General features: G+C 41.0%; 1 protein-coding gene across 1 annotated transcript; it reads right to left on the bottom strand.

Moving 5' to 3' along the window:
• Positions 1 to 163,190: 163,190 nt before the first annotated feature.
• Positions 163,191 to 533,562, bottom strand: LOC126252611 (Ca(2+)/calmodulin-responsive adenylate cyclase). The gene is made up of 27 exons (XM_049953514.1): positions 533,372 to 533,562; positions 527,558 to 527,772; positions 518,394 to 518,407; positions 511,516 to 511,721; positions 438,604 to 438,753; positions 427,717 to 427,835; positions 387,259 to 387,370; positions 350,461 to 350,588; positions 347,215 to 347,373; positions 346,349 to 346,493; positions 329,374 to 329,535; positions 326,754 to 326,855; positions 321,599 to 321,784; positions 310,507 to 310,785; positions 306,687 to 306,961; positions 300,392 to 300,512; positions 291,435 to 291,554; positions 268,760 to 268,921; positions 249,315 to 249,537; positions 232,463 to 232,587; positions 229,334 to 229,508; positions 219,226 to 221,452; positions 189,120 to 189,252; positions 189,014 to 189,031; positions 187,586 to 187,802; positions 184,707 to 185,056; positions 163,191 to 164,347 (listed from the first exon to the last, which is right to left on the bottom strand). The coding sequence occupies exons 1-26, from the start codon at positions 533,537 to 533,539 to the stop codon at positions 184,707 to 184,709; spliced, it is 6,291 nt and encodes a 2,096-aa protein (XP_049809471.1). The 5' UTR covers positions 533,540 to 533,562; the 3' UTR covers positions 163,191 to 164,347.
• Between the last annotated feature and the right edge of the window lie 43,154 nt (positions 533,563 to 576,716).

The raw sequence follows: 576,716 nt of genomic DNA, 5'->3' as shown, positions 1-576,716 counted from the left end.
ATTGATGATTTGAAACGAGAAATGACAGCAGCTATCCAAACTGTTACGCCTGATATGCTACAGAGAGTGTGGAACGAGTTGGAGTATCGGGTTGATATTGCTCGAGTGTCTGGAGGGGGCCATATTGAACATCTCTGAACTTGTTTTTGAGTGAAAAAAAAACCTTTTTAAATACTCTTTGTAATGATGTATAACAGAAGGTTATATTATGTTTCTTTCATTAAATACACATTTTTAAAGTTGTGGTATTCTTTTTGAATCACCCTGTATTTCTGGGTCTCTTACAGACATCATTACAACCCACTTATTGATTGAAACTGAAAACTTCTGCAAAAGTTAAGATTAGAAATGGTCATATCCAGTAATATTCTTAACCCTGCATAATAATATCGACGTGTTCACGAGATCTTTCTTCTGGACATGGCTATAATGGGAACATACATTGCAGATCGTTGCCCAGCAACTATCCGGAGCCAGACTGGAAAGTGAGAGACCTCCATTTACGTAAATTTCGCTTTATCAACCGTGAGTATATTTACTTTTCCATGCGACACTCATTGCATTGTACATACTGAAATGCTGGTAACATAAGCTAATTTCGCTGCGGCTACGATTGGAGTACAGTTTTAAAGTATTGGGGAGGGAGACAGTTTGGGAGCGATCTCTCTCTTCGTGCACGTTTCAGCTTACAGCAGCATAATTAACAGCAATCGTAAAAGATCACTGCTCCTCATAGTGTTGGTTTTGACGCGTATGGTTATGAGCACGGCAGTTGACGCCATGCTGTCAGGCCTTTATGCGGTAATCATAGTTCTCTTTTATTGTTTGGATTCAGAAAGAAACTTGGGCACTAGCAAAAATTCACCCAAGAAGGGGCAAAATTCTAAGATTGCCGTTTTTCATGTTAAGTGATTCAATGTGTCTGAAAATGTCTTGTCCCAAAAACTAAAGCTGATAGCACAATTGAAACTTATTGTACAGTATCTCAAACGTTTAATAGTTATCCAACTATTTTTAAGGCAGATTCCTTTCATTCCTTAATGGCAAGCATATTTAACCAGTATATATAAAGCACGCCTTTTCATATTGTTAGTAGGAATGTGGAAGCCACCTTTTTGAATTAGCAATATAAAATTAGAGGCTTATGTGACGAAAGGCAGCATATTCCACGAGTTAGTAAATATATGCTACTGTGACAACACTATCCACCATTGAATACTGACGTCGTAAATGTTACATCCGTTACTTTAATCAGCAGCCAAACTCAAGGACAAAATACTGTGGGGCAAGAACAGAGAGATCTCACAAAATCAAGGACGACACAAAAACAAAGAAGCTGTTAACACGCCCGTTACAAAGACACAAAGATAGTCCACACTACCAGTTACGTGTTCAACTGCTTGCGTCGCCTGTAGAGCGAAGCTACTGGAATGAAAGGATAGGCTGCTGAATTATCCAGCCCGCTCTCGTGCGAATCGGAGCCGATATCAATGACTGCGGGTGCTCGTTAAGAGGAAGTTCTTGTCGACGTGTTAACGTCTGCAGCGGCTGACTCCACGGACGGTGACGGCAGGGTGAAAGTGGTGGTGTGGGGTCGTAGTCAGCAGGAAAAGATCTAGGAGAATTCGCGGCCGATGGCGAGGCTACCGTAGCGCAGTGTCATCTGACGAAAGCAGGAATGCTGGTTTTACCCGTTTAGTGGAAACCCTCTTTGGCTTGGCGTTAACTAAGAACGTCATTGAATGATAAATCATGATCAAGTTGATCCACGATGAGTCATTGCGAACCGAAAGATGAGGAAGTACCGGAAATTATTGTGCCTTTCATCGCAAGTAACTGTCTCATCCACATCTGTTTGAGCGTGGCGTCAGAAACCTCGGTCGTGGAAACCAGTGATCGCGGGTGACGCCGAAAAGCGGAAGGTGCCTTGTGACCAACAGTTTCACGTTGCAGCACTTCTTGAATGCGCATATCTTTCGGTTTGTGTGGTCAGCGAAGTACACTGTTCTTCATGTGTCCCTCAGGAGGCGTGTTGTGCACCACATCCGATTATAATAAGGTATTCATTACTGAGGACAAATTGCATGTTATTATCTGAGACGCTAGAGGCTTCGAAGGAAAGCACAAGAAGTCGGAACCAAAGATCAGGCTGTTGCGCCATGTACGGCTGTGCGTCGAATTTACTATGTGGCGCGAAAGGCCTCTCGGTGGCGAAATGTCTGCGAGTTGCATTCGACTTTAAGTGTCCGGCGCTTGCTCTGATGTTAATATCTGTTGTAGAATAGTCTGAATGTATCCTGAAACACCCGGAAGTGTCTTGGAGGAGTAGTGTCCACGTTAGTAGGCGAAATTATCTCGGTCTTGATTAGCTTATCGTTTGCCTTTGTAGGAACTACCATCTGCAGTTGAATACCGACGTCGTAAATATTGCAACTTTACTACTTTAATCAGCAACGAAAATCAAGGACAAAATACTCTGGGCGAAAACAGAGATCTTACAAAGCAAGGAGGACACATATATGCTGTTAATCCTTACGTCACATAAACACAAAGATAGTCCACACTTTCAGTTACTTGTTGCTTGCTTCGCCACAGTATTATAAAACACAAGACGTTGTTTATCGTTGTTACCAAAAATTTCGAAATGTTCTTGACTGATTTACATCAAATATTTACCCGGTGCTCTAACGAATACTCGGATGGACATAGACTATATATTTTATAATATATAAATTTGTATATTAAGGGAAAACGCTGATGCCCAAAAATCTCGAAAAGTTCATGACCGATTTAATACAAGTTTTTCCACAGTACTCTAATAAGCATTCGGACGGGCACAATATATATATATATATATATATATATATATATATATATATATATATATATATATAATGGAATGGCGATGTGCACATATACATTCAGATTATTCATATGAAAAGGTCTCCGACGTGACTATGGCCTTTGGGAATTAACAGGCTTTGAACACAGAATAGTAGTTGGAGCTAGAGGCATATTCCATTTCAGAAATCGTTAGGGAATTCAGTATTCCAAGATCCACAGTGTCCAGATTGTATCAATAATACCAAATTTCAGGCATTACCTGTCACCACAGATAACACAGTGGCCGATCGCCTTCACATAACAAAAGAGAGCAGCGCCGTTTGCGTAGAGTTGTCAGTGATAACAGACAAGTAACATCGCGAGAAATAACCGCAGAAATCAATGTGAGACGTACGACGAACTTATCCACTAGGAAGTGCGGCGAAATTTGGCGTTAATGAGCTATGGCAGCAGACGACAGACGCGAGTGCCTTTGCTAATAGCACGACAATGCCTGCAGCGCCTCTCCTGGGTTCGTGACCAGATAGGTTAGACTCGAGACTACTGGAAAACCGTGGCCTGATCAGAGGAGTCCCGATTCAGTTGCTAAGAGATGATTACGAGGTTCGAGTGTGTCGCTGATCCCACGAAGGCAACAAGGCAATGTACAAGCAAGTGGTAGCTCCGTAATAGTGCGGGCTGCGTTTACATGGAATGGAGTAGGTTCTCTGGTCAAACTGAAATGGTAATGTTCGGCTACTTGGAGACCATTTGCAGCCATTCCCAAACAATTGTTCCGATTGGTTTGAAGAATATTCTGGACGGTTCGAGAGAATAGTTTGGCCTCCCAGATCGCCCGACATAAAACCCATCGAACATTTATTGGATGTAATCGAGAGGTCAGTTCGTGCACAACATTTGGAAAAGGAGCACTTTCGCAAATTTCTGCAGGGGACTTCCTGCGGCTTGTCGAGTCCATGTCACGTCGAGTTCCTACACTACGCCGAGCAAACGGAGATCCGACACGATATTAGGAGGTATCATACGACTTTTGTCACTTCAGTGCACGGTACATCTGCAACGATAAAATAGGTTGGCAATGCAGCAGCTCCTTACATTCGTGAAACGACTTTAAAATTATAAGCGTAATTTAAGCGATTATTAAAGTAGAAATGACTGGCTTAAAGCTGCATCACAAGTAATAACGTACTATGAATAGGACTCAGTGCATACAGATGAAAAAATGTTTTATTTGAAATAACCTTTGTAATTAAGTAAACATTAATAGCAGATAAAAAACTGAGGAGGCAGCAGGTTTTCAAAGCAGCAGCTTTCATACTACACAGACGGAAAAAAATCGCAGCATCAAGCAAAAAGTAATGTAGAATAATGGAATTACCGTAATACATTTGTCTAGGTAACATACTCAAGCGATTAATGTTGCAAGATCACAGGTTAATGTAAGCACAAGATAAGCCATTGCAAATGTGAAATGGTGGTATATTAAGAACCGTGTAACTGTCAAAATGTTGAATGCAAGCATTGTGTCCTGCAGGTGCCGAATGCCAGTTAGTGGGACGGAGTTCTAGGCCTGTTGCACTTGGACGGTCAGTACAGGGACCGTTAATGCTGATTTTGGATGACGCTGGTGTTGCCATCCGATGATGTTGCATGCGTGCTCGAGTGGAGACATCTGCTAATCAAGCAGGCCCAGGCAACATGTCGAGTCTCTGTAGAGCATGTTGGCTTACAACAGTGGCGTGTGAGCGAGCATTATCCTGCTGGAAAACAACCCCTGGAATGCTGCTTATGATTGGCAACAAAATAGGTTTAATCGCCGAACTGACGTACAGATTTGCAGTCAGGGTGCGTGGAATAACCACGAGAGTGTTCCTGGTATCATACAAAATCGCACAAAGACCAAAACACCAGGTGTAGGTCCAATATGTTTAGACTACAGACGTGTTGCTTTCAGGTGCTTGCCTGGCCTCCTTATAACCAACACACGACCATCAGTGGCAACGAGGCAAAACCGGCTTTCATGAGAAAATACACCTGCACACCATCCTCCAATGGGCTCTCGCTTGACACCATTGAAATCGGAAACTGCGGTTGTTTGGAGCCAGTGGTATGCAAGCTACAGGGTGTCTGGCTCTGAGCTGTCCTTGAAGGTAACCGATTTGTAACAATTCACTGTGTCACTGTGATGGCAGTTGCTGCTCGAATTGCTGTTGCCGAGCCCGCATCTCGTGGTCGTGCGGTAGCGTTCTCGCTTCCCGCGCCCGGGTTCCCGGGTTCGATTCTCGGCGGGGTCAGGGATTTTCTCTGCCTCGTGATGGCTGGGTGTTGTGTGATGTCCTTAGGTTAGTTAGGTTTAAGTAGTTCTAAGTTCTAGGGGACTGATGACCATAGATGTTAAGTCCCATAGTGCTCAGAGCCATTTGAACCATTTTTTGCTGTTGCCGACGCGGTACGACGCGCCAGAACCAAACGCTGGACGGTCCTCTCTCTCGGTAGTGTCACGTGGCCGTCTGGAGCTCGGTCTTCTTACTATCGTACCTTCGCGTGACTGCCGCTGCAAGCAATCACGTACAGTAGCTACATTTCTGCCAAGTCTTTCTGAAATATCGCCGAAGGAACATCCAGATTCTCGCAGCCCTATTTCGCGACTACGTTCAAACTCAGCTTTTGATAATGGCATCGTCGTTGTCTTAAAGATATTCTTCGCTAAGGTCAATTCACTACGTCCAGTCTCAAAGTTCCTAACGCCACTCTTATCCGACTAGCGCCAAATTTCAAGAGACGTAATCTTTCGGATGTAGAAACATGCCTATCCACTTTCGCTTATCTCGCTCTACATCTTCTTGAGTTGCGATTTTTTTCCGTCAGTGTATTTATTGATTAAATGTAAATGGCATAAGCGTGAATCAACGAATGAATGAATAATAAGCTTACAACCAGGGCAGCAGTTACACGTAGTCTATCTTGGCCCATACCACAAAGGTGTGATGCACACAAAAAGTTCAAATTAGCTGCCTGACAAAAATAGTGAAGCACCCAGGAAACATGGTCGAGATGTTAATTTAGCTTGGTAAATGTACACACTTGCGGCGGGTATGTCGATGATTAGAACTGCAATTTTCTCTGACGGCCACCACAGTGCGTGTCGTTCGTGTTGTTACTAGGGCTGTTGATATTTAAAAAAAAATCGGAAATCAGATATATAGACATTTAAAAAAATTATCGTTATCTACTCTAGATATATGAAGCGATATATCGTCGGGGAAAATGTCGAAGTACCGGCCTTTAAAAACGTCTGTTGCATATTGTAAACATACTGCCAGTTTTAGAGCTACATATGTAAGTATCGAATGATAATTACATATTCTGTACATCACCAAGCTAGCAGTCTGCGTATCCTACTTAGAGAAAGAACTGAAAGTAAAACGAAGCACGTTGGAACACTTCATGTCGACTTCCCTGTTTGTTTCATTTCTGTCAAAGCCAGCGACCTAGCAGTTGAGCGTGGTGAAACTAAACATTGCAATTTCTGTTGGTAGCGCAGAGAGCCGATTACGTCAACATTTCCCCTCGCACGTCTTCGCCCATCGCAAAGACCAATGTTGTCACTTTCAGAAACTGTTTTTGAAGAATACCGATGTGAAGAAATAGCACACTAGTTGCGTCAAAAAAATTTTTTAACGCAACTGGTTAGAGCGATTTATTCACGTCAGAAATCTTGTTATCCCATTCACACCATAACCCCCCCCCCCCCTCCCCCAGCGCAATTGGATTACTTCTTTTATGCCACCTGGACTTTCTCTTCCTTTACACGTTGAGAAAGAGAGATTGGACCTGATGAAAGCTCAAAAATTAGTGAGACTCCTTCACACAGCGAAAGTAAAATTACGGTCTACTACAATTTCAAAAGATCAACTTCAAATACTTACCGAAAATTATGAAAAGAACATACTGTAAAATAAAAATGGTCGCACTCGATATTGCCATTGTGATAACAATATATCGAGAGAAAAATACTGTCGATGATTTTTGGAAAACCGATATTTCGATATTTTATCAACAGTCCTAGACTTGTTACCAGGCCTGTTATGTTATATAAGGGACGTGTACAGAGGCAGACGTTGAGTGGTCACTGTGTAGGACAAAAAGATCCCACTTACTCATATGAGACAGCGTTATGAGCACATAGCAGAGTTTGTAAGGGCCTCATTGCAGGTCTACATTTGGCCGGTTGGTCGAATCGTACAACATCCATATTTATGGGGCATTCAGATGGGAATGTGATGATAGACATATTCATCGTCAAGGTTCTGGCCGACCTCGTCTAACCACCACAAGGCAGGACCGCCATATTGTGCTCCAAGCACATTGTAGCCCCTTCACACCTGCGCCTGCTATTCGAGGACAAGTAACGGGCTCCGTGCAACGTTCTGTGTCATCCTGCACCATAGGATGGAAGCTAGATTAGGGAATAACATGCCATGTGTAGTCTCCCGTTTAACACAACAAACACAAACGGCTTCGTTTGAAGCAGTGCCGTGACTGGAAACCATGGACTGATGTTACCTCGCTTGCAACAGTATTTTGGTGCCACTTTACTTGAGAACAGTGTTCATCCACACATCATGTGTCTCTATGAACCATCTGTGTGGTGTTGAGGTACTCCCACGGCCAGCAAGATCTCCAGATCTGTCCCTGATAGAACATGTTTCGGACCAGCTCAGTGATCAACTCTGTCCCATTGCGAATATTCAGAATATCAAGTACCACTTATAACAGTTACTTATTATTTTAGTGTACAATGTCTATGTTTACAGTTCAGATTATACGATGTTCCTACATACGTCTGAAGGAAGAGACAGTGCTTGATGATCCACAGCTGCTCTGTAACTATTAGGAAATTTTATTTGCACATTGCGAATCTAAATTGACGTCTGTTGTATTATACAGGATGTACATAAAGTCTGGGAACACTTTCAATTATTTACTGCACAAGAACCAAACATTGTACAGATATCATACATATGTCATTTTGAAGAGAAACCCTGAAAGCTTTTTTTTTTTTTTTTTCATGTAAACCGGCACAGCGCAGTTTGGTAATTTGCCGACAGTCAACGCTAGTCGCAAACATGGCGAGTTCTGGTGCGGAGCGAGCTTTCTGTGTGTTGGAGTTCGACAAAAACAAGTGTGCTACAGCTGTTCAACGGATGTTTAGAACCAAGTACGGTAAGAAGCCACCAACAAGGAAGGCCATTTACCACTGGAACAACAAATTCATTACGACGGGTTGCTTGTGCCCGGCAAAGGGAAGCGGACGTCCCAGTGTAAGTGAAGTGGAATTTGTACGAGAGACATTCATAAGGAGTCCAAAGAAATCAGTGCGTCGTGCAAGGGCTGATGCCTCAAATGCAATCGGGCCCTCCAATCATCTTTCAGCAGGATGGGGCTCCATCTCAATGGGTACCTGAACAAGGAGCTGCTGCATTGATGGATCGGCCGTGCTACAGAAGGGGACAGCTGTTTCATGAAATGACTTCCCTGATCACCAGATCTCACTCCGTGTGACTTTTTTATGTGGAGACACATTAAAGATCTGGTGTATGTACCGCCTCTACAATGTGGTATAGCAGATCTCTGGGAGAGAATTTGGGAAGCGACTGCCACAGTCGACGATGCCATGCTGGGACAGGGATTGCAAGAATTCGTTTACCATGTTGATGTCTGCCTGGTCACTCATAGTTCGCATATCGAATGTCTGTAAAAAAACTTTCAGAGTTTCTCTTCAAAATGCAATATGTACGACATCTGTATAAAGTTTAGTTCTTGTGCAATAAATAATTGAAAGTGTTCCCGGATTTTATGTACACCCATTGGGAACATGAAAATCTGTGCCAGACCAATACTCGAACGCAGATCCGGCTTATCGCGAGTGGCCGCCTTAACCACTTCGGCTATCCGTGCACACCTCCTGGACCGCCCAAACCCATAAACCCAAGTGATGTTTGGGTCAGTCTGGGAGGCTGCACGGATAGTCGAAGTCTTAAAGGCGCCTGTTAGCGATAAGCGGGAAATCTGGGTTTGGGTATCGGTCTGGCACAGATTTTCGTGTATTCCCAATACAACTGAAGTCAAATTAGATTCGCAACTTCCCAATAAAATTTCGGAATATTTATAACATTCATTGGGCAGCTTGTCTCAGAAGTGGGCACAACGGCCTTATGACAACCTTACAAACCGATTCAGAGCATTCATTCAGGCTAGAGATGATGCAACATCATACTGATAAATGGGTTCATACTGCCAAGTAATTTGTAAATGTGACTCGGCTTTGTAGCATTATCTACCCTTTTAACTTGTGAAATTTCTTTTCGTTTCCTCCTACCCTTCATGGTGCTCCGCTTTTTTTGTTGTCAGACAACGTATAAAAAAATCTATGTTTTAATGCTTTGGTGCAGGCACTCTTACAATTGCAAAAGATGTAGACGTAATTATTTTGTGAGGGCTTCTTCGACTGAATTTTTCTGTAGTCAGCTAATATGAATTAAGTCTGCGTTCACCTGTCGAACCCTACGCTCTCACGTCAAATTTACAGTGGCGTCCGATCAAAGGCGTCGCAGTGCAGTTGATAAAATTACTAGAAGTTTTAAAAGGACAATTAACAGATTATGGCAGTCTGAATTGAGTTCCATTTTTGGAAAACCTATTTCTTCCCCGCCTCATTTCATTCAAACCGGGAAGCGGAATTTTCTTATCAGAAGCCAATTCTTCAGCTCTTAAAGCTAGGGGAAACAATTTTCAGATAACCCAATTCGTTAAGGAAATACTGCAGAAATGTACAAAATGTCTTAATACCCGTAGCGTCTGAAGATATTACAAATAGCTTCATTAAAGTGAACTACGGGTGCCAACCAACTAGCCAATACAATTATTTCCGACTTTTATTTTAATTGTTTGAGAAATTATTGTATTTGAATCAAATAGAAGTAAAATAAAGTTGATGGTAACATTCCTTTTGATGTCTTGCTTTTCCCCAACACACATGTTCGCTTGTCGTTATGGCATTTTATGTTTTTAATTGAAATGTTGAGTTTTCTATGGACATGAATTTCAACCTTTTGCTCATTTTACGGTTCCGAGCCTCAATCGGTAAAAACGGAACCCTTATAGGACCACTTTATCTTCCGTCTCTTTGTATTTCCGATTGTTAAAAACCTTTTCTTCTCAGAACGGGTAGACCTGCAAAGTTGAAATTTATGTCACATACTAAGGTTTATGGTCCCTTGGCGATGTAAAAACAGTAAGTCTCTAAGACAAAGCGATCAAACATACGGCCGTCTCTCACACAACTCAAGCACCTTATAAGTATCAAAGACACACAGGAAATATACATGGCACCCGAAATATAAATGACACCTGACCTCCGAGAAACGCCGGCCCTGGTGGCCAGGCGGTTCTAGGCGCTACATTCTGGAACCGCGCGACCGCTGCTGCCGCAGGTTCGAATCCTGCTTCGGATGTGATGTTCTTAGGTTAGTTAGGTTTAAGTAGTTCTAAGTTCTAGGGGACTGATGACCTCAGAAGTTAAGTTCCATAATGCTCAGAACCATTTGAACCGAGAATCACCTCGCCTACAACCGACAACCCAACAGAGTAACACAGTCAGTGAGAAATGCAAAACTCAGGTACGCCCACTCATCAAGTGAGGATTTTCAAAGGCCTCCCATGTTGTGAAAAATCTGCGAGGGCTAGCAATAGGCAAGCCTCAGTCTCCAGCTGAACATCTCGTTCCTATTGAGGATCTAAGTGAGTATTTCGCCACGCCAACATCTCCACTTGACCAACTTACAAGGACGCAGACCATCGAATCCCTTTAAGTATCTGCGATCGATACAAACGAATTTTTTTTTTTCTGCTGGCAAGGAAGTGATTTGCGCGAATTCGTCTGTAGCTGCAGAACACGTCATTGTTGCAATACAAGCTATCAGTGTCCTCGTCGATCCATTACTGCCGCTAATAACAAATATTTTTAACCATTCTCTGACCTTCAGCATTTTCCCAATGGCCTCTACCTAAAAAGGAATCTGTCAAAGAACTTTCTGACTACAGGCCCATTTGCATTCTACCTGCATTATCTAAGGCTTTAGAATACATAGTTCACAATCTGCTTACCGGTTAATTAACCTCAAATAACCTTCTGGATGAATACCAAGCTGGCAGTAGTAGGATAAAGAGAGCACGAGCCGACTTTTGATATCGAATTGATATGAAAAGTAATTAAATTGATCAGTTAATAACGGACCAGTATTCAGAACTTTCAAAAGTTTCAAAAGCTGCTCGTCTGCCACAGTGTTGTGTGGCATTTTCCATATAATTTTGTTGATGATGACCTGATTCTCGTCTTGAGCTCCTTGAATGTATGAGTTGCTATCCGTTTACTCCATACCAGAATAAGCTCGTTTTTAGCATTGATAATAAGTCGCTGCATGTCCTCAAAGTACCCCACATACATTTTTAACGGTATGCATGCAGTAAATCGGCAGTACTCTTTTGCTGTTCTGCCCACATGAGCCTGCATTTTCTAGACCATTCAAATCAAAGGGTGATAATGAGACATATGTTTTAAGGCTCCATTTAGTCCAATGTCTAAACTGTAACTGGAAGGTATATAGCGTTGGCAGGAGTCTCAACAATCTTATGCCCTATTTCAACTGATGGGAGGAACCCGTATGTCGAATGAACTAATTTATCGTTGAGGCTTGAGTTCCTTGCAGTGTTACATTCAACACCGATTATACTGACAGGGAGAATATCCACTGCCTGATCAGATTTGTAAAATGTACTGGGAGCTGTCTTCAAAATCTGTCCCTTTGTGAAATACAGTAGCTTGTTGAACCTTTCTTCTTAAAGTCAGTTGATGCATTCACCGTCCTTATTTCAGATTTAAGTGTACTGATGTTTGCACGGAGCTCAATCCCTTTTCCATACTGTTTTGAAACTTCGTTTACGTCGTCAATATCGTATTCACAAGGTTCAGTTTCCACAATTTCGTTCTTACCATTAATTTCTAGATGCAGTTTAGCCTATGTGATATTTGGGATGGTGTTTTACGTCTCCATTCCAATCAGTGTGGTACTCCAATCTCCAGTGTTTAAATCGATTGGTGGAAAGTAATTCGCACGGAATAATACAGACGATCGTTCTTTTAAACTCGGAATATACGACATTGTATCTAAACATCAACTGGTGAGTGGATGCTCAGTACCAGTCCTTACCAGTCCTTATATATCATTCGTAAACGGCAGTAGTGACATGATGCATAGATGACCACACAGCCATATATTAAAATCTTGGTAGCGTCGAAAATTGTAGAACACATGTCTTCTGCCTGTGAAGTATCGTTGTAATTCTTCTGGGGGTCGCAGGTCGCCGAATGAGTCGAAATAGTACACGTTAATTGTATTTCTTTTTTTGACATATGCTACCCAGTGAGTTTTAGGTCCTCCTGCTACATCCATATTCACAATTCCGTATTCTCCTGATTTCCATCTAGCCTTCAGTAAAGTATTTCGCGTAAACACGTCTCGGAATGTTGAATTTCTGCTTAACAAACTTGAACATATCTGTATTGTAGCCTTTTGTTGTTTTGTTTATGTAGAGACCAAGTCCTTTCTCGTATGATTTCAAGTATAGCTCTTTTCCGATGCGATGCTGCCTTCACCACGCGGTTATTTCTTCATGCCTCCTGCAGTTGTTCGTGATAGTTTTGTGCATTCTTGACTGTCCTGGCAATAGCCGCAGCACCCCCTGCTGTGAACCCATCACTGGGAGACCGGTTCAAGTTGTTCAAATGGCTGTAAGCACTTGGGGTCTTAACATCTGAGGTCATCAGTCTCCTAGACTTAGAACTACTTAAACGTAACTAACCTAAGGTTCAAATGGTTCAAATGGCTCTGAGCACTATGGGACTCAACTGCTGTGGTTATCAGTCCCCTAGAACTTAGAACTACTTAAACCTAACTAACCTAAGGACATCACACACATCCATGCCCAAGGAAGGATTCGAACCTGCGACCGGAGCAGCAGTGCGGGTCCGGACTGAAGCGCCTAGAACCGCTCGGTCACACGTGCCGGCCTCGGAGACCGACTAGGGCAGGAACGAGGAAGGAAATAATTCCACCCGACGTCTTTGGTGTTGGTATAGTAGAACAATGGATGTTTTAATAGAACGTTTTTCCTCGCTCCTCTCTGCTTCATGGCCCTTTTAGCTGCATTCAACGCTGTCAGGATACAGTTTTTCATGCAACTTTTGGTTGTCATCTTCTTCCTTAGCGCCCTACCTGCAGCGCTCATAACTTGGCAGAACTTTTTCGCGCCCAAGCTTAACTTAGCTTTACTAGGCATAGTTTTTTTTTTTACTTCAAATGCTGCAATGCGTTGACCTATACCAATATCCCTTCTCTCATGTATTGCTTTAGCTTTATCAGCTAAAATTCGATCGGCGGAACGACGATCTTTATTAGCTGCGTATGCGGTATTCTGTTCCACACACGCGTTGTCGAACAGATTTGTCTCCTATCACTGCGTGCTAATCATTTTTGAAGTTTTGTTCCAGGTCCACAATAGTTATATTCAGGAATGTGTAATTCGACTGGTACTTCGTCGGATTACCTCCTCCTCCTCTGATGCGTCTACTACCACGCATGTTATGCTACTGAGGTGGTTCTGGTCTGCTGTTTTTTTTTCACCATACAATATAAGTTTTATAATGGATTTGTATTCTACATTACTTCGGCTTTTGGCATTCTTATATCAGATCAATCAAAAGAAATATCTCACGATATATTTCCAGATCTTTAGGCGAATAATTTACAGTTTTTGTGGGTCTTAGGAAAGTAAGGTTAGTAGAGGGACAACCTATAGGTCAGCGCACTCTGAATTGTTGCCAAATTTATGGCGGCGATGACGTCATCCAAGATGGCGGCATGTGGACTTGGCAACAGCGCATGATGTGGGAAGATGGCGGCTTTTGGCGGGAAAATAGGCCAATTGTGCTATGTCCACTAACCTAAAGTCCAGAAAAAATGGTGGGAATTTTGAATTTTGGCGGGAAAATAGACCAATTGTGCTATGTCCACTAACCTAAGCCTCCAGAAGAAAAAATGGCGGGAATTTTGAATTCCAGCAGGATAATGCATGCAAAACCGTACTTGTCTTTATTATTATTCATTATTATTGATTATCATTTATTAACATTCATTATCATTTATTATTATTTAAATAGATCAATTGGGCTACGTCCACTAACCTAACCTCCAGAAAAAATGGCGGAAATTTTGAATTTTGGCGGGAAAATAAACCAATTGTGCTATGTCCGCTAACCTAAGCCTCCAGAAGAAAAAATGGCGGGAAGTTTGAATTCCAACAGGATAATGCATGCAAATCTGTACTTGTCTTTATTATTATTCATTGTCATTTATTAACATTCATTATCTTTTATTATTATTTAACTAGATCAATTAGGCTACGTCCAGTAACCTAATCCTCCAGAAAAAATAGTCTCCAAATCCAAATTCCAACAGGATAACACATGCAAAACCGTACTTGTCTCTATTATCATTTATTATCATTCATTATCATTTATTATCATTCATTATCATTTATTATTATTTATTATTATTGACCTGCCTCCACTAGAAAATTCCCTTCAAATTCAAATTCCAAGACGATACATGCTGCAAAACCTTACTTGTGTTTATTATTATGCATTATCATTTATTAACATTCATTATCATTCATTGTCATTTATTATCATTCATTGTCGTTTATTATCATTTATTATTATTATTATTATTATTTATTATTATAGATCTACCTCCACTAGAAAATTGCGCCAAATTCAAATTCCAACACGATAATGTCTCGAAAACTGTACTACTATTTATTATTATCATTTATTATTTATTCAAGATGTCCGATTTTCTCGGCGAAAAAGCCATTTGCCTTATATCCATAACAAAAATCTATCCCAAGTAGAAATCCCAACACCATAATCGATCACAGATACGAATTTTCGCCGTCAGTTATCTTTTTTTAAGTCACGTCCTTGGATTTTGCAGGGGGGGAAGGGACTGAAGTCTTTATTTCAAGCAGTACGGTCATCACTTGTTCTCCAACACAGTCAGCACACATCTTTGATATCGCAGTGCAGTCGCCACGACGTCCGCACTCCAACTGAATTAGTTCAAATCCTCGCCACCCCCTGGCCCCGCCTGCCACGTGAGGCGGCCGCTTGCGCTGCACTGCCGGTATGCTGGGGGCAAGCCCAGCGATCGCTCCCACGTCGTGAACATGGACACGTTGGAACTTGCCGAGTTTGACGTCACAGCGGTCCCTTGTCATCTCACCACGTGTATTCGTCACCTCCGCACGTTTCCCGCCAAAATTGTTTGCCTCGGAGCTCAATCACACAACGGTCGGCCGTTCCCTGCCACACTTTTGGCGCATAAGTTGTTTTCCTGGGCACGTTCAAGCCTGTCGATGCCGACCGCTCACCATCCACCACGTGTCCTTGTGCGAGCAAGAACGCAGTGCTACACTTTTGGCGGCAAAGTTTGCTCGTCAGTGGAATCCGCCATGACTGTATAACAGCACGTTTGGTCGGCACTATAATGCTCGCTAATTGACTCTCTCGCGCTCGCTGTAACTGGACAATCGCTGCGCCGCTTACGTCACACACCCTCCATTCACGCGACAGACATAGTCTTCTGTAAATATGCTAACTCCCACATCGCTAATCTAACCTATCAATTACCTAAGTACTTAATTCCATTTCAGTTTTAACCATATTAAATAATTCAATTTACAATTTCATATATGTATGCAAAGGTGTTCAACTACCTAATATCAACTACTTTTCGAGGACCAGACAGACACCTCTTCCTAGGAACCAGCGCCGAGTTTGAATTCTGGCAATAAAGAAAGGTCACTTCCGCTTTCTCTACCAACCTAACAAAATTGTTGGAAAGAAAGGGCACTTGTAATAACCTCAGCCACCCGACCGCCACTTCCTCCTAGGAACCAGCGCCAAGTTTGAAATCTGCCATTAAACAAAGCTCACTGGCGCTTCCACCACCTAACTAAGAAAGTTGTTGCAAACAGCTGTGTATACATGTTCTGGTATATCCTTCGAAAATACTATAACGTCATCTAGGTAAACCATACATGTCTTTGGTTTCAATCCCTTAAAATCCCATCTAATAATCGCGGAAAAGTTGCCGGTGCATTCTTAAACCCGAATAGCATACGTTTATACAGATAGTGTCCCCCAGGAATAGTAAAAGCTGTCTTTGCCGTATCCTCTGGCGCTACTTCCAACTGATGGTATTCACTCCGTGAATCCATCGTCATAAAATACTTACATTGTCCCAGATTGTCCAGTGTGTCCGTGATATTCGGAATCGGATGTGGGTCCGAAATGGTTTTCGCATTCAGAAACCTATAATCACAACAAAACCTATATTTCCTTGTACCATCCACTGACTGTTAGGTACGAGAACTACATTGCTTGAATATGGACTATCGCTATGTTCTATGACTCCATTCCATAGTTGTTGTTCTATAAACTTCTCTAGTAGCAGTTGCATCTGACGTGCTATCCTATATGATTTCCTAAACACTGGTGTATTATCCTCCATTGGTATGTGATGCTTCGTAGTTGGTGTTGCCGGTAACCTACCCTCCGTTCCGAATAAATCGCAAAATGTCAATAACAATTCCTCCGACGCAACCCTGTCGTCTCCCTGCAAATGCTGCAATTTTCCCCTTAATGGCGCTGCATCGACTTTTGCTTATGGCTCGCCTCTTGATCCTCCATATCGAGGTCATCTTCATCAAAAATACTCACTTCTGACACCACTGTTGCGGGGTCGGTGTGTCGGTGTGTGGCAGAGCTGAAGCCGGGACCCACCGCGCCGTATTTTGTCAGGAGACTGAGCAAGTACAAGAGCGTCAAGGGGCAGTGCAACGTGATACCGCGGTATTCGGTAACATTCGTTTATTCAGATAATTTACAGTACTCGATGGGTGAAGCGTAGAGTCGGCGTGCCGTCCGCGTGCTGTACTGTGAGTCCAGCCGGCCCAGAAGACTTCTGGCATGTGGACGCCGCTGCTGCACACAATTTCATTTGAAGTTTTTTGTTCAGAATCACTCTCTTTTCGAAAAACCGTGGACCAATAACGCCAATTTTGCATATTGCACACCAAGCAATCAAGCGTTTTGTATGCAGGGGCTACTCAAGAATTTGTCAGGGGTTCGTGCCATTCCAGTGTGGCATGTTTTATTGATTCACGTGCCCAGGAAAACGCAAAGTGCCTCGTCGCTGAAGACCACAAAGGCATCATGAGGCAGGTTTTCGATCGAGGCTTCACATGCATTTTTTCGTGAAACAAAATCGTGTGGATTAAGTGTGTGCACAGGGGGCCGAATCACACAATAACACTGAAAGAGTAATTCGGTGTGGGGCGGCGGAGGGGTGAAGTGGTCTGCGGTAGTCGTCGTGGGGTTGTGGACCACTACGGCGACGACAGGGACGGAGACTCTCCGTCGTTTCTAGGCCCCCGGTTAACATACAATACAATACCTATTATTAAGCATGTTTATGGGTCTTGGTGTCGAAATCTGTTAAACGCAAATGTAAACGACAATATGTGCCCTCGATGATGATGCAGCTGTGCAGTTGGGTGTTGACCAAACTGAATCTTCCGTATTCCATATAATTTTGTCAGGAGCATCATAACCCTTAGTTGGTAACATGTGACAAACTGGCACTAACATTAACAACCGTCTGGGAGACCAAGATGATCAAATTTACCATTTTACGCCCGCTGTAGAGAATTTCGAAAATGAATACCTATTTAAAATGTTGATGAAATATTAATACTAAGATATTTATTGTGTTAAAAATGATATATTGAAATACAATGTACAGAAATTAGAAAAGAGAAGTATTAGTTTTTCACATAAGATAGTTTATAAGGGTTGTTTATTCTTACATGAAAGTTGCAAAATTAAATATTAGTCTTTCAAATGAAATAGTTTCTAGAGTTGATTGTGCTTTCTGAGATACCTTGATCTACACTCCTGGAAATTGAAATAAGAACACCGTGAATTCATTGTCCCAGGAAGGGGAAACTTTATTGACACATTCCTGGGGTCAGATACATCACATGATCACACTGACAGAACCACAGGCACATAGACACAGGCAACAGAGCATGCACAATGTCGGCACTAGTACAGTGTATATCCACCTTTCGCAGCAATGCAGGCTGCTATTCTCCCATGGAGACGATCGTAGAGATGCTGGATGTAGTCCTGTGGAACGGCTTGCCATGCCATTTCCACCTGGCGCCTCAGTTGGACCAGCGTTCGTGCTGGACGTGCAGACCGCGTGAGACGACGCTTCATCCAGTCCCAAACATGCTCAATGGGGGACAGATCCGGAGATCTTGCTGGCCAGCGTAGTTGACTTACACCTTCTAGAGCACGTTGGGTGGCACGGGATACATGCGGACGTGCATTGTCCTGTTGGTACAGCAAGTTCCCTTGCCGGTCTAGGAATGGTAGAACGATGGGTTCGATGACGGTTTGGATGTACCGTGCACTATTCAGTGTCCCCTCGACGATCACCAGTGGTGTACGGCCAGTGTAGGAGATCGCTCCCCACACCATGATGCCGGGTGTTGGCCCTGTGTGCCTCGGTCGTATGCAGTCCTGATTGTGGCGCTCACCTGCACGGCGCCAAACACACATACGACCATCATTGGCACCAAGGCAGAAGCGACTCTCATCGCTGAAGACGACACGTCTCCATTCGTCCCTCCATTCACGCCTGTCGCGACACCACTGGAGGCGGGCTGCACGATGTTGGGGCGTGAGCGGAAGACGGCCTAACGGTGTGCGGGACCGTAGCCCAGCTTCATGGAGACGGTTGCGAATGGTCCTCGCCGATACCCCAGGAGCAACAGTGTCCCTAATTTGCTGGGAAGTGGCGGTGCGGTCCCCTACGGCACTGCGTAGGATCCTACGGTCTTGGCGTGCATCCGTGCGTCGCTGCGGTCCGGTCCCAGGTCGACGGGCACGTGCACCTTCCGCCGACCACTGGCGACAACATCGATGTACTGTGGAGACCTCACGCCCCACGTGTTGAGCAATTCGGCGGTACGTCCATCCGGCCTCCCGCATGCCCACTATACGCCCTCGCTCAAAGTCCGTCAACTGCACATACGGTTCACGTCCACGCTGTCGCGGCATGCTACCAGTGTTAAAGACTGCGATGGAGCTCCGTATGCCACGGCAAACTGGCTGACACTGACGGCGGCGGTGCACAAATGCTGCGCAGCTAGCGCCATTCGACGGCCAACACCGCGGTTCCTGGTGTGTCCGCTGTGCCGTGCGTGTGATCATTGCTTGTACAGCCCTCTCGCAGTGTCCGGAGCAAGTATGGTGGGTCTGACACACCGGTGTCAATGTGTTCTTTTTTCCATTTCCAGGAGTGTATATGCAGATAACGGAAAAGTTACGAAGTTTCCACGCACATTTCACGTATTTTTCCTAAGCACTCTAAGCTCTTGGGTTTATCACATTTCACGTACTTGTATGCCGTCATTCCGTTGAGTTCAAAAAAATGGTTCAAATGGCTCTGAGCACTATGGGACTCAACTGCTGTGGTCATAAGTCCCCTAGAACTTAGAACTACTTAAACCTAACTAACCTAAGGACATCACACACATCCATGCCCGAGGCAGGATTCGAACCTGCGACCGCAGCAGTCGCACGGTTCCGGACTGCGCGCCTAGAACCGCGAGACCACCGCGGCCGGCCATTCCGTTGAGTGTTTGGGTCATATCGCTTCTTTCAGTTCTTTGTTCGATCACTATCTCTTTGCTGTTCACCGAAAATATTTGGAGCGGTTTTCCTTAGATCATCCGTTAAGTTTGGAATTTCGAAGCCATCTGCACCATTCTTAGCTTCTTAGTGACACGTGAGTGAGCTATCCCTCCATTAGCAGCCATCGCTAAAGAAATAAACATTAGACAAATAAGGTGTGTAACACGGGAAACTTACTCGTGTACCGTAATATCCGTGTACCGGACGAAGGAAAAGTCTTACCTGTATAGTAACATCCGTCCGATGAACAACGTGTCTGACGAACGAGCGTGGCCGATACTGTCGCGGAAATGTAACAATGACGTTCAGACAATAATGAGTTCAACTCACGAATGAAGCTCATCTGAAATATTAGATCAAATTAAAACCACACGTGTTTCAACTAAGTGTTAAGAAATTTCATACCTGCCTATGAGACAGACCAACTAAGCGATAAGCATCACATTCAGCTAGAAATGTAACTTTCTTCCAGGCATGCTTGATTATGTTGAATATGGGGCACTGAATTGATTATGGCTAAGTGCTTGAAGGTTGATGACTGCGTTACGACTGCGGATTTCAGTATCAGCGGTGTCGAGTAGAACTCGCTCATGAAAATATTTAGTGACCTTAAACCACAGGTGAAAAAGTGTATGCCCAAATGTATGAATGCAGAGTCTCGCGGCGATAACATTGAATGAAACGTTCTCGGGTTTCCAACCGCGTCAATTGGTTAAAACTACACGAGCTTTCGGCCAAGCACTCCTTGGCCATTGTCAAGTGTTATGACTGCCAGTGGGTAGTTGGTGCGCCCTTATATACGCTAGCTGCTGGCTGTGACGTCACTGGTGCCCGTGACATTGCCATATATGGGCATGTTTTGAGACGGCGTTCGATGTGCCCTCTTCAACCGCGCGATCGTTGGATCCCACACAGTGCTGAGCTGTAAGCCACCGTCTCTATTCAGGGTGTTTGTGGTAATTTTTGTTTTAATAGCTTCCTGTATTAAACTGTCCCAGAAGCCGTTAGTGCGAGCCACGACAGAGGTATCGTCAAATTTTATGTGGTGACCGTTTTCTAACGCATGCTCAGCTAACGCAGATTTCTCTGGATAGCGTAGGCGATAATACCTCTCATGTTCTTTCCTGCGTTGTTCCACAGTGCGCACTGTTTGTCCGATGTACTTCTGTCCACACTCACAAGGTGTTCTGAGACCTACAGCGTCTTTAACTGGTCTCAGTAATTGACGGATTTTCGTTGGAGGCCTGAAGATCGATTTGATCTTGTGTCTTTTCAACAGGCGGCTTATCTTGCCCGACACAGAGCGACAGAATGGCAGCAAAGCAAGTTTCTTTTCCTGCTCTTCGTCGGTGGTCTTATTCTGATATTTCCCAGAAATCACTTCTTTCAATTGATGGGCGCTGTAGCCGCTATACCCGGAAACCTTGCATAGATGGCTCAGTTCGTGGGGCAGGTTGTTGTCGTCTGATATTACTCTTGCATGATGCACCAATGTTTGCAATACTGTGCGCTTCTGTGCTGGATGATGATGACTGGTGGCGTGCAGGTACAGGTCCGTGTGGGTGGGTTTTCTGTAGACGCTGTGGCCAAGGCACCCATTTCGTTTACGGTGGACAAGGACGTCGAGGAAGTTCAATGCATTATCTTTTTCCACCTCCATGGTGAACTGGATATTACTGTTGATGCCATTGAGGTGTTCCAAAAACTCTTCTAATTTCTCGCGTCCGTGTGGCCAAATGACGAACGTGTCGTCAACGTATCGAAAGAAACACTTAGGCTTCAATGGCGCAGTATCTGTGGCAACATCCTCAAAATTCTCCATGAAGAGGTTTGCAACAGCTGGAGCCAACGGGCTACCCATTGCTACGCCGTCTGTCTGATCGTAATACTGGCCGTTGTACACGAAGTAGGATGACGTAAGAGTGTGCCTAAATAGCTCGACCACGTCACTTACAAAGTACTGGGAAATTAGATCCAGAGAATCTTTGATAGGCACATTCGAAAACAGTGCCACTACATCAAAACTGACCATAATATCGTCCTCACTAAGGCTTAGACGGTTGATTGTGCTGATAAATTCTGCTGAGTTTTTTATATGATGTTCGCAGTGTCCCACATGTGGAGCGAGGAGCTTGGCCAAGTACTTCGCCAGCTTGTATGTTGGAGAACCTATTGTGGACACCTATTGTGGACTGACAAGGGCAATGCCGCCGTAATTATGGAGTTCGAGGACTATGATACGAAGATCTGTGCGCTACTGAACGAAGATACTTATCTGAAGCTCCCACTCGACCCGACATCAAGAATAGTAAGAAAAACATCAGAACTTCTTAAGCGATCTTCAGTGGAAGACAGTGTGGTTAAGAATCTTCTCCCACAGGCGCCTAGACCACCTACTGCTTATGGTTTACCAAAGATACACAAACACTGGACGCCATTTCGCCTTATTGTGTCCACAATAGGTTCTCCAACATACAAGCTGGCGAAGTACTTGGCCAAGCTCCTCGCTCCACATGTGGGACACTGCGAACATCATATAAAAAACTCAGCAGAATTTATCAGCACAATCAACCGTCTAAGCCTTAGTGAGGACGATATTATGGTCAGTTTTGATGTAGTGGCACTGTTTTCGAATGTGCCTATCAAAGATTCTCTGGATCTAATTTCCCAGTACTTTGTAAGTGACGTGGTCGAGCTATTTAGGCACACTCTTAAGTCATCCTATTTCGTGTACAACGGCCAGTATTACGATCAGACAGACGACGTAGCAATGGGTAGCCCGTTGGCTCCAGCTGTTGCAAACCTCTTCATGGAGAATTTTGAGGATGTTGCCACAGATACTGCGCCATTGAAGCCTAAGTGTTTCTTTCGATACGTTGACGACACGTTCGTCATTTGGCCACACGGACGCGAGAAATTAGAAGAGTTTTTGGAACACCTCAATGGCATCAACAGTAATATCCAGTTCACCATGGAGGTGGAAAAAGATAATGCATTGAACTTCCTCGACGTCCTTGTCCACCGTAAACGAAATGGGTGCCTTGGCCACAGCGTCTACAGAAAACGCACCCACACGGACCTGTACCTGCACGCCACCAGCCATCATCATCCAGCACAGAAGCGCGCAGTATTGCAGACATTGGTGCATCGTGCAAGAGTAATATCAGACGACAACAACCTGCCCCACGAACTGAGCCATCTATGCAAGGTTTCCGGGTATAACGGCTACAGCGCCCATCAAATGAAAGAAGTGATTTCTGGGAAATATCAGAATAAGACCACCGACGAAGAGCAGGAAAAGAAACTTGCTTTGCTGCCATTCTGTCGCTCTGTGTCGGGCAAGATAAGCCGCCTGTTGAAAAGACACAAGATCAAATCGATCTTCAGGCCTCCAACGAAAATCCGTCAATTACTGAGACCAGTTAAAGACGCTGTAGGTCTCAGAACACCTTGTGAGTGTGGACAGAAGTACATCGGACAAACAGTGCGCACTGTGGAACAACGCAGGAAAGAACATGAGAGGTATTATCGACTACGCTATCCAGAGAAATCTGCGTTAGCTGAGCATGCGTTAGAAAACGGTCACCACATAAAATTTGACGATACCTCTGTCGTGACTCGCACTAACGGCTTCTGGGACGGTTTAATACAGGAAGCTATTAAAATAAAAATTACCACAAACACCCTGAATAGAGACGGTGGCTTACAGCTCAGCGCTGCGTGGGACCCAACGATCGCGCGGTTGAAGAGGGCACATCGAACGCCGACTCAAAACATGCCCATATATGGCAATGTCACGGGCACCATTAACGTAACAGCCAGCAGCTAGCGTATATAAGGGCGCACCAACAGCCCACTGGCAGTCATAACACTTGACAATGGCCAAGGAGTGCTTGGCCGAAAGCTCGTGTAGTTTTAACCAATTGACGCGGTTGGAAACCCGAGAACATTTCATTAACTGTATGCCCTAAGATTGAACAAATGACGTTGAGCCAAAAGGAATGGTTGTTGCCTTTATGTGTTTATCTGGAATTAACGAATAGATCCTGTTGATGGAGTGAAAATGAATCGAGAACCAGACAACATTTTGTTTCAGTACTGGGAGAGAGATTGTTATCCCGCCATTGTTCAAGAATACGCTTATCCACTTTGAAGTCGTTGTGTGTAAGTTCGGGGATCGGTTTATTTTCTTTAGTCCAATGGGACCAAATGCACCACTTGGTTCACGGAAGACAATAAGTAGTGGTGAAAGAAGTCTACCTTCCATGGAAATAATTGGCTAAATTGTATACGAATGTAATATTCCAGACACTGCTCGCAGACCGACAATCGCGTCTTGTTTACCCGTGCTAGACAGTGTGCCGTCTCTGAATGTCATAATTAAATCCAGATTGGTTGGTATGTGAAATTTTAGCTGCTGAGTAATCAGGAACGATAGTGTCCGTGAGTTGCACATCAAATGCTATCGTAGAATTCTCTATCTCTTCTTGTGCTTGAGAATGTTTGTACGTTACTAACTGCGTAACTTTGCGACTCACAATCTTTTGAACGCATCCAGGTAGATCCTGCTGTTAAATCCATCAGTCCAAGCGCTCTAGCTTTTGTGCAAGCTAACCGGCTTATTTAAGCATCATGCACAGCCAGGGAATATACGCTTTCCTCTTGAAAATTGGACCAAACGTCCTAAGATATGACCTTGATTTTCTCACGTTTTGATCCTTGTTGTTCATAATATTTCTGATAACGAGATAGGCAGTTCTTGCTCTTGGGCCTTCTGAGGGGATGAATAGTCATTAGCTAAATCATCAGTAAAAGGCTCATAAACTGATTCGACATCAGTAATTTCCTCAGAAGGCATATGCATCTGTTCTTTACTCTCCTGGATTTCACTGATAGTGGCATCTTCAAGTTTCTTGATCAAACAGAAGACAGTGTTTGCAATGGCTCTTTCGTCTTCATGTACTTCACGTGATGAGGACGGTAATTCCATTTGGTGTAAAACCTCTAATACCTTGTTTGCTTCAATTCTCATTGTGCACGATAGAAATACAAGTACAATATGTCCACTCACAGTTCACTGTCACACACACGAACAATGTAGTGTCAGAATGTACTTCTGTTGCACTGCCAAGGCACTATGATGCCGCGTGCACGGATTATGTGCACGCGACGTTCTGTCATGAACCAGTTAGAATGGGCAGCTAAAATGTGCGTTCCTTGATATCTACACTGCTGGCCACCGTAAATGCAACACCAAGAAAGACAAGAGGTAGCACAACAAAATTTATTTTGTAGATAACATGTTGACCAAGTATCAAATGATTACGTTTACAGACGTCTGTGACATGTGGTTCCTGCCAGAATCAGTAGCCAGAGTAGCCGCCATTGTTGGAGATCACCGCTGCCACACGTCTCGGCATTGAGTCAAAGAGACGTTGGCTGTGTTCCTGGGGTACAGCAGCCCAAGCAGCTTCCACACGTTGCCAAAGATCATCTGGTGTGGCAGCTGGGGATGTAATCTGGGTCACATGTTTTCTATCGGCGAAAGATCCGGAGAGCGAGCCGGCCAGGGAAGCAATTCAATCTGGTTATTGAGGAAGAACCTTTGGACAATGCGTGCCACGTGTGGTCGCGCATTATCCTGTTGAAATATGGCTGTGGCCGAGCCCTGAAGGTAAGGAAGGACAACTGGCTCCAGCACCTCGGATATGTAGCGCCGGCTATTTAAAGTACCGGCAATGCGTAATAGAGGCGCGCGAGAGTAATATCCAATACCGCCCCATACCATAATACCCGGTGCAAGACCAGTGTGGCGGTGCATAATGCAGCTGTCCAGCATCCTCTCTCCACGGTGTCTCCACACTCGAATCCGACCATCGTGGTGCTGCAGACAGAAGCGTGCCTCGTCAGTAAAGACAACGTCATTCCATTCTGCCGTCCACATCCGTCTGTCATCACACCATTGGCGACGGAGACGTCTGTGGTTCTGCGTCAGTGGTAGACGAAGCAATGGACGTCTTGCGGACAGACCACTCTGTTGTAAACGGCGTCGAATGGTACGCGCAGACACTGGATGATGCGTTACAGACGCAATGTGCTGTGCTATGGTTCGGGATGTCACTGAGCGATCCGTCACTGCCATGCGCACAATTTGCCTATCAGCACGTGCAGTGGTGCATCGAGGTGAATGCGATCGACCACGTCGGTCCGTCGTACCCTCCTGCATCCAACGGTCACATATCCGCATTACAGTTGTTTGGTTTCGTCCAACACGACTAGCGATTTCTCTGTATGATAATCCACAATCTCGGTAAGCCACTATGCTTCCTCTGTCGAACTCGGATACTTGATCAAAAGATGTTCGCTGTTGTCTACGAGGCATAACTGATCGTCTTGTGAAACAACCACAAGGTAAACACACGTGCCGAACGTACACTCGTCGAAATCACCAAGCCTTAAATGGCGCTATGAGGTGGCGCCACAGGCGCGCGTGATGTGCGTCTGCGCTGAAATTCTAATCAGTTGCATATCTCATCGCTGCAAACCCATGGTGTAAATTTCACTTGATTCGGATGCTTCCTTCAGGGTGTTGCATTTACGGTGGCCAGCAGTGTAGTTGATCGGCTGTGCCTACGAACAAAACATGAGCTCAATGTCTATCAGTCACTTAGCAGACATACTTTGTAAGACCACAGCGCAACAAGAATTACGCATTTTCAGAAGAGAGTACATGATCTCGGTTCCTGCGCACAGTTCTACTGCGGTACGGAGAAAAGATGCTTCACCGTGTGGATGTGAAATGGCGTGGCAACTGGAAATATACTCCAAAGCTGAAGTGCGCAGGTCAGTACGATTCTTGTGGGAAAAACTTCTAAATTACACACAGATTCACGCTGGTCGTGTAGACCATGTGCCATATCACATCCAGCTGCAGTAAAATGGTGCCAACAATTTGACCTAGGCCGCACACACGTGGCTGATGCTGATGGGGAAGGGAAGCCATTGACATCGGCCACAGACAACGTCCAGGCACCTGGCAAGCTTGAAAGAACATTTGGGAGGGAAAGAGATTTTCCAGGAACGAGGACACTCACATAGCGATTCTTGAATGGCTACGGATTTCTATTGTCGAGGAAATGCATGACTGATAGAATATTCCGGTCGTTCAGACACTTGGCGGCTGTTGAAAGATAGTGCCATCTATCTGTGTCACTTTAAAGTGTAGCGCAGCATCCAATAAGTTACTTGGCCCGCCGTAATAATGTGTTGCTTACTTTTGCAAGACCACTCACAGGTGTCTGAATGTGTACGCCAGCATGAAATACGTGAAGCTATGTATCGCACATAACATTGAACTGAAGCTCCAGCCTCTTTTAGCATTATTCCAAAACATTACACGTAAATCCGTTGACGCTTTTCGTAGATTCTCATTACAACTAAGGGGAAATTTAAAAGCGGCACGCTAATTACAGATGAGCAACATAACCCGAAGAAAGCCTAGCATTTATGCTCTGGTTATTAGCAACTAGGGGCATTTATCTAGGTAATTGTTTCGTATTTTAATATCTGATACATCTCAAATACTTTGTGATGTCTTCAGTGAAAGATGCAAAGCACATCAGAACTTTATTAAAGTACATGTAAGGAAGATAATGTCAATAAAATGATTAATGAAATATGAAATATAAATACAGTCTGTCACAGACTACGTCATAAGATCTGCTATAGAGTCTGTTAGAGAGGAGAGAGCGTGATCACAGGAAAACGAATTTTATTTGTCCAGTTATTGCATCAAAACCCTATAAAATAACACTATATATATATATATATATATATATATATATATATATATATATATATATATATATATATACTTTCAAGGAAATTTATCGTGCTCTCGCTTTGTCTTAAAAAATTACCAAATTTTTGCTAATTCATTCCAATTCACGAAAGCTTCTAATGGATTTATCATTTTTCTCATGTTTCCAGGTGAACCTTTGAGTGTTTCGGCAATTTTCTACCAATCTTTTTCTTCTTTTGCAGTGGGTCACTTGGATCCCACAAGCCGCACTAGACGAATTTCTTTTTGAAAACTCGTAGCCTGGTTTTAAAAAAAGTTTTTAAGTGTATTACATGAGTAGAATTAAAAAATAATGTGTTCATTAATGTTAATGCTAATCACGTTAGCATATCCTGTAAACTGACGCGTTCCTCATCATTTCCATAAAAGAGTCGTTCAAACGATGTATGGAACATGTCACTAACTAATTCTATACTGTTAGGCAAAACTTAAGGACAAAAGTAACTTCACGTGATGACTCTCTGGCAAGTAACATAGCTGGATGATATCTGGACCATACATAGAAAGAAGTGGGACGGCATAGTATAGACGGTAACTGGCCGGAGTGGCCGTGTGGTTCTAGGCGCTACAGCCTGGAGCCGAGCGACCGCTACGGTCGCAGGTTCGAATCCTGCCTCGGGCATGGATGTGTGTGATGTCCTTAGGTTGGTTAGGTTTAAGTAGTTCTAAGTTCTAGGCGACTGATGACCTCAGAAGTTAAGTCGCATAGTGCTCAGAGCCATTTGAACCATTTGAACAGAGGGCAACTGAAAGAAACACATATGAGACGAACAAAAATGACGCTTTTATTCAATAGCAATAATAAAACTGAAGTCACTGCGATTTGTGATGGTGGTGGACATTACAAAAGGCGGGAGACTGTTCTTAACCCCAAATGGAGTTGTGCGTTCCTTTTCGATACCACTGAAACTTTGCACCCCTCCTGTTTCCTCTGTTGGTTATTCTACTGTCGGCGCTTCCACATCTATTGCCGGCAGGTGATAACCGACCTGCTGACAAGCTTATGCACTGTCGAGTCGTCCGCTTCCTCAGTGCACATCTGGAAAGTTTGTGTGGTGCCGTGATTGACAATACGAGACGGTATTTCTGTTTTCTGTATGGTCCAAGTTTACGTGTCAACTAAATATCATTTTATTTTTAGGCTTAATTAGTTTTTTTTCATTTAGTTTCAGTGTCACTAGTTTAGAGCTCTATATCAGTGACTGAACCAAATTTTCTGAACTTCGAACAACAATCTCATGCGTTTACCGTAGAAGAAACCTCTCCCAAGACCACGAATAGCATTTCTGGATTCAACGAACAAACAACGTGCGCTGTGCCCCCACGCCAGCAAGGAAAAGACCAACCATTATCGTGTCTGCTACAGTCGTCAAGTTTACCAGACCTGTCGTTCAGTGATATGTAACGATTATGGAAAACAGAATTTCGGTGAATGTTGGACATTTGTGAAAAATTGTATATCGGTTCAAAGGTGGAGTTCATTGTATGATGCTAATTTTTCACGGTCTGTATGTTCATCTTACAGCAATCTATTACTGTTCTTATTTCTAATGCACTAAGCGAATTTGAATTTTTATGTTTGACTTCACTTCGCTACTTTGCAGGGTTACACAAACATGTTTTCCTTTTGAGATTTATTTGGAGTTTTTTGGGTGCTAAACTGATATTTTGTATTTTCCTACATGCAGTAAATTTATAACATGCAGGAAATTTATGATCTCTGTGTTGCTGCACGTCGGAACATTGTGTCCCTCTAGTCCGAACACTGGTCTTCGCTGTATGAGAACAAACTGCGGGAAATTAAACACCTCCCGATGGCTTTGACAACTTCCTCTCGCCGCAAGGAGATACTTTTAGCTGGGCACTGTTGTTTCAATCACCGTCATTTGTTAAGTGGAGACCTACATCACTCTGTGCGTATTGCAACCAACCATTGACAGTGAGTCATTTTCTGATCCATCGCCAATTTTATAACCGTTTACGGCTGAATGGATGTTTGCCATCTGATTTATCAGATGTCTTAGCAGGTACTCGTAAGCAGTAGACCGCATTTTAATTTTTATTCGTCGTGGTAATTGTGTTGTTGTGGTCTTCAGTCCAGAGACTGGTTTGATGCAGCTCTCCATGCTACCCTATCCTGTGCAAGCTTCTACATCTTCCAGTACCTACTGCAACCTACATCCTTCTAAATTTCTTGGTCTCCCTCTACGATTTTTACCCTCCACGCTCCCCTCCAATACTAAATTGGTGATCCCTTGATGCCTCAGAACATGTCCTACCAACCGATCCCTTCTTCTAGTGAAGTTGTGTTACAAATTCCTCTTCTCCCCAATTATATTCAATACCTCCTCATTAGTTATGTGATCTACCCATCTAATCTGCAGTATTCTTCTGTAGCACCACAATTCGAAAGTTTCTATTCTATTCTTGTCCAAACTATTTATCGTCCATGTTTCACTTCCATACATGGCTGTACTCCATACAGATACTTTCAGAAACGACTTCCTGACTCTTAAATCTATACTCGACGTTAACAGATTTCTCTTCTTCAGAAACTCTTTCCTTGCCATTGCCAGTCTACATTTTATATCCTCTCTACTTCGACGATCATCAAATATTTTGCTCCCCAAATAGCAAAACTCATTTACTACTTTAAGTGTCTCATTTCCTAATCTAATTCCCGCAGCATCTCCCGACATAATTCGACTACATTCCATTATCCTCATTTTACTTTTGTTGATGTTCATCTTATACCCTCCTTTCAAGACACTGTCCATTCCGTTCAACTGCTCTTCCAAGGCCCTTTGCTGTCTCTGACAGAATTACAATGTCATCGGCGAACCTCAACGTTTCTATTTAGTCTTCATGGGTTTTTATTCCTACTCCGAATTTTCCTTTTCTTTACTTTACTGCTTTCTCAATGTACAGATCAAATAACATCGGGGATAGGCTACAACCCTGTCTCACTCCCTTCCCAACCACTGCTTCCCTTTCATGCCCCTCGACTCTTATAACTGCCACCTGCTTTCTGTACAAATTGTAATTAGTCTTTCGCTCCCTGTATGTGACCCCTGCCACCTTCAGAATTTGAAAGAGAGTATTTCAGTCAACATTGTCAAAAGCTTTCTCTAAGTCTACAAATGCTAGAAACGTAGGTTTGCCTTTAATATTGCGAAGGAAATTTAATTTTCAATCTTTTGAGCGTCATCCTCAGAAGGGAAGTGATTGTTTTTAGCTGTCCCTCTACTCCAGTCTATTAGGCTCTGAGTATTATCGACTTCAATTTAATCCGGTCATTGACCATTTAAAGTTATGACACGTGCGCTTATGGCCTCAGCTGTTTTGCGCCCTAAAGCGACAACAGCAACAGAAAGTACAGTAAATTACCTTTCATGGGCAAAACAAAGGGGGATATCCTTCTGGACCCTGTAACGCCATTTATGATACAAAGAAGTCGTAACTCCATTTGAGGATTAATAGTGTGTGTAGTCACCACGGATAGCACTGCGCGGTGCGCTCTACAACGTGATCCCATGCTGGCCACAATGCTGGTAAGGTGTTCTTATGATAAGGCGTTCCATTCCTCCACTAGTGCGGATGACAACTGCTGGGATGCTCGTCGGCGCATGTGGATATGCTGCAGTACGTCTCTCGAATGCATCCCACAATTGATCAATAGACTTTAAATTGCGGGAATGGCCAGGCAAGACCATTCACCGAATGTTCTCTTGTTCCAAGAGCTCCTCCACCTCCCCGGTCGGGGTGGGCGAACGGTTCTAGGCGCTACAGTCTGGAACCGCGCGACCGCTATGGTCGCAGGTTCGAATCCTGCCTCAGGCATGGATGTGTGTGATGTCCTTAGGTTAGTTAGGTTTAAGTAGTTCTAAGTTCTAGGGGACTGATGACCTTAGAAGTTAAGTCCCATAGTGCTCAGAGCCATTTCAACCATCCTCCACCTGCACAGTTCGATGAGGTCGCACATCGTCACCCTTGAAAATGAGTGTTTGGGGAAGGAGTATGGTATACTATAACGTTGACTGCCGCGTGTACCGTGTTCAAAGATTTGTGGTCAGTGCACGCATGCAACATTATGCCTCCCTCAGCATTATAGCTCAACCACCAAAACAATCACGTTGGACAACGGTCCTGAGCACATTACGTACTCCCGCCTCTCGCCATATGAGGGTGCGCAGGCTGTCAGAGGGGAGAGAGAGTGACTGTGGGAAAATGATTTTTACTTATTCGGTTATTACAACAAAAATCTACAAAATGAGAGTGATTCATTAGTGATGTAGCTACAGCCTTTATGAATATAAGCAAAGATAATGATCAGGTCTTTCGTACAGTTTTAATTTTAATTGGCATAATTTATACATTTTTGTATTTGTTTACTTTTAAGGAAATTTATCATGCTGTCCCTTTTCAATAAAAATATAAAACGGTTTGTACTTATTCACTCCTTTGCCACCTGACGAATGTATCTAATGAACGTATGTTCTTTCTCATATTCCCAATTGAACCTTTGACAGTGCTTTGGCTATTTTCTATAAATAGCAAAATGTTCAAATGTGTGTGAAATCTTATGGGACTTAACTGCTAAGGTCATCAGTCCCTAAGCTTACACACTACTTAACCTAAATTATCCTAAAGTCAAACACACACAGACCCATGCCCGAGGGAGGACTCGAACCTCCGCCGGGACCAGCCGCACAGTCCATGACTTCAGCGCCCGAGACCGCTCGGCTAATCCCGCGCGGCTATAAATAGCACTTTATTTTGTTTGGCATTTTGTGCTGTGGGCCGCTTGGATCCCACACGCACCAATGAAGTCTATATTGTATTACTTTCTCTTCGGGCTACTCCATCGTTCACGCAACTCACGTTAACAGCAAAAGTAGCTGGTACGCAAAACGGCAGGTGACTGCTCTGTTATGCGAGCGCCAAAGCGGGGAGGGCGCGAACTTCCTCTGATGGTTTGATGAAAGACCGACAAGCGGCGAAAGATGAGCGAGCACCTGCGGATGCGAACTGAACACGTCGAATGGAGTTCGCCACCGTTTACACCAGAGATATTTCTCTTTCGCTGATGTTCGTTTGTTTGGGTTCACTGGGCCTTGCCAGACAGAAGGCAGCCTGGGGTGAGGCCTGCGGCAGTGACGACTAGGTTGCATCGTTGATCGTTCGTTACTATATTAGTGCCGGTCACACAAAGTGCGACTTTGTCGTAGCGGCCCCGAATTGCCTCAGAATACAGACTCACCGCAGGCCGGAGAGGCAGTGAGCACTTGCTGGCGCATTTGGCTGCTGTTTGGCGGCAGCGGCGGGAAGATGATCTGTTTTACCGTGCTACACGCGCAAACTGCTAACGAGGTTTCGGCTGCTTCCACGGTGTGACAGCTGACGCAGCAACAGCAGCCGGTAAGGCCAGTATTACACTATCAAATTTCTTTGTCAAAGATTTTATCAAACATGTGATCAAATATTCATCAAATATATGTGACAAAGATCGTTGACGTGGCGCTAAAGAGGGGTATTACACTGTCATCATATTTTTCGTCAAAGTTCAAGATGGCTGACAACAACTAGCTGTTGTCAACAGCAGTTGCATGTACGACAATTTTACTGGGTGCACATGCGGAAGAGAAGCGGGGGAAGAAAAGGAAACGGGTGAAGCCGTGGGTTTTACGACGACACGATAAAAGCATTCAACAAAACTTGTTACATGAGCCTATAGTGAGGGCGTCAAGTCGTACGACAATTACTGAAGAATGGATGAACATACATTTCTGTATGTGCTCAGTGAAATGTATCCTCATATCACAAAGCATAATACTCACTTAAGAACAGCTACATCTGCAGAAGACAGGCTCACTATAACACTGCGATTCCTTGCTACAGGAGAGTGTTAAGTTAGGTTAGGTCTCCAATCTTCTTAAACTATTTTTGTATTCAGGGTGTCTCACGTTGTAAAGCGCCTCATCAGCCTCATACATCTCTATTAATTTTGTAGTTGTTGGTACAATTGTATTTACCGGCAATGATTATAAAAAACACTACAGATGACAGAACGCTGCAGCGATGCTAGCGCTCCACGTGGTAACATGTCATATTCCAGTGAACAGAAGACAAGCGACTTCTTTGAGGCCCTAGATTTGATCAAATATTTGACGACATTTGACAAAGTTCCCTATTACACCATCAAATTTCTTTCACAAAGATATTGGACAAAGAAATTTTACAGTGTAATACTGGCCTAAGCCCAGTTGCTCTTGCGTGTTCGGCGTCCCTTGCCGCTGAATGCCCGCCGCGGTCCGCTGTGGCGGGAGCCACACCAGCGGGCAGCTTTCTGTCTGGCCAGGCATTAAATTAGGCTTTTCAATGCGGCAGTAGCTGTAAAACGCAGGTGATCACGGCGGTGTTCCTACTGTCCGGCAGGATGAGCAGCAAGTTCGCATCGGTGGCGGCCCGCCACAACACCGGCCTGCGCCCCGCATCCACTACGGACCCATCCAATCTGAGCATCCTAAGGGCGAAGCTGGTACGAGCCCTTCTCGATACTAACGGTAAGGTCCAACCTACAGCTACATCGCGTTCCGCTCTTTACTGCGTCAATCAGCAATTAATGTCTCCTGATTTTTATCTCGGTAAATATATTAAGTAATAATGCAATAAATTCCACAAGTCTGGACACGCCGCGAGAAATGCATGCTGTAACATAAATGCAGATACCAGCCAAGCATGCAGGCTGCACTGCTGTACTTGACAACAAACGGCACCAATTCAGTGTCCTCAGTACGTTGCAATGCCTGTCATCGTCAAATCAGTGTTCTTTGTGGTTGTGAGTGCCTTATGTCAGAGCTACGTGAATTCAAACGTGGAAAAACTGTTGGTTCTCGTGTGGTGGGTAAAGATAAAGAAGCTTTGGTATTTCAAGACGCACCACGTCGGTTTATACTGCTAAGCCACAACGTGGGCGAAAACGTTGTGAGTTGAGTGATCGTGACAAACGGTTATTGAAGAGGATTATGGCGAAAGATTAGAGAACGACAGTTGCAAAAGTCACTGCAGAATTGAATGTCGCACTCGCGAGTCCTGTCAGCACCGGAACACCTCGAATATGACTCCAAAAGCAGGGAATTGCCTGGCGAACTGGGATACTAGAACCACTAATCAGTGACGCAAGTGTCCATAACAGGACAACGTGGTGCCAAAGCCATAAAATTTGGACTGTAGAGAAATGGAAGAAAGCTATTTGGTCAGATGAGTCGCGTCTCAAACTGTGTCCGAGTTTACATCCCAAGAGTGAAACATAGCAAGAGGTTTGGTGGTGATTTGGGCAGCTATATAATGATACTCCAGAGCCCCGTGATTACTCTGCAAGGTCGCATTACTGCCAAGGGTGATATGATCATTCTGACAGATTTAGGTCCTTCTCACGGTACAATGTTTGTTCCCTAATGGTGATGCTGTAGTATTTGAAGAGGGCCAGACCCCTGTTCATACAGCTCACATCGTGCTGGACTGCTTTCGCGAGCACTAGTATGAATTGTCCCCTGGCCACTACAGTCACGAATCTCAGTATTACTGAGCTGTTGTGATCTTCCTTGGAGAGAAGGATGCTTGGTCGTCATCCACCTCCGCCGCCATTACTTGAACTTGTCACTATTTTGCAGGAAGAATGGTATAAGATTCTTTTGAAAATCGTATAGAACCTATATTTATCCATTCCGAGATGGTTGGAAACTGTTTTGAATGCCACCGTATAAGGCATGCTAATATGTTGTGTTTTTGGTGTTTCCATATTATTGTCCACCCCCTGTGCTTCAACAATCTTAACATGTCTTGTGTCTATGTCGTAGCATTGAAATGCTTGAGAACAATGGTCGACATTCTATAAATTGTTTATGCCATCGGATTCCCTCTGACTGAATGAATACACGACGTCGACACCTAAAAGTCATCTGACCGCCGCAATTTGTTTCTCACAACAGACGAAAGCACAAAACAAAATAGTAGGCCGAGCGCGAGATGCCGTGCACTGGAAGTACTAATTACTGTGTCAACAGAAGTTGCAGTCGTCCGGAGGGCGAGAGGAGAGCAGGAGCTACCAACACCATTCAGAAAATAGCAGCATGATGGTAGTAAAACAACGATGGGATACATGCGACTGGATGTTTTGGAAACTTACAGATTCGGTATGTGCTAGGTGTCTAGTTAGTTCATTAACTGATGGTGACCCCCTGGCACACCGTATTCATACTTTCTTGGTTACCGCTATTAGGGAATTTTAAGTGAAGTGAATACCCACTATACACTGAAGAGCCAAAGAAATTGATACACCTGCCTAATATCGTGTAGGGCTCCCACGAGCACACAGGAGTGCCGCAACACGACGTGGCATGGACTCGACTAACGTCTGAAGTAGTGCTGTAGGGAACTGACACCATGAATCCTGCAGGGCTGTCCATAAATTCGTAAGAGTACGAGGTGGTGGAGATCTCTTCTGAATAGCATGTTGCAAGGCAACCAAAATATGCTCAAAAATGTGGCCAGCGGAAGTGTTTAAACTCAGAGGAGTGTTCCTGGATCCACTCTTTAGCAATTCAGAATGTAGGAGGTTTCGCATTGTCCTGCAGGAATTGCCCAAGTCCGTCGGAATGTACAATGGACATGCAGGGATGCAAGTGATCAGAGAGGATGGTTACGTATTTGTTACCTGTCGAGAGTCATATCAGTGGTTCCATATCATTCCAACTGCATACGTTCCATGCCTTTACAGAGGCTCCACCAACTTGAACAGTCCCCTGGTGACATGCAGGGTCCATGGATTCATTAGGTTATCTCTGTACTCGTACACGTCCATCCGCTCGATACAATTTGAAACGAGACTCGTCCGACCAGGCAACATGTTTCCAGTCATCAAAGGTCCAATGTCGGCATTGACGGGCCCAGGAGATGTGTAAAGCTTAGTGCTGCGCAGTCATCAAGGGTACACGAGTGGATCTTCGGCTCGGAAAGCCCATATCGATGATGTTTTGTTGAATGGTTTGCATGCTGACCCTTGTTGATGGCCCAGCATTGAAATCTACACCAGTCTGCGGAGGAGTTGCACTTCTGTCACGTTGAGCGATTCTCTTCAGTCGTCATTGGTCCCATTCTTGCAGGATCTTTTTCCGGCCGCAGCGATGTCGGAGATTTGATGTTTCACCGGATCCCTGAATTCACAGTACACTCGTGAAATGGCCGCGCGGTAAAATCCCCACTTCATCGCTACCTCGAAGATGCTGTGTCCCATCCCTCGTGCGCCGACTGTAACACTATGTTCAGACTCACTTAAATCGTGATAACCTGCCATTGTAGCAGCAGTAACCGATCTAACAAGTGATTTAAAAGTTGGTTGCATGCTATTAGAATAAAAAATACAAGAAACGTTTAAAAAATACATAAAATAGACCAGCGGTTCCCGCCCTTTCTCGTCTGGAAAACCCAAACACCCACTTTTGATAGACATAAAACAGACATGCGTAAAATTTAATTCCAAGCAAAAGGTTTAATAACCTAAAATTAACTTAACCCGTAACGGTTAAAACCTAAAGCTACTCTACTTACGACTTAAAAGTTACACAACGTCTAGCTCAAAATGGTTCAAATGGCTCTGAGCACTATGGGACTTAATATCTGTGGTCATCAGTCCCCTAGAACTTAGAACTACTTAAACCTAACTAACCTAAGGACATCACACACATCCATGCCCGAGGCAGGATTCCAACGTCTAGCCGAAGTTGCAATTATAAATACAAGTTTTAATTGTATTTAACTCACCTTTTCCTTGGAATTCAGTGAGAAGGTTGCGTCTGCTTTCCATGGCACAGAGCTTTGAAGTCACTAACCACGGACAGCAAATAAAGTTTCAAAACACTTTCAGCACAAAGTCTGTCTCTGTATTTATTTTTTAAATAGGCATATGAAGATAAAGACTTTTCGCGCAAATATGTAGATGAAAAGGGTCATAAGCCAATATGTCTTTATTCTCTATCACTGGGCTAAACTTAACCAAAAACTAATTAATGGCAAAGATTTATAACTTCCCTATAAGTGAAGATCAGTGGATATTTCAAGAAGCTGTTCTTTTTATTTATGTTTCACGTGAATTCTAAAACTGCGGACTTTTCGAAAAGATTGCGAATCCATTTGTTATTGGACATAGCAGGGAAATATTCTCTGAAGGTTTTTCCAAGTCCCATCAAAAGTTTTTTGATCATTTTCATCCAAAGAAAGATGATTTTCCACCAGGAAGTCGTGAAGGGTATCAAAGCACTTGGTTTGATCACAAATTAAACACGTTTCCCAAAAATTAAGTTTTTTGTAATGAATGATTCGATACAGTCTTGCAGAATATAAACTTTTATAGTTGATCCCTGTAGAGTTAAGTTTAAACTGTTAATATTTGAGAAAATTTCGGCCAAACAACCTAAAGTCTGAAGCTAGATTTCATCTGAGAAAGGCATGGCTGTTGAGAAAAACGTAAACTTAGTCTTTAAGATCATACAGTCTGGAAATAGTTCTGTCTCGAGATAGCCACCTAACTTCAGTGTAGACAGACAGTAAACACTCACAAAGCACTTCAAAGATGGGGGAGTTTGTAGGGCGAGCCTTAATAAAATTAATTATTTTCACTGCAACGTCACTGATTTCGATCCATCGGGCAAGCATTTGGAAACAAGAGCCTGCCTATGAATGCAACAATGTGTGTAAGAAGCGTTAGGCGCTACCAATTTCACTATCAGAACAAATGCCTACATAGCGAGTCCAGGCTACTGAATTTTCGCGAAAGTATTCGTCGGTTAACTTAAATATAGCTGCTCCTGCAGTTCTCCCTTTTTATTAAAGTGCCTATAGAATAGTAGTTCCCCTTCTACAGATTCCCCAGTAATACAATGGATGAAAAGTAACAAAATGGCTAAAACGGCATCATTAGTCGATTCGTCAGGCTGAATCGCAAACGAAGGACTGCCACGAACTCTTTCTAAAATTTCATTTTCGACATAATTTGACATGTCGTTAATGCGGCGGCTGATCATATTGCCGGACAATGATACAATTGACTCTCGAAGCTGTACTACGTGGCTGCACTAAATGTTCAGCTCTTGAACGAGGTTTGTCATTGTTTGCAGCGGATACAGACGTAATTAAATCAATTTCCAGTCGTCAGCTTCTGCACTAGCTTGCTATTTTAATGTGAACGGAAACGATTCTAATACACAACAGGTAACTTACTGCATTTGCCGCGAGTAAAGAAGAAGTAGGCTAGTGTTGAAAATCAAAGGCCTGATCACTATGTGACCATTTCTTAGTCGGTTGGCGGTACAGTTAGCAGTGTCAGAACACAAAAAAGTTTGCAGACTGAATTTCCATTGTATCGAAATCAAATGCATTTCTAACATTACTGTAGATCAGGCATTTGCAATAAATTCTCGATGTTACACATATGTAACAAGGGGCATTACAGGGTTAATTTAATATTATTATGACAATCCAGCAGGAACTAAGAAAGCATTAATAGGTCTAACCATGAACCCTGCCGTTTTTATGGAAAAGAGTTTTGGTGAACCCCTTGAAATATTTTGCAAACCCACTGGCGGTTCGCGAACCACAGCTTGGGAAACGATGAAATGGGTAACACATACACCAAACCTTTTCACGTGTTTCCTTTCATATTCGAAAGTAGACTGCATAATAATAATAATAATTATTATTATTATTATAATTATAATAATAATGACATTAATAATAATTATCACCAGTTTCTGCAAAATATTGTAATTTATGTATGAAACGGTAACAACAAGAGAAAAAAAACTTTTTCCCCATTCTACATAACCTTTGCAAATTGTTTGGGGACACTACAATCAAGTCTTTTATATTGATTACAATATTTTGAAGTTTTCGTGTGTACTTTTGATGGGAAAAGGCAACACCACTTCCTTTTAGGCTCTTGAACAAGTGGCTGCTCTTCACTTCTGTGATTTTGAGGCTCGAATGGACACTCATCTCCCAAGCTATCGCGATTTAGGGTTCTTAATGATAATGGTATTCTGGTGTGATGAACGCCGCCTGCTGAAGATGCAGAAGTACAAGTCTCCTTGCCAATTCTCTCATGAAGGTTTTTCTTTCGATACCGTATTCATGTGATCTTCCTTGCTTTGAAGGAGTATAAATGAATTCAATAGAGCCATGTCTAAGGTGACATGATAGATAGCCACTGAATACGAATACCTACAAATGCGGTGACTTGCACTGTAGTTTGTGCATTTCGTATCTGCAGAATCCACCCTTCCATTTGTCAGATTATAAAACACAACTATTTCCGGCTTTTTGTATCCGGATCTACTGTCGAACAAAAATGCATGGTTGACAACGTTGTCACTACCCTGCACTTCTTAAGAATGTACGACAATGCAATGATGTCATTTGTGTAGCCGTAAATTGCCTTCTGGATCACTTCTCTTAGAGAGAGAAGCTGCTGGAATTTTTCCTTTGTTCTACCAATGAAAACCAACTCATGTCAGTATTTCTTTTGCAGTTATGTCACATCTTCCACTGGAGAAAAACCAGTTATCTCCAGCTATTTTATGATAAGACCATAAATTGGCCAGGCTAGTGTTAGGACAGGATGTGTTGGCTTATTTAAGTACAAAGCAGGTAGAAAACAGTGCCTCTATGTCATCTAAAGGATTTTTTAATCTCGAGCACAAGAAGGAGGCCACTACGATAAGTATCACTAAATGTTTAACAGTCTTTCACGAAAATATAAAATACAATAGAACAAAGTTTAGGTGCTACAAGTAAATTCGCAAACACTAGACAGCTGAACTGCATGTCCTACTGAAAACTGGGGCACAGAGCATGCAGTTTTCTGTTTAGCTTTAACCATATATGAACTTGTTTTGGCAGTACAGGCTTAATGAAAGTTGGGGTTCGTGTATTTATATTAAAAGAGTTATTTCATTTAAATTCAGAAATGACAGTATTACATTATGTGTTGATAAATTTTCGAGCTATCACCTGTTGAAGTATGAGAACATAGCAACTCAAAAAAATTAATTGTAATCTGAGTGTACCGATCCCACCGTGGTGATACAGATTATTTTTTCAAGACTACACCAGAATCTAGCTCCAGTATCTTGTCCAAAAACAAATATAATCATTTGTGGGGAATTAAATATCAGTACAATGAAGTCAGATTCTTCCTTCAGTATCCTGTACAGTTATGGAATATCTTCATTGTAACCGCGCGGGATTAGCTGAGCGTTCTAAGGCGCTGAAGTCATGGACTGTGCGGCTGATCCCGGCGGAGGTTCGAATCCTCCCTCGGGCATGGGTGTGTGTGTTTGTCCTTAGGATAATTTAGGTTAAGTAGTGTGTAAGCTTAGGGACTGATGACCGTAGCAGTTAAGTCCCATAAGATTTCACACACATTTGAACATTTTTCTTCATTGTAAATTGTCCTACCAGAGCAACCAAACAATAAATATTAGAAGGAAGTCCTAGGTTGCAGAATGCTCTTTAATGGCTCAGAAATGTCACTTTTCACCTGAGTAAGGCATCATCTGGTTATCTCAGGCGATGTGGATCATCAGTTATAGCTACACACAGTAAGATCACGCTCATCAGTTATAAACATGGCCCCAGCACGAATTGCCAGTGGCCAATCTATGCCCACACAGTGCATAGTACAAGAACCACATCCATCAGGTGAAAGAGCAGCTGCTCACCTCCCTGATTTCCAGAGCTGAAGAAGACGTCTTTCAACTGGTCACAGAGGTAGGTAGAACTTCCAGTTCCACTCTGGCCTCTGAATATCAGGAGCCCACTCCCGTCCTTCTCGAAGGTTTTCAGAGGCTGTACGCCAGGCGACTGATGCTACACGTCACGTGAGAGTGTCATACCAGATGAACAGTTTGGGTTTTGCAATGGCCACTCCACTTCTCACCAGCTGCTGACAAGGAACCCCTTGAGTGTGAGTTCAGTCATTAGTAAGGTTCATTTGAAACAACTGTGTTAACGATTAGGACAGGAAAAATATTAGCTGTAGTGACTCACCATGTGCATCCGGAGGGCGACAGAAGATCAGTGTCCAGGTGGTGCAGATATCAACCTTCTATGAGACGTGTGTATTGCACGTCACAAAATGGACGTCCTCAACATTCAAGAAATGTTCAAAACAAACCATTAACACGCACCATGAACACCGAATGAAAAATGGCACGCCACAGTGATAACAAAGATTCGCACCATCAAGATTGAAGGTGAACTCCTTGGGCCGGCCACGGTGGTCGAGCGGTTCTAGGTGCTCAGTCCGGAACCGCGCAACTGCTACGGTCGCAGGTTCGAATCCTGTCTCAGGCATGGTTGTGTGTGATGTTCTTAGGTTAGTTAGGTTTAAGTAGTTCTAAGTTCTAGGGGACTGATGACCTCAGCAGTTAAGTCCCATAGTGCTCAGAGCCATTTGAACAATTATTTTTGAACTCCTTGGGAGTTATAAACCGTGCGGGACGTTCAGCTAGGTATCCACTCTTAAAGAATCATATTGCTGTAATGCACGCAGTAAAGATACTCCAGAATGAGATTTTCACTCTGCAGCGGAGTGTGCGCTGATATGAAACTTCCTGGCAGATTGAAACTGTGTGCCCGACCGAGACTCGAACTCGGGACCTTTGCCTTTCGCGGGCAAGTGCTCTACCAACTGAGCTACCGAAGCACGACTCACGCCCGGTACTCACAGCTTTACTTCTGCCAGTATCTCGTCTCCTACCCTCCAAACTTCATATCAGCGCACACTCCGCTGCAGAGTGAAAATCTCATTCTGGAAACATCCCCCAGGCTGTGGCTAAGCCATGTCTCCGCAATATCCTTTCTTTCAGGAGTGCTAGTTCTGCAAGGTTCGCAGGAGAGCTTCTGTAAAGTTTGGAGGGTAGGAGACGAGATACTGGCAGAAGTAAAGCTGTGAGTACCGGGCGTGAGTCGTGCTTCGGTAGCTCAGATGGTAGAGCACTTGCCCGCGAAAGGCAAAGGTCCCGAGTTCGAGTCTTGGTCGGGCACACAGTTTTAATCTGCCAGGAAGTTTCAGTAAAGATACTGTTTCGACTGCAGACAGCGCAAACTGTTTAGTGCATGCGACGGACTGTGAAATGAAGCATAAAATATGGTAAAACATTTTCGTGTTGTATATTGATACGAAAAACTTTAACTGTGAATGTATGATGTGCTGATTGCCGCTTAATCTAAGTGATTGCGTGGACACCTGCACACGGTACTTATTGCTCTGTTTAACCACGGATTAATGGTTTAAATACAATCGACTTGTACGTTGAAAAGTGCCTAGTTGTGATCATAAACCATAAATCTGAAAACAGTAGTTGAATTATGTAATCCACATTATTACGTCAGACTATGTCACGCGTTAATGGAAAGAAGCGTCTTTAATTCTTGTCGCTGTATGCAGATTGGAATTAATTCTGCAAACATCGAGCGCTCCTAGAATGAGATTTCACTCTGCAGCGGAGCGTGCACTGATATGAAACTTCATGGCAGATTAAAACTGTGTGCCGGACCGAGACTCGAACTCGGGACGAGGTACTGGCAGAATTGAAGCTGTGAGGACGGGTCGTGAGTAGTGCTTGGGTAGCTCACATGGTAGAGCATTTACCCGCGAAAGGTAAAGGTCCCGAGTTTGAGTCTCGGCCCGGTACACAGTTTTAATCTGCCCAGAAGTTTCATCGAGCCTTCCTGCTAGATCTGTAGCAGGCGCCCATTGGATTACGCGCTCAAGCATCATGGACTAACGAGGTGAACGTCGAAAACTTGTCGACAGCATCAGCTAAATGGAAACTGTTTTAAAGGAACATTGACTAAGCGACAACGCGAACCTAATCAGTGATGTAAAAGCTCAATATGCATCAGCAAGAGAAACTTCTCATGGTGATTAATTTTACGTAATTGTAAATTGTCATATTGCCATGCTATTTTGATTTCTTTTCAATAAAAGCTTTCAAAATAATAGTTAAAACGTGATTTCGTCGGTTAGCTTATTTCTTTCCATAATCAAAATAATATTGCAAATTGATGGACTTACGATATAGTCCGCGTTATTGCAAACAATTGCTATGATTACTAACGAGGTGAAAGTTCCTTCATTTGCTTTTAATTGCCAAAGCTTCTTTGTTTATATATTTCGTAGGTGTTGATCTGCATGTGCGTTTTATGTCTCACATGTGGTCTGACGCAAATTATTGTGCTCTGCTGATGAATTTTGCGCACTATGCATTATTCTCCGTTGCATTATTAGGTAGAAAAATATCACGAGTTATTTAGTTTGTTTAGGAGAATATTTAATCAGTGGTAGTCTGTCTGGTTTGGACTAGTGAGTGATCATCGTATTGTAGCAGTTTTTGGGTAATTCATTGCATGTGCAAGTGTAATGTTCAGCCTAATAAAAGAAAAGTAGACTATTCCTGGTTCCAGTCAACTTAAAATTTCCGGGTGCGGTAAATTTGGGGGAGATGGGAGTAATTTCAGTACGAGTAGTTGAACACGATCGGTTCTAGCCCAGTCGAAGTTTGAGAGGTGCTGTTTCAGGTGAAACTGTTACATTTTGCGATGCCCTCTAATCGCCATAAGATGGGATTTATAGCTCCCTGTCTGACAAGGATGATGAATACGTGGCTTGACATCTGTTCCAGTATCACTTTGACTTGCTAAGCACGTATCATATCACCTTTGTACTCTTCATGTGCATTGTCCACATAGTCGAGCATATATGACACCACACATTATACTGACTCATCTTGCAGAAACGCCAACATTTCCTCTGCCACTTCTGTCTCACTCTGCGAAATTCCTTGTGTTCCTTTATGATGGAATGTCAACTTTGGCCCCAGTTGTTGCAGATGTAACGCAATGGTAGCTTTGTTTATTGTTTCCATAACTTTGCTTTGTATCAATACCACTAGCAATGTAGCACTGTTGTGAGTTACTCATCAACTAAGCAGTTCAACTGCGCTCAATAGTCTCATGCTGTGCTCAACACTCGATACCTTCGGTCCTGCCCCCTGTTGCCATTAGGAGCCAATATTGCAGTTACATGGTACACAATATGTGGGGACATCGAATGCCGTAAACATCGTTGGCCTATTGTGACCTCATGCTCAAGAGGTTTTCTTGTGACAGCTGTGGAACTTGAGTTGAGGACGCTGGGAACAAGGGAGTGCCTTGGAGCATACAATGTTTATTGGATCTTTGGTCACCCACCAGACTCATCTTCTGATTTAACTGAAAATTTTAGAGAAAACCACAGTTAACTTGTAAGCAAGTTCCCAAATCATACTGTAATCTTTGGTGGAGTCATTAATCATCCAACAATTAATTTGGGAAATTCCAATTTTGTTAGTGGTGGACGTGATACGACATCCTGTGAATATTATTAAATGCCTTCTCTGAAAAGTACCTAGAACAGATAGGAACGTCACTCATAATGGAAACATAGTGTATCTAATGGGAACACATAGACCTGACCTCTCTGAGGATGTCCACGTCAAAACTGGTATCAGTGACCGTGACGTGATTATGGCAACAATGATTACCAAAGTACAAAGTACAGCTGAGTAGCCCGGATGCAAAAGCCACTAACTGCATAATAAGCGAAACGGACGTAATCATGATAAACTCATTCTATCCAAACTACTTAAGTTAAAGACTTCATTTCTTTTTTTAAAAGCAAGTAAAAAATAATTAACTACTCAATATCAATGACTGAAATCTGTGAGTGTTTTATACATTAAAATGTTTGTAGAATACTGACTTACAGGTTTTTGTATTACATCTATGGCTGTGGTGGGTTTTGCAAATGTATCGATCCAACTGCAGAACAAATGTTCCATTGAAAACCCTGCTATTTGGTGATGTCAGGAATGACAGAAGGAGGGAATTTAATTGTTGTGAACATAACCAGAATATGTTTTATTTCAAGGAGAAGTCTGAAAATTCTACAAAATTAGGATGTCAAAATACCAAAGTGGGATTATTTTACCAGGAAAAACTGACATTTTGCGTCAAAAAGAGAACAAAAATGAATTTTCAGCATTAGGTTTTTTAAAAAGGAAATGCACCATCGTGCTTTGGCACATCATACAATTTGCAGACCAGATGAAAGAGTTTTCTTATGGCTGGCTCTCCCACAGCTATCAGTAGGTCTGACAGAATATACTAAGTGCTCTATCAAATTATTCACTTAGTGTCATATCTCCCATCTCATCTATGTTCTCTTCCAGTACTATAATATTGCCTTCAAGTTCATCTCCCTTGTATAGGGCCTCCATATACTCCTTCCACATTTCTTCTTTGGTCAGTACTGGTTTTCCATCTGAGCTCTTGATATTCATGTGTCTACTTCTTTTTCACCAGAAGCCTGTAGGCTGTATGTATCTACTCTAATGAAATATGCTTCTAAATTATTACATTTGTTCATTAGCTATGCCTGCTTACCAACTTTGCTCTTCCTGTCAGTCTAATTTTTTAGACATTTGTATTTCCTTTCACCTAATTTATTTGCTGCACTTTTATACTTTCTTCATTTATCACTTAAATCCAGTATTTCCCACACTATCCAAGGATTTTTATTAGGTCTTGTCTTTTTACCTATTTGATCTTCTACTGCCTTCACTATCTCATCCCCCAACAACAGTATTCTTTTCACCCGTTCTAGCCAACCATTACCTAACGCTCCCTGTGAAATGCTCAGCAGCCTCTGGTTCTTTCAACTTACCCAGGTCCCATCTCTTTAATTTCCTACCTTTTTGCAATTTCTTCAACTTCAGTCTAAAGTTCATTACCAATAAATTGTGGTCAGAGTCCACATCTGCCCTAGTAAACGTCTTATAATTCAAAATCTAGTCCCAAAATCTCTGTCTAACAATTATGTAATCAATCTGGAAACTTCCAGTCTCTCAGTCTCTTCCACATATGCAGCCTTCTTCTGTGATTTTTAAACCAAATGTTAGTGATGATTAAATTATCCTCTGTGCAAAATTATACCATGCAGTTTCCTCTGTCATTCCTTTCCCCCCAGTCCATATTCACATACAATTTTTGCTTCTGTTCCTTTTCCTACTATCAAATTCCAGTCCCACATTACAATTAAATTTTTGTCTTCCTAAACTATCTGAATAATATATTTTATCTCATTATAAATTTTTTCAGTCTCTTCATCATCTGCAAAGCTAGTTGGGATGTAAACTTGTACTGCTGTGGTGGGTGTTTGCTTTGTGCACAAGAATACCGTTTTGGTTGATGTTACAAGACCAGATCAGTTAATCAGCCAGACTGTTGCCCCAGCAATTACTGAAAAGGCTGCTGCCCTCTTCATGAACCACATGCTTGTCTGGCCTCTCAACAGATACCCCTCCGTTTTCAGTTGCGCTTGTGGTTGCCTATAAACTGCAGCAATGTCCTCAAACAAATTTCTTTCTTCCTGCTGTTCTTTTTCCATCTTAATCCAATGTTCTACATAGAACTGAAGTTTTTCCAGGTTCAGAAATTAATTTTACAACTAGCTGACAAGTTGTATGAATTGCAAGTATACATAACCTATTATAAATTTTAGGTGTCCTGCTACATTTATTTATTATTTCTGAAACTGTCTTAAGCATTTCAGTATTCCATCATTTTCAAAGACTATAAAATACAATACAAAACTGGTATCAAAAGATACAAAATATACAGGGATATCAGAATGAATCATCCTATTTGGCACTTCTAAGTTTCTGAAACTAATAAACACATGCAATGAATATTGTTTTTTGACAAATGGGAAAGTCAAAAACCTTTTTTTAATACGTTTTCATAGGTGTTCAGTAGCCCCCTTGAGATGCACGGGGTATATCAATGCAGTATTCAAATTGTATCCCCACTGCAGTGAGTATGTCTTGAGTTACAGCTTGCACAGCCGCTGTTATGTGATGCCTCAAATCATTCATTGTTGTTGGTAAAGAAGGTACATGAGCAGAGTCTTTTATAAATCGGCCACTAACGTAAGGCTGAATCATTTGGTCCACTGCAACTGATCCATCATTCAATAATCCTGTGATTTAAAAATTCCCGTGCTTCCAGATGCCAGTGTGGCAGTGCCTCATCCTGTTGGTAAATGAAGTCATTCGAATCAGTCTCCAACTGTGGGAAAAGAAAGTTCTCAAGCACATTGATATATGTGCGTCCTGCAACAATGTTCTCAGCAAAGAAAAATGGACCATGCACCTTTTCCCGTGAAACTGCACAAAACACATTAAATTTTGGACTGTTATGTTGTACATCTTCATGTGGTTGTCCCATACCCCCCACATTCTCACTTTATGATGATTCACCTTTCCATTTAAATGGAATATTGCCTTGTCAGCAAACACTAAGTGTGGAAGAAAACTGTCATCTTCCATATTGACAAGAACGAAATTACAGAACTCCACACGTTGTTTGTCACTCTCATGAAGAGCTTGCAGTAGCTGAATTTTGTGTGGTTTCATGTGTAAACGTCGACGCAACATGGTGGGCATGTTGAGCTGTCGAGCTGCACAGCAAAAGGATTTATGCAACCCCTTATAAAACTATGGCAGGCGCATTCAATGTCTGTGTCAGACATTTGGGGACGGCCTGGTGATTTGCCTTTACACAAACAACCTGTTTCTCAGAATGTTCATATCATCATCTAACACCTTGTGCTGTAGGAGGATTCACACCACACTTACTACGAAAGTCAGTTACTACTGATCCGCACTACGCAAAAAAATGTAGAATACAAAACGTTTTCTGTTGTTATGGCACCATTTTTACTAGAACTGAACTAGAAATACACTGCTGCTATCTAGTGGGAACCATGTAAAACTCATGAGTTTGCTCTTTCCAACAGTATGTTGTACATGCACATATCTCAAATAACATAATAGTCATGATTTTTTTAAATTGGATGATTCTTTTTGATACACCCTGTATTACTTTTTCACTGTTGATTAGAGACATCACACAGTGAGTAGAATATGGTTTTTGGATTGCTAAATGTTATCGCATCATATGAAACATAGAAAATTGTGAAAAGAGTGTAATATATAGCACCAAAATTCTTTACCAAGGGACAAGTACAAAGTGCTATCAAGGAGCAAGATTACAACCAACTGGAGTAAACTGCTAGGCAGTGCTAGATCTGTGGTAACAATGGATTTGTTTGTTCGCAACTATGTTTTTCAAAATTAAATGATATAAAACAATTACCATCAGTAAATAATTTATAAAAATTCACTTTATGAAGATTTACCTCATGTATTTTTCTTTTTTTACGAAACAATGTGTAACAGCTTTGAAAGCTTGGAAGTGGTACAATGGAAGAAGCTGCTGGGCAGCACTAGGGTACAGTGAGGCAAATTGTCCATTAACAAGCATAATTATTAACTAATTATGACACATGAAATGATTGCATCAGTAAAATTTAATAAATATCCTTATTAAAAAGTTTTGCAAAATATTGAAATACTGGTAGACAAATGAAGCAATTACTTTTGGAAGAAATGGTGGTGTCCACGCATTCCCATCTCTTGCCAGTAAGAGCAAAACCCAGTGAAATGGGAGGAGATGCATAAATACCACACAGAAAGAAAATTCAAATATATTTCATATTGCAATTTCTTGTATGAATCTAAGATAACTCTAACAGAAGACATATAACCATACAATAAAACTTATGCTGGAATTTTATGCATATAATTATACATTGTAATCATTATATTATACATTGTAATCAAAATTAAAGAAATTATAGAGGTGGATGGGTTGGGGCAGGGGGTTGGGAGGAGAATAGGATTAAGATTAGCACAATTTTAAACATTGTAATTAGTTAAAAATTATGCTTGTTAACAGACAATTTTCCTCACTGTACCCTAGCACCACCAAGCATCTTCTTCCATTTTATCATTTCAAGCTATCAAAGCTGTTACACATTTAAAAAAAAAAAAAAAAATACATGCGATGGACATTGAAAAGTAAATTTTCATGATGGGAATTGTTTTATATATTGTACTGATGAAAAACATACTTGTGAGCAAAGAAATGAGTCGTGTACCATGTATCTAGCACTGCCTAACAGTTTGGTCCATTTAGTTTCAATCTTGTTCCTTGATAGCAGTTTGCATATGTCTCTTGGTTAAGAATGTTGACAAGATATAATGTATTCATTTGATGATTTTCACTGATTCAGTGATGACATTATATTTGCTAAGCCAAAAAACCATATTCTACTCACTATACTACATCCCTAATCAGTGGTGAACAATTCCCATGAAGTAATGAGTACTGTCGACAAGGGATCTCAGATCGATTCCATATTCCTAGATTTCCAGAAGGCTTTTGATACTGTTCCTCACAAGTGATTATTAATCAAATTCCTTGCATATGGAGTATTGTCTCAATTGTGTGACTGGATTCGTGATTTCGTCTCAGAGAGGTTGCAGTTCATAGTGATGGACTGAAAATCATAGAGTAGAACAGAAGTGATATCTGGCATTCTGCAAGGTAGTGTCATAGGCCCTCTGCTGTTCCTGATTTACAGAAATGATCTAGGTGATAATCTGAGCAGCCCCCTTAGATTGTTTGCAAATTACACTGTAATTTACCGTGTAGTAAAATCATCAGACGATCAATTCCAATTACAAAATGATCTAGAGAGAATTTCTGTATGGTGTGAAAAGTGGCAATTGGCACTAAACAAAGAAAAGTGTGAGGTCATCCACTTGGATACTAAAAGAAGTCCAATAAATTTTGGGTATACAGTAAATTGCACAAATATAAGGGCTGTCAATTTGACTAAATACCTAGGATTACAATTACGAGCAACTTATATTGAAAAGACCACATAGATAATATTGTGGGGAAGGCGAAACAAAGACTGCGCTTTGTTGGCAGAATGCTTAGAAGATGTGACAAACCCACTAAAGAGACAGCCTACATTACACTTGTCCATCCTCTGCTGGAATATTGCTGCACGATGTGGGATCCATACCATGTGGGATTGACAGAAGACATCGAAAAAGTGCTAATAAGGGCAGCTCATTTCGTGTTATCCACTATTCTTGATAAAATCTCACTTTGGCACAGAAAGGGGTGAATTATACTGCCACAAAAATCTTTGGTCATTTGCCAAATAGTATTAAAAGTCTGACAGATAGCCAACCAAAATTTAAAAGCAAATTAAAAGAATTTCTGAATGACAACTTCTTCTACTCAATAGATGAGTTCTTAGATATGAAGTAGTAACTGTAAAAAAAAGTTAATTAATTACTTGATTAATTATTTTGTGTAAAAAAAACTTATGTCAAAGTGACATGTTCTACATCATTACGAAATGTTGTATTCATGATTTATGGAACAAGGATTAATGTATGTATGTATGTATGGGTGAGAGTATCATTGATATGATACGCAAGTTGGGGTAGCAGTCACTGAAACAGAGGCAGTTTTCTTTGTGGCGAGCTCTATTTACGAAATTTTAATTACCAATTTTCTATTCCGAATGCGAAATTATTTTGTTGACACCCACCTATGTAGGGAGAAATGATAAATATAATAAAATAAGAGAAATCAGAGCTTGAACAAAAAGATTAAGGTGTTACTTTTTCCCACATGCCATTCGAGAGTGGAATTGTAGAGAAGTAGTATGAAAATGGTTCGATGAACCCTCTGCCAGGCACTTAAGTGTGAATTGCAGAGTAACCATGTAGATGTAGATGTAACATATTTTGTATCTTTTGATACCACTTTTGTATCGTATTTTATAGTCTTTGAAGATGAGGGAATGCTGGGATGCATAAGCAATTTTGGAAATAATATGAAGTGTGGCCAGGACATCTGGAAGTTATTAAAGTGCTTCCAATGGCAGCTTCCCTCATAGCATTTTCAAGCAAATTTAGCTGTATATTTATTATAATTGTACTAGGAGAAATAATGAAACAAAAATGCATTGCTGCTGTTGAAGCAGTAAGACTATGTAACATCAGATTTAGGCATAAAAACACCGGATGGCACAAAAAAAGTAGCCTGTGTAAGTATAAAGGAAATGAAGTGAAATTACAGAAACAGAGAGTTGAAATGGACTTACCAATTGTTTACAATGAAAAATACAGTGAAAAATACGTTTATAGAAGATGTTGAAAGCGACCACCTGCAACATCAATACACAGCTGTGAATGTCTAAGCATATTCAGATACAGGTGATGTTCAGTTCGGATATTGGTGGTGTCAACTTTACAGCTGATGTTGTCTTTCAGTTCTCGTATTTTGTGTAGATTTGCTTCATAGGCCTTGCTTTTCAAGTGCCCCCTCAGGAAAAGATCACTTGCTGTTAGATGTGGTGAACATGGTGACCATAAATTTTTGCTGACAGTTCATTCCTCAGTGAAGATATCATGAACTCATTCCAGGGATGACTTAGACATGTAGCATGTTGCCCCATCTTGCTGGAAGAAGCAGTATTGTCTTTCATATTCAGTGAGTTGAGCACAAAATGTATAAAAAATTTCCATATATGCAACGGTGTTGAGGGTAGTGCCAAAAAATATCGGTCCAGTGATGTGCATTCCTATTAAACCACACCAACACTGATTTTTTGGTTGTGGAGTGGTTGCTGACACACAATGTTAGGGTTCTCCATTGCCCAGTACTTCATGCTCTGTGAATTCACATGACAGGAAAGGTGAAACCATGCTTCCTCACTCATGACATAATGGGAAAGGTCTAACAAACCATTGTTGCTGTTATTCAGAAGCCATGTGCAGTAACCTCAGACTTTAAATATCCACAGGCAACCTCTCCTTGTTACTTGCACCTGTTGGATGAATTTGCAAGTAGATTTCTTTGGGCTCTGAATAACTCTTTGGCGGATGTCTGTAATAACTTCTGGTGTGTGAACTGAAGAAATTCTTTGGCTTTTACATTTTGCATGGATCCATAGGTCTGCCAATTTTTATAAAGCCTCTCTTTTTACTGGTAGTTCTCTATCCGCATACTTGACCCCAAAAATTTCCTTAATCAAACAAATATGCTTTCACAATTTTAATTCTTTATTATATCAAGAAAGTCATTTTGTAGACCACAAAGAGAAAAAAACATCTAACGTCAGTGATGAAATAAACTGAAATGTTTGCAGAAGAATGCTAACAATTGTTTATTGCATAAAACTTTCCATTGTTTTATCTGTTTTTTTTCTGAAATAGAAGTCAAAATATTGCATTTGCATTCAAAGGGGAGACAGGCTACTTTTAACTGAGCCACCCTGCAGAAGCTACACTGCACAGACTAGAAACAATGGCTATTGAAAATTATCTGTCACTTTCTATGATAATGCTTTACTTGATCTACTATCTGTCCAAGGAAGTGGATCAGCTATGCAACAATAATAATGGAAATCAAAGGAAAGCTACATCAATAAAGCAAAGAGTATTGTGTCTGTAGCAGAAAAAATGAATGTAAAATCCTAGGTACCAGTATTTAAAAATAATAATAATAATAATAATAACAATGACAACAACAACAACAACAAACAAAGACTGGGAAATCTGAGACAAATAATCACCTGTTCTTTAATCTTTTAAATTTATTTTCTTTATTGATACTTTGAAACCCTACTATCAGTTGTGTCACCTATTCTTTTACAGGCAAAATTATGGAATATGGAAAAGCCTTGGAACAAAATCATTCAAGTGATTGGTTTGAATGGAAAGATCTTGATGAGCTGAGGAAGAGGCAAGAAGAGCTTGCCAAGCAATATGCCATGCAAGTGAAGAGTGAGCAGCAGGAGTCAGAGGACCTGCAAGAGATACAGTGGCGCAGTAAGTTGCAAGTAACTCGGCGACAGCAAAAGCAAGAAGCTGTCAAGTGGCAAGCAGATCGATCAGCCCAGGCAGCATATAAGTACCACAGAATGATATGGCAGCGCCGTCTGAAAGAGGTACAGCTCCGCAAGGAGGCACAGGCTGTGCGTGAACGCAGGGAGGAGGCTGCCAGGGTCCGTGCACAGAGTGAAGCAGAGGCCGAGCGCAACAAACTACGGGTCCAGCGACGCTTACGACATGAACAGTACCTCTTCAGCATAGCTAAGCATGAGGCACATGCCCGTGAGTTGAACAGGCTTCGTACACAAAAGGTCTGTTGTCCTACAGAGACTGCTTCTCCTTACTCTGTAGGTGGAAGTTCCCATTACTTTTGGTGGCCAGTAGGAGCTTTGCATCTTACAACTATTATTCAAAAATCTATCTACAATGCAGGAAAAGATAGATTGCTACTTACCATAAAGAAAGCAGGTTAAGTTGGAGACAGGCACAGTTAAAAGACACTTATACAAAACTTTCAGCCACAGCCTTCATCAGCAAAAGAGAAGTACCCTCCACTCATATACAGAAGCAAGCACACCACAAACATACATGACCACCAACTCCAGCAGCTCGGGCCAGAATTTTTTCTAAGGGAACATTTGAAAATGGAGTTAAGCACTTCTGCTTTTGCTTTGTTACCCTCAATTTCAGTTCCATCTTTATTCACCAGTGACTGGACACTAACTTTCATGCCACTAACAGCCTTTACACATGACCAGAATTTCTTTGGGTTTTGTGAAAGATCATTTGCCAATATTCTTCTACAGGAGTCATTGAAGGCTTCACACATTGCTCTCTTGACAGCCAAACATGCTTGATTCAGCATCTCTCTATTTATAGCCTTCTGGTTTATCTTATGGCTGGTATGCAGTAGTTTCTGTTCCTTTAGGAGTTTCTTTACAGTGACTGTATACCATGAAAATCCCTCCCATCACCAACAGTTCTACTGGGTACATATCTATTCAGTGTTTGGTCAACTATTTTTTTTTAAATTGATCCATAGTTCCTATACATGCTCCTGTTCTGAATTAAAGTTTCAAGGTACTATTTGAGATAAAACACTAATGCTTCTTTATCTAGTTTGTTTATCATTTACATCTACATTCTTGTTTTAATTGTCCTTTTTATTTTGATAAGCATTCATGCCGCAACTGCTTCAAGGTCGCTGATAACAGTTTCAATACAAACATCCCAAAGAGATCAGGTCAATTTATTGCCATTAGATGTAATATATTTCTATAATGAGTAGGGTTTTGAAAGAAATATTCTAGTTAGTTTTATTTATTTATTTATTTCTTACACCATGGATCCAACTGTGACAATTTCACATGGATGTAGTGTGTGTCAATTTTTACATTGTCAATGACAAGTACTTGTACACTATGTTTACAGGTAAAGAATATAAAGTTACTTAACCACTACAATGATCCATAACACAATATAATGGAATGAGAATCCTTAGACCTACAGATTACAGGTATAAAACAAAGTAAATTAAACCTGAAAAGGTCATATAACCCAGACTGTTAAATATAAGCAGTTAACACTAAAAGAGTTACATATGTGACAAGAATGTTCAGCTTAATGTTCAATTTATATGATAATACATCTTATTTTAAGGCCGTTTCTCACTGTGTTTCATAAACTCTTCCAAACTGTAAAATGACATGGCTAAAAGAAATTGCCTCAGAAGCTCTTTAAATGTAGATTTGTTGGCAATTTCACATTTGATTTCTGGAGGAAGAGCATTAAATATCTTTATACCAGAGGACTGTACACCCTTCTGCACAATCTTCAAATTTTTACCTTCAGTGTGGAAATCATGTTTCCTCCTTGTGTTATACTGATGGTATTCACTGTTACATTTGTATAAATCAGTGTTTTTACTTATGAAACACATAAGTGAGTATATATATATTGAGAAGTAGTTGTAAGAATTCCCAGATTCCGGAATAGGCTTCTGCAGCTGCATCTAGGATCTACACCAGACATCACTCTTACAACACGCTTCTGAGCAATGAATATTTTCTTTGCAAGAGGTTGATTTCCCCAGAAAATAATTCCATATGCCATCAAAGAATGGAAGTAACCATAGTATGCAGCTTTTTTAATGCTTAAGTTTGCACTGACAGAGATGATTCGCATTGCAAAAACTGAAGAGCTGAGTCTCTTGTAAAGATCTAAAATGTGATGGGACCAGTTTACTCTACAGTCAATCTTCCCGCCTAGAAACTTTGTTACTTCCACTCTTTCTATGACCTGTGTGGCATATTTAACAGTCATTTCTTCCTCAGTTTTGGCAGTTGGGGTGAACTGAATATAATTAGTCTTACTCAGGTTAAGTGAAAGACCATTTGCAGTAAACCATTTCATTAAATCTATAAGAATAGTATTAACAGACTCTTGAACATTTTCACATTTAAGACCATTAACCATTATGTTAGTATCATCTGCAAAGATGGTAAAATTGCACTGAATCATTGAAGAATAAGGTAAATCATTTATAAATAACAGGAACAGTAAAGGACCAAGAATAGAGCCCTGTGGAACTCCACAATTTATGTCTCTCCATTCCGATGAAATCATTCCACCACACAAATTGTCTGACTTATCTAAGACTACTTTCTGTTTCCTCTCTGTCAGGTATGACTGAAGCCAGTTATTTGCTACACCACTTATTCCTAGATGGTCTGCCTTCAGTAACAGTATTTGGTGGTTCACAGTGTCAAAGGCTTTACATAAATCACAAAATAACCCTGTTGTCACCATTTTCTCATTTAGAGATTCCAAAACCTTATCTATAAAAGCATATATTGCTTGTTCAGTTGACAGACCTTTCCGGAAACCAAACTGATGTTTGCTGAGAATATTGAATTTATGTAGGTGTTCTAAAATTCTAGAATACATGAGCTTTTCTAGTACCTTTGAAAACACAGACAGGAGAGATATTGGTCTGAAATTTTTAACATCAGTTTTCTCCCCTTTCTTAAAGAGAGGCTTCACGATAGCATACTTTAGTCTATCAGGAACAATTCCTTGCTGCAAAGAGGCATTGAAAATATGACACAGTATATTGCTTACAGAAGTACAACACTGCTTTAACAATTTGCTAGAAATATTGTCTACTCCACAGGAGTTCTTGGTTTTCATGGAGGCAATTGTTCTTTCAATTTCTGATACTGTAACAGGTCTAATATGCATTTGGATGATTTTGTTAGGGAAAGCATTTCGCAAAAAGGTCAGGGCATCATTCACAGAACCCTTGCAGCCTATTTGCTCAGACACTGACAGGAAGTGTTTATTAAAGATTTCAGCTATGATCTCAGGATTTTGCACAAGATTCCCTTCATGTTTGATTATGAAGTTTTCTACAGCTCTTTTTTTATTGTTCCCTGTCTCCTTGTTAACTATTTGCCAGACAGTCTTCATTTTATTATTGGAGTTATCAATTTCTTTTACATAATACAGTGCTTTTGATGTCTGAATAACTTTCTTTAGGATTTTACAATACATGTTATAATGGCTGATTAATTCTCTGTCCCTTGACCCTCTGGTTGCAACATAAAGTTCTCTCTTATATTTACATGACACTCGAATACCCTTTGTGATCCATGGCTTCTTTAAGGACGAGGAAATATTGTTCCTAACAAACTTTTTAGGAAAAGCTTCTTCAAAGTGGGATAGGAATTCATTTATGAATATGTTGAACTTTGTATCAACATCATCTACTCTGCGAACTGAATTCCAATCTTCATGCTGCAGCTTATGGTTAAAAAATTCCAGGGTCTCTTTGTTCATAAGTCTGATTGCCTTCCAGGATGGGACTGCTTTCTTGACAGGTCTGTAGTCATGTAGAGTGAGGAGCTGTCCATCATGGTCTGATATGCCATTTACTATTGCAGTGACAGTGAAGTTCTGGTATAAATTTACATCTAAAAATATATTGTCTATCAGAGATTGACAGTCAGGTGTGATCCTAGTAGGAAAGTCAACCACTGATGTAAGATTGTAGGAACTCAGCAAATTCTGGAGCTCTACTTTGTTGTTGCATTCCATTGCGAAGTTGACATTAAAGTCCCCAAGTAAGATAATGTCATTATTTTTAGAAAATAAGGTTGATAGTAACAATTCTAACTGAACCATAAAGACTGTGAAATTGGTTCCTGGTGCCCTGTACACTGTAACTACTATTAATTTGGAACTGTTTAATGTCACTTCTATTGCACACACTTCAAACTGTTGGTCACTGCAATATTTCCTTACATCTACAGATCTAAAAGTTAAATTATTCTTAATGAAAATTACTACTCCACCTTTTCTCATGCTATCTCTACAGTAGTAGGTGGCAAGGCTATAACTGTCTATATGTAACATTTCAATTCCTTCTGTAATATGGTGTTCTGAGAAACATAAGATCTGAGCATTGTTCATAAAGTTTTTGTTATTTATGTTAACTTCTAATTGATCTAGTTTGCTTCTTATTCCCCTTATGTTTTGATGAAAAATGGAGAAGTTGTTTGGATTATTACCTATTTTGGTGGTTTCTTCTTTCTCGTGCCTGTGGTTAAAAAATCCTTCAGATGAGGAGGACACACAACTTTACGTTTACCTCCTGTTCTCTGTGATGATGTCGATTTTTCTTCAGTAGATGCTTCCTTCTTTACTGAAGATGATGAAACTGATGACTTGCTTGTTGATTTACCTTGAGCTGATGCTGTCAATTCCCTTGGAGATGATGAAGCTATTGACTTGCTTGCAGGTGGGGATAACATTGCTGTTGCTGTAGGCATTCAGTAATGTTTCACAGGATGTTTTGTCATGCCCACCACTAATAAAACTTTATTTGTCCAGTTGATTGTTGGATGATTTAAGTCTCCTCCAGTGATTACAGTATAATTGGCAAACTGAGGTTTTCTCTAGTGTTTTAGATTGTATCAGGAGTTGAGTCTGGTGGTCGATAGAAGAATCCAATTATAATTTTATGCACATCCCTCACACTGAGTCTTGACTAAACGATCTCATGATTTCCCATTAACCTGAACCTTTCAATAAAAACTTACATGTTCCCTAAAAAATCTTACTAGGTCAACTTCCAGTCTTGACCACTTTTTGTACCTAGTTTTACATGAGATTCACTGCTGTTTAGAAGCACTTCAAATTCTTGAATTCTGTTGTGAATAATTTGGCAGTCAACTACAAGGATTTACCTCTTGCCTATGGGGCCATGTCTTTGTTTCTTATACTGGTACTTCCATGGCTCCTACAGCTATCATTAGCTAGTCCAGATGGAGAGTCTCTAACACTACCATTCCCTATGTTCTATTCAAAAGTCATTATTATGCAACTTGATTAGAATGTATTGCAGTTCTTCAGCTAGTTAAAAACAGCTATTTAAATGCATAATTGTATTTGTGGGAAACAGTAATATAGAAAAACGATTCTCAAATGGTTGCAATGAGTTTTCACTGATATATTCATGGCTCCACATGTCATCTTCTTGTCATCTAGCAGATGATGTTTCAGTACAGATTTTAAAGCTTAAGCAAAGATAATTATTTGCATTGTCTTATCATTGCAGTTTAATTCCCATCTGAACATAGCAAACAATGAAATTCAGGCACCAGCATTTTGGCTCATTGCTAAAAAGAGTTTTTCCTCAAATTCCATAGGTTTTGGGACAAACAATGCCCTCCAGTTGACAAGATTGTAACACATATCACATGCAGTTTCAGTTGTAAATCACAGTCTCAATAAAAGAATTGTAAATGATGCATACACTTTCCGTGGTACCAGGACAACTCATACTACGCAACTTATAAAACAAAAACTGTCCTACTTTTGCCTGCAGCAAAGACTCTGCTACTTGAACTCCAAGCATCGGCTGACTTGCTTTTGGCATGTATCACAACAATATATTACAGCTTGGAGTTTGAGATTGTTCCAGAACCAATTAAAGATCAAAGAAATTTTTGTACATTTTTCTATGTACATAAGTGAAATATAACAAAGAAGACACAACACAATAAGTTTGGTAAACTTTGCACAATTAAAGATAACTATACATTACTAAACAAAATTTTGAATTATAGCTTTGGAAGGTTTGCAGATTATGTTGCATTGCTATATTGATAAACATTTATATTTTACGTGGCTGATGTCTATGGAAAATTATAACAGTTCTTGATTTAATTGAAAGGAAAATGTTATGAAGTAATTAAGTAACCAAGTGTTGCAAAATGCAAAATATATGTCAATTATGGTCAAATGAAAGTAATGGAATTTATAGGATAATTAACTTCTTTAAAATCAAAGATAAAAATGCTATACTAAAGCATTCCAGCAGACCTGGAACAGAGTAACACTGAAATAAATATTTCTGTACAATACATTGTCCCTATCAGCCCCCCTTTTTAACATCAGACTTGCAATTTTAGATAAGGCATCACTGAAAAAAAGAATGGAATAAAAAATTTTGTCAATTAGACCAGTATTGTAATCTACTACTGATTAAAGATCCTTATAATTATGGTTCATTATTCATAACCTAATCCAAAATCCCTGGTGGGTATCCCAAACACAGTCAAATACGTGAGTAGCAGCATATAATAATAATAATAATAATAATAATCTTTATTCATCTGTCTTAACTTTATAGTCTTGGACACTATAATTTTTGTGCTTTTATAACAATGATATCATGCCATACATATAATTATCCCCCACATCAAGTATCACATTATATACTCTTGTATAAATGTTTACTACTAATAATACACTGCAACATATAAAAGTAGAACTATCTGTATTGTAGCTCAGAATTATTTAACTGCATATAAACATCTTTTAATTAACATCAGTTTCAGCTTTTCCTTATAAAGTTTGCCATGGAGTTGCTCTATATTACAGTAAAACTTGCTGAAATCACCACATGTATAATTTTGAAATCTATCCATACTGTACAAATATTTCAGTCCCGACGCATTCAGTGCACTTTTATATGCTGATTTTTTGTATAAAGCGGAATGTGCCTAATGCAGAAATGGAAAGTAAATCCTAGAACATACTAAATAATTCATTCTATAATGTGGAAAAGAGCCTATACAGTACTACTGTATTACAGTTCATTAGTTATTCATGACTCTACAGGACGTTGCTTTTTAACACCTCTGTTAAGTGGCGCAACCAAGAAAAGAGGTCCAGTGCAGTGCGGTGCTACTGGTGTGGCCCTCAAACCGCGCCACTCTGTGCAACAACTGTAGTGCTTCGAGAATTTCTGCATAAATTCTAGAACCACTTGGCCTTCCTCCATCTTGAACACACAATATTTTAAATAGAAGAGTGAGAGAGACGAATCTGACCTACTGCACATTGCATGTTTGTGTGTGCAGGTCTAAAACAGTCACGAGCAAAATGTGGACGTGGAGGCTGACAAGTACCTGCTGTACGATCCATAGAGTTTCAGTGTATGTGTAGAGAAGATCAAGGAGTGTTTATGTATTTTTCTGTGATTTTAGTGACTGTGATGATTGTTAAGGACAAATGAAGAAATGAGATTAGACTTCTAAGTAATTCATGTGTTGGGCTTGCTAGAAGCAAGACATGTTCATAAATTACGAGTGGTTCTTAAACCAACTCGCTTATGAATATTAATTTAATACTTTTCTAAAGTTCAAAATGCGAGTGAAATACGAGAAGACGGAGATATTTACATGTGAAATGCGAGAATGTTATTCTGCACAATACAATACATCATGAATTGGTGAAAACATAAAGACTGTATATTTATTCCACATTTTCTATCATCAAAAAGCATTAGAGAGTGACGACCAGTGAAAATACTCAAAAAAGTGGGAATTTTGAGCAGAAATCGAAGAAGGTATGATGTGTTGCCATAGCAACCAGATATAACAAGACAAGAGAACTGTTTTGTGTAATTAGATTAAGTCAAAAAATCAAATGGAAAAATTTGTGGATGTAACAAAAGGGAAGACGTAAGGAAGTAATGAACAGTAAAAGGATGGAAAGAAGACCTTGACGTATTAGACTAAGAATTGAATAATTCAACTAAGAACATGCAGTGGGGGGAGTGTACAGCTCTCATTCACATTGCGGCGATGCTGACATGGAAACAAAATCCGACGCCACCGGCACCATTTGTGGTTCACCGGTGCTGACCTGCTTCCACAGCTGTCTACTGATGCCGACCTCGACACAAACATCTGCCGTCACCGGCTTGCTGTTCAATGGTGCTGACTTGCCGTCACATCAGTTTATGTGCGTTGCGAGAATTCTACGTTGGGTGCGTGCAAAACAGAATTCAGTACCTTAGCAAGAAGTGAAACAAACAGTGGAGTCACTTTTATTGGTGTAGTTATTATACTCAGAGTTGAATTTTTTAAAGTGATTACTAGGTCTAAATATTATAAGAATATGGATCAGGAACAGAAAATTGGAGAAATGTCAGAACCAGGCGTGGCTAAGAAAATTAGTAAACAAGGGCCAGACTGGTCTGAATTAATAAACCTAATCAAAGCTCAAAATGTTAAATTAGATGCCCAGAGTGCAGCTTCAACTGCTCAAAATGAAACCTTAAGTAAGAATTAGGCTCAGTAAATTCTCAATTAAATTTGTTAAATGCCAAAGTAGAATCGAATTTGGTAGTCTATGCGAAAGCATGGGGGCTTTAAGGACTGAAATTGACAATTTAAATAATAAAGTAGAGGATTTGAAATTAGAATTAAAGAATGAAGTAACTAACTATTTAAACCTCTATGTAAATCAACTGTTCACTGACTTTAGTCAGAAACAGAGTGATCAAATTCAGGATTTGATAAAAAAATTAGAATTTGATATTGAAGATAAATGTAATAATGTGGAATCTGAACTTAGTGGAAGGTTAGGATTATTTGAAAATTTGTGTTATGTTAAGTTTGATGCTGTAAAACAGAGACCACATACTTTAAAAGGGAGCATTGATAATAATAGCGAATTAATACCAATAATCCAATCGCAAATTACAGTCGTTAATACACAAGTAGAAAATGTAGAAAGAAGTTCCCAAGAGAGAGTAGCTAACTCTGATACAGTAAATATAAGTGGCCTGGAAGAACAATTTGAAGGAATTATAGATCAAAAAGTCACAGAGAGAATAACATCCGGGAACGTGTTGCCTCTTGTTTCTTCCGAATGTACTGATACCAGGAAGAGCAAAGACGAACTCTGGAGGGAAGTCAAACTTATCCAGGAATAAGTAGAAAAACGAATAGCTTCACCTAATGCTGTGTTACTTTGTGAAATGTTGATTGTTTTGAACTGGGGAGACTTTCAAATAAAATGTAACGAGAAGTACTGGTCTGCACTTGCTCAACTGAAGTTAATATTAGATCCATGGGATCTGGGTGGAGTCACATATCCCCCAGGGACATTACATTCTTAGTTAATGGCTGGAGTGAAGACCATTGGGTCCCAAGTTGTTTTCGGTGTTTCTTCTGCAATAATTTTCCTGCACCGAATTACCCCAAACTCTTTAACTATTCTATCCTCCCACACTTAAGAGGTACTGGTAAAAACCTTACCAGGGAGAATTTGTTATTACATCATTCAAAATTGCTGCTGGTAAGAGATTTACTTGTTCCAGTCATTTAGGCTACTAACAAGCTCCAACTCCCTATGAATTTTTGGTTGCATCGTCCTCGGTTGTGAGAGAAACATACCAGCGAGCATTTGTTATTACATCATCCAAAATTGCTCCTGGTAAGAGATTTTCTGGTTCCAGTCAGATGTCCCGACTTTGTTCAGCTGCAGCATGAGCCAGAGAATTGCACACATGTTGTCTCCGATCTCAGTCATTTGGCACAGCCTTGGGACAGGATATATTAGGTGCGTGGTCAGTTCTTATCTCCCTCGGTCATGGGAATACTATTCTCATGCAGAATGTAATATAGTCAAGCCAGCTTTTGCCTTTTTGCTCTAGACGAGGTTTCTGTCCTCGCTGAGCTGGCCTTAGGACACCTGTATTATTCTTTGACAGATGTACTGCCATAGTCGGTCCAGAGTTTATATTTCCTAACGCATATTTGTCTTAGTGAACAGAAGTGAATGTCATGTTAGCAGAACATATAATACTGGATGTGTAATTACATAATGATGATACTATAGCATATAATTTTCTATTTTGTATAGAATATTTTATACCATTTATGAGATGTGATTTATACCATTTATGAGATGTGATGTAGATGGAGGGTTTGTATTGCTTTTGAAAGGGGCGGGTAATGTAAATAAGAGCATGATTTACACCAACAGATAAATCATGGCTAACACTGACTGGTTCTTCACCATTTGCCGTCTCCATAGGGTTGCTAAGATTTTCTTTGGGGATCTCAAGGGTGAAGGTGGGAATACCCGTTCTCTAGGAGATGATTTAACACCATACCTCCTCTGGCTTCTCACTCAAGTATTGGCGGGGTAGGGATCCTGGGGAAGGGGAGTGGGAAGGGGTTCCTGTCTTTGGGGCTGTCTTCTTTATCTTCTTCGATCTTAGCAACCATTTCTATTTTTTCCTTTCTTACTTCTCTTTTGAGGACCTAACTATTTTTTTCCTCTTTCCATATTCATATACTTCTATTCCAGAAGTCCTTCCTAGTCAAACACACTTACGCATACACACAAAAAAATACGAATACACAAACAATGAAGTCAAGGGCTAGAAGGATGTAAGAACTTCCAAGGGTTGTAGGAGAGAAGATACATGTACATCTAGAAAGATGCACACATTGTTTTTATTATGATGGTTCTTTTCATGTAAATAGGCGATATAGAACCATCATAATTGTCATGTAAGTAGGCGATGTAGAACCGTCATAATAAAAACAATGTGTGCATCTTTCTAGATGTACATATATCTTCTCTCATTATTTTCTGCCAGTTTCAGTTGACTAGTAGCACATAAAGAGATACAGTAACATGATGTCTGACAAATGGTTTGTGTCATTAACACTTAATGAAAAGATTAAGGTAATTGAAGTTAGTGAGAAAGGCAAACTCTCTGTGCGTGAAATTATGTTGCATTTCAAATGCGGTAAAACACAAATTTATGAGACTTTCAGAAATAAGGATAAGATTCGCGACAAATGGATGAAAGGGAATGGGCAGATGAAAAGAAAGGCAAGGAAGACTGGAAATAAAGAAATCAATGAAATAGTGTGGACAGTCTTACCTTTATCTGGACCATGTTGTAGAGTGAGGCTCTGAAAGTCGCTAAAGAGCTTGAATTATGGAGTTTAAGGCATCCAAAGGAAGGCTGCACAGTTTCAAAAGCTAGGCACAACATTATGTGGAACAAAGTGTGTGGAGAAGCTAAGGATGTGCAGGAAAGTGTAGCAACAGAATGGAAGACAATACTGTCCAACTTAATTGCGAATTATAACTGAAAAAAACGTGTTCAACGCCGATGAAACGGGTCTGTTTTACTATGCAGTGCCTTCAAAATCGCTAGTAATTTGAGGTGAAATATGCACCAGTGGAAAAATGTCCAAGGGAAGACTCACTGTACTGCTGTGTGGAAACATGTTAGTTGAAATGGAGAAGCCACTGGTGATTGGAAAGGCAGCAAAACCACACTGTTTCAAAGACATAGATGTCAGTAAGCTTCCAGTCACATGGCGAAGCAATAAAAAGGCGTGGATGGTGAGTGGTCTTGTGGAAGAATGGCTGGGCTCTTTCAATGCCAAAATAAGAAAAGGGAATTGCCAAGTTCTTCTTTTCCTAGACAACACAACCTGCCACCCGAAAGTAACATTATCAAATGTGAAATTGGCTTGGTTCCTTCCAGGTTCAACCAGCCTCACACAACCCATGGACCAGGTGGTGATTTACACATTCAAGTGTCATTATAGGTGATCACTGATGCAGTCTCTTATTCTTAGTGTTGAAGAAGCCGAAATTGTGTTTGCCCTTGTACAGTCAGTTTCTGTCTGTGGCTATCAAAGTTCAAGAAAATGCAGCAGCAATTGCTAAATTAAAGAAAATGTGAAACATTTCATGTAGTGCAGGTGATTACATTCAAAGCGATGACTTTGAGTCAACTTACTCCACTTTCACTTCAGCAACAGATTTAATAGAAATCTGCAAGACAAAGGATGATGAAGAAGAAACAAAGGAAGAAGAAGAGGTGCAAAATTACATCCCTAGAGAAATTAACATGCCTGGAGAAGCCATGGCATGCATAAACGATGTTATCCAATTTGCTTGAACATCTACTGTGCTAGAGTGAAGGTACGTAAATACAGTATATGCATATTGTTTTTTTCTTTTAATTTTACTGTACTTTTGTGCATGATATCTGACAAATTTTATGCAGCCTGGTGAGTTTTGTGTAATTTGGAAACTTATCAATTTGGAAAATTATTTTAGTCCCAGGCAATTCCTTTTGAGCAAGTTTTATTGTGTTGGCAACTTATTATAGAATTGTCTCCCAGTTTTGAAAGGACTGTGATCTGTCTCTCTTTTGTTAGTCAGTGTCCTGTGATGGTCACAAATGGTTTGTGGTTTGTAATTATCAATGTTTCTGTTTATTACACTTATTTCATCACTCTCTTTTACAAACGTTATGGTCTTAAGGACATACAAAGAATACAGTCAGTAAATTAAATTCTAATTTTGGAAGTAGTCCCCACAGGACTGGCATAAAGTGCTTATTGGGTGCCCCACCCCAAATCTCAATCCCATATTGTAAATGTGACCGGATTAAATGGTAGTACATTTGCTTAAGGATGGCAGGGATATTATATGTGCAAGACATTTTAGTAAGTAAATATCACTGGTAACTTTTCTATAGATGTAGCTGATATGCTCTTTCCAAGTGAGATGTTTGTCAATCAGAGTGCCAAAAAACTTAAGTTTATCAGATGTTTCAACTGTAGAAAGTGATTCAATATGAGTATTATACTAATTTAACATGAACTTTTATTACTACTGTTTTGCCCTTATTCAGTATAAGTTTATTCATTTTTAGATATTCTGTGATCATTTTAAAGATCTCTTTATTGTTTAGAATGCTAGCTGCTCAGTATAGTCCTAGCTAATAAATGATCAACATAGTTCAATAGTTTCGAGTTTTCTGGCTGTGTTATGTCAATACATACAAGAATGGGCCAAGTATACCTCCATCTTGGACTCCACAGTTTAGAGTTCTCTATGTTGATTATACTGCTTTAATCTTATTTTCATTGCTATAACTTACAATTAGTTTAGCATGCTGTCTTCTACATTGGAGATAAGAACTTAAGAATTTTAGTGCTACTCATCTTATATCATAAGTTTCTAAACTGGATAATAGTCTGAGTACGTTGGTAATTACAGGGTGGAGTGGCATTATTCCTCTGTGGACTTCAGGTCGCCCTTAAGGTCTGGGTCAGTGGTTCCGAACTGGGGGGGTAGTTACCCCTGAGGGGTAAAAACTAAATGTTTCAATTCTATTTCAGTCATGAAACTAAATTATTTTCAAAAGACCATTGCTATTATCACAGTTTTGTAAGACTCTAATACTGATTATAAACTGAAAAAGCCAAAGAAACTGGTACACCTGCCTAATATCGTGTAGGGCCCCTGTGAGCATGCACAAGTGCCACTACCCAACGTGGCATGGCCTCGACTAATGTCTGAAGTAGTGCTGGAGGGAACTGAGAGCATGAATCCTGCAGGGCTGTCAGTAAATCCGTAAGAGTACAAGGGAGTGGAGATATCTTCTGAACAGCACGTTGCAAGGCATATGCTCAATAATGTTCATGTCTGGGAAGTTTGGTGGCCAGCGGAAGTGTTTGAACTCAGAAGAGTGTTCCTGAAGCCACTCTCTAGTAATTCTGGACATGTGGGGTGTTGCATTGTCTTGCTGGAATTGCCCAAGTCTGTAGGAATGCACAATGGACATGAATGGATGCAGGTGATCAGACAGAATGCTTATGTGCATGTCACCTGTCTGAATCATATCTAGACATTTCAGAGGTCCTATATCACTCCAACTACACCCTCCCCACACCATTACAGAGCCTCCATCAGCTTAACAATCCCTGCTGCTGACATGCAGGGTCCATAGATCCACAAGGTTGTCTCCATACCCGTACAGGCCCATCTGCTTGATACAGTTTGAAATGAGACTTGTCAGACCAGGCAATGCATTTCCAATCATCAACAGACCAATTTCGGTGTTGACGGGCCCAGATGAGGCGTAAACCTTTGTTTCATGCTGTCATCAAGAGTACACGAGTTGGCCTTAGGCTGCAAAAGGCCATATCGATGATATTTCATTGAATGGTTCACATGCTGATGCTTGTTGATGATCCAGCATTGAAATCTGCAGCAATTTGCAGAAGGGTTGCACTTCTGTCAGATTGAAAGAGTCCCTTCACTCATCATTGGTCCTGTTCTTGCAGAATCTTCTTCTGGCTGAAGCAATGTCGGAGATTTGATGTTTTACTATGTTCCTGATATTCAGAGTACACTTGTGAAATGGTTGTATAGGAAAATCCACACTTCATCGCTACCTCAGAGATGCTGTGACCCATCGCTCATCTGCCGACTATAATACCATGCTCAAACTCACTCAAATGTTGATAACCTGCCTTTGTAGCAGCAGTAACTGATCTAACAATTGTGCCAGACACTTGACTTATACAGGCATTGCTTACCACAGCACTGTACTCTGCCTCTTTACATATCTCTATGTTTGAATACCATGCCTATACCAGTTTCTTTGGTGCTTCAGCATATAAGCTATCAATAATTACTCTGTCTCAAAAAAGTCTTTCATTCTACTGTCTTGTTACATGCTAAAGTTGGTAATAATGTGGGAGGGGGGGGGTGTTACTAGCTGTCTAACTGCAGTCAGGAGTAGTGGTCTAAGAAAGGTTGGGAACCACTGGTCTAGGTGCTGCAGCTGTTTGTCGAAGAAGACTCTTCACCAACTTGTTATCTTGGAATGTGTATTTGGAGAAGCTCAATAGTCTTCCTTTTCATTCAGCTGGTAGGATTATCTTCAGTTCTGCTGTAGACAACATCCTGTATTAGGTAATATGTATTATGAAACTTCCTGGCAGATTAAAACTGTGTGCCCGACCGAGACTCGAACTCGGGACCTTTGCCTTTCGTGGGCAAGTGCTCTACTAGAAGTAAAGCTGTGAGTACCGGGTGTGAGTCGTGCTTTGGTAGCTCAGTTGGTAGAGCACTTGCCCGCGAAAGGCAAAGGTCCCGAGTTCGAGTCTCGGTCGGGCACACAGTTTTAATCTGCCAGGAAGTTTCATATCAGCGCACACTCCGCTGCAGAGTGAAAATCTCATTCTGGAAATATGTATTATGCTTGTGTACTTGGTGTGATAGCAGGACTGTAAAATTTCCTTTCTCTACTAGGAGAATGATTGTCTCAGAATCCTCTCAGAGGCATTTGCACACTTTTCTCTCTTCTTTGGAGAAGTTTGGCTTCAGTGGAACAACCTTAGTAAGTATAAGGTGTGTTTCACGTCTTATTTCCTCTGCAGTGTCTGTGGAAATGCAAGACAGTCTGTTCCAACATGGTGAATTATGCAGGTGGTAGGGTCATCAGTCTCAATGCAAAATTCAGCCTCCTTTCCTAGTACAGATAAGGTAGCATCATCAGTTATTTTCTCTTTACTGTTGATTACAATTCTACAAAGGTTTTCTTGTGGTGATTTAGCCATAAGGCTTTTCTGTTTAGCAGCCTGTCTGCCATGCTCTGCTGGCTTGAGACAATTTAACTGTGTCTATCCACTCACACAAGGCAGGCAAGAGTGTTGACACCAACTGCAGGTGAAGTATGAAGAGCTCTTTAGAGGTCCCATTGAGTCTGCATTGAGGGTACTAGATCCTCTCCCTGACTAGTGCCAGGCTGGCTTTTTTGGTGATGTGGTTCCCTCAATGGCTGCTGGAATAGCCTCTTCAACATATTGAATGAGGCCCCCAGACATGTGCACTGAGAGCACATGGTGTTTCTTCCCATTCTTTGCTGCCATTTCCCAAAAGGGTACCATTATTTGCTGTATGTATGAATTTGTTATGATTAATATACCCCTACCCCCTTGCGTCTGCCTTCCTTTGACAAGAGACTCGGCATGTTTACCAACAGATGGAGTGAATCTTTGAATCTATGCAGTAATAGCTGGGCAAACCCTTGGAATTATACCATTAGACATATTACTGTGATCACTGTGACTGTGTTTACGGTTTTAGCTGATGGTGCATCCTGTGTGGGTGCACTAGTGAATTAGGTATATTGTACATTGTGTCTGTATACATTCATCTCACTGACACCACAGGCACAGAAAAGAGTTACAAAAAAGGCTTTTGACCCAAGAGGCCAACACTTAAGAAATTGTGAAATTTAATTAGTTTTATGGTCCGGTGGTGAAAGTGTACTGGAAGTGTACTAATTACACTATTTTGAATAAACATCATCCCAGTTTCAAAGCCCCATGTGCCACTGATGTCCATGGTTAATATTGACTAGGTTCTGATATCTGACCAGTATAGCTCAGCTCCAAGTAAACCACACAGCAATCATACTCATGTGGAGTACAACCATTCAGCAGAGCCTCTTTAGTATGGATCCCAATCAGTTTATTGGTGACTACTAATGGTGATGGACTGGTGGAAATGACCTGAATTTTTTTGCAGTCTATAAATGGAGTTCCTCCTGATTGGTGGATTGGTGATAAGTCATATTTTTCTGCTTCATAATGTTGCTGGATTATAATATGTATGGTGAGAATCACAAGACAGCAGGTACACTGTAGCCATAGCGGGATGAACACAAGGATATAGACATCAAGATATCTGTGGGACCTTTTATTGCCTGATCTGGTAATGCCCAGCATGTCTATATGCTGTGTGTACTCAAATAATAGTTATTCTTGATGCTTGCACGGAGTCATTGTGATGTGACACATCGGACCTGAGCCATTGCAGTATTTCATCTTACTCTATGCTGCAATTCCCTTTGCCCCCTTTCTGGCTATTGTTGTAAACCATGATGACTTCTTTGACATAGACTGAGCTTACACTAAGATTCAGATTTTAGTCACTCTTCCACTTCCTTGGTCTTTATCATATCTCCTTTTTGGACTAATCAAGTAGAGTTCCTCTTAATGGGTCTTACCTTCCAGTTCCCAAAATTTTCTCAGTAGTGCAGACTGTGCTAGGAAACTTCACTCACCAGATACGAAATCCCACCTTATTCACCTGGTTTGTGTGTGTGTGTGTGTGTGTGTGTGTGTGTGTGTTTGTTAGAGAGAGAGAGAGAGAGAGAGAGAGAGAGAGAGAGAGAGAGAGAGAGAGCAGCCAACCCGCCCATTGTGGGGTCATCAAGTTTCTGCATGACAACAGCTCCCTGACAATGCAGGGATCTCACTGTTGGTGCCTATGTTGTCAACTTACTATGTGTGCCTCTTGTGGTGCTCATGGGGACAGATCCCATCAGAATACATCATCAAAGTGAACAAATCACAATGATAATGTCTATACTGTCCCCAGGTGATTGTCATGCAATCCAAACAGTCTCGCTTGAAAGATCAGGTGGTTACAATTCTGAGATATATGGTCACAAGACATTTCCTCTCTTAGTTACACCTTGCAAGGAAATTTGATTTAAGAAACAAAATATGCTCCCCAACCCTTGGTCTGTTCCAGAACAGATTGCAAATCCATATTGAATTTGAAAACATTGTTCTTTGCAGAACAATTGAAAATAAGTATTGTGGAGTTGCATCAATATTAATCACACAGTCTCAAGCCTTGCCCTGCTGTACCAAGTCTGGTGATATCCTGGTCACTATTACACCTCATAACAGCCTCAACAGGGTGCAAGGGATAATTTGTCATCATGATCTTATGCTATAAACAGATAAAGAATTATGGGTTAACTTAAAAAGAACTGGACCCACTTTAATCATTGTGTCAAGCAAGGCTAGAAGGCTAGTATGACAGAGAATGGAACATTCATCCTCACTTTTGAAGTTGACACAAACTCAGGGAATCTGAAGGTGATCACCCATTAATATGATGTTAATATATAAACCATATTGTATGTAGTGTTTTAAATGCTTGCACTTTCAAAACACGTTGTCATGCAGTTTGAATCACCCAATTTATGGACCATTACACGAGAACATTTCATATTGAAAACCACCAATCTGTATTAATTGTGGGGAAGAGCATTTTCCACTCACTGACTTTATAATATTAGTGGTATTTAAAAAAAATAATGTAATATTTTATTTATCACTTTTGCTGGTGGCAAAGCTTCTGAAATGGTAAAAATGGTGCATAGAAAATTTTTACATGTTGGTAATGAAATTATATTCCACCATCCAGTATCAGAATCCCATCAGCTGAATGAGAACTTTGCCAATGGCATTGTTTAGAGGCCAGTGACTGATCTCAAAATTACGCAGTTTGCCTAATTACATTGCCTGGATACTGATAGAAAAGACCCACCTCCTCTTAACTATAAGCTGCACCTTGATCTGAAATATTTTATAATTATAAATCTTGAGAATTATAACTCTAAAAAGATTCTTTGATAACAGAGATATACAAACAAATAAATTAAGTAGAGTAAATCGTGTATTATCAATCACAGGGTAGGTTCCTCTGAATGGAATGAGATACTGCCAAATTCTTTGGGTTTAAAGACCTTAACTAATAGTACCCTGGTAAATATAATTAACATTTAAAATAATAGGGTATCTAATCCTAGTTGAAACAAAAGTTTGTTAAAGTAAATGCTGAATGAACACTAGTAGCGTTTGGCTGTGGCCTCCAAACATTTCGTTGGCAACTCTCCTTCCCTGCAGCCTGAAAAAGTTCTAAAACGCAACATAATAAACTGAGATTGGCATTAATGGAAGAGGAAAGTAGGTTCTTAATTCAAACATGTCTACTGTAATTAAATTAGCATAATTATTTAGCCAAAAGTTACAGATATGAGAACAACACTTACATTTTGTGAAACAGCCATTGAAAACAAACAACAGAGAGAGAGAGAGAGAGAGAGAGAGAGAGAGAGAGAGAGAGTGAGAGAGAGAGAGAGAGAGATTTTATGTAATCCAAAAACAAAATATGGTGACTGTGTTCAACTTGCTTTAAAGTTTCGATATATAAACGTTTCTCTGGCTCATTTCTTATCAGAACAGCAAACAATACATTCTTTTCATTAAATCGTGGTCTTTTCTCCTTACTTTACAGATTAATTTAACAGAGAAAATTTATTCTTAATGTATTTTAGCCATAATGTAATTTTTTTAACAAAATTCCAAAATATAACACAGAAACTTTAAAAAATGAAGAAATTAAACAACGGTTTCAAAGAGCATTGCACAAAGATAGCGATGGCATATCCACAATAAATAAGGAAGCGGGATGGGAGGAGATCAAAAACGAAATAGTTGAAATAGCAAAAGAAAATTGTCTCGTGAAAAGAGTAAGAAGACATCCATGGTGGGACAATGAATGTGATGAGAACCTGGAGAAGAGACAGAAATTGTGGCAGAAATGGAACTCCACAAAAGATCCTCAAGATCTTGACAATTTTAAAATCCAGAGAAGAGAAACAGCTAAGCTTTTCCGTAATAAAAAAAGAAGACAATTTCAGGATAACCTAGAACAGATTGAGGAAGACTTTAAAAGAAATAATTCTAGAGATTTCTACAAAACTTTTAGAAAACAGCTAACCAAATACCAATCCCCAAATTTATGTTTTAAAGATGAAGAGAACAAGCTAGGTTTGACAAACAAGACTAATTGTGAAATATTAGCAAAATATTTCGAGAATCTACTAAATTGTGAACCCCCCAAAGATAAAATGAGTTTTGAAAACCACCGAAATACTAATACTGAGTCTAAACCTCCAGACGCTGAAGAAATAAAACACATAATACACAGTCTAAAAAACAATAAAGCCCCAGGTGAAGACTCCATAGTACCAGAAATCCTAAAAATAATGGATACCAACCTCCCACAAGTTTTGGAACATATGTTTAAGAAGATCTGGGATGAAGAAAGAATTCCTGAAGACTGGCAGTGTGCCCTGATACACCCACTACACAAAAAGGGGGATAAGATGAATGTTAATAATTATAGAGGGATCTCGCTACTACCAGTAGGATACAAAATTTTGTCAAGGAAATTACTTCAAATCGTGGAGCCAGTTCTGGATAAAAAAATAGGTGAATATCAAGCAGGTTTTAGACAAGGTAGATCCTGTGTTGAACAAATATTTAACCTGAAAACACTAATTCGTTACAGAATCTCAAGAGGCCAGAGATTTGCAATAGTATTTGTAGATTTCAAAAAAGCATACGACTCGGTAGATAGAGAAACATTACTGAAAGTATTGGAAGAATTTGGGGTCGATAAGAAAACAATTCAAATTATCAAACAGACGCTAACAAACAGTAAGGCCAAAGTTAAATTTATGGGTGAAATTTCAAGGAAGTTCGAAATTAAAACAGGTGTTAGACAAGGTGATGGTTTATCCCCAATCCTCTTCAACTGCGTACTGGAAAAGATATTGAGAATATGGAAAGAAGAACTCAAAGGCACCAAGAATGACATCAGAATTGGAACAAAAAAAGAAAAAATAGAAGTGGACTGTTTAGCTTTTGCAGACGATCTGGCAATAATTACAGAAAACGAAGAAATAGCTCAGAATTACTTGGAGAAACTACAAGAAGTTTCGGCCAGAGCTGGACTGCAGATTTCATTTGAAAAAACCGTGTATATGTCTAATCATAGAAATAACAAGAAAAATCTTATTACTAAATACGGCAATATTAAGAGAGTAGAAAAATTTAAGTATTTAGGTGAAATAATTCAAGTGAATGGTTTAGACAAGAGTGCAAACCAGGCGAGAGCAAGGAAAATGGAATTTGCTTTTCAAAAAACCAAAGACATATATAACAAAAAAAACATCTCGATTCAAGCTAAATTAAGACATTATAAAACTGTCATTAGACCAGAATGCCTGTATGCATCGGAGTGCCTAACTCTTAACAAAAAGGGGGAAATAGAAAACATGGAAAGGAAAGAAAGGAAAATTTTGAGAAAAATATTAGGACCGAGAAAGATTGGAGAAGAGTACAAGCTAAAGAGTAATAAGGAAATATACAAAACTATTGAGAAAGTGAGTGATGCAATGCGTAAACGCAGACTAACATTTTATGGTCACCTGTCGAGGATGGATGGAAACAGACTAACAAGAAAAGTGTTTGAACATAGTAACAGGAACGAAAAAACCAACAATAAATGGATACAGATGGTGAAAAAGGATTTGGCCTATTTTAATGTCACCCGTGAGTCAATCAGGGACAGGAAAAAGTTTAGACAAATAGTGAACGAAATTAAGTGTTTTCCAGAAGAAACGAAACTAAAGAATAATAACAGGAAATGGTCGGAAGAGCGGAGGAGGAACCATTCGAAAATGATGAGGAAATATTGGGAAGAGAGAAAAAAGATCAAAAAGCCGGGCAAGTGAATTGTTGAACGTGGTCCAAAGATGGCCGAAATCGAAAGAAGAAGAAGAAGAATGTAATGATTGAGGCATATTTGATTAATTATTCAAAAAGCAACATTTCAGCTTGTCATGTCTACATAATGGAACATAAAATAAAAGAATATAAAACCTTTTACTGACTAAAGTCTTTGAAGCTCAGAAGAAACATGAATGATTACATCCTGTACAAATGATGTCAAATTTCACACAAGTAGTAACCAAGGTACTACTTCAACAGAAAAGAGTGCTTACTTTCCCCATTTCACAATTCTAAATTAGGTCCAAATAGTCCCAAGCATGCCCCATCAGGGAAAAGGTGTTCTCCCCACTGTTAGCCCTTTTGCATATATTCATGGCATTGGTCTTTCCTTCCTGAGCAGAACAGTATCTTCCTTGATTGATATCTCTTAGAGAACAGCTACCCCTCCCCCCCCCCCCCCCCCCCATATTCCATCACATTCCACAACCACAAACCACACCTAAACAACAACCAGGAAGTGCAAGAAATGGGCTGTTGGACAGTATGTTCATCTCCAGTACCAGAAACTTCCTCAGACATTTCTCAGCTCGAATTAAAATTCCAAACTTAAAAGAAGAAAAAGGAAGAAAAGAAGAAACTGAAGGGAAAGATGACTCTGGTAACTATAACAGCTTCAGATCCCCTGATGCCCTCTTGAAAATTTATGAAAATTGACAACAATCCCCCACTCAGATTGTACTGGCTCTACCTTATGCATGACATTAAGTTTTCAACACTTTCAGTCGCGCCCCCCCCCCCCCCCCCCTCCCGTCCTCCCACCCAAGAAAATGAACACAGCTATTCACCATGCAACTGCAATGGCTACTTCTGCCACCTTATTAAAGTTAAACACTTAAATAGCACTCCACCCAGTGGTTTGGTATAGCCCTACACGAAACCCAGTTTCCATTACATTACTCTCCTATTCTCAGACATTACAAAGCAAAATACAAAAACTGAGGTGACACAATGAGGTCATTGGGTGGGGTTTCCATTCAGTACTTCACTGAAAGTAGCAATATATGGACACGAATTGACCTTAGGCTCCTGTAACATTTATCCACTTCCAGATGTTAAAATCACACACCAGTTGATCACCCACTTGATTTTGTAACTACCTGCACCCTATTCATTTAGAGAATTGTAATGCCCACAATCTTTCTTGGGGCAGTTCTATTGCCAGGTTTAATCTGTGAGTTCAAATGCCAGTCTCCCACACATTTTAGCCTAGCATATGGTGGAAATGAGGACAAATAACAATAGCAAATTTAGTCAGTTAATGACCAGTTAACTGAAGTAAGAACTAAAAACAATAGCAAAATGGACAGAGTACAAGATCAGATAGGTCAACTTAGTAATCAAGTTCCAGAGTTAAAATATGGGTGGTCAGGAGGGTAAAAAGTGTGAATGCAAAAGTTGATGTTTTAGTAGAAAATGAGTTTGTAGCCGAGTCAGTGAAACAATCAAAGAGTGTTGATGACATCAGAGTTGAACAGAAGCCCGTAGTGGAAAAACAGTGTGAGTTGGGAGCTACCACCCAACAGAATGTCACCAGTTTAAGCCAAAAAATGTAAATGTAGGAAAGAATATGCAAACTAATGTAATTGTTTTAGATCAAAAAATTCCAGCAGTTCAGGAAAGTTTCTAATGTTTTAGATGACAAGAATCAATGTGGAGCTGGTTTGCCAACTTCACACCTCTCTCACATCAGCTGACTTACTTGGTAAGCACTGCCAAGCTTCTTCTCTGGATTGCCGGCTATATCAATCCTCAAAAACTTCTTCTCCGAAGAAAAGTGCTGGTTAATGGAATTTATCAGACTCTCTCTCTTTCTCTCTCTCTCTCTCTATTCATGAAATAAGTGGATACTTGCAGAATACTTTTTGTTTAGTCTTGGTATATTTCAACTTCCACAAAGAACAAATTCACCATTTCTCACATAAATATTCGAATGTTTGCAAGTCAACTGATTCGTCTCACATGAGACACGATTAAACACATTTACAGTAGCGTTGGTTTAACAACTGCATGATTTATGAACATGTCTTCCTTCTAGTAAGTCCAACACATGAATTACTTAAATGTCTAATCTCATTTTTTCATTTGTCATTAACAATCATCACAATCACTAAAATCACAGAATAATACATAAACACTCCTTGTTCTTCTCTACACATACACTGAAACTGTATGGATTGTACAGCAGGTACTTATTGGTATGCCATTCAGCCACCGCATCCACATTTTGCTTGTGACTGTTTTTAGAACTGCACACACAAACATGCAATGTGCAGTAGGTCAGATTTGTCTCTCTCACACTTCTATTTAAAAAATCATGTGTTTGAGGTGGAGGAAGGACCTGTGATTCTAGAATTTACACAGAAATTCTCAAAGCACTACATATTCCCTATCCCCCACCCCCAACTCAGATCAAACATGTGATATTTTATATAAAATCATTATGAACATTTATATCACAAATAATTACAATTCATATTTCAACAGTACCTTCTTCTTTTCATAACTGCAAATACCCTTTTTCTTATTATTTAACTATTCCTTATTTTTTTATTTTACTTTAATAATAAAATGTGAACATTTCAATGAATGTTGGAGTTTGTTTTCTAATATCTAAGAATCGTGAGGACTAAAACTTTAGTTTCCAATCATAAGCTCCAGGTGTTCATGAAACTTGAGTACTTTATTCTAATTCCTTGTACTATTTTTTCCTTAGTACATACTAGTATCATTATTTATAGTAGTTTGTAGTCTGAAGGAACTCTGGGCAACTGAAAGTATTCTTTTCAACACTTTTAAACTGGGGAGAAGAGGAGCTTGTGGCACAACTTGACTAGAAGAAGGGATCGGTTGGTAGGACATGTTCTGAGACATCGAGGGATCACCAATTTAGTATTGACAATGTTGACTGGAATACTCTCTTTCAAATTCTGAAGGTGGCAGGGGTAAAATACAGAGAGCGAAAGGCTATTTACAATTTGTACAGAAGCCAGATGGCAGTCATAAGAGTCGAGGGGTATGAAAGGGAAGCAGTGGTTGGGAAAGGAGTGAGACAGGGTTGTAGCCTATCCCCGAAGTTATTCAACCTGTATATTGAGCAAGCAATAAAGGAAACAAAAGAAAAGTTTGGAGTAGGTATTAAAATCCATGGAGAAGAAATTAAAACTTTGAGGTTCACCGATGACATTGTAATTCTGTCAGAGACAGCAAAGGACTTGGAAGAGCAGTTGAACGGAATGGACAGTGTCTTGAAAGGAGGGTATAAGATGAACATCAACAAAAGCAAAACGAGGATAATGGAATGTAGTCGAATTAAGTCGGGTGATGCTGAGGGAATTAGATTAGGAAATGAGACACTTAAAGTAGTAAAGGAGTTTTGCTATTTGGGGAGCAAAATAACTGATGATGGTCGAAGTAGAGAGGATATGAAACATAGATTGGCAATGGCAAGGAAAGCGTTTCTGAAGAAGAGAAATTTGTTAACATCGAGTATAGATTTAAGTGTCAGGAAGTCGTTTCTGAAAGTATTTTTATGGAGTGTAGCCATGTATGGAAGTGAAACATGGACGATAACTAGTTTGGACAAGAGGAGAATAGAAGCTTTCGAAATGTGGTGCTACAGAAGAATGCTGAAGATAAGGTGGGTAGATCACGTAACTAATGAGGAGGTATTGAATAGGATTGGGGAGAAGAGAAGTTTGTGGCACAACTTGACTAGAAGAAGGGATCGGTTGGTAGGACTTGTTCTGAGGCATCAAGGGATCACCAGTTTAGTATTGGAGGGCAGCATGGAGGGTAAAAATCGTAGAGGGAGACCAAGAGATGAATACACTAAACAGATACAGAAGGATGTAGGTTGCAGTAGGTACTGGGAGATGAAGAAGCTTTCACAGGATAGAGTAGCATGGAGAGCTGCATCAAACCAGTCTCAGGACTGAAGACCACAACAACAACAACAACTTTTAAACTCACATAAAACATAATAAAGCTAGTGGTGTATAGAATTCAAACTTACCAGGATAATTCCTATTAAATGTGTGATTTCTGTCATGATATTGTCCTTTTGCCCTAGGATCAGTAACTATACCTTACATGTGGGTTGACGCTATGAGTGCACTTTCTCCTTCTGTTCTGCTAGGTACACCCCTTTATAAAACATCCCTATTCATCAGGCCACAGGTCAGCTATCTCTATGTAAGTACGCCTGCCCTATATTGTTAGCAAATGTCAGGTATGCCCCCCTTAACCTTTATGATTGGGCCCCATGGTTCAATGCCCAAGTATACAATTTTATGTACACTATAATTAAATATTACCTGGTAAAATAAAAATCTATTTTACACTTCGCTCTCACTTCTTAGTACCTCATTTAATACCCTAGAGTCCTCCTCTGCTTTTCAGCTTCTATAATCTTAGTAGATGAAATCTGGTTTTGCAGGACAGAGCGGATCAGGTTGTGGGAAGGGGCCAAGGGCAATTACTGTTAGTTATACAAGAACACACACAACTTTATTGCACAAACCAGTGCACAGTTTTCTCCTTGAAACAACAAAGGTCAATTCATGGCTGAGGCCCCAAGTAACTTCTCCAGAATAAGTTTGAATGATTGCTTTTAAAACACCAGGATTTAGAGTAATGGCTGAAGGCCTTACTTAAGCAAAATTACAGTATCTTCTCAGCTAAAGGTTGAAATAATATTTCAGATCAGCTAAGGAAATTCTTTAAAAGCCAAGCATTTACATATTCCAGCTAAAAGCCATATTAAGGAAATTTCAAGTTAATTCTGTGGCTGAAAGCCCAATAAAATTTTTTTCTTTACATAATAAAGATGAGGCTTTAAAGATAAGTTTTTACACCGTACAACAGAAAAACATCTTAAGAAACCTTGAAGTATCTTATCGGCTGAAGGCCCAAACAATTACTCAAGAATAATTAAATACAACCTTTACAGAACACAGCTGAAGGCCATTTCAAGAATTCAAGATAATTAAAGAGAAACCTTACAGACAAGGATTTACATATTAAAGCCTCAGATTCTGAAACAAACACGGATGAAGGCCTAAATACAGAACAACAATAATTTTAAATGAAACACGGCTGAAGGCCTAATCTTAAAGTTGTTATGAAGTTTGGCTGAATGCCATATATTAAACATAAAACAGACAATATTAATACATGGCTGAAGGCCTGGCACAGTACCTGTGACCAAATAAAATGATAATCACAAACAACAAACAGTGGTGCTCAGAAGTGTTCCAAGGATCAGCCTGGGGAGCAAATTCTAACCACAGTTTAGGTGAGGCAGACAGCCAAGCACAACACTAAACAATTGGGTTGCAGCACAACCTAGGGATGGCTGACGAACCAACCAACCACCTAATCAATTCCCTTCCACCCGACCAATAGCACAACAACTAGAGGTATCAGCAAAGACGAGGGTTGCAGCAGGATTATGTCTTAATAATTGGTGTATAAACACAGTCAAGGCACAATAAACACTCAAAGAGAAAAAGAGAACAACACCAAGCTGTCGAACTACATGCCGTGCTGGGCAGCATCAACACGGCAAGAAAAACACACTGGCGCAGAACTACAGTAACAACCAGGGCAAGTAACCGAAACAATAATGGCCACAAGGTTGAAGATGCCGTTGGTGCACTTCACTAATAAATTATAATCATTTCAAAGGTTAAACACCATACAAGGAGATGGCTGCAAAATTTTGCCGACTCCAACACACCATCTGTAACTTCATTGTTTCGTATTTCTTTGTGTGTATGCGTATGTGTGTTTGGGTGTTCTGATTCTTTGGCCTTCTTATGTGAAAATAAGTTGTAGGTTATTGGAAACCACGGAGACTAGGAAGGACTTCTGCAATAGAAGTATATGAATATGGAAATAGGGAAAAATAGTTAGGTCTTCAAAAGAGAAGTAAGAAAAGAAAAAAATAGAAATGGTTGCTAAGATCAAAGTAGAGAAAGAAGACAGCCCCAAAGACAGGAAACCCTTCCCAACCCCCTTCCCCATGTTCCCAGCTTGCCGGTACTTGAGTGAGAAGCCAGAGGACGTATGGTGTTAAATCAGGGCTGGCCAGAAATTGTGCATGCGTGCGGTCCTCCTGCACATGTGCAACTTTTGGGTCACAGCGTGCATGCCGCAGCCGTCAGCGTTCATGTAGTGCATGTTTCTATGCACAGATGTCACTTTATCCTCTTGCTGGGATACTCTGTGCCGGCGCATTCTACTGCTCTTTCCACAGCTTGCAAGCCAACCATGGGAAGGTATTTCATGTATTAAACATTTAAAATACTGTCACAATGTACTCATTGAGACGTCTACTTTTATGTTAACAGTTTAACCCAATAAGACAAGTAATACAGTTAACAACTGTGGGTTTTTATTAAGGCACTTTGACTGACAGCACGTAAATATGTGTAATGTTTTTGATCTCATATTTAAGAAAGAGAGCACTTAGCGACTTCCAACGAAACTTATTCATGATTTCAAATAATATTAAACTAATGCAAGGTTTCCTATAACTAATTCTCGGTGCCCTCGGTTACACCCACATAATTTCTGTCTCACTGACTTCTAAACAGAATGATAACTGGAGACCTCTCGATGACCATCTGTTATATCAATACCATTAATCCTATATCTTTCATCAGTTCCGTCTGAGATCTGCATAATAACCGACAATTAGATGAATGTTATGTTTTATCGACTTCAGCTGAGCGTAGCCCTTCACACATTAAAAGAAAACCCTAAATGTAAGTATACATTGGAACAATTGATTTAATGACCAATTTTCCTGATAATTATGTAACATGGAGCAGAATGAGGCAATAGTGCACAGTTAGTAAACAATAATTTTTAATTATGAAAGGAATAAATCCAAACACGTTTATCACTGGTCATTAGAAATGATATAGTTAATATTGGGCACAAAAGCACGGCTCATTGACAAACACAAGCAGTTGCAAAGATTTTCATCACTTATGCTTGATCAAAACCTTGATTTATTCATTTTAATCACCGAGAAAAATCTTTCACAAGCATATGTCAACCCGAACATGGACATAACTCTCGCAGCTTCTTGGTGCAGGCGTGGAAATTCTTGTTGTGAAAAATTTTTGTAGAATTCTTTTGTACTTCGCACTGCAAAGAACTTGTCCTTCAGTCTTGTATTGCACTGTAGGTCAATCAGTTCCATCTGTAGATCATTTGGAGCATCTTCAACTGATGATGAGAACAGTCGAGCAAAGAGGCGAATAACGGAAGACAAACTCGTAACATCTGCAAATTGTGCTCAAAATTGTTCCTTAATTTTTACAATTATTGTCACATATTCTTGAAATCTAGCACTTTCATGGACCAGTCCAAGAGATGGAAAATGTGCAGTGTTTTCTGTCAATAGCTGGCTCTCCCAAAGTGTAAGTTTCCTTTCAAAGGCATTTACTTTTCCCAACGTGTCAGAAATTAAATTATTTTCACCTTGCAAACTGACGTTCAGGCTGTTCATGTGAGATGTAATGTCCACGAGAAATGCAAGGTCTGATGTCCAACAAGAGTATTCCAACATAGGTTCACTTTTTCCCTTCTCATGTAAGAATGTTACTATGACCAAACTTAAATAAAAAAATATTTTCAGCATTTTACCTCGACTGAGCCAGCGTACTTCGGTATAGTAAGGTATGTTGCCGTACTCTGCTCCTAATTCCTCCAAGAATCGCCGAAACTGGTGATGTGTAAGCCCATGTGTCTTCAGATAGTTTACAATATGCACAAGAATGTGCATGACGTTTGCTAAAGTTACTGATTTTGCACAAAGTGCCTCTCAATGCAGAATGCAGTGAATTCCATACAACGTTTCATCTGTGCGCCCTAGCTTTTTGCGCATCTGTGCTATGGGTATGAGTCCCCTCTGATGGCCTTGCATTGATGGTGCTCCATCTGTGGTACTGAGACTAACCGATTCCAGTCCATACCGACACCATCAATCGCTTGCTTGACAGCTTGGAGTAAGTCCGCAACTGTAATAGTCCGTTTCAAAGGTACTAAGTCCAAAACGTCCTCTGTTACACAAAGTTGGTTATCGACACCTCATATGTATATCACAACCTGGGCTGTATCTGTAAGATCTGTTGCTTCATCGAGCACAACAGAGAAAGCAACAAAGTGTTTAGCCTTATTTATTAGCTGCCTGTGCACATCGCCGGCCATAGCACTGATAAGTCTTGTCACTGTTTGTTTGGATAGACTGATTTCTTGAAACCTGCTAAGGTTCATGGGACACACAAGCGCTGCAGCATCAGTCAGACACCCTTTCACAATCTTCGCTTTGGGAAAGGGTTTCCCAGATTGTGCAATTCTTAATGCGATTTTAAAACTTGCTCGCAGTGAAGATTTAGTGTAGTTGTCATTCTGGTAAATTGAAAACAGTACATTGTACAGCATACAGTAAAATAGACATAAATGTAACACAAGAAACTAAGAGTTCATGAAGTATCAGTTACTTTGACATACAGTAAAATCGAGTTGATGTGTCTCATCCATTTTCTCAAGGACATTTAATTTTGCTTGCCATTCTTCACTGTCGACTACACTACATTCGTCTTTGTGATATGTATTGTAGTGTGCTTCAATTGAAAACTTACGCTGGCCACCTATTATTCGGCGGCACAGTAAACACTGTGAGTTTTCGCCAATGGCTACAAAAAAGAATTGCAGTTCCCATTCATTTTTAAATGACTGAGAACATAGATCTCCCGTCCTTTGCTTTTTCATAGTACCTGGCATTTCTCAGTACTTCTCTGTTAAGTTTATGGTCACCAGGGGTAAACGAGACTGGGTATATTGTACTCTTGCTTGTACCACATAAACAGGGACGTGGAGCCACTGCCGTTCATTTAGGGCACATGTCTAATAACAGATGTCGCTGTCACACACGTGCACACATGTGCAGCACTTCTGCACGTCTGCACACTGTGCAGCGTTTGGCCAGCCCTGTGTTAAATCGTCTCCTGCAGAACGGGCATTCCCACCTTCACCCTTGATGTTCCCGAAGGAAATCTTAGCCGTATGGAAACGGCAAATGGTGAAGAAGCAGTCACACTTGTTTGCGAGGGTTTTTTGAAAGGTGTGACATGTTCTGTGTTAGCCATGTTTTATCTGTTGGTGTAAATCATGCTATTATTTTCACTACCCACCCCTTTCAAAATCAATACAAACCCTCCTGTCTACATCACATCTCCTGAAAGGTATAAAATATTCTATACAACATAGAACATTATATGCTATAGTATCATCATTATTTAATTATTCATCCAATATTATATGTTCTGATAACGTAATATTCACTTCCATTCATTAAGACAGATATGTGTTAGGAAATATAAATTTGAATTCTGGACTGACTATGGTGGTACATCTTGTCAAAGAATAATGCAGTTGTTCTAAGGCCAGCTCAGCGAGGACAGAAACCTCATGTAGAGCAAAACGGCAAAATCTGGCTTGACTATATTACATTCTGCATGAGAATAATATTCCCATGACAGAGGGAGATAAGAACTGATCAGGCATCTAATATATCCTGTCCCAAGGCTATGCCAAATGACTGAGATCGGAGACAACATGTGTGCAGTTCTTTGCCTCATGCTGCAGCCGAGCAAAGTCGGACATCTAACTGACTGGAACCAGAAAATCTCTTACCAGGAGCAATTTTGGATGATGTAACAACAAATGCTCGCTGGTATGTTTCTCTCACGCAATCAAAAATTCATAGGGAGTTAAAGGTTGTTAGTAGTCTAAATGACTGGAACAAGTAAATCTCTTACCAGGAGAAATTTTGAATGGCATAATAACAAACTGTCACTGGTAAGGTTTTTACCAGTACCTCTTAAGTGTGGGAGGATAGAATAGTTAAAGAGTTTGGGGTAATTTGGTGCAGGAAAATTACTACAGAAGAAACACCGAAAACAACTTGGGACCCAACGGTCATCACTCTGCCCGTTAACTAAGAACGATAACGTCCCGGGGGGATATACAACTTTATGTCTTTTACCCTGTATTTTCCCTTTTCTGATCCAGTTGTTGGATCCACTAAAAATAATGTCTTGGGATGGACTACCGCTTGTAGTTGGTAAGGTCCTTCATATTTTTGGAAATACTAACGTGTTTCTTTCTTTGGGGCAGAGCTTTGAAGATGTTGTTTTACTAGGACTAGGTCATCGATCTTGTATTGAGGTTTGACAGCTTTATCATTATGTCTACTTACTCATTGTTGTGCTTTTTCAACTAAGTTTTTAGAAACTAGTTCCTGTTTAAGTTCGTAATCATCATTAGGCTGTTCAGGCCAAATAAAACATTTAATGAGAGGTTCTCCTACAAAGGGTTTGCCTATTACTTCTAAACGTTGATAAATGTGGCAATTCATTTAAAATAAGTTCAAAGTGTTTAATTTTCGTTGCCCATAAAGTATGTTTTTCATATCAGTAAGTACAGCATAATTTCCCAATTTCTTTCATAACTCTTTCACACAGACTTGAGGATGGGTTAAGGTTGGATATTGCTACTTGATGAATACCTTCACAAGCGAGAAACTCTTTAAAATCATTGCTTACAAATGGTGGTCCATTATCTGTGAGAAATCATTTTGATTTACCTATCTCCAGAAAGTACTGTTACAAACAGAGTATAACTGTTGGCGTATTTGCTTTTTTGATAGGTTATAGCTTAACATACTTTGACCAGGACTCCATGATGACCAAAATGTATGACACTCCTCCATTTTCTCTCAGAACTGGTCCAAAAAAATCTGGTGCTGTGAGATCGTGTAATGACTTAGGAATGTTGTTGTTGTTGTTGTTGTGGTCTTCAGTCCTGAGACTGGTTTGATGCAGCTCTCCATGCTACTCTATCCTGTGCAAGCTTCTTCATCTCCCAGTACCTACTGCAGCCTACATCCTTCTGAATCTGCTTAGTGTATTCATCTCTTGGTCTCCCTCTACGATTTTTGCCCTCCACGCTGCCCTCCAATACTAAATTGGTGATCCCTCGATGTCTCAGAACATGTCCTACCAACTGATCCCTTCTTCTATTCAAGTTGTGCCACATGCTCCTCTTCTCCATAATTCTATTCAATGCATCCATATTAGTTATGTGATCTACCCATCTAACCTTCAGCATTCTTCTGTAGCACCACATTTCGAAAGCTCTTGTTCTCTTCTTGTCTAAATTATTTATCGTCCATGTTTCACTTCCATACATGGCTACACTCCATACAAATACTTACAGAAACGACTTCCTGACATTTAAATCTATACTCGATGTTAACAAATTTTTCTTCTTCAGAAATCCTTTCCTTGCCATTGCCAGTCTACATTTTATCTGCTCTCTACTTTGACCATCGTCAGTTATTTTGCTACCCAAATAGCAAAACTCCTTTACTACTTTAAGTGTCTCATTTCCTAATCTAACTCCCTCAGCATCACCCGACTTTATTCGACTACATTCCATTATCCTCATTTTTCTATTGTTGATGTTCATCTTATACCCTCCTTTCAGGACACTGTCCATTCAGTTCAACTGCTCTTCCAAGTCCTTTACTGTCTCTGACAGAATTACAATGTCTTCGGCGAACCTCAAAGTTTTTAATATCTTCTCCATGGATTTTAATATCTACTCAAAACTTTTCTTTTGTTTCCTTTACCGCTTGCTCAATATACAGATTGAATAGCGTCGAGGATAGGCTACAACCCTGTCTCACTCCCTTCCCAACCACTGCTTCCCTTTCATACCCCTCGACTCTTATAACTGCCATCTGCTTTCTGTACAAATTGTAAATAGCCCTTCGCTCTCTGTATTTTACCCCTGCCACCTTTAGAATTTGAGAGAGAGTATTCCAATCAACATTGTCAAACGCTTTCTCTAAGTCTACAAATGCTAGAAATGTAGGTTTGCGTTCTCTTAATCTTTCTTCTAAGATAAGTCATAGGGTCAGTATTGCCTCACATGTGCCCATATTTCTATGGAATCCAAACTGATCTTCCCCGAGGTCAGCTTCTACCAGTTTTTCCATTCGTCTGTAAAGAATTTGCGTTAGTATTTTGCAGCTGTGGCTTATTAAACTGATACTTCGGTAATTTTCACATCTGTCAATGCCTGCTTTCTTTGGGATTGGAATTATTATATTCTTCTTGAAGTCTGAGGGTATTTCGCCTGTCTCATACATTTTGCTCACCAGATGGTAGAGTTTTGTCAGGACTGGCTCTCCTAAGGCTGTCAGTAGTTCTAATGGAATGTTGTCTACTCCTGGTGCCTTGTTTCGACTTAGGTCTTTCAGTGCTCTATCAAACTCTTCACACAGTTTGATATCTCCCATTTCATCTTCACCTACATCCTCTTCCATTTATATAACACTGCCCTCGAGTGCATCACCCTTGTATAGACCCTCTATATACTTCTTCCACCTTTTGGCTTTCCCTTCTTTGCTTAGAACTGAGTTTCCATCTGAGCCCTTGATATTCATACAAGTGGTTCTCTTTTCTCCAAAGGTCTCTTTAATTTTCCTGTAGGCAGTATCTATCTTACCCCTAGTGAGATAAGCCTCTACGTCCTTACATTTGTCCTCTAACCATCCCTGCTTAGCCATTTTGCACTTTCTGTCGATCTCATTTTTGAGACGTTTGTATTCCTTTTTGCCTCTTCATTCACTGCAATTTTATATTTTCTCGTTTCATCAATTAAATTCAATATTTCTTCTGTTATCCAAGGGTTTCTACTAGCCCTCATCTTTTTACCTATTTGATCCTCTGCTGCCTTCACTATTTCATCCCTCAAAGCTACCCATTCTTCTTCTACTGTATTTATTTCCCCCAGTCCTGTTAATTGTTCACTTATGATCTCCCTGAAACTCTGTACAATCTCTTGTTCTTTCAGTTTATCCAGGTCCCATCTCCTTAAATTCCCACCTTTTTGCAGTTTCTTCATTTTTAATCTACAGTTCATAACCAGTAGACTGTGGTCAGAGTCCACATCTGCCCCTGGAAATGTCTTGCAATTTAAAACCTGGTTCCTAAATCTCTGTCTTACCATTATTTATTCTATCTGATATCTTCTAGTATCTCCAGGGTTCTTCCATGTATACAACCTTCTTTTATGATTCTTGAACCAAGTGTTAGCTATGATTAAGTTATGCTCTGCACAAAGTTCTACCAGGCGGCTTCCTCTTTCATTTCTCAGCCCCAATCCATATTCACCTACTATGTTTCCTTCTCTCCATTTTCCTACTGACGAATTCCAGTCACCCATGACTATTAAATTTTTGTCTCCCTTCACTACCTGAATAATTTCTTTTATCTCATCATACATTTCTTCAATTTCTTCATCATCTGCAGACCTAGTTGGCATATAAACTTGTACTACTGTAGTAGGCGTGGACTTCGTGTCTATCTTGGCCACAATAATGCGTTCACTATGCTGTTTGTAGTAGCTTACCCGTACTCCTATCTTTTTATTCATTATTGAACCTACTCCTGCATTACCCCTATTTGATTTTGTATTCATAACCCTGTATTCACCTGACCAAAAGTCTTGCTCCTCCTGCCACCGAACTTCACTAATTTCCACTATATCCAACTTTAACCTATCCATTTCCCTTTTTAAATTTTAGCTTGTAACTGTCTGCATCTGTCCATTTTCAGTGATTGCTATATGATATTCTGATGATAAGCACAATCTTCCATTGACACTCCATCTGTCCTTTCCATGGCAAATCTGGCTGTCTGTGGGAGGAAATGAATTCTTTACACTGTTGGAAATGAAGTGTATAAAGCGAAACTTATTTATACTTACTAGATTATATACCTAATCAGGCAGGTATATAATCTAGTAAGTATAAATATGTTTTGCTTTATGCCCTTTCTTTTGCAACAGTGTAAAGAATTCATTTCCTCCCACAGACAGCCAGATTTGCCACGGGACAGATGGAGTGTCAATGGATGATTGTGCTTATCGGAATATCATATAGCAATCACTGAAAATGGACAGATGCAGACAGTTACAAGCTAATACCATACTTGAGTGGAATCAGTAAGAGGAAACAGGTTGTGGCTGTACAAGGTCTAACAAAATGGTACCAAAAAATTTCAGGGGATTGCAGAGGGGATTCTGAGGAACAAAATTAAGCACAGGAATCCATGTCTGGAAACATCATCCAATGATTCTGCAAATGTCAAAGCTGTAAGGGCCAACATCTACTGCTAAACCAACTCTTTGATGGAAAAATGAGTTTATATGGTCTACAGTGTTACTGTGATAAGCACTGACATGTTTGACACCATTTAATGCCACAAATGGTGTTAAGCCCATTGTGAGATCTTCTTGTGGTCCATCAGTATACGAACTCTTGTTAGCTACCAAAGGGGTAGCCTCGTGGCAGGCACCTTCAACTTCAACACTCTTTCTTGTTGTAGGATGATTTTTCTGGACTGCATTTCCTATCCTCAATTTGTTCCTCAAGACACTCTCTACAATCTCTGGAAGTTAGTATCATTTTGTTACACTCTATTTATATAAAACTTTGAGTCATGTCCCAGGCCATGTGACTTAATGAATATTGTGATGAACAGCTCTTTCAATGCAGTGCTGCAACAGTGGAGCATGAAACACTAAGCTAGTAGCACTCACAATTTACGGGCTGCCAGCAGGAAATATCCCAAACTTCAGAAAGAAATTAGAACCAGTTTTAATAAAGTTATATGAACTTAACAAGAGAATAACTGAGGCAATGAGAAGCATAAGGGCTTAAAGCACAGACTCATGAATTTTGAGATTTTAGCATGTGCACATGCTTCTGACATGTACTGATATTATGGTGAACCAACTTTATCTATATCTGTTAGCATACACTGTATATATGAACATACATGAAAAGCTGCCTCACTGATTTCTGGGATATTGATTTCCTTTTGGGCCCAAAGCACAAAGCATAATTTTGTTGATCTGTGCCGCTCAATCATTATCTGGGGTTTGGAATGTAATTTAGTGTCTACATAATGTACATAATAGTAGTACTTTGTGATCGGTGATATATTGGCAGTTTTATTTGAACCTCTAGCCACAGACTCTGCTTGACGAAAATCATGTTAACAAGGACCCTGAGGTGTCAGAACAGATCATAAGCGTGTCTGTCATACTGTTGGTGTTTGTTCTTTGTGTTCTGATTCTAGTTTCACATTAATTACAATCTTAACAACTGTCAAAAGTCATTATGTCACCAGCCTACATATTGAAATTTTGTAAAAAAAAAAAAAAGAAACATTAATAATAAAGAGATAGAGGGGCTGGCCAGTACTTACCTCAGCTCAGTACAGCCGATAGATACACATAAAACAGAACCGAAAATTTACGTTCCTAGCTTTCGGAACAAATGTTCCTTCATCGGGGAGGAGAGAGGGGAAAGAAAGGGAAGAAGGGAAAGGAGATTCAGTTACTCACAACCCAGGTTATGAAGCAACAGGGAAAGTGAGATAGAGAGGGTAGCAAGGATGGAGGCATGGTTGTCAGAGGGAAGCCAAAGATATTCTACTGTAAACTGATCTGGACATACTTGCTTGGTCTGGTCAACTTTTTCCGTATTTTTCATATTTAGTGGTCTTCCTTTGGTATTGAACATTACCAACACAATTTCTTTCTTTCTCGTCCTTCCCTCCGCGTTTTATTCCTTCTTATGATTACTATTTCAACTTTAGTTATTTAATTTCCCTACCCACCAGTTACCCACTATGTACCCTAATCCTATACCACATTATTTACATTAATTCTGGAAACATGCATTCACCGTAGCCAAACTGCAATCCCACATACTTTTCCTCCAGTCCTGCTTAACCTTTGGAATTACCCCTAAAGGGCTTACCTTAAAAGTTCCCATCTCCGGGTGCAATTCCTCCTTCCACCAGTCTCTCCTGGACTTCCAGTACCTTCAATCCTTAGCCCTTACCCAACTTGTCCTGAATCTCTACACTACTTCATGTAACCACCACTCCCAACAGCTCCTATCTCTCTCAAAGTCCTCCACCTCTTGAACCCTTGCTTGGAGAACACACTCAGGAACATCATCCTAGAAGCCAGCTGCAAACTTGAGTTCCATGCCACACACCACCTGAAAAAACTATCCACAGTGCTAGTGCAACACCTAAGAAGTGGGGTCCCTCTCCCTATCCCTCACAAACACCAACCACAACAGAACCTTCAACAAACCCCCCTCATAGCCAACAAACCTAGCCTAGCCACCCTACTCAATCTCCCCATCCCAGCACACACCCCACACAGACCAAATCTCAACTATAACGACAGTCAAATGCCACATATCACCAGTCCCAATTCAGTCCTAAACCTCTCATCCAGATCCCTCTCTCCTCCAGAGACATCTGTTCTATCAAAAGGCTTAACCTTTAGCCCCACGCCTAAATTCAACCACACTGCCCTGGTTAAAGATCTCCTCTCATTCACCTGGAACCTCAACTGGAAATATCACTTCACTACCCAAACACAGCCCCCAAATACTAGACCCAGTGTTGAACCCTGTCTAGAACAGTTCCGACTGCCTTCTCAAAGGGATCCTCCTCCCCTCCCCCAAAACCATCCCTTGCAGACATTTCAGGAATTCCTCACATCCAGTGTTGCCTCCCAGTCCTTCTTGAAGAACATCCCGACAACCCCCAACATCACCCCAGCTGAATCCCGTGCCATTAAGGAGCTGAAAATAGACCGCTCTATTGTAATCCTCCCGGAGGATAAAGGCTCCACAACTGTCGTACTTGACCGTATGGAGTATGTGGCAGAAGGACTGCGTCAACTCTCCGACACCTCAACCTACAAAGCTGTTACCCAGGATCCCATTCCCTCCATCCAGACTGAGATGCAAAAAATCCTAAAAATCCAAGGTCCCTCACAAGGCCTCACAACGGCTTCCATAGACTTACTCACTCAACCTGAGCCACGTACCCCTACCTTCTACCTATTACCCAAAATCCACAAAGAGAACCATCCTGGCCGTCCCATTGTAGCAGGCTTCAAAGCCCCAACCGAACGTATCTCAGCTCTGGTAGACCAGCACCTCCAACCTATCACCCGCAGACTCCCATCCTACATCAAAGACACAAACCACTTCCTAGAATGCCTCAAATCCATTCCCACTCCTCTCCCACCTGAAACCTTTCTTGTCACCATAGATGCTACATCCCTTTATACAAACATCCCACATACCCATGGTCTCTCTGCCCTTGAGCACTACCTCTCCCAATGCCCACCTGAAGATCTTCCAAAAACCTCATTCCTTATCACACTTACCAACTTCATCCTCACCCATAATTACTTCACTTTTGAAGGCCAGACCTACAAACAAATCAGGGGAACGGCCATGGGAACCAGGAAGGCTCCATCCTATGCCAACCTCTTCATGGGCCGCATGGAGGAGGCTTTCCTGAAGACCCAACAGCTGCTTCCCCTGGCCTGGTATAGGTTTATAGATGACATCTTTGTGGTCTGGACTCATGGTGAAGAAACACTCCTTAATTTCCTCCATAACCTCAACTCCTTTTCGAATCTGAATTTCACCTGGTCCTTCTCCAAAACCCAAGCCACCTTCCTGGATGTTGACCTTCATCTTGTTGAAGCTCACATCCACACCTCTGTCCATATCAAACCCACAAACAAACAACAGTACCTTCACTTTGATAGCTGCCATCCTTTCCACATCAAACGCTCCCTTCCCTGCAGCCTAGGTATTCGTGGCAAACGTATCTGCTCCAGTGACGAATCCCTCAACAATTACACCAATAACCTGACCAGTGCTTTCCTCTCCCACAACTATCCTGCAGACCTTGTCCACAAACAGATTTCCCGAGCAATACATTCCTCCCCATCCAACAACAATGTTCCTACCCCCAGACCACACAGAAGCATCCCCCTTGTCACCCAATATTATCCTGGCCTCGAAAACATCAACAAATTACTCCACCAGGGATATGACTTTCTCAAGTCAACCCCTGAAATGAGATCATCCCTTGACAAAATTCTCCCCACACCACCCAGAGTTGCCTTTCGTCGCCCCACTAACCTCCATAACATCCTTGTTAAACTCTACACTATTCCCAGACTACCTTCTCTACCCAGCAGTTCCTACCCCTGTAACCGACCCCGCTGCAAAACCTTCCCCATGCATCCCCCCATAACCACCTACTCCAGCCCCGCTACTGGTAAAACATACACAATTCAAGGCAGGGCCACATGTGAAACTACACATGTCATTTATCAACTGACATGCCTGCACTGCACAGCCTTTTACATCAGCATGACAAGAACTAAACTGGCTGAGTGCATGAACGGACACAGACGAACTGTCCGCCTAGGAGATGCCCAATACCCAGTAGCGGAGCATGCCCTCCAGCATAATTCTAGGGACCTAGGAACCTGCTACACCGTATGTGCCATTTGGCTTCTCCCACCCAACACCAGTCCCTCTGAACTGCGGAGATGGGAACTTGCACTCCAACACATCCTTTCATCCCGCCACCCCCTGGACTGAACCTACGTTAAACAACCTCACTCCCATTTACTCTTCAGTTTTCTCCTCTTTCCCTTTCCTCTTTAGCCATTCACGCATCTTTTCATCCTACATAGTTGTGTTTATCTTTATACTATATACCTCTTTACTTCTGTATGCATCCTCTTTGGTCTGCAGCTGGCACAGTACTTACAGTAGAATATCTTTGGCTTCCCTCTGACAACCATGCCTCCATCCTTGCTACCCTCTCTATTTTCCTTTCCCTGTTGCTTCATAACCTGGGTTGTGAGTAACTGAATCTCCTTTCCCTTCTTCCCTTTCTTTCCCCCCTCTCCTCCCCGATGAAGGAACATTTGTTCCGAAAACTAGGAACGTAAATTTTCGGTTCTGTTTTATGTGTATCTATCGGCTGTACTGAGCTGAGGTAAGTACTGGCCAGCCCCTCTATCTCTTTGTTAGTATTTGTTTCACATCTTTATACGAGATTTTCCATTAATCATTTTGAAACATTAATAATATAATATAAACCTAAATATTAATTAATATTTCATAACATAAAGTGGGCACATTATTTTTTTGTAGGAAATATAGGATGTTGAAGCTTGGTTAAAAATTAAGACAGACCTAAGAGACTGGTGGTCTTTCTACAAATTTGTTTTTCACAAACAATTATTTTTTAAAAAACTTTGTATCTGTGTTTTGAGGGCTTATAGTTCTCAATCTGTCAGTTATCTGTAAAGATTTTCTGTCGGATAGCACTGACCAAGGACAACGTGAGCTTTTGATGTTCACCATTGGATTATTTGCTATGATAAAGTTGCCGATAAGGATTGAAGGATGTTATGCAAAAACCATCAAAAATTTGGTTTTAGAACCAGCAAGCTTACATGGTAAGTGGTCTATCACATGATGACCATGAGTTAATAATAAAATATGCTTATCAGTTAGGTTAATATCGTAGAATAAAGGTATTATTTCAGGGCCTCAAAAATAAAAACTCAGTACTGGTGTTCAGAGACAAATTACAGGTAGAACTTTATGAAGTGTACAGTGTAGATGGAAAATACAACCTTTTCTTAATTGTTTTCCTACGGCACTTTGAGTCTTGTTTTTCCCTACAAACAAGGCTAAAATCAAATAAATGCTGTAAATGAGTGAGTGAATTGTCTTATACAGAATTTTTCTCTGACCATTATCAAACACATATAATATTAGCTTCTTTCACTAATATTCAGCAATAACTATTCTTCAGTGTCATATTTAAGTGCTTATTGTACTGAGTAATTACACCAGGCCTTGTTTTGTGTTTATAATTTGTATTAAAGATACAATAACATAGAAGCTTCTATATTATTGCTACACAAACAATGTTTATTTTCCTGCTGCTTAGCAGTTAATTCATTTATGAAGCAGAGTTCAAAGACTATGTGTAACTTAAAGTAATATAATGCAATCTTTAGGAAGAAGAGGAGAAGCAAAAACAGCAGAAGCTACGACGAGTTCTACTACAAGATCTCAGCACAAGACTAGCAGTGCGTCATCATAAGCCAATCATAGCCCAGGAGGCAAAGCAACACTTGAAAGCGCTTTCATTGAAAATTCTACAAGAATTTCAAAGGAAAATGCTTGCAGAGTGTGAAGACCGATACAAGGGTGAGTAGTAACTATAGGCCATTTGCATTTCATTGTCCAACAGTTAGCTGAAACACACTGGACAGTCACAGATACTGGTGACCTGATGCTGATTTTTTTTAATGATTCTACATTGCATTATTTCAGTCTCTCCACTGCTTTTGTTGCAGACAAAATTATGACATGATTAATTGTTGGCTCATTCTTGCTCTGTAACTCTACATGTTCCACACTTCTTATCAAGAAGAAAAACCTCCAAATCTATGGAACAAGTCAAAGCAATTCATAGAAACTTAATATGTACTCTGCATAACCAATGAACTGTCATTGTACTGCTTGACACTATTTCTGCTTTTGTCAGCTATATGTGACTTGGTAAATCAACAGGTGCGCCACTGCTTTCTCAGTTGTACTGGATGGCTACTATTAGCTTAATATTTACATGTGCATTCTGGTATTTTTCAAAGAAAACAGTTACCTACACTTGTAACAACAGAGTCCTGTTTATAACATAATAGTAATTATTAAGCAGTATTCCAATGAACATTGCTACTTGCAATGCAGATACCAAGGATTTTCAATCTATGAATGTAGATAATCAGACGATTCATAGAAGGAGTGGTTCTTTTCAGTTGGGAGTAATTCTCAATTTCGTCCTTTATGTTGGATGGGAGTTTCTTGAAGATCTTTTCACCAGGGTATGCAGATCCATGCTTAGCCCTACAAAAGGAAGTAAAGTCTATGTGAAAATTATTTTGGTGTCATGTATTATGATTAGAAAAATCACTATTCAGCTGAAACCGCAGCCTAATGGGAACCCTTATGTTATATTCCCTCATTCTGGAGTTAGATTTATTTCTATGGCTGTGAATATGATCTTCTGCTTTCAGTTGTAAATTGAAAACTATATCCATGCAAGAGGGATGTTATGAATTCCATAACATTTTATTTTACCAGGGAGAATTTAGGAGTCCATACAATAACAGGTTTTCTCAGAGTCAAATGATATACAAACAGAATCATTTTTCTTGTTTAGCTCTGCCAGCACTTTTAGGGGAGAATGCAATATGAGAGCCAAACTGAAAGGCAGTTAAGAAATTCTGCTCATATAAATGAGTCAGTAATCTTTCATAGGCTACTTTCTCAAAAACTTTTGAAAAGACTGGGTGGAGTGAAAGTCTGTAAACCGAGATGGCTTCCTTGTCTCCAATTTCAAAGATGGATATTATTACAGCTTATTTAAATCTGTCAGGAATTATGCCCTGGGCTGTTGACAGATTGTAAAGATAGTTCAAAGTTATTCCTATCACATCTGCACAAGATTTTAATTCTGTGGTAGAAACACCATCACAGTCAAAAGTTTTTGGCTTAAGCCCATCAGTCCTTAGCTGTGGGAAGTAGTCCAAAGCTGCATTTAAAAAAACTCTGTGCATCCTCAATTAGCACATCTGATGAAAACCTGACATTAAAGTCTCAACAAAAAATGATTTTCTAGTTATGTACACAAAAATTTATTTCACTCTCTCTAACTGCTGCAGTAAGTTTTGATACCTCTTATTGGTAGACTGTAAACTGTCAGTACTACTATCTTGTGTATTTTTGATCCACTTCTGTATCTACATGTACATCCATATTCTGCAAAAATGGGTTTTAAAATACTGAAACAGACAGATATAACTGATATAAGCCCATAATTTTGTATTGTTGTTTGATGACCCTTCTTCAAAGTGGGAATGATGCACATTTTCTCTGATCAATAAGAAAACTTCATTCCTCCAGCAAGTGAGTTCTTCTGTATACTTCATGTAGAATTGTATAAGTACCACTCAAAGCCCTGTCACCTATCCTCTGTTGAATGATTGTAGTTGATTTTCTATCCCACAGTCAATTATTTTTATCACTTTAATGTTCATGGAACGAGAGGCATGGTGTAATCTTCCTCAGTGAAACAGTTCTAGAAAAAGTAATTTAGTATTTCACCTTTCTCTCTGTCATCTTTTGTTTCAGTGCCATTATGGTCGCTGAGAGTCTGAACAAACGGCTTTGATCTGTTGCCAGAGTGGTAAATGCACTTTCAGATTCACTGAATGCTTCAAACATAGCTCCTCTTACATTATTTGTGGCTTGATTCAGTTTTTGTTTGCCTGTGAAGTTTTGACTGAGTATTAAACCTATGGTGAAGCTCTCTTTATTTTTGGAGCAACATTTAACATAGCTGTTGAATCATGGTGAATCATTCCCATATCAAAAAACTTTGATCAGCATATACCTGTCAAAGGTGCACAGTATACTACTCTTGATTTTTGTCCACTGATTCTCAACATTTTCGGTCTCAGAGATGAATGTTTAATGTTGATTGCTCAGGTACTCTGAAATATGTTCCTTGTTGCAATTATTAAACAGAAATATCTCCTTACCCTTCTTTACATACTTGTTTACACCTGTACTAACTGATGCTATAACAGCTTATGATCACAGATTCCCTTCTCTAAATTAATTAAGTGAAAAAGTTTGTGTCTGTTTATAACCAGGAACCCTAAGGTGTTACCCTCACAAGTCAGTTTTCTGATTAACTGTTCAAGGTAATTTTTTTTAAAAAAAGCACTTAGAACAATTTTAGATAATTCCCTGTTCCTACTACCTGCTTTAATAACTTGAGTCTTTCAGTCTTGGTAATAAGTTGCAATGTTCATCTAATACTATAATATGATTGGTAAATTTACAGCCAATGTCCTCAAATTTTTCTGTGAAATGTTCTCACTACTACCACTCCTGAAGCAAACAGTCTCTAAAATCATCTAATTATCATATTTGACCCACCTTCAACACTTCTCTTCACCTTAGTTATTTTACATTTGGGTTCTGTGCTAACCTCACTAAATATTATTGTATTTTTTACAGCTGTAAACACACCTCATTACTGACATCCAGTGTGCATTTGTGATATGAATTCCACATGGAATTCCATTGCTATTAATATGTGATATCAACCAGCTTTCTGTCCCTAGAACTATGTGGACATTGTTACCATTTATAAGTGAGATTAGTTCCATTTGCATGGATTCTCCTGCAGTTCTACATTGACATTTCTTTCTCTGATATACCATGGTGGCACAACATAAATTAGTGGGCATGTGGAGTGCGTCCTCTATCCTAAGAAACTAACATGTGCACGCATACTCTGTTACTCTTGTTGTTGCTTTCTGTGTGTACTGCAAGCCTGATCTATTAAGTGGGGTGTTAAAAGTTTTCATCCAGTAGCATAGCTCAGGAAATTTGTGTACAGGAGCTCATAAAATTATGTGAACCTCTCATTTAAGCCTTCCACTTGGCTCCAAATCAGAGGACTTCTTTCAGTTTTGAGAATGTTGCTGTAAAATGCTTGTTTGTCTTCCACCTCAGGCACAAGATTAGCTGTCTTCAATGCAATCAGCCACCTGTGTGAACTGAAGATGGCCTCTGAAACCAGCCAGCAGCCATTGTTTGTGACAATATGAGCCATAGTTTACAGCTGGCTGCATACAGTGTGCTCTGTTGTCGCTGGCAGAGTCTCCTCCACACCTCAGATGAGACCCTCTGGCAAGCATAGGTGTGGACACAGGTCTTCCTTCCCTACCTGCCTGCTGTTCTCCTAAGGATCCCAGTGTGAGTCAGCTTGAAGCAGCACAAGGAATATACCAATGTTGTCTGATGAGGCAGCACACAAAGGCAGCTGGGTGGCAACACTGACCAGAGTGGATGGGCACCACCTGCCTAACCAGATAAGAACTAAACATTCTTCGCCCACTTTGGCACAGCAAGTGGCCAATGTGCTACACTGTGGGAATGGAACTGCATGCATGCCGGCTACTTCTAAAATTATTTTATTTCATAAAAAAGTCTTATTCTCTCACATCTCATAATCTCATTTGTCAGCTTCATAGTGAATTGCCTGTCATTCTGTTAATGGTCATAATTATTGAGACATTTCAAAATTAAGTAGCCCACTAAACAAAATTCAAATAGTTTTCAATGGAAAATAGAAAACACTATGAGTTTAAATTTAGTACATATTGGATTAAAATGTGAATGTGGACTGATAAGGATGAATATGATTTTATTCATAGCTGTTATTTTGTCAGCAACTGTGATATATATTTCAGAATAAAATTCATTTCTCAGCTGCACAAATAGAAAATTTATTTTATTTTACTGGTTTCAAAAGATTAATCTGTCATCTTCAAAAGCCAACAAAATTTGGGATGAATTATTAGAGCTTGGGCATATATTACTTATTTAGTTGCAGAAAGAAAAGAAGTTTTCACGTACATATATTGATTAAAACATAGTCTTGTGTTTGTAACCTTATTATGAAAATGGGTACACTCTTCCCAAGAAAAGGAACATAGAACTCCTGAACAGTTTTAATATAAAAGATTTTGTCACTTAAGTGGGAATTACATTGCATATCAATCTGTTTCATCTGCACATGACAGGGGTGCTCTCAACTGAAACAACACAGACTCAAAAACACTCAAAAAAGATTGGCACTGCCCTTAAAACATTGAGAAAACTATTCTTTCAAGGCATTATAAAAACTTTCTTTATAATAGTTTAGTGGAGGTCAGTATCTCCTTCACAGAAGCATAGTGGCATGACATGTCAAGAAATGTACATACCAGCATTGTATGTGATAATTATAGACACAGATCAATAATTTGCAGTAAATGAATCATCTTTATTTACTCGTACATACACAAGCCCCTCCATGAACCATGGACCTTGACGTTGGTGGGGAGGCTTGCGTGCCTCAGCGATACAGATGGCCGTACCGTAGGTGCAACCACAACGGAGGGGTATCTGTTGAGAGGCCAGACAAACATGTGGTTCCTGAAGAGGGGCAGCAGCCTTTTCAGTAGTTGCAGGGGCAACAGTCTGGATGATTGACTGATCTGGCCTTGTAACATTAACCAAAACGGCCTTGCTGTGCTGGTACTGCAAACGGCTGAAAGCAAGGGGAAACTACAGCCATAATTTTTCCCGAGGACATGCAGCTTTACTGTGTGATTAAATGATGATGGCGTCCTCTTGGGTAAAATATTCCGGAGGTAAAATAGTCCCCCATTCGGATCTCCGGGCGGGGACTACTCAAGAGGACGTCGTTATCAGGAGAAAGAAAACTGGCTTTCTACGGATCGGAGTGTGGAATGTCAGATCCCTTAATCGGGCAGGTAGGTTAGAAAATTTAAAAAGGGAAATGGATATGTTAAAGTTAGATATAGTGGGAATTAGTGAAGTTCGGTGGCAGGAGGAACAAGACTTTTGGTCAGGTGAATACAGGATTATAAATACAAAATCAAATAGTGGTAATGCAGGAGTAGGTTTAATAATGAATAAAAAAATAGGAGTGCGGGTTAGCTACTACAAACAGCATAGTGAACACATTATTGTGGCCAAGATAGACACAAAGCCCATGCCTACTACAGTAGTACAAGTTTATATGCCAACTAGCTCTGCAGATGATGAAGAAATAGATGAAATGTATGACGAGATAAAAGAAATTATTCAGGTAGTGAAGGGAGATGAAAATTTAATAGTCATGGGTGACTGGAATTCGTCGGTAGGAAAAGGGAGAGAAGGAAACATAGTAGGTGAATATGGATTGGGGGGAAGAAATGAAAGAGGAAGCCGCCTTGTAGAATTTTGCGCAGAGCATGACTTAATCATAGCTAACACTTGGTTCAAGAATCATAAAAGAAGGTTGTATACCTGGAAGAATCCTGGAGATACTAAAAGGTATCAGATAGATTATATAATGGTAAGACAGAGATTTAGGAACCAGGTTTTAAATTGTAAGACATTTCCAGGGGCAGATGTGGACTCTGACCACAATCTATTGGATATGAACTGCAGATTGAAACTGAAGAAATTGCAAAAAGGTGGGAATTTAAGGAGATGGGACCTGGATAAACTGAAAGAACCAGATGTTGTAGAGAGTTTCAGGGAGAGCATAAGGGAACAATTGACAGGAATGGGAGAAAGAAATACAGTAGAAGAAGAATGGGTAGCTCTGAGGGATGAAGTAGTGAAGGCAGCAGACGATCAAGTAGGTAAAAAGACGAGGGCTAATAGAAATCCTTGGGTAACAGAAGAAATATTGAATTTAATTCATGAAAGGAGAAAATATAAAAATGCAGTAAATGAAGCTGGCAAAAAGGAATACAAACGTCTCAAAAATGAGATTGACAGGAAGTGCAAAATGGCTAAGCAGGGATGGCTAGAGGACAAATGTAAGGATGTAGAGGCTTGTCTCACTAGGGGTAAGATAGATACTGCCTACAGGAAATTAAGGAGACCTTTGGAGAGAAGAGAACCACTTGTATGAATATCAAGAGCTCAGATGGCAACCCAGTTCTAAGCAAAGAAGGGAAGGCATTAAGGTGGAAGGAGTATATAGAGGGTTTATACAAGGGCCGATGTACTTGAGGACAATATTATGGAAATGGAAGAGGATGTAGATGAATACGAAATGGGAGATAAGATACTGCGTGAAGAGTTTGACAGAGCACTGAAAGACCTGAGTCGAAACAAGGCCCCGGGAGTAGACAACATTCCATTAGAACTACTGATGGCTTTGGGAGAGCCAGTCATGACAAAACTCTACCATCTGGTGAGCAAGATGTATGAGACAGGCGAAATACCCTCAGACTTCAAGAAGAATATAATAATTCCAATCCCAAAGAAAGCAGGTGTTGACAGATGTGAAAATTACTGAACTATCAGTTTAATAAGTCATTGCTGCAAAATACTAACGCGAATTCTTTACAGACGAATGGAAAAACTGGTAGAAGCGGACCTCGGGGAAGATCAGTTTGGATTCCGTAGAAATGTTGGAACATGTGAGGCAATACTAACCTTATGACTTATCTTAGAAGAAAGATTAAGAAAAGGCAAACCTACGTTTCTAGCATTTGTAGACTTAGAGAAAGCTTTTGACAATGTTGATTGGAATACTCTCTTTAAAATTCTGAAGGTTTCAGGGGTAAAATACAGGGAGCGAAAGGCTATTTACAATTTGTACAGAAACCAGGTGGCAGTTATAAGAGTCGAGGGGCATGAAAGGGAAGCAGTGGTTGGGAAAGGAGTGAGACAGGGTTGTAGCCTCTCCCCGATTTTATTCAATCTGTATATTGAGCAAGCAGTAAAGGAAACAAAAGAAAAATTTGGAGTAGGTATTAAAATTCATGGAGAAGAAGTAAAAACTTTGAGGTTCGCCAATGACATTGTAATTCTGTCAGAGACTGCAAAGGACTTGGAAGAGCAGTTGAATGGAATGGACAGTGTCTTGAAAGGAGGATATAAGATGAACATCAACAAAAGCAAAATGAGGATAATGGAATGTAGTCAAATTAAATCGGGTGATGCTGAGGGAATTAAATTAGGAAATGAGACACTTAAAGTAGTAATGGAGTTTTGCTATTTAGGGAGTAAAATAACTGATGATGGTCGAAGTAGAGAGGATATAAAATGTAGACTGGCAATGGCAAGGAAATCGTTTCTGAAGAAGAGAAATTTGTTAACATCAAATATAGATTTAAGTGTCAGGAAGTCGTTTCTGAAAGTATTGGTATGGAGTGTAGCCATGTATGGAAGTGAAACATGGACGATAACTAGTTTGGACAAGAAGAGAATAGAAGCTTTCAAAATGTGGTGCTACAGAAGAATGCTGAAGATATGGTGGGTAGATCACGTAACTAATGAGGAGGTATTGAATAGGATTGGGGAGAAGAGTAGTTTGTGGCACAACTTGACTAGAAGAAGGGATCGGTTGGTAGGACATGTTTTGAGGCATCAAGGGATAACAAATTTAGCAATGGAGGGCAGCGTGGAGGGTAAAAATCATAGAGGGAGACCAAGAGATGAGTACACTAAGCAGATTCAGAAGGATGGAGGTTGCAGTAGGTACTGGGAGATGAAGACGCGTGCACAGGATAGAGTAGGATGGAGAGCTGCATCAAACCAGTCTCAGGACTGAAGACCACAACAACAACAACATACTCAAGTTGTTGTGTTAGCAGCAAGAAACATACATAAAAGCAGATAAAAAGTGTAACTAATATAGAAAGGATAGATTGCTACTAACCATATACAGTGGACTTTGAGTCAACTCACTGCCTCCTCTACATGGTGAGTAACAATCTCTCCCTTCCGTACTGTTGTTATTCCATCCTGGACTTAACATTGTTTGAAAAATGTAACTAACGTGTATGAAGGTAGTTGTATATAATACATATGAAGAATATACTGACATCTGCTAAAACAATATTATGTAATACACCTCTTATACTTTGCGTGCCTGTGTTGTTGTGGTGGTCTTCAGTCCTGAGACTGGTTTGATGCAGCTCTCCATGCTACTCTATCCTGTGCAAGCCTCTTCATCTCCCAGTACCTACTGCAGCCTACATCCTTCTGAATCTGCTTATTGTACTCATCTCTTGGCCTCACTCTACGATTTTTACCCTCCACGCTGCCCTCCAGTACTAACTTGGTGATCCCTCGATGTCTCAGAACATGTCCTACCAACCGATCCCTTCTTCTAGTCAAGTTGTGCCACAAGCTCCTCTTCTCCCTAATTCTATTCAATACCTCCTCATTAGTTATGTGATCTACCCATCTAATCTTCAGCATTCTTCTGTAGCACCACATTTCAGAAGCTTCTATTCTCTTCTTGTCAAAACTATTTATCGTCCACGTTTCACTTCCATACATGGCTACACTCCATACAAATACTTTCAGAAACGACTTCCTGACACTTAAATCTATATTTGATGTTAACAAATTTCTCTTCTTCAGAAATGCTTTCCTTGCCATTGCCAGTCTACATTTTATATCCTCTCTACTTCGACCATCATCAGTTATTTTGCTCCCCAAATAGCAAAATTCCTTTACTACTTTAAGTGTCTAATTTCCCAATCAAATTCCCTCAGCATCACCTGACTTAATTCAACTACATTCCATTATCCTCATTTTGCTTTTGTTGATGTTCATCTTATATCCTCCTTTCAAGACACTGTCCATTCCGTTCAACTGCTCTTCCAAGTCCTTTGCAGTCTCTGACAGAATTACAATGTCATCGGCGAACCTCAAAGTTTTTATTTCTGCTCCATGGATTTTAATACCTACTCCGAATTTTTCTTTTGTTTCTTTTACTGCTTGCTCAATATACAGATTGAACAACATCGGGGAGAGGCTACAACCCTGTTTCACTCCCTTCCCAACCATTGCTTCCCTTTCATACGCCTCGACTCTTATAACTGCCATCTGCTTTCTGTACAAATTGTAAATAGCCTTTCGCTCTCTGTATTTTACCCCTGCCACCTTTAGAATTTGAAAGAGAGTATTCCAGTCAACATTGTCAAAAGGTTTCTTCTAAGTCTACAAATGCTAGAAACGTAGGTTTGCCTTTTCTTAATCGAACTTCTAAAATAAGTCATAGGGTCAGTATTGCCTCACATGTGCCCATATTTCTATGGAATCCAAACTGATCTTCCCCGAGGTCAGCTTCTACCAGTTTTTCCATTCGTCTGTAAAGAATTCACGTTAGTATTTTGCAGCTGTGGCTTATTAAACTGATACTTCGGTAATTTTCACATCTGTCAATGCCTGCTTTCTTTGGGATTGGAATTATTATATTCTTCTTGAAGTCTGAGGGTATTTCGCCTGTCTCATACATTTTGCTCACCAGATGGTAGAGTTTTGTCAGGACTGGCTCTCCTAAGGCTGTCAGTAGTTCTAATGGAATGTTGTCTACTCCTGGTGCCTTGTTTCGACTTAGGTCTTTCAGTGCTCTATCAAACTCTTCACACAGTTTGATATCTCCCATTTCATCTTCACCTACATCCTCTTCCATTTATATAACACTGCCCTCGAGTGCATCGCCCTTGTATAGACCCTCTATATACTTCTTCCACCTTTTGGCTTTCCCTTCTTTGCTTAGAACTGGGTTTCCATCTGAGCCCTTGATATTCATACAAGTGGTTCTCTTTTCTCCAAAGGTCTCTTTAATTTTCCTGTGGGCAGTATCTATCTTACCCCTAGTGAGATAAGCCTCTACATCCTTACATTTGTCCTCTAGCCATCCCTGCTTAGCCATTTTGCACTTCCTGTCGATTTCATTTTTGAGACTTTTGTGTTCCTTTTTGCCAGCTTCATTTACTGCATTTTTATATTTCCTCCTTTTGTCAATTAAATTCAGTATTTCTTCTGTCACCCAAGGATTTCTACTATCCCTCGTCTTTTTACCTACTTGATCCTCTGCTGCCTTCACTACTTCATCTCTCAAAGCTACCCATTCTTCTTCTACTGTATTTCTTTCCCCCATTCTTGTCAATTGTTGTTTATGCTCTCCCTGAAACTCTGTACAACCTGTGGTTTAGTCAGTTTATCCAGGTCCCATCTCCTTAAATTCACACCTTTTTGCAGTTTCTTCAGTTTTAATCTACAGTTCATAACCAATATATTGTGGTCAGAGTACACATCTGCCCCTGGAAATGTCCTACAATTGAAAACCTGGTTCCTAAATCTCTGTCTTACCATTATATAATCTATCTGAAACCTGTCAATATCTCCAGGCTTCTTCCATGTATACAACCTTCTTTTATCACTATCTGAATAATTTCTTTTATCTCATCATACATTTCTTCAATGTCTTTGTCATCTGCAGAGCTAGGAGGCATATAGACTTGTATTACTGTTGTAGGCATGGGCTTCGTGTCTATCTTGGCCACAACAATGCATTCGCTGTGCTGTTTGTAGTAGCTTACCCACATTCCTATTGCTTTTTTCATTATTAAACTTACTCCTGCATTACCCCTATTTGATTTTGTATTTATAACCCTGTATTCACCTGACCAAAAGTCTTGTTCCTCCTGCCCCCGAACTTCACTAATTCCCACTATATCCAACTTTAACCTATCCATTTCCCTTTTTAAATTTTCTAGCCTACCTGCCCGATTAAGGGATCTGACATTCCACGCTCCGATCCGTAGAATGCGAGTTTTCTTTCTCCTGATAACGACGTCCTCCTGAGTAGTCCCTGCCCGGAGATGCGAATGGGGGACTACTTTACCTCCGGAATATTTTACCCAAGAGGACGCCATCATCATTTATCCATACAGTAAAGCTGCATGCCGTCGGGAAAAAATTACGACCGTAGTTCCCCCTTGCTTTCAGCCGTTCGCAGTACCAGCACAGCAAGGCCGTTTTGGTTAGTGTTACAATCATCCAGACTGTTGCCCCTGCAACTACTGAAAAGGCTGCTGCTCTCTTCAGGAACCATATGTTTGTCTGGCCTCTCAACAGATACCCCTCTGTTGTGGTTGCACCTACAGTACGGCTATCTGTATCACTGAGGCACGCGAGCCTCCCCACCAACGGCAAGGTCTGTGGTTCGTGGGGGGATGCCTGAGCAGTCAAATTCTAATAATTTATAATATCCCAAATGTTTTAGGCTTCTGAAAGTGACAGATCAATAAAGCGAAATAAATTTTATTACTCAGAAATGCCATGGACAGTCACAATCACAAGAAACTTCTGTATTTTTTTATGAGGTTACTGATTTCTGTCTGTTTTAGACCACCTTCAGTCCTACCACCATGATGGCAGATGGTGACGGTAAACAAACCAGGCACTATGGCTCCAGAAACCCTAACTGCTTGGGCAATTAGCATTTGTGGAGATGTAGCACCAGCTCCATTTACTGCCACCATCTACCATCATGGTGGTAGAGCTGGAAATGGTCTAAAATAGACCGAAACCAGTAACCTCGTAAAAATAAGAAATGTCTTGTGGTTGTAACTGTTCATGTGTATTTTTTTTTTTTTTAGGGACCCTCTGTTCCCCAAGAGAAATGTTCTCAAAAAATAATAAATTTTGTAGTGTGCAACTGATGTCTGATTTGTATTCAAGATAGTTGAATGTATTGGAAGTTATCACAACATTGGGGTTCCAAGTGATGCTTTAGGCACCAGAGGTGCCTCAACTTTCATCCATTGTGCCTAAACACCATCACATCCCATGGCAGCAGCCTGAAGCCTGATGACCGTGGCCAATGCAGCTTCCAATTTTTTTCTTAACTGTGTAAGTTTCCCCTTGCACTCTTACATGGCAGGTGCAGTCCCTATCCATCTTTAACCCTTACCCATCTCTATAAAAAGGAGTTGATGGGAGTAAAAGCAGTGAATAGGTGTGATCTCATTTCAGCTGCTGTGCTGCTTCTACCTATCACTATGTTATAGAGTCTCATCACGTACTGAAAATGCCCCAAAAAAATGTAAACACTAAAAAGAAATAAACAGACAGTAATCAGCACAGATAAATACACAGATATTATTCTCTTCTTCATGGAAGCCCATGAGAAAAGACTGAACTAAATGTTGTGTAGAAACTACTATTCCTACTGGTGCTGGCATGTGCACTTGACTCCACATCTGGAACTTTACAGACTACAGTATTCAGGTACTGTTTGTAATGGTCATAAAATTCAGTCTGAAATAAGTAATAGTAGTCTAGAATGAGATTTTCACTCTGCAGTGGAGTGTGCCCTGATATGAAACTTCCTGGCAGATTAAAACTGTGTGCCCGACCGAGACTCGAACTCGAGTTCGAGTCTCGGTCGGGCACACAGTTTTAATCTGCCAGGAAGTTTCAAGTAATAGTAGTGCTTATGTTAGCATGAGGATGCACTAAGAAGTCACCTTATATAATGGAAACTCTGTAGAGTACGAAAACAGTTAGAAAATGTTAATAGACACTAGGCAACACAGATAAATGCACAATTCTTCACTGAAACACTTAAAAACTACTAAACTAAATGTTGTGTAGATACAGGTACCCCCAAGCAGTGTGGGTTCCTAAAACATTGAGCATGTGAACTTAAAATCATTTCTTTTGGACAGCTCCTCCTATTCTGTTGATGAATTTCTGCTTAACAACTGGTAGCCAGAAAAGAGAGAGATATAGAGAGAGATAGACTTATTTTTAAGCATAGTTGCATGAGTAGGACTAAAATAACAACGTGTTATTAACATTAACACTAATCATATATACATATCCTCTACTGTGACTCTTCCACATTATGCTTAAGAATCATCTGAATGATCTACAGAACTTGTAACTAACTATCCAACTAACTAGCTACCCAACTTGCACTTTTCCCAAATAACATTCAGAAAGTCATGCATCAATGCAATCAGGGAGATGCAGATTTCTCATTTTCAAAAAATCATTTGATTCAGTACCACACTAACAATTATTACCAAAATTATGATTATATGTAATATCAAACGAAATTTGGCCAGGCAGAAAGTTGATTGGAGTTGACTGTTAGGGAGGGCACAACATATTATACTGGATGGAGAGTCATCAATAGAAGTAGTAGGAATTCCAACAATACCCATAAACAATGGAAAAGTGCTGTGACTACTTTGTTCACATTTTAAATTACTAACTGAGCAGACAACTTTAATAGTTACTTCAGATTTTTTTGCATGTGGTGCAGTTATCTACAATGAAGCACTATCTAAAGACAAGGTGCACTAACTTTCAGTCAGACTTCGATAAAATTTCAGAGCGATAAAAGTCTGGCAACTTCCTTTAAATGTTCAGAAATGTAAGACAGTACATACAATAAAAAACAAAACCAGATTATCTTGTGACTACAACATAAATGGATCACAGTCAGAGTCATTCAACTCTTGGATGTAACAATTTGTTGGGATATGAAATGTAATGATCACAATGGCTCACTCATAAGTCAACCAGATGGCAAATTTTGGTTGATTAGTAGGATACAGGCAAAATGCAGTCAGTTTACAAAGGAGGTTTCTTACAAAACGCTCTTGTGACATCCTAGAATAGCCTTAAGTGTGTAGGGATGTTACCAAATAAAACTAATAAGGGATATTTAGTGTATAAAAAGTATGACAGTGCAACTGGTTATACATGTGAATTCCATGGAAGAAGAGCATTACAAAGATTGTAAAAAAACTTGAACTGGTAGATGCTTTAAGACAGTCACCAATTATCCCAAGAAAGCCTGCTTTCAGGGTTCAAGAACCAATATTAAGTGAGGAACCTAGAAACATATGTTGCTCCTATAAAGACTGGAAAGACAAGGTTAGGCATTTAAGCAGTCGTTCTTCTCATACTCAATACACAATTGGATAACAAGATGCCTTAACATGTGGTACCATGCTAAATACCCTCTGCAAGCACTTCACAGTTGTTTGCAGAACAAGAATTTTGAATTTGCAAAATGACTTAAGTCTGTATTTCCATGATTTTGAATTCTGGTCATAGCAATGTTCCAATATCCAACTCGCATCACTTAATACCAAAATGACTTTAGTCTGTAACTTCTGTACATTATTTCCAGTAAGAGAACAGTTGTGCTTACCGACAAAACAGCCTTGGTCCAGGCTCAAGTTGGTTCAAAATGTGTGTGAATACCTAAGGGAAAAACTGCTTAGGCCATTGGTCCCCAGACTTACACATGACTCGAACTAACTTCAACTAACTTATGCTAAGAACAACACACACACCCATGCCCAAGGGAGGACTCGAACCTCCAACTGGAGGGGCCGTGCAGTCCGTGACATGATGCCTTAAACAGCGTGGCACTTAAGTTGGTTTGCTTGTCAGGTACCAATAATTATTAACAGATTCATGTATAGCTTTAAGTTGGTAAAATGTCTATATTACTTTTGACTGTATGACAGACCTGCAATACATAAGTTGAAAATGAAAATGGCATTTAATAGTAGTGCTTTATGTATTGGTGTTGTTGCAAATGAAAAAAATAATTACCATACGGGGGGGGGGGGAGAATTAAAAGGGGTGCAGAATACAAGAGACCTACAATAAAATGTGCTAAGGTTAAAGGTTTGGAGCATGTAAATCATGTGGAAGTTAGGTTCACCTGCTCAAACAAGACCTGCTTGCTGATAAACAATTTGGATTTAATTTTGTTTTACAATATTGTTGTACACAATATTCTTGTACACATCATTGTAGCTTGCCAAGACTGGTAATGACATTAGTAATGCAGACTCTTGTTTATAAGATATTGTCATACATTTCAGATGCAGGAAACAATGTTTCAACTTGATTTCCAATAAGTCATTGTTAGAAGCAGTTAATTACATGAAAGATATTGAAACTAAAAACAAACAAGATGTATTGTTACAGGGACAAATTGAAAGTACTGCCATAAAAAGGTGAAGAGAAAGGAATGACGAGGCTGGTATGAAGGCAGCTATTTTCAAGTATTATGTTAGAGAATTAGACAAGTGGATAGAGGTATGTGAGAAAGCCTTCCTCAGTGTTTATTGTGTTACTGAATCCAGGACGAAGAGATTGTGTAAGTTCGTGCTCAGTGGCAAGTCTCCTGAAGACCAACGTGGAAAAAAACAAACCAGGGAATGCAAAAGAGGCTGATATACTTGCTTCTATTCATGCTCATATTGCTTCATGTCTGACTAAATAAACCCACTATGGAAAAAAAAATGTTTTCTGCTTAAACAGTGAACTAACTATAAAAACAATGCATGAAATGTTTCTTTTCAAATGTCCTGATAGTAATGTCTCTTACCACTATTACCACAGATATTCAATAACCATTTCTGTTTGATATTTGGTAGGCCCAGTGTAGACACATGCATTATATGTGAAGAACTGAATGTTGAAGTGAAAAGCAGTGCACTTAAGGTTGTGCTAAACATGTAGCTGCAGCAGAACTCCTAGTTCACAAACATCACAGCAAAATGTTTAACACCACACTGGAATATGCAAACAAGTTATGCACTAGAGAGAGGATTTTCTTGCTTTAACATTTGACTATATGCAAAATGTATGCTTGTGTAAGATACCAGTTCAGGACACGTATTATTATTGTCAACTGACAGTTCCAGTTTTCTCTCTGCATAAAATGGAAACTAACTCAGTATCCTTCTACATATACCTTGTGGGGCAAGCTAAGAAAAATCCAAATGAAGTATGCAGTTTTCCCCTCCATTATTTCAATACCTGTGTCTCATCTAGTATTAAAGAACTCTGGCTGTTTTGTGATGGCTGTCCAGGCCAGAATAAGAACTGAACCTAACTGATCTTCAAAAAGTGATTTTATCGCTTACATATTTTTGGTATCTGTATATGTCATGGATACCATTCTACATAAATCTTTTGAGGTGAGTAAATATTATTGTCTGGTACCAGAACTGTTGACGTGATAATACCACTAGAATATTCTAAAAACAGTAAATCTGCATCATAAGCAGTGAGTTGGTTACGTCCATACAAATCAAAAGTGAATATAAAGTTCACAGTCAAATAGATATATGAACAGATAAGTCAGCAGGTATTCAAACTATGTGAGAAAAATATGTGACTACAGAGCTGAATATGTTTTCAGGATTGAATACATGCTCCCATAATCTGATGGATAGACAGCTCTCTAAATTTATTGCCCTATTTACTTAGTTTTCTTTTACAGTGCTTGTGATGTAAAAATTTACCTTAGAGTGATGTAAATTTAATCCAGTATATATAAAAATTTAAATATGCAGCAGTGAACTTTGTTTTGTTTATTATTGCATAGATTGCTGTGTCCTTAAGTTATTTACATTGCATTAATGGGCACTGATTATTGTTCCTGAATTTGTACTCTTGTAGTTACATCAGTTATTTCTTGTCACTTTGAGGAGCTGTAAGCTTTCCAGTGTTGATTTTTTTCTGTAATGGGGTTTCTTGTGAAGTACTGTGATGTTATATTCATGTCGTGTTAGAAGGAGAGTTTTTTTCCTTATTTGCTAATTTTTGTTAGCTTATGAGTAATGATTGCATTTTCAAAGAAATAGATGTTGTTGTTGTTGTCTTCAGTCCAAATAATGGTTTGACACAGCTCTCCATGCTACTGCATCCTGTGCGATCCCCTTCATCTCCGAATACTACTGCAACCCACATCCTGCTGAATCTGCTTACTGTATTCATCTCTTGGTCTTCCTTATGATTTTCATCTCTGACGCTTCTCTCCAGAACTAAATTGGTGATCCCTTGATATCTTAGAATGTGTTCTGTCAATTCATACCATCTTTTGGTCAAGTTGTGCTACAGCTTTCTTGTCTTACCAATTCAATCCAGTACCTCCTCATTAGTTATGTATTCAACCCATCTAATCTTCAACATTCTTCTGCGGCACCACATTTTGAAAGCTTCTATTCTCATTATGTCTAAACTGTTTATCATCCATGTTTCACTCCCACACTTGATAACACCCCAGACAAATACCTTCAGAAAAGACTTCCTAACACTTAAATCTATATTTAATGTTAACAAATGTCTCTTCTCCAGAAATTATTTCCTCCCCATTGCCAGTCTACATTTTATATCCTTTCTACTTTGGCCATCATCAGTTATTTTGCTGCCCAAATAGCAAAACTCCTCCATTACTTTAAGGGGAGCCAGAAAGATGAAAATGACAAAATTAACATTTTTTGTTTTTTTTTATTATAAAATTATTTGGAGTTTTATGAATAAAACAAATCAAGTTTCATCCTTCTAAGTGAATTCTAAGTGTGTTTTTATCGCTGCAAAGTTGATGCACCATGTAAACGGTTGTAGCAACTTGGTGTGTCGCCTCTGACGGCGCCGCTCGCTGGCTGCAAGCAGGGTATCTTTGCGGAATTAGACAGTGTTTTGTTTTTCCAACGTTGTATGGCTTTATCTCTGTGACAAGTGACTGTTCATATCGGTAAAAATAAATGCTATACTGTGTGTGTTGACTTGTGGAGTTGCCTTGTGTTGTTTGGCTGTTCAATTTTGTGTATTTGACGAATTTTGCTCGTACCCATTTTATGTATTTGGTTTGTGGATATCAATATGCCCCATTTCAGCAATCAAGTGTTTAAGAAAAGGCACAATGAGTGGAAGAAGAAATCTCTTGTTGTTTTGAAGGGAGATGCTGCTCAGACTGATATACCGACTACTCCAAAGGAATATGATAGAACTTCTTCCAGCAAGAAACTATCTGACAGCAAAGAAAAATTTGAAAACTATGAAAGTGATAGTAATGATGTGAATGAAATAATTAACATTTCTTTGCCCTTTAATATTTTGAAACATAATGTATTATGCCAAGTTTGCAAAGAAACAGGACTGGAATTGAAAATAACTTCACACATTGGTTTGGCATGTAAAATGTTATTGAAGTGTAACAAATGTGCTGCAGAAGTTTTGTTTTCTAATTCTAACAGTATTCCTCATAGTGGTAATAGTGAAAAGAAGATGTACGATATAAATGTTAGGCTAGTGTATGGCTTGTGTTGCATTGGCAAGGGCAGTGTTGCAGGGACAACGTTATGTGGAATTATGAACTTGCCAAAACCACCAACCAATTTTGGATTTTATCATTAATTGGTGGGATCTTCTGCTGAAGATATTGCCCAAGTAACAATGAAGAAAGCAGTTGAAGAAGCTGTGACAGATAATGGGAATTGTAGGGATTTAACTGTTGCTTTAGATGGATCATGGCAATGTAGATGTCATAAATCTCTAAATGCAGTTGTGACAACTACCAGCAGAGACAGCTGCAAAGTAATTGATGTCGCTATTCTCTTAAAACATTGTAGATGTAACGGCAATACCAAGGATGGACATAGTGAAAGTTGCGAAGCAAATTTTCATGGCACGAGTGGAGCGATGGAAGTAGAGGGAGTGAAAGCAATTTTTTCCAGATCACAGGAGTGGTACAGTGTATGATACACTAACTATCTAGGAGATGGTGACTCTAAGGGATATAATGCTGTAGAGGAACTCAAACCTTATGACAATGAAATTCACATTAAAAAACAGGAGTGCATTGGACATATCCAGAAGTGCATGGGAACTCACTTGTGCAAACTAAAGCAGACATTAGGATCCCAGAAGCTTAGTGATGGTAAAACCCTTGGAGGAAGAGGAAGGTGACAGATGAAGCAATTGATAGATTGCAGAGGTATTATGGGTGTGCAATTAGGCAAAATACAAGAAGCATTGAGCATATGAGGAGAGCAGTATGGGTATTATTTTTTCATACTGCATCAACAAATGAGTGCTCACAACATGCACTGTGCTCCACAGGTGATGACTAATGGTGTAAGTACCAATCAGGAAAGGAATATGCCCATAAAAACAGTTTGCCAAATGCTGTAATTGGTGTAATTACGCCCATATTCAGAGATTTATCACAGCCAAGTTTATTGGAAAAGTGTTTACATGGGAAAACACAAAATCCAAATGAAAGTGTAAATAATTTAATTTGGATTAGGATTCCCAAAAGAGTGTTTTTACAGATAAAAACATTGCATTTTAAAGTGTCTGATGCAGTGGCAACATAAAATGAAGGAAACATTATCAAATGTGATGTGCTGAAACGTTTAGGTTTCCAACCAGGACACAACACCATTTCCACAATGCGCGTAATTGATGAATGAAGACTAAGAGCTGCAGGAAGAAGAGACAGAAGCCTACAACATGCAGAAAAAGTGAAGAAAAGACCAGTGAAAAGGAAATTAACACTGGAAAAAGGAGAGGATGCTGATAATCCATCGTATGATGCAGGAATGTATTAAAAAACTTTGGAAGCCATTTCCCATAACTTTAAAATTTCATCTTTGAGGAACATTTTCTCAAAAAATGCTAACAGTATATCAATGAAATTTATGCACAATATTGTTTACTTCTTTTCCTTCATTTTTATAACAAATTGTAAAAACAAAAATAGTGTATAATTCAAGAGTCATAGAAGAAAAAGAGCAAAATTTTAGAGAAAAAAATAAGCATCTGTTTAAAAAAATTGTAAAACAAAAACCAATAAATATTTCTTAACGTGGCATTATAAATTTGTAGAGAAATATTCACTGAACATGAAGTCCAAATTTCAGAGCAATATGTTTAATGGTTTTAGAAAAACTGTTCCTTATATTTGCTAAAATTACCATGGAGGAGATTGATCGTTCCGGCTCCCCTTAATTATCTCATTTCCTAATCTAATTCCCTTAGCATCACATGATGTAATTTAACTGCATTCCATTATTCTTGTTTTGATTTTTCTGGAATTCATCTTATATCTTCCTTTCAAGACACTGTTCATTCCATCCCAAGTCCTTTGCTGTCTCTGACAGAATTACAATATTCTAGGCAGATCTCAAAGTTTTTATTTCTTCTCCCTGAACTTTTAACTCCTACTCCAGATTTTTCTTTGGTTCCTTTTTGCTTATTCAATATATGGATTGAATAACATCTGGGACAGACTACAACCCTAACTCCCTTCTCAACCACTGCTTCCTTTTAATACCCATTGACTCTTATAACTACCATCTGGTTTCTGTACAAGTTGTAAGAAGCCTTTCTCTCCCTTCAGAATCTCAAAGAGAGTATTCCAGTTAACATTGTCAATAGCTTTCTCTAAATCTACAAATGTCATAATTATAGGTTTACCTTTCCTTAACCTATCGTGTAAGGTAAGTTACAGGGTCAGTATTGCCTCGTGTGTCCTTGCATTTCTCCAGAATCGAAACTGATCTTCCCCGAGTTCAGTTTCTACCAGTTATTTCATTCTTCTGTAAAGAAGTCATGTTAGTAGTTTGCATCCATTACCTATTTTCACTCCTGTAAGAAACTGCTTTCTTTTGAGTAGGAATTACTACATTCTTCTTGAAGTCTAAGGGAATTTCTCCTGTCTCATATATCTTGCACACCAGATGGAAGAGTTTTGTTGTGGCTGGCTCTCTCATGGCTATCAGTAGATCTGATGGAATAGTGTCTACTCCTGGGCCCTTGTTTCAACTTAGGTCTTTCAGTGTTCTGTTAAATTCTACTTTTAGTATCATATCTCTAATCTCATATTCCTCTATATCCTGTTTTATTTCTATAATATTTCCTTCAAGTTCATCTCCCTTGCAAAGACCCTCAATATACTCCTTCCACTTTTCAGCTTTCCGTCCTTTGCTTAGGACTGGTTTTCCAGCTGAGCTCTTGATGTTCATACAGCTACCTCTTCAGTTTTCGTGCAGGTGGTATCTATCTTTGTCACAGTGAAATATGCTTCTCTAATTCCTTACATTTGTCCTCTAGCCATTCCTGGTTAGCCACTTTGCACTTCCTGTCAATCTCATTTTTCAGACGTTTCTATTTCCTTTTACCTGGTTCTTTTGCTGCATTTTTATATTTTCTTCTTTCATTGCTTAAATTCAGTATCTCCCATGTTATCCAAGGATTTCTATTAGGTCTTGTGGTTTTACCTATTTGATCCTCTGGTGTCTTCACTATTTCATCTCACACAGCTATCCATCCCTCTTTTACACTATTCTTTTCCCCTGTCTTGCCTAATGACCCCTCTGAAACTCACAGCAACCTCTGGTTCTTTCAACATGTCCAGGTCCCATCTCTTTAATTTCTTATCTTTTTCCAATTTCTTCACTTTTAATGTAGAGTTCATAACCAATAAATTGTGGTCAGAGTCCACATCTGCCCTGGAAATGTCTTACAATTTAAAATCTGGTTTCTAAATCTCAGTCTTACTGTTATATAATCAGTCTGAAACCTTCCAGTGTTTCCAGGCCTCTTCCATATATTCAACTTTCTTTTGTGATTCTTAAACAATATGTTAGTGATGATTAAATTATGCTCTGTGAAAAATACTATCATGTGGCTTTCTCTTTCATTCCTTTCCCTTAGTCCATATTCACCTACTATATTTTCCTTCTGTTCCTTTTCCTACAATTGAATTCCAGTCCTCCAATACAATTAAAATAGCAAAAGTTTCACCACTGCTAAAAAAAGGTTCTTCTGAACTTACAATTGAATTCCAGTCCTCCAATACAATTAAAATAGCAAAAGTTTCACCACTGCTAAAAAAAGGTTCTTCTGAAAAAATATCAAACTACCGACCCGTGTCACAGTTAAGTTCCTTCTCAAAAATTCCAGAAAAGCTCTTCTATGACAGGCTTTTAAGTTTCATAAATAAATATGCACCTCTTACAGTACAACAACATGGTTTTAGAAAGTCTAAATCTACACAGACAGCAATTTTCGAATTCTTAGACTGCATTTTAAAATCCCTTGATCAACATAAATTAGCTGCAGGTATTTTTCTAGATCTATCAAAAGCCTTCGATGTCCTGGACCATAACATTCTGCTCGAAAAATTAGAAAGACGAGGAGTAAGAGGTGTAGCACATAGATGGTTGTGTTCATACCTAAAAAACCGCAGGCAGAAAGTATCACTTCAGTATGAATTCAACAAAATGAATAAAACAACAAACAACTCCTTTCTTTCTAGGGAATTACCAATATAATATGGTGTACCACAGGGCTCAATCCTAGGTCCACTACTCTTCTTGATTTATGTGGACGACTTAGTTGAATATATGAGTCCCACAAAAACTATCCTGTTTGCCGATGACACCAGCATATTGCTCACTGGATCCAGTCCAGAAACTTTGTGGTCCACAGCAAAAAGTTCTATGAAAAGACTCTCTGAGTGGTTCACAAAAAACAAACTCGTTATAAATACTGAAAAAAACTGTGTGTGTCGATTTTCATTTAATTCCTCCAACTAATCAGATGTCTATTCAAGCCCAATTAAAAAATGATCCCCTAGAAAATGTGTCACAAAATTCTGGGTCTTTGGGTTCAGCAAGACTTAAAGTGGGACACACATATAAATAACTTGTGTAGAAAACTATCTTCTGTGTGCTATGGCCTAAGAATTTTAAAGGCTACAACAAGCAAAACAACAGTAGTGCAGGCATACTATGCACAGTTCCACTCACTAATCCGATATGGGATCATTTTCTGGGGATACTCAACTCACAGTGTAAAGGTTTTCAGAATGCAAAAAAGAGCTTTAAGAATAATTTGTGGCCTTAAAAAGATGGAGTCCTGTAAATCCCATTTTACTGAGCTTGGTGCTCTAAATGTTCCAAGTTTATTCATTTATGAAACGATCTTGTTCACTAGGGACTACCTCCTGAAAACAGGCAAACTGCTACAGAACAAAAGTGTACACAACTATAGTACCAGAAGGGAATCAAATATACATCAAAAATATCACAGAACAACCACCTATCAGAGGAGCATAATTAACATTGGTGCAATACTACACAATAAGATACCAGAGGAAATAAAAAATACTACTCATCCAATATTTAAAGCTAAACTAAAGGCATTTCTAATAAAGCACTGTTTCTATTCTGTCAGAGAATTTCTGAATAAGTAACAAAATTAATTGTAGTAGGTACCTAATTTTAATTGATAATACTATGTATTATTGTAACTTATCTTTGACCTGTCCAATATCAATTGTGCAATTTGTGCTATATGATAAAACTGGACCAATAAAAAATCAAATCAAATCAAATCAAATCTCCTTTGACTATGTGAACAATTTCTTGTATTTCATCATACATTTCTTCATTCTATTCACAATCTGCAGTGCTGGTTGACATATAAACATGTACTACTGTCATAGGTGTGCGCTTTGTGTCTTATCTTGGCTATGATAATGCATTCACTATGCCGTATATAATAGCTTACCTGCATTCCTGTTTTCTTATTCATTATTCAACCCACTCCTGCGCTATCCTTATTTGACTTTGTGTTTATAACCCTGTATTCACCTGACCATAAGTCTTGTTCCTTCTGCCACCAAACTTTACTAATTCCCACTATATCTAACTTCAACTCATCCATTTCCCTTTTTAAATTTTCTAACCTATCTGCCTGATTAAAGGATCTAACATCCCATGCTCTGATCCATAGGAATGCCAGTTTTGTTTCTCCTGGTGAGGACATCCTCCTGAGTAGTCTCTGCCTGGAGACTCGAGTGGGGTCCTATTTTACCTCCAGAATATTTTACCCAATAGGGTGTCATCAAAACTTAACCATACAGTAGATGTGCATGCCCTCGGGAAAAATTATGGCAGTAATTTCCCTTTGATTCCAGCCTTTTGCAGTACCAGCACAGTAAGGCCATTTTGGTTGATGTTACAAGGCCAGGTCAGTCAGTCATGTAGACTGTTGCCCCTGCAACTACTGAAATGGCTTCTGCCCCTCTCCAGGAACCACACGTTTGTCTGGCCTCTCAACAGATACCCTCTGTTGTGATTGCATCTATGGTAGAGCTATCTGTATGGCTGAGGAACGCAAGGTCCATCATTCATAGATAGTAGAGATCAATTATATACCATTGATTTGATGTTTTCTTTCTTTCTTTCTTTGTCAGGCATTACACATGACTGATTTTTAAGGTGTACTTTAACTGCTACACTTCTGTGTTTACAAAAAAGCAATACTTAAAAATGTGTGTCAAGCTCCATTCTCGAACAACAGTTGAGAAGTGTATAAGTGGCGACTGTAAGCAACACCCAGACAACCAACTGTTACTTCATGTTATATGAATTTTTCAGCTCCAAGATTTTAATTCTCCTAGGTATGAGTAATATCACCTGTCATCAAAAAATGGGGGGCTGTGTAATGGATCATTTCGAGGCTGTAACAATTGGCTAATTTTGGCCACTTTTGTGGGTGATGCCATCTGTTCCCTGGCCTAAATGGGACAGGAACTGTTCTCACTCATGGAGTGAATTGGACACTCTATCTGGCAAAGTTTTGCTCCAATATAAATTTGAAGTGTGCCATTTTCATGTATGTTCTTAATCTGGTCTTTAAATATGTCTGCTTGTGTCTGTATATGTGTTGATGGATATGTGTGTGTGTGCGTGTGTATACCTGTCCTTTTTTCCCCCTAAGGTAAGTCTTTCCGCTCCCGGGATTGGAATGACTCCTTACCCTCTCCCTTAAAACCCACATCCTTTCGTCTTTCCCTCTCCTTCCCCTCTTTCCTGATGAGGCAACAGTTTGTTGCGAAAGCTTGAATTTTGTGTGTGTGTTTGTGTTTGTGTGTCTATCGACCTGCCAGCACTTTCATTCGGTAAGTCACATCATCTTTGTTTTTAGATATATGTTCTTAATCTCTTTGACTTAAGACTGTGTTGCTGCATCATTTACAGAAGAGATGGGATAAATCTCTTGGTGGCAGTGTAGTGACAGACTGTGGTGTTTGTTGTTCAATCCAGTGGTCATACTTGGAAGTTTTGAAGATTGTCAAATGGTTTCAGCACATTGAATAGTGGTATCGAGGAAGTGACTGTTGTAATCCTGTCTCATGGGTTTAAACGAGACACATGCTTTTGAGTTTATAGCCTAGGTGTAGCAGGGCCTAGATATTATCCAACTCATCATTAAATGTTTGAGGGGAAGTCTATAGGACAAAACATCATGTGATTTGTCAATTAAATTTTCATCTCCTTTGACTATGTGAACAATTTCTTTTATCTCATCATACATTTCTTCATTATCTTCACAATCTGCATTGCTGGTTGGCATATAAACATGTACTACTGTCATAGGTGTGCACTTTGTGTCTTATCTTGGCACTGTGCAGTGCTGCACAGTGCTAAGAGTTCATGGGCTCTGGCTGCAGCCATGACAGGACTTATACCGCCACTACCGAAGCTCCAAGACGACGAATGAGGAGCTACAGTTCAAAGTGTGTATGTCAGTGCTGCAGTTGCACCACTCAGCTGATGAACATCAAAGGAAGTTTAAAAACAATTATGTAAACAGCTGTAAAGAACTTCTTGTAACTCTTACGTGTACTCTAAAAATAATACGCGGTATTGTGTTTTAAAATAATTGGATGTACCAGCACCAGCACCACATTTGTCAAATCACACCACTCTTTGATTAGTAAATGCAAGTTTACCTATGTTGCTATGTTGGTTTTGCTTTTTGAGGGATCAAAAATTGCTTTTATCGTAATTACAAATCTCATATGTCTTGTCACCAACTTGAAAACTGGCAAAATTTTTGGCACTTGTGACTGTCCCCATCAGTAAATTTAGTAGAGCAAGCAATAAAGAAATGAAAGAATAACAAGGCTTGTGGTGATGGCCGGATATACACTGATCTGTTAAAGAATGCAAGACCAGAACTCGAATTGAACTGCAGTTTTTAATAGGAACAATTTGGAAGATAGAAACCAGATCTGCAGACTAGAAAGACACAATTGTATGCCCCATATTTAAGAAGAAGGATCCCCTTGTGTGCAATAACTACATAGGAATTGCTTTACTGGATGTCACTTACAAAATTCTATCTATCTATATGCCTATTAAACAGGCTAATCCCAGTAAATCAATAACTAACTTGGGCCTACCAGTTTTGCTTCCACAGAAATAGATCCACATTAAATCATTTATTTACTGTGTGACAAGTAATTGAGAAGGTGTGCAAATTCAGGGTAGGTGTCCTCATATTGTTTCTAGATTTTAAAAAGGCCTCTGATAGCAAACACTGACAGCTTTAGATAAATGTAAAGATGGAATTTGAAATATCCTTAACGCTAATGAGATTATTAAAAATGTGTACAGACAAAACTTCATGTTGTATGAAGATACACGTAGAAGAAACTGAAAATTTTGAAGTTTATACTGGACAGAGACAAGGGGATGACATTTCACCTATTTTATTTAACCTTGTTTTACAGAAAATCAATGGAGAATTTAGTAAAACTAATCCACAAGATATCCAACATTACTAGACTTGCCAGTGCAGATGATCTAGCATTAATAAATAGTTCCAAACAGAATTAATCAAAATGGTGAAAAATTATTACATAGTCGTTGAGATAACACAGTATCAGACCACAAGTATGAAAGTCAAAATGATGCACCTCTTGCTGTAGATGGAGTGCCTTCTAAGAGAGTTGGCCACTTATAGGTAGTCTCCTTAGTAACAACAATAACATGAATACAGAAATAGATGCCTGTCTAGCAACAGCAAACAAAATATATTTTAGTTTTATCAAAATCTTAAAGAAAAGATCAGTCAGTACTAACTTCAAAATTCACTTGTATCAACTGGCTATTACACCAGTAACATTAAGCAGATGTGAAGCATTAATACTTAGAAAGGAAGGTGAAGAAAAACTGTTACTTTAATATTTGGAAGAAATATACTAAGAAAATTTTTTGGACCAGTATATCTTGAGAAAATAACATGGAATGGAGGATAAGATAAAAATAAAGAATGAAGAAAACTATACCAACACCATAATATAGTTGGAGTGTTTAAGAAGAAAAAGTTTAACCAATGAAGCCACATTCTGAGAATGATAGAGAATTAGACTACCTAAAAATAAAGAATGAAGAAAACTATACCAACACCATAATATAGTTGGAGTGTTTAAGAAAAGAAAGTTTAACCAATGAAGCCATATTCTGAGAATGATAGAGAATTAGACTACCTAAATAACATTATGCAGATCAATAGATGGAATGAGCGGAACGTGGAGACCCAGAATTAGGTGCTGAGGTAACATCCATGAGGATACAGCCAGGGTAAACATCAACATCAAATGGACAAATAGTGCATGTGATGGAAAGAAATGGAAGAGAATCATAGAGCAGGCATATGGTCGATATGGCCCTTGCAAAGTAACATAAAGTGATTGATCCTTTTCAAGAATTTTTCCATAGGTTGTTGTTGCTGCATTACAGGGCTATTCATAAGCACCTCAGGTGGTTCAGACTATGACTGTGCAAAAATTACAAGACATAGAGAAAATGGAATGATCACATAGACTTAGTCATGGGTAAAGCATGTGGTAGAATTCAGTTTATTAGTAAAAGACTGGGGAAGTGTAATCAGTCTACAAAGGAGATTACTTACAAATCACTCATGCGACAGGTTCTAGAATATTGCTCAAGTGTGTGGGACCGGTTCCAGATAGGACTAACAGGATATATTGAATGAATACAGTGAAGGGTACAAGTTTCTTTGATCCATGGGAGAGTGTCACAGAGATACTGAAGGAACTGAACTGGAGGACATTTTTTCATTTTGTGAAGTGCAAAATTTTACATTTAAAGCAAGTTGCCAATCTCTGCACCACTATGAAATCTTATCAAGATCTGACTGAATATTTGCAGCTTCTTTCAGGTAGTACTTCATTATAGATAACTGCTGCATCATTTGCAAAAAGCCTGGGGTTACTATTAATGTTGTCTGCAAGGTCATTAATATACAACATGAACAGCAACGATCCTGACACACTTCCCTTGGGCACACCTGAAGTTACTTCTCTGTCTGACAATGACTTTGCATCCAAGATAACATGGTGTGTCTTCCCTATCAAAAAGTCATAAATCCAGTCACAAATTCCACTTGATATGCCATATGATCATACTTTTGACAATAAGTGTAGATATGACACTGAGTCAAGTGCTTTTTGGAAATCAAGAAGTACTACTTGTACCTCACTGCCTTGGTCCGAAGCTTTCAGTATGTCATGTGAGAAAATTTTGAATTGCGTTTCACATGATCAGTATTTTCAGAATCCATGCTGGGTGGTATTGAGGAGGTCATTCTGTTCAAGATACCTCATTATGTGTGAGCTCAGAATATGTTCAAAGATTCTGCAACTAATTGATGTGTAGGATATTGGACGGTATTTTGTGAATCATTTCTATTACCCTTCTTGTAGACATGTGTGACCTGTACTTTTTTCCAAGAACTGGGCATGGTTTTTTGTTCACCGGATCTACAATAGATTACCGTTAGAAGAGGGGCTAACTCAGCCACAAATTCAGTATAGAATCTGACAGAGATTCCCTTGGACCCTGGAGTTGTTCAATTTTAATGATTTCAGGTGTTTTTCAACACCACTGACACTAATACTTATTTCATTCATCTTTTCAGTGGTATGAGGATCATGAACAAAAATTTACATCTACATACATTGTTCATTAGTGACATTTACATTTACAATGTTCAATAACAATGCAGCATAGACTACATATATATATTCTCAATTAGAGTCATATCCCAGAATATTGTGCATAGTACCAGTTGTTCATAAAATGAGATGACTGACATTAATCCATCTACAAGTGCAAATGAAAATACTAATAAGCACACTCTGTTATTAATGACTGAAGGTTTAACAACTGTAATGACCCAATAAAGTCAAGTTTCTTTTACAATAACCTAATGGCAATTAAATTAGATTTTACATGTGCTTCCTTATAACTTTAGTGATTTTATTATGGAAAATTGAGAAAATAGCTTTCTAAACAGTTAGTGGGAAAGCAAGACTAAATACATTTTATTATTATGTACTTCTCTTCCTACATTTAACAGTGGAAATTGAACTTCAAATATATCCTTTACATAAAGTGAAGATATCGTGACATTAGGAATTATTATTCTGAGATCATAGATATAGTATACTACTACAAAAAAGTATCTCTGCTATGGACATTAAATTTCTAAATCAAAATAAATTGAAAATTCTTTTAATTCTGACATATTACTTCATCAGGTTCTAGCCAAAGTTAATGCAAGTTTCTGCTAGTGTGGTTTTACATAAAGATAAATTTTCAACAATCAAAGATAACCATGATGGGTTGATTGAAAATCAGACTTTGTAAATAGCTTTAAAATGCAGGCTGTTCAGAATGAAGAGTGCAAGAAATAACGGAAAACTAATTTTGAGCTACTTCTGGAATTAAATTAAAATATCATGCCACATTTACATAATTAGGAAGGAAAGAAAAAGGTTTCTGTTTCAACGAAAGAACTTTTTTTTTTTAAATTCAACTCTAATAATTATTATGTAATGGTAATTCAACTTACATGAATAAGCAGCAAGCCTCTATAAATTGAGTGGCATACAGAGCCATGACGGGGTATATATGACCCAGGACAACCGGGAGATCTGGGAAAAACCCGGGAATTTTTTCTTCTGGGAGAAAACTGGGAAAAAACCGGGAATTTTTAGAATTATGGGAATTTTATGTTTTAGTTTTCTGTTAAATTTTTATAGTTTTGACTGGTAAGAAACAATACTCTAACAAAGGATGTTACTGTATCCTCCTACTGCAGAATAATACTGCAGCAATAAAACATGAACGAGAGACAAAAAAATGAAAATAAAAACTTAAGTTGTAAAGGAAATGCACCATATACAAGAAAACACAGAGCTCATACAAGTGTTTGCGAGCAGCAGAATGTTTCAGAGGCTTTAGGAAGACTATGTAATGCTTCATAACAACAAATTGCCTCCGATGAGTGTGACATCACAACCGTTTACATTAGATTTGTTTGAGCAGTTGCGGGTGGGCTCATGTGCATGCACAGTTGAGTTGCGCATCTGTAGTACCTTCTCCTGCTTCTGGCTACAGAAGTGTAGCTGTTAGCCGTGTAAGCAGTAGCAGCAAGTAGCAAGATGCTACCCAGAAAAATTTTACTGGCACGCGCAAGCTGCCATGTTCACATGGGGCAATTCGAGGTTTCTGTTCCCAGGAGTGGGGTCACCAAATTCATATTCTTGAAGAAAAAAACCTTATTTCACAAAGAGCCTAATATCCAGCTCATGTTGGTCTGTCGATTATTCATATGATTTTGAAACATATCCCTTTTGGTTTTTGAACATTTTTGAATTAATTCTAGGTTGATTTCTGAATGAATCATAAGCTGATTTTTGAAAGCATGCATAGTGTATGTGATGTCTCTGCCAGTGGAGTCCCCATCACATCTAGAAATAAAATTTCCCACAGGCAAATGGGGATGAGGATATACACACTGATGGAGTAAAGCTGAATGGGTGAATGCCAATCACTGTCTGATTATGAGGTTGATTGGGTTTGTGAATGATCAGCATTTTTATAATTACTAGTGAAATGCATTGAGTCGGAGTACCAGAGTGGAATAAATGACTAGCAGGAATAACAGGCAAGAAAGATTACATATTATCTTCTTGGTGTATTCAAGAAAATGAATTGAAATAAGTTTTGACATGGTAGGAATAGTTACAGAATTAGTGATGAAAAGATTGTTTTTTAGAATGAGGAAGGAGAAGGAATGAGGACATCACACAAATTATAGAAAAATATGATGATTCCAAATTTATATTAACATTTATTACTACTACTTTTTGACCTCATACTTGAGAAACTGGAGTGTATAAATGAAATGTGAAACTATATCCTAACAAAAAGCTTTTTGCCTGTAGTAGGCCTCATAGGCATTTGATATTGGTACTACATGAATTATATTCTGTTGTGTTATAAAAATGACCATTTGCATCAAAACAGTTTCGTTTATTTGGTGTATGTTACAATTGCTGCAATATTAGAAAGGCCTATTTTGTTTTATCTAGCAGACAGTGACAAAAGGACATAATCAAGATCAAGAAACCACACCAGTCTTGAGTACTATTTGTATTAACAGCTTTTCAAGTGTTAGACAACGACATTTCGATTTTTCATGAAGAAAAATGTTTGACAAACGTTCATGAGGTAATAGATTGTTTCACAGAAAGTAAAGAATGCCATGTAAAGCTGTAGCAAGATTAGAGAGACAAAAATGCTAGGATCTAAGTATTGAAAAGACGTGTACTGTATTGCTTGTCTCTTGTCTTTACTGGTTTTATGTATCCTATATTTAATTTTATGTCACACAAAACAGCAAGTTATTAGTTAATAGGCAATAAAGAGTGCAAATTTTCTGAAGAGTTCTTGTTCTCCCAGTTGCAAATAATCCGATCCAGTATTAATTGCGAGTATTTTTAAGAGGGGCAGGATGTCCAACAGGCTGACTGGGAGCAGGAAAGGCACCACAGGACATTTTAATTTCCACTGCTCTGAATATAGTTTGATGGCAACCATTACAAAATATACATGCTTCAATTCCACAGAGCGAAATACAGTGACATGCAATAGAAGAATGCTGTGTGAGGCATGGCACTGCACTTTGACACACTTAAGACCAAATAACATGTCTTACATTTCCTCAAACAGATATGTTTTATGTGTCAGACTCTTCAGAAAGATGTGCCCTACAAAATGAACATATTTTTGAAAATTGTTTTTTTTTTTTTTTTTGTAAGTTTTTGATGTCCTATCTCAAATTCTTAAGGGAGGGGGAGGGGGCATGCCACTATCTACTATTTCCCCAGTTTGGAAATATCGTAGATCCAGGACTGATACACAGAGCAGTCAGAGTTGTAGTTGGGAGGTGGGTAGTCTCCACGTGACCCGTGTTCACGTTTAGTGATTTTGCTGCTTCCTCTTTGTTTAGTGTTGTTACGTCAAATGAAAAATATCTGCTGGGAGCTATCAAATGAATTAAAATACATTCACATAATTACGGAAGGCTAAAATATGTTATTAGTGTCATATTTTATTTTATTTCCACCTTTCTGATAGTCCAGTATTAATCATCTTGCAGAACAATGAAGTTTTTTAAGTCGATTTGCAAAAGAAATTGGACTTTTATTCATCTTTTCCACTGAGGCAGTCAACATATCTGAAACAAAGTATTTAATTCCACACTATTGGCTAGTTTCAACTGTTTGCTGCATTTCAAGTTCACGTTTTCATCTTCTAGCACATATGTCATTATCCATAATAAAGAACCAAACGTGAGATAATACAGTACTAGTACTCCAAGAAAATGTACATCCTGAAAACCACACTGAAAAGCTTAATATCAGGTTGAGGCCTACTCCATTGGGAATCTGGACGTACAAATGTGCACTTTAAGTATGCACTTTAAATGTGCACATTTTAGTATGGTTCTTGAAATTCCGATGGTCTTGGAGTATCCTCTGTTGTTTTGTTTCTTTTATGACATAGTGTAAGATATTTTAATGTTTTACATGCACGAACATAAGGGCGTCCTACATCATCATAGCTTGCACAAGCGCTATAACGCCTGATATCTTGCGCTTTCTGGCAACTGCTGAATTGTACCTATTTCTAAGAGGATGTGGGAAAATATTATGAATGGTGGTTTGAAAAGCGTTACTTTCAAAGTAAATTTCCTTTTACAGAAGTTGAACTGTGTGTGAGAATGTACAATGAATGTCTTAAATCACAGAGCTCTTGACTCTCATTTAAAAATCAACTCCTTGATGACGAGCCATTTAGAAAAATTTCAAGCCCAGAAGATCAGACATTTATGTCATTATTTAAACTGCTACTGTCACATTTGTGTGATATATGTTGAAGTGTAACATGCGCAAATAAGATCAACATTATATGTGAAACGTTAGCTTCTCTTGCAGCTTATTAACCTTAGAGACCAACAATATATGTGAAAGCTTTGCTTTTCTTGTAGCAACACTATGTATATTAATTTAAACCATTAACTTTTCCTGTTTGTGTACTCATGCTACTTAACAGTGATCTTCCTGTTGGTTGACTACATCACGTGTCCTATGCTCTGAATATCCACTGTCATCGGCTGGCAGGATCACGTGACATGAGCTATGACTGGCTTACAAAAGCGCATCGCAATCTCGATTTCGATGCTTCCGAAAGTAACATGCAGTGTTTGGTGTAATTTGAATTTATACTTTCATAATATGAAAATATGCAGCATACATGTTGCTGTATATCAGAGATCTTTCCAAAACATGTTTTTTTCCCCTGAGTTTTATTTCCTAAAGTGATGGGAAATTCTACACCCATGTATAAAACCACAACCATACAAAGGAATGATAAGTTTTACAGTTCTGAGGGAAAATATACTGTCACTTAAGATGGGAAAAGTGTGTTTTCACCCAGGAGAAAGTGTGTTTTTTACTGGGAAATCCAGGAAAAATCCAGGAATTTTTTTTTTTTTTTCCTTGTTCACATATACACCCTGCATGAGCGCAAGACGGGACAAGAACTAAGCATCAACCTCAAAAAGACAAGCAATAAGAGAGATAACTTGCCATCTTTCCTTTACATAGTAGTTCATGGAATCTTTATCTGTCACCAAGAAATCTACAGTTTCAATACTTGTGAGAAATTTTCTTTGTTAAGCATATATCATTGTAACTACTTTTACGACTAATGAGAGGCATCACACATTAAATGACACCAGTAGATAATTCTGCTCAAGAAACCCATTAAATTGAAAGTAATCTAATTTTGTGTCAATTCTCTCTTTTGTTTCAGAGATAAGAATCAGAAATCAGAGAAAGATTGGGAAACCATTTCCTGCTATAAATTTTACAGGTAACAAAAGACTTAATGTTATAGATGTTCATATGATTACTGCTATACATGGATGCCTTATTATAAATTGATTCTGTTTTAAATTTTCTTCACTATGAATTGTATGGTTTTTCAGATTCCCAAGCAAGTGTGCAAAAGTGGAGAGATCAAAATGTGAAACAGGAAAGTGTAATCCAAAACTGCAAGTGATAATTTGATTGATGCCATTCCGGCACATTGTAAATTAAATGTATGTATGATTAAATGTTTTTGACATTGAACTTTTTTGTATTAATTTACAATGATTTGATATCATTTCAAATTAAATTATTGTTTTATACAGTTTGCCAGAGGATATCATATTAAGAAACTGGTGTGCCATTCCAACACATTGTAAATTAAATGTATGTCTGATTAAAATCTTTTGACATTGACCTTTTTTGTATTAATTTACAATGTTTTGATATCATTTCAAATTAAATTCTTGTTTTATACAATATGCCAGAGGGTATTGTATTAAGAAGTTGGTGTAGCTGTTTCATACATAATTTATGTGAATTATCAAAAAATATTCTTGAAACATGTTTAAATAGGAAGAATGTACCACTGACTGGAAAATAGGCTATATTTCAAAAATGCATAAAATGTTAGAAAAGATGATTGTAAAAATTATAGAATGTCACAGTTAACAGCATTATAAGCAGACTGTATGGAAAAAAAATCTCCAACCAACCTGTGGAAAGCTTCAAAATCAGTAGAATAAATCAAAAAATAATAATTGCAATTCAACACTATATAAGAATTCCATACCAAAAATTAAACAATGGAAACTCCACTTAACATGACTGCCAACTCGGGCAGCTCTTGAGTTGGTCATCATTATGTACATGAGTGTGCATGCTTGTGTGTATGAATGGTGTGTTTCTCTTATCCTCTTTCGCTGATAAAGGCTGTGGCTGAAAGCGTTGTGCGTCTTTTAATTGTGCCTGACTGCAACCTAACATGTCTTCTTTATGGTAAATAGCAATCTGTCTTTTTCTTTGCTGTTCATATCAACAATTAAGATTGGCAGATTCACTGCTGGTCAAATTGCAATGTCAAGAAGGATAAGATAGCAAGTAACAAAATTTTACTTCTTGTGCATATACAGTAAACAGTGAAACACCTATTTTATGTTTTCGTGTGGTCCAGACTTTTAAAAAAACGCAAAAGTGAGGAAAATGCAGAATTGAGAAAAGTGTTAAAACTCCCAAAATACAAGCAAAAACACATTTAATTGGCATATATGTTTAAAAATCACTATTCTCTCCAATACTTTGTATAAAATCTGTGTAAGTGAAGGAAATTAAATGTACAATACAAGGTGTATACATTAATTTGCGGTAATGAATTTCATCATTTCTTAAAAACCACAGATGTGTAACAACAAAAAACTCATCAAATTATTGAAACTGGTATCTGGGTACAAAGTAATTGAGCTATTTTCTGACATGCTATGACTAAAAATTACATGAAGCTTCCTGGCAGATTAAAACTGTGTGCTGAACCGAGACTCGAACTCGGGACCTTTGCCTTTCGTGGGCAAGTGCTCTACTGACTGAGTTACCCAAGCATGACTCATGCCCCATCCTCACAGCTTTAATTCTGCCAGTACCTGGGTAGCTCAGTGGTAGAGCACTTGCCCATGAAAGGCAAAGGTCCCGAGTTCGAGTCTCGGTCCGGCACACAGTTTTAATCTGCCAGGATGTTTCATATCAGCGCACACTCCATTGTATAGTGAAAATTTCATTCCACAAATTACATGTTCGAAACACATGTTTTTTGAGAGATCATACGTTGTGCTCACCCAGAAAAAAGCAAAAATTGATGAACCTGTTGAATTAAACTAAAACATCACAGCAGCTAAGTGGTTAAACCATAAGCATAAATACAGACATCTGCTTAATGACAAACTTTCTCACCATTGCTGTTATTGTTTAAGGCTTTTCTTACAAGCCACATTTCATATGCTCACCACCATTAAAGTGTTATTTTAGGCTTGATGAGATGTGAAAAACTGAGTTTACTTCCCCAGCTGATGTTACAAGCTTATTAGAAGTCAGCTGAGTGAATTTCTGTACACTGTGTAAAATGTAAATTTGCAAGAAAACTCAGGTGCTACAGTTAAGCTTCATGTCCTCTATCACTGCTGCCAGTCTTTATGATCTACAGTGTGTGGTGCAAAGTATATATGTGAAAAGTGTATCTAGTTTTTGCAACTGAATAGTGTTAGATTTAATTACGAAAATCTTTAAAATGTGCCACTCTCCCTCTCCACGCATCCAGTAAGTTTTGCTTTAGGGCCCAAAAAACAACTGAGGTCACACGCACCAAGGTCAAAACTATAGAACACAAACACAGAGAGGAGTTAAACAACTATATGTCAGTCCCAATTGACAGAATAGAAGACAGCTAAAAACAGGCATGTGGAAAAAGGGTTAAAGAAGGACATGATACAGAAACAGAGGTCGAAAACTAAAAATTAAATGGCCTTTGCCATATTGCTTTGGTTGATAAAAAGTAAAATACGGTCGACAGCCCGTGTGTCATTTGCTAAAACGGCTGATAAATCAGACAGAAAACCCAAGCTGGACATAAAAGGCTTAAAAAAAAGGGCATTTTATAAGGAAGTGACGGACAGTTAAAATTTGGGTGCAATGTGCACAAAGTGGTGGGGTAGTGCCACTTAGCAAAAGACGATGGCTAAAAAGGCAGTGCCCAATATGCAGCAGAGTTAAAATAATCTCCTTCTGGTGGGAGGGCTGAGAGGAGGTCATGTGTTAATGTGGTGAGATGACTGCATGGGATATTGGGTGACTTAACAAGCCACCAGCCAATAAGAGTTCACTAGCCAGAAATGAGCATCTTTCATTGATTATGACTGAGCATATTCTTCGAGATTCAGTGTTTGGATTTGAAAGGCTGGTGATTCATATTGTTGCTGAATACAGTACATTGGAATTACATGCAAAAAGATGAGACTGAGTTATATGTGGCACAAGAAAAGGTGATGGCTGGGCCCCTTTGTCTCACATTGGCTCAGTCCAGAACACTTTGCGTCAACTGTCTTGTTTTCCATTACCGCAGTAGTTGTATCATAATTGTGTGGTGAAGCTAAATGTTGCAAGTTGTGTTGGCAACACCAATCGTGGATTTTGTCGTCATTTCCTCTCTCATGTCTCCCCTCTCTCTAATGGCCTAAAATGTTCCCTTAACTCTGCCACCACCTGTGGTGAGAACCATCTTCCTTTTGTGCCACTTATAACTCGTTCAGTCACATCAAATGTCAATAGGAAAAAACGAAACAAAGCAAAGCAAGATGCTGGGTAAGAACTTATAATCGAGGTAAAACTTACTAAGAAGAAATTGGGGAATTTTTAGCATTGATCTTATCTGATTTTCTCAGGGGCTACAAATTTATGGTGTAGAATCGCAAAAAACGTAAAATCGGAGAATTTGACATCGAAGTTCCACTGCAGTAAGAAGAAAGCATGGTTGAATTTGTAAGTGATTTTGGGATGCATTTGGTGCATATTTTAGTATACAGAACTGCCACTTGTGGCAGCAAAAAAGCAACAATGACTCTAACATAGGTAGGCATAGTGTAACTGATATTGGATGACTGATAAGGGTACATGTGCTTTGTTCCATGCTGCTTCAAGCCTCTGCCACAGTTCAACAGTGGTAGTGGCTGGCCAATGGTACAAGCCAGTCTCCCAGATGTTTTTAATGCATGAGAGATATGGAGAACATGTTGGCCAGGACAACAGTCAGCATCCCCTGCACTGTGGTATGTCAGGACACAGCTACCTGTCTTAATACATCATAAATATACAAGTTGGAGTCCAAATAATTGGCTATGAGAACCAGTCATCCCATACCATCACGTCACATGCTGGATATGGATGACTAAAAAATGTGATGTCTAGATCTATATCTATATTCTGTAGACCACTGTGAAGCTCATGGTGGAGGATATGTCCCATTGTACCAGATATTAGGGTTTCTTTCTATTCCATTCACATACAGAGCACAGGAAGAATGATTGTTTGAATGCCTCTTGTGTATACTGTAACTATTCTAATCTTATCCTCATGGATAAGATTCTCATTTTGTGAAGTGCGCAGTTTTCCATTTTTTAACATTTCAAGCAAGTTGCCAATCTTTGCACCACTTTGAAATCTTATCAAGATCTGACTGAATATTTATGCAGGTTCTTTCAGATAGTATTTCATTATAGATAACAGCATCATCTGCAAAAAGCCTGAAGTTGTTGCTAATATTGTCTGCAAGGTCATTAACATACAACATGAACAGCAAGAGTCCCAACACATTTTCCTGGGGTACTCCCAACGTTGTTTCTACATTTGACAATGACTATCCATCCAAGATAACTTGCTGCCTCCTCCCAACCACAAAATCCTCAATCTAGTCACAAATTTCACTTGATATCCCATATGGTCATTCTTTTGATAATAGGCATAGGTGAGATACTGAGTCAAAAGATCTTTTGGAAGTCAATAACTCCTGCATCTATCTGACTGTCTTGATCCAAAGCTTTCAGTATGTCATGTGAGAAAAGTGTGAGTTGAGTTTCACAGGATCAATGCTTTTGCGAGTTGAGTTTCACAGGATCAATGCTTTTGGAATCCAAGCTGGTTAGTGTAGAGGAGATCACTCTGAGATATATCATTATGTTTGAGCTCAGAATCTTTTCTAAAATTCTACAACAAATTGATGTTAAAGATATTGGGCAGTAGGTTTGTGGGTCACTTCCTACTACTCTTATTGTAGATGTGTGTGACCTGTGCTTTTTTCCAGGAACTCAGCATGATTTTTTGTTTGAGAGATCTGTGGTAGATTAGAGTTAGAAGAACTCTGTTGCAAATTCAGCATAGAATCTGATAGGGATTCCACTGGGCCCTGAGCTTTGTTCAGTTTTAATGATTTTGGGTGTTTCTCAAAATCACTGACACTTACTGCAGTCATCTTTTCAGTGGTACAAGGATTAAATTGGGGCATTTATCCTGGATTTTCAAATGTAAAGTAACATTTGAAAACAGAGTTTAGCATTTCAGATTTTGCTCTGCTATCCTCAATTTCAGTTCCTGTCTTATTTGCTACGGACTGGGCATTAACTTTGGTGCCACTAATAGCCTTTACATATGACCAGAATTTCTTTGGGTTCTGTGAAAGATCACTTGACAATATTCTGCTACAGAAGTCATTGAAGGCATCATGCATTACTCTTGACACTCAAATGCATTTCATTCAGCATCTCTCTCTCTATAGCCCCATGCTTTGTTTTACACCTATTATGTAGTAATCTGTTTCTTTAGAAGTTTCTCTAAAACGACTGTATACCATGGAGGTTCCCTCCCATTACAAACTGTTCTACAGGGTACATACCTACCTAGTGCAAGGTCAACTATTTTTTTTAACCTAGAGGCAGAGTTCCTCTACACACTCCTGCCCTGTGCCAAAAGCTTCAAGTTCATCATTGAGATATGACAATACTGATTTTTTATTAGTTTATTGAAGATATATATCTTTCTGCTTGTTTTAGTTGTACTTTGGTATCAATGTTGCCACAACTGTGTCATGGTTACTGATACCAGTTTCGATGTGGACATCCCCAAAGATGTCAGGTCTATTTTTTGTCATTAGATCCAATATATTTCCATCATGAGTGGAGTTCCAACTACCTGTTGTAGGTAGTTTTCAGAAAAAGCATTTAGTAATGTTTCATTGGATGTCTTATCACTCTCATCACTAATAAAACTGTAGTTGAATGATTAAAGTCTCCACCAGTGATTACAGTATGATTGGGGAACTTATCTACAAGTGAACTAAGGTTTTCTCTAAAGTTTTTGGTTAAATCAGGAGATGAGTCTGGTGGGCAACAGAAGACTCCAATTATTTTACGCCCACCCCTGATACTGAGTCTTGTTCAAACAATCTCACAAGCAGCTTCAATTTCTATTGTGGTGGATTTAAATTTATTGTCTACTGCAACAAATACACTACTTCCATTTCCCATTTGCCTATGTTTTCAATAGACACTTAAATTTTCCCCATAAATCTCACTGTTATCAAATTCAGGTTTCAACTATCCTTCTGTACCTCGTATTATGTGAACTTCACTACTTTTCACAAGCACTTCAGACTCTGGCACTTTGTTGTAAATGCTTCGGCAGTTAACCATTAGGATTTTAACACTCTCATTTGTGGAAGGCATTTCTTTCAATCTTACACTTATACCTCAGGGTTTCCTACAGCTATCTTTATCTGGACTGGATGGAGAGTCACCTAGTCTAAAAAATCCTTGTTTGCACATTGCACACTGTTAGCTTCCTGAGTAGCAGCCTCTGATGTGTAGTACACACCTAACCCATTTTGGGGGAACCTACAGTTCTCAATCCTATGGCACGAGTGCAGCGAGTCACACTTTAGTTTGTCACAGAACCTTCAAAGTCTCCATTTCAGTCCTTTCACTTGACTCAGAACCAGAGGGACACAATCAGTTCTGGGGATAATGCTGTAAATTGTGACATTCCAAGTGCAAGGCTAGTGTTCTCAACCTTCTCTGCCAGATTCTGGAATGACTCAATTATGACCTTGGATCCCAGATGAGAGGCATCACCCTGTTTCCTCAATGGCTGCTAGTATAGCCTCTTTGAGTTTTTTCAGAGTCTCACAGTACCTATCAGCATTGTGGTCCCAGCGATTCAGCTCCAATGACGAGGTGAAAGAAGAGGTTCATAACTTTCTACACAGCATGGCAGCAAGCTGGTATGACATGGGCATACAAAAACTGCCACAGCGTCTACAAAAATGGTGATTATGTTGAAAAATGGTTAAATGTTCAAGTTGTAAACTGATGTAAACCATAGTAGAAATAAACATGTCTATGTACTTATAAAAAAAATAGGAGACCTTACTTTTGAGATTACCCTCGTAATATCCATGTACACTAATACACTTGCAGGCACACTCAGATAACTTATGAAAATCATTCAAATAAAAGGTCTTTGATTTTGAGTTCAATCATCTTTGTCAAATCATTGTCCTTTGGCGAGGTTTGGTAAAAGAAAAAAAATGTGATAGAGCCAAATCTGGAGAATATGGCTGATGAAAAAACAATTCAAACTCTCAGTCACCTAGAGTTTCCAGTATTGTGATGGCGTTTTGCACCACTGTGTTGTCCTGATTCAAAAGAACGCCGTGCGCCCATTTTCCATGCCTTGTTTTCTTTATCACTGCTTTCAAACAGCACAGTAGGTTGCAACAGTATGATGCACTGATAGTTATGCCCTTTTGCAAGTAATCCACAATAATTATCCCTTCTGCATCCCAGACGACTGATGCCATCACCTTACCAGTTGATTTTTGCACCCAGAATTTTTTTGGGGTTGGGGATAAAGGATGTTTGCATTGTTGTCACTTGTTTTGTCTCTGGATCAATGTAGTGATCCCATGTTTTGTCCATTGTTGTGTATCTTGCAAGAAAGCTGCCTTCGTCCACTTCAAGTTGGTGGACAATTTCTTCACAACACTGCACACTCTCCCGTCTCTGATGTGCATTCAAGTCTTTCGAGACCCACTGACGAAACTTCAGACATTTCCAAAATATCCACAACAATGTCATGAGCACACCTATGGGAGATTCCAAATGTGGTTCCAATGTGCTACAACATTGTTTGACAATCCTGCAAAATAGTATAGTTACCGTATTTACTCGAATCTAAGCCGCACTTTTTTTCTGGTTTTTGTAATCCAAAAAACCGCCTGCGGCTTAGAATCGAGTGCAAAGCAAGCGGAAGTTCTGAAAAATGTTGGTAGGTGCCACCACAACTAACTTCTGCTGTCGAATATATGTGGCGCTACACAGGCATGCTTTGTAGGCACAAAGATAAATACTGGCGCCAAAACCTCTGCGTCAGTAAATAAATTAAAAAAAAAAAGGTGGAAGATGAGCTTTCTTTCTCCGCCCAGAGTTTTGACCACTGCATTTTCATACATTATCCAACGAAGTAAATACAAATTCCGTATTGTTCATCTTCGAATGTAGCAGAATTTCTATGTACTACAAAAATCCGACTGGCAAGACTGTTTGGGATGTTTGTGAATGTGCCCAACTCTACGTTCTGAATTTTTTCCTACCTGTGAGAAGAGATGGTTGCTAATAGGAACCTGAAGAAATGTGAATCACATGCAGTATTCTCTGCACCATAAGAAAGAATACGAATATAAACATTTTGCTATGTATTCTTTCGTGTTTGCTGCTCTCATTTAAATCCTGTCTGCCTAATAAACTACGAAACTATAGAGAGACAATAGCAAACACGGAAGAATATATGTATCGTGTCATGTTTATATTCGTATTATTCTTATGCCTTTAGTGATAGTCAGAAATGAAGCACGGCAACTGACTAGATTTTTAAATCTAAGACTAATTTCTGTGCAGAATTTGATGTACTAAAGAAGCGGCTGCAAAGATTTTCAAATGGAGAAAAATTTTCGCCTAACTCTCATTCAGAACATGTTCTATCATACGCAGTCTATTATTTGGTTCTTGTTGATCATTATCAAAGAAAGCAGCAGTGTAGGTAACAGCAAATAGCAATCTCTTGCCATTGCTTCGCTAATAAGACGATTCCTCTCTTTCTTTTTTTATTGTAAGCGGCAGTAGCGCGCACAAAAGCGAGCCGTGCCATGAGCAGCGACAGGCGGTAAACACGCACTATCAGAATGCGACAAACAAAGCATGACACAGTACAGTAATGCATTTTCAGCTTAGAGTGACGTAAACTCCTATAACAAAGAAAACAGCACTTATCAGATCAAAGCAAAATAAGCAATCGATTCAAACCAGACGAAGCACATGAAAAAGGAAGGGTACCCGTATGAATACGGACGGAGCACCTGACGCATAGCAATGGCTACCTGGTAAAGCTCAACTGCTCAGCTTACGACTCGAACCAAACTACTGTAGCTGTATCGTCATTCATTCGACCTAAATTGTGTCGCATATTACAATGGACAAACTTTGTTTCGATTTGGAGGTGCGGCCTAAAACTTTTCTCTCCCCTTGAATTTCGAGTCTCAAATTTCACGTGCAGCATATATTCTGGAAATTTTTTTTTCCTTTATTTCAAGTCTCATTTTTCAGGTGCGGCTTAGATTCGAGTAAATACGGTAACTGCAGTCACTGTTTCATCAGTGGCAATGGTAACAGGCCTTCCACTCCTTGGCGTGTCTTCCACATTCGTTCTTCCACATTTGAAGTTGGACACACAGTTTTTCATTATTGCATAAGATGGAACACTGTCTTTAAGTGTATTCCACATGTCTTTCACAATTTTTGTGGGTGTCATTCCCATCAAATGAAGATATTTGATCAAAGCACAGTCAGTTCTTGGTTCTCTCAATATTCGCCATTTTGCTTACACTAAGGTATACAACACATTTAGTGTCAAAACTAACAAAGCTGGAGCTGCAAAATTTGACTAGCATTCCCACAAACGGTCACCATAAAAGTAGGTGGTTTTGTTCGTGTGAGACATTACGGTAACTATCTCAGGCTAGAAGCTTTTCGACTGCCTCTCGTATATAGGTATAGCATAGAATTAATAGTTTTTAAGTATGTAATGGAAGATGGAAGTGTGTGAATTTGACTCCTGACTGTGTGTGGGCTTAAATAATGAGTAGCCACCTCATGCAACAGTAGTCAGCTTTGAGGACTGGAGCAGGCTACAAGGTCATATGAGCAAATGTTAGATTGTGTCTCGGTAGTGTCCAGATATTTCCAAGTGTTAACACGGGGACTTGGATTTTTTTGTGCTTGTTGGCATGAATACTTTGAAACAATTTACATTAGATGAACTAGACAGTACTCTGAAATTTTTCTGTGACTTTTTGTGAGTGATTTGAACTAGTTATTTTAACTGAATCACTAATATGGAAATTTAATTTAAGACTTGTGCTGACTGAACTTTGATTTATTTCCAAGATTTTTACTGGAATTTTGCACAATTATTAACATGAAATACTACTCTGATTATTTCTAAGCTCTCATACAGTCATACTTTAATTCAGTGACAAAAGAATTATTAAGTTGATACAGTATTGAGGAGACAGTGGGTAAACTCAATTTTATTTAAATCACAAAATACAGTGAGTTGAGAGCATTATTTTACACCACATATGCTGCCTGCATATATTTTTGGAACTTTTGTGACTAGACTTTGAGGGTAAATGTGAAATACAACTATAGTGTATACATATCATAAAAAAACAAACCACACATTCTGGTACCCTAAGTACAGTGGCTTTGGACTAAGCAGTGCCAGATAGGCCATGTGGCTCCAGACATTGTCGCACTGTCTGTGTGGGTACTTATCTTGCTGAAAACAAATTCATTTTCAGACTCAATGTATGTGACATGACTATGATTTTGTGTAGCAAGGCGAATAGTGCCAGTCCTCTTGCTTGCTGTTCATATGACGCCATCAAAATCCTCCATAGTGCTGAGTATGGCCCTCCTAAAGCAATAAATTCCATTTTCCCATGACAGTCATGGGATCAATGTAAGCAGCAATATAATGGAACAATAAACAGCAGTCACAATAGGCCACGTGCCTGTCACTCTTGAATTTTCATCTACATCTACATCTACATGATTATTTTGCTATTCACAATAAAGTGCCTAGCAGAGGGTTCAATGAACCACCTTCATGCTATCTCTCTACCATTCCACTCTCAAACGGTGCACGGGAGAAAAGGAGCACTTAAATTTTTGTGTGCATACCCTGATTTCTCCTATTTTATCGTGATGATCGTTTATCCCTATGTAGGTAGGTGGGTTGGTTTTTGCAATTGGAGGAGAAAACTGGTGATTGAAATTTCATGAGAAGATCCTGCCACAACGAAAAATGGCTTTGTTTTTAATGATTGCCACTCCAGTTCAGGTATCGTGTCTGTGGCACTATCTCCCCTATTTCGTGACAATACAAAACAAGCTGCCCTTCTTTGAACATTTTGATGTCATCCATCAGTCCCACCTGATGCGAATCCCACGATGCACAGCAATACTCCAGGATAAGGCAAACAAGCATGTTGTAAGATGTCTCTGTTGTAGATGTGTTGCACCTTCAAAGTTTTTCTGCTAATGAATGGCTTTCTTTGGTTTGCTGTACCCACAACATTATCTATGTGATCATTCCAATTTAGGGTATTTGTGATTGTAATCCCTAAGTATTTAGTGTAATCAAAATTCAATGGATTTCTTTTAGTACTCATGTGAATAACTTCACACTTTTCTTTATTCAGGGTCAGTTGCCACTTTTTGCACCAAACAGATATCTTATATAAATATCATTTTGAAATTTGTTTTGGTCATCTGATGACTTAACAAGATGGTAAATGACAGCAACATCTGCAAACAATCTTAAGAGGGCTATGCAGATTGTCTCCTATGTCGTTAATATAGACCAGGAACAACAGAGGGCTTTATAACACTTCCTTGGTGAATGCCGGATATTACTTCTGTTTTAATCGATGACTTTCATCTATTACTATGAACTGTGACCTTTCTGACAGGAAATCATGAATCCAGTCACACAACTGAGGCGATGTCCCATAGGCACGCAGTTTGGTTTGAAGACACTTGTGAGGAACGGTGTTGAAAGCCTTCTGGAAATCTAAAAGTATGGAATCAATTTGACATCCCCTATTGATAGCACTCATTACTTCATGAGTATAAAGAGCTAGTTGTGTTTCACAAGAACTATATTTTCTGAATCCATGCTGATTATGTGTCAATAAATCATTTTCTTTGAGGTAGTTCATAATGTTTGAACACAGTATATGTTCCAAAACCCTACTGCAAATCAATGTTTTGACATCTGATGTGAGATGCTTACACTTCTTATATAAAGTAGAAGATAATCTTCTGAGAAGCAAATGTCATTTAAATGAGATTTCAGAATGACAAATCCCGTGTAATTTTCAGAAAATGGTACAAATGGCTCTGAGCACTATGGGACTTAACATCTGAGGTCATCAGTCCCCTAGAACTTAGAACTACTTAAACCTAACTAACCTAAGAACATCACACACATCCATGCCTGAGGCAGGATTCGAACCTGCGACCGTAGCGGTCGCGCGGCTCCAGACTGTAGCACCTAGAACCGCTCGGCCACTCCGGCCGGCGTGTAATGTTCCCTTATATACAGAACATTCAAGGCCAGTAATCCTGTCTATGAGGCAAATTTGAGAAGTTCTCTATATGGAATAGAAAGAAATGACTTACCACTGGGAAACTTTTTAGTTTAATCTTCCTGTGCTCTAATCCACTCGGTCCAATGATTTTCCAGTGATCCCTTCAGGCCTGCGAAATACACACCAAATTCAGATGTTGCTTCGTTTGAAGAGAATCTCCATTCACCAAGGTAAATTCTGAGTTGGCAAAGATACGGAAGTCTGATGGAGCCAAATCAGGTGAATAAGGTATGTGTATGTTTGTTCATGTATTTTGTATAGTAATGGACCCAAGCATCATCTGTGGTCACAAACTGGAGCGAAATATCTTGTTAGCTGCTCTGAAAATGGATCAAACATAGTTCAGACATTTCCATTCTGTTGCATTTCTGATCTGTGTTAAGAGTTATGTCACCCATATAGCACATCATATTTTCATAACCAATTCTACTGTGAAAACCTGATTATTCCCATACAGATGACATTCCTCCAGCTTCAGCAATTTCTCGCAGTTTCAGTTGGTGGTCCTTCATGACAATTTTATGCACTTTTGTCGTAATTTCTGTGGTAGTGGCACATCTTGGCCGACCACTATGTAGGTCATCTTCTAAGCTGTCCTGGTCAAATTTAAACTCATTTGTCCATTTGGCAACAGCTGATCATGAAGGAGCAGAGCCCCTTAGTGTGTTCTGAAAATCGTCAAAAATTTCCTTTGCTTTCATACCTTTCTTTACAAAGTACTTAATCACTACTCAAATCTCGAAATTTTCCATCTTCATATATCACTAAACAGGAACAACAACTACAGACACACATTCACACCACTGATCTTTCCCAGAGCACTGATGCACCATGTGTTTACTCATAAAGGATGACCTGTTATTACATTGGAACCTTTTTGCACCACTGCTGACATCTGGTGGTGATTGCAAAACTTTTCAAACTACCATCGTATGATGTGTGGTTTGAATATCCAAGCACGTAGTACACATCCTACCATTTTGATGTTTGTTGCACGGTGAATGCATGGAGCTGCAGTTTTAAAGGCCAGAAGCATGTTTATTATCTTGACTTCAGGGTGAAATTGTTATGTCAGAACTGATCCATTTCACCTATATTTTATAACATAGACAAAGAATGAACTCTAAAACAGTGAAGTAAAAAATAAAAAATGTACATATCCCAACAACTGATAATATGGTGTATTCACATTGCAATCTGCAAGAATCAAGAAATAACATATTAAGGAAACTAACTGGTGCTTGCTGGGGGATATAATGAATACGCCTTAAGAATTGCAACATAAGCAATTTTGTACCCTCTTGCTGAATACTGTTCTCCTGTTTGGCGTAGAAATAGTCATGTCAACAAAATAGATATCCTCTAAATGGCATGATGAGGATCATGACAGGACCTCTTAAATCCACACCAATACCACGGCTGTCAGTACTTGCCATTATTGCCCGTTCAAATGTCTGATGACAACAAGCAGTAACACATGAATGGATGAAACTCAGAAGATCTAGAGACTTACCAATCCATGAGACACTGAACAACTTACCGCATACCCAACTAAAATCTAGAGAACCAATCTGAGTAAACAATGGACACCAAAAAGCTGTAATCTAAGACATAAATGAAAAATTGATGGACATCATTCCATGGTCATTAGAAGTCGGGTAAAACATCCAATCACACAACCTTCTGGAGTGAATCAACAAAGAAAAATATGAAGCACCCTCAACCTTATCAGAAATGGCCCCATGTCATGACCAAAGCAGTGCTACACAAGTGGAGAATTACAGGAGATGACCAATGTGACTGTGGAATGTTGAAATAAACTCTGAAGCACATTTTGCATGACTGCCCAAAAAGATAATTCATGGGCACCTGGAAAGACATTGTAGATGCAACACCTGCAGCAAATAACTGGCTGGAACATTGGATGTCCAACTACAATGAAAAGTGGATATCTCAACTTCTTGTAGCTAATACCAGTTCTCCAGCTTTCATTACTTTGTATACAAGCCTATATACAGGGTCAAGAAAAAATGCCACACTTAGAGGTCAGCATGTGATTCCTCATCCAGATTCAGGACAAAATTTTATGTAGTAAAATCAGATCAGGTGAATTTTGAAAACACATGTATGAAAATGAGGAGCTGGCAACACTGTCACATGGTGCAATGCATTGAAATGTACAGAGGAACATGTATCACCTTATGCCACTGTACCAGCTGCCGTAGTTCACTGAGTGGGTTGCTGGGCACAAAACCCACGTCCACCATGCAACTATGGTTTGCATCTTTGTTAGGTTGCTTTTTTTGTTTTTTAGAAGTCTGTTCCCTAGTTCTTGTTGTTAATAAGCAGGGCATCATTTTGTCACATGATAGCAGGATTCATTAAACTGCACACATCTGTCTACTTGCCATGCAGTGCACACCCATAACTGGTAGGGCAGTAGGGCAGCTTCCCGATGGAGTACACAAACGATGAATGTATCAATATGCTTTTGGTGTTGGGCGCATCTGATAACCAAGCTGCTGCTACTGCTTGTGCATATGCTGCATGGTACCCTCAAAGGCACCATCCTGATAAAAATGTTTTTTATTGTCATCTTTGTCTACAAGCAGTAGACAGATGTCACCCAAGGACTACAAGTACCCCACAAACACAATATGATTCTTGGAACTGTTCACCAATTACCTTGGCGAAGCAACCAAGATATTGCAAGCAGTTCCAGATATTTCGGTGACTGGTTTTTGAAGTGAAGTGTTGCATCATGAAGAATTGCATCCATATCATTAAACATTAAATCAACACCAGCAACTAGAAGACCACATTCGACAAGTACAGTTTTGTGAATGGCTTTTGCACCAAGTGGGAGATGAACATTTTATAAATAATGTGATATTGACTGAGAAATCCAACTACACTCGTGGAGGTATTTTCAACCTCTACAACAGCCATTATTGGTTGGAAATCGGACCACATGTTACCTATGGACATGGCTTTAAGGTACGCCTTGGAATAAACCTGTGGGCTCAAATTGTGGGAGGACTGCTTTTGGACCCTTACCTATTGCCAGACAAGTTAAATGCACCCCTGTATCAAACATTTCTTTGTAATACTTTACCTGATGCATTAAAAAACGTTCCACTTGGTGTTCAGCAATAACTGTGGTGTCAGTATGATGGTGCACTGCCACACTTTGGAATAAATGTGCGTAATTATTTAAGTAAAGCATTTCCAGGGAAACAGATTGGTCATAGAGGTCCAATATTCTGGCTTCAGCATTTCCCAGACCATAATCCACTAGATTCTTTTTTGTGTGTGGGGACCTTAAGGGAACATTAAAGAAACATGTTTTTAGTACTCCACCCATGGACATACACAACCTGATACCTCGCATTCCTGCTGCTTTTGCAATTGTGGATACAGGTGTGTTGCATAGGGTCCATAACATCCAGGGAGTGGTGAAGTGTTTGCAAATGCAAGGTGGTCATTTTGAACATGTTCTCTAAAGTGAACGTTGCTCGTACATGTAAATGGAATTATTGTGTGTTGCAAGATGTGCAATCTAGTGTAGCCTACCTACTGTGTTTTTTGTACCTCAGTGGATGCAGACAATGTTACTGCATCAACTATTATTTTCTATTTTATTTATTTGTGTCATTGCTAAAACAGTGGTTATTTATACCTGTAAGACGTTGATGTTATGTCTGAAGGTTATAGTGGTAATAGAAAGAAATACACAAAATGCAAGATTTCAGATGTGTAAACTGAATAGAAAGTTTGGCTAATGGGACAGCTCTGACACAGCCCAGAGTTCATGCTACCTGTTCTTGGCCATGCTGCATGCAGTTATAGCATTGCCAGTATCTCGTTTTTAAATCATGTCAAAGCTATTGGCGGGACTAGGTTTTGCTAGATACACTTTTGTCTTGAACAGGGATGAGGAATTGAATGCCGAGTGCAGCATTTTTTCTTCATCCTATGTAGATGTATCTGCTTGTACTGATTCATATCATTGTATCTTATCTTGTACAAACTTAGCTGTATGTACTTGTGAAATATAATTCTGTAAGCCATAAGCTAATTGCAATTGCAAAGCAATTTGTAAGTCTCCCACTAATTTTAGCTCAAGACTATGAGGATATTGTGTATATGGGTATGAATTTGATACAAGATGTTATGTCCCTACGTAATGTAATATTACTGTAATATTCCGGCTGCAAGTACCAGCAATGATGCACTACTGTAATTGAGATAACAACACTCTTTGCTATGAAAAAGGAGCATCTATGGTTTTTGTAATTGTTGGAGGTAAGGAATGGTGATTGGACATGGCTTTTTCTGGGGTAAGGTAAGTTTGCATATAGACATAATTTGAAATGCGGATGAGATACAACTTGTAATCGCAGTTATCAAGAATGAAAATTTTAATTTGCACATTATGCAACACACAATAATTTCATTGTGTATATTTGATGTCAAGGCTTTTGTTTGATTTTGATCCCCAGACCTTCATTAAATGATTAGTATGTTTAGCAATCCAATGCAGAATGATTTCTTCATAAGTGAACAATACTGGGTGAATCTGCTACTATCACAGTCCAAATGACGCAAAATATTTTGCCATCAGCTTGTGTGTTAAAGATGTTCTCTAAGCGACCAGTTTGTTAGTAAGAATATATCATAGTGCCACTGTTGTTCAACCTTCTCATTCTGAAAGTGTTTCCAGAAAATCTTACGGTGACTGTGAGTACTTTAGCTGCCATGAGAGACAGAGAATTCATCGTGAGTTATGGCAGTTTTCATTTCCATGTATGTATACTATTGGTAAGAAGTGTACTATAACGTGTTTCTGTGTTGCATACCCTCTCCTTGTTTGAGACCTCTATGGAGACAGAGGGGCCAGTAGACTGATGCTGTATGGTTCATCTCAACAGACCACCTGAATGTCCAGGCTGCATTCAAGCAATAGCAAGTTTACACACCAGGAATCTAATATTGTCCTTTTCTGTAGAGTCTTCCTATTTCTATTAGTTATAGATGTATATTTAAAAAAATATTCATGTGTAGATTTGAACTGATTTTGTGTGTGTATTTTGAAACTATGTGGGTCTTGCGACAATTTATTTTTTTTGTTTAGTGATTTATGGTTAGGAAAGGCACCCAGTCGAGAATGGAATGGGAACAGAATACAACAGACAATATTCAGTCAGTTGAGGAGGTCCTTCCCACTGATAGTTCAGTACCTGCAATGACCACAGCTAGGACTGAGTAGTTTAACATTAAAGATCTTTTACTTAGTATATCCAAAGTGGTGCAGACGTTAACTGCAAATCAACAACTGATGTCTGCTACAGTGCAATCCATAGCAACTGAACGGTCTAGGATAGCTTCCACACAAAAATCAATGGCAGTGGAAGAAAACAAAATTTCTGCTATAGTTCATACTGTAGCAGTTGAACAGGCAAGTCTCCCTGCTAAACAAGATGGTCTCATTAAACAGCAGGAGGCACTAGTAACTGAACAAGCAAATATCAAGCTAGCTATGCAAGATATTATTGCTGTGGTTGAGCCATTGCCAACCAAACAGGATTTTGAGAGTTTGAAATGTGAATTCAATCATTTAAGCATTCAGCAAAGTGATTTTGCTACGGAAATGGCAAATCTTAAGCTGTCCCAGGAGAAAGTTTCTGAGGAAATTTCTAAAATCCAAACCAAAGTAAAAGATGTTAATGCAACTGTAGATTCTCTTGTGTCCAAATTGGAACTTGTTAAATCAGATTGTGTCACAGTTATAGAAGAGAGGGTGACACACTGTGTTAATGAACAACTGCAACAAGCTGTGCAAAACGTTCAACTGGATAATGTGTTGGATTCCACAAGGATCCAGATTGATAGTGATGTGATAAGCCAACAATTTGGTGAAGAGTTCTTGAAGTGGAAAGAAAGAGCGAGTTGTTCTGACACACATGTCAGATTTTCCGTGGAACCAAATTAAAATGTAGTGAATTTGATGTCAGTGATGAACAGCCCAAGGCCTATGACAAAAAGTGCACATGTGGTGTCTGACCCTGTTTATGGCAATATACAACCACAACGTATACGCCAGAATATCAAAGGAGGAGAAGCTCCTAAAACACTGGCAGTTCCAAGCCTTCTGTCCAGAGAAGAAAACTGTTAACCCCGTTGTTTTCATTTGTGCGTTCAGAGGTGTTTTGCCCCGTGCATGGGCTGATGTGCAAAAGATTTCTTTTGTCGCTTGCTACATACAAGGGGAAGGTAGTTTATGGTGCACAGATATTATGGAAACCTGTGGCATTTACAAGGCTCTTGAGCTAGCATTCTTGAGTAGGTATTGGTCTAAGGGAATTCAAGAATGGCTGAAAAAAAGAGGTTTATAATACAGAACCATTCTCAGTCAAGAGTGGGAACTTGTGTTGGTACTTTGAGAAGTACCTGAATAAAAGTAGATACTGGGAGACTCCAGTCCCACATGTAGATATTTTGAAGATTATTAAGGCAAGGTGAAAACTCATGTATACTCCCAAAGACAATGTCAAAGACTTTCTCTCGTCGTGGACACCATCAACCTATTAAACGAAGACTTAGAGCCACTGGTGTAAACAAGTACTTTGCATATCACCCAAGACTGAGTGGCAATAATAATAGTAGAGTGCAGCAGAGCTTAGACTTCCAAGCTCAGCATAACAATCAACAGCTGAATAGTGGCCAAAGTTTGAATGCCAATGCACTGCAGTTCCAACCTCGCTGTTCGAAAAATAAACCTAACAAGTGAAGATTCAACCCAATGCAAACCACGAATCAAAATAACCACAACCAACATAGTCAGAATAATCTGAACTGGCAACCACAAAATATTAACCAGCAATCTCCAAATATAAATGACTGGAAAGAGCAACCACCAGTGATTACTGACGTCACTGACGAATCCAGAACTCAACTGTTAAACTAAAGATGACTGGATCATGCCCCGGAGAACTGGTTGGGAATTATGTAGGGGCTGTGGCAAGAGAGTTGTCATGTTCCAATGCAATGACGAACAGAGATTAGTAGAAGAACTTACACATGACTTCCAGCATTGTACAGCCAAGCGTATGACTGTTCCTATACCAGCGATATATGCAGAAGTCTATGGCCGTACCGTAAAAGTAATTCTTGATACAAGTGCAAATGTGAATGCAATCTCCACAGCACTGCTTAAGAGGTTGACACGACACCAGAAACCACCGGTCTTTCCTGTGAGTAATCGTGAAGTTATAGGTGCAACTGATACCAGGGTACAGAAGGTAAAGATACAGACGCTTATTGAATTAAGAATAGGAAATGTAGCGACAATATGCACATTCCTAGTAATAAATAAATTAATAGAGGACTGCGTTTTGGGTATTGAGAGTATCCAGGAGACGGACATAAAATTTGACTTCTCTGTGGGCTGTGCCTCTTTTAAGATTTGTGATGAGAATGTGTGTGTGGAACTGATCAGAGAAGACTGTAACCATGGAAGATATTGTTGGGGTTCAACACTTAAGCTTGTAAGGTATTTCAAGAAGAGTTGCAGATCAAATGCAGAAGAGGTTTATCAAGTATACACATTAACTGATGATGTATCTCAAAAGACGTCTGAATGTAACTGTTTGGATGATCTGCAGCGAAAACAATTGGCAGACTTATTGCAGCAGAATATCAAAGTCTTTAGTGGAAAACCGTGTAGAGTGAAAGCCTGTGTGTGTAATTTAGAAGTGTACCCACATAGTACATATTGCCAAAGTTTTTATCCTGTACCTTGGTGACTTTGATGATCTGTCAATGAATAATTGCAACAAATGTTGGACTGGAAGTTAATTGAGCCATCCCCAAGCCTGTACTGTAGTCCTTTATTGGTTGTCCTTAAACCAGAAGGGCAAAGTTCAACTAGTTTTGGATGCAAGACAGATAACTAAGATTATAGTTCCTGTCTGCACTCATCCAGAAAATATAAATGAGCTTATACAGAAGTATCATGGCAATAAATTCTTTTCAACTTGTGAACTTAGACCCTCTTACTAGTAGATAATGCTAAGTCCTAAATCGAGGAAGTATACAGCATTTGTTTATGCAGAGAGAAGCTATCATTTTAAGGTTCTCCCATTTGGCCTAAATGTTAGCTCTGGTGTGTTTAACCAGGCATTGGATGCTGTTTTTGGACCTGAACTGCGTAGTCAACTTACGCTTTTTGTCAATGATATTCTCATTGCTACATCATCTTGGGAAGAATGCATTAACCTCTTGGCCAGAGTCATAAATGCATTTAGTACAGCAGGCATGAGAGCTAACCTGCAAAAATCTAATTTTTCACTTGAACGGATCGGTTTCCTCAGGCATATAATAGACAATAAGGGAATAATGCCAGATTCAGTGAAGGTGTGTGCCATCAAGAATTTTCCCACACCATCAAACAAGATGCAGTTAAAATTTTACATAGGAGTGACAACTTTTTATAGCCAATTTTTAAACAAACAGGTGATGAATGCAGAGCCCTTACACCAGCTTCTATTAAAAAATGTACAATGGAGGTGGACAAATGACTATGAAGTTGCATTCCAGCTCATCAAACACACTCTTGCAGATGCAAAATTGTTACACCATCCGGATATGACTTTGGAGTTTGGTTTAGTGACTGATTTATTGAGCATTGGTTTAGGTTGCTGTTTGTTTCAAATCAAGGACACCAATAATCAGTCAGTGTTCTGTCCCATAGCTTATGCAAGTCGTGTGTTATCATGTTGCGAGCACACCTACACAACCAAAGAATTGGAAGCTTTGGCAGATGTGTGGGCGCTTAGAAAATTCCACTATTACTTGTTTGGAGCATGCATTACTGTGTACTGCGATCATCAAGCTCTCACATTCATGCAACAATGCAAACTACTTCAAGCTCGTCTATCACACTGGACCTTGGCTTAACAAGAATATAATTTCAGAGTTGTGTACATAAAGGGACAACATAACCAGATTGCAGATGCTTTATCTAGACTACCTGAAGGCAGTGGTGTCGAAGATGAGGAGAAGCATAATAGGATCTTGCTGATGAAAGATATGGAATCCAGGAGATGATATTTATACATGTCTTAGTAACCTATATGTCCTCCAACAACAAGATGATCATTGGTTTATAATTTTGAATACACTGAGTCAGCCAGACCAAGGGCAGCTCTGAAGATTTTTCAAAGTAGTTGATAATGTTTTGTTCTGCAAAAGGTCTGATACTTGAGCTAAATGGTGAGTAGGGGGTGTATACCAGAAGATTATGTGGAAAAGCTCATACTGCACACTCACTATGTTTGGGGACGCTTTGGCATACTTACATGTGCAAGCAAGATAGGTAGCTATTGTTACATTGCAAATATCAAGAGAAGAGTTCAGCAGGTTTTGAAGAAATGCAAAGTTTGACAGCTGACTAAGCCTTGTTACGAAGATACACAAGATGAGGTGCACTTCATCATTCCACATAAGCCCTTAGATCTAATCTCTGTGGACACCTGTGGGCCAGTTCCAAGGGCAAGAGGTGATAGTAAATACACAGTTGGATTTTTGGATACGTTTTCAAAGTATGTAATGCTGTACTCAATTCGATAAGCCACCAGCAAATCTGTTATCAAGAAATTGTTTTCTGATTTTATTCCATCTGTTGGGAAGCCAAGAATGATTCTAATAGACAACGCAATGATTTTCATGTGTTATACTTGGAACCATGGACCTTGCCATTGGTGGGGAGGCTTGCGTGCCTCAGCGATACAGATGGCCGTACCGTAGGTGCAACCACAACGGAGGGGTATCTGTTGAGAGGCCAGACAAACATGTGGTCCCTGAAGAGGGGCAGCAGCCTTTTCAGTAGCTGCAGGGGCAACTGTCTGGATGATTGACTAACCTGGCCTTGCAACATTAACCAAAACGGCCTTGCTGTGCTGGTACTGCAAACAGCTGAAAGCAAGGTGAAACTACGGCCATAATTTTTCCCGAGGGCATGCAGCTTTACTGTAAGGATAAATAATGATGGCATCTTCTTTATCAGGAAAAAGAAAACTGGCGTTCTACGGATCAGAGCGTGGAATGTAAGATCCCTTAACAAGCAAGTTAGATCAGAAAATTTAAAAATGGAAATTGATAGGTTAAAGTTAGATATAGTGGGAATTAGTGACGTTCGGTGGCAGGAGGAACAAGACTTTTGGTCAGGTGAATACAGGGTTATAAAACAAAATCAAATAGGGGTAATGCAGGAGTAAGTTTAATAATGAAAAAAGCAATAGGAATGTGGGTAAGCTACTACAAACAGCATAGTGAACGCATTATTGTGGCCAAGATAGACACGAAGCCCACGCCTACTACAGTAGTACAAGTTTATATGCCAACTAGCTCTGTATATGATGAAGAGATTGGTGAAATGCATGATGAGACGAAAATTTAATAGTCATGGGTGACTGGAACGCGATAGTAGAAAAATAAAGAGAAGGAAACGTTAAAGGTGAATATGGATTGGGGCTAAGAAATGAAAGAGGTAGCCGTCTGGTAGAGTTTTGCACAGAGCATAACTTAATCATAGCTAACACTTGGTTCAAGAATCATGAAAGAAGGTTGTATGCAGGAAGAATCCTGGAGATATTGACAGGTTTCAGATAGATTATATAATGGTAAGACAGAGATTTAGGAACCAGGTTTTAAATTGTAGGACATTTCCAGGGGCAGATGTGGACTCTGACCACAATATATTGGTTATGAACTGTAGATTAAAAATGAAGAAACTGCAAAAAGGTGGGAATTTAAGGAGATGGGACCTGGATAAACTGACTAAACCAGAGGTTGTACAGAGTTTTAGGAAGAGCATAAGGGAACAATTGACAGGAATGGGGGAAAGAAGTACAGTAGAAGAAGAATGGGTAGCTCTGAGGGATGAAGTAGTGAAGGCAGCAGAGGATCACGAAGGAAAAAGATGAGGGCTAGTAGAACTCCTTCGGTAACAGAAGAAATATTGAACTTAATTGATGAAAGGAGAAAATAAAACATGCAGTAAATGTAGCAGGCAAAAAGGAATACAGACTTCTCAAAAATGAGATTGACAGGAAGTGCAAAATGGCTAGAGGACAAATGTAAGGATGTAGAGGCTTATCTCACTAGGGGTAAGATAGATACTGCCTACAGGGAAATTAAAGAGACCTTTGGAGAAAAGAGAACCACTTGTGTGAATATCAAGAGCTCAGATGGAAACCCGGCTCTAAGCAAAGAAGGGAAAGCAGAAAGGTGGAAGGAGTATATAGAGGGTCTATACAAGGGCAATGTACTTGAGGGCAATATTATGGAAATGGAAGAGGATGTAGATGAAGATGAAATGGGAGATACGATACTGTGTGAAGAGTTTGACAGAGCACTGAAAGACCTAAGTCGAAACAAGGCCCCGGGAGTAGACAACATTCTATTAGAACTACTGATGGTCTTGGGAGAGCCAGTCCTGACAAAACTCTACCATCTGGTGAGCAAGATGTATGAGACAGGCGAAATACCCTCAGACTTCAAGAAGAATATAATAATTCCAATCCCAAAGAAAGCAAGTGTTGACAGATGTGAAAATTACCAAACTATCAGTTTAATAAGTCACAGCTGCAAAATACTAACGCGAATTCTTTACAGACGAATGGAAAAACTGGTAGAAGCCAACCTTGGGGAAGATCAGTTTGGAGTCCATAGAAATATTGGAACACGTGAGGCAATACTGACCTTACGACTTATCTTAGAAGAAAGATTAAGGAAAGGCAAACCTACGTTTCTAGCATTTGTAGACTTAGAGAAAGCTTTTGACAATGTTGACTGGAACACTCTCTTACAAGTTCTAAAGGTGGCAGGGGTAAAATACAGAGAGCGAAAGGCTATTTACAATTTGTACAGAAAGCAGATGGCAGTTGAGTCGAGGGGTATGAAAGGGAAGCAGTGGTTGGGAAGGGAGTAAGACAGGGTTGTAACCTATCCTTGATGCTATTCAATCTGTATATTGAGCAAGCAGTAAAGGAAACAAAAGAAAAATTTGGAGTAGGTATTAAAATCCATGGAGAAGAAATAAAAACTTTGAGGTTCGCCGATGACATTGTAATTCTATCAGAGACTGCAAAGGACTTGGAAGAGCAGTTGAACGGAATGGACAGTGTCTTGAAAGGAGGATATAAGATGAACATCAACAAAAGCAAAATGAGGATAATGGAATGTAGTTGAATTAAGTCAGGTGATGCTGAGGGAATTTGATTGGGAAATTAGACACTTAAAGTAGTAAAGGAATTTTGCTATTTAGGGAGCAAAATAACTGATGATGGTCGAAGTAGAGAGGATATAAAATGTAGACTGGCAATGGCAAGGAAAGCGTTTCTGAAGAAGAGAAATTTGTTAACATCGAGTATAGATTTAAGTGTCAGGAAGTCGTTTCTGAAAGTATTTGTATGGAGTGTAGCCATGTATGGAAGTGAAACATGGACGATAAATAGTTTGGACAAGAAGAGAATAGAAGCTTTCGAAATGTGGTGCTACAGAAAAATGCTGAAGATTAGATGGGTAGATCACATAACTAATGATGAAGTATTGAATAGAATTGGGGAGAAGAGGATTATGTGGCACAACTTGACAAAAAGAAGGGACCTGTTAGTAGGACATCTTCTGAGGCATCAAGGGATCACGAATTTAGCATTGGAGGGCAGCGTGGAGGGTAAAAATCATAGAGGGAGACCAAGAGATGAATACAATAAGCAGATTCAGAAGGATGTGGGTTGCAGTAAGTACTGGGAGATGAAGAAGCTTGCACAGGATAGGGTAGCATGGAGAGCTGCATCAAACCAGTCTCAGGACTGAAGACCACAACAACAACAACAACTTGGAAGAATGCTTTACAGGAAGCAAATATTACATATCATGTTATAATCCCAAAGTGAGACCCATTGAACATGTATTTAGAGTGTTAAATTGTTTTAAGAGAACCTACCACTCAACCAAGTGAACCATGTGGATTGATCTGTTGGAAGACTTCACTACAATTGTAAATAACCTACTGCATACAATTACTAGTTATACTCCAGAAGAATTATTGCTAAATACTGAACAAAATAATGAGTGGGTGCAAGCATTACCGAAGATATCCCAAAATAGGATCTCGTGGGAAGAAAAAATCCGTGATGCTTACCTCAACATGAAAGAGAAAGCTCTTATGAGAAAGAAGAGACATGAGGAGGGATTAAAGAGAAGACAATATTATAATGTTGGAAATTTGGTACTATTGAGATCTCATTCAAGATCTTCACTTGTGGAGAAGAGGACCAGGAAGTGGCAAAAAATATACCACGGACCATATGTTATCATAAAGCTGCCACATCCAGTTGCATTTCTGTTGGCATATCCAAAGACATTGAAAATAAAGGGTGTGTACCCTCACAAGGATTTTAAAATGTTATGTAAATACTTCTGCGTATTTTTTATATGTATGTCCTGATTTGTGTAACTATATGACCTATAAAGAGTAGTTATTTAAGTTATGTAATTTATTTTCTATGATATGTGTTGATAAAATGTCACCATTGTGTGCCATGAACTGGTGTTCTAAAATGTGTGAACTTTCAATCCAGATGTAGGGACATAACTATGTGATTTATTTGTGGTTACTTTCACCATGCTTGATTTTCTTGTCAGTTTTCATTACTTGTAGGATAATCTACCGATTTTTTTTTATTTTTTTAATTCTATAGGTTATTCCATTTTTTACAAGTTTCTGATTTTGTGTCTTAGCATTAAGTGAGTTTTATGGAATCTTTCATCTGAATAGGGTATCCTATCTCTTTTCCTGTTCTTTTGTCTATTAGTCTAGTGTTCTATATATCTAAAAACAGAGATGATGTGACTTACCAAACGAAAGCGCTGGCACGTCTATAGACACACAAACAAACACAAACATACACACAAAATTCAAGCTTTCGCAACAAACTGTTGCCTCATCAGGAAAGAGGGAAGGAGAGGGAAAGACGAAAGGATGTGGGTTTTAAGGGTGAGGGTAAGGAGTCATTCCAATCCCGGGAGCGGAAAGACTTACCTTAGGGGGAAAAAAGGACGGGTATACACTCGCACACACACACATATCCATCCACACATATACAGACACAAGCAGACATATTTAAAGACTAGTGTTCTAGTTTTATATGATCGCAGATGGGAGCATTGTTGCTGTTTGACTGGAAATGTAAAACTTGAAAATATTATTATATACATGTAAATGTTCTGTAACATTATGTGTTATGTATTGTCATGATTACTGTGTCTCATGCTAAATAGTGACTGTTTTGTACAGTATTCTTTGGAATTGTGTGAAATCACCTTCAGCGATATAAAGACAGTGAAGTTTGTTCCTGTGAGTTGTTACAGGCATATGTCCTGTCTGACAATGAAACTTCAAAGGAATTGTTGCCGATTGACAGTGATAATGTTTTTGTTGTGTTAGGCAAAATGGTGTTACCATGCAAAGACTGATCCATTCTGCTCAATCGCTAGTACACATGTGACTGTTTGCACCAATCTTCTCTGAAGATTTTTAGTGCCATTTTTGAATGCAATTGCGGGTACTCTGGACAAAGTATCTGGTGTTGCAAAGATATCTCAGTATACATTGTTTTCACCATGCTGCGACTTGTTTGTTTGTTTGCTGGACACTCTTGGGTGCAAGTACAAACATGAACCTAAGTGGTCTGTTTATACACAGGAGCGAGTTTGGTACAGTTGAACGCTAACCCGTTTTATTTCAGATAGGCACTGTAGTTAGCCATTTTGTTCTTGCTCATTCCTTTGTACCTTTTTCTATGTCGTGAGCACAACTTCCTTGGTGCTGTGAGGCCTTAGTAGTTCCATTCCAGCCTCCAGTCCATGCAGTCCTTCACTAACAGCTTTGCATCTAACCACCTGACCAGCCATCACCACCATTCCATCCCGATGTATTGCAGCTTCTCACCATCCTGCTGCACCATCGGCATCACACAGTTGACTTCGTACCATTATCACTGCATTGTTGATATAATATCTAGATTGTGATTGTCTGTTAAGTGATTTTTGTATTTTGGGAATAACTCTGTTTTCAAAGATTCTAAACAGTTCTGCAAGCATTTCAATGATTTTTGTGTAATTTTTTTTTTCATACAAACTGAGTAACGTTTTTCTTTCAATATTCATGCTGAAAACCAATATGTTTGATTCAGAGTTCCGGGGATTTTGCTAAATATGATAATTACAACTGGTCTGACAAGGCCCATTGGAGAATTTTGATATTGAGTTTCCTCTGCCAACCGTGCCTGAATGGGTGGGCCTCATTTCCATTGTAAAATCCATTCCCAAGAAAATTAGTATGATTATTTATGCCAGCTAGTAATGAGAGTTGCTAAGAAAGCACAGAAAACCCAATGATTTAATTTGTAACCATAATATTCATGAACAAACCATTTAGAAACTTCATTACTTTGAAAATTATGTTATGCCAATTTATCTGTTTGAATAGATGTTGTGGCCACATAAAAGTTTTGAAAAAAAGAAAAATTTTGACCAAGAGGGGGGCCATGTAATGCCCCTATATAACATAATATTATTGTAATATTCTGACTGAAAGTACCAGCAATAAAGATGCGTTACTGTAATTGAGATGACAACACTCTTTGCTGTGAAAAACTAGCATCTATCCTTTTTGTAATTGTTGGAGATATGGAATAATGATTGGACATGGTTTTTTTGGGTCAGATAAGTTTGCATATAGACATAATTTGAAGTGCTGAGGAGATATAACTTGTAATCACAATTATCAAGAATAAAAAATTTAATTTGTGAAAAAGAAGGTAAATATCTTCTACGAACTTTCATTCGATGTTGGATCCCCGGACCTTCATAAAATGATTAATGTGTTTAGCAATCCAGTGCAGAGTGATTTCTCAGCAAATTAACAGTACTGGGCAAATCTGCTATCATCATGGTCCAAAGAACACAAAATATTTTGCCATCAGCTTGTGTTAAAGACGTTCCCTAAGTGACCAGTTTGTTGTAAGAAGATATCATAGTGCCACTGTTATTCAACTTTTCACTTGAAAGTGTTTCCAGAAAATCTTACAGTGAATGTGAGTCCTTTAGCAGCCACAACAGACAGAGTTTTCATCATGGGCTGTGGCAGTTTTCTCCGACTACGCCTGTCATTCTCTGCGAACCAGAGAAATGGAAACCTCTGACTACCAACTCATCCTGTACCTAACCCGTTCTGTCCTTACAGCAGCCACGAAGAAAACATCTTATCTGTGTCAAAGTCCAAAGTCAAGTTAATTAATTTTTACTTATGACATAGCAGTTCATTATGAAGAATATTTAAAGTGGAGTGAAAATGCGAACACCAGTAAAATGGTAACTGGTGGAATAAATGAAAATTTAGTACTTCACGAAGGGATGGGAACAAAAGCTGCTACTGATTAATAAAAATATCTAGAGGTGAAAATTACAAATGATGTGGAACAAGCAAAGAATCTAGATTAAGAATATATTCGGGAAAGGTGAGTCCTTCTGTATTAAAAGGACTCTTTTGGAATACAATGAAACAAGAATATTTAAAACAATATTTAGGAGAATTTAATATATATGGTTCAGAAATTTGAACAATGAGATAGCAACTGTATTTAAAATTAATAGCTGCGGTGATAAATTTCTGGAGATGTTTGGTACTGCTATTGAGAAAAGAAAAATAAGAAATGGAGTAATCAGAGAGGCAGTTTATGTAAAAAATTCAGTCACTGATTTTGTTCAACAAATACAATTACAATGATATGGGCATGTAAAAGGTGTGCACAAAGGCTTCCAAAATGTATAGTGGATTGGATAACAAATAGAACAAAAAAAGGGGGATGACCAACTAATACTTGGATTCATGAGATTTAATTACTAATGCAGAGAGGAAGATTTCTGAAAAATTGTGGAGATATAGGGAAGTGTGTCAGTTTAGTAGTGTACAAAGGGGCGCAGGAAATTTTTCAAAGTATTAATAACAATAACATCATTCAGTAACCATTCAAATTATCAAAACAATTACAACAATTAAAAAGTGAAGAAAGACGAGAATCAGATTAGTTGGATAAAGGTGCGTGATTCATAACTACACATTTCATGTCAGTGCAGACTCTGCTTCATGTTTCTCAAAAATACAAATCACTGTGTGAAATTTTTGAAATGGTTATTAGTACAGAACCATAGTGTTGACATTCAACAAGAAACAATAATGAGTACTCACAATGGTTGTATTTCACAATGGTGATAGACAGTTACAGATTCCCAACTTTCAGGAAGTTATCCATGTTAAAAGTCAAACCACAATGTTGGGTTGTCAATAAAATTGAGTAAACCCAAAAGACACTTGTAACACTGTACAAAGTGTGGCTGCTAAATGAGCCAGGCCTAGAAAAAAGTGGGGAGAAAACTAATAATGACTGGAACATTACTGTGAACAGGGATAAAATGCCTAAAAATAGCTAACATCTAGGGAAAGTATATGGGAAATATTATCCCAGAAATAGTACTCCACTATGGAACCAAAATGTTGAGAATGGAAGAAATCTGAAAAATAGCTTATTGGATAACATCATGTAGGATAAGGTCCAGTGAACAACATCTATATAAAACCAATGAAGTAAAATTTAAAATCCCATGTAATGTGCATACTTTAGCTATATTTATAACTGGCCAATGTGTTATAAGCAGCCCGTGGAGGCTAGCAATACACTGGAAGGTGAAAGCCCACACGGACTTACAGGCAACCAAAGTAAACACACAAATAAAGGAGAAAAACAAACACAAGGAGTTCACAAAGTGTCCAACAGATGGCGCTAGACAGCAAAACTGCTACCGCGATGGGTGAGAAGTACGCCAATATGTTGCAGAATCGCATCATCCCCAGTCTGGCTGATAAACACCTGCTGGAACGTACGATGTTTATGCAGGATGCACTCCACTCCATATTGCTAGACGCATGAAAGATCTCTTGTGCGCCTCGTTTGATGATGATCGTGTGCTCAGCCGCCACTTTCGTCATGCTTGGCCTCCCAGGTCCCCAGACCTCAGTCTGTGCGATTATTGGCTTTGGGTTCACCTGAAGTCACAAGTGTATTGTGATCGACCGACATCTCTAGGGATGCTGAAAGACAACACCAGATGCCAATGCCTCACCATAACTCCAGACATGCTTTACAGTGCTGTTCACAACATTACAGCTATTGTTGAGGAATGATGGTGGACATATTGCTTTGTCTTACTATGTTATGCTAATTATTGCTATTCTGATCAGATGAAGTGCCATCTGTCGGACATTTTTTGAACGTTTGCATTTTTTTGGTTCTAATAAAATCCCATGTCATTCCAAGCATGTGTGTCAATTTGTACCTCTCTATCTACATTATTCTGTGATTTATTCAGTTTTCAAATTTATACTGACTTTTTGATCACCTACATAGTGTTATCCAGTGAGCTCCTTTTCAGTTTCCTTTCATTCTCATTGTTTTGGTTCTGTACTGGAGTATTATTTTTGCGATAATATTTCCCATGTACTTATAGTACTTTCCCTTGACTGTAATTATTTTTAGGCATTTTATCCCTGTACACAGTAATGTTCAGTTCATTGTTAGTTTTCCCCTGGTCTTTTCTAGGTCTGGTTCATTCAGCAGTCATGCTTTGTACATGTATGTTTTGCGTGTACTCAATTTTATTATGACAACCTACCATTGTGGTTTGATTTTTACATGGATAACTTCCCAAAAGCTGGGACTCAGTAATTATCCATTTACATTATGGAAGTATAACCATTGTGAGTACTCGTCATTATTTCTTGCTGAATGTCAACACTATGGTTCTGTATTTCTACCATTTCAAAAATTTCAGACAGTGATTTGTATTTTTAACAGACCAACCTGAAGGTGCATCTATATTTATGTGAAACCAGTAGTCGCAAATTAAGCACCTTCACCTTCATACAGCTATATGACTTCTGAAAATACATAATTCTTGACTTTTTAATTGTTGTAATTTTTATGATAATTTGAACAGTTATTGAGTGTTGTTGTTGTTATTAATAATGTATCTGACCTGTGGTTACCCTCCCCAGAAACTAGTTTTTCAAAGTAGTTAATTGAGAAATAATTCTCATAAATATCAGTGTTTGTCTTTAAAATTCACATTAGTGTTTGTCTGTTTGCATTTGTTATAATTTACTCTTACACTGAAGGGCCAAAGAAACTAGTACACCTGCCAAATATTGTGTAGGTCCCCTGTGAGCACACAGAAGTGCTGCAACATGACGTGCCATGGACTCAACTAATGTCTGAACTAGTGCTGGAGGGAATTGACACCATGAATCCTGCAGGGATGTCCATAAATCCGGAAGAGTATGAGGGGGTGGAGATCTCTTCTGAACAGCACATTGCAAGGCATCCCAGATACGCTCCATAAATGTTGATGTCTGGGAGGTTTGGTGGCCAGTGGATGTGCTCAAATTCAGAAGGGTTTCCTGGAGCCACTCTGGATGTTGCATTGTCCCGCTGGAGTTTCCCAAGTCTGTCGGAATGCACAATGGACATGAATGGATGCAGGTGATCAGACAGAATGCTTACATACATGTCACCTGTCAGAGTCATATCTAGACATATCAGGGTACCATATCTCTCCAACTGCACACGTCTCACACCATTAGAGAGCCTCCACCAGATGACATGCTAGGTCCTTTGGTTCATCAGGTTGTCTCCAGACCCATACATATCCATCCACTTGATACAACTTGAAACTAGACTCATCCAACCAGGTAACATGTTTCCAATTGTCAACAGTCCGATGATGGTGTTGGCAGGCCCTGGCAAGGAGTGAAGCTTTGTGACCTTCAGTCATCAAGGATTCCTTAAAATGAAGACTGTTTCCAGAAAATGTTACTGCATGCTTCCATAGTATACCTCATAGTAATCTGGCTTCATCTGCCAGAGATGCTGGTCATGTGTGTGTGAGTTGTGTTCGGGGTGAGGGGAGGGGAGGGGAGGGGAGGGGAGGGGAGGGGAGGGGGGCGAGGGGGGGGGCCATGTTCTTTGTATACATATGCGTGTGGTGTAAGTTTTCAATGAAGGGTTTGTTGGCCAAAAGCTCGCTTTCCAACTGTCTTTTTGTTGTGCCTATCTTTGACTCAGCATCTCCGCTATATGGTGAGTAGCAAACAATCCTTTTCTTAACACTGTTACATTCCATTCTGGATTTTCCAATGTTTGATTTCATAATGACATGGCAAATCTCATTAAAATTAGTCTCCAATCTGGGAAGAAATTATTACCACTTAACTTTCACCACTTGTGTTTCTGGAAAGGAAATCAAGATGCAGCATGCATGGGATTTTCACAGTAAACTGTTGTCTAGTAAACTGGCTGGATGTAACATGTTGAATAACACAACATTGTGTTCGAGTCAACATTTGGGTTTGTGACTCCTTTACCTTAGTTTCGTACATTTGAGGAAAATAAGGTTACTGGCTGTTTGCTGAACAGACTGATTTTATTTATTTTTCCTGCATATTGTAGTACAATAAGTCTGTTTTCTCTGAAACAATGTATTTAGGGCAGTAATAATTTTCTTGAACTTGAAGTTCCAGTAAAAGTATACACATAAAAAGACAGCTGAATAAGAAAGATGATATAGGCAAAATGTTGGATGAAAAAAAGTATTACAAATGAACCCGTAGGCACAGATGCAAATATGAAGGGCACACAATCACAACCAAATAGTCAAAACTGTCACTTTTTGCATCTGGTATTATATGACATGAACAGCCAGAAAATAAATATTCTGCACGATAGTTTCAAGATAAATAAAGAATCTGTATGCTTTAAGAAATAGTCTTATGTGCAATAATCAACAACAACAGTTTGCCAGTGATTGCAGATATGACAAACATATTACAGTACATTCATTTACACCCCTCATGTCTCATGCATTACATTCATGAACATACTGCAACAATGCGCTCTCTCTCTCACTCTCTCTCTCTGACACACACACACACACACACACACACACACACACACACACACAAGAAAAATGCACATTCCATTCACTAGCAAAATTTATAGAGCTGCACTCTTTCTTTTACACGAGTTAGTGATACTATCACTTTCTCTGTAATACAGTTCTGGCATGAGTATATGCCAATAACAATGACAAAGTACAAAATAATCATCTGAGTATTAGAAGGGATGATATATGGTGCTGACAAACACACACAAATCCAGGAGAAGAAAAAACTGGCCATTTTATTCCCCTGTAGTACCTATTATAAACAGTCACTTGAAACTCTAAAACAATATTCAGTCTGCATCATAATTTCAAGAGTACCACCTTATTGTCACATCTCACGTACACACCAGCAGTCTTCACAGGCAAGAGAAAACATAGTGAAAGTAGTCGAAAGTCCAAATTGTGTGCATAGTATTCTACAGAATTTACACATTTAATTGTTAATATACAAAATTTGTACTGGAATTGTTGATTAGTGCTTCTGATAACAGTTACACATACAAAAAGACTCATTAGCACAGAACAATTAAGCAAAAAAATGTAGATTAGCACACATTTTAAATGCTAAGGAATTAATAAGATTTTGATTACTATTTGTTTAGGGCCATCCAGAGTACTTCTGTTGTTGTTGAAACATAGTAATAAAGTCAGCAAGTCTGCCGAAATATGGTTTTATTTTGTATTTTCTCTATGGTCTCTGAATTAAATTACTTGAAAGTGAGCTATCTGTTTTTACATTAAATACACACAAATATTACAGCCCAAAAGTAAAATGGTAATGGAAGGCTTCAATCCTGAATAAGTCACTAGATATCTAAGGACTTATTGGGATAGACATATCTACATATACAAATATGTGAAAAAAGACACCAAAAATATACATTGGCAGTAAGAAAAATTGCTATATGTTTGGAAATGCTAATATTTACAGACACAGAAAATACAACAACAAGAATTTATACAATGTATTTTCTTTAAAATTAACAATAAATTACTTTCTACAGATTATTTAAATCCCAAACAAATTAGACACAGCAAAAAATTTGGAATAACACCCAGAATATTTTTATGCAATGAAGAATGCAAAATAGAGTTAACAGCTGCAATTTGTGTTTTCGACTACTTTTATTTTACTATCTGCTAATATTGACAATGTTCCACACGATGTTGTATTTTGCTTTTTATTTTTTTCCAGTTTTTAACTTTACACACTGATCCTTTCCTTAATATTATGTGAGGCATATCTTCTTGGTCTGCTATTCCCATTTGTATATTTAACAAATATTTGGTGTTTTGTATAAATGCAGTTTACAAACCGTCTGCACAGATGCTGTGGAGACTTATCAGATGTCCGATATGAATAACACCTCTGGAAAAAAGAAAAAGGAAAATCAGAGACATGAAATAATATGGTATGCAAAGCTATTTTTCATAATGTATCACACATATTGTGGATTCCTTTGTATTTCAATACACGCCTCTTTTAATGCTTCAACAAAATGAATACCAAATCATGTATTGGCCACACACAGTGTGTGCAGTGCTTCATTCACCATTACATTAATTTTCATTTATTAGGGCAATACATTCTCAGAACATTTCACATTTCTCATCTTTTTCCTGCTTATATCAGAAAGTGTTGTCCGGATGCACATTTCATATTTACTTTTACATTTGGCTCCAATTTTACTACGTGCTATGTATTTACAGCAAGTTTTATTATCTATACCTCATCTACCTGCATTTGTCGTGCAGTTATTTATATTTATAGTTTTTGAATACCTTCAATTTTTTCAGTACAAAACAGACAGGAAGTTAATGGTAAAGAAAAAGTAAGTATATTACATAACGTCTCCAGACTACCATTATTGTTAATTCTAAGGACGATAGCATGTACTTAACAGTGGGTCAGTTCCTCTATTTTGCTACTATTACATCATTCAATCTTTAGAAAGGTTTTTCAGTCATATCTGATACATGCAATGCAAATTTGCTTTCTGATTCTGGACGTGTTATGAATATTTACTGTTGATTTGTGAACAAACTGATACAGCATGCAACATCTACACTTATAAATTAAAGTCCCCACATTGTAGGGGACTGATGACCTTCGCTGTTTAGTCCCCCTTAAACATCCCAACAACCACCACCACCACCACCACCACCACCACCACATTGTATTTTTCAGTCTGTATGTGAAGGCTAATCTAAGGAACTACTATAGGGATTTTGATACAGCTTTCACTAATAGATAGACTGAGTCATGAGGAATGTTTTAGAATGGTGGAACCTAATATCCAACAGAATTCTATGCAAAGACTCAAAAGAAATTCAGTTGGGTTCAGGTTGGGGCTTTGAGCACGCTAATCCAGAAAATGCATCTGATTTTCTTCAATCCACAATACAATGGTCCTTGCTTTGAGATCAGTAGCATTATTGTGGATATACAGAAAAGGCACAGATCTGAACTGTACCCAAAGTGTGCTAATATCTAAAAGGTTTCAAATCTGCCCCAATTCATTGCTAACCATCAGATCTAATGTTCTCAGTATACCTTAGAGCATTGCTGTTGAAAACTTACAAATGATGTCCTCAGTGCAAATCATGTGGCATTACTAGAGTCATGTACTGAAACTGTCCATGACAATCTGAACATTATAGACAGAAAAAGGTCCAGAATGAAAATGATAATATTTGATGAGCAACAGGGCTCAATATTGTGACCATTTCTTTTTTAAAATATGTGAATGAGCTTCCTAGTACACAAGATAATGAACCATTCAACACCATGTCTTCCTATGACACATCTATTCTGCTGGAGAAATGATCCCTGTAATGTTTGTAAGGAATTTCAAATTTATGGGTTAACTTCTCAAAAACCGAAGTAATGTACTTTCAGCCTGGGGGATCAACCTGGAAATGTCAGATTGATCATCTATGTAATAAGCTAATGTCTAGTCTCCATGCTTCAAGGATAGCCCACTATATATAAATTCAGAGGTATTAAGTGTATTATATTGGGCTTTTGTACCATTTCTGTGATATGGTACTATAGTGGTAATTAGTTCCTTATTCCACAGATCAAATTCACAATAAATGTTGTGATATGGAATGCGTAAAAAGTGCAAATGTATAACACCTATATACAACTTCAAAATATGTACAAGAAATAACATTTATATGACTGAATTGTACAGTTTTTAATGGCAAATTATCTCTACTCAAGAATTTTTCTATGGAGGGAAGGGGTCGTTAAAGAAAATCACCTTTAATCTACATTTTAAAACACTTATGCTGTCAGACATTTTATTTCTGTGGGTGGATTGTCAAAGAGTTCTATAGCTGCGTATTTCACCTCTTTCTGTGCCAAAGTTTGGTTCATTAGAGGGTAATGGTGATAATTTTTCCTTCCTAAGTTGAACTTGATGGATTGTTAATAACAAATTTTATTAGTTAATAAAATGTTGTGAAGCTGTAGTTAAGATGCCCCGCTGATTAAGGAGATACCTGCAAGATTTACGTTTGTGAAGTCCACACATTATTCTAATTACTTTCTTTTGTGCAATGAATACTTTTCCTATGTGAAAAGTTACCCCAGTATATTATCCCATAAGACATAAATGAATGAAAATACATTAATTTTTTGACTTCTCTATCCACAAAGTTGCCAGTTATTCTAATGGCAAAAGTTATCAAACTGAAACGTTTTAGCAGGTCTCCTATATGGTTTTCACAGTTGTTCATCAGTATTCACAGATAACAACTTCTTATCCAGTTTATTATTTGTTTGTGATAGACTAGGTTAACAGGAGGTAGGATATTTTTGTTAGTATGAAACAAGATGAACTGCATTTTTTCAAAGTTTAAAGCTAGGCCATTGTGCAAAACAATTAAGTAACTTTCGCGAAAACATCTTTAACTATTTTCTCTGTTGATTTTTCTTTCATCAACTTCATAAAAATGGTTGAATCATCTGCAAACAGGACTAATTTCGCCTCTTGATTCAGGTAAAATGGCAAATCATCATTATAAAGCAAGAGCAGTAGTTGGGCAATGATTGAACCCTATGGGACTCCCATTACATATTATGTGGCACACCTTATTGTATTACTCTAGCAGCCTAGGGTAATTTGATGCATTCTGTTTCTTAAATCAGAACTAAATCAACCATTTGCATATTCCATGACTAAGTTCTCTAAAAAAATATTCTGACTGACAAAATCAAATTATTTTACTAAACACGAGATGTTTTATATTTAAAGATTTTATTGTGTGTTCAGTAAATGTATAAACAGCTAACCTGGTAGAATGACCATTTTGAAGTCCAAAATGTGACCCTTTACTACCCAGGTAGGTTAACAAACCTGGTACATACAATTGCCTGCTCAAAAATTTTAGGAAGTGGTGTGACACTGGCAAGTAGTTGTTGATATCTATCAAGTCACCCTTTTTATACAGAAGGCTAACAATGGCACATTTCAATATTTCTGTGAAAATACCCCAAGTTAATGATGCATTATGTAAGTGACTAAGAACATTACAACTATAGGGCCACAACTTTTTGGGTCTTGTTCAAGATACGAGGTGTGGCTGGAAAAAAACCGGACTAGTACTGGTGAAACAATAAAATGAATGCAATAAGGCTGAAAGTCGCGTGGCCTGTCACGTGACTCTCGCTCCGCCTACTGCTTGAGTTTCATCTGCCTCCTGCACCCAGTCTGCCCGTGGCGTCTGTTTTAAGTAGTTGACGTTTTGTCTGTGCGTCGGAAAATGTTGAGTGTACAGAAAGAACAGTGTGTTAACATCAAATTTTGTTTCAAACTAGGAAAATCTGCAAGTGAAATGTTTGTAATGTTACAACAAGTGTACGGCGATGATTGTTTATCGCGAACACAAGTGTTTGAGTGGTTTAAACGATTTAAAGATGGCCGCGAAGACACCAGTGATGACACTCGCACTAGCAGACCATTGTCAGCAAAAACTGATGCAAACATTGAAAAAATCGGTAAACTTGTTCGACACTATCCTTGTCAACTACTGTTAACTCAGAAACTGCTCTGATTGTTAAACGGCGATCTTGTCGAACAAGTTTACCAATTTTTTCAATGTTTGCATCAGTTTTTGCTGACAATGATCTGCCAGTGCGAGTGTCATCACTGGTGTCTTCGCGGCCATCTTTAAATCGTTTAAACCACTCAAACACATGTGTTCGCGATAAACAATCATCGCCGTACACTTGTTGTAACATTACAAACGTTTCACTTGCAGATTTTCCTAGTTTGAAACAAAATTTGATGTTAACACGCTGTTCTTTCTGTACACTCAACATTTTCCGACACACAGACAAAACGTCAACTACTTAAAACAGACGCCATGGGCAGACTGAGTGCAGGAGGCAGATGAAACTCGAGCAGTAGGTGGAGCGAGAGTCACGTGACAGGCCACGCGACTTTCAGCCTTATTGCATTCGTTTTATTGTTTCACCAGTACTAGTCCGTTTTTTTTCTAGCCACACCTCGTATTATCCATGCCCTATGAACATGTACTATTTACAGTCATGATGATGATCTTCTGCAATTCAGATGGTGATGCAAGATTAATTTTTAATTCATTAAATGACATCTGTATTGCTTCTTCAGTGTATTGTTTTGCTTTCTCTTCTGAACTATTTGAATCCATTATCTTGCATAAAAAGTAATTATTAAAAATATCTGCTGGTCACAAACTGCCCTTTACAACTCTCCCATTCTCTTTAGAACAAATTCTGTCATGTTCTGTGGCATCTTTACCAGCCTTGTTTTGCCAAAATTCCCTATGTATTGATTTTATTTTGATATCTGATCTGTCAATTTCAGAGAAGATGTGCATACTCCTGAAGTTTTTACAATGTTTCATAATATGTTGCAGTGTTTCTGGGGCATTACTTGTGTAGTGAGTTTTGTGGGGAGGAACATTTCACACACTCATTTATACGGTAACTGAACCAACTTGAGTAACGCCAACCTCTTGATCTGTTATCAATCATATCTTGAAAAATGTGTACAAATATGCATATAACATGTTAGTTTTAGTGGTCACAATGCTCAAATTCTTGCAATGAATATTTCAGGACACTCAATTCCCGGCAGAATAGGACACATAGTAAGGAATTTCAGTACAAAAAATGTGGAATGTTTTTGTTCTCTCCTGAAGGGTGAAAGTTGGAAAGATGTATATGACTGTAATGATACGAATGAGAAACACGAGTTATTTTAAAGCAAAAAAAAACTAGAAAATTTTGTCAATATTGTGTAATTCCAAGAATAAAACTAAAGCAAACTGGCAAATTATAAGGAAAGAAATGGGCAACAGGCCAGTTAATCACAGTAATATAGAGCTGATTATGAATAAAAATAAACTAACTGACCCCAAACATGTGGCTAGTGCTTTCAACAATAATTTCTCTAATATAGCACAGTAGTTAATAAATATACACCTTGACAAACAGCCAGCCAGTCACTCAGATCAAAAAATTCACCCAAACACATTATTTATGTATCCAGCAACACCTGAGGAACTGTCAATAATCATAAAAAATTACCTAATAAATATTCAGTGGGTGTTGTTGAGATACCAGATGCTATTATCAAACTTAACGCAACATTTATTGTGGAACTGCTAACAGACGTAGTAAATTCATCTTTTGAGAGTGGTGTGTTTCTAAATAATCCAAAAACTGCAAAAGTAACACCTTTGCATAAGAAGGGTGCAAAAAGTAATATTATTAATTATAAGCCAGTTTTAGTATTGTCAGACTTCAGCAAAATTATGGAAAAAATGTTCCTTGGAAGGTTAACAGTTTTCTTGAATAGAGAGAGGCTGATAAATGACTCCCAACATGGGTTCAGAGCTGGAAAGTCAACTCAGACAGCAAATTTTGCCTTCGTAAATGAAATATTAGAAGCAGTGGATGATAAGCAACATGTATCTGGGATATTTCTGGATCTAAGTAAAGCCTTCAATGTTATTGATCATGGCATTCTCTTGCATAAATTAAGTAATTATTGAATTAGAGGCCAGTCTGAAAGGTGGCTCCAGTCGCACCTCAGTAAACGTCAGAAGATAACAGAAATAAAACACAAAGATAGTGAAACACAAAAATTTCTAGTTTTTACAGTGATGAGGAGAAAATCAAGTATGGAGTCCCACAAGGGTCAGTTCTGGGATCTGTACTATTTCTGCTGTATATGAATGACTTGGCTAGTAAAATACGCGATGGAACCACTGTACTCTTTGCAGATGACACTAACATTCTAATTAAATTACAGAATGAGAGAAATCTGCAAGAGGCTGCAATATCAGTTAAGCATACCTCAACGCACTGGTTGAGGACCAGTAGGCTAGTCATAAATTCTGAAAAACTGTGGCAGTTAACTTCCACACCACACAAAACCTCCATCCTGTAAACCTTGTTTTCATTATCAAAGGAGAAAATGTGTCTAAGGTCAGTGGTACAAAATTTCTAGGCACTCATGTTCAGGCAGATCTGAAATGGGAGGTGCACCTGAACAGTCGCTACTTATGCATGGAGTAATTTTTTGGGGGAATTCCACAAATTCTACAAAAACATTTAAAATACAGAAAAAGATTATCAGGATGAGAAAAAGGCTAAATGCAAGGATTCCTGTAGACCCTTTTTTAAAACTCTCAAAATACTGTTGCTGCCTTGCTTGTATATACAGGGTGTACATAAAGTCCAGGAACACTTTCAATTATTTATTCAAGAACCAAACATTGTACAATATAATACATATGTCATTTCAAAGAGAAACCCTGAAAGTTTTTTTTCATGTATACCGCCACAGCGTAGTTTGGTAATTTGCCGATAGTAAGCGCTAATCACAAAGAGGGCGAGTTCAGTTGTGGACCAAGCATTCTGTGTGTTGGAGTTTGACAGCAACAAGTGTGCTACAGCTGTTCAGCAGAAGTTTAGAACCAAGTACGGTAAGAAGCCACCAACAAGGAAGGCCGTTTAGCACTGGCACAACAAATTCATTAGAACAGGTTGCTTGTGCCCGGCAAAGAGGAGCGGACATCCCAGTGTTGGTGAAGTAAATGTGGAGTGCGTATGAGAGACATTCATAAGGAGTCCAAAGAAATCGGTGCATCGTGCATCTCGTGAACTCAAAATGGCTCCACTGACAGAATCTGTCTATGAAACCATTCAAACTGGGGCTAGCACAGAAGCTCAATGATGACGACAAAGACAAGCGTTCTGTAATTTGTTCGCAGTTGCAACAACTGAATGAGGATGGGGATGGCATTGTTGATCACTTAATTTTTAGTGAAGAAGCAACTTTTCACACTAATGGGAAAGTAACAGGCATAATTGCGAATCTGGGGTACAAAGGATCCACATGAGTGCACTGAATTTGAGCGTGATTCCCCAAAGGTAAATGTTTTTTGTGCCTTGTCATGTTGAAAACTCTACGGGCCATAGTTCTTCACTGACAGCACTGTCACTGGATATTCCTACTTGGACGTGTTGCAGCACTGGCTGATGCCTCAAATGCAATCGGACTCTCCATTCATCTTTCAGTAGGATAGTGCTCCACCTCATTTTCATCATGAAGTTCGTGAGTACCTGAACACAGAGCTGGTGTATCGATTGATCGGCAATGCTACAGAAGGGGACAGCTGTCTCATGAAATGGCCTCCCCGATCACCAGATCTCACTCCATGTGACTTTTTTCTGTGGAGACTCATTAAAGATCTGGTGTATGTACCACCTGAACCACGTGTTGTAGCAGAGCTGCAGGAGAGAATACAGGAAGCAACGGCCACAGTCGACGATACCATGCTGGGACAGGTATGGCAAGAATTCGATTACCGTATTGACGTCTGCAGAGTCACTCATGGTTCGCATATCGAATGTTTGTAAAAAAACTTTCAGATTATCTCTTCAAAATGCAATATGTATGACATATGTACAATGAAACTAGGCAGAAGATGAACTGTTAAATGAACACAGTAAATACAGACTTTTGAAAAGAGGATTGTATCATACTGGAGCTATGTTATATAACCATTTGTCTTCTTACCTAAAATACATACCAACATTAAATGCATTTAAAACAAAGTTGAAACAGTTCTTGCTTGATCACTGCTTCTCGTCTTTGTCTGATGTTATGGAACACCATAATAGGTAAACCTCATTTACCAAATTTTTTATATAGTTTACATTGTGCTTATCATGTTGTCTCACTTAATAACTGCTATTATCACATGTTGAAGCAATGTAGTACATCAACCTACATTGTAAATTAACTAGGTTTACCACTGTCCCATATCATATGTACAAACAATGTACAAAAATGATTCTTGGACAAATTAACAAATATAGAGTCTTTGTGTTACAGAATATGACTCTGACAATAGTAACTGAAGTCAAAAAGAGAATCTAATGTAACAGTCTATTTTTAAATGTTTGTATTGCGACTGTATATACAGTATTGATTTCCAAAACCACAACAGTGAAAGGGGACAGAAAAATATGGAATTTTGTGGTTATAATACAAGGAATAAGGAATATTTTATCTTAGCCACAGAAGACTTAGATTAATGGATAGAAGTCCATGTATCAAAGGTGCCATGTACTGCAACTCCTTACCCAGTGAGCTCATAAATTTAAGAGAGACCTCATGATAAGGTTTATAGTTAAGTGGAAGCAAGGTTAAGGATGACTCAATGAATATAATTTCTTCCAAATGCCACAAACCCATTTTGCCTCATACTAAAGCATTTTTGTTGTAGGTCAGATGTCTATGAATAACACCTTTTGAACACAAACAATACAACTAACACCATGGCATGTTCAAAATGCTTGCTCTATCCTACTGCCTCATTACAATTCAGAATGATCTCACTTTTCCTTGAGTGCGTCTGACCACATGCTTGGTGTAACATGTAATATGCTGGCCAACACATGGAAGACAAATTTTGTTCAGTTCAATAGCTAATGAGGGCTGCATTGCATCAATGATGAGCTTTATGACATATTTCAGAGGTGTAGTTCTCCAAAATATAGGTGTTTCCATCAAAGATACCTACAATGTAATGTTAATGAAGTACCTGCTGAAGCAGAAGACCTGGGGAACTGTTTATCATGAGGATGGCACTGAAGGAAAAACAAAAATATCTGCTGATTATCTGTGTCATTGTTTTAACAGTGCCTTTCCTCTCAAAAGACATATAGAAAAGCCATTCAGAAGTGATGGGTACAAAAGATGAATCACGAAGGGAATAATCATCTTTAGTGCAACCAAGAATTAACTTTATATAGAATGTACTGTACAAAACAAAACAAATTGTGGTCCAAATTTCCAAAGTTACTTTAAAAAGTATAAAAAAACTCCTCAGTAAGTTTCTTAATATATGCAATCATCAAACTACCAGTTTATTGTGTTGTTGTTGTTGTTGTGGTTGTGGTCTTCAATCTGAAGGCTGGTTTAATGCAGCTCTCCATGCTATTCTATCCTGTGTGAGCCTCGTCATCTCCAAATAACCATTGCAACCAACATTCTTCTCAATCCGCTTCCTGTATTCAACTCTTGGTCTCTCTCGACTATTTTACACCCCGCACTTCCCTCCATTACTAAATTGGTGATCCCTTGATGTCTCAGAATGTGAACTAACAACCAATCTCTTCTTGTAGTCAAATTGGGCCACAAATTCCTTGTCTCCCTAATTCTATTTAGTACCTCCTCATCAGTTACGTGATCTACCCATCTAACCAATATTCTTCTGTAGCACCACATTTCAAAAGCTTCCCCTCCTTTTTTGTCTAAACTGTTCATTGTCTATGTTTCATTCCATACATGGCTACAGTCCAGACAAATACTTTCCGAAAAGACTTCCTAACAGTTAACTCTATATTATATGTTAACAAATTTCTCTTCTTCAGAAATACTTTTCTTGCCACTGCCAGTCTAGATTTTATGTCTTCATTTAAGCCATCATCGGTTCTTTTGCTGCCCAGATAATAAAACTCATCTACTACTTTAAATGTGTCATTTCCCAATCCCATTATTCTTGTTTTGCCTTTGCTGATGTTCATTCTATATCCTCCTTTCAAGACAATGGCCATTCCGTTCAACTGCTCTTCCAAGTCCTTTGCTGTCTACGACAGAATTTCAGTGTCATTACCTCAAAGTTTTTATTTCCTTTCCCTGAGCTTTAATTCCTACTTCAAATTTTTCTTTACTTTTCTTCACTGCTTGTTCAGTGTAGAGGTTGCATAAGATAACTTGTAAGTTCAGTATTGCCTCAATTGTTCCTGAATTTCTTCAGAATCCAAAATGATCTTCTCCAAGGTCAGCTTCTACCAGATTTTCCATTCTTCTGTAAAGAATTTGTGTTAGTAGTTTGCAAGCATCACTTAATATAGTTTGGTAATTTTCACACCTGTCAGCAACTGCTTTCTTTGGAAATGGAATTATTACATTCTTCTTGAAGTGTGAGCATATTTTGCCTCTCTCATACATCTTGCCCACTAGATGGAGAGTTTTGTCATGGCTGGCTCTCCCAAGACTATTAGTAGTTCTAACAGAATATGTCTACTCATGGGCCCTTGTTTTGACTTAGATCTTTCAGAGCTCTGTCAGTTTCTTCTCTTAGTATCATATCTCCCACCTCATCTTCATCTACGTACACTTCCCTTTCTACAATATTGTCTTCAAGTTTATCTCTGTTGTATATACCCTCTACACACCCCTTCCACCTTTCTGCTTTCCCTTCTTTGCTTAGGATTAGTTTTCCATCTGAACTCTTGGTATTAAAACAGCTGCTTTCTTTTCCCCAAAGGCCTCTTTAATTTTCCTGCACGCAGTATCTATCATTCCCCTAGTGAAATATGCTTCTAAATCCTTACATGTGTCCTCTAGCCATTCCTGCTTAGCCACTGTGTACTTCCTGTTATCTCGTTTTTCAAAGCTCTGTATTGTCTTTCATCTGCTTCATTTCCTGCATTTTTAAATTTTCTTCTTTCATCAGTTAAATTCAGTATATGTTATGTTATCCAAGGATTTCTATTAGGTCTTGTCTTTTTACCTATTTGATCATCTGCTGCCCCCACTATTTCATCTCTCAGAGCTACCCATCCCTCATCTACAGTATTCTTTTTCCCTGTTCTAGTCAACCATTGCCTAATGCTCCCTCTGAAACTCTCAGCAACCTCCAATTCTTTCAACTTATCCAGGTCCCATCTCTTTAATTTCCTGTTTTTCCCCAATTTCTTCAGTTTTAATCTATAGTTCATAACCAATAAATTGTGGTCGGAGACCACATCTGCTCCTGGCAATGTCTTACAATTTAAAATCTATTTCCTAAATCTGTGTCTAACCACTATATAACCAATCTGAAACCTTCCATTGTCGCCAGGTCTCTTCCATGTATATTACCTTCTTTTATGATTCCCAAACCAAGTGTTAATGATGATTAAATTATGCTCAGTGTAAAATTCTACCGGATGGCTTCCTCTTTCATTCCTTTCCCCAAATCCATATTCACCTACTATTTACCTTTTCATACTTTTCCTCCTATCAAATTCCAGTACTCCATCACTATTTAATTTTCATCTCCCTTAATTACCTGAATAATTTATTTTATTTCCTCACGCATTTCTTCACTCTCTTCATCATCTGCTGAGGTAGTTGACATATAAACTTTTACTACTGTCATAGATATTGGCTTCAAGTCAATCTTGGCTATGATAATGTTCCACAATGCTGTTCATAGTAGCTAACCTGCATTTCTGTTTTATTATTCATCATTAAACCTACTCCTGCATTATCCCTATTTGATTTTGTATTTATAGCTCTGTATTCACTTTACCAGAAGTTCTGTTCCTCCTGCCACAGAACTTCACTAATTCCCACTGTATCTAACATCAACCAGCCAATTCCTCTTTTTAAATTTTCTAACCAATTAAGGGCTCTAACATGCCCCTGTCTGATCCATAGGACACCAGTTTTGTTTCTCCTGGTGACGACACTCTCCTGAGCACTCCCTGCCCAGAGATCTGAATGTGGGACTATTTTACCTCTGGAATATTTTACCCAAGAGGACTCCATAATCATTTAACCATATAGTAGAGCTGCAGGCCCTCAGGATTATCGCTGTAGTTTCACTCTTGCTTTCTGCTGTTCACTGCACCAGCACAGCAAGGCCACTTTTGATTGATGTTACAAGGCCGAAATTTTCACATCTGTATGTAATGCGATAAACAGCTCAACCAAATATTGTTTCCCAGAAGTACTAAAGACCTCAAGAATAAATCTAGTTTCATGGAGGTATGTTCCATTTTCCAATTAAATGAAAGGCAGTTTGTTTTTTGCCATACACATTTCACTTTTTTATTTATAAAGCATATTTAGTGGCCTGTAACTGTATATGAGAATTGCGTTATGAAGTAGTTAAAGATAGATTGCTACTTAACTTAAAGAAGAAACATCTAGTTACAGACTTCTCGGGCTGGAATGCAACATCACGTGGGATGGAGGGAGTGGGGAAGGGGAAGGGCTAGTAGTGTATGGGTGGGAGAGAGATGAACACTGTCTGGTGGAATGTTCAGAGAGTGGACTGCCAACACGGGCAGTGCCACAAGGTTGTAGGGCAGGGAGGTGGGGAAAAGAGGAACAAAATAGGAGAGGAATGGGGAAAAGACAGGCATAGGCATTGGCAGAGGTCTGCAAATAAACAGGGTGGGATATGAGAAGGGGGAGGATATGGTAATCTTGGCTATATGAATCATAAGGGTTAGTCCACTGTAGTTTTTACAAAGCCTTTTATTGCCTTTTTTGAAGATTGGGAACAATGTCTCCTCTTCTCCAATCATCAGGTATTGTACTGTTTCTCCACACACTTGACAGTACTCTATACAGCCACTGCATTCCCACTGGACCTGCTGCTCTTATCATGTCCACTGATACTACATCAGGTCCTGGAGCTTTCCCCTCATTCATCTTCTTCACAGCTGTTTCCATTACTTCCCTTGTCCTAATTCTGCTTCCCAACTTCTCTCAATTTCTCCATTATTTGTTGTTTCCTCATGTACCTGCTCCTCAGCATTTAACAGTTTCTTAAAATGTTCTCTCCAGAGATCTTTTATATTCCCTGGATCTTCAATCACAGTAGCATCCTCTGGTTCCATCTTTACTGGTACTTCAGAAGCCTTCCTTTTATTTTTCATCATTTTATAGAACATTTTCTTATTACTCTTCACATCTTCTTCAAATTCTTTTGTAAACTCTTCCCATGCATTTTTCTTTGCTGTTTCCACTATTTATTTGCACTTCTTCTTTTCCTCTATATATCTTTTATGGTCCTTGTCATTTTTAGTTCTCCACCACTTTCTCCATGCTCCATTTTTTCTTCTAACTGCTTGGATTGTGGTATCATCCCACCAACCTCTATGTCTTACTTTTTCCTTTCCAGATGTTCTACCACATACTTTTTGTGTTGCTTTGACTAAATTGTCTTTGAATAAACTCCATTCTTTTTCTACATTGCAGAAAACATCTTTTGGAAATTTTTGTGTCATTAATTCTCTATACTTTTCAGCACTTTCACTCTCCTTCAGTTTCCAATCCCGTATCCTCATCATTTTCTTTTGGTTTCTATTTTTCACACAGTGATTCATTTTCCATTGTCCCACCAGTAATCTATGGTCTCAATCTGCCATCATACTTGGAATTACCTTCACATGTGTTACTTTCTCTCCCCATTCCTTATGTACTAGAATTTAATCAATTAAACTCTTGATTCTTCCATCTCAACTGTATCTGGTGATAACATGACTTTCTCTCTTCATAAACCGGTTGATTGCTATTTTAATTCCATTCCTCTGGCACAAATCCAGGAGTCTTTCCCCTTCTTCATTTCTGTCTCCAGATCCAAAACATCCTAATACTTGCTCAAACCCATTTCTGTCTTTGTCTACCTGTGCATTAAAATCTCCTATCACTATATTAGCACACTCCATAGTGATAGGAGATTTTGATGCACAGGTAGGCAAAGACAGAAAGGTTCTAATATATGTATAACTCCTAATATATGTTTATAAAACTAGTTTTGTTGAAATTAACACACTAACTAATCATTACTGCTAAAATAGATACAACATTTAAATGCAATTCCATGTACAGAAATATCCATTTGAAATGAGATAATTAAGTACCCACTGTTAGACTAATGCTAATACCCACAGAATCCCTTATCCAATTTGTCTTTATATTTTTTTCTTAACTTTCTGTATGAAACTAAATCAAACCCACTGGAACTCTTTGGAAAGACTAGCAGCCAGAAACAAAGTGGATTGATAGTCACTCCAATGGAACCACCACAGAAAGAAACTATTAAAAAGGTCACACTTATGCATTCATAATCCTCAGGCAATCCTGTGACGAACACCCAAGATAGTGTGCCATGGTATTACACACTCAACAACAGTATATGCGTCCCTTTCTGGGGAGCTACACACACGAAAATATTCCTTGTGCAAAAAAGAATAATAGAAAAAATACTACAGAAAATTCTAATGTGATCAGCCACAAAACATTTTTTTAAAGAACATAATATATTGCCAAGTCTCTGTATGTATATTCTAGAAACTGTCTCTTTTGAGGGGAAAAATTGTTTAGTCTACTTACAGTTGACAGAGAAATCCACAACTGATACACACAAACCAAGGCAAACATTCATCTGGTGAGCCAAAGATTGTGCATAGTTGCTCTTGGTCATCTAGTGGTAAAGCTTGTGCCAGGAAATTGAGAGATTACAGGATCAAATCCCATTCATACTGTGGAAATTTTCAGTCTGACTTTAATCTAGCTTTCCCCTCCCAACAATGTGTGAGACTACCACGAATGACACAAGGTTAGGATTCCATGTTAAATTGCAGGTCCCTCTTCTCCATACGTAAAACTGGAGTAGATTAGGGGCATGAACATCACTGAAGTGGCGTCAGTCATAAGACTTGCACCTTACCCTTGAACCTCACAGAATAATGATTAACAAGCCAATTAATAAAATAACAGCAATACTTTTAAGACAAAAAAGGAATTGATAGGTGCAATACAGTTTTTATTCTGTTGATGAGTACCTTAAGGCAAATTGGCATTAACTATATGGTCTCATCCTCTCCCCCCCCCCCCCCCCATATAATTTAAATCTTAAAGAAAACAGTTTCCTAAATATATTATGTATGATACATACACACAGTCATCAACAGTATACACACTACTGCAACAGTGCATTTAATTTGCAGTTGCCTTACATCTTGTATAGTTGCTTCACTGTAAAGTGCCAAGATCAAATTAAGTCATAATATGCATGTGTTGATATTTATCACACTCTATGAATGTACTAACATGCATTCCTTATATTTATTTACGTTAATATTGCGTTTGTGTGTTTTGTCATTTATGTATCCATAGCCATTGTTTTTGGCACAACAGGAGAGTAAAATTTTGATGTCTATTTTACTGTAAAAAGAACTTTAACATTACAAATATCAAACTTTTTTTATTGTTGTAAATGCCATTCCAATACGAAAATCTTTTTACTCTGTTTCTAAGATTTTGCTGTCATCACAAGTTGAGAAGTACCTGCAATGAAAAAATAGCTGGAATGTGTCTGTCTGCTGGCTAAATTTAGAAAAAAAATATTTGTTAGGAAACTGCACAAATCGGTGACGTCAATAACAGCTCATAGCTCAAAAGCCTGCCAGTGAGGGGTGAGATGGAGAGCAAAGTAATGGTATTTCTCACCAAACACACTGTGAGGAACCTACATCCTCGTGTCATAGATCTTCATTATTTTTTGCCATTTTCTTTATTAAGGATATTCTTTTCTGTTGCACCATACGTTATTAGGTATTGGTAAGTCATGTAGCAACAGTTGGTTAAGCTATGCCCAGTAGTAAATAATAATCTCTTCCTCTGCCTGTCAATAAGGGCTCATGATGTGTCATTATCTGTAAATGCTGGGCATAAAATTTAGTTGTTGTTGTTCAATAACATTCATGACACTGGATCAATCAAAATAGAGGAATGTTGCGATGGTGGTTTTAAAATGCTTCAAGTGTTTTACTTTGTCTCCCCCTCCCAATGGAACACACTGCACAGAAGATTAATACAGTCATATGAAACTGTCAGGAAAGTCTCTCTGTGGGATGTTCAACTCCTGTCTCACATTTGCACCTTCTTCAGTCTTGGCAAACCATCAGAACCCATTTTGCACTTTGCTTTTTTGTGGTAGGTTTTTATTGATAACACCAAGTCTTGTCACCTGTGATGATTTTTTTTAAGGCGTACGGGACAAACTTTGCACAAAATTTTCTGTTCTTCAAAACATCCTGGAGAATGTCTTGGAGTCTTTATTTAGAAATGCTGCTCTATTGCAATTTGTGACACAACAATGTTGACACAATACAGTCACATGTCCACTATTTAGCACTGCCTGCTCACAGTTGATTTGTCGAATGTGCACTTGGTGTTTATAATTGTTAGTTCAAGCTGTCAGATTCACTGACATCACTTATATACACAAGGAATAAAATTGATCTTGGAACTTTTTGGAAAGGCGATGTTTGTTATAATGAATTATAATGTTTCAGCCAACATGCTCAATATTAGATTATTCATTCCTGTTAGGATTTTTGGCTGCATTGAAGAATTACAGGACTTTTTTTCTAAAATCTGATATAATTTTATCTGGTTTTATTTTACACCATTAACTTATTTTTACAAGTTAAAGGTTTAATGTCAGTGTATGTGCAAATAAAAACACAAGTGATCATGTTTTTGACTTTAAAATACTGTATGCCTCATGTGGCACCACATGGCACACATTGACAGATATACTTTCAGAAATACCAGAATTTTAAGAAGACTGTGACAATTATTGTACCACTGAAATCTTTTGAAGTCCGTAACACTTACAATTTTAAAGGAATTGCATTCTAAGTAGCATGTCCAAGGTCATAGATTCAACTAAGTTCCTAGGGATTGCAATTAAAAACAGCTTAAAATGAGAACACCACATAGAAAATGTTGGGTGGAAGGTGAACCAAAGACTGCATTTTATTGGCAAAACACTTACAATGTGCAACATATCTGCTAAAGAGAGTGCCTGCCTACACTATGCTTGTCTGTCCTCTTCTGAAGTATTGCTGTGCAGTATGAGATCCTTACCAGATAGGATTGACAGCTGTCGTTGAAAAAATTCAGAGAACACCAGCTTGCTTTGTATTATCACAAAATAGAGGAGTGTGTGTCACAGATGTGATAAGTAAGCTGGGGTGGGAGTTGTTAAAACAAATGTGTTTTATGTGTCAGTGATATTTCATGAAACTTCAATCACCAACTTTCTCCTCCATATGCCGAAATACTTTGTTGACTCTTACATACATAGTGAGAAATGGCCATTGTCATAGAATAAGAGAAATCAGAGCTAACATGGAAAGATTTAGGTGTTCATTTTTATCATAGGCTATTCAGGAGTGGAACAATCAAGAAATAGTGTTAAAGTGGTTCTATGAGCCTTTTTGCCACACATTTGTGTGTGAACTGCAGAGTAATTGTGTACATGCAGATTGTGTTGCAACACACTGTCCAACCACAGCTGCATTCATACTGTGCATACCATCAATGAAATGGGTCCTCTTGATCATTTTGTCAGTACTGTTTGGATGCCTGGAATTTAAACTAGGTCTCTGTGCACACTGTCTTTTTATTGCAATCATCCATAAGGGTTAACTAATTTTAATGTACAGACTAGTTAATAGGCTTTCATAGCCTCTTGTTGAAAAATTGCCTTTTGGCTTCTGTCTTGGGTTCTTTGACCAACATCTGTTTGATGATTTTTCTGATGTTTCATGTTGACAAGTGGCTGACATTGTCAAAGCTTCATCCTCCATTGCTTGTGGTAGACTCAAGTGGAGCTTGCAGGCACAGATTATATATAACTGGCATGTAAACATCCAATGGCTTTTCCATGGTCTTCACTGCAGCAGTTCTCACCTTGTTACTCGCAACAGTTGTTCACTGCAGCATGGGAATCTAGGATCCATTCACCTTGAGGCTTTCCTCTTTCTTGTTGAAGCTACTGTCATTTGTGTGTGTTTCTATGGCTTCCTTGAACAAGTGGGCATGATAAGCTCTTCTCTACACCAAGAACTTCCCTGTTGGAATTTTACTACACGGTCTGTGTTACACTATGCATGCTCCACCGCAGCTGATTTCTCGAGCTGGCCCAGTCTGCAATGCAGTTTCTGTACAGTGATTCTGATATCCATGGTTTGTCCATTCATTGCAACATAGACTTTTCCACATGCACATGGTATGAGGTATGTAGTGTATTTCTGAAATTGCAAGTGGGTCCCTTTTCTGCTTTGCCGATCTGAGACACACTTTGATCTTCATCAGCCGAAGAACCCAAGACAGAAGCCAACAAGCAGTTCAAATTTTTTTATTCTCAAGAAGGCAATGAATTAAGCTATAGTGACACTTACATATGGGCTAACTGATTTTGATTGAGTGTTTAAGGAGACCAAACAGCCAAGGTCATCAGTCTCCAGTGCACCCCCCAGTATAAGAACAGTGTATGCTCTGTGTTTGTGTATAGAGTAAATTCTCTATGCACCGGTGAGAAAGTGTTCTAAATATTTGCATAGCATATATCTGAGGCAGAACATGGGAACCTGGCTGGGATACTCCAAGTGGGATGTGTGAACCTACCTAGAGACCACATCGAGGCTGGTCAGCACACAGACCCATCATTGTTCATTTTTAGGGCAGATTTGATCTGGGGCAACCCTGAAAGTTGTCATGTTAACATGTGCATCTACGGGGTTAGGTATGGGCTGACTCATTGGGTTTGCTTGAGAATGATGGAAGGACTGTAATTACTTTGCTAATATTACAGATTATGAATAAAATACAGCCTGTGCAGGAAAATGTAAAAACAGAAGTACAACATCAAATGGACAAGATTGCTATTGTTCAGCATTTATTGTAATTGGTTTCAGCAAACTAAGTTTCCACCATCAGATCTTCTGAGTCTATGCATTTGACCAAGATTCAGTGAAATGTACTGCAGAAGATATGATGTGGCAACATAGTTTGCTGAAACCAGTCATCACAATAAATGCTGGTTGTTTAAAGATGTATTTCTCTTTCTGCATTAATGTAGATCACCACCTAACTTGATAATGGCTCTGAGCACTACGGGACTTAAAATCTGAGGTCATCAGTCCCCTAGAACTTAGAACTACTTAAACCTAACTAACCTAAGAACATCACACACATCCATGCCCGAGGCAGGATTCGAACCTGTGACTAGCGGTCACGCGATTCCAGACTGAAGTGCCTAGAACCGCTCGGCCACAGCGGCTGGCTAACTTGATAATGTCAGGCATATATACTACATAGGAAAAATGTTTCCCCTACAAGAAATTCATTTTGGCTGTGTTCCCAAATAACAAAAGACATCAAATGAGTGGTCAAGCTCAGAAGAACTCTAAGGAAGGTGTTAACTTTAACACTAACATATTCAGCAACAGAAAGGGATTTACAAACAACCTATTTCATTTGACAATTGCTTTTTATCCCATTTGACTCCATGATGGAAGAGATACGCACCTAAATAATAAGGGATGTGTTACCCTCTGTTGTTCACTATACAGTCATTTGTATTACATGTGTAAGAATTATTGATTTTTTTGTGTTGTTTTAATTAATATGACAGAACAATAATGGTACACACTGTATCTGAAAAATAGAAAATGTGTGTTTTAATATTTTTAACTATACAGTCTTAACTGTGTATTTTTGTTTTCATTTCTGTGCAGCAGTAAATGTCCACTATGAGGGTTGGAACTTAAATAGTGGCAACTATTTATTCATAACTGATACAAAAGAGTTACAAGTTTGCACTTGTTACTGTCCTTCAAAGTAGTCACTAGCATATTGTAGAATCTGTTGCCAGCGATGTGGAAGGCGTAGTGTACCGTTAGCAGAGCCTGTTCGTTGATGGTGCGAATGGAGCATTCTAAAGTTATGTAATTCTCATGTACGACTGTGATGGTGTTATCCTAATGTGTTACTTCGTCTATGGCAGACCATCAATGCACAGTATTACTGTTCATTTTTGGAGCATCACATGTGACCAGCTTTTTGAAAGAAGCAGCGACACTTTCTGCGCAACCCACCCATCATTTTGCACGACAATGCACGGGCGCATACAGCGCAAGCTGTGGCTGCTCTGTTAGGTCGATGGGACTGGCAAGAACTGTAACATCCACCATACACCCCAGATTTAAGTCCTTGTGACTTTGATTTGATTCTGAAGATTCTGAAGCATTCGCTTCAGAACTGTTCCAGAGATTTGACAGGCAGTAGACTGCTCCATTTGCACCATCAACAGAACAGGCTCTGCTAACAGTATACTACGCCTTCCACATCACTGGCAACAGGTTTTACACAATGCTGGTGACTTCTTTGTAGGACAGTAACAGGTACAAACATGTAACTCTTTTGTATTGGTTGTGAACAAATAGTTGCCACTATTTAAGTTCCAAACCTCATATATGTATCTCTATGGAAACTGATAACATAAAGCAACAAAACAGTCCAAATCTTAACTATACCATAAGTGATACACATTTAAAATATAGTAAAATTTTGTGTTACCTAAACATCACTATCTGGGTCTGTTTCACTCCTGGGCTGCCCAAAATTTCTTGTAATGCTTTCTGACATAGATCTTATGTTAGCCAAATTTATATCTGTGTCTGTCGTGACAGCTGAAAAGTAATCAATTCTATCAAGATCAGGTACAGTATCAGCTGTGTTGACATCCTCATCGGTACGGTAGCAATTGTCATACTCTGAATCGTACAGGACACTGAGTGAATCCAAGCTCATCATAGCATCAGAATCAAAGATTCTGGAAGAAGCACGAGATGACATGCTTGTGTTGTCATCCATGTCTGCATCATGACCTAAGTCATTGAAAACAGAATTCACATCACTTAGAGCTCCTGAAAATGAAACAAATTGGTTGTTCAGAAATGTCTTTATTCAGCATTTCTATTTAAATGCTTATAATTACAAACAAATAAGCTATAAATAAGGAAAGAGAGATTGATAATTTACACTAAGAAGACAACCATCTAATTACAATCACTGCAGCTACAGCAACAGAAGGACAAATGATAGGAAAATGCTGGATACTGAATGTGTAGTAATGTTCCACTGACACGTTCACTTCGTGTTACAATGTCACTGTCCAAAGACAACTCAAAACTACAAATTCACTATCCACAGACAAAAAGTGGTCTGCTATCACTCTCCACACCTTAGTGTTGCCAATAGGACATTGAAATAACTCTTACAGTGACCAATCACTGAACTGAAACAGTATGGGAGGAACAATAATAATACAGAAGATACATTGGTGTCACCACTCTCATACTCTTTCAGTTTGAGACACTGTTAATTACAAAAGGAATTGAAATGACCTACTGGCAACAGTCAGGATCTCTCCAAAATCTCCTCAAAGGGAGGACTACTTTTTCAGTCATATAACCATTTTTGGAGCTGTCTTGGGAAAATCTGTCTTTTGATATACATAAGGCACATCACAGATCAATCAAATAAAGTGTTCTCAGAGCAACAACAGTATATTTTCAAACAATAGTTGTTGCATGACCAATATAGTCAGTCATTGTGCACAATTAGAGCTGTAGGCATCCAGTAGGAGAAGGCACAAGGAACATGAATTGAACTGTTTTTCCTAGTATTACCTTATATGCTTTTTTGTTGTAACCCCTTTGTTCTTTATACATTTCTATTCCTTCTTTGCAATGGAAAATATTACTGACTGCCCCATTTTATCTATTCAACTAAACTGCAATGACAGCAACAAGAACATGCTTAACACACTTGTTTCTCCACATAATATCAAACTGCAATAGTTATAAAATTGTCTGTTAACAAATACAGATTAAGTAACGTTTTCATAATTCGAAGTTAAACTATGATTGCACTAGGCAAAATAAAATCTTTCCAAGTTGTAAAAAAATGGAAGCATCACAAATTGAAAGAGAGTTGAAATGGTTTGTATGTGTGTTTGAGAGATCTGTCAAAACAAAAGCAGAGGATTTCTAAGACGATACCTATTAAATGCTATTAATGATAACCAAAATGAATATTAATGATAAGCAGAGCTGAATTTTTGTGATTTGCATGACCATGTTCATGGATAACATGATCAAGGGCAAAATCTTCATACAATGGAATGCATTAGAAGTATAGAAAGCAAAATATGCTGTCAACCTGTAGATCTTTTTTCACTGGAAATGTAAATGAGCAAAACACCAGTTGTCCTACATACTGAAACAATGTGTAGTATTACATTATAATTTTTTGCATAACTCACACTAACTGCAGCTTTCATCTATGGAATATCTTAGCAAATGGAATAACTCTGACTTTCACTTGGACATGATGGTATCAGATTATCTGCTGGTTAGCAGATAGCAATCATGCAAACTATGAGTAAGATACAAGACATTGGTAGATTTTAGCCACATTATGAGGGGCTTACACAGTTACTATTATATGTCTAAAGTTGTGCGGGCACTGGGTTTGTCAGGAGTCACAGTTAGAGGATATCGTGTGAACCGCTCCGTCTGGGTAAAACCACTGCTGCCAGGGTCAGTTGCACAAAGGATAGAAAATACAAGCTGTTTTATGCTATTTTAGATTATAATAGCATGATACACATATTATCATTGTAACGGATCACACACAGTTCACTCCTGGGCAACTACTATTTGTGCAACAAGACCAGAAGACCACACAACAATCACCTGCTCACTATGCGGCTAAAGAAATTACTATCTGTTGCAAACACTTCTGACAATTATAAGGAAAATAAAATTGGCAACCATGGAAAAATTGGATCTGGACTATATTAGTGGCTTGTGGTGCATTTTAAAAGCAGTTCATCCTAAACTGCATAAAGTAATGGCCTCTCTTCACAGTAAAGTATAAGTTCAGTGTCTCCATGTGATGAATTATTACATGGTTTGAAAGGGATCCTTGATATATCTGACACTGGTCCCCAACGGCTAATGGTTTTGGACCTACAATCAGACCATGTACACTAATTTCTTTACCTGTTAGTTTAATGCACATTCATGAATCATTACACCATCTCAACACTCAGTGGACACTTCACCAATGTGTAATAAGAATAACTTTGATTACTTAACCTATTGAACATATGTAATACACTGTCAAGAGGGACATGAACCTACTTGGCTGACCTCAATAAGCTGAAAGTAGCTATTGTGTTGTCACGGATCAATAAAGCTCCCCAACACTTTTGGTGTTTTCTGAAATCCACACCATGCTGAATCAGTGCAGTCATCAGGATGAAAGGAGAGGATATGAAGAAGAAGTCTAAACTTGTTCCTCATAAGTGTACATCAAACTTCTAAACTGTGCTGTTTATAGTAGCCTTATCTGTAAACAGGCATTTTGATGGCATATGAAAATTTTACCTTCTGCATCAGTAAGGCCTGTTTCATTGAGCATTGAAACATTTTCAAGTGCTGGGTCATCTGTTGTATAGCCAGTGGATTCCCTGTCTGCCAGAAGAGGCTCTGAGGCAGCACCCCCTTCATCATCGTCATCTTCACTCCACTCTGACTGACTAGCTTCACCTGCACCAGCACTGGTGGCAGCACTCACTTCCAAGATACGTTTTACTTCTGCCTCCTGCACATAAAGTGTAAGGTTCACAAGGGTATAAAATATTTATAGTAAAACCTGATCAGTAAATATCACTGCTTATTATTTCTTCAAGTAAATTTAGGAAATGGGAGCAAAAATTATCAGAAATTAAATAGAAACAAAGTCAGTTTGAAAAAGATAAGCAAATTTATACATATGGCAGAAGGGAAGAAATGTAACTGAGAAATTCACAACTCATGGTAAAGGTAAAGGAACACATCAAGGAGCAAATAAATTTTACCCATAATTCATTTACTATATTTATTCTGTGTTTACCCTATTACTACTTTCTCTCACATTATAGCTTTTTTTATCATTTTATTTACTTCCATCTAACTGCTAATTTCTCCTTGTAAAGCTACTTCTCATTCCACACACGACCTGTCTCTCTGACTAGTGCCAGAGTCTGGCACAAGCAACCAGAGATAGCGGTGATGGTGTGTGTGTGTGTGTGTGTGTGTGTGTGTGTGTGTGTGTGTGTGTGTGTTTTCTTTTTTGTTTTCTTTTCTGATGGAAGCATTGGCCAAAAGCTTAATGTGTAACTGTCTTTTGTTGTGCTTGTCTGCAACACAACATGTCATTTTTACGGTGAGTAGCAAGCTGCAATTTATCCTTTCCATAATTGGTGATATTCTAACCTAGACTTTTCATTGTTTGATCTTGGCAATGTTAGGGACAGATGGTGGTCAGATGCCACTCGTGATGCTACCACTTCCCTCATGACAGAATCTGTGCACCCCATTTGTACGGGTCTAGAATAAGTCATGTCCAAGTGTGAGAATGTTTTTCTAAATGTTTCATGTAGTGTGGCATGGGACATGGGTACCAGCCCAGTATTCACCTAGTTGGATGTGGAAAACTGTCTAAAAGTTGTATCCAAGGGTGGCTGGCTCATCAGCCATCATTGTTAAGCCATGAGACAAATTTGATCCATGGACGTTTCACTTCCGCAAATCCCAGAGGCAGTGCATTAATGCATTCAGCCATCAAAGTGGGTCCTTGTAAAGCTAGGGCAGTTCCAAAATTTGATATTATTCTTTTGAATGTATACAGGTTCAGCTGCATGTCCTTCTGGTATGACATGGGAAACTGATGGTTTTCTTATGCCCTATAAAAAGCAGTATTTTGGTACTATAATATGCCACTTCATCAAAAAATTTAAAAGAAAACTAGTAATGTACTTATCAATAGCTTACCAGTTCCATGTCCAGTGGCTGCTTGTAATAATAAGTCAAGAAGGATATAAAGATATTTTTCACAGGTATTAACAAAACATCTTGAGACAGAAACACAGAACTATACCTGCCGCTGAACCTCCTCTGCTATTCGTTTTTCTTCTCTCTCAAAACTGGACACATCACTTTCTTTCTTACAGTCCTCATCATGAGTATCACTTTCCAAATTTTCATATTCACTGGTGTCTTTGCTTTGACTTCTGTAAGTAAAAACAATTAATTCAATCAAAGTAAATGGCAGTTTGGGTGATATTGAGAATCTTTAAATATTAAACACAAAATAAAAAAATAAATAAAAAAGCAGAAATACAGTCTTCAGTTTAGAAATATGCTTACACTATACAGAAAGCTGTATACAACATACATGCATTATGGATTTAGTATTTCTGTTATTACAGTGATGACATTAAACTGGAGTAAAATTAAAATATTTATCCATCTTCCCAGTAGGCCTACATCTTACTACACAAAAAGATCTGAGAAGTAAGAAAATAAAATGCCTCATATAGAGTAACGAAAAATGCCACACAGACCTTCCTTCCATTGTGCTTCTACACTTCAAAATGACATGCCTTGAAAATTCTGATAATGAAGGAACATACTAAGTGTTTTCTTTAAGCATCCCAGATTATATTTAAAATATGTTTCATTCCACACTGTATGTCTTAGAATCTTAGATCACATTCTGAAATTAAATGTAATGAGGTAGCTCTAGCAAAAGGACTTCCTTCAAGCCAACCAGCACAGATTTTGAAGACATCAAGCATGCAAAATCCAACTCATGCTTTTCTTACATGACATCCTGTAAGCCATCAATCACGGCAATCAGGTGGATGCCGTATTTCTTTCCCTCTGAAAGGCATTTGACGAAGTATCATGCTAAAATTTAATAATTAATAATGATACAAATGTATGAGATATCAAACAAAATTTGTGTCTGGACTGAGGATTTTTTAGCCGGGCAGATGCAGCATGTCCTTTTGGATGAAGAGTCATCAGTAAATGCAGAAGAACACTCTACCATGTACTTCACAATGATTTTCAGAGAGCAGAAGTAAATGTTGATGTAGAAGATGAAAGTTTTGCAAATGCAGTTATAACTGGCATCCAAAGGGTTAAAACTGTGTATGATACTGCCACCAATAGCCATGCTGTTAATAACAAACAGAAATGCAAGCATGTGTTCATCTTTTGAACAATAAAATTATTTTTAGATGTATCTTTTCATGAGAGAAAGTGAAAAAAATTTAAAAGCCTTAGCAGGAACTTAACAATAGGACATGAAACACTAACAATAAAATGTACTCAAACTAATGATATATTTCAACACGCACTCCTTTCTCAGTGTTAGACTTTTTGGATTATGTAAAAACCCTTGGCTAGTCATACTTATAACTCTATACATACACCTACAGCGACTTGCCAAAGCAGGTAAATAGTGTGACGAATATTAAAAACTTCAGGTATAGCTGCTGTACTATAATGATCAAATTTCTCATGTATGAAGTGAAGCACATGTAAGTTTTATTTTAGAAGTATTGTAATATTTAGTGGTTATAATGTCACATAGACTGACAACGGGAAGCATTGAAGCAGCTTATTTCCATAATTTCATTATGTGTTTTCCTTACATGCTGTTTTCTGTGCGATGTGCAAAACTGTTTGCATATTCTTATGCAAAAAATATATATTTTCTGTCTCTTTAGATGTATATTTCAGAAAAAAGAGTCAGTTGAGCCTTCTACATGGTATGAAAATTACTTACAGCATAGCAAAAAGTATGCTACTTTGTCTGTTAGCAGATAGTGGAAAGAATGATGACCCTACATCTTCCACAGATTCACATTCCTCAGATATTGATATTCCCTAATCTGACAGCCACTGATTTAAGGAAGTAAAGCATTCCAAAACACTGCTAAGAATCTGCTGTGATGCACAGATGTCAAAACATACTGATTTATATATTTTGTATATTTAAAATCACCTGTTCTTAACAAAAGCATTACTTCTTTGTTACCCTTATGCAAACTGCTGATCACACACATCCACAAACTGTTACATTTGTACAAAAGATTTGTTCAAATATATAGCATATTTATAAATTAACATTACAATGTTGAGTACAGCCTTCTGTGTTACTGTTAATCATAACTAATAATGAAGGATATGAAAAAACTGTAGCCTTTCATTGCCTTTTGCTCATTAATTCATTCCAATGTGTTTTCGAGCTTATACTTTCAAATGATGTAGAAGTCATACACTTATTCTTTCAAGTGCATAAGTTATAGTTTCCTTTTGTCAGGAATGCCATATATAGGTTAAGGTGAGGAAAACCAAAGCAGATTAGCTCTAAAGAATAACTATGTGTCTTACGTGTGGCCTGAAGATGGAACACAACACAATGTAATGAATTAAAAAAGTTGGTATTAGTAAGTACTTATAGTCTCTTCTCCATCTTCATAACCACCTATGGTATTATATTCAACTTGGGCAAACTTGAACAGTAATGCAAAGTGACAACAGATTTTATAATTTCATAAATATGACAGTCCATAGAAATCGATAATCAGATACGTTATTAGTTAACAACATACAAGAATAGTATTTGTAGATCAATAATAATGTACAACTTTTTGCTCCACTTGATTAGGAGCAGAAGTGTGTGCTGTTCCTAAAATGCATTTGAGTCTGAAGGTATAAAAGTCAACATATATACTGCAAGAACTCTTCGACATTACTCATTGCTAACGGTTCTGATGCTATGCTAATTTTTGTATATTTATACTCAAGACAATATGTATTTAACAAGTTGGTCATTACAGTAGTGAACAACCACTTGAAATCTGGACGAAACCAGACCAGTCATGAAAGAGTACTGAAATATAACCTACAAGTATGGAATCTAAAATACCCTCAGCCACTAAGTTAAGGCTAGTAAGGCAAGTAAGATATTCAGATACTCTTGTACCACAAATCCTAAAAATATAGCTATGTTTTTCAAACTGCACAAAAAGTAAAATAATAACGATAATAATAATAACAATAATAATAATAATAATAATAATACAGTATAGGATTAGTATAGAAATTGGCTAGAAAATAAGCATAGAAATTTTATGTGGTGTTACAGCTAATTTACAATAGCATTAGCATGACACAAAGTTTATGTTTGATAAACACAATATTTTCCCATAATACTTAATTCTCTAACTTCTAGCTCAACATAATTCTTGGTAAATGCACACTAATATTCTGTTAAACATACATCAAACACTGATACATTCTTCTTGTGGTAAGCAGTGAAAAACTTAATCCAAATTAATTAACACATATTTTTGTTAATTACACTAAAGTTTTAATATAGACCAAAGCTATCGTTTTTTTTTTATTTTAGAAAATCATTTAAAATTTTTTCTCAACATGACTACACATTTTTAGATCTCACTATTATGGAACAGAATGCTTAAAACAGCATTTCAAGATGCTTCCTGGTTTCTGTTCACCAGACCTTCCCAAAAGGAAGTTTTTGTTACTCCCAACACAAATGTGAAATCTGTTGACCCCAGAACCTACTGAAATATTTTGGCTAATTGATCGACCTTGAAACTAGGTTTTACAGAATGACTTAACAAAATGTAAGAAGAAACCATGGACACAGGTTATGATGAAACCATGGTCTTGTTACACAAATGTCTTGTGTAAAATATCAGAGCACTAATTCACACTGTTTGTATCAGAGAAAAACATTAAATCTTTTTTGAAGTCTTACATCTGATTTCTATGATGGTTACTGTGTATCTATGAATGATTGATTCTACTGCCGCAAATATGAGTACCTGTTCTCTTTTCTGTACACAACACAATATAAGGATGGTCTGGAATATATTCATTTCATTTGCTGATGCAGCTATATTATAAAAACTTGTGAACTCAAAGTTTTTGAATTTTTTTCATTCTGGAAGTGTAACGAATGAAGACTCTGTTAGTAATGTTACAATTTGAATGCTTGTTCCTGGGTTGTTAAAATGGACTGGCATCTTCCCTTCAAGTTCTGATGCATGAACTGTAAACACAGTTCTAAGGTGCAATGTGTTGTGTGCTGAACACAGTCTCTAAACAGGGATCTTTGCCTACCGACTGTGCATCCAAGTATGACTTGGGATCCACCCTCACAGATTTAGTTCCATCAGTACCTCTCTCCAACTTTTCAAAGATCACAGAAGTTGTTCTGTGTACCTTGCTGGGACTAACACTCCTGAAAGGAAGGACACTGTGGAGAAATGGCTTAGGCACAATCTAGGGCATTGTTTCCAGAATAAATTTTGATTATGCAATGGAGTGTGCAGCAATTTGAAACTCCCTGACACTTGCCTGTGAACAGAAAATATCACTGGTACAAGACTGACCTAGGACACAGTTTTAATGTGTTTCAAATCAATGCACACACTGCCACAGAGTGAAAATTCATTCTAGATATAGTCAACAAAGCTAATCAATTACGCTACCTACCTCTTTGAGTGACAAATGCCACTTTGGGAAAAGTAATGTTTAAGTCTTCTGAGTCCTGTCCATTTCAACCATAACACCAAACACAATAATTCATGTGAACTAGCCCTCTTTCACAGACACAATGAGTGTCCAACTCTAGGAAATTAATAAATGATTATAGTGTGGAATTAGTAACACTGAATGTAAGAGAAACTGGAAGTACAGGAATTTTTGAACAATGCACCCAGCATGTATGATCTCAGCCAGAGGCAATTATATTGAAAGTTAGTAAATACGTGTTTTGTACACATGTAACAGCATACAGAATTTCACAATGTTTTAAGCTATTATTTTCATTGTTTTGTTACTGTCATCTTGTCAAACAGTCATTTTGGTTGTGGTGGTGGTGGTGGTGGTGGTGGTGGTGCTGCTGAGATCCCCCTGTTGCCTCCTCTCCAACCTCTCCTTACTTGTCTCCTTGCCCCATACATCAATTATACCCCCCCCCCCCCCCACCACCACCACCACCAGTCCAACCCCATTGTCAGCCTGGGCAGCTGCTCATTGATGACTGGTGTCACCTTCTCAGAGTATGTACATTTAGCTTTTAGTGAATCTATGTGTGCATGATACTGGAAAAAAAGTAGCCCAGAAGCTAGTGAACTTCTTAGAACTATAATGTGTATTATTTGCCAGACATCAGTCAGCTACAAGCAAGTAAATGGCTACTCCCAATTTTTGTTCACCCATTATATCTTGCAATTTACATATGCTAAATGAAAGTTATTAATGTGTTCCATATACTAGACATTGGTGCTGTAAGTGTGTTATTTATCAGAAGTGACATTGCTTGTAATAACATTTAATTCACCACTTTCTCATTTCATTGATTTAGCCACGTCATGACACATCATCCCCCACCCCACCCATTAGTCAGCACAACACAAAAGGGGCTCATGGCAAATGTTTCACTGCACGTTCAGTTGGAGGTCCAGAATCTACTGAATACTTAATTAGAAGGATCCACACATTAAATTACAAGATTGTTGAGCTTGATTGTTTCAGTATCTTTGTCTGTTATTTGCAGCTTCAGTCATGGATAGCTGAAACTATGAACTCCATTCAAATTTGTTCTATAGCACAATAAATAAGTAGACCTGATACATATTGTACATTACTTGAAATACAGCCATTCTTATAATCATTTGTAATCCTTGTTTCTTTTTGTCTTTGTGTATTAAAACTTTCAAATCTGAAGTGATATCCCAGTGTTGGCCTTCAGTTTGATTTTCAACACAGTTCTTCATTTGGCTTTTATTCCTCCCATTTTCCACAGTAAATGCTGTCAATAGAATACATTTCTTCTAATGACTGTGCAACTTTCACAACTTTTGGTTGCACACCTGCTACATGCAGCTTCTTGTTTAAAAGTGAGGATTAAGGACATTTACATTTTCTGTTTCATTACATTACTGCCTTTTATTTTTCTCATATGAAACATTCCTTGTACTTTGATAAGTACCAAAAATGAGAGGAAAGTATAAGCTTCAATTTCTGCCACTTGCACACTGTCACATACTGTGGCCCCAGATATGTTTCTTGGAGGACAAAGAGTGAGGAGCAGAGTAAGGGTACGATATGCTATTTTATCTGAGCAGAGAAAATTACTAACAGCCCATTCAGCCATTAATAGTATATAAAGTGAGGCCATATTATTGTTCTATAGCTGAAATCTAAAATGAGACAACAACTTCTCTCTCAAAACATACCTTTTTTGGGATGTAATAAATTGGATTCAGTACTGATACAGCACACTTTGATGGTTCAAAAAACTTTCATTTTTAACATATTAAAAACAAAACTCTATTTTATATCACAGCTTATGTGGTGGAATAGGATACTCTTGATGTTTCAATCAGCATTTGGAGGCCGAATCTTCTTTTCTATAAAATGCTTAGCACTCAAGCACCTAGCACTATATGATGAATTAGAAAGGGAAGCAGCAAGGAAGGTTACAGCAAAAACTCAATTTTATAAAGTGTTTTAAGCTCCAAGGGTTATCTAAAAGCACAAAACATCCAGCATTAATCATTACAACTGTGATTTTCACAATAATACACACTGTTGGTTACAGATCTTTTGCTATCTATGAGTATGATATAATAAGTCTATTTTGAGAAGTATGCAGTACTAAATATTTAATATAATTGTACATATCCAACAGCAAAAACTGAACTCAATCTGATAGAGTAAGCATGTTTTTCATCTTTATACCTCTAAGTAGGTTTGAACACTTATTAACTTGCGTTATTCCAAACACTACACGATGGATCACCAGCAACAACTTTATCCTATTAATTTACTCCAATTTATTTCATATTTTTTAAATTGTAAAATGCATTTGTGTATATGATGTTTGTAACCACTGGTCATTCAAAAAACTATCCTGTTCAAATCTCACACATCAGAAAACTGTCATATGCCTGAAATATAATTGTTTGGAAGATCATGTCTAAACTGCACAAGTAAATACTTTTACATTTCTAATAATTTACACGTTTTAATTCTAAGTGGAAGACTTGCACTTGTACCCCACAACTTTCTTCAAAACCATGCATATTCTGGTCTAGAAAGTCCCAAATTACAATGAATTAACAATAAACAGCACTCTCCCTCCCTCTCTCTCTCTCTCTGTGCGTGTGTATGTGCATGTGTGTGGGCATGTGTGGGCACACCCATGCATGTAGTTCTTGCGAGTGTAGAGGAACAGGTAAAAGATTCTGACTGATTTATCACACCTGAAAGTGTCCAATGGATTGTAGTGGATTACATGGTAAAATGAAGTTGAGCATGTTGATCTTGCGTATCAGGAAATTTTATTGTATTACATTCCAAGGGACAACTAAGTATATAATATGGTGCCATATAACATCATTAGGAAGGAAGCCCCTCCTTTAAACTTCCTGAGTATTGATAAATGAATTAGTACAGAAAAGTACCAAATATTCAAACCAGTATTGTCCACAGAAGAAATATTACTCTCTCATATGTCAGAATTCCATTCTAAAGGCTTTCAAATCTGTCAAAAGTGCCAACAATTTCTTTGATGTTTCTGCATTCACAAAAGCTTCACATCTGTAACTATAATTAGCAATTTGTTTTGATCAATATTTGCTTCCCTCTTTTTCACAATAAACACTAACTTGGTTTAGTAAACAATAATGAATTTAATGATCAACTGGTCACATCATTTTTAGAACAACGTGCAAAATAAGTTTAGAGGATTTTATGCAATGCACCTCTTCAGGATTCCTTCAAAGGGAATGTGTTGTCCCATAACTTTTTTTTCTGCTCTTGGAAAACAAGTAGTAATAAAATTTCAAAGCCACACCAGGAAATAAAATTACAGGATTTGTAATGCTTCTGTTTGTAAGTAAGTTATACTAAGAGCATTTCAACACTTTATGAGTAAAGGAAACTACTAACTGAGTAGCAGAAGCATTGAGTCATAACAGGCACACCCAAAAGAGAAAGAAAACTTGCTAGCTTTCAGAGTAAATCCGTTGGGAACTAGAATACACATAAACACATGCATGTATATATTGGAGAGAGCAGAGGGATGGGAAGCAGAAAGAGGAGCAGGAAGAGGATAGCAAGCGGCTTGGTACGTAAGCAGCAGGTTTGCTGACTAGCGATGTGGGAGGGGTGTGGGTGTGGGGGTGGGGGTGGGGGGTGGCATGTGCATATGTGCATGACCTATGCTTGTGATACACAGGTGCCAGAGCCAGTGAGGTGTAGTGACAGTACACAGGAAGAGGGAACTGTTGGGTAGAGGGTGTGGGGACAGTGGATTAATTGAGACTGAGGCCAGGAGGGCAACAGGAGTGAAGGATGTGTTTCAAGGGTAACTCCCATCTGTGTAGTTCAGAAAAGCTGTTGGTGGAGGGAAGGATCCATATGGCCCAGATTGTAAAGAGCTACTGAACTCAATCATGTTGTGTTCAGCTGCATGTTGTCCTACTTGACGGTCAACTTTATTTATAACTACCGTTTGGCAGTGGCCTTTCTGATCAACGGGTGGTTAGTTGTCATACCAACATAAAAACCTGTGCAGTGATTGCAGCAGTTTTTGTGTACGCCATAGCTGCTTTCACAGGTGGCCCACACACTGATGGCATAGGGGCATAGGATAATCCTGTGACAGGACTTGAGAAGGAAGTGCTGAGAGTGTGGACTGGGCAGGTCTTGCACCTTGCTTCACCACAGGGTTATCATCCCTGTGGCAAGTGATTGGGATTGGGAGTAGCATAGTGATGGACCAGGATATTGTCAAGACTGGCAGAGTGGAGGGGGGCTGCAATCAAATACTACTTTAAGAGAAGTTTAAAGGTTATTTTGTAGAACATCCCTCATTTCATGGTGTAAGGACAGATAATCAAAGCCTTCCTTCACTTCTTTCACAGGCTTATCATACCCCATCACAAGCAGGGCCACCAATAAAGCAGCCATGTTGTGTACAAAAACTGCTGCAATCACTGCATAACTATTTTATGTCGGCATGACAACCAACCTGATGTCCACCAAAATGAATGGCCATGACCAAACTGTAGCCAAGAACAAAGTTGACTACCCAGCAGCACAACATGCAGTTGAGCAAAACATACTCAAGTACAATAGTTTCTTCTCAACCCAGACCATGTGGATCCTTCTGTCCACCACAAGCTTTTCTCAACTATGCAGATGGATGTTACCCTTCCAACACATCATTTACTCCTGTAACCCTCTTAGCCTCTGTCTCCATTAATCCACTGTCCCTACACCCTCTACCCAACAATTTCCTCCTGTGCCCCAGCAATCCGTCTCTCCTTCATTCCTAGCCAGCAAACTTGCTGCCTCCATCCAAGCCGCTACTTACGCACCCCGGCCCCCGCTTCCTGTCTCCCGCCGCTCTCTCCTCTACAAACATCACCTGACACAACCCTACTAAACCTGCATTGTGTGTTCAGCCAGCATAACGTATGGGCGTGTGTGTGTGTGTGTGTGTGTGTGTGTGTGTGTGTGTGTGTGTGTGTGAGAGAGAGAGAGAGAGAGAGAGAGAGAGAGAGAGAGAGAGAGAGATATACCCTAGCTCGGCAAGGGATTTATTCTGAAAGTCAGCAAGTTCTGTTCTTCAGTATATGCCTGCTGACAACTCAAAGCTTCTGCTGATTGGTGAGTGGTCTTCTTTACTCCTAAAGTACAAGGTTTGGAACTTCAATAGTGGCAACTATTTATTTACAGCTCGTACAAAATAGATACGTGTTTCATATTTTTACTGGCCTTCTAGGTAGTCACCAGCATTGTGTATAACCCATTGCCAGTGATGTGGAAGTCTTAGGATACTCTTAGTAGTGCCAGTTGTGTTGGCAGTTCTAGTGGCGCTGTCTATTGCCCGACAAATTTTCAGCAGTTCTGAAGCAAATGCCGTGAAGTGTTTCCATCAGTTTAGAAATCGAGTTGAACTCATGAGGGGTTAAGTCAGGTGAGTGCAGCCTCATCAGTCAAACAAATCAGTAACAGCTTACACTGTGCTTGAGCACTGTCCTGCAAAATGATGGTCAGGTTCTGCAGAAAGTGTCATCACTTCTGTCCCTAAGCTGGTCGTAGGTTGTGTTCTAAAAATAAACAGCATAGAGACAGAAGTGATGACACTTTGTCAATTTGTGTAGGACCTGACCATCATTTTGCAGGACAATGCTCAAGAACGTACAGTGCAAGCTGTTACTGATTTGTCTGACTGATGGAGCTGCTAACTGCTATACAACCTACTGCACTCCTCTGACTTGAGCCATCGTAAGTTCAACTTGATTTTTAAACTGAACAAAACACTTCATGGCATTTGCTTCAGAACTGCTACACATTCATCGGGCAATAGACTGCGCCGCTTGAACTGTCAACACAACTGGCACTGTTAAGAGTATCCTACAACTTTCACATCACTGGCAACAGGTTATACACAATGCTGGTAACTACTTTGAAGGCCAGTAAAACTTTGAAACATGTGTAAATTTTGTGCGAGCTGTAAATAAATAGTTGCTACTGTTAAAGCTCCAAGCCTCGTATTTACATTCTGCTAGATCTTCCCTTGCTATATTTATACTAACAGCATGTCATTTTAGGTTCATGAAAGCAAGTTGTGTCTGATGACCAGTTACTATATTCCATATTACTTACAGGTTTCTGTCAGTGTGAAATGGAACATAACACTCAGTGTTCACTTAATCAGACCAAAACTTTAAATCAATTATTTGTTTTGCTGTAAATCTGATACTTAGAAAATTCCTGGTCTGTAAAAACAGTAAATATTAGGCTTTTTCAATATTTATTCTTGGAATACTGATGCTTTCTTGCATTGTGGGCTTTGAAGAATGTCCAGGACAAGGATCACTTTTGAGAGGCACCATCATCTTCAATTATTTATTTTCATCAGCCCAGTTTTACCAGTGGCATTCCCTAAGTAACAATCAGCGTAGTATATGGGCTGACAATACTGTCACAGGAACTTTAGCTTTGACACTGGTAAATACTTTTGGAATGATCCTCACATGGTAACAAAGTGTAGTTTTGCAGATGGCACATGCATTGAACACTTTTATTAGCACTCTTTCTTTGTCTGAATTTTATGTAAGCATTGGCTTTAAAAAAAGGGCTTTTTGATTTTTGATTCCAATGTTACATGTACACTGTTGGCCATTAAAGTTGCAGCGCCATGAAGTAGTCATGTAACAAATGTCAAACTGGCATGATTTGTACTGCATAATTGAATATGCAAAAAATTAGCATTTCAGCACAACCACACAAAGCAGATAGGAGTAATTCCATCAAAATTCTTTAATAAACCAACGTTATACAGCAGGTTCCTCATTCCGAAATCAAATACGAATGTTGGCCGTTTGGAAGGGACTCATTCTAAGCCTTGTGTAAATAGGAGAAATGCAGGGCTGCATTGAGGCAGAGGATGTTCAGCTGTTGACCTAGCCAGATTATTCACCCACTGAAAACATCTCATCATTGATTGGGTGCCACCATTTACCATACACTAGGGTTGATGAATTCTGACATGGAGCTGAAGCAGAATGGGATGATATACCTGAGTCTTTCACAAGCTCAGTTCAGCTCAATAGAAAACCGTGTTAAGAGTCTTTTTGCTGCAGAATAAGTAAAATCTTGTTATTTGATATCTTCCTTGTGTCATGTTTTTAATAGCCTGCAGTGTAAGTTTTTAGGCATGAGAGGTAATACGGAAAACAAAGAGATAAGTTCTATTTATGGGAGACTATGTGATTTTGTAGCACCAACTTAACAATTATGTGACATAACCTAATACACAGCAAAGGTTTTCATGCATGAATAGAATGACTGAGGACTAAAACTAAACTGAAAGATGGAATGTTGTGTTCATTCTGCACACGTGTCTAGAATTGTGGGTAAGGTCTTAGAGCTGTCACATTCATTTTGCAATAAAAAATCCTCATTTTTGTGTAAAATATGCCCAAGATCATGCAGATACTGTACATGTCTCTTCCCTACATTCACAAATCAACAAAGAGGAGAAACAACAAATCACTGTGCTATTACAGCATCCTCTTCCAAAATCATACCACTGATATCTTAGCATGAACACCAATCTAGAAATGATTAAAATTTTGGCAATATATTGTTCAGTTATCTGGCAAAATAAGCATAACATTCTAAGCTTCAGAGATGTGCATACTGTCATTATTTAGAGGGAAAAAAATAAAAGGACAGCCAATAGCACTGGAGCACTGTAAACCTAGAATTTAGGTACTTATGAATGGATACTAAATATACAATCCAAACAAGTTAGAAAATAACAAAAAGCACAACGGTTTTCTATTACTATATAAAGAAAATATTGTGCAATAAATTCAATGTATATTTTATCAATTAAGTACTGTGAACACTCACATCTAGATAATTTCATGCAAAGTATTACAATTCACTGAATAAATTTTATCAGAACTAAATCTGGCTATCAAAAGTGTTGTCTTACTTTACCACAAACTAAAAACAGTGTATGCACATTAGTAACTACTTTATCTTCATCCTTTTTTATGTGTTACAGTGACTTCTTTCTTCAACATATAACCCAGCGAATGTTCAATTCAGTTTGCCACATTGTCAATATTTCCAACAAAATTTTAAAATAAAATCTGAGATGAAGATCACTGTGATAAGGAAGAGGAGGTTGGGAGAGTATATAGAACTCACAGAGTAAAAGACAGTTTCAGTGCAAGTGAGTATTTAAAATAAATAAATGGTTTCTACATTTCTAAGCACTCAGAAACAGTGGCCATGTATGTGAGTTTTCTACTATGGAAGGAGGACCTTGTCCAAAAGCTTCTCTATCTTAGAATTAGTTTTCATTGTGCTTGTCTGCAACTCAACATCTCTTCTCCGAGGTGAGTAACAACCTATCTTTTCCATATTGTTTCTATGTTCTTTTTTTTTTTTTTTTTTTTTTTACTTCTGAAACATACTGATTCTATTGTCTCCTTCCAAATTTTGTTTAATATTCCTTTAGGTACTAATATATGCAGTCATTTATTTTGTTTTGACTTCATATGCATGTAACACAGCCATTCTTTCCTGCTTGCTCTGGATATTCATACACACAAAAGGGTGCTGCAAAGGTGACTCATTTATTTTCCCAAATGACAGAAGAAAATTGAGAACATCCCTTCTAATGTGAGTTAGGTCAAATTCATCAATTCTCTACTTAGTAATGTTCACATCTATTTCAGCTATGCAGATTATGTGGCATGACACTGACCCAGACTACATGTCCCCATCCAATTATTAATGCAGGTTTGTTCACTGGCATTTTAATTCCTTGCATGCTGTGTATTCAAGCTATGCTTCTTGGACATCAAGAAATACTGCATCTACTTTATGGTCTTGATATATGGCTTTCAGGTAGTCATGTGTGAAGAAAATGAGTTAGGTTTCATTTACTTGATCTTTTCTGGATATGTGCTGGTTGGCATTGTGAAGATAATTCTGTTTGACCTACTTTTTTCTGTGTGTTCAAAATAAGTTCTAAGATTCTACAAAAGAAAATGTGAGTGGGATTGGACAGAGCCAATGTGACTTGGTTCAGCTACCCTTTGTGTAGAAGGATGTGTCCTGCACTTTCTTGCAGCTACAGAGCACAGTGTTTTGTTCATGGATCCACAGCATGTTGTTGTTGTTGTTTCAGTCTGACAACTGGTTTCTGCAGCTCTCCATTACACTCTTTATCTCTGTATACATACTGCAACCTACATGGATCTGAACATCTTTAGTCAAATGTTAGTCTCCTTCTGCAGGGCTTACCTGTTACATTTCACTTCATTACAATACTGACAATTTTTTGATGCCCTAAAGAGCCCTATCAACTCACCCTACTTTTAGTCAAGTTGTGTCATACATTTCTTTTCTTCTCGGTTTCATTCAGTATCTCTTCACTAGATATCCAGTTTCTTCACCAAATCTTCAGTGTTGTTCTGTAGTGCTACATTTCAAAAGCTTCCATTTTCTTTGGTCTCTATTGTTAATTATCTACATTTCATTTGCATACAAGGATACACTCAAGACAAATGCTCTCAGAAAAGACTTATTAACATGCAAATTTATATCTAATGTTAAAATCTCCCCCCCCCCTCCCCCTCTCTCTTTCTGTGTGTAAATGCTTTTCTTAAAACTGCCAGTGTGCAGTTTATACACTGAGGTGACAAAAGTCATGGGATAGTGATATGCACAGATGGTAGTAGTGTCATTTATACATGGTATAAAAGGGCAGTGCATTGGCAGAGCTGTGATCTATGTGAACAGAAATTAACAGACTTGTAATGCAAAATGGTTGTTTGAGCTGAATATGAGGGATATTCCATTTCAGAAATCATTAGGGAATTCAATATTCCAAGATCCACAGTGTCAAGAGTGGCCTGATAATACGAAATTTCAGGCATTACCTCTCACCACAGATGATGCAGCGGCCAATGGCCTTCACTTAACAAATGAGAGCAGTGGCATTTGCTTAGAGTTGTCAGTGCTAGCAGACATGCAACAATGTGTGAAACTTCAGAAATCAATGTGGGACACATGACAAATGTATCTGTTAGGAAAGCAAGGGGAAATTGGTCAGTAATGGGCCATGGGAGCAGACAACTGATGCTAGTGCCTTTGCTAAAAGCACAACATTGCCTGCAGTGCCTCTCCTGGAGCTTACGAGCCTATCAGTTGGACCCTTGATGACCGGAAACCATGGCCTGGTCAGATAAGTCCCAATTTCAGTTAGTAAGAGCTGATGGTAGGGTATGAATGTGGCACAGACCCCATGAAGCTATGGACTGAATGTGTCTACAACACACTGTGCAGGCTGGTGATGGCTCCATAATGGTGTGGGTTATGTTTACAAGAAATGGGTTGAGTCCCCTAGTCCAACTGAACCAATCATTGACTGAAAATGGTTATGTTTTGCTACTTGGAGACCATTTGCAGCCATACATGGACAGTTCATCATATCACAGGGCCGCTAGTGTCCGTGATTGGTTTGGAGAACATACTGGTAAATTAGAGTGAATGACTTGGCCACCCTTATCACCTGACATGAAGTCCATCAAACTTTTATGGGACATAATCAAGAGTTCAGTTCATGCACAAAATTCTGCACTAGCAACGCTTTCACGGTTGTGGATGGCTGTAGAGGCAGCATGGCTCAATATTTCTGCAGGGACTTCCAATGACTTGTGGAGCCCTCGCTGTGTCGAGTTTGATGTACTACGCCAGGTGAAATGAGGTGTCCCTTGACTTGTCACCTCAGTGTACAGTCTCTGCTTCAGTCACTGTCAGCCAACAGCTTGCTGCTCAAGCTTACTGTCAAAAGTTTCCTTTGAGTTCTAGCATCTCATTAATACCTTCAGTGTCAACCTGATTGATGTTGACTTCACTCCAGTACACTTGTTTTAGTTTTGTTGATGTTCACCTTAGAATCTCCCTTCAGTACACTCCACATAACTGCTCTTCCAAGTCTTTTGCCATCTCAGAGAGAATTACAGTGTCACTGACAAACCTCTAAGTTTTCATTTCTTCCTCCTGAACTTTAATCCTCTCTCCAAACTTCACAGGTCACTCAATGTATAGCTTCAATAACATTTGCTTCACACCCTTCCCAATTAGTGGCCCCTTTTCATGCCCTTCAACACTTATAACTGCAGTCTGACTGAAACTGTGTGCTGGACCAGGACTCAAACCTGAGACTCTGTCTTTTGCGGGCAAGCACTCTACTGACTGAGGTGTACAAGCACAATTCATGATAAGCCCTCATAGCTTTATGTCCACCAGTATCTCGTCTCCATCCTTCCAAACTTGACAGACATTCAGAGACGATGAACTGTCAGAAATAAAGCTGCGGGGGTGGGTCATGAGCTGTTCTCAGATAGCTCAGTCAGCAGAGCACTTGTCTGCTTGCCTGAGGCATGGTCTGGCATATAGTTTTAATCTTCCAGGAAGTTTCAGGTCAGTGAACACTACTGTGCAGGTCAGTGAACACTACTGTGAGTTGCCCATATTCTATGATGGGGTCTGCAGTGCCTCACTTATTCCTAAACATCTCTGGAATACAATCTGATTTATTCTTTTGTACAGCCTTCTGTATTATCCTTCCACTTTTCAGAAAGCCCATCTTTGCCCAGTCTATGACATTTGAGCTATTGGTAGTCATACAGCTGCTTCTGTTTTCTTCAGAGATTGCCTTTATTTTCCTACAGATGGCATCTGTCTCTTCTATAGTCATGAATGCTTCTACAGCTTTGCATGTCTCCAATAGCTTTTTGCACTTCCTGTCAACATCAGTTTTTATATGTCTGTATTCCATTTTGTTCTGTATTTTTCTCCTTTCATCGATTACATTCAATATCTCGTGATATCTTATGATTTCTACTGGGTTTCATCTTTTTTTTCAGTTGTTCCTTTGCTAACTGCACTATTTCATCTCTCAAGGCTATCCATTCATCTCTTCTTGTATTTCACTCGCCTGTTTCAGACAGTTGTTGACTGATGGTCCCTCTGAAACTCCCAACAACCTCTGGTCCTTTCAGTTTGGCCAGGTCCCATTTCTTTACTTACCTGGCTTTTTGCAATGCTTCAGATTTTATCAGCAGTTCATAACCAATAAATTAGCTTAGTCTATGTCCACTTCCAGAAATGTTTTGCAACTTCAAACATAATTTATGAATCTCCATGTTATTAATATACAACATATCTGAAACCATCTGGTGCCTTCAGCTCTCTTCCACAAACTTTTTGGGGTTTCCAAACCAAGAGTTTGCAATGATTAAACTGTTTCCTATTTAAAATTGTACCACACTGCTTTCCCTTTAATTTCATTCCCCAATACATGTTCTCTTACTATTTTTCCTTCTCTTCTTTTTCCTACTGTCAAATTCCAGTCCTCCAGTGTAGTTAAATTTTTGTCTTGTTTAATAAACTAAATAATTTATTTTATCTGATCATTCTTTCAATATATTTATCATCAAAGGAGTTGGTAGAAACATGCTTTTATTCCTGTAGTGAGTCTTGGCTTTGTGTCTGTATTGGCTATAATAATGTGTTCACTCCACCATACATAACAGTTCACTTACAACATATTTTCTTACTCATTTTAGACCTACTCCCGCATTATCTCTATTTGATTTTGTGTTGATAACTTGCTAACAAACTACAAATCGTTCCTTCATGCCACCACACTTAACTAATTCCCAAGACATCTAATTTCCAACTAGCCATTTCTCTTTTCTAGCTTTCTATTGTGTATTAAGGCTAAAAGAGAGGTTAACTTGACCACAAATACAGTATAGAATCTATTGGAGATTAATTTTCTTCATGGGGGTACCAAAGCAATGAATTTATTAAAACAAGGTGAATGCCCATCTCAAGTGATTTTGCAGTTCTGTACAAAATAGAATATATTATATTATATTATATTACCTCCACTCAGTAGCTGTCAAACCAACAAGACAGCAATTGTGAACTAAGACAAATTGAAAACACAAATTTAAAGATGCTGACATTTCAATATGTAAGGCATAGTTTTGTGTTACAGGCAAATGTCTACATTCACTTCATAATATTTCTATTTGTGGAGGTAATATATTCTATTTTGTACAGAACCACTAAACTCTTGAGAATGGCCTAGAAGGCTGAAAGTAATCATGAAGAAATAAAACTGATAAAACAAAAGTGGAAAATGCCACCTTTTGGTAAGGATTCAGTTGGGCACTGGGGCTTTGTCCAATTTTAGCAGTAGCAGCTGTCTCTCAACACCATTGACAGTAACATCCACATCACTTGTCTTTCACAGTGCTGCGAGAAACAGAGAAGGGCAATAGTTCTGGGTCTTTCTTTGTAAATAACAATTTGAAAACGGAGTTAAGAATTTCCACTTTTGCTTTGCTACACTCAGTTTTGGTATGAGTGTTGTCTACGAGTGTCTGGACACTGATTTGGGTGCCACTGACAACCTTTACATATACCAGAATTTCTTTGGTTTTACAGGAGATCTTTTGACAAGACTTAGCAACAGTCATTGATGAATTCATGCACTGCCCTAATTTCACACAATAGGATTCTGTTTAGAATCTAACATTCATTACAATGGGAAGTACCCTCCGCCATGCACTTCACAGTGGTTTGCAGAGTATGGCTGTCTTATTGATGAAAAAACAGTTGAAGTGGGAATTTCACAAAGACTCACATTATGCAGTTCCAAACAAGAGAAAATGATATGTTAGCACTGGAAGTATACATTACTGGTTATGAAACAAATGAAACACTATTTGTAAAATTGCTTGCAAATTGACTACATTATAAGCTGCAATGGAGTCAACACACAAGTCAGCTAATCAAGAAGCTCTGTTTAGCATACATTCCTTTATAGGCATCTCTCAGTGAGGTGACTTGAAGATAATTGTGCTGGGTTATTTTGGATACTGTAACTCCTTGTTTCCTTGTTTTCCTATACTCATAAAAGCTTATTTATGTGTATCCTATGTGGATGAGTATTTTGATCTGTTTATTGTGAGGGTGAGATGATCTCTGGTGTATAACAAATAAAATCATTGCCTCAAGTAAATGAAGTAATATTCAGCAGAAGCAAACATACAAGTACTGCATAAAGTATCTAAATGCACACCGTGCAGAATTCTCTTGAAGGATCTTGGGATTCTTACACTCAATTCCCAGTATACTTATTCCATAACGCCTTTTGTTGTTGATAATGCCATCAGTTTCAGCTGAACTGTGATTTATATATCACAATGCAAGATACAAAAATAATTTTTGTACTAAGTTTGCCTACTTTTCTAAGGTTCAGAGTAAAGTCACGTACTCTGGTGCAAAATCAAACAATAGTCAGGATGATAAGAACAATATGGGAAGGATAGACTGCTGCTCACTGGAGAGTACATGTTCAGTTCAGACAGGCACAATGAAAAAGACTGCTAAAATAATTAAGCTTTCAAACAAAGTTGTTCTTTTGAAATAATAAACACACACACATATTCACACAAGCACATCTCAAACACACACATCAACTGTTTCCAGGTGCTAGGGACAACTGCAGGATGCCACTAATCATGGCAGAAACCTCTGTACTATTCGTTTCTGTGACATATGCTCTACATTTTGTGCACATTTTCTTGCAATGCAGTAGGCTTATCCATCACTTCACCTAATGAAATAGCTGATTATCTCACTGAATGTAAAAATATAACTAACTGATCCTAGTACCTAACATACTGGGGGTGAACAAAAACATGAAAACACCAAAAACAAAACACATTACTATGCACAATATGGTGTAGGAAAATGGGTGGCATTCAAAACAGCTTCCAGACATCTCAGAATGAATAAATACAAGTCTTGCACTGTCTTAAACTATTCTTCCAGCAAAATAGCCACAAGTTCAAGTAATGATGAAGGAGGTGGATAGTAATCGTGCACCCTTCTCTCCAAAGTAGACCACAAAGGCTAAATAATACTGATATCTTGTGATTGTGATGGCCAGGAGGAAGCAACAATTCTTCCAAGTGCTCACAAAAGCAGTTCCTGGATGATACTAGCAGTATAGTCAGGGGCTCTGTCCTCTTGGTGCACATCATCACCATTGTGGAACAAATGTTGTATCATGCATGGACCTGATCAGTTGAAATGGCTACATAATCCTTGGTAGTAATGCAATGTTCCAGAGTAATTATGGGGCCCATGGAATACCAAGATACTGCTGTCCAAATTATCACCCCCCACCCCCATGTTTCACTCTGTAGTGTAGGCTTGGGATGGCATACACCAGATGTAACCTCTGCCAGAACTCAGAAACAGTGTGTGACAAGATTCAGCTGACTGAATGACTTTCTTTTATTGCTCCACAGTCCAGGCTTTATAGCTTTGGCACTAATTTTTCTTATTAAGGACATTTTCACCACTGACGAGTGGTTTTGGAATTCCAGCTTGTCCTGCACTTCCCTGTGTATGGAGTGCCCTTTGTGTTGTTTTGTAACTGGAAAAGTGTGTGAGTGTGACATTCAGTTATGCAATTATTTTTTGCTGCTGTAATTCTCATAAATTTTTTTTTTCCACAATTACCTTCAGTGACTGTGAGTCATGATTAACAAACACATTTTCATCCTTGTTGTTACTTAGTGGATGATGTTTTTCCAGCTTTCCCTGTATGCCGTGTAAGTCTTCACCACAGCGCCTTTTGAAACATAGAGGACTTTTGGTTACCTTTGATATGGAAGTACCCACCATAAGATCACCAACAATTTTCCCATGTTCTAGTTCATTTAGCTCTGACCTAATGCACTCAAAACTACACAGAATATTGTTCTGACCATGACTGACACTTGTAATATAGTGACAGGATTGCACAGGTGCTGTTTGTAGTCAAATACAACAGCACCACCTACAGGCTTGGTTAGCATCTCCACTTACTTTCAAGAACGCATTTCTTATGGTTTTTCCAAATTTTTGTCCAGTACCTGTAAACAATGCCAGAAACACACACAAATGGGACCTAAGTAAATTGCCACATGCTGCAATACACTGTTATGGGAAACTGATTCTTAGGGCACTTGGCAGTTGCAATGCCAGAAGTCAGGATGACTTTGTTGACATTGCAAGGACACTGGTATACTTCACTGAATGGGCACGAACTTCCACAATTTGATGTACTAAGTTCTTGTCCATAGTAATACCATAAACATTATGCAGTAATATTATTACAGGAAACCTATGAGTACTTGGTATTTTAGAATCCGTTTGGTTTATCAGAACATGATCTAGTCCAACCAAACTTGGAACCAGATGCAATTAATAATGACATTTATTTGGCCATCAGTGTTTGCAACTATACAATTAATGAATACATTATATTATACATTTAAACTATTCATACTGTGCCACCTGTGTTTACAAGCTGAGAGAGATTATTTATAGAGTAGATACCAAGAACAAATTACATTAAGGTCTAATGGATGTAAGTTCAACACGCTGTCAACAAATAACTCAATACAGAAGTGATACACTTCAGAGACAAGCCACAAAATGAGAGCACACAATGACACAGTCAATCTAGACATCTGGTATTTTTCTTTGGCCATTCAGCAATACATGAAAACAGCCTTCTTGAAATTAACAGCGAAAACAATCAGTTTTTGACAAAATAATTTAATTGGCTTGATAAAAACTCTACTAACCAAGTGGCAGCAGAGCACACACATAAGAAACGGTTGTAATTACGCAGGCTTTCGGAGCCAGTGGCTCCTTCTTCAGGCAGAAGGGTTGAAGGGGAAGGAAGAAGGGTGAAGAAAAAGGACTGTAGAGGTCTAGGAAAAGGGGTAGATTCTGGAAAAGTCATCCAGAACTGCAAGTCAGGGGAGACTTATCACACGGGATGGGAAGGACAGACTGATTGTCGGGGATTGCATTGGATGAGATTTGAAAACCTGAGAGCTTACATTCAGGGCACATCATGCACGATTTAATAAGAGTGAAAAGCTAAGTGCATTGTACATACCTGATGTTGGAGGGGGGCAGTGAAAAATATATGGGTAAGACAGTGAAAGATGTAGAAAACTAAAACAGAGTGAAGAAAAAGTAGCTGCTATGAAGAGATGCTGAGACAGAAGAAATTAACATAAAATAAGGCCAGGTGTGTGGCGAGAATCAAGGACATGTTGTAGTGCTAGTTCCCAGCTGCGGAGTTCTGAGAAAATTGTGTCTGGGGAAAGAATCCCGATGGCGCATGTGATGAAACGGGCACCTAGGTCAAGACTGTCATGTTGAAGAGCATGAACTGCAACAGGATATTATGTGTTGAAAATGTACAACCTCTGCCTATGCCCATTCATCCTAATTGATAATTTAGTGGTAGTCCTACTGATGTAAAACGCTGAACAGTGTTTACATAACAGCTGGTACATGAAGTGTCATTTCACTGGTAGCTCTCTGTTACAGGGCTGCTATAGGTGGTAGTAGGAGGGTGCATAGGGCAAGTCTTGCAGCAGGTACAGTCACAGGGGTAGGTACCATAGGGTAGGGAGATGGGTGCAGAAGAAGCATAGGGTCTACCAAGGGTATTGTGGAGGTTGGGAGGGCGATGAAAAGCTATTCTAGGCGTGGTGGGCGAGATTTGAGACAGACTGAATCGCATTTGAGGGCATGATTTTAGGAAGTCACAGTAGCTGATTAATACATTCCACACAAGGATAATATTTAGTCACCAGGAGGGTGCTCCAAAGTTGTTTTTTTAGAGAGATCAGCAGTACCACCATTGGATGTGATGATCCAGGAAATCTGCTTTTGAACTAGGCTGGTGGGATAATTGTGTGCAGTGAAGGCCGAGGTGAGGACGGTGGTGTACTGCTGTAAAGAGTCTGCATCCGAACAAGTACGTTTGTCTTGAGTGCCAAGGCTGTATGGGAGAGAATGTTTTCATGGAAAGGATGGAAACTGTCAAAATGTAAGTACTGTTGTTTGTTCGTAGGTTTAATGAGGGAAGAAGTGTGTAGCTGGCCTTCAGTGAAGACGAGATCAACATCAAGGATAGTGGCATGGGATTCAGAATAGGACAACGTAAAATTTAATTGGGAGAAGATATTCAGAGATTCCAGGAATGTCAATGGGTCAGTCTCACCATGAGTCAATATGGTAAAGATGTCATCAATGTATCTAAAGCAAATCAGGTACTGAAGACTTATGGATCCCAGGAAAGCCCCCTTCAAGTGACCCATCAAAAGGCTCTCAGGAAGGAGCGATCCTGGTCCCCATAGTCGTAACCCTGATCTGTTTGCAAGTCTGCCCCTCCAAGGTGAAGTAGTAGTTGGTAAGTATTAAGCTGATTAAGATGAGTAGGAAGGATGTTATAGGTTTGGAATCTGGTAAGCACTGACTGAGGAAATGCTCAGCAGCAGACAGACAATGTACGTGGTGGATGCTGGTACAGAGGGAGATGGCATCAATGGTGACAAGCACGGTGTGTGGTTAGAGTGGGATGGGCACAGATTTCAGACAGTCTAGGAAATAGTTGATATCTTTGGTATAGGAGAGGAGTCTTTCTACTATGAGTTGCAGGTGCTAATCAATTAAGGCAGATATAAGTTCAGTGGGTATTTTGAAGCCATCAATTACAGGACAGCCAGGATGATGTTTGGGTGGGGTAAGAAATTCCATGGACTGAAGTGTTAGTCTTTGCGAGGGGCCTAAGGTCTTAAGGAGGGACTGCAGGTCAGTTTGAATCAAGGGATGGGATCTTGATGGCTACTGGCAAAACATTTAATATCACAAAGGGAGAGCCACCTGTGAAACAACATGCATCATATACCAGCTGTTATGTAAACACTATTCGGCCTTTTACATCGGTTGGACTACCACCAAATTATTTATTAAGATGAATGAGCATAGGCAGAGTGTGTGTGCTGGCAGCAAGAAATATCCTCTTGCAGAGCATGCTCTACAACATGAAAATCTGACCTCTGTGTCTGTTTCACCACACATGCCATGTGGATTCCTCCCCCAAGACACCAGTTTCTCAGAACTCTGCAGGTAGGAACTGGCACTACAACATCACACACCTGTCCTTCATTTACATTAATTTCTTCCATCTCAGAATTTCTTCAAAGTAACCACTCTTTTCTTCACTCCATTTTAGTTTTCTACATCTTTCATTGTCTTACACATCTATTTTTCATTGCCCCCTCCACCTCTGTTACATAAAATGCACTTAGCTTTTCACTCTTATTAACTAGTTTCACTATGTTTTAGTAGTAATCCCTGTGTTCAATATTACCCTGTCTTCCACCTTTAAGCTCTCAAGTTTTCAAATCTCATCTGATGTAGTCCCCAACAATCAGACTTTCCTTCTCAGCCTGTACAGTAAGTCTCCCCTGACCTGCGGTTCTGGGTGACTTCCCTGAAATCTAACCCTCTTCCTTGACCTCTCCAGTCCCCTTCCCTCATGCCTCTCCCTTCCCCTTCAACCCTTCTACCTGAAGAAGGAACCTCTGGCTTCGAAAGCTTGCCTAACTACCACCCTCTTTTATGTGTGTGTTCTGCCGCCACTTCTTGAAATTAAGTTGTATGTTCCTAAATAAAAACCAGATGGAAGATGCATTCATCTGCATTTCATACACCACGTTGTCATAAGATAGAGTTCTTTCTGCTCTCCTTTCTCAGGTTGGTCTAGATGGCAAACAATTCATGTCAGCATATGTCACATTGTGCAGCAGACGCTAAAATCACACGATCACAAGTTTCACATCATCTTGTTCCCTCATTATTACATAATCCTGACATCCCAGTATTAATAAAAGTTCAGTTTCATATTTTTCATACTCTAATAATTTCTAGCCTGTGATATGAATAGTGACTCAAGTGGTACACTGCTATTACCAAACACACTCGTTTTTTTGTTACATTAACATGCATGAGCTTACTACTATTATTCACTATGGAGAGTAATCATTACATTTTAATCATAACCCTGAAAAAACAATGTTCATATTCAATTTTTGTTTGTTTGTAGATAGATGTCTGCAGTTCTGGTACATGATGGAATCCCTGTACCACAGTGCCATAAGACACAGCTAGGAAAACTGTAAATAAAATAGCATAACCACTGATGAAGCTGAGTATCATATGGTAATTTGTTTCCAGCTGCTGTGTCAGGCCGGTTCAAATGACTTCCTTGGCCATCTGGATTTGCCTGACAGAACTGCAACATTTCTGCTGTGGCTGAAAACTAATTACAACACAATACTTCACTTTATCAAGGGGATGTAGTGTTTTGTTTTGGCTCCTTTAGTGAAGTGCTATGGTTCTGTGGTGTGGGGATTTCAGTGTGGATCATGACTGGAGACATGTATCTGCAAACAACAAAAAACTGATTACATAATTTTTTCACGGCATTGATTAAAACTTAATGACTAACTATTTATGTATGACGATGAAGAATAGTTTCAAATACTGAAATTTCAGGAATACATTTCAACCTTTTATATAATTCTTCTGTTTTCATTCAGATTAATAACTACACTGTATGGCCAAGATGAAAACAGCCCGAATACTGCTGATAATTTCAAAAGCTGCGCTCACAGAAGAATTTTAAGCAGTGGAAAGTCATATGGCATATTTAAAATCTTGTCTTAGATTAGGTTAGATTAGTACTTGTTCCATAGATCATGAATACGAATTAAACCATTTGAGCACTGTCCCATTCATGCCACAGCACTTGAGCTTATCTACAAGTATTCCATGATTTACGCAATCAAAAGCCTTTGATAGAGCACAAAAAATCCCAACGGGTGACTTCCGGTTACACAGCGCATTTAATATTTCATCAGTGAAAGTATATATAGTATTTTCCATTGAAAAGCCTTCTGGAAACCAAACTGACATTTTGTTAAAACTTTATTTTTACAAAGGTGTGAAGCTACTCTGCAATACATTACTTTTTCAAGAATTTTGGATAAGGTAGTCAGAAGAGAGATTGAGTGGTAGTTGTTGACATCAGACGTATCCCCTTTTTTATGCAGTGGTTTAACAATGGCATACTTCAGTCTATCTGGGAAAATACCCTGCTTCAGAGAGCTATTACATATGTGGTTAAGAATCCCACTTATTTCTTGGGAATTAGCTCTTATTATCCTGCTGGAAATGCCATCAATTCCATGTGAGCTTTTATTCTTGAGAGAGTTCATTATCGTCCTGATTTCAGAAGGAGAGGTGGTTGGAATTTCAATTGTATCAAATGGTGTGGGTAAGGCCTCTTCCATTAACTGCCTTGCTTCTTATAATGAACATTTAATTTAGATCCTATTTTCTCTACAACATTTAAAAAATGATTATTCAAAATGTTTTTGACATCTGGCTTGTTGTTTATCAAGTTTCCATTTGCTTTGGTGGTGATGCCGTCATCCTGTACTTTTGGTTGCCCTGTCTCCCTTGTAATAATATTCCAAATTGTTTTGATTTTGTTATCAGAGGTATTAATCTCAAACATGATGCACATGCTTCTGGACTTTTTAATAACCTTTCTTAATGTAGCACAGTAGTTTTTATAATATTTGGCTGTTTCTGGGTCATTACTCTTTCTTGTTGTTAGATACAGTTCCCTTTTGTGGTTACAAGATATTTTTATTCCTTTAGTAAGCCAAGGATTTTTGCATGGTTTCTTATAATTAGATTTAACTACTTTCTTGGGGAAACAGTTTTAAAATTCTCTTACAAGTGTATCATGAAATAATTTATATTTTAAATTAGCATTGGGTTCCTTGTACACATCATCCCAGTCTAACTGCTAAAGATTTTCTCTGAAATTTCTAATTGTTGAGTCATTAATTGAACGCACAACTTTGGAGGCTAGTTTTGAATTACTGATTGGAGCTATGTCATATACTGTAACTAGCTGACCATCTTGATCAGAAAGGCCATTCTCAACAGGACAAGAATTTATGTTTTTAAACCTATCTTGGTCTATAAAAGTGTTATCTATCAATGTGCTGCTGTCCTTTACTACCCGAGTAGGAAAATTAATGATAGATGTCAAATTGAAAGAACCAAGCAAGACTTTAGAATAAGCCTCTGTCATGCACTTCACAGTGGTTGGTAGAGTATAGATGTAAATGTAAATTAGGAAAAAATGACAACACTATGGGAGTGAAGCAGTAACTTTGCTTAAGTTGAAAATGAGACCAAAAGATAAAACATTTTGTTTATTCCATTGTGAAGCAATGATGAAACAGAAAAATTTACAAATCCAACAGCAATATGGGAATACAGGCTATAGACTGTATAGTGGGATGCAGCACTCCACCTATCACCTGTGTCTGAAGGGGTAATCTGAGTTAACAACTGCTCTAGGCAGTTATCTTTATGAATGAGCCATGGACACAGTAGAACACCTGTAGTTTTCACACACGTTCCACTGTGTTGATGACATTGTCTTGTTTTCAATTTTGATTTGGATACTATTTTGACTCTCAATTTTTCACTCACAATGACCTTATATATAGTGTACAAGCACGTTTCCTTGCATCTTCCCAAACTAGCAGCCCACTCCTATATCAAGGCTTACACTAACTTTGAACATAAACACAGCTTTGCTATAGTCCCACAAGACCATGTTTGTGGGTGGATTCCTGAAGTGAATTCTGTGTGAGACTCAACTGTTTATGAGTGGAACAAATGATTTGTGTTAGTACCTTGGGAGATAGTAAAATATGGAAGTTTGAGTTCTTTCCATTGTGGTTCTTCTCATCAACTGAAGACAGACAACTCAATGATTTTTCCTCACAATTACAACTGCTCACTCAAATTCTTCAGTTTCATGTTTGCACAAAATGCTTGCTCTGAAAAAATGTAACATTTTTAAATGTACAGTTTTTAGGTTTATCCTATCCTTCATTGCTGTAAGTATCGAGAAGTATACAAAACACTTGTATGCCTTATTTTATTTCATGATTCCATAAAAAATTTATGGAATATTATACCTTGGTCATGAGATATACTGAATTAATGTTAGCCCCTTTCAGTACCATTTAGTTTGATGAAATCTGTGCCAAAGTGATTACAGATGATGTATTCAAAATGAGCCAGCGTGATGCACAAGACAATCGCAATACAACCTGATTTGCAGCTACCTATTATGCAGGTACAGGTTCATTTGTTTCATGTAATACTGCTCTTGTAGATGTTAATGCTAATTTAATTCTTGTCCCTTTTTTTATATATTTTTGTTGCATAATTATCAAACAACATTTCAAAATATACATGTAAATTTTTACACATAAATAATATTTTAATAGAACATCAAGTGTGACTTTAGAAGGAATGTAACACCACGATGCCTAAACATAGATATTGTCAACAAAAAATGTAGCTACGAGAAAAAATGCTACTCTTGAATGAATTTCTGATAGAAAAATGCATATAACTCTAAAATTTAGTAGTTCTGCATTGCATGATCATTTTGAAAGCATTGTGGTGGATGTAACGCCACTCTACACTCCATGCATCCACATGTTGTTTCACTTCCTACTTTGTGTTTCATGCAAACTTGCAAATCCCCATTTTTATTTTTTAAAATCTTTTTTAGGTGCTAGATTGATATGTGTTCAGCAATGGGCACAATACTGTGCTTGGAGTCAAAGAAGTGTTTCACCTATTGATGGTTTTCCATACTTTTCATAGTCTGGCAACTGGAGATTTTGTTTTAATATTATCTCTGCTGTATTTATTCAGTAATGAACATATATTTACTTTCTCTGGCTGGGTGTTTTTTGGATAATGCACACATTGAACAGTGCCATATCCAATGCAAACAAAATAGGTTGGCCCAACTTTCTTGGATCGTAATGTTCACGTTTGATCTGCACTGTTTTTTCCAGAGTTGGTCTCATCAAAGTGTAACATAGGTTAATACAACGTGAAAACCTTTATTTTTATGCTGATTTCATGGGTAGCATGTGGAAGTATTTTTAAGACATCAGTACTATTACATACACACATCACTTCCAATAAATTTGGGAACACAATACAAAACACAGTTCTGAAAATCAGTTTATGGTGCCTGAAAGTTTGTCTGCATGTTTGTAGAAGATTTTTTTGAAACTAAGTGAAATGTATTGTGTAGCATAAATAACTCAATCCACATTGTGATGAAGGAACAACGCTCTGAAATGATTAATGAAGTTTTAAAATAAAAATGACTGTTTACAGAACTTATTGTTTCTGTGTTGATAATTAAGGAGTCTTCCATGCTTCCATACGTTTTATTTGTATGGCATATGGGACCTTACCAACTGTGTCAAGTTGACACACAGTAATACTTCTGGCAAGCGCATGAGCTTGAGCCATATTTCCCCACAGACAATACTATTAATTACTCTATTTAATATGATTTAGAATTCCTGTGAAGCTTATAAGTATAGAAGTTTGTACATAGGCAGTCACAGAGAAAATAGAAGAATCAGAAGTATACAAATAGCTATCAAAGAGAAAGACAGCTACAATTCATGCTTTGAGATATACACTATACACATAGAGAAGAGGGATTGCACTTTTAGCTACTACATGCTTTTTTCTCTTCAATTTCTAGTCTATAAGTACCACCCATTTTACTTGTTTACTGCGCAGCTATCTCCAAATTATCTATAGTTTCAAACAAGTATGTGCTGTTATTTGCATAAGCTCTTTCCTTTAGCCTTTTCAAGATTTACAGGCTCCAGTCTGTAAACTACTTTTGATATTTTTCATCAGTATGGTAATTTAAGAATGAGAGGATTATTGTCTTGTGAAATCAAACAATGCCAATGTTTTGTCATTGATAAGTCATATGTAAGACTCAAATATTACTCACTTACTCCTCACGAAATTTACTTTTCACTTTTGTTAAATTCATTAGAGAAATTTCATTAGAAATACATAATCAGTGCTTTTTGTATAAAACTGCATTTGTGCTGCATTACTTCTGGTTGTGCTGGTGCTATTTAATTAGTATATTAGTAAAATGAATATATACTAGTAAACTTCCACAAAGATGAAGTTAAAGAAATTAAAATAGAAAAGCAATAACATGCCTCAATATTTGGCTGTTAGTATTGGTCAAGAGAAAAGATTACACTTTCGTTTCTGATTAAATGGGGGCCTACCTGGAACTGGAACAACGATGAACCCCCTGGTTATTATCCTTACTGACCAGCTGACTGCAACTGCTGAAATTATCACCTGGAGCTGTCAGTGGATATTTGCAACCAGTTTGTATTGGGGACACAGAAACAGGCACATGGCGCTGGATTTTTTGAGATTCCTGATTAATCTCACTTTCAGCCATTGGGATAATGTTTCTTCCCCTTTTAAGTGAACCTTCCTTGCTGCTTGTTCTTTTTGTGGGCATTCTTTCATCCTCAAACTTACAATCTACACGACAACTACACGCATTGTCATTAGAATCTGTGATATTATTCAGTTCATCCTGCTGCCTTCTTGCAAGTTCTTGTATGGCAGCTAAACCCACTTGTTCTCTTGGAGGTTGACCACTGAGATTGTTATTATTACAAATGCTAACATCTGCCTGGTTTATTACATACCTTCCTAAAACCATGGCATCCCTCTCCAGGTAACTTGACTGGCCCAATTCAGCTAAAACCTGATTGACATTCTTTAACTCCTCTAGTGATATTATTTCTTTATTTTGGTGACTTTTCTCTGGTTTAGGAGGTATATTCTTCAAAAGATTTTGGTCCTCTAATAGCTTCTGAATTTCACGCTCAAAGTTTGGTATCTTATTAACAATGTCCGCACCACTGTGATGGTACTTAGAAATGGGAGGCACTGAAGGGAACTTCCCACTGCTTGGAGGCACTGAAGATATTGGTGAATGGGAATCACCTTTCTTAGCACCTCCAGAAGATACACTATGATGACGAGCAATTTTGTGACCCACATCCTTCCTGTCAGTTTGACTAGAACCATCCTTTTTCGATGATTTTTCACTGGCAGATGTGATGTGTGAAACATTGTCGTCATCATCATCCACATCGTCTGTAAAACCAGTCATGGACTCCTTAATATCAGAGTTCTCCACAATAGGTGACTGTCTTAAATGAGATGCAATATTTTTACAAAAAAAGTTTTCATCTCGTTGCACTGATGCACTATCACTTTTACTATTGCTCAAAGCACTTAGCTTTTTGTCTAAACTATGGACTTGTTTTGCACTTTTCACTGCACTACGGACAGCCTGACCACTGCTTCCAGAATTCTGTAGTACATTGTGAGGCACAACTTTGTCCCGCACCGGATAACGTTGGCCACGGTGTCCGATGTACTCAAAACTGCCACAGCTGTCACCACGGTATGACTCTTGACCATCTGCTGCTGATGGAAGGGGACTGCAACAGGCTGATGAATCCATGGTGTTTGTAGTTGCAGCTAAAGCCAACAATGTAGCAGGGGGAAGATTATCTGTATTGGTTGCAACAGACGATTTATTACTTCTTCTAGAGTTACTGGTAGAGCTGCCATTGTCAAGTCGATGGCGACCTGGTGACAGACTCCAGTCTCTCTTGCTGGTGGAGGACCCTCCATTATTTGAAGAATTATTCCTGCTGGACTTGCTACCTTGATGGTGACTTGATGGAGAGAAGCTGCGAGAGGATGAGAGGTTCTGTGTGAGAGGAATATCGTGTAGTGGGGGAGCACTAGGAATCTTTCCAGACACAGGGTTATTATTATGATTTCCACCTACAACAGCAGAACTACTAGGTAGGAAGCACTGACCAGGTATATAATCTACTGAGGCTCTTGGGGAATTCTCTAGGGAAGAAGAAGGATCAACTTGAATGTCTGATGGATACAACCACTGCTGGACAGAAACTTCTGCATGAAGAGGCGGTGATGGAGAAGGAGAAGCATCAGCATCTGTAGTTCGACTATAACTTTCATCTGATGAACTAATGCTAGGGGAATGGTTCAGTGAGCTTATTTCATCTGCTGAAGAATGGATGCGATGTTGTTGCTGATGGGGACTCGAGAAATATAAACCAAAGGAACTGGCACCCTGTAAACTTTCATCTGAGTAATGTCTCTGAAGTGGATTATTGCGTAATTTTGTTCTTACAGCTGGCTCTTCCATTCTGTATCGAAACTGATGGTGAGGAGGTGGTGGGGGTGGAATTACAGTACGACCCCGATGTCTGCCGGCAGAGATATCTTTCGTTGGAGGTTTAGGAAGTGGTTTTAAGTATGGCTTGAGTTCAGCTCCATTCGAGTCCCTTGTCGGATGTGGTGGATTTGCTGCACGCACCATTGCACCACTTACTCCACCAGAACCATTTGTTACAGGTCCATGGCGTACCACAATTCCTCCATCACCATTACCGCTTGCACCACGTGGCCATGGCGGAGCATATTTTGCGACCTCTGCAGACCGCTGTGAAACCTTTGTGGAAGACGTGCCCGACTGCTGGAAATTTTTGTTATGGGGAGGTAGTGGAGGTGGAGGCAAATTGCTATCATCATCCAAATTATTGCTCCTAGATTTCTTCCCTTGTCGTGGCACTATCTTGTGAGGTGCTCCAGCAGAAGGTGGAAGAAGGGGTTCACATTCTCCACCAGCTCCCGGTCCACATCCAGATCCTGATTCTCGCAAGGGTGGCAAACGTGGAGCACTCCTCATTGAATACCCTTCACTGGCATTGCCTCCGACTCTGTGACTTGGTGGTTTCCCAGCTCGGCTGCCAGAATCTCCTGATCCTCCCTGATGCATCTGGTGCACAAGAGCTAGAGGTGTTGCTACACCACCATACATGTTTCCTAGAGAAATAGAAACATAAATTAGCATGACTAGAAATGAGAATGATGATAAGACACAAGCAAAACTGGAACATTACATTCATTCGAAACTTCACGCAACATTTTTCTACAAATAAATCACATCTATCTAAATTATTAACAAAAGTTCCATTCATACACTAAAATTAAATATTAAACCAACCACATGTTTGCATTTTAAAATTTGATGTTAATTAAACATATGGTAGTGGGTCAAATATAAACCTGAATTTTTGTCTTTATTCTCACTCACTGCACATCTCAGCAAGTGGATTCAAAAGATATCACACACATGTGGTGAATGGATCATGCATTTGATGAGGAACAAAAGGAGTAGATATGAATATTTTGTACTAAACTGGAACATTGTCAAACATTACAACACAGAACCACACCAAGAGGCCAAGAACAGACCTATGAAGTAGTGTCTGCCCCTGTCAAACAGAAACACGTTTACCAGGTAATAAAGTGCTAGTGATAGCTCTTGTTTGAATATAGAGTTTTTTTCTGACTGATAACTTACACGAAGAAGTAACAGTGAAGTTTCCTGTGGGGCGGAACATATTACCTATCACAACAAAAGATAACAACAACCGACCCAAAATTTATTTCCTCATTATGGCAATTCAAATTCTAATATTGTTCTATTAACAATACTAAACTGGAAGAAATATGTTTCAGAAGCTTAAAACACCCCTCTTACGGTCCATAGTTAACATGCAGAGACACTTTATTTATTTTGGTTTTTTAAATGTGAGGTAAAAGAGAATAAATAAATAAATAAGCACACAGAGAGCAGTCACGTACAAATGGCTGTAAATATAACTAGTTTGATAAAAAAGGACTGTTAATATACTTCCAAATTTGAACATTGTATGGAAATATAAGTAATCTTTGTTTTTTATTTAGTTCATTGGTTTTTTGAGAAAGTCTTATATTTGACCCACTTGTTAACATTGCATAAAACACAACTTACAGTGCCAACAATGTAAATTAATTGCACTGAAACTCAGTTTATTAAGACAAAACTTAACATGGACTATTAGTTTCATTGATTCATAAATATCTTCAAAATGGCAACAAAAATGGCACATCTGAGTGAATGAGTTGATGTAGCTTATTCTTCATACACAGTTCTCATGGTCCTTTTGCTTCATGCATTAGGACGTTCTAGAGCCCTCTTCAGGCAACACATTTCTGCTACAGTTTTTTCATTAAAAGAGACTTTAACTCTCCTACAAAATCTTGATATATATCAGTAATGACAGATATGATCCACGAATCTGAAGTGCCACTGCTAGTTAGAAAATGTGAGTAGCTCTCCCCATAATTCACAGAACTCTGCAAAAATGGGAGAGGGGAATAGATAACAGATATGAAGACAGCATGGGGTTTATCATACAGTTGCAACTATGAGATTCAAGCAAAGTCCACATATAGAGCCAAAGGAAGAATTTTTAATCTAGTGGAGCAAGAAATATTGTGTGTGTTGGCTTCATTTTTATGAGAGTCACATTGTGTTCTGATGAAGGTTCAGGAGTAAAATGCAAGTTCGAGATATTCACAAAGAAACTGAAGGTAAAATAATACATATATAATCTGTTTTTAAGAAAGTAAAGAATGAGAAATATTAAGAAATTTCGAAGGAAATCATAAGAGGATTGATTACTAGCTACCAAACAATTTCTAACATTTCACCAAATGCTGGAATGTGAACGTCAGTAAAAAACAACAGCAAAGCACGCAAGCATGCTGCCCCCCCCCCCCCCCCAATCAATCCCCCCGCACCACCATACACACCTACCTTTCATACAGCTATTGGAAACACCCAAAATGACAAAATTACTGTTATGAGCTGATTTTTCAAATGTAGTACCTGTGTTACGAATAATGTAAATAATGTACAAGGGTCGACTAAAAAGTAATGTCTCCACCTTCATAACTCTTCAACAGTTCACAGCATTGGTATGCAGCAGGTACTGGCTTGTTCCATAGACTCTTTTCTTCAGCTCCAGTTGTCAGGAAGCCTTAGAATTGAACAGTTGTGTTGTTACATTGTAAAGTATGGAACACAGCACAGATGGTCAGTCAATGTGCAGTCATTTAATTCTTGACAGCAGAAGGTGTCACCCCAAAGGAGATTCATCAGAGAATGAAACGTCAGTCTATAGAATATCAACACAAAGACTCGCCCCAGAAAAAGAAATTCAACACGCAGCTCTCAGCTTGAAAAACATGGCCACAGTGTTCTGGGATGCAGATGGTGTTACCCATGTTGATTTCCTTGATCATGGAACAACAATAAATTCAGAGCATTATATCACAATGCTGTGAACTTTGAAACGATGGCTAACAAGGGTCTGAAAGGAAAAGGGAAATGTTTTCCTGCAGCATGACAATGCTAAACCATACTCTTCACATGCCACCACAACAGAACTTCAGAGACTGAATCTCAGCACCATACGGCATCCTGCACACAGTCCAGATTTAGCACCGTCTGACTTAGATCTGTCCCCAACAATGAAAAACGAGCTGCAAGAACATCATTATACTTCTGATGAAGACATTGAGAGAACTGTGAGACTGTGGTTGCAGAAACAGAGTGTTGACTTCTTCCGTAACAGCTTCAGAAAACTTGTTTCATTGTTGGCAGAAATGTATCCAATAGGCTGGTGATTATGTGGCAAAGTGAATATTGGTAATTAAAGATCACATTCTAAGGATTATTTCTGCATTAGATTTATTAAAATATTCCCATCCAAACCAAATTAATGAAGGTGGATGCATTACTTTTTATTCAACCCTCTTATGTTCTGTTCAGTCTGTGATATAATGTGTCATTTCATTCTATAAGTATCTGTTAGATATGCATATATCAGATATCATGGCATTCCGTAAAAAAAAGTTGAATACGTGAAGCAGTGCATTTGCTATGGTCTTCTTGAGAGCATTGGCACTACTGTTCAGACAGATGTGGCAGCGTGAAGCTGATGTTTCTTGTTCTACAAGCCCAACAACTAGTCACAGACACTCATCATCATGCAAATGTCCCCCTCTATCTTATCAAAATCTCACAACAAACTTAAGAAAGAGTTTGTATATCTACCAAAAACCCGTAAAATTATCTCAAGTATTGTTTATGAAGAACTAATGAAACTCTGGAATGAGATTTTCACTCTGCAATGGAGTGTGCGCTGATATGAAACTTCCTGGCAGATTAAAACTGTGTGCCGGACCGAGACTCGAACTCGGGAACTTTGCCTTTCGCGGGCACGTGCTCTACCAACTGAGCTACCCACGCACGACTCACGCCCCACCCTCACAACTTTACTTCTGCCAGTATCTCGTCTCCTACTGGCAGAAGTAAAGTTGTGAGGGTGGGGCGTGAGTCGTGCTTGGGTAGCTCAGTTGATAGAGCACTTGCCCGGGAAAGGCAAAGTTCCAGAGTTCGAGTCTCGGTCCAGCACACAGTTTTAATATGCCAGGAAGTTTCATAATGAAACACTGGTTTTTTAGCATTCTACTCCTAGAATGTGATGGATTATTTAGTTTCATATGGAACTGTATCACCACCGTAAGCACTTTACAGTAATGGTGACAGTAGAAAAATAATAATGATACAAACTTAGTGTAATGAAATTGCTCTTATTTGGACATGTAGTCGAAAATTTTATTTTCCAAGATCTGCCATTTTATCTTTAGGACCTTTTTAATAATTTTGTCCATTTATACTGTCTCCATTTATATTTTATCATTTTTCATAGCATTCTCTCTAACACTTGCATTGCTACTTTTATAAACTAGCTTGCAGAGATGAGGAGGATGAGAATTGTGGGAAGGATGATTTGCATTTTAGTGGATATGCCTTATAACCAACTACCTAGAGGTACACAAGATCCTGACTAGGGTAAATTCAGAAGCTCACACATCAAACTGATTTCATCTGCAATTGTCATAATAAATCTTCAAACATTATCTCCAATTTATAAGCCAGCATCTACTTCCACGTCATCTCCTAAGAGCTACAACATATTCCAGCACAGCTGTACAATTTTATAAACATGTGACTGGACAAACAATGGCAATAATTAGTACTTCTACACACTGGTTTCAATCTGTAGTCCAGGTTAACTAATCTATGATAAAAAACGCTATTTGTATTAGAGCCTTAACCACAAACAAATGCAAGGCATCACTGAATGCAGTAGCAAAATTTTGTAACATGCTCAAGTGAGATCAAACCTGAGCAGATGACACTGTGACGTCATATTAGTTGACCATGGCAACCTCCTCAGCAATAGCAGCTGTATAAAAGATACTCTCAATAAACAGACAAGATAGGAGGGACAATAATAACTAAGACAATAACTTAAAAAAATATACAAAAACAAGATAAAGACAACACAGAACACTGAAAGAGATTATATCAAAATTCAAACATAAAAATAAATAACTAAACCAAAATCTACAAATTAAGAATTTCATTAACAAAAAAGAAAGGTTCATAACTGGTGCCATAAAGAGAAGTGAAACACACCTTCCTAAAACAATAATTGTGAGAAGAACTAAATAAATACAGTTGCAGACTGGAATCATCATCTTTGAAATACACATGCTTAAAATGTTTAGCAGTTCCTGTTAGTATCATCAGCTAACTGAATATTTATTTCTGTGCTCTACCAACTGAGCTACCCAAGCACGACTCACGCCCCGCCCTCACAACTTTACTTCTGCCAGTATCTCGTCTCCTACTGTATGTGTATTTATTTAAGGATGGATGTGTGTGTGTGTGTGTGTGTGTGTGTGTGTGTGTGTGTGTGTGTGCGCGCAACTGTATACTGAGTCATACCCTCTCCCTTAAAACCCACATCATTTCATCTTTCCCTCTCCTTCCCTCTTTCCTGATGAAGCAACCATCGGTTGCGAAAGCTTGAATTTTGTGTGTATGTATGTGTTTGTTTGTGTATCTATTGACCTGCCAGCGCTTTCGTATGGTAAGTCACATCATCTTTGTTTTTAAATATATTTATTTATTTGCACGTCAAGTTCCATAGGACCAAATTGAGGAGAAAATCTCCAAGGTCATGGAACGTGTCAGTACATGAAATTACAACATAAAAGTACTAACAGATAAAAATAAATATTCATGAACCTGATAAAAGTCAGTCCATAAGTTTAAGTAAACGCTATCAGCAATGCAATAAGAATCAGCTTAATTTTTCTAGGAACTCTTCGGCAGAATAGAAGGAGTAACCCATGAGGAGACTCTTCAGTTTTTATTTGAAAGCGCATGGATTACTGATAAGATTTTTGAATTAGAGTGGCAGCTTACTGAAAATGGATGCAGCAGTATACTGCACACCTTTTTGCACAAGAGTTGCGGAAGTCTGATCCAGCTGCAGGTTTGATTTCTGCCGAGTATTAACCGAGTGAAAGCTGCTTATTCTTGGGAATAAACTAATATTGGTAACAAGAAATGACAATAAGGAATATACATATTGAGAGGCCAATGTCAAAATACCCAGACTCGTGAACAGAGGTCGTCAAGAGGTTCATGAACTCTCACCACTTATTGCCCGAACCGCCCGTTTCTGAGCCAAAAATATTCAGTTAGCTATGAAGGAGGAGTTGTCCAAAAGCTCAGGAAAGTTCTCAATCCTGTTTATGACTTAACAACTCATTGCCTCAACTACACAGTGAATTGTTATCTCTACTTCTTCCATTATTTATATCCCACCAAGGAATGTCTATAATCATATTTACAGTTCTCAACTCTGTTTCATGCTCCAATAGATGACACTGCCAAGTCCTGAACATGCTATTATTGTAACTATAAATTCCCTCACTTTGTACATCAAAGTATTCTCACAAGTAGAGAGATATAATGAACCTATATCAACACTACTGCCCGTGAATACATCAGTCTCAATGACACTATGTCAGCATTTAGTCAGAGTTAGGAAACATGTATCCACATCTGATCTAGATGAAATACTGGAAATTTTGATTCTGTTGAACCTAATGTAACCATACCAAATTCCTGAAGGATTTATTTCCTTATGGGAATTATAGAACACTATGTATGAAGGAATGAATGAGTGAAATAAAATGCTCCCTTTGTAACTATGATTTGATCTCCACGTATGATCGCTTGTTTTTCTGGCACCTACTGAAACCTAATCGAATACACAGGATACTTTTTTGATTACCTACTTGACCATATCTGATGGTATCTTACTTCTCTCAGCAACAAATATCATCTGCTATAATTTGTGCAACAGTCATTTAACTTAGCTCATTCATCTAGGAAGCACACTGCTTCTTCTCTGCTCACTCTGTCATTTATATCTTCATCAATACTTTTAATATGTTAATAGTAATCCATCATGCCTGCCACTGCAAACATTTGTTGCTACTATTTCCATGCTTGCACTGTGAAATAACAATGTAGACTATCTTGAAATGGAATGTGGCTGCACCTGATCATACAACCACATTGGTTCCCATTATGGCCAAGTTTCAGTGATAATTCACAAATTCATATGAAAATGAACAATGTGAGATAAACAGAAAAAGAGGGAAAGAATTAAAAATGAACAGCAGAAAAGACAGAGGACAATGTGGAGGAAGAGACTGCACTAATAGTAGTTGGCAAGTTAGAATGGGAAAGTTCATGAGGAAGACATCACATTATTACAAGTCTCAGAGAAAATCACATAAATAAAATATTTTGCTTGTTTTCAGTCAATAACATTCCAGAGCTCTATAGTCCGATAACTAATCATTTACAAAGAAAGTTACCATTGCACCAGATCATGCTGTCCTTAATAATATTTTATGCTTGCCCATGGTCATCTTGTGGCATCTGTTTAAGGATTAATAGACACTGTCATAATGATACAATTTCATAAAATCTAATCATTCCCAGCCACACTGTGTAGTTCAAACATTATGCACTTTCATCCAAGTACATCCTAATAATTGCTGAGTGGTAACTGCTAACTTGAGGTTTGAACAACTTAGCACAACTATAGGTCCAATAAGATTTTATTATAACTGCGTAAGGGGTTGAACATTTCCAGTACAGTATCGTACTACATATAGTCTTTAAAGGAATTTGTTATTTATAACTGATTGCACTTTTTAGAAGAACAACTATGTCAATATATACAGTGTAAGAAAAATGTTGCCCTTCATCATAACTTAATTTAACTTTAGAAGTATCATGCAATGCTAATACCAAATTGTAAAGCAAGCTAAATAATTTTCTTTGACTAAATTCCTTTGATTGCATACTAATTTTTTATTTATACTTGTTTGTTTTACAGTCCAAAGGAATTACATTTGGCCTTCTGTTGTTAAATTAACATTTTTACTGTTCTGTAAACTTACACACAAATATCATGCTGCCATATTTAATTACAAATTAGATTAAGAAGCCTGTAAATACCAATCTCATGTGATTTTGATATTCCATGCAAATAATCCATGCAACCTTATGTACTAACTAATGAGACTATTCACAAAATTTTTGTTCTATAATCAATCATGTACAATAATCAAATTACAGAAGTCCTCTTGAGAGTTATATGCACAGGTTATAAAGAACAATAAAATGGATTTTTAAATGCACCCAATTCACATAATTTTGGATTAGAATATTTTATAATCGTGCAGACATAGCTGGAGATGTGTCTTAAACCAACACTTAAAAGCTGAAATGACAGGCACTTTATAGACAAAAACACAAGCTTAGCAATAAGAAATGGTATAAAAGGACAAAATGGAGAGAAAGATGTATTAACAACTGTTATCAAATACACATTTATCATGTTGTGCAATGCCAAAGAAAAGTCTCCTTACCTAAACTAGGACCAGTTCTGAGGCTTGGGAGATCATCTACTCTCACTGTTCCAGGTTGCTTACGGTCTGTCAGAAAGTAGGTTGTCATATCACCTTTACCTTTCACTTTTACTTTACCACGGCACTGGAATTCATATGGGTAATTCTTCAGTACTTGATAAACTTCTTCAGTTACCTACAAGCAAATAATTCTTGCAATTATTTTCTGAGTGTTTCAAAACTTAACAAAGTCATGCACAAATAGATGGAACACATCTAGAAAATACAATAAAGTTTCAATGCAGTGATGCATTGGAAGATCTTAGTTATTTGCTGAACCTTGATAGAAGTAGCCAATGTCCTCGTTGTGAGCTTTACGAGATATATGTCTCTGCTCTTTATATCCAGCCATATGTTATCCAATTGCCACATGACTCTTGATTAACAGTGTAGCAACTATGTAAAGGATTACATCACATACTGCTAGACTTTTTTCTTCACAACACAATTTTACCACTTTGTCAGCTGCCTCATTCCCACAGTCAAAATTTCACCATTGTTCCTTGCTGCGGTAACTGTAAAAGTATGTTCTGAATATCGTGAATAAGTGTTTCTACTGGTTACAAGTGTTGAACAAAATCTTCGATATTATGTAGTCTACACTGTCCCCATCAGATGATCATTCTCACACCTCCTTTTGCAACACCACTGATTGTATTAAGTTAAGAGTACACACCAACTAAACATTATAATTTTTGTCATTATTTTCATGAAGAGGTCACTGGTAAGCAGCGTTCAACTTTCACTCAGTTCTGAAGTATCTCATGAAGAGTAAGAATAATTAATCTCTGCAATTTGATGCATTTCTTACTTACATAAGAAATTATATATTCTGTCTGTGGTCTGCTGCAAGAAGAACTTTGGTAATAAACAAGATAACAATTTTAATTCTGTGCTGTTTACATTATTTAAATTTTCTCTTAGATTAAGGCTTAAATTTACTCATGTTGTATGGAATTGGGTGAGGTCAATGACTGTATTATAAATTTATGACATAATTTTTACTGCTGCTCTAACTTTTTACTAATTTTTATTACTGTTACGCATTTTGGCAATGTGCTGGCATCATCAGGTGCACTGCAGTTAGATGTTCATCTACATGAGGTGTGATGAGGATTATTTGCTGGATATGCCAGATAGATAACATTCCAAAATTTAACCATTTTTGCTGGAAACTTGTCTTGCAAACATCTAAATGTGAAAGTGTAAAGTGAAGGAGGTGTATTCATTGCTGTGCTCTGTGTTGCAGACAAATAAATTTCCAGGAAAAATTATTAAATTTTGGTACATATCCTCACTGGCACACCCAGAAAATAATCCCCATCATACTTCAGATTAACGTACATATAACTGCAGTGCATCTGATGATAGCAGCATGCTGTCAAAACATGTTGTGCTAATAAATATTAGCAAAATGTTACTGACACAGTAAAAATTATTTCATAAAATTAAATTAAGAATATGCAACTTGATTTGTGGGAGAATAGAGAAGTTAGAAATATCAGATCTCTTCACTGAGTATTTAGATACAGGGCATTTGATGATTCTACAGCATTGATGCAAGTGAATCAGATACAAAATTTCCTTCTCTTTGATTTCTTCAGTGGCTCCAGTACTTCAGGAGATTGGGTTAAAGATTACTGCTCAAACAAACAACTGTGCACATACACAAAAGGTAATGTTAAATATCTGTTAGCACAGCGACAGTGTGGTATGAATTGCTTCCAGACTTGTAACTGTAACTGCTGAAATTTATTGTCAACAAATCAAAAACTGTCCAACAACAACAACCATGAAGACTGTGTACAGTGATGCTACTACACATTAATGCCTGTCCACATTCTGCTAGGCTGACAAAAAACACTATACATGAGCTATGTTGGGAAGTCATTCTCCACCCATCTTATTCACTTGATTTTGTGCAGTTATATTCTCACCTTTTCTGCTCTCTATGCAATAATCTCCAAGGAACCACCTCCATGGATGGAAATTCATTCTAAACGTGGCTACATGGCTTGATGAGTTCTGCACCTCAAAGTCATGTGATTTCTAATTGTGGAATTGAAAAGTTACCCCACTATTGCTAGACTGTTGTAAATAGGGAAGGAGGACATATTATTGATAAGTCTCTGTTACATGTACCTGCTGTGTTTATTAAATTTATGGAAAAAATTCTACGAACTTATGCACCAATCCAATATATGCTGCAGCCTTTACTGTGATTTTATCAAATAAATATTCTATAAAATTACTGCAGGCGTGTTCTGGCTTGCGCTCATGTTTCTCCAATTCTACTCTCAATATACAGGTGTCTAGAGATTCTATGGTTGCTCTTGCTTTAAGGTGTTCCAAATTTAGCAGCCACACCATCTCATCAAATGCTACGGTATGAATCCTTTTTCTAAAACTACTGTCGATTCCACAAATTAAATTGTTTGTCTCTAGTACTTCTTTTAGCAAGGCAAAATTCAAGTACTGGTAACACATACATTTACAAATTAGAAAACTAATTTTAGCTTTCAGAACCGTTAATTTCTTCCTCAGAAAGGGAAGAGGGGCAGGTCACCCAATGGACTGAGATTGACCTCTCTCATCCTGGGGTCTGATTGATCTGCCTCTTCTACGTAACTTTCTCCCTAATCTATACCTCATTCCTCACTTTGAAACTATCAATAATTTTTTCAACTTTTAAATGTGCCTATCAGCAGTACTTACATTTCTCAACCTGAAGGTAAATAATTGGCATTAGTTCTGTCTGTTCTGTAGTCTTATGGGTTTCTCAAATAAATTTCCCTTTTCGGTGCAGTCGTTTATTAACAATCATTTAAGAATTGTGGTAGTTATGGCCCTCTACAAATTACACAGGCAGAATGATGTTAATGTTTTATTAATAGTTGCCACTACATGTACTTTCTTTATCAATTCATTCCATAAAGCTGAAATTTTCCCTTCATGACAGGATCTACAGAACATGATGAGTGGTAGTGAGGATTCTGCAGGAGTTAGGATTACATGTTCCCCAATGTTACCGTAATACCTGCTTACACAATCAACAAAGATACACATGCAATTTATATTACAATAAAATACCTGTATGTGATTTGGTAAGCCCGTTGAATCCATGCGGCTCGCAACATTCACTGTATTCCCCCAAATATCATACTGTGGCTTCCGAGCACCAATTACACCTGCCACCACAGGTCCAATATTGATACCTGCAGTAAGTAAATCAGGTGCAAGTATAGTATTAATAGAGGTGTAGAATACATACAACAATTAGCTGAAAGCTCCTCTCCTTCCTTCTCAGCATGAATTTTTGACAGAAATCCAATAGCCATTTCAATGTATGTGAAGTAAAAACATGAAAAGAATTTTAAATGTTGCAGAATTAGTGTTACTCTACTTACTGGCAATATATGATTATACATATATCTCTCACCATTATGGCTACACTGGGGTTGGTTGCAAGTTGGCAAAGCCAATGAATGTGAAACTGAATTCCTAGATTTGGTGGCAGTCTGGTGTGAAGCATAGCCTGAAGTCTACGTTTGGTTCAAAGGGGCAGTTTACTTATGAGTTGTTAAAAACAGTGTAGAATGCTTCAATTAATATAGGGTTGTGCCACATGGAGTGGACAATGGGAGAAAGAAGCAAGAATAGGAGGGAGGTTTGCACTTAGGGCAGGGCTATCGGAGGTTGAGGCCTGGAGGATTATGAAATCATCTGGTTTTTCCTCACCATCACCCCTGCCTCTATATTCTCTCTCTCTCTCTCTCTCTCTCTCTCTCTCTCTCTCTCTCTCTCTCCCTCCCTCCCCCCCCCCCCCCTCCTCATCACCTCCAAATCCACTCTCATCCATCATCATGTGCCACGCGCAATTGTCCATGCCTGCAGCCAGAACTGTATCACCTCTGCACCTGCTACGAGAATCTCAATATAACAAGTGCGGAGGATATGGACGGAGACTGCGGATAGGTGGTGCTAGGTGGGAATGCGAGTTGGCCGGAAGGCATATTGAGGTAGTCCGTGCAATTATAATAAACACTCTGACCAGATGGTGCAGTGGTTGAAGCAACTGCCTAGTAAGCAGGAGATTCCAGGTTCAAATCCTGGTCCAGCGCACATTTTCAATCATCATTGATTCTGTACGAAGTCCCAAAGCAGCCGAAATCAATAGTTCCTCCTCCACCTTGAACTAACTTAATATTTGTATACTGTGCACCCGCTGCCGCCTCCTCCCTCTTAACCATTAGCTTCCCTTCCCCAAGCCTCCCACCCTCCTACCCCATACCTCTTATCTTCCCTTGCCCACTCCACCACTACCAGCCACAAACCCTCAATCCATGTAAGCTGCAGTGTGGGAACAATGTCAGCAATGTGTGTGTGTGTGTGTGTGTGTGTGTGTGTGTGTGTGTGTGTACACCAAAACTTCGAAAGCTACCAAAGTTCTCAGACTTGTTTACATGCCTTTCACAATTTAGCATCTCTAACGTATGGTGAAATGTTATCTTATAACCCTTACTCCTTACATTATCAAGATAGATTTCAGTTATTTTTCTTATAAAAGCATCACTCCAGCTGATGATATAGCAACAGCGTACACATGAATCATTCTGTATTAATTCAGGTGTTTCCCCCTCCTTGGCATCCACACTGGGATTACCAAACTATGTGAAAGAGCCCTTTCCTTGTTCCTACATTAGTAATATGGTGAACATGTGCACAACATTATGAGGGGTCACCAACTTTTATAACTAAATTTAGGCACTACCTTGAAAACATTAAACTAGTTAATGAAATACTTGATACCAGTTAAAATAGGACCAAACGATACATGCTTCTAACGTAGTATGTGATACATGGTAATTTTATTATTTATTATTATAATGTTGATGAAATATATGATTATGTTTCTTTCTGTTATCACATATAAATAAGTGTTTAACATCATTTGAAGTAATTTAATGCCTTGCAGAAGACAAAGTTCATCCTCTCATTTCTTACGAAAAGTTATGAAAATGGTTCAAATGGCTCTGAGCAGTATGGGACTTAACATCTGAGGTCATCAGTCCCCTAGAACTTAGAACTACTTAAACCTACCTAACCTAAGGACATCACACACATCCATGCCTGAGGCAGGATTCGAACCTGCGACCGTAGCGGTCGCGCAGTTCCAGACTGAAGCGCCTAGAACCACTCGGCCACAGTGGCCATCTGAAAAATTATGACTCTGTTAAAAATGAAAACTGCATGTATATAAGTTTCTGCCAAGTCAGTTCAATAGTTTCACAATCGTGAAAACACAAATTTCTTAATAGAATGCAATTTTTGAATAAGATAGGCAGAATTTTCAAACAAACTTATTTGGAAAATACAGTAAAATGTCTTAGTCAATCATTCAAAATGCAAACATTTCAAATTTTAACAACCTTTAATGAGATTATTTGTATGAATTAATAAAACTTTAGCACTGAAACATCAACAAATGTAGGCAACTAAAATAGTTAAATACTGCAGCTGAAATCTTCATCTATCGAAGACAGGTGTTAAAACCTAAATTTGTACAGGAAAGGTGTCTGTTTGACAAAAACTGTTATTTCAGATGTGTTAGTTTTTTATGGAGAATATGTTGTCATATTTAAAACTCCACAAATGTGTAATTCTTCAATGTAAATCAAGAAAAGTTAACATTATAATAATGAAATACTTGTTTGTAATTATTACTTGTTTATGTAAGGGCCAGCACAAAGCAAAGGAAGTTAGTTGTTATTGGTTGTTGAGAAGTTGTTGGTTTGTGTGACAGACACAAATGTACTATTTTTCAATATTTTCACTTCTTCACATCTTTGCACTGTAACCAATAACGAACCATATTTCTTCTGTTGTAACAGTACACAACACTAAACTAATTTTGCATTAATGACACTGTTGCAGCTTCATATTCAGCTGTAGATAGGATGGTATAGTAGACACTTACATGTACCAGAAAGAGAGCTCAATGAAGATATTAGTCACCCCAATGAATAATAAACTGATGTGGCACCAGCACTTGGGTAAGTTAACTAAAATGTTCGGTGCTACCTGCTTTGCACTTTGTAATCTGTCTCACTGAGTTGACCTGCAGATTGAAATGCTAGCATGCAAAACTGTGGCAAGAATTTCTTATCACATTCCACTTTGAAAAGTTTTGGTCAAGAATGACCAATGGCTACGAAATAAACCTTCAGTCAATATTTACCCTACATAATAGTGAAATAACTCTGGCCCCAGTGAATTTTGTGTGTGACAGTCATAATGATGATAGTATGAATGCGCGGTGACGAGCCACATGTTTACTACTCATCACAGGAGTTGACTTTTCCAAGGGATATACCATGCTGTTCTATATAATGCAGATGCTTTTTGTTCATATAAAGAATCTGGTTTCAAGAACAAAACTTCTGCTCTGCACAGGATGCTTACATCTTAAAAGCAAGCAACAGACCAGAACTCATATCTTAAAACTTAATATAGATAGAACTAAAGTTGTGAGGGTGTCCTTGAGTGATGCCCTGATAGCTCAGTTGGGAAAAGCACTTCTCAAGAATGGCAAGGCTCCCAATTGGGTTTGAGTGTAACTTCCAAAAGAACTGAAGATGTGTTGTGATTTCTTAAGAAGCTGCAAGGTATAATAATGAATAGCTAAGTAAAAGTTCTATATCATTCTGCTACCATTTTTAACTATATTTGTGAAATACTTCACAAGTAGTAAATTGAATAAACATGAAGATTACTGACTTTAAATGTACCCACAGCACAGTTGATAGCAGTATGATTACAGCACATAGCTGCACAATAATTTTGCTACAGCAACCAACATCCATTTCATATCTTTGAAAATGTCGTATGTCTACTCGAAATGTTTTCTACATTTTGACTATGTTCATTTGTCACAATGTCATGTGACGTGTAAATTATGTTTGAGATTTTCCAATTATTTATGGAAATTAACATATATCCTACACTAATTTATCTGCACCTACATTTACGTCTATATTCTGCAAACCACTGAACCGCATGACAGGGTACCTCAGGATGTATTAAGCTTTCTTCCTTTTACATTCAAATATGAAATGCAGGAGGGATGATAGCTTAAATATTTTCGACATCCTCCAATTAGTGTCATCTTGATACTTTGAGAGCAGGCTGTAGCTTATAGTTGCCATATATATCTCTCTAAAAACAAAGATGATGTGACTTACCAAACGAAAGCACTGGCAGGTCTATAGAGACACAAACATACACACAAAATTCAAGCTTTCGCAACCAACGGTTGCTTCATCAGGAAAGAGGGAAGGATAGGGAAAGACGAAAGGATGTGGGTTTTAAGGGAGAGGGTAAGGAGTCATTCCAATCCCGGGAGCGGAAAGACTTACCTTAGAGGGAAAAAAGGACAGGTATACACTCGCACACACATCCATATCCATCCGCACGTACACAGACACAAGCAGAAATTTGTAAAGGCAAAGGGTTTGGGTAGAGATGTCAGTCGAGGCGGAAGTACAGAGGCAAAGATGATGTAGAAAGACAGGTGAGGTATGAGCGGCGGCAACTTGAAATTAGCGGAGGTTGAGGCCTGGCGGATAACGAGAAGAGAGGATATACTGAAGGGCAAGTTCCCATCTCCGGAGTTCTGACAGTTTGGTGTTAGTGGGAAGTATCCAGATAACGCGGACAGTGTAACACTGGAATCCTTACCCAATCTGTTACCCCCGGAAACCATCCTTGTAACCATTGATGCCACTTCCTTATACACAAATATTCCGCACGTCCAGGGCCTCACTGCGATCGAGCACTTACTTTCACGCCAATCACCTGCCACCCTACCTAAAACCTCTTTCCTCATTACCTTAGCCAGCTTCATCCTGACCCACAACTTCTTCACTTTTGAAGGCCAGACATACCAACAATTAAAGGGAACAGCCATGGGTACCAGGATGGCCAACCTATTCATGGGTCACTTAGAGGAAGCCTTCTTGGTTACCCAGGCCTGCCAACCCAAAGTTTGGTACAAATTTATTGATGACATCTTCATGATCTGGACTCACAGTGAAGAAGAACTCCATAATTTCCTCTCCAACCTCAACTCCTTTGGTTCCATCAGATTCACCTGGTCCTACTCCAAATCCCATGCCACTTTCCTTGACGTTGACCTCCATCTGTCCAATGGCCAGCTTCACACGTCCGACCACACCAAACCCACCAACAAGCAACAGTACCTCCATTATGACAGCTGCCACCCATTCCACATCAAACGGTCCCTTCCCTACAGCCTAGGTCTTCGTGGCAAACGAATCTGCTCCAGTCCGGAATCCCTGAACCATTACACCAACAACCTGAAAACAGTTTTCGCATCCCGCAAATACCCTCCCGACCTGGTACAGAAGCAAATAACCAGAGCCACTTCCTCATCCCCTCAAACTCAGAACCTCCCACAGAAGAACCATAAAAGTGCCCCACTTGTGACAGGATACTTTCCGGGACTGGATCAGACTCTGAATGTGGCTCTCCAGCAGGGATACGACTTCCTCAAATCCTGCCCCGAAATGGGATCCGTCCTTCATGAAATCCTCCCCACTCCACCAAGAGTGTCTTTCCGCCGTCCACCTAACCTTCACAACATCTTAGTTCATCCCTATGAAATCCCCAAACCACCTTCCCTACCCTCTGGCTCCTACCCTAGTAACCGCCCCCGGTGTAAAACCTGTCCCATGCACCCTCCCACCACCACCTACTCCAGTCCTGTAACCCGGAAGGTGTAAACGATCAAAGGCAGAGCCATGTGTGAAAGCACCCATGTGATTTACCAACTGACCTGCCTACACTGTGAAGCTTTCTATGTGGAAATGACCAGCAACAAACTGTCCATTCGCATGAACGGACACAGGCAGACAGTGTTTGTTGGTAATGAGGATCACCCTGTGGCTAAACATGCCTTGGTGCACGGCCAGCACATCTTGGCACAGTGTTACACCGCCCGGGTTATCTGGATACTTCCCACTAACACCAACCTGTCAGAACTCCGGAGATGGGAACTTGCCCTTCAGTATATCCTCTCTTCTTGTTATCCGCCAGAGGTTACGAAGGTTAGGTGGACGGCGGAAAGACACTCTTCGTGGAGTGGGGAGGATTTCATGAAGGATGGATCTCATTTCAGGGCAGGATTTGAGGAAGTCGTATCCCTGCTGGAGAGCCACATTCAGAGTCTGATCCAGTCCTGGAAAGTATCCTGTTACAAGTGGGGCACTTTTGTGGTTCTTCTGTGGGAGTTTGTGGGATTGAGGGGATGAGGAAGTGGCTCTGGTTATTTGCTTCTGTACCAGGTTGGGAGGGTAGTTGCGGGATGCAAAAGCTGTTTTCAGGTTGTTGGTGTAATGGTTCAGGGATTCCGGACTGGAGCAGATTCGTTTGCCACGAAGACCTAGGCTGTAGGGAATGGACCGTTTGATGTGGGATGGGTGGCAGCTGTCATAATGGAGGTACTGTTGCTTGTTGGTGGGTTTGATGTGGACGGACGTGTGAAGCTGGCCATTGGACAGATGGAGGTCAACGTCAAGGAAAGTGGCATGGGATTTGGAGTAGGACCAGGTGAATCTGATGGAACCAAAGGAGTTGAGGTTGGAGAGGAAATTCTGGCGTTCTTCTTCACTGTGAGTCCAGATCATGAAGATGTCATCAATAAATCTGTACCAAACTTTGGGTTGGGAGGCCTGGGTAACCAAGAAGGCTTCCTCTAAGCGACCCATGAATAGGTTGGCGTACGAGGGGGCCATCCTGGTACCCATGGCTGTTCCCTTTAATTGTTGGTGTGTCTGGCCTTCAAAAGTGAAGAAGTTGTGGGTCAGGATGAAGCTGGCTAAGGTAATGAGGAAAGAGGTTTTAGGTAGGGTGGCAGGTGATCGGCAGGAAAGGAAGTGCTCCATCGCAGCGAGGCCCTGGACGTGCGGATTATTTGTGTATAAGGAAGTGGTATCAATGGTTACAAGGATGGTTTTCGGGGGTAACAGTTTGGGTAAGGATTCCAGGCGTTCGAGAAAGTGGTTGGTGTCTTTGATGAAGGATGGGAGACTGCATGTAATGGGTTGAAGGTGTTGATCTACGTAGGCGGAGATACGTTCGATGGGGGCTTGGTAACCAGCTACAATGGGGTGGCCGGGATGATTGGATTTGTGAATTTTAGGAAGAAGGTAGAAGGTAGGGGTGCGGGGTGTCGGTGGGGTCAGGAGTTTGATGGAGTCAGGTGAAAGGTTTTGTAGGGGGCCTAAGGGTCTGAGGATTCTTTGAAGCTCCGCCTGGACATCAGGAATGGGATTACCTTGGCAAACTTTGTATGTGGTGTTGTCTGAAAGCTGACGCAGTCCCTCAGCCACATACTCCCGACGATCAAGTACCACGGTCGTGGAACCCTTGTCCGCCGGAAGAATGACGATGGATCGGTCAGCCTTCAGATCACAGATAGCTTGGGCTTCAGCAGTGGTGATGTTGGGAGTAGGATTAAGGTTTTGTTAAGAAGGCTTGAGAAGCAAGGCTGGAAGTCAGAAATTCCTGGAAGGTTTGGAGAGGGTGATTTTGAGGAAGAGGAGGTGGGTCCCACTGTGATGGAGGACGGAACTGTTCCAGGCAGGGTTCAATTTGGATAGTGTCTTGGGGAGTTGGATCATTAGGAGTAGGATTAGGATCATTTTTCTTCGTGGCAAAGTGATATTTCCAGCAGAGAGTATGAGTGTAGGACAGTAAATCTTTGACGAGGGCTGTTTGGTTGAATCTGGGAGTGGGGCTGAAGGTGAGGCCTTGTTTGTGTGTCTATCGACCTGCCAGCACTTTCGCATGGTAAGTCATATCATCTTTGTTTTTATATATATATATATATATATATATATATATATATATATATATATATATATATATATATATATATATAATTTGGCACTTCATGATTATCAGCATCAGTGTGACGCTCTCCTATGGGCCAAAAAAAGTTCTGCCCTTTTGTGTTGCTCTACTCTGTATGTATTTAATATGTCCAGTTAATTCACCTGCTTTCCCTATGAATGAGCCAATGTGATCATTCCATTTAATATCCCTACAATCTATTACACCTAGGTATTCATACAAGTTGAATGATTCTAGCTGTGAGCCTGTGAAACTGTAGTAATGCGATACTAGATTTTTGTGTCTTGGAAGTGAACAGTTTTTCATTTCTGAATAATTCAAGCAAGTTGCAACTCTTTACGGCATCGTATCAGGATCTGACTGATATTAGCAATTCATTCTCACACAACATAGTAGACTCTCATGAATGTACCTACTGGAGAGTCATGTATTCCAACATTGACATCCTAATACAGTAAAGAGTTTCCAGAATGAAATTTTCACTCTGCAGCACTTTCTTCCAAGAGTGCTACCTCTGCAAGGTTCACAAGAGAACTTATGCGAAGTTTGGAAGGTAGGAGATGAGGCACTGGCTGTGAGGATGGGTTGTGAGTCTTGCTTGGTAGCTCAGTTGGTAGAGCACTTGTCCGCGAAAGGTAGAGGTCCTGAGTTCAAGTTTTGGTCCAGCACACAGTTTTAATCTGTCAGGAAGTTTCACAGTAAAGAGTTAATTATCCAAACTGAAAGACGCTTAAGTGAACTACTGCTCACTCATGTGCACCAAATCATGCAAGACAGCGAAATTGTAAACCTTGACACTGATAAAGCTGATGCCACTAGTACCTCATCAACTAGTGGTCCAGAAAATGAATGTGAAAATACAACACCCGCTTCTGAAGCATTTACATGTATAGATACTGCCTTTTGATGGTTTGAAGGTCAAAATGAAAGTGATAAGTATTAGATATCTGTTCTGAAAGAAGTGCATGGCTTAGCTTCTCATAAGTGGGTAGGTGTGTTTAGACAGACCATCATTAAAGACTTTTTAAACATTAATTCTATCTGTATATACTACACATGCAAAATGCATATGTATTACATTTTTTTGTTTACTATGCTAAAATACATAAATTTTTGTTACAATATAAGAGATCTGTGTTGCTGTACATATATTTAGTATTTATTGGTAAATTAGTAAATAAAATTATACAGTTCAATTAACTGAATAAACTATTTTTATGAACACTCCTATCTTATCTGAAAAGTAATTTTCTATGATGATTCCTTCAAATAACACATTGTGTTTGTCATTCTGCACATGCAGTGCAACATGTGCAGGAGGTTGTTAACCCTCCTTAACTCTCCTCCTCTCCCACACCCCTTCTCCACCCCACATGAATAATGGACGTTGCCACAATTGGGCGGCTTAGATGTCTCAATGATGCAGATAGCTGCACCGCAGGTGTAAGCACACAGGAAGGGAGAAGCCAAGATCACATGAAGTACTTGAAGACGTACATATGACTATAGTAGCTGCAGGGGCAACAGTCCGGATGCCTGACTGATCCGGCCTTATAAAGAGGAAGGAGCAACTACAGCTGTATTATTTGTCTGATGATGAACAGCACTAACGTGTGGTTCAACCATATATGATGAACAAACTGTAAAGGAAACCAAGGAGAAATAGCAGTGAAGGAAACAAAGGAGAAATAGCAGTGAAGAAAACAAAGGAGAAATAGCAGTGAAGGAAACAAAGGAGAAATAGCAGTGAAGGAAACAAAGGAGAAATTTGGGAAATAAAGTTCAGGAAGAAGAAATAAAAGTTTTGATGCTTGCCAGTGACACTGTAATTCTGTCAGATATAACAAAGAACTTGGAAGAGGAGTTGGTTGGTATGGACAGTGTCTTGAAAAGAAGTTATAAGATGAATATCATCAAAAGTAAAACAAGTGTAATGGAACATAGTTGAATTAAAGCAGGTAGTGCTGAGGGAATTAGATTAAGGTAGTAGGTAAGTTTTGTCATCTGGATGCAAAGTAACTGACAATGGCGAAAATAGAGAAGACATAAAATGCATACTGGTAACAGGAAGATAAGTGTTCCTGAAAAAGAGAAATTTCCTAATGTTGAACATGAATCACTGATAAACAATTCACACAAGAGAACTATAGAAGCTTTTAAAATGAGGTGCTTCTGACGAATGTTGAAAATTAAATGAGTAGATTCAGTAAGTATTGAAGAAGTACTGAACTGAAGTGGAGAGAAAAGAAATGTATGGCACAATTTGACCAAAAGTACGGTTAACTGGTAGGACACATTGGGGCATTCATCAAACCTCAGTTTGGTAAATGTGGGTTAGGGGTGGGGGTGGGGGAGGAGGGAGTTGGGGGGGGGGGGGTTGGATAGTAAAGCATGTACGGGCTTGACTATATTAAACAGTTTCAAATACACACAGCTTGCAGTAGTTATTAGAGATGAAATGTCTTGCTGCATCAGACCAGTGTTTAGCCTAAAAACAACAACAACAACACAATTAGTTTTATGTGATGTCAGGTGTTTATAAAGATGAAAATAGCCACATCATGGCAGCAGCAGTTGCCATCTTGACTGTGCACCGAGTATTTAAATAGTGTACATTTTAGTGTCATTATACAGATTAAAACAAACACAGATTAAAACAAACATACTTATCAAATCAAACAATGGAAAATCCAGGATGGAATGTAACAATACCAGAGAAGGAAAGTTGCTACTCACCATATAGCAGAGATGCTGAGTCGCGATAGGCACAATAAAAAGATTCACTCACTCATAGCTTTCGGCCACTAAGGCCTTTGTCAGCAGTACACACACACACACACACACACACACACACACACACACACACACACACACGCAAACGCAACTTGCATGCACGTCTGCAGTCTCAGAGAGCTGGGAAATGGCAGTGTAGTTTCAGCTCTCTGAGACTGCAGACGTGTGTGCAAGTTGCACTTGCACGAGTGTGTGTGCGCGCGTGTGCGTGTATGTGTGTCTACTGCTGACAAAGGCCTTAATGGCTGAAAGCTATGCATGTGTGAATCTTTTTATCGTGCCTATCATGACTCAGCACCTATCAAATTATTGACACTGAAACTTCAAGGAGTGCATGAATTGAATAAAATCATATTCAAACCCACTATCTGTATTATCCCTGTATATTCATTTTCTTAGAGCAGTGCTGGTCGTTAATAAGAATTTGTGGACAGAAGCTGGTAACTTTAGCTTGGTAAATACAGATTCATAAAAAAAAAGTTCTGAGATTATGAATGGAGTATTAAAAAATAGAGCGTTGCAATTTAGGAGCTGAGCCAGGTACGAGAACAGGCACCGAGCAGCAAGGCATGGGGCATTGTAGTAGTTGTGAGAGGAGGTGGGGTATCAGAATGGCTAAACACCACTTGAAAATCCCATGGTGGATGATGAAACTGCCACCACATGAATATGGACACGAAACAAAGTGGCCTGGTTTGGACTGTGCTAAAACTGAAGCTCTGAATATTCACTAAAAACTCAAAAAACCATCTCCAGGCAGTCTACAGAAAATCCAAAGACAGTGTAGAAATTCAATAAAGAGACAAACTCATTAACAGTTTTGCCATCTGTATGAATTAATTATTAATGGAGTTTTTAACATTCATACTGAAAATTGTAAATAAAATTGATAGATGCTATAGATATGCAACCTATGCTTATAAACACAGTTGGATAGGACTTTATGTCAGCTAAACAATATCATGGTTCTATTATTGTTCTTCAAATACACATATTGCTAGAAATAATTTACTAATCAATTCTTGAAATAATGCCAGAGCCAAGATTTATCCACATGCACACTAAAGATTTTTCAATAAGTTAATATTTGTAAGATGAGAGCATATGAGTCACAGTACTGGAGTGGCAAGCTGAATAAAGATATGAACTCTACTAGGTTTTAACTGTTCTGTTTACAGTGTAGGTTAGGGTGTTTGCAGCAATGCCCTCACTATACATTCATTGGACATTTCGGTCTCCCAGACAAGGTTTGTAGATTAGATTAGATGTACTTCTCATTCCAGTTGATCCTTCATGAGAAGAACCTCTAGGATGTGGACATGTCAGAAAACAATAATACACAATAAATATTTACAGTATAAGATCAGATCTGCTAATGTATCATCTACAGATCCAAACTTAAATTTCCCTTATGGATGTGGAATTGTTCAGAAAATCTTAAGCTTGTTTACATTTGAAAGTATGTAATAGTTGTCATCACATATTAAATGTTCAGTATACTTATGTTGATATGATAATTCTTGCGCTACTGTAGCCAAGCATAAAAAACATTTTACAGCACTTATTTACCATGTTCACATTATACTGCACAAAATTTGCACAGAAGTCCGAGTGCAAGCAACATGCACATTATGCGATATCATTAGTAACACATGCATCAATCGGTTCTGCTAAGAAATTGATCAGTAGAGTAGAAGGAGTTGGCCACCAATAAATCCTTTAGACTCTTCTAAAACTGAACTTAGTTGTTATTTAAACTTTGTATGGCTGCTGGCAAGTTATTGAAAATGTGTACTTCTGAATAGTGGACATCTTTCCGAACCAAAGTGACTTTAAATCTTTGTGAAAGTTATTCTTATTTCTAGTACTGACGCCATGAACTGAGCTGTTGGTTTGCAAAAAAAAGATACATTTTAATGACTAATTTCATTAAGGAATAAATATATTGGGAAGCAGTAATTAGTATCCCCAGTTCCTTAAACAGCCTACTGCAGTACGTTCTTGGGTACACACCACAAATAATTTGATTGAACGTTTCTGGGCTCAGAAAACTTTAGCTTGGCTTTTGAGTTACCCCAGAAAATAATCCTGGATGACATTATGGAATGAAAGTACACATAGTATGCTAGCTTTTTTATTTTTATATCACCTATGTCTGAAAACATTCGCAATGTAAACAGAAATGTGTTTAATGCTTCAGCAGTTCTCTGGGATGTTCCTCCCATTTAAATATATTATCACACAGTAATACCACGAATTTAACACTGTCAACTTCTTCAATCTGCTTGTTGTCATATTTAAGGCGTATACAGTTGGAAACCTTTACATGTTCTGAACTGCATATAGTATGTTTTTTCAAGGTTTAATGACAGGGAATTGGCTAGGAACCATTTATTAATGTTCATGAAAATTTCATTAGCTGGTCTTTCTAATGCTGTACTTGATCTACTATTCACTGCAAAGTTTGTATCATCTACAAACAAAACAAACATGACACATGGTAATGTTACTGGTGAAAGGTCATAGAGATACACCAGAAAAGTAGGGGCCCTAAGATGAAACACTGGGAGACATAACATGTTACTGGTTCCCAGTCGGATGATGACTGATAGCTTAATACACATATGTTTCTTATTGACAGCCTTTGTTTTCTGTCAGATATATACAATTTGAACCATTTTGCAGCATATCCTGTTACACTGTAGTATTCTACAGTAATTTACTTAAAAGAATATTGTGATTTACACAGTCAAATGCCTACTACACAAAATATACAAGAAGTTTAAATATAAGTTGTTCATTCAGCAATGTACAGATTTTAATAATGTAATATCAGACCGCAAATTAGCTAGAAGTATATGTACTGTATGTCTGAAACAAATGAAAGTTTTAATATATGTAATCGTGAGAATGGCGGTCTACTTGTAAGCTACTCCACTGAACCTTGGGGTGATCCACATGACCAAGTTTTTCAAATAGGCAGGTAGAGAATGGTTGGTAGATCTTTTGATATTTGTGTTTTTGTTGGTAAAGTTGTGTTTTGTAAGGTTTGCATGGATGGCCAGCCATGTAAGTTTCGTTGTTGATTGAGACATAGAATTATTTCAGTGTGCAGCTACTCCACACTTAGGGATATTTCAATGTGTACCAGTTCAGGAATTAGAAATGTTTTGAACTCTGAGTGCTAGAATCATTATCAATGACTGAACTTCTGTTAAGGTGATTTTTTATTCTATAAACTCTTCACACAGTATGATATCTCCCATTTCATGAAGATGAAATGGGAGATATCATACTGCGTGAAGAGTTTGATAGAGCACTGAAAGACCTAAGTCGAAACAAGGCCCCGGGAGCAGACAACATTCAATTACAACTACTGACAGCCTTAGGAGAGCCAGTCCTGACAAAACTCTACCATCTGGTGAGCAAAATGTATGAGACAGTTGAAATACCCTCAGACTTCAAGAAGAATATAATAATTCCAATCCCAAAGAAAGCAGCAGGTGTTGACAGATGTGAAAATTACCGAACTATCAGTTTAATAAGTCACGGCTGCAAAAGACTAACGCGAATTCTTTACAGACGAATGGAAAAACTGATAGAAGCCGACCTCGGGGAAGATCAGTTTGGATTCCGTAAAAATATGGGAACATGTGAGGCAATTACTGACCCTACGACTTATTTTAGAAGCTACATTAAGAAAAGGCAAACCTACGTTTCTAGCATTTGTAGACTTAGAGAAAGCTTTTGACAATGTTGACTGGAATACTCTCTTTCAAATTCTGAAGGTTGAAGGTGTAAAATACAGGGAGCGAAAGGCTATTTACAATTTGTACAGAAACCAGATGGCAGTTATAAGAGTCGAGGGATATGAAAGGGAAGCATTGGTTGGGAAGGGAGTGAGACAGGGTTGTAGTCTCTCCCTGATGATGTTCAATCTGTATATTGAGCAAGCAGTAAAAGAAACAAAAGAAAAATTCGGAGTAGGTATTAAAATCCACGGAGAAGAAATAAAAACTTTAAGGTTCGCCGATGACATTGTAATTCTGTCAGAGACAGCAAAGGACTTGCAAGAGCAGTTGAACGGAATGGACACTGTCTTGAAAGAAGGATATTAGATGAACATCAACAAAAGCAAAACGAGGATAATGGAATGTAGTCAAATTAAGTTGGGTGATGCTGAGGGAATTAGATTGGGAAATCAGACACTTAAAGTAGTAAAGGAGTTTTGCTATTTGGGGAGCAAAATAACTGATGATGTTCGAAGTAGAGAGGATACAATAAGTAGACTGGCAATGGCAAGGAAAACGTTTCTGAACAAGAAAAATTTGTTAACGTCAAGTATAGATTTAACTGTCAGGAAGTCGTTTCTGAAAGTATTTGTATGGAGTGTAGCCATGTATGGAAGTGAAACATGGACGATAAATAGTTTTGACAAGAAGAGAATAGAAGCTTTCGAAATGTGGTGCTACAGAAGAATGCTGAAGATTAGATGGATAAATCACATAACTAATGAGGAGGTACTGAATAGAATTGGGGAGAAGAGGAGTTCATGGCACAACTTGACTAGAAGAAGGGACCGGTTGGTAGGACATGTTCTGACGCATCAAGGGATCACAAATTTAGCATTAGAGGGCAGCGTGGAGGGTAAAAATCATAGAGGGAGACCAAGAGATGAATACACTAAGCAGATTCAGAAGGATGTAGGTGCAGTACGTACTGGGAGATGAAGAAGCTTGCACAGGATAGAGTAGCATGGAGAGCTGCATCAAACCAGTCCCAGGACTGAAGACCACAACAACAAAGTCTTGAGTGAACTATTGAACTTCAGCAATTTGATTCAATTCAGTCTCTGTCCACATCTCCTCCTTCCCCCAGTCTCTGTCCATATCTCCACCTCCCCATCTCTTCTTCCTGACCCTCTCTCTGTCCGGCTCCTCCTCTCTTCCTTCTCTGTCTATTTCCTCCTACTCCTCTTGTGTCCATCTCCTCCTTCCCCCTCTCTGTCTTTCTATTTCCTCCTCCCCCTTTCTTGCTCCACATTATCACCCCCACCACAAGGAGCCTGTTGGTTCTTACCTGCACACTACTTCTTTCCACATTGTAAGTAATATGTATACAGAGCTTTGTCGAAATCAATCCAGGGGTTTAGGAGGAGTTTTTACCCATAGTTTTGACTGTGTACATATGTCACTTATGTTTCACATAAATTCAACATACTTCACACATTTTCATACACACATTTCACCTGTATCTCTTGCAAAACTTGTTCCCACAATTTCATTTTCACATATTGCAGTGTTTATGACATCATAACTCCTGAGGAATGTGTTGTACATTGATATATTTTTGCAAGTACATTCAATGGTATATAAGAATAATGTCTGCAAAATGTGTTGTAACAGAGTTACTGGTAAATACATAATAACAAAAGGTCATGCCTGATGCTTCAGTTTTACTACATTAACAGTGAAAATTCAGTAAGCGATAAACTTTTTATCCTTTCATTTTGCAGGGGCTGTCAGTTAGAAAAATCTTGTAAAGTTTTGAAATTATATGTAAAGCTGGTTCCAAGTCACTAAGTGCTCTCATTTTCAAATACTACATGAATATAGTCTAGATATCTACAAGTCATGATCTACTCTCTCTCTCTCTCTCTCTCTCTCTCTCTCTCTCTCTCTCTCTCTCCCTCCCCCCTTTTTTCCCTTCCAGGTAGGGTTTTTTTTTACCTACACAGTGGTTCTTTCCAAGCACTAAGTGACATGTGTACCAAGACTGGTTTAAATATAGCCAACAGTTCAGGAGGAAATGTGGGACATAACACACACACACACAAATTTAAAATTATGTACATGCCCTATGGTGGTTAGGTAGCAAAGAATGGATTGTAAATGGTGTTTAATTTCTCATCAGTTAACGCTACAAAGTCCCCAGTAGCACAGAGACAAAATCACTGGAACTGCAAAATGAAAGTAGCAAATGGTGACACCAACACCAGGTAATGTTTTGTCACAGAGTATGGCTAATGTAGATTAAAACCAGCAAATGCTTTGAAGCATTTTGTGATTGTTTCATATGAAAATAAAGTGTCAAGAATTTAGTAAGTCACATTCTCAGGTAACTATATGCAACTCTTTCCAAATATTTTAAAGTGCCGGTGAGAAGAACCAATAAGAACTAATAATAAACTTTATAATGATTATTGATAAAAACTTACCGACACGCAACATGAAGTTGTTGTATGAATTTTCATTTATGTTCACTAATTTTTCACGCATAGCAAACACAAATTCTACTAAAATGCTGAGATAATACCCTGCACTTGCATCATCATCGTCATCCAGGATACGCAAATCAGGCATCAAGCCAACGGCAGCCATGTATGTTGATCCAACAGTCTTAATTTTATCAATAGCTTTGAACCTCTCTTCTCCAAGAAGCTGAAATGAAATCAGTTCTTAAATAAAAACTTCACTCTGAAGTGAAATAAATACACAAAGGAGCACTATTACATAGTTACATGGACCAAATGACCATTCCTGTTTGAGTTAAAACCTGTTAGATGAAAACAATGAAGGGGTCTCTCTCTCTCTCTCTCTCTCTCTCTCTCTCTCTCTCTCACACACACACACACACACACACACACACACACACACACAAATCCAAAACCTTCACTACTAATTTCTAAATTACAGCTTAGGCAACAGCCAAAATACAGTTATTATACACTGGTTAAATTAAGACTACTGGTAATTTTTATTGCTACTATCTTAGCACACTTCCTTTCAGTAAAGTATACTCAAATAAAACATGTGAAAAGTATGAACTGTTTGCAGATGCATTTTACAGTGTGATGTAAAGAATTTTTAATTGATGAAGTACTTAATTTTTACAGCTCATTGTTGTACTCTGTAAATAGTTGGTAGAAACTGTGATGCATCTGGAACTGTCATCTCTTTATGGCATTTTGTAAAATAATCACTATGTTATATAGGGTAAACGGTTCAACAATTTGAGAAATAACAGGCAACGTCTGCTTATTCACACACTACAATTGTGTCCATACAAATGCTGAACACGAAGAAGGTGAAATGGAATACATATATTTAAAAATGAGAGTGACTGAAAATACAGAATCATTAAGCAGGAGTAACTAGACAATAAGTGCAAAGCTGTAGAAGCATTCATAACTAGGAGAAAGGAAGTTGCTGTCTACTAGAAAATTTAGAAAAACCTTTGGAGAAAAGAGAACCAACTGTGTAAATATCAAGAGCTTAGATGGCAAGCCAACACTAAGCAAAGAAGGGTAAGCTGAAAGGTGGAAAGAAAACCCAGAAGGGCTGTACAAGAGAAACAAACTTGAGGTCAATATTATAGAGATTCTTGGGCGAGCCAGTCATGACAAAACTATTCTATATCGTGCAAAAAATATCCAAGAGAGGTAAAATATCCTCAGTTTTCAAGAAGAAGAAATCTGCAGGTGACTTTGTAATTCTGTCAGATGTTCCAAACAACTTGGAAGACCAGTTGTTCAGAATGGATTGCCTCCTGAAAAGATGATATAAGATTGACATCAACGAAAGTAAAACAAGTGTCATGGAAATTAGTCAAATTAGAGCAGGTGATGCTCAGGAAATTAGATTAGGAAATGAGACACTAAAACTATAGATCAATTTAGCTATTTGGGCAGAAAAATAACTGATGTTGGTCAAAGAAGAGAGGGTAAAAAATGCAGAATGGCTATTGCTGTCTTTGGGCTCACAGCCCTCCAGCATAACAGCACTGCACTACAGGTGGCTTATGCCAAAATTGAAACTGGTACAATGGTGAACACCACAACTGCAGTTCCCAGCACTTAGTTCACCGATGGGCAGCAGTAGCATTGCACCAAGACGGCATAGTCAGCATGGACTCACTCACACACTCGAAAAGAGGTCTCACTGTATTCTGGTGTCTCAACAGTTTTTAGGCTGATGTGTGGCTACAGCCAGTCAGTTCTGCACAAACAAGCTCTCTCTGGACTTTATGATGACTGCTGCCACAGCTCCTTAATCACTCTTCTGGAATCCTTCCGTGACCTGTCATTCAATGCTGGTCTACCTGTCTGGGATCTTCACCTTTGGTGTTATGTGGGGCTGCCAACAGTCATCCTCAAGCTGTGAGACTTGGCCTCTACAGCACAGACATCTGGAATTTATGAATTTTGGTCCAATGCAGTGTTTGTGTAATTAGACTCAATCAGTTTCTTATGAACCTGTACTCTGACTCTAGTAACTGTGATTCAGTTTTCAGTGGCTGACAGTCCATCTGATCTTTCAAAGACAGAAACTTAATAGTGAACTATTTCTTCTGTGGTGTAATTATGCTCCAAAGAAGGAGAGTTGATGTTGTATGCTCATTTCAACAAACTTGCTTATCATTGTCTACTTGGACCATATTTTCTCTCTGTCAAATCTGGCATGGCTTACTTCAAATGACAAAGAGGTATTTTTCTGTGTGCACACTTGTGATGTGCCCCAGGTAAACAGTGCTTCTTCATGTGCTTTCGAAGCTTCTGATGGACTGATCTTTGCTGCTCATTTCAATGTGTCTACATCTATAGATTTGACAACTCAAGTCTCACTACTTCTACAAAGCACCCAACAGGCTCAGGAGCTGATGTTATAGATGTCTGCCATCACCAGAAATCTCCACAGAGTTATCTCACATCGACTCATTGGTAAAACAGCACTTAATCGCTCACAGGATCTTAGGTAACGTCTAGCAGTGAACCTTTTTTTTCCTATCATCATCATCATCATCATCAGTTTTCTGCTATATTAGCAGGTCCTTTGCCTCTCCATTTTCTGTGATCCACTGCTTCCTTCTTAAGGCTCCTGTATGTTGTACCGTCCATCACATCATCCAGTATATGAAATCTCTTCCTTCCTTGCTTCCTTTCCCACTCTACATAACCTTCTAAAACTGTTTTTATCAGTCCGTCATTCTTTCTTGATATATACCCAATCCAATTTCTTTTTCTTCTTTTTATTACATCTAGTAACTGACTTTTATCTCCCACTTTTCTCAGTACATCTGCATTTTTTACTCTGTCCATCCAACTTATTCGTCCCATTTTCTGCCATGTCATCTCAAAAGCCTCCAGCCTTTCTCTGTCTTTCTTCCTCAGAGTCCATGTTTCAGCGCCATACAGAAGAACACTCCAGACAAGACATTTTATGAGTCTTTTCCTGAGTTCACTGCAGAAAATTCTCCTTTTCTTATAAAATGCCTCTTTTGCCACTGCTATCCTTATTCTAATTTCTACCCTGCTTCCAAGATACTTAAAATTTTGCCCCTGTTCTAATATTTCTCCATAAGCATAATTTTTATGTCTTTATTTCCTCCTAGTGTCAATACTTTTCTTTTCTTTGTGTTAATTTTCATTCAATAATTTTTTCCGTTAGCTTCAATGGTGTCCACTAAATCCCGTAATTATTTTTCCCCTGTGGCTAGAAGGACCATGTCATCAGCAAACCTCAAACACCCCACTCTTCTTCCTCCAATTTCTACTCCTTTGTCATCTAATGAGCATTGGTCAATCGTATTTTCTAAGTAGAGGTTGAAAAGGGTAAGTGATAGACAGCCTGCCGGTCTCACTCCTTTTCCTAGTCTAATCCAGTTTGTACTTTCTCCTCTCACTTTAGTTAGACTTTTTGATTAAGTCTTCTGGTTTTCCAGTCCACTCTCTTTTCCCTCATTATAGTCACCAGCTTGTCCGAAGCCACATTGTCAAATGCCTTTTCTATATCGATGAAGCAAATATATAGGTCTCTTCCTTTTTCAATAAACCTTTCTCCCAAGATTTATACGAGGCCTATTGCATCTCTGGTGCCCGTATTCAATCTAAAGCCAAACTGCTCCTCGCCAAGATTCTCCTCCATTACTTTTTCAAGTCTCTTATTAATTACTCGTAACATCACTTTGGCTGCATGTTAAATGAGGCTGATTCTCCTGTGATCACTGCATTTCTTGGTTCCTTGTTTTTTTCGGTAATGAAATCATTACTGTTGTCAGCAAGTCCTCAGGCAATTCAACACTGTCATATATTTTATTACATAACCTCAAAAATTCTCTTATTCCATCTTGGTTCAAGCATTTTAATATTTCTCCCCATATTGTATCTGTACCTTTCGCTTTGCCATTTTTCATTGCAGCTATGGCAGACTTTACTTCTTCCAATATGATGGTTAGTCTTTTCTCATCATCACTTACGCTGTTGAGTGATTCAAGTTCCAGAGTTTCTGGTTTGCGAACTGTGTCATATAGCTCTTTTAGAGATTCTTCCCATCTCTGGAGGACATCGTCGTGATCTTTGTACACTACCTCTTCGTCTTTACTCAAAATTTCCATGGTAGCACTTCCTGCTCTGTTTTGATCCCATGTCATAGTCTTTACTTTGTTGTATAGTAAGTTGTATCTTCCCTTCCTGTCCAGTTCTTACAGTCGTCTCCCCCCCCCCCCCCCCCCCCCACGCAGGAGCATAAATCCATCACCTCCTGCAGGAGCTCAATGCGGAGATCAAAATCCAATATTTTGCAACATGGACCTTTAAAATCCTGTTTGTTGGACTATTTTGATATCCAAGTAGACATGGCAGCCACCTGACATGAGACTTTCATCTGGAGAAAAAAAAAATTTCAACAGTCGTACAGGGACTGGACAGCTCATTTGCAAGGGCTTCCTAGGGATTGCTGTTTCCACTGTTCTAATCCTCAGAGCAAACATGCTTAAATGGATTTCCTGGTTTGGGAGATGATACTGGTCCACTCTCCAGAACCAGCACACCATAATGACCTCTTAAGGCTCAATGTCCTATCTTCAGCATGTAGGCATTTCAAGTTGTATGAGGAACAACATTCACAGGCAGTCTGTGAATGTTTGTTTCCCATACAACTTGAAATGCCTTATCTATGTGCAGCAATTGCTCCTGATTATCTGATGAATAAATTCTGTAACGCATCATATGAACAATAAAGTCATTCCTTACCTGATGTCCGACTTTTACCAAACTTCCTTTTCATTGACCACCTGGGCTTCCATTTCTCTATATCTGATCTGCCATAAACCACTTAAAAAAGCATTTGTGAAGAAAAGAGGAATTTATTAACATCTAATATAAACTGAAATATTAGGAAGTCTTTTCTGAAGGTACTTGTCTGGAGCATATCCTTGTATGGAAGTGATATGTCGACTAAAGCTATTCAGACAAAAAGAGAATAAAAGCTTTTGAAATGTAGTGATAGTACGGGATATTACGTGGATGGATCAAATAACCAATGAGGAATTACGGAGTCAAATTGAGGAGAAAAGAAATTTGTGGCACAAATTGACTAAAAGAAGTCATTGACTGCTAAGACACTTCCTGAGACATAAAGGAATATTCAAACTGGAATGAAGGGAAGGGCGGGAGAGTAAAAATTGGAAACAAGAACCTACAGGTGGCTACAGTAAGCACGTTCAAATGGATAGAGGGTGCAGTAGTTATTCAGAGACGAAGAGGCTTACATTAAACAAGTCTTTGGACTGAAGGTGCAAATGATGCTCTACTCACAGCTCCAGATGGTGCTGGCTTCAGTCACACAGCTTGACGCTGATGCCAATGGGCATCATGGTGGTGGCTTCAGTCACACAGCTTGAGGCTATTGCCAATGGGCATCACAGTGGGGGTCAGATGCAGGGATCTGAGGAACGTCTAGCATGTCCCCGAGTTCCCAGATTGGTCCACTACTGTGGCCACCCTGGACACTGCCTGCACTGAGGCTGACCCCTCATCTGTGGTTGAGTGCAAGGTTGTTCCAAGGTGTGACAAGCAGTGAAAAACAGGGGGCTGATCAGAGGGCCTCCCCGATTCATCAAACAAACAGATTTCAAGTGGTGACTGTGTCTGATAAACATCCTGAGCCAGATGCAGACACTTGCCCTGTTTCAGGGGAAATCTCTTGGCCTGCATAATCTGGGCAGTCTTACAGGGTTGGATTACAGGTAGCTAGGAGTTCCAATATTAGGCATGTGACGGCACCCTTAGCAATATGGCTGCCAAGGAGGGGAAGGAATCCAGCATGTACTCTGTGTGCATACTGGGAGGAGTCATTCCAGATGTGGAAAAGCTGCTCCCAAATGCCATGAAGAACACTCTGCAACTGCAGTGGTGACTTACGCCAGTACTAATTATGTGTGTGTATCTTTGGATTGGAGTAGATTCTCTCTGGTATCAGGTAGCTCATAGAAGTGGTCAAGACTCCCAGTCTTGAGCTCACCATCTGTAGCACCATTGACAGGAATGACTATGGACTTTCAGTGCAGAAATGAGTAAAGGATCTGAATCAGAGGCTCAGTCAAGTTCTGCAGCCATGTGGGCTGCAGATTCCTTAACTCCACAGAGTGGTGGGTTTTCAGATTCTACTTAATAGGTCAAGGGTCCACGTCACACAGGAAGTGAATACGTATGTGGAGGGGGCTGGGCATTTTTAGGTTAGAGGGTCTCTGGAAACTACAGAAAGGGAGTCAGTCTGACAGGGGGCACGGCAAACACAAGACGAGGGTGGACCAGTAAACAATTCGTATTATAGTTGCAAACTGTCATAGCTGTTCCAGCTCCAAGCGCTAATAGGAAGCAGTGAGGCTCAAACTGTTATAGGTACAGTAAGTTGGTTCAAGCTGAGAAGTTCAGTGAAATTTTTACGAAGGATATAACCATGTTGGTAGAGTGTTTATTGCAGTCAGAAGCAATACTTTGTGGTAGAATTGATGTAGCTAGTTCCTGTGAATTACTATGGATAGAGATTATACTTGGCACCCGAGCAAATTAATGTGAGTGCTGATCAACAGAAACTCTGAATGATTTTTTCCCCTTAGCTTCCATGATAGTTTCCTACCTGTACCATAACTACTTGAAAATAGTGGGTTCTTCTGTATAATGTCAACTGGCAGAAGCACTCTCTTATCAGTAGCTTGGTAGTAAGGCTAAATTTTGTCGATGCACTTTGCATTTCAAATATCAAACAGTGAAGGTGACGCAAGAGGAGCAGAGATTCATTTCTGAAATAGATCATCACTGGTGATGAGTTATGACTACATCAGCATGATTGCAAAGGAAAATGACCCAGCACAGAGTGCAACTTGCTATGTTATCCAACAACAAAAAAGGTGGAAGTTGCTCCATCGGCAGTGAAAGTGATGGTGATCACATTCTTGACTGTCATGGAATGATGTACCAGCATGCAGTTCCCTCTTAAATTACTGTGCAGCAGCAGTATTGGCTAAAACTGAGGAAGCACAATGTAAGGAAATGACCAGAACTTTTTCAGACTGGGTGGTGACTTCATAATGAAAATGCACGGCCTCTTGTCGCAAATCAAGAGATGCAGTCTCTAGCTCAATTCAACATTACCTGTGTACCACATCCACCTCATAGCCCTGATCTTGCAACTTGTTACTTGTGACTTTTTTATTCCCACCACTACAGGCAAAGCTTCAGGGCATTTTAACAGAACTCCAAGACTGTGCTGAAGGAGACTGAAGCAATTCTCAAGAATGGCCTGCATCATGTGTTTGAAACCTGACAGAGATGCTAGAAAAAGTGCATTGAAATAGTAGGTGAGCACTTTGAAAAAGATCATGTAAACATTAAACTGGAGTAATAAACATCAGAGAAACATCAGTCTCAGTCTTTGTTGATCAGCAATTGTTATGGGCTGCTTTTACAAACCCTCAACTGATATGATACAGTTATTGAACAGTTCAAAAGAAACTTGAGTCCTACTTCAAATAGGTACCCCATTCATACAATAATAGTTGATGGGGGCTTCAATCTACACTCAATATGTTGTTGAAATTACTTGTTCAAAGCTGGTGGTAGGTATAAAACATTGTCAGAATTTGTAATGACTGCTTTCTCTGAAAATGATTTTGAACAATGAGTTCAGGAGTCCACTCAATGTATAAATGGTTGCATAAACATATTGGACCTCTTAGCACCAAATAACCCTGAGCAAATGACGAGCATCATGGATACAGGGACTAATGACCACAAGGTCGTTGTAGCAGGACTGAATACTGTAACATCCAAATCCACCAAAAACAAATACAAAATACATCTACTTAAAAAAGAAGATAATAATTTGCTTGATACATTCCTAAGAGATTTCTTCTAAACTGGCTGTGTAAGCATAGACCGGATGTTGTTTAAATTCAAAGAAATACTATCAATGACAATTGATAGATGTATGCCAAATAAATTAATAAGAGGTGGTACTTGTCCCCCATGGTACACAAAACAGGTGAGAAGTTGGAGAAGCAACAGAAGAAGAATGCCAACTTTAGAAGAACTCATAATCCCCAAAATTGGTGAAGTTTTACAGAAGCTCAAAATTTAGTCTGAACTTCACAATGTGAGATACTTTTATTAGTTTCCACAGTGAAGCTGTCTCAAAATCTAGCAGAAAACCCAAAGAAATTCTGGTCATGTTTAAAATACAGTAGCAGCAAGACACAATAAACACCTCCAATGTGTTATAGCGATGGAAATGGTACGGATGACCATGCCACTAAAGAAGAGTTACTAAACATTGTTTTCTGAAATTCCTTCACTAAAGAAGATGGAGGACATATTCCAGAATTCAAATAAAAAACAACTGCCAACATGAGTAACTTACAAGTAGATATCCTCAGAGTAGTGACGCAACTTAAATCCCTTAATCAAGGCAAGACTTCTGGTCCAGATTGTATGCCAATTAGGTTCCTTTCAGAGTATGCTGATATAACAACTCCATACTTAGCATATACAACACTCATTCACTGTACCTAAAGTCGGAAAGTTGCACATGTCAGTACCAATACCCAAGAAAGGAAATGGGGTAATCCACTGAATTACAGATCCATATGAATTACCTCAAAGAAAACGATTTATTGATGAATAGCCAACACAGATTCAGAAAATACCATTCTTATGAAAGACAACTAGCCCTTTATTCTCACGAAGTAATGAATACTATCGACAGTCGATGTCAAACTGATTCCATGTTTTTAGACTCCTGGAAGGCTTTTGACACCTGTCCTCACAAGCAGTTTCTAAACAAATTGCATGCTTACAGAGTATTGTATCAGTTGTGTAACTGGATCCATGATTTCCTGTCATAAAGGTCACAGTTCATAGTAACTGACAGGAAGTCATTGAGAAAAACAGAAGTAATATCTGGCATTCCCCATTCCCCAAGCAAGTGTTACAAGCCTTCTGCTGTTCCTGATCTACCTAAAGAATTTAGAAGATAATCTGGGCAGTCCTCTTAGATTGTTTGCAGGTGATGCTGCCATGTACCATCTTGTAAAGATACCTGCAGGTGTAAAAAGTGGCAGTTAACTCTAAATTATGAAAAATGTCAGGCCATCCTTTTGAGTTCTAAAAGGAATATGCTAAATTTTGATTGTACGATAAATAACACAAATCTGAAGGCTATAAATTTGAATAAACACTCAGGGATTGCAATTATAGATAACAAACTGGAATGATTTAATGATTACATATATCATGTTGCGGGGAATCCAAACCAATGGCTCCACTTTATAGACAGAACACTACGAAAATGCAAAAGGCCTACTAAAGAGACAGTGTATACTCTGTCCTCTTATGCAGAATTGCATGTGCTATGGGATCAAAATCAGACAAGATTGGCAGAGGAAATGAAAAAAGTTCAAAGGAGGTCAGCACATTTTTTATTATTGTGAAATAGGGGAGAGAATGCCATCAATATGATATGCAAATTGGGATGTCAATTATTAAAACAAAAAATGTTTTTTTATTACATTAAGATCTCATGAAATTTCAATCACCAACTTTCTCCTCCAATTGCAAAAATATTTTGTTGGCACCTACCAACAGAAGGAGAAATGGTCAGCATAATAAATCAGAGCTTGCCTGGAAAGATTAAAGTGTGTGTGTTTCGCCCACACACTTCGTGAGTGGAACAGTTGAGAAATAGCATCAAGATGTTTCAATGAACCCTCTGCCAGATACTTAATTGTGAATTGCAGAGTAATTATGTAGATGTAAATGTAGATGTAGATTCCAACAATGATGATGATGGCAGCAGCTGAGCAGCAGCAGTTGCATGAAAAATTGCCTTAACTGATGCTAGTGCATAAATTGAAAACTGACCATCACATGTGAACAGCATATCTGAATGTATCACCAATTTGTGCCACTAACACATTTGAGGAATTAAGTAATTGCTTGCTTCTATGGTGAGACCTGAAATACTGACATCTTTGGATGGAAGACATGATATTACCCAAAACACTATTGAGGAAGTTTAGAGCACTGGCCCTTGCAACAGACTGCAGAACAAACTGTGTCACCAACATACATTTCATGTAAGAACCGCAAAAGACAGGGTAAGAGACATCAAGGTTTGTACAGAAGTGTATGGATAGTTGGTTTGCCCTCACTCCATTTGAGAGTGGAAAGGGAAAGCAAATGACTAACAGCAGTGTAAGGTAACCTATAGCATGTACAGTATGGTACCTTCTGGTATGTGTATGTAGACGCTGATATAGATGTAGGAATTAAGTGCTATGACATAAGTAAATGATGCAATTTTGGATCTTTGTCTATCAGAATTGGAACAAATCATCATCTAATGGAGCCTCCTTGATGAAATGCAGGATACGTAGTATCAAGTAGTTAAAGAAAAAAGAAGAAGAAGAGAGACAGAAACAACCTGTAGGTTTTGATTTGCCAGTAAAAGACATGCATTGAAAGATTCATGAGATAGGGTGAATAAAATGGGTGATAATGTAATGGTACTGGCTAGTAGCACTCCAATACACACTATTTTTAACAGTTCCTTACGATACAAGTACACCAGCTTTTTAAAAACAATATGAGGCAATATATTTTATTGTAGTGTTCACTTCACTTCATAAATTGTAAGTCAACAATTGAAATATCACAATGGGAACATTAGAACTGAAGGCATGAACAAGGGTAGTTTATGAAAAATATTTATCAGAAGACAATGCAGAATACGCTAGAGATACAGACAGTTCAGAACAAACCCTAATTAATGAATAGAGGCTCAGATTGCTAACATGTTCCTTCACTGGTTTCAGTTTTTATATTTAAGCCGTTTTTCAATGGCTCTGAAAATGGCTTGAATATGAAACCTGAAACCAGTCATGGGATAAGGAAAATCTCAGCAACTGGAGCAACTATTCATTAATTCAATATACAGCTGCAATGCAACAGAATTCTCGAAACATGGAGAAACTAATACAAACCCAAATGTCAAAATTTCAGGAAAATTAAAATAGCACACATAACAGAACAGCAAGATGGGAAAGACAACACAATGAAGGGATTCCAGTGCTAAGCTAACTATTGCATATAAGTACTGTTAAATGTTCATAGTAGCTTATTCATTTCTTTGTTTCTTTTCTTCTTTAGTCTTAATCTTTGTCTCATTAAAGCTGCATTCATTTGAAAGGCTCAGGTGTTTACTTCCAACTGGTTCTGTTGATCTTGACATCACAATCAATTCCTTTCACTGATTAATGCTGCTTTTTGGACATCATTTGGCTTGAGGCTGTGAGCATACATATTCTTTCATGTCTGAATTTAATATTTTTGACATTTTCATAAGTTTATTTCTTAGTGTTGTTGCAGAGTGTGTGGTACATTGATGTGGTTACTGCTGGTTAGTCATGCTCAGTTTTGAAAACCGATCCTTGCGCTCCAACAACACTGTTTCATTTCATGCACATCTTGAGAACAAATCTGAACGAAACATCAAATCAAAAAGTGCAATTGATATTTGTTACAAGATGCAGGATCAGTTCAGTAAGTTTAAGAAAAAAATGTAGTGAATCAATAAATGCACAGCCATCTGAACTCAAGCAAGAGGTTACAACAAATTGTCTGTAGATAGAAGTGAAGCTGATTGAAATACAGGCTCAAGTAAACTCTTAACACAAGAGTGTAAAACAAACTCTAATGGACAGTACAGTAGTGAATAACAAGGTATTTCCTGTGAAAAATAAGTGTGACCAAAATAAAAATTCCGTCATTACTGTAGTTTTGGGTGTGAATAACAAAACTCTGATTTAGAATCGAAAGTACAGGAATTAGAGGAAACAATGAAGAATGTAAAAAATTGCAACACACCAAATGACATGAATTTGATCAAACAAGATGTAAGAACTCCAATGCAATAAAATCGAGATGCAGGTTGTAGGATGAAGATGATCACTGATAACATGGTCAGCCACGGACAATTTAAGGAATTTGAGTCACACAAATAATGAAATCCTGTTAATTTTATGAAATAATTTAGAATTGGGTACACATGAATTCAGGATGAGTCCTAAATAAAAAAAAATAAAAATAAAAAATAAAAAAATCTATATTTGTGTACGACACACGAGTGAAGGTGCTAGAGCATTGGGAAACAATGTGGCTGATCAATTCACTATATTTGCAGACATTGAAAGTGTATTCTTTCACAAGTATTGGTTGCTAGAGAAACAATGGAGAATCAAAGAAAAATTAATTTTGATACACAACTATGATTGCACCAGAGGATAAACACCGAATTTCCTTCAGAAATATTAGGATTAAAATAGTTATCTGGACCATCCCATCAGTGATGATGACCTGGTTATTACTTTAATAAAATATTGGCCATGAAAAGCATGAAGACAGTTAGCTTCAGGTACATTTGGTGATTTTGATGAGTCACTGACTGTTTACGAAAGATTGACAATGAGGGAGCACCAGATGAGTCTGAACAAGACACAGCACATTGCAGTCAGTATTTTCAGTGATGCAAAACACCTTGGCAAGATAACCTTGCTGCCCATCATGCAGTCAACAGAGTGATAATCAGCCAAGATATAATGAGATGTACAATGACAGTCACTATATAAATGGTGAGGCGAGAAAAAATTATTTTGAAAGAGGGACCAACAGAACCACTCTGGAATACATGAATAATTTAATGGGTTGTCTCCAAAGGTATGAATGATCGAATGTGATATGGAAAACATCAAGACTGAACTACTAAGGAATGTAGTACAAACTATAAATGATGCTCTGATTCCAGTGACTGAACTTGGTGCAGATGTTCATAAAATTGCAGGCATCGTAAACTCTGAATGTGATACTGCAGCAACTGGTCATAAAAGTCAAGCAGTTACTGGGCAAGTGCTCACTAGGTGTGAGATTTCAAAAAGACACTTTCATATGACTACATTGATTACTGAATGTTTAACTCTGGACAGGATTTTTGGTAACAACAGGTTGAGAAAATGCCGATGTAGAATTGATTTTGGAAGAGGAAGTTCAAGCATTGTGATAATAACAAAGAATTGGAAGTTAATTTCATCAGATCCATTGAAAAAGTGATCTCCATGAGTATGGGAGTTACGATTATTAAGACTGTAGACAATGTGATAAAAGTGCCAGTTTACATGAATGGTAAATGTCCATGGTGAGAGGAGAAGAAAGTTGGTAAGCCATGTGAAAAATTTGGGGGAAAAAATTGACAGTTTGAGTAAATTTTCCACATCTTACATAGAAGAATTGCGAGAAGTCTAACATTTCCACACAGAGGTATTTTCCAATAAATCTGGACTGTTTAAAGGATGTCAATGTTAAATTAAGTTGCAACCACAGTAACTGTTCAAGATGAATTCATTCTGGGTGGGGCCCCACAGTCTCAATAAATTTGATGAAGGAAATTATTTCACAAGACTGCTTTAAATCATTTTATTTGCGCTACTAGCTTTGGGCACTGCCCGCTCTCAAGTAAAGGGTAGGCACTGAAAACCTGCCAGCTCCTCCTGTCTGTGAAAACTCTTAATGTCAGTAACCAGTAACTCCATAATCAAAGAGAGATTTGAAAGAGCATGAATTTCTCTGTCAATAACTAGGCTTTTAGTGTACAGTTACACATGTAGAAACTTTCTGTATCATGTTATATTATTTTTTAAGAGGTCTTTTTGCTTCACCTCCAAAATTTAACAAATGGCATTACAAGATTTTCATTGCCTATCATGAAAGTGTATCTATAGCGTTATCTGTACAGTTTGCTTTCAGAGTATGACATCTGTTACCATGCTCCAAGAAAGAGCTTGGTGGGCAGAAGATGTGTCTAAGTCATATGGATCTTGCACCACCTTTCGCTATGTATCTACTACTGCCAGGCAGAAGAGAAACTTTAGAAAAGGAGATCAGGTATATGGCAGAGGATGACATAATCACAGGATCAGACGACAAATATTGTAATCTGATACACACAGTAATCAAAAAGGATGGCTCAGACAGAGACTTTTGGATGCCTGAACTATCAGCCTTGCAACTTTCTGCCCAGCAAGAGCAGGCAGAAAATACGGAAAAGCTTTTGCAAAAATTTAATGACACTTGTTACCTTAGCAGTTTTGATATAACAAGTAGTTATTAGCAGTTGGAGCTGGAGGAGACATGCTGAAAATCCACCACATTCTTGAACAATGAATGTCACTATCATTTCAAGCAGTTGTTGTTAGGTTTAAATGTTTCATCTGAAGAATTTGTTTAAGCTCTGGATAAGATCCCTGAGGAGAAGTTTTTGGAGAACGTAATAGTGTACACAGATAATATATTGGTTGCATCCACTTATTGGGAAGAGCACACACATATGCCAGAAAAAGTTCTGAATACATTTAAATGGGGTAGAGTTATGCTCAATCTGCAAAAATTGGAATTTGCAAGGGGGGGGGGGGGGCGGGAATAATTTTCAGGGCAAGTCATCCCACCAAGAGGAACTGAACAATACCCAAACAGATTAGAAGCAATTCAAAATATCCTGGTACCAGCTTATAAAAAAATAACTTTAATCCTATCTAGGCTTCTGTAATACTACCAATGCTTTATTAAAGGACACTGCTTATCATATGATTCATTGCAATTAATTAAGAAGAATTCCATGTGGACACCAGCTAGCAGGAAGAATTTGAAGAGATCAAGGAAGCAGCTCTTAGAAGCTCCGCTATTGTAACCACCAAATGTTCATAAATAATTTTATCCTGGGATGGATGCAAGTAAATTTGGTGCTGGAGCATGTTTACATAAAACAGTCATTAAAAATGATCAGGAACAACATTGTATGACAGCATTTTCAAGTCAAAATTTTTTAGTGTGGGAAAGCATGATGCCCTCACTATTGCTTGGGGCTCTGAGAGATTCAGCTATTTTTTCTCAGACAACATGCCATTGTACAGACAGGTCATTCACCATTATCCTTCCTGCTTCAGTGCAAACTGATATGTAACAAGATTGCGAGATGGGCTCTTGCTTTACAAGAATTTGACTTTGAAATCCAGTACATTCATGTTGAAAAAAGTATGATGCTTGATGCTTTTCACATCTTACAGAACACTTAAAGGATGTTTGCATTGAGACCCATGTGCAAAGGAAATCAAGATTATTTCATAAGAGTAGTTGGTGTAAAAGCAGATTAGAAAATTTCTATGCATTATAGAGATGGGATAGGAACCTGATGAAATACTTCAAATGGTAAAATGAAAAACCCAGACAAAAATCGAGAAAAGATCTGAAGTAATTACACCCACAAGATCAAAAGGAGAAGGAGCAGTTCAAGGCAGGGTGCTCTTTCCAATTGGCAATATTTTGTTGAAATTAGGTAGAATCTTAAGAGAACGTAACGTCAAAGTAATCTCCCGCCCTCCTACAAAAATGTACGCTCTTCTCAGTCTGGCAAAGGATGATCTGAGATTGCAGAAGGCTGGAATCGACAGAATACCTTGCCAGTGTGCAAAGCCTACATTGGTCAGACAACGCACACAGTGCATGAAATACGTGTTAAACTTGATCACCACACTCACCTATCGCAGCCCAGTAAGTCATCCATAGCCAAGCATTGTATCTCCACAGAACATTCCATGGATTACTTTGTCATAGGATTCTTGATCTTGACAGGATCCTTCTGGGATTCAGTTATTAAGGAATCAAGGGAAATACATTTAGTGCAAGATCTTATTAATTGTGTTGGTGGCTCTCAATTAGGCAAGGCATAGGACCCAGTGATTTCATTAATTTCTTCACGGTGGAAGCAAAAAAAGAGATAAAAAAAATTAACAACCTATGACACATCTAGTGACATTTAATTTTATTAATTTTGACATCTGAATTTTAACTTCATAGTACTAGAAACCTCCAGTGAAAAACACTCATCTATGATGGCAGAATGATTGTCAGCTGAAATATCATGGCAAGAAGTCTTAGTTATCTGGCTGCATTTCAGAAACTTCATGGAATATATTATTACACCTCATTCATAACAATATACTGCATCGAACATCTAACTGAAATGTAGAATACTTAAAGCTACGTATCCCTAAACAACAGGTGAAAAGTTTAATCAAATACATTTTATCAGTCACAAACATTTCTGTCCTAAGAAGTGCATACAGAAATTAGAAGAACAGGTAATTTTGACAAAATTTTGCAATGAGTAGAGAAGTTGTAAAAAGTTGTGCATGAAAATATACATGATAGGAAATAAAGGATTAATGTGCAAGTTTCTCAATCAATCGATGAAACTGAATTGGACTTTTTTCGTCGAATTCCAAGACTTAAATGAAACTTCACAGATTCTGGTGACTGTACAACTGTTCTCTAAATGCATTCCATTCTTTCTACTATGTAAAGCGAATAGCAAAATTATCATTAAGAAGTTAAAGAAAGAATATTTTGTAAATGTCTTCTCACTGACAATGTCCCACACTTTTGATCAAACATTTGGAATTAGTTTACCCTGGAACAGCAAGTCTGGCACATCTTGATCTTTCAACCTATTGCCTGGTATCAAATCCAGCTGAATGCATTGTCAGAGAATTAGGATAATTGTTTATAGCATATTGTGGCAAAATAAATTGAAATCAAACACACAAACTAGCAAGCTTTGCACACGTCGTTAATAATTTGGCTCATTAAAGCATGGAACCATCACCTTGTACTGTGTTGTTTGGCAAGAAGCCCGATACATTTTTGAAGAAACTATTCATTTCTGTGATCATCGTCAAGAACTATCACAAGATGAAAGGCAGAAGGTGGTACTGGAACAAATGAATAATATGCCATAGGCTAGGAAGTTAGCACAAAATAAACCAGTTCAATCAATTATCTATAAAGTAGTTGACTACATACTGTTAGATCTCTGATGAATTCATCATTGGTAAAGGATAAAATAAAGAAGTTCTATCAATGGTGTCTGGGACCATTTCATTATTGCAAGACTTATTCACCTGAATTCTGTGGAATTATAAATTTTGAATGAAGAAAAATATTTTGAAATCTACAAGGAAGAGGATATAAAAAATATCCTGAACAAAAGGACAAGAAAGTTTTTTTAAATTTCTGGTGTTATCTTGATATGTATAGTGTTTTGATAAGTAAGTGTGAAATAGACAGGTTGTGAATCCTACCAATGATAGTGTGTATAAAATCGCCACTTTTTGCTGTGCCAAACTACTTTGCGTGTGACTACTATTTACGTGTTCAACAGCATGGACAGCACAGATTTTATTTTTATTTGGTACAGTTGGCTGTTTTCTTTCTATTACTCTTGAGGTACCAGTGCACAAAGTTACATCATCCTGTACACGGAGGTCATTTGTGGGAGAGAGAGAATGTCAGCTCACATCGTATGAAGAATTAAAATGCCTTCCAATGTATGGCACTGCCAATCATGACTGCACAGGATGTGCAATGCGCTGGTCTGTCCACAGCAAGTTGCATGGAGTCAGAGTGTTTGTCAACAAGTCCACTTGAGCTACATGATGCCAGGAAACTTCAGTTGCTATAAAGCAGAGTGCTCACTAGTGCAGTGGATGATTAAGATGAATTAGTGCACTGTAAAATGTGTTCACACCCGGATATTCCAAATTCTGAAGTATTTACGTACAAACAAGTATTTACTTATGTAAATGGTGTGCCACAAATCTCTCTCTCTGCCCTACTCCCTTTTCTTTCTTTATTTCTGAGCTAGCCATTAATATTTATATGGTTAACTCTGACATATAATTCATCTTCTATGTACCTTTTATACAAGACATATTTAAACTTGCTACATGATCATGTAATTAGCTGATGTTTGCCTACAATAAAAATGCTTATTAGATGATGATTCTTCTTAAAGTCACACTCTTCCAAATATAATGATTTTTTTTTTTTAATAAGAGAGACTAGGATTTGCTGGTGTAAAGTCTACTTTTTTTTCCAAAGACATTTACAGAGTATGCAGAAAAAACAATGCTCATTGCAATTAGTAGATAGTGGATTAATTTCATACACACCTATAAACATTTTGCTAATTATATAATGCAAATGGCGGCATTTCTTAAAGTCTAATTATATACAAGCATTAGTTTTTGTGGAGAGAGATTTAAAGATTTTCGTGCTAAAAAGTGCCTATTGGTTACTAGTTACCTTCATATTATTAGCCACAATTTGTAATGACCCAAGGTTGGTACACTCTGATTCAAACTGAATCTACCAATGCCAGGTTTCTCTACCAATGTTTCAAATACCGTTATTTTTCATATTTGTATGAGTCTATTTTTTTCAGGGGAGTATGGTGTATCAATGTGTTTTCAGTTGTTACTTTTTCTTTGTCCTTTTTGAAACTGTTGGAAACATTTTGCAAGTTCAGACTGCAAGTATACCACATTATTTAGTTTCCTCAAAGGTTATCTGTGATTAGAACAAGGGTGTGTTGCTATTGTAAAGAATTGATCTCATTTGAAAATTTCTTTTCTTCAGGAAACAGATTCCTGGCCAATAGTGAATGAAGCAATATGAAATGGAACAAACATGTGAGGACTGATATGGAACAGCATGTGAGGATTGTGTTAGAGAAGAGGAGTGGTTGACTTCGGTTTATTGAGAGAATTTTGGGGAAGTGTGGTTCATCTCCAAAGGAGATGCTTGAGGACTGTTGAAGTTTTTGGGATCCACACTACGTGAGATTGAAGGAAGACACTGAAGCAGTTGAGAGGCGGGCTACTAGATTTGTTACTGGTAGGTTCAAACAACAAGCAAGTATTTTGGAGATGCTTTGGTAACTCAAACTGGAATCCCTGGACAGAAGGTGATGTTCTGTTTGAGGAATGTTACTGAGAAAATTTAGAGAACTAGAGCTTGAGAGCTGAGTGCAGAAAGATTATACTGCCACCAACATAGATTTTGCATAACGACCACGAAGATAAGTATGAGAAATCAGGAATCACATGGAGGCATACAGACAGTCATTTCTCCCTCGTTCTATTTGCAAGTGAAACACGAAAGGATATGACTAGTAGTGGTAAAGAGTACCCTCCATCATGTACCATATGGCAGCTTGTGGAGTATGTATGTAGATGTAGATTTAGAAACTACAGCTCCTGTTACGCTGCTGCTGCCGCCACTACTGCTACTTCTACCACAGCTGTAAATAGAGTCACTACATTCTAATACCAACAAAAAAAAAAGAAAAAAGAAAAAAAAAACCCACAACAATGAAAGCAACAGTATCAGCTATGGCAAATAATTATTTTAAGGTAATAGATAAATAACAAAACAAAACAAACCTCATCAAAGTCTGCAATTATCTCATTAAGCAGTCGAAGACACTCCACACCCTGATTGTTGCCATCCAGTTCAGTGTAGAATTCATGGTAATTTGTGACAGTTGCAAACACGACTCCGACTCTTGAGTAACTTTGGTGGTAGAGGTCCTGTGAAAGAGTGTTCTGTGCACCACAGCCACACAGAAGGACGGGAAAGGGAAAAAGAGTGCGTAGCATCAGTATACAAAGCTTACACTCAGCCATCAGCAGCTTCTATGCACTGCAGCTTGGTTATAGCGGGCCATAACAACTACTGCCTACATCCACAACAACAAGGAAGGGCCACTACAACCACTAAATTAAAAGGCTCACACAATATCTCTGTTATTAATGATTACATTTTCATTTGCAAGTTAGCTTTAATGAATATGTCACAATTCTACACGATTAGATACTTGCAAAATTTATTAAGTAAGTCACTGGTAACATACAAACTGAATTTTGTCTATGACCCTACCCTATCTAACTAACACACCCAATTTTATATGACGATATAACCAAGTTTAGAAGAAAATAAAGCAATCAAAGTGCATACAAAAATGCCACATAAATGGTTTGAGTAATTTGTTAAACATTAGGTAAAGTAAGGGAAATGCAACCACTTACCTATAGCACACTGATGTGTGTAGCATTAAAACACATAACAGAAAACAGCCTCGCCATGGCTGCGGGAGACTACATTTGGATGTCTGTGTGGTTGAGTGTGTGAAGGTGTGTACTTTAACTAGGAAAAATAGCAAGAACTAATTTGAATACGGTTTCCTGTTATACAATTTACATATCAGTCCAAAGGTGAGTGGTTGCATTTTCCTTATTTTACATACTATTCCACTGAGGAATTTCCATTATTGTTAACAGACATTAGTTAGAACAAAATCTTTTCAAATGTGTTGCATATTTTTGTGAGAGCTATTACCATCAAAAACAGGCGCATTTCGCATGCAAGGATTCTTTCCTTGTTAAACACAATCCAGTAGATGCCCTCTTCGACTGAATAACACAATTATAATGTCTACCAAAATAAAAATATTTTCTAAAAGTTCTGTGACACAGTCTTAATATAGTTATCTCATAATGTACAAACATGTGAAAAATTAACTCAAACTAAGCCAATTCATAAAAACCTAAGCTTCAACTAGACATCAGACTCTTAAGAGCATAATTTCTTAATCTGAAACAAATTTGTATAAAAATTTATCTATCTATGTATCTATGGATTTATCTACCTGTCAGTCTATCTATATTAGAAAGAATAGTGGCTGTTGTAATCTAAAGCTAATGAACTATAAATTTGCAAATTATAAACAACTAGTTTACTGAAAAACAGTATTTGGAAAAAGCTGACTAGAAAAATCTGACAATTTTTAGTTTAAAAATTATGCATCAGCAAGTGATGAACCGTTCAAGAAACAATGGCAATGCCAGTATTCATTCTACACTAATATACGAGTATGTATGGGGAAGCTCAGCATCAAAGCACCTTCACTGCTACTAACAAGCAGTTAATGCATAATTGGAGCACAGCTATAAATGACATCATTAAACATAAAGAATAATCGAAATTTAATGTTATTCTAAACAATAGTATGTTAAAATAATTCATGTCACTTAAGGTATTGAAAGAGGCTCTGCAGAGACTGATTCACTGAGAAGATTCTGAACATACAGTTTCTCTAAATGTGATCATTAAGTATGTCAAACTTCTCCTATTTTAATGATGTGTTATACTCCACTTCTGTTTTACAAACATGATGGTCCTGGAAATAAGTATCACGCTAAATACATGTGCACACTTCATTACAAGGTCTTGGAAAGGCATAAAAATAAAAATAAATATCTACATTGTATTTATGATTCTCAAATCACAATCTACAATGGAACCTTACGTAACAAGTACCTCTCATAACATGCAATTCGCATAATTAGCAAAACAAACTCTAAAAAAATGGCTCACTTAATGAGCAGTTTTCACATAATGAGAACAATTTAGTGTGACGTCACCAGTCATTCACATGCAGTGGGGAAAATGTTTATCAATATGAACACCTTTCACTCTCAGCAGAGGCATATGAACAACGTCTTTAGTACGTACTGCAATCTGGGTTTAGCACTCTTTCTGCTACCACCTTAGTGCAACTTGGGATCGAACATTTTTCTAAACTTGTGTTCACAGAGGGTAATTTTTTTGTGCAAATTTTAATAACCTTCGTAGAAATGTCCCTGAAGATAAAGCCACAAGAAGACAACCATAAGAGAAAGAAAATTACTTAGAAATGAAACATAAAATCACTGAAAAATGGAAACGTTTTGTGAGCATTGCTGATTTAGCAAGCACATAGAATTGGTCTATATCAACTACTTGGACTATCCTCAAGACCAAGGACACAATTAAGGAGATAGATGCTTCAGAGGGAGTATCTAAACAATAGTTTCATATTCTGGATGATGTCAAAAGGTTGCTCCTTATATGGCTAAATGAAAAGCAATTGCAAGGCGACACTTTTAATGAGAAAATCATTTGGGAGAAGGCGAGAATAATTTTTGCTGAACTTGTTAAGAAGATGACAGCATCATCAGTGGCCAACGAAGTGTTTAAGGGGAGCTGTGGGTGGTTTAAGAAGTTTAAGAGAAGAACCAGCATCCACAGCATTGTTAGGCACAGTGAAGCATGATCGTAGATTCTGACATTTTCTGCCACAACAGGTTTTTAATTGCGACGAGATGAGTCTATTCTGGAAACAGATGTTGAAGTGCACCTTTACAAAAGCAGAGGAGAATACATTGCCGGGTCACAAGCCAATGAATGACCTTCTTACACTACTATTCTGTGCAAATGCAAGTGGTGATTTGAAAATGAAGCTGCTGCATGTTTATCATTCAGAAACTCCAAAAGCCTTCAAGAAGTGTAAAATCCAGAAGAGCAGGTTAAATGTGATGTGGAGATCCAAGAACAAGGGTTCAGTGACATGTGACCTTTTTTGTGATCGGATCAATGAAGTGTTTGGTCCTTCAGTGAAAAAATATTTGCTCAATATGAATCTGCCACTCCATGTGTTGCTTGTTATGGACAACACTCCTGTCCATTCTCCAGGCCTGCAAAACCACTTCCTTGAAGAATTTCAATTTATCAACGGAATTTCTGCCTCCCAACAACACTCTGTTACTCCAGACTATAGATTAGCAGATTTCTAAATTTTAAGAAGCACTACACTAAAGCAATTTTCGAGCTTTGCTTCAAGTTGACTGAAGCCACCAATCTCACTCTAGAGAGTTTTGGAAATATCACTTCTACATCATTGCCTGCATCAAGATGATCGAAAAGCTGTGGGAAGGGGTTACCAAGAGAACTCTCACTTCTGCCTGGAAAAAGCTTTCACCAGAGTGCATAGTCAAATGTGACTCTGAAGCATTTGAGTTAGTATCTGTGGAGACTGAAATCAATGAGATTGAGTCTTTGGCCAAGAGCAAGGGACTAGAAGTGGATAACAATGATATAGATGAGCTTATGGAAGACCACAGCCTGGAGGAGGAGGAGGAAGAAACAGCAAAACAGCAGCCTTCTGGCACAATAAGAGAAATGCCAAAAGCACGGGAATCAGTTGCATCATGCACTGAAAATCATCACCCCAATAAAGCAGCCACTGCTATGTGCACTACAAATTTATTTGAAAAATAATGCTCCCCAAGTTTTGAAGCATCAGAAGAAACAAATGACTATAGGTAGCTTCCTGGAAAAAATGAATTAGTTCTGTGACAAGCATAATAAAGCGCATAATACTGCATGTATAATTTTCTTTGAATAAATGTCAGGAGTAAGATAAAACTTTTAGTACTTTTTCTGTGTGGAACACATTATCTTATTTAAAATTAATTTATATGGAATAAATGGTTTCGCTTAACAAGTGTTTCATACAATGGTAAGATTCTGGAACAAATTAAGCTCGCTATGCAAGGTTCCACTGTAATGTACAATGATAACCAACTACAATCTGTACGAATGCATGAATGAAAATATTGTTGTTATTAGTACTATTTGCCTCCTTCCACAGACACCATGGAGAGAGAATTTTGCCTATTTAGTTCTGTTTAAAAAGGAAACCTTCAGAAGACAAAGTATCCGTAACAGAAGAGCCAACAAATGAGATTTATGAGACAAAATATCTTCTACACCTGGAGACTACAAAAATTATACTGTACTATTTACAGCTTTCACAACAATGATATTTGAGGCTGTATTTCATTGTGTAACTGAAACTAAGGTACATTTAACCAGAGCACCATTCATCATAGCAGACAATGATGGTTACTGTTGGAAGAAGGCTGCACATGAACATCACTTGTTCCATCGTAATAGATGGAATGTGAAAAAAGAACAGATGGGAGAAGTAACAGAACCAGTGACTCAGTGGTGTTCAAGATTGGTACTTTAATAACAGAAACTGCACACAGTGATGAAAGGCACGGAAATAGACAACCCCCCCCCCCCCCCCCCATGAGGGCCTCAATTATAAGGTACAAAACAATATAATTCTTATGGTTCTTGTTCGATCATCCTTTGTAATTGACACAATTTGAGGAATACCTTATTTCAACCATGTAGGACAGTTAACATGATCTACTGTAGTCTTTTGTTGTGAGAGTGATTTGATGCATCTCTCCATGCAAATCTAACCCGTCCATGCCTCTACATCTGTGTGTAACAACACAACTTACATTGATTTGAACCTCTTTACTGTACACAAGCCTTGTTCTTCCTCTACAATGCCGCCTCCCCCCCCCCCCCTACCCCACCCACTTTCATTACTAATTTGATGATTCTATGATGTCCTGGGATGTGTCCTATCAACCAATCTTCCTTTTAGTCACACAAATTTCTTTCTCCCGCTACTCAATTTAGTACCTAATCATTAGTTGCTTGATGTATCCATCTAATCTTCAGCATTCGTCTGCAGCACTACATTACAAAGACTTCTATTCTTCTCTTGTCTAAACTGCTGATCATCTACACTTCTCTACAAGGTTACACTCAAGAGCAACACCTTCAGAAAAGACTTCCTAACAGTTAAATTTATATTCAGTGACAGAAAACGTACCTTTTTCAAAAATACTTTTCTTTCTATTGCCAGTCGGCACTTTATATCCTCTTCATCCATCATCAGTTATTTTGCTGCCCAAATAGCAGAACTCTCACTATTTTCAGTGTTTCATTTCATAGTCTAATTCCCTCAGCACTACATGATTTAATTAGATTAAATTCCATAACAATAGTTTTACTTTTGTTGATGTTGATCTTGTAATTTCTTTGAAAGATATCATCCATTCTGTTGAAATGCTCTTCTAACTCTTTTACCATCTCCGAAAGTTACAGTGACATCAACAAACCTCAAAATTTGACTACCCCTCCTCAAATTTTAATCCACTTTTGAAATTTCTCTTTGGTTTCCTTTACAGCTACCTCATTGTACAGATTAAATAACATTGGGGATAGGATGTATGCCTGTATTACTCCCTTCTCAACTTTCTGACTAGGGTTAATATTGCCTTGCGTGTTCTTGCATTTCTCCAGAACCCAAACTGATCTTCCCTGAGATCAGCCTCTAACAGTTTTTTCTTCTGTAAGTAATCTTTCTTCTGTTATTTAGCAACGATGACTTAATAAACAGATGGTTAGCACTTATCTTCTTTTGAAGTTTCAAGGTATTTTGCCTGTATCATATAACCTGGACACCAGGTGGCATAATTTTGTCAGGGCTAGCTCTCCCACAGATCTCAATAATTCTGAAACAATATAGTCCACTCCAGGAGCCTTGTTTCAACTTATGTCTCTCAATGCTCTGTCAAATTCTTCTCACAGTACCATATCTCTATAATATCTCCCATTTCACCTTCATCTACTTCCTCTTCTCTTTCTATATAACTGTTTTCAAATCTGATTCCCTTATATAGGCCCTCTATACATTTTTTAAGCTTTCCGTTCTTTGCTTAGTACTGGCTGTGTATCTAAGCTCTCGATATTCATACAGCTGCTTCTCTTTTCCTCATGGTCTCTAATTTTCTAATATCTTCCTAGTCATGCATGCTTCTAGCACATTACATTAGTCCTATAGCCATTGCTGCTTAGCCACTTTGCATTTCTTGTCTACATCATTTTATAGGTGTTATTTGCCTGCTTCATTTGCAGGATTATTATATTTTCTCCTTTAATTACTTAAATTCTGTTTCTCTTGTATTATCCACAGATTTCTGTAGGGCCTTGTCTTTCCCCCTACTGATCCTCTGCTGGCTTCACCATTTCATCTCTCATAGCTAACCACTTGTCCTTTATTGTTTTCCTTTTCCTCATTTCAGTCAATTGTTGCCAACAGGGCTACTTTTGAAATTCTAAACAACTGCTGGCTGTTTGAATTTATACAGCTCCTTTCTCCTTTTTTGCAATCTCTTCAGTTTTACTCTGAAGTTCATAACTAATAAATTATGGTCACTGTTCGCATCTGCCACTAGAAATGTTTTGCAGTTTAAAATTTCATATCAGAGCTGTGTCTTGCCATCATGTAGTCTACCTGAAACCTTTGAGTGTCTCCATGTCTCTTCCATATAGACAAACTTCTTTCATTATTTTTAAACCAAATATTGGAAAAGATTAAATCATTGTCAGTGCAAGATTCTACCTAGTGGCTACTCCTTTTAGAACTCTCCCTCCTATTCCTTTTCTCTCTTGTCCTTTTTGTTTCATTGAATTCCCATCCCATGTCAAAGTTAAATTTTTGTTCCATATAATTATCTGAATAATTTATTTTATCTTGTAATACATTTTTTTCAATCTCTTCATCATTTGCAGAGCTAGTTGCCATATAAATATGTACTATTGTGGCAGATGTGGCTTCGTGTCTACTTTGGCTATAGTAGTGAATTTCCTTCATGATTAGACTATTCCTGCAGTACTCCTATTCAATATTATATTTATACTCGTGTACTGACCTTACCGAAAGTTCTGTTCTTCCTGCCATCGCACTTCGTTAGTCCCTGTATATGTAACAGCAATCTATCCATTTTCCTTTTTGAATTCTCTAGTCTACCTACTTGGTTAAGAGATCTAACATTCCATCCTCAGATCTGTAAAATGGCAATTTTGTTTCTACTGATAATAGCATTTTCAGTACTTCACAAACAAGGGACTACTTCACCTGGAGAATATTGTACCCAAGGGTACGTTATTGTCATTAAACTGTACAGTACAGCTGCATGTCCTCAGAAAACACATTGGCTGTAGTTTTCCAATGTTTTAGCCTATCACAATTCACCATAGCAATGTCATGTTGGACAACATTACTAAGGCCATATCAGTCAGTCATCCAGACAGTTGCTCCTACTGACATAGCTGTTGCCACTTTTCAGGAACTATATGTTGTCAGTTGTATATTGGCCAATTTCAGTAAGGCCAGTGATAATACAATGTTTTGCCAAGAAGGTAATCACTGGGTCAGTTACCTTAGGCTTTGTGCAGGTCATGACAACTAAGCAAGGCGGATTAGGGTTTAAAATCACATTGTCAATTAGGGCAGGCACTAGACATGGAAAACAAGTTGACATTATTGAACTGAGATTTTTTCCCCCTTCAAAGGGGCCACCACAGCACTTGCCTTAAGTGATTTGGGGAAACCTAGATTAACCTGAATCTAGATGGTAGAAAAGGAATTTGAAACCTGTTCCTCCTTCATGCAATTTCAATGGTTGACCTATGTGTCATCTCAGTGAATGGGGTGAGAATAGTTTCTTTGATAACACTGTCCCACAAAGAGCAAATAGTACAGGATCTTCATGTTTTTCGTTCACTTCTATTCAAACTGACACTGAACTTTCTCACAATGAATCACATAATATTTGAAATAGTAAATTTGGGAAACTGAAAGCAGATGGCAAGTTCTTGCAAAGAGAAACATTCACAATCTCTATAAGGGATATCATTTCTAGATCAAAAGCGAGGCAATAATGAGACACACAGTGTTAATTCACTGAGCTCACACAGGCCTCTACTGCAAGTGCTGGGAATTCTGCAGTGACATCAGTTCCTTATGAGATTTATGGCTGGTAACAAGAACTTAGGTTTGAAAGTAACAGCAGCAGCTATTCAGAACTAACATTATTCCCAACTGCACCTACACCAGTCCTGTACAAATCAAATTCCCCTTTGATTTTTTTGTCTTTTCCCAACATAATGTAAACTACTGTGAGTTTACTTCTATTTTCTGTGATCTAAATAATTTCAATAAACTGCCTTGCTGTGAGCCATTCTCAATTTTGCATGCTGTCCACATTGGGATGAAGCTAATATTCCCAAATGTTTTCAGTTGTTTTGCTACCACATGCTACCTGAAATTGAGCAGTTTCTTCCTTTGTCATTACACCTACAATAATATATACTTCATGCTATCATTGTTCCAAGGAAACGAGAGGAGGAAGAGGAGGTGTTTGTGTGTGTGTGTGTGTGTGTGTGTGTGTGTGTGTGTGTGTGTGAGAGAGAGAGAGAGAGAGAGAGAGAGAGAGAGAGAGAGACTAAAAAGAAAACATGGCAATTCAGAAGCAGGCGTTCATATAAAGGTCATCTATAAAAATCTCCTTGCAATTATGAAGCCCTTAGTATGATTTTATACCAATCTGCGACTGAACATAAACAATAGGATAACAATTATTTTCAAATGCCTGTGGTACTATGACTGTCTCATCAAAAATAGTTTCAATGCTTTTGTTATTTTGTAAGGGCATTTAATCCATGAACTGGAATTCTGAAAGGTACCTAAGAGCAGTCAGCTTCTTTTCACTTTCAAATTATTTCACTTCATTTACATCTTCATCATCGTCATCATCATCCATCTCTTCTTAAATTGATTGTATCATCTGCAGCATATACTTTTGCTAAGATCTACATCTCACTAATGCCCACTCTACAATAGTGACAAACTATTTGAAAAGAAAAACAGATTTTGACTTCTTGAAGTGATACGATCTGCATTGCTCTTGAAAGGCCACTCTGACAAACTGCGCAGTTTCCACCATCTAGCTGGTGTCAAAGATCTCACTGCTTTGAGCATTTTTATGTTGCAATTCACAAATGCAGTGAAAATGAATGAAACAAATTAGATCATCATTAAAGAGTACCCCAGCACTATTTAAATATTAATGGTGCTGCTATGCATTATTTTCTTTGGATTTGGAAGCTGGTACTGTTAAACTGAAGTATGTTCGCAGGAGATGAGTTATTCCTCAACATGACTGGCATGATTGAATTGTAAAATGAAAATCATTAACTTCATTTCATAATAATTCTTTAGTTGCCTTTGTTTATTCCTTTTGATATATATGAATGCCATTAAAATAATAGAGGGAAACATTCCACGTGGGAAAAATATATCTAAAAACAAAGATGATGTGACTTACCGAACGAAAGCGCTGGCAGGTCGATAGACACACAAACAAACACAAACACACACACAAAATTCAAGCTTTCGCAAAAAAACTGTTGACTCATCAGGAAAGAGGGAAGGAGAGGGAAAGACGAAAGGATGTGGGTTTTAAGGGAGAGGGTAAGGAGTCATTCCAATCCCGGGAGCGGAAAGACTTACCTTAGGGGGAAAAAAGGTCGGGTATACACTCGCACACACACACATATATCCATCCACACATATACAGACACAATATGTGTATATGTGTGGATGGATATGTGTGTGTGTGCGAGTGTATACCCGTCCTTTTTTCCCCCTAGGGTAAGTCTTTCCGCTCCCGGGATTGGAATGACTCCTTACCCTCTCCCTTAAAACCCACATCCTTTCGTCTTTCCCTCTCCTTCCCTCTTTCCTGATAAGGCAACAGTTTGTTGCGAAAGCTTGAATTTTGTGTGTGTGTTTGTGTGTCTATCGACCTGCCAGCGCTTTCATTCGGTAAGTCATCTCATCTTTGTTTTTTATATATATGAGGCAACAGTTTGTTGCGAAAGCTTGAATTTTGTGTGTATGTTTGTGTTTGTTTGTGTGTCTATCGACGTGCCAGCGCTTTCATTTGGTAAGTCACATCATCTTTGTTTTTAGATATATTTTTCCCACGTGGAATGTTTCCCTCTATAAAGATGATGTGACTTACCAAACGAAAGCGCTGGCACATCGATAGACACACAAACAAACACAAACATACACACAAAATTCAAGCTTTCGCAACAAACTGTTGCCCCATCAGGAAAGAGGGAAGGAGAGGGAAAGACGAAAGGATGTGGGTTTTAAGGGAGAGGGTAAGGAGTCATTCCAATCCCGGGAGCGGAAAGACTTACCTTAGGGCGAAAAAAGGACAGGTATACACTCGCACACACACACACACACACACACACACATATCCATCCACACATATACAGACACAAGCAGACATATTTAAAGTTTGGGCAGAGATGTCAGTCGAGGCGGAAGTGAAGAGGCAAAGATGATGTTGAATGACAGGTGAGGTATGAGTGGCTGCAACTTGAAATTAGCGGAGATTGAGGCCTGGTGGGTGACGGGAAGAGAGGATATATTGAAGAGGAGAGTGTAAGGAGTCATTCCAATCCCGGGAGCGGAAAGACTTACCTTAGGGGGAAAAAAGGACGGGTATACACTCGCACGCACACACACATCCATCCGCACATACACCGCTGTGTATGTGCAGATGGATGTGTGTGTGCGTGCGGAGGTTGAGGCCTGGTGCGTAGTGGAAAGAAGAGGATATATTGAAGGGCAAGTTCCCATCTCCGGAGTTCTGATAGGTTGGTGTTAGTGGGAAGTATCCAGATAACCCGGACGGTGTAACACTGCGCCAAGATGTGCTGGCCGTGCACCAAGGCATGTTTAGCCACAGGGTGATCCTCGTTACCAACAAACACTGTCTGCCTGTGTCCATTCATGCGAATGGACAGTTTGTTGCTTGTCATTCCCACATAGAATGCATCACAGTGCAGGCAGGTCAGTTGGTAGATCACGTGGGTGCTTTCACACGTGGCTCTGCCTCTGATCGTGTACACCTTCCGGGTTACAGGACTGGAGTAGGTGGTGGTGGGAGGGTGCATGGGACAGGTTTTACACCGGGGGCAGTTACAAGGGTAGGAGCCAGAGGGTAGGGAAGGTGGTTTGGGGATTTCATAGGGATGAACTAAGAGGTTACGAAGGTTAGGTGGACGGCGGAAAGACACTCTTGGTGGAGTGGGGAGGATTTCATGAAGGATGGATCTCATTTCAGGGCAGGATTTGAGGAAGTCGTATCCCTGCTGGAGAGCCACATTCAGAATCTGATCCAGTCCCGGAAAGTATCCTGTCACAAGTGGGGCACTTTTGTGGTTCTTCTGTGGGAGGTTCTGGATTTGAGAGGATGAGGAAGTGGCTCTGGTTATTTGCTTCTGTACCAGGTTGGGAGGGTAGTTGCGGGATGCAAAAGCTGTTTTCAGGTTGTTGGTGTAATGCTTCAGGGATTCCGGACTGGAGCAGATTCGTTTGCCACGAAGACCTAGGCTGTAGGGAAGGGACCGTTTGATGTGGAATGGATGGCAGCTGTCGTAATCGAGGTACTGTTGATTGTTGGTAGGTTTGATGTGGACGGACATGTGAAGCTGGCCATTGGACAGATGGAGGTCAACATCAAGGAAAGTGGCATGGGATTTGGAGTAGGACCAGGTGAATCTGATGGAACCAAAGGAGTTGAGTGTTGGAGAGGAAATTCTGGAGTTCTTCTTCACTGTGAGTCCAGATCATGAAGATGTCATCAATAAATCTGTACCAAACTTTGGGTTGGCAGGCTTGGGTAACCAAGAAGGCTTCCTCTAAGCGACCCATGAATAGGTTGGCGTATGAGGGGGCCATCCTGGTACCCATGGCTGTTCCCTTTAATTGTTGGTATGTCTGGCCTTCAAAAGTGAAGAAGTTGTGGGTCAGGATGAAGCTGGCTAAGGTAATGAGGAAAGAGGTTTTAGGTAGGGTGGCAGGTGATCGGCAGGAAAGGAAGTGCTCCATCGCAGCGAGGCCCTGGACGTGCGGATTATTTGTGTATAAGGAAGTGGTATCAATGGTTACAAGGATGGTTTTCGGGGGTAACAGTTTGGGTAAGGATTCCAGGCGTTCGAGAAAGTGGTTGGTGTCTTTGATGAAGGATGGGAGACTGCATGTAATGGGTTGAAGGTGTTGATCTACGTAGGCGGAGATACGTTCGATGGGGGCTTGGTAACCAGCTACAATGGGGCGGCCGGGATGATTGGGTTTCTGAATTTTAGGAAGAAGGTAGAAGGTAGGGGTGCGGGGTGTCGGTGGGGTCAGGAGGTTGATGGAGTCAGGTGAAAGATTTTGTAGGGGGCCTAAGGTTCTGAGGATTCCTTGAAGCTCTGCCTGGACATCAGGAATGGGATTACCTTGGCAAACTTTGTATGTGGTGTTGTCTGAAAGCTGACGCAGTCCCTCAGCCACATACTCCCGACTATCAAGTACCACGGTCGTGGGACCCTTGTCCGCCGGAAGGATGACTATGGACCGGTCAGCCTTCAGAATATAGATGATGTGACTTACCAAATGAAAGTGCTGGCAGGTTGACAGACACACAAACGAACACAAACATACACACAAAATTCAAGCTTTCGCAACAAACTGTTGCCTCATCAGGAAAGAGGGAAGGAGAGGGAAAGACGAAAGGATGTGGGTTTTAAGGGAGAGGGTAAGGAGTCATTCCAATCCCGGGAGCGGAAAGACTTCCCTTAGGGCGAAAAAAGGACAGGTATACACTCGCACACACACACACACACACACACATATCCATCCACACATATACAGACACAAGCAGACATATTTAAAGTTTGGGCAGAGATGTCAGTCGAGGCGGAAGTGAAGAGGCAAAGATGATGTTGAATGACAGGTGAGGTATGAGTGGCTGCAACTTGAAATTAGCGGAGATTGAGGCCTGGTGGGTGACGGGAAGAGAGGATATATTGAAGAGGAGAGTGTAAGGAGTCATTCCAATCCCGGGAGCGGAAAGACTTACCTTAGGGGGAAAAAAGGACGGGTATACACTCGCACGCACACACACATCCATCCGCACATACACCGCTGTGTATGTGCAGATGGATGTGTGTGTGCGTGCGGAGGTTGAGGCCTGGTGCGTAGTGGAAAGAAGAGGATATATTGAAGGGCAAGTTCCCATCTCCGGAGTTCTGATAGGTTGGTGTTAGTGGGAAGTATCCAGATAACCCAGATGGTGTAACACTGTGCCAAGATGTGCTGGCCGTGCACCAAGACATGTTTAGCCACAGGGTGATCCTCATTACCAACAAACACTGTCTGCCTGTGTCCGTTCATGCGAATGGACAGTTTGTTGCTGGTCATTTCCACATAGAAAGCTTCACAGTGTAGGCAGGTCAGTTGGTAAATCACGTGGGTGCTTTCACACGTGTGTCTGCCTTTGATCGTGTACACCTTCCGGGTTACAGGACTGGAGTAGGTGGTGGTGGGAGGGTGCATGGGACAGGTTTTACACCGGGGGCGGTTACAAGGGTAGGAGCCAGAGGGTAGGGAAGGTGGTTTGGGGATTTCATAGGGATGAACTAAGAGGTTACGAAGGTTAGGTGGACGGCGGAAAGACACTCTTGGTGGAGTGGGGAGGATTTCATGAAGGATGGATCTCATTTCAGGGCAGGATTTGAGGAAGTCGTATCCCTGCTGGAGACCCACATTCACAGTCTGATCCAGTCCCGGAAAGTATCCTGTCACAAGTGGGGCACTTTTGTGGTTCTTCTGTGGGAGGTTCTGGGGGGATGAGCAAGTGGCTCTGGTTATTTGCTTCTGTACCAGGTCAGGAGGGTAGTTGTGGGATGCGAAAGCTGTTTTCAGGTTGTTGGTGTAATGGTTCAGGGATTCAGGACTGGAGCAGATTCGTTTGCCACGACGACCTAGGCTGTAGGGAAGGGACCTTTTGATATGGAATGGGTGGAGGTACTGTTGCTTGTTGGTGGGTTTGATGTGGACGGATGTGTGAAGCTGGCCATTGGACAGATGGAGGTCAACATCAAGGAAAGTGGCATGGGAACCTCTTGGTTCATCCCTATGAAATCCCCAAACCAACTTCCCTACCCTCTGGCTCCTACCCTTGTAACTGCCCCTGGTGTAAAACCTGTCCCATGCACCCTCCCACCACCACCTACTCCAGTCCTGTAACCTGGAAGGTGTACACGATCAAAGGCAGAGACACGTGTGAAAGCACCCACGTGATTTACCAACTGACCTGCCTACACTGTGAAGCTTTCTATGTGGGAATGACCAGCAACAAATTGTCCATTCACATGAACGGACACAGGCAGACAGTGTTTGTTGGTAATGAGGATCACCCTGTGGCTAAACATGCCTTGGTGCACGGCCAGCACATCTTGGCACAGTGTTACACCGTCCTTGTTTTCTGGATACTTCCCACTGACACCAACCTATCAGAACTCCACAGATGGTAACTTGCCCTTCAGTATATCCTCTCTTCCTGTTACCCACCAGACCTCAACCTCCGCTAATTTCAAGTTGCCGCCGCTCATACTGCACCTGTCATTCTGTAACATCTTTGCCTCTGTACTTCCGCCTTGACTGCCCAAACTCTTTGCCTTTACATACGTCTGCTTGTGTCTGTATATGTGCGGATTGATTGATTGTGTTTTTTTTTTTTTTTTTTTTTTTTTTTTGTGGTTTTTTAGGGCGCAAAACTGCTATGGTCATTAGCGCCCGGTCCGTGACTGAGGAAATAATAAAAACCGAAAATGGAAAACAGCAAAAATGGGAACGAAACTCAAAGAATTGGAGACACTAAAAGCAGAAACAAGGCTTAAAAGTCCACTACAGAGAGGGCTTGATGGTCCCCCGATAAAACTTCAAATGACTGACGTCATTTCACTGTCACTAATAAACTGGAGAACGCGGTCGGCTGAGCGCGTGTCATCTGCTAAAATCAACGATAGATCAGGCGATAGCTGTAGACGGGAGCGTAACGGATTAAAATAGGGGCATTCAATTAAAAGGTGTCTGACCGTCCACAGCTGAGAGCAGTGGGGACAGAGTGGGGGAGGATCGCCGCTTAAAAGATGTCGATGGCTAAAAAGACAGTGCCCTATCCGGAGTCTAGCTAAAATTACCTCCTCCCGACGACGCGTTCGGGAGGAAGAGGTCCAAGCGCAAGGAAGGGCTTTCACTTCCCGCAATTTATTGCGGGGAAGTGTTGACCAATGCGCATGCCATAAATGAGCAACTTTGCGACATAAACCGCTCCGTAGATCGGTGAAGGGAAGCGACTGAGTAGCTGGCCGAGGAAGAGAAACTGCAGCCTTGGCTGCTATATCAGCCGCCTCATTCCCACAGATACCAGCGTGTCCCGGGAGCCAGAGGAACGCCACCGAGACGCCCCCCAGGTGGAGCAAGCGCAGACAGTCCTGAATCCGGTGGACCAGAGGGTGCACAGGGTAAAGAGCTTGGAGACTGAGGAGAGAGCTGAGAGAATCTGAGCAGATTACGTACTGTATCCGCTGATGGCGGCGGATGTAGTGGACAGCCTGGAGAACAGCGAAAAGCTCCGCAGTATAAACCGAACACTGGTCGGGAACCCGAAAGTGATTTGGGGCATCGCCAACAATATAGGCACTCCCTACACCCAACGATGTTTTCGAGCCGTCGGTGTAAATAAAGGTGGCGTCCGTCATTTGTGCACATAGAGCAGCAAATGCCCGACGATAAACAAGTGAAGGTGTACCATCCTTGGGAAATTGACAAAGATCACGGAGCAGACAGATCCGGGGACGGAGCCAGGGCGGTGCTGTACCCCAAGTTGTCAAGAAGGTTTTAGGAAAGCGGAAGGAAAGAGAATGGAGCAGTTGACGGAAGCGGACTCCCGGGGGTAGTAGGGAGGAGGAGCGGCCTGCATACCCTACATCAAAGGAGGCATCGAAAAAAGGGTCATGGGCTGGATTAGCAGGCATGGAAGACAGATGGCTAGCATAACGGCTCAGAAGGACCGCTCGCCGATTGGACAGCGGAGGTTCAGCAGTCTCAGCATAAAGGCTTTCCACAGGGCTAGTGTAAAAAGCTCCAGACGCTAAACGTAATCCACGGTGGTGGATAGAGTCGAGACGCCGAAGAATAGACGGCCAAGCAGAGGAGTAGACTATGCTTCCATAGTCCAATTTCGAGCGCACTAAGGCGCGATAGAGGCGGAGAAGGACCACTCGGTCCGCTCCCCAGGAGGTACCATTCAGGACACGGAGGGGTGTTGAGCGTTCGCAGACAGCGAGCCGAAAGATAGGAAACGTGGGAGGACCAGCACAGTTTTCTGTCAAACATAAGACCCAAGAATTTAGTGACGTCTGAAAACGGAAGGTTGACAGGACCTAGATGTAAGGAGGGCGGAAGAAACTCCTTACGTCGCCAAAAATTAATACAAACGGTCTTACTGGGAGAAAAACGGAAGCCGGTTTCGAGGCTCCAAGAGTGGAGGCGATCGAGACATCCTTGAAGACGTCGTTCAAGAAGGCTGGTCCGTTGAGAGCTGTAGTAGATCGCAAAATCGTCCACAAAGAAGGAGCCCGAGACGTCAGGAAGGAGACAATCCATAATTGGATTTATAGCGATGGCAAACAGGACAACACTCAGCACGGAGCCCTGGGGTACCCCGTTTTCTTGAGAGAAAGTACGGGAGAGAGTAGTGTTCACCCGCACCCTAAATGTTCGCTCTGCCATAAATTCGCGAAGAAAAAGGGGCAGCCGGCCTCGAAAGCCCCAAGAGAACAGTGTGCGGAGGATGCCTGTCCTCCAACAAGTATCGTATGCTCTCTCCAGATCAAAAAATATTGCTACCGTTTGGCGTTTCCGGAGAAAATTGTTCATGATGTAAGTGGAGAGAGCAACAAGATGGTCAACTGCAGAGCGATGCTTTCGGAATCCGCATTGGGCAGGTGTTAAAAGATCGCGTGATTCCAGCCACCAAGCTAAACGGTAATTCACCATACGCTCCAAAATCTTACAGACACTACTCGTAAGAGAAATGGGGCGATAGCTAGAGGGGAGATGTTTGTCCTTTCCAGGTTTCGGAATGGGAACAACGATAGCTTCCCGCCATCGTCTGGGAAAAGTACTGTCGGTCCAAATTCGATTATAAAGGCGAAGGAGGTAACGCAGACTATGGGTTGATAAATGCATCAACATTTGGACATGGATACCATCCGATCCTGGGGCGGAGGAGTGAGAAGAAGAAAGGGCATGTTGGAGTTCCCGCATGGAGAAAACAGCATTGTAGCTTTCGTGATTTTGAGAGGAGAAAGCAAGAGGTCGCAGTTCCGCTGCACGTTTCTTCGGGAGAAACGCTGGCGGGTAATTTGAAGAGCTCGAGACCTCAGCAAAGTGCTGACCCAATGAGTTAGAAATTGCGACGGGGTCCACTAAGGTATCATGCGCGACAGTGAGCCCAGAGACTGGGGAGAAACTAGGCGCGCCTGAGAACCGTCGAAGCCGACTCCAAACTTCCGAGGAGGGAGTGAAGGTGTTAAAGGAGCTAATACAGAATTGCCAGCTTGCCTTCTTGCTATCGCGGATGACGCGACGGCATCGCGCACGGAGCTGCTTATAGCGGATACAGTTTGCCAAAGTAGGATGGCGACGGAGAATGCGAAGAGCACGTCGCCGCTCACGTATTGCGTCACGGCATGCCTCGTTCCACCAAGGAACTGGGGGGCGCCGGGGCAATTCGGAGGTGCGTGGTATTGAACGTTCCGCAGCTGTAAGAATAACGTCGGTAATATGTGTGACCTCATCGTCGACGCTGGGAAAGCGACGGTCATCGAATGTCGCTAGAGACGAAAAAAGTGTCCAATCGGCTTGGGTAAACTTCCAGCGTCGCGGGCGCATATATGGCAGTTGAGGCTGCAGCCTAAGGACACATGGAAAGTGGTCACTCGAGTGTGTATCATCAAGGGCGAACCATTCGAAGCGCCGAGCTAGCGGAACAGTACCGATCGCAAGGTCCAAATGAGATAAATTTGTCGTGGAGGCAGACAAAAACGTGGGGACCCCAGTGTTGAGGCAAACTAGATCCGCTTGGTGGAAGACGTCTAGCAATAGGGAGCCACGTGGACAAGGATGTGGAGATCCCCAAAGCGGGTGGTGGGCATTGAAGTCCCCAACCAGCAAATAGGGGGGTGGAAGCTGACCAAGAAGATGAAGGAGATCAGCTCGCGCCATTGGTGTGGACGATGGAATGTAGACAGTACAAAGAGAGAATGTGTATCCAGAAAGGGAAAGACGGACGGCGACAGCTTGGAAGGAACTGTCTATGGGGATTGGATGATAATGGAGAGTATCATGGAGAAGTATCATGAGTCCCCCATGGGCTGGAGTGCCTTCCACAGAGGGGAGGTCATATCGGACGGACTGAAATTGAGGGAGAACAAAGCGGTCATTAGGACGCAGCTTTGTTTCCTGAAGACAGAAGATGACCGGCGAGTAGGATCGTAAGAGGATCGACAATTCATCCCGATTGGCTCGAATGCCGCGGATATTCCAGTGGATAATGGACATAGGGTGAGCAGAAAATGGAGGAATGTGACCAAGGGTGCTGTCAACTCAACGACTGCTCAGAGCTTGCGACCGACAGCATGGAATGGCATTCAGCCGAAGGCGGAAGATCCTGATCCATAGGTTGGTCAGGAGCAGCTCGTGCCACCAGCGATCGGCCGGTTGACCGGCCACCAGCAGTGCGCCTCGGCGACACAGAAGACGGCCGAGGGCGATTTCCGCCAGGTGGCGCTGTGGATGGGACACGCCTTGGCGGAGAAGGAGAGGAACTGGGTTTCTTTGTAGCCTTCTTGGAAGTATGAGGTTTAGAGGAAGGAGGAACCGATGGTGGTGAAGTTGCCGTACGTAAAAACTCTTCACGAGTATGCTCTTTCTTCGAAGACTTGGTGTCGGACTTGTGGGCTCGAGATTTAGCAGAACTCGACGAAGGGTGAGCCAGAGAGTGGGCAGGCGAAAGTGGTGAAGTTGAACGGGCGATCTTTGCGCTGGCCGATCGGACGACCGTGGCACTAAAGGTGAGGTCGCAAGTCTGCGTGGCCGCCTCCTTTGTTGGCCGAGGAGAAGCAAGGACAGTGCTGTATTTGCCTGTCTGAGGCACGGTGGGTTGTCGACTGGCGAATAATTTCCGAGCAGCAAAGGTCGACACCTTTTCCTTCACTCTTATTTCCTGGATGAGCTTTTCGTCCTTAAAAACGGGGCAATCTCGAGAGGAAGCAGCGTGGTCACCCATACAGTTGATGCAGCGAGGGGATGGAGGTGGACAAGCACCCTCATGGGCATCCCTGCCACACGTAACACATTTGGCCGGATTAGAACAGGACTGGCTGGTGTGATTGAAGCACTGGCACCGATAGCAACGCGTAGGGTTTGGGAAGTAAGGACGAACGGAAATTATCTCATAGCCTGCTTTGATTTTCAATGGGAGTTGCACTTTGTCAAATGTCAAAAAGACAGTGCGGGTTGGAATGATCTTCGTGTCAACCCTTTTCATAACCCTATGAACAGCCGTTACGCCCTGGTCTGACAGGTAGTGCTGAATTTCTTCGTCAGACAGTCCATCGAGGGAGCGTGTATAAACGACTCCACGCGAGGAATTTAAGGTACGGTGCGGTTCCACCCGGACAGGGAAAGTGTGTAGTAGTGAGGTACGCAGCAATTTTTGTGCCTGGAGGGCACTGTGTGTTTCTAACAACAGGGTGCCATTCCGTAATCTGGAACAAGACTTTACGGGACCTGCAATTGCGTCGACACCTTTCTGAATAATGAAGGGGTTGACTGTGGAGAAGTCGTGACCTTCGTCAGACCGAGAAACAACAAGGAACTGTGGCAACGATGGAAGAACTGACTGTGGTTGAGACTCAGTGAACTTACGTTTGTGAGCAGACATAGTGGAAGATGAGGAAACCATTGCGGAAGAATCCCCCATGATTACCGGCGTCTCCGATGGCGCGCTCCTCCCTTGTGGGGGCCCTCTCTGAGGGCACTCCCGCCTTAGGTGATTGTTCACACCTCAGGTCACACCTCCCGACAAACGGACGGAGGGACCAATCAGCACTTTCGGAAGGTATCAGCTCGGGTAATCACCCCTCCCTGGGCCTGGCCGTTACCAGGGGGTACGTACGTGCCCTACCTGTCTACCCGGGGCGGGGAATTACGCGTTACCCCGTCACCGGCTACGCATGGAAGTGCGTGGGTCGGCCTTCAGACACGCACAGGGAGGAAGAAAGAGAAAGGGAAAGGGAAAGGAAAGAAGAGGTCTCAAACGCCGCAGCGGAGAAAAGGGTAGAGAGAAGAGGTAAGGAAAAGAGAAGGACAAAGGAAGCACGAAGACTTACAAGTAAGGAAGGCGAAGAATGTGGTACATTTACAAGCGTCCGTCTCCGGACGTAGGCACAAACCATTCCCCCAGAGGGGGAGAAAAGGAAGGAAGGAGCCAGAGGTGAGGGGGGGGGGGGCGAAGATGGATGGGGAAGGATGCGGAAAGGGAAGGTATGCAGCCCGGAAAGGAAGGAAGGCCACATCAGCTCGGGGTCCCGTGCTCGCTACGCACGTATCCACAAAAGAGTTGTGGATCCCCTGGGGGGGATTGTGTGTGTGTGTGTGTGTGTGTGTGTGTGTGTGTGTGTGTGTGTGTGTGTGTGTGGGCGCGCGCGCGCACGTGCATGCAGGGCGGTGGGGGAGGGGAGTGACATATTACATACTCATATTATTACTATTTTTGCATGGTAATTTATTTTCTCCAACAAGATATCAAAGCATATTTCACAAAGTTGCCCACCTCCCCCCTCTTCTCTGCCTTCAACATCCCCAAATAGGAGAGCTCTGGTTGTCACTCTGCTGTACAAAACTTCATGCTTGGGCATTAGGCATCTGCAGTGTGGTGGAGCAAGTGAGATACAACTGGTACATGCAAAAGTTCAAAAGCTGTCTTTTCAGAAAGTCTTAACTGTGTGCTATCTGAATTATGATCCAAATCTTAGTGCAAGCATCTTGCTAGTGTGTTTTCTTATCCTTAAAATATGATGTAAAGTGGGTTATGTTTTATATATGGTTCTCAGGCGAGATGTCAGATGACACAGTGAAAACTCCACAAAGAGGCATAAAGTTAAATGTGTCTTTCGTCCACCGGCAAAACTCAGAGCTCTCTTGGGCTCATCTAAGGACAGCCTTGGCCTAAGAAGACCCGGTGTTTACGAGATTCCTTGTAGCTGCAGCATGTCGTACATCAGACAAATTTGTTGCACTATAGAAGAGAGATGTACTGAACACTGATGCTACACTCGTATGGAGCAACCAGAGAAGTCTGCAGTAGCCGAGCATTGTCTCAGTACAGGCCATTCTATGAATTATCAACACACCAAAATTCTCGCGTTGATGAGTCCATACTGCGACAGTGTTATTAAGGAAGCATTGGAAATATGTAGCATGACAAATCTTGTAAACAGACACATGGGCTTTCAGCTCAGTACAGCTTGGGATCCAGTAGTGGCCATACTGAAGTCGCATCGAGCAGAGAGGAGTACTATTGGTCATACGACAGATGACGATTCGCCAGCAACATAAATATTCTGTTGACAACGGGAGGATAGTCACGCACCTACACGGACGCGTATTTTTACTTGCGGCTCCTGACAGAGGTCACTGGGGCAGCCGATGGCAGCACAGAGCAGCAGTGGCAGCCTCCACACGTGCGCCGAAGTCTTTGGTTCTTCATCCGGCTGATGCCGGTCCTCTCTTTCCAGCCATCGGTTGATATCGTCGCTATTGGCCATCGAATTTGGCGCCTCCATGCGTGCACACTTCCTGCCTAAGACTGGCATAAATAGTGGGCTCTAGTCACGACTTAGCAGTGTGTTCGTCGCACCTGAAGATGTCGGCCAGTTGCGGTGGTGAAATATTGTGGAGTTTTCACTATGACATCCGACGTCTTGCCCAAGAACCATATATACAACATGTCTTTCGGGAAAGCCTCAAGCAACACATTGGTTATGTTTACTTGTGAGAAGAAAATTCGAGTACTCTTCCTAACATATGTTTGTCTAGATCATTAGCCGTGCAAGAGAGGTACCTGAACAACTCATACCATTAGTTACATTAAATATATTCGCATTAGAGAATACAGACAAACATCAGCTGTATAATGGAATGATAATGAAAATGTTTGCCAGACCAGGAATCAAACCAGGATCTCCCACTTTATGTGAGTGGTTGCCTAAACTGCTTTGGCTACCTGTGCAGGACTCATCACCACATCTGAACTTCCATGTGTCATCAGTTATGCATCACAACCTGCACTTATTCACATTATGCAATTCCATTTCAGGGGGCTGCCTTGGTACCAGCAGATAGATACAGTAGTGCAGTGCCTGTGTTATTAATAAGTATGATGCAATATTCCTTCGGACAGGCATGTTTATAGAAGATAATCTGTAGATGAAATATTGACACGCCATCATGGTTTTTCCTGCTGTTTGATGAAGTTGCAAATGAAACACACAGAGATTAAGTCAGTGCTGATTATTAAACAATAAAATATGAATCTTTATAGTCACCATGTTGCTGCGGAACTGGTTATCAAGGAAGTGTGTGGCAACATGAGCTGGCAAGAGGTTGAACAATATTCTTTTGTTGCTGTGTTGTAAGGCATCCATTTCCCTCTTCTCTTCATTGGCCTATACAAATGAATAAAAGAAATGAGATTCTTGATATTTAATTTAAGCCATATCTTATGTATTATAACTTCAACATTACTTTAAGACTTCCGCATATGTGATTCAAGACAGGAGTTAGAACTCCCCATATGAAACTTACGAGCAATTTCATAAAACAGTACAATTGTGTATTACATAATTATATCCACATTTAACATTACATTTGCAAAACACTACATATAAGTCAGATTTCCACACCATTAATTCACATTACATACGTGAGTTTCTTAACTTACAAAATGCTTTATTGCATACAGCGCCACACAAAATGCTTCAACAGCAGGTAAATGTTTGACAGATCCCAGGTGGACACAAGATGTGTAGGCTGTCAAAGGCTTGTCTATAAAATGCAGCTGGAAGCAAAGGGTGAGATATTCCCTGAGAGATATCACAAAACATCTTGACATGTTCACCAGGAACACTGATGAGCTTGAACTTTAATGCAAATACAGCATTTTTTAGGATACTCTGGAGCTCCTGGTAACCTTGTGCCTGGGTGAGTTCTGTAAAATCTATAGGACTTAAAACACTATTGACACATGAGAGGCTATCAGCAACTACATTGCCAAATGTGCTCGATGCCAGTGCTAAAATGAGCTATAAACTCTAGGTGGTTATACAGACAAGGTGACTTGCTGTCGCTGCTCTGCTTAAAGGTGTAAGTCCATGGCTTATCATCTGTGTAGATGGTAAATTCCCATGCTTCTATCTAAGGCCAAAAGTACTTAACACCTTCATACATGGCCAGAGGTTTGTGGTCACAGGTACTCCAGTTCTGCTGCGATGGTGACAGTTCATGTGAATAGTAAGCAAGCGTTTACCACGAGCCATCTGACAACTGTTGCAACACCGTGCCAATAGCTGTCTGACTTGGGTCCACCACTAAAGGTAAGGATGGATTGAACTTGGTGCATGCGAGAAGTGCAGCATTTGCCATACTCTGTTTTGTAGAATCAAAAAGCAAAGCAAGTCACATCAATTCACTGAACTGGAGCATTGCCTCTAACCTTCAGGCAAGCAAGAGCTGCAGCTAATGGATCCTGTAGTTCTGCTGAACATGGTAGATGGTGGCAATAGAAATTCAACATTTGCAGGAACCAGCATAATTCTTTAACAGAGTTCAGTCTGGTATTCAACTTTTCTGATAATGGTAGGAACCCACAGAAGATATCTGATAGCCAAGGAAAGTAATTTCAGATTGCCTGAACACAAATTTAGCAATGTTAAAGAGCACACCCTACTGCTGTAAGTGCATTAACACTTCAATAACATGTTGTTCGTGTTGCTCCTTGATGGCCAAAAAGGTACGAATATCATCGATGTATGCAAAACCAAAATGGCAGCTCATACAGAACTGAATCAATAAATCGCTGCCCTGCCTGAGCAGCATTCCGTAAACCAAATGTCATGTACACACTCTCAAATAACCAAAGGGAGTGATAATCCCTTTCTTTTTGTATTTCTTCCTCTGCTAAAAGGATATGGGTGTAGGCTTTGGCACAATCAAAGGCACTGAATATGGCTGCAATATGCAAGGCATAATTATAGTCCCACAACAATGGTACTGGGTAGCAATCTGGCACCGTTACAGCATTAAACGTGCAATAATCTCCACGCTTCTTAGGTATTAAATGTAGAGGAAATGATGATGTGCCATTTGATAGTCAAATAATGCCTTCTTTGAACACTATGTCAAACTCAGCTCTAGCGATAGCCAGGCGATAAGGTGCCAAAGGGCTAGGTCTGCAGGATACCTGTGGGCCATCAGTAACTTTAATATGGTGCACCATATTATGTAACACTTGTTTAGGAGCACCTGGAGGTCTAGTCAAAGCTGGAAATTGCATAACGGAGAGGCGTATGTATGATCCCTTGGTTGTGTTAGCTTGGTGTTGTGCACTGCTGCACTGTGGCAAAATCCTGTAGCAGTCAGGCTGGTAACACTGTCAATAAGCTGAGTGTTCACCACGTACAGCAGCAGATGGCAATAAGCCAGAAGATCAGCAACTAGTTTTGCTTCCAAGATGTCACCAACATTAAAGTCCCAGATGAAGGGGCAACACAGTCCTAAACCCAGTTCCATTTGTTGGCTTCCATAGGGAAAAGTTGTTTGCTGCTGACAAACAGTAAACTGTCAGTGGTCTACAGTGATCCAGTGAAGTTTGTGGCAACATACATAAATCAGAACCAATGTCCATCAAATATTTTTGGCCTGACTGCCTATCACTGATAAACAGGTGCCATGATGTTCACAGGCAGTCAGCTGTGCCTTTCACTCTTCATTAGCAAGTGTAGCATTAGTCAATGAACAGCTCCTTCATGATCTGTGGTATTACCACCTATCACTGCTAGTGCTGCTTTGAGACAACAGCTTGCCAATTTGTGTACACAATAAATCAACCTTGGCACCAGAGAGTCATAATCAGCACACCCACAGGCTGCTGTCTCCGTTGTACTGCTGCACGGCTCTGTTACTGTGAAAAACTGAGTGGGAGCAATGGCTTCTTGAATCTGTCCACAAGCTCTGCAACAGCGTCTAATGGTATTTCTGTTGGGGCACTACAACTAACTTGACTTGTTGTGGTAAGCAGCAGTTCTACATGGTGTGCAGCAAATTATCTGGAACAGTACCAGTATCCAACTTGCTTACTAAGTGCCAAAGGTACAGTGAGGGCTTGCAGTCTCCAATGTCCTCTTGTGTCAGCACTTTATGAATTCTTTCTTCTTTGGAGGCTGCGACAGATCAATTCTGTCTTGAGCTTGTCATAAGAATTTGCCACTAGTGGGGCAGTTATGGTGTCCTGTACTTCCACATCAAAGCAGTGATCCAGCAGGTTGCAGCTAAGTTCATGTCAGCTTAAAAGTACATTGGGGACACCACTTGTCACGCGTAGCTAGAATTAGGGCTGTCCAACTTTTGTTAAGTGTGTATTTGTTAAGCTAGGTGGTATTGCTTGAAATATTACTCTTGAGATCCATGAAATGTAGAAACTTTATTTATCAGAACAAACACGCTCACTCAAACACTTAACAGCTCCACACAATACATGAAACTTAAAATGTCCCTGAATGTTAATCATTATCTCATAATGGGGAAACACTAACCATGTACATATTACAATGCAAGAAGTATGTAATGCAAAAAGTCAAAGAATAAACTGCCACTGCTGCTGCTGTTGCATACAGTGTCATTCATTGATGCATAATTAAATCTGGCAGCTGCAACAACACACTAAACACCTGCATGTGTAAATTAACGGGATTTTTCCATGTTATGACAAATTTGTGATCACATTGTGTTGTGTTTTCTGAAGCCTATTTTTAGGTTGGCTTTCTAAAGCACAAGTCTAATTTTATCTGGGATTTTCTCCAAGTATGGTATGATAGTGAACTGTGTGCTTCTGATAGAATTTCTCTTTGTTAAGGTAATGTTATCTTTTATTTTATTTTATTTTTATTTGTGAGAAATTCCCTGGTATAAATTTTGTCAACTATGGCTGGCTATACAAATAATTTTTTTGCCATTCTTCTTAGTACTTTTAATTTAGATGATACTTTTCTTTAGTCAATGGATATTTTATTAGTCTCTCTATCCATGTTCGACAATATGCTTTTTGTGTGTTTTTGGATGATAAGAGCTGTTGTTTATAAAGTAGTCTGTGGTTGTCTGTATTTGGTAGATTCTTGCAATCTCAAGAGCCAGAAAGTTTATCCTGTTCATTTAAGATTTTAAACATTGTATTTTTATGAACACTATTCCACTGTGAATGCAAGATTTCTATTTTGTTTCCTACTCCTTCCAATAAAAGCAATGTATCATCTACATATCTGTGATAGTTCTGAATTATATTAGTCCATTTTTGATAGTTTTAAGAAAAATGTATTGTTCTCAATATGGTGAAGAAAAATATTCACTAGTGTACCAGCAAGGCAACTTTACTGTGCTATACTGTGTTCTACATATACATAGTTTGTTTTTGAACTAAAAATACTTATGAGGGGATGTTAATTTTAATAAAGTAAGAAGACATCCTATTTTGACTGTGCACATTTTCCCACATGTAACGCAAATTATGTTCAATATTTTCAGTAGTTCCATTAGCTCATATGTTGGGGTATATGTTTGTTGTACTTACAGAAATAAATATAGTGGTCAATTTTGCTGTAACTGTGGGTACATGGGGGTGGGAGGAAGTCATGTGTCATCCAGTGCACATATATCTTTACTGTTTGGACAAATTTTATACTTTTGGCTTCAAATACAACTTACATGATATGTTTCACCATGAATGTTTTTCTGTTTTGAATAACCATGTTACTTCTATGCACTGTTAACTAAAAGTAAACATTTGTGACATGCTTCTTTCTATTCAAAGGCAAATCTCTGCTAGCAGTTATTGCCTGTAATGATAATAAGTATATGGACATTTCAATGTATTCAGAATTTTTACTGTGTTATACAAGCTTTTTGTTTCCACTGCTGTCACTGATAGCATGGTATGCTCATTGAACTAGTCTTTCTTCAAATAATTATTTCTTGTTCTTATTTGTTTGCTAATGTATAAATATATTTTCCTTTATCTTTGTTTTAAAATAAGAATTTTACAGAGAATGCAATGGTGTTGTACACTGCAAGTGCATTTATAAAACAAAATGTGGTATGTTAAGTCTCTGTAAATTTTTTAAAAGTAAATCAGTGGCAATTTTTACACAACTTTATTACTTACGACAGTTTTTCTTTTGGTTTATCTTTCTGTGATCTGAAGATGGTAGTTAAGTTACTGGAATCCAGTCATCACTTTTTAAAAATATTTCTGATGTTAAATGTGATTGGATGGTACATAGATAATTTTTGAAATTTTTAAAAAGTTTTGTAGAAAGTTTCTAAAATATTTAGAATTTGACATTTGATTATCTGCATACAATTGCTTTCTCCTATTCCAACAGTGTCACATGTATTTAAAATTATATTTAGCACAACTAGAAATAGGAAAACTATTGCAAAATCCTATGTTGGGCACAATTATGAAATCAGTTAATGAGGAAGACAGAAATGGACATTGAAACATTAAACTTTGGCGTAATTAAAAAACTAAATACATTAATCCAAAATATAATTACAATAGTAAAGGAGTAGAATGTGGCACAAAACTTAAAATTTTTCAATAGAGGTTTAAGTAACAGAAATAAAATTTAATAATGAGGAAGTAGATTTATTATAGAAAGGCCTGGTGTATAAGTTGCCAAATAAACCAACTCATACTAATACAGGAAGCATTATTGCACATGTAAAAATAGCAATTTATACAGCTACAACTTCTATTGCTGAGTGAAACTACTTTGCTAGAAAAATATCCAAAATATTTCATCATCATCAGGATTTCCTTCCAGCAAGCCAGGTTGGAACTTCATGAACAATATGCCTCCATTGGCTTCTGTCCTGGTATAGTTTTTCCCTCTCCACTACATCCCATGTTATTCCTCTCCTCTTGAGATCTTCCTTAACCTTGTCTGTCCATCTCTTTCTAGGCCACCCAACTGGTCTTCTTAGTACCAATATTTATCAAACACAATTATAACAGTAAAAATAATAATTTGTTTGAAAAAGAAGATGAAAATAGTGATACAATTTGTGAAAATATAGAAACAAACTATGCTATCGCACTCAAAGCAGACAAAGAGAATATAGTAGTGATCATGTCCCAAACAGATTACATAAATAAGACCTTAGAAGTTTTTAGTAAAAACAACATTACTGCCATACAAAAAGACTCAACTAATCAAATCCAAGCCACAATAAAAAAGTCCTGAGTAAAACTGATTTTTTTTACTCAAGAAAACAGAAAAGGCATGAACCCATCTCCATCCGAATCATGGCCCGGTCAAAAGCCCATAAAGAAAACACTCCTATCAGACCAATAGCTAATTACATTGGCAGTCTCGCATCTCTCTTTGCAAAAAATCCTATTATATTGTGACTCAGAACTACATATATGATAATCAGTTCATGGTAAAGAACTCTAGCAACCTAATACTACAAATTAAAGACAATCTCATATCTTCTGGTAAACCTTCCGGGATGTACGGTCATGGTCCATGAAACTCTTCAGCTCCTAACGTTTCGTCCAGAGCTGCCCAAACTCTTTGCCTTTACAAATGTCTGCTTGTGTCTGTGTATGTGCGGATGGATGTGTGTGTGTGTGTGTGTGTGTGTGTGTGTGTGTGTGTGTGTGTGTGTACCTGTCCTTTTTTCCCCCTAAGGTAAGTCTTTCCGCTCCCGGGATTGGAATGACTCCTTACCCTCTCCCTTAAAACCCACATCCTTTCGTCTTTCCCTCTCCTTCCCTCTTTCCTGATGAGGCAACAGTTTGTTGCGAAAGCTTGAATTTCGTGTGTATGTTTGTGTTTGTTTGTGTGTCTATCGACCTGCCAGCACTTTCGTTCGGTAAGTCACATCATCTGTGTTTTTAGATATATTTTTCCCACGTGGAATGTTTCCCTCTATTATATATATATTTTATTATATATATAACAAAAAATAATATTTGAATGTACAACAATTGCCAATGACAAATGTCCATATTTTTGTAGAAAATACAGTATGCTGATTACATTTATGTACATATAAAATATATAATCTTATTATTACATGATTGTTACGAAATATCATTACTGACAAATGCTAAAATGCATTACTCATATGGCAGGTCACATTAAAATGATACGAATAATCACATATGCATAAGACAATACTATATATAATATAATTGATGTATTAAAAGAAATGCACGTCTTTAGTAACACAGATACCATTAATGATGGGCAATGTCTGAAATCATCTGGTAAAATGAACTAGTACCAATAATCAGCTCACATCAAAACATTGATTATTAATATGACATATTTATGATTTCAGCAAGATGCTAAACACCAAATGTACAAACCATTAAAAAGGGAGGCGTTAAACAGTCAGTCACCTTGCACTGAGCAAGAAAGTCGAGCAGTGTGTGGATAGACATTGTCTTGCAGGAAAGTCCACTGTTCACTCTGGTACAGTTCTGGCAGTACCTGCCAATGTATTGCAGCAGTTGATTCGAAACTCCCCTGTAACACTTCCACATTGACATTTTGATCCTTGGGCAGAAATTCATCATGAATCAGTGTTGGAAAAGACAACCATGATTATTTTAATTGTAGATTTTGTCACCAGATTTTTCTTCTTGGAAGGTGGGGAAGCGAAAGGGCACCTTGTTGCTGACTGCTGTTTGGTTTCCTTATCATACTGGTAGCACCAGGACTCATCTCCCATAATGTGGATTGTGGGCAGATGTGTTGTTGAGGTCTCCAAACATTTCCATCCGAGTTTGCTTCTGCTTGTCTATCAGGCTTTGTGTAAGAAATTGGGCACAGATCTTCACATTTTCAAATGTTTGTGAACAATAGTGCTTACACTGACTGTACTTACGTTCAGTTCTTCTGCTCTCATTCACAAAGACTGCCAACAATCACCCATGAGTATACATCACAATCGTTCTATGTTGTCTTGGAGTGTGCTTGTTGATGGTCAACCTGAATGCATCTCAGTCTCAAAACCTTTCTTTCCATCTCTAAAATGTTTAAACCACTCAAACACATCCTTTTACACACTTCTTCAACATTGTACATGGCACTAACATTCCACGAGTCTCTGTTGTTGTTTACCCTAATTTGAAGCAAAACTTCATGTTAACACACTGCTTCATATTGTGCTCCATTTTGCAATGACATGAGATCTCACACTGACTCTGTTAGCTTCACTGCTGCATGCACCACTGGTCACTTCTGCGATTTGACATCTCTCTCAATGTGTATGCATCAGTGTCTCATCCTAACCATTGCAGTTTTTAATTTATGGGATCATTCACCAGACTTTTCAGATGCACCTTGTATTAATGAAGACCTCTTCTTAGTTAGACAACTATTTTTGATCAAAAATGGCTGTTTTAGTGTGTACATCAACAAGACCATGCCTAGTGAAGCACTGCAGCACTGGACCAATGTTCTAGTTAGTGATAGCTTCATATTTTTAATACCAAAAGCAAGGTGCCATAAACATGAAAATGCCAGCAAAGTCAAAGAAGTGTTACATTTGGAATGGTTTATGAACACTAAAATTGCCACCACAATTTGTAAATGACCTCTGATGGTACCACATCCTGCGTGTTTGCTGCCATTTTCAATTCCATGGTATCTCGCTGTGGGTAAATACTTGAAAAAGGTTTTTTTTAAGACAAAACTAGTCATATAACAAAAAGGTGGTCTTTATTAGCACTACCCCTTGTTCATTGAGTAACATTAACTGTTGTGTATAGAACTAAAATGTTTGTTGAAATGAAATTATGCCCAAAGACAAAAGCAAGAAACATTACACACTTAAGTCTCATTCTGGAGAGGGTCATTTTTGTGTGTATTAGCTCAGATTGGAGGTAGACAGTGGAGGGTAGGCTCTTCAGTGGGACCATCCCAGCATTTGCCTTAAATGACTTTGGGAAACTATGAAAAACTCAGTTCAAAGCCTTCATGTACATTTGAACTGCAGTCATTCTGTCTAAGGGTGCAGTGCCTTAAATCACTGTCACCTCACAGTCACTACCAGTTTCCTACAGTAGGAATCAAACTTGAAATTTTTAGGATCTATATTTATCAGCTTTGGATTTTGATCAGATGAACATATAGGAGAATTTACAGGATGCTGCCACTGGATATGCACCACACATGCAGCTATTACTGAAATTTAAAAAGATAAATTAAGTACAAACCTGTATCTGCCACAGGAAATCAAGTCGAGCCGTCCATTCTACTTGTCGACCATGAATTATAACTGCTAATAAGAACATTAGAATGTAGACAACAGCAAGAGCGTGCTGTGGGACAACTGACCTGTTAAACAATAAAGTCATATAAATGATTAGCATAGGCTATGTATTTGCTCTGATAAACAAATTAACATCCATAGTAAAACCACAAACCACTTTGTATTATTATTCTATTTAAGGAAAAGAACATGTTTCTTAGTTTCATTGTTCCTCACTGTGCCATTCTAAAAAGTAAAATATTATTCCATACTACATTTTGGAAATTAAAGTATTCTTAGCATTCACACTGCAAAGCTCTCACTGCAAGAGATTCTTTTATATTTATCAACCTTATTAGAAAATGAGGGGTGAATGGGTTGATCTTTTTCATTATCAAAGTGGTGTAATGGTTCATACTGTGCGCGCTTATTCAATAACAGCAATCTCAAATTTCCATATTGTGGAGATTGTGCCTTGAATATGGCCACAATTGCATATTTTCACAGCCTTGTCTAGCTGAGCTAATTCTCTATCTTAAGTGACCCCTCTGCTGTCTGCACTTTCGATTTTAACTTTCTTTGTTGACTTTCAAACCTCACTGAAGTTTGTGATGTGTTAATGTATATGTGCACAGCAGCAAGAAAAGAGGTGATACAATATCTGGAGGAACAACGATCAAAAATGAACTGAATAATGTGAAGTAGTTTGCTGAAGAGAGAAAATTGGTAGCAAGTTGTTATAAGATGACTATAAAAATAGTAATGTTACAAAGCACAAACACTCTTTCTGGAGCATTTTGTCTTTCATCACTTGATGTATGGTTTTAACATACACTCTCACATAGTCATCATTGATACCCATACTTTGTGAGATTGGATATGAGCAAATTTGTTGCATTGTCAGAGATGTGTCTTTCCTGAAATCCCAAACCACTATCTTACCAGCCTTTCACCTACATTGTTGTCTTCAAAACTCTTTTGACTTTGGTATATCTGCAATTACAAAAACAAGTGAAGGCACAGGAAACGTTAGCGACAGCCCTGGACATTTGCACAAGCCCCACCCATTTACCCCCCTCCACACCTACCCCCCGCCAGACCAACCAAGAGCGCATCAATATGATCTTTGGTAGTCCTCGTCGCTGTCGTGTTTTTGTTCGTCGTTTCTTATTTTACCTCAGTTGTTCATACTAGTAGTGTTGTGTAGTTAGTACTTCTTAGTAGTTTGTGTAATACTGTCAAAATGAAACATAGATAAGCACTCTAAATAAAGTTATCATACACAAGGTACCTAATCTTGACTGTTGTGGCCAACTGTTGTCAAAACTGATACCTAACAGACATTAAAGTACGATAAGATGTGTTGGAATGACACTGACGAAATTATGTACATATGTTTAACAATAGGCTGCTCTAAAGCTCTCAAACACTGAAGAAGAACTCAAAGTAATCTCGTGTTTGCTATAAGCAAGCAGTCATAAGATTTCGCAAGAAAAAATTCACCCATTACACAGGCAAATATTAATGTAGAATGTCACTGTATAAATATCTGACTGCTTGCATTAGGCATTTCTACATTATCCCACTCTTATATTCTTTAGTCTTAATGAGGTAATCAGAAACAAACCAAGACATCGACTTTGCCTTGTTTATGCACAACATTGACTTTAGACAATCGAGATAATGGACAGCATCCTTGGCGATACTACCAATTAATATTTCCCAACAGAATTTCTTACACTACGCGAGGTGACGGATATTTGCACACACTGCAGTTAACAAATATCAGATTCTTTTATATAGTGCAGATGAAAGCTCATGAAATAAAAAGGACAGTGTGCATACCATTTTTATTTTTCATTCTTATTGATGATTTTTCAGCTTGCATATTCAATGAACACATTTCTAATTCTTTTCACAATGGTACCGGAAAAACTGTATTTCGTACTAATTACTGATTTCCTCCCTTGTTATGACTGGCATATCTGTGATACGAACAACTTTGATGTTGGAACATGCGGCAGATCATGGGCGGAGTTTAGGATATGGATTGGTGTGGAGGGGGGTGATTGGGCGGGACTTGTGCACCGTCCGGGGCTGTCGCTAACGTTACGTTGAAGGCACTTGGTGTAATATCTGAATCTTAGAATGGATGCACTCCAAGAAGCAACCTCATGCAAGAAGTTTTAAAGACAAGTTTTCACAGCAGCTGTATATAAATTAAAGCACTTTAAAAGAAAAACAGCATGCTCCACTTTACTTTCTTTTTATTTAACTTGTGCACCCAGACATATTTTGCCTTATTTACAAGGAATCTTCAGTGGGTGTCCGGAAATATTACATGATTTTTTCCATTTGATACAACTACTATTACACTACTACTAAATGACTACATGAAAATGCCTTAACCACTCACTGTTTACACTGATTGATCATACAATAGATAGAAATTCCAAATAGATGAGAACAAATCCTATTTCTCTCCTAAGAATGTTGTTGTTGTTGTTGTTGTGGTCTTCAGTCATGAGACTGGTTTGATGCAGCTCTCCATGCTACTCTATCCTGTGCAAGCTTCTTCGTCTCCCAGTACCTACTGCAGCCTACATCCTTCTGAATCTGCTTAGTGTATTCATCTCTTGGTCTCCCTCTACGATTTTTACCCTCCACGCTGCCCTCCAATACTAAACTGGTGATCCCTTGATGCCTCAGAACAAGTCCTACCAACCGATCCCTTCTTCTAGTCAAGTTGTGCCACAAACTTCTCTTCTCCCCAATCCTATTCAATACCTCCTCATTAGTTACGTGATCTACCCACCTTATCTTCAGCATTCTTCTGTAGCACCACATTTCGAAAGCTTCTATTCTCCTCTTGTCCAAACTAGTTATCGTCCATGTTTCACTTCCATACACGGCTACACTCCATACAAATACTTTCAGAAACGACTTCCTGACACTTAAATCTATACTCGATGTTAACAAATTTCTCTTCTTCAGAAACGCTTTCCTTGCCATTGCCAATCTATGTTTCATATCGTCTCTACTTCGACCATCATCAGTTATTTTGCTCCCCAAATAGCAAAACTCCTTCACTACTTTAAGTGTCTCATTTCCTAATCTAATACCCTCAAGCATCACCTGACTTAATTCGACTACATTCCATTATCCTCGTTTTGCTTTTGTTGATGTTCATCTTATACCCTCTTTTTAAGACACTGTCCATTCCATTCAACTGCTCTTCCAAGTCCTTTGCTGTCTCTGACACAATTACAATGTCATCGGCGAACCTCAAAGTTTTTATTTCTTCTCCATGGATTTTAATACCTACTTCGAATTTTTCTTTTGTTTCCCTTACTGCTTGCTCAATATACAAATTGAATAACATCGGGGGGAGGCTACAACCCTGTCTCATTCCCTTCCCAACCACTGCTTCCCTTTCATGTTCCTCGACTCTTACAACTGCCATCTGGTTTCTGTACAAATTGTAAATAGCCTTTCGCTCCCACCTGCAGAATCTGAAAGAGAGTATTCCAATCAACATCGTCAAAAGCTTTCTCTAAGTCAACAAATGCTAGAAACGTAGGTTTGCCTTTCCTTAATCTTTTTTCTAAGATAAGTCGTAGGGTCAGTAATTGCCTCACGTGTTCCAACATTTCTACGGAATCCAAACTGATCTTCCCCTAGGTCGGCTTCTACTAGTTTTTCCATTCGTCTTTAAAGAATTCGCATTATTATTTTGCAGCTGTGACTTATTAAACTGATAGTTCGGTAATTTTCACGTCTGTCAACACCTGCTTTCTTTGGGATTGGAATTATTATATTCTTCTTGAAGTCTGAGGGTATTTCGACTGTCTCATACATCTTGCTCACCAGGTGGTTGAGTTTTGTCAGGACTGGCTCTCCCAAGGCTGTCAGTAGTTCTAATGGAATGTTGTCTGCTCCGGGGGCCTTGTTTCAACTCAGGTCTTTCAGTGCTCTGTCAAACTCTTCATGCAGTATCATATCTCCCATTTCATCTTCATCTACATCTTCTTCCATTTCCATAATATTGTCGTCAAGTACATCGCCCTTGTATAGACCCTCTATATACTTGTTCCATCTTTCTGCTTTCCCTTCTTTGCTTAGAACTGGGTTTCCATCAAAGCTCTTGATATTCATGCAAGTGGTTCTCCTTTCTCCAAAGGTCTCTTTAATTTTCCTATACGCAGTATATATCTTACCCCTAGTGAGATAAGCCTCTACATCCTTACATTTGTCCTCTAGCCATCCCTGCTTAGCCATTTTGCACTTCCTGTCGATCTCATTTTTGAGACGTTTGTATTCCTTTTTGCCTGCTTCATTTACTGCATTTTTATATTTTCTCCTTTCATCAATTAAATTCAATATTTCTTCTGTTACCCAAGGGTTTCTACTAGCCCTCTTCTTTTTACCTATTTGATCCTCTGCTGCCTTCACTATTTCATCCTCAAAGTTACCCATTCTTTTTCTACTGTATTTCTTTTCCCCATTCCTGTCAGTTGTTCCCTTATGCTCTCCCTGAAACTCTGTAAAACCTCTGGTTCTTTCTGTTTATCCAGGTCCCATCTCCTTAAATTCCCACCTTTTTGCAGTTTCTTCACTTTTAATCTACAGTTCATAACCAATAGATTGTGGTCAGAGTCCACATCTGCCCCTGGAAATGTCTTACAATTTAAAACCTGGTTCCTAACTCTCTGTCTTACCATTATATAATCTATCTGATACCTTTTAGTATCTCCAAGTTTCTTCCATGTGTACAACCTTCTTTCATGATTCTTAAACCAAGTGTTAGCTATGATTAAGTTATGCTCTACGCAAAATTCTACCAGACGGCTTCCTCTTTCATTTCTTAGCCCCAATCCATATTCACCTTCTACGTTTCCTTCTCTCCCTTTTCCTACACTTGAATTCCAGTCACCCATGACGATTAAATTTTCGTCTCCCTTCACTATTTAAATAATATCTTTTATCTCCTCATACATTTCATCAATTTTTTCGTCATCTGCAGAGCTAGTTGGCATATAAACTTGTACTACTGTAGTAGACGTGGGCTTCGTGTCTATCTTGGCCAATATAATGCGTTCAATATGCTGTTTGTAGTAGCTTACCCGTACTCCTATTTTTTTATTCATTATTAAACCTACTCCTGCATTACCCCTATTTGATTTTGTATTTATAACCCTGTAATCACCTGACCAAAAGTCTTGTTCCTCCTGCCACCGAACTTCACTAATTCCCACTATATCTAACTTTAACCTATCCATTTCCCTTTTTAAGTTTTCTAACCTACCTGGCCGATTAAGGGATCTGACATTCCACGCTCTGATCCGTAGAACGCCAGTTTTCTTTCTCCTGATAACAATGTCCTCCTGAGTAGTCCCCACCCGGAGATCTGAATGGGGGACTATTTTACCTCCGGAATATTTTACCCAAGAGGGCGCCATCATCATTTAATCATACAGTAAAGCTGCATGCTCTCGGGAAAAATTACGGCTGTAGTTTCCCCTTGCTTTCAGCCGTTCGCAGTACCAGAACAGCAAGAATGTAAAGGAAAATAATAATAATTGAAAAATAGATTATAAAATAAACACACACACACACACACACACACACACACACACACACACACACACACAGAACACTTACCACTTACATCAACACACATACAGTCAAACAAAAACAACTGAAAGCAAATGCGGAGAAAGTTGGCAACACATAGAAACAAATGACATTACAGACACAGAAAAGGCAGTTACAGTGCTATATTTAAAAAATAGCAACCTTCAGGGAAATTGCGAGTCTTCAACCAGTTTGCCACATGGGAGAAAGCTATTTGTCTTACAAAAAATTAAATAGTTGCTGATCTGTAAGTAGTTTTTCATTTTATTATAAAAAACTTCAATGAACTGTTTTAAATCTATAACTTATATGTGCGAATGATAACCTGTATGTGCAAACAAAAAAAAGTCATGTAATATTTCAGTGCATCCACTGAAGATGGTTTGTAAATAAGACAAAATGCATCATGATGCACAAGTTGAATTCCCCAACTTTTTCCCAAGTTCGCATTTTTCTTTTTCTTCTACCCTGGAAACATATTAAATATAACAAATTTGCATATGTATAAAATCTCATCTATTGTTAACCAATACTTAAAATAAAAGCTCAAGGGGTACATGACCTGAAGCACGTACAAAATGAACGGAAAATGTTACTGATACTTAGGGCAACAAATTATAACATACCCAACACGTTCATCATAGCAGTCAAATAGCGAGCGATGGGAGACTTCGATGAGGAGAATATAAACAGTTGCCATAGCAACAAGAAGTATTCCCTTGACGAGAATTGGAAGCCGCAGGAAAACAGCAACTGCAAGATACCCCAGTGTACATGAGAGAACCACGTACTGCGGTAATGGGCATGCTCTGTGATCTTGCCCTACACCAGCACCATCTAGTGTAACATTGGCGGTTGCACCAAGCTGACACGGCTGCAGTGCATCAGCACGACAGGTAAACTGCAACATTAAGGAAAATGGCAGATCTTAGATCTGAGAAAAGAAGATTTTGTAAATCTGGAATGCATTTACTTAAAAAAGAAACCACTGAAGTAACATCAGGAAACAAATCAATTTATCTATCAGAGATGCGAAAACGTATGTAAAGTGGTTATTTAAGACTGTAAAGTTTTCTTTGTGCTTCCACTTACAGAACACACAGAATTTTTAAATATGGGAAATAATTTAATAACACAAGCAGCAGTAACAGCTGACAACAATCAGTATGTACTGAAGGCAGACATTGCGCTTAGTTTACTGCCTAACAGGTTGCTTAGATTTCTTTTGTGAGTGCAAGAGAGGGAGAAGAAAATGTGGAAAGGAAAGGAAAACAGAGAACAGCTGGAAATTGGAAAGGGAACACAGATTAATAACTGACTCCTCAGTGCATTGCTTAGAATACATTATGGCTGGTTGCAGGAACTGAACAAACCATATGTAGTGGAATACAGAGATGAGTGATATTCCATACAGCATTTGTAGAACGCTCTTTAGGTATCCTGTTGTCAGAAACTAACTACAAAAGGAATCTTGATGCTGCAATCTATAAGAAATTCTTCGAATAAGCAAGTCACTATAAGTACACTCACTAATTTCATCCCAATCACATACTTTGGTTTTACAAAACAGTTACAAAATTTTAAGATAGTCATAAGACACAGTACAAGACACCAGCCTTGATTCATCTGTATTAAAACATTTTTTTCCATTTAGCAATATTCAGCAGTGTTTATGTTTAATGACAATATTTACTTAAGTATAAATACCTGTGTCAGCCAACTACAATGCACTGCTTCATCCTGTATATAATTTTATTTTTGTTCTCCTTGTTGTTAACTGTATTTACCTTTCTTGAATGTAGCTTTTACTTTTCTCTCTTTCCTTTTGTACACAGTTTTCACTTCAGCATCATCAATCATTATTCTCCCAAAAACATAGTGACCTCCCCCAAAAAATTCATTGACTTCTTGACAACTTCTATACTTCAGATTTGTAAGTATAAATTGTCTTTATAGCTTAATGGAAGCTCTAAATGTCTCACCCTTACCCTCACAATACCTCTGTTTCCTCTTGCTTTCAACTTCCATTTCAGTCTTCCACTATTACAAAAAAATCCTCTTGTTTTGAATGCTCAAGATTCAAATTTTATTTGAGACAAACAGACTATATCGGCTTACAGATCAATTATTCAAATTATGTGGCATAAGATAGTTATTGTTATAACATCATGCTCTTTCTGAATTAAAAATAAAAAGAAAAAGTGGACCGTGTGACAGCACAAACAAATGCTGGCACATTCTACCACTGCTGAGACCTGGGGGATTATTATTTAATGATAAAATGGAAGAAAGGACTGGAGGAAATGAAATTGTTCTAGAATTAACTAGAGAACTCTCTCAAAAATTTCAGCTAAAAGAGCAAGAGCAGGGCAAGATAGGACAAAGTAACCTGTGGCTGTGTATGACATTTGTGCCTGCTGCTTGAATAGCACAACTTCCTCTAACTCTTCCTTGAATTTTGTCACGGCAGAAATTCCCAGATTTTACTAGATAATGAATCTGTTACTTTTTGCACATATCTATTAATCAGAAGCCATATGGAAGAAAACTTTTTCTCTATCTTTCTTATGAAACTAATGATAACAACATACGTTTTTAAAAGAAAGTATATACTGAAAATTATAATGTTAATACTAACTGAGTTTTACAGGAACTGAGGGAAATGCAACTACTTACATACGTCTAGCAGACTGATGACTGGAGCAAAGTAACACATAATAGAATGCTTTTGAGCATTAGCTTTTTTCCAGCAGTAGTACATACATTCACAAACGCAACCAGTCACCGAAACACAAACTCATTTTGGGGTACGTGTAGCTGTGTGTATGAATGTGTGTTTTATAGCTGGAAAAAAAGCTGGTGCTCGAAAACCAGTGCGAATACAGTTTGCTGTTATGTGTCACTGTCCTACATCCATTGATCTGCTGTATGTGAATAGTTGCCTTTCCCTTACTTTACTTATTTCTCCAGGCAGGAATTTCTTCCATAATAAGTAACAATATTATGCAGACATTATATTGTGGCAGTTGGCCACAACTGTAAACAAAGAGAAGTCACAATGCTGAAGGGGAGAGGAACAGTGACGGGCAATAAGCCCCACCTCCCTCTCATAGTAATTTCCATTATTGTTTTATAAATTAATTGTAATCATTACGCAGACACTATATCGTGGCAGTTTTAGGTGGGGAATGTTTTGAACTATGGTTGCATAAGGTACAGGTAGAGGTCAAACCTGAACTACCACTACCAACTGCAATTGCACTATAGTCCCTACCAAATGCTTTGTATACCCCAATTTGCTTTGTGTTGTGGATTGCCCCTTTTTTTCCCAAAATGGGTGAACAGACTAGTACTGGTGCCTAAAGGGATTCAAATGCGACTCTCATAACAACAAAAGGAATCAGCAATCTCTGTTACTTTTATGTCAGTTCTGCTTTCGAGAAAGCACACAACACAGACATAAGATGGCAGCACTATGAGAGGGAGGTGGGGCTTATTGCCCCATACTCTGTTTCTCCCCTTGGGCAGTCTTAAGTTCTCATTTGTTTACGGCCACAGCCAACTACCACAATGTACTGTCCACATAATATTGTTAGTCATTATGGAAGAAACAAGTTCAGAAGACATTCAGTGGATCACAAAATAAAAATGTGATTGTAATCAGAGCATGATCAGAAAATGACAAGTGAACAGCATGTGAAACGTCATGAGTTCTGCAGATGTGTAGCCAACGTATAAATGATGCTACTGCTGTGATAAGTTAGTATAATTATCATTGTACAAATGGTTTTTTTTTATGTACTGATGTTAGTTTCTCTCAACTTCCCAATGTTTCATGTCACCTTATGAATATTGTAAAACATATCAACAGTGACAAAGGAACTGGGATCCATGTAATTGAGCATAACAGTGTGAAACTAATGGAACTACCAGCACTACTGGAACTTTCACTTTTTTCTTCTACGAGCAGTGCAGTTTTTATTACAATGTATATTACATAAGAAAAATGACAACTTAATCTGACTGGACAGGTGTAATACAGCATTTCTGATTAAATAATATAATGCATGTCATAGAGTTTAATCTTTTAGTGTGATTACCCCAAATCACTGCAGTGTCTTTAGCACTATCTCATGTATGTTTAGAGAAAAACAATCAATAATGTTGTCTATGAAACAATTTAATCACAATGAATCACATGGTGGTTGCAAAAAGAAAAAAAATCTACATCAATTTCTCAATTCTCAGCCTCAAAAAATGATAAAGTGGAGAAATATTCAAAGTCAATCATTTCTACTCATCTTCACACACCAGGAAACACCTTTATGTCACTTTCTTACAAAAATAAAAAAATCAAGATCCTGCAAAAATGGAAGGATGAGAAAATACACTGAAGTTAATAAAATAAATTTTATAAACAGTACCAGGTAGCCTGCAGATACTCACAACATTGACTTGGGCAACAGTGTACAGCAACACAATGGTGAAGACTGTAATGGCGAGACGCAGTGTGAAGCTCTGTGAGATATCCCAGAGGATCCAGCGAAGGCGCACGGCAAGTAACAGCATGAGTACAACCGCAACCCACACGAATGCTGTGAGGAAGAGCAGCAGCAGAATGATGGTCTGTGGCAGCACTACAGCCTGCAGACCTCCCAGCAGCAGTAACAGCACCAGGGAGCAGGCTAGCGAACTGCTGAATCCCACATCTGCATCTTCGTGGTACTAGGGAATGTGAGCAGAACCCATAAAGTTTCACGAACTTCAGCAAATACAACAGTTCAAATTACAGGTTTAATGTTTATTCAAAGAAAAAGCAGTGTGTTAAAAATGAAAAACAGATTTGACAGTTCAGAGCATATTGTTAGAAAAAAAATGTCTAATGACCAACCTAGGCATGTTGCTCTTACAGGGTTGACAGAGAAGCTGCCATACCCTTCACAGGGCTACAGTTACTTATCATTGTGCCCATAAGTCAGGAACATCCTATACACAACCATTTTTATTGCCCCCCCCCCCCTGATGGTATTCTACTGGCTACCCAATTTATATAATATCCTACTCCATACCTACTCCAAACTCCTTGACATATCAGTCACACCACAGTGCAAGACCTGCCCAATGTCTCCTCCCAGGATATCAGTTCCCAGTCCAGTCACGGGCCTATCCTGTTCTATAAAGATACAGAGCTACTTGTGAAAGTAGTCATATTTTATACAAACTCAACAGTAATTTCTGCACATAATTTTAAGCGGACATGAGAATCAACAAGTTGAACACCCAAATGAATTACCATCGCCAAATGGTAGCCAAGAGAAGGAAGATTGTGTTTAACGTACCATTGACATCAAGGTCATTAGAGATGGAACACAAGCTCAGATTGTGTCAAAGATGGAGGAGGAAATCACCACGCCCTTACAAAGGAACCGTTCTTAACTTTACCTGGCGTGATTTAGGGAAATCATGGAAAACCTAAATCTGGATGCCAGGCATGGTTTGAGCTGTCATCCTGCTGAATGCAAATCTGGTGTGCTAATCATTGCACCACCTTGCTCAGCCCAAACTGTAGCCAAATAGAGTTGACCACCCAGTAACTGAACACACTGCTGAGAACAACCATGCCATATGGATTCTCCTGCAAATATCAAGTTATGTGGATTACATAAAAAAGAAGGGTAAACCTGTCGTCGATATCTACTAGCTCCTGTCCAGTCACCTATCATAACCTCCTCCCTACAGTCTCAATCTACTCCTGCTCTATCTTTCTTCCCAACTCAATCCATGATGTAATAATGATATATTAAGAGAACCACAAGGAAGTGAAATTCTCGGCCAGGTTCTGGAGTTGACAGTCACGTGTGTGTGAGGTGTGGTTCTTTGTGAGACTGAATGGTGTGTGTTTCTGTTTATCTGGTGAGGGCTGTGGTCGAAAGTTTATGTGTAAGTATCTTTTAATTGTGCCAGTCAGCAATTTAATTGTTATCTTTATGGCAAATAGCAAATTATCTTATCCTACAATGCTGATATTCCTTCCTGGAGTTTCTATTTTTAAAATACTGACAAATACTTCTTTATTATGATAGGTTTTAGTCCTAAGACCTGATAATACATTTGCATATAATGCGAACACCTGTAATATTGTAAAAATGGTTAAAGATGTCAAAACAAAGTTTTAAAAAAGTGACTGTAAGCATATGGATGAGTATTTTGATATATAAAAATATTCTAAATTTCTTTGCCTACTGTGAGTATGAAATGCCTTTGATTTTATAAAGACATTTGAATGCTTATATTTAAACCTTTTACTGCTTTCTGTGGAGCTTTCCATAAAAATGCCTACAAAATCTTTAACACATGGTTATGCGTTACACAGTTAGTACTGTGCTGCTACCTTTGCCCCTTCTGTCCAACAAAACTGGCTAGCTTCTTTTGCAAAAACATGCAGTGAAAACATAAACAATCATGAAATGAGTATATTTTATCTTCAAGTGCTATAGTATGCAAACTATAAAAAGTACAACCCTCTCATTATCAAAAACAGAAGCTGCTCCAATATCTTAGGACTAAAAGCAGTAACAATTATTAATGATTCATCAAAAAACTTCTAACTTCATAGGTGTGGGTTTCTTGCTGTGACCAGTGTCAGTTTCTATACAATTCTTCTGAGTTGTTTATCATGGCACATTGCAAAACGAGCCTACACTTCCACTGAAACATTTGTGTGTTCTAAGATAAGAGACAATCAACAACTCAACAGAATTTTATGGAAATTTAGATCTATCAGTTAACAAAAACGTCATTCATATATAACAAATTATTAGATGGGATACTCTGTATAAACTGATATATGTATTACAACTTTTATTTCTGTAGTAACACATTCACTGCATATATATGAAGTCTCATCATTTCATGGTGCTGACAAGCATCTTCAACTAGACTACTTATCAAAAGACCTAACTATGTCCATGACATGTGCTATACAGAACTCCTCAGAAACTCCACCCACGCACCTGATTGACATACAGATGGCTAGTGAATATGAGTAAGGCAGTGGGGGCCTAGTGGAATACATATAAGTTATGCCAGCCAAACTATTTCTCAGTAACTGCTATTCTTTGTGTTAACAATCATCTACGTTTGCCTTCCTATCACAAAACATTTTGTGTAAGAATTACCTATATCTCTGTCTCCTATAACATAAATTTTATGATTTTGTTTGAAAGTGATTCACTGTGGTTATGAATGGATATAGAAATAGCGTACAAACTTGGTGTAATTCAAATATGCATAGCTCACAGTGAATATGTTACTATTAACAGGCATGGGCCAATATGAAATTAACAGGTAGCCTACTGAAAAGAAATGCACTTGAAGCATGCTGAGGAATTCACGCTATTGCAAGGTATCCTTGCATTTCGGGGGCTTTGGTCTATATGGGGTTGAGTAGAGGCATTTGGTGAATGGTTCTTGAGACTAGTGTGTCAACCAGAATGGTGCGAGTGTTAGAATTTAAGGCAGTAATCTGACAGCTAACCAAAGGAGAAGAAAATGTATATGCTTGGATTCATTTGCAGTCAAGAACAAGTTTCTGTGCTATAAATAGTTTTGACTTAATTGTGGTGTCAGAAGCATTTATTGCTCCAAATGTCCAAAGCAAAGAGTGGCTCAATATTTAAATATTTGGTATGCACTCTCCCGCCACAATACCTTGCACACAGTGATCAGTGACTCACAATCTTTGTTTAAAAATGTAGGTGGGACAGAAAAAAACTGAGTGTGTGATATTTAAAATAAATAATAATAATAATAATAATAATAATAATAATTGTGAAATAAATGGTAGTTTGTGCCAACAATAGGAGTGTGGATATCCTTTGCTGAATGGCAAGTAGGATCCAGCATAGCAAACTATGTGGCCAGAACAGAATGTTTAATGAACGGTGAATTGAATAAATGGAATGTATTTACAAGGCTGAACAACAGAAGAAATTACAAGAATAGGTGGGAGACGCCTTCAATTTTGCAGAGAACACCACAAGTCAAGACAAGGGAAAGTAAATGTCGCAAAGTGCAGTGACACAGTTTATGTACAATTGCTACAGTACAATATTTGACCAGAGCAGCCTTATTTTCTGGTGTGCACGATAGCATGTAATGCTCCAGGGTGAACTGTGCTGGAACTTTATTTTATGTCTTTATCAAAGCTAAGGAGTGACTGTCAGATTAGTACCATCAGAAATTATGAATATGCCCAAAACAGAAGAAATATATGAACAGGTGAATGACAACCAGGAGGTGAATATAATGGGAAAGGAGACAAATCTAAGGATTCAGGATTTTTGTAAGGCAGTGAAATCAAAATGGGAGCCAGTATTACATACAGCAGAGTGTCTAGTTCACAGCTGCATGAAGGGCCACAAAAGGAATAAATTACACTTAGTGAATTAAGGGAAGCACAATGTGAATAGTTTTGGAGAAAACAGGAGTTCAAGGAGAAGAGAGAGATGGAGGAACATTGGTTGAGAGAAGAATTAATCGAGAAACAGGAGGAATATCCAGTGTTACAGATACTAAGAAAACTTACAGAATATTTATTGATCTGGTGAGTCAGAAGAAAGCAGAAAAGAATGAGAAGCTCAGTGGCTAAGAAAAATGGAAGAACAGAAGCATGACAGAAAAAAAGAGCAGCAGAAGAGGACAGAAGATACCAAAGCAAGGGTTTCCAAATTCGACACTGAACTTCTAAGACCAGACCAGACTGAAACAGTTCCAATGATCAGTGAAGAACTCTGAACCAAGTACAGTTTTGGATAATGAAGAAAATTCAAAACAAAAGAGCAACACATAAGCAATGTATAGGAACGTAACCAAAACTGAGGAGGCAGTAACAAGGACAAACAGAAGGTGTGATGGACTATGCAATCCAAGTTGTAACAGTCGAGAACAAAGTCACAAAAGACACTCAGCAGAATCAAAGCAGATGGTAAGAATACATCAAAAGGGAGTTAGCAACAGTGTCCAGTACTGAACACAGTGAAACAGTAGTAATAGAATGTCACTTGCAGGTTAAGTGATATCAGCAAATTTGATCCAGTAGGTGTAATCAGTCCTGCTCCACTACATGTAATCAGTCCAACCACATTTCTTAAAAGTTAAAAGGAGGTTAGCTTACTGGTTGTACAGGAAAGGAAAACACCAACACTACATTCACAAAACTGATGGAAGACTCCATGCCCACAAAAATGACAGCAAACAGCTACTCTAATTCTGAGCCTGCATTCTTGGAAGGAGACTGCTTAAAAGAAACTCAAAATGAAATAAAGTGTATGCTAATAAACAGATCCAAATACCAGACAAAGAAATTTACAGTGATGAAAGAAGAATGAAGCAAGATTAAGATGGGAAAGCAGGACATGGCAGAAAATTCAGAACTATCTCAAAAACATACAAAGTGAACCAAACAAAAAGAGACAGAACATACTATACAGTACAAAAAGGAATGGAAAAATGAAAACTATGAGCCTCATTACACTGGGGTGACAGTTCTCTTAAAAACTTTAAGTGTGTAAATGACTACATAAATTTTCAAAATGTTACTGCAATGAAAGAAAATTAATCAGTCAGCAGTGGGAGAGCAAAAGGGATTGTATGAGTGGTTGTGCTTGTATCTGATGCTTAATTCAGATCTTGAACACGTCAAGAGCTGATGCCAACAGCAGCAGCAAGGATGAGTAACAATCTGCACAGGTGCAGGGTAGGGTTGTCCCCTTCTACAAAGCAGAGAGATGAGCCAAATCCACCCATCAACAATGAGCAGAAACAGAACAAATCTGCTCACTCCCATGCATTGGGCAGACACTGAGTCATCAGGCAGGACTCTGTGCAAGCAAGATGACCCATTGGCTGTCACACAGCTGGTGTAGGAGAGAGCACTTACCCCTAAAAGCACACATAAGGCCAGCTGCTATGTTCAGCAAGAGAACCATGTGTGCTGTTCTGTGGGAGTGCAATGTGTTACCCCCCAACCATCACAGACTATGAGATATGTAAGATTTTTGAAAACATAGTCAGCGATCTTAAAAGTAGTTAAAATTTAAAACAGTCTTGATCGCAATCTTGTTAAAATATTTTTTATTGGAGTGAGTGACCAGTTTCGACTCTATGAAAGAGTCATCTTCTGACTCCAGAGCGGTGGATGGAAACTGATAGACGAGTTCCGTCAACCCTCAACACTCTTGTAACTGCTCATCAATAAAGGAAGTTTTATAAAAACCGACTGCAAGTATTTTTTGTTGTGGTGCAAATTTATTTGTAAATATTGCAATTGTTTGTAGATTACATTATTACTGTATATTGAAAACAAAATTGTAGTACCTTGTAAGATTATTAAATTAATTGTGTAGCCAGGAAGAAATTTAGGTTTTGTCAGACAGGAAATTAAATAGCAAACAATGGAAAATCCATGACAGAATGTAACAATACCAGAGAAGGAAAGTTGCTACTCACCATATAGCCGAGATGCTGAGTCGCGATAGGCACAATAAAAAGATTCACACAATTAAAGCTTCGGCCATTAAGGCCTTTGTCAGCAGTACACACACACACACACACACACACACACACACACACACACACACACACACACACAGAACATGCACATACATCTGCAGTCTCAGAGAGCTGAGACCACACTGCAAACAGCAGCACCAGTGCATGATGGGAGTGGCGACTGGGTGGGGGTAAGGAGAAGGCTGGGGCAGGGAAGGGGAGGGATACTATGGTTGGAGTGGCGGACAGTCAAGTGTTGCAGTTTAGACGGAGGGCAGGAGAGAAGCTGCAGCATGTTCAGCAACAGGGTGGTCCACTTGTTTCTTGGCCACTGTTTGTCGGTGGTCTTTTTATGGTGCCTATCGCGACTCAGCATCTCCGCTATATGGTGAGTAGGAACTTTCCTTCTCAGGAAATTAAATAGAATATACCTGAAAAACCAGTTTCCAGTATAATTGTTATAGTGTACAGCACCATAAATAATTAAAGCACACATCTTTTACCTCTCATAAACAGCCGGAGCTCAAAAAGTTCAACGCTGGTACAACTGAGAGGATTATGTTCTCCTATATCCTCTAACTGAAGAAATGTGGACACAGTTCCCAAATATGAACTGAGTCTGTCTTCCTTTTCATGTTTCTTTATAATAAACAACATAAAATTGGTTTTGTTTGTTAAATATCTTCAGGTCATTCTGCGCTTAAGCTTACAAGTAGAGAAAAAAAAATGGCTTGTGCTTTTTACGACGATTGTCATCCCCGGGTGTAGAATTTGAGTCTGTGGAGTAGGTTTCATCATCTAAGGATGGCGTCGGCTTTTTTGTAGTTTCCCTTGTAGTGTTCACCCTTGATGTTATCTGGTCTCTATTCACACTTTCTTGTGACAAAACGTATTTATAAATGTCCTGAGGATTATATTTTCTATTGGATCCAAGTTGATCTCTTGACTGCCTCTTTGTTGAAGTAAATATCTTTCTGTGTGCTCCCGGTGAGTCAAGGCATGTTTCTGACTGTGAAATGGCACCAGTTGAACCCTCTCTGTCACCAATGAACACACTGGTATCCTGGCTGTAAGATCGCATCACTGAGGATCTTGATTTACTTCAACTTGTATGTTCTTCTGGTCAACTGTCAGTGCCTATGGTAAAATGTACATGGCCCTCCTTTTCCATTTGCTGTTCCTCAATATAAAACATTTTCCAGGTACTAGAGACCACAATTATTGATATTATTAAAACCAAATAGCAGCTCAATTTGCTTCCAACGGTGGACACATTCTTTCAGCTCCTGTGTAACTTCATTTAAGGCAGTCCTTGCTTCCACAATGCTTCGAGCAACATCATCTATAGACTTCCCGTGAGTTGATACAAAAGCACCTACCAAATTTGATCTTTTCTTTCTAAGCTTCTCTTCCTTGCTGAAGTTGCTTCTCCACTGAAAGCTTTTTCTTAATATTAGCCTTATTTTCTATTTCATGAGTAAGTTGTAACCATTGCTGTAACCTACTGGAGGTGACCAACAACGATCTTCTAATTCACCTTCTGCTCTCTGAAGCTCCCTACACAACATCTCAATTTCAGCTTTGAGTTGTGAAACCTCAAGATCAGAGTAAGATGTCCTCATCTCAGCATTATCACAACCTTGTTCTAGTAGTTGTTTTTCCAAATTCTGCTTCTCTGTCATCACACAATCCCATTCGAACCTAGCTTGCTCAAGCTCTTTCTGTAATTTATCCAATGCAAGTTCTGCCTTATGGAGACTCTCCACGTCATTCATCATGCGTCTTAGAAGTTTCTTAGAGTTTTTATTTTGATGATATGCATAATAACATCCAATAAGTGCTCCAAGTAAAAGAGTTACGAGGATGATGTCCTTTGTTCCATGGCTGTAATCTTTCAGTGTGTCAAGCAGTACAACATCCATAGCTTTTAGTGCAATTTTCTGTTTGTGAATGGGATCTTATTTCCCAGAACATTGCTTAAGTAATGCATGTTATGTGGCAGTGCTGCTCCTGTAACTCTGTTCACATTAAATGTCGGAATGGTACTGTGGTAACTCAACATTTGTTGCTAACCACTCAGCAGTTTGCTCTGCAGTCCAGTTATGAACTTCAGAGTGAATCCAGGCTTCCCATAATTCCTTCACAGGGATATGCTTGTCATTATTGCGATGGAATGCATGTTGCCTCCGTTCAATTCTTCTCTCAAAAACTCATCTGTTTCAGAGAGATCTACATTCCCATTTGCATCATCATCCAACTGCCTATGCAAAGAACATATGGTCTCTAGATCCACCCAATCCTCCGAGGCCTGTGTCAGACAAGCAGCATCATCATCATCATCACTGCAGCTTTCACCAATAGCTGCTTCTAGTCCAGCTGTGTAAGAGTCTGAATCACGGAAGACAGAATGGGAACTAAATCTGCTTAAGAAGTTTTCAGAGGAATGGAATGCGAAGATTTGAAGGTTCTTTCCTGTCTTACATCTTCATGTGATTTACTTTCACTGTTTTCTTCATAACAGAAGGGCACGAGGAGCAGGCACAGAACTGACACAGTTTTGGAAATGGCTATGTGCATTGTATCAGTTGGAACACACTTTTATTGATTCAGATTAATGCAAAACCAAGTAGCACTTCACCTCCCACACTCATTCCTCTTTCACTAAAATCTCACAGTATACTCTACTGCACATGCACAGCAAAATACTTATTACAAACAAATACTGCTACACACTGCGGAGAGACTTTTTGAACACCTCATAGTTTAGGCTTAATTGTGATGTTTCCAGCATTTATTATTCTGATTGTCCGAAGTAAGGAGTGACTTCAGATTTAAATATTTGGTACTGAGCAGTTATACGAGCATCGAGGGTTGACGGAACTCATCTAGCAGTGTCCATCCACTGCTCTGGAGTCTGAAGATGACTATTTCATAGAGTCGAAGCCGGTCACTCACTCCAATAAAAAAATATTTTAACAAGATTGCGATCAACACTGTTTTAAATTTTAATTTTAACTATGAGATATGTATCAACTCACCAACAAGATAGAGTGCTTCTGTATGTTAATGGTAGTGTAGTGAGATGTGCATTTCAATTCTTTTTTTTGTTAATTTCCCTTCTGTTCTCTTTTGGTAGACAATTAAGAGTAATATTGTCCATGTGGAGCATGTAAAAATGAAAAGCTACTGACAACCCAGACTCAACATGATGCCATTTCGAAGATTTAGAAGATATGGTAAATGAAAATTTTCAATATAATGAGCTGATATATTTGTGCAACTGAATTATTTGTTTTCGTATGTAGTAAATCAAAATAAATGGTGCACACTGAAAAAAAATTTTTGTGACCTAATGAAAGTGGTTTACCAATGCAGTGAAATGTCTGCAACTCTGAAAATACTTGAGAAACTATTTCTTTGTAAGAAAACTGCAAAAACAAATATGCCAGATGGACATTTCATAAAAGTTGCATTCCAACACAAATACGTAGCGCACCCATTTGGTTACAAATTTGTAGTTGAGAAATAAGAGTTTATCCTAGGGCAACTGAAAGGAAATGAAAGCATTAAGAACCATCTAGTGATTAATTGTGAAAAATTTGAAACTGGTAATGGTATTTTTTAAATATATATATATATATATCTACAACCGTGTCTTTATTTGGCAAAATTGCAAACTAAATTATTATTGGAATAACGTTTCACGTCAGATTATCTCACTCAATAGTTAATTCCTCCTCCCCTCCCTCCTCCACCTCTTGTTTATTAGATAATGCTACATTTAAATTAAATTTTGCATGTAGGATGGCATCTTTTAGGGTGTTATATGATAAATTTGTTGGTAGTAATGTTGTCATAATAGTGAGTGATTGCTGGGTAAATTAGTAATATTGTGTTCAGTTATGCAACTGCAATTTCCATGCCCTAAATTTTTTTATCTTTTATTTTCCAGATTTTCTTGTAAATTTGAAAAGAAAATTTAGTGGGGGAATGCATGGTATCTTTATCTTTTAGGGGTCTGTGGTTCTTGTGGTGTTGAGTAGAGGCAGTTGGCAAGTGACTGTTGAGACGAGTGTGTCGACCAGAATGGTGTGACTGTCAGTAGTTAAGATAGTAACCTGAGAGCTAAGCAAAGGAGAAAAAAGTTATATGCTTGCATTCATTTGTGATCAAGAGCAAGTTCCTGTGTTATAAATACGGGGTTTTCAAAAAGTTTCTCCACAGTGCCGTATGATTGTTAGCTGCGCATGTCATATGATTGTTCACCTGCCTGGGTTTTTCAACTAAACAATAAATGCACAACGATACTGCAGTGATATTCTGTACTTATTCATAGGAGAACTTATGTTTAGTGAAATACTGAACAGTTATTTTCAACCAGATGGTGCAACCGTGCATACAGCTCACGTTTCAGTGTCACTGCTTGCTGATGTTTTTGGTGATCGCATAATTTCACAGGGACTTTGGCCTCTATGATCGCCTGACCTACCACCACCTGACCGCCCAAAATCCATCGATGAATTGAAAACTGCAATATCCACTTTCGCTGCTTCTGTTACAGAAGAAATGTTACAGCTTGTGTTTGGAAACATGATCAGAGGAATTGAACTGTGTATTCAACAATACAGGGGACACTTTCAACATTTAATGTGAAAATTTGTAAGTAAAAATGAATATTCAATAAATTCCCAACTTGTATTTAGCTGAGTTTCATTTCAGTATATTCCTGCACCATAGGGCATGCGCGGCTAACAATCATATGGCACTGCGGAGAGACTTTTTGAACACCCCGTAGTTTAGGTTTAATTGTGATGTTTCCAGCATTTATTATTCTGATTGTCCAAATTAAGGAGTGACTTCAGATTTAAATATTTGGTATTTAGTCCCCAGCACTATAAGTAAACCAAAGACAAAAGACTTAAATGCTGTATTATAATAATAATAATAATAATAATAATAATAATAATAATAATAACATAAAACTTACCTGATTCTCTTTCTCCCTATCTTTGAAGCACAATGTTGCAAGGTTGACATGGGTAGACTTTTCTCTGTCAACACTCCGTGCATCAATAGCTTGTGCCAAATACTTATTTACACGATTTGATGGTTGATGATACACACTAGAATGCCGTTTCTTGAATGGTCTTTTGAACTTCTCTGTTACCTTGTTCTGCAACATGTATACACTATTATTCTTCAATGAAAGGTTTGGTTACCAACATACATTGGGCAAATACTGTGGGGGAAAAAAAACCAACAGACTGATATAATAAGTTTTAAAGTGTGTGTGTTCATGTGCATGTGTGTGCGCATGGACATACTCGTATTTTGTTTGAAAGCTCTTTCCACATGCCTGCTCAGCTCTTCCACTCTGGAATAGTGATGAAACCTTATACATGCTGATTCAAAATAACTATCCACACTTAATGGGTGTAATGGGTGCATAAAAAGAGGAGTAAAATGTTAAATACAGTTTTTTTTCTGTAATTGCTTTATTTTCAGGTTACAACACATAATATTTGAGGTAGGTGTACATTATGGACCATTACGGGCTTTTGGCATGTTCTATTCATCTGATGTGCTTTGTAGACTCCTCTATACTGCTCAGTTGATTCTGCCATGAAATGCCATTGTTTACTTGACTTCAGTTTTACTGTAGCGGCAACAGACAAACTACATACTTTCATTCTGTCAGTCATTCATAGAGTACAGTTGTTGTGTATGGTATGATGGTCTAGGGACTCAAACAGTGAATATGTGGATATAGACCACCTTCATGACACAGCAGAAGGCAATGCATGAGCAGAAATAAAACAGTACATGGAGATGTTTCCAAACAGAAGAGTACCAAACCATCAGACTCTCACAGTTGTGGACAGGTTTTTAAAAGAATGTGGCATTTGTGGTGCATCACAGTTAGGTTGTCATCAACTGGATGGAAAGAGCTTTGGGAACATATTGGAAATGGCAGCTTAAGATCCAACCATAAATACTCACTGTATGTGTGTCACCATAGGGGTTCCTCAATCAACTGTGTGACACCTGTTTTGGAGACAGCAATTCCGCCCATTTCCCGTGAAGAAGGTACAGGAGCTGACACCTATAGGTACCTACAAATTTCGGTTGTGAAGCAAGAGACTATCTCAATGTTGTGTGTCCTGATAAGTGGACAGTTCATGGAGGACCAGTTGCTTTGACCCACCATATCTCTGAATCTTAACCCCTGGACTTACACCTTTGGGACCTCCTCAAGGAGCTCATGTATGGTTCAAAAAATGGCTCTGAGCACTATGGGACTCAACTTCTGAGGTCATTAGTCCCCTAGAACTTAGAACTAGTTAAACCAAACTAACCTAAGGACATCACACACAGCCATGCCCGAGGCAGGATTCGAACCTGCGACCGTAGCGGTCTCGCGGTTCCAGACTGCAGTGCCTAGAACCGCACGGCCACTTCCGCCGGCCTCATGTATGGTATTGAGTAACTGAGAATGTAGCAGAACTACAGCAGAAAAATGAAAATGGGTGTGCAACTGTGCAGTATAAGATGAACAGTGCATGCAACATTTAGAGAGCAGTAAGACATCGAGAAACTCACTGTCTTAATCTACAGGGACATCATTTTGAACATGTTCTGGTGTCAATGCACAGTGCTCAAATTCTGCCCCTTCATTTAATTGCTTTTCAAGAAAAATTAATTTTGTACTGTTTGTGCTGCTCTCATGATACCTGCTTTACTGCATAACTCTGACATAAAGCAATTTCAGACAAAACTTTATTTAACATTCTACACTTTTTTGATGCATAGATTATACCCATAAAGTTTTTATAGTTACTACTTTTGAATCACCCTGTATAGATAGATATGTATCATATTATATTTCGCAACATTTAATTTGCACATTAAGGTTACTTTGTCATCTTAACTGTTAATGCTTAAAAAATATTTTCCTGTAATTGACACAACCATTTATTAATGATGCAAATTTGTAGATATAATTGACTTTACATCTCAAATAAAAAGCCCATTCATCTCAAGAGAACATCAATTAACAGACAGTGTTGGTCAAAAAACCAGAAGTTTTTATGGGGTGGGGAGGGGGAGGGTACTTAATGGAGCTTAAGTCTGCAAGAGTGGCAAACCCAGACTTTCCTCAGCCACAATTGCCCCACAGTTATTATCTACAAACATATCTTGCATGTACCTTCTTCTCACCCTGTGACAAAAAACAGCTCCCACTTCCAAAAAACTGAGGAGCCAACTGTCCCTTTTTCATTCAGTACAAACTAGGCCTACAACACCTTAACACATTACCCTGTCAAGATTCTGGCTGTCTCGCATATGGCTCCAAAACGAGATCTGCTCACTTCACTCATATGTCCTTTCCAAAGTACACTCTGTTGCCCTCCATTGTCCTCTTATTATACACAACTCTTTGTGAAACCATGACATCCCCGACCACACATGTTGTATACCAAACAGCATGTGTTCACGGGCAGCTTTTAATATGGAACGACCACCACCGAACAGCACGAGTGCATGACTGGACACAAAAGAACAGTGTTTTGGTTATACCTGGTATCCAGTTGTTGAGCAATCTCTAAAGCATCATTCCAGAGAACTGATGAACTGATTGCCTTCTACATTACAGGGGACATTTGCATATTTCCATCCACCACCAATTTGCCTCTACCATCCTCCAGAACTTACTTCTGTCTGTTAACACCCCCCCCCCCCCCCCCCAGGTTTTATCATATTGGTAGTATTTCCTTACATACTTCTTTTTTATCCTCTCTCTCTCTCTCTCTCTCTCTCTCTCTCTCTCTCTCTCTGATTTTTACCCATTTCTTTTTCTAATTTTCTTTTATTTGTCAATTGCAATACTCATTCCACTTCTCTGTCCAAAAAAGTAGGACTAGTTTTTTTTCACTTTTATATGTGTCATCGGCAGTACCGGAATTTTTCTTCCTAAAGATAAGAATTGGCTGGCCACTTTGTTTCATTGTAAATTGATTTTGGTTTTAAATCACTAATCACTTCTCTCCTTCAGTATCTTATTATTTTCCACAGCCATTAACGGTGGCCCACTGTAATTTTCAGTCCTATGAGACATTATATACATTTTCTACACAATAATGTTACCACGAGTGGACTTCAAAAAAGAAAGTTACACATTATCATAGCAGACCAAGTAACTTTTGATGAAGGCTGCAATACACTTCAAAGTAACACAGACACATGTCACTATTTTTTCCATATTCACAAAGTCTCTATAAAATTGGTCGGAACATTCTACCAATTGTTAAGTTACTCAACAATACAAATGCACTCCTTATCATGGTGCCATTCAAGAAACTGCTGTGCAAATGTACTCATAGTTGAAAAATCTATGATTGATATGAATCAATTCTCGATGAACTGATCACTGTTGTCTATGGTTGATAATAATAATGGTGTGTGAGGAGGGCCTCCCATCGGGTAGACCGCTTGCCTGGTGCAAGTCTCTCAATTTGATGCCACTTCAGTGACTTGCTCGTCGATGGGGATGAAATGATGATGATTAGGACAACACAACACCCAGTCCCTGAGCGGAGAAAATCTCCGACCCAGCCGGGAATCGAAGATGGGCCCTTAAGATTGGCAGTCCGTCACGCTGACCACTCAGCTACCGTGGGGGGAGGGGGGGGCGAGGGGGGGGGGATTTTGATGTCAATGGTCTTTCTTACCCATCAGCATCACATATGTCTCTGCAGTATTTATTGAGTTGTTTGCACCATTTCACTACAGCTGGATGTGAAATTGCACTTGTTCCAAATACTGCTATAATTTTGCAGTGAATCGGCATAAAGTTTAGATGTTTTGTCCACAAGAAACTTACTGTCCCATGTACTTCAATGTAGGGGTACACTTCCGGTTGCTGCACCATTTTGTTTGCATACTGTCATGTGCCTCTTAACTGTACCACAGCAGAACTGTGTCTGCAAGCAATGCAAAACATGTTATGTCTCTTGAGAATGCACCACTCTTGTTGTGCAATGGTCTTATATGGAACAACATGTTAAAGTTAATTTTTGAAGTCCCCTTGTGCTTAGTTCAGAACCAAATCAAAACACCTAAACAAAATTTTATTGGTAACATGATATACAGTCTCCCACAGCACATATTTGATGTTGGCTTCTGTTAACTTTGGACATATTTAACTATTCATAACCACATATCTGTAAGTTAATTATCACTTATATATTAGTATTACAATCCATAATTTGAAGGACACTCTCTCTCTCTCTCCCCCCCCCCCCCCCCCCCCGCCCCCAATATTAGCAGTAAATCCTACACTTTCAAGGAACGCTGTATCACTGTGTTACAGACTAACTGTTTATGCCATCACATCATAAGAGGAGAGACAAACTGCTAGCTTTATAGCAACAATTAAGTTCTTTGGGGAACCTCATCCTCCACTTTCCACAGCTTTTACAGGCCCTTCAGTGAATCTTGTAGGAAAAGTACCTCAAAAAACTCTTCAGTTAATGTGTTGCAAATGGAAATTTTTGCAAATATTTAGAATCATCATAAACAGCTGTTCCTGAACTGAAATCAGTATTATTCTGTAAGACATTTTAATATGTGAGGGTGTGTAAAGTAAATCTTATTACTCGCACACCACACAGTTCATACACTACATTTAGTGGTATAAAACTTATAGACAAGAGAGAAATTCTATGCATTGTCAACCATATCTTTTTTAGCATTTTTTTGTAATTTTGACCACTAGATGACTGGTAAAATATACATCTACAGCTCATATTTGTTGATACATCCTGTTATCATTGCTCAGTTTTTCACAACTATCTGAAAAGCTGAGGTAAAAGGTAATAGTAAATTTATACAACAAATGAAATTAGGTTTTCCCATTTTTACTAATACTGTTAGTTAAGATCAGTTCTTTTAGTATAATTTGTTATGCTGAATGCAGGTAAATAAAAAGAAATCTTTTATTTGCACAAAACATATTTTCATTATTTGTTATGTTGTTAGTATAGAACATACTTTTGCTTTTTATTTATGTACAGGATGTGCCCAACATTTTCTAAAAATATGTATTATTCAGAGCAAAAAAAGCGGCATCCTTCCCACCTCACCTTGCTGGCTATATCTCGAAGGTCCAGTGCTTCTGTGCCCCCAAAAGGGCGACCTCCGGTTGTGGAGGGGTCAGCGTGAAGAGCTCTCTGCAAATCTAGCACCTACAACCAATGGCAGTGGGCCATTTACTCTACAAATGCAGCCGCTAATCATTGTGTTAAAAGCTGCCCAAGTTCCATCAAGCATGTTTGTCTAAAAACTTTGTTTACGCAACTAATACTTTATGCAACATATTGTACAGTTTAGTCAATAAATAGCAGCATACAGCTATTCAAGGAATCTACAAATTTAATGAGGCAACACTGCAAATTTTGTTTAAGTATCTGAATGCTGTTTTTTGTGATCACAGGAAAAAATAGACGCTTGATCTATCATTGATTTTTGTGTGACAATATTATATATTAAAAATATGAAAATATGCATACTTCCTTTTTGTGATCACACAAAAAAAGACTATATTAGACTGTCACTGCATTCCTTTCCAAAAAACTAATCATGAGTTATTTAATAAGATTTAATTTTGGTTTACAGAAAGTATAGTTAGTATTGTCTTTAAAATTATTTTCGTGTTAGTAGAGAATCCTGAGATAAAAGAAATTATATAGTTCAGTTTCACAATGCAAAGCATATCAGAGTTTGTTAAGTTAGTGCAAGTCAAGGAAAGATAAAATCCCCATTTACCTATGCATGAAGTCACAAGCAAAGGCAGAACCCAATAATCAGAGACCCCTCCCACCTTTTTTTTATTGCATCCTTCTACAAATTAGAAGGGGGTGGGGACAACACAAGTGTTTGTTCCCTTTCTCTATCTCTATCTCTCCCTCTCTCTCTCTCTCTCTCAGGCAAGTGGTAAACTATATTTGCAAACTGAGGAACACAGTGATAATGATTGCAGTTTATAGCTTGTAACTTCATGCACATTTATGGTAGCCTGTACTCAATCTTGGTTGCTTAAGATTCTGAAGAAATAACTGTTACATGTAAGAAAGTATGATATAAAGTCCTGTGGGAAAAAAAAGCAACCAACAAGTCTCAAAAGCTTTCTTCCCCAACTATGACGTACTGCTTACAAGACGACATGCACTTTCATGTCCTGTAGAGATTCCATATTGCCACACACTGTTAAACAGTGTAACATACCAAACAAGCAGTTACACATTTAAAATAAATTTGAAATTTATTAAGCTGTTATGTATATTATTTAGCAAAAAATAGGAAAACCCAGTAACATCACACAGTTATCTCTGTTCAACCAAAAAACACACTAACAACTTGCTAGCAGAATCTTTCTATCACTTGTGCCATGCACTTTTGATAAATAATTAAATCACTTAATTACTGCCATTAGGAAGCAAGAAACTGCACTCTGTGAAACTGACTCTCAATTTTGGTAGGCAACAATTCCTCTTCTGCATCTACTGATCAACTACAATGACTTCTACAGCTTTTTTAAAGTTACAAATTAGAAGTTATAACTCAGTTTACTCCTAAAAGCAGGACTAGTTTTCTAGAAGCTTCACACCACACAAACGAGCAGCAGCTGTTCAATGACACCACAACTTGACAGTCTACATCATGTATAATGACTGCTGTAAAGTCTGATAGTGTTGTGTGAATAACAGATTTTCATCCACAAACAACTTAAAATTTGACTGTTACAGACAACTTATGATTCAGAGTGTATCTTCTGGTGTACCATAAACCTTAATCTAAAAAGTTCTGGGGCATTCTTTCAAGAGTGTGTCAGGTAAGGTTTACTGACAATGTACCAATGGTGAATTAATGTGAAATGTGAGTGCTGACAGTATGGCACTAATGCTAGAAACAGTGTACAAAATACTGCAAGATTAAGCAATTATCCTAGATAATATGACAAATCTTAAAGTGTACGTCTATTTTATGTGTGGAATTTTTTTTATGTCATTTTCTCTGTTCCTTCATATGCAACTTCTATTCTACTAGCAATTATTCCTTTACTTTTAGCCGGGACTGCTTTTATGCCCTATTCAAAAACTGCTGTTGTTCCTAAGGCTAAAGCGTTTTAAGACAAATACTCTCTACTGAACTAAATAATACAGATAATATTCAATCTCCAAGACTGTACTAATGTGACAACATATTTTACCAGGGAGACTGTTTTATGCACCTACCATGTCAGTTGCAGTACTTAAAATACGTCCCTTAAGAACCCCAATCTTGTTTTATTCATATGTAGATGTTCAACAGTAGTGTATTGAAGTAACGAGTGTCAGACACCTTTAGTAAGCAACAATAGTCGTGACTATTGTTCATTCTAAATCAGTATAACCAGTACTGTCCTCTGTCACAGAACAAAACTTGAAAGCAAATACAATTCTTAAACATTCTTACAACTAGCCAGTGAGACAAGGTGTCACTGATGCTAAATATAGGCAATACATCCCCAGGAGAAAATTAAATTTTGTGAACAACTGAAAAGCAAATCCAATAATTCTGAGATACCAGTTTCAACTGTACAGTGTGATCTGTAAGATCACAATGAATATTCGAAACATCACTTTACAATTAATAATCTTTGTCATCCTACATGGAATCAAAATTAAATGCTGTCAGGTAATATTTGGGAATGACTGGCCTTACCTTCCTTGCAGCATTGGCTTTGTGATCTCCTGGGGCCACAGCAATGTTTGAGAAAGGAACCTCCATAGAATACTTAATGGAGTGTAGCAGTTGTACAACTACACTGGAGACATTCTTGAATGACAATTTCCGTCTCTGGGCTGCTCCCATAACTGATCGCACCTAAACAAGGAAACTGGTTTATAAATCTTGTTCATGACATACTGATGTTTTTGCTTAGTGAATGCATTAACAAACTTAATCTCATTCTTGAAGTAACTAAACTGTGAATGATCTAAAGCCTAGGATGATGATTTGAAACAAATGCATTAAAACTGTCCATAGTCTTCAAAAGTCTTACATGGTTTAAATATATAATCTTATATAAGACTTGATGGAAATATGAACAACTTCGTTAATGAAAATTTATGTCATGTATACTTTTAATGACTTCATTAATTTTACTGATTGTTGGACAGAAGTTGCATTGGGATTTAAAGAAATAGGGTACAGAAAATTTTAAGCAACTGGCAAACTATAAATTATAAATACATACAGTACACTGACAAATACATCCAGTTCATTCAAAATTAATTTCAGCAAACACAGACACTATTGATTACTACAAAAGAAGCAGGAAGATTGACAATTTTTTTAATTTTAAAAGCAGCAAGATTCTCAAGGAATTGTGAACATTACTTATTGAAAGCTTTGTTCAGTAAATAGCAGTTTTCAGATTCTTCATACTGATTTAGAATGGTGATCATTGGTGGTTAATGATTTTGTTAATATCATCTGAACATGAACCTCATGTATATGTTCTTTTTGTCCATCATTTAATTCCATTTCCACTTTCATTATTGTCTGTTATCAGTTTATTGTAACTCGTAGACAGCATTTTATTACCTATGGGCTCCAACTGCCAACTTGGACAAAACTTATTTCCGAATATATATAGGCAAAGCCTCCAAACCACAGATGTTTTGCCTATGATGCAGACTCCCTGCACAAAAAAGTTTCAACACAGATATCTTGCACTTTAGTGACAGACACCACAGTCTGGTCACTGGGACACCATAAACCACAGGATAAGAAAACTCTAGAATGTGATTCAAGTCATTTTGGGGATTCACAAAGCAGCAGCGTTTATTTGAACTCAAAACTGTCAATACATCAAAACATCTCATCCCATGTTCTAAAGATCAAACCTTCTTGCTGCAACCAAAAGGCACTAAAAAATTCACCCACTGAACACTAGTTTGAAAAAACAAGCAGAAATTTAATCACTCAGCTGAACTATTGTACAGTAAGTTGTGCATTATTCTAAAGGTTTCCAGCAGAATTTTAAAACAACTGAGTGATAAACCCTGGACATTTAATTCTAATTTAAAACTGTTATTCACAATTTTACTGTATCATATTATTTATTGTATCAATTATTGAAGTATTCGTGTCTCCTTTTTCTAATGTTTATAGTCTTTCCTTTCTGTTTTTAAATATTCTCATGAGTTTTTGAGACTAAACAAAATGGCTATGACTTTTTCCATATTCAATTAACTTTTGCTCAATCAGCACTATGGAACCTGGTTAAATGAAATTAAAATAAACAAACCCATCTTCTGTTAATCAAATCATAAATCTTAAATAGAAGAATTAAACCTGTATTATAAATGTCATTATGATGAAAAATTGTTTCTTAGATTTTAAGAACACAAATGTAGATTGCCTTTGGGTAAACCATTTATCATGTACAAAAGGAACCCTCCGTTGTGTATTGGCTCTACTAAAAAACAAATGAGGTCACAGGTAATTGAAAGATTAATGTGTACAAAGCTTCCTTCACTTATACCACTCTGCGCTGAACACTATGAATTAATAAACCAACAAGACTGACAACATTCTCCTACTGTGAATGATCCATTTTGGGAGCAAATGTCACCTGCCTCATATAATTATATCCACATATTTATGAGAATTACATGTTGGTTCAACCAGATTAGACACATAGTAAAAAATTAATTAATAACACAGTTATTAATGCAAGAATATTTAATGAAACATTCCTTGAGTAAATTACAATTAACATTAATAAAACATAATATTTAAAAACTGATGGAAACTGTATATAGTATCATAAAAAGTTGCAGCAGGTAAACAAACACAAAAAGAAAACTCTAAGTCTCAGTCTTTGGGTACAATCATGAGTGTGGAGCAATAGTACACTATAGAACCACAAGAAAGGAGAGAAAGAAGGTGGCCGATGTAAAAGAAGTAACTGCAAAAAGGTATCAGTATCTTTGTACACACATCATCTGATGTATCATGAGATTACAGCCATTACTACATCTCTATGCAGTATGGTTGAAACCTCCAACTGTATTTATTAGTTTTATTTTATTTGCAATCAGTGTTATGTTTTAACATCTTCAAGCATAATGTTGCACCAAAATAGATCAAGCTTATGGATGTGACAGTGGCAATCAACTTCAACAAGCAGGAGTTGATGTGTTGCAGCCATCAATACCATAAACAGAAAACAAGGCACACCATAATGAGACTTCAATTTTATGTATCCGCTATGAGATGTATAATGATTGTTGCCCAGTGTCCATATGAACAATGAATGTCATGGAGGGCATAAAAAAATTAGTGCAGGGTATAAAATAAAATAAAAATCCTGCAAATACATCTGAAAGTGTCATTCCTGGTACATAATGCACTATCAGAATGGTGCCATGGACAGTCACAACAGTGAGGAGACAATGAGGAAGATGGAGGTGATAAGAACTGAGAAACTTTTTTTGTCAGTGAATGACTGAATAAAAGACCCAAGCATAAAAACTATGCTGCTGCTGTCAAGATCTCTCATACTTCTACAGAAAGCAAGGACACAAATATTTTACATGGTAAATCAGCCAGTAGGAACTGTTTTACAAGAATTTAATGTTGCTGGGGTAAAATATAAGAACACAAGAAGTGAAGATAACAAACACCTAAAAACTGGGTAACAGAAGTGCAAAATAGCAGGACAGGTATGTGTAGAAAGGAAATGCAAAGCTGTACAAGAATGCTTGACTATAGGAAAAAGAGATGCCACCTATAGTGAAAATAAAGAAAACTTCAGAGAAAAGAGAAGCAACTGTGCGAGTATCAAGAGCTCCGATGACAAGCCAGTATGAGACAAAATAAGGAAGGCTGAAGATTAGGAGGAATACATGGAAGGGTACAAGAAAAAAACATCTGAAGACAATATTGCAGAAAGCAAAGGAAGATTAGTGTTTAACGTCCCATCATTAATGAGGTCATTAGATCAGAGATGAAGCACAACCTCAGATTAGGACATGATGGGGATGGAAACTGGCTGTGCTCTTTCAGTGGAACCATCCTGGCATTTGCCTTAAGCAATTTAGGTAAATCATGGAAAATCTAAATCTGGATGGTTGGTTGGGAATTTCAACCATAATCCTCCCAAATTATAGTGGACAGAGAAGAGGAAATGGATGGAGATAAGATGCGAGATACAATATTGTGAGAAGAATGTGATGAGCACTGAAAGATGCAAGTCTAAAGAAGGTCCCTAAAGTAGACAACATTCCCTTAGAATAATTGATTTTCTTGGGAGAGCCACTCTTGACAAAACTAATCCACCTGGTATGTAAGATATGTGAGACAGGAAATATCCTTAGTATTCACAAAAAAAAGTAATAATTCCAGTTCCAAAGAAAGCTGGTGCTTACAGGTGTGAATGCTTGACCATCAGCTGATTCACAGAAGAATGAGAAAACTTGTACAAGGTTACCTCATGGAAGATAAGTTCAAGTTCTGGAAACCTGTAGGAACACACAAGTCAATATTGACCCCAAGATTTATCTTAGATGACAAACTGGAGAAAGCTAAACCTACATTTGTAGCATTTGCACATATATAGAAATCTTTTGACATTTTTCAGTGCAATATACTCTTAGAAAATCTGAAGATAGTAGTGGGGATAAAATACAAGGAGTGATAGGTTATTTACATGTGACTATAATTTGAAGAGTCAAAAGACATGACAGTGAGACAGTCGAGAAGAGAGTATGGCAGAGCTGTAGCCTGTCCTTCATTTTATTCAGTCTGTACACTGGGCAAGCATTAAAGCAGGTCAAGGAGAACCTTGGAAAGAAGGGACAAGAAATAAAAACTTTGCAGTTTGCTGATGGCATTGTAACTCTGTCAGACATGGTAAAGGGCTTGGAAGAGCAGTTGAATGGAATGGATAGTGTCTGAAAAGAGGTTATAAGATGAACATTAACTAAATTAAAACAAGGGTAATTGAAAGTATTCGAATTAAATCAGCTAATAATTACAGAATTAAAATAGAAATGAGCCACTAAAAGCAGTAAATCAATTTTCTTATTTGGGCAGCAAAATAACTGACTAAGGCCAAAGTAAAGAGTATAAAACATTGAATTTAATTTAAAATGTTAGCAAGTCTTTTCTGTAGGTATTTTTGTGGACTGTAGCCTTTGAGCTGTGAGTTTAACAGGGTGCAGCAGACTTGTAGAAATGACTAAGGCTAGGTTGTAGAAAAGTTGCATAAAAAAAGGGGTCTTGCTAACAGGGAGCAGTCACGGGAGATGTGTAGGCCAATTGCTATAGGAAAAGCTAACTACAGAATACCAGGTCACAAGCACCATGAAACCAAGCATCAAATTTAGTCAGCTGATAAAGAAAATTAGGGCCTTGTGTAGAGATTCTGATAGTGAGGATAAGGCACTTAATGCAGGAGGAGAAGGAAACAGCCTGGCTAGCAACTTAGAATCTAGCATCAAAGGTGACATGGAGGCAGGGCAAGCAGCAACAGCACACACTCCTGTGGGGTTTACTTAAGTTTTGCACTGACATGACCAACCCTCGATTAACACAGTTGTTAGCCATGTGAACAATGAACTGAACGAATTGCTTTTGACTGGGAAAAAAAAATTTCATATCTGTGCCCTGCCCATGGCTGCAACTGAGAGATGGGGAAACATTAATCACGGCCTGCACCTGAATAGAGGGGGAAGGAAAGATTAGCTGCTTATCTTGGTGAAAGAGTGGGGGGGGGGGGGGGGGAGGCCCTCAAGCACCAAAGACAAAATCTTGGTGATTACCGGAATCAAGGAGCACATTTTTTAGGTTAGAGCCAGGTTACAGATAGAGTGTATTGAAAGAAATTAGAGCAGAATAAGATCATAATATGTGTAGAAGTTCTGAGAAAAATACAATTTAATTGTTTCATCAGAACATTGTGGCACTTTCTGTGTAGCAAATAGTTAACAAAAGGTAATAAGTACCCACAGAAGGCAATAGTTCTAACAAATCTTTGTTCCACTTGTCAGAATATGTGAATTTCCGAAGCATTTGTATATGCCCCTCTGTTACTCAAGTATGATTGTACAACAACCCAAAATTTAATGTATATTTTGAAAATTGGTCAACTTGAAACACTAACTGCTTTCTGAGATTACGAAATTCTTGCTAACAATTTTTCATCGTGACGAATAAATTTCAATGCACCCCTCTAATGTTGGTACCAAAGAATGACACAAAATTTCTGCAATAACAGGCATAAGACGGTGGTATAGTTTTCTGGTTACCCCGTTTTTTCATTGTAACATATTCGCACTTTTTTCATTTAAGACTTACACACTGTTATCTAACACACTATTCAAAGTAAGACAAACCAACCTTTCAGAAATGGTCTTTTGATACGCTTAGGCCACATAGAAATATATTACATACCAGTACAATATTCTAATGATAACAAGAGGAACAGACACTGACAAGCTTTTTTATTAAGTCTTTAAGTCAAAATATGCTTCAGATTTTTGTTACCTGTACGACATTCATGAGGACAGTTTTACTTAAGATCTGTGGAAGAAACATTAGTATATCTATTTTTTGTAATATGTTTTCTTATTTTATATCATGTCCCACATAATTAAGACTGCTCACCATGTATGTATGGAACAGAAAGCATACCTAATCTGATTGGTTGGTTGGTTGGTTGATTTAAAGGCGGGAGAAGGGACCAAACTACCAGGTCATCGATCCCTTGTTCCTAATAAAACAATGCCACAAGTGTGAGAATAGCATGAAAGAAACATACAACACGAAATGGAAAGAAAGGAAAAACCACAAGAACGAAGGGAAGACAATGAGGACAAGAAAACAACAGAGATGCTAGAAACAGAAGAGAGTAAAACATGAAAGCAGATTACAGTGGCGGGCCAACCACGAGAACAAAAAGGGAAAGCCAGCCACTCTGCAACACATTGAAACCTCCAGACTAAAAGCACTAGGATGGAGGACACGGAGGGACGAAGGACGTGCGCTGAAGACTACGTAGAAGTATAAAATCCACTCTCATGGATAAAACGTAAAACTACAGCCACTGTGGAGGCACTGTCGCCCAACACCAAAGGCAGGGTGCTGGGAAAGTTTAAAGTCTGCCACAGAGTGGCTAAAAGTGGGCAGTCCAGCAAGAGGTGGACGACTGTCATTTGGGAGCCACAGCGACACTGAGATGGGTCCTCGAGTAGGTGACCATGCGTTAGCCACGTATGGCCAATGTGGAGCCGGCAGAGGACAACTGATCCCCTGCAAGAGGCCTGCATGGAAGACTTCCACACTTTCATAGTCTCCTTAATGACACGCAGTTTGTTGTGCGTGCTGTTATGACAGTCCGTCTCCAAAAGCTGGAAAACCCTATGGTGTAAGACAGAACGCAGGTCAGCTTCGGAGATGCCTATCTCCAGAAGCAGTTTCTGCATTGCCTGTTTGGCTCCATTGCCGGTTTGGCCAGCCTATCAGCAAGTTCATTGCCGGGGATTCCGACGTGCCCTGGGGTCCACACAAACACCATGGAATGGCGTGACTTTCCCAGGGCATAAATGGACTCCTGAATGGATACTACCCAGAGGGTGGCGAGGGTAGCACATTGGCGGCCGAAGACATCTGGCATAAGAAGTCAGCCTCATTCTGCCAACGGCCTTGTCAAAGATGGCGGAGGAGCGGATAGAGGTTCAGGGCACTCTCTTGTCCTAGGGGTGGGAAATTGCCCCTAAAGGCAGAAGAATCAGCAATGATCAACGACATGAGGATGCAGAAGGCAATGGAAACCACTGCATTAAAGACACGTAACGTGTATCCACAGGACATGTGGCCTGTAATTTAAGAAGTGTCATGATGATCTCTCCATTGGCAAAAGATTTGGATCTCCGCGAGGGGACTGCAAAGGGGGAGGTTACCATGAGAAAAAGATTGAATAATCAATGAAAGGATAACATTCTACGAGTTGGGGCGTGGAATGTCAGAAGCTTGAACGTGGTAGGGAAACTAGAAAATCTGAAAAGGGAAATGCAAAGGCTCAATCTAGATATAGTAGGGGTCAGTGAAGTGAAGTGGAAGGAAGACAAGGATTTCTGGTCAGATGAGCATCGGGTAATATCAACAGCAGCAGAAAATGGTATAACAGGTGTAGGATTCATTATGAATAGGAAGGTAGGGCAGAGGGTGTGTTACTGTGAACAGTTCAGTGACCGGGTTGTTCTAATCAGAATCAACAGCAGACCAACACCGACAACGATACTTCAGGTATACATGCCGACATCGCAAGCTGAAGATGAACAGATAGAGAAAGTGTATGAGGATATTGAAAATTTAATGCAGTATGTAAAGGGGGACGAAAATCTAATAGTCATGGGCGACTGGAATGCAGTTGTAGGGGAAGGAGTAGAAGAAAAGGTTACAGGAGAATATGCGCTTGGGACAAGGAATGAAAGAGGAGAAAGACTAATTGACTTCTGTAACAAGTTTCAGCTAGTAATAGTGAATACCTTATTCAAGAATCACAAGAGGAGGAGGTATACTTGGAAAAGGCCGGGAGATACGGGAAGATTTCAATTAGATTACATCATGGTCAGACAGAGATTCCGAAATCAGATACTGGATTGTAAGGTGTACCCAGGAGCAGATATAGACTCAGATCACAATATAGTAGTGATGAAGAGTAGGCTGAAGTTCAAGACATTAGTCACAAAGAATCAATACGCAAAGAAGTGGGTTACGGAAGTACTAAGGAATGACGAGATACGTTTGAAGTTCTCTAACGCTATAGATACAGCAATAAGGAATAGCGCAGTAGGCAGTACAGTTGAAGAGGAATGGACATCTCTAAAAAGGGCCATCACAGAAGTTGGGAAGGAAAACATAGGTACAAAGAAGGTAGCTGCGAAGAAACCATGTGTAACAGAAGAAATACTTCAGTTGATTGACGAAAGGAGGAAGTACAAAAATGTTCCGGGAAAATCAGGAATACAGAAATACAAGTCGCTGAGGAATGAAATAAATAGGAAGTGCAGGGAAGCTAAGACGAAATGGCTGCAGGGAAAATGTGAAGACATCGAAAAAGATATGATTGTCAGAAGGACAGACTCAGCATAGAGGTAAGTCAAAACAACCTTTGGTGACATTAAAAGCAATGGTGGTAACATTAAGAGTGCAACGGGAATTCCACTGTTAAATGCAGAGGAGAGAGCAGATAGGTGGAAAGAATATATTGAAAGCCTCTATGAGGGTGAAGATTTGTCTGATGTAATAGAAGAAGAAACAGGAGTCGATTTAGAAGAGATAGGGGATCCAGTATTAGAATCGGAATTTAAAAGAGCTTTGGAGGACTTACGGTCGAATAAGGCAGAAGGGATAGATTACATTCCATAAGAATTTCTAAAATCATTGGGGGAAGTGGCAACAAAATTACTATTTATGTTGGTGTGTAGAATATATGAGTCTGGCGACATACCATCTGACTTTCGGAAAAGCATCATCCACACAATTCCGAAGACGGCAAGAGCTGACAAGTGTGAGAATTATCGCACAATCAGCTTAACAGCTCATGCATCAAGGCTGCTTACAAGAATAATATACAGAAGAATGGAAAAGAAAATTGAGAATGCGCTAGGTGACGATCAGTTTGGCTTTAGGAAAAGTAAAGGGACGAGAGAGGCAATTCTGACATTACGGCTAATAATGGAAGCAAGGCTAAAGAAAAATCAAGACACTTTCATAGGATTTGTCGACCTGGAAAAAGCGTTCGACAATATAAAATGGTGCAAGCTGTTCGAGATTCTGAAAAAAGTAGGGGTAAGCTATAGGGAGAGACGCGTCATATACAATATGTACAACAACCAAGAGGGAATAATAAGAGTGGACGATCAAGAACAAAGTGCTCGTATTAAGAAGGGTGTAAGACAAGGCTGTAGACTTTCACCCCTACTCTTCAATCTGTACATCGAGGAAGCAATTATGGAAATAGAAGAAAGGTTCAGAAGTGGAATTAAAATACAAGGTGAAAGGATATCAATGATACGATTTGCTAATGACATTGCTATCCTGAGTGAAAGTGAAGAAGAATTAAATGATCTGCTGAACGGAATGAACAGTCTAATGAGTACACAGTATGGTTTGAGAGTAAATCGGAGAAAGACGAAGGTAATGAGAAGTAGTAGAAATGAGAACAGCGAGAAACTTAACATCAGGATTGATGGTCACAAAGTCAATGAAGTTAAGGAATTCTGCTACCTAGGCAGTAAAATAACCAATGACGGACGGAGCAAGGAGGACATCAAAAGCAGACTCGCTATGGCAAAAAAGGCATTTCTGGCCAAGAGAAGTATACTAATATCAAATACCGGCCTTAATTTGAGGAAGAAATTTCTGAGTATGTACGTCTGGAGTACAGCATTGTATAGTAGTGAAACATGGACTGTGGGAAAACTGGAACAGAAGAGAATCGAAGCATTTGAGATGTGGTGCTCTAGACGAATGTTGAAAATTAGGTGGACTGATAAGGTAAGGAATGAGGAGGTTCTACGCAGAATCAGAGAGGAAAGGAATATGTGGAAAACACTGATGAGGAGAAGGGACAGGATGATAGGGCATCTGCTAGGACATGAGGGAATGACTTCCATGGTACTAGAGGGAGCTGTAGAGGGCAAAAACTGTAGATGAAGACAGAGATTGGAATACGTCAAGCAAATAACTGAGGATGTAGGTTGCAAGTGCTACTCTGTGATGAAGAGGTTAGCACAGGAAAGGAATTCGTGGCGGGCTGCATCAAACCAGTCAGTAGACTGATGAGGGGGGGGGGAAAAAAAAACACCAAATGTGAAGCCTACATGACCATCAGCCATTGAGCCATTGGTGTAAACCGCTTCAGAGCCCCAGAACACATAAAGAATCGAGAGGAAGTGACAGCGGAGAGCGGCTAAGTTAACAGAGTCCTTAGGGCCATGCAAAAGGTCCAGATGAAGCTGCAGCTGAGGCGTAAACCATGGACGCATACATGACCGGACTGCAAGTAGAGGTGGTAAAGGGAAGGACTCCAGTTCGGAGAGAAGTGACCGCACAAGAACCGCAATCGTTAGCCCCGATCTGGGCCCCCAATGCGAAGACGGACTGCCATGGGCGGGAAAAGGAGATGGTAATTCAGATGCTTAGGGGAACTATGAATGTGTGCTGCGAGCAGTTGCGCATGTCTGATATGCAGTGGAGGGACACCAGCCTCCACCAGAACGGTGGTCACCGGACTTGTCCTAAAAGCTCCTGTCACTAATCAAATCCCACAGTGGTGCACAGGGTTGAGTAAATGCAACGCTGAAGGTGCTGCCGAACCATAAACCACACTCCCATAGTCAATTTGGGAATGGTAAAGGGCTCTGTACAGCTGCAGCAGTGTAGAGCGATCTGCAACCCAATTGGTGTTGCTCAGGCAATGGAGGGCATTGAGATGCTGCCAGCACTTCTGCTTAAGCTGATGAAGATGAGGGAGCCAAGTCAATTGAGCATTGAAAACCAGTCCTAGGAATTGATATGTCTCCACCACAGTGAGTGGATCGTCATTAAGGTAAAGTGTGGGTTCCGGATGAACGGTACGACGCTGACAGAAGTGCACGACACACGACTTTTCGGCTGAAAACTGGAAGCCATGGGCTAGAGCTGCACCTTGTGGATAGCTCCCTGGAGGTGCCACTCAGCAACAACTGTACTGGAGCAGCAGTACGAAATGCAGAAGTCGTCTGCATACAGAGAAGGTGAGACAGAGGGCCTAACAGCTGGTACTAGACCTTCAATGGCCACTAAAAATAGAGAGACAAACAATACAGAGCCCTGCAGGACTCCATTCTCCTGGATATGGATGGAACTATGGGAGTCATGGAGCGACAGGAAGTTTTGGATAAAAATCGGGAGTTGTCCCCGGAGACCCCACTTGTACAATATGACAATGATATGATGTCACCAAGTTGTGTTGTATGCTTTATGTAAGTCAAAAAAGACCGCAGTCAGGTGTTGCCATCTGGAAAATGCTCTTCAGATGGCAGACTCGATGGATACAAGATTATCAGTGGTAGAGCAACCCTGGTGGAAGCCGCCCTGACATAGAGCGAGCAAGCCACGTGACTCCAGGACCCAACCCAACTGTCGACATACCCTACATTGCAGCAGCTTACAAAGAATGTTGGTGACGCTGATAGCTATCCACATCAAGTGGGTTTTTATCGGGTTTGAGCACCGGAATGGTGGTGCCCTCCCGCCATGGCGATGGAAAGACGCCATTGCACTAGATCCGGTTGAAGATGACGAGAAGATGTCGCTTGTAGTCATATGAGAGATGTTTAATCATCTGGCTGTGGATGCGATCAGGCCCAGGAGCTGTGTTGGGGCAATGTGCAAGGGCACTGAAGAGCTCCCACTCTGTAAATGGGGTGTTATAGGATTCACTGCAGCATGTAGTGAATGAGAGGATGTTCCCTTCCAGCCGCCATTAGAGTGTGCAAAAGGCTGGGGGGTAATTCTCCAACGCAGAGCTCGAACAAAGTGCTCAGCAAAGTCTCAGCAATCATGTTTGCATCAGTACCATTTATGGTAACACCGGGGACAGCTGTTGAGGCCTGTTAGCCATTTGATCTTTGTCCAGATTTGGGAAGGTGACATGTGGTACCCAATGGTGGAGATGTATCTCTCCCAACACTCCTCCTCCCATTGTTTGATAAGGTAGCGAACACAGGCACAGAGACATTTAAAAGCTATGAGGTGCTCCAGGGAAGGGTGCCACTTATGCCACTGTAGAGCTTGCCGACACTCCTTAATTGCTTCAGCGACTTCCGACAACCACCAAGGGACTACCTTACGCCTCGGGCAGCCTAAAGAACGAGGGATCGCGTTTTCTGCCACAGAAACAATTGTGCTAGTAACCTGCTCAACCTTCACATCGATGTTACCATGTGGGGGAGATTCAGTGGTGACAGCAGAGGTGAAAGTTCCCCAGTCTGCCTTGTTCAAAGCCCATCTGGGCAGGCGTCCATGTGTCTGACACTGGGGCGTGATGGGAAGATGTGGAAGTGGTCACTACCACACAGGTCATCATGTGCTCTCCAGTGGATATATGGGAGAAGTCCTGGGCTGCAAATTGATAAATCAATGGCCGAGTAACTACCATGAGCACACTGAAATGTGTGGCAGCCCCAGTATTTAAGAGGCAGAGGTCGAACTGCGACAGTAAAGTTTCAACATCTCTGCCTCGGCCAGTAAGAATGGTACCACCTCACAAGGGGTTATGGGCATTAAAATCTCCCAGAAGTAGGAAAGGTTTAGGGAGTTGATCAATCAGTGCAGCTAATACATTCAGGGGTAATGCACCATCTGGAGGAAGATAAACATTGCAGTTATTTCTTGCGTCGTCCCTATTCTGACAACCACAGCTTCAAGAGGGGTTTGAAGGGGCACATGTTCACTACAGACCGAGTTTAGGACATAAAGGCAAACTCCACCTGAAACTCGATTATAGTCACTATGGTTCCTGTAATTTCCCTTATAGCCACAGTGGGCGGGAGTCCGCATTGCTGGGAACCAGGTTTCCTGGAGGGCAAAGCAGATAGCAAGTGTAAAGCTTAACAGTTGCTGTAGGTCAGCCAGGTGGTGGAAAAAACCACCGTAATTTCACTGGGGGATGACATCATGAGACTGGGAAGGCATGGAACATTCAATGAGGGATTTATTGCCTGAGCAGTCTATGTCCATTGTGTCTGAGGGTCTGGTGAGATCTAGGTCCTCTGGAGACGCCAAAATCTCCACCTGATCCTCAGCCGCAGAGCTTGTAGGTAGCGGTGGTGTGGGTGACACTGCAATGTCTCTGGTCTTAGGGGCTTTCTTTTTGGATTTCTCTCGCTGCTCCTTGGGTTTCCCTGGCTAGGAGGACTTCACTGGCTCAGTCTCCGGGACTGAGGATGAGCGTGAAGCCATACAACCAGCTGCTTTTGGGCTCTTCAGTCACTGGCAGGTGTTGTCTTTTCCACTAGAAGAAACCTAGGAATGGAGTGACCCAAGGTACCCCTTCCCAGCGAGAGAAGCCGAAGAAGACTTACGCTTCTCCAGCTTAGAAGTGGGGACAGATGTCCCCGATGGTTAGGGGGGGCGGGGGGGTGGGGGGCTGGGGGTGGGGGTGGGGGGGGGGGTGGGGAGGTGCAGGAGAACAGGGAGGGAAATACCCCTCACCATCAAGGGGGAAGGTGTAGTCTTCCGGCTCTGAGAGGTGACTTGGGTTGGCAGAGCTGATGGTGCCAGAACTGTTGTAGCGGCAGCATAAGACAATGTCATACACACAGGATACAGGTGTTCAAATTTTCTCTTAGCCTCAGTGTAGGTCAGTTGGTCCAGAGTCTTTTACTCCATGATTTTCCTTTCTTTCTCGAGAATCCTGCAGTCAAGCGAGCAAGGCAAATAGTGCTCTCCACAGTTGACACACATGGGAGGTGGGGCACATGGAGTGTTGGGATGTGATGGGCATCTGCAATCTTGGCACATGATGTTGGAAATACAGTGGGAAGACATGGTCAAACTTCCAGCACTTAAAGCACCGCATTGGGAGAGAGATATAGGGCTTTACATCACACCAGTAGACCATCACCTTGACCTTCTCGGGCAATGTATTACCCTCAAAGGCCAAGATGAAGGCACTGGTGGCAACCTGATTATCCTTCTGACCCCCGGCGGACACACCGGACGAAATGTACACCTCGCCACTCTAAATCGGCACACAGCTCATCGTCGAAATGCAAAAGAAGGTCTCTGTGAAATATGATATCCTGGACCATATTTAAGCTCTTACGGGGCATGATGGTTACAGAAACATCCCCCAGCTTGTCACAAGTGAGTAACTCCCGTGACTGCACAGAGGATGCTGTTTTGATCAAGACTGACCCAGATCACATTTTGGACAAGCCCTCCACCTCCCCGAACTTGTCCTCTAAATGCTCAACAAAAAAACTGAGGCTTCATTGTCAAGAAAGATTCCCCATCAGCTCTCGAACATACAAGGTACCAGGGCGAATAAGGTCCACTGCCATCCTTAGCCTGATGTTCCTCCCATGGTGTTGCCAGGGAGGGGAATGGTTTGGGGGCCTACTTCTGTGTGTTGAATTGAGCTCGTGATCGCTTAGAGACTGCTAGTGTTTCACTACCAGCAAGAGATGATGAAACTACACTTCATCGTGTGTCATCTGCCCTGATGCCACCCACTCTTGACCAGGGGCCCTCCCCACGGGTGCCACCCAGCTGCAGCAAAGGCCACCTGGCAGCATGGCCATTGCCGGGAGTCCCAATGCCCCAGGGGGATGGGCATCCACCCCTTGGCATACGTGGGGAGTTAACGGCACAGGCATCAGCAGAGCGATTCCTGTGTGGTCAGGGGGATACAACTAACAGGGTACGTGGCGGCCCCACCACAACAGACTGGCTACCGTGCTGGATTTCAAGTGCAAAGAAGTCCATGGTCATCATCAATGCAGAAATCGACACTGCATAGTGCATGGTGGTAAACGCACCCAGGAAGGTGCCCTCAGTCAAGAGATGGAGAATGGGAAGGACTGCAATGCGACAATGAGAAAGTGCGCTGAAATTCTTAATGCATGATGGACATGAAGCACCTTGTAAGGCACCCTTCCCTAATTGGCTCGCTCTTTGGGAAAATTTTGAAGAATGGAGGTCAAACCCTACAGGGGACCATCACATAAAGGCCGAAACATGTGAAACTCCTTTTAGTCGCCTCATACAACAGGCAGAAATACCTCAGGCCTATTCTAACCTCCGGACCTGCAGCGGGGATCTAATCTGAACTTCAAGTTTAGAAGGAAGTATATTTTATGAGTGCTGGGCTGTCATATGAAGAAACACAAGGCTAAATAGTTTTGATGTTGCAGCAGGGTTATCAACATAAATACACACCACACAGTAAAATATTGCTGCGTAGGACAGTTGCCAGCTTTTCCTGCATAATGCTGAACCTGGTGAGCCTATTTAAGGAAATATAGTGCTTGTCAGGAAGCAACTGACCACAGTCAAGCATAGATGTCAAACAGAAGCACCTCATTCTTCTCTCTGTCAATTGTTTGGAAATATCCTGTATATAGGACACTGTTATTCGCACAGTTCATGTTACAGTTTATGCATGTTGTATCCGTGGGTCACAAAAAGCTCAGTTTCCCACTAGAAATTATTCAGGAAGTTGCACCAGTTTACGACAAAGTCGTACTTTTGAGCAGTCAAGTGATAACTGTCATCACTTTCTTCAACAGTAATACGCGACCATTTGTAGACAGTCCACAAGTGTGGCATTTCCATAAATTTGGTCACATTTGTAGTACTGCATGCTGTGTGTCTTAATAAACCACTAAGCAGTATAGACTAGGTGGAAGAAAAAATTTTGCAGAAAATTCCCTTACAGTTGAATAATAAGTATATTTGACGAAAATTAAAAATACTTGTGTTTCCCTTGCACATTCACAATCTTTACACATGTGGCCCATTCCTTGCATTTTATTTGGAGTGTTCTATGTTGAAATGTTGCCGCCCCCCCCCCCCCCCTTCCTTTAACCTTTTCCCTTCCCGATCTCTGACAATTAAAAGAGATGTGAATATCAAAAAGGATTGTGTGTGTTACAGATTCTGCATCCATGTATTGATTGTTTATCAACTTAATCAACATCGTGACTGATATGTTGTCTGAACAGTGTACCAGCTTTGCTAATTACTCCACAAAAGCCTGCCAGCTGTCTGTCAGTATAGTACCCCAGCAGTTCCTCATACAAGGTGAAATGTCTTCTGCTAATCACTTCAAATCTGTAAAAAGATGGAAATCACTTGGTGAAATATTCAGAGTGTATGAAAATTGATTCAACAGATCCTATATGAATTGTTAAAGAAGTTGTTGAGTTGATGCTGCAGCATGTGTTTCGGGATGCATGCAGCAGAATGGCATTCAACATATATATATATGTGGCACTGATACACTATTTTGATGAATGTGTCAGGTGCCATGGTAATTACACACAAAAATAATCAATACACGCTCGCATACAAACCTTTGCTGATACCGACACTTGGTTTATTTTCAGGTTCTACTGGAGGAAGGGAGGTGGGAAAACGAAGGGGGAAAGGTGGGCAGAGTGGAGAGAGGAAACCTTGTGCATTGTAATGCCATTAATGATGTTTGCCAAGTGTTAATTCTCTTACCAAGGAAAAATTAATTCCTGCCAAATGAAAGAACAACTGAAGATAGAAAGTGCAGGACACAAGAAAATTGTTTTAACTTACAGAACCTAGGGAATTTTTGGCACATGAAATAAAATGGTTCATCAGAACAACAGTCACATTAACATTCCATTATAATTCACATCTGAGCTTTTCAAAAATTCTCATTCGGTCCCTTCTTTTACTGTACATTTATCACCTGTGAATTTTCATCTCTGTTTATGCTGTATTAGGTAACCTTTTCTTCTTTTTTTCTTATTAACATTCTATGTGACCAAATGTCATTAAAAAAGTTAAGTAAAATTCAAATGGAGAACAAAAAAGTATGTACAAAACAACAAGTTCAAAAATAGCCGGTTCTGGATTTAAAATGGGAGGCAGCACTTACCTTCCGTCTCCTAGCAGGTGGCACAATGAAGTACGTGGTGACACTGTTATCCCGAAGGTACTGGTTCCTTGTCCCACCGTGGCCTGCTTCCACTTCGTACTCACCACCGAGATAGTCCAATGTAGCCTGCGTTACGTGCACACGGCTGCAAAATCAATATCATTAATATGTGTGTGTGTGTGTGTGTGTGTGTGTGACAAAGCAGAGCCTTATGAGATGTGCTGTGGAATGACTCAATTCGCAGCAGCAGCCAGTTCAGGGTCCTTCTATGTAAAGGCTTTCAGAAATGAAATGTGTTGAATAATTTGAAAGGAGGTAATTCTCATTGCAGCAAAAAACGAAGTCCAAGAAACATGAATTGATAAAAGTTACTTTCCAAAATATGAATACCTGTTTACAGAAAGGGAAGCACGTAATGTCCACTCTTGATACTTGTTCAAATGAGGTGCTCAACAAGATGGTCACCCATGTTAGTGGATCCCTCTTACTTTCAATGTAGGGAATCACATACAAAAGTTGACCCAGTTATTGTTATACTTACTGCCAAGCATTACAGATACAATATCTTTGCATCTGTTCTTCTGTTAATAAAATCACAATGGGCCAAAAGATTATGTATATAAACTAACAGGAACTAAAGCACAGACAAGCATCACATGGATATTTTCAGCCTTATCAATGTTTGTTTGATTCTCCCTTTTAGTACAAGTTTATGTACATATTCTGATGATCCATTTTATCCTTATTAAATAATCTTATGTGAAGATAACGGTATAAACAACACTAGTTATCAAATAAATACATATTTCACTTGCCATGAGGTAAGCTGTACTGTTATTTCTAACAGTGCAACTTTTATGGCTTACCCAGGCTCTCCACCAGCTTCCATGTGGTTTGCAAGTGTGACATCATTAGACCAGACATCATACTGCCACTTTCGCAGGCCCAGCACACCACACAGCACACGGCCTGAATGGATGCCAACCCTCATATTGAGTTGGACATCTGTTGCTTCCACCACAGACCTGTTAACAGTGATACCCAATATAGTGCTTGTAACCAACATCTTGCACCATGTAGTAGTAAGTTGGTAGTATTTTCTCACCACCCTATTCTACAGAAATATTGGATAGCACTGATTACAGAAAATAAAGGATAATACCAAACTTTTATTGTTATTACTCTTGAAACTTCCTGGCAGATTAAAGCTGTGTACCAGGCTGAGACACGAACTAGAGACCTTTTGCCTTTCATAGGCAACTGCTCTAACAAATTAAGTCTGGAAGGAAGGAGATCATGTAAGGCTGTGAGGACAAGTCATGGGTTGTTCTTGGGTGGCTCAATCGGTAGAGCAGTTGCCTGCAAAAGGCAAAGGTCCCAAATCCAAGTCTCGCTCTGGTACACAGTTTTAATACACTTGGAAGTTGCATATCAGCGTACACTTCGCTGCAGAGCAAAAATTTCATTCTGGTTAATACTCTTGCTTAAGATTGTGAAGTAACGACATAACTGGAGATTTTCACCAATATCACTCAGAAGAAAATGATGACAGTGATGGATGATTTAAACTAAGATGGGTTGAAACTCAGAATTAATTTATTGCATTAATCTACTAAAAGGAATTAATTAAAAGACTAAGCTGGGACAATACACATTAATGATTTGAAAAAATAACCGAGAGCTTTTTTTGTGTCTTTAAGAATCAGTATGCCTCAAAACTAAAAAGAGTAAGAATATTAGAAAGTGGTTATAAACAAATACTGCATACATCTACTGGCTATTTTTCTACATAATCATAGTGATGACCAAGATATTTGTCATAAATTTGTACCAGCTTTCCTGTACCCTCTACAAAAGGATATTCCCTTGTCCATCAAGCCATGCCATACCCTGCAGATTCCTACTAGAGGAAAAATGTCATCTGATCCATTACCTTTTCATCTTTGAAAATAGTTGTTTCTGGAACTGCTGGAAGCAGAAGCATGCTATCGGTGCCCAGTGTATTGGCTACTGTTGGGGGTGAGGAGAGGTCTGCTTCTTTCTCAGAGGCATGCAGGCAGCATACTGGAATGAACATTGCATTCACAGTGCCTATTACAATGATACAGTATGCTGTATTATGTAGTAGGTAAGAATGGCAACAGCCAGAAACATTCCATACCCAACTGAAGTCATCCGACTTCCGCTAATTTTTTTCAATCTCAAGTTACATTGTGAGTATAGTATCCTCCACAGAGCAGCCAAAATTGTTGTTGTCCCTGGTGACATGAAGTCCTGTGGCTTCCTCAAATGAGAACTTGCATATAACTATGATTAAGGACATCACTGACAGGCAACAGACTTTTTTTTCTTGCAGAGGATCCATGAAAGCTGGTGCACATTTATGACAAATGTCTAAATTGCCACAATGATTATGATGAAAATCAGTCAACAAATATCTTTACATAAACTCTTGTCATCATACTTACTTTCATTTTCAGTCACATTTGAGGTTAAAAAAACTGTGCTTCACATATTTTCGAAAAAGCGTTTTAAAGTATCAGTCTATGCTACACAGGATCTATATTTAGTAAGTACAATTCTTGACTGGTTTATTTAGTTGGTATATCAGTATTAATGGATGAGCATTTAACTCTACACAGATACCCTACAAGAAAAATGTTGTTTGATTACTGAATCACTGTTCTTTAAATTTTGAGAACCTGTGCCAACTAATGGCATGCTTTAAGTCTGGACTTAAATCATACAATATCTGAATCAGATGGGTAACAGGTAAGTTTCATTTTTTCACACAGCCAGTTACAGTATTAGATTGCTTACATTCACGGACAGAAGCTATCCCCCCCCCCCTCACTCTCTCTCTCTCTCTCTCTCTCTCTCTCTCTCTCTCTCTCTCTCTCTCTCTCTCTCTCTTATATCCTGTGGCGAGTTCCAGAATGATGGCAACTATTGGCCAATAATTTTTTGATGTTTTTGAATGAAATCGTTGAGGCCATTTGACTCTAAGCTTTACAATTCATTTATTTCACTTTTGTAATTTCTGTCGTAGAAACATTTTCAAGGTTTTTTTTTTTTTTTTTTTTTTTTTTACACACATCATCTCATCACAAGATCAGACTGTGAATTAAAAAGGAGGGATTCTAGTCACAAATTCCACTATTCCACTAACAGAAGACAGTCCCATAAGCCCTTGTTTCAAACTTATAACATAAACTGAATTGTGGAAGTTTAGTTACCTGAATATGAGATAAGCTGGAGACTAAAAAAAGAGGCATTCAACCTTTTCAAAACACCTTTTGACAGACAACCACTCACATGTTGTAGATTGTTACATTTTACCTGCTGTCAAGAAAAGCTAAAAAATGACACACACACATCTAGAAATACTTTCACATCAATATACATATGGCACAGAATGCCAGATTAGTTTGCAATCACCAAACGTAATTTCCTCGCCCTTCTGTGTTACATTAACTTTCAGTTATGTAGTTGTTACACTACAGTCGCAAATTAAATTTTATTTTTCAGTTTTTGTTCGTGTAGTGATTTTTCATGATGTTAAAAGCTTTATTTTCACTTGTGTTAAATATAATAGTTTCTGTGTAGCAATTAAAAGTAATGTTTTCATTTGAAAACACATTGTACATCTTCTTTTCTGTATTCACTGGAACTATGTCAGGACTATCAGTGCAAGTTGTTTCTCATTTTATCCTTCAATTGCAACCGACAATAACCTAGGAACTTGAAAGACAGTTTTTGACCAAAAAGTATTTCACAGAACATCAGGAAAATATTTCCTATGTAACATCTTTTAAGCTCTGTTCTGTGTAGAGTTGTAATGTAATTATTATAGCTTTCTATTCCAAATCAGAGTGAGGAATTGGCTCGCCATTTGTGTACATGTGTGTGGAAAAATGTATAAAAACCATACTCAGGCTGGCCAAAGAAATATTAACACACTACATGGGTTTGATATTGATGGGGCGGACTAGTTTATTTCATGAGCCAGCACACTGAACATCAAACTAACAACCAGGACAGAATCTGAAAAAAAAGTATCTTACTGTAAGATAGCACAAGGTACAGACTCATTTAGCACAGAAAGTACTTACGCAATAGCATCAATCATATCGAGCCCCATTTCAACACAGCAGTGGGCATGATCGGACCGAGGCTCTGGCAGGCCAGATACACAATAGTAACAGTCACCGAGGATCTTAATCCTCAGACAGTGGTTGTCCTGTTACACACAAAATTAAAATACTTTAGTTGAACCGTTGTTACTGAAAAAACTATTGTAACAAATGCATTGTAACAGTAGCAATAGTAGTAAAGACAAAGGAGGAGTTTTATGGAAAACAGTGGAAGTGCAGATCTGCCCTTACAAAATATGGTATATCCTTAATCTGGTCTGTTTGTAACTTTTAATTATTTTCTGTGTACTTCACCCATTAAATGTACCCATATGTGTTAGCTGTAGCAGGTGTAACTATGTAACATGTACATCTTAACTGTTGAAGAGATTGCCAGTAGCATTGTGAGCCTGCCATGTACCCTCCTCTCCCTGACCCCTTGCAATGATGGCAACAACATTAGCTAGCTCCCTTTTCCATGTTCCCAATATTGTTTAATATGGGTTGTGTGTATCAAACTATTTTTAAATCATCTACATATTGTGGCTAGCACTTTTACACATATGCTTCCTGCAATGAACACACAGCTCACTTCAATGACTGCATGTTTTTTTACAAGTCTCAGATGAAGTGTGTTATTCAGAGACATCCAGGAAAACTTCAGTTTTTGTAAATGAGACACAACCTTGCCCCCAAAGAACTGACATTGCTTGCATTACTAAAGCACTATTTGTCTTAATGTCTTAGTGGGAGAGTTTTATTATATTTTTAAATATGACAACATGGTGAAAAGATTGATAAGAACTGATAAACTTAATGTCAGTAGGCAAGAAAATTACAACAAACATGATACTGTGCTTTGTGGAGGGGAGGGAATGGGAGGGGAGGGAATGGGAGGGGAGGGAGAACAGTATGACATGTGGCACAAAATAATTATGTGGGAGCTTCTAAACATTTATATTGTTGCTACACATATTCGAAGAGGGGTCTCGCACAAGCAGCAGCTACTCAGCTTCAGCCCCCCCCCCCCCACCCACCCACCTACCAGTGGTCCAGCACAACGGCACAGATTGCTACATAACCTACCGCCATCTCTGGTGGATATAGCCAACAGTCAGTGGCTTCTCCAGGAATGGCTCCATACCACTGACCATCTTCAACAAATCCAACAACTCCATCTCGACAGGCACAAAACAAACTCTCGCTTACAATATGATACCGATGTCATAAGACAAGATACACGACACAACACAGCAAATTATCGACTGGCTACATCATTAGCCTCCATCAGATTACTCCATCTTCCCAACGTCTCTAAATCGTGCCAACATGGCACCTCTATCGATAATCCAGAACAAATTCACAACACCGCTCCCAGTACTCCAGAACTGAACAGTCTGTAAGATCACCACCACACCCGACCACCCTGGTATAATACAGACCATGCGTTTACCAGTGGACCTACTTAGGGTCAATCAATGTGGCAGTTAGTTAGTTACATGTTCTATTGATCATTTAAATGATTCTTCCATTGAAATGATGTGGAACGAGTTAGTATATAGGATATGTATACATGATTAGTGTTAACATTAATGAACACATTATCATTTTATTATTGTTAATGTAATCACACTTTTTATACTGGGTACCAGTATAAATTCATCAATGGGACAGGAGGAGTTGTCCGAGTGCAATGATTTTAAATTAGATTTAAAACTTGCTTCACTACCTATTTTATGTTATACAGTATGATCAAAAAATTTTACTGCTGCATACTGAACTTCTTTCTGAGCAGCTGACAGCTTTAACAATGTACAATGAAGTCAATTTTTCCCTCTAGTATTGTAGATACACTAAGTGATCAAAAGTATCAAGACACGTGGCTGAAAATGACTTACAAGTTTGTGGAGCCCTCCATCGGTAATGCTGAAATTCAGTATGGTGTTGGCCCACCCTTAGCCTTGATGACAGCTTCCACTCTTGCAGACATACATTCAGTCAGGTGCTGGAAGGTTTCTAGGCGAATGGCAGCCCATTCCTCACTGAGTGCTGTACTGAGGAGAGGTATCTATGTCGGTCGGCGAGGCCTGGCATGAAGTCGGCATTCCAAAACATACCAAAGGTGTTCTATAATACCAAAGGTGTTCTATAGGATTCAGGTCAGGACTGTGTGTAGGCTAGTCCATCACAGGGATGTAACTGTCATATAATCACTCCATCACAGGCCGTGCATTACAAACAGGCACTCGATCATGTTGAAAGATGCAACCGTCATCGCCGAATTGCTCTTTAACAGTGGTAAGCAAGAAGGTGCTTGAAACATCAATGTAGGGCTATGCTGTTGTAGTGTCATGCAAAACAACAAGGGGTGCAAACCCCCTCCATGAAAAACACGACCTCACCATAACGCGACCACCTCCGAATTTTATTGTTGGCACTACACATGCTGGCAGATGACGTTCACCGGGCATTCGTCATACCCACACCCTGCCATTGAACCGCCCCAATGTGTACCATTATTAATCACTCCACAGAATGTTTTTCCACTGTTCTATTGTCCAATGTTTACACTCCGTACACCAAGCGAGGTGTCGTCTGGCATATACTGGCATGATGTGTGGATTAAGAGCAGCCGCTCGACCATGAAACCCAAGTTTGCCCACATCCTGCCTAACTGCCATAGTACTTGCAGCAGATACTGATACAGTTTGGAATTCCTGTGTGATGGTCTGGATAGATGTCTGCCTGTTACACATTATGACCCTCCTCAACTGCTGGCAGTCTGTCATTCAACAGACGATGTTTGCCTTATGCTTTTGTGCAGTACGTGTCCCTTCACGTTTCCACTTCACTATCACTTCAGAAACAGTGGAGCTAGGGATGTTTAGGAGTGTGGAAAACTCGTGTACAGATGTATGAAAAAAGTGACACCCAATCACCTGACCATGTTAGAAGTCCGTGAGTTCCGCGGAGTGCCCCATTCTGCTCTCTCACAATGTCTAATGACTACTGAGGTTGCTGGTATGGAGTACCTAGCAGTAGGTGGCAGCACAATGCACCTAATATAAAAAAACGTATGTTTTTGGGGCAGATACTTTTCATTACATAGTGTGTGTACATCACTGTTCTTCTCAAATTGTGATTGTTTACTTATTTCATTAGCATTAGCAAAAATACGTATTGTGACAGCAATACTAAAATGCTTAGTGCTTTGAAGAGCTACCTACATGAAGTCCATGTGTGTATGCCACATATTATTCTTACTGCCCATTTTCATGCAGTCAATACTTTTTTTCTAAGTGACAAGTTACCCCAGAAAATTATTCAGTACGGCATTATTGGGTCAAAATATGCAAAATACGTCATAAGGTTGATATGTTTCTTTCAAAGATTAGCAGCGATATGAAGAGCAAATGCAGCTGAACATAATTATCTGAGAAGCTCAGTAATATGCTTCTACCAGTTCAAGTTTTCATCAATATGTACACCCAAAAATTTGTATCTTTCTTCCCTACTCCCCTACCGCAGAGGACAAGCTCTGACAGTTCATGGCCTTCTTCCATAAAATTGGTCACAGAAACCTCAATCTTTGTACCATCAGCCAGGACTTTACCTATTATTTGGAAAACTACTCTGTTTTTAGTGTTATTGATGGTAAGATGGCATACTTACAAATACCAGTGTGTCCAGATGGCATTCATAAACCGGCCATTATCATGCCTTTCAGATTGTTTGACATTTATGTTCATGCTGTATGGACTTAAGACATGACACAAATATGGCAACACTTCATTGGTTGTCTGCTCTTCAAATTTACATTCCATTATGGTTATGTTCATGAGATTTTGATTTTCTGACCAGATGAGGAATCTCTCAACAACCATTTCAAACAATTTCTCAACATCGTTTCTCACAACAATATCATAATCAACAAAGGCAAATGTCAACTTCAGTTCAAAGAATTCATCTTTCTCAAATTCATTGTCAATGCATCAGGCATCCGTCGCACAGCACAATGTATAGAGAGACTATCCAACGGCTGTCTCCATCAGAAAACAATCGAGTATTATGCCAGTTCCTAGGCATGATAAATTTCTATAGAAGACACATTCCACACACAGTCTCCCTGAAAGCACCACTAACACAACCTCTTGCCGGCCATAATAGTACCACTGGCGAATTCAAACTCACATGGACAAGTGAGATCAAAGCCCTTTTCACCCTTTTCAAAGCATTAAGGACTGCCTTATCCAGAACATTCCCTTGGCACACTCCCTCACTATGCACAGCACATCACAGCAGCAGAAGCGAAAGAAACTGCTATCATAGCTATGCTACAACAAGAGGTGGGGTGGTGTGCAGCAACCACTCTATTCTTCTCACATAAGCCCACATCATCACAAAGCAAGTGGTCTGCATATGAGGGGGAGTTACTGGCACTTTAAAAGCAGTATGCTACTTCAGACAGAACATAAAGGATGCACCCTCAGATCTACACGAATCAAGACCCACTTGCCAACTATGCAAAACCCACCCAAGGGCACATGCTCCCATTGGTTTTAGTATTTAGACTACTTTGCCCAGTTCACCATGGACCTCCCCCACCTCAAATGCTTGGAGAACACTGTGGCAGATTATTTCTCATGAATCATGAGTGTCTTGTCATCTAATCTCAACTATGATCAGTTTGTAGATGCATAACATTATGAACATTTACAAGTCCTCATCTATGACCTGTCCACAAACCAATGGACTGAATGTCGCCCTGTCCTGGGAGCAACCCACCCTATACTCCACTATGTTTCACAAAATCGGACACACCCTCTATACCTCAAAAATACTGTTATTTTATATTTGAACAGCTCCACAATTTGGCACACCTGGGCATTTGCCCAAACACCACTAGTGATGAACGGGTTCATGTGGCCTAATGTAAAGAAAAACTATAAGCTGCAAGCTAGCGCACACATCCCATGTCAGAAGAGTGAAGTCTTATGTCACACAAAACCATATAAAGGATTTCCGAGATCCCAAAGGGTGCTTTCATCAAATACATAATGACCTGACTCTGATTACTACCACCATATTCTCTTGGTGATCAATCATGTCACACATTGGGTCGAAGCAACAGTATTACAATGGCTGAACCCACTGCCAAAGCATTTGCTGAAATGAGGATCTCACACTTCGGCCAGCCAGTTTCCATCACAACAGACCAGGACAGGCAGTTTATGACTCTGCACTCTTTTTCGAACTATACAATATGATGGGCGCTAAGCGTTTTAGAACCACAGCATACCACCCTCAAAGTAACGATCTGGTCGAATGGTAGCACCACATATGACAGGCAGCACTTACATGCCACGAAGAGCTATGGACTAAGGTGCTCCTGTGGGTTCTCCTGGGACTTCGTACAGCACAATGACGTGACCTTCAAGCATCACTGGGTGAAATTCTATACAGCGAGACATTATCCCTGCCAGCAGACTTCATGCTCCATGAACCTACGCCCCAGGCCTACTGGACTTCGTCACACATGTCGAGAACCACATAGCATGCCTTCACATACCACTGCCCCTCCCACACTCACCACCTGAAGTCTTTGATCACAAAGCACTTGCAGACTGTGACTTCATAATGTTAAGAGATGACATGTTACAATCTGTCCCAAATCTCTCTACTCAGGCTCCATAAAGTGCTCCAAAGAGACTACTGAACCTTCCAAATGTCATCAACCAGAAAATCTGCAACTGTGTCAATCAATCGACTCAAATCTGCCTGGACACTACAAAACACCTCACCGAATGTCAACACTTGCCAAGCAACCCTCTCTCTGACACTTGCCTACCCTGTTATTATTAATGCTGTACTGCCAACCTTCAAATTATGACTGGACATCTGTGACTTCCTTCCCAGGGACCCCAACATCCAACTTGTTGACAACAACCTCCTCACTGAAGGACTGCAGAATTATGACAACATGTTTACTTCCAACGAACCTCCCACCAGCCCTATCCACCCTTCACACTGCCATCCCCAAACACTGCCACACACTCATGCTATGGCCTGCTTCACTGCAAACTGATCTGCCTCCACAATTACCATCCGTATGCCAATCGGCGTACACTACTGCCCCATGACCCTTACTGCTGCAGATGGTATTGCACCTGAAAGACCTGTCTGTCCCCATGCCATCAAGCCACCACATCACTCCACACAGATTCCATCATGCCACCACATCTCTCCACGCAGTTGCCATTATGCCACCACATCACTTCACACAGCCTCCCTCATAGTGCTCTGCACTAAGTGTGCCAGAAGGTGGGGAAGGGTGGGGGAGGACATTGTGGATACACTGCACTGCTGGCCAGTTGACCAGAATCCCAGTCAGAAACCCTGTGACAAGTGGTCTGGCTTATGGCTTTGTTGTCTACTGTATGCTCTGTGTGATAATAAAAGTGTTCTATATTGTATCTGGGTTGCGCGATTATTCACCACTGTCACTGTCTATGTCCTGGAGAATCACAATTTTTCTAGTTTCAATGGTATACTATAACAGTTTGATTTAGACTATTTACAACACTTCGTATATCAAACTGAACATAAACTAACCTTGTTTTTCTTAAAAATGTTCAATATGTGCAACTTTAGTTATGTGGCACACATGCAATCTATATTGGTCAACAAATCTGGAGCCTCTCATCTCTGGCAGAAACAGCATTATCCATCCCTGTATTGACTGACCAAGTGCAACAGGCATGGAGCTCCATCCTACAAACTGGCATCCGCCACCTTTATGGTAAAATGCATGTACGTTTGCATGTTTGCATTCAACTTTCTGGCTGTTACACTGGTTATCAATGTACCAGCATTTCACATTTACAATGGTTTATCTTAGGCTTGCATTAATTAACCTGTCATCTTGCAATTGAAATTTCATTACTCTACATCAATTATTTTTTGGTGTTGCGAGTTTTTTCTGTCAGTGTGTATGACTATTTTAATCATGTTTACTGACTATTATGTTTTGTAACTCTCACAGTGTCCATTTAGCATTAAATGGAGCAATCATTTGGGTGACAAAACACTGCAGATGGAAGAAGTTTGACTCCTGTATGGTAAAGGGACTGCAGTCAGCTGGTGAGTGTAACTTCCTGTTCGAGGGGAAAAGGCGATATGCAGAAGAATACCATACCACACCAGTCACACAGTTCAAGCAACCGACTAGCATTTACACAGTACTCGTTCATGTGGTTAACTAAAACTGTGATCTACTCTTCAATTGTGACCTTGCACCACACTCTATAATGCTTACAGTTCATACTAACAAAATTTATTTATTTGACAGGCACCCTGTACAGTCCCACAAACAGAGGAGAGGAGAGCACAGAAGAAAGAAAGAAAGAAAGAAAGAAAGAAAGAAAGAAAGAAAGAAAGGCAGGAAGGAAGGAATGTTGGAGTTTAACGTCCCGTCGACAAACAAAGTCATTAGAGAAGGAGCCAAAGCTTGAAATAGGGAAGGTTGGGGAAGGAAGTCAGACATGCTCTTTCAAAGGAACCATTCCAGCATTTGCCTCAATCAGTGTGTGGAAATCACATAAAAATCCCAAATCTGGATGGCCAGATGGGGATTTGAACTGTTGTCCTTCTGAGTGCAAGTCTAGTGTGTTAACCACTGTGCCTCAGTCGTACTGAAGGGATATTTCTGTTGATGATGAAGTGAAGGTGCACATTGTGTTCTGACTGATAAAGAGAACAAAATCCTCATTCGTGCTCAGGGTTAACTCAAATGCAGATGCTTCATTGGTGTGTAGTATTTCCCACATTGAGCCAACGCTGGCCCAGAAAAAAATATTTATGAGACTACAGATGAGCCAACAACTGACCCAGACACATCCATCAAAGCAATTTTTTAGTATTACCTATTGGACACCACTACAACAAAATTTGATAATAGCTGCAAAATTTTTAATGAAATCTAAACAGATTTCATATTTCTACAAAAATAAAAAATGAGCAGGGGCTCAAACTCTGATGCTGATCAATACACTCTTATTAATGTAATATAACTTTTACAAATATTACTTTCTGACTTTACAATCCTGTTAGACATACTTCTTTATTTGTTTTCGAACTACTTGATTTCAGGATTCCCAAAGTTATGGATAGCACATAGACTTCATGTACTGTTACCAATCACAATGAAAGATCTTTCTCTAAATCAAAAACAATAATAAAAAAAATACTTCCGGTCAACACTGTGGCAAAGTTAAGTACCCCTTTATATACCCACACTGAAATTAGTGATACTGACAGAGATTTTGTGAATACTAAAGTTAAGAAAGTAAATCCATATAAATATTTTTGTTATATTTAAAATTGAATGAGAAACTGTACACATTATTGTTGTATACGTGGTAATAAATCAAGATTCTAAGATAATTAGTTTTGTGTTACAGTACATCCTAAGTTAATATATCCTTATAAATTTTTGAATGCTGGTTCTGGATTAGCTGTAACTGTCAGCCAAACTTTACTTCAACTGAAGGTTTGAAGTTTGTGTTTGGAAGCTATTCGCCTCTGAAAATTTAAGCCAATACAATGGAAAACCACCTTCTAGGAAACATCTTGAGCTGAGCAGACGCCAGACTGGACTGGAACACAGTTTTCTGAAGCTTTTGGTATGGTGCTAACTCAAATGTTTTCAAAATCAATAAATACTGTATACATCTGACTGCCTTAAGCCATAACTTTCAGGAATAAAAGAGGAGCAACAGAACAGCTGCAGTTAACTGGAAAGGCGAAAATTCTACAGCCTCCTTGTAGACATTCATAAACCATAATTCAGCTTGAATTAATTTTTTTGCTCTGTGATTAAGTTTGGAAACACCAAGTGATTATGAACAATGGAAAAGGGCATTTTATTGTTTTCCAAATTTTCTTAGGCTCGAACAATACATCGCTAAAGGCAACCACTAAATTTTAGATTCCTCAAAACAGTCACTCTTTGCTTTAATCACTGTCTTGCATGATCTTGGTATGCGATGGGTCGATTTTTTTCATCTGCAATTGGTCTCCATTCTTGTTGCAGGACCTCCCACAGGTGTGTTCCACTCATGATTCTCTGTTTTTGGATCATCCTGTCCAACTCAACCCTTAGTATCTTGATTGGGTTACAATCAGGGAACTGACAGACCATTCCATGTTTTTCAAAATTTTCTGAACCTCTAGAGACTTGGCGTAGTTCTGACAAGTGGGATGTATGTTTCGGGTCTTTGTCTTGCTGCAAGGCAAATCTTTCCCAATAAGATGCAAACCACTTGTCTTGGCATGCCACAGTAGAATGGCATGATAATCCTTTTGATTCAGTTTTCCATCTACGTTCATCACATCTCCAACTTTATTCCCGCCAAAAGGAACCTACACCACCACAGAACGCCCCCCCCCCCCTCCCCCCATGCTTCAGAGTTGGAAATATGCACTTTAGATTCAAGTGTTGATGGTGTAACCAGCATATTAATTGACAGTGTTTAATTCCAAATATTTCCAACTTGGATTCATCAGTGAATGAGACTCTTTCCCAGGCCCATGCCGCCGAACGTTGATGTTCCGTAGCCCGCTGACGCCTCTTCTTTTTGTTAACGGGGCGTAACAATGGCTTCCTTGCTGCCACATAGTCCTGGAGGGTGTTTTCTGGTGGGTGCTGTCTCAGTGTTGACACATTGTTGTACCCCTAGTTGTGTTTAGTTCTGCAGTCAATTTACGGACATTTTTGAATCTGTTACATATACTGGTCACTATCTAATACATCTTCTGCTGTTCTAATATTTTTCTGGATACTGCTGAGCGAGGACGATCATCACAGGAGCCTGTATCTTTATGGTCTTGGCGACTCTGCTGATGGAAAACGTTCAATTCCTTCAATATTTGACTAGCACTATTGCCTTCTTGGTGCAAAGTGATTATCTTTACCCGAGAATTGTAAGGAATCTGGCACTTTGGGACAATTTTCAATTACTCTCGCTGCATATAGGCCTACTACCTTCTTTCGCGGAACTATAACTGAAAGGAATTGTAAGACCAGGTAACGTCAGTCTACATAAAATTGGGCAATACCAATATGCCTGAACATGTACAACAATTATCTGTACAATACTGTGTCGTTATTAACCGTTATTTGCGCATACTATTCTGTATTATAACCAATAACTCACATACACCACTCCCATCTCGCAAATATATGTACGCAAGGTGATCAGTAACAGTGTGAAAAACTTGTAAGGATGTTAGACGGCAAATTGTGATGAGAAATAACTGTTAAGAAAGAAATTCGATACGTTTTCATCGTTTCCGAGTTAATTAGTGTTGAAGTTAGCCAATCAAGCCGTTGCGCGCTTAATTCAAGCGGCCCGCCAGAGTCGGTGTCGCCGAACGTCGTCTGTCTTTGGTTTCCTAAAACCGAACAAGAGAGCGATACAAAAATTGGACATGGGACGGAACTATAGATCGAATCAGAGTCATAGGCTGAGCAGTCTCGTGCACTACCACCTATGTTATGAGAACAGCTGACACGATCTAGTCTAGTCAATCCCAGCTCCCTTCTCAAGGGCCGGCAGCGTCATCTTTCCGACAACGAAATTTGCCGCTATCTGCTGTGGTAAAGTATGTGCGAATGAGAACTCCCTGATTTTAAAATTAAGTAATATGTAAACAAAGATCGTTATAAGAACGCAACAAATGGTACATTTATTGTGAAAGCTGCAAGAATTTTATTCTGACATTTGGAAGTAGTAGTTACGAAAGCTACTAGTAGATAGCGCTGTAATCAGCAACAACTGGTACCACCGTACCGAAGGGATAGGTTGAAGTCACGTATTGCACTGAGCAACATGTGTTCCTGGTACTAGAATATCACAGGCTAGAACAAGCAAGGCGCAGTTTTCAAACATGATTCAATATTCTAAAAGAACCCGATGCGAAAAACATACGCAATTGAAAAATGGCCCCACAGTTACTGGACTAAATTCACCATCATTCGAGAAAATCCGTCCGAAGAAATGGTTTGAAACGTACGCATAAAGCTGTGAGAAATAGTCTGCACATGAAACTTCCTGGCAGATTAAAACTGTGTGCCGGACCGAGACTCGAACTCGGGACCTTTGCCTTTTGTGGGCAAGTGCTCTACCAACTAAGCTACCCAAGCACGACTCACGCCCCGTCCTCACAGCTTTAATTCCGCCAGTACCTCGTCTACTACATTCCAAACTTCAGAGAAGCTCTCCTGCGAACCTTGCAGAACTAGCACTCCTGGAAGAAAGGATATTGCGGAGACATGGCTTAGCCACAGCATGGGGGATGTTTCTAGAATGAAATGTTCACTCTACAGCGGAGTGTGCGCTGATATGAAACTTCCTGGCACATTAAAACTGTGTGTAGGACCGAGACTCGAACTCGGGACCTTTGCCTTTCGTGAGCAAGTGCTCTACCAACCGAAGGCAAAGGTCCAGAGTTCGAGTCTCGGTCCTACACACAGTTTTAATCTGCCAGGAAGTTTCATATCAGCCCACACTCCGCTGTAGATTGAAAATTTCATTCTAGTCTGCACATGTTTCCATTCAAAACCAAAAGCCACCAAGTTATCCCTGTACCCACTGTGCGAGAAAGATCTGACTTTGCGAATCAGATTCTCACAATTATTGCTAATGTTGATTGCATCTGGTTCACAGATGAAGCACATTTCCACTTGAGTGAATCCGTGAATAAACAAAACTGCCGAATTTGTGATTCCGAAAAATCCCTATTCGTGTGAAGCGAAACCACTGCATTCTTCTAAAGTTACTGTTTTGACTGCGGTATGCAGCAGAGGTATTGCCGGACCTTTCTGCAAGCGAGAATCGATAACTAGGGGACTTTATGTTGTTAATTTTGAAACAATTTTGAGGATCCACCATGCACCAAGTGGCTCTTGCAATATAGGGCCGGACCTCATCGCACCGAACAGGTGTACCGTTTTCTTGTCGAATACGCCGGGAATGGAGTCACTACATTGGGTTACCGCAAGTTTACTGTCGCGGGCATGGACTGACTCCCATATTCACCCGATCTGACTCCTTGCGATTAATTTTTGCGGGACGCATCACACTTCGGAACTATCTTAGTACGAGAGAAGAACTCCAGTTTGTCGACCTGTGTGGCAACTGAATACATTTGGGCTGAGACACTACAAGATATACTGGCAGATCTAGTTGTACGTTTGTGCCACCTATCTACTGAGGGCAATGGACGTTTGGAAAGACCGTGACGTGACTACAACGATTGCCTGTAGAGTAAAGCGCCTTCTGTAAACAGCTTTCGTAAGTATCATTTCGAAACTTCTGTGCAACATTCTTACAGATTTCACAGTAAACATATAGTTTGTTGTGTTCTCATTCCAACCTTTGTTTTCATGTTATTTAATTTTTTTGTTGGATATCCTGTAGTTTTGTGGAGGCGTAATGTAGTAAGAATGTAACCAACGTGACATTTGCTCCACGTTCACAGGTTAAGAGCAGATTTCGCGTTATTTCTTTAAGTTATGGACATAGTATATCAATCTGTTGTGACGTATGCGCAAATGATGGACGAAACTCTGTTTAGGTTGTATGTTAATAAGCGCATAATACTATAAATATTACTCGGCAGTACATTAACATATCATCGTTTTTGCATCAAATAATCTCAATAGAGACTACTCAAAATAATTCGAAGAGTTTTAATGAACCCCGGTTCTGAGACTGTGGCCTTAAAAAACAAAAATTAAACGTCTTAATGCCTTGTCATTATGAGAGTAAGAGAGTTATTACATTCGTAGAATGTCAATCCATATCACTAGAGAGGCCTATACAATACTACACATTTATTTTCAGCGGAAAATGTTCCGCTTATGTAAAAAGTTTTATTCGGCATGTTTGGCAGTACCGTAGCAGCTACTATGTCAACTTCTGTTGCTTTTCGTTCTATACGTTTGACACTGTATGTGTTTTTGACAACACGTTTAAGCTGTGTACTGTGTAGTACTCTTCTTACCCATGTCACCTGTCCGCCTCGATACCTGAGTGGTGCCAGTACGGTGGCTCAGCGTATTCGGTCAGAGGGTTATCTGACCTCTGTAATAAAAAAAACCGATGAACTTCAACAATGTCATAGGACGTCCGCCCCGAACAAATACAACGATCCATTACGAACAATATGAGATTTAAGAAAGTGGTCAGCACGCGCAATGCTGTGCTAAGGGGCCCTGGTTCGATTTCCGGCTGGGTCGGAGATTTTCTCCGCTCAGGGACTGGGTGTTGTGTTGTCTTAGACTTTCACCAGGCGACCGATCTACCCGACGGGAGGCCCTAGCCATACGACATTTGATTTCATTTCATCAATGTACCCTAATGGTCTCAATAATATAACGTCTTAATGAACACTTTCCTAGAAAAATGCGTAGTGGTTGCTAGCAACGTGACTTGCTCGTTTTCATTCTGTATGAACCACGAAGGTGTCTCTCTTTTTGTTATTTTGCTTCGCAGATTTTCTGTTTCCCTGTTTACGCTATGTATCTGTCGCTTATATCAAAGCAACCTCTTAGTTTCAAATAATGTTTATCAATTTAACTCAATAACGTGGCCCGTCGTATGTTTCAGTTCACTTCCAAACTGGACATATGTTTTTACGTTTTATATGTTGATCAGAACTTCGTCGTGGTTCTCCATAAACTAATGTTTGTCTCCGATAGCGTTTTTAATAGCTGAAATAATGGAAAAATAAATCCAAACGAGCAGGGGCTCTGATGAAAATTTTCCACGAAACAGAAGGAGGCTGAAAAGAGAAGCTCTCTGCTCCGTCGCGTGACGGAGGATCCTGTGGAGACCAGAACCAAAGATATGGTGAAGGTAATACACGATATGGTATTGAACGACCGGCGAGTAGATATCCTCTCGATAAATAAACGTATAAGTATTCCAAGAAAAGGAACATTTAAATTGTAAATTCAACATATCGTTCCATGGAAAATGGGATCAATGTTCTCTCTTGATCAAAGGCTGAAACGCTTGGTGAATTCCCATCAAATGGTCAGACATGTTCACGCGCAATGCTAGAAAGTTGCTGAGGCTCAATCACGCATTTAATCGAGAACGAGGAGATTACTTCTTAATTGTAGACAAGAAACAATCATTTGCATACATTCTTCAAAGAAGGCATAACTAATATGTAACGTTTTATTTCGTGATTCGAATGGTGTAACATTAACCGATCACTCAGAAGACAGAAAAACGATTATATATAAGCCTCCCTGTTGGATAAATCTCGCGAGGAATAACTCCGTGAGAACGTCATACGAATAGTCAACTAACTCCAGTATAAGACGTTACCAGGAAGGTGGAAACAATGCGAACAGCTTTTACTGTCTAAATTCCGACAGATTACGTTCCAATAAAGGTCAAGAAACATTCTTACTTCCGAGACTGTATAAATCATGTTTTGACGATGACGATAAAAATCAGAATTATTCTGGCATACATGTAGGAGCAACGAAAAATTTTCTTCCGCGCACCAAGCGTGAGTGGAAAAGAAAGAACGTGAATGACTTTGGTACATCACGATACGATGGCCCGTGGATGTATATCACACGACTCTGTTCTTTGTAAGACTTGGCCAGGCGGTGCAGTGGTCAATGCACTGGGGTCGCTTTCGGGTTCAGCGGGGTTCAAATCCTGTCCTTCCGTCTACACTTAGGTATCCATCATAGGCCATATCCAACGAGGCAAATTCCGGAATCGTTCGTTTCGAAAGTACACGGCCAAATTGGTTCCTCATCCTTGTCCTATTTGAGCATGTGCGCTGTCTTTAACGACCTCATCGTAGACAACACATTAAGCCCGACGCCTCTTTCTTTCATCGGAAGATTGTTAACAGGTTGACCGTGCAGCTGATTTTATGGGGCTTTCCGATTAGGCGATAGTCCGGCGTGTGTATTCGAGTGAAACCAGAAGATGAGTTTATCGAAAGCCAAAATTTGTTACTCAGTATAATAAGGGAAAAATTTCTGTTCAGCTCTCCGTGTTCATATAGCGCTCCACTGTAACTGACAGTTAAATGGTAGCGAAAGTTAGCAGTGAATCTATTTTTGAACAGCGCTGTTGTGAATACGTTATACGAGGTGTGACTATAAAAATTATTGCCGTAAAACTTTTATTTCAAAAATATATGTATTTCGTTATTGTCACCCTCAATAAATACCCCTTCTCTATCCCTATAACGCTCCAAGCGAATTTTACATTGATGGAAACAGTGCTGCAAATCCTCCTCTGCAAGCTCCTTGATGATGCGTGCTGCTTTTTCTTTCCTGCTTCAACGGACTGAAATTTTGTTTCTTTTGCAGCAGATTTGACCTTAGGTAAAGATAAAAGTCATGTGGGGCTAGGTCAGGTGAATAAGGAGGGTGTTCTGACACTGGGAAGCTGTACTTTGTCAGAAACCTCTTAGACGATGTGGTATGAATTCGTGAGGCAGAACCCACGACTTGTCCTTCCACAACCCGGGTGTTTATTTTTTTGCGGTGTTGAACAAGAACCTAAAGGTAATAATTTTTATTAATAGTTTGACTTTCACGAACCCAGTGAAGATACACAATTCCAGGAATATCGAAAAAACAATCATCAAAACTTCGAATCTTGATTGCTCATTCGAGCTTTTCCCGCTCTCGCTTAAGTTAGGCACTTCCAGCGCATGGATTAACATTTAGTTTTTGTATTATAAATGAAAAACCACGATTCGCCCATATTATCAGTTTCCAAGAAATCATGATCATTTTCAATGGTATTTAAAGTGTCAATGTAATCATTTTTACGATCTGCTTCTTGTTCGATAGTGAAAATTTTCGGCACCAATTTCACACATATTTATCTCATGTTAAATTGGTTATGTGAAATTTGCTTTACACGCTCTTTGTGAATTCCTACAGGTCGCTTTCAACTTCTTCTAGGCCACCTTGGAAACGCTTGAACAAGTCAATAACTCCCGCACTCGATAAACAGTCTTCGCAATACACTTCCTTTAGTAACAGAAAGGTTTCAGTAGCTGTGCTTCCAAGTTTCGTGTGAAGCTCCACAAAAATTTGTTGCTGTATTATTACACTTCTCATTTTTCCGGCGAAACTGAATAACAGTTCTCACCTAAACGAAGGCCACGGCCGCGTTCATTTGCCTACAGGCACCGGAGACGCCGCATTCAACTGCGAAGGCCTCACGCTTCACAGCTATTGGTCGTTAATTTTTGGCGTGAGCGTACTTACTCTGTGACAACATCGGTCCCATTACTTTACAGCCACGTCTCGTACGTCATCCAAGACGATACGGGACGGAAAGAGGCAATCACGATTTTTCGGAAACAATTAGCAGATGTGCTCACTAAGGATTCACATGAAGAAACACCAGTCATTATTGATATATGAAGAAGCAAACACATGTTGGAAAAAATGGAAGGAAACATTCGTAAAGTCTGTAGATATTGTCTGTATGTTACAAGACTAACATGAAAAAAAGTTTGGGCGCAATACACTTAGAAAATTAACTGAACAGGTGATTACCTTCTGTAATATGTGCAGATCTAAACGCCGCCTTTGTACTGAATGTTATAATAAACTTAATTAAAATTACAACATTTGTTTTTTAAATCTTGTTACTGCCGTTTCCATGCACTGATGTCCAAACGAGAAGAACACTGTCAGTCCGCACGGACAGACTTCTTCCAAACGGGAATTATACTGTCACGCTTCGGGGACCGATGCTGGCCAAACCAAGAGTCCCATGGGACACACAGTGCGCTTATCGTGTTAATAGCACAATGTTAACAGTACCAGCTAGTGAGGTGAAACATGTTCGAGTTGTAAACTACTGCAATATCTAAGACCCTGATTAACAGCCATAGTTTAGTTTATTCATGTTCCGTAGATCATTTTCACGATTATTTTATCGATATGATGTGGAACAAGCTAGATTACAAGATTATATATATATATATATATATATATATATATATAATACGGGACGGAAAGAGGCAATCACGATTTTTCGGAAACAATTAGCAGATGTGCTCACTAAGGATTCACATGAAGAAACACCAGTCATTATTGATATATGAAGAAGCAAACACATCTCTGCAGAAGCGTCTGAAATAAACAACTACTCTTGCAGTATGAAGCAATGGGGAAACTGAAGCATCGCCGTAAACACCAGACACCGCAGAGCCACGGCAGAACAGACAACTACAGCGGAGTGTTCATCTGGTACAGAGCCGGGCTTTTATTCCACAACTGCGAGACTACTAATCTCCTGCTTGCCGACGGTACGAAAAGCAAGGATGAAGAATTCCATAAATGAACACAAAGGACGCAAAAACAGGTAGGATGCAGCGAAGAGAACAAAAGAAAAGATTGCACAGCAGAGCTGCTTTGCAGGGAGCACTGAAGAGGGAGAGGTTGCTGGCAAGTCGAAACAAAAGGCAGACGAGGCATCAATAAACAAATACCACGAAGCACGAAAAGTCGTATTCCTCCGTGTAAAAATAGGTAAATGACAATTCCACGGACAAAATAATTATTTTTCGATCCTCCGGCATTAGTAAGCTCATGTTACTGACTTCAGAGCGGATTTTCTTTATTATCATTCAATTTTTATAAAGCCGACGCAGAAACGAGCCTTGTATGGTGAACGAAATAGGGTTACATCGGCTTTCTGTAAAAACATTGGGTGGAGTGAAGAGAGAGCATTTTCAGCAATAACTTTTAACGACTTCAAATTCATTTCAAATTTGTGGTGTTCACTATGTTCAACATCCCACTTTTTTTTCACTCTAACTGCATCGAATTCAAGATAGACCCCAAATCAGTACGTTGTTATGGTAATAAGTTCAGATGAGGTGAGGTGGGCTCCTCGAGGCCTGCCGGCAGTTTAGGCGAGTTCTGCCTGTGGTGTCAGTGGACGTCGGTTACGGAGAGTTGCTTAGCACACTGCTCTACCTTTAGATCTACGCCCCATAAACCAAAGTAGAATGTATGTCTTATTCTGCCGATTACAAGGGCTTCTTCCCATTACATTCGCGTATGGAGCGCGGGAAGAATGATAGATTCAATGCCTCTGTGCGTGTTGTAATTAGTCTAACCTTGTCTTCGCTATCGATATGGGAGCGGTACGTGATGTGGGGGGTGGGGGGGGGGGGGGTGGGAGGGGGGGTGTAGTATACAGGGTGCTTACAATTGAAATTCACCTACTCACAGAGGTCTAGTGCGGGCAGTAATTATATTATGGCAGCGAAACGTAGTAGGTATTCTAATACGTTAATGTGGAAACGATGTATACTAGAAAAAAATTGGTTCCAATTTTGGCCACCAGGTGCAAATCTGGTGCTCTGAAGGCAAGAAATACGTATAGAAATGTTTCCATATGTAATAGATTACGAACGGGACGTGAACAGAAAAGGTCAAACAAGTGGGAAAGGCATGATGTTGATTTTATCATCGACCGCCGCCTATATATTTTACTGTATATGAGCACCGGACACATCGAAGAGATGCTTCATCCCTAAAAAGACGTGGTCAACAGTTCTCGCAGCAGTTCCGGCGAAATCTGAGCAACGTATTCCTGTATACTAATCTTCAGATCACGTAGATACCGAACGTGTACCTGGCAAAGGTGTTCTTTTAAATATCCCCAGAGCCGAAAGTCATATGGACTGAGATCTGGAAAAACTTCTGGAGATACCACGTTCGTGGAAGGTTGCATTAAGCATATCTTTCACTGGAGGAGCACAGATGATGTTGCCCCACTTCCGTGAAAACAGTAATTTCCACACAGATGTGCTCTTCCAAAGCAGGAATCACATGCTGTACAAAGAGGTCTCGATAATGTACAGACTTCAATGGTACACATGACATGTCCTCTTTGAGTATTATTATCCTCAAAGTAGAACAGACCGAGAATAAAGGTGCTGTGTATGCTAACCACACAGTCACATAGGGCGAGTGGAATGACTCTTCGTGCACAATACGCAGTTTAACAGTAGACCAAATTCGGCAGTTCTGTACCTCTCTGTGCCTCTTCATTCCACAGAATATTGGCCAGTCACATGTTACCAACTTCGATCCGTGCCAGAAACCGAAGAGCAAATTGAGAACGCTGCCGCGGATCACGAGGTTTCAGTTGCGCACCATCTTGGATGTTGTACGGGTATCAGTGTAATACAGACTGCAAAAATTTCCGTACTGTTAACCGTGGGATGGACAATTCTCGCGACACTGCACGAGCACCGGTACTACCCGGTGCACGTGCTGCACTGTCAGTTGCACCAACAGCAACCTCGTCAATAACTTCCGCCGGGATAGGACGTGCCACGCCATGCTCACCCGTCTTCTCGAGTTTCATTATCTTTTCTTTAAATCATTTAATGACGTCGAGCCTCCCCTCAGATCTTTCAGTAGGCGAAACTCTCTTAGTGCAGCACTGTGCTTTCTGCCGTTCACATAAAACAGTTTCACTAACGGTGCACGGTCCTTCTTCTCGACAGCCATACTGTCTGCTCACGTTATGGCTTGTCAAACGACTGCGTGGATATCAACCCACCATACAAACAGTGTATAACGCCAAATTTCCACCTGGTGGCCTAAATTGGAGCTTTTTTTCAGCTTAAATCGGTTTCGAATTAACGCGTATCTGCCAAGTTTCGGCGCTATACGATAATTATAGCCCACACTGGACCTTTTTGAGTAGCTGTACTTTGTGATTCATCAACTTCTCCCGGCGTATTTCTTGCTCGAACAGTCCACGGGTGTACTGCCGGTCCATAGTGTCCAAAGGGCACAATATTTCGGCGATCAGACGTGTCGTCATCGTCAGGTGCGCTGACGAACTAAGGGCGGGCGGCCGTCCTAAATTTCCTTCCCCCGCGAGGCGTTCTCTCCGCGGTCCGCGCCCGCGGCCGCGCGTCGGCGGTCGCTGAGAGGGTGAAGGCCGGCATATACCAGGTTCCCTGTGAGTGTGGGAAGACTTACATTGGACAGACAGTGCGCACCATCGAAGATCGATGCCGAGAACATCAGAGGCACACTCGACTATTGTACCCCAACAAGTCGGCAGTCGCAGAGCACTGTTTGTCCGAAAATCACGAAATGGACTACCAAAATACCAGGGTCTTGGCACAGACATCTAAATACTGGGACAGCGTCGTCAGGGAGGCTATCGAAATTCGTACCAGGGACGGACCCATTAACAGAGATTGCGGCTATAACCTCAGCAAGGCATGGGAACCAGCACTGAGTCTAATTAAAAAGAGGCTCATCAAAGAATACGAACGAGCGACCAGGGCGGACGAGGCAGTTACACCGACGCCACCACAGACGCCGACGCCAGCCTCTCAGCGACCGCCGACGCGCGGCCGCGGCCGCGGAGAGAAAGCCTCGCGGGGGAAGGGGATTTAGTACGGCCGCCCGCCCTCAGGATCTCAGTTCGTCAGCGCACCTGACGATGGCGACATGTCTGATCGCCGAAATATTGTGCCCGTTGGGCACTATGGACCGGCAGTACACCCGTGGACTGTTCAAGCTGTACTTTAATTACAACCATCTGGTACTTTACTAGATTCATCAGTTGAAATTGGTTCCAGAAACTTTCTAAGAAGATTTTCACGGGACAGTTTGTATCTATTTTCAACCGTTTGCTACTTGAGTTCTTTCAGCATCTTCGTGACTCTCCCCCATAGTGTAACAGACCTGTAACCACCCCTGCTGTCCTCCTTTGTATATGTCCAATATCCCCAGTCTTTACTATTTAGCACGGAACCCACACACTTGAGCATTATATTAAGATGGGTCGCACGAGTGTTTTTATGCAGTCTCCTTTGTACACAGAGAGCACTTTCCCATTATCCCGTCAATGCCACCTGCTTTACCTGCCTACGACAGCATACGCGATCGTGTCACATCATGCCCCTGCAAACTGTTATACCAGATATTTGTGTAAGTTTACTAAACCCAATTCACAGCATGCTACTTTTCTACGTTTTGCAAATGCACTATGTTACAACTCTAAGCGTTTAAAACAAGTTGCCCATTTTCGCACGACTTTGAAATCTAATCTTATCTGACAGAACATCTGTGCAGATTTTTCTGATAGTACTTTACTGTAGATCATCATCTGCAAAAAATGGGCCACGTCTGGAGTTACTTCTACATCCGTCTATTAATTCTCCAGCGAAGATAATATGCTGGACCCTCCTTGCGAACCAAACCTCAATTTTCTTTGATCATCCATATGATCGCAATTTCATTAAGAAGCGTTGGTGCGGTACAGAGTCAAATGCTTTCCAGAAGTCAATAAATACTGCATCCACATGATTGCCTTGATCCATGGCTTTTAGGATGTTAAGGTCGTCTTATGCTAAATGGAAATGTAACTTCACTTTCAATTAGCTCACAAGACTGAGCAACCGCCCGCTCCTTTCTTCGATCTAGTATAAATCTTTGACAGGGACGGAAATCGAACCTGGGTACTTTGCACTGTATCTTCAAAGTCAACAGTCCACGGAATCCATTGTTCTCTTCGGGTTTTGTATTGTGGTACCACTAGTCCTGTTTCTCTTCACTGCTGAACAGTCTTGGAAATCTGAGGTGCCTCTGATAACTTCTTTATGCTTACTACTCCCGAAGCAACCTGTCCTCTACTCCACAGTTCCCATCTGCTTGTTTTCGTACGAAAATACATTAATCGTTTGGCTACAGAGCCCGCAAATTACTTATTGGCACCGGTACATTTACCGGCGGCATTAAATGTATACTGGGAAGAGACTGGCGCGCACTTATGAACCAGTTCCTCAACTATCGCCTAAAATTTGGGCTGCTGACGGTGAAATGATAAATTTCCACTGCCAATTTTGCCGGCATTAATTCCGGTGGCAAAAACAACGTAGAAAAGGATGAAAGCTAAATAATTCGAATGGCTTGGCAATGAGACTGCCGTCTCTATTAATAGCCCCTATCAATGAAGCTAGAGTAGCATTGTTACTTATTGTCTACACCTGTGTCAGTATCTATAGCTATACTCCACAGGCCACGATACGGCCCGTGGTGGACGAACTTTGTTACCATTGTTATCCATTTTCTCGCAAATTCCAATCGCGTATCGAGTGAGGAAAATTTTTTGTCTGAGCGCCTCGGTACGTTCCTCAATATCTCGCACCTTACTCTCTTTATCCCTAAACGAGATATAGCCCCTACGACGGAAGCAATAATATTGCTGCGCAACTAGAATACCTGCTGTGTACATTTATCCCATACGGCTTGAAGTGATCAGCGTTATCTATCTTGCTGAGCTTTCCGTTTCCCTGAGCATCTTCTTTACGCTTTTGTATGCACAGTACGATCTGCAACGGTCCAAGTAGCCTCCAAATACTGCAGCAGTATTCAAGAATTGCCGCACCAATGTCTCGCACGTAGTTTCCTGCACAAGTTCACTGCAGCTCCCATAACACCACCAAACGATATCTTCAGTTCGTCCTCCTACCACGGATTTCATATTTTCAACTCATTTCACATCCTGTCTTAATATTACCGCTGAGTGATGTCCGATGTGATAGATCGCAGAAGTTTACCACTACTGTAGTAATCGGATGTTACCGAGCACCTTTTGTTTATGAACGTTATCATGAATTTATTCCTGTTTAAAATGCGCTGCTATTGAATTCATGAAATGTTACACAGTATAAGTAACCAGAAAATGTGGGAAAAGCTGCCAGCACAACTGAAGATGTGAGGACGGGTCGTGAGTCGTGCGGCTGGATATCTCACAGTTGGGAAGCACATTACCTGCGACAGGCCAGGTTCAGTGTTCGAATACCAGTCCGGCACCAAGTTTTAACCAAAGATTTCTCTTGAAACAATCCGCCAGGCTGTGGCTAAGCCATTTCTCTAACATATCCTCTCTTCCAGGAATGCTAGCTCCGAAATTAGTGTAGGAGAACTACGAGAATAGATGTACTGACAGAGCTGATGCTGCGACAATGGAGATTGGTAGTCGTGCCTTGGTTGCTTAGAAGAACATAACTCGCGAAAGTCAAGGTTCCGGGTTCAAATCCTGGACCGGCACACAGTTTTAGTCTGCCAGGATAGTTCGAGTTCACAGTGTAAGCTGATCCGAATTTTCCTTTAATCATTCAGCGATAATATGAACCTGTAGACAATAGCAGCGCCAGCGAGCTCTGAGAACGCTGCTAAACACATCTGGTCAATAACTTCATGTGGATGAAGACACTCGCTGCCCATTCCCTCAGTCTTCCTCTACTGTCATTTAACTGAGTTCTATACTCCAAAAATTGTTAGACTGAAAATACACAGAACCATCGTAGTTTGGTAATTTGTCGACAACGTAGTACAGTGTTCAATGCCCATCGGAATTACAGGAAAATGGAATTACCCGTTCATCTGTCAACTAATACCAACATGTCATGTGCGAAGAAAGCAACAACCTTTTCAGGTAAGTCTTCTCTCCTATAGCTGTGCTGACTGTTTCGAGAGCCAATAAATGTTCGAACGATGGGTTCGTGGTAGTTAAGCGACGCTGAAGTTGAACCTACCGCGAATTGTACATCAAATCCCTTCTCAATGAGCCGTTTCTGTTCAGCAGTAGGTCGAAACAGAACAGTGAAAATATTCTAATCATCGGAGTGATTACTGCTAAACATATTTTGATAGGAAAATACAAATCTGATATGTTCCAAAACAGTGTCTGACAAAAGAGGTTCTTTACCAAGGAAGCCGTCGCGTACTCGTGTATTTCACAATTCAGCGGATGGCATGCGAGGACGTCCCATCCTTTGAGACTGACATGGCTTAGACATTAAATATGGAGCACTCCAGTACCAGCCATGTTACTCGTATCTACGTCTACACTCCGCAAGCAGGGCCGGTTTAAGGACCAAGCGACAAAGCTGGTGTATTACACGACATCTGTCGTATATGAGTCTGCAGTAGCGTCCGAAGAGTACAAGCCTGGAAGTACAAATCGTTTCGTTAACCCCATTACACGATACATCTAACGTCCAAGTTTGCACCAATTGCGCATACACTAGGGAAAAATTTAAAAAAAAGAGAGACGCACCACGAAGGAATTATCGTAATGGGTCGGAATGATGTGGTACAGAAAAACAAATGAGTACAATTTCAAAAAAAATTGGGCCATTCATTCAAGAGAAAAAGCTTCACAAATCGAGCAAGTAATAACGCGTTGGTCCACCAGTTACTCGGCTTGACATCGCTTGGTAGAGATGTTGGATGGTTTCCAAGGGATACTGTGCCACATTCTATCCATTTTGCGGGTTAGATGGTCAAAATCCCGAAATGGTTGGAGGGTCCTGCCCATAATGCTCGAAATGTTCTCAACTGGGAAGAAAGATCTGGTGATCTTGCTGGTTAAGGCAGGGTTCGGAAAGCACGAAGGGAAACAGTAGAAAATCTCGGTGTGTGGCGTAAGCATTATCCTGTTCAAATGTAATCCTAGGATAGTTTGCCACGAAAGCCAACAAAACAGGGCGTAGTATATCGTCGACGTACCGCTGCGCTGTTAGGGTGCTCTGGATGAAACCAAAGGGGTTCTACTATGAAAAGAAATGCCTCCCGAGACCATCACTGCTCGTTGTTGGGCAATATGACGGGCGACAGTCAGGTTGGTATCCCACCGTTATCAGGTACTCCTCCAGACACGTCTTTGCTGGTCATCGGGGCTCATATCGAACCGGGACTCATCACTGAAAACAATTCTACGGCAGTCAGTCAGTTTCCAGGACAAAGACGTGTTGTAAAGGGCGACGCCACTGGAGAGTGGAAATGAGTGATTTGAAGTGATGAATCACGCTACATCCTGTGGCACTCGGACTGAAACGATTGGGTTTTTCGAATGCCTGGAGAACGTTACCTGTCACCGTTGTGTAGCAGCAACAATGAAGTACGGAGGATGTGATGTTACAGTAGTTGGGGTGTTTTGCGTGGTTAACGTGTGGTCCACTTTACTGCGCTTAAGAAACCGCTGAATGCGGAAGTTCATTAACACATTTTACAGCCTTGTGTACTGCGTCAATAGAGGAACAGCTTAACAATGCACCCTGTCATAAAGCAGAAAACGTGCGACAATGTTTTCTGGACATAATATTCCCCAAATGGACTGGCCTGCCCAGATCGCCAACCTGAACCCAATGACACACCATTGGGAGGAGTTAGAACGTGACTTCTTTCAAAATCATTATATTCTCTGGTTTCGGCTCTTGAGGAAAATGGACTGGCGTTCCTCCACAGACATACACACCTCATTAAAAGTGTGTCCCCCCCCCCCTCCCAATAGAGTTCAAGCCGACATAAGCCATCACACCCAATACTGATATCCGCTAACAGCTGTCCAGACACTTTCGAGCAGATACTGTATCTACTTTTTTGGCGTTCGTGCAATGCTTGAGAGGAGTAACCGTATTACCACCGTGACGAAAAAATTTTCCATGGACCGAACAGCAGAGTTTGGCCTTCTTTCTTTCATCTTCCATTTTGGAGCCAGTAAGATCACTGAGCGACTGGACAGATCATTTAGATCCGCATAATGATTTTACACAAGACCAAAACTTCTTTTGATTTTAGTCAGATCGTTAGCGAAAATTTTACTCTCACATTCACTGAAGCTTCTCTCATTGCTCCCCTTACGCTCATTCTCACTACGTTGAGCTTATGTTTCACTTAAATCTGTAAATAAGCTCCCTCTGATTTAGTAGCAACCTTGTAAAGCTACTATTACCCACGCTGAGTCTTTACAATGCCTTAAAGCCTCGGTCGGCCCGTACTGGTCTAACGCGTGTTGAACAATGTTTTTGGATTTCATACATCAGTGCTCTACAGCTTCGTCCTCAGAACTGAATACTTAATGTTGACTGCTCAAGTACGCTGGAATTTGTATCCTGTCATTCTTGATAATGGGGTTCATGAAGACCACATTCGGAATTTTTGGTGATGATGATGATGATGATGATGACGACGACAGTTATTTTACAGAGCCTTAAGTAAATGATTATTAGTCTCTTAAACCTCTCACAAGTGATCGCTGATGTAAGCACGAGACTTTTTCCCATACAAATCGTTCGATCATATATATTACACTAAAGTGTGAAATGTGCCCGCCACGAAAAAAAAAATATCACTGTGTAAAAAAGTCAAAATTGAAACCTAGAACACGTCGTTGGCATCTATTTGTCCGCGAATGTACATGGAAAGGTATATCAGTGTTTAAGTTGGGTTCAGGAGCGATGAACAGGTTGGGTGGCGTCTCGAGCTATACAGGTGACGAGAGGACTCGCCCCCGGTGTAACATTATAACCACCTGCTAAAACAGCTTGTTCGTCCGCCTTTGGAACACAGTACATCACTGATTCTGCGTGTCAGGAATCCGACAGTTTGCTAGTAGGTTTGTGGAGGCGTGTGCCATTAGATATCTATGCAGAGGTCATGTAATTCGCGTAAATAACGGGCCGCTGATTTGCGTGCGTGGCGATGGCGTCCTATAGCGATCCAGATGGGTTCCATTGGATTTACATCAGGCGAATCTGGTCGCCGAGACATCAACGTAAGTTCACTAGAATGCTCTTCAAACCACTGTAGCTCGGTTCAGGCTTCGAGACTCGGACAATTCTACTGCTGGAAGACGACTTCGAGCATAATACTCTTCCCACCAACCTGCGTCCGTGGCGCGCTGCACATATAGAACCGCCGTTCGCCTCGACGACGGCGTTTGAGTAGCCGACCATCGACCTAGAGTACCAAACACATGAGTCATCCGAAGAGCCATTGATCGACGGTCGAATCCCGATGGCCCTGTGCCCACTCCAATCGTAACTGACAATGTCGTTTGGTCAACATATGAACACTGCTGCGGAGCTCGAAGTTCAACTCTGTACGATGAATGGGGTGCTCCGGAACACTTATGTGTGCACCAGCATTGTGCTATTTCGCCAGATATGCCTCAGATTACCATCTATCTTACTTTACAGAACAGACAAGCCTACAAACCCCACGTTTTGTTAATTAAGATTCGTGTACATCTAACAATTTACGCTTAGTGGTGGTTTCACTGTGCTCCTACCTCTTTCCGTAAATTCCCGCGTCAGTAGTACGTGAGCATTCGACCAGCTTCGCCGTTTTCGAGATACTCGTTCACGAACTCTGCGCAATAATAAACCGCCTTTTGTGAAAGTCGCTTATCCCAGTGGATTTCTCCATTTGCAGCCCATATCTTCGGTGGGATGATAACCCGTCCGTGTCTGCTCCGCTTACATACTTTGGTTATGGCGGCACGTGCCCGAAACGCCACCAGACGACATCCAACGTTGAGGAGGAAAGTGGTCATACACGTAATGTTTTAGCTGATCAGTGTATATCTTAAGAAATATAAAGAAATTTGCGTTAGCTCTAGTGCTGGGCTGAGATTACGCAACGATTTAGAAAAGTGGCACAAGAGGAATATGAACCCTTGTTAATACCAACATGACTCACTGATCACTAAGGAATATTATACAAGTAACTAAGGCCACTGTAAAACCCCATTTATTTGTAGCTTCTCGACTTAGAAAAAGGTATCTGTATAGCCTACTGCAATAGAAGTGTATAATTATTGAAATACGAAACAGTGCCCGAGTCCTCATTAAATTCGTTTTAATTCAGAGACTATTAACAAATGTCTTAATTCACGGCCCCGATGAGATTTCAAAAATATTTTCAGAATGAATGCTTTATAAGTAAGTGGATCTCATCTGGAAGGCAGTTACATGATAAAAGAATTTACGGCTCATTTTAATTACCGCGAACGAAGAACCTGCCCCATTATTCATTTTTTTCAAAAATGATTTTCATTTGTAACCACATTCTGAAGTACTAAATTCCTAATTAGCCGTGTACCGTCAGATACGGCAAGCGAAAATAATATTAGCTCTTTTGATAAAATGATAGGCCGGCCGCTGTGTCAGAGCGGTTCTAGGCGCTTCAGTTTGGAACCTCGCGACCGCTACGGTCGCAGATTCGAATCGGGCATGGATGTGTGTAATGTCCTTAGGTTAGTTAGGTTTAAGTAGTTCTGAGTTCTAGGGGACTGATGAACTCAGATGTTAAGTCCCATAGTGCCCAGAGCCATTTGAACCATTTGATAAAACGAGACTTTATAAACAATTCGATTATACCGCCTCCGCTCCCGAAGCTGCCATCTAACAGCGTCACAATTTCTATAGCGGCCAGTTGCTGAATGTAATACAAATTGCGCAAAAGACACTTGTCAATGTCTGAATAGAGACTGTTCTCACAATGGAATCGTCTACCTTCATCTCTCCCATAATGTCAAGATTCCACGAACTATGTAGAATAGTGTCTCTGGTATTAGGCGTGGTAAATTTCACCGACAGAAAGATGTTTGCGGTGATCCAGAGCGGTCACCGTAATTAGATTATTTAAAAAAAACAATGAAGGCGATGCGCATAATTGATAGAAACAGTAATATGAACGCTACATATTTCAAGGAATGACATAATACTTAAATCCATCGAATAGACTTCCCTCACTTGTGTGGAAACAACACGAGCATCATCGATACATACCCTGAGACCATTCCTCGTTTCTATCCCAACAGCACGCACCCGCGTGCGTGCGTTCTGACTTTACGGGTGCTAACCGGGGATGTGATCGCTCTAAGCTTGTGGCTATAGCTAGATACCAGTGCCTACCAATTTTAATTGTATATTACAGCACTGAGGATGGTCACTAAGTGACCGAAAATCGATTTTGCGGACAATAAAACAACAAAATACGGCCAATGCAAATCTTCCTTCTAATTCTACTCACCGGGGAAGTTATCAGCGCACTGCCACATTTTAAAAGGAACGAATGGGAATAAAATCGCTAACTTTTTGCACACAGTGAGGATGAAACCTATGAAACGACACTTAAATACTCACTACACCTCACTAGCGTTCACTCAACATACTCACTCGCCTTAAACAACGGGTAAAGGTTGAAAAGTGATACAGCACGCATTAAAACACAAGTAAAATGACAGAGGAGCTAAATCAACGGCACAGGCAAATGTGAACGGCTGACCACCAACATTAAACTTGGTGACCCAGGCACCCTGGCAACACATTAATACCACCTCCCTAAAATCTCAGTCCGCAGCTCGTGGTCGTGCGGTAGCGTTCTCGCTTCCCGAGCCCGGATTCTCGGGTTCGATTCCCGGGGGGGGGGGGGGGGGGGAGGGGGGAGGGCGGAGGAGGGGAGGGGGGTCAGGGATTTTCTCTGCCTCGTGATGACTGGGTGTTGTGTGACGTCCTTAGGTTAGTTAGGTTTAAGTAGTTCTAAGTTCTAGGGGACTGATAACCATAGATGTTAAGTCCCATAGTGCTCAGAGCCATTTGAACCTAAAATCTCAGAAACGTGTACGAGGTGCAAGAGTGACTAATTCTTCACTCCGCTCCAGCATTTGGAGACTTTGTTAGATATGTGTGACAGCAGGCAACAAGCGTATACGTAACACGCTGCTTGAAGCCGAAAATTTTGCTATACCAGTAACTACTGTTGAGAAAATTTGTGGTTCAGATCTTACTATTTCGGTGTACCATCATCCAATATGAACGTCGTCTGCTATATCTGCATTCGCTCACCAGCAGAATACTCCAAAAAATCAGTACGGAGAAATGAGAAGGAATTTCCATGTCTGTGAGCCATTGTGTTTTACTGCAATGTTCTTTGTAACGTGAAAAAACATTTCTTCCAATCTCGCCGTATTAGTATAGAAACTAGTCCGAAATGACTTAGAATTCTGTCAAAAAGATGTTTCCAGTACAATTAAATTTGCAGATATGTGTCCATAACGACATCAGTTTCTTTGGTTTCCAGTGGTACTGCGCACGCTACATGAAGAGGCTCCTGGGTAGACACAGAACAACGGTTTATTGGTAATAGTATGATGCACACTTCACAATCCTATTGCGGGTTGCAAAGGATTAGCAGTTGGTAGTAGCTGTCCGCTTAATATACACTCCTGGAAATTGAAATAAGAACACCGTGAATTCATTGTCCCAGGAAGGGGAAACTTTATTGACACATTCCTGGGGTCAGATACATCACATGATCACACTGACAGAACCACAGGCACATAGACACAGGCCCGCATCTCGTGGTCGTGCGGTAGCGTTCTCGCTTCCCACGCCCGGGTTCCCGGGTTCGATTCCCGGCGGGGTCAGGGATTTTCTCTGCCTCGTGATGGCTGGGTGTTGTGTGATGTCCTTAGGTTAGTTAGGTTTAAGTAGTTCTAAGTTCTAGGGGACTGATGACCATAGATGTTAAGTCCCATAGTGCTCAGAGCCATTTGAACCATTTTTGAACATAGACACAGGCAACAGAGCATGCACAATGTCGGCACTAGTACAGTGTATATCCACCTTTCGCAGCAATGCAGGCTGCTATTCTCCCATGGAGACGATCGTAGAGATGCTGGATGTAGTCCTGTGGAACGGCTTGCCATGCCATTTCCACCTGGCGCCTCAGTTGGACCAGCGTTCGTGCTGGACGTGCAGACTGCGTGAGACGACGCTTCATCCAGTCCCAAACATGCTCAATGGGGGACAGATCCGGAGATCTTGCTGGCCAGGGTAGTTGACTTACACCTTCTAGAGCACGTTGGGTGGCACGGGATACATGCGGACGTGCATTGTCCTGCTGTAACAGCAAGTTCCCTTGCCGGTCTAGGAATGGTAGAACGATGGGTTCGATGACGGTTTGGATGTACCGTGCACTATTCAGTGTCCCCTCGACGATCACCAGTGGTGTACGGCCAGTGTAGGAGATCGCTCCCCACACCATGATGCCGGGTGTTGGCCCTGTGTGCCTCGGTCGTATGCAGTCCTGATTGTGGCGCTCACCTGCACGGCGCCAAACACGCATACGACCATCATTGGCACCAAGGCAGAAGCGACTCTCATCGCTGAAGACGACACGTCTCCATTCGTCCCTCCATTCACGCCTGTCGCGACACCACTGGAGGCGGGCTGCACGATGTTGGGGCGTGAGCGGAAGACGGCCTAACGGTGTGCGGGACCGTAGCCCAGCTTCATGGAGACGGTTGCGAATGGTCCTCGCCGATACCCCAGGAGCAACAATGTCCCTAATTTGCTGGGAAGTGGCGGTGCGGTCCCCTACGGCACTGCGTAGGATCCTACGGTCTTGGCGTGCATCCGTGCGTCGCTGCGGTCCGGTCCCAGGTCGACGGGCACGTGCACCTTCCGCCGACCACTGGCGACAACATCGATGTACTGTGGAGACCTCACGCCCCACGTGTTGAGCAATTCGGCGGTACGTCCACCCGGCCTCCCGCATGCCCACTATACGCCCTCGCTCAACGTCCGTCAACTGCACATACGGTTCACGTCCACGCTGTCGCGGCATGCTACCAGTGTTAAAGACTGCGATGGAGCTCCGTATGCCACGGCAAACTGGCTGACACTGACGGCGGCGGTGCACAAATGCTGCGCAGCTAGCGCCATTCGACGGCCAACACCGCGGTTCCTGGTGTGTCCGCTGTGCCGTGCGTGTGATCATTACTTGTACAGCCCTCTCGCAGTGTCCGGAGCAAGTATGGTGGGTCTGACACACCGGTGTCAATGTGTTCTTTTTTCCATTTCCAGGAGTGTATAAGGTCTTAGCGGTGTGCAGATCGGCAAAGAAGTGCTACCAGAAGTACGGTGATCTGTGCTCGTGCTCACATTGATGAGCCACAGGGTGCAATCAGCGGAAGTGTCCGGACAATGAGCGTAGCTCGGAAGTAGTGCACTTGACGTAGTGCCTGACGAACAGCTGGTGTGGTTGGTGTAAGCCTGGAATGCACTTCGAAGGTGATGCACCAGCATTAATATTGTCACCGTGCATGCATATGGCATAACCTGCTTGTGGGCATGTGACATCACGGAGCCAAAACAGAGTCCACGATTGTAGCGAAAGATTGCGTATGTTCGCTCAGGTGGCTGCAGGCAAAGATTCCGTCGCGCAGGTGGCGGCAGGCAAAGATTCCGTGGACGACAAATCGGTGGGAGTGGCTCTTGTCTGGAAAATTTATTAGTACGTAGAGATCAGAAACGGAGCGATTACGGGTCAAATGTAACGGGTTGCATACTTCACGTGCCAGGCGCCACTGCTAAATCAGTGCTTAATGGGCTCCCTCCGTTTTCGTTGTCATTACGAGATTATGACGAGTCTTACAATTGTGGCGCTGCCGTCGCTCCATATTCGTTGACTCGTTCTCTCTTAATGAAGCATGCAATAGTTCAAATGGTTCAAATGGCTTTGAGCACTATGCGACTTAACATCTGAGGTCATCAGTCGCCTGGAACTTAGAACTAATTAAACCTAACTAACCTAAGGACATCACACACATCCATGCCCGAGGCACGATTCGAACCTGCGACCGTAGCGGTCGCTCGGTTCCAGACTGTAGCGCCTAGAACCGCACGGCCACTCCGGCCGCCCATGCAATAGTGTAAGGCTAACTGTGACTAACTGTTAGAACAGAAGACAAGTAAACGATCTTGCGGTTGTGAAGTAGCACTGATAGGGTGAAACGACCGATTATCGGAACAAGAGGGCCTATAACGAACCTGCGTTTTGTGAGACCTTTGAGAGTGTAAGATGAAAAGTAATTAAAGCGTAGTACACAGTTGTACATGTTTTCCATTAGGAGAGGAGTGGTATCTAGAATAAGTTTCAAGTTATAGTCCAAACTTCACAAAAAATTTCGCCAAATGCAAACACAATGGTTGTATTCTTGCTGATTCGTCCTCCATCACGAGGAAACATATGCACTCCGTCAAACGGAATCTGAGCAAAGAACAACGTCACCGTTATACTCCCACGACAAGAAAGCGCTATATTCCTGTATTCATTTGTTCATGCCAGCTTCCGTTTATAGGCTAACAGCGAGTTGTGTAGCTTATCATTGATTTCTGTAATTTATTTCAATAACTAATCACTACTTAGAGACTGAGGCTAACAGCCTTGCCGCAGTGGTAACACCGGTTCCCATCACATCACCGAAGTTGGGCGCTGTCGGCCTTCGCTAGCACTTGGATTGGTGACGGTCCGGATTTGCTGAGCGCTGTTGGTAAGTGGGGTGCACTCAGCCTTTGTGAGCTACTTGTCTGAGAAGTAGCGGCTATGGTCAAGAAAAGTGACAACAACCGGAATAGCGGTGTGCTGATCACATGCACTTCCATATCTGCTTTCAGCGACGCCTATCTCCTAAAAATGACACATCGGTCTGTCAGTAGGGTTGGGCCTTCCGAGACCTGTTCGGACAGAGTTATTTAATGCACTTCATCCTCATCTCATGTTTTCTGGTACTGTCTTTACAGACCCCATAACACCTTAAAAGTGTGTGTGTATGCCTAATTGTTAGATATCCTCTAAATAGATATTAAATGTTAAAATATAATTTAAGCAGCATTCGAAGAAGTTTTATCTATACAAATGCATGTACACTGAACCACCAAAGAAACTGGTACAGGTATGCGTATTCAAATACAGAGATATGTAAACAGGCGGAATACGGCGGTGCCGTCGGCAACAGTTATATAAGACAAGTGTCTGGGTCAGTTGTTAGATCGGTTACTGCTACTACAATGGCACGTTATCAAGATTTAAGTGAGTTTGAACGGGGCATTATGGTCGACGCACGAGCGATGGAACACAGCATCTCCGAGGTAGCGATGAAGTGGGGATTTTCCGGTACGACCATTTCACGAGTGTACCGTGAATATCGGGAATCCGGTGAAACATCAAACCTCCGAAATCGCTGCGCTCGAAAAAAGATCATGTAAAAACGGGACCAACGACGACTGAAGAAAATCGTTCAACGTGACAGAAACGCAACTCTTCGGCAAACTGCTGCACATTTCAATGCTGGGCCATCAACAAGTGTGAGCGTGCGAACCATTCAACGAAACATCATCATCGATATGGGCGTTAGAAGCCGAAGACCCACTGATGTATCCTTGATCACTGCACAACACAAAGCTTTATGCCTCACCTGGGCCCATCAACACCGACATTGGACTGTTTATGACTGGAAACATGTTGCCTGGTTGTATCAAGCAGATGGACAAGTAGGGGTATGGAGGCAACCTCATGAATCCATGCAGCCTGCATGTCAGCAAGGGACTATTCAAGCTAGTGGAGGCTCTGTAACAGTGTGGGGAGTGTCCAGTTTGAGTGATGTGCGACCCCTGATATGGATACGACTATGAAAGGTGACGCGTACGTAAGCATCCTGTCTGATCACCTGCATCTATTCATGCCCATTGTACATTTCGACGGACTTAAGCAATTCCAGCAGGGCAATGCGACACCCCACACGGCTAGAATTGCTACACAGTGGCTCCAGGAAAACTCTTCTGAGTTTCAACACTTCTGCTGGCCATCAAACTCCCCAGACATGAACATTATGGAGTTTATCTGTGATGCCTTGCAACGTGCTGCTCAGAACAGATCTCCAACCCCCCCCCCCCCCTCCCCCGTACTCTTACGGATTCATGGACAGCCCTGCAGGATTAACGGTGTCATTTCCCTCCAACACTACTTCAGACATCAGTCAAGTACAATCCACGTCGCGCTGCAGCACTTCTGCGTACTAGCGCGGCACTTCTGCGTACTCGCAGGGGGCCGTACACGAAGTTAGGCAGGTGCACCAGTTTCTTTGGCTCTTCAGAGTATAAACAGAACAATGTTCACTGCCAACCGATTAGTTGTTATTTTGGTATATAAATTCTGTCACTCTGGCAGACTGGACGTTTTTTGATATCTCAACTTGCACTTGAGAATGGCTATAAAGCCAAAATCAAGACCGTGTGAAATAAATAATTTTAGTTTAATAGCTGAAATTTCTTTCAAAGCGGTTGTGTGTGCAGCAGGAATGCAGCGAGTCCGCGGTTATACTTCCGAACTTGCGTACTCTCTCTCCTTTCAGGGGGAGTCCAGTCCACTTGAACCCGACAACGGACTAAGGGGACGAGTGGTCTGCAGCGGAGACTCACGAGTCGAGTCTACGGACACACGGAGACGGTAAGTTCGGAGAAGACGTCACACGACTCGTTGGCGAGGTTAAAACGAGTATACCGAGCAAATTTTTGACTTTTACTAACACGAGAGGTGAACCCGTGTCTTTGTCTTGCAGGCACTTGAGCTGGTTGCGGCAGATGACGCCGGTAGCCTGGCAACCATCCGTACGCGTCTGTACGTCTGGCAGCCTAGACGGTCGGCAAATGGCCGTGTGTACAGCAGTTGTTTCACCGAACTGCAGGAACCACTAATCCTATTGTGAAAGTACACAGTGTCCAAGTCCTGGAAAACGCACAGGAACAGTATCACAGAACAAGCCGCGTCTAATACTGGACGCTACACAGCGACGCTAACACGACAGTGTTGGGCCTCTTCTCTGAGACAGCAAAATATACGCATATCGAACGCAGACACAAGGAAATTCAAATGAATATGACTAGGAACAAAAATTTCCGCGAACCTTATGCTGCGATGGGAATAAAGTCCAAGACGAATATCTTCAGAAAGCAAAGACTCTAATTCTTAAGTCCACATTCAATACTAACAAATTTCTTGTTTTCTGAAACACTTTTCTTGCCATGGTCGATCTACATTTTATATTCACCCTACTTCTATCACCATCAGTATCCTGCTCCGCTGATAGCTAAAGCTGGAAACTTAGGATACGTGCTTGCAAATGACCAAAGGTTGAAACTGGCCAATCGATTAGATAATAAAAATAATACAATCTACCTAGATCACGTTTTTACTCTCTAAACAAAAGTAAAAAAATCAATTTTTAAGCTTATCTACTCCTTCTAGTGTCTGATTTCCTAATTCAAACTTCTAACAATCTGCAGATTTAATTTGACTACCATTTGTTACCCCTGTTTTACTTTAGTTGTTGTTCATTATATGTCCTCTTTTCAAAACATTATCCATCCCATTCGGGCTTTCACGGCCGGTATTTTCGATATTGCTGATATCTGATTTATGGGGATAAGACTTATTGTATGGACTGAGGAAAATCAGGGATATGCTACAAAACTCTCTCACTTTCTTCTCAATTAGTGCTTCCCTTTCATGTCCTTCAAGTCTTCCAACTCTATTCTGGTTTCTATATAGGTTGGGAATATCATTTCTTTCCTTGTATTTTGTCCTGGCCACTTCTAAATTTCAAAGAGTGATTCCAGTCAACACAGTCACAACCTTTTCCCTAAATCTAAAACTGCTATTGTAAACGTGGGGCTGCCTTCCTTCAACGTAACTTCTAAGATTGTTCGTAGGTTCAAGTACTGAACCACGTGTTTCTACATTTGTCCACAACCCAACCTGATCTTTCCCGATGTCAGCGTTCTTCTATAAATAATTGGTGTCAGTATTTTGCACTGATGATGGTTCGGCAATCTCTCAGTACTGGCTTCTTCGGAAATGGAATTTTTATCTTTTTGAAGTCTGAGTTAATTTCATCTATCTCATATTTTCTTACAGAAGTACTAGTGTGAGACACTCCCTCAGTCCCAAGGAGACCAGCGCACAATAAAATTAACGTCTGGCAATAGTATGGAACTGACAAAGCGAGCGACACTGGTTAAAGGAATACTCACGTTAGCGAGTTGATCGAAGCGGCCAAACAGCTCGTTCAGCAGCCGTACCAACTCCTGCGCTGTGCACTGCGAGGCCAGCACCGTGAACCCGACGATGTCAGCGAAAAGGATGCTGAAACAACAGACAGCCATTGAAGAGGACGTACAAGAACAAGTTCTAAACAAGTCAGAGCAACAGAAGCAGAAGTATTATCCGATTACTAGAATGCCACGTAAACTGCTTAAGAGACGTCTGCAAACGCATGAACGGTTCGGTGGTATGTTAAGTGTTTAGCAGGGTACCAAAGTAAGATAAGAGGGAAACAATGTGGAAAGATTTAGACTTCAACTGTGATTAAAGAACTGTCGCCGGATTCGCCTCAAATGGCTTAGGGAACCACGCAAAAAGTAAATCATGAAAGCCCGAGTGGGAATGGAAGCCAGTCCCTCCTACGAGTCAAGTGTCTTAAGCCAATTTTTACACAAGCGACTTTGTCTCAGTAGACTACTCGTGGCAAGTGAGTACTGCAGCGCATCTGGCCTATCATTCCTGGATGGTGCCGCACTTTTAGTGAGTGTTAGAATGTTGCGAAAGCATGAAGAGACTAGCAATAAAAACAGAGTCTATCAATAAGAAACGGAAAATTCATGGTGAAGGTCCTTAACTGGTGAAGGTCCTTAACTGAAGTGGCACGCTGAATTCTCTACACTGGAGAGAACTGAAAGAATACGAAAAATGTCTAAACATTCAAAAAAATCAACAGGCACCTGCTTGAGAAAATATTTACATATACACACATCAAGCCACATTTATAACGCAAAGTATGGAGAAATTTTACTATATCCTTTTTTGTCCCGTTTTTCTTATAAGTGGCAAATAATATCCAAAACTATTTTCCCTCCCTGCTGTAACTGACTTTTTAAATAATTTAACAGTTTAGAATAAAAAATGTTTACCTATTTCTTACGTACAGCGAATGCTATTTATTTGTTCAAGTAAAGGTATTCTAATTTACAAATAACTTTTTGGTTTTAGATACGTGCTATCTGCTGTGCGACAGCACCTGAAATATGAATTCCACATGCAATCTTTGCAACGTTCCATGAAAACAAAGCAGTCAATAAAATAAAGATTACGTTAACTCAGTAACACAAGATCAATCTCTGTAAGATGAATGAGCGAGACGAGAATTTGTTAACTTCTCCAGATGCAGCCGTCGTCCGCTGTCTTTAGCATACTCAAGATTTTAGAACTCTACATCTGGCACAGTGAATTATTCATTGTCGTCACCGACACACTTGTGCTTAGCGGCTGATTTTTACCACTCTGGCAAGTGACACGAACACACTAGTAGTAGTCGATTTTGACCAGGAAGTAACTCGATTAAATTGGTTTAACTATACATCGCCTCTTTCATTTCACAACAGTGCTCTCTCTCTCTCTCTCTCTCTCTCTCTCTCTCTCTCTCTCTACCCTTTCCTCCCTCTCCGGCGCGCGCGCGCACGCACACACACACACACACACACACACACACACACACACACACACACACACAACCTACTGTAGACGTAGAAGCATTGTTTGACATCCACATCTGGATATACGCGTTCTTGGCCTTCTAGATCCTACAAGATCTTCAGTAATACATATCACTTGTACTCCATTACGTTTTGTAGTGTCATCTACCCATTCTCTATTAAGTCGTCGTCTCAGTAGTGTTTTATCTCCTGATATCGGGAAAGAACTTTCTTGTTCACCTATTCATTTAACTACATGTCTCACAAATCTACACTCCTGGAAATTGAAATAAGAACACCGTGAATTCATTGTCCCAGGAAGGGGAAACTTTATTGACACATTCCTGGGGTCAGATACATCACATGATCACACTGACAGAACCACAGGCACATAGACACAGGCAACAGAGCATGCACAATGTCGGCACTAGTACAGTGTATATCCACCTTTCGCAGCAATGCAGGCTGCTATTCTCCCATGGAGACGATCGTAGAGATGCTGGATGTAGTCCTGTGGAACGGCTTGCCATGCCATTTCCACCTGGCGCCTCAGTTGGACCAGCGTTCGTGCTGGACGTGCAGACCTCGTGAGGAGACGCTTCATCCAGTCCCAAACATGCTCAATGGGGGACAGATCCGGAGATCTTGCTGGCCAGGGTAGTTGACTTACACCTTCTAGAGCACGTTGGGTGGCACGGGATACATGCGGACGTGCATTGTCCTGCTGGAACAGCAAGTTCCCTTGCCGGTCTAGGAATGGTAGAACGATGGGTTCGATGACGGTTTGGATGTACCGTGCACTATTCAGTGTCCCCTCGACGATCACCAGTGGTGTACGGCCAGTGTAGGAGATCGCTCCCCACACCATGATGCCGGGTGTTGGCCCTGTGTGCCTCGGTCGTATGCAGTCCTGATTGTGGCGCTCACCTGCACGGCGCCAAACACGCATACGACCATCATTGGCACCAAGGCAGAAGCGACTCTCATCGCTGAAGACGACACGTCTCCATTCGTCCCTCCATTCACGCCTGTCGCGACACCACTGGAGGCGGGCTGCACGATGTTGGGGCGTGAGCGGAAGACGGCCTAACGGTGTGCGGGACCGTAGCCCAGCTTCATGGAGACGGTTGCGAATGGTCCTCGCCGATACCCCAGGAGCAACAGTGTCCCTAATTTGCTGGGAAGTGGCGGTGCGGTCCCCTACGGCACTGCGTAGGATCCTACGGTCTTGGCGTGCATCCGTGCGTCGCTGCGGTCCGGTACCAGGTCGACGGGCACGTGCACCTTCCGCCGACCACTGGCGACAACATCGATGTACTGTGGAGACCTCACGCCCCACGTGTTGAGCAATTCGGCGGTACGTCCACCCGGCCTCCCGCATGCCCACTATACGCCCTCGCTCAACGTCCGTCAACTGCACATACGGTTCACGTCCACGCTGTCGCGGCATGCTACCAGTGTTAAAGACTGCGATGGAGCTCCGTATGCCACGGCAAATTGGCTGACACTGACGGCGGCGGTGCACAAATGCTGCGCAGCTAGCGCCATTCGACGGCCAACACCGCGGTTCCTGGTGTGTCCGCTGTGCCGTGCGTGTGATCATTGCTTGTACAGCCCTCTCGCAGTGTCAGGAGCAAGTATGGTGGGTCTGACACACCGGTGTCAATGTGTTCTTTTTTCCATTTCCAGTAGTGTATTTCATTTCCATTATAGTCATAATGACGTCTTCATCTCTACTCTGCGCGTTGGTCCATTTGTCAGTCTTTTCGTCTCTCCCAGTAATTCTCAGGACGCAGGAATCCCTTCCTCGTTGAAGTTTCCCGAAATTTTTGCTGATTGTCACATTACAAATAATGTCTCGCTGCAAATAAGCCAGAACTGGAAAAACAAATCCATTGTAAGCCTACATTTTCAGACATCGGAATCTAGGTCCTGAAAGCCCTGTTCAGTTTACGAAAAACACTACTACGCATCACGTTATCTGTTCATTCGACATTTGGTTGCACATTATGTGTGTATTGTTTTGCTGAAGTTCATTTGCACTAGAGGCAAACAGTTTTATAGCATTAATAAAACGAAGGGTAGTTCATATGTTCCATCATAACTTTCTCAGTTTATGGGTCCGAGAAGTGCCTTTCGGACTGCTGGCAATAGTTATGGCGATATGGAACCTCCTTGCGCTACTCTCAGTTCTGAGTTTACAGCTGTCCTAATGAATTTATCACTATTTTGATGAAGACTAATTGAAGCTGCAGCATTGACTTTCATACTCTTCAGTACACCGAAATACGTTAGATGAATGCCCAAGCTCTCAGATACTGCTAGAACTCAATTTGATTAAACTCAGTTATACGCTTTCACAAAATATTTGTATCCAGAACAAAGTGGTAATTCTTAGTCATTGATCTGTTCTATAGTTTCATTCATAACTTTAAAATTGTTCACTGAACTATTTTCATTACTAAATCCAGTTTGTTCCCTTGCCTCATTAAAAATTTAATACTTTTCGATGCGGATTGCAATAACTTTTGTAAATATCTTTTACAATACTGACAGCAGACAGAGAGGTCTCTGACAGCAGACAGAGAGGTCTAAGTGTATGCCTTGTATCGCTTCTGGTTAAGTACAATACTTTCAGCATAGCTGTCTTCACACAGAACGTTCTGCAAAAAATTTGCCCCTATTGTGGTACTCTGTTTCTGATTTCTAAGTGTAACGGAACGAGCCACTGCCTAGGACTGAATTCAGGACATTCGCAAATGCTGATCGGCTGACGAAGCACCCAGCAGGGCTGAGACTCGTCTGTGATTCCACCCGCCATGGTGTAACAACAGCCCAGACTACGTTACTAGCCTCTGTTGGAGAAACTTCCACGACGGTTTCCATCACAGTCAGCCCTGAACAGCTGCATTTAAACCCCCGTGGCCAAATCGTCATGGTCGAACAGCTGGGCAGCAATATGACGTCCAGTCTTTGCCAGTGAGCAATGTCCTGCTGACGATGCTACCACCACCGTCGCCGCTGATCTGTCCTCTGACCGCAGTCTGATCAACAGGGTGCTCGGGCAGCTCAGCACTCTGCCGCTTGCACGTGACTACGACGCTGGCGTCGAATCATCCTCACGGCAGCCGAGGCTCAACGGATGGCTCCAGACTTTCTCTTATGCACTGGTGGTAGGCATACGCTACCGCTGATAAGGACGTCGATTGGAGGTCAGTTCTCCGGCAGACACCGTGTCTGTTCTCTGCCGCGCTCGCCAGGGATCAACAGTACAGTCATCGAAGACAGACGAATGTAAATAAACAGTAATAAAGGGATTCTTGCGTCCGTGAGTGTCTTCTTCTGCTGCACCGACATCCACCTTTGGTAGAGAACCACCGCCCACACCAAGACTTCATAGACAACCCCTTACGTGAGCACGCTGGACAAAAAAGTCAGCCGCCCCCCAGAGACAAGACGCCCATACCGTGGAATACCGCCTCTCGTCTTGATAAAGATCTCAATCAGGCAATACTGAGTGTCATTAAGTTTCTTCAGATTCACATATCGAGCTCAAGCTATTAATAGGCAATTGTACCCTGCAGATCTATCAAAATATGTGGATACTGACGATACGTTTCACTCGCTGCTCCACGTAGTCCCACACATTTTCTATGCAATTAAGATTGGGAGATTTAGCGAGGCAATCGTTCTGCAACAGGGTGCCACAGTGTGCGCCAAACCAGGAATGTATGCATGAAATTCCGTGAAAACGGCTGTTTTCGCCTTGGCAAACGAGTGATCAAAGTACACTCATCCTGAAGATGAAGTACAATATTCCATCACCGAGAATGTTGAAATAAACATTCAGGTCCATCTTAGAAGTACCTTGATGAATGGGCCCACATCATGGTACAGAAAACATCCTCGTAAAATCAGAGAACCAAATCTGGCATGAGCTAAAGCCTTCAGAAATGCGTTGTATCATCTGAAACAAGGCAAATCGCGATTCGCCAGACTACACTACACACTCCTAGTCAGCTGCTATCCAGCTTCTGTGTTGTTTGGCCCAGTGAAAGCGTGCAGTTTTATGTGCTGCTCTGAGCAGTAGCCCTCGGCGAAGTTGCAGACTCCAACTTACCATTCAGTCCAGTTCCATTCGAAATTTTCGCTCGGAAATTGGTTGAGATGGATCTGTGTTCACAAATATGGGCAGTTCCTGTCGAGTTTGAAACTGAACGTCATTCGCAAGGCGTGACACTAGTCTCCGATTCGGGAGAGTTATCTTTTCAGGATCTCTGTGGTAACGTCGTGTTACACCATTCCTTGTGGACACGGTGCACAGTATGCTTTGTTACACCACCAAATCGGGGAACTTTATTTATGGTATGGCCATGCACACGTCCAAATACGACGGATCCTTTCTGCCATTCTGTCACAGAGCGTTACATGACCACCAGTACCAAGCTCTACACCGCTTCAATGTAACGGTTTGCTCTTTTAAGGAGGGGAGAGGGTCGCTAATATTTTGACAAGTAAGTTTATCATTTCTCCGGAAACACTATCACCTTTGCAATAGTTTCCTTTACTCAAACATCGATTGGTGTTTTACATCTTGTCCGTTACTCTTCACAGAAGTCCGCAACTCTGTGGTCTAGTGGCTATCGTTGCTGCCTGTGGACCATGGCGTCCCGGGTTCGAATACCGGCCGGGTCGGGGATTTTCTCCGCCCGGAGACTGGGTGTTGGTGTTGTCATCATCTCATCTACGATGATGATGACCATCATCATCATATTCCAGGAATAATGTTTTCATTGTGAACTATCTGTGCTACAAAATCGTGGTTCAAATGGCTCTAAGCACTATGGGACTTAACATTTGAGGTCATTAGTCCGCTAGACTTAGAACTACTTAAACCTAACTAACCTAAGGACATCACACACATCCATGCCCGAGGCAGGATTCGAACCTGCGTCCGTAGCAGCAGCGCGGTTGCGGACTGCAGCGCCTAGAACCGCTCGGCCACACCGGCCGGGTACACAATCGTGTTTTAAAAACATACAAAGGGTGCTTGGTAATTCCAATTAAGACTTTTACGGGTTGTATAGGCATGATAGATGAAGTTTTGACGAGGAACCCACGTCCGGCAATGGTAGCGTTTGGATATGGAATCAGTTTGAGGAAGGGTACACTTTCAAATGTCCTATCTTCAGCTTCACAGTAGGCGCAGAAACTGAGAAGAGGACGCCGTTGTCGGTCTTCTGACGTAATGTGCCCTCTGTTTAAAATCACTGATTCAACGTGCTGATCACTTTTAAGTCTTTCACAAAGCAGCAAGGGCGACCGGGTTCACAGAGATGTTGGGGAAGCTAGACGTAATAGCTGAGCTGCAAAATGGATGTATAGAGAACGTTTCCGTATCGTCTCTCAGTCCACCACAAAACCATTCTCGTTCGACTACAACGACAGCTGCATTAAACTGGGAAGTCCGAAACTAGCATGATCCATATGAGAGAACCCGACGACGACCACTCGATACACTGCCTATGCCATAGACGTGCCCTCACGGGAGTGTCTGGCGTGTTGTGCGTAGCCTGCTACTCCAGCCTCTTAGCACTGACATAATACGCACGCATCGTTTCTGACAGATTGTCCGCTGCGTGTCAATTTCTGTTCTTTGTTTCTACATGGTACAGTCACAGTAATGTGGCCACCACTTACATTCAACGTTAATGTGCAATAACCACTCACACACGGCAGGTAGCAGCACGAGCAGTGGAGGGTATATAGATCTTGTCGGGGGCTGTGGAGACGTGGAAACACTGCAGTCGTTATCGTAAAGTGGAAACAAAGCGATTTGTCAACGTCAAAGAGTGTGTGATCACTGGCTTTCGGGCCAAGGGTGAAACCATTTCTGGAACGGCTTCGTTTGTAAACTGTTCGCATGCTTCCGTGGTTCAAGTACACCATGCATGACTAAATGGCATTATCCAAGAGTGGCCCCTACGCAACTATGGTGCACCACGGGCCATAGATGCCAGGGGTGAACTATGACTGCGGAGATGTGTACGGGGGAATAGACGTGCAACAACCGATCGTCCAGATGAACCAAGAGGCTACCAACAGTGTCCCCTCAACGACCATTCAGGGAACGTTGCTGCATGTAAGCCACTGCAGCAGATGCCAGGTTCATGCATCCGTGCTCAGTTGCTGACTGCTGTTCAGTTACAAAGAAAGTTGGAATTTGCACACCATTACCACAGCTGGACGTCTACTGAGTTCCAGATGAAGAATGTTTTACGCTCCATCAGACAGACGGCCGGGGGAGGGAGCAGTATTGTCTGTGGAATGTTTTCGTGGCATTCCATGGGTCATCTCGACATTCTGGAAGGCGTCTATCCTTGGGGACCGTGTCCACGCTGTGATAAAGCTTTTGCATTTCTTTTATGTTTTCGTTTTCTTTAAAGGCAAAGAGAAAAGATGAAGCGGTAGCCCATCACAGAACCTATGCCTACCGTCAGGTATTTTTGATTTTCAGTTGTTAAAAAAGAGAAGAGTTTTTCTCGTACCAGCAGGAGGAAGGAAGGATTCGCGCTCAGCTAGTGAACGAGTGAGAAGCACGCCATTTTTAGCGAAAAGGTCGTGTGAGTTGTTATTCGAAATAGTACAATAATTACAAGAACTGTAGCCCACCTGTGTACTTTGGAAAATTACGAAGATCCGATAAGCTTAATGCGAACACGGTCAAGACTTCAATGGTGATCACGGCGACCAAACGTAGCATTATAAAGAATGGTAAGCACAAATCTACAGCGGAGAAAGAAACTACTTCGTCCTGCAAAATAATGTGAACTAATACGAACTTATTTCCAGGCATAGCTCAGCTTATTGTGCCTGTCATTCATGCCGAAAAATTAATCTCATTAATTCAATAATTTTAAAAAGCCACGCATTTCAACATTTTATTATCATCTATTCCATTATTTTATTATATTATAACGCCTACACACAGTTTGTTTTTCTCCTTAGCAAGATGGCATCTACTAGCAGCATAATATAACGCGACACGCAGCTCGCAGTGTACGCGCGTGGTTCGAACAGCACCAAGATTGGTTTACCGTATCTCCCTCACCAGCAAACTCCCGAGATTTAAATCTAATCGAGAATCTGGGCTGTTGGCGCCTTTGATCCTCAACCGAGAACCCTAGTGTAGCTCGCCACGCACTGCTGTAATCATGGTTCCACATCAGTATCGCTACGTTCCAGAACCTCGCTGAATCTCTTCCAGCACGTGAGCACTGAAAAAGGTAGCGACCCTGCCTTCCTCCGACCTCTTAACGCTCTTATCCAGTCGGTTATAGGAGGACATACAGTTCAACGTGGGCTTAGAACCACGGTGAAAGTGGGCATTTTTCACATTAATAAACACTGTCAAAGGTGAAAGAACTTTTAAGACCCGTTGAAATTTTTAGGGCCGACAGAGGATTGAATCACAAACGTTTGAATAATAACTCTGACACTTGGTTTCTGAACAGCGACCCATACACTCACGACTCTTTAATCTTTAAGTTATTGTTTTGTGCCGGCCGGAGTGGCCGAGCGGTTCTAGGCGCTTCAGTCTGGAACCGCGCGACCGCTACGGTCGCAGGTTCGAATCCTACCTCGGGCATGGATGTGTGTGATGCCCTTAGGTTAGTTAGGTTTAAGTAGTTCTAAGTTCTAGGGGACTGATGACCACAGAGGTTAAGTCCCATAGTGCCCATAGCCATTTTTTTATTCTTTTGTGTTAAATGCAGTAGTGGGTTAAAACTGTCTTGGGTGAGAGGAAGTTAACATTTCACCTGTTTAAACTGTACAAGGCGGCAGTGCAAAATCAAATTGTGGTGATAGCTAGGTAACGTTCCGCTTCACCAATTTACAGTTACCACCATGTGTGAGATTGGTTAGGAAACCTCGTAACAGCAATTGGCAGTATGTGTCACAGGAGTTTATGAACACTTCGTCCTACCTCAGTTTTCCATTCAATTCACTAAACTTGAGTTTCCATAACATAAATCAAGGAAACCTGTGTTTTCTAAAGCAAATGTTATTTGATATTTGAATTGAAGTAACACAAAACTTCACACGGTAAATATTCGTTAAAGATTTTTATATTTTTATTTTTACGTTAAGCAATTTGCTTGTTCCAAACTGAAATCGTATTTAGCAAACAACAACAACGACATTATTCTGTGAGAAGATTGCGTTTCACAGTTCTCTGTAGGTTTCCCCTCTTTCTGCTTGCGAGATGTTTGATCTTCGCCTGTGCATTCACATTTTAAATAATGAGACAGAAAAGTTTATTTAAAGGCAACATCCGTCCTTGCTTAATGACCGTGCTGTTCACCTTCAAAGAGCCAGCGTTTGACAGGAGATTGGGAGGGGGTGGGGGGGCAGAGTGGGGGGAGCTTCTGTCCCGGTAGAGGTAGAAATCGGAAGCGCGGCAAAAGGTGGACGAGGCATTGGGGGGAGGTTAGAGCTGTTGGCGCCATCGTGACTAATCGATAGCCGCCTCCCCTCGCTTTCAGTACCCGTTAACCACTATGGAAGACGGCACTGCCTCAAGACGAAAGACACCACCACCTTACCACAACGCGTAGTCGCGGGATATCTATTTGCAAATTGACTTCCACGACCGACGCTGTCAGATAAAATGAATCCTATCATTGAATTTCCGTGGCCGGGAAACAAGAGTACATTCGCCAAAATGAAAGCACTATTGTTTGAAACAACTGGGGGTGGGAGGGGGGGGGGGAGAGTTCCTAGCTAAGATTCCACTGTCAGTCCCACACTCGAACTCTATGGACAAGTGTCAATAACAACTTAATTTCCTTTCGTGTGCGCTGTCCACTTGTCAGCTCTAGCTTCACGTCACTCATCTACAACGTCCCAGGACGAATCGTCAATATTCAGGGATACGACACGAACTACCATTCGAAGCAAAAAAGTATAGCAAACACTGACTCCTTAAGAGAAAAGAGCATTTCTTTATCTTCGATGTTGTGAAACAAATCTCTTCTGCTGCAAGCCCTTTGTTCTCCATGTTCCTGGTGGGTGTAGTACGCACCAAATCAAGAAACAGTTGTGTCGTAACCAAGGGCTCTAAAATCCATAACTTAACACTTTCCGTACCAGCAATACAAAACTTAATTAATTTTAAATTTTTTTCACAAAATACAGCTTCACCGTCATGGTAAGCAACGAAAAGAAGAAGAAACTGGTAAAAAGTAAAGAACTGTTTTAAAGTTGTGATTTCACTTTGGAATCACTGGAACACACACTTTTCAACCACGCATCATTTCACCAGATGTATTTGAAAGGAATTCCGGATTTTTTTATACACCCAATCCCACATCTGGAAACCTTCTATGAACTCATAATGCCTAAAACAAACTATAGTCATAAATAACAAACAATAATAGGCCTGAACTCAATAAATTTATGTCGAAAGTGCATACTGCTCCATTGGCTTCGTATTTCCTAAAATCGCGTAGCACAACCTCCGAGCCGACTGTTGCTTTGAAAGCTGTAAATGACTGCTGCAATGCACTATATTTGTTGAAGTACATCAGTGCACCACTACACGTCTCTGTCTCGCAAGAGCATCGACTGTTTTACGTGAAAGGCACTGTCACATAAAAAACAATAAAACGTTGGTTTCATGCAGAGACCACTGGTACTCTAAGGATTAACTGCTATGAGCTCTTATTCAGGAGAAGAGAAGAGTTTCACAGAAGCGAAGACGAAGTAGTGCTCACAGCTCTAAATATATTCATTTTAAAGCCTATGTTTTCTGGGCATTTTTTCCTAATTTGGTGAAGACATGGAAAGCAAAGAGCTTTCACTACAAGAGCGGGAAGACAAAAAAGTGCTAAGAGCTCTTAAGGTATGCATTTTAGAGACATTTTTGCTTCGCATGATCGTTTCTGTCACATCCCTCAATACTGACCATTCCACCTGGGGCACCCTATACAGCTATACTCCCGGGGAGCACTATGAAATTTTTAGCAGACGTACTTTTTGTTCTTTCCTAAATCTTCCTAAGTACTCCGAACTCTACTGTACATTGCATGTGGAGGGTACGTTGTAAATTTTTTTTTCTCGTCCATCTAATTATTGAGCGTGGAACAAACGACTTCCTATATGCTTCGTACGCCCTAGTCTGTCTCACCTTTTTCTCTTGAGTCCCGCATGAGATATACGACGGTAGCATCAGAGTGGTCGCACAGTCTTCAAAGTTTACCCAACAGGGTTTCGTGAGACGTAAGTCGCCTTCCTTAGAAGAATCCTCATTTAACTTCCTCGAATACTTCTTTCACTCTTTTGAATGGGCTGTGCCGACCTGTTAGCATCCGAGGAACGCGTATCTGAATTCACGCAAAGTCTGATGTCATGTCTACTTGATAAGGACTCCAAACACTGGAACAATATCCTACAATTGATTTTACTAGCGTATCGCTTGCGATTTCCTTTGCAGTTGCACCACACTTTCCAAGAACTCTTCCAACAAATTCAAGTGTTACACTCCCATTCCCTTATACTGCTTTTACGTAGTCCCTTCTTCCTATCTGCTGTAGGTATGATCTGCACGTAAAGAGAGCTGCCATTCATAACACCAAGAGGAAATGTTGTCCACATCTTTCAGCTATTACTGACGAACGTACGACTACAATGCTTTCCTGTACGCATCCTCGTCAGTGAAGAGTCTTATACCTCTTACCACATCTGACAATCGTTTATGAATATTAACAAATTAAAGGATCTGTTAGACTTTCTTGGGCGTTTTAGTTTATGTGGAACATTCGTTGTCCAGTATAACGCACTGATTTGTTATTGGACACATATTCCCACTATCAATCACATGTGTTCGAGAAACTCTGTATTATCTTATCTTCTTTAGTGATGGATAGGAAGGCATAGTTTGTAACGCCTTTCGGAAATCTAGGATGACGCATTTTTCAGATTATTTCATTGTTTGATAGATGTCGTGTATGAATAAAGCAAGCTGCGCTTGACCCAAATAGTTTTCAATAATAAAACTCGCTACAGTCGTAAAAATTATTTCTACAAAGCTAAGCACAACCCGGTTTCAGAACACACATCCTATCTTCAGGTGCATATTAAAATATGAGTCCACAAAGGATTCATAACCAAGGTTAAAATAGGTTACAATGTGTTAAAACAGTGACTCACATTTTAATATGCATCTGAAGATGGAATACATGCCCTGAAACCAGGTTGTGCTTTCTCTTTTGAAAATAACTAAAATTGTAGCGGACTTTATCATTTGCGATTAATAATAGTGCGTGAAGAGAAACAAAGTGGCTTTGTTTGAATACATATTGGGTCTTTGAGAGAAACTTGTTTACCTCTTGAAACTTCACAATGTGTGACCTTAGACTACGCCCTAGCATCCTACAGCAGACGCACATCAGCGATATTGGTCTGTAATCTGTGTATCCGATCTTTACACTTTTTGGTAAACAATGCTTTAAGAAGGAAAACAACTATTATCTAATTTCGACTGTTCGTCATTTTCAAACACCTGAAGTCCATCCATAATAAAGGTAACAATGGTTTACACGTTGTCTGTCTACATGAAACATTTCGTGTACGTATGTACTTCAGAAATAGGTATTTTTCGTATCAAAAGCCTCAAGCTTCCCATCACTTTTGATTGAATAGCCAGTACACATGTAAAGGTACACTTCGCGTTCATGTTCTTTTGTAACAGAAATAAAATACAGTAGTGCACTATATTACATCTATTAGTAATACGCATACACAAAGCTTTCCTGTCTTAGCAGCTGTGCCTTTGTTTTGGGGTTTGTGATGAGTACGTAACTCTGTGAAAAATATATGTACACTAGAAGTTTAATGTAGACAGACAATATATAAACCAATTTTACAATTTTTGTGGATATATTACAGGTGCTTGAAAACGAATAACAGAGTTAGCTACTAGCAAGGACCATAAAAGTATTACAGCCTATTTGGTCCATGTTTCGTTTCTTAAAACATACTGAGGCTTTGGATCCCCATAAGAACAAAATTCTAAAAATGTGAGTGTCCTCTGCTCTTTTCCAGTCACGCGTGACTATTCGGGCATCATCACGACTCCGCCACGGAGGTAACATGACAATAATGGCGTGTGTACGAGCTCGTCCGTCACACAATCCTGTGACCATTCGTGCCGCTGCCACCTTGTTGGAACGCGGTCGCCGTTGCCTCTATTTGAACGCAAACAAGTTACAACTTGTGTGCGGGTCACGAGTCCCGCGCACAAGAACGTTTCAGGCTGACGGTGATTACACGAAGAACGAACACTGCGAAATACTGCAGGTGCTTGTGCAAAGCCCAAGTCCACAGTAATGCAGTGAGAAATCCTTCCAGAGAAAAACACCAACCACCGTCAGAGTTCGCAGTGTTGACAATATAAAGGTAGCCGGAGCATGTCTGGTAAGCATGGAGGAATGAATACGAGACTGAGTGGTCGCTGTGCAGGCAGCTTTATTCCGCCCTCGAGACCACGCGATCACGCCACGTGACGTGACGTGACGTGAGATGAGATGGCCAGAGAGGGCGTGTCTCCGGTCCGTTGCCGTGTACTCGCTGCCCGCTTCGAATATATGCCTCCACTGGTTATTCCCAGCGAACAAGATAGCCTCGCTCTCTTAATCGGTGGTTGCAGCCTAACCACCTTGGCTGCAGCACAACTGGCGTGTAAGTAATCTCTTTTGTAGACAGAACAGCAGTTTCACAGTATGTACTGCTCTTTCATTCCACTGTTGGCGACAAATCGCTGGAAACAGTAATTATCGTTAAATACATAGGAGTGCCCATCAGGGACGACGTAGACTGGAACGACCATTACAACAAATTATGGGAAGAGCAGATGCCAGGTTGAGATTCATTGAAGAAATCTTAAGAAAATGTAATTCGTCGAAGAAAGAAGTGGCTTACGAAACACTCGTTTGACCGATTCTTAAATATGCCCTATTGTTCATCAATCTTGGTGGGACCTTTACCGGGCAAGACCGATATCAGAGATAGAGAAAATCAAACGAAGAGCGGCGCGTTTCGTCACGGGATCGTTTAGCAAGCGCGAGAGCGTTAAGCCCGTTTGAAAAGAGCGACTTTCTAGTCAAAACCGCCTAGTCGTGGGTGCGCATCACATGCCAGCGTATAAATCAGTCGCCAACTACGTCGCAAGTGAGGCAGTGACGTCAACGATCAACTGACTGGGCGGTATGTAGAATAATAAAATCCTAAGTAAAGCACGAACTGCGCATGCGCAGAAACAAGCGGCGGCGGTGTCGTCCGTTAATATCCGAAGTTCGTCAATCGTCGCCGCGTTCACTCATGTTGTAATAATTAATTTTATGTCTTCTAAATTTTTGGGTTACTGATTGTTTTCGTGACACACATTGCGAAGGTTGAGAACTTTATAGTTTTCTACAAGTGTCCTGCCACAAAAGAAATCAAATGTCTGTAATCAAAAAGTTTTTTTTAATTTAAATCGTTTCTACAGTGAAAAATTCAACTGAAGGAGAAAGTTTTCGATCGTACTTATTACGGCAGCCTGCTGGGACATTTCCACTGAAATGCTAGCACGACAGCAGCAGTCATTCCACACCAGACTGGAAACGTGTATTGTCGCTGCCGGTGGTCATTTCGAACACAACCTGTGATGGTCAGTTGTCTCGTTAATGATCAGAATCCACATAACCATTGTATGCACTTGTGTTGTTGTACAGTGCGTGCTACCACACATATAGCGTAAGTGTCGGTGTGGAAAATGTTCAAAATACGATATCTCGTGACCGACGCGCAATAGAACCCTGCCATAAACACTACTGACATTCTGATTTACCCTACTTTTAGTCTGTTAATGCCAACAGGCCTTGTTACACTTAAAAAGTGTATGTTGGCACAAAAAACCCCATACTTTCTAAGTGCTATTATCTTTTGATTGGCTAACGATACGAATTCCTGACTACCAACCCATTCTGTAAAAACCGCACATCAACAGCACGTTACATTTCCGAAATATTTATGTGATTACGCTGCATATATATGTTTTCATGCAACCCTCAATGCGGGAGTTCTACTCGCACTTGGCCAATTTTTTCAGTGTTCACCTGTGTGGAAGATTTACGGTAAATATTTGCAAAGAACGTTTAGGTTTTCGTTATTAATAAACTGTACAATAATTGCATGTTCTTTAATGATATTACTTATTTCATATTTTTGTAAGAATGGTCCTTCATACGAGATGAGGTATTGGCGAAAGTAAAGCTGTGAGCACGGGTCGTGATTCTTGATTCGGAAGCTCAGTCGGTAGAGCAGTAACCCGCGAAAAGCAAAGGTTTCAAGTTCGAATCTCAGTCCGGAACACAGTTTCAATCTATGAAATTTCACATCCAGTTTTGTCGATGAAGACTTACGAGTAAAAAAGGAAAAGAAACTCGTGTCTTGGGTTCAAATGGTTCAGATGGCTCTGAGCACTATGGGACTTAACTTCTAAGGTCATCAGTCCCCTAGAACTTAGAACTACTTAAACCTAACTAACCTAAGGACATCACACACATCCATGCCCGAGGCAGGATTCGAACCTGCGACCGTAGCGGTCATGCGGTTCCAGACTGTAGCGCCTTTAACCGCTTGGCCACACCGACCGGCTCGTGTCTAGGGAGCCACAGCACTGGAATAATACGCACATCGGCGCTGCTATAGATTCACTTGCCACAAATCGTCTATTAAGACGAAGTTGCTCATTTAAAAGGGACTTTACAGCGATGTTCAACAAACTTCAGTGGCAGACGCTACAAGAGTGGCGTTGTCTTTCAATGAAACTTTTTCTGCTTCAATTCCGGGAGCATACGGTACAAGAAGAGTCTAGCAGTGTACTACTTCTACGCACAGGCGTCTCGCGAAATTAGATTAACGCTCATAGGTGGTTTACCGCCAGCCATTCTTCTACACACCATTCGCGAAAGGAAAAGCGGAGGGGGAAACGATAGTAGTAGTAGTAGTAGTAGTAGTAGTAGTAGTAGTACCCACCGCAACACACCGTAAGGAGAGTAGGTGTAGATGCAGCAAAAAGAAGGAATTTAATTTTGAATACCGTTGGAGAACAGTGTACGGTGGCGTTGCCTGCAGGCGCTAAGAAAGGCAGCAACCTGAACTATATTGGCGCCTTCATCAAACAGCCGTCAGCGTGCGCTGATTGGCAGCAGGCACGCGAAAGTTGGGCAAAGGTCAAGTCGAGGCGGACCCCAGGTCGTACTCCTACCCTAGGGCGGTGAGGCGGAAGCGCTTCAGGGCGTGCGCTCAGAAAACCACTCCATTCGGCTCTATGTAATGCCCGCCCAACGTACTTGCGTCCGAAATAATCGCGCCCGAAGCTGGCCATGTGATATGTGATCGCTTGCTTCCAAAACACGCACGCGCAAGCGGACGCTTCTCGGTATTACACGCAGGTTGCGGTTGGAGTCGCGATATTATTATCCCCATATAGACTGAAGTGACAAAAGTTATCGGACAGCGATATACACATATACAGATGTCAGTAGTATCGCGTACAGAAGGTATAAAAGAGAAATGCATTGGTGGAGCTGTCATTTGCACAGAGGTAATTGGTGTGAAAGGGTTTCCGACGTGATTATGGCCAGACGATGGTAATTAACAGACTTTGAACACGGAATTTTAGTTGGAGCTACATGTATGGGACATTCGATTTCTGAAATCGTGTGCCGAAAACATCAGATATCAGGCATTACCTCTCACCATGGACAACGCAGTGGCCGCTGGCCTTCAATTAACGATTGAGAGCAGCGGCGTTTGTGTAGAGTTATCAGCGCTCACAGACAAACAATATTGTGGGAAATAACCGCACAAGTCAATTTGGGACGTAAGACGAAATTTGGCTTTAATGGTCTATGGCAATCGACCGATGCGAGTGCTTTTACTAACATCACGACATCGCCTGCAGCGCGTCCCCTGGGCTTGTGACCATATCGTTTGGAGCGTAGACGGCTGGAAGACTGTGGCCTGGTCAAATGATTCCCAATTTCAGTTAGTAGGTTCGAGTCTGGCGCAGATCCCACGAACCGATGGACACAAGTTGTCAACAAGGCACAATGCAGGCTGGTATTGGTTCCATATTGGCGTGGGATGTGTTTATATGGAACGGACTGGCTCCTCTGGTCCAACTGAACCGATCATTGACTGTAAATGGATATGTTCGGCTACCTGGGTACCATTTGCAGCCATTCGTGGACACCATGGTCCCAAACAAAGGTGGAATTTTTATGTATGACAATGTGACTAGGTCACAATTGTTCGCGACTGGTTTGAAGAAGACCCTGGACAATTCGAGCGAATGATGTAGCCACCCACACCGCTCTGCATGGGTCGTAATCGAGAGATCAGTTCGTGCACAAAACCCTGCACCGGCAACACTTTCGTAATTCTGGACGGCTTTAGAGGCAGCATGGCTCAATATTTCTGCAGGGGACTTCCATCGACTTGTTGACTCAAGCCATATTGAGTTTCTACACCACGCCGGGCAAAAGACGGTGATATTATGAGTCACCTTGCGACTTTTGTCACCTCAGAGTAGGACATCGTGGAAGATCTCTACTGCTTCGAAGTTCGGAAGGTCTGAAGAATAAAAGATGCATCATCGATCATCGCAGTCATAACCGGTTCTGTGTAGATATGCGAAAGAACTTGCTCCTCTTTCAGCAGCATCCTACAGTACGTTGCTGGGAGAGTGAAGTATTCCTATGGGAAAAATGTTCGAGTCATATACGCTTTCAAGCACAGTAGTCGACAGGTCAGCACACTATCGCTAACGTTAGTGTGTTGTAGAATTCACAACACTGTTGTATGTCCACGTATTATAACCTTCCTGGAGACGGGAAACCTCTGTAGGAATCAACAAAAATTCAGCAAAACAACGATATTGTGAAACTCAGCTGGCTCTGTTCGGCAGTAAACACCAGCGCCCAGATTGATACCGTGGTCCCCGAATTTCGGAACATGGTCGATACAGTTCCACTCTGTCACCTAATGAACGTAGTACGACAGTATGGAATATCAAACCAGCTTTGTGACTGGATCGAGAAATTCTTAGCAAACAGAACGGAGGGAGATTTTCAGATGTAAAATCCAAAGCTATGTTATAGGACCATTAATACTCACAGTGAAGAGCTCCATGAGGCTGATCGCAGAGGATCGGAGCTTGGTGCAGTGATTAGCAGCTGATCCACAATATAAACAAATGTAACGTACTGAGTATGAACAGGCAGGATGGCCGATGATTGTACTGAATACGCGACTGCAAAACTATCACTGGGAGCAGTCACATCCATTAAGTATCCCGGAACATGCGTACGCATCAATTTAAAGTGGAACAAACGCGTAAAAGGCATATACCAGAGCGAAATTAACTTGCAGATACCTCAGAAAGTACACCTACGAAAGAGGTAGTTTACAATACTCTTGTTCGACTGTTACTTGAGTACTGCTCTTAAGTTTGAGACCTTTATCAGATAGAACCTATAGTGAAAATACAAAAAATATTAAGAACAGCAACTTCTTACGTCACAGGTTCGTCTTCTAAGCGCAAGTGCGTCACATGGATGCTTAAGAAAATCAGAGTCCAGTGGCAGACGCTGCAAAGAGAGGCGCCGTGTATCATGGTGTGGTTTACTGTTAAAAAACAGAGCGCGTTCGTTCCTACGACAGCCAACCGATATATTGCTGGCTCCTACGTATATTTCACTAAGTCCATAGAGGTGAAGCTACAGAGACTGGAGTTGACACGAAGGCCTACAGTCGACGATCCTTCCTGCGCAAAAATCACGACTGGAACAAGGAAGTAACAAGTAAGAGTGGTACATGGAGTAACTTCGGCCACACAGCACAACGTAGTTTCTGAGTTTACATGTAGATATAAATGAAGTTCCCAACGGGTGACAGTACAGTGGCGGTTGTCTTGGAATTATCTGGTTCGAATCATGGTGACGGAAGAAATGTACAGTTTTATGCGGCTGCGAATGAAGGAGAAGTACTGATCTACAGTTCCTCATTATTAGACTATTCACCAGCGTACAGAATTAAATTAAAATTTTCTTTGAAATGCTTGTTGACGGTGATGCGACCTTCGGATAAGGTTGGTTAGCCCCCCGCCCCTCTTTCGCCTCCAACAGCTAAACAACGCCATCGGAAAGTCAACATGATATTGAACAACTCATATTAACACCGATGATGAAACAGCTTCCATTCTGTTTTGATATACGTATCTTGGGAAGTGAGTCTAAATGCACGATCTGTGTTATCTGAATTGATTTTGGCCCAACAGTTGTAGTCTATACACCGTTGCAAAGCAGGTACTATATAAAAATACAAGTACGTGAGTTCTTTGCAGACCTGTTAAATGCCATATAAATAACTGAATATAGTTCAGTTGATTATGCCAAATGAGCTAAGCGACCCAAGGAATATCTTTGAACATCAATGGTTTATTCATTAATACGTAGCTCTGCTGTAGAGGCACTAGTTATTCCAGTAACACTAGGGAAAAAAAACTTAATTCCACAATATGTATGAACACACTTCCATATGATAGTTTTTAAGTTTCTGTACAATCTATCAGAAAATCCTGAGTCGCGATGTGAACTGTACTCGCGAAATAAAGTCCCAGCAGTCGCAGTACATGTCCGTTTGCTATCGACAAATCAAAATACACAATGATTTGAAACTGTCGTCTTGGAAAGAGAGTTCCTCATTCTTTCGAATGTATAAATAAGCTCACTCCTAGTTTATAGCATTGCATTATAGCATTGCATTATCCCCATCACTTCTTTTAGCTTGCTTCCTATTTGCTGCCGCTACTATACCTTCTCCATCATGCCACTCCGTCCTATTGACATGCATTGCATTGCATTACATTACAATTCAGTATAATGGTTAGTCTATCAGCCAACATTAATAGAAAGAGTTTCATAAGGAATCGCATTTACCATTAACCTTCTATTTCTAATCTAAGACATATGCTGTATAGTCTGTATATTTTTATTACTAAGTTGTAGAAGTTCAGAAAATAATGTGTTGTTGTTGTGGTCTTCAGTCCTGAGACTGGTTTGATGCAGCTCTCCATGCTACTCTATCCTGTGCAAGCTTCTTCGTCTCCCAGTAACTACTTCAACCTACATCCTTCTGAATCTGCTTAGTTTATTCATGTCTTGGTCTCCCTCTACGATTTTTACCCTCCACGCTGCCCTCCAATACTAAATTGGTGATCCCTTAATGCCTCAGAACATGTCCTACCAACCGATCCCTTCTTCTAGTCAGGTTGTGCCACAAGCTTCTCTTCTCCCCAATCCTATTCAATACCTCCTCATTAGTTATGTGATCTACTCATCTAATCTTCAGCATTCTTCTGTAGCACCACATTTCAAACGCCATATTTCACTTCCATACATGGCTATGCTCTATACAAATACTTTCAGAAACGACTTCCTAACACTTAAATCTATATTCAATGTTAACAAATTTCTCTTCTTCAGAAACGCTTTCCTTGCCATTGCCAGTCTACATTTTATATCCTCTCTACTTCGACCATCATCAGTTATCTTGCTCCACAAATACCAAAACTCCTTTACTACTTTACGTGTCTCATTTCCTAATCTAATTCCCTCAGCATCCCCAGACTTAATTCGACTACATTCCATTATCCTCGTTTTGCTTTTGTTGATGTTCATCTTATACCCTCCTTTCAAGACACTGGCCATTCCGTTCAACTGCTCTTCCAAGTCCTTTGCTGTCTCTGACACAATTACAATGTCATCGGCGAACCTCAAAGTTTTTATTTCTTCTCCATGGATTTTAATACCTACTCCGAATTTTTCTTTTGTTTCCTTTACTGCTTGCTCAATATACAAATTGAATAACATCGGGGAGAGGCTACAACCCTGTCTCACTCCCTTCCCAACCACCGCTTCCCTTTCATGTCCCTCGACTCTTACAACTGCCATCTGGTTTCTGTACAAATTGTAAATAGCCTTTCGCTCCCTGTATTTTACCCCTGCCACCTTCAGAATTTGAAAGAGAGTATTCCAGTCAACATTGTCAATAGGTTTCTCTAAGTCTACAAATGCTAGAAACGTAGGTTTGCCTTTCCTTAATCTAGCTCTTAAGATAAGTCGTAGCGTCCGTATTTCCTCACGTGTTCCAATATTTCTACGGAATCCAAACTGATCTTCCCCTAGGTCGGCTTCTACTAGTTTTTCCATTCGTCTTTAAAGAATTCGCATTATTATTTTGCAGCTGTGACTTATTAAACTGATTGTTCGGTAATTTTCACATCTGTCAGCACCTGCCTTCTTTGGGATTGGAATTATATTCTTCTTGAAGTCTGAGGGAATTTCGCCTGTCTCATACATCTTGCTCACCAGATGGTAGAGTTTTGTCAGGACTGGCTCTCCCAAGGCCATCAGTAGTTCTAATGGAATGTTGTCTACTCCCGGGGCCTTGTTTCGACTCAGGTCTTTCAGTGCTCTGTCAAACTCTTCACGCAGTATCGTATCTCCCATTTCATTTTCATCTACATCCTCTTCCATTTCCATAATATTGTCCTCAAGTACATCGCCCTTGTATAGACCCTCTATATACTCCTTCAACCTTTCTGCTTTCCCTTCTTTGCTTAGAACTGGGTTTCCATCAAAGCTCTTGACATTCATACAAGTGGTTCTCTTTCCTCCAAAGGTCTCTTTAATTTTCCTGTAGGCGGTATCTATCTTACCCCTGGTGAGATAAGCCTCTACATCCTTACATTTGTCCTCTAGCCATCCCTGCTTAGCCATTTTGCACTTCCTGTCGATCTCATTTTTGAGACGTTTGTATTCCTTTTTGCCTGCTTCATTTACTGCATTTTTATATTTTCTCTTTTCATCCATTAAGTTCAATATTTCTTCTGTTATCCAAGGATTTCTAGTAGCCCTCGTCTTTTTACCTACTTTATCCACTGCTGCCTTCAGTATTTCATCCCTCAAAGCTACCCATTCTTCTTCTACTGAATTTCTTTCCCCCATTCCTGTCAATTGTTCCCTTATGCTCTCCCTGAAACTCTGTACAACCTCTGGTTCTTTCAGTTTATCCAGGTCCCATCTCCTTAAATTCCTACCCTTTTGCAGTTTCTTCAGTTTTAATCTACAGTTCATAACCAATAGATTGTGGTCAGAGTCCACATCTGCCCCTGGAAATGTCTTACAATTTAAAACCTGGTTCCTAAATCTCTGTCTTACCATTATATAATCTATCTGAAACCTGTCAGTATCTCCCGGTTTCTTCCATAAAATAGAAAATAATCTGATGTAGCTATGCGTGCTGTGATGTGTGTGTGTGTAATTGTACGTAAGTATGATTCGGTGGAATTTCCATCTCATTCGTTTGTAACAAAAGTTCCATCTGTGTACAGGCGAAGACGTGTGGGCGCTTGCTCGCTAAGCCCCTCTGGATGACCCTGCATAGCTTCTCGCGTAGCTGCTTCAGCCGTTAAATATCTAGATTCCCCTCTCTGAACTCTTAACAAAGCCGAACATTAAGGGAGCTGAATCTGATAAACCGCCTTCATGGTTTGCTGAGTACTCTTGTCGCTGTCTTCAAGCACAGAACGTACAACAGACTTAAAATACGGGTCATTACGTTTTTTCTGCGACTGGTGTTCATGCCTATCTTTGGCCCAGCTTTGGCCGTGATAAATGCAATACTAGTTTAGCAGTGGAATAAACGTTTTGACACAGTTCCTATTTTTAGCTCTTCAACTTCAGTGTGAGTTTCGAATGTCTGTTTTGCTACAGGATGGAAGAACAAGCAAAATGTGGCATGGTCAAAACGCAGTGCAGGTTCGTGGGTTGCCAGGTAGCCATACTGCGGGCGCTGGCTGAGTCAACTGTGTTGTGCCGAAGTTGCCTTGAAACATACTGCTAGTTCCAGAGAACTACATCACCGTTATTTTTACGCTGACGGATACTTTACGTGGACCTCACTGAACTTTCTTTCCCATTACTGAAGTGTATCCTGTTATACAACAAAAGTTACTGATTTTAATAATTTCTTTAGCTTTTGTTAAGCGTGCATATAAAAACGAGATTAGACATCGTATTTTGCGCTGTTTCTACATTTTACGAGTATTGCAAAATAGCATCATTACTTCAATAATTCGCAATTACGCACCAAGTCGTCGCTTCAACTCCAAGAGACAGCATTCTTGTGACGTGTCACTTTTCGAACTTTTTCCTAATTTCTGACATTTTCCATTATTTGTACCTATCGGGTTGCCCGCAACGGATTCGGTTTCCAAGTCTTGTACAGTAATTACACTTCTGTCCTTTTCATTTTCATAGCATTATTCTTGTAAGTATTCACGGAAGGTAACTGCGGTTTTTTTTTCTTCTTTCTTTTTTTGTAAGGTCGAAATTTTGGAGAAAACTATTTTTCTCTCTCATATTTTACCAAACCACGTCATCACCAATTAGATTAGTCCTTCAAACACACACACACACACACACACACACACACACACACACACACACACACACACACACACAAAAAAAACAATCAAGAACGCAATGCCAACAACTGTGCATGAGTGGTATCTGAGTACTTCTTCCTCCACCGTTTTGTGCAATGGGGAGTGTGCCATTATAACTGTGCATGGGATGTGTTTTTTTTTATATATATATTAACGAGGATGATCCATCTTGGTGGCTGAAAAAGAGCACGCGCTCGAAAGTAACTACTGGTTAGTAAGGTATTTATTTAAAATAACAGCTTAGTGGAATGACGTCTTTATTTCGACTTACTGAGGCTGCGTTGCTCTTACATACTGTACATATCGCGAGAAGACCATGACTGTTGAACTGGAACTCATATGAGGTTTAACGACTTGAGCTCTGTCACGCATCCTGAAATGGCTTGCAGACATGTACGTACATAGCAGAGTAGTGAATGACGATAAGAAAATGACTCTGAGCACTATGGAACTTAACAGCTATGGTCATCAGTCCCCTAGAAGAACTACTTAAACCTAACTAACCTAAGGACATCATACAACACCTAGTCATCAATGACGATAAGAGAAGGGTCGGTTTGGGGAAGGGGACCAAAAAGCGAGGATTACAGAAGAATGGGGAAGGAAGTCGGCCGTGCCATTTCAAAGGAACAATCCCGGCATTTGCCTGAGGCGATTTAGGAAAATCACGGAAAACCAGTCAGGACGGCCGGACGCGGGTTCGAACAGTCGTTCTCCCGAATGCGAATAAGAGAAGGGAAAGAACAGTATGAAACAACTTCGTGTAGGCATATAGCTCCTTCTAAATAATCAAAAAATCTCACGATATAATGTGGCTGTTAAAGTCACAGATTTCCCCGTCACCCTCGGCATATTAAATTTGTAGTTTCGTAGAGTCTCAGACAGTCTTTGCTAGAAATTGGTGAGAATTCTGTAATGATTAAAACGTCTATACATAGACTGCGCTGTTGACACAGCCTCTCCCACTTTCCTTGGCATGGTAGACGCGTATGCTTTCGTCACACACTACAAAATGACTTTGGAATGCAGATACAGACGTATTTGCCTTCAAATAAAACTTGTGTTGTGTAGGTTGCATGCGTCATCACTGAATGAAGCCCACGACGCAAGTCTAAAATGTGGTGTATATTACTCAAATTTACACAAGAGCCAAACTGATTACTTGAATAAATCTTGTTTCACGAGATGAAACATAACCCATGAATCCAGCTAGTGTTGTACAGTCGCTGTCGCGAAGTTGCAACCTGTGAACAAGCTTGGTTAGATGTACTTTGTAAATACTTGTTATGCATTTAATCTAAAATGCCTTTTATATGACAGAGTTTTGCGTACACTTGTTGTTCATTGCCAACACCGTAGAAACAGCTTATTTGTATAATCCATAAACGATAGGGTAAAAGTAATATATATGCTGCCTAACAAAAATAGATAAGCACCAAGAATACATGGCTGGATGTCAATGTAACTTCGTATATGTAAGGATCTTGGGCAGGTATGTAAATGATTAAATTTGCAATTCTCTGTGACAGATAGAATGGCCAGTGCATTAGAGTTGCGCTTGTTCAGCGTTGTTACCTGGTATGATCGGGCATATAACGGAAACGAACAGCGTCAAATGTTTACTGATCACTGCGAAGGACACAGATATACTGTGTGCTAGTGCCAGGCGTAATTATAGTCTACTGGCAGTTTGACAGGAGCCTCACTGTGGCTGTCTAAAGGTCAGCTGGTCGACTACGTTATATGCAGGTTTGTGGGTTTGACGATGTAACAGTGACCGCTGTTGGTCTGCGTGAGAACGAGAGGGCTGGCGTATTCCTCGTCGAGGTTCCGACTGACCATATCTCCCCACCATAAGGGAGGGTCGCCGTATTGTGCACCAAGCACATCACAGTAACCCTTCACATCTGGATTGGCTCTCCGAGCACAAGTAATGAACTTCCTGCAACATTCAGTGTCGTCCTAAACCATTGGTCAGAGACTACCTGCAGCTGGACTAGTGAATAACTGCCCCGTCCATAGGCTGTCATTAACACCCTAACATGTTTGTTGATAGAGATTTAGGAATTTTCTTTCGCCTGTCTCGTAGGTTGGATCCACCCACGTTTCACTAACGCCAAGAACAGTAACTGCGTCTTGATAAAGCATTACTGTTCCTTTATTGTTGTTTTATCCACCTTGTTCCATCTGATACGGGGGTGGGTTTTTAGCAGTACGTACAGTCTGCTCTACCGGCAGTCGGTTTGAAATACACGAGATCTAAACGAGGTAACAAAGAAGGCTTGACATTTACGTCCTTTCTGTAAAACCGCGAGTGGTGCCGTGACCAGGGAGCATGAACTGCCGATGAATGGCGCCGCATCGTGTTCAACCACGAATCGCGGTTCTGCACTCCCCTGGGCGATCATCGTCGGCGAGTATGGCGACGACCTTGGGAGACACCCCATTCTTCCAGTGGTTTGGAGAGGCACAGTTGTGTTACTCCAGGCGTCATGGTTTGTGGACGGCTGGTAGTTAATGGGGGAACTCTGACGGCACAACGGCACCTCACGTACATCCTGCGTCCTCACTTATTACCTATAGTACGACAATACCGTGGTGCCATTTTTCAGCAGTGCAATGCTCGCCGAACATGGCGCGTTTGTCTGTGAACTTTCAGAGTGATGTTGAAGTACTACTGTGGCCAGGAAGATCCCCATTTCTGCCCCCGATAGAATATGCGTGGGACCAGCTTCATCATCATCCCTGTCCCAGTGCCAGCATCCAGGATATCAAGGACAAGTTACAGCACTTCTGGGCCAGCTTGCCTCAGAAGAGCACACAATGGCTTTATGACACCCCTTCACAACCAAATAAAACCAAACCAAAACCAAAAAGCATCCAGGACATATGGAGTGCAACGTCATACTGATAAGTGGGCTCTTACTGCCAAGTTCTTCGTAAATTTGACTCGATTTTGTAATCACTTAAATAACGACAACCCCTGAAGTTTCATTCCGTTTCCTTCTAGATGCTTCACTTTATAAGGCAGTGTACATTAAGGGTACACGAAAAATCCTCTTCATGCGACTTATCGTCCCCGATGTTTGTCTATAGTTTCCTGAATCACAAAGAATATGAATTTTGTTTCCATTAATTTCCCGATTCTAAAATAAGGCATTCAAGTGGCTAAACTATGGTGTAAATGCCCTTACATTCCCCATGACAGTTTTTCAGGTTAGCTGTTTTTTCCAGCTGCATTTAAGAAGACGGTGGTCTTTAGATTCTCCTTAGCGCCCCCGCTCGCCAGACAGGAAGGGCGTGTGCCGCCGCGACCGCGCTACCACCACCGCCCCCGCTCCCGCCCCCGCCGCCGTTAACAAGCGCTAATTTCCCCAGAGTTTTGCGCCGCCTGTATGGCTGGCCGAACCATCGACATCGCCGCACAGCTGCTGGTGTGCCGCTCGCCATGGAAACCATTTTTCACTTTACTTCGAGAACACATGGACGAGTGAACAGGTACAGAGATCTTGCTGGGAACGTACAATAGGTATTCAACGTACAATATTACCAACACGGATAATTTTTAAGGTTGAGTTAGGCGATAAGTCCAAAATAAATTCTTCGTGAACAGCAAAATGTTACAGTTAAACGAGTGGAATGAAAAGTATCATCCTATGTAAATTCCACACGATTAGTGTCACTTCACTGACGAAGTCAAATGGAGAAGGTTCAAAGTGGTTTTCACATGGCTTGCCGTGTTTCACGCTACATTTTTTCCTTCGTAAGCGAACAAAATTTGTGCTGGTAACTCACTAGTTTAAAACATTGGGTGTCCTTGCCAACTGGTCACTGTTCTTATGACGTCGGATGTTGTATTACACAAAGAAGTTTTAACTAATTTATCATTTTCTGTATAAACCTCCGTCAGCGCGCGCTCGCGTGCGCGCGTGCATGTGTGTGTGTGTGTGTGTGTGTGTGTGTGTGTGTGTGTGTGTGTGTGTGTAATAGCATTAAGAAGTTCTTATCCAGTGCTTCACGCAAAATACATTACGTCATTGGCAACTAAACTCATACGTTTAATAAATACAATCCATAAACAGGTAAATAGTGTAATTTCGTTCCCTTATAATCTTTTTAACTTGGGTATTTTATGCTCTCCGAGATCAGTGGACAACGTTCGGGAAAAAAATTAAACTCTGATTAAAACAACTCATTCCTGGAGCCTCTTTTCTGACTTTTGCGTCGCCTTTTCCTTTTTTCTTTTACTTTAACCACTCAGGAAGCATTGTAAGGTGCGAGTACATATCCGATAAATCAGATGATGTATTTAGGAATACCCATTTGACGTCTTATTGATGTCAAACAGAAAAATGGTTCAAATGGCTCTAAGCACTATGGGACTTAACTGCTGTGGTCATCAGCCCCTAGAACTTAGAACTACTTAAACCTAACTAACCGAAGGACATCACACAACACCCAGTCAAACAGAATTAATTGTCGATACAAGATTCGTTTGTGTATCCGTGACAAAAGTCTCAAATCTCTAGAGGTATCCAAACCAACTGTAAGAATTACGACGACAGCATACACTCGAGAATGATATATGCAGTGTCTGTTCTTTCTGACGTGTCCAAAAGAAGAGAAAAATTTTCACCCTACAACCACTATGAATCGAGACACTAAAGAATTACGCACATTAGCTGTCAGTGGGCATTTATTTATATCAATGGGGAAAGTTGAAAATTTGTGCCGGATCGGGATTCGAAGCTGGGTCTCCCACTTACTGGCGGTTGCGCCGGCCACTACGCCATCTGGACACAGTAGTCACCACAACCGCACCGACTCCCATAGCACGCCTCCTGGTCAGGCCTAAATTCTCAACTTACGTAATGAGCAGGGGCACTACATCAGTATGTGTTGTATAAGCTGAGAATTTAGGTCTGACGAAAGGCTGCTAGGGTAGTCCGTGAGGTTGTGGTGACCACTGTGTCCAGATGGCGCAGTAGTTAGCGCATCTGCCTAGTAAGCATGAGACATGGGTTCCAATGGCAGTCTGGCACGAATTTGCAAATTGGACCACTGATATAAATCAGTTCCCACTGGCAGCTAATGTTGTTTAATTCCTTTGTGAATGAGTCACAATCGTCAAGTATCCAAAAGTATCAGTCCAGAGACATTTAATGTGTAATGACTACGTAAATCAAACCCGGATGAAGCAGATGACACAGTGACACTTTTCAGAGGAAGACTAAAGGAATGTTATCAAAACACAAAACAGTGCTGGAATTGGAATGTTTTCCGTTCACTGTTATTCAACGAATAAGTCAACTGTTTAGTAAAAGTACTAAAAGAAAAAAAACCTATGCAACTTGAAAACAAAAATATTTTTGGCGGAAGAGGCTAAGAATTCTCTAATCGGACACATTACCGCCCACGAAACGTCGGAGCGCCTCTTAGCGACGCAATAGAATCCTGGCAAAACGCTCCGAGGTCTTAACAACGCAATAAATTAAATACGAAGTAATGTGGTTGCGGCATAAATGTGTAACACAAAATACTCATTTTTTCGTTACACAAAATGCAGCTTTGCAATGGTTATGTTTAGTGACTTGTAGTATAACTCTACGGAACCAGATCAGAATCAAAGAAATTCGGTTTTGAATGTATCCTGCTTAATTTCTGAGTAGCCTGTTTAGGCAAATGACGTGGTAACATAGTAAGCAAACAGTGTTGAGAGCCACTTTACCTAAGTCTCAGCAACAAAAAAAGTGACAACATGCTGCTTCTGCTCGGCTTCAACAAGATCAGAGTCTCGTCGCTCCCAGAAAACGTACAGCGAAAAGCAAAACAGATTATGTGTGATAGGGTAAAGCTGTATGCCAGACAGAATTCGAGCCCTGTCATACGTTCGCGCTTCATCAACCGACTCCAGGATTCAACTTATCACGGGCTACTCCTCTGGTCGAAGCTTCGAGACGGCCAGTGCCTGTGTTCGGATGAGGTAAATGGCGTGCAAAGCCTCCAAACGCCTGGATCCGGATATGACATCTGTTCCGCCACCCACATTTCAACTGTCATACATTATCATAAAGTCTGCACAGAGTAAAGAAATAAAATACACTTAGATGAAAAATATCGTTGTAATTATCATCACTACTTGTGAGCGTCGCCGGCCGGTGTGACCAAGCGGTTCTAGGCGCTTCAGTCTGGAACCGGGCGACCGCTACGGTCGCAGGTTAGAATCCTGCCTCGGCCATGGATGTGTATGATGTCCTTAGGTTAGTTAGGTTTAATTAGTTCTAAGTTCTAGGGGACTCCTGACCTCAGATGTTGAGTCTCATAGTGCTCAGAGCCATTTGAACCATTTTTTGTGAGCGTCCAATAAACTGAAGCAGTCGATATCTCGACATAGGCATGTCATCACTTCGCATAGCTATGTTCCCGTCCGAAGCAACAAGATTTTTTTCGGCTCCGCCTGTCGCCTCATTGTGATGAACCAACGGATACTACAATATGAGAAAATAAAGGAAATAAACATACCTGCATAAAAATTTTAGGCATCCTCAGGCCATATAACACTCCAACGAAACACCAATAGCGTATCTTGATGCCACCTGGCAGATACTTGCGTTGGATCCTAAGCTGTATAATCCACTTTGTAGGGAAGAAATATCCACCAAAAGCCACCGCTTTTCCTTTTACCTTTATTCGCATACTAGTTAGGGAAACACATATCCATCATCGGGATCGTACAATGAAAGAGAAAGCTATGACTATAATGAAACGAAAAACTATACACACATTTCCCCCTTCTTTTTCAACATTTTTATTACATTGTAAAATAAGGGTAGCTGTAGTAGTCTTCATCCCGAAGAGTAGTTTGATGCAGCTCTCCACGCTAGTCCATCTTTGTGTAAGTACTGCCGTCTACATCCATTTGATCTCCTTACTGAACTCATGCCGTTGTCTCCCGCTGCCGCGCGCGATTAGCCGGGCGGTCTGGGCGCTGCAGTCAAGGACTGTGCGGCTGGTCCCGGCGGAGGTTCGAGTCCTCCCTCGGGCATGGGTGTGTGTGTTTGTCCTTAGGATAATTTAGGTTAAGTAGTGTGTAAGCTTAGGGACTGATGACCTTAGCAGTTAAGTCCAATAACTTTTCACACACATTTGAACATTTTGTCTCCTGCTAACATTTTTGCCTCCTAAACTTCCCTCCAATACGAAATTGTCAATTCCTTAATTCCTCAGAACGTATTCTATCAACCAACCCTTTCTTTGAGTCACGTTTTGCTCTCCAGTTCGATTCAGTAACACCTCATTAACTATTCAATCTATACATCTAATGTTCAACTTTCTTCTGAAACAACATATTTCAAAAGCTACACTCCAGACAATAGCTTCAAGAATGTCACACTACGTCCAGTCCTAAAGTAAGGTACCCCAGTGGCATATTATTACACATTTTAGATTTTGAACTAGTCGTAGTTAGAATATTCGGTATGTTAAAAGCGTATATAGAATACATAAAAACCAACACTGAGAGACAATTGTGCCCGCATCTCGTGGTCGTGCGGTAGCGTTCTCGCTTCCCACGCCCGGGTTCCCGGGTTCGATTCCCGGCGGGGTCAGGGATTTTCTCTGCCTCGTGATGGCTGGGTGTTGTGTGCTGTCCTTAGGTTAGTTAGGTTTAAGTAGTTCTAAGTTCTAGGGGACTTATGACCATAGCAGTTGAGTCCCATAGTGCTCAGAGCCATTTGAACCATTTTTTTTTTTAGAGACAATTGTATTACAACACTCGTTTAATTAACATTACCCTGAAGAAGGGTCAATGCATCTGTGTATAGTAAAGTGAATGCAGGAATATAAAACCGTATCATATTACAATGAAAAAGAATTAAGAAACAGGTGAATAGAGGAATAAAACGTGTTTGTATGCGAGGCTTACTGAAAATCATTTATTACCCAAAGTGCGAAAAGCTTAATGGCATGTGTTGGAATGTTGGGATGAGCCTTGTATGCGGTGCTGTTACTTCAAAAGTAACGTACTTTACCAAACAGAATACAGACATCTAAAAACATGATTTACAATAAGTACCAAATGGCAAAGCAATAATGGCTAGGGGAGAAATGCAGACGAATACAAGCAATCAGAGTAGAAGCATGCACGACTACAGGAAAGATAGATGCCGCTTGTAGAAACATTACGGTAGCTGTGGAGAAGAAGGGAAGTCTGAGAGGATGAAGAATAATACAGAAGGACTATACAAACGAAAAAATAGATCAGTTTGGATTCCACAGAGATATTGGACACAAAGATTTCTATTAAGAAGGACTGAAGAAAGGCAAACCTAAGTTTGTATCACTTGTGTGTATATAAACAGTTTTTGGCATTGTTTGGTGTATACACACTTGTAACCTCAGAAGGCAGCAGGGGCAAAACACAAGGAGCGGTACGTTATCTACATATTGTACAGGAACCAGACTGCCGTTAGAATACTGAGACAGCTGAGGAAGGAGAGAGACAGGGCTGTAGCTATTCTAGTCAATCTGTACGCTGAGAATGGATTAAACGACACGAAAGAGATAATTGGAAAGGGAGTTAAAGTTCAGGGAGAAGAAATAAAAATATTATAAAGTATCCGCCACAGGGAGTCAAAAAGGGAAGTCGCAGGTGTACACTAATTTTATTTGAATTAACAGGACACAATTCTCCTTCTTGGAAACAAGTGGTAACACAGTCAGGACCAAAATAAACTCCTCGTTTGAACACAAACAGTACTTGAAGCAGAGTACCCAATAATAGTGATCAAACGAATAAGTCTAAACTGAAGATAATCCTAAACAATTCCTGTGGCATAGAGTCAGTGCTAGAAAATGAACATAAATATGATCTTAAGACAAAAGGTCTCTAGAACGAGAGCAAACTCTGCTGGAAACTGTTACTAACTATTAATGACACAAAGCACTACAAAGGCTCACTTTCAAGTTAAATTCCCTAAAGGACAGTCTCATACTGAGGTTCTAGCATGAAGAAATATAATCAGGGCTGGTGTATTGCAATTAAAAACAAAGTCCAGAACTGACACAAGTAAAAAGAAGGTCCGTGAGCCAGCGACCTCTGCCGTCGCTTCGGTCGCCGTCTGTTGGATGTATATAGCGTGGGAGCCCTCGAGTGTCGTCATCATGAAAGTAGGCTGCCCGCGAAACTTGCATGTAATATGGGCTGCTGGCAGAAAAGGCATAAGCCGATGATACGCTCTTTCCGTTTTGCTTATGCCATTGTAACTCTGGCAGAGACGGCAAATGACTTTGAAAAGTAGCTGAACGTAATGAAGTGTCTTGTAAGGCCGATCAATAACAAAAGTAAACAAAGGCAATGGAATGCAGTCAAATTAAATCAGACGATGCCGAGAGAAGTGGGTTAGGAAATGATACACTGAAAGTAGTAAACGAGTTTTGTTACTTGGGAACCAAAATAAGTGGCAAAGGCCGAATCAGTCAGGATATAAAATGCACCTGAGCCGTAGCAAGAAGTGAGTTTCTGGAAAAGAGAAATCTGTTAACATCTAATAGAAAGTTAAATGTTAGGAAGTCTGTACTGGAGATATTTGTCTGGGGTGTAGCCCTGTGTAGAGTGAATCGTGGACGATAAAAAGTTTAGACCAGAAGAAACAGAAGCTTTCGAAACGTGTTATAGAAGACTGCTACAGATCAGATGCCGCGCTATACAGAACTGCCAGACGCCGACCAAAGCGCCGGTAGAGGTCTCTGGCCTCACGGACCATTTTTCCTACACCGGCCATGCGACAAGAGGCAAGACAGACTGTGTCCTGGTGCCGAGGGTTGTACTTCGGCTGCCGAACAGGCTCGGTGAAGCATTTTCACTCCGATGAGCCAGGCGCCGGATGCTTACGCATTTCTTCAATCATGAAATGGCTTTGGAACCCACGTAACGATAACGCAAAGCTTCACGCCGCTGTTTCTGCGAGACGGCTTGTGTGAATTCAGAATAGTTACAGCTCTGTCTCACTCCTTTCTCAGCTGTCTCCATATTGTGTCCTTTGATCCTTCGAACGGCAATCTCGTTTCTGTACAATATGTAGATATCTTACCGCTCCTTGTATTTTATCCCTGCTGCCTTCAGAGTTTATAAGAGTGTATTGCATTAAACAATGCCAAAGCTTTCTATATATGTGCACAAGTGATACAAACATAGGTTTCCCTTTGTTCAGTCCATCATCTAAGTTTTGGGGTCAATATCTGTCTGGAATCCAAACTGAACTATCTTTCCTACAGTCATGCAGGCTTCTACGTCTTTGCATTTCTTCCCTAGCATTTATTGCTTTGCCATTTGGTACCTGCTGTCAATATTATTTTAAGATGTCTGTATTCTGTTTGGTTACATGTGTTACTTATGAAATAACAGCACCGCATACAAGGCTAGTCCCAACATTCCAACATACGACTCTAAGCTGTTCGCGCTTTTAGCAATGAGTGACTTTCTATAAGCCTCTCATACAAATATGTTTTATTCCGCTATTCACCTTGCTCTTGGCCATTTCTCAATTCTTTCTCAGTATAATATGAAACGATATTATATTCCTGCACGCAGGTTGCTATACATTGATACACTGATCCTTTGGAGTATTGTTAATTAAATTCAGGGCTTCTCACAATGTATCTAGGCTATGATATACACGGTGTCCAGAAAAGGACTCCCTGATTTCAAAATTAAATATCTCGAAAACAAAGATCGATAGAGGAATGCGGTATGTTTATTGTGAAAGCTGTAAGAAGTTTATACAGCAGTTTGAAATAATAGTTACAAAAGCTGCTAACAGATGGCGCTGTACGCTGTATAGCTCATATCAACATACATAAGTGAAATAATCGTATGAAAACAATCTTTGCAAACAATCACATCACAATGTTTTCAAAATGTTCACCATTGGCACTACAGAGGTGGCGCAAACGAAGAATGAAATTCGCCATCACATTTCGTAGTGTCTCAACCGAAATGGATTCACATACCACAGAGATTGCCGATTCAAGCTCGTCCAGCGTGGCGGGATGCTTCGGGTAGACCATGTCTTTCACTGTGCCCCACAAAAAATGGTCACAGGGAGTCAAATCCGGCGAATATGGAGGCCAATCCATGCCTGCACCAGTAAATTTGGGATATTCCAAAGCAATGACTCGATTCCCGAACTATTCCTGAAGAAAGCGAAACACTTGTTCAGTCCGATGTGGTCGGGCTCCATCTCGCATAAACCATTCAGTACCTGGTCGATCCTCTAACGTTTGCTGTGTGGCGACAAATTGTTCCAAAATTGCAACGTAACGTGCACCGGTGACCGTTTCTCGAATGAAAAAAGGGCCAATAATGGCTCTGCTGCATACTGCAGCCCACACAGTAACTTTAGGAGAATACAGGGGTTTCGCTTCACACCAATATGGTTTTTCGGAACCCCAAAATCGCCAGTTCTGCTTATTCACGTATCCATTCTGGTCGATGTGTGCTTCATCTGTAAACCAGATGCAGCCAACATCAAATCCTTCACTATCAATCATTGTGAGCGTCTGATTAGCAAAGGCAACCCTTTGTTGCACAGCTCGTATGGGTATGGCCTGGTGCGCTTGAATTTTGAATGGAAACATGTGTAGGCTCTTTCTCAGTATTTTCTGCGTGCTGGAACGCTTCAAACCAGTCTCAGATGCAATTCTACGGACGGATGACATTGGATTTCGCTGAATAATTCCAGAAACTGTGGCGATATTTTCAGGCGTAACTGCGGTTTGCTTGCGGCCAACATGCCCCACTAGATCATCAGTTACGCTGCAAGTTCGTTGAAATTTTGCGAAGAGCGTACGAATAGTTTTCGCATCGGGTTCTTTTGGAACATTAAATCGTGCTTGAAAACTTCGCCTTGTTGCCGTAGGACTCTCTTCTAACCTGTGGTACTCTAGCACCAGAAAAACGCGTTGTTAAATAGAGTACATGGTTTTACTCTCTTCCTTCGGTACGCTAACCTCCTTTCACGTTTCAATAGTGGAACTGATCGCTCTGGGCTTCGGATCACTATTTATACTAGGCATTACGTATGGCGATTACAGCACCATCTGTTAGCAGCTTTTGTAACTATTATTTCAAACTGCTGTATAAACTACTTACAGCTTTCACAATAAACATACCATTTACTGCATTCCTCTATCGATCTTTGTTTTCGAGATAATTAATTTTGAAATCAGGGAGTCCTTTTCTGGACACCCTGTATGTAATTCAAGTAACTGATAGTAGAGAGGTACTGAATCTAAATGGGCAGAAAAGATCTACAGGGCACAACATCACTACAACGAGGGGTCCAAATGGATGTAGTTTTGTCGTTTGTAACTAGTAGACAGAGACGAGGATGCTTCCACAAGATAGACTAGTGTGGTGAGCTGCATTACCAGTCTTCAGACCGTAAACAACTACAACACTACCACCATCGTCAAAAATTTAAAAAAAAAATCAAAGCATATATTGAAATACTAAAATTTATACGTTTTTCAGTTACTGTTAATTGTGTAAGATTATATAAGCTTTGTAATGAAAATATTTGCTTGTAATAATATTTGAAAAGCTTATTTCTTTTGTCATTCATTCAACTATATTTCACGATGTCACAAAAAATGAGGTCATCACTTTCTTTCGCGAGAACAAAAAAAAAAAAAAAACCACCACATACGAATGAATTTCAACACGGGGTGCCAGAATTCGAAACTGTGCACGTAACAGCTGCTAACCGCCTCCCTCTGTTGTACGCCGAGCAAGCCGTCTGATGAAGTCCTGTCGAAACTTCGTCCATTATTTTCACGGAATTATCGAGTGTTGCCACATTAGCAAAATAGGTGCCATTTATTTTCACCCTGAGACGTTTCGACTGTGTCAAAGAGCGACCTATGGAGAGTTCAACTTTTAAGTTTAACATACGTATGTCTGTAGCTGTAACAGGATAGCATCTTTAATCTGCACGGAATTGTAATGACGTAAGGTGTTGGAGTTTCACAGAATATAACCGGAGAGTTAATATGGTATTACGCGTAACTTATTTAACTAGAGCGTAAGTAGGATTGCGTGTAAAATTCGAAAGGGCACAAACACGCGCGCGCGCGCGCGCGCACACACACACACACACACACACACACACACACACACACACACACACACACACACACACACACACACACACAAAATAGGAAATAAGTAGCGATGTAGGTTGGGTAACGAGATTAGGATTAAGCTAGTGAGCGTGTAACCTTGATACGAGTTTTGATTTTTTCTTAATCCTGCGGGCTACTGGTGCAAACTTAAATTTTATCATTATCGTCAAAACAGAGAACTCTGTCTGTCCCTGACGACATCACTGCCAAAGGAAGTGGTCATTCACTAACAGAGACAAAACCCACAGCATCTAGCACGTCAAGTTCAACTGTCAGGTTTTCAAAACTTTTAACGCAACGGTGTGTGGCGAGTTACGTTAGTATGTTGAAAAACATGAAAACGGAGAAAGATCACTAAAGAAGAGCATAGAACTGACGGAAAGTAGAAAATATATTCTGTTATATGAATACTGTGTCACAGCGTGCACTCTACCAAACAAGCAATTGAATTTTATCGGCTGCATGTCAGATGGAACGCACTTCTACCACCAGACGGGAACCAAAGTTACGACAATTTATTACCTACGGCATGTAACCCTGCTCCCTCCAGCCCTCCCCCCTTCCCCCATCAAGTGACACATTCCCGCCACACAACGAAAACCCAATAAAAAATAAAACTCTACATGTCATATTTACAACACCCTCTGCCATAAATCAACAGTATCGAAATCAAATGACAACGCGGTTACAGAAGTTATCATAAATGCATTACTTGAATTTTTTTATTTTAGGGTCGTAGTTGGACTGAAAACTATTTTGATTAACGTGTCGTGACACTTTGTCACATTAACAAGGAATGATTTACACTTACGAGGGCGTGCTGAAAGAAAAGTAACGCCTCTGAATTCTTTTATGTGAAGCTTCTTCAGTTTTTTAAATAAAACAAACTTTATCAAGATTATGCATCTTTATTCTTCATGTCTACGCTCTGACGCTAGAGGGCTCCGAATTGTAGCGTGTAATACGGCGGTGTGAAACGTAACTATGTCGGTGGTCTCAGAAACAGCGTGCTGTAATCGAGTTTCGAATTAGATGAGTTCGTCCACGCGTGGAGCACACTCTTCTTCAGCATGACAATGCCAGACCACACACGAGCGCAACGACATCTGCAACAATCCGCCGCCGTGGGTTCCCTGTCAACGATCATCCTTCACGGAGTCCCCAATTGGCCCATTCCAATTTTCATCTGTTTGTGGAACTAAACGAACACTTCACTTTGGTAGTGTCGAAGCGGTACAAGCATAAAATCGGGACTTATCTGACCAGGCAACCGTTTTCCAGTTGTCGAGGGTCGAACCGATACGGTCACGAGCCCAGGAGAGGCATTGCAGGCGATGTCGTGCTGTTAGCAAAGGCACTCGCGTCGGTCGTCTGCTACCACAGCTCATTAACGCCGAATTTAGCAACACTGTCCTAAGGGATACCTTCGTCGGACGTCCCACATTGATTTCTGCGGTTATTTCACGCTATACTGCTTGTCTGTGGAACTGTACGACGATGATAGAGACTTTATATATTACTGCATAGTACGTTGTTAAGTAAAGGGGTACGCCTGGGACGATTTTTTCGATTTAAAACTCGCTACTTTTGAATTTATGAAGGAAAATAAATGTAAGAATGAGAAGTAGAACACCCGGAATGGACTGAAAACCTCGCATTTTAAGTGAACGAGACTGCATGCTGCCCACAGTAAGACAATGCAACGCGAGAAACCACTTCTTTCTGATTTGATGGGGCTGCATTAAAAAACGAAATAGCTTTTTGTATGAGACATTCTGACAAACACAGTTCAGATCGCAAAGTTCACTGCCCTTAAAGACACCGCGACGTGTGAAGAATTCATTGTGGCCTTGAAAGGATACTTTCTTAAACGTTTTAAGGATACTGCCAAGCTTACATATGATTTCGATATGTTTGCCTTTCAGTGGTAAGGACCCCTGTGCATGTGCAAATGTAAATGATTGTCCTGCAAGGTAATCCCCGTTTTCATGACCAACTGTTTTACGTTACCTACGTCCAGTACGATTACACTGCTTTCCTTAGATAGTTTCCACGTCTCCATAATGAGGTTGCAAACGTCCTGCAACCTTTCGATCGATTTATATGCGTGAAGGATATTTTTACGTGACAACTTGAGTACGAAAATCTGTCAAATTGTCTGCGTTTGTCAGCAAGTTTACCAAATATAGGTTATATTATGTCGTCAGTGTGCCAAGAATTATTAAATAATCTGACAATTTGTTTTGTTCGTGATCCATGTTTTTCAGAAATATGAAATACAAAACGAGGTCGTACGTAGTGCGACTCTACTTCTATTTAAATGGGGTGCGTTTGCAGTTTCCCGTTGTCCTCCCTCCAATCGCCCTGATAGCGTGCCACGGCAGTGAGAGAAGTGTGCAGCGAGCGCACGGTTCGTGAGCCAAAATCTTAGCCGCCCCTCCTGTAGAATGTTCGCCTTTGCTGACGGGGCCAGAACCTCACCTCTGCTTGCACCGCTTCGTAACTATCGAAGTGGAGTCCTCGAAGGTGTTCTTTAAGTTTTGGAAACAGATGAAAATCAGATGGGGTCAAGTTGGGACGGTATAGAAGATGATCGATGACACAGAACCCAAGGCGTAGGATTGTTGGACACGTCACAGCGCGCATGTGTCATCCGGCATTGTCGTGTAGCAGGATAGGGTGCTTCATGTCTAGACGAAATCTTTGAATTCGAAACTCAATTACAGAATGCTGTTTCTCACTCACCAACATAGTTACGTTACAGAAAGCCATGCTACATGCCACAATTCGTAGCCATCTAGCACCAGAAGACTACAAATACGTAGACACGAAGAATAACTATGTAGAATGTTAATAATGTTTGTTTTATTCAGAAAGCTTTAAGAGTTTTCAGTATAAAGAAATCCGAGGCATTACTTTCCAGCACTACCTCATTATTAAAACTTAAAGTCTGCCACTCGTCGATGTAGAACTGCTACGGACGATAATGAACATCCGTGTACCATACCTAACATTACAATCAACAGATTACAGATACCGCGTTAGTAAGTTACTTCATCTTCATACTGAGAACCTAGTAGTTTCGGCAACGTAACATGCGTGTGCCACTAGAAGTGTAACTCACCATCAACGTCTCTGATTTGGTGGACGGGACTCACCTGACGTTCTCGTGCTTCTGGATGTAAATCTTGTGAAACTGGCCCTCCACTGGAGAGATGATGTCCGCTTTCATCTCCATGGCGACGTGCTGTGGCAGCACCGACAGTAGCAACCGCTCCTGCAAATGAAACCGTTGATGTCAGGTAAAAACGCGGCATCAGGGAGGCAAGGCAACACACAGGGGCCACCAGTATGGCGTTAGTAAGACACAGACTGCCGAAAGACGTCCATCTGGTTGTAGTGCACTGCAGTTATATTTTACTGTAAGTGATAAAGCGTAACAGTAGATGGCCTATCATCAGAAAGTTAACCATGATCGCCTCATACATTTGTTTGTAAATAACTTACAGGCCATCAGACATGGCTGCGGATATTTTTGTTTCGTTTTTACAACTATAACAAAACGCGAGTTTTTCACAACAGACGCGTTTCGCTTTATTACAGTAAAGCATCATCAGTTGCCTATAATTAACAATATTTACAATTTGATTTCTTTTTTAGAACGAAAAACAATTGTTAGCAAACTGTTTGTTTCTACTTACTCTACATCAAATGCCGTCTGCTAACACGTCTTTGGTTTCATTCTTCATTAGGCTCTGATACTTGGGGTCTCCTTTTTCACTGCTTTGCTGAACGCTGCATTTTTTATGTTTTACACAGCACTCATTTTAGTGCACCACTGTCCACTGTTTAGTTGTATACTTCTAAGTGTGTACCGCAGACATTGCCGCTAGTCCTTTTCTCTGTAGTTAATTAGGTTGGGGGGAGAGCGGGAGGAACCAAGATAAATGGAAATAAGTGCATGATGGATAATGAGTTGGAGGAAAAGGTGAGGAGCAAGATGTAAAATGGAATTGGTGGGAGGGATGGTGGTAGAGTGGGAGAGAGTGGAGAATGGAAAAGGCCCTTTTCTTTTTCCATGTGATTTCTTGAAGTATTTTATATAGTGTCTATTCGAAAATTAATGTGGTCACTGAGCAACCGTTTATTTTGTGTTTATGCTTTCCGCATACGGAAATTTTCTTCGAATGGTAGGTCGTCTCTCTCTTTAATAAGTCTTGTGAAGTTCATATCTCTTTCAATAGTTCTTGGTCTGTGGTATTTCTGCTTTAGAAGGTACGCAAATGTTGAATGGTTTGAACGTATTTCGATGCTGTGATGTGTTCTCTGAAGACAATCTAAAACAGAATACCACGCACCAAGCACTATTGCTCGGTAGACAGGCGATGTCAAACCTTGACAAGGTTATAAGGTCTAGAGATATAACACTAGCAACAAGGATCCGTATTGTGAGGGCTATGGTCTTTCCAGTTGTGACGTATGGATGTGAGACCTGGACCATTAGAAAGGCTGAACGGTGAAGAATTGACTCCTTCGAATTGTGGTGTTGAGGGAAACTTCCAGTTCCATGGACTGCAAAGAGAACCAACACATCAATATTGGAGCAAATAAAATCAGATTTCTCCCTGGAAGGTCTAATGTTAAAACTAAAGCTGACCTACTTTGGACACACAATGCGAAGGCATGCATCGCTGGAAAAACCATTAATGCTGGGGAAGATTGAAGGAACTAGAAGAAGAGCACGTCAGAGGATGAGATGGGTCTATGGCATCACAGAAGCAATGTGTTCCAACCTGGAAGGTCTACGGGAGAAAGTGCAAGACGGGAGAAAGTGCAAGACAGGAAAAAGTGGCGTGATTTGGTTCATGGAGTTACAAAGAGTCGGAACCGACTAAACGAAAAAAAATTATATATATATATATATATATATATATATATATATATATATATATATATATATATATATATATATACACTTTCACTGATCATCTATTCACCGATTAATGCAAAGAATACTTGGCAAGCGACAGTATCCTGCAATACCACTTTACAACCTAGATAATATGACGTAAATGTTTAAATTTTACAAATATACTATACCCGAACTGACTGTATAGCATTACTGAAATACTGTTCAAAAGAATTAATGGATCACTTTTTTATATACTGTCATTTCCCACCCTTGGGATGCCGAAGTTTGAAATTTGGCTCAAAGGTGCCTACAACCTATTTCTGTAATGGCGCCCTGCGATATCACCTTAGAGCTTGGTGACACTTTGAACATCAAGGTGTCGGTACATGCAAAATAAAGACCAGAGGTCAGAAGTTCGAGCTTAACTATATCTCGCCCCTCTCCCCCCTTCTCTTGTCGCCTCAGCAATGGAGGTCACAAGCACGACGCCAAGCATTGAAATCACGCAATTTTCCTATGTGTTCCCAAGGAAAACATTTCAGACACACCGCCGGTCTGAATCGACATAGAATGGCCTCAGGAGGTGGCATAAAGGGCGTAGATTAAACCACCCCTTCCCTTGGTGCGTTCGTTATACGCACATTTCACAGTTGAAAACGACAGTTTGCAATGCGATGTGCAACAGAACAACTTTTTCAAAGCCTTTGACAGTGCTGGTACTTCCATCACTGCACCCTCCCCTTAGACGATTCATCTATTCTCCAAGGAAATTATGGGGTTGCAATCTCACTGAATGTTATTTGAGCGCTTTGGAGTGTAGCGCGACCGCAATTTGTTGTATACAGCAATACTAGCGGTCGTTAAAAACCATTCGTCGAAATATGAGGCAGCACCTCCGTGCTGTGTCTATGGTGGTGGGTGAGGGGGGGGGGGGGGGAGGCGGCGGCGTCTACACGACACATACAACGATAGAACGGAAAGAAAACTTAACGCTTCCTACATCTGAGTGGCACTATACTGCTGATCTAGCGTTTGCTTGCGGGCATGCGAAATTTGAGGCTCTTTCATGTGTATTCTGAGCGGTGGAGTAACTAAATTGTTTTTCTTAGCCATCATTAAAAACAGCTTAAAAAAAAAAGCTGGCATCCATCACAGAGGACCCAAAAGAAAGGAGTGAGATGTGCTTAAGGAGGTGGGGGGGAGGGAGGGGGGGAGGCAGTGAGATGACGAACTTCCCGACGTTCAAAACATTCGCTGTGGTTTTGGACATAATTAAAGTGAAATTTTGTGGCATCTGCCACGTTACACCTCATATTATCTTCTGAGTTGCGACTTTTTCTTTCACCTGTGTCAACACCTTGCCATTTGAAGCGTTAATGAGGCCGAGGATTACGTCGCAGAGCGCCATGTTTTCCCACCATTACAGAGGAAGATTGTAGGCATTCTTGACCAAAATTTCACACCTCTTCGTCACAATAGGGGGAAATGACGGAGTTTCAAAAATTGACACTTTAATTCTTTTGCACAGTGTTGAAAACAATGATTTTGGTTGTAGAATCTGTGTATCCCAGGGATGGTCAAGAATGCAGCTTGTAAACCGTGCCCTGTCTCGGATGCCACAGAGCTCAGCTTGGTTACTCACTTCCCCTACCACCACGCCACGATGTCTGAAGGGGATGAGGGGGAAAATTGTTAATGCTCAGTATTTAGATGGCAATGCAGTCGCTCTGCATACGACACAAATATTCAGTATTATTTAAAATTTTGGCGTGCCACAGACAAGACAAAATTTTACCTGTTACAAATAGCCGATATACAGACAGAAAATTTCACAGAATTTGGCGCTCAGGTTGCCAAGTAATCGCGACTTGTTTAGTCACATAAAAGAAAAAAGGTGTTTCACGTACATATGCTGAATGAAATATTGTAGCACTTTTGCATCCTCATTATGGAGACGTCGAATCTCTACCTAAGGAACACACTGAAGACGTGCTGGGCAATTTTAATGTATAAGGATACGTCTTTGAAACGGGAATTGCACTGCAGATAAATCAGTTGATGTCTACACATGTAGAGGAGCGCTCTCAACTGAAACAGCAACAATTGTGAAACTGGCAGTGTCCTCAAAACATTTAGAAAACTATCGTTGCAATTCTTTCAAGGTCGCAATGAATCCTTCGAACTTCGCGTATTCTTTAAAAACAGTAAGCTTAGGAAACTAATCTGTGTTTGTACAAATTTGTCCCTTCTACAATGCGATTTTCTTTTTAAATGCATCCCCATAAAAGGAGAAAGAAGTTGTATCCCACCTTGCAATGTCTTACTGTGAGCAGTGTGCAAGCAAGTCGATTTAAGCCAGGTCTGCAATCCATTCAGGATGTTCTAATTTTCGTTACTGCAGACCTTTCTCCTTCATAAATTCAACAAAGCGGGTTTTAAAAAGAAAAATCATTCCAGGAATACCCGTTGACTTAACCAACATACTCTGCAGTAATATCTTTATTTACTTTCAATAACTTTTCTTATGTCTCCGAAACACTTTTTGAAAAACCTTACGCGCTTCGACTTTCCGTCATTTTCAAAGGCAGTGTTACGTTAGTCATATAAAATTGTTCGTTAGACAAGTTGAAGCATGACAGAATTCTAGTGCTAGAGAATGTTGTGATACATTTAAGGAACAATTTTGTGTGACTAACCTTAAACCGCCTTTGAAAATGACGGAAAGTCGAAACGCGTAAGATTGTTGGAAAAATAAAAGTGTGGTCAAGAAATAAGAAAAGTTGTTAAAAGTGCATCCAAATGGCCGCGTCGCCTCGCAGCATTTTCACGCATATTGGAGCTGATATCTAAATTCTCCACGCTCTTCGTTCAATCTCGTGACAACTTTTCCAGCTGACAATGGAATAATGCATGTGTCTTCAGAAATTTTACTATTCCAAGGACCAATTTCTTCGAGTGCTCCATACCTGAAAATTTAGCACAAAGTGCTTCTTGATGTACCGAACGAAAATATCATCCGTCGATCGTTGTACTGTTTTGCTCTTGTCAACTAAATTTTTAAATTCTTTCTTCATGGTTTCATAACGTCTCTTCATAGCAGTACCTGTCAATTATGCGAATGCATAACGGGTATCAAATTCTCATCCCTGTCTTCTGGCATTCCCATGCAGTTTTAAATCTTGTGACGATAGATCGCTTTTTGTGCGAACAGCCACTGGACGTGTGAACGTCCTTCAATCTATGAAAAAATAGCGAAGGGTAAGCAGCACTGACACCGCGATTGTGCCCTACTGAAGAGAATTGTGCAGATCGGAAAATGCCACAGCAACACTGAATGAAACGTCGTGCTGTACATCCACATCTACTCCACAAGCCGCTGTACGCTGCATGGCGGAGGATACCATGTACCTCTACTAGTTATTTACTTTCCTGTTACACTCGCAAATAGAGCGAGGAAAGAATGACTGACTGACTGACTGTAACCATCCGAAAGAGCCCACAATTCACTCATCTTACTTTCATGTCCTTACGTGAAATGTACGTTGTGGCCTTCTGCATTCGGCCTCAAATGCCTGTTCTCTGAATCTCCGCAATAGCGCTTCTCGAAAAGAGCGTTGTCTTCCATCCAAGCACTTCCATTAGAGTTCACTAAACACCGAGGATTTCCGAAAAGCACTGAACAAAGCTGCGGCGAAGCCTCGTCCCGCACGATGCCTGCCCATCCGGCTCATGTGCCGTTTGACACACCGTGGCGGACCCTGGTGTACCTTTTCATTAGACTATGTTAACTATTCATTATCTGTCACATATCGCTCAAATGTTTTTCCATCAGATCTATTACGTAAGTAGATGGTTGAATCTAGTCACCCGACGGCCCAATAACACAAAAATGGTATCTTGTTACAAATGATTTACTTGGCTGATCGCAGGGTGAAGACAAATACTATCAAACGACTTAGTTAAATTCAACCACGTTCGTTTCTCGCTCATCGGTATCATGTATCCACCTTCCCCCGACCACATCGCCATTAACACCATGCAAGCCACACTATAGGGCGTGGCGTAGGGTACTTTACCTACCATTGTCACTTCCGAGCCTGTCAGAAATGCGCCAGAGCTATTGTTTGTAAGCTTTCGTCGGAGCTCGAATTTCTGTACATGTAGCAGGAAAGAATACATTGCTTGAGTCTTCTAGGAACAACGTTTTCGGAATTTTAACAGTAAAACAAACCGTGAAGTACAACGTCTCTCACGTAACGTCTGCCACCGGAGCTGGCTGAGCGTCTCATTGACGTTTCCAGGCTTAGTAAACGAACTAGTATCTAAAGACGCTGCTATTATTTTGATTTTCTCTATTTCTTCTAGTATTAGTCCAAGAGTGACGGGTAATATTCATGTATCGGTAGAACATGGGTTTTACGAGGAACTTCCTTCGTTAATGGAATAATGTACCAGCGGATTCTTCCACTGAACCTCAGTCTGGCATCTAATTTTCCTGCGATTCGATTTGTGTGTTTCTTCTCCATTAAATCACTTCGTACGCATATTCTCAGATATATAATTGATGTTACAGCTTCCGGTGATTGTTGGGTAACCATATAATACTAGAATATCATGACTTTCGCCTATTTATACGGAATATGATACGTTTGTCTATGCTTAGGGTCAATTCTACTTCTCTACACGATTCATCTAAAGTATACGTACACTCCCCAACATAATGCGGAATTGGCTACTACATGTCACGGGAGACGGACCCGTCAGTACAAAAGGGGGCGGGAGCATTGTGTTGCCAGTAGAAAAGCAGTAACCGCAGAATAGTTCGGTAACGAGAGATCAGTGACTTCGAACGTAGACTAATCACTGACTTTACCTGAGTAACAAATTTATCAGCGACATTTCAACCGTTCAGAAGCTGCCCTAGTAGGTTGTTGGTGATGTGACAGTGAAGTTGAAACTTGAGGTAACAACGACAACTATAGCAAGACCAGCCACCCATCATATACACAGCGACAGGGACCATAGAGCGGGGCGGAACGTGGTTATAAGAGATGGTGTTAAATCAGCAGAAGGAACAACTTGTGAGCTCCAAAAGGCTACCAGCTGTCCAGCTAGCACAACGACTGAGCATAGGGGGTTACAAAGGATGAGGTCCAATAGTCCAGCTGCTTCCCGTAAGCGACACATTTGTTAGCCAGTGCTAAGCGACGCTTGAGATGGTGCAAAGATTAACGCTACTGCACAGCAGATACCTGGAAACGAGTGGTGTGGAGTGATGAATCACACTATACCCTGCGGCAAATCAAAGGAATGGTTTTTGTTTAGCGAATGCCTGGAGAACGATGCCTCCGATCATGTGCTGTGTCGACAATGAAGTAAGGAGGAGCTGGTGTTTCGCTATGGGGCGTTTTTTAGTGGTTATGATGTGGTTCCCATACTCACAGACGTTCACGTACCCCAAGTGTATATATAATTCCTGTGTGGTCCTCTAGTAAGGAGGACAATACTTCATCCTGAAACCAGTTTGGCTCGCAACCGCTCTTTCGAAATTATTTCGCAAACGACCCATCAGCAGATCGATGTTCCCTGGAACATTTCTCTTTTATTATCGTATATTATTACCCGTATTGGTTTTCACTATTACTTATGATACACGCTGTATACACAATTCATCGAAGTGTCCGATGCCATCATCTGATTTGTAGCCATGTTCACCATTTTCATGCCATTGTATGCTGTTCGAAGGACATTCGCTGACCGTGAATACCTTGGCGTCAGCTGTGTTAAGTATACTATACATACACTACCTTTTAGTGATACGAAGATTTGTGTGAGGATTATAGATATTGTATCTATACGTAACGCAGCTGATGCCAAGATATTCGCAGTCAGCGAATTTATTTGGAATTAATCCGGAACGCTGCCAATCGTCATGAGTGTCATTTCATCCAGACATGCAAGTAAATACTACATCCTATGTCGTACAGCTGCTTACGGCTGTACTGTGGTGGGCAAGTAGTACAACTTTATTTGAGGTGGCCTCTTCTTTTATTAATCTTTGGGACATCACATTTATTTCATATTCATAACCCAACTTAGCTGCAGAGCAAAGTCAAATGTAACACCGCTAATAAGGATGCAACCACAAATCTGAAGGTGTTTAAAGCCAACCGTTCCAAATGATCGGGATAATGCACAGTTCTGTCCCTTTTTCAAGAACCGTCCTCCAACAGACGCACACAACAGAACTAAATCACTGACGTCAGTCTCATAGAATTTCAGAGCATGTTTTATGTTCACAAATCATTACCTTCCTGAAGACCGAAAATCACTTCTGAAGTAATCAACATGGATTCCATTAACATCGACCGTGTGGTAACCCCACTGGCTCTGTTAGTCCTCGAGAACAATAAGGCAGTAGAAACCGGCAATCACGATGATGAACACTCAGTTCAGTGGCAAGTGGTACAAGAGAGGCCTTGCTTACCAGAATATGGTTTCATGCGAACTCATGTGGAAGCTTACCAAGAATCGCCCTTCCCGAGCACCATTCGTTACTAGAACAGGAAAGGGCGAGAGCGTGAGGGCTGGGGTGACGGAGTTACACAACGTAACCTCTGGCCACACCGTATGGTTGTTTGCTGTGTGTAGATGTGGATGTAATGTTCTCGGGTTTGCAGCCAGATCTTCAAGTGAAGTTGACACAATATTTCGCGGCAATACGAATGGTTAAGATCGTCAGATGTGACGCTGGAACCAGCATCCCTTCTTCATGGGAGGTTTGCAAACCTACGCTTACTTACTAGTGCCTTCAAGCGACTGGTTGTCAACCAAAGTTTCTCCTTAACAACTCCACCTATTGCGCAGATGATTTCTATCTACGTAATGTGTAAAACGTGGCGGTCATGAATTATTAATTAATGTATGCGTTTAAGAAAGCTTGTAAATGGTCAGCATGTAGCCACAGTTAGGCATACAGACACCGATCGTTCAAAAAACTGTAGTGACTGATTTTATTCCTGGCGTATAAGCGCTGTAACTACTGTGGCAGCTTGAATTAACAACTGTAAACAAATGACGTGCGCTCGACAGCCAGTTGTGAGTAGGCGTTCTTAAGTAGAGGAAGTGTGGCCGTAGTGTCAACGTCGTTGTGTCAAAATCGCAGTGGAGCAACATCTTCGCCTCAAGTGTGTAAGACATCCTCCAGACTATACATTAAATATATTCGCAATTGCGAATATGGACAATCATCAGCTGTAGAATGGAATGACGAACTTTGCATCGTAATTCAGAATAACATAGGCACTGCAATATCATATCGTATCGTATCCTCCAGACTGTCTCGAAGAAGAGAAAATTGTGCGCAAATTATGTATCTCACGCTTTGATTCTCGCACAAACACAACGACGCGTGGACGCCTGGGGTGACTTGATTGAAACGCAGACAATTCTTTTCGGATAAAAATCATCAAGAATGACTAATATGAACCTAACATAAAAGGACGAAGTGCAGAAATTCACACGAAGGACCACAGCTTTGACGACCTTAACCAATGTGACGCGCGTGTTGAACAACGTACTATAGAAGGACTTTCGTGACAGTTTCACAAGACTGTGTGAACGTTCTGTGCGTTGTGTGCAGTCGGGGGAGACGCGAGCATTAAAACCACCCTCTTGACTTTTCTCTATTTTACATTAATACAGTCTCGAAATTTTTTGGGGTATGAATGCGTAATACGAATGGAAATCAACTTCATTACAATTTGTTGTAAAAACTATGTAACTAACTATATAACTAATGGTAACAACGCCTTGGGGTCCTTTGGACCCAATCTGAAGAGCGTATTCCACTTCTGATACGAAAAGCTTCCGGCAGAAAACTGAAGACCTGAAGAGTGTATTTAAACAGAAAGCGAATTCTGTGGGCAGCAGATCCGTCGTGCCTTTGGAATTCAGATCATAACCGCAAGTAAAGCAAGATAAATCTATATCAGTTTCTTTCCGAACATATGCTGGGTGAGCGCCATCTAAAACAGGGAGAATTTTAAGAAGTTTTAATATGAAGACTGTGTTTCGTTCGCCAGCCAAATTAGAGTTCTTTTCGATTGTGTTAAAGATGATCTGGGGAAAAGGAAGTGAAGTGTTTATAATATTCCATAACACAGTGGAAAGGCAAACATTGGTCAAAGTATGCATAATTTCAGGACAGATGTGTGTAAGATCGCCACCACACACGATTACAACATCCCAAAAAACCCGCGTGAGAAATGCACTGAAAGATAAGGAGATTCAGTTGGTTGTTGCCACTTCTCGTTACAGGTACTGTGTTCTGAAGCAATCTATTGAAATTAGACTGGCAAATAACGTTATTAATAGGGATAAGGGGTGTCCTCCGAGCGAGGCGTGGAAACGTGTGCTAGCCAGCATTAAACACGACATTCTTCGATTCAATCGGCAGAAGATTTTGAGGATTAGTTCTTTTTTTTTTCAGTTTACTGGCTTTCGGGTCGTGTTCATACAGCTAGATCAATAGTAATGTTAATTATGACGGTACGAAAGTAAGGACACCACCACACCCTGTCTCCGAGCGGTGAAAATCTCCGACCTGGTCGGGAATCGAACCCAGACCCCTTCGCTTAGTAACTTGTCGCGCTGACAGCGCAGCTACCGAGGCGGGCATAGGATGATTAGTAACGGCAGCGATACCTCGCTTTTGTTTGCCTTCGCCACCGGCAGCGCTACTTCTAGTCTGTAAGTGGGGGGAGGGGGGTGGGTAGCACTTCTAGGCACTTGGCACCTGTCCTACAAAGCAGCGCAATCTCCGACGTGGCATCAGTTCGACGAAACTCAGTAACAATAACGTCTCACTTGCAGATACCGCTCAGCTGCGACGTCGAAATACTATGTCACTTTGAGTTTTAAGCTCGACAACAAACTCGAGAAGAGTATCAAACGTATGTCTCCGAGATAGCTTACGAAGTCACATACAAGTGTGCTTGTACAAGTACTTGTAAAACATCAAAAGAAGCTATTTCTTCGGAGGAATGACAGTAATGAAGATGATGCAGAAAAGAATCCGCTTGGCTGTTTCGACGAGGCACAGGCAGTGCGCTTCCATCGAACGAACACTCACCAGCTTTTCGTTCTCGTCTTCCATCTCGAGGCGGGCAGCGATGCAATTCCTCGTGTCCAAGAAGGCCTTGCGCTGCGCGTGCTCCATCAGGTTGTGCATGAAGATGCCCACCACGTTCACGCACAGGAACACGATCATGTTCGCCGTCAGCTGAAACATCGATAGAGAAGGACCGTTAACCAACTGCTCTGTACAATCTACCACAGTACAATCAGTCCTGTACACGGCGGAAAGTGTTAACGCCAGTAACAGTACAGCATGGGGGAAAGTAAATATGTAAAACTATATTATTCAAAATTCCTGGGAGTGCACAGTGATCAGAACCTAAGTTGTAAATCGCATGTTATAGACCTTTTCAAACGTTCGAGCTGCTCATGAAAACATTAGAAATTTAGATTACTTTTCGTACTTGCATTGACTTATGTCACATAATAACTTTCTGGGGGCGACAGGGATTTGAATATGGTGGTACAAGAGAATGCTAAACACCAGATCGGGAAGCAACGAAGAGGTACTGAACCAAACTGGGGGAAAAAAGTTATTTATAGCAGAACTTCACAAAAGAAGATATCGGTTGGTAGGGTACCTTGTGACGCATTAAGGAATTGGCAATTTGATAATCAAAGAAAGTGTGAGGGCTATAAGTTGCCGCAGTCATGCGGAGATGAAGACGCTTGCACAGGACTACGGTGGACAGTCGCATCAAATCAGTATTTGGACTAAACATAACAACAAATCACATACAAAATTACTTTTATTTTACACTGTAGACCTGTCCTGTCCTGTCCTGTCTAACAGAATGCAATGCTGCAGTTGCAGTAAAGAATAAGGAGAAAGGGTCGTCTGGGATTGTCGACTGGAAGACCGTGAGGAGTGGGCACAGCTGGCTAATCGGGAAAGGTTTCCCTCCTCCGTACACAACGGCCCAGTTCCCAGCGGTGTGTCAGAGTTATTGGAAGTGTAAAATACATAACTATAACGGATATCTGTACAGTGTGGTGTCATATTCCGCTGAATGACGACGAGAGAAGGCAGAGGGTGGGAACCCGATGCCGGCGCATAGCCTACTCCCCTCAAATAGCATACATCATCTTTACCAACAACAGTTCACTACTATAACCATTTTCAACAGAGTTACATGCTATCGCTCCATGAGAAACCACCTAGAGGTTTGGATTTTAATCAAGAAAACTGGCACAATGTCTGTGAGGAAAATGAGGCTACCGCTTTTCCTCCCGTTGCTGGTGAAAAGCTGGTGGTGGGAATTTCTTCCGCCACCCGATTCCATCTACTTTGACCCATGACGTTACATTTGGAATTACACCGGTTATTCAGCGAACCATAAATGAAATTTGATTAGAGGTCGCTTCATCCTTCCAAATGGAGAATAGGAAATAGATGATTACAGCCGCAGATAAAAACAAAAACAATCGAAATATTGCAGTTCACCTAATGACATTACAGTAAAGGGTCAACGGAGGGGAGAGGACGGGAGGGGGAGGGGGGGGGGGGGGGGGCACGGGGACAAACGAGAAACTCGACAGTAAGACTAACACCATTCCAAGACAACCACATAAAAATAGCACACACGAATTCCTGCAGACTAACCGAATCAAAAGATACAAAAAACACCACTCTAATCGAGTATTCCGTTGATTTACGAGGGTGGTAATCAAAAAACCGGAATAACATTGCTGTGGGCGGAGCTTGTGTAGTACGCATTTCTGCCTCTATACGTGTATAGCCTAATTCATTGCCAATTCAGTGCTGCCTGTGCTGTCGACCTGGCTTGCTCAGTTTTATCTGCAGTGATAGATTTTTTAGCGGTGTTTTGTTCTTGTTTCAAAAAAATGGTTCAAATGACTCTGAGCACTATGGGACTTAACATCTGTGGTCATCAGTCCCCTAGAACTTAGAACTACTTAAACCTAACTAACCTAAGGACATCACACACATCCATGCCCGAGGCAGGATTCGAACCTGCGACCGTAGCGGTCACGCGGTTCCAGACTGAAGCGCCTAGATCCGCACGGCCACAGCGGCCGGCTGTTCTTGTTTCGTTTTTTATGATGGGAAGTTCGAGTAAGAACTTGTAGCTGTGAAATTTTGTTTTCTACTCGGTAAAAATTATGCTGAAACTGTTGTAATGTCGAAAACAGCTTACCAATATGGAATTATGGGAAAATATCAAATGTACGTGTGGTTCACTCGATTTAAAAATGACGACATGTTGACTGATGACTAACCTCGTTATGGACACCTTATACTGCCCGAATCGACGAAAAAATCGAAAAAATTCGAGAGCTCGTGCTCACAACCCGTCGGCAGGCAACTGATCAACTGTCTGAGGTTAGTGGCTTATCTTGGAGCTCGGTTCAGCGAATTTTAACGGAAGATTTGGGACTGAAAAGGTTTGCTGCCATGTTTGCTCCTCGGGCTCTAACTGGCAATCAAAAGGAAAGTCGAGTTGAAACATGTCGTGCTTTGAAACAACAGCCTGAAACTGATCCAGATATTGTGTCAAAGGTCATTACTGGTGATGAATCATGGTGCTAAGCTTACGTCCCAGTAACAAAGCAACAGTCAAGCCAATGGAAGACGTCATCGTCACCCTGTCTAAAAAATGTCAAGTCAAATCAAACATCTAAATAATGCTTATTTGCTTTCTTGATTCCATGGGCGTAGTTCATTCAGAGTATATTCCGCCAGGTCAGTCAGTCAATCAAATCTTTTATTTGCAAGTTTGAAGTAGATTGCACAACAGTGTTCGTCAAAAAACGCCAGATTTGTGGCAGACAGGAGATTGGTTCTTCCACGAAAAGAACCCACCAGCACACACAGCCATCCCTGTTAGATAGTTTTTCATCTGATCTGACTCCGTGCGACTTTTTCTTATTTCCACACAGGGAAAGGGTAGTAAGAGACACCGATTTGACAACACTGAAGAAGTCAAGGAAAAAAAAAAAAAAAACGAGGGAGGAGCTATCAGCCATTTCTACAGATGACTACAAAAAAATGTTTCTAACAGTGAAAGCACCGGTGAGACAGAAGTGTTAGTTGTAATGGAGAGTACTTTGAAGGGGATAAAGTTTTTTGTAAACAGTTTGAAAATATATAACTTTTAAAAAATAATTCCGGTTTTCTTTGGGTACACATTCTTAGACAGGTTAAAGAAAGACTGCGATAACAATACATTTAAAACACGCCACGTCTCCACGACCTCACATTCGGGAAAATGCCAAATATCAGTAAGAAGCAAGAAGTCATCAATCCCTTGCAGGAGTGATAAAGAAGAGGCACTAACATTAATTTTGATGCCAGAGATGAGAAATAAATGGCGGAGAGAGGTAATTATATATCAGGCCAGAGGCCAGATAGCAGACGACAGCCTCCAGCCTCCAAGGGCTTATCTAACCCCCCCCCAAAAAAAATCCCCTCTCCACCACCCTCTCATCGACCCGGCGCCAGGGTAACAAAGTAACGTAATCAATAATTTCTTCTAAACGATTCAGTACTTCACTATTAGATTTACCCATCTAACCTTCAGCTGTCTTATGTAGCACCACACTTCAAAAGATTCTACTCTTCTTGTCTGCACTTTCAATCGCCAGCGATTCACTTTTTTAAAAGGTTACACTCCGCATACATTCCTTCAGAAAACTCGCTAATATATAAATTTATATTTCATGTTAGTACGCGTTTCTTGCTACTCTCAGTGTGCATTTATATCTCCTCTACTTCGTCGGACATCAGTTCTTTGGCTGCCCAAAAAGCAAAACTCTTACTACTTTCAGTGTCTCATTTCGTAATGTAATTCTCCCAGTATCACCTGATTTAATTCTACCACATTCCATGACCATTGTTTTACTGTTATCGATATTCATCTTACAACCTCTTTTCAAGACAGTACCTATTACGTTCAACTGTTCTTTGAAGTCCTTGGACGTCTTTGACAGGATTATCACGTCCCCATCAAATTTCAGTGTTTTTATTTCTTCTCGCTGAATTTTAATTTCCTTTGCGAATTTCTCCTTGGTTTCTTTTATTGCCTGTTCAGTGCACAGTATGAATAGAAGGTGATATAACCTTGAAGTGTCCGAAGACAAATAATTTTTAAAAAGTGATACTAAACGCGTTTGTTTCCCTGGGAGGGTCTTTTCTTTACATACAACTGTTATGGTTCACGTGACGTGTACCACAAACAAGACCGGTTTAAGGCCCTAGCGACACAAGTACCTCTGGCGCCTCTAGGGCATAATTTCGACATCTACATACATACTCCGAAAGCCAGCGTGTGGTGCATAACGGGGGGTACCTCGTACCTTTCCTGTTCCACTCGCAAATGTAGCGAATGAGTAAAGATTGTCTATGTGCCTCCGTATGTGCACGAAATTCTCTTATCTCGTGTTAGCAGTTTTTACGCGAAATGTACGTTAACGGCGGTAGACTCGTTCTGCAGTCAGATTCAAATACCGGTTCTCCAATTTCTAAATAGTTTTCCTCGAAAAGAACCTTGCTGGGATTCCCACCTAAATTTACGAAGCATCTCCTTCACACTGTCGTGTTGATCGATGCTACCGGTAACAGATCTAGTAGAACGGCACCGAACTGTATCGATGTCTTCTTTCCATCCGATCTGTTGAGGATCCCAAACACTCAAGCAGTGGTCAAGAAAGGGTCGCACAATTGTTAATTTTCCTATCATATTTATGTATGTGTTATATTTTCCTTTAATTCTCTCAATTCACCGAAGTTGGCGATTCGCCTTCTCTACAAGAGACCTTACGTGCTCGATCAATTTCATATCGCTTGGCAGCGTTACGCGCTGATATAATCGACGTGACTGCGACAAGCAGCACACTACTAATGCTGTATTCGAGCGATACAGAATTGTACTCCATCTCATCTACTTTACCATACGTTTTTCTACATTTAAAGCAAACTAGAAATACATCACACCAACTAAATTGTGTCTTAATCATCTTGCATTCTCCTCTAATCAGTTAACGACGACACCATCACGTCCATCATAGCGTAATCAAGGAACAGTCGCAGATAGTTCTTCATCTTGTCCATCAAAACATTTATATACGATGGCGCGCTGATACGTAATGCCTCTGCATTTTTCATGTTGTAACTCTTGAAGCTATTTAAATAAAATACTACATCTTAATTCTTCACGTCTACATATTTGCAGTCCTCTGCCGCAAGATGGCTCAGAAATGTGGGGCATGACATGTTCGTTAACACATGGAGCACCCTCTTCTGCAGCATGACGACAACGGACCACACACGACCGCTGCGACAAGGCGTCGCCGGGGGTTCGCTGTCACTGATCATCATCCACAGAGGCCCGACCTGGTCCTATCCGATTTTCATCTGTTTCCAAAACTTAAAGAGCGCCTTATAAGACTTCACTTTGATAGCCACGAAGCGGTGGAAGCAGAGGTGAGTCTGTGACAGTATCAGCAAAATGGTCTCTCGCTGAGAGGAATTTGTTCTTCGCCAGAGTCACTATATTGAGAAATAAATATGTAGAGATGAAGAATTAATAAGCAGAATGTTAATAAACTTTTCTCTGTTTAAAAATCTTCAAGAGTTTTCGCATAAAAAAGTCGGACACTTTACTTTTCAACACGCCCCTCGTATATAAAGAACAACAGTCCTATCACACTTCTCGGAACACCTCCGACGACACCCTTGTATCTGATGAACAATCGCCTTCGAGCAAAACGTGTTGGATTCTATTAGTTAACAAATCTTAGAGCTGACCACATATGGGAACCTAATCTGTATGCTCGGCAATTCGATAAATGTCTACCGCTGGGCACAAAGAGCGTATCATAAGTAGTAGCAAATACAACCATCTCCACGCTTACTAGATTCAGTTCCCAAGTCATGGCACCTAATGCACGAAGAAGAGAAGGAAAAGGGAAGGGGACGAAGCGCCAAATTGTACGTCCCTTGTGTGGAAAAATGGACGAGGCGAAGTGTGCGTCAAAATAATGTATCGCTTGTGTAGAAAGATGTTTTCGAACTGGCCCTAATCAGAAACAGACAATGTTTACTTAAACACGTGTGGCACTGGTAGGTATTTAATGAAACTTCTCAGTGACGGTGTGCCTCAAGTTCTGCGATACTTTGTCATTTGAGTGGCTGCCGTGTCCCTAGCGGTTTGTCCCACGTGCCGGCAGTTTCTCAGTTACGGAACGACTGAGGGGCCGCTGGCTGTTATAAAGCTGATTTAATGTACAAGATGCAGCGGGGTTGGAGGGTGTCGGGTTGGTATGTTTCCTCCGGGGCGGCGGTGGTGTGTTAGGCATTCAGCGCCCCCCACCCCCCTGTCGATAGCCGGAACGGCGCAGTGGTCCCCCGGCTGCTGGAGACGGCCTGAATAATATAACGGCGCAACACGTGCCCGCCGCCCAGACACGTGGCGCCGCGCGTGCGTACGCCGCCGCTGCCTATCGCTATGTCGCACTGGGGCAGCCAGTACACTTAACGCACACGTGCAGTGTGTACGGCAACGCATAGAATTAACAGATTGAGTTTATTGCACTCTTACTTTTCGTTTTTTTTTTATTTTAATTTGAAACTACAAAGAGCATGTACGTTGCATTGCTGAGGAGACCCGGAGAATGCCGCGGATACGCCATGTGGCGCACCGCGACACGTGGCCGGATCCAATACGGCCGTCCAAATTAGAAAAATGCGCGAAACATTGCCACAACTCTTCCCACGGCCGCTGGATTCAAAACTGGTTCAAATGGCTCTGAGCACTACGGGACTTAACTGCTGAGGTCATCAGTCCCCTAGAACTTAGAACTACTTAAACTTAACTAACCTAAGGACATCACACACATCCATGCCCGAGGCAGGATTCGAACCTGCGACCGTAGTGGTCGCGCGGTTCCAGACTGTAGCGCCTAGAACCGCTCGGCCACACCGGGCGGCGCCGCTGGTTTAAAGAAAATGTGTAAGAACGAAGTTAAGTTGTCTGTAGCTGAGTTCAAGCAACTGCATCTGTCACAGATGCGTGCACATGTTTTACATGTCTTGTGATTAAGTTAAGGTCCCGGACAGGTTACAGCAGAATTTTTCAACAGTTTGTTTAGTGAAAAGTGAATAAATCTATTTTTGAAGGAAATAAAACAGTGCGACTGTTCTGAATTGAGAAGAAAAACTCTGTTCATTTTTATATGCGAATTATTTACTAAAATCTCTTTGATCTATGAAATTATGGTAACACATTTGAGCGAAAAGATATTTGTGTTTTAATGGAAGTAAGTGACTGAATATTTTTAGACATAAGACGTAATATTCGATATTCAAGAAGTCATTCACTTAAGATTTGATAGTGAGAAACGTAAATCTACAAGTTTAATTACTTGAACGGAAAATAATGAGCTTATACTCCTGGGCAGCCAAAGTTTCAACATGATCTGATTCTCCTTCTAACGAGTATAAACAGTTATTACAATTTACGTGAAAAAAAAATGGTTCAAATGGCTCTGAGCACTATGGGACTCAACTGCCGTGGTCATCAGTCCCCTAGAACTTAGAACTACTTAAACCTAACTAACCTAAGGACATCACACACACCCATGCCCGAGGCAGGATTCGAACCTGCGACCGTAGCAGCAGCGCGGCTCCGGACTGGAGCGCCTAGAACCGCACGGCTACCCCGACAATTTACGTGAACTTTAAATTTCTTATGAGCACATCTTTCTTTCAGTTTTTATTATTTTCGCAAATGACAGTCAGTTTTCAACTTAATAAAACTAATACTGCTCAGTGAATAATAATAATAATAATAATAATAATAATAAAATAAGAAAAGCTCGTACGTGGACTATTACAGAAGTCTGTAGAAGTATAATTGCAAATGAAGACTAAATCCTTGAACTTCAACTGTTTGTAAACCAATATTATTAACTGAATGTAATGTACCGGCGTATACCAGAACTAAGTGACGTGGCGGGTGGACAAAACGGTCCAAAGTGATAGAATAAATCATCATCGCCAATTTCGCCTCGCCTTAGTGTGTACCATCTCAACATAGTTTTGTTTTTCCTTTAATAATCATCAAAAGTCAATTCACTTACTTTTCCTTAAAAATGGCGTTCACAAATCATGCTGTCACAAGGACGTAACTTTAATCACAAAATAATGCATTGCAATTCATCAAGATAAAAACCGTAATCAGTTCGCTCATTGTGAATAGCTAATGTTTCTAGACTACTGTTAAGAGTGGTAACCTACATGGGTGTAGGCACGGCGAGGGTGGAGTGAGGTGGGAGGGGTAGATATCCCCCACCCCCTACAGAAATTAGTACACAAACTGAACTCGTATATTCAGTCGTCACACACAAACGTATCAATTCAGTACCATGCTAAAAAAAAGGCAAAACATTTGGCCAGTATATCCAGAACTGTTTCTCGTGAAGTTCCGAAACTATTTCGCTATTCACCATGAAACAATGATCGTGTTACTTTAACTTTAGGGCAATGCAAATAGCAACAGAAATTTGGCACACGTAGTTCAAATGTTCTGCAGATTTTACAGCACGTAAGAAGAAAAAATAAAGATTGTGTCTTAAACACATCACTTGTTTCTCAACAGCCAGAGAAGTACAGGAAGACCAAGAGATTCCCCGTTTTGATGCCCATTTTGTCGAAGAAGTAAACCAGAAAACTGTAAGTCTCCAAAAACAGCATTTGGAACATTGATTAATCTCTGTTTAATTATGAACTAACTTCTGGTGCGACAATATCTAAAAAAGGGGGGAAATAAACAGTTGCCTCGGTCCATTCTGCGCACAATACGTTATACAACAGATGTTGGACCGGTGAGTGGACACCTAAGAATAAAACAGTATACTTGCCTTCAGGATGAGAAAGTTCGGCACGACTGTTAAAGACAGGAAAATGTCAAACGGTCTTTTAAAATATTTTTTTCGTGAATGTTGTTAGCACCAATGTCGCAAATCATCAGAACTGTATACTACTTTGTGATTCTTGGAGTCCTCACAAGAACACAACAATACTAAATAATTCATTTGCAGGTAAATACAATGAATGCATGATCATTCCGCCAACAACAACAAAATACTGATAGCCTTTTGATGCATACTTCTTCCGGCAATATAAAACGTATTTAGAACAATAACTAACTCCATAACAACTCTCTGCAGCGACTTCGAGACTAAATTAGGAAATAGGATTTTCATAGTGAAAATGCTTTGTATTATTCATAACCGACCGGTTGACTGCTCCAGTGTATCAGCCTAGGCTTCAGTATTAATGGCGAGCGGCTGGGAACAACAGCACATTTTACTGAATTCAAGACTGTTGTCCATGTGGCATTTCATTTTGCAGTTCAAGAATGTGATTCTGATGATTGTGCACAAATTGCTTTCGTCACATGTGCCTATTGTGATTCTGCATATAGTTTCACGCATTTGGTTCAGGACTCTCATGTACATTTTTAGAATCCGATAGTGGGCAAACTAACAGTAACACAATCGAGTGCTTTCACCATCCTAATCACAGTTGTACGTAAAGTTTCTAAATACAACTGGAACACCGAATTCCGGTTCAAGCCGAGAGACTTCCCTTCTTAGCTGCCCCACGTTCTTTGCCGCATAAATTAACAAAAATGTAAGTTTCATTTCATTGTCACTTGTTATCAAAGCACCATTCTTAGGAAATAAATTTACCACAAAAGCCATTAATTAGCCATCACGAATTAATACCTCTCCGTAGAATTAATTGGCCGCAGGATCGAGTCGTTGATAACAGTTTATCGTGCCGGACGGCCCTGTTACAATGCTCGTCCCCCCCCTCCTTCTCTCCTCCCCTCGCCATATTACTCTCCGCGAGACGCCGATGCTCACTGCCGAGGCGTGATCGTGTGCCAGCTCGGGCGAGCAGATCGATGAACACGCCTGGTTTAGACGTAGCCTGCGTGACCGAAGGGAGTCATATGGGTTACGTCCTGCGACGCGCTGTCACCGGTTGCATAATAAGAGACGCGGCCGTCCCCGGGACAAAGCAGCATGCCGTAGAACTGGAAAAGACACAGGTCGTTCGAATCTGTAAAAAGAGCCAAAGACCGATTCGCAGAACACTGACCTATCTTAATGACGTTGATATTATGTAGAAATATGGAACATAGTCCTACATTATGCTCGCGTATAATGCTTCTACTGGAGGCCAAATAACTATGCAGAAATCAACGTGGTTTCTGAAAGCATCGATTGGGTGTACCCTAGTTTGCTTTGCTCACTTATGAAATCAAGAATGCAGCAGACGGGGGATCTCGGACTGATGTCGGACCGAGCGAGGTGGCGCAGTGGTTAGCATACTGGACTCTCATTCCGGAGGACGACGGTTCAATCCCGCGTCCGGCCATCCTGATTTAGGTTTTCCGTGATTTCCCTAAATCGCTCCAGGCAAATGCCGGGATGGTTCCTTTGAAAGGGCGCGGCCGACTTCCTTCCCCGTCCTTCCCTAATCCGACGAGACCGATGACCTCGCTGTTTGGTCTCTTCCCCCAAACAACCCAACCCCCAACTGATGTCGGTTTTGACATCCATAATGCCTTCGATACACTTCCGGAACGTTCCCCAGTACACAAAATATAAGCATACGCAATATCTGAATGGAAGTGCGATTGTATTTATTACTTCCCAGCAACAGTCTCCACTTCTTAACGAACAGCGTCATCAGAAGCGAACCTATCATCCGGCGAACCTCAAGGTAGTGTGACAGGGCTGCTACGTCCACGCTCTGTATAAATGAGCTGGCGGTCAGTATGTAGCCCTACAAAACTGTTCGCAGATGACGCAGTTTTGTGTATCAAGGTGGCGTCATTGGCAACTTGCTACAAAATGCACAGTTAGTTAGCCCCTGTTGCAAGAGTACTAGTGACTCTAAACAAAAATAAACGCAAGGTGATGCGCGTAAATAAACAAAAGGACCCGATATCATCTGATTACACGATCGACGATCTGTTAGTGAAACCTGCCACAACCTTCAAGTATCTAGGAGTAACATTTTGGAGTTCTCAGAGGTGGAACTGTCACAAAAATGTAGCTGTGGAGAAGGCAGGTGACACATTAAATAAATGAGTCCGTAGGAAATGAAGGGCGTTCCAAAGTATTTTCATCAAACGTCTAGAGATGAAAGATCACTTCACGTTCCGTTGCAGACGTAAGTTCACTGATATTCCCCAGCAACATAAGCCGTCCTTCAGTATTTGCCGTTCCTGGTACGACGAGATTTCACCGAACTAGCAGAGCCTACTAACGAAGTGCGCTGCATACCTTCACTATCTGACGCAGTAAACTGGTAAGTGATCTTCAAAAAGAAAACCACGAGAATGAGTATCTCTAAACCGAGAATGATCTGTTGGAAGTGAATGATAAACTATAATTTTGCTCGGCCTATTTATTTCATACATAGCACACACAAAATGCATACGTACTCTGCACAGTACCTACGCCCTGTCGCCTCTCAGGGACATAAACAGTACAAAAGGTCACTGGGAAGTAACAGCGAAAGTTCTGCGTCGAGAAAAATTTTGTTCCTCATGACGTCATCTATCACCCCTTGACGTTTGATGCAAATATTCTGAAGCAAACCGTAAAATTCATCCAAGTAAGAGGTCTCTTGCCCGTCCGGTTGGTCGTGCAGTCTAATGCACGGCTTTCCGGGCGGGAAGGAGCGCCTGGTCCTCGACACGAATCCGCCCGGCGGATTTGTGTCGAGGTCCGGTGAACCGGCCAGTCTGTGGATGGTTTTTAGGCTGTTTTCCATCTGCCTCGGCGAATGCGGGCTGGTTTCCCTTATTCCGCCTCAGTTACACTATGTCGGCGATTGCTGCGCAAACAAGTTCTCCACGTATGTGTACACCACCATTACTCTACCAAGCAAACATAGGGGTTACACTCGTCTGGTGTGAGACGTTCCCTGGGGGGTCCACCGGGGGCCGAACCGCACAATAACCCTGGGTTCGGTGTGGGGCGGCGGAGGGGTGAAGTGGACTGCGGTAGTCGTCGTGGGGTTGTGGACCACTGCGGCTGCGGCGGGGACGGAGCCTCTCCGTCGTTTCTAGGTCCCCGGTTAACATACAATACAATATAAGAGGTCTCTTCCGAAAACCTCGTTCGACCAATGCTAGCATTATTCAAGTACTATTCGTTGCTGTGCGAACGTTACGCAGAATAGGTAATAGGAGGAAACTTTAGTGATAGTCGAGGTACGAGTCAGGCTGGAGGAGTTGACAACTCAGTCATCATAATGGTTACGCCAACCGCCAACTTTCCGGGATAAGCAGAAAACCGAAAGTTCTAGTCCCAACACGGCAGAGTTCTTGTTAGAAGAAATAGACGGTCAGCTTGGTTTCGGTAACGATAAAGGTAGTTCTGATGTTGGGACTGATAATGTAGGCAAGACTTAAGAAAAATTAAGACAGTTCATAGCATTTGTCAGCCAAGAAAAAGTGTTCGACAATGTAAAATGGTGAGAGTTTTTCGAAGTCCTGAGAAAAATAGGAGCAAGCTGTAGGAATACACGGATATGTACAAGAGTCACAAGGGAAAAATATGAGCCGAGGGTCAAGAATGAAACGCTCGGATAAAAAAAAAAAAAGTATCAGGTAGGGATGCAGTAGTTCACACCTACTGTTCAAACTACACATCGAAGAAACAAGAGCGGATATAAAAGGAAGGTTTAGGAGCAGGATTAAAATTCAGCGTGGAAGTATATCAATCATAAGCGTCGCTGATGACATTGCTATCGTTCGTGAATGGGAAGAAGAATTACGGGATCCGCTGAATGGAATGAACAGTATAATGAGTACAGAATATGAATTGAGAGTAAATCGAAGAAAGATGAAAGTAATGAGAAATATCAGAAATGAGAACAGAGAGAAACGTAACGTAACGACAGGTGGCAGGTGACCATGAAGTAGGTGAATTCTGCTACCTAGGCTGCAATATTAACGCATGGCGGACGGAAGGCAGGAGGACATAAAAAGCAGGCTGGCGTTGGCAAAAAGGGCATTCCTGGCCAAGAGAAGTCTACTATATCAAACATTGGGCTTAATTTGAGGGAGAAATTTCTTAGAATGTACGTCTGGAGCACAACATTGTATGGAAGTGAATTATGGACTGGGGGAGAACTGGAACGGAAGAGAATCGAAGCATCTGAGATGTGGTGCTACAGAAGAATGTTGAAAATTGCGTGGACTGCTATGGTAAGGAGTGACGTGGTTCTCCGCAGAATCTGCAAGGAAAGTATTACATGGGAAACACTGTGAAGATGAATGGACAGAATAATAGGACATCTGTTAAGACATCAAGAAATAACTTCCATGATACTAGAGCGAGCCGTAGAGGATAAAATGTGTAGGGGAAAAATGGCTCTGAGCACTATGGGACTTAACATCTGAGGTCATCAGTCCCCTAGAACTTAGAGCTACTTAAACCTAACTAACCTAAGGACAGCACACACATCCATGCCCGAGGCAGGATTCTAACCTGCGACCGTAGCGGTCGCGTGGTTCCAGACTGAAGCGCCTAGAACCGCTTGGCCACACCGGCCGGCTGTGTAGCGGAAGACAGATATTGGAATACATCCGAAAGTAACTGAGGGCGTAGATTGCAAGTACTACCTTGAAATTAAGAGATTGACGCAAGAGGGGAATTCTTGGAGGGTTGCATCAGTCAGTAGATGCTTACGAAAAAAAGGAAAAAAATTCATGACAGTCCATCAGCCTGGTTGGCGCTCATAAACTAAGGACAAGAGACACAACACCACTGGCTGCATCACATGGATAAAGCGACTACATAAGTCGTCCAAATACTGTATGTACAAAATGGAATCGCCAACTCGGCTAGAAAAAATAGACATCCCGTTGAGCACCAGATACGATTGGGTATCGGGTGGATGTGGAAGTATAATGTTGCCAAAGTAAAATCAGAACAAATACCTTGCCTTTCGGTGAATAGAATCGAGTAGAACGGAGTGCTTTTTGTGTAGGGGGGACGGAGTTCGATCCCAGAGCCTGCACAACCAGCCTGGGCGGGATCGATTCTGTTCCGGTACGGTGCAGAGCTTTACGGGGCCGGGCGCGCAGCGGATATTTGCCATCATCAGGAGATCAAAGGCACCGCTAAGCCCCTGGAACAATGCCGGCGAGCGGGATGCACTCGCAGCGCCGACCACGCCAAAGCCTCGCGCCGCGCCTCACACACCCTCGGCTGCAACAGCTCCGCGCCAGCCCTACATCGGATCGATAATTAAAGTCACACAAACGCAGACGTTTTATTCAAGTAAACGACTTCCGCCGTAACGCTGCAATGGTGGTGACGTGGCGGGAAAAGCTTCCGAGAACTATTCCTTTTGCTGCTATGGAAAAGTTATTTAAGACGGTACCTGCATTCTTCTGCTGTAGTGATTCACAGCACCATTGGTACCCATCACTCACTGTATGAGATCATTTGACGCAGTATCTGTCTTCATGCTGAGGCAATCACTTGCACCAACTACTCCATATGAAGTATAACAATTCTCTATCGAGAGATAGTGTCGTGTTTTGGACCTGAACCAACGTTAAGCCGAGGAAAGCTAGGGTTGCGATTGAAGCTGAAGGCATCAGTTTGTTGTGTTACGGCTCGGAATACAACAGACGGAGCTACTACTGGCGAAGTTCGAAGCAAATTTTTTCGAGGGTACGTAAACCCCTATCTTACGTCCTTTATCCTTTCTTGATGCATTTCCACGTGGTGTATGCTTCAATTGGGCCCACAGCCGTATACTCTTATTTTTTTAGGGGAAGAAGTACCGCTGAACAGCTACAATTTTTCTTTGAATTTTACTCACAGACTGGATTCAGACACTTGCATTTATTCAGACACGTTTCCATTAAGAATGCTGCATAATGCGCCAGAGCGACGCGATACTTCATTACTTCATCTGAGAGTCACCGCCACAAATTCTCGAAAGAAAGGAATTATTTGCTGTAGCCAGTGCTCAATCACAGTTTGTAATGCAGCATGACTTTTTGCGAATAAGTTTAATAATGTCCCGTCAAAGGTAATGAGCACCGGAACAATGTGGGAAAGCGACATTCACTCATTGGCTATGCCCTACTTGAAACTGATGTAGCTTTCCTCTGAACTCTTATGAGATGTCAAATGGATCAAAAGGATTTAGTATTCTGTGGATGTCTGGAATGGCAGAGTAGCGCCGTTTTTGTTTCATTGTAGACGGATATCGTTGAAGGAAAGCAAAAAACTGAAACAATATAGGGAAATATTGCCTAGTCCTCACGAATAACACAAAGCCGTCTGCAATTTTACGTCTCGCACAGAGGTAATTCATCAAAAGGGTCACGAGCCTCACTCCCTGACCCACTGGGAGGATGTTGCCAGGAATCGAAACAGCTCTGTCTAGATCGAGGGTTATTGGTGCAGCTAGATATTTATGTACTCACGAGGAGAACACAGCAATTCCCATAACCAGATTTCTCAGAAACTTCGCTCAGTAGAATAAGGGTTAAAATAAGCGAACATGTGTCTCCCATTCCTGGGAAGACGACGGCCTAGTTTTCGAAGTACTTTATGAGCCTTTCAGCGATTAAATAAATCAACCGAAGCGGTGGCACGATCGGTTATGTGCGGATCAGTCGAGATGCGTGTTCCTTTTTCCTTTTTTTTTTTTTACCCCTCTTCCGTTGAGCAAAGTTTCTGGGAAATCTTGTTGCGGCATGTGGCACTTGTGTTGTTTTCCTCGCCAACGAAGTAATAATAAATAAAGAAAAATAATCCTGAGTATTTGCATCTACATTTCAGTCCCGCGTGTCTTCTTCCTGTGTGTGGCGGACTCGTGTGTCACTACCATCCTCATTTCTTTCAGCACTAGTCAAGAATACCGATCAGGAAAAAACATGTTTGGCAAACGTATTTGGGATAGAATTTATTTGATTTTACAGTAATTGTCATTTCACAGAATATATGTGCGAGGGCTTAATACGTTGCTTGGCCCTTCTTGGTATTTGCAACCCTTCTTCTGTCATCGGGTATCTCGCGTAGTAAGGGAGGAATATTATGGTCAAGGTCGACGTCAACATAGGCGGACCACAAGTTGGGACTGAGCACAAGTTGGGACTGAGGACCGAAATCGGCTGTGTATGTTTCATGCTATAGCTTACGCTACACTCCTGGAAATTGAAATAAGAACACCGTGAATTCATTGTCCCAGGAAGGGGAAACTTTATTGACACATTCCTGGGGTCAGATACATCACATGATCACACTGACAGAACCACAGGCACATAGACACAGGCAACAGAGCATGCACAATGTCGGCACTAGTACAGTGTATATCCACCTTTCGCAGCAATGCAGGCTGCTATTCTCCCATGGAGACGATCGTAGAGATGCTGGATGTAGTCCTGTGGAACGGCTTGCCATGCCATTTCCACCTGGCGCCTCAGTTGAACCAGCGTTCGTGCTGGACGTGCAGACCGCGTGAGACGACGCTTCATCCAGTCCCAAACATGCTCAATGGGGGACAGATCCGGAGATCTTGCTGGCCAGGGTAGTTGACTTACACCTTCTAGAGCACGTTGGGTGGCACGGGATACATGCGGACGTGCATTGTCCTGTTGGAACAGTAAGTTCCCTTGCCGGTCTAGGAATGGTAGAACGATGGGTTCGATGACGGTTTGAATGTACCGTGCACTATTCAGTGTCCCCTCGACGATCACCAGTGGCGTACGGCCAGTGTAGGAGATCGCTCTCCACACCATGATGCCGGGTGTTGGTCCTGTGTGCCTCGGTCGTATGCAGTCCTGATTGTGGCGCTCACCTGCACGGCGCCAAACACGCATACGACCATCATTGGCACCAAGGCAGAAGCGACTCTCATCGCTGAAGACGACACGTCTCCATTCGTCCCTCCATTCACGCCTGTCGCGACACCACTGGAGGCGGGCTGCACGATGTTGGGGCGTGAGCGGAAGACGGCCTAACGGTGTGCGGGACCGTAGCCCAGCTTCATGGAGACGGTTGCGAATGGTCCTCGCCGATACCCCAGGAGCAACAGTGTCCCTAATTTGCTGGGAAGTGGCGGTGCGGTCCCCTACGGCACTGCGTAGGATCCTACGGTCTTGGCGTGCATCCGTGCGTCGCTGCGGTCCGGTCCCAGGTCGACGGGCACGTGCACCTTCCGCGACCACTGGCGACAACATCGATGTACTGTGGAGACCTCACGCCCCACGTGTTGAGCAATTCGGCGGTACGTCCACCCGGCCTCCCGCATGCCCACTATACGCCCTCGCTCAAAGTCCGTCAACTGCACATACGGTTCATGTCCACGCGGTCGCGGCATGCTACCAGTGTTAAAGACTGCGATGGAGCTTCGTATGCCACGGCAAACTGGCTGACACTGACGGCGGCGGTGCACAAATGCTGCGCAGCTAGCGCCATTCGACGGCCAACACCGCGGTTCCTGGTGTGTCCGCTGTGCCGTGCGTGTGATCATTGCTTGTACAGCCCTCTCGCAGTGTCCGGAGCAAGTATGGTGGGTCTGACACACCGGTGTCAATGTGTTCTTTTTTCCATTTCCAGGAGTGTATTTAGTCAAACCACAGAAAACCTTAATCTCCATGTGAGGACGGGAATCTGAATCGGTGTACTTCCGAAGGCGAATATCACTGTGTATATTGTGTATAGATCATGATATTCAACTAAGAGCGATTATAGCGCAAAAAATTAAACACCGTCATTATCTCGCACCACCCATTTCTGGAATATGACAAATCCACAGCCATGAACTGTAGAGTAGCCTACGAAGTACACACTGAGGCCACAAAAGTCATGAGACAGCGATATGCACATATACAGATGCCGGTAGTATCGTGCACACACGGTCCAAAACGGCAATATATTCGCGGTGATGTTATTTGTACTCAGGTGATTCGTGTGAAAATGTTTCCGACGTGATCATGGCCGCACAACTGGAATTAAGTGACTCTGAACGTGGAATGGTAGTTGGAGTTAGAGGCATGAGACATTCCATTTCGAAAATCTTTTGGGATCTCAATATTCCGTGATCCAACGTGTCAAAAGTGTGCCGAGGATACAAAATTTCAGACATTACCTCTGACCACGGACAACGCAGTGGCTAACGGCCTTCACTTGGCAGAGAGCAGCGGCGTGAAATAATCGAAGAAATCAATGTGGGACGCACGACGAACGTATGCGTCAGAACAGTGCGGCGAAATATGGCGTTAATAGGCTATGACAGCAGACGGCCGATACGAGTACCTTTCCTAACGGCACGACATCGCCTGCAGCGCCTCTCCTGGGCTCGTGAACACACCGACTGGATCCTAGACGACTGGGAATCCGTGGTCCGGTCAACCAAGTCGCGATTTCCGCTGGTTAGAGCTGATGGTAGGGTTCGAGTGTGGCGCAGACCTCACGAAGCCATGGACGAGGCACTGTGCAAGCTGGTAATGGCTCCATAAATGGTGAGGGCTGTGTTTACATGGAATGGACTGGGTGCTCTGGTTCAACTGAACCAATCATTGACTGGAAATCTGTGTGTTCGGCTTCTCTGAGACCATTTGCAGCCATTCATGGACTTCATGTTCTCAAAAAAATGGTACAAATGGCTCTGAGCACTATGGGACTCAACTGCTGTGGTCATCAGTCCCCTAGAACTTAGAACTACTTAAACTTAATTAACCTAAGGACATCACACACATCCATGCCAGAGGCAGGATTCGAACCTGCGACCGTAGCAGTCGCGCGGCTCCGGACTGAGCGCCTAGAACCGCTAGACCACCGCGATCGGCTTCATGTTCTCGAACAACGATAGAACTTTTATGGATAACATTGCGCAGTTTCTACTGGCCACAACTATTCGTGACTGGTTTGGCCACCGAGATCTCCCGATATGGACGTAATGGAGTGGTCACTTCGTGCATAAAATCATGCAGCGGCAACACTTTCGCAATTACGGACAGCTATTGGGTCACCATGGCTCAATATTTCTTCAGGGGTCTTCCAATGACTTCTTGAATTATGCTACGTAGAGGTACTGCAAAAGGAGGCGCAATACGACATTGGCAGGTATCGCACTACTTTTGTCACTTCCGTATATATGTAGAAAGAAATGTGTTGTGTGTTCCTACTGTGAGTTTTTGGCGATTCCACTGACGATTCTTAAGCTCTGACTTTCTATTAGCGAGTCTGGTGACTACGTCACCGTGTTGTCGGATTCCTTGGCTGAGAAAATCATCATTAGATTAAACGTTCCCCTCAGTCTTCCTGTTATAGATACTTCAAAAGATAGTCCATTGCGTGATGGAAGTCAATCCCCGAATAGTCAGCTTGTTGCTAACTAATCGCACGCAACACAAGGTAATGGAACTCCACCGACATAATTTCGGAAACTGTTCAGTTATTTTTCCTGAGTTTTTTAGTATAAACTCCTTGTGGCGTCTTGTGACTAATTACAGCGGAGTCGGTTTTCGTTCGATTTTGTGCCTCCATTAATCTTTGTACCTATATTGTACTAAAAGTATCTCCGCAACTTCGTAATTGTGACGGTACATGCTGTGTGTGTCTTGTTTGTAGACAAACTTAATCTATTCATTCACGGCACTTGGTGATGACACTATTAACACTCGAGCGACACACGGACGCCGCCTCGCAAGGGTTGTCAATATAACAAAACCAATCATTCACAAGAACAGAATCTCTTCATCATTATCGTCGGAATCACTTGAAAACACAGCCACATTACTATTCTTTACAGGTCTAAATGTGTCACTGTACTGGAATAGTCCTCCGAATCACAAACAGTCATTTACATGTAATGCCGATCGTCATTCTCACAAGGAACATCTGAATGATCATCGTCAAAAAGTCCGAAAGTATTTCAGATTCGTTCATTTTCTACCGTTTTCTCTATAGGGCCATATCTAAAAGCGCGAAAAACAGTGAGTACGATACTGGAATGTCTGTGTCATTCTAAATTCGATGCAGGCACTGCGGTGAGTACAGCCGCTGTGAAATACATTAAATGTATTCGTAATTGCGAACATGGACAACCGTCAGCTGTAGAATGGAATGACGACAATGAAAATTTATGCCGGACAGGGTTGACGACACTTGCAAGTTTGGGTCTGCCCGTGAGTCGTGCACGGATAGCTAAGGGTAAGGCGACCGCTCGCGGTAGGCGGGAAATCCGATTTCGAGTCCCGGTACGGCACAAATTTGTCATTCAATTCTACAGCTGATGGTTATCCATGTCCGCAACTGTGAATACATTTAATGTAAACCAGGAAGTATTTAAAATACCAAAACGCTCAACAAGCAATAAGTACATGAAGGCCACCTACAGGGTGGCGCACGAAATGTGGTATTTTGTTTTTGAATATAAACTTTGTCAATACAATCTGAAAGGAACATATACTACAATGAAGAGCCTTCAATGGAGATTTGTTAAACTCAGCACATGCTGAATATGTCCATTTCGTTTCCTAACTTCCTTCAAACGAACACTGAAGTTAGTGATTACCCTACGGCACATGTCTTCCGTAATTTGACTGCAAGCTTGAAGAATAAGTCTTCTGAGCTCCATTAAATTCCACAACTTCTTGCTACTGCCTTGCCCTTCAACACGCAGTGGTTCACGGAAGATGGAGCAAGGCCACATACTGCAAAAACTGTGTTGGAGTTTTTATACGAGCATTTCAACATGCGGATCATTTCACTCAGGTTTCCAGCTCGCTTCAATGACGGACAAAATAATCCAGACCTCAATCCATGTGACTTTTTTCTTTGGGGGTGCCTAAAGGAAAAAATTTTCCCGAAACCTCCACGTGATTTAATGGAGCTCAAGCTTGCAGTGAAATTACGGAAGACATGTGCCGTAGGGTAATCACTAACTTCAGTGTTCGTTTGAAGGAAGTTAGGAAACGAAATGGTGGACCTATTCAGCATGTGCTGAGTTAGAACAAATCTCCATGGACGGTTCATCATTGTAGTATATGTTCCTTTCAGATTGTATTGACAAAGTTTATATTCAAAAGCAAAATAGTAACACATTTCGTGCGCCACTCTGTAGTTTGATACATTGACTACTGCCGTAAACACCTAAATAGACGAGATAGATAAAAATATATCACAGTAGATAGCATCTACAGACAGCGTGTAGGAAACACGAGTTGTCTCGAGATCCTACTATAACGGATGGCGCGTGAAAACACGAGTAATCTCGATATTCTACTGTAACGGATGGCGCGTGAAACACGTTAAGTACTTCCAGGTTCTGCGTCGGGCTCGTTTTTCTTCAACTGTTAGATGAACCGTAATACAGATACATATCAGTATCGATAGATTTCCTGGCGAAGAGTTGGCCGATATGCACCTCGTGTATGAGTGCACTGAATGCACTGGAACAGCGTGACAACGACGCTTTGCTGAACTATTCCCGGGCCGACGGCAACCACATTACAGTACTTTTGCATCTTCACTCTGTGTTTTGTGTTGTTCGTTGTGGTGATCGGATATTACTTGAGTTTTAACTGTTGTGAATCTATTTTCACAAAAACCAAAGTAATTGGGATCAAAACTGAAATAAATCATTATGATATTGTAACACTGCAACAAGCCACCGGCGACCATGCCTCTCTTTCTACCAAAACACAGTATACGCTTTTTTTTTTTTTTTTTGGGAAAACATTTCAAGGGCGGTAAGTTTCCAAAGTACTGTACCTGCTTGCCGTAATGTGCGGGCGTCAATAGTGTCGATCGACGAAAGGAACACGAAAGTGATACCAGCTACTGGAGGCAGGGAGAAACTGTCAAAACTGGCACAGGCGGCAGTTCGCAACTTTACAGCCGCGCTCGGCGGGTGACTCGGTGCCACCCTAGACTGCCGTCTCTCCGCTCCAGTGGAGGGGGATGGTATAGGCATCGCCACGATGTTAGCAGACACCAGCAGCGGCGGGTACAATGGAGGAGGGCCGCGCACGCCAGGGCCAGTAATCTAACAGAGCTGGAACCAGCTGGCACGGGATATCGACAGCCACGAGGCCGCCTATCTTATGAATCCACTGCCGTAGGTGGCGCAGCGGGGGTAGGGCCCTTACCATTGTCATCGCCAAAGTGCCCTCTCCGCATGAGATCTGCACGACTTCTATATCTCAGAACCTGAACGGTATGAACATGATTTTTTAATTGAGCACTTTTCACTTCGTGCGACCTGCCAAGAAGTGCAAATACAGCCATTTCTCCCGCAGGGTTGTATTCTGTTGCTGTCTACAGTCTGAAAACTACACGGTAAAGTTCCATTAATGTGACCGCCACCTGTATTCGACGCCAGCGTGCAGGTGGCAGCACGAACAGTGCAGGATATATAAAGCGGGTCGGCAGGACGCAGAGAACACTGCTGTCGTTGTACTAAACGGGGAAATTTATCTGAGTCTAAAAGAGCATGATCGTTGGCTTTCGGACCAAGAGTGGGAGCATTTCCGAAACGGTTAAGTTTATAAACTGTTCGTGTGCTGCCGTGGTTAATGTATACCCTGGATGCCAAAGCGGTGCTATCCAAAACAGGCGCCAAGGCAACGATGGTGCACAACGGCCCATAGATGACAGGCGTGAGTGACGGCTGTGGAGATTAGTACGGGCACACGGAAGTGCACCTGCTGAGCAACTGATGGCCCAGATGAACGAAGGGGCTTCCGAAAGTGTCTCTTCAATGACCGTTCACTGAGCGATACTGCGTATGGGCCTCCGCTGCAGGCGCCAGTTTTATGCATCCATATTGCTGCTGTTCATCGGCGACGAAAGCTGTAATTTGCACGTCAGTACCGCAGCTGAACGTCCACTAAGTGGCGACAGGTGGTCTTTCCAGATGAATCACGTTTTATGCTACAGCGGACAGATAGCCGTTGATGTGTTCGATGTGAAAGTCACAAAACAGACACCCTGCATGCGATATGGACTGGGGAATTCCCTGGGTAATTTCGTCATACTAGCAGGAGGGGGGCCATTCTTCCTTCAATTGCGAAGTTTTCTAGACCCCTCACTTATCCCATTCTGCCTTGTTGTTGCTCTGTTCTTCAGTCCAAAGGCTTGTTTGATGCAGCTCTCCATGCTATTCTATCCTCTCCTGTAAGCCTCTTGATATCTGACTAACTACTGCAACATACATCCCTCTGAATCTGCTTACTGGATTCGTCTCTTGGTCTCCCTCTACGCTTTTAAGCCCCCCACCCCCCACATTTCCCTCCAGTACTAAACTCGTAATCCCTTGATGCCTCAGAATGTGTCCAACCAACCGATCTCTTCTTCTAGTCAGGTTGTGCCACAAAATTCTGTTCTCCCTAATTCTACTTAGTACCTCCGCATCAGTTATGTGATCTTCTCATCTAATTTTCAAAGTGTTATTCCTAATCCCATTCGCTCAGCATCGCCTCACTTAATCCGACTGCATTCCAGTTCTTTTTGTTTTACTTTTTTCAAGACACTATCAATTACGTTCAACTGTTCTTCATGTATTGTTTTAATTACAATGTAGTATGTACTTCTCTTTGTAATGAAGTCAGATTTAGAAATTCATCTTTGGTTTCCTTTACTCTTAGTTCAATGTACAGATTTTTCTGATTCTCTTCGCCACTACTGCCTTCCTTTCATATCGGTCACCCCTTCTAATTGCAGCCTGGCTTCGGTGGTCTCTTCTGCATTAAATTCCCTCCGAAAATCCTGGGTAAGCCTCGCATCCGGGCTGTATCGTCATTTTATTTCTTGTGGTCACGTGCCATTCCCGCCACTGTAACCTAAGTTGTCTTGTCCTTTACTCTGTGCGATGTCTAAAGTCTGGTTTGTGTGCTTTTGCAATTTTAACTCTATTTGTTTCACTCACAGATGCCAGAAGGTACAAGTGATTATGACCGATTTTAGCAGTTGAAAGTTATATTTTCATCAACGAAATTAAAAATGAAAAAAAAATATTCGAAAAGAGTCAGGTGTCTGTTCTTGCTAATTTGTATTTTCTTTGTGAGATTGGGCTTGGACTTACTTGGATGGACGCGAGAAAAACCTAAAAAAAGGCAGTATGAGATATCGACATAATTATTTTCGTTAAAGTTTTAATCGTGTACTGAATACTGAAACTAGGCTACTGGGCCTATCTCTCTCCACTGACAGCTACCCACTGCGAAGGGACTGAATAGGAATGTGAAACTGAGCAGTATGGTCGATGTCGTTACAGATTGAGATAATTCAGCGTTTTAAGAAAATACCATGCGATTCTCCCAACAGCCCATTGTACTGGAGACCATACAAGAGGGACTATCATTATCCTGGTGTAAGAACGTATCACCGGATGGTCACTTCAAACTTTCATAGTACCTTCACCACTATATTAGAACCGTTTTTTGCTAAGTTTCCCAAAAGTTTTTTTCTTATCAGTTCTTCCCGGTTACCAAGTGCTCGCTCGCTACCAGATTTTTCCCTATTTATTTTCGACTACATTTGATTAAAAATAAATTGTTGGTTCATGTTTGTCTGTAGATGATCTACATTAACTCTACAGCAAGGCCAGCTCATAACAAAAGTTTGCTTCGAATTGTCAGTTGTCCCTCTCTTTTTTGTTTTGGGGGGAGATTTTTACTTTTTCAAATTTTACGCTTATTGAAAATCGGAAACTCGGCAGTGAGCACGGAGCAGGTTCTCAGTGAGGCAGAGGTGGACCGTATCTCGCGATGATTCATCACCCGAATGGAGAGGGGAAAGCTAGCATTGAGAGCGGATCTTACTCGACAGTAAAAATGTAGCGAAACCACTAGTTTTCTAGCGGGAAGCACAGATTTTACTTTATTAAACATTGTTTAAAGTCATCTTTTGGGAGAACTGGTACTAGTAGGAGCCTATGGTTCATCAGAGCTTCGTCACGACAACAATACTATGCTGCAAACTTGTAAATTCAGTCAACAGATGACTACTGTTAACTTATCGAAGATGTACGAAGGGCTACGAAGAGTCAGAAAGTACGCCAAGAGATTTCGGCTGCGCGCTGAGTTCGCCAGTCGGCGACAGGACATACTCTGAGCCTGACAATATGTGAGAGTCAGCGACAGAATACATTACGATACAGTTTTTACATAATATTCGACTTTACCATGCTCCTGAAGCTTCTTAACTTGGTGAAAGGAATCGCTTCACAATACTAAACTGTTACATTTGTACAGTGTTTTCAAATAACAGCGTCGTAATGACATCGCGCAACTTCCACAGAAACTAGCTACCCGCACCACTAATTTGAATCACAGGTAGCCTGCTTGCATCTTCTGATGAATCCAATGCGCTACTAGATTTGCTTCTGGGGACATTATTTACGAGAACATCACGTATTAGATGTAGGAGGAAACCCTATGCGCCGATTCACTAGGATAATCCAAGAAAGGGTCATCTTAACAAGCGCTGTGTCCGGTAGGAAGGCTTGTCCAGTATACTTTACGTCACCTGTGCCACTTTCTACGGAATCCCGACTGAACCGAGAAACTTGTATGGAGGTTCAAATCATGATAGGAGTTTGCAGCGTCCAAGCGGAGAGCAATGACTTTTGTGTCCGTCATCTAACAAAAGTCCCTAGCGATGGTGACGAAACGTAGCAGACGCGAAGCGACAGAAACTTGAAAATAAAGCAGTCGTATGCTTTCCAGTACAGCTACTCAACAAAATAGTGTTCGTCTCGTTGCGCCAGATCCACCTCATTATCTCAGCGTGAGAAATAGTGTCTGTGCAAGAGTAGACAAAAAAAAAAAATACTCCTGCTGGAAACCTTACAGAGACCGAATCTGAATAACAGTTGCAAAGGAATGAATAGCGGCAGTTTCAAAAACGTGCTATCTAGCATGCATGTAAAAAGATCTCCCGATAAATTTTTCACCTCGCCGAGCAAACGGAGCTCCTTTTATTTTTATTTTTTTTAGTCTTTTGGTGGGAGAGAGAGAGAGAGAGAGAGAGAGAGAGAGAGAGAGAGAGAGAGAAAGGGGGGAGGGGGGAGGGCTGTGCAGTACACTGCTGTCGGCCGTTTGCAGAGAACACGGCCAAGAACCACAAGTAAGCCCGCGGCAGAATCTGCGTCCTCCGCCGCGTTCCTCCTCCTAGTCCACTCGCCTCCGCAGCGCAACCCCCCCCCCCCGCCCCGCCCCCCCCACCCCCGCCAACCAACCAACAGTCTTCGTCCCCTTCCGAATCGATATCAATAAAAGCTCGCCGCTCTTGGCTTCGGCTGCGGTCGCCACCAGTGAAGAGCTCGTTCCGAATTTGTGCTCCCGTAACAGACAGAACGGCGAGAACCAACTTCAGAGACTGCGCACCCCAACACAGGCGAATTACTCGTAAAACGCGGAGGCACCAAGCGTGACGAGCCGATGCCAATCTTCATTATGGGCGTACATAAAAGCGCTTTAAAAATGGACGTACGTAAAGCGCTTTAAAATACAGACTGCATAGGGGCCTAGCACTTCCAAAGCTGCTGCCGCCGCCTATGCTACACCTAAACACAGAACACAGTGTTTCAGAAAATTTATGAATACTGTGACACAGGGTTGCAGCCTACTTCTATCGTTGTTCACTCTGTACATTCAAAGGAAGCCAAAGACAAATTTAAAAATAGATTAAAGTTCAGTGAGAAGTAATAAAAACTTTCTGCTTGCCGATGACAATGTAGTTCTATCAGAAACGGCAAGAACTTTGAAGATCAGTTACGAGGAATACGTAGTCTCTTGAATACAGGTTGTAAGACGAACGACAAAAGAAGTACAACTGTATTACTTAAAACGTTATCTATTCGAAATACACTGTTGTATTCACAAGTACTACATTTGGAAACTGTGTCTGTATTTCGAGGCGGCGGAAACCACGGCGCGCAAATTACTCAGACTATATTCATCCGGTATTAGAAAATGAAAACATTTAGTGATTTCCAACAAACCAAACACATCATTTCAAACCTTATCAAAATGTCCGATACCCCCCCCCCCCCCCCCCCACACACACACACACACAAATAACGAAAGAAAACAGTTTTACTTTTCTTGCGCTGGAACTTCAACATCTGGTATGAAGTTTTAATTTACTATTTCATCACTTCCAAATATAATCGCTATCCACTTTGCAGATCGTAAGTACATGCACTACTAAGGACACCACCTATGACATGAACTATAGCTTTTACAGCACAATAACTCATTTGTGAAGTAATCAGACGTCTGAAGCCCTTTTATACATGGGAGTTATATTCTTTAAGGAATCGGGGACTAGGGTTTACAGTGGCGTTATCTACTTCGGAATTTACAATTGCAAAATCAGTAGAACATGGAACACAGCAAGCAGCTACATTTGGTAAACTGGATTACAAGAAAGGGGTGGTCGTGAAAGTGTTGGCAGCTTCCACAGCCCTTCCATTGCAATTTACTTTTGATTTCCCCCTCCCACCCCCTCCATTCTCTGGTCGCTGTAAACACCTTGGGGCTCGCTCATACATTTTATAACCGCAGTGACCCCTCTGCTGAAGTCACGCCAAGCTGTACGGAGGGCCTTCCTCCCGCAGTTGCGAATATTCCCATGATGGCTATTATCATCGAAATGGCGGTTGTTATAGCATCTGATTTGCAGTTTCGCTGTTTATTGAGGAAAATACTGCGAAACTGCCGTCGAGTTACTCCGTAGAAAATGGGAGAAGGGGACTAAAACGAAGAGGTAGAACATGAAATGACATCAACCAGTACCCAACACTACATACAACGTCGATCAAAATGTTCCTATTCTGTAGAGAAAAAAAGAAGAGGATTAGATTTCTTGTAAAATGAAAGACCTGTCTAAATTGCATTTTATTGATACACATCAAGACTAGGAAGACTGTCAACATCACGTTCAAGAAAAACAAGTAAGCAGTACAAAAAACACTGTTTCGTCACCTTTGTACTCAGTTGCATCGTTTCAGGCATGTTTCTCGTCGAATCTGACGATAGCCGTCTGCCGAAACGCTTAGTGTACAGTTTGGAAATATGAGATATGGGATCGAGACAGTTATTTCGATGTGTAAGTGCACCATGACATCTGAAACTTTTGAAGACGTCTTGGATTTTATAATCAGACTATCGGCACCCAGCCCAGCTTCGCTGTGGCTCAGTGTGCCTAAAAGGAAAAGGACGAAAAGAGAAACCACATTTCTAAAAACCGAGCGAGGTGGCGTAGTGGATAGCACACTGGACAGTTCAAATCCGCGTCCGGAAATCCTCATTTAGGTTTTCGTAATTTCCCTAAATCGCTTCAAGCAAATGCCGGGATGATTCCTTCGAAAGGGCGCGACCGACTTCCTTCACCAGCCTTCCTTAAGCCGGTGGGACCGATGACCTTGCTTTTTGGTCCACTACCCTAAATCAACCAACCAAATATCATTTCCAAAATGTACAGGAATTGGATGTAAGTCCTAATCTCCTTCTCTCCCACGTCGCTGTCCACCTCCCCTTTCTTTGCTAGTTTCTTCCTCCTTACCAGTCTCTCTGTCCATCACCTCCACCCCCTCTCACTGTCCATCTTTTCCTCCCCCCCCCACCTGTCTCTATCTCCTCCTGTCCCCTCTCTCTTCCTCCCTTTTAGTCCGTAACTCACCCCCCCCCCCTCCGGGACTCCTCCACAATTCTCTCCCCCCCTATCTCTTTCTGACCCCCCTCCTCTCCCTGTCCATCTCCTCCTTCCCATTTTCTATGTCTATTTCCTCGCACCCCTCTGACCATCTCCCCCTTCCCCCCCCCCCCTCTCTCTCTCTCTCTGACTTTGAGCCTTGTTTATTTTTATTTCAAATTCAGGTTCTGTAGTAGTATTCTAATCATAAACCAATAAGCCATAAATACAACTTTGCTGTTTGCTAACACTGTCTTTCTGTTATTAATTTTTTTATAAATTTACGTATTAAATACATGTAAAAATAGGTAAATAAAAACACGTACGTATACCAGTGGAATGTTGAGTAACAACTTCAAAGCAGTCGGTCAAGAAGTTTCGGAGACACACGATTTTGAACAAAAGAACATTTACGTTTTTATTTGCACAGACTGATATCCCATCGATGATGAAGTCACTGTCCTAACTAAGGAAGAGAGTCGGCGGTACCCTTTTACTGAAACTATCTCATCGCTTCCAATAAGTATCCCATCGCTTCCAATAAGCGAAAACCTAACCCTTGATGGACAGACAGAATGCAAGGTCAGTGTGTTAATCAATGCGGCATCTCGCTCTGTGGTTCGGTACAGAAGTGATTAGGACAGCGCAACGTTTATCGCAGACAAGATTATTTTATAGAGACGATACACGGAAAAGATTATTGTTTCCATCCCATACAACGATACCACTGGAGGGAAGAGCATGAGGCACGCTGCACCATCTGTTGTTGTTTTCGTCGTCTTCAGCCGGTAGAATGGTTTGATGCAGCTCTCCACGCCACTCCATCCTGTGCAAACATCTTCATGTCTGTGTAACTACTCTCACCCACATCCATATGAACTTGCTTACTGTATTCATGCCGTGGTGTCATCAATCACCTCCCCCCCTCTCCACCCCAATTCATTCCATTACGAAAGAAAAGATTCCTTGATCAGTGTCTCAGATCGATCCAGTCCATCTTTAACTCAACTTCTGTCATAAATTTCTTTCTTCCTCACTTCGGTTTAGTACCTTCTCATTAGTTATTCGATCTACCAGTCTAACTCTCAAAATTCTAGTGTAGCACCACGTTTGAAAAGCTTCTGTTCTCCTCTTGTCTGAATTGTTTACGTCCACGGTTCAAATGGCTCTGAGCACTATGGGACTCAACATCTTAGGTCATCAGTCCCCTAGAACTTAGAACTACTTAAACCTAACTAACCTAAGGACATCACACACATCCATGCCCGAGGCAGGATTCGAACCTGCGACCGTATCGGTCGCGCGGTTTCAGACTCTAGCGCCTAGAACCGCGTTTACGTCCATGTTTCAGTTGCATACAAAGGTGTACTCCATACAAATATCTTGAGGAAAGAGTTCCTCATATTTACGCTTCTATTGATACTGTCAGTCTGAATTCTATATCTTCTCTACTTCGGCCACCATCAGCTGCCCAAACAGAAAAACTCATTTACAACTGTTAGTGTTCCATTCCCTAATCTAATTCCTCAGCAACGTCTGATTCAGTTCGACTACAGACCATTATCCCCGATTTACTTTGTTGGTAGTCATCCGATATACGTGCATATTTCAACACGCTACCCACTTAGTTCAACTGCTCTTCCAAGTCCGCATCGCCGATACAAATACGTCGTCATCGCCTAATCGCAAAGATGTAATTTCTTCTCCCTGAACTTTAATTCCCTTCCCAAATTTCTTGTCGGTTATCTTCACAGCTTGCTAAATGCAGAGAGTGAAAACCATAGAGGGTAGGCTACAAACCTGTCTCACGGCCTTCTCAATTACTGCTTCTCTTTCATGCCCTTCGACTCTTACTACTGCATGAAATGTATTCGCAGTTGCAGTAATGGAATGACAACAGTGAAAATTTGTGCCGGACCGGGACTCGAACCCGGATTTGCCGCTTCCGCGAGCGGTCACCTTCACAGCTTTGGCTGTCTCTGCACGACACACGGCCTGACCCAAACTTCCACATGTCGCCATTTCTGCGTCATAACCTGTGCTGGTGAATACATTACGTAATTCCCGAACGGAGGGCCGGCCGTGGTGGCCGAGCGGTTCTAGGCGCGTGACCGCTATGGTCGCAGGTTCGAATCCTGCCTCGGGCATGGATGTGTGTGATGTCCTTAGGTTTAAGTAGTTCTAAGTTCTAGGGGACTGATGCCCTCAGAAGTTAAGTCCCATACTGCTCAGAGCCATTTGAACCCGAAGGGAGGAAGAAAATTTTTAATTGAAAGTCACTGCGTGATATTGGCGAAGAAATACGATATCGCAGTGTTTGTGTTGTTAACAACATAAGCACTGCAATATCGTACTTATTACTGCAGTCTGGTTCTTAATAACTTTTCGTTCCCTGTATTTTACCCCAGCTACCGCACTAAATAGGCAAAATTCTAAGCTCCTCCAGAAGTTGGTATTAAATCAAAGGGTCTTCTGATTCTTTTGTAAGACTGCTTCCTCATGAAAGTAACTTTTATCAAGGACCTGGAAGCACGATTCTTCCAGTACATATGTACTGCGCTGCAATCGCGCCGTCTCTGTTCGCTTAGAGATGCAGCGGATAAAAATAATCAAGTGGAAATGATTGCTTTCTGCTGTTTAAATTAAGCACATAAGAAAGAAGACATCGTACGCATTAATTTAACGAAGTTCCGAACACTTAACGAGCTTCCTTTTCCGGAATGAATTTTCCCTCTGCAGCGGCATGTACGCTGATTTGAAACTTGGAAGTTTGGAAGGCAGGAGACGAAGTATTGGCGGAAGTGAAGCTGTGAGAGAGGGTCGTGAGTCGTACATGGGTAACTCAAGCGGTAGAGCAAAGGCAAAGATCCTTGGTTCGAGTCCCGGTCTGGCATACAATTTTAATCTGCCAAAAAGTTTCGAACTTTTTTTAATACAGCAACCGTACTCGGATTAATCCATTTGAAGTAATTTCCACAAACACTTTCGAGGAAACATTAGACACGGTACATAAAGAAGCAAGACTACTATATCGAACAGCGTATAACAGTGAAAAGAGCTGTCATTAGATCAAGTAGGAACAAGGAAGAAGCATGATACACTATGAATCAGGACTATAGCGCGAAATCACGCCGAAAACACGCAGTCGTTTCTCTTATTTACCACCTTATTTCTCACACAGAAGAACACGCGTCAACAAGAAACCTACAAATTTTAGGCCAGTTTTAAGAGTGTACAGAGAGTTTTAATTAAAATTACGTTATTTTTTTGCTTCAGGTAAATGTCTTTAGCTATTGTACACATTGCAACGTCCTCGTCCCCGAACCGTAGCACGCTGCCGCTAGAGATGCCAAAACAAGACGATGCGCGCAGTTCATAAAAATGAGAATCGTGGAGTAATTGGTTTTCGGCAGCAGCGCAAAAGCTAGAGAAGTGTCAGGTTAATGCAAGTGATCCTTTAGCCACGTTTCCGCAGTAGTTGGACACGGACTATGCACAATACTAAATTTTTATTAATTACGTGCACCAGCTTGTTTTGGATTCTCTAGCGCCAGCATGCTACGGTTCTGGGACAAGGGGATTCCACTGTATACCACGACTGCAGACACGACAGGCAGACTAGCTCTCGTTCTTCGCATAATGGAGGTCACTGCCAAGAACTCTTGTAACAGTCGTTTCCCAGTAAAGTAGCGTTTCTTTTTGAACACCCTGTACAAGCCGTCATACTTCCTATACTCAGGGAATGCAATGAGAACACAAAATATAGCACAATAAGCATTGTCTGCTGTTCATTTCTGGACAGAAGACGACAGCGTGAAAAGCACAGAATTCACAGCAAAATTATCCTTATTAGTGGGTAGAAATACTTTACCAACTGGTAAGAGTAATTTTGTATTTCTGCAGGTTTTGATTCTTAATACGCGTCGTGCAAAACGCACCATCTGGAGACAGGAGCTTTGTAATGTGTAGACAAATCATTCTCTCCGTGTTGTTGTGCGCGGCCGTAACCTTTGGCCAAGCGAACGGAAAGCTATTGCCGCGGTCTGATGCAAGAAGATGTAACAAGAAGATGTAAAGAGGCGTCGGTGGGGTGACGGAATCCCCCGCTCTGGACCTGGAACGAGGTTAGTTGACGTTCGTCCAGCCTCCCTTGCTGCTGGCGGGGCTGGAACACTGTTGACAGAGCATATTACGGGGGACCAGGCTGTCGCAGTGGTGACCCGGATCACGCTACGACCACGCCTGGCACTGCGCCGCTTCTGGAGCCTACGTAATCAAAAATGATGTCCTCTCAAAACAGAGCGGGATCGAGTGACCATAAATGCCGCCTGGCCCGGTTGTGCAGCATCGTCTGCACCCACTCCGAGGGTTAGGTTACTCCACGACGGGCTTCGACCTGATGTTGGGCATCCAGCGTACTGCTAGTAGATGCCGCCTGCAATAGCTGCGGGGTACGGGCAGCGCTGATGCTGACCGGATCTGAACGGGTGGGGGTGGTTGGGGTGGGGGGGGGGGGGTGGCGGCGTATCTATTGGCTGACTTCAGGGCGTGCACAAGGCAGTACACGATTCGCAATTGCACGCACCTAGCTGCCGAGGAAGGTTTCTCTGCGCGCTCGGGTGCTTTCTGCACTGCGTCGCACATTTTCACCAACGGCGTGACCAACTTACTACGGCGCTCGCTGTAGGCGCGTGCCTGGCGCCTGCCCAGGGCTGACGCAGCCTTACACTTGGCAAGGTGCTCACAACGTTTTGTCGCCATTGGCTCCGCTCGGCTTCGCGACTCCTTCAGCCGGATGCCTCCGGAGGCTGTGTGCAGAACTCAGCACACCCCATAATCCGGTGCTAGCTTAACTGCTTGTAATGAATACATGGGTTATTCTTTTCTCACTGCTTTGAAGACATTATGGCGGCCGTCAACTGGCTCTACATACCTGTTGCCCTCCCAAAATCCTCTAAGTCATCACAACCCGAGTGAGGCTGTTTTTCAATCTCTGATCGGTCGAGAAATTAAAATCCTAGGGGCAATTCAAATGTTCAAATGTGTGTGAAATCTTATGGGACTTAACTGCTAAGGTCATCAGTCCCTAAGCTTACACACTACTTAACCTAAATTATCCTAAGGACAAACACACACACACCCATGCCCGAGGGAGGACTCGAACCTCTGCCGGGACCAGCAGCACAGTCCATGACTGCAACGCCTGAGACCGCTCGGCTAATCCCGCGCGGCTAGGGGCAATTCAGAGACGCTTTGCGCAGATGTGTTGCGCAGTGTCTCTAGTGTGCCAGTCTATAGCGTCAAGTCGTTGTTTCCAGATGTTAGTGCAAAAATGGTTCAAATGGCTCTGAGCACTATGGGACTTGACATCTGAGGTCATCAGTCCCCTAGAACTTAGAACTACTTAAACCTAACTAACCTAAGGCCATCACACACATCCATGCCCGAGGCAGGATTCGAACCTGCGACCGTAGCGGTCGTGCGGTTCCAGACTGAAGCGCCTAGAACCGCTCGACCACAGCGGCCGGCTTCTTAGTGCACATTGAGCACGTAAACGGACCTAAAAAATAGTGTTTCATGCCAAACTGGAAGGCTTGCAGAGGGGTCTCGCCTGACTGCCAGCACTTACATAACGTAACTGTCACGACTTTCTTTCTCCGTGATAATCCTCGGCCGCTTACTGCAGCGAAGATGATCCCGCAGCGTTTTCGTTGGGAATTGTTTGATCACTCACCGCACAAGCCGGACTTGTGTCCCTTCGAGTTTCATCTTTTCGTTCACACGAACCGCTGGCTATGAGGACAACACCTTGGCACAGACAATGGTCTGCAGACCAGCGTACGGAATTGGCGAAAATCAAAGGCTGCTGCCTTCTATGACGAGGGTACTGGAAAGTGGGTAACACGCTGCGACAAATGTCTAACACGGAGTGGTGACTGTAGACAAGTAGCTGGAAGGTGTAGCTAAATGTTGCAAATAAAACGTTTTTAATTTTCACCTTCAGCAGCAACGACTTCAATAAATTACTTCCGCATATACACTCACATTAATGTGACCACCAGTCAGAAGAGCCGGCCAAGGTGGCCGAGCGGTTATGGGCGCTACAGTCTGGAACCGCGCGATCGCTCCGGTCGCAGGTTCGAATCCTGCCTAGGGCATGGATGTGTGAGATGTCCTTAGGTTAGTTAGGTTTAATTAGTTCTAAGTTCTAGGGGACTGATGACCTTAGAAGGTAAGTCCCATAGTGCTCAGGAACATTTGAGCCATTTTTTGAACCAGTCAGAAGCCTGAATAACAACCTTTTGTAGCGCGGACTGCTGCGAGACGTGCAGAAAGAAATGAGGTTCTGAAAAGTTTCGTTACGGATGTGGAGCAATGACGACTCGAGTGCCTCGGCCAGCTGCTCTATGTTTCTCGGTTCAGGGTCCACAGCGCGTACAGGCCGGTCGAGGTGGTCCCGGATTCTCGACTTCGTTTAGATCCAGTAAGTCTGGTGGCCAGTGGCGCCTGGTAAACTCATCCTGGTGCGCTTCGAACTACGTATGTATACTGCGAGGTGCGACACGTTGCATTGTCCTGCTGGTAGATGCCACCGTGCTGAGGGTAATCAAACTGCATTTAGAGATGGACATGGTCCCCAAGGATACATGTATACTTGCGTTACCTACTATGCCTTTCAGAATGCGAGGAACAACCCAGACCATAAAGTTCCCTCCTTCGGCCTCGACCCTTCCGACAATTGTCGCAGAGCGTTTACTTTCAGACGTTTCGCGCCGTAGACGCCAGTGGCTACCTGCGAAGCCCACCCGTCGCCGCTCAGTGGGCGACTAGTTGCAGGACTGGCGCGCAAATTCCAGTCTTCGTCGCCGATGAGCAGCAGTCAGCAGGAGTGTATGAACCAGGCACCCCCTGCGGAGGTCTATACGCAGTGACGTTCGCTGAATGGTCGTCGAGGAGACAGTTAATAGCCCCTCGGTTCGTCTGGGTGGTCTGTTTCTCAACAGCTTCACGTCTCTTCGCCCGTACACATCACCACAGCGGTCGTTCACCCCTGACACCTATGGAACCACGGTTGCCTCGGCACCGGTCTTGGATAGTGCCATTTTGCCACGCAAGGCATACTTTCACCATGGCAGCATGCGAACAGTTCACGAACTTAGCCGTTTCGGAAATACAGTAAAACTTGCTCAAAACGGAATCGCCTGGAACTAAAATAATTTTCCAAATTGGACAAGTTTCCGGATTACACAAAACTCACTGGTCTACGTAAAATTTGTCAGGTATCATGCACGAAAGTTAAGTAAAAATTTTTAATCATGCATATACTGTATTTACGTACACCTTCACTCCAGAACATTAGATGTTTATTTACTGTGTACTGGACAACACAACACTGGACTTTTACACTAATTGATAAATAACAAGGAATTTCTATATTTTCACTTTAACTTTAAATTCGTTTATTGTAGTATGTACACATATATCATCAACATGTTTATTTGCTTTACATTTCAGTTTTTTCGCCAAATATCAATTAGATAAACTTTTTTCAAGGTCCTGTTCAAAATATTTTTTTCTAGGAAATTTTTTGCACCTTACAGTAGTTCCAACAAGTTGGGAGCCGGCCGCGGTGGCCGTGCGGTTCTGGGGCTGCAGTCCGGAACCGCGGGACTGCTACGGTCGCAGGTTCGAGTCCTGCCTCGGGCATGGGTGTGTGTGATGTCCTTAGGTTAGTTAGGTTTAAGTAGTTCTAAGTTCTAGGGGACTTATGACCTAAGATGTTGAGTCCCATAGTGCTCAGCGCCATTTGAACAAGTTGGGAGAATTTGTGTGTGATGCAAATTGTATAACATCGTTAATGCATGCAGTGGCTTCTTCAGGCGTACTAATTTTTCTAGGGACATGATTTTGCTCCTCTTCCTCTTCCTTCGTTTCCTCTTCATCATTGTCTGTGTTGCGCATTTCTATTAAATCTGTTGCTGAAGTGAAAGTGGAGTGATTTGACAGAAAGTCATCACTTCGAATGTAATCTTCTGCACTACGTGATTTCGCATTTTGATTAATTCAGGAATTGCTGCTGCATTTTCTTGAACTTCGATGGCCACAGAAGCGTCTTATTCTTGACTCCCCAAACCCCGCTTTCTTGAAGCACTTGGTGACAGTTTCGGGTTTTATTTCTTTTACCGCGCAAGAGCAAACGCACTTTCGGTTTCTTCGACACTAAGAATAAGAAATTGCACCAGTAATCCCCTGTAATGACACTTAAATGTGGTCCATAGGTTGTGTGATGCTGGTTGAACACGAACTAAGCCAATTTCACGTTTGAGAGCGTTACTTTCGGATGGAGTGTTACATTGTCTAGGAAAAGGAGAACTTGGCGATTTCCTTTTTTCATTTTGCCACTGAAAGAGCTCTATAAAACCACTCACCGTCCACGCCTTTTTATTGCTTCGCCATGTGACTGGAAGCTTACTGACGACTATGTTTTTGAAACAACGCCGTTTTGCCGCCTTTCCAATCACTAGTACCTTCTCCATTTCACCTAACATGTTTCCACACAGCAGTACAGTGAGTCTTTCCTTGGGCATTTTTCGCCGGTCCATTTTTCACCTCGAATTGCCAGCTATTTTGAAGGCAGCCGACGATAAAACTCCCGTTTTATCGGCACTGAACATTTCTTTCGGGTCATTATTTACAATTAAGTTAGACAGTATTCTCTTCCATTCTGTTGCTATAGTTTCCTGCACATCCTCAGCTTCCGCACACACTTCATTCCACGCGATGTTGTGCCTAGATATGAAACTGTCCAGCAATCATGTGGATGCCTCAAACTCCGTAAGTCGTGAATAACTAATGAACTGTGATACAGTAGTACTGTACAGACTCTTTTCCGCAGTATACAATGAATTATTTAGTATGTTCTAAGATTTGCTTTCCGTTTCCGTGTTAGGCACGTTCTGCTTTATACAAAAAATCAGCATATAAAAGTGCACTGAATGCGTCGGGACTGAAAAACTTGTACGGTTTTGGGCAGATTTCTGAATTATACACATGCCGATTTGACCAACTTTTACTGTACTTCCACCTTGGTCTGTAAGTCAGGTAAATCGCCCCGTTTCCGCATTACGACAACGACTGTGCTGTTTTTCCGCGCCCCTCCGGTATGCTTTATACACCCTCCACTGCTAGCGCTGCCACCGGCCGTTTGTAATTGGTTACTGCGCGCAGACGTCGAACATAGGCGGTGGGTACATTAATGTGGCTGTACCGTGTAAATGCTTGCCACATTACGAAAGGTGCCGGAAGGTAATGTCAGTTAAAAATTTGGAGATAAGCTCTGTTCACTCATATGTATTTTCTCTAAGCCTTGTAGTTTCCACACAGTCGTCTTCTGAAACCCTGGAGGTACTTATGAATCAACCTACGCTAGGCCAGGTATCATCAGTTAGCATTCCGCTTCCAGTAGCTTTTGGGATAATTATTTCTGAGCTTTGGGTTAGAACGTTAATAGCTGGAGAGAAGTTTTCAGGGATTACAGCGCTGGCCGCCAGCCAGCTAGAAGGTGTGTGCACGCGGCGGGTCGCCGGCCCGTTTTATTAACGTTCAACCCCTTCTCCGCAGGACCCGCCAAGCCAGGCAACAATCCTTCCTGCAAAATTGAGGCAGCGCCTATTCAGGGCGCGGCGGCACCATACCTAAGTAACACCACGCTGACTCGCAAGGCCGGCTCGCGTCAGAATATTAAATTTTGTGTGCCGCTCACGTCGCGTCACGCCATAGAAGCTGCGGCAGCTGACGAGACGAGGTGGGACGGGACGCGACGTGGATTAAAAAAAAAAAAAAAAAAAAAAAAAAAAAAAAAAAAAAAAAAAAAAAAAAAAAAAAAAAAAAAAGCTGAGGGAGAAGCGAATATAAAAGGGGAAACCTGCTGCGACACAACCTGGGCCACTGAGAGAGCAAGCGTCTGGTCTCTCTCACGTATCGTGGAACATTCTCGAGTCACTGAATTTCCATCGTGTTCAGGTCTTCTTAGAACACACAACTTTATTCAGATAACTACGATACAAAACACAAGTCATGATTAAAGATGCGCTTCCGTCTGCTTTGTCCAGAAAACCTAACAATTCATACTGTCATGTACTGACTTGCTGCTCTGTACATTCGTAACCCTTGTTTGACACACTGGGATGCAGCACACCCGAAGCCCTCTTTCCGTTAATTCTGAGTATGCAAACCGCGGAATTCGGGTCTATGGCTCCATCTGCTTTGAGTTCAATAGTACAGCTACCCCCAAAGTCAGTGGCATCGCACTGGGAGCGTGAGTCCGCCTATGGCAGCAGTCCGCCATCGACTGAGGGAGTGTGTGAAATTTAAGTTCATTTTGTTTGAGGTATATTTTGGCATCAGAGTGAAAAATAAAGAGAGCATACTATGACAAACTGCCTATTGGCTTCTGTCTCGGGTTCTTCGGCCGACGTTCATCTAATGATTTTTCTGACGTTTCGCCAGCACGAGTGGCTGGCATTGTCAAAGCTTCACCCTCCATTGCCGGTGGTGAACTGGAGGCGAGCTCGCGGCCGCAGACTATATGTACCTGGCGCGCCAACGTCCGAGGGCTTCTCCGCGGTCATTTCCGGTACGGAAATGACCGCGGAGAAGCCCTCGGACGTTGGCGCGCCAGGTACATATAGTCTGCGGCCGCGAGCTCGCCTCCAGTTCACCACCGGCAATGGAGGGTGAAGCTTTGACAATGCCAGCCAGTCGTGCTGGCGAAACGTCAGAAAAATCATTAGATGAACGTCGGCCGAAGAACCCGAGACAGAAGCCAATAGGCAGTTTGTCAACAAGTGGCCACGAAAGCCTTAACAATAGAGCATACTATGTTTTATCATGACTTAATTTTTTTAGAAGATAGATAATATTTTATCCGAATATTTAGATGGCGTATAATCAGCGAATTCGACAAGTAAATGAGGAGTTGTTTGAAATTGTGCGGTGTTTGTTGAACAAAGAGAGGTAGAGAATTTTCTGAGTGAAGAATAAAATTGTACGTACTCTACTGGAGAGGAATGGGCAACGGCCTTGCCGCAGTGGATACACCGGATCCCGTGAGATCGCCGAAGTTAAGCGCTGTCGGGCGTCGTCGGCACTTGGATGGGTGACCATCCAGGCTGCCATGCGTTGTTGCTATTTTTCGGGGTGCACTCAGCCTCGTGATGCCAATTGAGGAGCTACTCGACCGAACAGTAGCGGCTTCGGTCAAGAATACCATAACGACCGGGAGAGCGGTGTGCTGACCCCACGCCCCTCCTATCCGCATCCTCCACTGAGGATGACACGGCGGTCGGATGGTCCCGGTAGGCCACTCGTGGCCTGAAGACGGAGTTACACATTTACACTGGAGAGGAAGAGGATGCAGAGGACGATACCGAAATGGATATCGCTAGACATTTAGAAAATAAAAACTTTGCTTTATTTTATAGTAACAGAAATTTCAATTTTTCAAGATACCCTTCCCTCTTATTTTCCAAAACAAGTAACTTTTTTGATACTTCGGTAATATACTATTTTTCCTTGTAGTACTGCACCTAAAGCAAACTTAAATTTTTTTGCAACGTTTATGAAAACAAAGTTATGATCTTTTTTTTGAATAATGTCTTTCAATTTTTCCGTATCTGAATTTTTTAATCTTATTTTTTGTTATATGACCCATAAAACGTTAAAAAGTAAGCTTCTTAGATGTTATGAGAAATTTTAAAGCGAAAATATTCAATGGATTATTATAACAGTTGTTGTCGCTGGGGTGAGATCCACTCCAGCGCGTCAAGCAAGTCACTCCACAGAAATGTGTCGAGTAAGGGTTAAGCTGAAGCTGCGAGGGCACCCCATGATAGGTTCAAATGGTTCAAATGGCTCTGAGCACTATGCGACTTAACTTCTGAGGTCATCAGTAGCCTAGAACTTAAAACTAATTAAACCTAACTAACCTAAGGACATCACACACATCCATGCCCGAGGCAGGATTCGAACCTGCGACCGTAGCGGTCGCTCGGTTCCAGACTGCAGCGCCTAGAACCGCACGGCCACTCCGGCCGGCCCCAAGATAGGTAATCAGAGACACACTGCAGAAAGCAGGTAAAAGCGTTAGCGTTTACATTACGAGCTGGGTAAACAGTACCGGTTGAAGCATGCCAACTTGCAGACGCTCCGTGCAGCTGTCTCAGAGTAGAAACTTCACTATAGAGAATCGACTGGGAACTGCATACACCGTCTAGACGCTACTGCAACGTGTCAGAGAAGACAGAAGTCGCTGACAGCGACGCCTTAGCTTATACTGCAAACATGAGACTAGGTCCAGTGAACCGTGGAGTCAGTGGATTCACACAGGTTTAAGTGAGATGGAAAATAGGCAAAATTGCTGGAAAAGCGGTCCCCAGTCTCAGGAGGCCTCACGGCGGGACCTAGTGACGTAAAACATTGTTTCTGCTAACCATAATAAGAAAGGTGGTGTGTTTAGCTTTCCAGCTGAACACTGTTGTTACCAAACTCGGAGTTCGTTAATGAAAGAGGCAAACAACATCCCTACATACAGAGCACGGAGAGAGAGAGAGAGAGGACGTGAACGTGATTGGCCAGACGCAACAGGTCACAGTAGTTTTTATCATTGTATGAAAGGGCAAACTATTACTGCAGAACTGCTTCAAGGGGTGGATGATCATGCATTAGTATCAGAAAAGGAACACAGCTCAAATCAAGACATGACCTCAGTATAGTAAGTGAAGACTAACACTTTGAATTAACAGGACTTGATATCACCATAAAATTAATCATTTTACGTGTGTATAGATCTCCCATTAGCAGTGTGGACACTTTTTTTCAATAAATTAACAGAAGTTCTAGGTAAAGTCTCAAGTACAAAGGTCAACATAATTCTGTGTGGGGACATTAACATCAACGACTAATATCATAAATGAATCCAGAAGCACCCTCATAAATACCATTCAAAGTTTTGGCATGTCCCTATTGGTCAATAGCGCAACAAGGGTTACTACAATGACTGCATCAGTAACTAAGTGGCCACAAATATGGACAGGAAAAAATGTGATATAGCTGTAAAAGATCTCGGACTATCAGACCATCTCTGCCAAATAACAACAGTAAAATCAGGCATCAAACCATTCCCTAAACTACAAGCCCACAAATGACATCGATCAGAAATCAAAATAAAAGATTTTTCAAAAGAACTATCAAAACAAAGCTGGGATGAAGTGTATAACGAAACTAATGTGAATATGAAATTCTCTAAATTCTCCACATTAATTTAATTGAACTTTGAAAACGCGTTTCCAAAAATATGCATGTCTCTATCAACATCTCACAAAAACAGATGGATAACAGCAGGTATTGAGAAGTCCTCACAAACACTAAAAGACTTCAGTTCCATGAAAAAGAGTTGCAATGAACCAGAATTCTTAAATTTCTATCATAAATACAAAAAGATCTATAGGACGGTGCTGACTGATGCAAAAAATCATGTAATGACAGAATGATATATAATGCAGAGAATAAAAGCAAAGCAGTCTGGGATGTTATAGAAAAGGAAACGGGGAGAGGCAAACAAACGCAGAGTAACATACTGCTAAGGAAGGGGAATAAGGTAATAAATGATCCAAAACAATTAGCAAACTATGTACATGAGCATTTTTCAAGTATCGCAGAGAAGTTACAGCAAAAATTCCCCAAAACAAATATTACACCTGTAAATAATGCTGCACTAAATACAATAATGTTACTTCCAATCAAAGAGAATGAAGTCAATAAAACTGTTCAAAAACTAAAAAATAAAAGGTCAGTAGGCTTAGATGAAGAACCAATGTGTTTACTAAAACAATGCATAGAGATTATACAAGGCCCCTTAACAAATATGATAAATGAATCCTTCACATCAGTGACATTTCCAGAGCAGTTAAAACAGCCAAGATTTGTACCTTTGCTTAAGAAAGGTAATGCAGAAGACAGAAAATTACGGCCCATTTCCCTGCTGTCACCATTCTCAAAAATTGTAGAAGCAATTATGAAAGACAGATTAATGAATTACCTGAATAAATACAATCTTTTGAGCGAATCACAGTTTGGTTTCCGAAGTGGTAGAAATACGGAGTCAGCCTTAGTAGAATTCACAAAAGCTGTACTTGATGCTCTTGATAAAGATAAGTGTGTCACAGGCATAGTTTTGGATGTTTCTAAGGCCTTTGACACAGTCGACCACAAGATTCTACTAAATAAATTAGAAGCATTAGGAACAAGAGGGGTAGCTAATGTCTGGTTTCGAGCATACCTAGCAGGTATGGTACAAAAAGTAGAGATAACACATACTTCAAATTGATCTAAACATTTAGTAAAACACTTATCAGGACCAAAATACATTAATATAAGGGGTTCCACAAGGTAGCATATTACGACCAATACTATACCTGATATACATCAATGACTTTCCCAGTAGTGTTACTCATGGTGAAAAAATTCTCTTCGCTGATGACAGCAAAATTATAGTCACTGAGGAAACAAGAGAACTCCTTACGGAGAAAGCAAATGAAACTCTCAAGGAAGTTTATGATTGGTCAATAAGCAATGAAGTGACTTTGAACATAAAGAAAACTAATGCCATCAATTTCAGTTTGAAGAGGAAACATGACAATGTTAAATTAAATGTAGATGGCACCTCTACAGACTGTGTAACAAATGTAAAATTTCTAGGAATGAATATTGATTCGCATTTGAAGTGGTGTGAACACACAAAGGTACTTGCAAACAGAATGTCACCGGCATGTTATGCCCTTAGAATCCTATCATCAGTGTGTAGCATGCAGTGTCTTTTAGTTACATACTATTCATATGTACACTCAATTCTTAGCTATGGCATTTTTTTGGGGGCACAAATGCACAAAATATGAACACAATTTTCACATTCCGGAAAGAGCCATAAGAACAGAAACAAAAATAGTAGTCGAGCTCATTGTAACGATCTGTTCAAAACATTGGGGATTGTAACTGCTTCATGTGAATACTTTTACCAGTCAGTTGTATACATCCAAAGTAACATTGTTAATTATTGCACGAACAGCTCTGACCATGACCATGGAACAAGAGCTGGACTTAACTTACATTTACCAAGAAAAAATAAACACAAAACTCAAAACAACATTTTCTACCAAGGAATAAAACTGTACATTAAATTATCAGAAGTGTTTAAAGAAACTGCAAAAATACACTTATTTAAAAAGGCAGCTAAAAAGTACCTGTAGTGCAGTACATTTTGTACATTGAAGGATTACTTGGATAAAACACAGTAGGCTTTTGGTAAAAAAAATGTTATACAAATAAATAATAATAATGATTATAAAACCTTCAACATTCCACATAACACGTTCACACTATGTTTTTTCCTTCTTTTTTTTCCTTTACCCCCAAGCTATGCATAGCACAATACTAAAACCTCTTCCTCTTTCTGAGCTCAACATACACTCATTATGGAGAGATGCTGACTCTGTTTTTCAGGACAGCAAAGGTGAAGCTGCGGTACAGAAAATGGCCCAGAGATCACCAGTGTGTGTGTGTGTGTGTGTGTGTGTGTGTGTGTGTGTGTGTGTGTGTGTGTGTGTGTGTAGTGTTATGAAACAATGTGTGTATAGTATCTGCAGTGATGATAGTGAGATATGAGTGAACAGTGTGGCCCTACATTATTTAATAAGTTATTTGTAAAAAAGAGATCTACAGATGAATAAAGCTACTACTACTACTACTACTACCTTTTACTACTAATAGGTGCAGAGCCCCTAGTCAGGTTGGACGATGCCTGTAAAGAGCTGATGGATTGGCGGGCCAGTTATAGAAAGGCAGAAATAGTACGCTGGCACAATTCATTACAAACCGTGGATTTTCGTATTCAAGAGTTCTGAGTAAGACCGTTGGGACGCCCACTCCCAGACGCTCGTCGTCAGCCTCGATAAGCTCCGGCAAATCTTGTTTTCTCACTTGGAGTGCTGCTCTCAATATCTGTATTTGCGATGCTGCTAGTGACTGCTACTTCCGTTACCTCTCACCCCAGGGACTCTGACACTGACTTCCGTCGTGAAACCAGCCACATCCTTTGCTTTTCTAGTGCCTAGAATTAGCCTGCACTGTAGTAATTAGACAAAGGAAATAAGTTTATTGAGATCCTTGAGTCCCCTAAGTCACTTGTTGCGAGTATCCTATCGAGTCCAAAAAACGGCGCGTCTAGCAGGTGCCCTGCGACAGTGTTTGGCGCTGATCCAAGCTATCAACCTGCCATCATCGAAAGTTTGTTTTCCCGCATTTATTTCCACTCGGAAATTCCAAACTGACTCATAACTCCTTCCTCCTCTCTCTCCTATGCTAGAACATGACAACACAAGTAAGTATGCCGATAAGCAACATTTTGTACTGACTTTATTAAGTTTAGAACGTACCATTACCTGATACCCCACTTGATCATCGGCAACAATTGCCATTTTTCGAGACAGGTAACTATTATTACTATTCCCACACTGAATACCTTTTCAACCTGTGTCTTTATCTACGAAACTTCTTCGAATATCACACCTAAGTGCTCGGCAAAAGGTTCTGAGAATTACTTTCACTGTTAGATTATTTCTCTACCATTTAACTGCCGAATAGCACGTGACAAAAATCTTACCGTGCAATCTCCGAGTTCTCTTGGTTTATTATGGTGGTCATTTCTCCTTACGTAGATGGGAGTCAACGAAATACTTTGGCATTCGAAGAAGTAAGTTGGTAAATAAAATTTCCTGAAAAGATCTCGCAGCATAGAAATAAGACTTTCTTTTAGTTTACATAAACGTGACACACACTACCCTATTTCGTGATAATACATACCAAGTTACCTTTCTTTGAACTTTCTACATGTCCTCCCTCAAACGTTTCTTTTGATCATCTGAAAATTTCTTCCATACAGGTATTCATTTAACTGCAGGAACGAGACAGAATCAAACAGAGGAAGATGTATGTGGCCTTTTGTTAGTTTCCGATCTCCAGATTGCCATAGCCATAGTAGTCTCTCCATAAATGACACTTGGAGTTTCTCATGGTGTTCGTTCACACACACCCGTTGACTTAGTATCTCTTTTTAGTAACGTTCGAATTCTTCCACGTCAAACATTGCTGTCACTTACCCGATCCCCTTCCAAGTAAGTTACATGACTTTTCCCGGTTGAATATTAAGACGTAACACTGTCATGTTTTGTTTATGATTAACACTTTGCCGTCGACACGTCTCGCACAAATTTATTCGCTTGGCGCCGTTAGCGGTAATTCGGATTACTTGGCTTGTCGCTAGCCGCTTGTCACCTTTCCGTTGATGACAACCTTCAACACATTGACTTTTGCGCGCTTCAGTTTTCCGGAAATCCTCTATTTTGCCGTATCGTTCCAAAATCTCGAATTTTCATTACAAGTAACTTCTCTGCAAGTTCTACACTGTTATAATAATTATCCATGCAGAGGTGATACCACTTTTCATCAGAAGGTGTCAATAGTTCCATCACTGGTTTTGCTAAAGGCTGTCCAGCGCCGGAATATATCTTGAATAAGGAAATGTATCCCGTAATCGAATCACACAGCATCCGAATCAGCATGCTGTATTTCATAATTTTCGACGGATTATAAACTTTAAAATTTAATCGTCCACGCCACGGTATCATTCGTTCATCAATTGAGATGTTTTGACGTAGATTAAACGTTTCTTTAAACTTTTTAGAAAAATAATCAATTACGAAATGCACTTTGACAATCCGGTCGGCATTATCTGGTTTATTGTTGCTGTCGGCAAAATGTAAAAATGATAATATTTGTCTGAATCGGTTACGGGACATCGTTTTGCGAAATATCGGTGTCTATCAACGGATTCGACGACCAATAATCATCGATCCTTGCTTGTTTTTTTTTTACAATTCCTATAAGGATAGCAAGCCCAAACCATTTTCTAAGTTCGGGTCCCGTAACGTCGACAAACTTGGCATTTTTTTAAATCCAGTTTCCTTCTATTGCAATTTTGACTGTAGTACTTGTTGGTTTCGTTGCTAATATATTCAAATAGATCATTCCCAATATATAATTCTACGATATCCTCGACTCTCTGTGTATCTCTGTGAAATATGTTTGGACCCTGGGATCCTTCAAATTTATTATTGGTCCTCGGTAAATCAAATTCTGACCACTGTGCACTGCATTCTTCGTCTGATTTAGCCGACTCAGTTGGCAACCGTAGCGTTCGTCGAATTCTTCTTGGACGTATTTCACTGTCTTCCTAAGATTCTGCTTCACTTTCATTTTTTTTTTATATCCAATGTCCTCTTCCGTATCGGCCAAGTCGTCCGGAACGTCAGACAAGACGTCCGCGGATTCATAAACAAAAAGCTTGTTGACGAGTGTAACTTACTGTTACCTAAACAAAACACCGGGAGAATGCAAAAGATACTAACGTGCTGTCGCCGGCCATTGAGCGATACTATGCACACTACACCACTGTGGTGTCGCCGGCCGTTGACCGCTATATCGCGCACACCACTGTGTTGTCGCCGGACGGCATAGTGTTAATACTATCACTTTAGACAGACAATAGAGGGCGATGGAATTTCCTATTACTTTTTGCGTGCAGAAAATAATCTCAGCCGAAAATTGGATGACATATGGAATCGATACCGTCCATCTGAACTTCATTTGCGAACACACCAGCGTCATAAAAGAGGTCACGTGAATAGCGGCATTATATGTCGACGAAAGGCAAAAATGATTGTCCGCTTCGGACAAGGGCTAAGAACTGCCTCTGCAAATATTTTCAGGGCTTAGCAGTAGTTCTAAACGGGAGTCCTAACTGGGTAAACATGCACCTAACATTCTTCCGGCACATTCTGCTGCTCTCCTCCGCCCGAACAGTCCCCTAAAAGCCCAACGTTTCCAGACTACCGCCTTTTCATCCTCAGCTGACTGTCGTCATCGGATGCTGAAATGAGGGGCGTGTTGTCAGCCTGCCACTCTCCCGGCCGTTTTCTGTTTTCGTGACATGGAACCGCCACCACTCGGCCAAGTAGCTCCTCACTTGGCATCACGAGGCTCGGGGCAACTCGGTAAGTCAACGGCGCATAGCGACCCGGATGGTCACCCATTCAAGTGACAACCACATCACACGGTGCTGAACTTCGCTGAGCCGACTGGTACCGGTGTACCCACCGCAACACGGCCATTGACTGCATATTAAATGCCTTATGCCTAATGTGGTGGAGTTAAAATGCACGAAGAACTCTGTCGTCAGTTCCTGCTACATTGAAAAATATGTTCACAAAAAACTTAAAATTAATGCATAAGGATATACTTCATAATAGCGCTCTAACATTTCAGAATGTAGAGTCATTTTATTGTATTTCACGAAATAAAAAGTCAATCTCGACTTCTTTCCGTAACCCACAGACAGTAGTTCAAAATGGCTCTAAGCACTATGGGACTTAACTTCTGAGGTCATCAGTCCCCTAGAACTTAGAACTACTTAAACCTAACTAACCTAAGGACATCACACACATCCATGCCCGAGGCAGGATTCGAACCTGCAACCGTAGCGGTCGAGCGGTTCCAGACTGAAGCACCTAGAACTGCTCGGCCACACCAGCTAGCACAGACAGTAGTCCTTGGAAAGTATGGAGTACGATTTGTAAGCTGCGATGTAAAGACACTATTGTCACCTAGCTCTAAATGTGGAAAAATGTAATTTAACGCGGATGAGATGGAGAAAACAATCCTCAGTGTTCAACTCCAGACTTGACAGTAACGTCGATTAAATATCTAGGCTAACACTACAAAGAGGCATGAAGCAAAACGAGCAAGTAAAGTCGATTGTAGAAAGACGAACGCTCGACTTCGACGTATCGGGGGAATTTTAGGGAAGTGTAGCTCAGCTCCGAAGGAGGCCGCGTACCGGACATTTGTGCGACCCGTTCTTCATTACTGCTCGAGTGTTTGGCATCTCAACGAGGTCAGATTAAAGATACCGAAGCAGTTCAGAGGCATGCTGCTAGATTTGTTACAGATAAATTCAGTCAACGTGTAAGTATTTCAGAAATGCCCAGTGTAGTCAAATAGGAATCTCTGGAGAGATCAAGACGTTCTTTTTGCGAATCATTACTGAGAAAGTTTAGAGAACCGGCACTTGGGACAGATAGCAGGAGTGACAGATCGCAGGACTATCCTACTGCTACCAACATGATCCTCGCGTAATGTCCGCGAATATAAAATATGAGAAATTAGGGCTCGTACAGGAGCATACAGACAGTGATTTTTTTCCTACAGCATTTTCGAGTGGAACACGAAAGAAAATTACTAACAGTTGAGCAAAGTACCCTCCGTCATACACCGTATGGTGGCTTGCGCAGTATGTGTGTAGGTGTAGATTTGTAAGTCAACTACATAATGGAAGTGTGCCGAGAGTACGTTGATCCTTACACACAAACACTGTGAAGGTTGTTTTCGTCACTGTGTTTAAAATAAAAGTAAATTACACAACATCATCATTAAATTTCAAAATTTTATTTACGACACGTTTCGTTGCCTTTTCTGCAAATCAGGCGGCAGTTCCGGTTTTCAGCGCAGGTGAGTTGCTCCTAGGTAAATCAACAATGTCGACATATCTGCAGTCCTGTGAATTTTCGTTGTATAATTTACTCTACGGCTCTGCATTTGAGATTCATACATGGAGTATTTACAAACTTCACTTTTTCTTTAAATTTCATTTCCGCATCGTATGTCTAACGGCTTGGACGCTAATTTGGGATCCCATAAACGATGTCTCAGTCTTCTTAAAATTGAACAGAGGTTTTACTACTATTTTTCAAACATCTCTCCACAGATGTTTTAACACTAATTCAGACAGGAGAAACAGATTTGGTTGGACGTATATTAACAATTTTAGACAGCTCTGAGAACAGATTAGAAAGCAGGCACAAGTGTTTCGGAGCACACCCACCATCGTACATAATGAACATAGGGCTCCGTAGCAGACCCCGACATTGTGAATCACGATTGCAGTGGGCAGGCGATCAACAAGACTGGCTCGTAGATCAGTGGAAGCAAGCGTGTCGCCTGGTCAGATGAGTGACGTTTCTAGTCACATCAAAACAACAGTGGTGTCCGGATACGCCGTAATGCAGGTGAACGGCTGCTCGAAATATGCACCGCTCCGCGGACGGAGGCCAGTGAGGGCAGTATTTTGCTGTGGGGAGCATTCACCAGGGATTCCATGAAACCTGTGGTAGTAATCGCAGGTACCGTGACAGCTACGAACTACGTGAAGTTGGTTGCGGACCATTTGCATTCTTTCATGCTTCATACGTTCTTTGACAATGATGTCTTCCAGCAGGAGAATTGTCCAGTTCACGAGACCAGAAACGAGTCACAGCACTATAGTTAACTCGGCACATTTGCAGCCGACAGAGCAGACCTGTGACGCTATCGGGCAGCAGCTCTGCGCGTATTAACCACCGGTCCACAATTAACGGGAAATATATCCAAGAGGCGATATCTGGTGCCCCATACCTCAGGAAAACTTCAGAGGCCTTGTCGAATGCGTACAGCGCAGAATCGTTGCTGTATTAAGACTGCAGAAAGCGGCTCATCGGTGTAGCACAGAACTTTGTAATGCGGCAGCCAAGGCCGTTAAACTTCATACTGAATGGAAGCTGTCTTGCGGTTCATTGTACTTCCATTCAATATCAGTGTAAGTTACTGTTACAGAGCGTGGTGGTTGTGATATTTCCCTGCAGATAAAGACTGTGTGCCACATCGGACCTCATTGCTGGGATGTGGCTTACACCCAAACCCCCAGATGTCAGACACACTCAGACCGGTAGCAAACGTTCTGTGTCGATAAAATATGAACCAGAACTCCGACTTAGTTCGTACTGTGTGTTTCTGTCCAACATAATGGGCGTAAACGTTAATTAAAAGTAACACCTGAAGTACGGAGCACATGAAAAATGCAACTGTGAGTAACTAACACGTATTGCTTCCGTGTGGAAATTGGTAAAGGGTACTTTGGTACCGGTAGCAAACGTTCTGTGTCGATAAAATATGAACCAGAACTCCGATTTAGTTCGTACTGTGTGTTTCTGTCCAACATAATGGGCGTAAACGTTAATTAAAAGTAACACCAGAAGTACGCAGCACATGAAAAGTGTAACTGTGAGTAACTAACACATATTGCTTCCGTGTGGAAATTGGTAAAGGGTACTTTGGTACCTCGTACCAAGAGTTCTGCACTCAAACTCCAATGAAGGCAATTATTTTTATTGTATTATGCGTGAAAGTGTCAATGGGACAACGTGTTTATGACATGTCAAAGGGCTGTTTGGAGTTTACAGCAGTGTTCTCTTAGCAGTCTGCTTTCGCTTCCTTTCTTTGAAAGTAGTAAATCTATAGACTGCGTTTGTAGTTTCACAGAATATACAACCATAAAAGAAAAATAAAGAAACAACTGCATCACACATGCGGAAGTAATAACAATAATTAATAATAAACAAAATAAGCAGCTCAATACCAAGCACACAAATTTCAATCAAAGAAGCGAAAGCAGACTGCCAAAAGAATATTGCTACAAACTCCGATAAGTCCTTTTAGATGTCACGAAAATGTTCTCCCATGTAACTTTCACGCGTAAACAGTTAAAGAAATTGCCAACAGTGGGATTTGAATGACAGATCTTTACCGCGACGACCGAAAGTACAATTTGTTTATTTTTTAAAAATTTTATTGATCTAATTTTGTTAGTTACATTCGTTCAGGGCGGCCGTCCCATGACATCCGTTCAAGTTCATCGTTGATATATTCACCCAGTCCTCAGCCAAACGAGATCAGCTTTTCCTGTGCTCCGTAGCTCTGGTGATACTTTTAATTACCCTATACGCATGTTCTACTGGACGACAGTGCACAGCACGAACAAGTCTGTGTGATGTCCTTAGGTTAGTTAGGTTTAAGTAGTTCTAAGTTCTAGGGGACTGACGACCTCAGAAATTGAGTCCCATAGTGCTCAGAGACATTTTTTGTTTTGGTTGACACACTATCAACATACAACATTCGCTACCGATCTGAGTGTGTCACATCTGGAGGTATGGGTGTTAGCCATTATTTCGCAGTATCGTTTGTTCCAGAAAAGCTTCTCCCACAAGGTACACAGGAGAACGTCTGTGGAGTTTGGGAAGTAGCAGTTAGGTACTAGCAGGAGTGAAACTCGGTGGGCGGATGTGAACGCATCACTCGGTAAGAGCATGCAATGGGCCAGTCACATATGTTTTGTTATTCTCAATCAAAATATTAATTTCAAACATCAGTCATGAAAATATTAATTTCAAATTATTACTGATTGACGCGAAAAAGGCCAAAAGTGGGGATAAATTCTTTTTATTAAAGATTTTAGGAAAAAGAACTGCTACGTGGAATTGACAAAAAACTTCGAGTTCCAGGGAAGGTAATACCCTGACGTCTGATTTTCATGATGACGGAGGCGCGGAACAGTGGGTTGAAAGGTTTTCTGTATGTTGCCTCTTGCAGGCACTCAAATATTGTACAAAATACATTTTTAAAAGTTTACACCAAAGCTGGTAACTATTTATTGGCTGACTATTTTTGCATTTGGCATTTGGCATTACCTATTTTTCACAAGCCATGTATTTTGTACTAATCGCTATCAAGAACTTGGTATCACGCTAGTGAGGCGTGCGGCGAGAACGGATACTGTTGGCTGCTGGAGCGAGGCGAGGTGGGGTGGGGTGGGGGTGGGGGTAACACGCTCCGTCTGTATGTCCTGTAAGTACGCAATGCAGGTAACACAAACCTGAGCTTTCACGAGCTCCTGATAACCGGCTTACTTCTCCGAAATAGATGTGAAGGTAATCCCCACGATGGGCCAGCAACGGCATCATCACTCATTTTCGAAAATATCACAACGAAAATAGCGCAACATAACACAGGCAGCAAGAGCACAGCTTAGCGACAAAGCAGACCACATTGCAGGCAACAGCGGCTAGTAGCACGCTGCACAGTTGGTAACGATAATCTGCAATGCGACACGAAGTCTCCAGATTGGTACCAATCAGAACTGAGGAATCCGCGTGTATTTGTGTCATGTTTGGTGTGGATAATTCTATGTATGTCATCACGCTTTAGTAGTCGTTTATCTAGTACGATCTGATCCATGTGGCAATGATATTTGATACATAGTGGAGACTTCGTTCTCATTGGAATACACTGTGTGTCACTTTGGCGTATTTTTCGTAGATGTTATAGCAAATAAGAATAAGCTAACGTGACACACAGTGTACTGCAATGAGAACAAATTCTCGATTGTATATTAAATATCGTGGACACGTGTATCAGATCATGCTGGATAACGAAAATCTGAAGGTACATATGAAGCGAGATGACATGAACAAAATTGTCCACAGCGAACATAGCCCAAATACAAAATACGTGGCTTGTGAAAATGGGCAAAGCCCGAAACTAGTCAGCTAATAAACAGTTAGCAGCTTTCGCGTAAACATTTAAAAGCGTCTTTTCTTCAGTGGGTTAAAAATCGCACGAAACCTGCAGGCTGCTGTGGCCGTGCAGAAACAAGAGAAGTAACAAAATGTATCAGCCAGTCATTACTTTGGATCCGTTCTGAACTGGTCGACACACATTTGAGCCAACTATTGCATTTATTGTTACTTATTTATCGAAGACTTCAAAAATGGTTCAAATGGCTCTGAGCACTATGGGACTCAACTGCTGTGGTCATTAGTCCCCTAGAACTTAGAAGTACTTAAACCTAACTAACCTAAGGACATCACAAACATCCATGCCCGAGGCAGGATTCGAACCTGCGACCGTAGCGGTCTTGTGGTTCCAGACTGCAGCGCCTTTAACCGCGCGGCCACTTCGGCCGGCTATCGAAGACTATTAGGTAGTTAATATTAAGAGGCGCAGTGCCTGTAATTTTAGTTCAAGAATATAGAATTTATTGCCAATCAAATTATGGATATAGGATTACTTGTTGGACATCCAAAACCTTGTCGCCCAGTCGCAGTTTCGCCATCCTTTATTGTTAATTGTGAGTAGCTTCCTTTACCAAACGAAACGCAGTGAAAGTGAGATTATTTTTCAACCAATTTGCAGAGAGTATAGCTTTATTCTATCGTTGGGTGCAGCTAAGGCAATCGTTTATTCCCTGTTTTACCATTTAGTACTATTTGGAGCTTAGTGGAGCGAGACTTTATGGAGTCAGAAGCGTATTCCAGTTTCTCAGTCATCATTTTGAATTAGACTCGACCGGAATATTTCATACCACGCACTTTCTGCGTCAGGTTGACATATTCACTCTGTGTTTGCTTATATTGTAATGCATACTAATACTATTACATTACCGTCTGACATAAACACATCACATTAGTGCTTAATTTCTAAAATTTTGGTGTCTGTTACGCACCTCTTGAATCATTCAACACCCCCTTCGTTTCCATAAAAATCACAAGTTTAGATAAAAATTATACCGAGGAATGTTTTTTTTCCAAAATACTGTAGTGAAATTCAGGTTTTTAAAGCACTTTCCTTTAACCAAAACAGTAAAACCACAACATTTAATACATACAACCAGTGCTACCGTCTGCTTCCGTTTGCAGTGTCACGTTGCTCTCTAGTTCTGCTTGCATATTGGAAATTTAAGTAGCCCTCGTGACTATGACGTAATGTTTTCAATTGCTGTCGGGGGCAACGTTTAAACAGTTGCACTGTAGCTGCTCAGTGTTTTACCAGATTCCCCTAAAAACCGAAAGCGGTGACCCGTCTACAAATTGAGTAAGGATATACATATTAAGGCCTGGGTAACCCACGGAACATTTTTGTTCAACATAGTTATCCTCTCCTCTGTTACTTAAAAGTAAACGGCATTGATAGCAAAACTGAACTGTCAATATTTAATTTAGGTTTTATTCGAAAATTTTTATTTGTGAAGGGGAAACAGAGGGACGTTACAGTAGAAAGATTTATCGTATAGCGCAAGAAAACGCAATTTCCTCAGCGAAAAAAGCAAAACAGAAGTACATCCAATATTGCTTCAATATGTCGTCGAACTTATATAAAAGACGTTTCTGTTGTGTGTGTGTGTGTGTGTGTGTGTGTGTGTGTGTGTGTGTGTGTGTGTGTGTGTGTGTGTATGTGTGTGTGTGTGTGTGTGTGTGTGCGCGTGTGTGTATACTTTACTTGCATCAGAAGTAATTGCTTTGTTTATATAAAAGCGCAGAACTTACGCGTTCAACTAATTTTCATTACTTATGAAATGCGATCTATATTCTGTAAGTATATGAAACACGCTTCTGAAGAAGAGAAATTTGTTAACATCGAGTATAGATTTAAGTGTCAGGAAGTCGTTTCTGAAAGTATTTGTATGGAGTGTAGCCATGTATGGAAGTGAAACATGGACGATAACCAGTTTGGACAAGAAGAGAATAGAAGCTTTCGAAATGTGGTGCTACAGAAGAATGCTGAAGATAAGGTGGGTAGATCACGTAACTAATGAGGAGGTATTGAATAGAATTGGGGAGAAGAGAAGTTTGTGGCACAACTTGACTAGAAGAAGGGATCGGTTGGTAGGACATGTTTTGAGGCATCAAGGGTTCACAAATTTAGCATTGGAGGGCAGCGTGGAGGGTAAAAATCGTAGAGGGAGACCAATAGATCAATACACTAAGCAGATTCAGAAGGATGTAGGTTGCAGTAGGTACTGGTAGATGAAGAAGCTTGCACAGGATAGAGTAGCATGGAGAGCTGCATCAAACCAGTCTCAGGACTGAAGACCACAACAACAACAACAACAACGACAACATGAAACACTCAACTGACTAACACTGAATGATGTGCGGTTCTAATTATGTGCAAAACAATGAAACAAAGAGAATCTTCAGCTCCCAGTTTCTCTCTTACACATTATTTTATGTTTATTTCCCTAGCGAAGCTGCCAATACTACCGGTTACCCTACCGTTTACAGAATCGTTCATGCAGTGAACTGTAGAGATCACTCTGTCATAGGGTCTACATCTGGAGCCAATTCCCATTTTAATAACGTGACGATCCTTCCACTTGCTCGAGCTCACTACGCGCCTCTGACTGCGTGCCTATTTCAAGACTACGATGAAATATCTCCTCCGTCGTTACTTGAAGGCGGTTCACGAAATAAAATTACGAAAAGCGTCGAAAGTTAGCAGCTGGAAAGAAAATAACAGCTATCGAAGTTGGAGGAAATGAGACGCAGTAAGAATCTCTTGGACAGTAGTAAATCTGGAAGAGAGGGAGTATATTATATTGTGAAGTTTATTCGGAGGAAAAGTGGTCGCCAACGGCAGCTGTATCCGATATGAAACGCAAGAACAGACGGAGAATACGAGGGGGAGAGTGGGGGGCAGGGGGAGAGGGCTAGCTGCGAAGGCGGGGGAGGGGCTGTCGATCCGCTGACGCCGCGCAGGTCACGACCTATGCAAGGACGCTGCGGGCCTCGCGGGCAGTAGCAGAGCCAACAGCAACAGCCGAGGGCGCAAGGGGCAAGTGGCAAGTGCGGGGCCAAGGTTGAGATGGGAAGAACCGACCTGTTAAAATCAATACCGGTATTTTAGTTGGGAATAACCAGTATTTTTCGGTATTTGTTTGGTCTCCTTAAAGCAAGTGTTTATTTCTTAACAGTAACAGGGGAAAAAACCGAAATATGAATTAGACATAGCAGCAGCGCTAAACGTTTTAGTTTTTAATTTTTTTTTTAAAGTAATTTTTATTCGTAGAATTTCCATTGGTCTGAAATATTGTGCTGTTATAGAAAATAGGGAAGATCGAACAGTGTTATTTTTATAACAGTGCCAACAGAAAGGAGCAACAGGCAGTTTCGCAAGAACTGGTACAGCATTGCTGAGACACTACTGTACCTGTCACTGTGTGCGTGGACCATTAGGTGGCACGCGCGTACATCTACACTCCTGGAAATTGAAATAAGAACACCGTAAATTCATTGTCCCAGGAAGGGGAAACTTTATTGAGACATTCCTGGGGTCAGATACATCACATGATCACACTGACAGAACCACGGGCACATAGACACAGGCAACAGAGCATGCACAATGTCGGCACTAGTACAGTGTATATCCACCTTTTGCAGCAATGCAGGCTGCTATTCTCCCATGGAGACGATCGTAGAGATGCTGGATGTAGTCCTGTGGAACGGCTTGCCATGCCATTTCCACCTGGCGCCTCAGTTGGACCAGCGTTCGTGCTGGACGTGCAGACCGCGTGAGACGACGCTTCATCCAGTCCCAAACATGCTCAATGGGGGACAGATCCGGAGATCTTGCTGGCCAGGGTAGTTGACTTACACCTTCTAGAGCACGTTGGGTGGCACGGGATACATGCGGACGTGCATTGTGCTGTTGGAACAGCAAGTTCCCTTGCCGGTCTAGGAATGGTAGAACGATGGGTTCGATGACGGTTTGGATGTACCGTGCACTATTCAGTGTCCCCTCGACGATCACCAGTGGTGTACGGCCAGTGTAGGAGATCGCTCCCCACACCATGATGCCGGGTGTTGGCCCTGTGTGCCTCGGTCGTATGCAGTCCTGATTGTGGCGCTCACCTGCACGGCGCCAAACACGCATACGACCATCATTGGCACCAAGGCAGAAGCGACTCTCATCGCTAAAGACGACACGTCTCCATTCGTCCCTCCATTCACGCCTGTCGCGACACCACTGGAGGTGGGCTGCACGATGTTGGGGCGTGAGCGGAAGACGGCCTAACGGTGTGCGGGAACGTAGCCCAGCTTCATGGAGACGGTTGCGAATGGTCCTCGCCGATACCCCAGGAGCAACAGTGTCCCTAATTTTCTGGGAAGTGGCGGTGCGGTCCCCTACGGCACTGCGTAGGATCCTACGGTCTTGGCGTGCATCCGTGCGTCGCTGCGGTCCGGTCCCAGGTGGTCGGGCACGTGCACCTTCCGCCGACCACTGGCGACAACATCGATGTACTGTGGAGACCTCACGCCCCACGTGTTGAGCAATTCGGCGGTACGTCCACCCGGCCTCCCGCATGCCCACTATACGCCCTCGCTCAAAGTCCGTCAACTGCACATACGGTTCACGTCCACGCTGTCGCGGCATGCTACCAGTGTTAAAGACTGCGATGGAGCTCCGTATGCCACGGCAAACTGGCTGACACTGACGGCGGCGGTGCACAAATCTGCGCAGCTAGCGCCATTCGACGGCCAACACCGCGGTTCCTGGTGCGTCCGCTGTGCCGTGCGTGTGATCATTGCTTGTACAGCCCTCTCGCAGTGTCCGGAGCAAGTATGGTGGGTCTGACACACCGGTGTCAATGTGTTCTTTTTTCCATTTCCAGGAGTGTAGTATGGAAGACTTGCCCCGTCTGTTCAGTACCGTAGTTTCTCGCTGTCGTCGGTGCACACCATTTATATACAGTGGTACACAATGGCACCATCCACAGTCTGGAAGTATTTTACGAAGTGCGGATTCAATGAAGTACAATGTTCCATTTGCTTTAACCGATCAAAAATAGGAGGAGCCACAACGAACTTGTGATACAAATAAGGACAAAACTTACAACTTAACAATTCATTCATAGTTTACAATAAAAATAGAAAGTGGCTGACGTGCTGCCTGTGTCTACATGATACGTCTTTATCTGCTTGCAGCCCTTGAAAGCGAATGAGTTATCATGACTAACAAGAGTTCTTCAACTTCAGTTTTCACTCTTTAGCACTAGCTATTCATAGTGAAGAAATAGTGGTATGATCCTGGATTACAAGATGACTTTTCAGCAGAGATTCAACACGTGATTTCATGTAGTATACACCCGCTTAACAGTGTTCGAGAAAAGCAACCAATGGTGAAACGGCGGACGACTAATTTTTCTTTCACTTGCGTATTTTTTTTTAATATTTGGATTCTATGTATAATGAAACTGATGGAGTCAAAACTGTCCAATCTTTTTCGGTTTCTACGTTTCCTACAGCAAATAATGGGAAGAAATAATCGAAAGTCTGTTATTTCAGAAGTCTTATTTTGAGTGGTTTTAACAGTCTGGTTAAACTGGCGTTGAAGTAAAACGATATAAACGAAAACCAATTGCTTCAGCGATAGCCGCCATCCCTAGGCCAAGACCACCATCTCAACACAACACAGGGCAATTCAAGGTTAATATAGCGATCACAAACTAAACTAAAGGGCAATTATAATTAAACCTTCGCTCCTTGACAAGGCCCCATGAAAAAAACGACTGGTCGTAGGACAATGAAACTTTGTGGAAACATTTGTAAGAACATGCGGAAGAGAAAGAACGACTAAACCACTGAAAGGAATAAATTTTAATTTCCACATGAGATGGTAACATTTGTTAATTTAGCACCATGTTTAGGTTCCAGGTTACAAACGTTGCTCAACGTGACGACCATCCGCATCCATGAAAGCCTGCAACCACATTAGAGATTATTTGCAGCACTTTTCGAACGGTCGAATTTTCTGCTGTCGTGACACAGCTCGTACGCTGCTTGAAGATAGCTCACTACAGCCAGCATTCTCAGTTACGGCAACTGTAACGTCAACAGTTTGTGGCGCATTTGGCAGTCGACCTCCCACAGGCGCAGTTCCCAAACCGCCAGTTAATTCGAACTTTATAATCACGTTCTTCGACCCAGTTGCGGAAAGAGAACCTCTCCGTATCCCTTTATGGCGTGGATACTCGCGAAGAGCAGCAGCACCTTTCCTGTTCTGATAAAACAGCTTTACGAATGGAGCCCTGCTTATCTTCTCCAGAGCCGTGTTCACTGTACGCAACTATAATGAACTATCATGCTTCTTTTTCAACCCTGCGTCGCCCTACCAGTACCGGCGCCTAGCGGCAAATCATGACACTAATATTACTAACAACGCAAATCCTGCCGCGCACTGTCTGATCATCATTCCTACACTACTGCCCATTAAAATTGCTACACCACGAAGATGACGTGCTACAGCAGCGAAATTTAATCGACAGGAAGAAGATGCTGTGATATGTAAATGATTAGCTTTTCAGTGCATTCACACATGGTTGGCGCCGGTGGCGACACCTACAACGTTCTGACATGAGGGAAGTTTGCAACCGATTTCTTATACACAAACAGCAGTTGACCGACGTTGCCTGGTGAAACGTCGTTGTGATGCCTCGTGTAAGGAGGAGAAATGCGTACCATCACGTTTCCGACTTTGATAAAGATCGGATTGTAGCCTATCGCGATTGCGGTTTATCGTATCGCGACATTGCTGCTCGCGTTGGTCGAGATGCAATGACTGCTAGCAGAATATGGAATCGGTGGGTTCAGGAGGGTAATACGGAACGCCGTGCTGGATCCCAACGGCCTCTTATCAGTATTGCTGTAACGGATCGTGCAGCCACGTCTCGATCCCTGAGTCAAGGGATGGGGACGTTTGCAAGACAACAACGAACAGTTCGACGACCTTTGCAGCAGCATGGACTATCAGCTCGGAGACCATGGCTGCAGTTACCCTTGACGCTGCATCACAGACCGGAGCGCCTGCGATGGTGTACTCGACGACGAACCTGGTGCATGGCAAAACGTCGTTTTCTCGGATGGATCCAGGTTCTGTTTACAGCATCACGATGGTCGTATCCGTGTTTGGCGACATCGCGGTGAACGCGTATTGGAAGCATGTATCCGTCATCGCCACACTGGCTTGTCACCCGGCGTGATGGTATGGGGTGGCATTGTTTACACGTCTCGGTCACCTCTTGTTCGCATTGACGGCAATTTGAACAGTGGACGTTACATTTCAGATGTGTTACGACCCGTGGCTCTATCCTTCATTCGATTTCTGCGAAGCCGGCCGCTGTGACCTCCCGGCTCTAGGCGCTTCAGTCCGGAACCGCGCGACTGCCACCGTCGCAGGTTCGACTCCTGCCTCGGGCATGGATGTGTGTGATATCCTTCGGTTGGTTAGGTTTAATTAGTCCTAAGTTATACCGGACTGATGATCTCCGATGTTAAGTCTCACAGTGCTCAGAGCCATTTTTTTGATCCCTGCGAAACCCTACATTTCAGCAGGATAATGCACGACCGCATGTTGCAGGTGCTGTACGGGCCTTTCTGGATACAGAAAATGTTCGACTGCTGCCCTGGCCAGCACATTCTCCAGATCTCTAACCAATTGAAAACGTCTGGTCAATGGTGGCCGAGCAACTGGCTCGTCACAATACGGCAGTCACTACTCTTGATGAACTGTGGTATCGTGTTGAAGCTGCATGGACAGCTGTACCTGTACACGCCATCCAAGCTCTGTTTGACTCAATGCCCAGGCGTGTCAAGGCCGTTATTATGGCCAGAGGTGGTTGTTCTGGGTACTGATTTCTCAGGATCTATGCACCCAAATTGCGTGAAAATGTAATCACATGTCAGTTCTAGTATAATATATTTGTCCAATGAATACCCGTTTATCATCTGAATTTCCTTTTGGTGTAGCAATTTTAATGGCCAGTAGTGTAAAAACGTTTGGTACCAATAAGATAAATAGTTTTAGGCCTACATTGCCTGTAATAGCGAAAGTTTAATTGTAACCACCCTGTATTTAATGTTTAGCGGTACATCAATAAGAAATACAGGGAATCCACCTTACTACCCGGATAACGTGGGGCACAATTTTCAGCATTTCATAGTGTTATTGACTGAATTTAATAATTTAAAACGCTCTCATAATCTAATGATTAAGGGCTATAACCATAAGTTAAAGATTTAACACAATACGTTAGATATTACAGTTGGAAACTGTGTAATACGTCGTCAGGCAAAATGACTTACGGCACGCTAATTACCCATGCTGTATTAACCCAGTATTTGAGAATCACAGCTCTTAGCGACTTCCAACAAACTTTACAATTTCAAACCTTTAGCGAACTTCATGCCGATGTCATCGTCCACAAAGTAATGCATGAAAAAAAAGAATGTCGTTAACCACAGTTTCACTGTTCACGCAACGTCAGTCAAGAAGTATTACTTTATAACTTATTTACTACTATCTCCATTCGCAACACATATTGCAGGCACTGTCCACATATACCACTGAAAGTAACTGCAAAATTAATTTATATCACTGTACGACACATAGTTCGGTAGATATGACATTTATACATGGGGTTCGATTCTTTAAAGAATCAGAACTGGGAGTATTCTGATTATAAAAGAAAACCACAACTTGGCGGACGTTCCACAGTATTAACTTTTTTTAACCGATTTTCGGCTTACATTGCTATCGCAAGACTTTGACTGCCGGCCCCCAGGTCAGTGGCGAGGGCATGGCAAGTACGCCCCCGCCTAGACTGCAGGTACGTAGGCGGCGCATAAAATCACAGCGAAGGAACATCAAGGAAAGACGGTCTAAGAATTACCGGTAGAGGTATGCGAGTTCTCTTACCCCACATGTTCTTACCTTCTCCTTACGAGTAGGAGCCTTTCCGATGACCCACGACTGCAAACGTGCGAGCTGTTGACACAGTGTCATTTCTACAATGTCATTTCGCTGCAGCAGCACGGTAAACTAATGACAACTACCGAACAGACTTCTATCGCTTAAGGGGTAACAGTGCTCTTGGTTCACATAGCAGTCGTCTACGTCTACACAGTTGGTTCGGGTTCAACAATGGAGTTCTTGTTGTTGCTTCGCTTAAGTATTGTAGGATATCAAAGATCAGTGACCGGTTGTTGAACCAAACGTGCTATCTGACTACAGGCTTCAGACTTTTCCCGAATTCTATCTACTCAAGGCTGGGGAGCAGCGACGGTGGAGGAAGCAAGCAGGAAGATTGAGGGAATATGTAATTTACTAGTCGCTCTAGCAGGTACGTTTCTCCTGAAACTTGAGCTTCTCTCGAAGTACTGAATGTTTACATAACTCAAGGGAATGCAGTAGGGTAAAGTTCTCGACAGGTGATCACCTTCGTCATTTTCAAGGCATAAATAAAACGAAGGCACCTGTGCATGACAACTGCTGCCTGTAACATTTTTCAGTAATCCTGATTTTTTGTATTAAATCTATTTACGAAATTTCTAAATCTGTTAAATCTATAGACAAAATTGCCGAAAGGTAGTTTACGGTTGGGAGTGTGTCTGTCAGGGCTGCAGGGTCACCTCCGGACTCCGTCGCGGTCGTCACAGAGGATACATTGCTTGTGAGCAACACTACAAGACCCACATACTGGCCAACTATGGTAATTTAACATCACTTGTTCTATGATAAGTTTTATATTGTATCGGTCAAGCAGTTAATGATATGAAAGCTACATGGAATGAACATGAACGTACCTGGAGGTTACAGAACTGTGACTACATTCTCGCTGAGCAAGAACTGAGTTACTGCCAAAGCTACCAGCCAGTCCCATGTCCTCCACCTAGCACACAAAGCTAAAATACTCAACCTGCTGGAAGCCCTGTAAATCAAACATCTGATCCACAGTCCTAACATTGAACGAGGAAACACAGCTCACAATTTCCCGTTAAAACTTCATGTAAGCCCCACATTTCTCCGTTTCTTCTCACGCTGTCTGTCCCACTCCATTCCTTCATTTTTCCTGTATCTATTTATTCTATTCTGATCTGATCGTCTATGTACCCCGTTTCTTCCACACCTTCCCTATTGTAAGAAAAAATTCTTCGTGCACCTGCTATACAATTTAGATTATCTGTTTCCTTATACAATAGTCAATTCTGTGTTTAACGACCATTAATCTTCTCTCTTCAAACTATTCTTCAATACTCTGGCCCTCTGTTAATTTTATTTTGTTGAGATCATTAGTTAAATTTAAATTGTTATACATGCTATTAGGTTGAATTACCACACGTATCTCTTCTCATCCGCCGAGTGTAATTATTCTTTACTAACGGTGTCCTCTTCCACCTCAATGTTCACGTGCGCGTTTGCAATCCCTCCCCACCACACACAGACACGCACACCCACCCACCAATACACCTTTCGTTGTCGATGTTTATTATTAATGTTCTTAGAGTTGGTTCCTATTACATTTACTTCCTGTATAACTCTTAACATTTTCAACTGCGTACCCATTGCCATGTCAAAGATAGCATTCACTCTGCGTTTGCACATTAGCCTCCATGTGTAATACCTTTCCAGCCATGTTCGAGAATCTGGTACCTTATTTAACGACGATAAACAGTGAAGTCTGATGGTGTTGAAAGCTGAAAAAACGGTTAACAAAATACATCAATACTTCAGATCATCATAGCCGACACTGTTAAGGCAACCGCTTACGATATGAGTGAAAGTGGGTACGAGTCCTGGCGTCGGACAAATTTTCATGCGTCACTAACAGGTAACACATATCATGAAAAGAATTTTAAAAGACGTGCTCATGTAAAATCGGACGATAGTTATGAAAATAAAAACTGTGTAGTCATATGCGTAAATTAAAATTTATCTCATTTTCTGTATTCATTCATACAGAATACACTACGAGCTGCAGAAATTAGATTTCTTAGGAAGGTGATTGGTTTTGCCAGTGAAGAACATATAAGAAACGAAGATATTAGGAACGAATTAAATATTTATAATATTAATGAAAAGACTGAAGAAAGTAAAACATTATGGTAACATCATCTACAAGGAATGAGTGCAGGGAGAATCCTATGTCTGACCATACTTTACCAATCTAGAGGAAGAGGGTTATAGGAAGACGTAGAACACAGCTGGTCATGGCATGCCAATCTTCACGCGTGCAGCATGTGTGGGCCAAGGAAGGCCTGTCGCTCGGCTTTGCTCGGGCCTTCTCGTAAGTATACCGAAAGGCATGACATTTCATAGAGCATTACGGTGCGGCATTTTTCAGTCGGCACAACTGTGTGAGTTCTGCAGAGTTGTGGTGTCAACGCTGTTTATCCTTCGCTATTTGTTCTTGATATGAAGGACGTTCACAGTTCCAGCGGTTGTTTGTACAAAAAGCGATGGAAACGACAGAATAAGGGGATGAGTATTCTCAATTCGTATAAGCGACGGGTACTGCTTATTTGCTACGAAACGACATTGTAGTACCACGCAGAAAGAATTTAAACTTTTAGATGACAATGAAACAGTAAAAATCTGCAATGATGACAGAGGAGATTCATTGTTCTCTATATCAAGAAGCACTCTTGGGTTAAATTTGCAGGCATGGAGCACTTGATGAAATCTGTGGTAAGAATAGCAAAACTTCTGAAGTCGCAAGCATTATTCCATTTTCAGTTGCAACAGTTTTCAACGGAAATGTAAGAAGAGTACGGCGACTTCATACACATCAGCAAATTATGTTGGTTAAGTCAAGGGACTGGAACGATTTTTCGTGAATTTATGAAGCAAAAAAGAGTACAGGTAAGAAAATTAGAACATCCGGAATGTATTGCAGGCTTCACATTTTAAGTGGACTTGACTGCACACGGCCAACAGTAAATGGCTCTGAGCACTATGGGACTTAACATCTGAGGTCATCAGTCCACTAGAACGTAGAACTATATATATTTCGTGTTATTAGAGTTAGTGAGTCCATTGTGAGATTATTATACAACTACGAGATGAAATTTTAATTATTACTTCGAAATGTAAAATTACGCAATTTAGTTACTGTTCTTACGCTGGTAAACCCTGTAGTACTGGCGCTTGTTCACATGGCCGCGCCATGGTATCGAAGCCCGACCCTGGAGCAGCCAAAATAAAATGGCGCAGCTGTTTGATAAAGTGGAGCATCGCGCGGCAATTCGTTTTTTACAGCAGCGAAATATTGCAGCTGCTTCAGGACGATCCAGACATTTAAAGTAGCCATCTAGATTGGCCTGACACAGCTGCAACATTTCCGCTGCTGTCGAAAACGAATTGCCGCACGATGCTTCACTTTATCAAACGACTGCGCCATTTTATTTTGGCTGCTCTAGGGTCAGGCTACGATAGTGTGGCGCAGCCATGTGAACAAGCACAATTACTGCAGGCATTTACCTGCAAACGAACAGTAAATAAGATGCGTGATTTTACATTTCCAGATAATGATTAAAACTATTTGTCATAGCTCATTTGGATTTTTTTTTAACGAATAATCCGTACATCCGAGAAAAGTGATGGAAATATTGGGTGACGCGGTGGGCCAGGTAGGTGGAGAACGGGAATTTGACACCCGGTCCCCGAGAGGCAAGTGTGAGAAATGGTGCCGGTCTAATTGTGAGAGCTGGAGAGTGGGTTGTACAAACTACAAAGCAGATCTGTTGTTCGTAATCAATATACACGTATTGTTGGTGCAAACGTTAGTCTTGCTCTTCATCTTCCACCAGCGTTACACAACGACAACTGGCTCTAGCGCACGGTAAAATAGCACTAAGAAGGGGTCGGACCCTCCAGCTGGAAGAGGGTACTTAGCCACTGATCGACGAGTGTGCGCCTGTGGCTGATGCCCAGGGAGAACTGACGTGGTGGTAGCGGTAGCTCAGTCAAGGCCCACTGCTCCACTGCGTCGATGTCACTGAGCTTCAGTGTCCGCACAGTTATCCGTGCGTCGAACTATATAGTCCGTAGAAACATACAAGACTGCAGAGTTCAGTTGGCCGGATCTGACCACCGTCGAGCTCACCTTCTCTCAGGCTCATCAGGCTATGCTTGGTCATACCCAGGCTCCCTAAGTTCTTAGCCTTCACTCCCAACAAACGCATTACAACTCGTCTTGGTATCTCACCACATTTGACGAGCAACTGCCAAGAACGCTTGAGCTTTACCTGTATCCTGGAAACGCCTGTTACCCTAGGAACGGTACCAAATACCAGTTACATCAATTTTACAGGTACTTACTATGTATTCCGCCAAGGGGCTATATCGTGTGCCCCAGAAGTGAATCTGAATACTGGTTTTTACCATTCAGGGTCCGCGCCCTAAAACGACTGCCCCAGCAGTTACCACGTTGGAGGGAAGCAAGTGTGGCCTTCCTGAACTTACTTTCCAATATTATTATGGCACTCTGATTTCGGACCGCAACGCTAAACGGTCGTGGTTACGAGAGCAGATGTTCCCTACTACTGTCCGCGCCTAGGATATGTGCAAGACGTTACTGTGCTTATACGCAATCATTTCACACTAATAACTGGTCCGCCCACCGTAGCTGAGTCGTCAGCGCGACGGACTGTCAATCCTAAGGGCCCGGGTTCGATTCCCGGGTCGGAGATTTTCTCCGCTCAGGGACTGGGTGTCCTAATCATCATCATTTCATCCCCATCGACGCGCAAGTCGCCGAAGTGGCGTCAAATCGAAAGACTTGCACCAGGCGAGCGGTCTACCCGACGGGAGGCCCTCGTCACATGCCATTATTATTATTACACTAATAACTATTTTTAATATTACTTCTGTATAATTAAGTCGTGGTAGATGAAGAAGAATAACTTGTGACTAAATTTCGAGGTGGTCGGTTAAGAGCTCTAGAAGTTGTGTCTTTTCGGTAGTTTTTTGCGACCGGTGAGAAAGTGAGATACAAAGTTTAAAGTTGGTACGAATACATAATCTAATGAAAAAACTCTGTAAATAGATCTTCTCTTCCGTGTATACAATCTGAAATGAATAAATTCAGTAAAAGCTAGCGATATGCAGGGCTTGGTAAAATCTGTGTAGATTAACTACCTTTCATTTGAACTTAGAACTCTGAAATTTCAGTATATTGTACAGACAAGAAGTTAAAGATGTGCTGTGGCTTTTGATATTTTAGCCACAATCCACACCTGGACAGACCTCTCAGATAAAGCACGAATTCGGGCAGTGTCTTCAAAAGAATTCTGTTTGTTTTATCTTGTTAAGTACGGTGATACTTTTAACTGGGGTTCTTTCAGGAAAAGACCCCCGGTCAGCAAAAAATTATCTGAGGACTGGAACATCCCAAATGGGAATGCAAGTATCAATTCTAATGATCAGAAGGGGTATGACTCAGAGGCACCTGTGGCCACGAGCTGGTCGGAGCAGGGTGATTTAAATCCTGTCGGCGCCAATGCGCGAAATCCACATCTGTGGACCGCCAGAAAAGGAGTCGTGAGTGCTACTTGCCATTGTCTCCATGTCTCTCCGCAGTCTGCCTCACGCGTGTTATACTCCGATAAATTTTCGAATTTTCTTGTGTGGAGCTTCCATACTAGAGCGAAAAAGAAACGTTACGCACTCCTTGTTTGCTGTCTTCTATAAAACAGTCTGTGTTAAATATTGCTTAGCGAGTGCAGTGTTTTGTATGTGACGAACTGAATTAGACTATGAAATTTGACTGATGATGTCCAATTAGGGTGAGAAATATTAATGGCTGAACTTACGGACGGCAATTAACAGACAAATTTTCCGAATTATATAAACAATAACGTTGGTGACCTCTTAATGGCCACTGTTTGAAAGGTACAATTCTAATATTTCACCAACAAATCAATTACAGAGAGTACAAGACTTGATGGTAGCGAATGTGAAATCATTAATTAAAGAATTGTGAACAGGAGGCAGGCGAGCACTGACTGTGAGTGAGTGGTCCAGTTGAGGTCCACTGGCATCAGTCGTACCTGCAGTAACGTTTATTTATAGTGCTGAGTTTACAGAGTTATAAATGTCTTCAGAGTGGCAGTCAGCGGCCGGTCCCAATCGCTGATGCCCTGCCAGCGAGATGTGATGTCGGGGCGCAGGCCAGTGAGCCATGGCCGTGTGCTGTCTCTGCGGCAGCAGGGGGAAAGAACACGTCACCTGCCCCCATGTTTGGCGACAAAGTGCGGCTCCTACCTCAGTGCTCTCGTAGACAGCCTGTAGTGTGCTCAGGTGGAGACTGCCACCTGGGGTCAAGACTAAGTCCTGGATATCCAAGGGTGCATCAGATACTCAAGTCGGCCAGACTTGTGCGAACGCGCCACGCCCGGTTGATGTGCAGATGACAGCTTGCGGATCATCTGCGACGATCCGTAGTGCTCGAGGGTTGGCCGCCTAGCAGTCTTCTCATCCGCGACGTTCCAGTATACAGCAGCAGCAGAATACGACAGTGGTCTGCATCAGGTTGCTGCGTCTCAATGTTGAAGTCAGCAAGCAGGTAGAAGGCAGACTATTATCCATCATCCTGTCGTAGTTTCATTCTAGTTGTAGAGACACGGGCAGGACAACAGCAAGACTGAATATGTCTTTCAGCTCCGAATTTTTTTTTTATTAACGGACTGATTCTGTGCCCACAACGTGATGGCTCTAGCTATAGGAGTGCATTTGACAACGTTTAATGGTCCCGCCAGCGCTCCTTGCTTCACTGTGGTGACTTATTAATTATTCTAGGTAATCGGGCTCATATCTTTCTGCCTATGTTTGACTCTGCAGTGGCGCTTTGGCGCTGAAGCTACGTAGTATAATTGCACAGAGCCTTGTTACGTAGTACTGCGACGTTTAAGCTTCTACCTTTTCGCTCTGAGGGCATGTGGCAAAGCTCGCCTCATGCCCTGACGTCTGTTACATCGGTGTTACACACTGTTGACATTCCAGCTGGTACACCGGCCCAGAGCTACCCTTCTACGCTCTGAACTCGCACTGGTACAACTTTTTAAAATATTTAAACACGTACAGTAAAATTATTCTGCTGTGTGACACTGCAATGAATTATTATCACAAAACCGCTGATGCGGAGAAGTTGCAGTTTTTACGTAAGATACGTGAAAGGCGCATACGTCAGATGTGGTGTGGTGTATTCAAGGTTGTCCCCTGCGACTTTCGGCCACCATACTTACGTGTCTGCTTCGTAGGCTAGGTATGGCCCTGCCTCACCTAGAAGGTTGCTTGTAGTTACATTAGCTAAGGTACATGTACAGTGAAGCCGCCACAGCGTTCGGGGGCCCTGCCTCGCCACTTCGTAGCTTCTAAGTCGCAGCACATAGTGCTGCAGTCGCTATCACTAATTTACGTCCGCGCCGTCACTTGAAACTGCGCATATATCTTTCCGTAGGCGAGTACTTACGTCGGGGCTCCGCCCAGGGAGAGCCACATACGTCCCAAGCTCGGAGAAACAAAAAGCCGCTTTGAGTCTCCTCTACGGAACCCGCCTGCTGATACCGCTCCCACTGCCCGCCAAGGTGCCGTGCCGCCCTTGTCCCGAAGCACGTCAGACGCTGTGCTTGCACCAGTGTTCTTTGTGACTGCCACCCGAGGCCATCGCCCCATGCCACCGTGTCGTTACTAGTACACTGCCTATGAGCTCTCATCTTCGTTGGAATGCGTCGTTAATATTCCCTGCTCCTCAAGACACAACTGTTCTCAAGTTGAGTTGTCATTCCTTTCTCAGAAATTGTATTTTGTTTGGTTCTTGTAATAAACAACTTATTTCAAAGAGTGCATTTCACTAAATCCAGACACATCACTCACTCAGCAAAGGATATTACAGTAATAAGTCCCAAGGGACAATATTTCTTCCAGGTGTCACGTACGTCTACATTCTTCTCTGCAAGCCACCTATCTCTGGTAGCAGTAACTGATTTCCCCCACCCCAAACCTATCCTGTTCCACTCGCGAATGGCGCGTCGGAAGAATGGCTGTCGATAAGCCTCTGTATTAGCTCTAATATCTAGAACTATCTCGTTCTGGTTATTTCGCGCGATGTGTGTGGGAGGAAGTAATATGTTGTCACATTCTGCCCGGAAAGAGCTTCCTCGAAATTTCGAAGGTAAATCCCTCCATGATGCACAACGCTTCTCTTGAAACTTCTGCCACTGAAGTTTGGTGAGCATCTCTGTAACGCTCCCGCGTCGATTAAACGATCCCATGACGAAACGCTCCACTCTTCGTTGGATCTTCTCTTTATCGTCCTACCTGCTACGGATCCCATTTTGAAGAGCAATACTCAAGAATCGGCCGAAAAACCGCCTTTTAAGCCACTTTACATTTCATTAACATTCTTCCTATGAATCTCAGTCTGCCTTCTCCTACCCCTACTATTTATTTTATGTGGTGATTCCATAAACCCTCTGCAGTTCATTCTGCAAATCGATACTGTCTTTTGGCGTTGCTACTTTCTTATAAATAGCCGTATCATCTGCGAACAGTCTTAAAAGAGTTCCCGACGCTTTATACTACACCACTTATATACAATGTAGACATTACGTTCCTGGGATACTCCAAAATTTATCTTTACCGCCAGCATGGAAGTCTTGAAACCAACCGCAAATTTGGTCAGGTACTCGGTAAGTCATGTTATTTTCTCTAACCGGCAGTGCTGGACGGTGTCAAATGCCTTCATGAATTTAAGGAACACGCATCAATCTGAGCGCCGTTGTCTACAGCGCTATGCATCTCGTGGAGGAACAGAGCAAGCTGAGATTCTTCGTAATATCTCTGCTAACCGAATACATGTTTGATTTTTGTAGAGGAGATTTTCGTTCTCCAAAAAAGTCATAATTTTTCAGTAAAAAACATGTTCCATAATTCTACAACGGATCGACGTCAACGTTATAGGCCTATAATTAAGAGCATCTGTTCCATGGCCCTTCTTGAAAACAGTAATGACCTACGTTATTTTCTAGTCGCTACATACCCTTCGTTGCTCCAGCGATCTACGACGAATTGCTCCTAGAACAGCAGCAGGTTACTTGGTATTGTTCAGTACAAATCCCCATGTAAACACCACACGTAATCCGATATCCTTGTAGATGCTACCTGCGTGTAGAGCACTTCTGATCTATTAAGGGGAACTTCGCAGATGGAGACTAGTATACCCGCCCTCTCACTTGTCAGGACTGGGCAGGAAAACCGGCCGCTGACCCTAAAGGAGAGGCATCCCGTGCTGCCTCAGACGTATTATCAACACTGGGTAGCACCTCGTAGCTGTTGCTAAGACTTAAGAAGGCAGCTGCGCGGCCCGTTCCTCTTCCGCCTTCCGCTCAGCGACAAGTGACCAACCACTGTCCACCTCTCATTCTTGAGTGAGGACGGACTGGTCAAATGGTACTCATCGGAAGACAGAGCAACAACCACGTCACGAGGGGATTCCGACACCAAAGGTCCTCTGGTCTAGTCACCGGGGGCCTGATGTTGCCGCAGATCTGAACAGTCGCCAGAACGCTGTCGTCCTTAGCCAATGCTGCTTCCAGCTGTTGAAGAGCGCAGACAATTCTCCTGGCACCGCTCACTACAAGTACAATCTCTACCCATATCCTACTGTGTAAAAAATGGATATGGGATATCAGACAATACAAACAAAGCAGTCAGGAGTAACTTAGACTGCTAACAGACCCTCGCAAGAGAGATAGTTACCTGGTTGCGGCGCTATTGGGGTTGTAACGTACGCAACGTGTACATGGGAGAATAAACACTAAAATCTGCTCTACAACGTTCTCATTGTAGCCCGAGACCGCAAGCTCTTAAAACAGAAATAAAATTCTCTACTGAAAATGGATGTATCAACATTACTTGTTACTAGAAATCGCGCTTACATAATAGCAACGGCAGGAAATAAACATGTAAACTCTGGTGCACTGACTTAATCTATACTCTTTAAATGTTGTCACGTGACGCGTCACTTCTGACGGCCGTCTCATGCAAGGCTACACACTAAGATTTACGTAGAGACAAAAACTTAACCGGTAAAATATACATGTACAGCTCACGCCTTCGCAGAAGCACGTGAAAAAAGCAGAAACTGAAATAAATTGCTGCGTATCACGTAGCTGTTACCGCTGTTACCGCTACGGTGGCGAATTATACCACATAACAGTTTTGTAAAGTAACCACCACAAACATGCAGCATCCCCGCATTACGTCTCTGCTCCGATGGAAAGAAAGATACTCGTGTCAGCACTCTGGACGAGTCACAGCCTACGATGCTTTCACGTTACAGCAAATCACGTTCTACGGAACAACGTCCGTAGCCCTCTACTTGGACTGGGTAGTTTCCGTGCCGTCTTCCAAGGGACTCGGTCGTAACTCCGAAGCTCCTCGGATACAAGTGAATCCCACAGCGCCGCGTCACCCTGTAGTTTACCTCCTACCAAATCCACACGCAGCCCTCACTGGCAAGATGAGTACTGACCTGCTGCCAGGCGAGGTTGGGGAAGAGCTCGCGGGCGAGCGCGCCGGCGACGGCCATGTGGACGGCGGGCAGAGAGACGCCGAAGAGCGCCGCCACCCAGGTGCGCAGCGGCAGCATTGCGTACGCCAGGAAGACGGCGAACACCACCTGCCACACGCCCTCCGCCGCCACGCGCCGCGTCTCCGACTTCACGCCGCCACCGCCACCTGGACAACACACAGCCGCGAGACTCGTGGAGCTGATTCCGAGGCTGCATTGTTTGGAGACTTAACAGTTAACATCGGTATAGATATATTTTCGTTTCATTTACGGACTGTTGCCACAAGCTATGTTTTACTGCCCGTCTTCAGACGGCTACACTTATTTCTTTCAACACAAAATTACATTGACATCTTTGATATTCGGGAATCCAGCCGGATGTTCGCGTCGTTCTCGCACGATATTTCAACAGTGTGCCTCGCTGTCTTCTTCAGGTACTACCTGAGACTGGTGGAAATCATAGTAACAGTCATGAGACAGAGTACCGAACATCTCAGATCGAGTCTGACAAACCTCAGATGACGACCACAACCGTTGAGGACGGACAAAACGGGCGCGGACGGCAGTCGGAACATCCGCGACTGGACGGGTCCATTGAAGCCGCGTCTGGCAGGCGCGGACCACAGACGGAACACACGGCGCGTACCGATTAGGGAACGCCCAGCTCCTTCCAGGCATAAATACTGGACTCGATCGACCCCCAGTCTCAGGTAGCACCTGAAGAAGACAGCGAGGCACGCTGTTGAAATATCGTGCGACAACGACCCGAACATTCGGCTGGATTCCCGAATATCCAAGATGTGAACAGATCCCCGGGAAAGCATCAAGAATTACATTGGTCAACATCAAGTCGTCCGCTTTTGCACTGCGTACGAATATATGCTTAGTTGGCGCCACTTTGTCCTCTGTATGGATGAATTCAATAATGCAAAATGGCTCTGAGCACTATGTGACTTAACTTCTGAGGTCATCAGTCCCCTAGAACTCAGAACTACTTAAACCTAACTAACTTAAGGACATCACACACATCCATGCCCAAGGCAGGATTCGAACCTACGACCGTAGCGGTCGCGCGGTTCAAGACTATAGCGCCTAGAACCGCTCGGCCACTCCGGCCGGCAATTCAATAATGCAGAAAAATACACCAATGAACAGTAATTGGTAACATGAAATGAGTCACTTATATATACTAACAATAGATTTGTTCTAGAGAACGTCTTTTCCTCTCGTTTGCCTCCGTCTCCATTTCTGTGAGAATGTACACTTCGTAACTCAACCAATATACTTCGGGAACGTAATACTGACCGGGCAGAAATCACGTATGAGGTTTCCCAAGGCTGAATATTAGGTTCACTATTCTCCCTTATATATGTACGATCTTCCTTCTAATATACAACAGTCAGAATTAGTTCTTCTTGCAGATGACTCTACTACCGTAATCAATCCAATACATACAAAAACAAAAGAAATGGTAAACAAAGTTCTTAAAAGTATCATTGGTTTTCTGTGAATGGTCTCACCTTCAATTTTAAAAAAGAAGTAACATATTCTGTTCTGCACATGTAGGGAAACTACACCAATGTTACGCGTAACGCATGGCGAGAAAATATAAATAGGGTGCCAACATCAAAATTTTTGGTACTTCTAAAACATATTAGTTCAGCAACAACTGCACTTCGGATAACTGCAAATCTTGGGGAGAGACAAATCAGTAAGTTGAGAAGTTTTGCATATTTTCATTCAATTATGTCATATCGAATCTTTAGGAAAGGATGTCCTCATCGCTCAGAAATCTGCTGTAATAATAATGCGGGGTACTCACCCACGAACATCTTTTAGACGTCTAGGGCATACTGACCACTGCTTCACAGTATATTTATTTACTCATGAAGTTTGTTGTAAATAATCCACTACAGTTCAAGACGGACAATGATGCTCACAATTACAAAAGCAGGAGGAGAAACTGCATTAATTCCTCCTCATTAAGGTTGTATTTTGTACAAAAAGGAGTGCACAATGCTGCAACAAAAACTTTTGATCACTTGCCCAGTGATATAAAATGTCTGACAGATAGCAAAGTAAAATTTTCAAACAAACTGAGTAAGTTTCTCCTTGACAACTCCTCCTCCTCCCTACAAGAATTCCTATTACTGTAATCTGTAGATCGTTGGCAAGGAATTACTACTAACCACATCTGTATATATTTTTTTAGTTTTCTAAAAAAAGTACCTTAGAAATATTCAGAAAGTAATCATATGAGCAAATAGTTTTACTATGTGGATGTAAAATACTCGTTCCACGTCATTATGATCTATTGTGTAAAATGATCCATGGAATAACTAACTAAGTAACTAACCAACTGTATCACACAAACAACTCCGGCATATAAACTCTTCACAAACATCATTTTAGTTCCAGTTTTAGACACTTACGTAACGCTAAGGTGACAGAAGTCGTGGGACCGCGATTTGCACATATACAGAAGGCGGTAGTATCGCGTACACAAGGTTTCCAACCTCATTATGGCCGCACGACAGGAAATAACACACATTGGACGCGGCATGGTAGTTGGAGCTAGACGCATGGGACATTCCATTTCCGAAATCGTTAGGGAATTTAATATCTCGAGATCCACAGTGTGAAAAGAGTGTCGAGAATACCAAATTTCAGGCATTACCTATCTTCTTAACGACCGAGGTCAGCGGCGTTTGCGTGGAGCTGTCAGTGCAGACACACATGCTACATTGCGTGAAATAACCGAAGAAATCAATGTGGGACGTACGACGAACATAGCCGCTAGGAAAGTGTGGCGAAATCTGGCGTTAATAATCTACGGCAGCAGACGACCGACGCGAGTGCCTTTGGTAACAGCACGACGTCGCCTACCGCGCCTCTCCTGGGCTCGTGATCATATTGCTTCGACCCTAAAGGACTGGAAAACCGTGGCCTTCTCAAATGAGTCCCGATTTCAGTTGGTAAGAGCTGATGGTAGGGAACGAGTGTGGCGCAAACCTCACGAAACCATGGACTCGAGTCGTCAACAAGGCACTGTGAAATCTGGTGGTGGTGGTGTTGCCATAATGGTGTGGGTTGTGTTTGCATGGAAGGGACTGGGTCCTCCGGTATAACTGAATCGATCATTGGCTGGAATTGTTACGTTCGGTACTCTGAGATCATTTGCATCCATTCATGAATTTCATTTTCCCAGACAACGATGGAATTTTTATGGATGACTTTGCGCCATGTCACCGGGTCAAAATTGTTTGCGATTGGTTTGAAGAACATTATGACAATTCGTGCGAATGGAATGGCCACCCACCAAATATTTATCGGACGTAATGGAGATGTCAGTTTGTACACAGGATCCTGAACTGGAAACATTTTCGCAATTATGAACGGCTATAGACGCAGCGTGGCTCAACATTTTGTGCAGGGGACTGCACTATTCCGGGCAAAAGGAGGTTCGACACGACACTGGGAGGTATCCCATGACTTATCACCTAAGTGTACATTCCGTGTATTTGCTTACAATGCAAAAAGATAATCCGCTATGCGAAGCTACCACTAACTTCCGAGGAATCAATGAGCCTCTACTACGAGGGTTGTCCAGAAAGTAAGTTCCGATCGGTTGCAAAATGGAAACCACAGTGAAAACCAGAATCGTTTTATTTGCAACATAGTCGACCCTCCATCTTCGAGTGTTTTCGTAGTGTTGTATCAACTTTCCAATATACGTCATAGAAAGTAGCCGCCTGTGCTTTCGGCCAGTCATCTGCACTGGTCTGCAGCTCGTTGTCTGTGGAAAAATTTTGTCTTCATAGCCAGCAGTTCTTGTGAGCAGAGATGAGACTCAGGGGGAGCCAATTATGGACTGTATTGTGGGTGATCAAACACTTCCCATCGGAAACGCTGCAGGAGCGTCTTCATTGCCCCTGCAGTGTGCGGCCGAGAATTGGCATGAAGGAGCTGCTCGACAGTGTTATGTGGGCCGCATAACAGACGAAATCTCTAACCAGGCTCTCATATTTGGCGGGAGACGCTATTCCCTACGCATCTTTACGTGCTCACTGTTCACTCAAAACTGAGAAGAGTAACGCGACACGATCGACGGTCATACTAGAGACACTGCCCAACAGATCTGTGCAAAGATTTACTGGATTTTCCCAGTGGTTTTCATTTCGCGACCGATCTGAACTTACTTTCTGGACAGCCCTCGTATATAATACAAGCAAAGAATATGTGGTGGCCTGCTACAAGTTAATAAAAGAAAAACACTTTTCTTTTTTTTTAGTAAGTGGTAATTGACTGTAGATTTTTGATACAAAATGAAATGGCCGCCAGAGAGTGTACTGTAAATTAAGACGTATATTTGCATATCACTGAATTACTTTTACTCTTACGCAGCCGGCCGGAGTGGCCGTGCGGTTCTAGGCGCTACATCTGGAACCGAGCGACAGCTACGTTCGCACGTTCGTATCCTGCCTCGGGCATGGATGTGTGTGATGTCCTTAGGCTAGTTAGGTATAATTAATTCTGAGTTCTAGGCGACTGATGACCTCAGAAGTTGAGTCGCATAGTGCTCAGAGCCATTTGAACTCTTACGCAAGTCAGATGAGCAAATTATAGCTTCTAAAATTTCGAAGCAACATATTTACCCCACTGTGTGAGTTTACATCTAATTAACTTAAGATTGAAATCACAAGCAGGTTAATAAGCACAGATTTTTAGAGTGCAGCTATCGCACATCTAAGTCGACGCTAATTAAGGACATATACGGTACAGGAGCGGACGACTCGATGCTGACGAATATAATGCCTTGTTGAAATAAGTATAGCGACCTGGAGATGAGACATGATATTCTGATGCCGGTCGTGGTTGTAAAATAAAGCTTTTTGAATAGTATTTAAGGTGACAAAAGTCATGGGTTGCCTCTTAATACCCTGTCGGACACAGTTTTGTTCGGCGTAGTGCAGCAACTCAACGTGGCAAGGTCTCAGCAAGTCGTTGGAAGTCACTGGAAGTCACTGGAAGTCCGCTGCAGAAATACTGAGCCACGTCGCTTCTACAGCCGTTCATAATAATTGCGGAAGTGTTGCCGGTGCACGATTTTGTGCACAAATTCACTTTCCAACTGCGTCCTAGAAATGTTCCATACGATTCATGTCGGGCAATTTGGGTGGCCAAATCATGCGCTCGAACTGTCCAGAATGTTCTTCAAACGTATCGCCAAAAACTGTGGTCTGGTGACATGGTGCATTATCATCCACAAAAATTCCATCGTTGTATGAGAACATTAAGTTCATCAATGGCTGTAAATTGTCTCCACGTAGCCTAACACAAACATTTCCAGTCAATAATCGGTTCCGTTGGACCGAAGGACCCAATCCATTCCACGTAAACACAGCCCTCAACATTATGAAGCCATTTCTCATACATCACACACTGATTTCTGCGGTTATTTCATTAACTGTTGCTTGTGTGTTAGGACTGACAACTCTACGAAAACGCCACTTCTCTCGGCTGTTAAGTGAAGGCCATCGGCCACTGCGTTGTCCGTGATGACAGGTGATGCCCGAAATTTGGTATTCTCGCGCACTTTTGACACTAGATCTCGAAATACTAAATTCCCTACAGATTTCCGAAATGGAATGTTGCATGCCTCTAGCTCCAGCTATCATTTCGCGTTCAACGTCTGTTAATTCTCGTCGTGCATCCGCAAACATGTCGGAAACCTTTTAACGTGAATCACTTGGGTACAAATGACAGCTCCGCCAATGCCCTGCCCTTTTGCACCTTGTGTACTCGATACTACCGCCATCTGTATGTGTGCATATCGCTATCCCATGCCTTTTGACACCTCCGTATATATACGTTATTTGGTTGCGATATGTTCTTAGTAGTCTACGCCTATAGCGATCGGAGAATGCTATTAATTAGAACGTGTTTATTTGACGTTTATCCTTTTTTTAACTTCTATTTTCGATATTTTTTTGTAAATCACAACATTCTCACATGTATTGAATTGACCCTCTGATGTGTGTTTCCAGAGCATGTAGACCCTATGGAACATAAACTGTCGACATTTTTGCGTCTGTTGTCGTTGACAAAAACTGCTCTCTTTCTCACTGTCTAAAGAATTACGTAATCTACAAATCGCGGACTTCAACATTACCTAAATACCCCGTTGCACGGAGTTTTTACAACAACCTCTCACGACAAAGCAGAACTGGTTGCTTGTTGACTGAAATTTACTGGAGGATGTAAGCCGCCAAAGACAATAAGCAGACCCGCTGTTTCGGCAGACAGACACATCATTGTCTTCAGCTGGTGACAACTGGACATGAATCAACGCACTGTTTATACCTCGAGCAGTGTAGCAACGGATGGCCAGCGGCGTCCACCAATCAGTCGGAAAGCCTGGCGCACGCACCGTACTGCGAGACACAGAAGTGTAGCGGGCTGCCGCTTCCCGGCGCTGTAGGCGAAAAGCTCCGTAGTCTGTACTGAGAGTGGGTCTTCGCAATCCACTGCTCCTACGTTCCGACCACCTTTGTACCGGCCCAGTAGTACCCAGAGCAACTATAGAAACGATTGTCACAGATGCTGTACCTTCGATGATGATGAAGGTAATGCCGCTGAATTATCACAGATTACAAATAAGGTGCTTAAAAAAGCGGTACCTCTACCTGTAAGAGAATAGTCAACTAGTTAGGGTAAGCGATGGAGCAAACGTATAGGTGTGCCTGGCCACTCGTTCTAGGATTCGTTAGGATCAGAGAGCCCCCCCCCCCCCCCCCAACGATGAAGCCGTGAGCAGTCTTACGTATCGTGTGGCATACTGGTAGGGGACTGGCTGTCTAGTGGTGTCTGTCCAAAAGTCAGCTTTTTCACAAGAGAAAATTTGAAGTTTGCGGTTCACTGTAAATTCATAATTATATATTTCTTATAACATGGTACTAACCTGTAAATGTAAACTTTCAATCACAATGTATAAAGCTATTGTTGGAACGTTTTTGTTGAACGGCTTGTGCAGTCTGTTATGAAACATTTTGGGTGGTATAGTCTCTCTGAACGGCTCGTGTGTGATTCGCCAACGTTGATGCCCATCATATTTTCGAACCTTTTTTTACTGTGGCACTGCAGCAGTCACATCCATATTTTTACAATATTTAACACCCACGCCACATTATTTTAGTCCTGTACAAGACAAAGCTAATAATATGAATGCTTCCCACGACAGAACACGGAACACACAAGCGAACGACGTTATCACGCGGTGATAGCACACCCCACTGCCAGGACTACTGGGATGTATCCACTTGACAGCAAGGCACTCGGCAGTTTCTTTCAGTGTAATACTATTCAGCGCACTGTTTAGCTACGACCGACGCCACTTGTTGGACACAAAGATCTGTCTCTCTGGTAATGATAATGTTGTCAGTCTATTTTTCAACGTTCATGACTTACACCACTCAGCAACCAACCAGCCGAGATGCCGATGGATTAACGAACATTTTATAATTACTTTAACAGGTGAAGTTCGCTCAACTGTAATCCAAGCCCTCCAAAAATTAATGATACGAAATTTATAGAATCAAACGCAGAAGTAGTAAGTGAAATAATCTCAGTCACCCAAGTGCGCACGCACATATGAATCATTAAGCCTTTACAGATGGCGGCACATCGAGTCACGTGCTCAAGCACGTGTGCAAAGCCTCTACGTGACGTAAGGCAGTAGTTATCAGTCAGACACGCTTGTTTGAAGTGGCATTGTATGGAAACGTAAGGACGTGATAGAGTGACAAGAAGGGGCAATCGTGTTTGGCTGTGCCCATGACCATCTGTGTGAAGTTCTCGATTTGTTGGTGTTTTGCGGCGCACTGTTCAACGTGTCTAAAGCAGTGGTGTAACACAGGTAGATACGAAACACTAGAGAATTGTGATCGAAAAAAAAAAAAAAAACTCACTGAGAGGGACCGGAGACGCGTTTCACGGACTGTGAATGAAAATAGCTTCCAAATCTGACATGAATGAAGATCCATCGAAACCTGTTAGCAAGAAAACATTGCGAGGGGTATTGCAGCAACGAAAATTTGGAGTCGGTCACCCTGCAAGAAGCCATTACTCACGCAGGCACATAAATACGACAGCAAAGTTAATCAGGCTGGAAGAATATAAGACCAGTCTTCTGAACACTCCCCCACTCTATTAGACGGCCAGCAGATCACCTGACGTGAACTCCGTAAAAAAAAAAAAAAAAAAAAAAAAAAAAAAAAAAAAAAAAAAAAAAAATCTGTGGGACATGTTGGAACAGCGGGTAAAAACCCGACAGTATCCTCGCAATTTGGTGGAATTTGGCGATCAAATCCTTAGCGAGTAGCTTAAGCTGAATGCGACGTACCTGAACAACCATGTGGACACAGTTCCTAACCGAATACATGCCGTTATCAAGTCAGGAGCGAACTTACGGTTTTAAATGATGCTTGTAATGATTGTTCTAGGAGCGAAAATTTTTTTGTCCACTGAACTTATATAATGTACACTATATAATCTAAAGTATCCGGACACGCCTATGAAATGCAGAATTGACATAAGAAGTCACGAGAGGCGAACCTGCCAGTATAACAGGAGGTGAGGAGTATTGTTTTGGCCGTAGAGAAGCACTAAAAGCAGAATGTTCCTTCAGGAGAGCTCAGTGCCTTCGAATGTGTGCTAGCCATTGGACATCACCTGAGTTCAAAATCCATCACGGACATTTCAATCTTTCTAAGGATGCCCATGTACTGACGGACCGCAATTTTCTAGTGTTGCAGCATGTGGTTGTAAAAAATCCCATGAAATCAGGAAGGAAACACTCGCGGGTTCCGAAGTGCTACCAGCAGTCCAGCTATCACAATGACAGTATGTAGCGAATTAAACAGAATGGGATCTAATGGTCGACCAGTTCCTTTAGTAAATGCCAACCGACGCATGAAGTGGTATGAAGAGCGTCGCCACTGGACAACCGGCGCCTGGAAACGAGTGATTTGAAGCGGTGAAGCACGATATACCCTGTGGCAATGCGATGGAAGGGTTTAGGTTTGACGAATGCCTGGAGAACGTTCGGTCGTTATGTGTAGTGTGAACAATTAAGTACGGAGGAAGTGATGTTACGTTATGGGGGTGGTTCAGGTGTGGTCCACTTGTTGCGCTTAAGAAAACGCTAAGTGCGCAATGATGTGAACATATTTTACAGCACTGTGTACTCCGTACGATAGAGAAACAGTTCGGTAACGATGGCTGTTTCCATCAGCTTAACAACGTGCCCTGTTACAAAGCAGCAAATGTGAGGTAATGGTTTCTGGACAGTAACAGTCCTGAAATGGACCGGAGTGCCCACAACCTCAACTTGAACCCAGTGGAACACTTTTGGAATGAGTTAAAAGGTCGACCTCGCCCCAACATCCAATATTACTACCTTCTCTGGTTACGGCTATTGAGGTACAATCGCCTACCATAGACAATCAGACCCAGCAGAGTTCAAGCTGTCATGAAGGCGAAAGATGGACACATCGCATATTTATGTCCATTCATATGTGCTCGAATACTTTACAAACAAAAGTTTATGGTGTATGGCGTTCACAGCGTGCGACAGCACAACAGGTCACTGGGTGTGACAAGAAATGTTTTGAAAGATTCCCTACCGGATTCCTAACGCTCAATTTGCATACAGATTTTCTTAAATGCAACGCCCTTCACTTTATTGCGATGCAAACACTAAACTTCGCCAAAGCTTGTGCTTCTTTGTTATGTTGTCGTGGTGTTCTGTAACAATTACCGGATGGGCCTGGCAAGCATGCCTCGCGAGGAGGATGCTGGGAACCAGTGGAAAAAGATGGCGGAACCCTTGCAGATTTGCACCACCGTGGCGCAATGGGGTGCCGTTAGATTTCAATATAGTGGTAAATGCCTGAGTTGAGCAGAAGTGGAGGATGGGGCAGGTACCTTCAAGCGGGATGTGACAAGTGTTGAAGATTCGCCACGCCCAGGATGCTCTGTGCAGTCACGGAGAACAACACTGCGTGTGTTGATAAACTGATACGAGAAAACAGGCGTATTACGGTGAGTAGTACTGCAGCAAAGATGAACATTAGTGTCGGATAATTATTCATGGTGTACTGATGTGCAGTAATTATTCACGGTGTACTGATGTTCAAGAAAGCGTGTGCAAGATGGGTTCCAAAATATCTGTCATCAGAAATGAAAGAAAGACATCAGAAATCAAGTTCATCTGCTTGCCGCCCCCCCCGTACACCAGAGGTCACACATCTTCAGATCACCATATTTTTAATGAAGTCCAGGCAGCAGTGAGTATCTGGTTACGTCGAATTGAGAAGCATTGGCAGAAGTTCATAGAACTTGAGGGGAGTCACACTGAAAAACACAATGACGAAACAAAAATCGCAACACCAAAAAGAATTAATGCAGAGTAATGAAATTTTGGGAATACGTTTGTCTAGGTAACCTATTTAAGTGAATAACAATGCAAGATGACTGGTTAATGCAGGCGCGAGATAAACCATTGCCTATGTGAAATGCTGGTATATTAATAACCGGAGTAATCGCCAGAATGACGCAGGCAAGCACGCAAACGTCCATGCATTGTGTTGTGCATGTGTCGGTTCTGTTTCTGGGATGTAGTTCCAGGCCTGTTGCACTTACAGAGACAGTTAATGCTGTTTGTTGACGAAGCTGGAGTTATCGTCCGATGATGTCCCATATGTGCTCGACTGGAAACAGATTTGGTGACTGAGCAGATCAAGGCAACATATCGAAACTATGCAGAGCATGTGGGTTACAAAAGCGTTATGTGGGCGAGCGTTATCCAATTGGAAAAAAAAAACATCTTGGAATGCCGTTCATGAATGGCAACACAACAGGTAGAATCACCAGAATGACGTACAGATTTCACACGGTCATCACTGGCACCGAAGCAGAATCAACTTTCATCAGAAAACGTAACAGACGTCCAGCCTGCCCTCCGGTGAGCTCTCGCTTGACACTACTGAAGTCGCAAATGGCGGTGCTTTGGGGTCAATGGAATGCTCGCTACAGGGCGTCTGGTTCGGAGCTGTTGTTGAAGTAACCTATTTTTAATGAATCGTTTTGTGACTGTGGGCCAACTTGTGCTCAGATTGCTGCTGCAGATGCATAACGATGCGTCAGAGCCATACACTAAACACGGTAGCCTTTCCTCTCGGTAATGCCACGCTGCCGTCCGGAGCCCGGTCATCTTGCGACCATACCTGTTGTGACCACCGCTGCCAGCAATCGTCTGCAGTTGCTTCATTCCTGCCAAGTCTTTCTGCAATATCGCAGAAGGAACTTCCAGCTTCTCGTAGCCCTATCACAAGACCTCGTTCAAACTCAGTGAGGTATTGACAATGGCGTCTTTGTCGCCTTAAAGGCATTCTTGACCATCAACAACTCACCTCGTCCATTCTCAAACTCAATTAACGCTCACGACCTTTACAGCGTATATTTATAGCAGAACTGATTTGCATGCTCAGTGGCGCTACTGGGGCCACACTTATGTGAAATTTGAAGAGCATCATATTTCAAACGTAGAAACACGCCTACCAACTTTGCATTATACTGCACAACTCCTTGGCGTAGGGATTTTTTCTCCTTCAGTGTATGTAAGTTCTGTATTCTATCCTCGTAAGAGATACTTTGAAAAGGACCAGTTTTTTTATTGGATGGCACTTATATTTTAATTCATATTTTAATGTTGTAATTCTTGGTGGCACTCTGCTATTGTAGGAGGGTCGTTTATAATGGAACAATTTTTTTTCCTGAAAGGAGGTAGGTTTTATTCAGGATTCCCATACACCACATTGTTCCCCACTCTTTGACTACAAATACGTATCTTTCAACATCGACAGCTCCACGCCATCTTATTAATAGGGCCTGTGTTCCAACATGGTACCACTCTACTGGTCGAGGTCGGAGCCAATGTCATGCTGTGTCAATTATCTCCCCATCACCAACGTACTGCTCCTCGCAGAGTGCATCCTTCATTGGGCCAAACAAATGGAAGTCAGAAGGTGCGAGATTCGGGCTGTAGGGTGAATGAGGAAAAACAGTAGAATCAAATTTTATGAGTGCCTCTCGGTTGCAAAAAATTGTCACCACCAGCCTCGTAATGCGCAAGCAATTCCGCACAGATGGCCCTTCGTTGCTCTTTATGGTCTTATCTTAGGCGGCGAGGAACCCAGCGGCCGCACCCCTTTGCGTACCGCAACTGGTGGACGAGTGTGTCAGCACTACTAACGGGGACGTCGAGTTGTGCAGCGAGGTGTGTGTGAGTCGTCGATCACCTCCAATGAGAGTGTTCGCACGTTCCGACATTGTACGAGTCACAGCGTGTGCGGCCGGCCGACACGCGGGAGATCGGACAAGTTTGCGCGACCCTGTTGCGACTATGACAGTCGCCTCGCTCAACGACTCGCCGTGCTCATGTTCACCGTCAAGTTTCTGCAGACATCAAAACTAACTCAATGACAGCTCTCTGCTCGGAACGCATCTCCGTTACAGACGCCATTTTTAAGGCTCGTATAGCGCCGCAACCTATCGTAACTTAATGGAACTATAGGGGCTGAAACGGGAATATTCCCGATGTCTCGTATAAAATTCCGTATTTGTTCCACTGGAATTGACCGGGAAAAGAGTGTGTTCCATTACTTATTGAACGACCCTTGCAGATAGTAAGTAGAATTCTAGTATTAGAATATCTGCAAACTGATTGATTTAATGCACAAGCAAATACATCAAAATAGAAATAGGTGGTAGGAACATATAGACAGAATGCCTGAAAACATTATTCCGAAGCAAATTCTTAACTACAAGCTGAGGGGGCAAGACAGAGGGCCAAGACAGAGGGAAAGACCACGAAAGAGACGCGTGGCTGATCTTGACAGGAACACGTGAAATCAGCTAATCCATGAAGGGGATGGGGGGGAGGGAACGGGGAGGGGGGGAGGAGGAGAAGGAGAAGAAGAAGAAGAAGGAGGAGGAGGAGGAGGAGGAGGAAGAAGAAGAAGAAGAACTGCGAACTGTACGATGAGTTGGGTAAGGCGAGACATGTAATGGCCGAATGTAGCGCCACTTGTGGATTAAACTACCAGTAATATTGATTCAAGAATGTAGATCTGGATGAAATAGCAATTTATCTCCTCTTTTTTTCTAAAGTTTATCCTATCGCATGGGATCAGCGGGTTTCACAATTTTTTTTACATTTTAAGTTAGTTGCCGGATGCCTTTCCATCCTAAGGGATGGAAGTCGAGTGCACTGTCTCTCAGTGAATAGCGTATTTTTTGTTCTGTTATTACCGTAGTTGAGGAAGTGACGTGCATAGAGGAACATGTCCACGAAACACAGTTTTTCACAATCAAAATAAAACTTATTCCAGGCACACACGTATGAATTAAAATAACATACTGCAGTGTAAACGCTTCTACTTTTGTTCAAAAAGGCTGTTCATCTCTGTAAAACAAATATACAATGAAAATATCCCTTAACAAGCACGTTTCAATATGGACATGTTCTTATTTGCATGAACCATTTGGACATGTTCGTGTCTGGATGATTTTCAGAAGCAAGTATCTTGGTTTTTCTTTTTGTTTCCTTCAAAATCTCTTACATCGTACTCTATAATGCTTGCAATACTGTATCGTATCATGTAACTGTAAGAACTTAGTATGTGATATCAAGGAAAAGATATAAATTGGTAACTTTAACACTGATATTTATGTTCAGCGTTTTATCGAATGTTCTGACTTTATTGTTGCTTCACAATTAGTTAAAATATTCCCATCACCATAACAGTATATAATGATATAACAACGGCATTAACTATTATTAGAAAGATTCTCCGAGGTAACTGTTATACATGTAAACCAGATTCATCTCTATACAATCGCAAGCAATTTTCTCTACGTCTTCGGTGAACAACAGGGGTATATCATCAATGATGGACGTATAGCAATCTAAGTTCACTTGATTTCGCTAGTATTTTCCGGAAATAGTTTACGGTTAACCATCAATATAATCTTGTCATTTGAAATTGGATGACTGAGAAAGAGTGTTTCGTAATGGTCCATTCGCTTTTCTAAAGAGACTTTTGCTCTTGAATATCTTTCTGGGACCTCTACACTGCAGTTGCCTTCACATCAATATGTTTCCCATAGCTTCGTACTTTTGTATGAAAATTCGCTTTATTTCACTTATATGGTCTAGATTTCGAATGACTTAAGGAGTAAACGTCTATTACACTCCAAACATCATCAATATTTCTTACTTCATCGACTGATTTGTTACAACTGTTGGGCTTTTTCGTGGAATTTCTGTATTCTACAGCAGATAAGTAACAGTGTTCTCATACCAATAAATACTGATACGTTGAGAAAAGTCATGGGATAGCGATACGCACATATACAGATGGCAGTAGTATCGCGTACAGAAGGTATAAAAAGGCAGTGCACCGCCGTAACTGTCTTTTGTACTCAGGTGATTCATGTGAGCTGGTGTCCGACGTGATTTCGGCCGCACGACGGCAATTATCACACTTCGAACACGGAATCGTAGTTGGTGCTAGACGCATGGAAATTCCATTCAAGAAATCATTGGTGAATTCAGTGTTCCGAGACCCACAGTGTCAAGAGTATGCCTATAATACCAAATTACAGACATTACCTCTCACCATGGACACCGCAGTAGCTGATAGCCTTCACTTAACGACAAAGAGCAGCGGCATTTGCAAACACACAAGCAACACTGCGTGACACAACAACAAAAATGAATTTGGAACGTACGACGAACGTATCCGTTAGGGCAGTGCAGCGAAATTTCGCGTTAATGGGCTGTGACACCACACGATCGACGCAAGTGACTTCGCTAACAGCACATCGCCTACAGCGCCTCTCCTGGGCTCCTGGCCATATCAGTTGGACCCTAGACGATTGGAAAACCGTGGCCGGGCCAGATGAGTTCCGGTTTCAGTTGATAAGAGCTGATGGTAGGGATCGAATGTGGCCCAGACCCCACGAAGTCACGGACACAAGTTGTCAAAAAGGCACTGTGCAGGCAGGTGTTGGTTCCATAATGGTGCGGGCTGTGTTTACATGGAATGGACTGGGTCCTCTCGGCTACTTGGTGATAATTTGCAGCCACTGACGGACTTCATGTTCACAAACAATCATGGAATTTTTATGAATGACAATGCGCCATGTCAACGAGCCACAACTGTTAGCGGCTGGCTCGAAGAACATCCTGGACAGTTAGAGCATATGTTTTGGCCACCCAGGTCTCGCCCAACTTGAATCGCATTGACCATTTATAGGACATAATCGAGAGATTAGTTCGTGCACGAAATCCTGCACCGACAACGCTTCCGCAATTATGGACGGCTATAGGGGGAGCAAGGTTCCATATTTTTGCAGGGGACTTCCAACGACTTAAGTCCATGCCACGTCAACGTGCTGCACTATGCCGGGCGAAAAGAGGTTCATCACGATGTTAGTTGGTATGCCAAGTCAGTGTATTATGAGGGAACAGAGAAAAACAAGCTTATGCTAACGGCTAATCTGCGTGGGAACTTCTGGCTGTGACTCGAACAGATGTCACACGACTTGGATGAAATGTGTATGTGGACAAGTATGCGTTTTCCTCTGAGACACGTATTTTCACAGGATTTTATCTTGGCACATGTTCGATTTAACTTAAACTGCGTGATTTGTTTAGATTCTGCTTATGTTGTATGTACCCTTCCATTCCGTAGCTCACTTGGTTTAAATTGCGGACATATTCGATTTTGCTTGTCACCTCCTCAATTAGAGAGAGAAAATGTTGTGAGTACTGTACAGACCTGCGGGGGTGGCGGTGGCGGCGACGCTGCCCACGGCGGCCGCGGCGGCGGCGTCCGCGCCAGGCGAGGCGGCAGCGGTCGCCGGGGGCGGCGGGGGCGGAGGAGTGGGCGCCTCGCCCAGCGGCAGCGCGACGGCGCAGAAGGTGGCGCAGAAGAAGAGCACGGCGTAGCACAGCCACAGTAGGTAGCCGTCGTGCAGCAGCCGCGAGCGCAGCACCACCAGCAGCCCCACGAACAGCACGCAGTGCGCGCCGTGGTACACGTTCTGCGGCGTCGGCGACAGCGCGTGCGCGCCACCCAGGTTCGCCAGCACCTGCCACAGCCACAGCACCGGTCCCCTGCTCACTAACGCCTCTGCACAGCAGCATCTTACTACATGTATACTTCGACATCATCTCCCGAACTTGTTATACACGGGTTGGACAAAGCAAAACAAACCCTTCTACATCGGAATTTCAAAATTTAAAAAAACGTAAATAAATAAATTAGCCTATAACTCCTTGAGGACATGCACGAGATAGATTGTACTTCAAGTTGACGGGATGGATTGTGCACACAATAACAAAGATGCCTTTCTGAAATTTTGCTGAATTACTCCTCGGGCATGCCCGCAAGGAGTAATAGGCTATTTCTTTATTATGCGTTAGTTACTGGAAAGAAAAATGCGTGACCAAAAACACGTGACAAAACTTCGTCTTCGATTCAAACGTCCGCCATTTTATTATTTTTCCAAATTTAAAAAAACTTCGCTACTACTCCGTGCACAATACCCTGTAGATTAAGAAAACTGTTTGTTTCTTGATTTTAAGTAAGATTAGCAGACAGCAGGATTTCCGTCATCAACACATCTCATTTCGGACAGAGCGACTGTAACTCGTCGCATGGAGGCCTCAATGCTGACTGAACTTCTTAAATAAATCAGAAATGTTATCCAAGAATTAAATAACGCACAATAAAATTCCTTGGTTCATTTTTCTAAAAAAAAATATCGTAAAAATCCCTTATTTTATAGGCTGACTGAGGAGGATGCACTCTTAATCAGTATAGACTGAAGACCACGGGGAAGTTAGCTGTGTACTCCCAAAATCACGGCGCTGTAGCAGACAAATTTTTGTCGCTACAATTACGGAAGAAGATTCTGCAGAATTTATTATCGGATCAACAGGATGTCCTACGACGTCTAGCTTCAAAGGTGAAAGCTTCCTTGAACATTAGAAACTCTGAGAAAGCAAAAGAGAACAGACTTCAAGTTTCGTTCTCTTCTTGTTTTTTCGATGAACTTAGTTTTAAATTGAGCCATGTGTCAGCACCGGGTTCGACTCTCGCTGTTTATTTCGATATCTGCCAACCACTTCTATTCCACAAACGAACTTTAATCAGTATGTATAGTTAAAAGGACAACAATACGTTAAATCTTATAAATTTCGAGCTAGTGTGCTATTCAGTAACCTGTACATGGCCTTCATAAAGCCACATTTGCAAGCAAAGTATGCCTAATATAGACTGCCGACTGACTCGTTCGATAAAAATATCACTAATAACATATGAATATGTAATTAACTCAATAACTCATTACGATCACCGACAGTCCACAGTTATCAATACTTGTACATCAAAAGATGTTCACGCTAAACAACGTAGACGAACAAAGGCTAAGAACACCCCCAATGGGGAATTTACTATTCTACAACCTACATGTGGCCCGAAGTATAAAAAAACTTACATACAGATACCTTTTCATTAACTGGCGCTTGTTGTAGAAACCATGAAATCAGCACCTAGTTATAAGCGTGTTGATGTTATTAACATGTGTAAGGTTACGTTATTCTATTGCATTTTTTTTCTTAAGACGCCTTCTGCTAGCGAAGGTTAGAGAGACACGTAGTTTGAAAGCGCAGAGCGGCACGTTTCTTGTGATGTATAGCGGTGCCAGTTTTGAATCTCTCTTATCAACGAGTGTGTCCGCCCTGCAATGGACCTTTGCCATGCATCTTCCCTTCAACAATAAACTGGAAAAATTATTATCTCTCGTCCACTCATAATGGGTTCAAGTTTTGTCTTTATTGACATTATACGACTGGCGAACTGAAAAGTAACGCCTCCGTATTTTTAATGTGAAAACTCTTAAAGCTTCCTAAATACAAGAAACGTTATTAACATTCCACACCTTATTCTTCATTCTACATTTCCCAACACGGTTACCATGGTGATGAATACATTTCGCCTAACGATTGACCAATTTTTCGATACAGTCACTAGAGAACTTTGACTTTGTTGACGGAGACACAGCCTCATCTCTGCTTGCACCCCTTCATCACTATCAAAGTGAAGTTCTCGAAAGTTTTCTCTAAGTTTTGGAAAAAGACGAAAATCGGATCCATGACAGTGAACTCAAAGCGTCGATTTGCTCAGATGTCACTGCGATTGAGTGGGGTCTGTCATAGCCATGCTGAAGAAGAGGGTGCTCCATGTGTGGACCAACGCTTCGAATTGGACGCACTACAACAGCACGCTGTTTCTCATGCACCGACACAGTTACGTTACACACCGTTATATTACACTTCGATTCGGAGTCGACTAGCGGCAGAGGGCTACAAATACGTCGACATAAAGAATAAAGATGTTGACTGTTAGGAAAAGCTTTCAAGAGTTTTCATATAAAATATTGAAAAGCATTACTTTGAGCATTCCCCCGTAATAGGTGGCAGTTGTTCTCGCTTTTCCGTCCGGTGAGCCGCGCGGGATTAGCCGAGCGGTCTCAGGCGGAGGTTCGAGTCCTCCCTCGGGCGTGAGTGTGTGTTTGTCCTTAGGATGATTTAGATTAAGTAGTGTGTAAGCTTAGGGACTGATGACCTTAGCAGTTAAGTCCCATAAGATTTCGCCGGTCGGAGTGGCCGAGCGGTTCTAGGCGCTTCAGTCTGGAACCGCACGACCGCTACGGTCGCAGGTTCGAATCCTACCTCGGGCATGGATGTGTGAGATGTCCTTAGGTTAGTTAGGTTTAAGTAGTTCTAAGTTCTAGGGGACTGATGACCCCAGCAGTTTAGTCCCATAGTGCTCAGAGCCATTTTGAACCCATAAGATTTCACACACATTTGAAAATTTTTTTTGTCCGGTGAAGGACCTCAACATTTTATATTTTTTATATACAGGGTGCAGATACAATTCAAAGGCCTCAACTCGTTTTTTAATGCTTGAGTCCAAGGTCCAAATGTTATATCCATGAAGGGAGTAGGTAATATGCAGCACCGTTTGCGAACTGAAGTCTGATCTCACGAAGAATTTTCATACGTTCTTGACTTGTTTGCTGGCCTGGTCAGTTCTGGATTTTATCCCTACCCTGTATTCGCATTATTTGTTCTAAATGGTACCTACGTATTTGGAGGAGAACACTTGTTTAGCTACACTACCTTTAATTGTGGGATTTTTTTGGATTTTCCTTTTATGGAAAAGCATGATTTTGCTCTTTGAAGGAATGCACTGAAGGGCACTTACTTCGTCAGTTATCGTAACAGTGTCTATTTATTGCCAGATCATTCTGATGAGTAAGCAAGATCTGCCCAGCGCCATACTCAGAGGCAGGCTGGTGTCAATATTGAAATATCACTGTAATAACGCAAGCGGAAACGCTGTGGATATATGCAGTACTTTCAGCTCACACTGCAGAATATAAAAGCAGCAGTATTCAATTAATGAGGAAAACTAGTTGTGGCCAATGATAAAATCCAGCCGAAATCTGTTGGGAGACAAATTAATCGATTTTTTTTTTCCTTTTAGCACGTGAGGCCACAAGAACCAATGGCCCACAGAGCCCCAGTTGGCATTTCACGTTAGATGCCCACTTACTTCAAGTATGCTGACTTAATTGTCAATCCATATATGCTTCCCACATCGGAGCTTTAACAGTCTTTCCCTAATCTCACAACGATAATGAAGAGGAAAAGTGAAGACTCCAGAGTCAGGAGATAATTAACTGTCCGGGCGAGTGAAAGTTACAAGGCCAGCTTAAGAGGAGTCGTGTCCCGCCGATACACAGGGGAGAACAGTCCGCACACAGCGTTCCACTGCTGTTTGGCCTCAGCGCTCCGCCGAGCGCACACCACTTGCACCGCGATAAATATTTAACAGTGCAACACAAAGGCGGAATTTAGCAGTCAGGCTGCAGCGGCAGCATAGCACAGGTCAGCCGGGGCCGCTGCGGGTGGTCCCCATAGTCGAAAAGGCGGCCGGGAAGTACTGCAAGGCGGCGCCAGAGACTTTGCCGACGGTGATTCATACAATTGCCACAGCGCACAACACAGAGAAAGCAATGTAGCTTTCTTGACGCAGTCTCGCAGAGAATGGCAAAGGCGGACGTCTGAGTTCTACGCAAATGAATTACGCAGCATGCCACTTGTCTTTTCAGTCTCGGAATATATCATTCAATCAATTATAAAGAGGCCACCATGCAGACATCGTGTAAAGTACTAAGTCTCGTACAACAGCAGTAACATCCTTGGAGAGCTAATGAGTTGCCTGTTCAATGCACTTGCAATAATGCTCACTCGTACCAGAACTTATGCGAGAAACTAACATCGTTGTCTTCTCAATTATTACTGGAGGTGGGTTTAATATTGCCTTCCTTCTTTCGGAATATGTTCTAAGAGTAAGAAAACCATGTTTCACGAAGAAGTTATACGAATATGACGATGGGACGGAAATCTGTAGATGTGATGTACATGTACAGACAAACAAATAATTACATTTTCAGAAAAAAATTGTATGATTTATTCAAGAGAAAGAGACTCGCAAACTGAAAAAGTTAATATGGCTTTATGGCTCTTATGCAAGCAGTTATTAGTCTTGCCATTGACTGGTAGAGTAGTTGTATGTCCTCCTGATGGATACAGTGCCAAATTCTGACCAACTGGTGTGTTAGCCCGTGAAAATCCCGAGCTGGTTGGAGGGCCCCGCTAATAATGCTCCAAATGTTCTCAGCTGGTGAGACATCCGGCGACCTTGTTGCGAAGGCAGGATTTAACATGCACGAAGACAAGCAGTAGGAACTCTCTCGACGTGTGCGGAAGGGCATTATCTTGTTCAAGTGTAAGGCCAGGATGGCTTGCCACGAAGGGCAACAAAACGAGGTACAGAATATCGTCGACGTACTGCTGTGCCGTGAGCGTGCCGCGGATGACAGCCAAAGGGGTCCTGCTTAGAAACGAAGTAATACACCACAGCATCACTCCTGGTTGTCGGGCAGTGTGGCAGGCGACAAGCAGGTTGGTATTCCAACGCTGGCGAGGCGTCCCCAGACATGTCTTCGTTAGCCATCGGAGCTGTTCGAAGCAGGACTCATTACTCTAGACAATTCTACCCTAATCAATGAGACTTTCTCGAAAATGGTAGAGAGTTGTGTCTTCCTGTTTACATATGTTGAAATCTTAGTTGTGCCCCACAGACCTTGCCAGTATGAATGAAATCGTTGATCAAAAGTTCGTGCGGTACACTTGCCAGCTTTTGGACGCTGAATCTGTAATTGATTTGGATGCGTCATGTAAACATTTTATACCGTTTATCAGGTCTATTACTCTGTAATGATTTTTGTTAGAAAGCATTTTTGGAAGATAGATGAATGTCAAGGCATTCAGTGAAAATTGTTGTTTCAGTTAACACATTCAAAAGAAACGGGGGTCTTCCTACGATAACTCAACCTGGACCGTTTTGCAAAGAATGTCCTCGACATTTTGAGAATGGGAAGTACAAAGCATTTGATATTTGTATATATTACTTCGACCAAATAATCATAAAGTGCACTGAAAGCTGTCATTTATGTTGAAATGCACATAAAAATTATCCATATTGTTTATGTTTTATGTTACACTCTTCAGACGTCATGCCTTGTGAAGTCATTCTACAGGACGTGTACTGACCCCCGCGAGCAGCGCGAAGAGCGCCACACACTGCGCGACGCTGGCGTGCTGCAGCTTGAAGGTGTAGCGGCGGTAGAGCGCCTCCAGCTCGTCATTCTCGAAGCGGTGCCTGTTGAGGAGGCGCGCGAGCCGGCGCGCGTCGCTGGCCGCCTTCACGCTGTGGTCCATGCCGCCCCCGCCGCCGCCGCTCCGCCTCTCGCAGCCGCCCCGCGGCTACCGCCACTGCCACGCCCCCTCCGCCGCCGCCCGCACCCGCCGCCAGCACTGCCACATCGCCGCAGCGTCTGCAACACCACAGAGCACCACGCCCACACTGTAGTACGAACATGGATACACACTGCTGGGGAACAACGAACCGCAGGACTAGCATAGCACGCAGTGTGTCCACAAACTCCCGCCATAATTTGCAGAAAAATCCTAATTTACAAACTATTAAAGATAGAGACCGTTTGATATCTCTTAAAGTTTCTTTCATTTGTTGCAAATTTCCATTGGAGTGCATCAGAGCTCCACAGTCAAGAACAAGTATAATGAAGTGGTTCAAAAATTTTAAGGGACACGCAGTGTCAAAGACCTAGATTAAGTCAGGGATTGCGTGCACACAACAGAATTTAATGACATTGCTACCTATCGTGCGGTAATCAATGAAATGATCAAAACTGTACATGCTGCAATGCTGACGCGTACATGGCCAGAACTCTAATACCGCCTCGATATTCTACGAACGACAAGTGGGGCATACATTGAAATTCTGGCGGAACAGGAAAAAATTTGAAACTTAGTAAATATTTCACAACAAATCACGATGCTATATGATTGCAGGACGTTATGGAATCCCTATACATGTTCAAATGACCGCTTGTGTTGCAAATAATCAGAGAAAGTTCGAAAAAAGATTTTCACTCTGCAGCAGAGTGTGCGCTGACGTACTTCGGAAGCTCAGTCGATAGAGCACTTGACCGTGAAAGGCAAAGATTCCAGGTTCGATTGGCCTCCCTATGCCTGTAAACAAAAATCAAGGATACTGAAAAGAAATTTCCTAGAAACATCTCTTAACTATACAGCCATTTACTTCTCTGCGCAATCACCAGTGAGATTTAAACATTTACTATACCTCTTGAAGTGCTGAGAAATTTCCCTCTGCATTCAGTTCTACAGTATGAGACTGAAGCCAGGTCGTGACCTTGAAACTTTTAAGTCTTCGATGGAATCCAAACTTTGGGAATCGCGTCACTTTCTCCGCATCCATGAAGAGGTGAGGATCATTTCGAACCTTCTTGATTCACATCGTAGAGAAAGAGGCAAAGATTCGTTGACTTTTGTGATTCTCGGAAAGGAGTTTCTGAGCCCAACTAGCACAGAACTTTACCATAGTTTTTATTCATTATCACATGCAAGATACTCCCAAGAAATACTAGGAATGATGTCTGGCAACTGAGATACCGTGGAATGCCAATTTTCACGAATCTTTTCATCAACTTCCTGTAGCAGTTCATTGCTAACAACTGATGGACGACATGTTTCGTCATCATCTTGACATTACTGAAGGGCGATGTGTTTTAATTTTTAAAAAACATGCGACAGGATAGAACGCGTAGAATATTTCTTTGTTGAAGATAACCGGTTTCAACAGACTTTGTGGTCAACTACAGGTCTTAAACATTTTTTTTGTAAAAAATGTTCATTTTACGCTAAACCTCACGCACAAGACGTCAAGTAGATAAACACCACCAAGCTATAAAGGTTTGTCCTAGGTGAAGTATTTAAGAACATGAAACACCTTATATGCAAAACGCATGTCCACAGACATATTACAAGCATGTATGAGCAACATGTATTATGTACATGGCCTTTCGCACAAGGTGATATATGTTTCTAATAGTTCAACGACGACAAACCTTTATAACGTGCTGGTTTTTATCCACTTGACACCTTGTGCCTGAGGTTCAGCTTAAATTTACATGTTTTACAAGAAAAAGTTTAAGACCTGAAGATAACAGCAAAGTCTGTTGAGACCAATTGTGTTAAACAAAGAAATATTTTATGCGATATTGGCTGTTTATTGGTTTTTGTTATCATCGTCTTTAACATTCATCGTTCCATTCTCCGAACGGCACCATTTTTTGTCAATAAACCCCGTATTGTAGAAAGATTTAACATTTGGCGGGATTTTTCAATAGCAACACACATTCAGCGCGGCTGTTCTATTGGCTCGAGAATCAGTAAGGTTTTCTCGATATCACAGCTCAAAGTACAGTGACATACACTATGTAATCAGAAGTATCCGGACATCCCCAAAAACATACGTTTTTCATATTAGGTGCATTGTGCTGCCACCTACTGCCGGGTACTCCACAACAGCGACCTCAGTAGTCATTAGACATCGTGAGAGAGCAGAATGGGGCGCTCCACGGAACTCAACGGACTTCGAACGTGGCCAAGTGATTGGGTGTCACTTGTGTCATACGTCTGTACGCGAGATTTCGACACTCCTAAATATCCCTAGTTTCACTGTTTCCGGTGTGATAGTGAAGTGGATACGTGAAGGGACACGTAGAGCACAAAAGCGTACAGGCCGACCTCATCTGTACACTGACAGAGACCGCCGACAGTTGAAGAGGGCGTAATGTGTAATAGGCTGACATCTCTCCAGACCATCACATAGGAATTCCAAACTGCATCAGGATCCACTGCAAGTACTATGACCGTTAGGCGGGAGGTGAGAAAACTTGAATTTCATGGTCGAGGGGCTGCTCATAAGCCACAGATCATGCCGGTAAATGCCAAACTACGCCTCGCTTGGTGTAATGAGCGTAAACATTGGACGATTGAACAGTGGTAAAACACTGGGAAACTCGGACGATTGAACAGTGGAAAAACACTGGGAAACTCATCTGTTATACTGAACAAGTGCTCATAGCCCTTAAGGTATGCATTTTAGAGCCCACGTTTACTCAACTTTTTTACTTCGAACGATCGTTCCATCATATCCCTGAATAAGACTATTCCTCCTTGGACACCCTTAATGTGGACATTGACTGTTAAAATCTGTACTCTAATTTAATGTTCTCACTGTTGCTCTGTGCCAACATGGCAGATGTGAACATAATTGAAAACACACTGTGTATAATTTATGGATGTCCATCCCGTTTCAAGGACGAGGGACTTCAGCTGATGATATATATGAGAAAAAGTATCACCACAGCTGTATCTTGAGTATGCCTTTCTTGTCTCACAAGACTAGTTTCCGTGGCACGGCCACCTCAAACTCCACCACTGCCAAAGGAGTTTTAGATTTCACTGGCGCATTTATTGTGGAGTCTTTGTTACTAGCACACGTGGCCTAGCTGTCGTCCAGAGTCTACTCGACGCGCGTGCGACTGCTACGGTCGCAGGTTCGAATCCTGCCTCGGGCATGGCTGTGTGTGATGTCCTTAGGTTAGTTAGGTTTAAGTAGTTCTAAGTTCTAGGGGACTGATGACCACAGCAGTTGAGTCCCATAGTGCTCAGAGCCATTTTTCTACTCGACGCCGTGTCGTCCACAACAGACTCGTGACTCCGGACGACAGCTAGGCCACGTGTGCTAGTAACAAAGACTCCACAATAAATGCGCCAGTGAAATCTAATACTCTCAAGATACAGCTGTGGTGGTGCTTTTTCTCATACATTGTGTATATTCGAAAAATACTGTTGAGTCTATAGAAATCACACTTTTTTTAACGACGTTTGTAACCTTCTAGGATAGACGCACAGAATTCGGTTAACTGTACATCCATATTGTTCCTCATACATCATTCTTCCTTAAATTTTAATGCCTTTTTGTTTCATTCACCTTCGAGGCTATAAACCTTGTGCTTTTCGTTTACTCAACAGCTTCGCGCCAACTAACAGGCGGAGCTTGCAGTCAAAACAGATGTTAACGTATTACTTCTGTTTTGTTCTGATAAGACAACGTTAATAAATTGAGGGGCATTGTTTAATATACTGCATAAGAGTATCTTAATGTTGTTATGTTGTTTCTGCACCGTCTCTCTCGTATCGTCAGGCTCCCAGTATCACGAATGCTCTACCGGTGACTCACGCTTCCGGTGGCCCCCAACGTGCTCCGTTCGCTGACCTACACTCCGACACTATACCTGACAAACTCGCTGGCGCACTGTGTATGTCACCGGAAAAATGTCGAACCAAGACTTAGTAAAGAATGCTTAGGACTTTTTGACAAGTTGTTTAATTTAAAACTTTTCCTAGGAAACATGTAAAAATGTTAGGTAATTATTAAAATGCGAAATGGATACCGCAGTGAAACAACAATGAAATAACATTTTCAAACTAGAAATTTATATATTTATTAAAGTTAAATTAAAACACGAGAATTATCACAACTGTATTTGTCTGAAAATGGGCTTATACTGAAGTGTTTCAATACTTTTTAACGACTACTAATATGTAATAATCAATTGAAAAAAGGTTTCTAATCGTAAGTGTAACAAACAATAACAGAATATAAAATTTCAATTTCTACACACTTCGAAGCTTTACTACTTTTGTCCTTTACTTACTGTAAGATGCAAAACTGACATGAAATTCTGAATTACAAATAACTTTTCCCTCACACACAAACACGTGAGGTTCTGACGCTTATTTTTGCACTTTCACTAAAGAAATCGAAGACTGTTTCTTTAAGAATTACTCTTCATTAATTGTAACACTCTACTAAATCTTTGATTCACTGCATCTGCACCATCATCAACCACAACATTTTCACAATTATCACGTGCAGCCTCCATTTTAGCGAAAGAGGCACTATCTATCATACTTTGCATTAAACGTAACCGCCATCCTATTAAAAGACTAAGCAATGTGTGAAGTGAGATGCATTTCATGCCGTCCCTGCGACTCTGGCAGATGGTGTACCACTTTCAGCCGAACTGGACGATTTGGCGTGACCTTGGACAGAGATCTCGAGAAAATCGTTACGCACTTTATAACCCGAGACTGCTGTATCAGTAACTGCTTCTCACAGAGCTGTGTACAAACTCAACCTGAAATCTTACTAAGGGACTAAGCGGCAATGTGACGTTTATAATTTTTTGTATTTCGGCTTCGTGAAGTTCTGGATTCATATATCACTGCCCCAAGGCAGTTCGACTCAACTTTTCAAAAGTTCTCGAGAAAATTAGCTTTGAAGTTCTCCAAACTACTCCAAGTCACTAAATGTAGGACAGTTTTTCACTGTGGTGCACAGATGTATCGGTAGCGTTCGAGGCTTGCTTCTGTCTTTTTTTCATTCCATTCTGTTACCTATATCATTTAAATGCAAAATCAACTGAAATATTTTAATTAACGCTTAATTTTTATAAATTTTTTTCGTACAAAATTTGTCGTGTATAACGGAACTTCTGATAGTAGCATTTCGACTGCGGTGCTACGACGAGATAATTTTCTGTAAGGATTTGCTCTTAATATACAAGGGCATATCTCGTGCGTAACCTTGAAACGTTACTGGATAAGGAGTCTTCAACAAAATCTTCTTGTCCAGTCGAAGGACCAGGTAAATAATTGCTGTCATCCACGTCCGATATATAATAAATGTTTTGCCGTATTAGAAGATTTTCACGCACAAGGCTGCAAAACACTATTTGCTGCTTCAGCCACAGCGATCCCTTGCAAATGATGTCGTGTCCCCTCTAACCGTCGTGGAATTCGCCGACAGCATCTGTGTCTCGCTCCAAAGGTTATACTGTAAGTTTCGTGCAAGGGGCATGGGATCTCAGTTTCGGCAACTGTCATCAACTGGTATTAACGCGCGTACTGCAAAGTTTGTAATCACACGCAGATAAAAGTTAGTGTTAACTCTCTTTGTAGAGAGGCGCTCTTTAGTGTCGCGTTGACCCTCAACTGACATTCATTTTTCATAATGATAATTAGATGTGGTTAATTATATATTTGATCTAGTTTATATTTAAAACACATGTGTATTCGACCTGAACGAAAAACTAATGAGGTCGCTTGGAGAACTGAAAAATATATTTTCTCGAGAGGTTTTTAGAGTTGGATCGAATTGCTTCGACAGACTAATATTTGAGTTCTGAACATCACGCAACATAAATATAAAATAAAAATAAAAAATCATCCTATTGCTACGAAGCCCCCTTGTAAATGTAATTAGTGACCAACTAACATACTGCTTCTCGACGTCAATACTGCAACTGTTTATTTCAGCTTGTTTATGATGGAGACGTGTCCTTTTCCTCTGATGAAGCAAGGCTGTATTTATACTTTTCCGAGCTTTATGCTATGTGAAATAACCAAATATGTTATCATTAGTCATAACTTCTCTGAAAAAGATTTAGATAGTTCAGTATACTGCAATATCATTCCCAAAAAATTCAGTTTACAATGGAAATCGCAAAGGAACGATGATTTCCATTTTTAGGTGTTTTTGTTCGTCTAAAAGATGGTGGCATCTTGGAACAGACGTATATCGGATGCCGACACATACAGACGCAAATTTAAATAGCTGCCACCACCCTCCCCAAGCGATGAGGGACCTCACAACTTCGGCTGACGAGGTTTGAAGGATGAGCTTCTAAAATTAAAGAGACTTTTCGAAGTAATTCGATATTCTCGTAATAGACATATAAGACGCTACGAATAAAGCGTACGGTCGACATAAGAAACCAAGAAGAAGACGGGAAACCTGTCGTCAAAAATAAGTTGGTTCATCATGAACAACAACATTAAAGTGAGTCATCGCCCTCCGAAGACAGTAGCAATTCTGGGTCCCATCAAAGATGAATCGACGATCCGATAGGCGAGTGTGGCTTTTCGTACTCGGGGAGACGACCCGAACAGACCACGAAAGACGCATGGAACACAGTAGGTACACACGGTCGTGCAGCCCAACAAAACCAGGTGGTCCATCGACACTTGTTCACCTTATGCGGTATGAAAATATCGAAATTCAAGCGTCGACAATACCTTTTTGGGACTCGGTGGTGAAAGAAGTAGCTGAAATTCGTTTGGCAGAGAATTCAATTAACAGAGATGACTGTTTGAACGTTGACAAATCATGAATCGATCCCGTAGCCACAGACTAAATTTATGCATACTCTCTGCCGCCGATTAAAATCTCTGGCGCATGCGAACGTGTTGTTTAAAACGATGAAACTGGTACGGCAGATGTAGTCTATCTGCCGACTCTGAAAATTGCAGAAAGGTATACGGCGCAAATATTATTAGAAGAAAAAGAACAACAACAATAAAAACATAAACAACAAGAAGTAGAAGAAATGGAAGATTTTCAACTGCTCTGCGAGTTCACATACATCGATAAATGCAGCCATACTTAATCAGAAAAAAAGAGCCTTTTACGGTCAAACTTCTCCATCATACACAGGTTGCAACAGGCAGTTGCAGCAGTGACGTGGAACAACAGTATTTGAATTGGTCACTCGGTATTATTTTGTAAGATTTAAATCACAAGTTTCTGCATATTAGTGGCACTCAAAGTTTTATTTTCACTACGAAGAAAATAGAGTTACGGAATTCAGTTTTTGTTTGTTTGTTTGTTTTCAAGTACAAATCTGCAGTCCTGGTACGCTCAGAATACTCACGTCACAGTGCCGTAGTACATCGCTAACAGGGCGAGAACAATATACTGGAGCCCAATGATGAAGCTAATATTAACCGACAATTCTGCATTTCGTCCGTCCGTTGTCCTTTTATTCGCGCGAGGTTCCTTCTAACGCATACTTTAATATGTATTCTATTTCACCTCTTTCCCTAACTCATTTATCTTGCCTGTTCTTAATATTTTCCTTTCCACCGTCGTTATTTTTAATGCCACTACATTGCTTGTATAGTAGCCTAGTTGTCATCTACCTTTCTCGATACCAATAAAATGAAAAATTTCGCTTGTACAGTGCGTGCACAGCAAACGTCGTAGAGGTGTACCTTACGGTATTCCATACACAGCATTTCCGCAACTTCGCCCCGACTGTATTTGGAACGTCATGTGATGAACACCGAATACAGAAACGTAATGCGGCAATACATGTAAAGAAACAAGAGCGGAAACAAGTGCCCACACCTAACATGGTCAATAGCATTTAACTCCGCTAGATGTAAACGCGACTGTTTAAATAAGTTTTTTCAATGAAATTTCGGTGGAATGGCATTACTATTAACGCTAAAAATATCTTTTAGTGTGGAAGATTCATACATCAGGCGGCACCGCGGCAGGTGGCGTGTATCCTGCACCTTGTCACACTCGTACAGAACACCTGCTTCACCCGAGGCGAGGCCCTACTTGCTGTCCGTTGGGTATTGCAGCGCGGCACTCCCACCCTTTTCAGGGTCCGCCAAACAGTGTAGGAGACTGGGAAGAGTATCTGGAATCTCCAGTTCTCCCCTCAATCTTTCCATCCTGTACACCTAAGAAGACCTGCATTCTTTGCACAAGGCATTTTTCTGGACGCGTGGGCTGCGATCCGTACACTGGGTGGCGGGAGTCGGTGTCCATCTTAGTTCTCTCCACATCTGACGCAGTATCCCGGCGGACATGACAGGGTGCAATGCCATAAGTGGTAGAGTTTCTGCATTGAAGGCATTCCGAAGCAGTCAGCACTAACTTCTGCATTGTGATATCCACTTCCTTCGCATGTGCAAATGCGCTCCACAGTGAGAACAATATCCGCAAGTCCGTGATCTCTTCCCCTTGTCTTGTTCGTGAGTACCCGATAACACTGTTCCTGGCATCTACTCTGTCTTTGATGTTCGTTCAATGCCGTGTAAACGTTAAAGTGCGACCCAGTGTCACGCCTAGCTGTTCTGGCTGTGTTGGTGCTGGATCATTCGCCTTCCTGTTAACCCTAGAACACTAAAGGACGGAAAATGTTTCATTTCTACTAAACCATCGTACTTTTTACCATCCCAAATTTTATTCAAAGGAAGCCGTAATTTATAGGTTATATATTTATAGGTTATATACTGCAATTTGAGATCTCCAATTTTATATTACAAACCAAATAAGTACCAAATATCCTCTTCTATATCCTACAACGACAATTTCATAGCTCAAAATGTTACTGAAAATCAATGTAAAATTTATGTTATGCACTAGATACAAATTATTATAATTATTTTATCACAAAACGAATAGAGAATTTTCTGCTTTAGACTCTATTACTATCATCTAAGCCAGACCTCTCTCGCTGTTCTGCACAAAGTTCTGTTCAACAGTGGTTTCAAATATAGTTTTCTCCTTTGAGATTATCTCTAGTTCTGCTGCTGCTCATATTAAGTTCTTCAAGCAAATCACCCAATATGTTCGTGTCAAAAGTAAAAAACGCTCAGCACCACACATATATTGCTAATTTCAGTAGCAAAAGACTGGTAGCACAGGAGATAGTCAATGTGATATACGCTAACACTCTTCCAACTATGGCTGCTTGATATTTCACATAAGATAACAAAGTAAGACTAATTCTAAGCGATAAAACAAATATGCCTACTATTAGAAAATAGACACACAATTCCTAAACATTCGTAATATTTACACGAGTCCCAGCGTCAGCAAATCACTGGAGTCACGCAATAAATAATTCAGACATCGTTAATAACAGTGTTTGCCATGAGGTTATTCAAGAGCACGTGTCGCCCTTTTGTCAAGACTGGAGGGAATCATGGAGAGATACCAAGTGTAATCGTACATTTCACGAGGGTTAGTAATTTAGGGTTAGCCCCGTCCGGTTAGCCGTGCGATATAACGCACTACTTTCCGGGCGGAAAGGCATGCCGGTCCCCGGCACGAACCCGCTCGGCGGATTAGTGTCGAGTTCCGGTGTGCCGGCCAGTCTGTGGACGGTTTTTAAGGCGGTTTTCCATCTGCCTCGGCGAATGCGGGCTGGTTCCCCTTATTCCGCCTCAGTTATACTATGTCGGCGATTACTGCGCGTACACCATAATTATTCTACCACACAAACATTGGGGTTACACTCCTCTGGTGTGAGACGTTCCCGGGGAGGGGGTGGTGGAGGGAAGGGGGGAGGGTGGGGGGGGGGGTCCACAGGGGGCCGAAACGCACAATAACCTTGGGTTCGGTGTGGGGTCATTGGACTACTGTAGCCTGATGTGGGGTTGTGAACCACTGCGGTCTACGGCGGGGACGAAGCCTCTCCGTCGTTTCTAGGTCCCCAGTTCCATACAATACAATGCAGGGTTAAGGTCTATCCACACTATAAGTCAACTACACTACACGTAACTGAAGGCGACGTCACCATCAAATGTTGGGGCAACCGCACTGGACGGAACGTTAACACAAAATCACTTTTCTTAGCTCGGGTCTCGAATGTTGAAAGTCAGGTTTATGAACTTCCACCAATCGTACAGAACGTCGGAATATTGTATCAAAATTAACGAGCTCGCAATGATTGGGTATATTCACGAACAAAGCTTGTAAGTGCTGAAAAGTAAACCGACAGAATATGTGACTCATTGACGGTTGCCTATCGTCTCACAATCTCTGACCCACTTTTGTTTATCTGTCAAAGATCCCGAGGCAATAGGCAATATGTTAATAAGTCGCAAAAGCACCAAAAAATTTTTAATAGGAAATTGTCATCAAAACATTTGAAAACATCGACATTGTATGCTACGGAAAATGTATACACGCACGGGACACTGAATAATTTTTATTGACCAATACATAGCCTTTTTTATTATCCGTTTTGTTTCTTTTTCTCGCTAAGTTAGAACTAACGTAAAAAAAAGCATTTTTCTCTTTAAATAGTCCTGATTTTTTCGCTGGCAATGAATTTAATTTATGTCCTCATTTACGCAAAGTGGAGTTTGTTTCTATGTGCACGTATTTTCAAACCTAAATCATTTTTTTGCTTCCTCTTTTGCTGACGAACACTGACTGAAAAGATATGCGAGCCGTGATGCAACAATTACAATGAATCATGAGAACAAGACAACAATAAAATGATGACTAAGAAGACTCAGAAGCATGTAACTAAGTATTATAACACGAGTAAGAGAGGGGAAAATAAGTTAACTTCCGATGTTAGCAGACAAAGCCGTCATCTCCGTATCTCCTCTTCCCCTCACACACAAAAACGCACACTAAGCACTCTTTCCTCCCGAGAAACATTGATGTTGACGTCTCATTCCGCTGACGGCCAGTGGCAAGCCCAGCAGTTCCTCTTTCTGATTGGTTCAGGTGGTCAGCATCGTAACGCAGGTAGAACTTTTACTGACCATATCATTTCCTCTTCTACCTGTAAGAATCTCGACCACGGAGCTGACATCGCTGTACCATCACTGTCCATGAATTACCAGTTGTAATTTGGTGTTGGCTGATCATACGTGTGCACACTGTACCGTGTGGGAGACAGAATGCTTCCTTGTGGTAAGCCATTCTTCTGTATTCTCCATCCACTGTTCACAGAGAGGCTGACGTAAGATCTCCTGCTGTGGAGAATGGCTCGTGTCGAGGAGGACAGACGGTGGTATCTCTTTACATCTCGTTATGGTAGAGAAAAAAAATTATGTCGGCGTGAAAGCCAGGGAACCACTTTGCTGCATATAGTAAACTTGAGGGTCCCGCGGCGCATACTTTCCACGCCAGGTCAAACTGCCGAGATCACAGGAAGCTGGTAGCGTCAGAGGCGACTCCGGCCAATCACGGCCGGCGGCGTCGAACGCGCGGGGGCTATTAACGGGCTGTGTACCCGGGTCGCAGACCCGCGGGGAGAGGCGACCGCTGATTGGTCGCTCTGACGGCGCCCGGACAGTGCAAACACCGTGGAATTCCCCAGGGCCGCAGTCGCTCACTGTCCACGAGGCTCATTTGGCTGCAGCACCTGAATCACTCGCTGGCTATAAGCTGCAGGCTTTCAGGGCCGGTATTTACATCCTTCGTGATTTCTGTTGTATGGGGGTTAGCCGTGCCCAAACTTATGTTTCTGTACCGAACACTTTGTTTCCTAAACCTAGAGACGATTTTCACAGATTATACAGACACAAATCTATTTTTCATACATAAAGAAGCTAAACAAGCCAAACTGTCCATACGTAACCGCTGGGCAGCTGAGTCACAACGTCATCTTGTACTCACAAAACGCATTTGCTGTCAAACACACAAAAAGTGACAGGAAGAGAACACCCCCTAACACCGAAAGTAATTGCTGTTACGAAGTGGCTGGCAGTAACTGTAGAACGTCCCCAGTGGGTGAAATAGGATTAAGCAACGATTATGGCAAAAAAGATTAGGAGACCTTTACGGTTATTTATTAATAGAAGTTTTGCAATATGCACGGTCCAATAACAGTAACGTGATCACAGCGTAAGTCCGACGTCAGCGTGGAATACCCGCTCATAGACGGCAGCACTAGCAGTGGAGGGTACATAAAGCTTGTTGGGGAGGGTGAGGCGAACATTGCAGTCATCGTAGTGCGGGAACGGAGCGATCTATCTGAGTACAAAGCGGCATGATCATTGGCTTTCAGGCCAAGGATGAAAGCATTTCCGCAACGGCTAAGTCTGTAAACTATTCGCGTGGCGCCGTTGTTACAGCATCCCGTGCATGGCAAAATGTCGTTATCCACTAACGGCGTCGAGGAAACGGTGGTGCACCACGGGACATAGATGCCAGGATTGAACGACGGCTGTGGAGATGTGTACGGGCGAATACACGTGCAACTGTTGAGCAACTGACCGCCCAGATGAACCAAGGGGCTAACAACTGTGTCTCCTTAACGACCGTTCAGTGACGTTGCTTGTATTCACTCGCAGCAAGTACCTAGTTCATGCAACCACGTTGACTGCTACTCACTGGCGACAAGGGCTGGAACTTGCACAACAATACCTCAACTGGACGTTAACTAAGTGGCGACAGGTGGCTTTTTCAAATGAGTCACGTTTTATGCTCCACTGGACAGATGGCCTTCGATGTGTGCGACCCTGCAACAATCGTCGGAAGGGTCCAGGACAGAGCACGGAGCAATACGGTCTCGAGAATGTTTTCGTGGCATTCCCTGGATGATCTCACCATTCCGGAAGGCACAAGTAAGCATCATCCTTGGGATCCATGTCCGCCGCTATAAGCATATTGTTTTTTTTCTCGCCACAATAGTATCTACCAGCAGGACAACACAACGTTTCATACAGGTCGCACTGCACGTGCATGGTTTGAAGAGCACCACGATGAGTTTCCCGAAGTCCCTGGCCACCATAGCCGCCCCCCATTTAGACCAAATTGAGAATTTTTGGAACCACCTCGATCGGGTTGTTTGCGCCCTGGATCCTTAATCGTTAAAGCTAGTGCAGCTGGCCACAGCACTGGAGTCGGCTTGGCTTCACATCTCTGTCATTACGTTCCAGAACAACCTGCACGTCAGCGCAGCAAAAACTAGTTATTCAGGCTTTTGTCAGCTGGTCACATTAATGTCACTGGACCGTGTTTAAGTGCTGTATGAAAATGGCTCGTGTCAATATAATTCCAGTATCACATGCACTGATTTATCTTTGATCACTGGTATGGTGACTAACATCACTATCAGCAAACACAGTTTGGCTCTCCTTGGTGACGACTGTAGATGAGTCCTATATAGACTCGCTGAGACGCTGTCCTGCTGCTGTTTTGAGGTACTGCCTCATACCGTCTGCTGAAGAGCTATGTGTCTGCTTATATCTGCACTTGGCGGATCGATGTGCACGTGGGAACTGTTTATGTGATAGTAGGCACATTTATAAAACAGGTGTTGCTACGTGTGTCCTCTAAGGAGGCTAACTGTAAATATGGTGCGCCTGATTTGTAAACATCTAAGCGCTCGTATTTTGTGGAGGACACGACACTGCCCAAATCGTGGACTCGCGGCGATACCTGTCCCCTTTGCTTTATTTGTTCGAAAGCTGCAACTTTTCTGATTTAAATCATTCTTGTTTATACGGGCTCTCTGTACATCCTAGCACATTAACGAGCAGACCTTTACAAACTGTATTTGGTTGGTTGGTTGGATAATTCGGGGGAAGGGACCAAACAGCAAGGTTACCGATCCAATCGGTTTAGGCAAGGATGGGGAAGGAAGTCGGCCGTGCCCTTTCAAAGGAACCATCCCAGTATTTGCCTGAAGTGGTTTAGGGAAATCACGGAAGACCTAAATCAGGTTGGCCGGAATCGGGTTTGAACCGACATCCTACCGAATGCCAGTCCAGTGTGTGAACCACTGCGCCACCTCGCTCGGTCCGAACTACAGTACCGGAGAATCAAATTTCGTGGATTCTTGGTCCCAGTGAATAATCATCTACGACTGCAGATTTATTCACGTTGTTCCAGACAACAACCGCTTTTGTGCTAAAGCTTCTTTTCGTCGCTCTTACGTACATTTCACTGCATGTCCAAGGGATTTTGTGAGCTACTGCTGTGGCAAGATCCTTTGCAGTGTTCAAATATTAACGTAACTTTTTTTGTTGGCTTAAACATTGTGAAACTAGACAAGTAGTACGCCTTATTGCTAATTAGGGCAAACAACACCAACTCTTCCGCACTACAAGCTCCGTGTAACACATCAGGCCGTGATCTCATGAAGTCACAACCCAGCGAACCCGCGCTATATGTAAGCAATTCGGGTTGCTGAGCCTCACCAGCATTAGGAAACACAACGTTACACAGGCAAATATGATTTAGACAACAGCCTAATGTCCATATAACACCACTCACGAGAGATATTCCCTGAATAACTACCTATGCCTTTCCCAACTACTACTTTCTGCCCACACAATATTTTACGTAATCAGAGTCAAACTCTTACACAACTCTAAGTTTATTGTGGCGTTAGCAGCCACTTCCAGAACTGCCAATTATGCGGACGTGTATCTTAGCCAACACTGACTTCGCCCGCATCTCGTGGTCGTGCGGTAGCGTTCTCGCTTCCCACGCCCGGGTTCCCGGGTTCGATTCCCGGCGGGGTCAGGGATTTTCTCTGCCTCGTGATGGCTGGGTGTTGTGTGATGTCCTTAGGTTAGTTAGGTTTAAGTAGTTCTAAGTTCTAGGGGACTGATGACCATAGCTGTTAAGTCCCATAGTGCTCAGAGCCATTTGAACCATTTTTGAACCAACACTGACTTCACGACCAGTGACATGGCGCACCATCTCTGTTACGCTATACAGGAACATCTTGCGAAGTGAGCAGAGGAAAGTGGCCAGATGGCTCAATGGGCCATTTCGAACAACCATTTTTTACTAAGCCTCCTTAGCAAAACTAATATCACCGTTCCACATCCTGCAGGACGCCAAATTTTCTTAACTCTGCTCCTTGGATGAGGTGAGACACCGTGATCAACTCCTTGATTTCCCTGCTCGAAAGCAGGTCATAAACTACAGAGAGAGAGAGAGAGAGAGAGAGAGAGAGAGAGAGAGAGAGAGAGAGAGAGAGAGAGATTCCGAGCGCAATGACAATAGTGTATTTCACTACTGATTGAAGTGCATTGTCCTTTTGTAACGTTTTGTCCTTACATTTTTGCGTAACTTGTGCTGAAGTAAGAATAATGTATGCTACAAAAGGTTAGGCGCAATGTTCCCCTTTTCATTCACACTGAGCACACCGAATGACGTAAATGGACGCTTGAGATGCCAAAACGAGATTATTGGCAGAGCATTCGACATACGTAAGTTTTATACATTCCAGAGCATCCGGCTTACCTAAGTTGTATACATGGTGTATTAAAATTAGTAGTGAAAACCGACACGGATGAAAATAGACTGTAATACAGGCAAAAAAGTTCCAGTAAACAAGGTTAGAAAAACACGGAGTCGTGTGTGAGGCAATTCTGAATGTATGGTTACAAGCCGCTACTGAGTTCAGCATAAAATATTGCGCTGCTTATTACAAATGTATTTGAAATGCAAACTTTACGATGAAGTCCGCATCTAATTGGCCATAAATTTCATACAAATCCTACCTTAACTGGAAACAATATCCTTAACCAGAAACACAATACTCATTCTGCATGTTATATGTTACTAATTACGGCACGTGTGCACCTGTTGAAGCTGGTGTTCCAAATATCGCCCTGACATTTGGAGGCAATATCAACATGAGTGCTGTATACTTCACTTTTGAGATGTCAACCAAACAACAACAACAGAAATGATAGAGGTCAGGTAACGAAAGAGACCAAGGTACAGGCTGTGTTTGACCTGTCCACCTTGGGAAATTACAGGCGCATTAGATATCGTCGTATCACAGCAAAATGTGCCTGTGTCACATCATGCATTTACCACCTTCCTCGATGTTGCACATGGTAAGTCAGACCACAAGTGAGCCCAATCATATGGGGATTAACGGGAAACCTCACAGCTCAAATATAATTGTACTAATTGAGATAAAATTTCATACTGGATCCTGCGGCAGCTCATAACCGCACTTTCGCAATTATCTCACAAATGGCTCGTTCGTGGCCCAAAATTTACTTGAATGTTTTTGCTTCTGTTATCGTGGGCCACTTTGTATGCAACAGAGTAATTCAGCTCCCCCATCTATGGGTTTTCTGCATCCTGCAAAGGCTTCAAACACCACGCGTAAGATTTTCATCATCTTTCGCTCGCTTCGAGTAAACTATTAGTCCTACAGAAAAAATGAACAGGATCTTTTTGTAGGAAATTCGGTGTAGTTAAATTTTGTACTAGTACATATTTTCGCTAGTGGCCGTAGTTCTCGAATAGTCAAGGAAAACGTATAAAAGTGACATTCAAACTAGTTTTTCTTGAATAACTCTAAAGTCGTGGCCTCCGACGAAAACTTATCCCAGTACAAAATTTCACTACACTAAAATTACTACAAAACGTTCCTGTTCATATTTCCTGTTGGACTACTAGTTTGTACGTACCAAACGAGAAAATTTGAAAATCTTGCGTGTTATTTTTAAAGCTATTGTGGGTCGCATAAAACCCATAGGTAGGGGCAGCTGAATCACCCCATACAACAAAAAATGTTACTAAAAGCTTTTGAATATCTCACGAAGTATTTTAAACAGAAAGTAATGGTTTCCTCTCCTAACATTTGGCACTTGACTAAGGCTTAGAAATTGGTTTGTTACAGAATAATGTCTATATAGTAGTTATTTTAACAGTAAGAGAAAAATGCATCGTTTTCACGATCACTAGCCCAAGAAAAGCAATGGCTTAGGGGCTACGGGGGAGAGGCGGGCGTGGCATCAACTTATAAAGACACTATTTTACCAAGACAATCCATACAATAACTCATCTAAAATGGATAAAATGGTTGTCTAATAAAACTTTTGCCCGAAAACCCACGAAATGTTCTAGAATTCGACGAACTGTAAACATTTCTAATGCAAACAGATTATTTAGAAAAATGCTAAGAAACGGGAGGGCGAAATATAAGAAGATGACTGTCAGCTGCCGATAGAGACCATGTGCTATAGAGCATTTATCTGTGAATGTACCACGAACGAAAACATAGTAAGATCTTGCGGTAACACTGAGATTACATCTTGGTTTAGACGCAGTCTTTCATTTGTTGACACGGTAAATACGTGTACGTGAATGCTCCACGAAGTCTGGGAGAAAGGGGAAGATCAGGGTGACGAACATGCCGGGGGAGTTTTTAATATCGCAGGCTTTGCCATCTGGACAAAAACCTTCATCATAGGACCTGTGTACTGCGGGGAACTGAACTGTGGCACACACAAAATTCGCGGGAGACCGCGCACACACACACACACACACACACACACACACACACACACACACACAGAGAGAGAGAGAGAGGTGGGGGGGGGGGGGACATACGCTGTCACGAGCATACAAGGGTACGACAAAGAGAACATGCAATGAATAGAGCGCACAAGGTGTTCTTCAGCAAACGAAAGATTAACATTGTTCATATCAGAAGCAGTAGCAGTAATGGTGAATGAAGTCACAGTACAGTAAATCAGCGTTCTTAGCACCCTTTCATTCACTGAAGAATTCCCCCCAACTCAAGAGGAGCGACAGATTCGGCAAACAAATACACTGGTGTCCAAAACTGAAGCAATAAACGGAAATTTTGCCAGGTTGCGTCCATTTTGCCACAAAGCAGTACAAACAAGTGATAGCAAAGTAGAAACAATGTAAAGAATACAGAATGTAAACAATTGCAAACTACGTCACAGTAGACGATAATGTTCTTCGTTTCTTTTCCAACTTAACAGATTTGCACACACATGCTGACAACTGGTTAATGTGCTCACTATGCGGAGAGACCAACTCTGGCAACAATTAGGCCTGACAACGACGGACGATTCTGTGAATTACGTCATCAATGCCATGTTGAGGCAATAACGCCCATTCTTCCTGCGAAGCTGCTCGCAAGTCTTGGAGAGTGGTTGGTGGATGTTGACGTGATGCAACCCGTCTCCGTAGTGCATCCCAGCCATTATGCTTGGGATTCAAATCGGGAGAGCGAGCGGGTTACGCCATGCTTGCAAAATCTTCCCTTTCCAAGAAAACGTCAACCACCGGTGTTCTATGAGGTCCAGCATTATCGTCCATCAGTACAAGTATGGCCACAGAAGACCTCACAACAACCGCATATGATGTCCCAAGGTCTCGTCATAACACCTGACAGCAGTTAAATCTTGCCGATTCACCCGTACAATTTCATGAAGAGGTCTTCGAGTGGTCAACATAATCCCTGCCCACACCATTAGCAATACTCCTCGACATCGGTCTCTTTCCACAATGTTCGGGTCTCGAAATCGTGTTCCACATTTCCTTCAACATGCGAATCCGTCGAGTATCACTTTCCAGACCGAATCGGTACTTGTGGAAACAACATTTGCCCACAGCTCGACTGACCAGGTGGCATGCTGACAACACCACTATAGATGTTTACTTCTGCGAAGACGCGTCATAGGTACACATACAGCAGGTCTCCGACAATAAAGGTCACTCTATCGAAGCCTTCTCAACACAAGTCTGTCTCCATACAACATGTCCAGTGGATACTGCTCGTTCAGATACCAGTTGCTGCGCAGTATTAAGTCGGTGCCGTGGTGCCCTTACAGCTAAACAACAGCGCTCACTTCTCTCTTTCTGATGTCACTTGTGGTCGGCTCTACCCTGCCCTGTTCTTCGGTCTCTCTAAACTGCTGCCACATCCGAAAAACAACAGAACAATTCACGTTAAGCCGTCGGGCCACATGAGTTTACGAATGTTCTGCTTCCATTCTTCCTATGGCCCTTAACCGCAGAAAGTCTGTCAGGCGTCTTCTCTGTGCCATACTGCACCGACTGTGACTGCGTACACTACCCGGTAAACACTAGACCGATTGATAGGTGCCTTGACATCACCGTTGGCGTGGTTTTCCGTTGACCGAAATGCCATCTTCCGTGCAGAACACGATCGTACAGACATCCGTTAACAGTTTTTATGATCATATCGTGAATTAGACACAGGACGCGAAAATTGGTTCAAAATGGTTCAAATGGCTCTGAGCACTATGGGACTTAACATGTGAGGTCATCAGTCACCTAGAACTTAGAACTACTTAAACCTAACCAACCTAAGGACATCACACACATCCACGCCCGAGGCAGGATTCGAACCTGCGACCGTAGCGGTCTCGCGGTTCCGGACTGAAGCGCCTAGAACCGCGAAAATTGTTGTTGCTTTAATTTTGGAAATGACTGTATATTCTTACACATTTTATTAACCTAAGAGCTCTGGTTTAATGTGTGTTGTAAAAGGCTTATGCATTCATTTAAGAAACATAGCCAATGAAGCTCACCCAAGTGGAATAGCATCCATGATAAAAGTGTGCGTATACACTGAGCTGAAATCACGTGTCGATATGCACATATGCAGATGACGGTAGTATCGCGTACACAAGGTATAAAAGGGCAGTGCATTCGTGGAGCTGTCACTTGTACTCGGCGATTCATGTGAAAAAGTGTCCGACGTCATTATGGCCGCACGACGCGTTATGGAGCAGACTTTGAAAGTGTAATATTAGTTCGAACTAGACGCATGAGACATTCCATTTCGGAAATCCTTAATATATTCAATATTGCGAGATCCACAGTGTCAAGAGTATACCGAGAATACCAAATTTCAAGCATTACTTCTCATTGCAGACAACGCAGTGGCCGATGGCCTTCACTTAACGACAGCACGACATCGCCTGCAGCGCTCGACTGGGGTCGTGACTATATCGGTTGGACCCTGGACTTGCTTGGCCTGGTCACATGAGTCCCGATTTCAGATGGTAAGAGCTAGCGGTAGAGATCGAGTGTGGCGCAGTGACCACGAAGCCATGGATCCAAACTGTTGACAAACCATGTGCAAGCTAGTGTTGGTTCCATAATGGTGTGGGCTGTGTTTGTATGGAATGGGCTGGGTCCTCTGGATGTTCGGTTACTTGGAGACCATTTACAATCATTCATGATTGTCATGTTGCCATCCAACAAAGAAATTTTTATGGATGACGATGAGCAATGTCGCTGGGCCCCAACAGCTTAAGATTGTTTTGAAGAACATTCTAGACAATTCGAACGAATGATTTGGATACCCAGATCGTCCGACATGAATCTTATCGAAAATTTATCGGACTTAATCGAGACCTCAGTCCGTGCGATTATTGACTCTGGGGTTACCTGAAGTCGCAAGTGTATCGTGATCGACCGACATCTCTAGCGATGCTGAAAGACAACGTCCGACGCCAATGCCTCACCATTACTCCGGATATGCGTAACAGTGCTGTTCACAACATTATTCCTCGGCTACAGGTATTGTTGAGGAACGATGGTGGACATATTGAGCATTTCCTGTAAAGAACATCATCTTTGCTTTGTTTTACTTTGTTATGCTAATTATTGCTATTCTGATCAGATGAAGCGCCATCTGTCGGGGATTTTTTTGAACGTGTGTATTTTTTGGGTTCTAATAAAACGTCTTGCCATTCCAAGCACGTGTGTCAATTTGTACCTCTCTATCTACATTATTCCGTGATTTATTCAGTATTCAAATTTATACTGACTTTTTGATCACCCGGTATGTCCTACTTGATGTCAGGAGGTATCCCATGACTTTCGTCTCCTCATTGTGTATCGACCGTACTACCGGGCGTTCTTTAATGAGAAACGTAAAACGGGACAGTAATAAAGAATTTTCAACTCGAAAAGGTATAGTTAAGTTGTTTATTTATTTATTTATTTATTTATTTTTATTGCAACTAAAGGAAAACCCCAGTTAACAGAACTCCGGTCAACTGAAACCCGTGTTATCTGAAACGACTCCTAAAATCGCAAAAACTGCATTCACGGAAAAAATTCGAGTCACGAGTGTGCTGGGCTGCGGTTAGCAGGGAGAAGTGAACGCCTGATGATGTGTTGCTTCCGCACCAACCGTCTCACCAGTTTAAACAAAGCTAAAAAGCCAATAATAGTGCAGGGGAGTGGTTGCTTTTCTTTCCACTGCGAGTGTATTTTTGTGCTATGCTACAAGCTGTTAGGTACAGTATACTATGATCTTAAAAAGGTAATTTTAACTTCTATAAAGAACATAAGCCCAGCCTAGAAAGTGATTTTGGAATTCGTGCGACCCTCAAAACTTTCAAAAATACGTACAATACAAAAAAACTGTGGCTCAGCCGAAAAAATTGCTAACCAGAACACGTTCCCCCTTTTAGTTCGGTTAAAAGGGTTTGTACTGTAGATGGTTCAAATGGCTCTGAGCACTACGGGACTCAACTTCTGTGGTCATTAGTCCCCTAGAACTTAGAACTACTTAAACCTAACTAACCTAAGGACATCACACAGATCCATACCCGAGGCAGGATTCGAACCTGCGACCGTAGCAGTCGCACGGTTCCGGACTGCGCGCCTAGATACTGTAGATGTCTGCGGTCCTTTTACTCCCTGAAATGCCCACAAATCAATACCACATCAAGTCTTTATATACGCGAAAATAAAACGCCGCACTAACAAATATCCACTATCAATGGACTACGCCATTTTTCAGGTACAGATTTACTTAACTTTTTTTTTCCTTCAGAACCATCGTACAAAGAACCGTCCATTCCCTGTGTCCAACGGCAAGGGCGAGACGGGACGCTGTTCCATGCGCCCTGTGCCACTGCTTTGCTGACGCAGAGATCGCTGCAACATCCGCTGAACTGCAGTCGGCTGCTGCGCTACTAGTTGGCGGCCCAAGTTTTAATTACGGGCGGTTGGCGCTGGCCAACTTGCAGACCTGGCAGCCACGACGTCACGACTCATTTTGCCTGTGCTGTAGTCTGCGTTGTCTGCTCCAAACTAGTCGCAACCGGGCGTCCGCGTCACTTGTTTCTGCTAACTAGCTTACAACAGTTCGATGATGCCGCGCGGAGTAGCCGCGCTGTTTGAGGCGCCATGTCACGGATTGCGCAGCTCCTCCCGCCGGAAGTTCGAGTCCTCCCCCGAGCGCGCGCCCGCGGGTGTGTGTGTGTGTGTGTGTGTGTGTGTGTGTGTGTGTGTTTTTTGTTCTGAGCATAAGTTAGTTTAAGTAGTGTGTATGCCTAGGGACCGATGACCTCTGCAGTTTGGTCGCTTAGGAATTCACACAGATTTGAATATTTGAGTTCGATGGCAGAATGTCGGACTGATAAACACAGAGTATTTGGAAATATACGGTAACTGAAAACACTGACAAGAAACGAGAAGAGTTGTGGTACAGCCTGACTAAAAGCTAATTATGGACTAAACGACCGAGGATAACAAATTTCTGCTACAGGGCAAATAAATATTACGTGTGGACCAACCAATCTCTCTAAGCTGTTATTTCAATTACTTCCTTACAAAATATTTCCATCACGGAGAAGAAAGGAAGGAAGATTATCGTTTAAAAAACCACTGATGACAAATCCATTGGAGATGTACTACAAACTTCGGTAAGAGAGGAACGGGGAACGAAATCGGCAGTGTTCGTTTCAAATTAATCATCCCAGCAACAGCCGTAAGCGATGAAGGGAAACCACCGAAAACTTTTATCTGGATGACCGGATGGTCGCCTCGTTCGGTTAGCACGGAGAGTGGAATTAGAAGCTTTAAATAATATCGAAATGAGTATGTCTCAGGAACAATGTAACACATAACGAAAGAATGTTCCCTGCACGTCATATTAAGCATGGTAGTATTTTCCTTTATGCTTAATAGTCTTATTCACAGAATAGTTCGAGGTCGATGTAAAACTTTCCAGACAAAGTTTTCGAAATTCCCCTATGACATATAAAAAAATCCTCAAAATGATACAATTTCGGCATCTTTTCCCCAAATAACTTGAACCTACCTGTTCCTTCAAACCATTATTTGTCACCAGTGTTGGCAGCTTGGAGAGGAGAGACTGTGCGTTCAGGGGCGTAAAACTAACGCAGACATCCAAAAATTACAGTACATACACTAAAGATTTTATTCTGTAAAAAAAACGATAGCCTGACATAAAAATAAGAAAACCTGTTCCAGGAGGGGGTCGGGGCACGTTTGCTTTCGTCATGTTTTTACATTATCCTGTTGACTTGCTATTAGCGCCCAACTTGAATCTCACTTCGTAATTTTTTTTTGTTTTGGTTTTAGGGCGCAAAACTGCTATGGTCATCAGCGCCCCGTCCGTGACTTAGGAAACAGTAAAAATCCGAAAATGGAAACCAGCAGCAATGGGAACGAAAGTCATAAAATTGGAGAAACTAAAAGCAGAAGGAAGGCTTAAAAATCCACTACGGAAAGGGGTTGGTTGTCCCCAAAAAAAGCTTCAAATGACTGACGTCATTTCGCTGGCACTAAGAAACTTGAGAACGCGATCGGCTGAGCGCGTGTCATCTGCTAAAATATACGATATATAGGCGATAGCTGTAGACGGGAGCGTAACGGATTAAAATAGGGGCACTCAATTAAAACGTGTCTGAGTGGGGGAGGATCGCCGCTTAAAAGATGTCGATGGCTAAAAAGACAGTGCCCTATCCGGAATCTAGTTAAAATTACCTCCTCCCGACGACGCGTTCGGGAGGAAGAGGTCCAAGCACAAGGCAGAGCTTTCACGTCCCGCAATTTATTATGGGGAAGTGTCGACCAATGTGCGTGCCATAAAAAACCAACACGACGACATAAAACGCTCCGTAGATCGGCGAAGGGAATCGATTGAATAGCTGGTCGAAGAAGAGAGACGGCAGCCTTGGCTGCTATATCGGCCGCCTCATTTCCACAGATACCAACGTGTCCCGGGAGCCAGAGGAACGCCACCGAGACGCCCCAGAGGTGGAGCAAGCGCAGACAGTCCTGAATCCGGTGGACCAGAGAGTGCACAGGGTAAAGAGCTTGGAGACTGAGGAGAGAGCTGAGAGAATCCGAGCAGATAACGTACTGTATCCGCTGATGGCGGCGGATGTAGTGGACAGCCTGGAGAACAGAGTAAAGCTCCGCAGTATAAACCGAATACTGGTCGGGAAGCCGAAAGTGATTTGGAGTGCCGCCAACAATATAGGCACTCACTACACCTAACGATGTTTTGGAGTCGTCGGTGTAAATAAATGTGGCGTCCGTCATTTGTGCACATAGAGCAGCAAATGCCCGATGATAAACAAGTGAAGGGGTACCATCCTTGGGAAATCGACAAAGGTCACGGAGCAGGCAGATACGGGGACGGAGCCAAGGCGGTGCTGTACCCCAAGTTGTCAAGAAGGTTTTAGGAAAGCGGAAAGAAAGAGAATGTAGCAGTTGACGGAAGCGGACTCCCGGTGGTAGTAGGGAGGAGGGGCGGCCTGCATACCCTACATCAAAGAAGGCGTCGAAAAAAATGTCATGGGCTGGATTAGCAGGCATGGAAGACAGATGGCTAGCATAACGACTCAGAAGGACTGCTCGCCGATTGGACAGCGGAGTTTCAGCAGTCTCAGCATAAAGGCTTTCCACAGGGCCGGTGTTAAAAGCTCCAGACACTAAACGTAATCCACGGTGGTGGATAGAGTCGAGACGCCGAAGAACAGACGGCCGAGCAGAGGAGTAGACTATGCTTCCATAGTCCAATTTCGAGCGCGCTAAGGCGCGATAGAGGCGGAGAAGGACCACTCGGTCCGCTCCCCAAGAGGTACCATTCAGGACACGGTGTTGAGGGATCGCAGACAGCGAACCGAAAGATAGGAAACATGGGAGGACCAGCACAGTTTTCTGTCAAACATAAGACCCAAGAATTTAGCGACGTCTGAAAACGGAAGGTTGACAGGACCTAGATGTAAGGAGGGCGGAAGAAACTCCTTACGTCGCCAAAAATTAACACAAACGGTCTTACTGGGAGAAAAACGGAAGCCGGTTTCGATGCTCCAAGAGTGGAGGCGATCGAGACATCCTTGAAGACGTCGTTCAACAAGGCTGGTCCGTTGAGAGCTGTAGTAGATCGCAAAATCGTCCACAAAGAGGGAGCCCGAGACATCAGGAAGGAGACAATCCATAATTGGATTTATGGCAATGGCAAACAGTACAACACTCAGCACGGAGCCCTGGGGTACCCCGTTTCCTTGGGAGAAAGTACGGGAGAGAGTATTCACCCGCACCCTAAATGTGTGCTCTGCTATAAATTCGCGAAGAAAAAGGGGCAGCCGACCTCGAAAGCCCCAAGAGAACAGTGTGCGGAGGATGCCTGTCCTCCAACAGGTATCGTATGCCCTCTCCAGATCAAAAAATATTGCTACTGTTTGGCGTTTCCGGAGAAAATTGTTCATGATATAAGTGGAGAGAGCAACAAGATGGTCAACTGCAGAACGATGCTTTCGGAATCCGCATTGGGCAGGTGTTAAAAGACTGCGGGATTCCAGCCACCAAGCTAAACGGTAATTCACCATACGCTCCAAAACCTTACAGACACTACTCGTGAGAGAAATGGGGCGATAGCTAGAGGGGAGATGTTAGTCCTTTCCAGGTTTCGGAACAGGAACGACGATAGCTTCCCGCCATCGTATGGGAAAAGTACTGTCGGTCCAAATTCGATTATAAAGGCGAAGGAGGTAACGCAGACTATGGGTTGATAAATGCAGCAACATTTGGACGTGGATACCATCCGGTCCTGGGGCGGAGGAGCGAGAAGAAGAGAGTGCATGCTGGAGTTCCCGCATGGAGAAAACAGTATTGTAGCTTTCGCGATTTTGAGAGGAGAAAGCAAGAGGTCGCACTTCCGCTGCACGTTTCTTCTGACCCAATGAGTTAGAAATTGCGACGGGGTCCACTAATGTATCATGCGCGTCAGTGAGCCCAGAGACCGGGGAGAAACTAGGCGCGCCTGAGAACCGTCGAAGCCGACTCCAAACTTCCGAGGAGGGAGTGAAGGTGTTAAATGAGCTAATAAAGAATTTCCAGCTTGCCTTCTTGCTATCGCGGATGACACGACGGCATCGCGCACGGAACTGCTTATAGCGGATACAGTTGGCCAAAGTAGGATGGTGGCGGAAAACGCGGAGAGCACGTCGCCGCTCACGTATTGCGTCACGGCATGCCTCGTTCCACCAAAGAACTGGGGGGCGCCGGGGCAATTCGGAGGTGCGTGGTATTGAACGTTCCGCAGCTGTAAGAATAACGTCGGTAATATGTGTGACCTCATCGTCGGCGCTGGGAAAGTGACGGTCATCGAATGTCGCTAGAGACGAAAAAAGTGTCCAATCGGCTTGGGCAAACTTCCAGCGTCGCGGGCGCATATATGGCAGTTGAGGCTGCAGTCCAAATGATCTTTGCGCTGGCCGATCTGACGACCGTGGCACTAAAGGTGAGGTCGCAAGTCTGCGTGGCCACCTCCTTTGTTGGCCGAGGAGAAGCAAGGACAGTGCTGTATTTTCCTGTCTGAGGCACAGTGGGCTGTCGACTGGCGAATAATTTTCGAGCAGCAAAGGTCGACACCTTTTCCTTCACTCTGTTTTCCTGGATGAGCTTTTCGTCCTTAAAAACGGGGCAATCACGAGAGGAAGCAGCGTGGTCACCCATACAGTTGATGCAGTGAGGGGATGGAGGTGGACAAGCACCCTCATGGGCATCCTTGCCACACGTAACACATTTGGCCGGATTGGAACAGGACTGGCTGGTGTGATTGAACCGCTGACACCGATAGCAACGCGTAGGGTTTGGGACGTAAGGGCGAACGGAAATTATCTCATAGCCTGCTTTGATTTTCGATGGTAGTTGAACTTTGTCAAATGTCAAGAAGACAGTGCGGGTTGGAATGATGTTCGTGTCAACCCTTTTCATAACTCTATGAACAGCCGTTACGCCCTGGTCAGACAGGTAGTGCTGAATTTCTTCGTCAGACAATCCATCGAGGGAGCGTATATAAACGACTCCACGCGAGGAATTTAAAGTGCGGTGCGCTTCAACCCGGACAAGGAAGGTGTGGAGCAGTGAAGTACGCAGCAATTTTTGTGCCTGGAGGGCACTGACTGTTTCTAACAACAAGGTACCATTCTGTAATCTGGAACAAGACTTTACAGGACCTGCAATTGCGTCGACACCTCTCTGAATAATGAAAGGGTTGACCGTGGAGAAGTCGTGACCTTCGTCAGACCGAGAAACAACAAGGAACTGTGGCAACGATGGAAGAAATGTCTGTGGCTGAGACTCAGTGAACTTACGCTTGTGAGCAGACATAGTGGAAGGTCAGGAAACCATTGCGGAAGAATCCCCCATGATTACCGGCGTCTCCGATGGCGCGCTCCACCCTTGTGGGGGCCCCCTCTGAGGGCACTCCCGCCTTAGGTGATTGTTCACACCTCAGGTCACACCTCCCGACAAACGGACGGAGGGACCAATCGGCACTTTCGGAAGGTATCAGCTCGGGTAATCACCCCTCCCTGGACCTGGCCGTTACCAGGGGGTACGTACGTGTCCTACCTGTCTACCCGGGGCGGGGAATTACGCGTTACCCCGTCACCGGCTACGCACAAAAATTCGTGGGTCGGCCTTCAGACACGCACAGGGAGGAAGAAAGAGAAAGGGAAAAACAAGGAAAGAGGAGAGGTCTCAAACGCCGCAGCGGAGAAAAGGGTAAAGAGAAGAGGTAAGGAAAAGAGAAGACATACAAGCAGAGAATGCGAAGAATACGGTACATTTACGAGCGTCCGTCTCCGGACGTAGGCACAAACCATACTCCCAGAGGGGGAGAAAGGGAAGAAAAGAGCCAGAGGTGAGGGGAGGAGGGGCGAAGATGGGGGAGAGGGAAGGATGCGGAAAAGGAAGGAATGCAGCCCGGAAAGGAAGGAGGGCCACATTAGCTCGGGGTCCCGTGCTCGCTACGCACGTGTCCACAAAAGAGTTGTGGACCCCCTGGGGGGACTCTCACTTCGTAACTCGACATCTCTATCCATTACACTACTGTGAACACAGAGAATCCGTGCCTATGTTTTTTACTTACACATCCTGAAAGCTGTTAACCACCGATCTATCAACAACTTACATTCGGTTATAATTATACCTATACCTACACAGACATGTTTTCGACAGATCTGAAATGTTACTTTATAAATGTAAAAAAATTGCATCAATTTTAATTAACGTCTAAAAATATTGTAAATAATTTTACATATACAAATAAATTGGTATATTCATTGAATGACGCGTTGTTCTAATGAGATGTGTTTTAATTGTTCATGAATTGTTTTGTAAAGAAGTATCAGAGATAAAATGTGCGGAGGAACTGTGTGAAACAAAATGTAGTAGGTACATTCGTTTGTGTAACGATATAAAAAATGCAGTACGCATCCCCCCCCACCCCCCCCCCCCCTCTCTCTCTCTCTCTCTCTCTCTCTCTCTCTCTCTCTCTGTCTGTCTGTCTGTCTGTCTGTGTGTGTGTGTGTGTGTGTGTGTGTGTGTGTGTAGTCCTCTGCTACCGAGATTAGCTCTGTCACTTGTATGCCTTTGTTGAATAGGTATGTTAATTTCAAGTTAAGTAGCGGTGTTTCATTTGGAGATCCCTTTCCCTGCTAATTCATGTTATATGTAATTTTGTTATGCATTGTTTTAGTCCAGTTTCAGACAACATCGAAGAGAAGTTGCTGGCACGTTGTTTGGCGGTCACAGCCGTGCACTGTTAGTGTTCGTTCGCCGATTAATCCTCACATTATAATTCATACGTCCCTGAATCATTTTTACCGAGCTCTTTTTCTCAAAATCCGGGTAATGTTATTATGCGAACCGCGTAATATTCAGATAGGACATTGGTCTCCAAACAATGTCGCCTACCAACACTCTCCCCGGCCTGACATAATGAGGAAGATGGAAGGCGGGGTTCAGCTTAATTAGAAAAGGGAGTAACATTTTTCTCTGCCATGTTTTATAATTTCAATAATATTGTGTCCAGCAAAGCAAGAAACATTCATGTAATATTCTTAACCGATACTTGACATTTACTCAATGCCTTCTTAAAAGTCACGTTTACTAGCAGAGAGAAAATCTATTAACATCCCATTTTAATTAATTTGTTCATACCCATCTAACAAATAATAATACAAAACCTTATTTAAAAAAAATAATTTGACTGAGAAACGCTAGATATATTCAGTGCTGGAAAAACATATATTCATAACATATACGTCAAACAGAAGATTCAACTAAAACGACGAAATCCAATATGGCGTCTCCTCAGAACGCGATACGACCACGAAGGTCGATAGACGTCCCAAATGGTCGAAACAGGCATGTGCACATCATAGTCATGTCATGTAATAGTATCATCGCGGTGAACCTAACGCCTCCCACAAAAGGAAAGGTGTATCGATTGATCTGAAAGGAGTGGCATCTATTGAATATCTAGAAAACAAAGTATCTTATTTGGACTAAATGCAGAGATGGCATTAGTAGTAGGGCTAGGCAGATAAAATACTTCCCCAATTTTCCCGGTGTCTAAATTTTCTTCCCCAGAAAATTCCCATTTTTCGTTTCCACAAAAGTTCCCAAAAATACATTTTTTCCAAAAACTGCGAAAAACAACAATCTGGAGTCGCTGGAATTATTTACAATTAATGAAAGCTACTAACATAATACAACAACACTTGTGGCTGAATGTTAGATGGTATCACAGTAGTTCCAGTAGGCCAATCTCTTTCGGCTGAACTCGTGGGGTTGGGTGCTCGGGTCTCAGAAGAGCCGTAGCGTCAGCAAGTTGTTGGGTCACCTGTTGGCCTAGGCGTACTTGTAAGGAGGGGGAGCCCTCCACCCAGGGGCTTCCGCGCGTGCGGGCACTTGTACAGATTCCTCTCCGTTTCGGCGGCCGGCCTGCTGACTCGGCGGTGAGGGCCACTCAGTAAGTGCCTCGTGTAAACATTAAACACGCTGCCGGCTACGCCACTCCACACCGCTTTTCAGGGCACTCCATAATGCCTGCAAAATATCTCTGAGGCTGACCCTTTTTGTCAAAAAATAGAAGGGTCTTCATTAATATATACTAACATGTCACAGAAGATTCAATGGATCAAATCAACAGGAAAACATGGAGTTATGAGCCCCAAGAGGCGTCGACTTGAAATTCACTATGCGAAGATAAATAAGAAGCCACTAGCGATGAAGCAACGAGACCTGTCATAGCGGAAAATGTTGAGAAGCCACCTAGCCGCACAGCATTATGTCAGTGCACTGTTACTTAGATTAAACAGGGGTGTTGCACCGTGCAGCTGTTTACACACCCCGAACGCTGGACTAGAAGCACGTTTACAAGACATGTGATGAAGCAGCATGCAAAAAGTAAAACGATGTCTTCGTACCGAGAACCAATCCCTGCCGTTAAATCGTTTTTTTGTTGTTTTTATTTCTTTCTTTTGCGGTAAGTGATACCGCGATTTTCTGCGAGGCACGACGTATTATTGTCGTATATTTAATGTGAACTGATATAATGGAACTCTGTGAGACTCGGCGTACTGGGACATAACCAATCGATAACTTGATTAGTTTTAATCCAAACGTAGACTGTTAATGAGTTATTAAAACAAGCAATGGCTTGAAACTTCCCACCAGATTACAACCATGTACAGACCCGAGACTCCAACTTGGGACCTTTGCCTTCGCGACCAAGTGCTCTGTCGACTGAGCTACCCAAGTACGACTCGCGTCCCGTTCTCACAGATCAACTTCCGCCAGTACCTTATCTCCTACCTTGCGAACTTAACTGAAGCTCTCCAGCGAAACTTGTAGGACTAGCGCCCCTGCAACAAAGGATATTGCAGAGACATGGCTTAGCCACAACCTGGAGGATGTTTCCAGTATACATTTTCACTCTGCTGCGCAGTGTATGCTGATATGAAGCTTCCTGGCAGGCTACAGGCAAAGGTCGCGAGTTCAAGTCTCGATCCAGTGCACAGTTTTAATCTGCCAGGAAGTTTCATATCGCGTAAATACCGCTGCAGAGGAAAAACTTCATTCTGGAGGCAAGGGCCTGTTACATATACTACAAGTATACATATACTAAAAGTATATACATATACTATACATATACTAAAAGTCGTCCTAGGAAAAGGTTTCGTAAATGTGTGAGAATGGTATTACAAATTGAAACTCTAACATAACTACATCATTTACTACTGGTGACGAACGAAGTCGTCATATCACAAGGAGAGGAGTATATAAATTAGATATCTAATCAGTTACAAGTAGAATACAAAAAGACTGGGATGGTAAGATTAATTATCAAAAAAGGTACACCTTACCAATGATGTAAATCAAGACAGTAACGAAGTCAAAACGCTCTGTAACTTTTGCTACTTGGCATCTATTTTAAGAATGAGGCAATTTCAAATTTAATACGCGAATCGGTCCGGCCTGAAAGTCATTTCAAGAGTCAGCTCCATCTTATGGAGCAGGAATAGGACGAATAGAACAATAAGGACCATGTTCAAGTCTGTGTGAGAGATTGTAGACATGTGAGGAGTAGAGACGTGGATAACTTATCAGAAACAAATTAAAAAGCTGGAAGTATTATAGAAGGACTTTTGGAGGTCAGAAATAATTTAAAGTAAAACCGAAGTTAAGGGCCGATTAATTGTTACAAAGAATGAAAGTGAAGGAATAAATATGTAAGGTGTTGGACAGAGGGATAATGGAGTGGTATGTAAAGGTAAGAAAAATGGAGCGAACAATACCAAACCTTGCACTGAGATGCGAAATTGAAGGGAGAAGAGGATGATCCATGATTCCCTGCACTATAGGAGACCAATAATAACAACAGATTTTAAAACTGGAACATTACGTCATGCTCAGTAGTACGGTTATGACGAAATATAGTAGACCATGGACAACAAAGAACACCAGTAAACACAGAGGAAGAGCCTTTTTTTATTCAGTAAAAGTTATCTCTCAATATCACATGGCACAGTACCCAGAAACCTTTTCTACATCTACATCTACATCTATACTCCGCGAGCCACCTTACGGTGTGTGGCGGAGGGTACTTATTGTACCACTATCTGATCCCCCCTTCCCTGTTCCATTCACGAATTGTGCGTGGGAAGAACGACTGCTTGTAAGTCTCCGTATTTGCTCTAATTTCTCGGATCTTTTCGTTGTGATCATTACGCGAGATATATGTGGGCGGTAGTAATATGTTGCTCATCTCTTCCCGGAATGTGCTCTCTCGTAATTTCGATAATAAACCTCTCCGTATTGCGTAACGCCTTTCTTGAAGTGTCCGCCACTGGAGCTTGTTCAGCATCTCCGTAACGCTCTCGCGCTGACTAAATGTCCCCATGACGAATCGCGCTGCTTTTCGCTGGATCATGTCTATCTCTTCTATTAATCCAACCTGGTAAGGGTCCCATACTGATGAGCAATACTCAAGAATCGGACGAACAAGTGTTTTGTAAGCTACTTCTTTCGTCGATGAGTCACATTTTCTTAGAATTCTTCCTATGAATCTCAACCTGGCGCCTGCTTTTCCCACTATTTGTTTTATGTGATCATTCCACTTCAGATCGCTTGCGTCCAAGAAACCCAGTTAAGTGAATAAAGGAAGATTTGCATTGGTTTACTACCTCACGTACGTGACATATTAAAGAAGAAACGTGGTGGATAAGAGTGTTTTCCGTCAAAATTTAAGAAAAACTCGCAGCGAAAAACAAAATGAAACTCATACAAGGAGACAAAAGGTTTACGAAGTTAATCATAAATCTCAAAGGAAATGCCTGAAAAAAATTTGGATCTCTCCCGTCCCACACACACACACACACACACACACACACACACACACACACACACATTCTCTCTCTATATATGCTCTCTCTCAAAAGTGGTTCAAATGGGTCTGAGCACTATGGGACTTAACTGCTGGGGTCATCAGTCCCCTAGAACTTAGAAGTACTTAAACCTAACTAACCTAAGGACAGCACACACATCCATGCCCGAGGCAGGATTCGAATATGCGACCGTAGCGGTCGCGCGGTTCCAGACTGTCGCGCCTAGAACCGCTCAGCCACTCGGGCCGGCCGGCCGGCTCTCTCTCTCTCTCTCTCTCTCTCTCTCTCTCTCTCTGGCGATTCTTGCAGGGACAAAAAAAAATAACTGTTTTTAAACTATCTTACTTCTGACAGCACGACTGCCTGAATTTAAAGTAGTTATTAATTCATTATACTACGAAATAATTATCATTCCATCTCGCGGCCACTTTGCTGCCTCATCTCTGGAGGACTGTCTGGATTTATTGTTTGGCAAATATTTCCACTTGAGTGGTTCTCTCGGTGCTTATTCACAATTCGGCACTTTAAAAGTCTGGCTTTTGCCTCTTCGCCGGGGGAAAAAAGTAAACAAATGGAGCTTCTCAACGCTTGCAAATGCAGTCTCCAACATTCCCCTTTTATCGCGGCCCTGGACGCTCTCCGCGATGGATTCGCGTAATGAAATGCTACTGGAAAATAAATTGCAATTTCCCCTTAATTAATACGGTTTCTGGGCAGCTTAACGTCTGCGTTTCGCGGCGGCTCTCGTCAAATAAACGCCCCTCTCCTCGAGACAGCCTCAGCAGCGATTCTCTCGACGTTCCGGCAGAGACGTCGTAATTTTCCTCGCACAAAGTTGTTTTCCGGCTCTCCACAGGAGAGGCAGCGCCGACGTTCGTTTGTCTGCCAGTCCATTCCCTTCAAGGGTCCCGCCCGCCACTGTCTCCGCTGCTCAGTTCCCCCGTATGACGTTATCTGCATTCCCGCTTTTGTTTCTCTGTTGCTACTAGCGAAACTTTTGCCAGAACCAGTACATAGGTTTACTATCAGAAGCAACGAACTTCAGATACGAGCAGCTACAAAAACTCTGGATTTCTTTCTCATTAGGTTCCAAATATAACAACTTGTCGAAAACTAAGAAAGTTTTGTATACAGCACGAAGCTGAAATTCTGCAGTGAGTGCAAATAGCAAAAATAAAAATAAAAATACATGACGACGCAATATACGAGAAAACAACGCGTCTTACAAAAAGACGTTTTTCTGTCAGTGTCACATCGCACTTATCAGTTATCAGCAGTAAGAGGAAGTATTTGTTTGAAATTTAAAAACAGTCTTCTTAATAAAAGCCACTTTATTTCCTATTTCGGTTAGTTTTGCCGTTAGCAGATCCGAAACTCAAGACTGCATTTTACAAAATACGTAAAAATTATTTCTTTGCAGTGAACATTTAGAATAAAGTAAGAGACGTTGCTTACAAAGGACTGAGCCAATGTTTTCATCATTCTGAATGAAACACATTCTTACTGCTGTAACAACTTTGACTGTAGCGACAATTTAATACCAAGCAATATAAAAATGTTTCTCAGTAAATTTTAATCGCATATATTAAAAGAAGGAGATCTTGCTTTAACGTACTGTTGACAACGAGGGCGTTGGTGAGAAGCCCTAAATGAGTTGGCCACGGATAGGGAAGGAATTTAGTCGTGGCCTTATTGAAAAAATCATCCCGACATATGGTTGAAGACACTAAGAAAACTACAGTCTGCATGCTGGGCTCGGATTTTAGCGTCGCTCCTTCCGAAATTAAATTTACGTTGCTTCGCTAAACAATGGTGATTACGAGCAAAATAAATGAAAGTTCAGTTTTCTAGTACAAGAAGTCAGTAGTGTGGTACAAAAAAAATCTTTCTGTGAGACAACCGTCGCCCACATCTGAACCTTCGTGTTTCATAACTTCTCATTCTGTAAGACGCACAGTTTTTTTATTTTTGTTTTATTATTTCCCTATGCATGTTTCATCACCAACATGTCATCTTCAGTTGGTCTCGTTTTATTCCTGTGATATATTACACAAAGATTTTCTTTGGCTCTTCCGTTACAGCGCTAGGAACTATAATTTCTCTATTTTATGTATTTTTTATGATTCGTCATCGCAAACTACATTAACTTTGAAGACTGGTTGTACATAATAGTATTTTATGCGATTTATGGCTTGGCGACATGTCATCCGCGAAGAACTAGGAATTTGTGTATTTTACATAATTAAGAAGAGAGTTCCTGAAGATAACATTCGGTAGAGAACAAAAAGAAGCTTTATGTTTTTCAGAAGTTTTAAAAATCCAAATTATGTTTCGCAAGCACGGATAAGCGGCTTCGGGGGCGTCTGGCCCTCGGAAGGTCTCATTAAGTTCACTCTTTCACTTTCTCCATCACTCCTTTTTATGCATCCTTCCCATTTTCTCCAATCTTACCCCCAACTAGACGTTATATTTAGGCTCTGACTCTGAGCACTATGGGACTCAACACCTTAGGTCATAAGTCCCTTAGAACTTAGAACTACTTAAACCTAACTAACCTAAGGACATCACACACACCCATGCCCGAGGCAGGATTCGAACCTGCGACCGCAGCAGTCCCGCGGTTCCGGACTGCAGCGCCAGAACCGCTAGACCACCGCGGCCGGCTATATTTAGGCAAATTTCTCCAATTTATTCTTGACTGTCGACGTTTGTGTGCCATTTTAACTGCAGTACACATACTACAGACGTCTACGAAAAAAAAATGATGCACCAAGAAGAAATTATCAGAATGGGAGAAATCGGGAGAGGTGATGTAGATGTACAGACAGCCATATGACCACAATTTCAGAAAAATTGGCTAATTTATTCAAGAGACAGAGCTTCACAAATTGAACAAGTCAATAATGTACTAATCCCATTCTGGCCGTAATACAAGAAGTTTTTAAGTTGGGCATTAATTGACAGAGTTGTTGGATGTCGTCTTCAGAGGTGTCGTCCCAAATAACGTCCAATTGGCGCGTTAGGTCATCAAAATCCCGAACCAGTTGGAGGAACCCTGCCCATAATGCTCCAAACATTTTCAATTGGAGAGATCCGGCGATCTAGCTGGCCAAGGTAGGGTTGGGCAAACAAGAGATAAGCAGTAGGAACTCTCGCCGTTTGCTGGAGGGCATTATCTTGCTGAAATGTAAGCCCAGGGTCGTTTGCCGTGAAGGGCAAGGAGACGGGGCGTAGAATATCGTCGACGTACCGCTGTGTTGTGAAGGTAAAGCGGATGAGAACCAAAGGGTCCTGCTATGAAAAGAAATGGCAGCCCATACCGTCACTCCTGGTTGTCGAGGCGTATGGCGGGTGACAGTAACGGTCGTATACCATCGGAGTCCGGGGTGTCTCCAAACAGGTCTTCGCTACTCATCGGGGCTCAGTTCGCAGCGGGATTCAACACTGAAGACATTTCTACTCCAGTCGATGAGAGTACAGGCCGAAGACTTGTCTGGAAAAGCCCCGGACAGCGGTAGGATGCCTACTTTGATGTTGCCCGCCATTCCGCCCGACAACCGGGAGTGATGTTCTGCGGTGTAATTTCATTGCATAGGACGACCCGTTTGGTTGTCGTCCACAGCACGCTTCCAGCACAGCGGTATGTCGACGATATTCTGTGCTCCACTTTGTTGCCCTTCATGGCAAGCCATCCTGGGCTTTCATTTCAGGAAGAAACGGCGAGAGTTTTGCTGCTTGTCTTCGTGCTAGGCAAACCCTGCCCTGACCGGAAAGGTCGCCACATTCCTCCCCCCCCCCCCCCCCCCCCTCCCAATGAGAACGTTTAGAACATTATAGGCAGGGCCCTCCAACCAGCTCGGGATTTTCAGGATCCAAATCGCCAATTGGGCAGAATTAGGCACGATATCCCTCAGGAGAACATCTAACGACTATCAATCAATATAAAGACGAGTAAATGCTTGCATAAAGGCCACAGGTGGACCAAACCATTACTGATTTGCTTAATTCTGAGAAACCTGTCTCTTGAATGAATCATCGAAGATTTTCTGTAAGTGTAGTGTTTTTTTTTTTATCTGTACATGTACATCATATCTACTGGTTTCTGTCCCTTTCGGGTAATTTCTTCGTGGTGTGCCCTTTTTTGTAGTAGGCTGTATTTTGCATACACTTTTTCTTAGATAAGATTCTACTGCACTCGTTGCATGTAACCCTTGTTATTGGAAGGCTTCCTTTCCGTATGCTTTGTACGTTCTGGAACATTTGCATCGACGTCGGAGAATGTATCGTGGAAAAGGTAAATATTTCTATCACTTTGGTATATCAAGTAACTGTTTAAAATACACTATGCGATCAAAAGTAATCGGACACCTGGCTGAAAATTACAAGTTCGTGGCGCCCTCCATCGGTAATGCTGGAATTCAATATGATGTTGTCTCACCCTCAGCCCTGATGACAGCTTCCACTCTCGCAGGCATAATTCAGTCAGCTGCTGGAATGGCAACGCATTCTTCACAGAGTGCTGCACTGAGGAGAGGTATCGATGTCGGTCGGTTAGGCCCGGCACGAAGTCGGCGTTCCAAAACATGCCAAAGGTGTTCTATAGGATTCAGGTCAGAACTCTGTGCAGGCCAATTCACGAAAAACGCGACCACGCCGTAACACCACCGCCTCCGAATTTTACTGTTGCTGGCAGGTGACTTTCACAAGGCATTCGACATATCCAAACCTTATCATCGGATCGCCACATCGTGTACTGTGATTCGACATTCCACACAACATTTTTCCACTGTTCAATCGTCCAATGTTTACGCTCATTACACCAAGTGAGGCGTCGTTTGACATTTACCGGCGTGATGTGTGGCTTATGAGCAGCCGCTCGACCAAGAAATCCGTTTTCCCACCTCCCGCCTAACTGTCATAGTACTTGCAGTGGATCCGGATGCATTTTGGAATTCCTGTGTGATGGTCTGGATTGAGTTATGCCTATTACACATTACGCCCTCTTCAACTGTCGGCGGTCTCTGTCAGTGTACAGATGAGGTCGGCCTGTACGCTTTTGTGCTCTACGTGTCCCTTCACGTATCCACTTCACTATCACACCGGAAACAGTGAAACTAGGGATATTTAGGAGTGTCGAAATCTCGCGTACAGACGTATGACACAAGTGACACCCAATCACTTGGCCACGTTCGAAGTCCGTTGAGTTCCGTGGAGCGCCCCATTCTGCTCTCTCACGATGTCTAATGACTACTGAGGTCGCTGTTGTGGAGTACCCGGCAGTAGGTGGCAGCACAATGCACGTAATATGAAAAATATGTTTTTGGGGGGTGTCCGGATACTTTCGATCACATAGTGTATATTAACGTTTTTTATCGACTCCTGATGCATCATCATTCAACTTCTACAGAAATGTAAGAATCACTTCGCGCAATAGACCTTTTTTCCTAAAGGAAAGAAACAAAAAAAAACTTTGTCATTTTCGGTCGTGGCGCGCTGTACAGTACAATGGAGCTCTTTTGCGAATGAAGCTCATTTTCTCGGTGCTACGTGGAATGGATGCGACGTACTCTAGATTGCGAGCTTTTCTGGGAGCGCGCGTCAGCTGCGTGGCCGCCCCAGCAGGAGATAGAGGCAGGCGCTCATCCCCAGAATAAATGCCGGTACTTAGCACCGCCATTTCCGCCTCTGCACTGCTGCCGATTCCAGAGTCCGCCTGGAGAGCTGCCGTGCCGCGCAGCTCACCCCGGGTTGCTCACTGCGACTGCTACCTTTTATGTCCAGAGCTACTCCGCCCGTGTTTCGCTGAATTACTCCAAGCGGGTCGGAGGAGTGTTTCGTAAGCAAGACGTAGGTGTAACCTTCGACCGTTTTTCTGGTGTAATAGTCGTTCATATTTATCTCGTATTTACAGTCGTATGAAACTGCCAAAACTAAATACTTCAACAGCAACGATTTTTGCCTCAACGTGTACTATACCAAGCTAGATACGACAGCAAACAGGAAACTAAATGTTGTCTACAACTTGTACCGAAGCCAAGCTGTAGTTGAGTAGGATATGCAAGTGCAGCGGTAGTTACGAAAGACGTGAGTCAGGTTTGTAGCCTACGCAACCATTACACTAAGAAAGCAGTCAAGGAAACTAAGGAGAAATTTGGAATTACAATTAAGGGTGAAGTACTTAAAATTTAGAGATCTGTCGATGACATTCTAATTCTCTCAGAGACAGCAAAGGATTCTGAAGAGCAGTTGGACGGAATGTACAGTGTGTCTTGGAAAGGGATTACAACACGAATTACAGCGAAGATAGAAAAAGGTGTCAGTAATTAAGTAAGGCAATTGGCTGGGGGAACTAAATAAAGAAATGAGGCACTAAAAATAGCGGTTTAGTTTTGCTTTTTGGGCATGGAACTGGAACGTGGACGATAACCAGTTCAGACAAGGAGAAAACAGAAGCTTTTGAATGTGGTGCTACATAGGGATGGTGAAGATAAGATGCTTAGATCGTATAACGATGTATTCCTGAACCGAATTAGGGAACGAACACATATTTTCCCAAACTGAACTAGAAGAGGCGATTGGTTGATAGGACCCTTTCTAAGGCAACAAGGAATAGTTTACTTGGTAGTGATAGTGATTTTTTTTGTGTGTGTACGGGGGGGGGGACTGCAAAGGGAGGTCACGGCTTGGAAACATTCAGCACCTTTAAATGAATTTGGATTACAGAAATACGCAGCAAAGGTCAAGATACAGATCGGAGGGCTGCATCAAACCATTGTTTGGAAATAAGGATAAAAACAACAGAAACACTTATTATATGTTTGCAGACGGACGGAGTTGCCAAAAGCGGTTTCCAGCACTGTTTTTGGTATCTTCGTGTGCTACAACGAGTTAGAAGGTACACAGGACTTACATTCGGGAGCTAAGAGCCACATGGATGAAAGCTTTCCGTGGCGATCCTAAACCACTTACGACGAAAGCAAGTAGGCTATGCAAAGGACGATGCGTGAATCCTTAATCTTCCTTCCGTATTTATTTTTTTCGTTTTCAGGCACTTGCTTGAATATAACTAAGAATTTATGAATACGTTTTCAAGTTGGATTAAATCAAGTTCGGCGTGGAGTATGCAGCATTACTCGCTCACACAGCTGTAATTTTTCTTGTACCAGTAACTGCGGTTAGCGTCAACATTTCGATTTTACAGGTGAACTTGAATAAAAATTATCTTTTGACAAATCAACATGAAAGAGAATATCGTGTGCCATACTAGGGCTAACTTACCTTATTATATCCGTATGTAACCTTCATGAACTTCATTGTCAGTATTAGTTACCTCTTACTCGGGTGTTATCGATTTTGATAGCAACGCTTGATGAATTCTGTGATCTGAGTAAATATTTCTTCGCAATGATAAGAATTCTTCCTTGCAACGTTAAAGACGCTATAGGTCTCCGAAAGCATAGTGTGTACCGCATTCCATGCAAATGTGGCATGTAGTAGGTGGGGAAGCCTCTTGACCAGTAGAGGAGAGATGCCAGGAAAATCAGCGATACATGAGACTACAGCAACCGAACAAATTAACAGTCGGCGAGATCTGTCTGCAGTATCATTGGGATGTAAAACACGACGAGATCGGTATCTTGGTGCAGACGCCAAGATTTTTGGACAGTGTTGTTAAAGAGTCTATTGAAATAAAGATATCTGAAAAGCTAATCAACAAGTATGGATGTTTCAATTTAAACAAGCCTTGGGAGACGGCACTTAATATTTTTGAGATCTCGCCGACCATCACATCCACCAGAGCTGAGAAACGCTGAAGGAATGTGCGTGTCACGGGATATCAGTGAGGGCTCTGAAAAACAAAAGAGCATCAAATGGCGCAGTGAGCGTCGGGAATCGGACTCAAGCTTTAATACACAGCGGCACGACACGAACAACAGTACAAAGTCTGGGTCGATCGTCGAAATATTGTACATCAATGAAATCAAGAACCCCACTGAATACCCGAACGCACAGTACACAGCAACTGCACTGTCCGTAGATTTGCGCCAGCGCTCGCCCTTCGCAGCCTGCGTTATTAGACTCTAAAAGTAGGCACTATTGCTTTCAATGGTTACGGATTTCACTGTTGCGCTGCTGCTCTGTAATTCAATATTAATAGCCATACAGCAGTAAAGAAATAAATAGAACAATAAATAAATGTTATGTGGGCGTCTTAATCTGTATACGTCAGTGCCTAGTCTTGGCAGGAAGCCTACAACATGAAGAGCCCATCCGTGATTCCTCTTGGGACTGTCCTATGGCTTTTAAGATTACTAAATAATATGCACTGTGTAATTATTAACTATAACTGTAGCTGGTGTAACTTTTTGACAAGCGAATTCCAGTTGGGACTTCTACGACACATTCCCGAAAACTTGATGCCTGGGGTATTATAGCATCTTATTTGAAGTCAAAGGTACATATATGCAATTCCTAACCACTCCAGATCTACCGGCTTGCATTATTCCCTGTCGTCCCAAGGCAGTATCGAAGCTATCTCGGCCTACTGTGGCTTTGTTGTAAACTAACTAAGACGTTCCTTTGACACCCAATGTCCACTTGAGTTTTGTGCTGAACGTCAGTTAACCTAACTTAAATTTAATATTGTTATTGTCTGTGCGTTTCATTTAAGAAGTAGACAAGTTAGGAAGAACAGGAAGTAACTCGGGAGGGTAAAGCAGCTAGAACTCTGAGATACCCCTACATGCCTCGCAGCAAAGCTCGATCGTACAGTTACTTTCAAAGACCATTGCGAGAACATAAAGCTCGAAGCCTGCAGCCGAAATAATAATATCAGCAACCTCACTAACAGCACATGAGGAGCTCCACCAAATATTCTATGTACGTCAGCTCCTTCTCTATGTTTCTGTGCAGCGCCAGTCTGGCAGAACTTCGCACAACCCATGCACGTTGACACCGCTCTTGAGGACAGATGCCGCATAATAATAATAACATACAACCAACTCGAGTAAACAAAATCTACCACCCTATATGTACAGCGCCCCCGGAGTGAGATGATGAGCAGCGGCACAGGTTAAGAAGAAAAAACAGGAAAATGATTCCAGACATCCCATTTATGGAGATGATGCATTATGTCCCAGAGTAAAAGTCAAGAATGAGCTTTCTCCCAACAAGAGAATCAATTGTACTATCACTTCCCGCTCGTCGAAGAGAATTGTGGCGAAGCACGGCAACTTGAAGTAATAGCCCGCTGCCGGTTTTCAACTACCCTATCGGACGTTAAGACTCTGAACAGACTGCTAACTCGAAGTGATGGGGCTACATTATTGGAGACGAAGCCTGCCAATGTGGAGAACTTCAAGATGCTGAACATCTCTTGGTCTACCCGAAGTTACCTTAACCCTTTCGCTACGGTGAACTGCTGTAGCAGTCGGGAGCGAATGGGCCACCCAGCCGGTGGTCTGCTGTAGCAGTTCCGCTTCACTGCGCTCGACTTGTGTGGAAGTTTGACCTATGCACCATCGAGCGGCTTTGTTCGAAGTCTGCAGATGGCAGTTGCATTCAGTTTCAAAGCACTGGTTTCGCTTGAGTTGCACTGCTCATTTACCACCTTGTTTCTAATCTGAAGTGACGTGTTGTTAACCTCAGTTAGTTTCTACTAGAAGTGATACGACAGACAAGCGGTATACTGTGGAGCAAGCTCTTTCTCTCATAGTGGGTAGTGACTTTGAATATGAACGCGAATCATGGTCCGAATCTGACGATAAACATGAAACACCGAACGTAGCAGCTTCTACATCAGGTACACGTGCTACTCCAGCTGTTCCATTGACATCCCGAGACTTGGTTGTGCACAGACACGATACACAACACCAAAAACATGTGTGATTTGTAGAAGTATTTTCCCGACTAAATAGAAAGCATAAAGTTCAATAATAGCGATAACATTACGAGTGTGAAAGCAGGACAGAGCAACGCCGCGTGAAGCGCTAAAAATATGCCGTACGGCGAGCACGGTCGGGCGGGACTAGCGCTCGTCCACAGCGCACGACGCAACAATCACCGCGCCGGCGTGAAAGGCATGCACACGCTGGATGACCTGGTTTTAGCAAATGTT

Source organism: Schistocerca nitens, chromosome 4 (genome assembly GCF_023898315.1).
Source record: "Schistocerca nitens isolate TAMUIC-IGC-003100 chromosome 4, iqSchNite1.1, whole genome shotgun sequence".
Taxonomy (NCBI): Eukaryota; Metazoa; Arthropoda; class Insecta; order Orthoptera; family Acrididae; genus Schistocerca; species Schistocerca nitens.
Note: the sequence above shows the minus strand (reverse complement) of the source record. Positions and strands in the feature narration are given on the sequence as shown.

Excerpts from the sequence above, each read along its gene's own strand:
- LOC126252611 (XM_049953514.1), bottom strand. The coding sequence starts at position 533,539 with ATGGACCACAGCGTGAAGGCGGCCAGCGACGCGCGCCGGCTCGCGCGC. Across the intron at positions 346,494-347,214 it reads GAAGCTGGTGGAGAGCCTGG|CCGTGTGCACGTAACGCAGG; the intron begins GTAAGCCATAAA and ends TTGATTTTGCAG. Across the intron at positions 300,513-306,686 it reads TGCTATGATGAACGTGTTGG|GTCAGTTGTCCCACAGCACG; the intron begins GTATGTTATAAT and ends ATTGTTTAACAG.